Source organism: Phocoena sinus, chromosome 3 (genome assembly GCF_008692025.1).
Source record: "Phocoena sinus isolate mPhoSin1 chromosome 3, mPhoSin1.pri, whole genome shotgun sequence".
NCBI classification, from domain to species: Eukaryota; Metazoa; Chordata; class Mammalia; order Artiodactyla; family Phocoenidae; genus Phocoena; species Phocoena sinus.
Window position 1 is genome coordinate 127,587,086 of NC_045765.1, and position 576,716 is coordinate 128,163,801.

A 576,716-nucleotide genomic window follows, 5' to 3' on the forward strand; every position below is an offset into this window, starting at 1 on the left:
TTCAGTTTGTGACTACTGAGGATGCTTTCTGTTATTTGTGGATTTTATTTTTTTTATTTTTTATTGAAGTGTAGTTGATTTACAATGTTGTGTTAGTTTCCGGTGTACAGCGAAGTGATTCAGCTATATATATGCATGCACAGGAGATTAAAATCCACAAATAACTAAAAAAATATATATATATTCTTTTTCGTATTCATTTCCATTATGGTTTATTACAGGATATTGAATATGTTTCCCTGTGCTATACAGTAGGACCTTGTTGTTTATCTATTTTATATATAGTAGTTTGTATTTGCTACTACCAAACTCCTAATTTATCCTTCCCCTACCCCCTTTCCCCTTTGGTAACCATAAGTCTGTGAGTCTATTTCTGTTTCATAAATAAGTTTATTTGTGTCATATTTTAGATTCCATACATAAGTGATATCATATGGTATTTGTCTTTGTCTGTCTGACTTACTTCACCTAGTATGATAATCTCTAGGTGCATCCATGTTGCTGCAAATGGCATTATTTCATTCTTTTTTATGGCTGAGTAATATTCCATTGTGTGTGTGTGTGTGTGTGTGTGTGTGTGTGTGTGTGTGTGTGTGTATACACACACACACACACCCCACATCTTTATCCATTCATCTGTCAATGAACATTTAGGTTGCTTCTATATCTTGGCTATTGTGAATAGTGCTGCTATGAATATTGGGGTGCATGTATCTTTTCAAATTAGAGTTTTCTTTGGATATATGCCCAGGAATGAGATTGCTGGATTATATGGCCATGCTATTTTTAGTTATTTGTGGACTTCAATCTCCTGCCTTTCTTTTCTGAATTCATAGACTACTGTTTTTTTGCTGTATTCACCTTCTCTGTTGTCTTTATCCATCTTCTTCCCCCGCTCCTGTCCAATCCCATTTCCCCTTTTTACTTTGCTATATTTACAGATCCAATGTATTGTAATGTATGTACCTATAGAAGCCTCTAAAGTAGATCAGTACATTCATCAAAACCAAGGCCACACTCTACCAAAGCTGGAATTTGCCTGCTCTCCTGTTTCCCAACCTGTTATGTCTGGCTGCTTTCTCCATCACAGCCTCAAATGATCCGCTAAGAAAGTAAATGGAAATATTGATATCAAAAGCATAAAGCCGAGTCCGCCTGCCGATGCAGGGGACACGGGTTCGTGTCCCGGTCCGGGAAGATCCCACATGCTGCGGAGCGGCTGGGCCCGTGAGCCATGGCCGCTGAGCCTGAGCTTCTGGAGCCTGTGCTCCGCAATGGGAGAGGCCACAACAGTGAGAGGCCCACGTACCGCAAAAAAAAAGCATAAAGCTGCTCTAACACTAAGGCTCTGGCCATGTGGACATGCCCTGAATTTGAATACCAATATCATCACTTGGTCAAATTCTTTTTTTCTTCTGGTTTTATTGAGTTGTAATTGACATATAGCGCTGTAATAGTTTAAGCATAATGGTTTGATTTACATACGTCATGAAGTGGTTATCACAATAAGTTTAGTGAACATCCATCATTGCACACAGGTACAAAATTAAAGAAATAGAAGGCAAAGATATTTTTCTTGTAATGAGAATGCTTAGGATTTACTCTCTTAACAAGTTTCATATATAACACATAACAGTGTTAATTATGTTTATCATGTTGTACATTACATCCCTAGTATTTTTTTATCATATAAATGGAAGTTTGTTCCTTTTGACTGCCTTCAAACAATTCCCCCTCCCCTCGCCTCTGGTAACCACAAATCTGATCTCATTTTCTATGAGTTTGTTTGTTTGTTTCTGAAGTATAATTGACCTACAACCCTATGTTAGTATCTATTACACAACATAGTGATTTGATATCTCTATGCATTTCAAACTAATCCCCATAATAAACCTAGTTAGGCTATGCCCACAACATCAAATTCCTGAGGTAAAGTCCAAGTATTACTTGGTAAAATCCAATTCAAAAAAGTCTTAAAATTCAGACTCAAATTTCCCTTTAATGAGTTGAAAGTCTGAAGTCCAAAATTCTTAAGTTAATGTCCAAAAACCAACTTCAAAGTTTCTTATTCTTTTCAGTTTTGTCAGAACCCCAGTGGTTTCTGAGTGATGGAGAAAAAACAAAGGAAGTCTTTTTGATTTGTCTCCTTAAGTTGTTGGTCAGTGAACGCTAGTTGTCCAGAACCCATGACTTGTAAACTTTAGTGCAAAGGGGAGAAATATTTTTGGCATTAGACATTGCTTTGTATTAGAAAATTCGTCTATGTACACCCTCCACTCTCTGAAAGTGGCTTTTGAGATACTGCTGTCTTCTTTCAGAGTCCAGAAACATGCAATAGAAGCAGCCCTTCTAAGTCACCCTTCTCATTTGACTTGCCTTTCTTCCCTATCCAGCATAACCAGAATCTCTTAATTTTTATTTCTTCTTTGAGCCCCATGTTCCTGTCTCCTCTCTGACCCTCCAACTTCCACCCTGTGTTGTATGAAAGTGGGACTTTGTCTAGTTTCCTTGTCTTTACTATCTCTTATAGAGCAGGCATTTTCTATGCTTCGCTAGATACAGGTGGTGCTTCTTATCTGTGGGTTCTGCACCCGCAGAGTCAACAATCCATAGGTCAAATTTGTGGTTAGCTGAATCCATGGAGACAGAAACTACAGATGTAGGATCCCTTGTAAATGACTTGAGCATGTGGGGATTTTGGTATCCACGGGAGTTCCTGAAGCCAATCCCCTGCAGATACGGAGGGAAGACTATCTTTTTTCCATGCCTTCTTGCTGTGAAATTACTTAGTTCTGAAAACCTGTCACCTGGAGGAGGTTCTCCCTTCTCCCCATATTTGTTGATTTTGGAGAATCACATTGAACAGATTCCCAAGCAAAGCTGTTGTTGATGCTTCTGAAGCGTGTGTCCCTGGGGCGTAGAGACCAGCAACGTTTCTGCTGTGCACACCTCCGGACGCAGTCCTTCTCTGCTTTTGGATATTCCAGACCTTGAGTAGCATTTTCTCTGCTGCTTCTTTTGCTGCAGTCCTGGCTTTGCGTCTAGTGTTTTATCTTCCTCTTCCCTGCTGCTCCTCTGCTTTGGGGAAGGTTCAACTGACGTCTAACTTTTGACTCTGTTTCTCAAGCTGGTGCCCTGCTTTCCCAAATCGTTTGCTGGAATTAAGAGCCTGCCTTCCTTTCACATCTTCGTTGCCTTCTGGCTCAGTCATTTGTTCTCAATTTGTGTCCTGTAATGAAAAATATCAAATCAACCGTTGCATGGGTAAACATTCATTTAACTGTGTTGTGTCCAGCAGTAACAAGGAAGGAACTATTGATCCACCCCAAACAGAAGTGTGTCAGGTGCACTATGCCAAGTGCAAAAAACCAGACTTAAAAGGTGACGTACTGTGTGATTCCATTTATATGGAAATCTGGAGAGTTATTATATGGACATTCTGGAACTGTCAGAAATATCCTTATTTTTAAATAAATCTTATCAAACTTCTCCTGCTTGACTGAGGTAATCCCTCCTGGGAGATAGTCTCCCATCAGAATAGAATGTAGCTCAGGCCTGACTGGTCTCAGTCTATACCCACCGTTCCTGGTTCTCCTTTCATCTTTGCAACTTTCTTTTTTTTTTTTTTTAACATTTATTACCTTTTTTTTTTTTTACATTTTTATTGGAGCATAATTGCTTTATAATGGTGTGTTACTTTCTGCTTTATAACAAAGTGAATCAGTTATACATATACATATATTCCCATATCTCTTCCCTCTTGCATCTCCCTCCCTCACAACTTTCTTTTAGAATCTTAATTCTGCAGATTTCTTGGTCATGCTCCCTTGTGGTACAGGCAGTGGTCCAAGGACTGTAAACTTTTTTTTTTTTTTTTTTTTTTTTTTTGCGGTACTCGGGCCTCTCACTGTTGTGGCCTCTCCCGTTGCTGAGCACAGGCTCCGGACGCGCAGGCTCAGCGGCCCAGCCGCTCCGCGGCATGTGGGATCTTCCCGGACCGGGGCACGAACCCGTGTACCCCGCATCGGCAGGCAGACTCTCAACCACTGCGCCACCAGGGAAGCCCGACTGTAAACTTTTAATCAATCAAGTTGTGCTTTGACTATTTTATATGACTCTTTTTGGCCTTCCCACTCAAATCTGTCCAGATCTACTGAATAGAGTTTACAAAATCTTTACACAGCTCTCTTACTATGGATTTCCACCTAAAAACACCCTCATAGAAACACTCATAAAAACGTTTGACTCTCTGGGTACCCATGGTCCAATCAAGTTGGCACATAGGCTAATCATCATCACTAATATTCTGGAATCAGACAGTGGTGAAGGTTGCACACATTGTGAATATACTAAAAACCACTGAATCGCACACATTAAAATTAGGTTAAAATTGTGAATTTTATGTTATGTGATTTTTATCTCAATTTTAAAAAGTTAAAACCACAGGAAATACCACTACATATGTATGTATGTGTGTATATATATATATAAATATATATGTATATATGTGCACATATATATTTAAAGAGACAGAGATACACATGTATATAAACTTATATATATGCATAAGAATTGACAATACCCATTGCTAGCAGAGATACAGAGTAAGTGTAATTCTTGTACATTGCTGTTGGAAATGAAAAATGATACAGTCATTTTGGAAAATGTTTGGTAGTTTCTTAAAAAAATAACCCTACACTTACCTTAAGACTTGGGTATTCCACCCCTAGGTAATTACCCAAGAGAAATGAAAACTTATATTCACATAAAAACAGTATGTGACTGTTGATAGCATCTTTATTTTAGTCTCCCTACCTCCTAAATGGAAACAACCCAACTGTGCCTCAGTGGATGAATGGATAAACAGCCTGTGTTGTGCTGGGCAGTAACAAGGCAGGAACTATTGACGTACCCCAAACAGAAGGATGTCACATGCAGTATGCCAGGTGCAAGAAGCTGAACTCAAAAGGCGACATACTGCATGGTTCCACTTATAAGGAAACCTGGGGAATTATAATGTGGGCATTCTGGAAGAGGCAGAGCTATAGGGATGGAAAACAGAGCAGTGGTTTCCAGGTTCTAGGCATAAAGATAGGGGTTGACTACAAAGAGGTGAGGGGGGATTTGGGGGCTGATGAAACTGTTCTATATCTTCACTGCGGTGATGGTTACACAACTTATATATTTGTCAAAACTCCTAGATTTACATGGTAAAAAAAGTCTAAATTTTATTGTACGTAAATATCTTAATTTTTTAAAATGGGGGAAATGCATATACGTATCCTTGGTACAGCATCTGACATAGAGTCAGGGACTCAATAAATGTTAAATGTAATCTTTTAGTTTTTAAAGAGTTAAATGATACGAACACCTAAAACAAAAGCTAAACTTTAATTTGTTGTAGGTTATTGAAACTTTTCCTGGCAGCCCTATTGAGATAATGAGAAATCCCCAAGTGTATTAAAACATAAAGTTGGGAATGGTTGATTTAAAGTTTCCATGACCTTTGGACATTCTTTATTTGGGACAGGTATTTCATTTGCCCTTGATTTATGTTATGCCGGAAGGAGTCCAGCTCTTTTCAATTTGTGTGGAAAGGAGGACACTTAAAGGGGCTCGAGTCTCAAATTGTGGCTGACAGAATACTTAGAGTACCGATGTGAGGTAAAATGAAAAAGGTAAGCATAAAGTAATGAGTTTTCCCTAGAACTAGATCTATTCAGCTTAAAAGACTGCCCTTTATTCTGAGATCATGTCCTTTCTTCTTATTTTGATACTCAAAGTTCTTTTATTTATGAAATAGTGGTTATGGTGGATAATTTTTTGATATTTTGTTGTTTTTTAGATGTTACAAGAAGAGTCTACAATGCTATTTCAGTCATTCTCTGTTCTCTCTCTGTCTCTCTGTTTCTTTATCTGTCTGTCTGTCTGTCTCTCTCTCTCTCACATCTATCTTTACCAGTCAGTGAAATCCAAGAAGCTGTCTGGTAAATACCAGTTAAGATCTGAGTTGAGCATGTTGTATGGGGGTCATGAACCTGGCGATGCCTGGCTGGACCCCCTGTGGCCATGGCTTTCCTTCTTCACCGTCCCCAGTCTCTGCCCAGGCTCTTGTGCCCAGCTGACCTCAACAAAGGCAGCAGCTTAATGCGTCTCAGAAATGTTTTGAAAATTTAGGAGGCATTTTCTAAGTTCCAAGGACTTGCTCAGAAATGTTGGATTGAAATGATCAAAATCTAGGCTTTGCAGGTCACCTGTTTTGCCCCATGAAGGGTGGAATTCACACCTCTTTGGATACTTCACTGTTTCATCCTGTCTGCCTGGAAGACAAACAAAACAGCCCTGGTTCTATCAAGGCTGGGTTTGGATCATGCCTTTCACCCTGCTCTCAAACAGGATCCCACTGTGATCACATATTTTCATAGATGCTGCCGCTCTCAGTTTGTACACTTCACCTGCCGTGGAGAGGTCTTTCCACTGGCCTGTAAGAACATGTCTTTTAAAGGCATTCTCTGAGCTGAGTATCATTCCACTGTTAACTCTACTGAGAGTCATGTTTATTTTTGCAACCTGATTGAGATTTAACTAGGCTGCCATGCTGTGCGACAGGCTCCGGGAGCCCAGAGTCCAAACTCAGGGGTAGTAAACAACCCTCACTGACTGCCGTTGGCCGGTTTAGGATCAATCTAAATTTGTCTTGACAAATTACAGTACCTTATAATAGTTACACTCATTAACAGTTTATATGATTCTTTGCATATGTGGTTTTCTTTACAGATAGTTTTATTAATCATTCCTTATCAGAAGCCCATAAAACCAATTGTTCTTTGCCTGGGAGGCCATCATTTCTCTCCCTTTTCACATCTTCCCATCTCCCAACCTTGGAGTGATAGTGTGAAATGAAAGGCTGGCCCCCTTGCCTCAAGAGGGTCTAACTTTGTGGTGCAAACTCTGCATAGGGTCAGACTGAAGTTAGTCTCTGGCTGAAACCATATGTGGCTCCACTTTTTCCCTCCCTCTTCTGCTTCTCTCACCACCCCCCCCCCTTATCCTGACAGCATCCCCCAATCAATAATTTGAACAAGAATCTCTGTCTCAGGCTCTGCTTCTAGGGAACCTTATAAGACTGGCATGACCCCAAAGTCGCCACACATGGTACAGATGTGGAAAAGTCCAGCTGCCTTTGAGATAATTTGTCAAGAGCACTTCCCACTAGGGGTAGTCCATGTTATGTGACAACAAACCAACCCAGGCTTATCTTCTCTTTGAGGCGAAAGTTGGCCACTGCATTTCAGGTTATTTTCCTGAAAAGAGGGGAAGAAACATTGTTAAGATTCAACAAAGCATATGACACATCATAATGCTGGATACTCTGGGACTCAAAGGCATAAATGGTATTGAGGAGTGTATACATTTCTTGTGGCTACTGGAACAAATTACCACGAACTTGGCATAAAATAAATTTATTCTCTCACAGTTTTGGAGTCCAGGTGCCCAAAACCAGTATCACTAGGTCGAAATCAAGGTATCAGCAGTAGGGCTATGCTCCCTCTGGAGGCTCCAGGGGAGAATCTGTTCCTTGTTTCTCCCAGCTCCTGGTGATAGGCAGCATTTCTTGGTCTGTGGCTGCGTTACTCTAATCTCTGCCTCTGTGGTCACAGTGCCTTCTCTTCCATCTGTGCCGTATCTCCCTCTGCCTCCCATTTATAAGGATATACGTGATTGCATTTAGGGCCCACCCTGATAGACCAGAATCATCTCCACCTCGTCTCAGGATCCTTAACTTCATCTCAAATGGAATGATCTTACTTCCATGTAAAGTACCATTCACAGGTTCCAGGGATTAGAATATAGTATCTTTGGGGTGACCATTTTTCTACCTAACACAAGGAGACAATTGCAGTTCTACTTTGTATTCCCATGTTCCTTGTAAAACTCTATCACCAAAGGTGAACCAAAAGCTTTTGCTTTACTTGTTTTATGCTTACCACAATATATACTATGGAAGATATAGAAAAGTGAAATCACAGTCCTGCTCTCAAGATCTTGCCATCTATTTCAGGAGAAGTACCCCATGCTCAAATTAACATAACATTACCACTGACATAGGAGTCTTTTTTTTTTTTTTTTTTTTACTAAATTTATCTATTTTATTTATTTATTTTTGGCTGTGTTGGGTCTCTGTTGCTGCGCAGGGGCTTTCTCTAGTTGCGGCGAGCGGGGGCTACTCTTCGTTGCGGTGTGCAGGCGTCTCATTGCGGTGGCTTCTCTTGTTGCAGAGCATGGGCTCTAGGCGCATGGGTTTCAATAGTTGAGGCACTCAGGCTCAGTAGTTGTGGCTAGAGGGCTTAGTTGCTCCGCGGCATGTGGGATCCTCCTGGACCAGGGCTCGAACCCGTGTCCCCTGCATTGGCAGGTGGATTCTTAACCACTACACCACCAGGGAAGCCCGACACTGGATTCTTGTAGGCCTTGTATTCCAAGAAGAGATAGAGAAAGCCAGTGGGCTGGAGTGGTGAAGGGAAGCTTTAGAGAGAGGTAAGACTTGAACCAAATCTTGACATTTTGTTGAAGTTGGGCAAGCAGAGGAGAAGAGGGTTGTCTTCATTCGTTCTGGCTGCTGTGACAAAATACCACAGACTGGGTGGCTTATAAACAACAAAAATTATTTTTCACAGTCCTGGAGGCTTGGAAGTGCAAGATCATGACACCGACATGGTAGGGTGAGGGTTATCTTTCAAATTGCAGGATTCTCATTATATCCTCACAAGGTAGAAGGGGCTAGGGAGCCCTGTGGAGTCTCTTTATTAGAGGACTAATCCCATTCACGAGGGCTCTACTCTCATAACCATCACATTGAGCATTAGGATTTCAACATGTGAATTTGGGGGAGACACAAATATTCAGACCATAGCAAGAGTTCAATTTATTTCCTCATTTGATTTTTATAATTGCCCTTGAGGGTTGTTTCTTTGGAACATTTTTGGGCCCAACTCATATTAAGAAATATATTTTATATTATGACTTAGTGTATGAAATGTACTTATGGAATAAAAGTTTCATAAGACAATATTTATTTTTAACACCTCCAATCAGTTCTGATTTTTTAAAAAAATTCTATTCTGTTCTATTCCATTCCATGTTATTTCATTAAAAAATTGCTGGTTGAGGCTCACTAGCTCACTAAATTAGATCATGACCACTAGGATGGATTGAGAAACAGATATTTGAAAAATACCACTTCAATGCAAATACTCTCTATCATGATTTCTGACCATATTGGTTATTAGTTATCTATCGCTGTGCATGACAAATTATCCACAAACTTCCTGGCTTAGAACAATACCCATTTATGATCTCAGAGTTTCTGAGGGTCAGGAATCTAGGCATTGTTTAGCTAGGTGCTTCTACCTCAAGGTTCTCTCACAAGGCTGCAATTGAAGTGTTAGTCAGAGCTGTGGTCTCATCTGAAGACTTGACTGGGGAATAGAAGGATTAACTTCCAAACTCATTCATATGCTTGTTGGAAGGATTAAGCTCCTTGTGGACTTTGAGAATCTCCATTATTTGCTTGCTGTTGGCTGGAGGCCTCCCTCAATTCATTTCCATGTGGACCTCTCCACAGGGCACCTAGCGACATGAGAGCTGGCTTCATTAGAATGAATAAAAGAGAGAACAAGGAGTGAGCAAGGCACAATCACAGTCTTCTCATAATGTAGTCTCAGAAGTGATATTCCAGCACTTTTGCTGTATTCTCTTTGTTAGAAGTGAGCCACTAGGCCAAGCCCACACCTAAATGGAGAGAATTATGCAGTGGAGGTGGGGAGTCACTGGAGACCATCTTATTGGCTGCCTACCACACTGGAAAATCTGGTATCAGCAAGAGCAGATATTAGTGGTTCTTGAGGGAATTGAGCATAATGTGAAGTCTACCTTGCTTAATCCGTTAGTGAGCCATCTTGACTTGTGATAGTATATCCAGAGTGTGACTGTTGTCTACAGGTATGACCTTGAGGAACAAAACACTGAAGAGCATGGCTTTAAGGCAAATAGGGAAGCAAGAGTATTGCCTTAATTTGACATTCAATGAAAATGAGCTGTGATGGTTGACTTGTTCGTGCTCATATTGTGAGTTAGTGATAATACTGTAGTTACCATCCAGTTCTGGCTAAAGAGACTAGTAACCTGACCAAGGTTGCCCAGTTCTCCTGACTTGATAATTTATTAACTTGACCATGGTTACACAGTTAGATGTTAACACAATATTATACTCTCTTGTACCAGGCTAGAAATTTGAATAAGAAAAACTGATGCTCTCTTTCATGTTAAATTAACCAAATTTAGGAATTTTTTACTTTCTCTGAGGCAAGGAGGATAGTATAGCTCTTATGGAGGAAGCAAACCCTTTTAATTTTTTTCAGATTTTATCTCAAGAAGTAGGCATTCTTCTCTTCCACCTAACCCCAGTCCATTCTTCATTGGGAACAAGAAATTCTAGCAGTCTTTAGAAACTTGATAATGATTAATGAAAAACATTGAGGAGTCTTAAGAACAGGATGCTATGTCACACAAAGTTAAGGTCTTGCTGTCTTTTATTTATTTATTTGAGGGATTGAAAGATTGGCATTTGGGAGATACATTTCAAGTTCTTTCCTTTTTTTTTTTTTTTTAATTTCAAGTTCTTAGACTCGTATTTCTCCTAGGGCTCCAAGTTTGACGTATATAATGCCTTAGGAATGCTCAGGTGATTAGCCAGTGTGTCACTGATAGACAGTTGGTCCTCTGAATCTGTGAGTTCTGCATCCAGAGATTCAACCAACCACGGATTGAACAATTTACATAGCATTTACATTGTATTTACATCTATTTACACAGCATTTATATTGCATTAAGTTTATAAGTAATTTAGAGATGATTTAAAGTATGTGGGAGGGGAATTCCCTGGTGGTCCAGTGGTTAGGACTCTGTACTCTCACTGCTGTGGGTCCAGGTTCAATCCCTGGTCAGGGAACTAAAAACCCCACAAGCCACATGGCGTGGCAAATATATATATATAGATAGATAGATAGATAGATAGATAGATATTTATATTTATATAAAGTATATGGGAGGTTATGCATAGGTCATATTATGCAAATACTATGCTATTCATATAAGGGATTTGAGCATCTGTGGATTTTGGTACCTACAGGGGTCCTGGAACCAATCCCCTGCAGACTGAGAGATGACTGTATCTATTTTATATATATACAATTTTCCAGTTTGTTGAATGCAGTCTAAATACTAGGAGGAAGGGGGTGACTTCCAGTAGCAAGAGGTGGTGAGAGATCTAGCAGGATGTAGAAGAGGATAAATTTGAGCACTCAAGGCCCTTTCTGTAGCATCACCCCAGGAGGGAACAATAACACTGCTCTTCTTTACCCTGCTCTTGTTGCCGTGGTGACTTCTACACTCACAGCAGCCAGAGACAATTGTGCTGAGACTCATCTCCTCCAAGATCCTCTCCTCGTGATAAACCACTAGAGAGATTTCAATGACAATGCTCACCTATGATGCAGGCTGCATTCAAATGATGGCATTGAAGGCTTTGACTAGCAGGAGGAACTATCATGGAGTGACCCAGAAAAGGAATTTTGTAAAGAACTTTCTCCTGAACTAGGAAGAACCTTGGGGTTTGAGAGAATTTTCTAACCTTTCATTCTGTCTTCACTGTAATCATACCTCCGAGGTTCTGAAAAAAAATCTGCCCTGAGCTTCCACTTTGCATTAAGTGGGAAAGAGGGTTGAGGCATGAAATTAAATGAATATTTCTTTCTTTTCCTGTTTCTCAGAATTTTAACCAGGGATGGTGGGGAAAGGAAGATGGAGATGGTGTTTTTTTATCTGAGAGATCTTTCCTCTCTCCAGATGCTTAGACATAGCAAAATAGAATAAAATTGATCTGTGAGTTCAAAAAAGGAGACTGAGAAGGCCAAAAGAAGATTTGGATACCTTGAAATTAATGATGAAAATTATTTAAAATATAATGAAAATATTTTCGAATGATTAAAAAATTAATAATATACACTTATCTTTTGATTCTTTGTTTTCAATAACTGCTGATCATTTTTAGCAAGAGGTCTTTGCAATGCAAGGGTCTCGGCTGACAGAGATGTTGGTAGAACTTCTACTCGTGAACAAGTTCTTGAAACTACTCGAGTTTTCCATTCAGGGCCTGTATTCCTGTCTATTTTCTTTCTTCTCTCCCTCCAGTCTTTTCTTCCTGTCCTCCTGTGTTCTAGTTGGTTAAGCATTTGATCTCTTTGGTTAACATGCACTGGGGAGTGGAGACTGCCAATGGGGATCTCAGCTGATAGCTGGATCTTAAGGAAACTCAGGAAGAGTTGACTCATCAGGCTCCACAGAGAGAGCAAGAGGCTGGGAAAGCCTGGCCTCACAAAGCCCAGGAGGGGTCAGGATGGCTGTTTGGAATGCCAGCCCCCTTCACACACACACACTTCCAAACACACCCAGCAGCAGGACTCAATGTCTCTTGGCCCGGTGCTCTGCCTGTCCTGTGGTTCTGCTATACTCAGCTTCTGCTTGTCTTGGCATCTTCTTGCTTTTTTCTTCACGGCTGATTCTCTCCACATTTCCCACTTCCAATTCTGAGGAAATGTCTGGCTGGCCACCTAACTGTCATCATCTCTCTTTGCACAGAGCTCTTTGTGCAAGATCACATCACGGGTCCCAGGCCCCTGTGGGAATTGGTAGTTTTTGTGCCAGAGCAGATCACGTAGCCTGAACATTGCCAACCCTACTGGAATTATTGCTTGGGAGCCCCTTTCCCCAGTGGGGCAGTTTTTCTCAATGGGACGGGGAGGTCTCACACGGTTAACTGTCTGCCAGGAACACTCTTTTCCACTAAGACACCCATGGCTTCAACAACGTCTTGTCCCACATGTTTTAATCTGACTTAAGAATGACTGCTCATTTACTTGGTAATACTCCCTTGAAGGAAATTTGCAGGTGGGCTAGGCAAGATCTTCTTTCTTTACTCACAAAGGAATGCTATTACAGGTAAGAGTACACCAGTGAGATTTTAGAAAGTGTAGGTGAAACCTCCTCTAATCTTGCTTTAGATTGCCCGTGACAATTTGCTAACCTCTTCCTTGGTGTGTGAGTGGACATTGAACAGGACACTGACTGGAGCTTATGCATGGACACTGCCATCAGCTGTCCAGTCCATCAGATCAGCCAAACCATCCATCTAAAATGGATTAAATGATAATGACCTCAGACTGTGGATTAATCTGTTTCCCTACAGGTGTTTCTCATTCTGGGTCAATTGGTTCTCATCTTCCTTGCACCACGTGGCCAAGAGTCAGGGCAACGTGGAAGATGCAGACACGGAAGGCTGGGCAGTGCCGAGGTGAGTCATACATGGCTGGCTTGGGTTTTGTTTCTCTCTTTCTTTGTGCCCGACTGCTTACATGTCTTGTTTGGGGTCGGGAAGGATACCATTTGGGAATACATGATTTCCTTTTGAAAAGGACTGATATGGGTAGAGTTTGAAAAGTCAGCCATTTCAGGAACTTTACCAGTGTTTCCTCCTTGACCTAGTTTCCAAGTCTGCTGCTGTGTTTCCTATTTCAGCCTTTAAGATTGAGATTGCTATGAAATGCCTTCAGTTCAGTTTGCTCCAGAGGCCAACGCTCCAGCATCTGGTCCACAGCAAGTGACAGAAAGTCACTAAATTGCTCAAGGTGTCCTCAGTGTAACCAATAGCCCACCTCCCACTAAGGTAACCAGCTTGGAGCCCTGCGTTCTAAATGTGAGCTCATCTTTATACGGTGAGAGAGAGAATGAATTTCTGTGAACCTGCGTTCTACACCTCTATTTATACATCTACATGTTTTCTGCTTCCCTTTAAGATAACAAAAACCTGTAGCTGAAACCACAAATTGCGTAAATGACCTCATTTAATCTGCTTACTTCTTCCTCTTCAAGACTGTATTTAAAGAGTTAAAAAAAAAAAAAAGGACAGGAGGTTATGCAGGTGTAAATTTCAGATTTGCTGTTGAAAATTCAAAACAGTGAAAAACTACCTGGGCAGAGGTAGTTTAGAACTTACTGAGAATAACAAATGATGGCGAAATGCCTGAGGATGTCTTATGAATCATTGTATATTGATTCATGTTTTTGAGTTCTGGTTTAAAATTCACTGTCAATGCCTTATGTGGGAGCTTCTTACAATGCAGAATCTCAGGTCCCAGCTCACAGCTGCTGAGTCCAAATCTCCATCTTCACAAGGTTCCCAGGTGATTCTCAGGCACTTTAAAGTTGGAGAAGCACTGACCTAAATACTTTGTTGGTTGTTGTCATGACAACCTGGTCACTTTGATTCCAGTGTTTTATTTTTAATCCAGCCCAATTACTCCCTGCTCAGTGGTCTGCAAGTCTTCCCCATTGCCTGGCAAACTGAGCCCAATTTTTTTTTTGGGGGGGTGGTGGCGTAAAGGCTGGGCACAATATCTACAACCTACATTTCTAGGCTCGCTTCTTCTTAGTCCCCCCTACACACATGTATCTCCATTCACACTAGGATATTTCGCTCATCATGCGAAGGTGTGTGACTTGACATTTCTTATGCTGTTCTTTCTGTCTGATGCACCCTCTTTTCCTTTCCTCCCTGTATGCTGAGATCCTGTCAGGTCTATAATACCATATCAAATGGTCTATCCTTCGAGAAGCCTTTCCACAAACGGACAGGATTCCTCTGTCCTTTTACTCCTGTAGCACTTGGTTTATAGCTCTTTTATGGTGTTCTTCTGAGGATGGTTCATTTTACTCCCAGAGTGCTCATCTGAGTTTCTCCTATCTCTCCCAGCCCTACTACATATTGTAAGCTCTTTGAAACAGTGGCCACATCTTAACTCATAACTGTCCTCCCAAAGTCATGGCCTCAGTACCTTGCACGTAGTGGACAGTCAGTAAATTAAATTCCTAGGCAATACAATTGGTGAATATAAAATCACCATATGGTAGGCTTCACATATAAGGTGGTGCTGTACTCATCGTGAGCAGGATTTTTAGTGCATGAAGAACACACTCTCGCTCAGTTCTCTTTTTGAGTACTTGCTTCAGTGGCAAAGGACAAGAATGAACTCTTTGGCCTTAGAACGTTGTGAAGCAAATTGGTCCCAGGATGCATTGCATCTGTGGTTTGCCCACATTCATGTGGGGCACCCACCAGGATGACGAGCTCAATGTGTGAATCTTGGTTTTTTGACTTCCTAGATTTACCCCCTTGAGCAGGTAAGTTGAGCTCTCTAAGCCTCAATGTTTCACATAATTAAATGAGACATAAGACATTTATCACGGTGCCTGGCACACAGAAAGCACTTAATAAACATTAACTATTTTGATAATTTCAAAGATAATGATGAGAATTGTGATAAAATTAATAGGACCATCTATTTTATTATTCTAAGAAAACATTTAAACCACCAGATCTTCAGATGATATCTAACCTGGAGTGTTCAGTGCTGGTCTTCTACGGCAGACAATAGTGGACAGATCAGAGCCCACACGAGACACTTCTCACTTGTCATTGGATAGCGTTATCTCCAAATGATAAAGTGCTATTAACTCAATCATGGAAAAATAGTATTTTCCTCTCACACCATTTAAAAAATTTCTCTGCATAATTTATTATTTTTAAATCAAATCCTACACAGAATAGCACCTATAGCTTCTAGCAACTTTAAAGTAAGAATAATCCATGTGGAATAAAGTAAATAAAGAAAATTTGTTATCATCCTGAACACCGACAAGTAACGAAGGTAGAGGGGAAAAATAATTAGATCATGGCATTACCAACATCCCCGTTTTCCATTTGTGATATTGCCATGGTGATGGGGGAACCAGTTAGTGGAACAAAATCTTTTCCGTGCTTGGCTTATTTTGTCACCTGTCCTATTGGAAAAAGTAGCATATTGATAGCTCAACAGTTTTAACACAGAAATCTTGATTAAGTTGATGGATTTCTGCTTTCTTGAAACATCCGTCATTGACTAGCTCTTTCTTTGCTGACACTGCAATTTTCAAAATAATTTTCCTTTCCTTTCCATCCTCCAACATTGCTCATCCTCTCTGGCCTCAGATTTTTGTTAAACGAAATCATATTCTCATCTTTCATACTTGTTACTTTCTTATTAAATTTCCAACTATTTCAGTGCATTATTTAATATTTCCCATGACATCAATGACTCCACTGCCCTTTGGACTTTCTTCAATTTGTGTCGTATGTTAAATTATGTGAAACCGAAAGGAGGATTTCAGACATTTTTTTACTGGCAGTTCTCATTAAGAAGGGTCTCAGATTATCACTATCATTGGAGAGGCCTAGAAATTTGTAGGAAAAAATGAAGCCAGTGGGATCTTACTGTGCCAAATAGAAAGGATTAGAAAATTCTGTGGGCTCTAGAGACCTATTTTTTCCCTTGCCTACTATCCTGTTCTTCCTTTGATAGCAGCATCTCATTTTCCTTTGGGGGATGCTCCTCTCCCACACGTAGACCATATGATCAGGTCGGGCTGACCTCATACCCTCTTGAGAGGCTGGCACATGGCCCAGACCTGGCCAATGAGGTCCCCGGCCAGAACTTTCTGTGGATTCAGTGTGAAAGGCATTTTTCCAGCTAAGGTGGTGAAGTAGGTAAGATGTAAGCTGGAGCTGCTATTGCCTGTCCTTGTCACCAGGGCAGAGCTCACCTTTGGATGAAGCCATAGAGAGAGAAGCAAAGCTGAGATGAAGTGAGAGTGACTAAGGACCCACTAGGCTCAGAATCAGAGCTTTTGGTTACGTGAGCCATTGAAGCTCCTAGCTTAAGCCAGCCTGGGTTGTGTTTCTGTTCCTGTGAGCTGAAGTAGTCTGATACAAGTAACCTTGATTCATTCTTAGCTATCTGTGGCACGGAACAGTAAGGAGGAAATAAGAGTGCTTCTGAATTTCCGTGTCGGTTCTATCACGTAAGAACCTAGGAGAATCTGGCTTTACCCTGTTTACATAGACTTGGAAGCAGCTGAGCACAGTGGTGAGAGCAAGAGCTTTGGGAACAAAAAATACTTGGCTCCAGATTCTACTCTTACAGCTCTGTGGCCTTGGGCTCTTTGCTTAACCTCTTTGACCCCCAGTAGGATAGCATGGGGACCAGCCTGGGAGGGCGGGGGTGTGCAGGGTGACATTTTGGGAGGGTGTGAAAGGAAACTCAGTGTCTCATGACGGTAAAGCACCTGCAGCCTCGCAGGACAGGAGCAGCCGTTGTGGCGACCTCACCTCAGAGTCCTGTGTACAATCCTGGGTCTCACCCACTGTGTGCTCTGTAGAAACCCATGACTTTGTAAACCAAGCACCTGAATCCAGCCATGTCACTGCCATTTTTAAAATCCCTCAATAGCTACTCGTTGTCCAGTCTTCTGAACTTATACATAAAAAAACTCTTCCCGATCTGACCCAGAAAGCCTACGGATGGCCGCTGAAAGATAGATGGTACTTGGCGCAAATTGCTTAAAAGTATGCAGGGAGAGGTTGAGTTACAAAAAGGCCCTTTCCTGGGTGGATGCAGGAACGTTATGCGGTGTGCAAACAGCACAACCTTCTATGGGAGGGCCTGCCTCACCTCCACCTGGCACTTTTTTTTTTTTTTTTTTTTTGCGGTACGCGGGCCTCTCACTGTTGTGGCCTCTCCCGTTGCGGAGCAACAGGCTCCGGACGCGCAGGCTCAGTGCCCATGGCTCACGGGCCCAGCCGCTCCGCGGCACGCGGGATCTTCCCGGACCGGGGCACGAACCCGCGTCCCCTGCATCGGCAGGCGGACTCTCAACCACTGCGCCACCAGGGAAGCCCCACCTGGCACTTTTGCCTCTTTTCTTAGGCAGGGTAGCACCATCCTTCCTTCTGGCCATAGAGAATTTCTTCCACTTCTTTAAAGGCCTAGCAGCTTTCCTCCCTCTGGCCCTGTTATCAAAATCTGTTTTCTCAGTCTGGAAGCTTTCTCACTTCCTTGATACCTGGAGAACACCTACCTTTGAGGCAGGTGTGAGCAATTCTCCCAGAAGCCTTCCCCGATCACATCTAGGCTAAAGGTGACCTTAGTATCCCATACTTAGCCCTTCCATGACACTTGTCAGATGTTTTTTTTATTATGATTGCTTGTTGAATTGTCTGACTTCAGACCATTGGGTCTTAGTACGTGAAGGCATCACAGTCACTTAGGGATCCCATTTAAAGTGTAAGATTTTGGGGATCCAATCCCAGAGATTCTCCTCCAGTTACTCTGGGCACTGGGATTCGATCTTTTTAAGGTAGGTTTAGGGTGTAAGTACTGAGCCCAAACTTCCAGATTTAAGTCATGGCTCTGTTGTTCCCTAATGGTGTGACCTTTGGCAAAGTAATTCACTTTTTTGTCTCAGTTTTCTAGTCTGTAAAATGGGGATAATAATAATAGGTCAAACATAGAGTTGGTCTGAGAATGAAATTACACTACGTGTAAAGCACTTAGTTTAGTGGCTGCCCATACCATGCCCTTAATACGTGGTAGCTGTTACTACTAGTGATGATTCTGAGGCAGATGTTCACCAGACCACACCTTGAGAGGCACCACATTAGATGATGAGCATTCCAAGGTCAGCAAGCAGGTCTGTCTTGCTCACTGGAGCCCCCAGAACTGAGCACTGTGCCTGGCACATAGCAGTCACTCAAACAACCCTCTTTTGCTTTTTTGGGTATTTGGTATCCACACCAGTCATTTGGCACCTTTCCTTATATTAGTGTATATCATAGATTACTCACTGCTTTCTGGCCTTTACCTTGTCTGTCATCCAAATCAGAGGTACCACAAGGGCAGAGGGTGTGTCTGACACCCCTTGTATTTCCACCCAGCAGGACTTTCCCATGTTTCTTCACGGAAACAGAGCTGAGCCCATCACCCTGCTTGGAGTCATCACACATCTGACCCTTCTGGAGGGCAGAAGCCTGCAGCACCCAGCATGGCTCCCCATATAATGTGGAACATTCAATTCTCTATCTTTTTCCTCTCCCACATGTCAGGAGACAGATATACTACATCAACCTTAGTAACATGAATGCTTACTTCCAAGGTGGGTGGTGGCAGTGGTATACCGTTCAATGTTTAAAAATAAGCTCTCTGGGGTCAGGGATGGGGAGACCCCTGGTTTATTGTGGTTACCAATTTCCATGGCATAAATATTTCCACCATGCCTGATTTCAAGCTACCAATGAGACGCAGCTGGATGTAGAGTTGGAAAGAAACGTGTGCAACCCGCTCCTGTGAGCCGGTCAGATGTGTGATGACTCTAGCACATCATTAGTCCGTGGGTAAGTAGGTATTATAATTTCTGGAGGGGTGGGAAACCTATATAGCGTGCCACTGAAAGACTCCCCAGAAGATTCTGAGAAGTTCCTTTAAGGGGGAGCTCCGCCCTCCTTTTCTATCACCCAGAATTACCTCTGTAGATAATTATCAAATTCAGAAAGCTGCTGGGATTTGGGGGAGGGGTATAAGGAACGTGGATGCTAATTTTTCAAGTTTTGTCCGGGTACTTTGGGTCAGGGGCGAGGATATTAAGAGAAGCTCGGGTGTTAGAGTGTACGTTTAGCAGTAATTCTCCTGATGATGCAAACTGCAACCACTGTAGCAAGTATTCCTCCACCTATTGCTGGTACTGAGAATTTCTTTCTCAGATGAGTTTTCAGAAATTGGAGAGTTTCATTGTTAGGTGGTTTCACATTTTATCTGTGTTTATTGATGAATGCATGAATCAAACTATCCAAAATTTTTTTCTACTGCCTTCCAACGCAAACTCTCTATTGTAGCTGGTCTGGGATTTTCATTGTTTTCCAAAGCCCACGCTCACTCTTGCTTCTACACCTTTGCATTTTCCTATTGTCCTTCTTGGTGGCACTACTCTTTCTCCCATGGTGGAGCCTAGGGCATGGGAGATGAGGAAAGGAACTGGACATAAATGTACCCTCTCTTCTCGGCTAGATCAGAGTCAGGAAGAACTGCGTATGTGTATGCGGGTGGGTTTGTGTGTTTAGAGTCTGTTATGTAGTAATGGCCAAGAATCGTTGAGTCTTTACTACATATCAGGTACAATGAAAATGCATTAGTTCATTTCATCCTCAGAACAACTCTGTGAGGTAGGTACTGTTAACATCCCTTTTGTAGAGGAGGAAATGGAGGCATAGGAAGGAAAAGCAAATTGCTCAGATCACACAGGTGGTTGATGGGAGAGCTGGGATTTGAACCTAGGCCTGGGCTAGATACATTGGGCTGTGAAGGGCTCCACTAGGTTCTCACCCCAAGCTGTGGCTTGGGTGGCGGTTGGGTGGGAGCAGTGTGGTGGTTACCACGCTGCTTACCTTGCATTCTTTCACCCACCTTTACCTAATCCCATAGGATGGGACCGTGTACGCCAGTAACTATGATGTCTTTTAGGAAGGCATTGGCTATTAGCTGTCCACACTCCAGGGAAGATCCCCTTGGTCGACCTCATCCAGCGAGACAGTAGCAATCTCTCCCTGAGAACTCCCCCACAGCCTAGTCAAGAGGGGCATTCTAAGAGGGGCAGAGAGCGCTGGCTCTCCTCCAATCTTCTTTCTTCCCTTCTCTACGTAGAAACAGAGGTTCTAGCTGGGTAAATGCCAGGGATGGCCATAATTCCGAGGTTCCTCAGAAGCTTGATGTGGCCAGTTGACTGCTTTCTGGCAAACTGGATAGCAGAGAGAGTGAAACATCCAGTGTCGAGGTTACACCCCTAAAGGGAAGAGTGTACCCTCACTTCCCATCTCCTTCTCCTTCTTGGACAAGATGGTGGCAGCCATGAGTGGAAGCCATGCATTGAAGCCTGGACTCCTGACCACTTTGAGAAGCAGAGTTTTACTATCAGCTTGGATTTTTATGGGAAAGAAACTATTCAGTATTTAAACCACTTTTGTTTTCGCTCTCTGTTATATTACCTCAATCTAACTAAGGCATCAAGAGATATTCAACATTTGTAAATCACAGCAATTACTTCCACTTCCTTACAAAAATCTTTTTTTCTGCTTACATAGGCCCTTTCATGCTCCTGTTACCATTCTCACTTGTCCCCATGGAGAGTGTCCTTCCTCCAATTCTCCGTATCGTCCATTTCCCAGAGCCCCACTCCCTTTATGTCTCTCGCTGAGGCCAAGCCCACATATATTAAGCAGATGAGGACTGAGCTGGGATTCAGGCGAAGTCTGGGGATGATACTGAGAGTAAGACAGGGGATAGGATAAAAGCCAAATGTCAGGCGAGGCAGTGAATCAAGTATCTGCTTGCAGGGAGGAACCAGGGAACAGGAAGAAATGGAGTCAATACAAAAATGAGTCCAAAAGGCAGGCAGGTACGTAAGACCAGAGGACAAAGAAGAATTCGGAGGTTAAAATACAGCCATGGGTGAAAGTCCGATGTGCATTTGGGAGAAGAAAAATAGACACATCCAAAAAAAAAGCAAGGAACCTTTGGAAGTTAGGTGAATCTGCCCCAGATAAAAAGACTCTTAGAGCTTGCCTGCTGTAGCAGGAACTCAGGGCTGACTCAGGCTGAGATCCACCGAGAGCCCGGGGTAGCAGCTCACAGTTCCTGACTGGCCTCCTGGCCTTGTTCACGCAAGAGCTCAAGTCGTGCATGAGCCTTTCGCGTCTAGTGGACACCGTGGTGGCGTGGTACATCCTATGGGCTGGCTCAGTCAATAGCCCTTCCAACCTCTTCTTGTCCCTTCTCCACATTAGAGTCAGGAGAGTTAAGGGGTCCTTGAAGCCTGGTTATAGATGTAGCCCCAGTTCTGCTGAGCAGATGCAGCCCTATGCTGCTGGGAAGGAGGATGTGACCTGTGTGCTCAGCTCTCCTTGTAACATGGTGGCCGAGCTATGTTACCCAGGCGTCTCTAGCAGAGTTTGCACTCTCTGGTCCCTCGTGTCATTGGTGCTGAGTGGCAGACCGTCATATCGCTGATTTCCGACAGAACGGTCCTTGGGTGGTTGGTTACTTCCTCTGGCTGCTGCTTAGCCTCTAATCCTGGCTTACTGGTCCTGCAAGAGATTCTATAAGCCACCTAAGAAATTTCTTTTTGCTTAAAATAGTAAGAGTGGGTTGTTTGCAAATTAAGTGTTCTGGTGGCTACATGCATATTGTTTTACATTGTCTTTAGATCTTTTATATCTATTGCTATATCTTGCCTCCACAGCTATAGCATAAGCAAGTTTTAGATAAAGAACATGTTTTATTCCTTTATTTACTCATTTTTTGTTCCTTCCAGAGTGCTGAGTACATAGTAAAAGCTCAAAAAGTACTTTTTTAAAACTTGAAACGTGGCTCTTTTTGAGGAAGGAAATATGAACTGTTCAGTGATCTCTGTGGGAGATGCATAAAATGAGCCATTGTTGTACAAGAAGAAAACATTAGAATAGAAACTTAAAATTTATGAGCACAATTTTTTATCATTTTACTAATATTTAATACAGATTGATAATAGTACATACACATGGACAAACAAATGTGGGTGTGCACTGCCAGAAAGTTGTTACTTATATGGGTGAGAAATTAAAAAAAATATTGGAGGCCCCTGGCCTGAGTGACCTTTCACGATGCTTTCCAGTGACTTTTTAAAAAACCACTCAGGGCTTCCCTGGTGGCGCAGTGGTTGGGAGTCCGCCTGCCGATGCGGGGGACGCGGGTTCGTGCCCCGGTCCGGGAGGATCCCACGTGCCGCGGAGCGGCTGGGCCCGTGAGCCATGGCCGCTGAGCCCTCGCGTCTGGAGCCTGTGCTCCGCAACGGGAGAGGCCACGGCAGTGAGAGGCCCGCATACTGCAAAAAAGAAAAAAAAAAAAAAAAAAAAAAACCACACAGATTACTCATCAGAGCCAAGAGACAGGCAGAGAGCTTAGTAGAGTGCCATCTGGTGGTGAGTACTTCAACCTGCAGGGTCGATCCCATTGTTCCTTCAGCAGGCTTTCCCTTAGCTGGACTGCAGGCGTAGGGGACAGTTCGTAGGAAGGAGAGAGTGAAACTCATCTGGCCCGAAGGAAGCGAAAGGGTGGAGAAGGCATAGAAGCACAGGACAGAGGACACAGTGAAGAGGGAGACAGGTGGGTAGAGACACAGACTAAAATAAAAATCTGTACGTAAAAGACACAGTGTGACTAAGACAGAAACATGTTGCAAAAAGGATCGAGATCGTGCCTCCTGGGTTCTACTTATCCACATTCATCATCAAAAACCGAAAGGCCAGGATGCAGGGCGCCTGAGCGCTCCTCTCTCCCTGGGGCCAGGTGTCATCGCAGAACAAAGAGACCTGCAGGCTAAACTTTACTTCGCCGAGAAAGAAATTATCTTTCAAAAACAAACACGTGGTACCTAACCACAAAGAGCAGAGCCTGAAATTCTCTTCTCTACCAGATGAATGACGTCATGTTTCCTGCTCTGGATCCTTGTCTCCTTGACTAACCGCCCCTCTGGGGGAGGTCTGGTCATAAGCACGTTAGAACAGACACTGCGTTTTTCTGGGGCATCACAAGGTCACTGGCTGTAACGTCAGAGGAGGCTGCTCCTTGGGAAAAAGGAAGCAAACAATGACAATTATGCTTCCCAACAGATGCCCGTGTCCTTAATCTGCCCGCTGTGGAGTGAAACAGCAAAGGAGACATTTGAATCATCCCGGGATGAGGTGTCAGGACTGTCCAGTTTTGATGAAGAGGCACTGGGGAACAGGGCGCTGATGTCTCCTCACTACAAGTGTCCCCTCTCTTTTATGCACAGGGGGATAAAATAAATCAAGAGGAACAGGTGAAGGAACGCAGGCAGGGGAAGGAGGGAAATGATGCCAGAGAGAGGGAGGGAGGTTGGGAGGGAGGGGATAGAGGAAACCACACAGCAGGAGTTCCCTGTTCTTCTAGGCAGAGAATTTCATCAGGATAGCACGTAGGGCTGAGGAAGGGGGAGAGGGCTGGAAGGAAGGTCCGGCAGAAACAGTCACCTTCAGAACAAAGAGAGAATAAAGATCTTGGGACCTCAGGCTTCCATGACCGCGCCGCGGGAGTTTGCAGGAAAGCAGAGGCTGTGCGTTGGTAGTTTGGTCTCAAAAAAGCAGAAGGAGCTGGTCAGGAGAAGATATTGGGGGTTTCCTAGCTGGAGTGTCACAGGGAAGATTCTTCAGTGACTCAACTTATGGGAGTCACTGAAGGAGGTGGGTTAAAGCTGCGTTGAATGTGTAGCAGAGCCTCCTATGTGCTGCGCGAGGGAGCGTCCCCGGCTCTGCTGAGTGTGGGCAGGGGGCAGGACAGGGTCAAGGTGACCTCAAGGGTCTGCTCACTGAGCTTTACCGTGGTCATCGTCAATGGAAGACAGTGCTGTGGGGAAAGGGGTTCGGGAGACCACTTCCCCTGTCCTTAGGTTCATGACCCTGTATGTGTCTCATATCTTCTCTAGCCTTATTTCTTTATCTGCAGAGTAGGTAGGCTTGTCCTTGTTTAATCATTCATTCGTTCCTGATAGAGTTATTGAGCAGCAACGAAATGCCCACAACTCTGCCCCGTGCTAGGATTGTAAAATGAATCAGACTTGCCCTGCATCCAGGCCTTACCCAGCCCCATGCACTTTATCTATTTATTTTTTACATGGAAATTTTTATTTTATTTTTTTATTGAAGTATAGTTGATTTACAATGTTGTGTTAGTTTCAGATGTACAGCAAAGTGGTTCAGTTATATATATATGTGTGTGTGTGTATATACTATTATTTATATTATTTTTTAGATTCCTTTCCTTTATAGGTTATTACAAAGTATTGAGTATAGCTCCCTATGCTATGCAGTAGGTCCTTGTTGGTTACTTATTTTATATATAGTAGTGTGTGTCTTTTAATCGCAAACTCCTAATTTATCCTTCCCTCCCTTTCCCCTTTGGTAGCCATAAGTTTGTTTTCTATGTCTGTGGGTCTATTTCTATTTTGTATATAATTTCATTTGTGTTTTTTTTTTCTAGATTCCACATATAAGCAATATCATATGATATTTGTCTTTCTCTGTCTCACTCACTTCACTTAGTGTGATAATCTCTGGGTCCATCCATGTTGCTGCAAATGGCATTATTTTATTCTTTTTTTTTTGCGGTGAATAATATTCCATTGTATGTATATGCCACATCTTCTGTATCCATTCTTCTATCGATGGACACTTAAGCTGCGTCCATATCTTGGCTATTGTAAATAGTGCTGCAGTAGTGAACATTGGGGTGCATGTATCTCTTAAAATTATGGTTTTCTCCGGGAATGGGATTGCAGGAGCATATGGTAGTTTTATTTTTAGTTGTTTAAGGAACTTCCTTAAATGTATCAACTCACTACCACTACCCTCAGAGGGCAGTGCTTTCATTATCTCCATTTTACAAGTGAAGAAGCCGAGCACAGATTAAATACCACACCAAGGGTACACAGCCGCCAGGAATTGGAGAGTCTGAATTTGAACCCAGGCAGCCAGCACCAGAGGCCAAGTTCCCACCCTCTGCTCTGCTTCGGGGTAACCACAGGCTTGTCGTTTTGTCTAGAAAATGGAGGAGGTTGACTGCATATTCTCTGAGGTTGCTTCCATGCCTAGGTTTAAGGAGCCAACCATGCGGTATCTCAGGGTTAGAAAGAACTGCCTGCAGCCGGGCTTACTCCACGTGCCCTTGTTCCACGCAGAATGTGGGAGCAGACACCCTCCCCAGTTCCCCACGACTCCCCAGGCTCTCAGCCCGTCCCCCTCTGTCGTGGCCAGAAGTGGACGCACAAATGTCACCTAGTTGAGCACAGACGTGAGTCACTGTAGCTTTTCTGAGAAGAAAAGAGGGAACACTGGATGGTAGGGCTACCTAGGAGAATATCTCATACTTTTTTTTAATATGCAACGATTTTACCTCATTTACTAAAACTGTGGTTAACAGGCTGACAAAATTATATGCTCTGGATGCCCTGATATCCATGACAATAAACTGCTACTTGAGGCAAAAATGATAATGTCCACTTTGCTCAGTGTTTGTTTTTGTTTTTTTCAAAGCTAGTTAAACCAGGGTTAAAAAGAAGCTTATTTTTCTTCTATCCCAACCCTGCTGGTGACCTGGTCTCCAGATGTGTACATCCCAGAGGGGCCAGGAATGAGGGTAGAGTTGGCAGTGGGTGATGCAGGGATTTTCAGACAAATGAAACAAAAGCCAGTGCTGGCTGACCTTCGGGGGGCATACCCAAGATGGCAGGGCCTGAGTGGTATGGTTTTTGAAGGAGGGAAAAGGATGTATGTTTGAAAAACAACCAACCAACCTACCAACCAACAATACTCCCATCTCAAGAAGAAGTTGTAGGTTCCAATATATATATGTATTTTTTCGGTACGCGGGCCTCTCACTGCTGTGGCCTCTCCCGTTGCGGAGCACAGGCTCCGGACACGCAGGCTCAGCAGCCATGGCTCACGGGCCCAGCCGCTCCGTGGCATGTGGGATCTTCCCGGACCGGGGCACGAACCCGTGTCCCCTGAATCGGCAGGCGGACTGTCAACCACTGCGCCACCAGGGAAGCCCCAGGTTCCAATATTTTTAAAGCATTACGGGCAGAGGACCTCTCAGGGGAAGATGATGGTTGCCTTCTCCCTGCATTTCTACTCCACACGCTTCTGCTACAAATCCCCACGGAGGGGTGTGAGGAGGGGGCTCTGTGACTGGAGAGCAGGCCCCCTAATCAGGGACACTCGTGACTTGGGGGCAATCCTTGTCAGAGCGTTAATGGGCTTTTTAAAAACTCATTTTTCTGTGTCAAAGAGAGGCTGGATAGGTCTGTGGGTCCAGCAAGAGGAGGTGGGGGCCACCCAGGGTTGGACGCCAGTGGGTAAACAGGGGAGACGAGATGGAAGACACACAGGAAGGCACAGCCCCAGCCAAGTGACACAGAGCCCAGAGGACCAGTACCGAGTTGAGCAGGCCAACAGCTGCCCAGACAGTGTTTGCACCCAAAAGCCAAAGACTTGGGACATGAGGCCAGCAGGGAAATAGTTCAGCCACTCCAGAAAACAAAGGTCTGCCCTGGGATAAGAGAATGGAAAATGCCAGTTGGCCTGGGGATGACTCTTCATCCCCACGGCAAGGCCTGAACCCTCGCAGGGAAAGCTGGCAACAGACGGGCTCTGTCAGAGGATGCTGAGTGCTTGGAGACTGACTGGGAGTGGACCTGTGACCTCCCCCAGCGCCCACCCCGCGATTCGGAAGTGTTTGCTACCGGCATTAAGCCAGCTGAGGACGGGAGGGCAGTGACAGGATGTGCTGGAGAACAGGATATCTGGGGAGAGTCTTCAGTGAAGAAACTCCCCATAGTTTCGCCCTTGGAAATCCACAGAAGCAATCAACAAGAGCCTTGCCTGGGAGGAAGCGTCCATCTGATGGGGAGGGCTGTTCTGGGCTTGGGTAACACTTGGAATCACTTTAAGATGCTGGGAGTTGGTAGTAGAAAGCAGACAGGATACAGAAAGCATTTTAAGTCAAAAATTACAGCTGAGTTAAAACAGAAATGCTTCTGGAAGAGTTAATGATGTCCTGAAATCAAGCTGAGGAGTAAAAGACTGAATCTTTCCCGACACCGGGGGGATCGGAGAAGGGGAGGAGAGGGGTTACCAAACCAGACGCTGCGTCTGGGAGGGGCTTGGAGGTGGACTCTGGCGGAGCGGGGTGGACGATGCACACCAGGGCCAGGGGGATCACCCCCTTCAGTCTTGGTCCTGGGGGCTCTCTTGCCTCACCTTCGAGAACATACATATTCTGCCTAAACTGAACCTATACAGGCTGCAGACTCCGCCTTTCTGAGGTGCTGTGCCGTTTGGAGATGAGCACTGCTCTCACTGCCCCAGACCCGGGTCCTGAACTTCCAAAACACAAAAGGTGGGAAGTTCCCCTGTGTTTGCACGCTCCCAGAAATGCCCTCCTTTTCTGTGCCTCTTACGAATGCAGAGACGTGTTGATATTATAAAGTGGTAAATGTGATTCAACTATTCTCTGAGAGTAGACACACACACACACACACACACACACACACACACACACTCCTTCATATTAAACTATCTCAGTGTATTATCAGTAACACTCTTCACAACTGAGTCCAGAACAGTAAAGAACTACAGCTTCAGGCAACTTGAAAACAAGAGACAATTCAGTGACAAATTCCAGCCACCTTCCCACAGAAAGCTCAACTCAAGATGGCCATCTGATCTACAGGTCCCATGGGTCTCAGCCTTAGGGTTTTGGTTCGCTCTCAGGCACGTGTTTTTCTGGTCTCCGGTGAGAATGCTGCTCAGGCCACCAGCCTGCACCATTCCGGTCTGACCGGAGGGCGCCCTCTAGCGGCTGTCTGGAGCAGGTTCTTTTAATTTCCAACCCACCAAATTTAGAAATACATAATTCCAAAGGCAACTGTGGAGTTCTTAAATCTCTTAATTCTTTTTCTTGATAATGATTATTGCTAACTTGTTTGAACACTTAATACCTAGATGTATTCATTCTCACAATTGTCTCCTGTTTTACAAATGAGGAAATGGAGGCACAGAGAATTTACCTAATGTGTCAAGATCATGCAGATGTGTTGTGGAGCGGGGTGACTTTGAACAGCCATATTCTAGAGCCCAGGCCCCAACACTGCCCTCTTCTCTCTTCCTAAGCCGTGTATAGGGCCCAGAATGCCAGGGTCACCACGTCGGTCTCTAGGCCTTCAACAGAAGGGCACTCAACAGATTCTGTAACTAGCACTTGGGTTTCTTTATAATCATCACTTTAGACAAACTTGTAGCTTCATTTACTATTAAAAGATGGTTCAGTTTACAAGGTAAGCTCCCTGAACAAGGTTCTGGGCTCAATTTTGCTACCATAGCAAAAAGCATTTAAAGCTTAAAGTATCTTCTATTCTTCAGTTTCCTCATACCTAAAATGTAAATAACACATTATTCCTACTTTTTTTCCTTACAGATCCTAAGTTCTGTAGACAAATTTAATAGATCTTTGGGTTTTTGAAAGCTACTGTCTTCCTGTTGTTTGGAGAGTTAGATTCCTGAGGTTTAGAGGACATTGGTTTTGAAGCCAAAAAGAATCAGGGTTGCATCTGGCTCTGCTTTTCAGCAACGGGTTGACCCAGGCAAGCATTTAACATTTCTGGATTCCAGTTTCCTTACCTGTAAAATGGAGGAATTTAACCAGATGAATTTTAAGCCTCCTACTAGTTGGAATATTAAGTATTGGTAGGTTATGAGAGGAAAAATATAAAAAATGCCATCATGATTAAAAGGTGTTGATAATTTGGTTCATACAATCGTGTACCACATACTCTACCTTCTAGATCTGGATAAGTTAAGCTCATTATTATCTAAATTCCTATGTGAAATGGGCTGCCTGACTTGGGATCCTCAATTAGGAATGTCAAGGTGAAAATGAAATGCCCCATCCAGTCTCTGAGTGGTTCGTATGAACTAAAATAAATTAGGATACATTTTCCAATCTTGTGTTAAAATACTGGCATGCACATGGCCACACACTTTCTTCTGTTATCTGTGTACCATGGAAACCCACGGCATATTCGTAGTAATATAGGTGACCCATGTTATTTAAAAGGAGTATTCTCCTTTTTCTCAATTTGAGTCACAATCAGCCTCCTCTGAAAAGCAACCAAGCCCAGGCTCAGATGCGTGCGGCTGTCCATGATTAACCTTTACAGAGTGTGAGTGCAGGAAGTCAGGAGTAGAGTTTTTCTTGAAATCACTAAAGAGCAGGGTCAGGCCTGGGTTGAAGAGAGGAAGAGGAGGATATTTGGATCTGAGCCTCCTGCAGAGCACGTAGTAAGCAGCTCTCTTTTCCTGATCTGCAAGTGATCAGCTTTTACAAGGATTAGTTTTTAAGTCAAGTTATAGCAGATCAATTTTAATGACTGGAATCAAAGGAAGGAAGCATTTTCTGGTGCAGGAACAGGAAGCATAAAGTCAGACTTAAACTGTGGTTGGAAGATGAGAATCAGCCAGGCGTCAAGTGTTCCGGTGTCCAGGAGAGGGTGTCATCACTCAGGGTTTTCAGTTGCCAACAACAGAATCCACCTCTGGCTTGGTTGAAATCCTTGAAAGGGTTGAAAACCTAGGCTTTGAACCTAGACAGCCAGGAATGGGTCTTGTGTGCAGGTTTCCTTCCCAAAATGATTCCACACAGCTCATTCTTTTGCTTTCCCAGTGTCAGATTCAAGTTCTTGCATGGATGCACCCAACTTGTGGAGCTCGGGTCACATGCCTCTACCCCAGTTGCAAAGGAAGCTGGGAAAGTGAGCTTTGGGCTTCTGTAAAAAAAAGCTATCTCTTTCTCCTAAGGGGTGGGGAATTCTCCAAACCAAATATATTAGTCAGATTCTTGGCACTCTCAGCTGGGATGATTCAAGAGTTTCATGAAAAACTACTCTAATTATAAAGGTGGGGACAGCAATAAGGAAAACCAAGTTCCCCAGGGCCAACAACAGAACAGAAGTCATTACCACGTCCAGACCTGAAAGGATAGGGAGCTATCAGTGCAATGTAGTAAAACCTGTAGCTATAGCAGTTGTGGCTCCATAAAGAGGAAGGCAGCCACTATCAACCTGTATCCTGGCACCGGACACAGGTTGCCAGGGGAACCTGAGTTGGGGAAATAAATACCTTGCTTCCTCTCTCCCCACTTTTCAATCTCCTGCTGGTGCCTCCCATTAACTGGACACAATTGGAAGTTAGCAGTCCAGGGAACTCACGATGCTGTCCTTGGAGGTTGGCCTTTCAGGCACAGAGCCAGATGAAGAAAGGTAAAGATTGGACATGGAGGGCCAAATGGAGACTATCCAACACCTAGGAAGGGAAATCAAAGGTGGGGGCTGCCTCACCATCATAAAAAATATTCTCTACAAAGTTGAGGGAAAGGGACCCAAAATAGAAAGCCACATGGTGCTGTTGCCAGCAAACAGAAATGATTTCACTTCTTCCTTTCCAGTTTGGATGCCCCTAATTCTTATTCTTGCCTGATTCCCGTGGCTAGGACTTCCAGTACTGTGCTGAATAGCAGTGGGGAAAGTGGGCATCCTTTTCTTGTTCCTGATATTAAAGAAGAGGCTTTTTACTTTTTACCATTGAGTATGATATTAGCTGTGAGCTTTTCACATATGAGCTTTATTATGTTGAGGTACATTCTTTCTATATCTAATTTGTTGAGAGTTTTTATCATGAAAACATACTGAACTTTGTCAAATATTTTTTATGCATCTATTGAAAATACCAAATGATTTTTATCCTTCATTCTGTTAATGTAGTATATCACATTTATTGATTTGCATACGTTGAACCATCCTTGCATCCCAGGGATAAATTTCATTTGGGCATGCCATTTGATCCTTTTAATGTGCTCTTTAATTCAGTTGCTTGTATTTTATTGAGGATATTTGTGTGTATGTTTATCAACGATATTGACCTATAGTTTTCTTTTTTTATGGTGTCCTTGTCTGACTTTGGTATCAGGGTAATACTGGCCTCATTAAATTGAGTTTACAAGTGTTTCTTCCTCTTCAGTTTTTTGGAAGAGTTTGAGAAGTATTGGTATTAATTCTTTGAATGTTTTGCAGAATTCACTAGTGAGGCTATCTGGTCCTGAGCATTTATTTGTTGGGTGATTTTTTTTTATTACTGATTCGATCTCCTTGTTCATTATTGGTCTGTTCAGATTTATTACCCCATGGTTCAGTCTTGGTATGGTGCATGTTTCTAGGATATTATCCATTTCTTCTAAGTTATCTAATTTATATAATTGTTCATAGTAGTCTCTTATGATCTTATGTATTTTTGTGGTATCAGCTGTAATGTCTCCCCTTTCATTTATACTTTTATTTGAGTCTGCTCTCTTTTTTTTTCTTAGTCTCAATAAAGTTGTGTCAATTTTGTTTATCTCTTCAAAAAAACAACTAAATTTCGTTGATCTTTTCTGTTGTCTTTCTCATCTCTATTTCATTTATTTCTGCTTTAATCTGTTATTTCTTTCCTTCTGCTAACTTTGGGCTTAGTTTGTTCTTTTTTTTCTAGTTCCTTAAGGCATAAAGTTAGGTTGTTATTTGAGATCTTTCTTTCCTCTTTTTTTTTTTTTTTTTTTTAAACATCTTTATTGGGGTATAATTGCTTTACAATGGTGTGTTAGTTTCTGCTTTACAACAAAGTGAATCAGCTATACATATACATATGTTCCCATATGTCTTCCCTCTTGCGTCTCCCTCCCTCCCACTCTCCCCATCCCACCCTTCCAGGCTGTCACAAAGCACCGAGCTAATATCCCTGTGCCTTGCGGCTGCTTCCCCCCAGCTATCTACCTTACTACGTTTGTTAGTGTGTATATGTCCATGACTCTCTCTCGCCCTGTCAAAACTCACCCTTCCCCTTCCCCATATCCTTAAGTCCGTTCTCCAGTAGGTCTGTGTCTTTATTCCTATCTTACCCCTAGGTTCTTCATGACATTTTTTTCCCTTAAATTCCATATATATGTGTTAGCATACGGTATTTGTCTTTTTCTTTCTGACTTACTTCACTCTGTATGACAGATTCTAGGTCTATCCATCTCATTACAAATAGCTCAATTTCATTTCTTTTTAAGGCTGAGTAATATTCCATTGTGTATATGTGCCACATCTTCTTTATCCATTCATCCGATGATGGGCGCTTAGGTTGTTTCCATGTCCTGGCTATTGTAAATAGAGCTGCAATGAACATTTTGGTACATGACTCTCTTTGAATTTTGGTTTTCTCAGGGTATATGCCAAGTAGTGGGATTGCTGGGTCATATGGTAATTCTATTTGTAGTTTTTTAAGGAACCTCCATACTGTTCTCCACAGTGGCTGAACCAATTCACATTTCCACCAGCAGTGCAAGAGTGTCCCCTTTTCTCCACACCCTCTCCAGCATTTATTGTTTCTTGATTTTTTGATGATGGCCATTCTGACTGGTGTGAGATGATATCTCATTGTAGTTTTGATTTGCATTTCTCTAATGATTAATGATGTTGAGCATTCTTTCATGTGTTTGTTGGCATTCTGTATATCTTCTTTGGAGAAATGTCTATTTAGGTCTTCTGCCCATTTTTGGATGGGGTTGTTTGTTTTTTGTTATTGAGCTGCATGAGCTGCTTGTAAATTTTGGAGATTAATCCTTTGTCAGTTGCTTCATTTGCAAATGTTTTCTCCCATTCTGAGGGTTGTCTTTTGGTCTTGGTTATGGTCTCCTTTGCTGTGCAAAAGCTTTGAAGTTTCATTAGGTCCCATTTGTTTATTTTTGTTTTTATTTCCATTACTCTAGGAGGTGGGTCAGAAAGGATCTTGCTGTGATTTATGTCATAGAGTGTTCTTCCTATGTTTTCTTCTAAGAGTTTGATAGTTTCTGGCCTTACATTTAGGTCTTTAATCCATTTTGAGCTTATTTTTGTGTATGGTGTTAGGGAGTGATCTAATCTCATACTTTTACATGTACCTGTCCAGTTTTCCCAGCACCATTTATTGAAGAGGCTGTCCTTTCTCCACTGTACATTCCTGCCTCCTTTATCAAAGATAAGGTGTCCATATGTGCGTGGGTTTATCTCTGGGCTTTCTATCCTGTTCCACTGATCTATCTTTCTGTTTTTGTGCCAGTACCATACTGTCTTGATTACTGTTGCTTTGTAATATAGTCTGAAGTCAGGGAGCCTTATTCCTCCAGCTCCTTTTTTCGTTCTCAAGATTGCTTTGGCTATTCGGGGTCTTTTGTGTTTCCATACAAATTGCGAAATTTTTTGTTCTAGTTCTGTGAAAAATGCCAGTGGTAGTTTGATAGGGATTGCATTGAATCTGTAGATTGCTTTGGGTAGTAGAGTCATTTTCACAATGTTGATTCTTCCCATCCAAGAACATGGTATATCTCTCCATCTATTTGTATCATCTTTAATTTCTTTCATCAGTGTCTTATAATTTTCTGCATACAGGTCTTTCGTATCCTTAGGTAGGTTTATTCCTAGATATTTTATTCTTTTTGTTGCAATGGTAAATGGGAGTGTTTTCTTGATTTCACTTTCAGATTTTTCATCATTAGTATATAGGAATGCCATAGATTTCTGTGCATTAATTTTGTATCCTGCTACTTTACCAAATTCATTGATTAGCTCTAGTAGTTTTCTGGTAGCATCTTTAGGATTCTCTATGTATAGTATCATGTCATCTGCAAACAGTGACAGCTTTACTTCTTCTTTTCCGATTTGGATTCCTTTTATTTCCTTTTCTTCTCTGATTGCTGTGGCTAAAACTTCCAAAACTATGTTGAATAAGAGTGGTGAGAGTGGGCAACCTTGTCTTGTTCCTGATCTTAGTGGAAATGCTTTCAGTTTTTCACCATTGAGGATGATGTTTGCTGTGGGCTTGTCATATATGGCTTTTATTATGTTTAGGAAAGTTCCCTCTATGCCTACTTTCTGGAGGGTTTTTATCATAAATGGGTGTTGAATTTTGTCGAAAGCTTTCTCTGCATCTATTGAGATGATCATATGGTTTTTCTCCTTCAATTTGTTAATATAGTTTATCACATTGATAGATTTGCGTATATTGAAGAATCCTTGCATTCCTGGAATAAACCCCACTTGATCATGGTGTATGATCCTTTTAATGTGCTGTTGGATTCTGTTTGCTAGTATTTTGTTGAGGATTTTTGCATCTATGTTCATCAGTGATATTGGCCTGTAGTTTTCTTTCTTTGTGACATCCTTGTCTGGTTTTGGTATCAAGGTGATGGTGGCTTCGTAGAAGGAATTTGGGAGTGTTCCTCCCTCTGCTATATTTTGGAAGAGTTTGAGAAGGATAGGTGTTAGCTCTTCTCTAAACGTTTGATAGAATTCACCTGTGAAGCCATCTGGTCCTGGGCTTTTGTTTGTTGGAAGGTTTTTAATCACAGTTTCAATTTCAGTGCTTGTGATTGGTCTGTTCATATTTTCTATTTCTTCCTGATTCAGTCTTGGCAGGTTGTGCATTTCTAAGAATTTGTCCATTTCTTCCAGATTGTCCATTTTATTGGCATAGAGTTGCTTGTAGTAATCTCTCATGATTTTTTTATTTCTGCAGTGTCAGTTGTTACTTCTCCTTTTTCATTTCTAATTCTATTGATTTGAGTCTTCTCCCTTTTTTTCTTGATGAGTCTGGCTAGTGGTTTATCTATTTTGTTTATCTTCTCAAAGAACCAGCTTTTAGTTTTATTGATCTTTGCTATTGTTTCCTTCATTTCTTTTTCATTTATTTCTGATCTGATTTTTATGATTTCTTTCCTTCTGCTAGCTTTGGGGTTTTTTTGTTCTTCTTTCTCTAATTGCTTGAGGTGCAAGGTTAGGTTGTTTATTCGAGATGTTTCCTGCTTCTTAAGGTGGGCTTGTATTGCTATAAACTTCCCTCTAAGAACTGCTTTTGCTGCATCCCATAGGTTTTGGGTCGTTGTGTCTCCATTGTCATTTGTTTCTAGGTATTTTTTTATTTCCTCCTTGATTTCTTCAGTGATCACTTCATTATTAAGTAGTGTATTGTTTAGCCTCCATGTGTTTGTATTTTTTACAGATCTTTTCCTGTAATTGATATCTAGTCTCATGGCGTTGTGGTCGGAAAAGATACTTGATACAATTTCAGTTTTCTTAAATTTACCAAGGCTTGATTTGTGACCCAAGATATGATCTATCCTGGAGAATGTTCCATGAGCACTTGAGAAAAATGTGTATTCTGTTGTTTTTGGATGGAGTGTCCTATAAATATCAATTAAGTCCATCTTGTTTAATGTATCATTTAAAGCTTGTGTTTCCTTATTTATTTTCATTTTGGATGATCTGTCCATGGGTGAAAGTGGGGTGTTAAAGTCCCCTACTATGAATGTGTTACTGTTGATCTCCCCTTTTATGGTTGTTAGTATTTGCCTTATGTATTGAGGTGCTCCTATGTTGGGTGCATAAATATTTACAATTGTTATATCTTCTTCTTGGATCGATCCCTTGATCATTATGTAGTGTCCTTCTTTGTCCCTTTTAATAGTCCTTATTTTAAAGTCTATTTTGTCTGATATGAGAATTGCTACTCCAGCTTTCTTTTGGTTTCCATTTGCATGGAATATCTTTTTCCATCCCCTTACTTTCAGTCTGTATGTGTCTCTAGTTCTGAAGTGGGTCTCTTGTAGACAGCATATATAAGGGTCTTGTTTTTGTATCCATTCAGCCAATCTGTGTCTTTTGGTGGGAGCATTTAGTCCATTTACATTTAAGGTAATTATTGATATGTATGTTCCTATTTCCATTTTATATACTGTTTTGGGTTCGCTACTATAGGTCATTTCCTTCTCTTGTGTTTCGTGTCTAGAGAAGTTCCTTTAGCATTTGTTGTAAAGCTGGTTTGGTGGTGCTGAACTCTCTCAGCTTTTGCTTGTCTGTAAAGGTTTTAATTTCTCCATCAAATGTGAATGAGATCCTTGCTGGGTAGAGTAGTCTTGGTTTCAGGCTATTCTCCTTCATCACTTTCAGTATGTCCTGCCACTCCCTTCTGGCTTGTAGGGTTTCTGCTGAGAGATCAGCTGTTAACCTTATGGGGATTCCCTTGTGTGTTATTTGTTGTTTTTCCCTTGCTGCTTTTAATATGCTTTCTTTGTATTTAATTTTTGACAGTTTGATTAATATGTGTCTTGGCGTGTTTCTCCTTGTATTTATCCTGTATGGGACCCTCTGTGCTTCCTGGACTTGATTAACTATTTCCTTTCCCATATTAGGGAAGTTTTCAACTATAATCTCTTCAAATATTTTCTCAGTCCCTTTCTTTCTTTCTTCTTCTTCTGGAACCCCTATAATTCGAATGTTGGTGCGTTTCATGTTGTCCCAGAGGTCTCTGAGACTGTCCTCAGTTCTTTTCATTCTTTTTTCTTTATTCTGCTCTGCAGTAGTTATTTTCACTACTTTATCTTCCAGGTCACTTATCCGTTCTTCTGCCTCAGTTATTCTGCTATTGATCCTATCTAGAGTGATTTTAATTTCATTTATTGCATTGTTCATCGTTGCTTGTTTCATCTTTAGTTCTTGTAGGTCCTTGTTAACTGTTTCTTGCATTTTGTCCATTCTACTTCCAAGATTTCGGATCATCCTTACTATCATTATTCTGAATTCTTTTTCAGGTAGATTGCCTATTTCCTCTTCATTTGTTAGGTCTGGTGGGTTTTTATCTTGCTCCTTCATCTGCTGTGTGTTTTTCTGTCTTCTCATTTTGCTTATCTTACTGTGTTTGGGGTCTCCTTTTTGCAGGCTGCAGGTTCGTAGTTCCCGTTGTTTTTGATGTCTGTCTCCAGTGGCTAAGGTTGTTTCAGTGGGTTGTGTAGGCTTCCTGGTGGAGGGGACTAGTGCCTGTGTTGTGCTGGATGAGGCTGGATCTTGTCTCTCTAGTGGGCAGGTTCACGTCTGGTGGTGTGTTTTGGGGTGTCTGTGGCCTTATTATGATTTTAGGCAGCCTCTCTGCTAATGGGTGGGGTTGTGTTCCTGTTTTGCTAGTTGTTTGGCATAGGTTGTCCAGCACTGTGGCTTGCTGGTCGTTGAGTGAAGCTGGGTGCTGGTGTTAAGATGGAGGTCTCTGGGAGATTTCCGCTGTTTAATATTATGTGGAGCTGGGAGGTCTCTTGTTGACCAGTGTCCTGAAGTTGGCTCTCCTACCTCAGAGGCAGAGCCCTGACTCCTGGCTGGAGCACCAAGAGCCTTTCATCCACACGGCTCAGAATAAAAGGGAGAAAAAGTAGAGAGAATTAGTAGAAGTATGAGGAAAGAAAGAAGGAAAGGAGGAAAGGAAGGAAGGAAGAAAGAAGCAAAGAAGGAAAGAAAGGAGGGAGGGGGGGAGGGAGGGAGGAAGGAAGGAAGGAGGGAAAGAAGGAAAAAAAGACAGAAAGAAAGATGATACAGTAAAAATAAAATAAAGTATAATATAGTTATTGAATTAAAAAATATTTAGAAAAAAAAAGGGACGGATAGAACCTTAGGACAAATGTTGGAAGCAAAGCTATACAGAGAAAATCTTTCACAGAAGCATACACATACACCTTCACAAAAAGAGGTAAAGGGGGAAAAATCATAAATCCTGCTCCCTGAGACCACCTCCTCAATTTGGGGTGATTCGTTGTCTAAAGGAGGGAGGGAAGGAAGGAAAGAAAGAAAGAACGAAGGTAAAGTATAATAAAGTTATTACAATTAAACTTAATTATTAAGAAAAAGAATTTTTTAAAAAAAGTCATGGACGGATATAGCCCTAGGACAAATGGTGGAAGCTAGAGTATACAGACTAGATGTCACACAGGAGCATACACGTACACCTTCACAAAAAGAGGAAAAGGGAAAAAAATCATAGATCTCGCTCCTAAATTCCCCCTCTTCAATTTGGGATCATTCCTTATCTATTCAGGTATTCCACAGATGCAGGGTATATCAAGTTGATTGTGGAGCTTTAATCCGCTGCTTCTGTGGCTGCTGGGAGAGATTTCCCTTTCTCTTCTTTGTTTTCACAGCTCTCAGGAGCTCAGCTTTGGATTTGGCCCTGCCTCTGCGTGTAGGTCGCTGGAGGGCGTCTGTTTTTTCGCTCAGACAGGACGGGGTTAAAGGAGCCGCTGATTCGGGGCCTCCGGCTCACTCAGGCCGGGGGTTGGGGGATGGGGGAAGGAGGGGCACTGCGTGCGGGGCCGGCCTGCGGGCGGCAGAGGCAGCGTGACGTTGCGGCAGAGGCCGGCGTGACGTTGCACCAGCCTGAGACCCGCCGTGCGTACTCCCGGGGAAGTTGTCCCTGGATCCCGGGAACCTGGCAGTGGCGGGCTGCACAGGCTCCGCGGAAGAGGGGTGTGGAGAGTGACCTGTGCTCGCACACAGGCCCCATGGTGGCGGCAGCAGCAGCCTTAGCGTCTCCCGCCCGTCTCTGGGGTCCGCGGTTTTAGCCGCGGCTCGCGCCCGTCTCTGGGGTCCGCGGTTTTAGCCGCGGCTCGCGCCCGTCTCTGGGGTTTGTGCTTTCAGCCGCGGCTCGCGCCCGTCTCGGGGGCTCGCGCCCTCAGCCGCGGCTCGCGCCCGTCTCTGGGGTTTGCGCTTTCAGCCGCGGCTCGCGCCCGTCTCGGGGGCTCGCGCCCTCAGCCGCGGCTCGCGCCCGTCTCTGGGGTTCGCGCTTTTAGCCGCGGCTCGCGCCCGTCTCTGGAGTTCCTTTAAGCAGCGCTCTTAAACCCCTCTCCTCGCGCACCAGGAAACAAAGAGGGAAGAAAAAGTCTCTTGCCTCTTCGGCCGGTGCAGGCTTTTCCCCGAACTCCCTCCCGGCTAGTCGTGGTGCACTAACCCCTTCAGGCTATGTTCAAGCCGCCAACCCCAGTCCTCTCCCTGAGCTCCGTCCAAAACCAAAACCCGAGCCTCAGCTCGCAGCCCCGCCCGCCCCGGCGGGTGAGCAGACAAGCCACTCGGGCTGGTGAGTGCCGGTCAGCACCGATCGTCTGTGCAGGAATCTCCCCGCTTTGCCCTCCGCACCCGTCGCTGTGCACTACTCCGCGGTCCCGATACTCCCCCCTCTGCCTCCCGCAGTCTCCGCCCGCGGAGGGGCTTCCTAGTGTGTGGAAACTTTTCCTCCTTCACAGCTCCCTCCCACTGGTGCAGGTGCCGTCCTTATTCTTTTGTCTCTGTTTTTTCTTTTGCCCTACCCAGTTACGTGGGGAGTTTCTTGCCTTTTGGGAGGTCTGAGGTCTTCTGCCAGCCTTCAGTAGGAGTTCTGTAGGAGTTGTTCCACGTGTGGATGTATTTCTGGTGTATCCGTGGGGAGGAAGGCGATCTCCGCGTCTTACTCTTCCGCCATCTTCAAGGTCCCCCTCTTTCTTTCCTCTTAATGTAGGCATTTATCACTAAACTTTTGCCTTAGAACTGCTTTTGCTGCATCCCATAAGTTTGGTATATTATATTTCCATTTTTGATATCTCAAGATCTTTTTAAAATTTCACTTTTTATTACTTCGATGACCCACTGGTTGTTCAGGAGTGTGTTGTTTAATTTCCACATTTTGGTGAATTTTCCTACTCTCCTCCTGTTATTTATTTCTAGTTTCATACTATTGTGTTTGGAAAAGATATTTGATATTATTTCAATCTTCTTAAATTTGTTAGGATGTATTTTATGAACTAACATATTATCTATCCTGCAGAATATTCTGTGTGGTATTTGAGAAGCAGGTATATAGTGCTGTTGGGTGGAATAGTCTATATATGTCTATTAGGTCCATTTGGTATAAAGTGTAGTTCAAGTCCATTATTTACTTATTGATTTCTGTCTGGATGGTCTATCCATTGTTGAAAGTGGGGTATTGAAGTCCTCTACTATTATTGCTTTGCTGTCTATCTGTCTTCAATTCTGTTGACTTTGAATATCTGGGAGAGAGCTCCAGAGTCAGTTCTGAGCCCTGAGGATGTATGAGTTGGAAAGGGATGCTACCATAAGATGCTTTGAAAGGAGAATTCATTATCTTGGGTGGAGCTGGGTGTCAGTACAGAGCCATCCCAGATATCCTAATGACAAGTAGATGAGACCTAGACCAAGGAAGCAACAATGAAAATGGAATGAAGGGCTGGATTTAAAAGCTATGGATTCATGGTCACCAGTCATAGGTGCTACAGTCTTTAGCAAATAATAACTTAGCAGAGAAAGGGTCAGAAAAAATTTAAGATGCCTGAACCCTCAGTATTTCATGGCTAGGAGAATTTTGATGTCATTCATAGAAGGAGAGAAGTCAAGAAGAAAAACTAGTTAGGAAAAAGATGTGCTGATAGTTATTGTTGAGGTTACAAATGTAATCTTCTGCAGAAAGCGGCATAATTCCTGCTTTTAGGAGAGATGAGGTACACACATACATAATTGGGCAACAATTTGGAGATGGTAGGTGCCATATGAATGGTACCCAAAAAGGTGTTATGGGAATCTAGAGGAGATTACAGCTGGGAGAGTCAAGGAGGGCCGCACTGAGAAGTTGGAATTCAAGCTGGGCCTTGAAAAATGGGCAGGATGTTGATAGGTACTTAAAAGATGACAAGTATCTTTAGATACTTAAAAGATATATATTTAAAAGATGACATAGGAGAGCCAATTGGTCATAGGTAGTAAAATTGAAAATTACCTGTAGTCAACAATCTGTAATTCTACCTACAATTATACACCTTAAAGAAAATGTAACTTTTATATATAAGGATACATACACAGGAAAATGTAATGAGTAAAACTGAAATCTCTCTAAATTTCCATCTACAGGAGAATTGATAAAAGATGGTGTTTCATGCAATAGAATTCTATATACCTATTAAATTAAATGAAGTAGTGCTACATGTAACAACATGGGTATATCATAAAAATATTGGTAATGAGAGAAAAGAGTATATGTGCCAGGGTCCCATTAGAAAACATGGTACTCTGATGTTTGATGGCATTTAACTGAAGATAATTGAATGAAGAGACTATATTCAGAGGTGTGGATGAGTAAATGGAATCAGAGGGTTGGTAAAATACTTGGGAACTAGTAACAAAGGGAAATTTTCACCAGGTCTAGACTTCAAGTGTTAAAAGGGAGGGATTGGGGTTAATGGAACCTAGTTAGAGATGAAGCCATGAAAGAGAGGCTGCTGGAAGGGAGTTATTGTCAAAAATGAAGACACTGACAGAAATGCACCTAGACAGGGAGATAGCAGAGGGGATGAATATCTTACACGTATGAGACTCCTATATCTGTTATGACAAAATGGCATAAAACTTAACATTTATTATGTTAATGATTATGGAGGTCAGACATCCAAATTGGGTTTTACCAGGCTAAAATCAAGGCATCAGCAGGACTGCATTCTTGCTAGAAGTTCTAGAGGACACTATATTCTCTTGCCTTTTTTCAGCTTCTAGAAACCGCCTGCATTCCTTGACCTGTGGTCCTTTCTTCCATCTTCAAGGCCAGAAGTGTAGCTATCTTCCAATCTCTCGCTCTCTCTGACCCCTCTGCCTACCTCTTATAAGGACCCTTGTAGTTACATTGCACTCATCTAGAGAATCCAAGATAATCTTCTCATATCAAGATCCTTAACTAACCACATCTGTCCCCTTTGCCATATAAAGTAACATACTCACAGGTCCCGAGGAATAGTACATGGACACCTTTGGGGGGTTATTATTCTGCCCATCATTTCACACTTTCTCTTCTGCCACTCTACAATCTCCTGCTGTTGCTTTCCAATGGACAAATCCAACCAGCAGCAGAGAGCAAGGAAGCCCAAGGATGCAATCCATGGAGGTCACTTTTTTTGGGACAGCTGCAGAGAAGAACAGAGAATAGAATTGGGGTGGTGCATTGGCAACTAACCACTGAAAAAATCTAGTTATATAATGAAATGTATAGTATGCTATCATTTATACAAGCTGGAAAACCTATAGAACATTTAGAATAATGCTACATGCTGTCAATGGTGGTAATAATATTTTTAAGATAATCTTTTTATGGTAGAATAAACTTAGATTTACAAAAAAATTATGAGAACAATACAGCTAGCTCCCATATAACTATACCCAGTTTCCCCTATTATTAACATCTTACATAATGTGGTACATTTGTCACAAATAATGAATGGTTGGTTGCGGATGCATTATTATTAACTGAAGTCCCTGGTTTACTGAGATTTCTTTGTTTTTCCCTAATGTACTTTTCCTGCTTCAGGATTTATCTAGGATATCACGTTACATATAGTCATGTCTTCTTAGGCTCCTCTTTGCGGTGACAGTATCTTAGACTTTTCTTGTTCTTGATAAATAATAGTGTTTTAAGGGTGTAAGGAAATCACAAGCACCAGTTCCAGGACATCTGTTACCTCTGGGGAGGTTGTGAGGGCCACAGGCTCAGGAGCAGATACATGGGGGCTTCAGATACATCTGTAACGTGTGATCTCTTTAAAGAGATGTAAAGTACCTGTGACAAAATATTTAGAATTGATAGCATTGGGTGGGGTTAAGTTTATTATTCTATTTTTTATTTGTTTGAGATATTTCAGAGTCAAAGGATTTGACGGGTCAAGAAGAAAAATGCCAGGTAGATGGAGGAGAGTGAGAAAAGCAGAGAGAAGGGGCCGCAGTCTAAGGAGGAACGGGCTGTGGTTAGACGGAGCTGGAGCACAGGGTCCTCAGATGCTGTTGGAAGGATGTGTGGCTGGAAACGCAGGCTCTGGACCTACTGTGGATGCTGCTGATGGAGGACGAATCAAGCTGCTTCATCATCTGAGGGCCACTGACAACGTTGGAGCAGCTGAGTGGGATTAGCACGGTTCATCTTTGCAATGTGTGGAAGTTGCTATGGAGAAGAATTAAGGAGTCAGCTCAGCTGGGAGAATGGTACAGAGGTACAGGTGTGCAGTGATAAAGCTTACATTTAAAGGGCAGCAAATACTTATTGTTGACTCTTCTAGTGCTCTGTGTTTTATTTGATTTCATTCTCACAACAACCCGTTGAGGTAAGTAGTAGTATTACCACCTGTCCTTTGCAGATGAGGAAGCTGACCCACAGAGAGGTTAAAAAACTTCCTGATGGGGCTTCCCTGGCGACACAGTGGTTAAGAATCCACCTGCCAATGCAGGGGACACGGGTTTGATCCCTGCTCCAGGAAGATCCCACATGCCGCGGAGCAACTAAGCCTGTGCGCCACAACTACTGAGCCCACGTGCCACAACTACTGAAGCCCGTGCAGCTAGAGCCCAGGCTCTGCAACAAGAGAAGCCACCACAATGAGTGGCCCACGCACTGCCATGAAGAGTAGCCCCCACTCGCCACAACTAGAGAAAGCCCATGCGCAGCAATGAAGAGCCAACACAGCCAAAAATAGATAGATAGATAGATAGATAGAGAAATAAAACAAACTTCCTAATGTTCATAAATCTGGGAACTAGGGACACTGGATGGGGATGCAGCCAGGCTCGCTCCTGCAGACATGCACCCAATGTTCCTGCTCTGATCCCACCCTAGGCTGATAGCACTGGGAGAAGTGAGGAAATCCAGACATTAGGGTTAAGGAAGACGTGGGTGTGGGGGAATTAATGGTTTCAAGCCTGGTGACCAGAGGATATTGTTACACCAGAGAGAAACTTTAAGTATCAGGAGGAAGAGCTGGATTGAGGAGTTGGCTAATAGGAAAAGTTGTGTCTGAGGGGCTGAGGAAATGTCAAGCAGGCAGCTGTAGAAGTGGGGACCAGCTGCTCTGGAGCATGAGAGTTAAAGCTGTGTGACTGAGCCAGAATGTTTCCTTCAGGGAGGAAAGGAAGAGAGAAAAGTGAAAGGCAGGAAGGTATAAAACTGTAAAGATAGAAATGGTTTTATAAACTTGGCTCATGAAATATTTAGTAGGCTTTTTCCTTAGCTATGCTATTTCCTCCCACCTTGGTTTTGGGCGAGCTTGAGTGAGAGGTAGTTTGTCCTTTCTTTTTTACAACTTCTTCCACTCACAGAAGGGGTTCTTGGCTTGGTGCGGTTTCTAGAAGGATGAAATAGCATCCCTTTGCCCCAATTTATTCTCATATTATTTATATTATCCTTTCCAGTTTAGCCAAGTTCTTTCCACTTTCATTTAAAGAGAATAATATTCCCTTTCTTTTCAACATTTTTAGTTTATGCGAACTATGCCTCTTTCACGGTAAGATAACAAATAGAAGTTGAAATAAACAACTTAAAAATATAGAGTGTGTGGGCAGAACTTTGTTGACTTTTTAAAACTCTGTCTTTGATGTCAGAGTGAAATTAAGGTTTTATGTGCTTTTTTTCTTTTGTCGCAATGAGGAGGTATTGGGGACGGGACTCTGTAGCTTCTTTGTCCTACAGTGGTTCAGAGTTGAGTGTTACTGAGGCCCATTTTAAAACACACTGAGGAATGAATACCTTTTAAAATGTTTGACTGCAAATTGGTAAATCTAGGCATTCATAATACGTCAGATTACTGTAAAACATGACCTATCTGCTGAAGTCTGTTATAAAATATGCATTTATTGCAAGACTGCAGTAGGGGCTATGAAATGCAAGTCAGAATCAGGTCAGTCTTTTTCTTCAGGTATTTCTGAAGAAATCTAAAAAGAGTTAGGGGAGGAAAGTGTTGATATAAACACGAACTTTGTTGTTCTCATAGAAAGGAAGATTTGTAGAATGTCCTTTATTAGTCAAATCACTTATATATGCTATATAGAATTGCATGGAATAAACAAGAGGGGAAGCCAGGAATGGAAGGAATGTTAAAACAGGAGTCAGGAGATTTGGTACCATCTCTAAACTGCTATAATCCTGGACAAACCAGGATTTGCTCCCACCCTCAGAGATACCATTTTCATTGATCTGGGGGTGAGGTCAACGTTTGGTATGTTTAAAAGCACTTCCCAGGTGATTCTACTGGGTACCCAGCATTGAGAGCCATTGTGTACCACAACAGTTTGGTATCACCTGTCTACTGCTCTTTGACAGGAGAGGAGAGATGGGACAGCCAGTGCTCATTTTAGGAGAGACTGAAGCAGAGTTGGAGGGGAACATAGTGGACATTTAATTGACTTTCAATATCCATCTCACTCAAATGCTTAGCCTAAGCCAACTAGGGGACCCTCATTCTCCTGGCTGGTAATGGGTTCAAGGTGGAGCACATAAACCAGTTGTGGTTGATGAGACATAAGAAGTTCTCTGCTGCTGCTAGCTAGGGGCTGGGGGTATCATTCTGGGAAAGGTTTCTCTCACCTGAGAGAAAGTCCCAGAAGGAGATATTCTCTCTTCTTCCTCGTGCCATTTTTGTCTGGATGTGATGCTTGTTTCCACCAAAGCTATCTGGCTACCTGCCTATAGAGGGAATAAACAGCAAAGCTCAGAAGACCCTGGGTCTTGATGACATTGTTAAGCCACTGTATCAACCTGCCTTGGAGCCCATCCTACTTCTGAGATGTTATAAAATAGATATTTAAAGACACTTTGATTTAGATTTTATTTGTAGGCAAACACACCCTAAATGTTGTAGTGAAAGATAGTTCATTCCTGACATAAAGAAAAAGGAGAGTTTTCTGATGGTGGACCTCTCTGGAACCAGGGCAGTCTTTGTGTGGCTTGGGTGAAGGCCAAGTCTGAGTTCTGGAATCATAGACTGATAGACTTAGAGAGCCATATTATTCCAACTGCCTAGTTTTGCTGAATAGGTAAGAACCAGAGAAGTAATATGACCTTCTAAGGTCACACAGCAAGTTGGTGATGTGGTTATGTCTAGAAAACCCAACTCAGTTAGAAAGACCACACCACACCATACTTCTAATGTACAACTAGGTCTTTTATATCCTCCATATGTACAGTGATGCCACATCCTCAGTATACACAGTGATACCAAGAATGTTTCTTGCCAAACTTAGAAAGTGTGAAATATGGTGTTCGAGTCTTCAAATCATTATGGGGTCTTGCTCTATCAGAAAGGTTTCATTCTGAACAATACAGATTAGCCAATCAAGAGAAATTAGGTAATTGACCTTTTGCTCCTTATCATAAGCCATCAGACCTGGTTGAACCTGTGCTTTACCCTGGAGCAAAGTGGGTGTCAACCTCCTTCACATGACTTTTCAGAAATGTGAACAATTCACTTGCCCTTCCGTGCCTTCCCGTCACAGACATTACACTCTGAACTTAGGATTCCTTCCTTCCGTCTATGGCTCTTTCTGATATTAAAATGAGAATAGGTCTGGGAGGGGTAATACTCAAATCCATGCTTCTTAAGCAGAGGTAAGGGGACCCCTGTACAGCCTCCCAAGGTGAGGGCAAAGGGGAAATAGGGCACACCTTCCTAGAGAACAGACTTAATCTGATGATAAAAAAGAAAAAGGTATAGGAGAAATCCAATTTCATGGGGGATCTGTTCACTTCTTTCTGGGGAACTTTGGGTGGAACAGTTTACAAGTACTGATAAGTTGCTTCACCTCAGTTTGGATGAATTTTTTCTCTAGAACATTTCACTGAATGTTAGCTGAGCCTAAAAATGGAGCTGGCTATGGTCAGAGTTCCACTTACCATGATTGTGTGGCACATTATATCAAAACTTAGTGGTGTCAAACAAACAACAAATTGTTATGAGCATGCATTTTGTGGGACAGGAATTTGGACAGGGTACAGCAAGGCTGGGACCTTATTTGAAAAGCTCACTATCAAGCTTGAAGGCTGGAAGGGTTGTTCACTTACCTTTTGGAGGTGAAAGCTGGCTGTTGGCTGGAGCATCAGTCCTCTCACATGGGCTAACTTGGGCTTCCTCACTGTGTCCACACAAGTGTCCTAAAAGACAGAGCCAGGCAGAAGCTGTATCCTTTTTAGATGACTCAGCCTCGGAAGTCACTTAGCATCGCTTATGCCGTATTCTATGGATGGGAGCACCCAAAAACCTGCCCGGACTCAAGGGGAGGGGACACAGACCCCACCTCTTGGGTGAGTAACAAGGTCTTGGGAAAGCAAGTGAGACTGGAAACGCTACTGTAGCTTTTTTTTTTTTTTTTTTTGTTTTTTTTTTTTGGGGTACGCAGGCCTCTCACTGTTGTGGCCCCTCCCGTTGCGGAGCACAGGCTCCGGATGCGCAGGCTCAGTGGCCATGGCTCACGGGCCCAGCTGTTCCACGGCATGTGGGATCTTCCCAGACTGGGGCACGAACCCGTGTCCCCTGCATCGGCAGGCGGACTCTCAACCACTGCGCCACCAGGGAAGCCCTACTGTGGCTTTTTGAGAAAATAAAATCTACCACGGTTAGCTTACCATGGTCATGGGAATTTCATCTTCTTTTGAGTCTATCTTCTATGGCTACAGAGAAATCCTTCCCTTTGTCTATATCTCATTCAGTTGAAAAGTTGCTTTAATAAAAACCTATGAAGATTATGGCTGCATCAGTTTAAACCTGTTTGTAGTGCTTGAAAAGTACTTCCAAATGAAGGCCCTTCAGGAACATCTTTACAAACAATGAAAAGTACATTAAATCTGCCTCTGAAGAATAGTGTTGTCAAGGTAATTAAGCAGCAGATACTCAGAAATGAGCTGGATCCTGATGCTGTCTTAGACCTTCTGAATTTAAATTTCCTCACTCTGAAAGGTAAGGCCTGGCTCTGTCCACCTCAGAAATTTGCAAGACAGTGTTTTGTGGTGGGAAGGTTGGGAGTTAGAGGGTTTGGAATCAAACCTTGACTCACTGCCCAACTCTGGTCTTGAACAGCTACATCATTTTTAAAAGGCTTTGTTCCTCATCTAGAGTCTAGAATAAGGACCCTAATAGAACCTACCTCCTGAGAATGCCTGTAAGTAAGCAATACAGGTAGGCACCTAATGTTATAGTTATCTCATAAGGCCAGCCGTGATGCGGATTCAGTGGCAAAATGCAGGTTAAGTCATTTTGCACACTGTAAACGCTGTGGAGAATTTGGTATTGTTGTTATTATACCCAATTTGCTAGCTCTCACCTAGCTGAAAAGTTCTGAAATCTGGTGCTGATGAGATTTACCCAATAAAATAGTTAAAATATGGATTCTTGCCAACTAGTTTGAGAGATTTTACTCAGTGGGTCTGAGGTTGAATCTGAGAATGTATAATACCCCTGCCCCAGGTGATTCTGATGTATCGGATGAATTCAAGGTGGGCATTTGGGAGCTACTAAAAAGATCCCTAGGGAACCTGAGTCTTTGAGCAGTAAAGGCCGTGGAATGGAGTTCTGCTTCATAACAGGCAGTTGGGGGAGCTCCTGCTACAAAGTCTGCAGGCATTGGAGGATGTCAGGATGCTTGCACACCTGGGAGGGACACTGGGAGGAGGGAGGGGAGACCACCAGACGGAAGGTCTGTCTCGATGGGAGTCTATTAGCCTCATCATTGCCCTGGGTTTAGTGGGTATGAGGTTTTGTCTATAGTATCGATTAAGGAAAGGCATTTTTAGCTAATAAAGTAGGAAAATTACCCAGGACTCAATTTTTGTTTGAAAGATCAAATAACTAAGGAGCAAACCACACTTTGCAGAGGACCAATTTACATGTCAAGCAGCATTAAAAGAAGCTGCTGATTCCTTTCGCCCCACGGTGGATTTGGTATTCCTGACAGAGATCTGCAGCAGTAAGCTGGCGGTCGATACATCCGTCCCACAGTCCCCTCTGCCTTTCCGGAGGAAATGTACGCACTAATTTCAAGGACTTGCCACTGGGTGAGACACTGACAAGAAGTCAAAAGTGTTTTATCTTATTTTCTTTGGGAAGCGTATTCCCGGGGCAGTCTTGGAGAACTCAGAATGGTTATTTTTAAGGAACAATTTTCAATCTGTAACATAGTTTTGCCTGCCTCCTTCCTTCCAGTATACTCTTACTTCTGTGATTTTTTAAATTTTAACAGTTTTTGGTAAAACATTTGCCACTTGCATGGTTTAACAGAAAAAGTTGTATCAATTGAATGATTTTCCATATCCCCATTTCTTCTCTTTACCCATATATCATAGTGTAAAATAATTTTAAAGATATTGCTGATTATCTTTCCAACCTAAAAAAAATCCTCACAATTACTTTATATTTGTCCTCACTGCCAAAATTTCCTGTTTTGAAAGTATTCATATAATTGAATATATATGGAATGTAAATTGAATTTATGGAATGTAAAATAATATTCAGTTTATTATTCTTCATGTATTTCTTTTTTCATGTTTTTGTTTCTTTTTAAGTCTTTCGTAGCCTCCTCTCGGGCTCTAAGGATTAGTAAGTGGTATCTAAGTTATGTATTCATATCCCATTCTAGTTTCCCTTACCAGAACTGACATAGAAAAAGACACAATAATTCTTACTCTGCCCTCTGGTGGAGACAATTGAGTACACATTTCCTTTCTAGCCTTGTCTACTGTGCAGCATGTAAATAATCATACCTACCACACGTTACGCATTACATTAAGCATCGTGGCAGGGACTGCATCCATCGTTTAAGTCTGACAACAATTGAGGATGATATTATAGGGAAACTGATGATCACAGAAGTCAGAAACTAACACACAGAGGCAAAATTCAAATCCAAGGCTGTCTAAATCCAAAGCTTTGCTCATGCCCTTATGCCATGCTGCCTCCCATCCAATATCTTCAAAAAAGAAAATAGCCTAATGAAACTATGCATTGGGTCTCTGATAACTACATGCAGGTTTGCCTATAGGACTTCATGTCAGAAAAACCTGGCTTTAAGATCCATTCCTCCCACTTTCTGTCTCTGTCTCCTTGGTCACCTTATTTAATATCTTTAAATCTCTGTAGTCTCCTGTATGGTTCTTGATGAGGATCATGGTGGCCACATTTCAGACGTCTTTGTTGAGAATTAAACAACAAAAAGAAATCCATAAACACACAAGGTAAGCAACCAGTGCATGGTTGGTCTGATGACCATAATCTTGTTGAAAAATATTGTGCATGCCCCAAACTCAAATTTGTTGGGCACACTTTCTTTCGGTTCTTGCCTTTTATGACTTCTTCATAAATTTTAAATGCAACTTTCCTGGTAAAAAGGGACTTTGAGTCTTTTGACATCTCTTGGAGCTACCCTGGGGACTGCCTTTTTCCCCTCAGTGGGTCTAATTTATGAGAGAGTTGCCTTTGTTTTCCTAGGAAGGGGCAGGTACTCAGGCTCAAATGAGAATATGGTCCCTGGACCTTTGCTTCTTGTATATAATTCTTTTTTTTTTAATTATTTTATTTTATTTATTTTTGGCTGCATTGGGTCTTTGTTGCTGTGTGCGGGCTTTCTCTAGTTGCGGTGAGCAGGGGCTACTCTTCTTTGCAGTGCGCGGGCCACTCATTGTGGTGGCTTCTCTTGTTGCGGAGCACGGGCTCTAGGCATGCAGGCTTCAGTAGTTGTGGCACGTGGGCTCAGTAGTTGTGGCTCATGGGCTTAGTTGCTCCGCGGCATGTGGGATCTTCCGGGACCAGGGCTCGAACCCGTGTCCCCTGCACTGGCAGGTGGATTCTCAACCACTGTGCCACCAGGGAAGCCCCTTGTATATAATTCTATTCAAAGTCATTTAGGAATTCATCTCCTAATAAGAAAAATGTATGAATTTATTAATTTAATGGTTTACTTATGATTTGGTCACTAATTTCTCTCTGGTGCCAAATCTTGCTAACTAAAGGGCCTCACCGTGCTTGAAAAAGGAGTCACCTTCCAATGAAAATGTTTTCAGTGAAGGAAACAGAATGGTGTGGGATGGTGGAAGGATGGTAAAGCTCTTTTAAAGCTAAAGCCTCAGAAACTCATGAAAAAATAAATAGCACAATTTAAAAAATCCACAATGCTTGCAAGAATGTGGTGAGACAGGAATTTTTATGTCAGTGAGTATATAAGCTGGCACAGTGTTTTTGGACAGTAATTTGTAGTAACAGGTTTGAACATGTTCACGCACACTGAATTTTCACTTTCAGAAATCTACCCTAAAGAGCAAAGCGAGCAAATCTTTAGCTAAAGAGATGCTCATCACAGTATTACTGATGACCAAAAGTTAGAAGTGACCAAAGTGTGAATAATAGAGGATGACTTATATAATTTACTATATTTATAGTACAATGAACTACAGTATTTCTATTAAAAATATTGGTATGGGAGATGACTTGGGAAAATACAACACAGTGACAGGTGGAAAAATACTGAACTATCTATACTATAAACTATGTATGTATGTATGTATTTATGTGTCTATCTATCTTCAAATTATATACATATACGTCCCATTATAAATGCACTATTTCCTTCCTAGTCCATTCTCCCTCTTCCTAATCTAACAGAATTTTCTGTGACACTCCAGAGCTACTTCTTGCCTCCAGTAGGTCATATAATCAAGAACGGATTGTACTGAATCAAACATCTCCACTGCTGTTAGAAATTGCTGTGTTCACATTTTTGTTTTTGCCTACCATGGGTTGTTGAATAAGGAAAACATCTGACAAACAACAGGGGTATGGATTCAGAAATTATGGTTGGCTGTTTATTTCTAATGTGTAATTAATATAATAACATCATTTTCTGGATTTTTTTTTTTGGTCTGTTTAACAAAAAAGCCAGTTCTATACCTGGCTTTAATTTGCACATTGTTCAAAAGAGCCAGATATCCCTTCAATAATAAATCATAGCATTTTAATTCTATTATGTATCTTTTGCATCTTCAGCTCCGGTGAATTATATAATTGACATGTAATAAACGCATATTTAAAGTGTATAATGTGATAACTTTTGACATATGTACAAACCTGTGGTGTTAGTTATCCTGTTATGTTACAAATTACCCCCCCCCCAATTAGTGGCTTAAAACAATAAGCATTTGTTATCCCACAGTTTCTGTGGATCGGGAATTTAGGAGCTCAGCTTTTGGGATAATGCTCAGAACCTCTCATGTGGCTCCAGCCAGGATGTTCAAAGGGCTGCAAACATCTGAAGGTTTGACTGAGGCCAGAGGATCTGTTTCCAGGATGGCACACTCTCATGCCCATTGGCTGGAAGCCTCAGTGTTTTGCTTGCTTTTGACAGGATGCCTTAGGTTACTTAAGTGTCCTCACAATGGCAGCTAACTTCCCCCAGAGGAAGTGAGCCAAGAGAGAACAAGCGAGAGAAAACTGCAGTGCTTTATGACGTGAGCCCTGACGGCTATCGTCACTTCATCTTTATTCTACTTGTTAGAAGCAAGTCACTAAGTGCAGCCCTTACTCGGGGAAGGAAGCTTAGGTTCCACTCCTTGAAGGGAGGAGTATCAGAGAATCTGTGAACATATTTTAAAACCAGCACACCCATGAAATTAGCGACACAATCAAGATAATGAATATACACCATATTAATCAGATTCTAAGCCAAATTAAATGTTATTGTGTTTAACAATATTTTAATTTTGGTGAAGTTACTAAATTGCAGGAAGTATTTTTGCAAATACCACTGTTCCCTTGTATTCACAGAGCACCTTTCAGACCGAATTATGTTTTAAATGTTTTCAAAATTTTTCTTAGAGTAGTCAGCACATCTTTTATGCATGAATCTGGTGAACATCGAGCAAGTTCTGGCCAGAAATATAAAAATTCCTTATTTGGGGGATAAAGAAAGGGGAAAGGATGCAGCAGAGGATAAATAAGAACATGTACGTAAATTATATTTCCTTATGTCAGGCCTTTGACTTCCTCATGGCCTCACCGGAACAGATTATTTGGAACTCCTAAAGAAAGATGTTTTTCTGATAAATGCTGAAAATGTGTTCTTACTTCTAGTATGCTCACCCAGCATCTCTTCAACAAGCACATGGAGAGCACGTTTTCTAGCTCCTGGGTTTTTCTGAGAGCAAAGGGTTTTCTCTGCCGTTTCTGCTGACACATCAAGCACCTATGTGACGACCACAGCAACACAAGTGCCATCATCACCTTCCACATAATGTGCACTCTGTATGTGTATCAGGCACTGTGCCGTCTGTTGCACACACATTAGCTCATTTCTTTCTCACTCTAGCCCCGTAAGAGAGGGGTACTTTTCTCATTTTATTTTTTTTTTCTGTTAAGAAAATAGGTGAAATTAAGACAGTTGCCCATGGTCATTCATTCAGTAATTTGCTCACCTTTCATTCAACGCATATTTTATGAGCGCTAGCTCTGTGCCTGGCAGTCTAGGTGCTGGGGATTTGAAGGAAACAAAAGAGAATTCTCTACCTTCAGAACTACATGAAGGAGGTGAGATTTAAACACAGGTTGTTCAAAGTCTGCACCCCTAACCACCATATCAGTGGTTCTCAAACGTCTATGGGAATAAACAGCACCTGAGAATCTTCTTAATAAGGCACATTTACTCCTTATTGGAGGTTTTAATTCAGAAGGCCCAAGAGTCTGCGATTTAATCAGCCATCATAGGTGATTCTAATATAAGTAGTCCGAGGACCACACTTTGAGAAACACTGCTTCAACTACCAAAGACAGGGCACACTTTTCTTCATTGTGCCCAGTCATAATGTATCCTCAGCACTTTCCCCCCTATTTATATACTATTTAAATCAGTCTCCTTGAATCCAGAGTTTATATGTCCCAAGTTCATAATAATGTAGGTTTCTCTTATCTGGATTCTACGTCTCTATTTTGGAAATATATTGCTCTAAGCAAACTATAACGGTTAAACCAGGGCTAAAAGGGTGTTTGAAATACTGATACTTTTTGTTCCACATCTAAATATATCCAGTTGCTACATTGTGAACAAACATTTTCCCCCTTGTCCACAATAATAGATCTTAGGGACTTCTAGCTGAAGACCTCTTCCTGCAAATGGAGAGGAATTAAGTACCCCCAGTTTTAGAAAAGCTCAGGAAGAGAGTCACTGGGCATATTAGTTATCTATTGCTGCATAATAAATTATTCTAGAATTTAGCAGCTTTAAACAAGCATTATCTCAGTTTCTGTAGGTCAGGAACCTGAGAGTGGCTTAGTTATTTCAAGATCAGGTTCTCTCAAGGTTGTGATCAAGAAGATGGATGGACCTACAGCTGTCTCAAGGCTCCACTCAAGGTAGATGTGCTTCCAAACTCATTCATTTGGCTGTTGCCAGACTTAAGAAAATCTGCTTCTGCTTCCAAGCTGAATCCCGGGGACTTCTCCACTATAGGTCTGCCTCACAACATGGCAGCTGGCCTCCCCAGAGTGAGTGATCAAGAAAGAGTGAGAGAGACTGCCCCAGGATGGAAGCTGCAGTCTGTAATAATTTAATCTTGGAAATGATGTCTCGTAACCTCTGCTGCATTCTATTTGCTAAATCCATTTCCCACTTAAGGAGAGAGAATTATATAAAGGCATGTGGTAGGCACGCTAATGGCTCCTTCTAAAGATGTTCACTCCTTAATCCCTGGAACCTGTGGAGATGTTATATTACCTGGCAGAGGAGTTTGCAGGTGTGATTAAGTTGATTGACCCTAAAGTGGAGAGTATTCTGGATTATCCAGGTGAGGCCAATGTAATCACATGATCTCTTAAAAGCAGCAGAAGAACGTGAAGGGGTGTGGCAGAAAGGGAAGTCAGAGAGATTGTAAGGCTGAAAGGTGTTTGAGGTGCAGGTTCTGAGGCGTAAAGGTCATGTGCAGTGACTGGAGAGAGGCTTCTAGGAGCTTATCCAAAGCAGGTAAGATACATAGAGGCTCCAGAAAAGACTGGAGCAAAGACTGGTCCTGGGTGACAATCAGCAAGGAACTGAGGACCTCAATCCTACAACCGAGGGAACTGAATTCGGCCGGCAACCTAAAAGAACATGGAAGCAGATTCATCCTCAGAGCCTCTGGTAAGGAGTGTGTCTCTGTTGATACATTAATTTTTAGGCTGGTGAGACTAGTAGGACTTCTGCCTACAGAACTGTGAAATAATATTTGGGTTGCTTGCTTTAAGTTGCCAAATTTGTTGTAATTTGTTTTGGCCATGTAACAAAACATGATACCACCAGGAGATGGGGTCCTTAGGGGGCAGCTTACCATACTGAGTGTGTGCAGAGGTTGAATGAGTTTCTTATAGAAGCATAGGGAGCACATTCTGCAGCGCCTAGGTTTATCTGGGAATAAAGAGGTGCTTCTGCCAGTACCACCAATGGCAAATGTAATGTCCCTGCGCTGTTGCAAGAGGAATGGGCAAACTCATTTTCATGGGCCATGACCAGAAAGTAGAAACGGCTTGAAAAGAAAAGGAGATAAAAGCGGAATTCATCCTATAGGGGCCATTCATTGTTGGTGGGTTTGTTTGGTGGGTTGTTTGTCATGATGTTGTCATGGCTTCAATAGCACTGACCAGGGCTCCGTTTGCATGCTCAGATGTTGACCCTACTGGTAATAAGGCAGCTGCTACTCTTGGACTTAATAATTCCTGGTTGGATGAAGAATAGTGAACAGGTGGAAGGGCAACTCTAATGGCCCTTGAATAGCTGGATAACCCTTGGTGGCAAAGAAAGCTCTATTTTGCTCTGTATTTTGGGAAAGCTGTACCAAACTGATATCTCCTGTTGGGTTTTTTATGCATCATAAAACTGGACCACATGCAAAACACCTGAGGAGCTTTTTTTTTTTCCGCGGTACGCGGGCCTCTCACTGTTGTGGCCTCTCCAGTTGCGGAGCACAGGCTCCGGACGCGCAGGCTCAGCGGCCACGGCTCACGGGCCCAGCCGCTCTGCGGCATGTGGGATCTTCCCGGACCGGGGCACGAACCCGTGTCCCCTGCATCGGCAGGTGGACCCCCAACCACTGCACCACCAGGGAAGCCCTGAGGAGCTTTTAAAAAATACTTAATCCTGGGTCTCAGCACCAGAGAATCTGATTAAATTAGTCGAGGTAGAGTTAGAGAATCAAGTTGACAAGCCCTTCTCTCTGGGCTCAGAGGATAATAAATTACCCCAGAGGATAATAAATTCAACTTATGTGCCTGACACATAAAAGCCCTTTATATAACATTTATTAAATGCATAGATGAATAAAATAATGCACACTGCCCCCAGAAGATTGAAAACACCGTAAAACTGTACTTGGTTTTAATGATCAGATCATGCAGTGACTTGTGGTCTTAATATTGAATAATTTACATTGAAAGTCCAAGGGTTCTTTCCAATTAAATCACTGCATTTGAGGATGGCCTGGGGTCAAATGGAAATGATAAAATTCCAAAAAGCTATTATACTTTTCAATATCGTAATGCTCTTTGAAGTTTTTTTTTTTTCCTTTATTTTCCTTTTCTACTGACACAGTACAAGGAAAATGTTCTAGGTCTTTACCATTTAAGAGCAGACAGATAGTGAAATATTGAAATGTCTTTTACAGAGTCACAGTAACCTTAGGAGAGCACCAGCAATTGTGTAGTATAGCAACAGCAATTTAAACTACAGAAAGGGAAAAAGATTTTTCTGGATGTCCTCTTAAGGTCCCATTCAGTTTTTGATAATATATAAAAATTGTGAGTTATTTTTGTGAAAACCCTATTTTTAGCTCTAGGATTGGAATTCATGGCACCTAAGAATCAAATCTATTTTCCAAGACCTTTTTTTTCAACTAGCTTTTGATTTCTTGCTTATACTGTCAAACCTCCATAAGAAATTCCCCCTCCCCTCCCGCTTCCCATTGCAAATCCTGACTGCACTTTAGCTCAAGTATCAACAAATGGCTTTTTGTGAATGCCATCTTTTTCCTTGCTAAGCCTATGTTATGTGTCAGTTTCCAGGATTTCTACTACCAACACCACTCCTCCCTCCAAAGTTCTATTTTTAAATGTCCTTTTAATTTTGACTTGCTCTCAATTAGCCTACCCCTGTCTTTTGCCTTTTCTGTTCTATGAATAGAGGCAAGGGCAAAAAGATGCCGAGGAATATGTTATTTTATACTTGGTCTGAAGTGATGTCAACCACAGGGAATGCATCACACCTGGTGTATCCCAATGAGAAAAAAGTACAAAGGAGCAGCTGCTGGCTTTTCAGAAATATCACCTTCCCTTCTCTTGCAAATGGTTTTGTGATTTGGTGGAAAAACAGCAGTTTAAAACCTTAGCTCCGTTGGGCTTGTCATCCACTTAACGAATGGTGTCTGGTTTCTTCGACATTAAAAATGTAGTCATCACTGTCAAGATGAGGTAATGGTTAAAAAAATTTTTTTTAAATAATATTCAATGTCTGTTTCAGTATGAACCTTAAAAAGATAGTTGTTTTTCATCTCATTGTAAGTAGTTGTTGGAAGCTCCATGCCCTACAGATTAGTAAAAATATTAGGAAAGGACAAAAGCAATTAGTTTGAGATGGTTGTATAGAAAATAAAGTGCATAGAGAGGGAGCAGAGGAGAGAGAAACAGGAGTACAAATGGGAGAATAAGACTTGGATGGAGAGGATATCAATTTTTGCTTATATTTTCGAACTCTGTTGCCTCTCTTTAACATTAAATGATATGTAAGCATCTCATTTTGGGAAATAAAACCCTCCCTTAGACTATCCTCATTAAATAACCCTCACTTGTATCTTCAAAGTACCTGAAAGAATAGTGTCTTATCTTCATCATTACCATTTGATTCCCTGCCCATTGCAATCTTTCTCCTCCATTGCTATTCTACAACTGCCCCTGTCGACATGACTGGCAATCCTGATTTTTCTTCACATAATCTGAAAATGTGGACCACTTCTATCTCAAAACTCTCTCCTCTTGTGGCTTCGTGTATCCCACTCTCATCCCATTCTCCATCCATCCCTTTTTTAATTTAAGTATACTTGATTTACAATGTTGTTTTAATTACTGCTGTACAGCAAAGTGACTCAGTTTTATATATATACACACACACACATATATATATACACATTCTTTTTCATATTCTTTTCCATTATGGTTTATCACAGGATATTTAATATAGTTTCCTGTGCTATATGGTAAGACCTTATTGTTTGTCCATTCTATATATGCCAGTTTGTATATGCTAAACCAAAACTCCGAATCCAGTCCTCTCCCAGACCCCTCCCCCTTGACAACCACCAGTCTATTCTTTGTCTCTGATCTTTTTCTGTTTCATAGATAAGTTCTTTTGTGTCATATTTTAGATTCTACATATAAGTGATATCATATGGTATTTGTCTTTCTCTTTCTGACTTACTTCACCTAGTACGATAATCTCTAGTTCCATCCATGTTGCTGCCGATGGCATTATTTCATTCTTTTTAATGGCTAAGTAGTATTCCACATCTTCATCCATTCATCTGTTGATGGACATTTAGGTTGTTTCCATGTCTTGGCTGTTGTGAATAGTGCTGCTATGAACAAAGGGATGCATGTATCTTTTTGAATTATAGTTTTGTCTCGATATATGCCCAGGAGTGGGATTGCTGGATCATATGGTAGTTCTATTTTTAGTTTTCTGAGGAACCTCCATACTGTTCTCCATAGTGGCTGTATCAGTTCACATTCCCACCAACAGTGCAAGAGGGTTCCCTTTTCTCCACACCCTCTCCAACATTTGTTATTTGTAGACTTCTTCATGTCCATCCATCTATTTAGCCTCTCCTTTTTCAAGTCTTTTCTGTGAGCTTGCCTTCCTTGGTTGCCTATAGATGTAGTGTATCCTAGTTCCCAGTTTACTCTTCTGATATGTGACATTCTCCCGCATTTTGTTTTCTCCCAGAGTTTTGGTTATTGTACCTGTTTTTTTAAAATTGAGTATATTTGACATACAACCTTGTATAAATTTAACGTATACAGCATGTCACTTCGGTACTTACATATTGTAACATAATTTTGTAGCTATATTTATCACATAGTTATAGTACAATATTGTCTAAAGTCATTATACTGTGTGTCAGATATCTATGGCTTGTGTGCTACTCGTTGCATGTTTGCACCCTTAAACAACATCAGTCTTATCCCCCACCCCACTCCCTGGTAACCATCATTTTACTGTTTTTTATGAGTTTGACTTTTTTATATTTCACATATAAGTGTTATGATACAGTACTTGATTTTCTCCATCTGTCTTATCTCACTTAGCATAATGTACTCAAGGTCTATCCATGTTATTGCAAATGGCAAGATATCTTTCTTTCTCATGGCTGAATAATATTTGACATCTTTCTATCCATTCATCCACTGATGAATATTCAGGTTATTTGCATGTCTTGGCTATTGTGAATAACACTGCAATGGGAGTGCATACATCTCTTCAAAGTCCTGTTTTCATTTCCTTTGGCAATGTAATGGAAAAATGCAATTTTCCTTCTTTCATTGTAGGAAAAAAAATAGTTCTTCCCTACTATGAGTTTCCTCCCTGTGAGTCTCCTTTACTACTCATAAAAAAAACACTTCACTTTTGGTCACCAAATATGTAGAAGTTTTTCCCCACACCAAGAAATTCTCTGTGACACCAGCTGGGTGTCCTATAATTTAGCTCAATTCTAAAACTCTCTATCTGTATAGAGTCAGATCCCATAAGTTAAGGGCTCAGTCCTACAGAACTTCCAACAACTTCCCAGGTTGTCACCTGGGCTTTTTGACAAAATGGTTGTTGATTGGAGGTTATGACAAGCCCTTCCTCATGTTCAATTTGCTAGAAAAACTCCCAGAACTCAGATATGTTTTACTTTTCTACCAGGATATGCTGAAGGATATAGTAGAACATCCAGATGAAAGACAAGTGTAGGGCAAGATCTGTGAGAAGGAATGCAGAGCTTCCATGCCCTCTCTAGGTATGTCAGTCTCCTAGCACCTCCACCTGTTCACCAACCTGGAAGATCTCCAAACCCTGTACTCTTTGGATTTTACAGAGGCTTCCTCACCTAGGCATGATCAATTATTAACTCCATTTCTAGCTCTTCTCCCCTCTCTGGAAGATGTGGGGTGGGGTTGAAAATTCCAAACTTCTAATCATGGCCTGGTCTTTCTGGTGACCAGCCTCCATCCAGGATCCCACTCAGAGTCACCTCCATATAACAAATAAGAGCCTTAGGGCGCATTATCACTTAAGAAATTCTAAGAGTTTAGGAGATTGCACGAGATGGTGGAGTAGAAAGACCCTGAGCTCACCTCCTCTCACAGGCACACAAAAATCACAACTTTTTGCAGAACAACCATCAGTGAAAAAGACTGGAACCTACAAGAAAAGATCTACAAATGAGATGAGGAGAGACAGAGTTGTGATACAGTGAAATCCCCTACCCCCAGGTAGGTGATTCACAAACAGGAGAATAATTACAATTGCAGAGGTTCTCCCAAAGGAGTGAGAGGTCTAAGCCCCGTGTCAGGCTCCCTAGCCTGGGGGTCCTGCACTGGGAAGATGAGCCTCCAGAGCATTTGGCTTTGAAGGCCAGAGGGGCTTACTTTTGGGAGAGCCAGAGGACTGTGGGAAATAGAGACGTTACTCTTAAAGGGTGCACAAAATATCTCACATGCTCTGGTGCAGAAGCAGTAATTTGATAGGAGTCTGGGTCAGATCTACCTGCTGATACTAGATAGTATCCTGGAGAGGCAGGAGGCAACTGCATCCTACCCCTGGGGATATAGACACTGGTAGCAGACATTATTGGGAGTTCGTTCTTCCACTTGGATACTGGTGTTGGCAAGCACCATTTTGGAACCTTCCCTCTAGCTTATTAGCCCAGGGCCCAACCCTGCCTTGGCCCAATCATCTGTAGGCCCCAGTTCTGGGACATTTCAGGCCAAGCAACTAACTGGGAATGGACATAGCTCCCCCACCAGCAGACAGGCTGCCTTAAGAATCTCTAAGCCCACAGCCACCTCTGGACATTGCCCTGCCTTCCAGACTGTCCAGGACCCAGCGCCATGCACCAGTGTGCGGGCAGTAAACACAAGACCTCCCAGGGCCCTCCATCCAGAGACTGCAGACCCAGCTCCACCACCATGGGCAGACACCTGGCCCAGAATCACTAGGACCCCAGCCCTACCCACGAGTGAGCCAGCTCCAAGATTTACCCACCAGCCAATGGACACCAGCTGTAAGAAAACCATAGCACCACAGTCTGCAAACCTGGCCCATCCACTAACAGGCCAGACTCTGCACTGGGACCAACTGGGCTCAGGCCCCACCCACTAGCAGGCCAACACAAGCTTCAAGATACCCTGGGCCCACAGCCAAGTGCATCAGGAACCAGTCCCACCCACCAGCAGCCCAACACCTGCTCTAGGACCCATGGGCCCTGCAACCAGACCCCAGGACCCAGCTCTGCCAACCAGAAGAGCACCACTAGCCCCAGGACCTGACTTCACACACTAGAGGGTGGGCAACACCTCCAGAGTCACCTGGACCCTGACCCTGGCTTACCCCAGTAATCCAGCACTAGCCCCAGGGATCCTGGTGTTCTTCAGCCAGCCAGCTGCCTCGTGACTCAGTCCCTCCAACAAGCAGCTGGCAGCCTCCACACAAGGCAGGACCTGGCAACCAAACAGACCAGGGGCCAACAAAACCTACAAGATCACCCACATAGTCAGCCCACCACAACAGAAAGACCCATGCAGCCCTCATAAGGGGAACACCTAGAGCATATCACTCTGGTGAAGAGAGGGAAGTGCACTGCTGGGATGCATAGGACATCTCCTACAAAAGCCTACTTCTTCAAGATCAGGAGATGTAACCACCTTACCATAAAAATTAAAAAAGCAAGCTAGGCAAAATGAGGTGACAGAAGAACATGTAAAAATGAAGAAACAAGATAAAACCACAGAAAAGAACTAAGCATGACATGGAGATAGGCAATCTACCCAAGAAAGAATTCAGGGTAGTAATCATAAAGATGATCAGAGAACTCAGGGGAAGAATGGATGCAGAGTTAGACGTTAGAAGTTTTATGACAAAGAATTAGAAAATATAAAGAACAACCAAATAGATGTAGAATACAATAATCGAAATGAAAAATACACTAGAAGGAATCAACAGTACATTAAATGATATGGAGGAATGGATTAGTGAGCTGGAAGACAAGAGTAGTGGAAATCACTGATGCTGAACAGGAAAAAAAAAAGAAAGGAGGACAGTTTAAGAGACATCTGTGACAGCATCAAGCACTAATACTCACATTATAGTGGTCCCAGAATGAGAAGAGAGAGGGAAAGGAGCAGAAGACATAATTGAAGACATGGTAGCTGAACACTTCCCTAATCTGGAAAAGGCAACAGACATTCAAGTCCAGGAAGTGCAGAGATTCCCTTACAGTAGGGGTCCCCAACCTCCAGGCCATGGACCAGTACTGGTCCATGACCTGTTAGGAAACAGGCTGCACAGCAGGAGGTGAGTGGTGGGCAGGCAAGCAAACTTCATCTGTTGCTCCACATTACTCCTCATTGCTCACATTACCGCCTGAACCATCGCTCCACCCCACCCCGGTCTGTGGAAAAATTGTCTTCCACAAAACTGGTCCCTGGTGCCAAAAAGGTTGGGGACTGCTGCCTTACAGGATTAGCCCAAAGAGGACCACACCAAGACACGTGGTAATTAATATGGCAAAAATTAAAGAGAGAATATTAAAAGTAGCAAGGGAAGAGTAACAAATAACACAGAAGAGAACTCCCGTAAGGCTATGAACTGACTTTTCAGCAGACACTCTGCAGGCCAGAAGGGAGTGGGATGATATATTTAAAGTGATGGAAGAGAAAAACCTACAACCAAGAATCTTCAAACTGGCTAGGTTCTCGTTCAGATTTGATAGAGAGATCCAAAGCTTCAAGACATGAGTTAAGAGTTCAGCACCACTAACCAGCTTTACAAGAAATAGAAGACAACATACTGAATTAGAGAAAATATTTGCAAATAAGATAACTGATTAATATCCACAATATATAAACAGTTCATACAACTCAATATCAAACAACACAATTAAAAAATGGGCAGAATACCTAAATAGACATTTTTCCAAAGAAGACAGATGGCCAACAGGCACATGAAAAGACACTCAACATCATTAATCATCAGAGAAATGCAAATCAAAGCCACAATGAGCTATCACATCACACCTGTCAGAATGGCTATCATCAAAATGACCACAAATAACAAATGTTGGCAAGGATGTGGAGGAAAGGGCACCCTTATACACTGCTGGTGGGAATGTAAATTGGTGCAGTCACAGTAGAAAACAGTATGGAGGTTCCTCATAAAACTAAAAATAGAACTACAACATGATCCAGGAATTCTACTCCTGGCTATATATCTGAAAAAAATGAAAACACTAATTCAAAACGATACATGCACCATAATGTTCATAGCAGCATTATTTACAAGAGCCAAGATATGGAAGCAATATGTGCCCATCAACAGATGAATGGATCAAGAAGGTGTGATACAAACACGCACACACTGGAATACTACTCATCCTTAAAAATGCAATATTGCCATTTGAAACAACATGGATGGACTTGAAGGGTATTATGCTAACTGAAATAAGAGAAAGACAAATACTGTATGATATCACTTACATGTAGAATCTAAAAATAAAACTAGTTAATATAACAAAAAAGAAACAGACTCAAAGATAAAGAGGACAAGTTAGTGGTTTCCAATGAGGAGAGGGAACATGGGAGAGCCAAATTAGGGGTATGAAATTGAGATACAAACAACTATGTATAAATTAGATAAGCAACAAAGATATATTGTCTAGCATAGGGAATTATAGCCAATACCTTGTAATAACTTTTAATGGAGTAAATCCGTATAAGTACTGAACTACTATGCTGTACACCTGACACTAATATAACATTGTAAATCAACTATACTTCAATTAAAATTTTGGGAAAAAGAAAAACAGTTTAAGGAGCTCTGTGCCAGGAAGCAGGGGCAGAATCTATAGCTATCTATCTATTCATCTATCTATATTTTTTCTATTATTCCACATGTTATATACCCAGAATTGGAATTGCATGATCTTATAGTATTTTTATTTTTAATTTTTTGAGGAATTTCCATATTAACTTCCATAGTGGTTGGACCAACTTGCATTCCTATACTTTTCACCATATCGTCGCCAGCCTCTGTTGTCTCTTGATTTCTTGATAATAGCCATTCTAACAGGTGTGAGGTGATATCTCATTGTGGTTTTGATTTGCACTCTTCTGATGATTATAGATGCTGAGCATCTTTTCATATATCCATTGGCCATTTTGATGTACTCTCTGGGAAAATGTCTCTTTAGTTCTGTCCATTTAGAAAATTGGACTGTCTTTGTTATTTTATGAGTTATTTATATATTTTGAATATTAACCTCTTAATATATGGTTTGTAAAAATCTCCTATTATGTAGAATGTCTTTTCATTTTATTAATTGTTTATCTGTTTATTTATTTTGCTTTTTGTTGTTTGTGATTTTAGCATCATGTCCAAACAATCATTGTCAAGACCAATATTAAGGAGTTTTTCCCCTATGTTTGCTTCTAGTAGTTTTATGGTATCAGGTCTTACATTTAAGTCTTTGACCCATTTCAAGGTTAATTATTGTGAGTGGCATGAGATAGGGGTCCAGTTTAATTGTTCTGCTCGTGTTTCTCCCTTTCTCCCAGCACATTCATTGAAAAGATTATTCTTTCCCCATTGACTGTTCTTGGCTCCCTTGTCAAATATTAGTTGAACATATATGCCAGAATTTAATTCTGTGCTGTGGATTGTGTTCTGTTGGTTTATGCATCTATTTTTGTGACTGTGCCATTCTTTGTAGTATAGCTTGACATCAAGAAGCATGGTACCTCAGACTTTCTTTTTCCTCTGGACTGCCTTGGCTATTTGGGGTCTTTTGTGGTTCTACATAAATTCTAGAATTGTTTCTTCTATTTTTGTGAAGAATAATTTTGGTATTCTGATGGGGTTTGTATGAATCTGTAAATGGTTTTGGGTAGCATGGACATTTAAACAATATTCTTTCCATCCATAAACACAGGTGTCTTTTGTTTGTGTAGCCTTTGATTTCTTTCATCAAAGTCTTATAGATTTCATTGTATAGATCATTAACCTCCTTGGTTATATTTATTCCTAATATATATATTAGGAATATTTATTCCTAAGTATTTTATTGTTTTTGATGCCATTGTGAATGGGGAAGTTTTATTTCTTTTTCGGATCTTTCATCATTAGTATAAAAAATGCAAATTATTTCTGTATGTTAATTTTTGTATCCTGCAACTTTACTGAAATCATTGATTAATTATAAAAGTTTTGGCTGACTGATATTTTCTGTATATAAAATCATATCATCACCAAATAGCAACAATTTTACTTCTTCCTTTCCATTTTGGATGCCTTTTATTTCTTTGTCTTCCTTGTTGCTTCAGCCAGGATTTCCAGTACTTTATTAAGTAGGAGTGTTTAGAGTAAGCATCTTTGTCTTATTCCTGATCTTAGAGGAATTGATTTCAATTGTTCCATCTGATCTCCAGGTCCATCCATGTTGCTGCAAATGGCATTATTTCATTTTTTTAATGGCTGAGTAATATTCCATTGTATATATATACCTCATTTTCTTATCCATTCCTCTGTCGATGGATATTTAGGTTGCTTCCATGTCCTAGCTATTGTAAATAGTGCTGCAATGAACATGGGGGTGCATGTACCTTTTTAAATTATGGTTTTCTCTGGAAAAAACCCTGGAGTAGGATTGCTGGTTCATATGGCAACGCTATTTTTAGTTTTTAAAGGAACTTCCCTACTGTTCTCCATAACAGTTGTACCAATTTACATTCCCATGTTGGATGGAAGAGATGGAACACCATTCTGACTGGTGTGAGGTGATACCTCATTGTAGTTTTGATTTGCATGTCTCTAATAATTAGCGATGTTGAGCATCTTTATATTGCTTTTTGGACATCTGTATGTCTTCTTTGGAGAAATGTCTATTTAGGTCTTCTGCCCATTTGTTGATTGGGTTGTTTTTTGATATTAAGCTGCATGAGCTGTTTGTAGATTTTGGAGATTAGTCTCTTGTCTGTCACATCATTTGCAAATATTTTCTCCCATTTTGTGGGTTCTCTTCTTGCAAATTGAACTGGTTATAATTATTCCTCATAAAGAGAGTATGAGGGAGGGATATGCTATAAAGTCCGTTAATGGATTTAATATTTTTGTAACTAGCAATATACCATAACCTCTGAGTTTTAGCAGTATGGCTGCAAGGTCTATAGACCCTGCAATGGGGGCTTCTACATGTGCTTTAGGTAATCAAAAGTGGAGACCATATAGGGGTATTTTTACTATGAAGGCTGTTATGCATACTAATCATATGAAAACGTTGGATCAGGTGTTGGATATTGCTTGAGTTCAATATTGGATTGTTAGAAAATTAATGAGCCTGTGATATTCTGAATATATACTAATGCTACTAAGAGTGAGAGGGACCATACTAGTGTATAAAATAAGAAATAAAGTCCTGCATTAAGTTGTTCTGTTTGATTGCCCTATCGGGTAATGAAGATAAGTGTTGGGACTAGTGTTGCTTCAAATAAAATGTAAAATAAGATTTGTTCTGTGTGGCAGTAAATGTTATAATTAGGAATATTTGTAGTTTTACTAGCATAGTAATATATAATTTTTTTCCAGGTTAATGATTCTTTGAACAGGTGAAATTGGCTGGCTATTAGTATTAATGGTAAGAGTCATGTTAAAATTAAAAATGGTGCCAATAAGGAGTTGAGGAAAAACTAGTGAAAAGTTAAGATTTTTGTCGTTGAATTGGTTTAGGAGAAAAAGGCTTATGAAACTAATTAATAGGCTATGTACTGTAGTGTTAATTCAGATTATGTTGCTTTTTGATAGTCATGCTGGTGGTATTAATATAATTGTAGGGATAATAATTTTTAACATTGGAGATGTTTAAGGTTTTGTACTTAGTCAGTGCCATATGTGTTTGATACTATTACCAGTAGGGATAGTCTGAGTGCAGCTTTGAAGACGGTGAAGGGTAGCAGAACGATTGGTATTATGCTGGCCGAGGTAAAATTTGTGTTTAGGGTTATTAGGGTTGCTATAATAAATAGTGATAATATTATACCTTTTAGGCATAGTAGTGAGGATATTAGGTGAGATTGATATATTAATAACCATATGAGAGATACTATAAATACTATAACAATATTTATATATACTAAAGGCATTTGGTAATTAGGAACTTAATCATATTCTAATGAGTCAAAATCATTTATTTTAAACTAATTGCCATATTCAGTTCATTCTAGTCCTTTTTGGATTCATTTGTAGTCTAGGCTTGTTGCTAGTAATAAGATTAGGAATAGTGCTATAATGAGTATTGTTTTTAGATTATTTGAGATGCTTATGGTAGGGGTAAAAGAAGATCAGTTTCTAAGTCGAAAAGGAGAAATGTAATAGCTACTAGGAAAAATTTTATGGAAAAGAGTAGATGGGCTGATCCTATGGGGGTCAAATCCACACTCATAGGGACTTGCTTTTTCTGTATAAATATTTAATTGAGGGAGTCAAAATGCGACGAATACAAGAAATGAGGCTAGTGCTATATTTGTAATTAATGTCAGAATCAGGTTTATTATTCTTTTACAGATTATACCAAAACTGATTGGAAGTCAATTGTACTATTTAATACTAAAAGAATAAGATCCTCATCAAAAAATAGATACATAAAGGAATAGTGATAGTACATCTACAAAATGTCAGTATCAGGCAGTGGCTTTGAAGACTAAATGATGATTAGATGTAAAATAATGTTTTAATTGACATAAGAGGCAGACAATAAGGAAGGTAGAGCCAATAATTACATGTAGTCTGTGAAATCCTATAGCTATGAAGAAAGTTGATACATACACTCCATCTGAGATTGTAAAAGATGCTTCATAATATTCTGAGGCTTGTAGAAGTGTAAAAAACGCCTAAAACAATTGTAATAAAAAGAGTTTAAATTATGTGTTTGCGGTTTCCTTCTATGAGGCTGTAGTGGACTCAGGTAATGGATACCCCAGAGGCTAATAGTACGGAGGTATTGACGAGTTGAACTTCTAGTGGATTTAGGGGACAGATGCCTGTTGGTGGTCAGCATCCTCCTAGCTCAGGTGTGGAGGCAAGGCTTGAGTGGTTAAAAAACTTAGAAAAAGCCAGTAAAAAAAGAGGACTTATGAAATAATAGGATTATTCCATATCAAAGTCCTTTTAGAACAATTGGTATATGACGGCCTTGGAAAGTGCTTTCTTGGATGGTGTCTCAACATCATTGATATATTGTTAAGGTATTTGTTAGTGGGCTTGGTGACAATAATGTTGAATTAAAGTGAAATCACATAATTAGGACTGATGTTATTAGGGGGGCTGAAAGAGCTCCTGTGAAGGGCCAGGGACTGGGGTTTACTATATGATATGCATGGGTTTGGTGGGTCATTATGTATTATTGTGTAAGTAAAAGCTTCCTAGTAGGATAAATATGTAGGCTTGAATGATGGCAACAGCAAATTTGAGAATGGTAAGGAAGATAAGGATAATAAATGTAATTAGGGCTGTGGCAGTGCTAATATTTAGTAATGCTAGAGTTGCTCCTCCAATTAAATGAATCAACAGGTGTCCTGTGATGTTAGCTGTCAAGTGTACGGCCAGGGTTATTGATTGAATAAATAAACTGATAGTTTCAATGACAACTAGTATGGAAATAAGAGGAACTGGTGTTCCTTGTGGTAGAAAGTGAGCTAGGGATGTTTTTACTTTGTGACAAAAGTCTGTAGTTACAGTCCCTGCCCATAGGGGAACTGCCATGCCTAGATTTATTGAGAGTTGTATAGTAGGTGTAAATGAATGTGGTAGTAGTCCTAGTAGATCTGTTGATCTGATAAATGAGTGATATTAGTATTAGTGTTCAGGTTTGCACTTTGTGATTGTGAATAGCTGTTATTTGTTTCGATGTTATTTGAACTAATCACTTTTGAATAGAAGTTATATGCTTGATTAGTCGATTAGGTGTAGGAAATAGAATGCTTGGAAATATGATAATTAAGATAACAACAGGAAGCCCTGTTAATGAAAGAAGCAAATAAATTTTCATTCATTTTATTTCTAAAGGAGTGGGTTGTTCTAGTGTTTTGGTAATATTGATTCTGGGTTTGAATAGTAAATATGTTTTGAAATTTTTAGTTGAAATATAATGAATAGGACTAGAATTATTGATAGGATAGTAATAAATCATGTTGATGTATCTAGTTGCGGCATATCATTAAGGGGAGGATTAACTCCCAAGCTTTAACTTAAAAGGTTAACGTTATTTAGCTTCTTAACGTATTTATAGTATTGATGCAGATCATTTCTCAAAGTATTTTAGTGGTACTAATTCAAGGACGATGGGCATAAAGCTATGACCCACAAATTTCTGAGCATTGTCCGTAATATAGACCTGGTCATGCCTCCTGGAATGGCATCTGTTTTTAGGCCTAGTGAAGGTATAGCTCATGAGTGTAAAACATCTTTTGAGGAGATTATTATTCGGATTGTTATTTCTATAGGAGCAACTACTCTGCTATCTACTTCTAATAGTCGTAATTCTCCTGGTTTTAGATCGGATGTAGGAATTATATAGGAGTCAAAGTTTAAGTCTTCATAGTCTGTATATTCATAGCTTCAGTATCATTGGTGTCCTATGGTTTTTAGTTAGAGAGGGATTATTAATTTCATCCATCATGTAAAGAATTCATAATGATGGTAAGGCAATTAACATTACGATAATAGCTGGTAAAATTGTTCAGATAGTTTTTAATTCTTGTGCATCTATTGTGCTTGTATGTGTTAATTTAGTTGTTAGTATAAGTGAAATAATGTAAAGAACAAGAGAGTTAATTAAAAATATTATTAATGTATGATCATGAAAGTGTAGAAGTTCTTCTATAATGGGTGATGTTGCATCTTTAAATCCTAGTTGGAGGGAATATGCCATGGAGATATATAGGACTTTCACCTATAATTTAACTTTGACAAATTTATGTAAAATTTTACTAATGCCTCATTTATTGAAAAAGACATAATGGTTATGCTGTTGGCTTGAAACCAGTAGAAGAGGGTTCGATTCCATCCTTTCTTCACTATTTTAAATTGACATAAATGGGCTCTTCAAATGTGTGATATGGTGGAGGGCATCAAGTTTAGTTACTCTAAATTTGTAGTAGTTAATCCTACTGTTAAGACTTCTCGTTTTGATGCAAATGCCTGTCAAATTATGAAAATTATTAATATTACTGCTATTAGTGGAATAAAGGAGCCTATTGATGAAATATTATTTCATGTTGTGTAGGCATCAGGGTAGTCAGAATATTATTGTGATATTCCAGATAGACCTAGGAAATGTTGTGGGAAGAAGGTTATATTTACACCTACAAATATAATTACAAAGTGACCTTTTGCTCATGACTCATTGAGTTTGTAACCTGAAAATAGTGGGATTAAATGTACGAAGCCTCCTATAACAGTGAATACTGCTTCTGTTGATAATACATAGTGGAAGTGTGCAACTACATAATATGTATTGTGAAGGACAATATTTAGGGTTGAATTAGCTAAAACAATTACTGTTAGTCCTTCTACTGTGAAAAGGAAAATGAAGCCAAGAGCTCATATTATGATAGGGGATCATTTGATATTATCTCCGTGAAGTGTTACTAGTCAGCTAAATATTTTACTCATATAGGAATGGCAAAAATTATAGTAGCTGATGTAAAATATGCTTGTGTATCAACATCTATTCCTACTGTAAACATGGTGGACTCCCATGGTAAACCCTATGAAGCTGATTGACATTAAGGCTCAAACTATACCTATATACCCAAAAGGTTCTTTTTTTCCTGACAATATGTGGAATTATTCCAAATCCAGGTAAAATAAGAATGTAAACTTCAGGGTGTCCGAAGAATCAACATAAGTGTTGATATAAGATTGGATCACCTCTCCCTGTGTCTAGGTTTCGGTCTGTTAATAGTATAGTAATTCTGGCTGCTAAAACTGGTAATGATAGTAATACAGCTGTAATTAGAATGGATCATACAAATAGTGGTGTTTGGTATTGGGACAGAGTGGGTGGTTTTATATTAATAATTGTAGTAATAAACTTTATAGTACCTAAGATTGAGGAAACACCTGCTAAATGTAGGGAAAAAATGGTAAGGTCAACGGACGCTCCTGCGTGGGCTAGGTTTCCAGCTAAATGTGGATATATGGTTCAGCCTGTACCGGTGCCAGGTTCAACTATTGATGATGCGAGTAATAGTATGAAAGAAGATGGAAGGTATCAGAAGCTTATATTATTTATGCAGGGGAAGGCTAGATGGGGTGTTCCAATTATGAATGGGACTAGTCAATCTCCCAAACCGCCAGTTATAATAGGTATAACTACAAAAAAGATTATTACAAATGCGTGGGCTGTTACAACTACATTGTAAATTTGATCATCTCCAAGTAATGTTCCGGGTTGACCTAATTCAGCATGAATTAATAGGCTTAGAGTAGTGCCTGCTATTCCAGCTCAAGCACCAAATAATAAATATGAAATACCAATATCTTTGTGGTTGGTTGAGAATAATCAGCGGGTATGAACACAGGTAAAATAGCTGAGTAAGCATTAGACTGTAAATCTAAAGACAGGGGTTAAGTCCTCTTTTTGCCACGTCCTGTGGTCAATCTAACATACTGAATTGCAAAGAAGCAGCTTCAATTCTGCCCGGACTTCTTCCGCCTGTTTTTCCCTGACCGTGGGGGAAGTAGATTGAAGCCAGTTGACTAGAGTATTTAGCCTTAACTAAAATTTCCTGGGAAATGTGAGCCCACCAATCTAGTGAGGATTTAGCTTAATTACAGTGTTTGATTTGCATTCAATTGATGTAAGATATAGTCTTGCAATCCTTATTAAACCAGAATTAAGTAAATTATACTTATTTAGGGCTTTGAAGGCTTTTGGTCTATACTAACCTAAATTCCTAGTCCATTACTGAAAAGACTGGTGTAAGTGGCAATAGCATTGTAGATATAATGATTACTGTTGGTAGGAAGATCATTTGTTTTGTGAAATCAAATTGTCATTTTATTTTTATGTTGTTGGTGGAGGGAAATATAGTCAGTGCTGTGGAGTATGTGAGTCATATGAAGAAATATAGATTAAGTGATGTCATAATACCTATTAATGTAGGTAAAATAATGTTATTATTTTTTGTTCTTTCTTGAATGATTATTTATTTTGGTATAAATCCTGATAGTGGTGGAAGACCTCCTGCTGATAATAGGGTGATTAGAATAAAGGTTGTGAATGGGCATTTTATTTCAAGTCTGTGATAGTGATAGTGTAGTGGTGGCTGAGCTATAAATAAATAGTATAAATACGATAAACATTATGATGATATAGATTAGTAGATTTAGGATTGTTATAGTTGGATTATACAATATAATAGCTCATTAAAGTTATTCACCCTATATGGATGATTGATGAGTAGGCTATGATTTTTCGTAATTAGGTTTATTTAGTCTGCCTCATCCTCCAATTATAATTGATAATATAGATACAGATAGTATTAAATTTAGGTTAATGGATGGTGAAATTTGGTATAATACTGATAGGGGTGCGAGTTTTGTCATGTTAATAAAATTAAGCCTGCTATTAATGAGATGCCTCGTGTGACTTCAGATACTCAGAAATGGAATGGAGATAGCCCTAGTTTTATGATTAGGGCTATTGTTATTACTATTGATGCCGCTGAGTTAAAGATTTTTGTAATAGTTCATTGGCCGGAATATAATAGGTTAATTATAACCACTATTCTAAGTAATAATGATGCAGTGGCTTGTATCAGAAAATGTTTAATAGATGCTTCCATGACTTGTGGGTTGAATTTTTTTTTATTTTAATGGGAATAATGGCTAGTATACTTATTTCAAATCTGATTCAGATAAGTATTCAGTGTTAACTGGTAACTACATTTATGTTATTCCTGAGATAATGGTTGTTATGATGATAATAAGAATAACAGGATTTACTAGTAGGGGAAGGATATAAACCAACATTTTCGGAGTAGAGTTGATCATATCAGAATCAAGGACAGAATGCTCAAATTCATAAGAAGGAAATTGTTGATAGTAGTGTTTTGATAATGAAGTTGGTTGTGTATAGTTTTGATGTGTGGGGGTTGTGCAGGGCTCCTAGAAAGAGGATTGTTAGGAAAATATTTGTTATGATGTTGTTGGCATATTCTGCTAAGAAAAATATAGTGCATGAGCCTGCTGCATATTCTACATTGAAGCCCAATATAAGTTCAGATTCTCCTTCTGTTAGGTTGAAGGGGGCTTGATTGGTTTCTGCCAGGGTAGAAATAAATCATATTATGGCCAGTGGTCACGCTGGGAAGATTATTTATAAATGTTCTCGTGTTGTGATGAGGGTTGAGAGGGTAAAGGATCCCTTTATTCGAAGGACTGACAGGAGAATGCTTGTTAGTGTTACTTCATATGAGATTGTTTGTGCTACTGCTCATAGGGCTCCAATTAGTGCATATTTTGAATTGGAAGCTCATCCAGATCATAGGATGGAGTAGACAGCTAGGCTTGGCATAGCTAGTATAAATAATACCCCTGGGGCTTCCCTGGTGGCGCAGTGGTTGAGAGTCTGCCTGCCGATGCAGGGGACACGGGTTCGTGCCCCGGTCCAGGGAGATCCCACATGCTGCAGAGCAGCTGGGCCTGTGAGCCATGGCAGCTAAGCCTGTGCGTCCGGAGCCTGTGCTCTGCAACGGGAGAGGCCACAGCAGTGAGAGGCCCGCATACAGCAAAAAAAAAAAAAAAAAAAAAATAATACCCCTAAGTTTATATTAGTAAGGAGGTAGGGTATGCGTAGGGGAATTCATATGCTTAGGGCTAAAGTTAAGGCTAGAATGGCTGTGACAATAAAAATGGAATAGAAGAAGTAGCTGGTTGTAGTGGCTCTTCGATGAATAATTTGATTGCATCAGAGATAAGTTATAGTAGGCCATGTAGGCCATATGTTCCAAAGATATTTGGTCCTTTTTGAAGTTGCATAGCCTAGAATATTTCATTCAGTTAATGTTAGGAGTGCTACAGCTAGAAGAATAACGATAATGAGTATAAAGATATTAATTATAAACATTTTTTTAGGGAGAGGATTTGAACCTCTGGTTATAAATTTTTAAGTTTTACACAATTACTAGACTCTACTACCCTAACAAACCCTGTTCTTGGGTAATGTTTTCTATATGTTAAGATTATATCATTCACTGATTTTAAGGTGCTTTTAAAAGGTAGGCCTCATTTCTCTTGTCCTTTTGTACTGGGAGAAATATATAATAGATAGAAACCGACCTGGATTGCTCTGGTCTGAACTCAGATGACATAGGACTTTAATTGTTGAACAAATGAAACTTTAATAACGGTTACACCATTGGGGAATCCTGACCCAACATCGAGGTCGCAAACCCTATTGTCAACATGAACTCTAGAATAGGATTGTGCTGTTGTCCCTAGGGTAACTTGTTCCATTGATCAAAATATTTGGATCAATAAGTGATAATGTGTTTTGACTAGTAGGTCTAGATTTTAATCATTAGGAAGCTTTTTTGTTCTCCAAAGTCACCTCAACCAAAACTGTCAAACCCTCATGAAAATTATATTATTCCTCGGTGGTTAAGTTATATTTATTTGGGTTAATTAATTAAAGCTCCATAGGGTCTTCTCGTCTTATTTTTTTACTCCTACCTCTTCACAGGAAGGTCGATCTCACTGATTGAAAGTAAGAGACAGTAAAACCTTTGTGTGGCCATTCATACAAGTCCTTATTTAGAGAACAAATGATTATGCTGCACGGGCAAGATACCACAGCTGTTTACCAGTTACCACTGAGCAGGCAGTGCCTCTAGTTATGCTAGAGGTGATGTTTTTGGTAAACAGGAGGGTTTATGTTTGCTGAGTTCCTTTTACTTTTTTAAATCTTTCCTTGGGTGCATACCTATGCTGGGTTAACAGTGTACTTAATAAATAATTTAGTGTTGAATTGTGTTTATTTGCTGTTAACTATCAGTAATATTATCAGTTACCTTTGTTTTGGATATTAAATCCAAAAAATAATCACAAAGACTGATGTTAAGGAGATTGCCACCTTTGTTTACTTCTAGGAGTTTTATGGCTTCAGGTCTTACATTTAAGTGTTTAAGCCAATGTGAGTTAATTTTTGTAAATGGTGTAAGATAGGCATCCAGTTTTATTCTTTTGCATGTGGCTGTCCAATTTTCCCAGCATCATTTATTGAAGGGACTGTCCTCTTCCCACTGTAGATTCTTAGTTCTTTGGTTGTAAATTAATTGACCACATATGTGTGCACTTAACTGCTGGGCTCTCTGTACTGTTCCACTGAGCTATGTGTTTGTTTTTATGCCAACATCAAACTTTTTTGATTACTATAACTTCACAGTCTAGTTTGAAATCAGAGAGCATGATGCCTCCAGCTTTGCTCTTGCTCAAGATCGCTTTGGATATTTGGGGGTCTTCTGTGGTTCTATACCACTTTTATGATTTTTTTCTATTTCTGTGAAAAATGCCACTGGAATTTTTATAGGGATTGCAATGTCTCTCTAGATTTCTTGGGGTAGTATGGACATTTTAACCATATTAATTCTTCAAATCCATGAGCATAGAATATCTTTCTATTTATTTGTATTTTCTTCAATTTTTTTCATCGATGTTTTGCAGTTTTCAGTGTAAAAATTTTCACCTCCTTGGTTAAATTTATTCTTGAGTTTGTTTTCCTTTTTGATGATATTTTAAATGGAATTGCTTTCTTAATATCTTTCTGATAGTTCATTGTTAGTGTATAGAAATGCACCAGATTTTTACATACTGATTTTTATATCCTGAAATTTATTTAGTTCTTGCATTTTTTTGGGGGGTGGAATCTTTTGGATTTTCTATATATAAGATCAGCAAATAGTGACAGTTTTACTTCTTCCTGTGTGAGTTGTATGCCTTTTATTTCTTTTTCTTGCTAATTGCTCTGGCTAAGACTTCCAGTACTATGTTGAATAAGACTGGTAAAAGTAGTCATCCTTGTTTTTTCCTGATCTTGGAGGAAAAGTTTTCAGGTTTTCACCAGTGTGATGTTAGCTGTGGGCTTGCAACTGATAGGTATGTCCTTATTGCTATGTACATATATGGCCTTTTATGCTGTGGTTTGTTCCCTTTATATCCACCTTATTAAGAGTTTTTATCATAAATGGATGTCGAATTTTGTCAAATGCTTTTCATTAATATGATGTACTACATTGATTTGTGTATGTTCAATGATCCTTGAATCTCTGGAATAAGTTGCACTTGATCATGGTGAATGATTCTTTTAATAGTGAATTTGGTTCGCTGATATTTTGAGGATTTTTGCATCTATGTTCATCAGTGATTGTAGTCTGTAGTTTTCTTGTGTCCTTGTCTGGTTTTGGTATCACGGTAATGCTAGCCTTCTAAAAAGAGTTTGGAAGTGTTTCTTTTTCTATTTTTTTGGAAGGGTTTGAGGAAGATTGGTATTCATTAAATATTTGGTAGAATTCACCAATGAAGCTATCTGGTCTTTGATTTTTGTTTGTTGGGAGGTTTTTGATTACTGATTCAATCTTCTAACTCGTAATTGTTCTGTTCAGATTTTCTATTTCTTCACAATTCATTCTTGGTAGTTTTTATGTTTCTAGGAATTTATCCATTTCTTCTAGGTTGTCTAACTCAATGGTGCGTACGTCTTCACAGGAATCTCCTGCAACCCTTTATATTTCTGTGGTACGCATTGTAATGTCTTTGATTTCTGATTTTGAGTCCTCTTTTTTCTTGGTGAGTCTAGCTAAATATTTGTAATTTTTTTTATATCTTCAAAGAAGCTGCTCTTAGTTTCATTGATTTATTTTTCTATTGTCTTTTTAGTCTCCATTTGTTTCTCTTCTGATCTTTATTTCCTTCCTTCTGCTAAAGCTGGGTTTTAATCGTTTATTTTCTAGTTCCTTGAATAGTAAGTTAGGTTTTTTTTTTTTTGAGATATTTGATTCTTGATGTAGGCATTTATGGCTATGAACTTCTCCCTTAGAACTTCTTTCATTGTATCCCATAAGATTTGGTTTGTTGTATTTCCATTTTCATTTGTTCAAGTTTTTTTTTTTTTTTTCTGACTGCGTTGGGCCTTCATTGCTGTGCACAGGCTTTCTCTAGTTGCAGCAAGTGGGGGCTGCTCCTCATTGCAGTGCACGGCTTCTCATTGTGGTGGCTTCTCTTGTTGTGGAGCATGGGCTCTAGGCATGTGGGCATTAGTAGTCATGGCTCATGGGCTCAGTAGTGGCTCGTGGGCTCTAGAGCGCAGGCTCAGTAGTTGTGGCACACAGGCTTAGTTGTTCTGCGACATGTGGGATCTTCCTGTGTCCCCTGCATTGGCAGGCAGATTCTTAACCACTGCACCACCAAGGAAGTCCCCAAGGTATTTTTTGATTTTTTTCTGACCCATTGATTATTCAGGAACATATTGTTGAATTTCTACTTCTTTGTGAATTTTCCAGTATTCTTCAGTAATTGATTTCTAGTTTCATGTCATTCTGATTGAAAAGATGCTTGATATGATTTCAATCTTCTTAAATTTATTAAGACTTGTTTTGTGGCCCACCATATGATCTATCCTAGAGAATCTTCCATGTGCACTTGAAAAGACTCTATTATCTCTTGGGTAGAATTTTCTTTATATACCTGTTAAGTCCATCTGGTCTAATGTGTCGTTTAGGGCTGATGTTTCTTATTTATCTTCTGACTGGGACAATTTATCCACTGATGAAAGTGGGGCTTTAAAGTCCCATACTACTATTGTATTGCGTGGCTTATTTCTTCATTTAGGTCTATAAATATTTGCTTTACATATTTAGGTGTTCCTATGCTGGGTACATGAATATTTACAAATGTTATATTATCTTGTTGATCCAACTGTTTTCATTATGTAATGCCCTTCTTTGTCTCTTGTTACAGTCCTTGTTTTAAAGTCTATTTTGTCTGATATAAGTATACTTACCCTAGCTTTCTTTTAGTTTCCATTTGCATGGAATATCTTTTTCTATCCCTTTACTGTGTATGCCCTTGTGTCTTTTGTAGCCAGCCTGCAGATTGTTCTTTTAAATTTTTATTTTATCCTTTCAGGCACTCTGTGTCTTTTGAGTGGAGAATTTAATATATTTATTTTAAAGTAATTATTGATAAATAGGTACTTATTGCCATTTTTATTGTTTCTGGCTCTTTGTATTTCTTCTGTTCTTCTCTTGCTCTCTTCCTTTGTGATATTATGACTTTCTGTAGTGGTGTTTTATATGTCTTTAGCTTTCTCTTTTGTGTAGCTACTGTAGGTTTTTGCCTTGTGGTTACCATGAGGCTTTAATAAAACAATTTGCATTTATAACAGTCTAATTTAAGTTCTTAACAACTTAAGTTCAAATGCATCTAAAGCTCTACATTTTAATCTCCCCCCTGCCTCATTTTATGTTCTTGATGTCATATTTTACATTTTTATCTTATGTATCCCTTTCCTAATTATTGTAGTTATAGTTATTTTATTACTTTTGTCTTCTAACCTTCATACTAGCTTTACAAGTGATTAATTCACCATTTTACAACATTAGATTATTCCTAATTTTACTATATATTTACCTTTACCAGTGAGATTACTTCATATCTTTTCCTGTTACTAATTAGTGCCCTTTTCAGCTTAAAGAAGTCCCCTTAACATTTCTTTTAAGGACAGTTTAGTTATAATGAACATTTTTAGATTTTGCTATCTCGTCTTCAATTCTGAATGATAACTTTGCTGGGTAGGGTATTCTTAGTTTGAATATATTGTGTCACTTTCTTCTAGCCTGCAAAGTTTCTGCTGAAAAATCTGATAGTCTTAGGGGGGTTTCCTTTATGTAACAAATTGATTTTCTCTTGCTGCTTTTAAGATTCTCCCTTTGTCTTTACTTTAGACATTTTAATTATGTGTCATGGTGTGGGTCTGTTTTGGGCTCATTTTACTTGCAATTTTCTGGATCCCTGGATCTAGATGTCTGTTTCCTTTCCCAGGTTAGGGAAGTTTGGGGCCATTATTTTTTCAAATAAATTTTCTGACAGCTTTCTCTCTTCTCTTCTGGGGCCCCTATAATATGAATATTGGTATGCTCAATGTTGTTCTTTAAGTCCCTTAGGCTATCTTTACTTTTTGTCATCATTTCCTTTTGCTGCTCTGATTAGATAGTTTCACTGCCCTGTCTTTGAGTTGACTGATCCTTTCTTTAGCTTCATCTAGTCTGCTATTGAAATTTTCTAGTGTAGTTTTCAGTTCATTTATTAGATTCTTCTGTTCTATGACTACTATTTGGTACTTTCTTATATTTTCTATTCCTTTGTTGAAATTCTCACTGTGTTCATTCTTCTGAGTTTGTTGAACATCTTTATGACCATTATTTTGAATTCTTTATCAGGCAAATCAGTTATATCTGTTTCATTAAGAACTTGTTCTTAGGTGTGTTCTGCCTTTTAGAACACATTTTTCTGTTTCTTCTTTGTCCTTGACCCTCTGTGTTAGTTTCTATGTATTAGATAAAACACCCACCTCTCTCAGTCTTGAAGGAGTGTCCTCATGTAGGAGATGAACCTTATCATTCAACCCTGCCCTAGCTCTTGGTTGCCTTTTTTGATTGTTCAAGCAGATTATTTTATTCTTAGTGACTCCCAGTAGTTGAGGCTGTCAGTGTCCTAAAGGGGAATAGCTCATTCAGTACATAGATTCAGGCTGATGGAAGCCAGACCCTTAGGCAGCAGCTTTTAAAGTACACAAATATATATGGTCTTATGTGACTGTATGCATAAGTTTCACTGGCCACAGGAGTCCTGGAATCTAAAGGCATCTTTTGGGTGGCAGTTGCAAAAATTGGGGTGCCAGATGAGTACACAAGGTCCTTTAGAAAAGATGCAAGTGGCCTAGAGCAAGGCATAGGGAGAGCACAAACATGGAGTCCAGCAGCTTCTGTCCTTGGAATGCCCCTCTGTTAGGCCCTAAACATGTGACAAAGTAGAAGCCTGTTCCCCAGGCTGAAGAACCAGGAGAAGCCAATAGACCTCTATCACATAAAGACTGGGGATGTGTTTCAGTCTGCTGTCTGCACAGTGTCTTGGGAGTAGTAGCTTGCCAAGAACCACCTCTCTGTTTATTACCATCCCATGGAACTCAAGAAAGCAAGCCCTGCTGGCCATCAGAACCAGGCCATCAAGGGGCATTCCCTGGGGGGCAACCACAAAAACGAAAGCCCCAGACATAAAAACTGGGCACCAGACAAATGTAAGAGCCCTTCTCTTGGGGTGTGGCAGAGGGAGAACACAAAGATTGTGCCTGTCCTCTAAGGTTTCTGGAGAAGATTACATTAAGCTCTAAGATGTCTGTTTAGTTAAAAACCTATCCCTCAGGTCGTAGCTATGAAGATAAGCTGGTAGGCCTCTTTCATAGAAAGACTGGGTGCCTCAGTCTGCTGCCTCTTGCTGTGCTCTGGGGGTGGCAGCCATGTAAGAACTCTTTTTCCATTGGTTACAATTTTTTAGGATTCTCAAGCTTGAACTCCACTGGCCACCAGAGCGAGGCAATTAAACTTGGCAGGGTGCCAGAGAGGGTAAGCGCTTCTTTCTAAGGGATAAAGGTGAGCTGGAGCATGGCAGAGAGAGAGCACAGAGATGCTGCCCGCCAGCCTCTGTCTCTGGAGAGTACCCTATCAGGCCTCTAGATGTGTATTAAATTGGATGCCTGCCCCTCTGGCTGATACTTTATGTGAAAGAGGCTTACTTGCTTGTCTTAAAGCCTGGGCTCCTCTCAGTTGACTGCCTCTGTGCTGGTTTCTGAGGCAAACGAATCTTGAGTCCACAAACTCTTTATGGGCTGTTTCTCGGTTTGCTATAGACTCATGGTCATGGATGTGAACTCCATTGATTTTAAAAGCTAGATGTTTTGGAGTTTATCTCTCAGATGAAGACTTTAAGAGTTGGGGTGCCTGACGTGGAGCTCAAACCCTTCCCTCCACAGGGAGAAGCTCTGGGTTTTGAGTTCCCTCCTGATTGTGGGTCACCACACTCAGTATGGAGTTTATGGTGAGACTGTCTCAGCCTCTCTTACCTGCATTTTTTTTTTTAAATTGCCCAGTGTATAGGGGTTGCTCAGGTAGTTTTTCATTTTCTTTCAGTGGAAGTTTTTCAATATGTAGCTACAGATTCAGTGTGTTCATGGGATGAGGTGAGTTCAGGATCTTCTACATCACCATCTTGAACCAGAACCTGTACTTTGTCTTTGAGTTAGTGGAGCTAATATATACTTAAACTGAGCCAGAAATGTCAGTGTCTCCTCTCAGTTTCTAGTTCTCACTCTTGAAATCCTATTGGTCACCATTACCTACTTTCTAAATTGAACTATCGTGTATGCTGTACTCTTCACCACTACTGAGCCACCTTTATTTCAAGCATATAGATAACCTAACAGCTTTTTAATGCTTGTTCTGTTTCCACTATTGCCTCCTATTAGTCCGTTTCCTATATTGCCATTTGAGTGATCTTTCAAAATTCAAATCTGATCAGACTAATTTCTTGCTTAAATTCCTTCAAGAATTTTTCAAAGCTGGAACATGAAATCCAGACTTTTAAAGTATTTCAGAAAAGTGTGATGATCTCAACACTGAGCCTCTCTTTTTCTCTTCCACCCTGTGATGACCTATGTGAATGGCTTTGGAGTTCTAGGAATACACAGTACTCTGCTCTACCTCTGTGGTTTGCTTTTGTTGCTCGCTCTGTGCGGAATAACCTTCTTCTTCCACTTCTGCTCCAGCATAACTCCTACATCTCCTATATGTTTTAACTCAGGTCTCATTTCTTCTAGACACTTTCTTGGAACATCGCAATCTTTGCCTCCAATCTGGGTTAATTGCCCCTCTTCTGTGCTTTCACAGTAGTTTGTATGTAACTTCTATATTGGCACACATCAAATTGTATTGTAATTGTCTGCTTGGTAGTATACTGTTTTGAAATTTTAATCCAGACTTTCTCCCAATACTTGCCTTCTTATATTGTCTATACAATATATTATCTTTGCCTGTCTACCATTCAGTCAGTACAATTGCTTTAAGGGGGGAACAATATACTTTAAAAAAGAATATGATTTTTAGTTGAAATTGCCTGAGATTTAGAATTAATAAAAAAGAAATTCTAGTGCGGAAGGACTTGGGGCATAAAAAATAGATTAGGAAGAAAAGTTGAGCAGTCAGACTACCTCTCCACCAGACTAAAGATTCTTTGGACTTGGTGGGTATGGGTTGAAGTGAGAAGAAATTTAGAGGAGAAATAAGAGAACCTTCAGACTTGAGTGTTCCCGAGAAGTGTCCAAGACCAGAGCCTGCCATGTGGCCTTTTATTTAGAAGTCTTTTTCAGGACCAATAGGAACCTAGCAAAAATGATTAGCATCTTCTGAGGGTGCCAGATATATTCTTTCTAGGTCTACCTTTTCAATGTTATTGAGAAAAATAGACACATAGTAACTTCATTTTTTAAACATTAAAGCCAGGGTGATTATTTCTGAGGGGTGAACATAGAGGGGGATTTCTGCTAAAACCAGTTGGAACTGGTTTAGCCACAGAAACCTCAGAATGACCATGAAGCATGTGTAGTTCTTCTGAGGTCTTGCTACTGGCAAGACTTTTACCTAGGGATAGAGGACTCTTGTCTAAAAAAATGTATTTCATAAGATTTCAAGAAGACATTTTTGTGAGTTCTTTTAGAATGAAACAACTTTCTAATGTTCACTTCAATTATTTATTAGACACAAATATTAGGAAAGAGTAATATATAAACTGTGGTAATCTATTAATATTAACTTATACATTTTCCTCTATCACAATTGTATGAGTTCACTGAGGTAGTATTCTATTTATGTATTTTCATGTACACCAAGAAATTAGCACATAAAAGACATTCTATAAATGTTTGTTGATTAATATAACTGGAAGTCCCTTAATTTATTATTTTCCATTAATTTTGATTCTTTTCATGTTGCCTGCTTTGTCTAGACAGACAGGTGACTCTCTTGTCACTGAGTTCTGTTCAGGAAGTTATTTTGACCCTGTGGACCCATGTGGATAATTCCTAGGACCGTCTTGCTTGGCTTATTTTTAGCACAGAGTTTGGGAAACAGCTTTAGAGGCATATTTGAAAGAAAATATGTGGAAATAGAGCTGTTGGCATGATTAGAACATTAAGCAATCTTAAAATTAGTAGTAGATCTGCTGTGATGCAAATAGATGGATAACTGGGTGCTTCACCACGCTCTGAGGTCCAAGACCAAGGCAAGTCTGCATATTACCTGAAGCATCACTGCATCACACACCATACCTTTAACAAAGCCTATACCACTCACACATCCCATCTATCCATTGCCTGGTCGAATGCTTCTTTCCCAGGCTGTGTCAGTAGGGTGCAAGATAATCATTGGATCCTAGAATTCAGATACAGGAACACATGGTCTTCAGGTAGCAGAGGTGACTTTTTAATACCATAGCAGCCTTTCTTGATTCTACAACCAAGAGCGTTGACTCTGGAATATAGTCAGTCAGGTATAAAAAGTTACCTACCTTAAAAGATGACAAATGTTAGAGTTAACTCCTTTGCCTAAGTCCAAAATCATGTGTAGGAAACTCAAAGCCCTAAATAAAAATACACTCATTCTGTCTCTAGTTCAAGCTCAGCAACGTGCCTAGGATTGTAGATGAGGAAGGAAAAAAAATGGAAATAGGTATCCTAGGACCAAAAGTAATACAAATTGAGAGGAGATGAAAAATGTTCTCAGACCAAGACTGAGAAATTCAGGAATATAGTCTCTTAGATATTTATTGTAATCTCCAAATAAAACAAGATAAACCCAAAGAACAAAAACCACTTTCTATACAGAATTCACATACAAACTTAATACCTAATAGAGCACATACAGTTCTTACACAATTAATTTTAATAAAGAGAATTAAAACTTCACAATGTGAATACACTTTATAGCGTTAAACCCAGACAAGAGCTCCTGTGGACACATGAAGAGTCATAATATTTGCTGTGCAGCAGTAGTGTTCAAATAAACATCACGATCACTATATGAAAGCATTAAGCCGTTACTCAATTTTTTCTCAAGAAGAGCTCCACAGTGCAGTCACTAAGAAGGAGCCGAAAGTGCCTGGTTACAAAGGAAGGTATTCATCTATGCACTTCCCCACACCCTTTATGGGAAACACAGAACCACAGAAAAATCTCTGGGCTTACATCTGCCTGGTTGACACTGGATTTGACAATGCCTTGTGGTTTGGTGCATGGGCAAAATGTCTAAATCTACTGTTCTTATGAGCTTCAGATTAATTTGTGTTTTGGGCCCGAGTCTGGGGCTGTTCAGCACAGAGGAATATGACGATACTGCAGCTTGCTTTCCTCGTGGGGATAAAAACAGAGAGAACCAAACTGGGGTAATTTGTTGGGTTTCCGAGGGCCAGTCTGGTTCTCTGGAGGAAAACAATGATCTCTAGCTGCCAGCTCTGTCCCTCTTTCATTCAAGGGAACAAACTGTGACCTTTCCCATTTATTTGTCTGGCACAATCTCCTCTATCTAATTCTTTCTGGGATCATGTCTCACCTCTTCAATGGAGCCATTCTTGACTTTTCCTGTTTTTGTAGGTTTCACATTCTCTGTGCTCCTATAGCCTGACATAACATAGCATTTAGATCATATCCTGGTATTTCGTTCCTTGTTCTTCAGTCAGTAAGCTTATTAGAGGCCAGAGCCATACCTCTTCCATGTTTGATTCCCACAGCACTGAGTACATCGTATTCAGTAACTACTGACGACTAAACATTTAAACACACCCTTAAATTATCATTCTAATGTTGGCTACCTGCTTACATTTTTCTTTTTTTAAAATTTGGCACGAAGTAGTCTCTAACCTCCCTGTTTCACCCATGTCTACTTGACTTCTGTGGGTCCAAGAGCAGGCTATCACATGTAAAATAGGGCCACATATCGCTGGTAGTGGTCCAAAGCCATTTAATATGATTGGTACAGTCTCACATGTCAATTTCAGGCAATTGCCATAGAGAGAACTGAAGGCTTCCTGTGATGTACAGAGGGCCATGGTCATCTAAAACCGACTGTTCTTCATCATTTTTAGTGAACAACTCAACGTTTTTCCCAGGGGTATCGTGATTTACTCTAACTAAATGAAAAGGCAAAACACAGTATTACAATGAGTGTTTTGCCTTAAAAATTAAAATGGCAAATAGGAGTTTAAGGTAGTTGTCCTATTTGAAACTTCATATACATAAATACATAGTTTTGGGTAATCCAGCAACCAGGCCTAATTTCTTGATTTTGTATCTCATTGAAGTTCTAGGCCACCAATTATGAGATTAACCAAGGGAGTCTGAGGACGAATATATGAGTTTATGATGACATGCCAAAGTGATTTAAGGATTCTGACTTGTTTCTCCTATATTATCAGTGTGGACAATTGAGAATTGAAAGTGAATATAACATTAGCAACAACCTAAAAAAGACATCAATATTTTAGGATTCTCAGGATTGACAGTGTTAAATTTGCAAACCAAACACAAGGTTGAGTGACAATAAAATATACACAAAAATATGAGTGAAAATTCTTAGGAGACAGAACATGTGATCAACATTTCAGAGAAAAATAAAAATGACTTTTCCTTATGTGCATATTTTTTCTTAGGTTTCTAAATTAACCTCTTATAAAAGGCTTAAGGAAGATTCTGAATTAAAGAAGGGAATGCCTATATAAAATAAACTAACAGCCATTCTGTCTTGAAAATAAAATCCACAATTCTAAAAGGCAAAATTGACATATATTCCCAGATCCTAAATGTTTGGTCTTATAGGGGAAAAAAAAACATACCTTGAAGTAGGCACAGAGGAGTTTCACATGACACCAATAAGGTATTTACTGTATAAATTGTACCACTAGACAAATACAGCTACACGAAATAATCTGAGTAAGTCAAACAGCCATCAAAGCATCTCACACATTCATTATAATTCACTCTTTCACACTAGTTTATATACACTGAGTAAGTCATTAAATATTGCACTTATTGGCCCATGAACCCTCAATTCTGAGGTGTTGAAAAATAGAAAACAAATCTATTTTTATAACATATTTCATGCAACATTTAAGACATTTCAGTTCCACAAACACCATTAAGTAGTTGTACATTTGGACAGTTCAACGGTATCACATCACGTCTGACATCAACAATATATTAACAGGAATTACAGGAAATTTTCATTCAGCACATATCCTAGGGATGATGAGACAATGCATGGAAAACCATCATACTGAAACAGCAAACAATCCCCAGATTTCACTTTTATGAGGCGTATGGAACCACTAGACAGATGTAATTTATGCTCACGTCCCTGAAAGGCCAGGTGTCTGTGGCTCATGTACCATCTGCATCTTTAAGAATGGCATTCATGAACCTAAGCAACCTCTAGTGCCAAATAATAAGACCATGGAAACATTTCCATTAAGAAATAAAGCCACAGACAACTCTCAGTTGTCCACAATGAAGGAAAGTATGAACACAGGTGAATGAAATACACAGGTACCCGCCCCCCCAACCCCATTTCAGCAAGTAATGACTGGTTGAAACTCTACCACTAACTGTACTGATGGGAGGTAAATGGTGAAACTTGAGTCTCATTTCCTATTCTTGGTCCTGTCACTCTGTGAGGATAGTGCTTTAAAAAACTGAAATGATAAAAAAAATCAGGAAGTAGAAAAGAGATTGTAAATAGAAAGCTCAATTTGTCCACTAGCTACATGGTCTGATCTTAATACTCGAACTCTGACAGAGGCTTTGAAATAGTTTCTTTTCTCTAGAAGTTTTGCAAAATATATTCTGTCTATCCTCCCCTTTTAATGGGAATTAATTCTCTGCACAGAGGCAAATCAAATCAGTGTGAAGAATCTATTTTGTAGACCTTTTTAAGGGAAATGCCAGTTACAGTTGTTGGAGCACAGTAAAAGCTCCCTTTTCCCTAGCACTGAGAAAGCACCATATATGGAAATTTTCCTTCATAGAAAAGGTATCTGTGTTTGAGTGTGTATGTGCTGGGAGGGGCAACACTATCTGTGTGTCCCAAGTGTAAATATTTTAATCTACTTAAGCGAAGTATTTGACTAGAGTGTCAAGCATTCCTGTAAAGGTTTTTAAGAAAGAAACATTTATTTATGAAATAACAATAGGTGGATATATTTTAAATAAATTCTCTAGACCTGTTTTTGTCCCCTTAGAGGATATTGTATTTTTAGAACCTGGAACCCTTTAGGTTCACTGTAGAGATAATCAAGATGCCTTTTTTCCTGGTTATAAACTTCATCTTTTACTCAATTTTCCCAATTTGTTTCAGAATATAAAACAGGTTTTTGTCTTTAACTGGCTTTGATCAAAAAGTTATCTGAAATATAAAGGAATCTAAAAAGCTGACCCTGATTGTTCAGCTGATCAGAAAGAATTCACCATTTTACTGGTAGACCCCTAAAACACAGGTATTATACACAAATGGGCAAAGCCAAGCAGATCTGGAGTGGCTGCATCTTCTAGGGGGTGATTAGAAAGGCCACATGGGTCTAGTTGCTCACATGGCAGCCTGACATGGCACACTGAGTGAGTACACACACAAAGGAACAAAGAGTTCTAGTTACCAGTCATGCAAACTATAATTTAGAGAGAGAGAGAGCATTCTTCAGACAGAAAGGCTACCTCCCAAGTATGCCACGCCAAAAATTCCTGATGGAGCATTCCAATAGTATATGGAAATTATTAAACACTTTTTGACCTAGAAGGGTTTTAATCATGACTTTAAGATTTATCTTAGTATTTCACATGCAGCTGCTACCTCAGCCTTGGGATAGCTGGGGAGAGTCTGGATACATTTTTAACATACTCTCACAGATGCCACACAGTTGACTGAAGGATGGCACAGTATATCCTCACTGAGCACGAAGAGACACATTGGATAAAGTACATCAAAATGAGCCACTGATTACTGACTACCACGCTCCAAAATTAATGTTGCTTCATGGAAGTTAACAGTAGACTGTATTTTACTTTAAAGCAAGAACATTGCATCCCTGAAAGTCTCTCCTCAGTATAGATGTAGTTAAAATGGGAAGGTTAAATTAGTTCCTGAAAGATAACCAATGTGCTGAACCAAAGAGCTATTATTAATCTGGATAAGAGTTAAGTAGGTGAAATACATATTTGTTGAGTATGTAGATGTCTTGTATAATTGCGGTTGTAGTGGAATTCATAGTTCATATTTAACATAACGCTGAGGCTTTCTGCAACAACCAAAGACATCATCATAGTTCCCATTCCAAATAAAACTCTTAGCACTTATTTACTAGGCGGGCAAAGGGATAATGATTTTAAGTTAAACTAAAGAGGTGGTTAGAAGTTTATCAAGGCAGTAGGGGTTGCTCAGCGGGGGCAGTGGCAATGAACTAATTCACTGTCTTAATTCTTCTTATAAGCCCATAGACATAATGCTAACTTGTAAACTGCCATCTTAGGACTTAAGAAACTTCATGCACCTTCTAAACCACTCACAACCCCAAAAGCTGAAATGCGGGTCCACTAAATGGCTGTTTTTGTTTGTTTGTTTGTTTGTTTTGCGGTACACGGGCCTCTCACTGTTGTGCCTCTCCCGTTGCGGAGCACAGGCTCCGGACGCTCAGGCTCAGCGGCCATGGCTCACGGGCCCAGCCGCCCCGCGGCATGTGGGATCTTCCCGGACCGGGGCACGAACCCGTGTCCCCTGCATCGGCAGGCGGACTCTCAACCACTGCGCCACCAGGGAAGTCCTAAATGGCTGTTTAGAGGAAATAATTTCCAGTCCAATTTTTCATTTACATTTAGAACAGAAAGGAATGTCCCCAAACCAAAGCTCTTGGAAGTATCTGCTCAAAACAATCAAGGTTTGATTATAAAAGTGATCAGAGGGATGGGGTGATGAGGAGAGGGGTGACAGAGGAAGAGAAATTTGTTCTTGAAACGCTAATTGAGTTGCATCAAAGACAAAAGATGGCTGTCTACAATTTACACACTAACACAAACATACACTTTGTAAGATGTCTTTGTTCTTTTGAATACAAATTTAGGCCATTAGTAAAAATGATCTGTGGTTATTTAAGCTGTTGGCAGACAGAATATGGGAGATATTGTATGCATGTGTGTGTGTGTATACACATTTGTGTGCATGATGGCCTAAAGGGTGAAAAACCTTGGAACCACAGTGTTATAAATAATATAGCTTGATGCCAATAGAAGTTTACTTAGTTAATCCTAGGCTGGTTCTTCTTTTGCCAAACTTGATTTCAAAACCAGGATCTCTTGATGAGATTAGGAGTCGAGAATTTTTCTCTCTTTCCATGTGCTTTACAGCAGGAGCATAGGTGCTCAATTCATTGAGCTCTGTGACGATCCTTTTTGGAAGCGTCTCACTTAGAAATTCACACTGGGGTAGGGGCTTCAGAACTGAGAATCAATTAGTAAGCCTCTACTTCAATTGAGGTTTGAAAAAGAGAAATTATTGGATGTCCCTTGGCACTGACACCTGGGCCATTCTTGCATTATGCTCCCGACTGGCATACAGTAGCTCAAGTCTGGTATGTTTGACATTGTGTAAGTGGGTACTTGGCTTAGGTCTTCTGGTTCTAGAGCCGTTTAATTTCAATGGCAATTAGCTCTTCAGGGAAGGAGTTTACAAGAGGGCAAAACTCAACTTTCTTTCCCATTTTCTACCCTCTCTGATTTTGCTTTCCATTTTACAATAATATGCATATCAATGTTCTTCTGAAAAAGCCATCTGAGACATCATATTGAGGTCCTGACATCTGTACGTATGTATGTGAGATCAGGTCTGAGAGAGGATGCGAAGGTCTTCCTAGTTCTATTGCTTCATGTTAGATTGTAAAAGTCAGCTTAACAGCTATATCATTTAACATGGCCATTTTCTAGACCATGTTAAAGAAATATTACAATATCATGCAAACAGGCTTCTGTTGCAAACAAATCTGCTTTGATGGCCCCTGCCTTCTCCTTCTTCCCTTCACTTTAATTTCTGTGATTTTTGAAGCTAGTTGCCCCATTAAAATCTAATAAAGCATTAATGTCTTCTTGTCTTCACTAGGCTAAGATCTGCCTTCACAGTGCCAAAGTGAAGATTTATTGCCAATTAGTGGACCTTAAGCTAAGATGAACAATAATAAGAATGTGGATACGCTTAAGACATCCCAAATGCTTTCTCCTGTAATTTTCATCTTCTAACTTACTAGTAATGTATGTGACCTAGTTCCCTGACTTGCAGGCATTTATCCTCCAGAGATCTCTTTAGATATGCATCTTTCCCTATCAATATCCTTGCTCAAGAATCTTGCGCTCAATACTTTCATGGGAAGTGTCTCTGTTTTTGAAAAGAGAAAAAAAATCTTTTACATGATCACCAAAAAAGGGGAAAGTTCACTTAATGGAACTGCCCTTCCAAATATGCCGATGTGTGCCTGCTGCCTTAAAGTCCTAGCCGTAAACAATGCTGGGTGGTGATACAGTTGCTGTGTCTCTTTTCAGTCCTCACTTAGAATCGCTGGTGGGATTGGTTTGCTTGTTAATCATATATGGTCTTCAGGAAATCCAGGAGAAAGAATCTCTAGGAGAAAGAATCTGGGTGTTCAAATGGTTTCCTTTCTCCTCTCAAATTGCTTATGGCACCCTAAGATTTTTCTGTAACTCTCAGCTCCAAAGAGAGGTCTCTGAGTAACTTAAGCATGTTTAAAGGCTTACAGAATGGGGATATGCCTTAAAGGTATAAATACTTGGATTGAAAAAGATTAGAGATGATAATTGTCTTTTCCTCAATCTGAGAGCCATGGAGATACTGTTTAACTGACTTCTAGCCAGGTAAAAGAACCTAGGGAGGTGCGAGCAGAAGGCAATGTTTGGGGAAGCAAGTCTACATCCTATGGGAAGAGGTGCTCTAACAAGCTTCAACTTAACCTCTGTTCCAAGAGTTGGTAATTGTTCCAGAAAGTCGTGGTGGTATATGTCATGGGGGGGGGGGGGTGGAGCTCAGGCCTTGGAATCCCACAGCTACTCATATCCTTCTTGGTTAAGACTCTTGTTACATAACACATTCAGCAGATACCTCTGTCTGTCAGTGCCCTCAAATATTCAGAATGTTGGGTGGTGCAGTCTTGGGTTAGGTATTCCTTATTTAAACATCTAAACTAAGACTACTGTTATTCCTTATTTAAACATCTAAACTAAGACTACTGTTAAAATCTACTTCCAGTCAGGTAAATATTAATCTCTTGGTAAATTTGCAAGGGCCTTAAACAATATTTCAAGTTCTTTATAGTCAATGGTCTTCTCAGTTATAATAACACTGAAAAATAGATACCTTTCCTGAACAGTAAACCAACCAGACCCATGACAGTCTCCCTAATCATGAGTAACATTTCCACTTGATTTTCGATTGAGAGTAAAGCAAATAAGGCCTCCTGAGATCTCGCCCTTCTCACACCACACACACAACCAATTTCTTGGTTATCATCCCTACAATTGAATAGCATAATTTGAACCCGTAGCCCAAAACTCAGTTGTACTGAAATTATAATCAGAGGTCCCAGCAGTAGCTTAATCTAAGAAACCTGAAACAAAAAGAGCCTAGAAGACAAATAACAAATCACATGCAAACATCTGATGTTTATAGATGGATATTCCTTACAAAGTTAAGATCACATATTGTCACTTATTAACACTGGAAATCTCCCTGGATTTGAATGCATGTTCGAGCCACAGACATCAAAGATTTCCCTCAAATAATTATTAGGCAGTATAAATGAAGGCTAATTGACCATTTATAAATGTTATTTTTAGCAACCAACCCCTCTGGAGCTGCCTGTACCGGGACACTAACAGCCACAGTTGGGCTGCGGTGGAGGAGGGGTTTCCCTAAGCCTCGTGTTCTGCTTTGCGGCAGTGATGGCTGGATCTGTCTCCAAACTCTCGGACATTTTGTCGCAGATGATATCCACGAGACGCTCAAATGTCTGCTTCACATTAACGTTATCCTTGGCACTTGTTTCAAAAAACTCAAAACCTGGAAGAAACACAAAGAAACACAGCTTGGTCACTTCATACTTCTGCGGAAATTAAATGGGACATGGTGATGGTAGGACAGCAGTGGCTGGTAGGTTTGGTTTGGGTGGGAGATGAGAGGCAGGATGAGGTGCCATTTGAACAAATGCTACCATCTTGCTATCCATTAACAAGAATTATAAAGTCGAATTAGTGATGTTCACATCTTATTTTTCTCTAGACAAAAAAAAAAAAGCCTTGGCAAGAGTTAGTTAGTAAGGACGACACGAAGAATCCTTGACACAGTCTGTCTCTGCCATCTCTTCCTACAACCCCTAGATCAGCATGCAGCCTCTTCTAATCTTTTCTAGGTCTGGGGTTATTTGGCTTTTTTTTTTTTATTTCCTCATTTCAGATTCTACCAAAATTATTAATTTTCATTTTTTCTTTAACTTCAGGCTCAGAAGACTTCATGTTCATATTCTGCTGTGAAAGGGACTCCCAAACTCCAACATAATGCAGCTCTAACTTTTTCCATGTCTGTCCTACTGCTGCCTAGTAAAGTGTTTGAGGGTAGGCCTTTGGTAAATTTCCAGTATTTAACTGGACATAAGGTGGCACTAAAGAATCATTGGATTTACCCTAAGCGTGCTCCAGCCTCCTTTAGGAAATTTGAGTGGTGTTAGCCTAACAGCCCTCCAGGGCTTTGTATACCATTGCAGCTAGCCACTGGTGCTGATTTTTCCATATCTTCTGTTACCTGTCAGCAGCAATGTTTTATCAACATCTGGGAAAGGACACGATAAATTTCAAATAAGCTGCCAGAAGTTACAAAAAAATGCGGTGACAGTTTCACGCATCGACTGATGTGTCACTGTACCTGGGTAGAAGCAGCCTTAGTAGGCTGCTCTGTACACAGCCTTGTCACTATTGTTTGCATTCACATTCCACGGGCTGAGCTTGCCAGTCAGTTGCCATGACAACCTCCCCACTAGGCCAGCCAGAGATTGCTCTGGTCCATCCAGGGAATGTTGATTTAGGATGTATTGGGTTGAACACAGAAATGCTGTCCTAATCCATTCTGAATTTTACACCCTATAAATCCTTCTGGTTACATCTGGCTCTATCTCTGAGGAGCCACATGGATTCAGAATGATTAAATCATGTGATTTCATCCCAGCTCCTGGGGCCAAAAGAGAAATAAAATGGATTAATATTTTGAATCCATGTCAAAATCGCTCTCATGAGCTAGAAATACTTATTTTCTTAAGCAGTATTGAAGATAAACAACAAAAAGCAATTTTCGTGAATTAAAATTTAGTTAAGATAGATGATGATATCTGAGCTCGAATTTCTTTAGTTACTGTGTATTCTACTGTTAAAATCTGAGTGAGTAACCGCAGGATTTGAGCTGTAGGAGCGAGCATGAGTTAAGCCAGGTTCTATAAAATAGCAGAGAATATTTCAAGCCCTCTTTGCCTTGTATTTATTTCCCTTGCATTTGTCTCTCTGGACAGCGTTTATATAGCTCTCTTAAATTCCTAATTTCTTTACAAAATTCCTATCTGGCATTAACAGAATTCTCTTTTCTAATGTTTGCAATCTATAGGGCTAGATCATTCACCTTTCAGCAATTTGATCCAGATTTTGGAAAGTGCAATTGCTTAGAATCCATACTTGCCTAGATGTCAGAACTATTTGCATCCTTGTGGGGATTTTCTCAGTGTTGACAGGAGGGTGCTTTAAGTCACAAGATACCAAAACCCCACTGAAATCAGGATCCCTAAATGAGACTTTGTGACAAATTATGGGATTTTTTTTTCTCCAAAGGTTTCACTTTTCTCTCATCGCTTCTGCTGACACATCTTTTATTTATTAGCATGATTTGGGGGAAGGCACTGAACTTGAAGGGTATCATAAAAGATTTGGCCGTTGTAAAACAAACCACAGTAATCCGTGCAAACCTTTATCAAATGTGATTCTTTTAATCTGGGCTTAGAGACACACAATGCTGCTGGTGTACAACTTAAGGTCAGTAAAATGATCCTTGAGCCCAGGAGCCAGAATGCTCTGTGTCTTGACCCTAACCTGGAACCCCAGGAAGAGAACACCATATTATAACAGCCCTCCATTTATCCAGCATGGCTGGAGAAGGAGATGCCATAATGTGGTGAGAGGGATGGATTGTCAGATGGGAGATTTAGCCATAGGAGCAATACTTACTGGCTTTGTGACCATGGGAAAGTCATGTTTTTATTCTTATGTCCTTTATTTATGACATTTGTCTTACATTAGGCTCAAATGAGAAAATATATGTAGAAGTGCCAAGCAAACCAGAAAATGCTATTATATAATTATACAATAATTATATAATTAAATAATACTATTATTATAACAACGATAATAGTAAGAAACTAACATTTGGGAGGTTACTGTAGAACAGGTGCTATTTAAAACACTGTATCTGTAAGGTAGGTGCCAGTATTTTCTCCAAATTATTGATAAGGAAATAGAGGCACAAAATGGCTGAGTACTTTGTTCATTTACTTGATCAGCCAGTAGTGGCAAAACTGGCATTTGAACTAAACCTGAACACTCTCCTCCTCCTTCAGATACTCTGCAGAGCCTACTGTTTGGTTCCAGTTGAACTGGAAGTTCTATGTTAAGTAATACAACAAACTTTCATCAATTTACATAGAGAGTGATGAACTAGATTTAACACTCCGGGTGAAACATCTTTTCTTAATGATCCCAAAGGTACTCTGGTATTTTGTGCTGCTTAAGGTTCATCAAGGTGGCCATCAGGACAGCTTAGCTATATGTCTATAGAGAAATATGTGAAAGGTTCTGGAAATTAGGCCTCCTCTCATTGACCACATGTGCTGTTGGTCATAAAATGAGATATTCAGGATGAAACTCAACACCATTATTTTAGCATAGAGTTGTTTGGATGCAGGGCGAAGCAAGTTTACTGTGCAACAAATGATTCTCCACCCTGGGGAATCAGTATCTACAGCCAAGCAGCTCTATGTGCGACCACACTCCACACCTATGGGTGTCCATGGTGTTTAAAGCTCATGAACTAAATTGTAACCACAAATTCAAACACTTCAGCCTTTATTCTTCTCTTGAGTCATTGTTGGGTTTTATGGCCATTACCTAGCAATGTATCATACTAAATTCAACTATAGCAGCCTGACCTTGTTCTTAGAAATATTTAACCTCCCATTCATACACGCGAACATCAGTGGAAAGCCAGCACTTCAGCCAGTGATCCCTAGGAAACAGTCTTTTTCATAAAACTTTGAAGATCATTTCCAATTTACTAGGTAGGACAGCGTGATTTGGCAGATCAAATAAGTAGCCCAAGGTCACAGAGCAAGTTGATTGTGAAGGGTGACAGAGATCTCCTAATAAATAGGTTACTGACTTAGCCTACAGCCTTGGACACCTGTCCCTCAGACTATATCATCCTGTATTAATAATCGCAGCATACACATGTTTTCATCAACAAATCAGTGAACACTTTCAGTTAATCACAGAAGCACTAATCATCCATTCTAATTTCTCTCTGGCACAGACAGCACTGTTCCAAGCTGGATAAGCCTTGCACCATGGTTCAGAACATCTTTTAAAAAAAATTTTTATTGGACTATAAGTTGATTTACAATGTTGTGTTAGTTTCAGGTGTACAGCAAAGTGATTCAGTTACATACATACATTCATTCTTTTTCAGATTCTTTTCCCGTATAAATTATTAAGAATACTAAGTAGAGTTCTTGCTGGTTATCTATTTTATATATAGTAGTGTGTATATGTTAATCCCAAACTCCTGATTTATCCACCGCCACCATATTTCCCCTTTGGTAACCATAAGTTTGTTTTTGAAATCTGTGAGTCTGTTTCTGTTTTGTAAATAATTTCATTTGTATTTTTTTAGATTCCACATATAAGTAATATCAACAGATATTTGTCCTTCTCTAAGTGTCTTACTTAGTATAATAATCTCTAGATCCATCCATGTTGCTGCAAATGGCATTATTTCATTCTTTTTTATGGCTGAGTAATATTCCACTGTATATATGTATCACATCTTCTTTAACCATTCCTCTGTCAGTGGACAGTTAGTTGCTTCCATGTCTTAGCTATTGTAAATAGTGCTGCAATGAACATTGGGGTACATGTATCTTTTCAAATTATGGTTTTCTCTGGAAAAAACACAGGAGTGGGATTGCTGGCTCATATGGCAGCTCTATTTTTAGTTTTTTAAGGAACCTCCATACTGTCCTCCATAACAGTTGTACCAATTTGCATTCCCACCAACAGTCTAGGAGGGTTCCCTTTTCTTCACATCCTCTCCAGCATTTACTGTTTGTAGATATTGTAATGTTGGCCATTCTGACCATTGTGAGGTAACACCTCATTGTAGGTTTGATTTGCATTTCTCTAATAATTAGTGATGTTGAGCATATTTTCATGTGCTTTTTGGCCAACTGTATGTCTTCTTTGGAGAAATGTCTATTTAGATCACCTGTCCAGTTTTTGACTGGGTTTTTGGTTTTTTGATATAGAGCTGCATGAGCTGTTTGTATATTTTGGAGATTAATCCCTTGCTGGTTGCTCCATTTGCAAATATCTTCTCTCATTCTGTGTGTTATCTTTTCACTTTGTTTATGGTTTTCTTTGCTGTGCAAAAGCTTTTAAGTTTAATTAGGTCCCATTTGTTTATTTTTGTTTTCATTACTCTAGGAGGTGGATCCAAAAAGATACTGCTGTGATTTTTGTCAAACAGTGTTCTGCCTATGTCTTCCTCTAAGAGTATTATAGTGTCCAGCCTTACATTTAGGTCTTTAATCAATTTTGAGTGTACTTTTGTGTATGGTGTTAGTGTTCTAATTTCATTCATTTATGTGTAGCTGTCAAGTTTTCCCAGCATCACTTATTGAAAAGACTGGCTTTTCTCCATTGTATATTCTTGCCTCCTTTGTTGTAGATTAATTGACCATAGATGCAAGGGTCTATTTCTGAGCTTTCTATCCTGGTCCATTGACACAGCAATTTGTCTTTGCACCAGTACCATACTGCTTTTTTTTTTTTTTCTAATGTTATTTATTTTTTTGGCTGCATTGGGTCTTTGTTGCTGTGCATGGGCTTTTCTCTAGTTGTGGAGAGTGGGGAGTACTCTTCATTGCTGTGTGTGGGCTTCTCATTGCCGTGGCTTCTCTTGTTGTGGAGCATGGGCTCTAGGCGCGCAGGCTTCAGTAATTGTGGAAAGCAGGCTCAGTAGTTGTGGCACATGGGCTTAGTTGCTTCGTGGCATGTGGGATATTCCCAGATCAGGGATTGAACCTGTGTCCCCTGCATTGGCAGAAGGATTCTTAACCACTGTGCCACCCAGGGAAGTCCCTACCATACTGTTTTGATCACTGTAGCATTATAGTATAGTCTGAAGTCAGGGAACCTGATTTCTCCAGCTCAGTTTTTCATTCTCCAGAATGCTTTAGCTATTTGGGGCTTTTTGTGTTTCCATACAAATTTTAAGATTTTTTTGTTCTAGATCTGCAAAAAAAAGCCATTGGTAATTTGATAGGGATTGCATTGAATTGGTAGATTGCACTGGGTAGTATAGTCATTTTGACAATATTGATTCTTCCAATCCAAGAACATGGTGTGTCTTTCCATCTGTTTGTCTGACAATATTGATTCTTCCAATCCAAGAACATGGTGTGTCTTTCCATCTGTTTGTCTTCAATTTCTTTCATCAGCATGTTATAGTTTTCAGGGTACAGGTCTTTTGCCTCCTTAGGTAGGTTTAGTCCTAGGTATTTTATTCTTTCTGATGTGATGATAAATGGGATTGTTTCCTTAATTTCTCTTTCTGATCTTCCATTGTTAGTGTATATAAATGCAAGAAATCCCAGTGTATTAATTTTGTACCCTGCCGCTTTACCGAATTCATTGATGCGCTCTAGTAGTTTGCTGGTAGTATCTTTAGGATTTTCTATGTGTAGTATCATGTCTTCTGCAAACAGTTTTACTACTTTTCCAATTTGGATTCCTTTTATTTCTTTTTCTTCTCTGATTGATATGGCTAGACCTTCCAAAACTATATTGAATAAAAGTGGTGAGAGTGGGCATTCTTGTCTTGTTCCTGATCTTAGAGGAAATGCTTTCAGTTTCTCACCATTGAGAATGATGTTTGCTGTGGGTTTGTCATATGTGGCCTTTATTACGTCGAGGTAGGTTCCCTCTATGCCCACTTTCTGGAGAGTTTTTAATCATAAATGGGTGTTCAATTTTGTCAAAAGATTTTTCTGCATCTACTGAGATTATCATATGGTTTTTCTCCTTCAGTTTGTTAATATGGTGTATCATATTGATTGATTTGCGTATATTGAAGAATCCTTGCATCCCTGGGATAAATCACAATTGATCATGATGTATGATCCTTTTAATGTGTTGGTGGATTCTGTTTGCTAGTATTTTTATTGAGGATTTTTGCATCTATGTTCATCAGTGACATTTCCCTGTAATTTTCTTTTTTTGTGGTATCTTCATCTGGTTTTGGTATCAGGGTGATGGCAACCTCAAAGAATGAGCTTGGGAGTGTTCCTTCATCTGCAATTTTTTGGAAGAGTTTGAGAAGGATAGGCGTTAGTTCTTCTCTAAATGTTTGATAGAACTTGCCTGAGAAGCCCTCTGGTACTGGGCTTTTGGAAGATTTTTAATCACAGTTTCAATTTCAGTGCTTGTGATGGGTCTGTTCACAGTTTGTTTCTTCCTGGTTCGGTCTTGGAAGGTTGTACCTTTCTAAGAATTTGTCCATCTCTTCTAGGTTGTCCATTTTATTGGCATATAGTTGTTTGTAGTAATTCTTATGATACTTTGTATCTGTGGTGTCAGTTGTATCTTATTTTTCATTTCTTTTTTTTTAAACATCTTTACTGGAGTATAATTGCTTTACAATGGTGTGTGAGTCTCTGCTGTATAAAAAAAGAGAATCAGCTATACGTATACATATATCCCCATATCCCCTCCCTCTTGCATCTCTCTTACACCCTCCCTATCCCACCCCTCTAGGTGGTCACACAGCACTGAACTGATCTCCCTGTGCTATGCAGCTACTTGCCACTACTATCTATTTGATATTTGGTAATATATAGTTCCATGCCACTCTCTCACTTTGTCCCAGCTTACCCTTTCCCCTCCCAGTGTCCTCAAGTCCATTCTCTATATCTGCTTCTTTATTCCTGTCCTGGCCCAAGGTTCTTCAGAACCATTTATTATTATTTTTTAGATTCCATATATATGTGTTAGCATATGGTATTTGTTTTTCTCTTTCTGACTTACTTCACTCTGTATGACAGTCTCTAGGTCCATCCACTTCACTACAAATAACTCAATTTCGTTTCTTTGTATGGCTGAGTAATACTTCATTGTATATATATACCACATCTTCTTTATCCATTCATCTGTCGATGGACACTTAGATTGCTTCCATGTCATGGCTATTGTTAAATAGAGGTGCAATGAACATTGTGGTACAAGACTCTTTTTGAATTATGGTTTTCTCAGGGTAGATGTCCAGTAGTGTGATTACTGGGTCTTATGGTAGTTCTATTTTTACTTTTAAAGGAACGTCCATACTGTTCTCCATAGTGGCTGTATCAATTTACATTCCCACCAACAGTGCAAGAGGGTTCCCTTTTTCCCACACCCTCTCTAGCATTTATTGTTTGTAGATATTTTGATGATGGCCATTCTGACTGGTATCAGGTGATAACCTCATTGTAATTTTGTTTTGTATTTCTCTAATGATTAGTGATGTTGAGCATCCTTTCATTGTTTGTTGGTAATCTTTATATCTTTGGAGAAATGTCTTTTTACGTATTCTGCCCATTTTTGGATTGGGTTATTTGTTTTTTTGATATTGAGCTGCATGAGCTGCTTGTATATTTTGGAGATTAAGCCTTTGTCAGTTGCTTCGTTTGCAAATATTTTCTCCTGAGGGTTACCTTTTCATCTTGTTTATGGTTTCCTTTGGTTTCCTTTGCTGTGCAAACGCTTTCAAGTTTCACTAGGTCCCATTTGTTTAGTTTTGTTTTTATTTCCATTTCTCTAAGAGGTGGGTCAAAAAGGATCTTGTTGTGATTTATGTCATAAAGTGTCTGCCTATGATTTCCTCTAAGAGTTTTATAGTGTCTGGCATTACATTTAGGTCTTTAATCCATTTTGAGTTTATTTTTGTGTATGGTGTTAGGGAGTGTTCTAATTTCATTCTTTTACATGTAGCTGTCCAGTTCTCCCAGCACCACTTATTGAAGAGGGTGTCTTTTCTCCATTGTATATCCTTGCCTCCTTTGTCATAGATTAGTTGACCATAGGTGCATGGGTTTATCTCTGGGCTTTCTATCTTGTTCCATTGATCTATATTTCTGTTTCTGTGCCAGTACCATACTGTCTTGATTACTGTAGCTTTGTAGTATAGTCTGAAGTCAGGGAGCCTGATTCCTCCAGCTCCATGATTGCTTTGGGTATCAGAATCTTTTGACTTTCCATACAAATTGTGAATTTTTTTGTTCTAGTTCTGTGAAAAAATGCCATTGGTAGTTTGATATGTATTGCATTGAATGTGTAGATTGCTTTGGGCAGTACATTCATTTTAACAGTGTTGGGTCTTCCAATCCAAGAACATGGTATATCTCTCCATCTGTTTCTATCATCTTTAATTTCTTTCACCAGTGTCTTATAGTTTTTGCATACAGGTATTTTGTCTCTTTAGGTAAGTTTATTCCTAGGTATTTTATTCTTTTTGATGCAGTGGTAAATGGGAGTGTTTCCTTAATATTCCTTTCAGATTTTTCATCATTGGTGTATAGGAATGCAAGGGATTTCTGTGCATTAATTTTGCATCCTGCTACTTTACCAAATTCAGTGATTAGCTCTAGTTTTCTGGTAGCATCCTAAGGATACTCTCTCTATATAGTATGATGTCATCTGCAAACAGTGACAGCTTTACTTCTTTTCCGATTTGGATTCCTTTTATTTCTTTTTCTTCTCTGATTACTGTGGCTAAAACTTCCAAAAGTGTGTTGAATAACAGTGGGGAGAGTGGCAACCTTGTCTCGTTCCTGATGTTAGAGGAAATGTTTTCTGTTTTTCACTGTTGAGAACAATGTTGGCTGTGGGTTTGTCATATATGGCCTTTATTATGTTGAGGAAAGTTCCCTCTATGCCTACTTTCTGGAGGGTTTTTATCATAAATGGGTGTTGAATTTTGTCAAAAGCTTTTTCTGCATCTATTGAGATGATCATATGGTTTTTCTCCTTCAATTTGTTAATATGGTGTATCACATTGATTGATTTGCGTATACTGAAAAATCCTTGCATTTCAGGGATAAACCCCACTTGATCATGGTGTATAATCCTTTTAATGTGTTGTTGGATTGCATTTACTAGTATTTGGTTGAGGATGTTTGCATCTATGTTCATCAGGGATACTGGCCTGTCGTTTTCTTTTTTTGTGATATCTTTTTCTGGTTCTGGTATCAAGGTGATTGTGGCCTCATAGAATGAGTTTGGGAGAATTCTCCCCTCTGCTATATTTTGGAAGAGTTTGAGAAGGATAGGTGTTAGCTCTTCTCTAAATGTTTGATAGAATTCACCTGTGAAACCATCTGGTCCTGGGCTTTTGTTTGTTGGAAGATTTTAATCATAGTTTCAATTTCAGTGCTTGTGATTGGTCTGTTTATATTTTCTATTTCTTCCTGGTTCAGTCTCAGAAGGTTGTGCTTTTCTCAGAGTTTGTCTATTTCTTCCAGGTTGTCCATTTTATTGGCATATAGTTGCTTGTAGTAATCTCTCATGATCTTTTGTATTTCTGCAGTGTCAGTTGTTACTTCTTTTTAATTTCTAATTCTATTGATTTGAGTGTTTTCCCTTTTTTTCTTGATGAATCTGGCTAATGGTTTATCAATTGTTTATCTTCTCAAAGAACCAGCTTTTAGTTTTATTGATCTTTGCTATTGTTCATTTCTTTTTTATTTTTTTCTGATCTGATCTTTATGATTTCTTTCCTTCTGCTAACTTTGGGGTTCTTTATGTTCTTTCTCTAATTGCTTTAGGTGTAAGATTAAGTTGTTTGAGATTTTTCTTGTTTCTTGAGGTACGGTTGTATTGCTATAAACATCTTCCTTAGAACTGCTTTTGCTGCATCCCATAGGTTTTGGGTCATTTTTTTGCATTGTCATTTGTTTGTAGGTAGTTTTTGATTTCTTCTTTGATTTCTTCAGTGATCTCTTGCTTATTTAGTAGTGTAGTGTTTAGCCTCCATGTGTATGTATCTTTTACAGATTTTTTTCCTGTAATTGATATCTAGTCTCATAAGGTTGTGGTTGGAAAAGATACTTGATACAATTTCAATTTTCTTAAATTTATCGCTTGGTTTGTGACCCAAGATATGATCTATCCTGGAGAATGTTCCATGAACAAAGTGTATTCTGTTGCTTTTGGATGGAATGTCCTATAATTATCAATTCAGTCCATCTTGTTTAATGTATCATTAAAGCTTGTGTCTCCTTATTTACTTTCATTTTGGATGATCTGTCCATTGGTGAAAGTGGAGTGTTAAAGTCCCCTACTATTACTGTGTTACTGTTGATTTCCCCTTTTATGGCTTTTTAGCATTTTCCTTATGTATTGAGGTGCTCCTATGTTGGGTGCATAAATATTTACAATTGTTATATCTTCTTGGATTGATCCCTTGATCATTACATAGTGTCCTTCTTTGTCTCTTGTAATAGTCTTTATTTTAAAGTCTATTTTGTCTGATATGAGAATTGCTACTCCAGCATTCTTTTGATTTCCATTTGCATGGAATATCTTTTTCCATCACCTCACTTTGTATGTGTCCCTAGGTCTGAAGTTGGTCTCTTTTAGACAGCATATATATGGGTCTTGTTTTTGTATCCATTCAGCCAGTCTATGTCTTTCAGTTGGAGCATTTAATCCACTTACATTTAAGGTAATTTTGGATATGTATGTTCCTATTACAATTTTCTTAATTGTTTTGGGTTTGTTATTGTAGGTCTTTTCCTCCTCTTGTGTTTCCTGCCTAGAGAAGTTCCTTTAGCATTTGTTGTAAAGCTGGTTTGGTGGTGCTGAATTCGTAGCTTTTGCTTGTCTGTAAAGTTTTTAATTTCTCCATCAAATCTGAATGAGATCCTTGCTGGGTAGAGTAATCTTGGTTGTAGGCTTTCCCTTTCATCAGATTCATTATGTCCTGCCACTCCTTTCTGGCTTGCAGAGTTTCTGCTGAAAGATCAGCTGTTAACCTTATGGGGATTCCCTTGTGTGTTATTTGTTGTTTTTCCCTTCCTGCTTTTAATATTTTTTTCTGTGTTTAATTTTTGATAGTTTGATTAATATGTGTCTTGGCATGTTTCTCCTTGGATTTATCCTGTATGGGAATCTCTGTACTTCCTGGACTTGGTTGGCTATTTCCTTTCCTATATTAGGGAAGTTTTCAACTATAACCTCTTCAAGTATTTTCTTAGTCCCTTTCTTTTTCTCTTCTTCTTCTGGATGGTATAACTTGAATGTTCGTGCATTTAATGTTTTCTGAGAGGTCTCTGAGACTGCCCTCAACTCTTTTCATTCTTTTTTCTTTATTCTACTCTGCAGCAGTTATTTCCACTATTTTATCTTCCAGGTCACTTATCCGTTCTTCTGTGTCAGTTATTCTGCTATTGATTCCTTCTAGATAATTTTAAATTTCATTTATTGTGCTGTTCATCATTGTTTGCTCTTTAGTTCTTCTAGGTCCTTGTTGAACGTTTCTTATATTTTCTCCATTTTATTTCCAAGTGTTTGGATCACTGTTGCTATCATTACTCTGAATTCTTTTTCAGGTAGACTGCCTATTTCCTCCTCATTTGTTTGGTCTCGTGGGTTTTTACCTTGCTCCTTCATCTGCTGTTTCTCTGCCTTCTCATTTGCTTAACTTACTGTGTTTGGGGTCTCTTTTTGCAGGCTGCAGGTTCGTAGTTCCCATTGTTTTTGGTGCCTGCCCCCAGTGGCTAAAGTTGGTTCAGTGGGTTGTGTAGGCTTCCTGGTGGAGGGGACTGGTGCCTGTGTTCTGTTGGATAAGGCTGGATCTTGTCTTTCTGGCAGTCAGGGCTACATCTGGAAGTGTGTTTTGGGGTGTCTGTGAACTTAGTATGATTTTTAGGCAGCCTCTCTGCTAATGGGTGGGGTTGTGTTCTGTCTTTCTAGTTGTTTGGCATGGGATGTCCAGCACTGGAACTTGCTGGTCATTGAGTGGAGGTGGGCCTTAGTGTTGAGAGAGCAATCTCTGGGAGAGCTCTTGCTGATTGCTATTATGAGGTGCTGGGAGGTCTCTGGTGGACCAGTGTCCTGAACTCCACTCTCCCACCTCAGAGGCCTGACACCCAGCCAGAGCACCAAAACCCTGTCAGCCACACGGCCAGGTATGTGGGGGAGTTTCTTGCCTTTTGGGTAGTCTGAGGTCTCTGTCAGTGTTCTGTAGGAGCTGTTCTGCATGTATTTTTGATGTATTTTGTAGAGGGAGTTGATCTCCATGTCTTACTCCTCTGCCATCTTGAATTTCTATTTTTATTGATTTGAGCCCTCTCTCTTTTTTCCTTGATGAGTCTGGCAAAAGGTTTATTGATTGTGTTTGTCTTTCCGAAGAGCCAGCCTTCATTGATCAAGAGCTGGCCTTCATTGATCTTTTCTACTGTTTTCTTCAATTCTATTTCATTTATTTCTGCTCTGATCTTTGTGATTTCTTTTTTATGATTCCTTTCCTTCTACTAACTTTGGGTTTTGTTCTTTCTCTAGTTGCTTTAGATGTAAGGTTAGGTTGTTTGAAATTTTTCTTGTTTCCTGAGGTGAGGTTGTATTGCTATAAACTTCCCTTTTGGAACTGCTTTTTTGCTGCCTCTGATAGGTTTTGGATCATCATGTTTTCATTGTCATCTGTCTCTAGGTACTTTTTTGATTTCCTCTTTGATTTCTTGAGTGATCCATTGGTTATTTAGTAGCATATTGTTTAGCCTCCATGTGTTTGTGTTTTTTACAGTTTCTTTTTCCTGTAATTGATTTCTAATCACATAGGGTTGTGGTTGGAAAAGATGCCTGATATGATTTCAATTTTCTTAAATTCATCAAGGCTTGATTTGTGGCCCAAGATATGATCTATCCTGAAGAATGTTTCATGTGCACCTGAAAAGAATGTGTATTCTGCTGCTTTTGGATGGAATGTTCTACAAATATTAAGTCCATCTGGTCTAATCTGTCATTTAAGGCCTGGGATTCCTTACGGATTTTCTGTGTGGATGGTTTGTCCATTGATGAAAGTGAGGTGTTAAAATCCCCCACTACTATTGTGTTACTGTCAATTTCTCCCCTTATGGCTGTTAGCATTTGCCTTATATATTGAGGTGCTCCTACGTTGGGTGCATACATACTTACAATTGTTATATCTTCTTCCTGGATTGATCCTCCCTTGTTCATTATGTAGTGTCCTTTGTGTCTTACAACAGTCTTAATTTTAGTCTATTTTGTCTGACATGAGTATTGCTACTCCAGTTTTCTTTTGATTTCCGTTTGCATGTAATATCTTTTTCCATACCCTCACTTTCAGTCTGTATGTGCCCCTCAGTCTGAAGTGAGTCTCTTGTAAGACAGCATATATACAGGTCTTGTTTTTATATCCCTTCAGCCAGTCTGTGCTTTGATTGGAGCATTTAATCCATTTACATTTAAGGTAATTACTGATATGTATGTTCTTATTGCCATTTTGTCAATTGTTTTGTAGGTCTTTTTTGTAGGTCTTTTTTCTTCCAGTACCCTTTTGTTCTCTTGTGATTTGATGACTATCTTTAGTATTGGATTCCTTTTTCTTTTGTGTGTGTGTATCATATATTTTTGGTTTGCAGTTCCCATGAGGTTTATGATATAGCAGTCTATATATAAACAAGAGTGTTTTAAGTTACTGGTGTCTTAATTTCCAATATCCTGCATTTGTACTCTCCTCTTCTGACGAATGCTTGGTTTGATATCCTATTTTTGTGTGGATGATTTCCTGCCTTTACTGGTGAGCTTTTCCATTAGTAATTTTCTTGTTTCTAATTATGGCCTTTATTTCCCCCACCTAGAGAAGGTTCCTTAGTGTGTGTTGTTAGGCTGGTGTGGTGGTGCTGAATTGTCTTAGCTTTTGCTTGTCTGTAAAGCTTTTGAGTTCTCTGTTGAGTCTGAACGAGAGCCTTGCTGGGTAGATGGGTAGAGTATTCGTGTCTTGTTTGTAGGTTTTTCCCTTTGATCACTTTAAATATGTCATGCCACTCCCTTCTGTCTTACAGTTTCTGCTGATAACCTTATGGGGTTCCCTTGATTTTACCATTTTCTCTTTGTTTTTAATTTTTGTCAGTTTGATTAGAATGTGTCTTGGTGTTCCTCCTTGGGTTTATCTTGTATGGGACTCTCTATACTTCCTGGACTTCTGTGACAGTTTCTTTTCACACGTTAGGGAAGTTTTCAGCTATAATCTTCAAATATTTTCTCAGGCCCTTTCTCTCTCTCTTCTCCTTCTGGCATCCCTATAATGTGAACAGTGATGCATTTAGTGTTGTCCCAGAGAGAGGTGGTACAAACCAGATTTCACTCTTCTGCCCAAGGGATGTGATCCTACACCCTAACATCATAGCAGAAGTATACCTGCAGTAGAATCACCTGAAGTACTTAAGAGCTTTTAAACTTCACCCCCAGACATACTGGAATCGTCAGGAGGAGAAGGGCCTTGAATATGCCCTTTAGGTGGTTTCTTATGCACACGAAAGGTTAAGATTCACTAGCCTCTCTACACCCATGTTCATTACAGCATCATTCACAATAGCCAAAAGGTGGAAGCTAACCCAAGTATCCATCAACTGATGAATGGATAAACAAAATGTGGTATATACATACACTGGACTATTATTCAGCCTTAGAAGAAATTCTGACACATGCTACAACATGTATGAATCTTGAAACCATGCAATGTGAAATAAACCAGTCACAAAAAAGTCAAATTCAGAGAGACTGAAGGTGGAGGGCCAGAGTCTGAGGGAGGGAAAAACAGTTGTCATTTAGAGTTCCACTTTTGCAAGATGTTCTGGGGATTGGTTGCAAAACAAAGTGAATACATGCTGAACTGTTCACTTAACATAAAATTGACCATGTTAGCCATTTCTATGTGTATTTTACCAAATTAAAAAAAATCTTAGTGATGATACAAGAAGAATCTCAAACTTAATACCTCAAGAAACTAGAAAAAGAAGAAAGAACAAACAAAGCCCGAAGTTAGCAGAAGGAAGGAACTGACAAAGATCAGAGTTGAAATAAGGAACTGACAAAGATCAGAGTTGAAATGAATGAAGTAGCAACAAACAAAAAGTAATAGCTGGTTCTCAGAAAAGATAAGCAAAATTGACAAACTCATAGCTAGACTCTCCAAGAGAAAAGAGAACTCAAACCAGAAATGAAAGAAGAGACATTACCACAGCAATACAAAGGTTCATAAGAGACTGCCATGAACAATTATATGCCAACAAATTGGACAAGCTATGTTTCTAGGAATTTATCCAAGATGGAGTCATGAAGAAATAATCTGAACAGAACAATTACTAATAAGGAAACTGGATCAGTCATCAAAAACCTCTCAACAAATAAAAGCCCAGATGCTTCACTGGTGAATTCTATCAAGGAAGAATTCATAGCAACACTTCATTTTATGATATCAGCATTACCCAGATACCAAAACAAGGACACAACAAGAAAATTACACATCAATATCCCTAAAGAAATCTTCAACATACTATTAGCAAACCAAATTCAACAATACATTAAAAGAATTTTATACACCATGATTAAGGGGGCTATAGTCCAGGGATGCAAGGATGATTCAACATCTGCCTATCAATCAACATGATATACCACATGAACAAAATGAAGGATAAAAATCATGATCTCAATAGGTGCAGAAAAAGCATTTAACAAAATTCAGCATCCATGTATGATAAAAAAAAAACTCTCATGAAGTGGATATAGAGGGACTGTATTTCAACATAATAAAGGCCATATATGCCCAGCCCACATCATACTCAATGAGTAACAGCATACTCAATGGTGAGAAGCTGAAAGCTTTTTCTCTAAGATCAAGGAACAAGGCAGAAATACCGTCTCTTGCCCCTTTGATTCACCATGGTAGTGGAAGTTTGAGTCAGAGAAATCAGGCAAGAAAAGGAAATAAAAGGCATCCAAATTGGAAAGGAAGGAGTAAAACTGTCAATACCTGCAGATGACATATTAAATATAGAAAAGCCTAAAGACTCCATCACAAAACTGTAGAATAAACAATCAATTACAAAAAGTCTGCTTTGTTTCTATTCACTCATAACATAATCAGAGAAATTTTTTAAAATCCCATTTTCAATTACATTAAAAAAATAAAATAAATTTAACCTAGGTGGTGAAAGATATGTATACTGAACTGCAAGACAGTAATGAAAAAAATTGAAGATACAAATAAATGAAAAGATAGTTCATGCTCATAGATTGGAAGAGTATTGTTAAAATGTCCATACTACCCAAAGGAATCTACAGATTCAATGAAATCCCTATCAAAATTCCAACGGCACCTTTCACAGAAAGAGAACAAACAATCCTACATTTTATATGAAACCACACAATACACCCCAAATAGTCAAAGTAATCTTGAGCAAGAACAAAGCTAGAGGCAACATGCTCCCTGATTTCAAACTATATTATGAAGCTATAGTAATCAAAACAGTATTTTGTGACATAAAGACAGACACACAGATCAGTGGAAAAGAGAGCCCAGGAAGAAAACCATGTAGATGTGGTCAGTTAATTTATAACAAAGGAGCCAAAAGTACACAGTGGAGAAAGGACAGTCTCTTTAATAAGTGGTGCTGAGAAAACTGGACAACCACATGGAGAAGAATAAGACTGGATCACTAACTTAGATCATACACAAAAATTAACTCAAAATGGATAAATGATTGAACATAAGACCTAAAACTATAAAATTCCTAGAAGAAAACATGAGCAGTAAACTCCTTGATAATGGTCTTGGTGATGATATTTTAGATCTGACTCTAAAAGCAAGAGCAACAAAAACAAAAATAAACAAGTGGGACTACATCAAATTAAAAAGCTTCTAAGGAAACCATCAACAGAATGAAAAGGTAACCTACACATATCAATAGCAAAAAACAAAACAATCTAATAAGAAGAGGATCTAAACAGACATTTTTCTGATGAAGACAAACAGGTGGCCAAGAGGTACATGAAAAGATGCTCAACATCACTAATCAGGGAAATGAAAATCAAAACCACAATGAGACATCACCTCACACCTGTCAGAATGGCTATTATCAAAAACAAAATAACAAGTGTTGGCAAGAATGTGGAGAAAAGGGAACCCTTGTGTACTGTTGGTGGGAATGTAAATTGGTGCAGCCACTGTGGAAAACAGAATGGAGTTCCTCAAAAAATTAAAAATAGAAGTACTGTATGATCCAGCAATTCCACTTTGGGTTATTTATCTGAAGAAACCAAACAATAACTGGAAAAAACATATGCACCCTCATGTTTATAGCAGCGTTATTTACAATAGCTAAGACATGGAAACAACCTAAGAGTACACAGATTGTGTGAATGAATTTTAAAAATGTGATATATGTGTGTATATATATATACACACGCATATATATATATATATACACACATAGAACATTATTCAGCCATATAAAGATGAAATCTTGCCCTCTGCAACAACATGGATAGACTTTGAAGGCATTATGCTAAGTGAAATAAGTCAAACAGAGAAAGACAAATGCTGTATGATCTAATTTATATGTAAAATAAAAAGATTAAGCTCAGAGATTCAGAGAACAGATTGGTGGTTGCCAGAGGTGGGGTTGGCAGGGTAGGCAAAATGGGGGTCAAAGAGTACAAACTTCCACTTATAAAAGATTTACTATCCTTATACACTGCTGCTGGGAGTGTAAAATGATGCAGCCTCTTTGGAAAACATTCTGATAGTTTCTCAAATAGTTAAACATACTTATTGTATGACCCAGCAATTCCACTTCTAGGTATATTACAGCGAGAAATGAAAACAAACGTCCACACAAATCTTACACAGAAATGTTTATAATAGCAATAGTTATATAATAAACAAAAAGAAACAGCTTGAGTGTCCATCAACTGATGAATGGATAAATAAAATGTGGAATATGCATATAATGGAATACCTTTCAGCCATAAACTACTGATACAGGCTACAATGTAGATAAACCTTGAAAACACTATGTTAAGTGGAAGAAGTCAGACAAAAAAGGACTACATAGGATATGATTCCATTTATATGACATGTCCAAAATAGGCAAATCTATAGAGTCAGGAGAAATAGGAAGTAGACACTAATGAGCATAGCTTTTCTTCCTGGGGTGATGAAAATTGATTGTGGTAAATGTTGCACAGCTCTGTGAATATACTAAGAACCACTGAATTGAACACTCTAAATGGGTGAATTGCATGGTAGGTGAATTAGATCTCAATAAGGTGTATGTATTTATTAAGAATCACTGTTTTAAATGAATGAGAATGTATGTTGTCCAGAAAAGGTCTCTCCAGAAGGAATCTCCATGCCGTACTGGGGGAACCATTCCACCGATAAAAGATTCTGTTAATCAGAAAATATCGCCTCATGCCCAACACAAACATTTCAAACAGGTATTTGTCCGTTGCTTTTGCTCTAGCCTCCGTGGAGATGACAGAGAAGCTGCTTATCAGGGAGCACATTTGAATACATTCTGGTGAATATGAGGAACGTGAACCACACTCAGCTTGGCTGCTGGCACCACTCTCTCTGCTTGGCTCCCTGACGGTCAAGTGAGTGCCGGGTCCCACAGAAGTCTGGCACTTTTTCAGACCAATACTCACACAGCGTAGCTTAAGGCTGAAAGCATGCTTCTCATTAAGGTAGCAGGTCCTGGAAGGCTCCCCTTGGCACCTGCAGAGTACTGAAATGTCACAGCACCCCACAAGAGACTCTGTTCCCCTTGCAACTGTACTGCATTAGTGGTTATAATCACAACTCAAATATTGAGCATTAACTACCACCTTCTCAGCCTTTTCATATTCCCACGCATCAATGGCTATGCCATGTTGTGAAATACCATTTGTTTCCATAAGACATTCTGGGGAACCGTTTCTCTTTCTCCACCCCAGGAAAATCCTAAACACCCTTTGGGGCATTATGACTGTGTTCAACTTCATTTTGAGAGAAAAAAATTACAACTGTCTTTTCGTTCCATAAAAATCATAGTGCAGTAAATCATTTTCACCTCTAATTGTTAAAAATCTATGATCTGTTCTTAGGTTTCTATTCCCAAACTCCTAAATGAGAAGACTTTCTAGCTGCAGTTTCAATGTCTTATCTTCCCTTTCCTGTGGAACTGAATGAACCAGAGCAGCAAGGAAAGGTCATTCTGTTGCCAGGTGGGTGACATTTGGGCCAGATCTTGGGATTGCTGAGCAGCACGACAAGCTATGGTATTAGCTTGTTCCCTGCTGGGCCCCAGCCTGGAGACAGACTTTAGAGGAATTGATAAGGATTTTGACCCACTTGCCTGAAGAAGGGCTGCAGAAAGCAGACAAAAACTGGAGAATGGGAGTTCAGCCCAAGGTCTGTGTTGCTAAAATAAAAGGTCAAGTATTCTAGTCTTTGAGTCCTTGCCCTTAGCCAGGCCTGACTAGTTGGTAGCTTTCTCCTGCTTTGTTAGTATTCTGAAACTATGCAAGGATCATTCCTGCTCAATGTAGAGGCTTCCTCCTGGTCCTTCCCTCTGCAGATATTAGCTTAACACACTTCATATGTGGGAAAAGCTCAGCTAGACAATACAGAGGAAAGGAAGCTTTCTGAGCTTGCTGGTGTAGCAGCTGCCCATGCTACAGTTCATCATTCTCAGTCAATCCACCCCCAGAATCCTGCACTCAGCGAAGCTTGTCCACTCCCTGTCTGTTGTAGAGACTCAACACAAGCCCCTTGCAGCTGTGCCCATGTGAGTTATCTCTTTGAATCATTGTCCTTCACCCTTTCCCCCTTCCCAATCCAACCTACTCTTCAAGACAGAGGCTCCTGTATGTTACAACTGGCCCCCAGACCTAACATTTTATTTTGAGCTTACCTTTAAAAATCTAGATTTCTGGAGTGGTATCACCAAGATGATGACACAGGTCATTCCTGACTTCATTCCTTCACAAGGGGAACAACTATTCATGTAATAAGACACCACTGAGAAAATCCTAGAACACGTGGAAGAGGCTAAAGCACCCCCCTGCACCCAGAGAGCCAAGATAGACTGCATTAGCAGGGTAAGAAGAGCAACTACATGCTGACTGTGTTGCTTCTCCCCCAGGCTGGTACAGCACCACACCAAGAGCTGATACTTCTTCCAGTGGGAAAGAAAGCCTAGGGTGGACGTTGAGCTTCCCCAGTATTGTGGGTTGCTTCTTAGGAGCCTCCATTCCACACACATCCCACAAGGGATGGCAAGGGAATGTGTAAGGCTCAGCCACTGGGAATCTGATGGTGATAATGTGCAGAGAGAGGCTCACAACAGCCAGCACTTGGATCTTGACAGATTGAGTTCCTATCTGCAGCACCCAAGTAGAAGTCCCAACCAGTGGCTTTGCTCATCTGTGGAGCCACGATGGTGGTGCAGTCTGACCAGGGAACACAGCAGGGTATGGTTCTGCTTGACACAGGTCCTCAAAGAGCTTTCTTTCCCTGCAACTCGGCCTTCCCCCACTCAGGCACGAGAGCTGAGTCATAGCCTGGCTCACTTCTGAACGTAACTCCCAGCACTGCCTAATTAAAAAGGCTGGCCAGAACACCTGGAAGCTGCATAGCCCAACAACACTTGAGCAGAGTGTGGCAGGCAGAGTTGGTTTTCTGCAGAGCAAAGACTGTCGGCGGTCCTGTATGGCTTGGGAACTTGGGATGTGGGTTGGCTTGAGATAAGACCAGACGTGGATCTGGTTCTACTTTTTCGTCGGGGGAGGGAAAGTAATTCATAGCTCCACCCATTGCTGAATATACCCTTCAACCCAGGGTACCGAACCAGAGCATATGGGGAGCTGTGCAGCCTATCTAATAGCCCTGCTTACATTGGCACTTAAACAGAGAGCAAAACCAGTGGCCCCACTTGGGCAGGGAATTCAGTGTACAATCTTGACAGATTCAGGTTTCTGGACAAGCTGTATCACCTCTGGGGTATGTACTGCTATGCTGCCATGGCAGAGAAGTTAATTCATAACACCATCTACTGCTGAGTATAGTACCCAGTTCCAACGATGTAAGAAGCATGGCCAGAGAACCCAGATAAATACAGAGCCCACCCTGTAGCCTGGCTTGGGCAAGGAACCAAGCCAGCAGCACACACACACACACCCCAACCTCAGAGCTTGGGCAGTGGCTTCACACCAAGGATGCTGCCAAGAGACACATCCAGAAACCCAAACTGAGCTGACTGGTGAACTCTCTCTGCCAAAGTGAACCTATAAAGTTTGGATGAGGAAACTGTTTACTCAAATGTGCTGATACCAGTGTAAAGAATTAAGAATCATAAAAAATCAGGTAAATATGACACCACCAAAGGAAACTAGTAAGGCTCTAATAATTGACACTAAAGAAATGGAAATCTATGAACTGTCAGACAAATCAGAGCAGTCCTCTTAAGGAAGTTTAGTGAACTACAGGAACACACAACTAAATGAAATTAGGAAAACAATGCATGAAAAAAACATGAAGTTCAACAAAAACAGTAAACTTCCAAAAACATATCATAGAGCAGAAAAATACCATGAACTAGAGAATCCAATAAAGAGCTTCAAAAGCAGACTCAACCACACAAAAGGAAGAATCAACAATGTAGAATACAGCACATTTACAATTACCCAGTCAGAGGAGCAAAAGGGAAAATGAGAAAGAGTAACGTAAGTCTGTGGAACTTATAGGATACAATCAAAAGAAACAATATCCACATTATGGAAAGAGAAAGGAGCAGAAAATATATTTAAAGCAGTAATGACTGAAAACTTCCCAAACCTAGTGAGAGAAACAGACATCCAGATCCATGAATCCTAAAGGACCTTAAGTAGATATACCCGAATATGGCTACATCAGACACATTTTAATTAAAGTGTCAAATGTCAAAGATAAAGAATTCTGAAAGCAGCAAGAGAAAAGAAAGAAGTGACAAGGGAACACCCATAAGATTAGTGGTAGCTTTCTCAAGAGAAACTTTTTTCAGTCCCGGAGACAATTAGATGATATATTCAAAATACTGAAAGAAAAACTTATATCAGACAAAACAGACTTTAAACTAAAAATGGTACAAAGAGACAATGAGGGTCATTATATGATAAAGATGTCAATCTATAATGATATACAAAAATTGTAAGTATTTATGCACCCAACAGTGGAACATCTAAATATATAAAGCAAAAACTAACAGCTAAAATGAGAAAGAGTGATACAATAATAGTTGGGAATTTTAATACCCCACTCTCAACAATGGATAGATCATCCAGATAGAATAAAAGAAGCAGGATTTGAACAACACTACAGACCAAACAGACCTACACAGAGCATTCTATCTGACAACAGAATGCAGTTGAAAATCCATGTATAATCTTTGTCTCCACAAAAACTTAATACCCTACTGTTGACTGGAAGCTTTACCAATAACATAAGTTGATTAACACATTATTTTGTAACTTATATTATATGCTATATTCTTACAATGAAGTTAGATGAAAGACTTAAAACTATGAGAAGATATATTTACTGTACTACACTTCTCAATACCGTATATTTGTCATCCATGTACAACAAGATAAATTGTATGTCAGTACCAACACATTAATATTGTCTTATATGATACAAAACACTGTAGATGTTACACTTATTACTAACACTAGAAATCGAAATGAAAAGATAATGTGAAAAAGTTAATGCATTGATAATGAAGAAGCAGTAACATGATTGCTTCATGGTAGCCTACCCTACAAATAAAATTATAAAATATTTATGGCATACAAATATTACAGTCATATTCATAAGACAGTACTGGAAATATTTATTAAAAACCCACTTACCAAGTTTCTCCAATTACGAGAGAGAGGGGCATACTGTATGGTAATGTAATACCATATTATTAATCTTATATTAAATTCACTCACCCAACTGCTATGTAAGGATACATTAGTATTTAGATATATTATATGCATTCATGACATACCTGACATTTAAAAATATTTTTCAATATTTCTAAGCTATGTGATTTTTCTGTGAGATTTCTCACATTGTTGAAAATCTCCAAATATTTTTTCAACATGTTTATTTTAAAAAAGCAACATATAAGTGGACCCATGCACTTTATCATTTTTTTGATTTAACATCCTTAATGGAGTATAATTGCTTTACAATGCTGTGTTAGTTTCTGCTGTATAACAAAGTGAATCAGCTATACATTCACATATATCTCCATATCCCCTTGCTCTTGCATCTCCCTCCTACCCTCCCTATCCCAACCCTCTAGGTCATCACAAAGAACCAAGCTGATCTCCCTGTGCCATGTGGCTACTTCCCACTGGCTATTCTACATTTGGTAGTGTACATATGTCCATGCCACTCTCTAACTTCGTCCCAGCTTCCCCTTCCCCGTGTCCTCAAGTCCATTCTCTACATCTGCATCTTTATTCCTGTCCTGCCCCTAGATTCTTCAGAACCTGTTTTTTTAAGATTCCATATATATATGTTCACATACAGTATTTGTTTCTCTCTTTCTGACTTACTTCACTCCATATGACAGTCTCTAGGTCCATCCACCTCACTACAAATAACTCAATTTCGTTCCTTTTTATGGCTGAGTAAATATTACATTATATATATGTGCCACATCTTCTTTATTCATTCATCTGTCGATGGACACTTAGGTTGCTTCCATGTCCTGGCTATTGTAAATAGAGTTGCAGTGAACATTGTGGTACATGACTCTTTTTGAATTATGGTTTTCTCAGGGAATATGCCCAGTAGTGGGATTGCTGGGTCATATGGTAGTTCTATTTTTAGTTTTTTAAGGAACCTCCATACTGTTTTCCATAGTGGCTGTATCAATTTACATTCCCAACAACAGTGCAAGAGGGTTTCCTTTTCTCCACACCCTTTCCAGCATTTATTGTTTGTAGATTTTTTGATGATGGGCGTTCTGACTGATGTGAGGTGATACCACATTGCAGGTTTGATTTGCATTTCTCTAATGATTAGTGATGTTAAGCATCCTTTTGTGTGTTTGTTGGTAATCTCTATATCTTCTTTGGAAAAATGTCTAGGTCTTCTGCCCATTTTTGGGTTGGGTTGTTTGGTTTTTTTGATATTGAGCTACATGAGCTGCTTGTAAATTTTGGAGATTAATCCCTTGTCCGTTGCTTCGTTTGCAAATATTTTCTCCCATTCTGTTGGCTGTCTTTTCATCTTATTTTGGTTTCCTTTGCTGTGCAGAAGCTTTTACGTTTCATCAGATCCCATTTGTTTTTATTTCCATTTCTCTAGGAGGTGGGGTCAAAAAAGGTCTTGCTGTGATTTGTGTCAGAGTGTTCTGCCTATGTTTTTCTCAAAGAGTTTTACAGTGTCCACTCTTACATTTAGGTCTTTAATCCATTTTGAGTTTACTTTTGTGTATGGTGTTAGGGAGTGTTCTAATTTCATTCCTTTATATGTAGCCGTCCAGTTTTCCCAGCACCACTTATTGAAGAGGCTGTCTTTTCTCCGTTGTATATTCTTGCCTCCTTTATCAAAAATAAGGTGACCATATGTGCATAGGTTTATCTCTGGGCTTTCTATCCAGTTCCATTGATCTATATTTCCATTTTTGTGCCACTACTATACTGTCTTGATTATTGTAGCTTTGTAGAATAGTCTGAAGTCTGGGAGTCTGATTCTTCCAGCTCTGTTTTTCTTTCTCAGGATTGCTTTGGCTATTTGGGATCTTTTGTGTTTTCATACAAATTGTGAAATTTTTGCTCTAGTTCTGTGAAAAATGCCATTGGTAGTTTGATAGGGATTGCATTGAATCTGTAGATTGCTTGGGTAGTATAGTCATTTTCACAATGTTGATTCTTCCAATCCAAGAACATGGTATATCTCTCCATCTGTTTCTATCATCTTTAATTTCTTTCATAAGTGTCTTAAAGTTTTCTGCATACAGGTCTTTTGTCTCCTTAGGTAGGTTTATTCCTAGGTATTTTATTCTTTTTGTTGCAGTAGTAAATGGGAGTGTTTCCTTAATTTCTTTTTCAGATTTTTCATCATTAGTGTATAGGAATGCAAGAGACTTCTATGCATTAATTTTGTATCCTGCTACTTTACCCAATTAATTGACTAGCTCTAGTAGTTTTCTGGTAGCATCTTTAAGATTCTGTATGTATAGTATCATGTCATCTGCAAGCAGTGACACTTTTACTTCTTCTTTTCTGATTTGGATTCCTTTTCTTTCTTTCTTTTTCCTCTCTAATTGCTGTGGCTAAAACTTCCAAAACTATGTTGAATAAGAGTGGTGAGAGTGGGCAACCTTGTCTTGTTCCTGATCTTAGTGGAAATGCTTTCAGTTTCTCACCATTAAGAATGATCTTGGCTGTGGGTTTGTCATATATGGCCTTTATTATGTTGAGGTAAGTTCCCTCTATGCCCACTTTCTGGAGGGTTTTTATCATAAATGGGTGTTGAATTTTGTCAAAAGCTTTTTCTGCATCTACTGAGATGATCATATGGTTTTTTTCCTTCAGTTTGTTAATATGGTTTATCACATTGATTGATTTGCATATATTGAAGAATACTTGCATTCCTGGGATAAACCCCACTTGATCATGGTCTATGATCCTGTTAATGTACTGTTGGATTCTGTTGGATAGTATTTTGTTCAGGATTTTTGCATCTATGTTCATCAGTGATACTGACCTGTCATTTTCTTTTTTGTGTGACATATTTCTCGTCTGATATCAGGGTGATGGTGGCCTCATAGAATGAGTTTGGGAGTGTTCCTCCTTCTGCTATATTTTGGAAGAGTTTGAGAAGGATAGGTGTTAGGTCGTCTCTAAATGTTTGATAGAATTCGCCTGTGAAGCCATCTGGTCCTGGGCTTTTGTTTGTTGGAAGATTTTTAATCAATTTCAATTTCAGTGCTCATGATTGGTCTGTTCATATTTTCTCTTTCTTCCTGGTTCAGTCTTGGAAGGTTGTGTTTTTCTAAGAATTTGTCCTTTTCTCCCAGGTTGTCTAATTTATTGGCATATAGTAGCTTGTAGTAATCTCTCATGGTCCTTTGTATTTCTGCAGTGTCAGTTGTTACTTCTTTTTCATTTCTAATTCTGATGATTTGAGTCTTCTCCCTTTTTTTCTTGATGAGTCTGGCTAATGGTTTATCAATTTTGTTTATCTTCTCAAAGAACCAGATTTAATTTTATTGATCTTTGCTATTGTTTCCTTCATTTCTTTTTCATTTATTTCTGATCTGATATTTATGATTTCTTTCCTTTTCCTACCTTTGGGTTTTTTTATTTTCTTTCTCTAATTGCTTTAGGTGTAAGGTTAGGTTGTTTGAGATGTTTCTTGTTTCTCGAGCTAGGATAGTATTGCTATAACCTTCCTTCTTAGAACTGCTTTTGCTGCATCCCATAGATTTTGTGCTGTCGTGTTTCATTGTCATTTGTTTCTAGGTATTTTTAAATTTCTTCTAATTTCTTCAGTGATCTTAGTTATTTAGTAGTGGATTGTTTAGCCTCCATGTGTTTGTATTTTTTTACAGATATTTTCCTGTAATTGATATCTAGACTCATAGCATTGTATTTGGAAAAGATGCTTGATCTGTGACCCAAGATATGATCTATCCTGGAGAATGTTCCATGAGCACTTGAGAACAAAGTGTATTCTGTTGTTTTTGGATGGAATGTCCTATAAATATCAATTAAGTCCGTCCTGTTTAATGTGTCATTTAAAGCTTGCGTTTCCTTATTCATTTTCATTTTGGATGATCTGTCCATTGGTGAAAGTGGGGTGTTAAAGTCCCCTACTATGATTGTGTTACTGTTGATTTCCCCTTTTATGTCTGTTAGCATTTGCCTTATGTATTGAGGTGCTCTTATGTTGGGTGCATAAATATTTACCATTGTTATATCTTCATCTTGGATTGATCCCTTGATCATTATGTAGTGTCCTTCTTTGTCTCTTGTAATAGTCTTTATTTTAAAGTCTATTTTGTCTGATATGAGAATTGCTACTCCAGCATTCTTTTGATTTCCATTTGCATGGAATATGTTTTTCCATCCCCTCACTCTCACAGTCTGTAAGTTTCCCAAGGTCTGAAGTTGGTCTCTTTTAGACAGCATATATATGGGTCTTGTTTTTGTATCCATTCAGCCAGTCTATGTCTTTTGGTTGGAGCATTTAATCCATTTACATTTAAGGTAATTATTGATATGTATGTTCCTATTACCATTTTAATTGTTTTGGGTTTGTTATTGTAGGTCTTTTCCCTCTCATGTTTCCTGCCTAGAGAAGTTCCTTTAGCATTTGTTGCAAAGCTGGTTTGGTCGTGCTGAATTCTCTTAACTTTTGCTTGTCTGTAAAGGTTTTTATTTCTCCATCAAATTTGAATGAGATCCTTGCTGGTTAGAGTGATCTTGGTTGTAGGTTTTCCCTTTCATCAGTTTCAATATGTCCTGCCACTCCTTTCTGGCTTGCAGAGTTTCTGCTGAAAGATCAGCTGTTAACCTTATGGGGATTCCCTTGTATGTTATTTGTTGTTTTTCCCTTGCTGCTTTTAATATGTTTTCTTTGTATTTAATTTTTGATAGCTTGATTAATATGTGTCTTGGCATGCTTCTCCTTGGATTTATCCTGTATGGGACTCTCTGTGCTTCCTGGACTTTGATTAACTATTTCCTTTCCATATTAGGGAAGTTTTCAATTATAATCTCGTCAAATATTTTCTCAGTCTCTTTCTTTTTCTCTTCTTATTCTGGACGCCTATAATTCAAATGTTGGTGCATTTAATGTTGTCCCAGAGGTCTATGAGACTGCCCTCAATTCTTTTCATTCTTTTTTCTTTATTCTGCTCTGCAGTAGTTATTTCCACTATTTTACCTTCCAGGTCACTTATCCATTCTTCTGCATCAGTTATCCTTCTATTGATTCCCTGTAGAGAATTTTAAATTTCATTTCTTGCATTGTTCATCACTGTTTGCTGTTTAGTTCTTCTAGGTCCTTGTTAAATGTTTCTTGTATTTTCTCCTTTCTATTTCAAAGATTTTGGATTTTTTTTTTTTTTAAAGATAGGTACTTTAATTAATTTATTTTTGGCTTTGTTGGGTCTTCGCCTCTGTGCGAGGACCCTCTCCCGCTGCAGCAAGCGGGGGCCACTCTTCATCGCAGTGCACAGGCCTCTCACCATCACGGCCTCTCTTGTTGCGGAGCACAGGCTCCAGACACGCAGGCTCAGTAGCTGTGGCTCACGGGCCTAGTTGCTCTGCAGCATGTGGGATCCTCCCAGACCAGGGCTCGAACCCATGGCCCCTGCACTAGCAGGCAGACTCTCAACCACTGCACCACCAGGGAAGCCCCTTGGATCATCTTTACTGTCATTGGTGGGTTTTTACCTTGCTTCTTCATCTGATGTGTGTTTTTCTGTCTTCTCATTTTGCTTAACTTACTGTGTTTGGGGTCTCCTTTTTGCAGGCTGCAGGTTCATAGTTCCCGTTGTTTTTGGTGTCTGTCCTCAGTGGCTAAGGCTGGTTTAGTCAGTTGTGTAGGCTTCCTGGTGGAGGGGACTGGTGCCTGTCTTCTGGTGGATGAGGCTGGATCTTGTCTTTCTGGTCAGCAGAACTGCATCTGGTGGTGTGTTTTCGGGTGTCTGTGGACTTATTATGATTTTAGGCAGCCTCTCTGCTACTGGGTGGGCTTGTGTTCCTCTTTTGTTAGTTGTTTGGCATAGGATGTCCAGCACTGTAGCTTGCTGGTTGTCAAGTGGAGCTGGGTCTTAGTGTTGAGATGGAGATGTCTGTGAGAGACCTATGCACTTTAAATTGATGTCATTCAAGGGTCAACTATACACATTCTTTTCAAATGTACATGGAATATTTTATAGGACTGACCATATCATGGGCCACAAAAGAAGTCTTAGAAAATTCAGGAAGATTAAAATCATACCAAGTATCTCTTTGCACCACGATGATATGAAAGTAGAAATCAATGACAAGAATAAAGATAGAAAATTCATGAATTCATGGAAGTTAAATACTTCTTCAACAACCAATGAATCAAAGATTACAGGGGAAATAAACTATCTTGAGACAAATGTCAATGGAAACACTACTTACAAAACTTATGAGGTACAGCAAAAATAGTTCTAAGAGGGAAGTTCATAGAAATAAATACTTTAAGAAATAAGAAAGATCTCAAACAACATAACTCTATGGCTTAAGGAACTAGAAAACAAAGAAGAAATCAACCCAAAAGTTAGAAAAAGGAAAGAAGTAATATATTAGAGCAGAAATAAATGAACTAGAGAACAGGAAAACAATAGAAAAAGTTAACAAAACAAAGAGTTGATTTGAAAAGATAAATACAATCGATCAACCATTACCTAGATAACCAAAGAAAAAGGAGGACTCAAATCACCAAAATTATAAATGAAGAAGGAGACATTATAACTGGTATCTGAAATTCAAATGATCATAAATGGCTACTATGAACAATTATACACCAACAAACTGGACAAGCTAGGAGAAATGTAAAAAATTCATAGAAACATACAACCTACAAAGAATGAATCAGGACAAAATAGAAATTCTGAACCAACCACTTACTAATAAGGAGATAGAATCAGTAATAAAAAATCTCCCAACAATGACACAAATGAACTTATCTACAAAACAGAAACAGACTCACAGACATAGAGAACAGACTTGTGGTTGGCACGGGGCAGTGGGGGAGGAATGGATGGATTGGGAGTTTGGGATAAGCAGATGCAAACTACTATATACAGAATGGCTAAGTAACAAGGTCCTACTATATAGCACAGGGAACTATATTCAATATCCTGTAATCAACCATAATGGAAAAAAGTATGAAAAAGAAGGTATTTATATATATAACTGAATCACTTTGCTCTTCAGTGGAAATTAACATGTAAATCAACTATACTTCAATAAAATAAATATTTAAAAATCTCCCTACAAAGAAAAGCCCAGGACCAGATGGCTTCAGTGGTGAATTTTATCAAATTTTTAAAGAAGAATTAATGTCAATTTTTCTCACAGTCTTCCAAAAAATTGAAGAGGAGGGAACATTTCCAAAATCATTTTTTGAAGACAGCATTATCCTGCTACAAAAGCCAGAAAAAAGCACTGTAAGAAAAGAACTACAGGTCAATATTCCTAATGAATACAGATGTAAAAATTCTCAATAAAATACTAGCAAACCAAGTTCAGCAGCACAGTAAAAGGATTATACACCATGATCAAGAAGGATTTATTCCTGGGATGTAAGGATAGTTCAACATAGGCAAATCAATCAAAGTGATACATCACAGAAAGAAACACTGAAAATATTCAACACCCATTCGTAATAAAAATTCTTAACAAATTAGGTAGGAAGGAATGTGCTTCAACGTAAAAATAAAGGCCATATATAACAGGCCCACAGCTAACATCAATGGTAAAAGGTTGAAAGCTTTTCCACTATGATCAGAAATAAGACAGGGGTGTCTACTCTGACCACTCCTGTTCAACATAGTACTGGAAGTCCTAGCCAGAGCAATTAAGCAAGAAAAGTTTTAAAAAGGCATCAGATTTAGAAGGGAAGAAGTAAAAATTTTCTCTATTTCCATATGCTATAATTTTAGACATAGAAAATCTTAAAGACTTCAACAAAAAACTGTTGGATCTAATCAACAAATTCAGTAAAGCTGCAGTATATAAAATTAACATACACAAATCAGTAGTGTTTCTATACCATCACAACAAATTATCTGAAAAAGAAAACAATCACATTTATAATAGCATCAAAAACAATAAAATACTTAACCAAGGTGAAAGATTTCTACTCTGAAAACAAGACACTGATGAAGAAAATCAGAGGCAAAAAAAATGAAAAAGCATTCCATGTTCATGAATGGAAAGAATTAATACTATTAAAGTGTCAATACTACCAAAGGCCATCTGTAGATTCCATGAAACCCTATTCAGATTCCAATGGCATTTTTTACAGAAGTAAAAAAAAAATCCCTAAAATTTACATGAAACCACAAAAGATCCTGAATAGGCAAAGCAATCCTAAGAAAGAAAAACTGGAAGTCTCATACTTCCTGGTTTCAAACTATACTATAACTCTATAATAATCAAAACAGTATGGTATTGGCATAAAAACAGACACATAGACCAATGGAACAGAATGAATATCCCAGAAATAAACCTAAACATCATTTGACAAGGGAGCCAGGATGCTCAATGGAGAAAAGACAGTTGATTCAATAAATGGTTCCAGGAAAATTGTATATCCACGTGTAAAAAATTTCAATAGATCTCTATCTTACACCACTCACAAAAATTAACTTGAAATAGATTAAAGACTGAAATGTAAGCTCTGACACCACAAACTCCAAGAAAACAGGAAAAAAGCTCCTTGACATGGGTCTTGGCAATGACTTTTTTTCCATATGACACCTAAAGCACAAGCAACAAAATAGAAAATAAACAAGTGAGACGACATCAAACTAAAAAGCTTCTGAATAGCAAAAGAAAAAATTAACAAAGCAACCACCTATGAAATGGGAAAAAGATAACATTTGCAAACCATTTATCTGATGAGGGGTTAATATGCAAAATATACAGAAACACATACATCTCAATAGCAGAAAAAAATAATCCAATTAAAAAATGAGCAGAGGATACAAATAGACATTTGTCCAAAGAATACACAGACGGCCAACAGGCACATGAAAAGATACTCAGCATCACTAATCATTAAAGAAATGCAAATCAAAACCAGATGAGATATCACCTCATGCCTGCTAGAATGGCCATCATCACAAAGATAAGAGATAATAAATGTTGGCAAGGATGCAGAGTAAAGGGAACCCTTGTGTACTGTTGGTGAGATTGTAAATTGGTACAGCCACTGTGGAAAATAGTATGGAGGCTACTCCAAAAATTTAAAATAGAGCTACCATATGATCCAGGAATTCCATTTCTGAGAATATCATAAAGGAAACAAAAGTACTGTTAAAGCGATATCTGCACCTTCATGTTCATAGCAGCATTATTTACAATAGATGAGGCACAGAAACAGTCTAAGTGTCCAGAGGCAAATGAATAAAGAAGTGGTGGAATACACACACACACTGGAATATTATTCAGGAATAAAAGTGAAGGAATTCCTGTCATTTGTGACAAGATGGATGGACCTTGAGGGCACTATGCTAATTGAAATAAGTTAGAGAAAGACAAATACTGTATGATCACACTTACATGTAGAATCTAAACAAAACAAAACACCCCCAAACTCATAGAAAAAGATATTCAGATTTACGGTTACCAAAGGTGGCATGAGGTGGTGGGAGACTGGGTGAAGGCACAAACTTCCATTTGTAAGATTATAAGATATAAAAGTACTAGGGATGTAACATACAAGGTAAATACTATAGTTAATACTGTTTTATGATGTACATAAGAGTTGTTGAGTTGTAAACCCTATGAGTTTCTCTTCACAAGGAAAAAAAAATTTTTTAAATGGTTGTCAATTTATTGTGGTAATCATTTCATGGTATATCTAAGTCAAAGCATTATATTGTACACCTTAAACTTATACAGTGCTGTAGTCAATTATATCTCATTAAAACTGGAAAAAAATTCAGATTTCTGGTTTATCTTTAAATTTTGGAATACTCATGGGTCTTTTGTTGCATACCCTGATATCTGTGGCTGGTCTACTTCAGATGGGCAGTCTCTCTTCAGCTGACACAATCTCTGTCACTTTGTCACAGTCATGTCTCTTTGGCATGAAATCCATGTTTGAATTGTTAGTTCCTTTTGCACTGGCACTTCTTGACACCCACATCTCTATTAACAGTGGGAAAATGGAAGCTACATAGAGAAGAGCCTATTGTTTCCAGAGAAAGGAGAGCACATTACTTTTGTAAAACAAACTGTGTTTGAATCTTACACTTAGCAGCTTCACTCTTTCAATTATTTGCATCACCTGCCCATCCCCTGTAGGTATTTGATTTTGAAACTTTCAAGACCTAGCTGATAGCCAAGACATGGAAGCAACCTAAATGTCCATAGACAGAGGAATGGGTAAAGAAGATTTGGTACATATATACAATGGAATATTACTCATCCCTAAGAAAGAATGAAATAATGCCATTTGCAGCAACATGGATGGACCTAGAGATTATAATGAAGTCAGATAGAAAAAAATATCGTTATTATATCACTTATATGTGGAATCTAAATAGATTATACAAATGAACTTATTTACAAAACAGAAAGAGACTCACAGACTTCAAAAACAAACTTATGTTACCAAAGGGGAAAGTTGTGGGGGGAGGATAAATTAGGAGCTTGAGATTAACACACACACACACACACACACACACACAATTATATATAAAATAGATAACTAATAAGAACCTGCCGTATAGCACAGGGAACTCTACTCAATACTCTGTAATAACCTATATTGGAAAAGAATCTGAAAAAGAATGGATATATGTTTATGTATAACTGAATCACTTTGCTGTACACCCGGAACTAACAACATTGTAAATCAACTGTACTCTAATATAAAATAAAAATTAAAAAAAAAAGACCTAGCTGAGACCTCACCGAGCTCTAAGGTCTTGCTGGATGACTCCAGTGTGCACTGAACATTCCCTGCTCCCTACTAATTCTCTTTCTACCTTGTATTTGGAACTTAGTAGTTGCTGTTTTGTACTAGGTTCAAAATTTGCATAACGTAAATTCACCATTTTAGCCATTTTAAAGTGTACAATTCAGTAGCTTTTAGTACACTCACAATATTGTCCAACCACCACCATTATCTAATTCCAGAACATCATCATCACCCTGCCAAAATCTCTGTATCCATTAAGTAGTTAATCCCCATTCTCAGCCTCCCCCTACCCCACCTCCACATGCTAGGTGTATTTTGACCCCCAGTTAGATTGTGCATCCCATAAGGACTTGTCTCACACGACATTTAATATAGTGCCTGACACCAGCAGATGTCTGGTAGATTTTGGCTAATTAAAGGACTGATTGCTGGGAGAAGGGGAAGAAAGGGAATGGAAAAATAAAAGAGAATCAGTTATTCTTTTGTTTATAGTTATAAAGTGAGTACAACTGTGAGCAATTTTGTCAGCCAGATTATTTCTAGGTGGGGTTTACCTAGTACAGAATTCCATGTAATATTATTTTGTTTTTGCCTTGCGGAAAATTTGTGATATAAAACAAACCATCTCTATCCAACTGTGAGGAAAGATACATTTCTGAAACTATTGAAGAAACGCAGAGTTGTTACACTTCAACACTTCAATAGTTGTTAATTCAGGTGTTGAAGTGGAGGTTCTGTCAGGCTGGTTTTGGTAAAGAAGGATCATTTATGATTGGCAGAGTAACTGTGTAGACGGAAATAGCTGCTGAGTGTTTAAAAGGAATTTTTCTTAAATCGTTTAAATATACCCCTTGTACCTTAACATTTTAATAGGCTTTCAGTGATAAAGGAGACAATTTCCAGACAGCCTATTTATGAAGTGAAAATATCAATAACTTTTATTGTGCAGGATTTTAGTTTACAAATATATTTATATGCATTATCAGTGGCTTATTTTTGCTGTGAGGGATGCATGTGAAATAGAGCAAGTAGTGTAATAAATTTTCAATTATCAGGGTCCAAATTAATGAGATCTCACTGTGATATCCAAGGATGTGGAATCTTAAATATAACTAACTTTTATTGAGCACACACTATGTGCAAATACTGTGCCAGGCATCTTGCATCTACTTCCTAATCTTGGGACAAGCTCCATGAAGTACTTTCACACTGCCCATTTTACAGTTGAGAAAAGTGATTGGGTCACACGTTTGGCAGGCCAGGACAAGAGGTGAAGTCTGACTCTAATTCCTGCATTCTTAATCTCCAAGCATCCCTTAATTTCTATTTTATATTCTGGCAGCACCACACTCAAACATTATAGAATGATAGCTGTCAGCTTCAGAAAAATGTTCTTGGGGATTCTTATCTACCCTGAGTAACATATTTTAATGTTTACCCACTCTTAAAATCAGGACATTCTCCTCAAAGCCTAAAATCTAGTTCCTTTCTATGGTAACACAGCCTAGTCGTCCTATTTAGAACAGACACAGAAAGCATGTGAAGCTTCATGCAAATGATTTTCCTACATATAGTGAGAGATTCTGAAAGTTGTAATTAAGCCATCCCTTCTCTTGACAAATCTTGAATCTGGAAAAGGAACCATCTCTCCAGCAGCAGTTTCTTTGTTCATTAAGCCATCAAGGCAGTGGACGAGATGATGATAAATACTGAAGCCTTTTTTCTCCCCAGTTTTAACAAGAAATAATTGACATACATCACTGTATAAGCTCAAGGCATACAGAATGATGATGGTTCGACTTACATATATTGTGAAATTATTTCCACATTAGGTTCAGCTAACATCCATCTTCTCATAAATACAATAAAAAGAAAAGAAAGAAGATAACAGGAAAAAAACTTTCTCCTTGTAATAAGAACTCTTAGAATTTACTCTTAACATTCCTATATACCATACAGCTGTGTGAGCTATAGTTATCATGTTGTACATTATATCCCTAGGACTTATTTATCTTATATATGGAAGTTTGTGCCTTTTGACCACCTCCATCCAACTCTCACTCCTCCCTCCCCCACCTCCGGTTAACCACAAATCTCATATATCTTTTTCTATGAGTTTGGCGTTTTTTGTTTTTTTTTTAAAGTTTACACATAAAAGTGAGATCATACAGTATTTGTCTTGTTCTAACTTATTTCACTTAGCTTAATGTCTTCAAAGTATAGCCATGTTGTTGCAAATGATAGAATTTCCTCGTTTTTTTTTAAATGGCTGAATAATATTCCATTGTGTGTGTGTATACACTCCCCACAACTTCATGTGTTCATCCATCTATGAACACTTAGGTTGTTTCCATACCTTGGCTATAGTAAATAATGTTGCTATGAACATGAGAGTGTAGATATCTTTTCAAGTTAGTGTTTTTGTTAACTTGGATCATATGGTAGTTCTATTTTTAATTTGTTTGAGAATCCTCAAAAAGCCACTGTTTTCCATAGTGGCTGTACCAATTTATATTCCCACCAACAGGGCATAAGAGTTCTCTTTTCTCCACATGCTTGCCAGCATTTATTATCTCTTGTCTTTGTGATTATGGCCATTCTAACAGGCATGAAGTGAAAACTCATTGTTGGTTTTAACTTTCATTTCCCTAGTGACTAGTAATGGTGAACATCTTTTCACGTACCTGTTGGCTTTTTGCTTATGTCTTCTTTGGAGAAATCTCTCTTCATGTCCTTTACCCATTTTTTAATTGGGTTATGCACTTTTTGCTATTGAGTTGTATGAGTTATGTGTTTTGAATAAACTTCTTGCTTAGAATGGCAATTTCTCTGTCAGTTAAAGCCAATCCAGGAGAATGTCAGTTAATTAAAGTAAAGGCGAAAGAGAGAGACAAAATAAGGGTGTAGTATCTAGACTTAGCGGGGGTAAAACTTGTATTCTGATGACTTTCATCAGGAAAAGCTTTCAGCTATTTCTCTAAGAGCAGAAACAAGACAAGGATGCCCACTCTCACTACTTTTATTCAACATAGTATTGGAAGCCTTAGCCAGAGAAATCAGGCAAGGAAAAAAAAAAAAAGCATCTAAATCAAAAAAGAAGTAAAACTGTCACTTTTTGCAAATGACATAATATTACATATAAAATAACATGAAGAATCCACCAAAAATTTTTCCAACTAATAAACAAAGTCAGGGAAGTTGATGATACAAAATCAATATACAAAAATCTTCTGTGTTTCTATACACTAATAACAAACTACCAGGCAGAGAAATTAATAAAACTGTCTCATTTACAACTGCACCAAAAAGAATAAAATACCTAAGAATAAATTTATGCAAGGAGGTGAAAGACCCATACACTAAAAACTATAAGACATTGATGAAAGAAATAAGATACAAATAAATGGAAAGATATTCCATGCTCATAGATTGGTGGGATTAATATCATTGAACTATTCACACTACCTAAAGCAATCTATAGATTCAATTCAATTCCTATCAAAATTCCAATGGCATTTTTTTCACAGAAATAGAACAAACAATCCTAAATTTTATATGGAACCACAAAAGACTCTGAATAGGCAAAGCAATCTTGAGCAAGGACAAAGCTGGAAGCATCATGTTCCCTTATTTCAAAGTAGATTACAAAGCTATAGTAATCAAAACAGCATGGTACTGGCATAAAAACAGACACATAGCTCAATGAAATGGAACAGATAGCCCAGCAATAAACCTATGTATATTTTGTCAATTAATTTACAACAAAGGAGCCAAGAATATACAATAGGGAAAGGATAGTCTTTTCAATAAATGGTACTGGGAAAACTGGAAGCCACATGCAAAAGAATAAAACTGGAACCCTATCTTACACCATACATAAAAACTAATTCACAATGGATTAAAGACCTGAAACCATAAAACTGCCAGAAGAAAACAGGCAGTAAGCTCCTTGACATTGGTCTTGGTGATGACCTTTTGGATCTAACTCCAAAAGCTAAGGCAATAAAAGCAAAATTAAACAAGTGAGACTACATCAAACAAAAGATTCTGTACAAGAAAGGAAATCATCAACAGAATGAAAAGGCAACCTACTGAATGAGAGAATATATTTGCAAAACATATATCTGATAAGGGGTTAATATCCAAAATATATAAAGAACTCATACAACTCAACAGGAAAAAAAAAACAATATGATTAAAAAATGGGTAGAGGATCTGAATATATAGTTTTCCAAAGAAGACAAACAGATGGCCAACAGGCACATGAAAAAATTCTCAACAACACTAATCATCAGGGAAATACAAATCAAAACCACAACAAGACATTATCTCACACCTGTTAGAATCGCTATTATCAAAAAGACATGAAAAACAGGTGTTGGCAAGGCTGTAGAGAAAAGGGAGCCCTTGTGCACTATTGGTAAGAATGCAAATTTTGCAGCCACTATGGAAAACAGTATGGAGGTTCCTCAAAAAATTAAAAATAGAACTATCACATGATCCAGCAACTCTACTTCTGGGTATTTATGTGAAGAAAATGAAAACACTAATTTGAAAAGATATATGAACCTCTATGTTCATGGCATCATTATTTACAATAGTCAAGATATGGAAACAGCCTAAATACCCATCAGTGGATGAATGTATTGAATATAAAGAAAATGCGGTATACACTTATACAATGGAATCCTATTCAACCATAACAAAGAATGAAATCTTGCTATCTGCAACAACATGGATAGATTTTGAAGGCATTATGCTAAGTGAATAAGTCAAACAGAGAAAGACAAATACCATATGATCTCACTTATATGTGGAATCTAAAAAAACAAACCAAAAAACGAGCTCATAGATACTGAGAACAGATTGGTGGTTTCCACAGGAGGGGTTGGTGGTGAATGAAATGGGTGAAGGAGGTCAAAAAGTACTAAGTCATGGGGATGTAATGTACAGCATGGTGAGTATAGTTAATAATGTGTTGTATATTTGAAAGTTGCTAAGAATCTTAAAAGTCCTTATCACAGGGAAAAAAGGGACTATAAATGGGGAAGGGTGTCAACTAGACTTATTGTATTATCATTTCACAATACATACAAATATTGAATCATGTTGTACACTTGAAACTAATGTAAATTATACCTCAATGAAAATAACTAAATGCAAAAGAGAGAGAATAGGGTGTAGTATTTAGACTTCGTGGGGAAAATTTCTATTCTGATGACATTCATGAATGAAATACTATGGTTTAGATATCATGTACACAGATATGGAAGAGGTACCTACAGGTACCAAATAGAATGTATCCTTGGAATTTGGGATTGAAACAAGAAAAAGTCACCCACTGAGGAATAAAGGTGCTAAATTAGTGCTACAAAGTACATGAGATTAGCCATATGCAGGCATAATTCACTGCAAGATAGGATTAACAGATGACTCTGGTGAGAACATGCATGACATTTCCCAAAATCCATTAAGGGACTAGGGTGTCTCCCAAATTTCTAACACAGGAGGCAAGATCTTTCTCTTAGCCATGGCCTAATGAGTTTTAAAATTTCCAAGGTGAGACCATCAGGAGAGAATGGAGTTGGTCTGCATGGAGTCAAGAAAAAGGAGAGTCAAGGATTGAGAGTATTTACTGTTCAGCATGGTCAAGGGGAAAGAGAGGGTGCCTGACCAAGTTGTGTGGGTATTCAGGTTTGCCTACCTGCCCACTTCCATTGGAAAAGGGAACACTGTCCTTGCTCACTGGTATTCCTTTAATGTCACAGACCTGGCACATAGTAAACAGTCAATACAATAAGGAATAAATGAGTGAATATTGTTGGGTTCCCTTTTGTTTGCTCTAGGGCCACTGAGAAACCTTATGAAATTGAATGCCTTTTCTAAGCGTATTATCAATTGACAATAGGATGCATTGATTAGCTGATAGTAATATTATCAATGATGTAACATTTACACTTCTCAATAATAAAAGGCATTTTTAATTACAAATCAGTCCCTTGTGAATTTGGTTAGTGTGATTTGTTCCCCCACTCTCCCCTGCTCTGATCATTTTGCCTCAAGGGAAAAGAAATAATATTGGTAAGTGTACAAAGCTGGTAAACAGACCTGGACCTCTGCCAACTGTGCTGACCAAGAATATATTTCACAATTCAGTGTGATCAAATGGTCCTCATTGATTTAAACTCTTTCAACTCTCAACACTTAGCAGATTAAACTCTATACCAATGCTGCAGTTTGTATTTCTTATATCTGATTTTAATTTTATTGTTAAGTAACACTGATATTAGCATTTGCTGTTTTTTTAAAAACCAAATAAAAAACAAAGACACCAGTTTATACAGATTTCTGTAACATGGAATTGGGTTCATTTTTAAACATTTCACAAAATGAGAAGAGGTCACAGCTTGGAAGATCATTCTAAGAGAAGAAGCAAAGGTAGGGTTCTGAGCCAAATCCAGGTAAGAAAAGTGAGGGATGGATAATTTTGTAAGATGGGACATGTGACATAACAATTTGAGGTTGTTTAGAAGATAAGCTTTGATTCACAAGTGGTAGCAGGACAATGGGAATTTGGAAGTTCTTTAGCAAGAACATATTGAGCATATCAGCAGCCCTTGGAGCAGCTGGACTCATGGGAATGAGGATATCACCAGAGATCAATGATGGTAGAAATCTGGATCAGTAAGGAGAAATATGGGAGAGACCACCTAGGTTAGTGGGGTTGACTAAAGAAAGTGGTGAGTCGAAGAAGGATTCACCAGGGTCTTCATTTACTGGGTGATGTGAAAATATTAAATGAGTGGCAGTTCAGAAGAGTAGCAGCATGCAGAACCCCGAGGTAAATGAGGAAGTTGTTTAACACTCAAACATGCTGCGTGGGTGGGGATTCATGGGCTGGATGACCATAAAATTTATCATTTAAACCAAGTAATTTTTGAGATTGAAAGGGGGTGCTATTAATACTCATACTGAAAAATGAGCATAAATTGAGACTGTCCTGAGCACACTGGGGCACACAGTCACTTTATTCATAAAGAACAGATACTTGCTAGGGAGTGAATTTTAGCTTCCAGTAAAGAGAGTAGAGATTCATAAGGTTATGAGATAATGGAGAGCAAGAGTTCATATGAATTGGGGAGCTCAAAGGAGACAAGGATCAGGAGGAAGTAGGGGTCGCTTCCCTTCCTACCACACAAGTAGGATCACACCTAAACTAATCCAAACACATTAAAATGGACCCTGTTGATTTGCTTTATACCTCCTGGGACTACTTAGCCAAAGAGAAAGTGAGCCAGTGGAAATAATGGTTGGGTGGCCATGCTTCCGGGCAGAGAGTTTTGTGCAGACAGGTACTTAGAGCATTTAAACAGCATTGCTGGGTACTTAGAGCATTTAAACAGCACTGAATCCAGAAATTGGAAATTCTTGTTCTTTCATAAACACTATGATTAAGGTTTAAATAAATCTTTAAAAATCTTCTGAAGAACAAAGTCAATGCATATTTGATGCAAGTGGTTTCAGTTTTAAAAATAGGCTTCAGGGTACTGCTCTTCTCATTAGAGTTTCTGGCTCCTCAGCCTGGCGTTATTACAGAATTGATTTTGTAGGGACAAGGGAAAGAGATTAAAAATCTGAAGGAAAAAAATCCGTTATTAAAGTGTGGTTGCTGGAGGCAACATTGCAGGTCTGAGCTTGACAAGAAAGCTTTAAAATAGCCCAGGCAGGAGTGTGTTCACCACCAGAAATGCTCATGCTTCTCTGGCTTGTGTACCCCACCTAATTAAGTGGCCCTTGGCAAGCTAAACTGACACTATGATGATAGGCTGAAGCACACGGATTGAAATTAGCTATAAAAATGTGCACCCCACCAACCATTAAACTAGTTATGGTCTGTTGTTAAAGACAAGGTTAATAATGCAGACATGGCCACGATGGCCAGTTCTTATGATTTGCTTTACTTTTTCCTACCAACTAGGAAATGCATACAAAATTAGGAAATGTTATAAAAAATGCATTTAATGGAGGCAACTCCTAACAACAATTTAAATTCATAGAAAAGAAAGGCTACTTGCATTTGAAAAATAATTGACTGTCATCTTTAAAACTATGGATTTCTGGTTTCCAGTGCCTAGGTTTAATGCTAGTTCTTTCCATTTGCTCACTAGATCTTGTCCCATTCACCCTATGGCTCTCCACCAAGTAGCTCCATTCTCCTGACTCTCCACCCTCTGCTTCTTCTTGGGTTTCTTCCCTTCTGCCTGTTAACATGCTGATTTTACTCCCAAATTGTCCCTCCATAATGACTTCAATTAGTTACTCAAGCCAGAAACCTTGGGTCATCTTTTACCCACCTCAGCCTTCAGGATCCAGATATTCACCAAGTGTTGTTAGTTCTACTGCCTAAACATGTAAAAGTTTCTCTCCTCATTTGTACCCCACTGCCACTGCTCAGTTTAGGCCTATGGTCCTCAACTTCAACACAATCAGGTAACACACGGGCAGAACCTAAATTAGGGGTTCTCAACCCTGGATATACATTAGAAGCATCAGAGGAGCTAAAACACCAGTGTCTGTACTCCAGCTTTAGAGATTTTGATTTATGTGACATACATGTGTGTGTGCACACATGAGCTTCCTGTTCTCCCCCTATAAACCATCATCTAATCAGTGATCTCCAAACATTTTTTTTTTTAACTCTAAGGATTGTACAAACAAAGAAAGTTTCAAATGAAGTGACGTCAGCATCATGGCAGTGTGAGTCATCCCTTTTTCTCTCCCCTTTTATTTACAATGAGTTGGACATTCATAACAAAACCAAACTGCCTCTGCACATTATACCAGGACACCCAAGAAATTTCTTCCCGCCTGTGTATTAGAAATTAAGTAGATAGGATCTCTGAGGATCCAAGAGAGTTGATGAGCCTGCCCCACTCCCATTTGGCACTATGTTGGAACTGAACCATACTCTAAAAAAAATGGACTTAACAGACATATATAGAACATTCCATCCAACAGCAGAATATACACTTTTCTCAAGTGCACATGAAACATTTTCCAAAATAGACCATACAAGACACACACACACACAAATCTTAGCAAATTTAAGAAGATTGAAATCATACTATCTTTTCTGATCACAATGGCATGAACTAGAAATCAGCAAAGAAATGAAAATAAAACATATTAAAACTTATGTGATGTGGCAAAAACTATTCTGAGAGGAAAGTTTATACTGAAAAAACAATGTATTAAGAAATTAGAAAGATCTCAAATAACCTAACTTTACAACTCGAGGAACAAGAAAATGAATAAATTAAGCCCAAAGTTAGCAGAAGGAAGGAAATAATAAAGATCAGAGCAGAAATAAATGACATGGAGTTTAGAGAAGCAATAAAAAGGATCAATGAAACTATGGGCTGCTTCTTTGAAACGAAACAAAATTGAAAAACATTTAGCCAGACTAAGAAAATAAGAGAGAAAACTCACATAAAGTTAGAAATAAAAAGGAGACATTACAACTGATACTACAGAAATTCAAAAGATCACAAGAGACTATTATAAACAATTATATGCCAACAAATTAGATAACCTAGAAGAAATAGATAAATTTATAGAAACATACGACCTAACAAGACTGAATGAGAAAAAAATAGAAAATCTGAAAAGACCAACGAGTAGAGATTCAATCAGTAATCGAAACCCTCCAACACATAAAACCCCAGAGGGGGTGATGGCTTCGCTGGTGAATTCTACCAAACATTCAAAGAAGAATTAATACCAATCCTTCTCAAACTCTCCATAAAATTGAGGAAAAGGAAACACTTCCAAACTCATTCTATGAGGTCAGCATCACCTTGATACCAAACCAGATAAGGACACCACAAGAAAAGTACAGACCAACACCCCTAATGAATATGGATGCAAATATTTTCAACAAAATATTAGTGAACCAAATTCAAGAGAACATAAAAAGGATTACACATCATTGTCAAGTGGGATTTCTCTCTGGATGGTTCAACATACACAAATAAATGTAATCATCATATGAATAAAAGATAAAAATGACATGATCATCCCAACAGATGTAGAAAAGCATTTGACAAAATACAACACCCTTTCATGATACAAACCCTTGGCAGATTGGGTATAGAAGGAATATACCACAACATATATGACAAACCCACAATTAACATTATACTTAATGGAGGAGAATTGAAAGTTTTTCCACTAAGATCAGGAATGAGACAAGAATGCCTACTCTCACTACTCCCATTGAATATAGTACTGGAAGTTCTAGCTAGAGGGATTAGGCAAGACAAAGAAATAAAATGCATCCAAATCAGGAATGATTTGCTATTTATAGACAATATGATTCAGTACATAGAAAATTCCAAAGTCTCAACCAAAAAACTTTGGAACTAATCAACAATTTCAGTAAAGTTATAGAATACAAAATTAACATACAGAAACCAGTTGCATTTCTTTACACTAAGGTTGAAATATCTGAACAAGATGCCATTCACAGTAGCATTAAAAACAATAAAATACTTAGGAATAAATTTAGCCCAGGAAGTGAAAGATCTGTACAAAACTATAAGAAAACTACAAGGCTTTGCTGAAAGAAACTGAAGAAGACACAAACAAGTGGAAAGACATCATACTGTCATGGATTGGAAGAATTAATATTATTAATATCTCCATAACATCCAAATCCATCTACAGATTTAATGTAATTCCCAACAAAATACCATAGGCATTCTTCACAGAAATAGAAAAAACAATCCTAAAATTTGTATGGAACCACAAGAGACTCCAAACAGCCAAAACAATCCTGAGGAAAAAGAACAAAGCTGGAGCTATCACACTTCAAACTATACTACAAAGCTACAGTAATAACAGTATAAACACATAGACCAATGGAATAAAGTTAGAGAGCACAGAATTAAACCCCTGCTCATAAGATCAACTAATATTTGACAAGGGAGCCCAGAGCACTGAATAAAGAAAGATAGTCTCCTCAACAAATGGTGTTGGGAAAAATGGATGAACACATGCAGAATAATGAAAATGGACCTTTATGTCACACCACTCAGAAAAGTCAACTCAAAATGAATCAAAGACCTAAACACAATACCTGATACTATAAAACTCCTAGAGGAAAACATAGGGAAGAAGCTCCTCAACACTGGTCTTGGCAATGACTTTTTGGATATGATACCCAAAGCACAAACAACAAAAGCAAAAATCAATGAATGAGACTACATCAAACTTAAAAGCTTTTGCACAGCAAAAAAGAAAAAAAAGTAATTAAGAAAATGAAAAGACAACATACAGAATGGGAGAAAAAATTTGCAAACTATTTATCCAGAGAAGGGGTTAATATCCAAAATATATAAAGAGCTTGTACAACTCAAAGGCAATAAATAAACAAAAACTATGATTAAAAATTGGGCAGAGGATCTGAATAGACATTTTTTCCAAAGACGTACAGATGGCCAACAGGTATGTGAAAGGATGTTTAACATCACTAATCATCAGTGAAATGTAAGTCACAACCACAAAGAGATATCACCTCACACCTGTTAGAATGGCTATTACCAAAAATACAAAAATTAACAAGTGTTGGTAAGGGTATGAAGAAACAGGAACCCTTGTGCACTGTTGATGGGAATATAAATTGGTATAGCCATATATGGATATTCCTCAAATAATTAAAAATAGAAATATCATATGATCCAGAAATTCCACTTTTAGGCATTTATACAATAAAAACAAAAACACTAACTCAAAAAGATATAGGCACCCTTACGTTCACTACATTGTTATTTACAGTAGCCAAGATATGGAAACAACCTAAGTGTCCATCATTGGATGAATGGATAAACACACATATGCACACACACGTACACAATAGAATATTATTCGGCCATAAAAAAGAAGGAAATCTTGCCATTTATGGCAACATGGATGAACCTTGAGGGAAATAAGTCAGAAAGAGAAAGACAAATACTGTATGATCTCACTTATATGCAGAATCTCAGAAAAAAAAGCAAACCACCTCCCCCGCAAAAAAACCCTCCAAAATAAAACCCACCTCAGATACAGAGAACAGATTGGCGGTGAACAGAGGTAGGGGCCGGGGGCTGGGCAGGCAAAATGGATGAAAGGTTCAAAAGATACTAATGTCCAGTTATAAAATAAATAAATCACAGAGATGTAATGTACAGCACAGTACCATAGTTAAAAATACTGTATTGCATATTTGAAAGTTAAGAGAATAAATCTTAAGTTCTCATCACAAAAGTTTTTGTAATTATGTATAGTGATGGATATAGACTTACTGTGGTGATCATTTTGCATTACATACAAATATTGAATCATTATGTTACACACCTGAGCTAATATATCAATTATACCTCAATAAAATAAAATAAAATACTGTTGACTGAGTCCCACCAGAGAGATCCCAATTTAACTGGCCTGATGTACAGCTTGTACACTGGTATTTTTGAGAACCACTTCTCTAGATTCAATCTTCCTTCTATTTACTTTTCTCCTCTCCTTGCCTTGGTCCTGCCTGAATTGAATTTTCCAAGAAAGAAGTGAGATCCCCTCAATGTTCTAAGGCCTACCTGTGACTTGAGTTAATTTATCTCTGTTATTCCTAGTCTCAGAGCAGTCTTATGTGGCTCTCTCAGCACAACAAAGAAGAAAGACAGCACACTTTACACCACCTTAATTTTTTATTATTTAGAAGGGAGCTACCTTAAGTAGTCCTCCTTACAGATTCCCTAAAATAATGCTCTAAAGGTACTAAGAAGTTGCTGTTAACCGGTTTAGTGGTAACTGTCTCAGTGTAATTTTTAAGGCCCAGAGAGTGAGGCATCAAGAATTTTCAGAGGTTTCTTATAAAGCACAGAATGAGTCGTCAAGGAGTTTTCCAATTTACTGGTTGGAGGAAATTCCATAAAGCTGGGCACTGTTTGAAAATAAATATTATGTACTTGGGCAATATTACATTTGAGAAAAATTATCCTTAACAGTGATCTAGTCATTTTCTGTCATCTTTCACTGGATCACTGTGGATCACTGGAAGACTCTGGGGTCCATGAACAGAGTTTAAATAGGCTTATCAGTTATATAGACCCTAATTCTCTCCTGGATTGTAAAAGAGAAAACTAAACACAGTTAAGACCTAATCTGTATCTCAAGGTTGTTCCAAGTATACAGTGACTCAGGCAGAGCTTAGCAGTCAGGAAGGTGTGATGCTGGAAAATGTATAAAGAGAATCTGGCTGCTTAGGATCAGACTGCATGGATCCAAAGTTCAGTGAAGTTACTGCTTTGTTCATTCTCGCCTGAGTTGGCAATGAAAGACAAGGGTGTTTACACTAAAAGACTCAAATTAGAAACCAATTGAAGAATCCTAGAATCAGAGTTCCTAAATTAGGCATCCCTGAAATCATCCAGTCTCAGCAGAAATCAGCAGCATGGGCACTAAAATCTCAGGAGGTAGACTTTCCTGGCTTGTTAACAATGATGTTCCTTTCACCCTAGTTAACATGTCCCCAAGAGTGATATCAGGGCATATGAAGCCACGTGGTCAATGTGCTCAAACTTATTCTTGGTGGGATAGAAATGTCCCATAGAGTCCAAACTCTATTAGCCGTGGTGTATCTGCCTTACTTGATTTATCTAGACTTTTTGGGAAGCAGCTATATTGAACATATCCTGTCTGCACCACCTCCCTCCTCCAGAAACAATCAGTTCTTTTAGTATATTCTTTGTTATGTGAAGGAGTATCCTTTCTGATTTGTCTTTAATTTGCCTTTTTCTACTTCAAGAGATTATTCCCCTGAAGGAACTGTTTAATTAAGCCAGCTTTTATTGAATCAATGTTTCAGAGTTTATAGACATAGAATGTGACTTTTTTGTCACTCTTCATATTCTTAAAACAGAAGGAACTATATATTTGTAGATCTGTATGCCCCGCCTTCATCCTTCAAGTTATACTTGTTTTGAAGGGCTGGAAACAATTTATGCATTCACGATTTTATTGTATTTTTGACATGCAGACCACACATTAAGCTCCATGAGGAGGAAGATACATATTTCATGACTCCTTAATATCATTACAGGTGTTTAATAAACATTTGAAGATGAATAAAACAAAACAAGTCATTAAATGTGAAAAGAAGGGGAAACAAATTTTACAGGTTGGAAAGATGGCAAAGTATATTTTATAGTTGTCAGAAATCCTCATGGGTTCCCTGTGCTAGACAAGGAGGAAGGATGGAGACAACAGGGTTGGAATTTAGTAATACAGGCACATGATATCATGACAATTATTTGAATGGAGAGTAATAGGATATATGTATCTGTTATTTGCTTTAGGAAGAAATATGAATGCAAATTAAAAACAAAATTAGAGCCTTACAAATTAGTTATTAAAAACATCACTTCTCTCCAGAAGCAAATTTAGTTTATCTGCAATTTTTGTTTCTCTGACTACATTTTTAGGAAACTTCAGAGTTTCTGCACTTTCTGCCCATTCAGTGCTTGTAAAAATGGTTCAAGTATTCTTTCTTCTATAATTTCAGGGCAGTAAAATCCATTCTCCTCCATACATTTCTTTGTTCTTATTCCTAGTTATTTTATTTTAGGAAAACTTATATCTTTAATTATTTCTATTTTTTCTAATTTAATATTTTTACATTTAAAACAAATTATGAGACTACATATATATAGGTTATTGCCATATTATAAATTTGGCATTTGGATAAAAATAAAAATCGAAAACATTCCTATATATTGTTATAGGTACATGTACCTATAGTAAATGCCAAAAACACACATGGGAAGAATGATACTAGCTATAGGATAATGTTCAGCTCAGGGGCAGTTCCCTACCTTCCCCAAACACTTGCAGCTATTTAGGCCAGTGTTCTAAACTTTTAGGGTTGTAGGAAAGTCAGAATGTTGTTTGTTAAACATGTAGATTCCTGGCCTTCAGAAACTTTGATGCAGCATGCCTGAGTTAGGGTTGACAAATATGCACTTGTAAAAGAACCCCAGAGGATTCAGCTGCACATGATTTAGAGGACCACCCCAAATCGGAAGTATTGAATACATGCAGCTGGCAGGTGGGTAGAGGGTCAGGTGAAAGGGTCAGGGCTAAGACATGACTTGGCTGTCATTAGTTTATAGGCAGAGTTAATGCCTCAGAAGTGGTTGGGAATATCTAAGGGAGAGTGCAGAGAGAGAAGAGTGGTGGGCCAAGGATGGAAAGGCAAAGTGCAAGAGGGAGAAAGAGGAAGAGTCTCCCAAGGAAACAGCCAAGGTATAGCTGGAGAGAGCGCACCATGGTATAGAAGCCAAGATGGCAGAATGCAAGAAGGAGGGCATGCCTAGGAGGCCAAATGAAACAAAACAACCAGGAGAGGGAAGACCAGAAAAATGCTGATTGTCTGCATAGTCTATCACAGGCGCTACAATGGTTGCTCCTGAAAGGTAGCATTATGATTGTATTCCCAAGCACCTGATGTATTGTAAATGTTTGGATTGGCAAGGGCAGCTGACATACAAGTATTTTAAAGACCTCAGCTACAGCTCAGTTCCATCAAGTACCTTCATTAGGATAAGCAAATGTTATGGATGTAACCATCCACAATGGAGAATTAATTGTAACTAGATCAATACAGCAGTGTTTTTGAACCATCTGCTAAGATGTGGTAATGACATTTATAAAACAGTGCCCAACCTTTGTGTGTGTGTGATGTTGTTCTGGACAATGGAATTTTACCAGTAATTAAAAGAAAATAAAGCTAAGACCTTTAAAATCTTTAAACTGATTGTGAGGTTTTTTTCCCTGTATAAATGATCTCTCATGATCATTTATAGAAGGGTGTGTAGTCATGAAAAGAACAAAGCACATTAAAGAAGGTAAATGACTCTCTAAGAATGCCCAAGTGTTGGTTGCTATGACAACTGCTGGGGTTTATTGAATACAGAGCAAAAAATCAATCAGAAATCATTGGAAGAATGTGTATGAGTACATAAACCATTTCTGCCTCACAATTTCAGGAAATTTCCTTCATCTGTGTACTGCATGAAAAGGGTTTGTGTCAGTCAGTGGAGTTCCAAGGAAGGCTGCCCTCTTGATGCATTCACACCATTCTACATGTCCCCTTCCACAACATGACCTTCTCAACACCCAGGTAATTTATTACAGTGGTAAAAAATGTAACCAGCTACCTGGCTCAATGTCACTAAAATATTGGCTCCCATCTATTGTTCTTTGAACCAAACAGTTTTCAGGTTTAAATATAGAAGTCACTTACATCTGTGTAGCAGTTTCTTCCCCCCACATAGGATATGCCTGACTAGTCAAGAAAATACAGGGAGGGAAGAGATTGTCTCAGGCAGCCACCCTGCCAACCCTCTCCCAGATTTCTTTTCTCTCTTCTCTTGGGGAATCTACTGTTCTCCATTCCTAACTTCCTGAGGTGCTAAGAGGACTAAGAAAAGATAGCCAAGTTTTTCAGACTTTTGGGGGAAAAAGATTGTTAAATTGATGGAATGGGGAGAGGCCCTATGAACGAGATGATAAAAGCTCAAGGGCAGCCACAGAAAGAAAAGAGATCAGCTGTATGATTTTCTCATGGGCAAATGTAAGAAAGTTTGGTGGGAGGGTTCTTGCAGTCACTGGGTGATAGCCTTTGGCCCAATGAACTCACTAATCTCATAAGGAAATGGTCAAGCTCTCAGATTGGACTGTGCATAGTTCATTTATGAGATGACCAAGTGACAGGGTGCCCCACTGAGAGGATGTCTGCTTCTCTAATCTGTGCTGCACACTCCCTGCAGATTAATCACAAAGTACCCACTTCAGAACAGTGTTTTTCAAATTATAGCAGGTTGAGGCACATTAGTGGATCCTAAGATTTATTTAGTGAGTTGAAACCATTATTAAAAGAAAATGAAAAATAATAGAAAGGAGAATAGCATCAGAACAAATCTCATCTAATAAGAATAAATGTGTTTTGTAAAACTTTGGTTTCATTCTCTTTCTCTCTACGTATGTATGCACTGGGTTGCTAGATTGAATGCATTTCTTACTGTAGATCCTGGGCAAAAAGGTTAGAAAGCCAGACTCTCAGAAGGAAGGGAGGGAGGAAAAAGGGACAGGAGGGAGTGAGGTGGGAAGGAGGGAGGGAGGAGGGAAGGACAGGAGGGAGGAAGGGAGGGAGGGAAGGAGGAAGGAAAAGAAAGAAATTCCAGCTCATTTGCTTAGGGCTGGAATTGTTCCCCAAATCCACTCTACTTCCATAACATCACGCTGGGTTCCAACTTTTCCACTCTCTGTCCTCCCAATGTTCCTCTCAATGTCCTTACTCCACTGTGCCCTTTATTCATGATGCTTCTTCTCCTCCTCATGGTTTTCATATTCTACTCTCCTTTCAGGAACATTCAAAACTTGTCTTGCCATTTAACCCATATGATGGTTAGCTCCTCTCATCACTCACCTCTTCCTAGCTGTTCTGCTCATTTCCATACATTTTCCCTGTTTCCTCTGCATTGCATTGCTCCTTATCTGCCTCCCATCTCACTTCACTCTCACACCTCCTTCTAACACCTGTGTCTGCCTCCCTCCCTCTGTTGCTTTCCTCTTGGCACCTGTCTCCGAGCTTATCATATCCTCATGATGCTATTTTTGTTGTTGTCTTGTTATTTCTGCTTTCTTGTGTGTATCTCTGGTCTCCCCACTTGATTGGAAGCAACTTGAGCTGAGGGACTGTGGATCACACTTTTTTGGTGTCCCCCGTGATGTCTGACACAGTGCAGGATACATAACTGGTGCTCAGTAAAAAATGCCTTGAATTAATAAATCAATCATGGCCATTGCAGCCTCTCTCCCCACGCACCAGTCCCTGCCATGGGTGTCCCCCAGCCTCCGCCTCCTCTGTGCCCCCTTCCCACCAGGGCAGGCTCATGTGCTCTGGGGCAGCCTCAGGAGCAGATGCCTGTGGGTGGCCCACATGCATAGGTGGGGCTGAAACCACAGCTGAACCCCAGGGACCGTGCAACTAAGGAAGAAGAGATGAAATCTCCCCTTACTGCTGCGCAAACTGCGGATTTACACCCCTGCAACTGGCTTTGTAAACTCAGCACCTGCAGAACATCTGAACAGACAACAAGTGCTCCTACAGCTGAGACAGGTCTAGCTTCAGCAGCTGTGGACTTTGTGGACACGTACACATGGGTGTTGGGCCAGGCCAGAGTCCGAGCTGGCCCCATAGCACCCACAGTGGATGTAGATCCATGATTACTGCAATCCTGGAACCTGACTTCAGTGGATCTACACTAGTGGCCTGGTGAAAACAGCACCTAAGAGACACCAGGCCAAATGCTGGCACACCCACACAGTTAAGGTGGGGCTGAGAGCAGTGCCAACAACAGTGTAATCTGAGAGCTTGCACAACAGGTGTAAGGTGACACAACAGAGCACACCCACAGGTGAACACCTCCAGAGGAGGGATACTCAGTGGCTTCTCTCCCAGTGGGAGTGCTCCAGTCCCACCTAACTCACACCACAGATCAGAATCACAGCCAAGAAACAGATCTGGGGGCCTCTACTCCAAGAACTAGGGAGCAGACCCCACCCGACAGGGCAGTGACAACCACAGAACAAAGGGGAGGTTCAATATCCAATGCAGGCTCTTGTCACTACAACATCAGTCACACCTCCTATCAAGGGGATAATGGACAGCATACACTGAGGAAAGAGGTGGCAGACACCTATACTAAAAACAGTCCTAGCACCAAAAAAATTTAAACCCATGCAGGCCACACAGAAACGTTCCCACATAAAAATAGCCCTCCAAGACACAGTCTGAGGATCTGGCATTGGGAAGAAGAACCCCCAGAGCATTTAGCCTTGAAAACCAGCAGAACTTGAGTGAAGGAACTCCACAGGGCTGGGGGAAAGAGACTCTACTCTTGGAGGGTGCACACAAGGTCTCATGTGCACTGGGACCAGCAAAAAGCAGTACATCCATAGGAACCTGTGTTAGACCTACCTAGGGGTCTTGGAGGCTCTCCTGGGGAGATAAGGGTCAGCTGTAGATTGCTGTGTGGGGCAAGGAGACTGGTAGTGGAGGCCCCATGGAATACTGATTGGCATGAACTCTCCAGGAGGTCCCGACTTTGGCACCATACCCAGCCCGACCCAACAACCTACAGGCTCCAGTGCTGGAAAGCCTCAGGCCAAACAACAAAGATAGGAACACAGTGCCACCCATCAGAAAACAGGCTGCCTAAAGTTGCACTGAGCTCACAGCCACCTCAAATCACACCCCCTGACACAGCCCTGTCCACCAGAGGGACAAGACCCAGCTCTACCCACCAGAGGGCAGGCACCAGTCCCTCCCACTGGGACGCCTACAAAAGCTCCAGGACCAACCTCACCCACCAGGGGTCAGACACCAGAAGCAAGAGGAACTATGATCCTGCAGCCTGTGGAAAGGAGACCACAAACACAGAAAGTTAGACAAAATGAGACAACAGAGAAATATGTTGCAGACAAAGCAACAAGATAAAAACCCATGAGAACTAAAGGAAGAGGAGATAGGCAATCTACTTGAAAAATAATTCAGAGTAATAATAGTAAATATGATTCAAAATCTCAGAAAAAAATGGAGGAACAGACCAAGAAGATATAAGAAATGTTTAGAAAAGAGAAGATTTGAAGAACAGAGATGAACAACACAATAACTGAAATAAAAAAATACACTAGAAGGAATCAATAGCAGAATAACCGGCAGAAGAACACAGTGAGCTGGAAGACAGAGTGTTTGAAATCACTGCCATAGAAGAGAATAAAGAAAACTGAAAAAAAAATAAGGACAGTCACAGAGACCTCTGTGACAACAGCAAATGCACCAATATTTGCAATATAGAGGTCCCAGAAGATGAAGAGGAAGTAAAAGGGCCTGAGAAAAAATTTGAAGAGATTATAACTAAAAAGTTCCCTAACATGGGAAAGGGAGACACTCATCCAAGTCCAGGAAGTGCAGAGAGTCGCATACAGGATAAACCCAAGGAGGAACACATCAAGACACATGGTAATCAAATTGACAAAAATTAAAGACAAAGAAAAAAATATTAAAAGCAACAAGGGAAAAGCAACAAATAACACACAAGGAATCCTCATAAGGTTAACAGCTGATTTTTCAGCAGAAATTCTGCAGGCCAGAACAGAGAGGTACGATATATTTAAAGTGTTGAAAGGGCAAAACCTACAACCAAGATTACTCTAACCAGTAAGGCTCTCATTCAGATTTGAGAGAGAAATCGAAAGCTTTACAGATAAGCAAAAGCTAAGAGAATTCAGCACCACCAAACCAGCCTTACAACAAATGCTAAAGGAACTTCTCTAGGTGTGTGTGTGTGGGGGGAAGGCCACAACTAGAAACAAGAAAATCACAAGTGGGAAAGCTCACTGGTAAAGGCAAACATAAAGTAGTGGTAAAAAATCATCCACACACAAATATGACATCAAAACCAGCAACCATGAACATACAATGGAGAAAAGACAGTCTCTTCAATAAGTGGTGCTGGGAAAACCAGACAGCTACATGTAAAAGAATAAAATTAGAACACTCCCTAACACCATACACAAAAATAAACTCAAATTGGATCAATAGACCTAAATGTAAGGCTGGATACTATAAAACTCCTAGAGGAAAACACAGAACTTTCTTTGACATAAATCGCAGAAATATCTTTTTGAATTCACCTCCTAGAGTAATGAAAATAAAAACAAAAATAATTAAATTGGACGTAATGAAACTTAAAAGCTTTTGCACAGTAAAGGACACCATAAACAAAATGAAAAGACAACAAACAGAATGGGAGAAAATATTTGCAAATTAAGCAACAAGGAATTAATTTCCAAAATATGCAAACAGCTCATGCAGCTCAATATCAAAAGAGCAAACAACCCAACCAAAAAATGGACAGAAGATCTAAATAGACGTTTTTCCAAAGAAGACACACAGATAGCCAAAAAGCACATGAAAAGATGCTCAACATCACTATTATTAGAGAAATGCAAATCAAAATTACAATGAGTAGTTGTACAAAACTACAATCACCTCACAACAGTCAGAATGGCCATCATCAAAAAATCTACAAACAATAAGTGCTGGAGAGGGTGTAGAGAAAAGGGAACCCTTCTACACTCTTGGTGGGAATGTAAATCAGTACAACCGCTATGGAGAACAGCGTGGAAGTTCCTTAAAACACTAAATATAGAACTACAACATGATCCAACAATCCCATTCCTGGTCATATATCTGTAGAAAAACATAATTTGAAAAGGTATCCTAATGTTCATTTCAGCACTATTTACAGTAGCCAAGACATGGAAGCAACCTAAATGTCCATCGATAGAGGAGTGGATAAAGAAGATGTGGTACATATATACAATGGAATATTACTCAGCCATAAAAAGAACAAAATAATGCCATTTGCAGCAACATGGATGGACGTAGAGATTGTCATACTGAGTGAAGTAAATCAGAGAAAGACATATCATGATATCGCTTATATGTGGAATCTTAAAAAATGGTACAAATGAACTTATTTGCAAAACAGAAATAGAGTCTTATTTACAATACCGAAACAGATGTAGAAAACAAACTTATGTTTACTACAGGGAAAAGGGGGGAGGGATAAATTGGGGGATTGGGATTGACATATACACACTATTATATATAAAATAGATAACTAATAAGGACCTACTGTATAGCACAGGGAACTCTACTCAATACTCTATAATGAGCTATATGGGAAAATAATCTAAAAAAGAGTGGATATATGTACATGTATAACTTATTCACTTTGCTGTACACCTGAAACTAACACAACATTGTAAGTCAACTATACTCCAATTATTTTTAAAAAAATCAATCAATCATGATTCCCTCCTTTGCACCAAAACTCTACCCTACTCACTCAAGCATTTTTTCCCCTATATACAATGTTTTGCGTTTGAAATGGCTTTGCCATTTCTGAAACTCTTTCATATCTATCTCTTATCTCAGTTGATCTTATCTACAAGGACTTGGTAAAGTAGGCATAGGTCATAATACTCATTCTTAAGAGATGAGGAAACTGAGTTTCAAAGAGGTTTGTAACTGTAACACACATTGCCAGTGGTGTCTCTAGAACCAGAATCTATAACATGACCTATTCTGTGCCTATTACCCACCCTCCTCCAATGGAAACTTGAAAACAACAATCATATAGCATAATAAAGTGCTCACTCAGTATAAAATATCGTATATAGAGAAAAAAACCCCAAAGAAATAGCAAGCAAGGCACATCCTGTCTTTCTTATGCAATGGAATTTGAATATCTTGTACTAAATCCAAATGCTGGCTGTCTATTTTGCTTCTGTAATTGTGCTTGGATTCTAAGGATACCACAGAAAGTGGGAGGAAATGCACTTACTACTTACAGGTGATGTGTTGGTTTCTACTGTTGGGTTGACAATCTTTTCATTAAATCCATCCTAGCAAGTAGCTGGGACTCTGCACTGTGTTACAAGTAATTACCATGCTCTCTTTCTCATTAATTTGATCATTCGTTTCTTACCAAGCTGTTCTCCTAAATGTTGGCCCCTCTCAGTTGAGATGACTCGCTCATCTTCCATGTCACATTTGTTCCCAACCAGGATAACCTGGGCATTATCCCATGAGTATGTTTTGATTTGAGTTGACCTACAAGAAAAAAAAAAAGGCAAAAAAATGATCAGAGGAAAGTGCAACAGCATAAAATGAAGGAGAAGAAATATATCCCACAGATGACAATAACAGCAAAAAATGAAGCCCAAATACCTGACATTTAGAATTCATTTGTTCAGTGCAATTTTACCCTTCAGATACTCATCAGGGGTTGCATGAGTCAAAAATCAGGGGAATGGTGGTGTTGTATTTAGAATTCTTCTATGTTTGGTGAGATTAATATTACTACTGCTTCTTCCTTTCCCCCTTCTACTCCACCTTATACAGTACTTTTATACCTGGAGTGAGTGGCCAACCATCCCAGTTTGCCCAAGATGTTCCCAGTTTTAGCAGTAAAAGTCCTATGCCCCAAGAAACCCCTCAGTTCCAAGAAACCTGAGATGGTCGGTCACTATTTATAGCCCATCATAGAAAAGAATTTTTACCTTGTTACAGTCACAACTTAAAGAGCTAAGACAATTGGGTTAGGAAATCTGGGGGTAATGATAACATTTTAAAAAAGCATTATAAGAACTAATATACTCATGCCTTACATTTTTAAGAGAAAAATGCCAGGTTGATTAATATCAAAATTATAATACAATGAGCTGGTGTTTTAGGTTACTATAAACAGGATATCTAGGATTCAGAATAAGCTTCTGGTATGAATCATAATGCACATAACCAAATTTTGATTTTGAAACTTAGTTGATAACTGTAATAGTTAATATTTGCAGGTACTGTTTTAAACTCTTTATATATGTTACCTTAACTTAATCCTTAGAGTAACTCAAGGGAGATAATATTATGATCCTCATTTTATAGTTGAGGAAAATGAGGCACAGAAAGGTTAAAAAATTCGCCTAAGACAACTCACCTAGTAAAGTGGTAGATCTGGAAATCAAAACGCAGGCAGTAAAGCTTTCAAGCCTGTGCTCTTAAACACATATCTGTACTACTCGTTACAAGTTTGAGAAGTGAAGTTCTAGTGTATTTTTCATCATTTCAGAGAGGAAGCTGAAAGGAAGCCATGTTCTTTAATCCTCCCTTTTTATTGGCCACGTTCTTATTTGATAACAATTCAAGATAGGTGGGAAAGACATATCACCCAGTGGGTGGTTGAGAGAGAGAGAGAGAGAGAGAGAGAGAGAAGCTAAACAAATGATGAAAGTTTAATAAAGGGATTTGTAAAGTGTCAAAAAGAGAAGCTTGGCATGTTCTTACTAGCAATTGTCAAATACTTCAGGATTTTTACATAGAAAATAGTGATGAGCTGTTCTCAGCTTGAAGACAGAATGAAAGCAAATAGGTTTAAACTGCAGCAGGAGAGCTTTTAATGAGATGTCATCACTATTTCTCCCTTCCGAGAAGAAAGAAGAGAGCTAAAAGGCAGATAGGGTCTTATTTCAGAGTACTTCCCTGAACCAAGTACAAGTTTTCAAATGAGATTAAAATATCTGGTGGAAGATACCTTTGGTTCCATGTGAGCGTCTCAAGGTGCAGCATATTTTATCAGAAAAATCTGGGGATGTGACCTTTCTAATTCTGACAACTAAGAGAATAATACATTCCTCTAGCAATAGTCACATTCAGTATGTGTCTATAAACTGGGAAAATAAAGGCAGACATTCAAAATCTATACTTTTCACTTACCTCATCTTTTGAGTGGGGTATATGAAAAATGATGAATTCAGAGTGAATTAAGATGTAAAAAATATTCTATACCTGGACACATCTTAAATCTCAAGTGCTAAGATAGTTGTATAAATAAATTCCAAAGGTTCTTTCAAAGGAATTCAAATCTAATCAGATTTCCTTAGGTAATTAAAAAAATTATCCCTTTGCTCCTTTAGGTCTTGTTAGCCAAGGCTTGGCCTATGCCTGGAAAGGCCCTAGGTTGAGAGCCCCTATGTTAGTGGAGAAAGTTCTTATCCTGGCACACAGCTAGAACACAAATTTGCAGAATGAAGCTGGGGAGACAGGAGTCACAGGAGAGTGTCATACTTGCGTAAGGAAGAGGCTGGGGCTGGTATGTAATAGCATGGCTTACTGAACTTACCAAGGACAAATGCTTGCCTGAAAAAATTTAGCACTCTTCTGACCTAGTTAAACTCTTCCTGCTGCACCCCTGATTGTAGAAACTTAAACTGGGCCGGGGTGCACTTTTGTGAAGGTAAAGAAGAAACAACTCAGCTAGCTGATTTGTACTCTTTAACCATGTTAATGGAATGCTTGCTTCTGCCATTAAACATGTCTGAGTCTCTCAGTTCTAGCATAATAACTCATGGGGTCTTCGGAGGCCACAGAGATAGATTATACATCTATGCATACACAACACTCCCTGTTTATACCGTGTGTGTGTATAATTTTGGGATGCCATGATTACATCAGAACCATCCCCCTTTCCAATTGTACCTATATCAGAAATATTTTACTGTAACCTCCGCAATGTCCTAAATTGCCAATAATTAAAAATGAACACTTTCTGTAATTAGGGAATTATAAAGAACCGTTACCTTAAAAGCTTCAAGAGCCATTGGAGACAATTTCTCTTTTTAATCAAATATCAACTGTGGTCTGAGACATTTGTGTTGAAGTGAACAAAACATTAATTTGCCAGAGTTGGTTAATAAAATAAGATTTGTTTTTGGACTCTGGACTTTCTGATGAAGTCCGCCATCAACAGAGTAGCTTTAGGCAAAGCCCAATCACCAGCTACAGGGGAACAGAACCATGCTGACTGATTTATGAATTACTACATATCATAGAATCTAAGATGTCATGTATTATAAGATTAAAAATTACTTTACGAATGGCCAAGAACAAAAAGCAGCAGCCTATGAAACTATGATACAATGGTTAACAACTGTCCTGCTAGACATACTTGTCAGTTACCTCAGCTTCTTGTTACTTTGAAGTTTTTTTCATGTATTCTGAGGGATTTAGTAATTCTTTCCGTCTTCAGTTGCTTTGTTCATGAAAGATGATCATCCTATGACTACCTCAATGTCAACATACCCTTCTGCTTGTGGGTATCTTCCCTTAAGACCTGTAGAGCACCAGCAGGTTGCTTTGCAGGGAAATGTGAAATGACGGTCATTACTCCAAATGGGTATTCACATCCCTAACATCAAACTGATACCCACCTCCCGCATACACAATAACTTTCTACCTACGTTGTAACAGTTCCACCACTCAGTTGAGGTAAGGACAGTATACACAGCTATGACCATGTTGGTGCATGTACAGGCAGTGGAACCCATTTCTCATACAGCATCAGCAATTACAATGTCATTTATTGTAAGACACATCCCAATTTCAGAGATATTAAAATATGAGTAATTGTGCATCTTAGCTTCTGTAAAACACTATTGTTTTCTTGGTATTTCTTTTAGGTATGAAGACCTAGGTTGAAATGAGAGCTTGGATTATTCCTTTAGCTCAGGAATACTTGAAGATGAGAAAATATAAACCTCATGGGTTGAGAAAGACCCAGAGTTGTGTGTAATATGAATTAAGGGCAGCAGAACGTTGGGATGAAAATCCAATCCCCAACCCTTCCAACTCAGAATCCTGACAATTTTATTCAGCTCATTTAAAAGAAAGTGCTAATACTGAGTATGGGAAAGTCATTCTGCATTCCGTAGCCTCAGCATCTTCATCTGTAAAATGAGGCCACCACATTTTGTACTTAATCTCTGGGGATGTTGTAGGACAAATGTGGTTTTAGGTAGGGTCATGCTCTACTTTCTACGTCGCAAACACCTTTTCACAAATATAAAACATTATTAGTCCTAGCTTGGGCAGCCAGCTGTTTCTCTTCCTCAGTCCAGGTCAACTCATCCTTTCTAATTTCTATAATCTAAAACATAATTTGAGTTTTTTTCATTGAAGAATCTCAAATTTTGTCTCCTGTTTATACGTCAAGGCTGAGGTCCTGTACAGATACATTACTAAGAAGGAGTAAATGGCCTTTTTTGGCATGTCTATTAGGAGTATGGTACATGTTTATTGAGTGAATCCTCCTTTCATGTGTCATTTCTATGTATCTACTTTTTCAGTCATTTGCTATATTTTGTAAAATTTCTTATTTGGGAATGGGTTTTTATCACCTCATTAAGGATTATCTTATTTCTTTGTCTGTTAGGGAGACATATTTAAAGAAAGTGCTGTCACCAAATAACATACATGTGAGAAGATGATTTATTTCTGAATCACTGCAGAAGATCCTTTGGGATTTACTGTTAACCTCAACAAGATTAATGGACTCAGAAGCAACATGCTGGTCACCATGGTTACTCTACGAATGGCAATTAACTCAGACCTTACCAGTAACGAGGTCCTGCTTACTAAAAAAAATGTTATTTGTCTTTTAGTTAAAAACAAAAATAAAATAACTCCCCTCTCTATATATATTTCTATATTTTTATGTTTCCTCTATAAATATATATGTAAGGAGAGAGGATTTTGATTTTTGTTTTGTTTTTGTTTTATATTATGAGGCAGAGGGAGATGAAGAGATTTTCAAGAGATTTTCATATTTTATACATAAATGACTGAACTCTGCACAAAATAATTTAGGAGAGCTGTAAACAGACAAATCAAATTCCTATAATATCTCTATTTCTCCTCTCTTGTTCTGGGTATATAAATAATCTCCTACGAGTTCAACCTGTTTTCATTGAGAAGAGACTCTTATTAGTGATAATGTTCTGAAAAACAGTCCACAAAATGTACCTCAGTAACCCAAAAAGCAGTTATCTCTTAGGGTCTGATCTGGGCTATACATGGGAAAATGAGGTGTCAGGGAGAATATGACCAGCTCTTCCCCCTGCAGTGAATCTCAGACAGATCTTAACAGCAGTCTTATTCTTCATTCTGGAAGCTCAAATTTCTCCTCAGCATCCATTTCCCTTACTCTCCTCAATATTCGGGAGCCTCAGCCTTCAGCATCTCAGCAGACTTCAAGTCATTATGGAATTTCCCAATCTCCTACTGCTCATCGCTTAGCATTGGCCCTTCTGTTACTTTTCTACTAACTTAATCATTTATTTATTCAATTTTTCTCAACCCTTGGAGAGCTTTTAAAAATAACCTCAACCTAGAACAATTAAATCAGAACCTTTAGGGACGTCATCATAAGCATTTAAAAAAATAATCTCTGCAGCTGATTTGTATGTATGACTGGGCTGGCTCTCTCGCCCACACCTGTTTCAGTTTTTAAAATAATCGGTTTCTTCCCATCTAATACTTAAAGTGTTTGCAGGTGGTTTACAGAGATACATACAAAATTAAAGATATAAACAAAGTAAGTTTTAAAATGAATGAGTAGTAATAAGGAAACAAAAATAGAAACATAATAAAACCTAATGATTTTTATACACTGTAAAAGCTAACAGGTAGTCTCAGAAGTTGAGGAGATAGGCTTTTCATAGGTACATTAAGTCATTTAATAAAGGAGTTATAAAAGGAAATGTTAAAAATGTATCCTCAAATAAATGTTTTCCAACCTCTTTTTTTTTTTTTTTTTTTTTGCAGTATGCAGGCCTCTCACTGTTGTGGCCTCTCCCGTTGCGGAGCACAGGCTCCGGACTCGCAGGCTCAGTGGCCATGGCTCATGGGCCCAGCTGCTCCGCAGCATGTGGGATCTTCCCGGACCGGGGCACGAACCCATGTCCCCTGCATCGGCAGGCGGACTCTCAACCACTGCGCCACCAGGGAAGCCCTGTTCTCCAACTTTTAATATCTTTAATTACTTAAAAAAATAGGTTTATAGTTTTTGGTAAAATTGTTATATTCTCATTAAAAATTCTAATGAGAAAAAGCTAAAGCAAAAAATAAAAATTATTAGAAATCTCACTAACCCCAGATAACCACCACTAACATCTTGGTGAAAATCCTAGAGTAGATTGTATTACTGACCTCACTGAGTCATCACCTCCTTCCCTGTAGGTGGATTATATTTCCTTGCCCTCCTGGTTTTGGGCTGGGCCAAGTGAATTGCTTTGGCCAATGGAATATTAGGAGATTTGGTGTGAGCCACTGGTGAGCAATAGGCGTCAGAGGCATTGTGAATTTCATCAGCCCTCTGGCATTCTTGCTCTGCATCATGGAAGAGCCCATCCCAGAAAGGGGACTGCTCTGCCAGCCTGTCCCAGAGGAATGAGAAAGCAGGAGGAGCCCAGCTGAGTTCTACAGAGATCAGCAAATCGCAGCCAAACCTAAAAGAGCCCAGCATTGCTTTCTCATTTCATCTCTTGCTACCCACCCTCCTCCCAACTTTGATATAGCCTTATTAATTTCTTTGAATTTCTCAAACATGCTACATTTTTCAACAACTAGGAGCTATCACTATGGGTGGGTCTAGGTTTTGCAAGGCCTAAAACTAATAAAAATGTGAGGGCCCAATTTAAGGAAAAAATGCAAATTAGAAATACAGACAGTCAGAATGGCCATCATTAAAAAGTCTACAAATAACAAATGCTGGAGAGGGTGTGGAGAAAAGGGAACCCTCCTAAACTGTTGGTGGGAATGTAAATTGGTGGAGCCACTATGGAGAACAGTATGGAGGTTCCTCAAAAAACTAAAAATAGAGTTGCCATATGATCCAGCAATCCTGCTCTTGGGCATATATCTGGACAAAACTATAATTCAAAAAGATACATGTTCATAGCAGCACTGTTTACAATAGCCAAGACATGGAAACACCTAACTGTCCATCAACAGATGAATGGATAAAGAAGATGTGGTACATACATACAATGGAATACTACTCAGCCATAAAAAAGAATGAAATAATGCCATTTGCAGCTACATGGATGGACCTAGAGATTATCATACTAAGCAAAGTAAGTCAGAGAAAGACAAATACCATATGATATCACTTATACGTGGAATCTAAAATATGACACAAATGAACTTACTTACAAAACAGAAACAGACTCACAGACATAGAGAACAGACTTGTGGTTGCCAAGTGGGAGGGAAGGATTGGGAGTTTGGGGTTAGCAGATGCAAACTAGTATACATAGAATGGATAAACAACAAGGTCCTACTGTATATCACAGGGAACTATGTTCAATATCCTGTGATAAACCATAATGGAAGAGAAAAAAAAAGAAATACAGAATGAGGTACAGGGCAGTTTGTAGCAGATGCTGTTGGTGCTCTGCACATATTCCCCAGGCCTTGCCACTTCATCGCGTGCTGGCTGCCTTCCAACTGCCAGTACCTGCAGCTTTTGGCTTTAAAGTCTTCTCTGAAGCAATGGAAGGCCACTCCACCCATCAGGGAAAGTCAAATGTAACAGGGAAAGAGCACACCCCAGGAACAGACCTCAGCCAGTGACTGACAGGAGTTAGTGTATAACTACTGCCACTCCCTTGCTCCTCCGGCTGCTGCTGCAACGATTCCCAGAATTTCAAGAAGGATGAAACTCTAGTTACCCATAATGGTAGAAACACCATTTATTGGTGGTCTTCCCTTCCCCAGCTAACTTCCCCACCCTCTGTGGCTATTTCTTACACTTTCTGAAAAAAACCACTTGTATACAAATTCCCCTCTACGAGCCTGCTTCAGGAGAAACCCCAACTAATACACTTGGAATGGGCTTGTCCAGGAAAGGGACCCAAAGCTTCCTATTAAGGTTCTGGAGATGGCAGTACCAGCTTGAAAGCACTGATTATTAAATATTAAGGACTTTTGTGGGTTGGTTGTTAAACTGTACCTTAACGTTGACCACGATGGGTGTTTTTATACCATGGAAATTAGCAAATGCTACAAATCAGATTTTTTTCTTTTGTTTTTGCCTTTTTTCAAAGAGTCTGTTTCCTGGTACACCACAGAACGTAAGCTTCATTAGTTTTGCAAGAAATTCACCTGTTGCTATCACATGTGCCATTGTCTAAAACACATGGCCTCTATGTCAGGCTACCTCACCCTCTTCCATCTGGTCTCCGCTCAATCCCTCCTCTGGACTAGGTGCTCATCATATAGGCCCCCATACACCCTGTACCTCACTCACCTGGACCTTCTCACTTGTCTGTATCTCTCCTAGACTACAGGGGGGCAGGGACCCCAACTGTTTTGTTCACCACTGTGCACTCAGGAAAACATCTGGCACAAAGAAGGGTCTCAGCCAGTAACTGTGAATTTGTGACCAAATGAATGAGTCAACCATAGACAGAATGTGGCAAAAATGCCTAAGGAATTCAGTAAGTTCAGAATATCAGCATAAAATTAAAACAGCACAGGAGGAGAATCACCGCTGTATGTGGTGCCAGTGCCCCATGACATCCCTTTCAGGATGCGTTGCTGGCAGAGTTCTTCCAAGGTCTTTGACATCCTGACCACGTCCTTGGTAGAGAAAAGCAACTGTTGGCCCCTCTACAACCTGCAAGGCCATCTGTGTGATGAACTATTCATTCCAGCCAACAGAAATCACATTCCTTTCCGCTCCAGCACCAACAGTCAGAATGAGGATACTCAGGGAGTAACTTAGCACCTCATTACCGTGGAATAGTTGCTTTGGAGGGTCCTAGTCTGACTCCTTCATTTTGTAGATGATGAAGCTGAAACTCAACATGTGGAGTGACATGTTAATGGAGATGATGCAGTTACCTAGTGGCTGATGTGAGTCTGTATCCCAAGACTCTCCATGCCTCCTCGTCTACTTCCACAGGGAAGAGCAGTGACTACATTCTACTGAACATGGAAGTTGGGAAGAAATTCATGTGCCAAACAGTTGACTGGTTTTTAAAAATAAAAAATAATATGTCTCCTGAGGAGACCAAAATACTCTAAATCTCCATATATATGAGAGTCATGAGGCTGCATGTGGAAATGAGCAGAACTGGATGGGTCTGAAGGATCTGATCGTCTTTGCAGGAAGTCCGTTGCTGAGAGCAAATAGCATTTATCCAAGAGCTCAAGAAGCAGTCATCTTGAGCAGTGTGGTCCTGGAACCACCTGGGACCACATCAGATTCTGCATTGTCAGTCTAAAACCAACTTTAGACCCATTTCTATCATGCCTCTGTTATAACTTCTAATCTCATTTTGTTTGTACAAAATGTCAAATTCTATTTTTTTAATCCATATGTGTGGTAGGAACAACTGGAATCTCTCTTCTATGCCAGAAAGAACAACAACAACTGGATGGAGGAAGCATCACCCACTGGAAAACAGAGACAGAACTCCCCTTCAGTGAGCAGAAGGGAGTCTGACCCAGGAAAGGGACAGATGTTCCTAGGCTCTAGAATGCCTGGGTTATTCTTCCACAACTGGCAAGGCTAAATCCAGGTTAACAGAAATATTCTTTTCTCAAATCAGACTGTATTATCCTGGGGGAATGAATGGTCTTTGATAAGGCTTTTTGCTACTTAGCTGAAGGGCAAGCTGAACTTAGAATCTAGCATCTGCTCTGCCCTCACTCAGATACCAGAAAATTGTCCTTCCCCTTCATAGCCCGGGGGGCTGAGCAGAGGAGAAGCTCCACACAGGAACAAAGCCTGAGCACTGAGGCATGCAAGACATTAAGAAAGGACCAAGGAGGAGGAGGAGGGAATTTCTCCTCCTGTGGGGTAGGCGGGGTTTCCATGAGGGGAATGAAACCACAAGTCTGCAGGACTGAGCAAGTGGGAGCCAAAGGGAAATGAGAAGTGGAGATTAAGAGGAGATAAAGACAAGAAAAGGAGAAATGTCCGCTAAGCCTGTTTGAAGTCTAGGACTGTGAAGCCTCCATTCCAGGCAGGAAAATAAAATAATATAGCTATATCTTCCTTTCTTCTAACACTAGCCAACTCTTCCAAGATCCCACTGTCAGGATTAATTGTGGAAGTCTTTTAAGTGGGCAAAAGAGATGCCTAGGAGTTCTGACGAGCATATCTTTCCAGATCATCTCTTGCTTTTCATAGACTTTGGGCTATTTTACAACTCTGTAAATGGGAGAAAATGGATAATAATACAGATGAGTTCTTGCTGATAGGAAATGGAAGTGCAAATGAATTGTGTCTGGGGGGATGTCATTGATCATTGCCCCATGGATATTCACCTATTTTGCAAATATTGGTATATTCATTCCAGCATTCCCCATTGCCTCTACGTGTTTTCACTGACTACTCCCTTGAACCTTGGCAACTTATATTGGTTCCAACATTAACTGCTGAGTTAAATAAAATCTTTAGGGGCTTCCCTGGTGGCGCAGTGGTTGAGAGTCTGCCTGCTAATGCTAGGTGACCCGGGTTCAAGCCCTGGTCTGGGAAGATCCCACATGCCGCGGAGCAACTGGGCCAGTGAGCCACAACTGCTGAGCCTGCGTGTCTGGAGCCTGTGCTTCGCAACAAGAGAGGCCCGTGCGCCGCGATGAAGAGTGGCCCCGCTTGCCGCAACTAGAGAAAGCCCTCGCACAGAGACGAAGACCCAACGCAGCCAAAAATTAATTAAAAAAAAAAGTTGAAAAGAAAATAAAATCTTTAACATGTTTATTTTATATTTGAATGGAAGTGTGATTTTACCTTATTTTAAAAGGAAATTAAGCATTCCAGAGGGGGAAGGGCTCAAGATGGCAGAGAAGGACACAGAGCTCACCTCCTACAAAAACATTAAAAATACATCTACAAGTGGTATGATTCACACAGAATATCTACTGAACACTGGCAGAAGACCTCAGACTTCTGAAAGGGCAAGAAAACCTCCACAAAACTAGGTAGGACAAAAAGAAAAAGAAAGGAATCTGGGTGGGGCCTGCACCTCAGGGAGGGAGTTGTGAAGGAGGAAAGGATCCTGTACACTGGGAAGTCCCCTCACCAGTAGGGAGATCAGCCTGGATGGAGGGGGAGCTTCAGAGCCTAGGAGGAGATCACAGCACCCAGTTTGTGGAGGGCAAAACAGAGAGCAACATGCACAGAAGGTCAGCACTGCCGCCATGTACTCCCCAGGCTGGGATGCTCATCTGTCGGTGTGGGCGGGGGCTGAAGCTCAGGCTTTAGAGGTTTGACCCAGGGAGAGGACCAGGGTTGGCTGCCTGGAGACAGCCTGAAGAGGCTGGACTGTGGCAACTGAGGGTGTACTCGGAGGAGGCCTGGGCCCGCCAGAGAGGCAAGATGCCGTTATTGGGGGCACAGAAGGAGAGGGGTGGGACCACCAGAAGAGCTTTTTTCCCTCTGAGGGCTCCCAGGCAATAGGTCACTGCCTACCGGAGCTCCAGGGGCAGGCGCAAGTTTCCCTCTGAGTGCTCCCAGGCAATAGGTCACCGCCTACTGGAGCTCCAGGGGCAGGCGCAAGTTGCTGCTGCCATTGTGGGCTCCAGAGGTGAGCAGGGGCCACAGCTACAAGAACTGTGAGCAGGTGCCAAGAACCGTCCCTGCCATCCCGGGAGTGCACCAGGGCCACTGCACCTGTACACCCCATATCAAGGGGTTAACAGAAAGCACATGCTGAGGAAAGAGGCAGCAAGCGTCCAAACTAAAAGCAGGTCCTTGATTCCAGACAAGACGGTGGAGGAGAAGGGCTTGAGCTCACCTCCTCTCACGAAAACACCAAAATCAGAACTAACTGCTGAATGACCGTTGACAAAAAAGACTGGAACCTACCAAAAAAAAAAGATTTTACATTCAAAAACAAAGAAGCCACAGGAACATGGTAGGAGGGGCACTTTCAAGACATAATCAAATCCCATGCTCGCAAGGTGAGCAACACACCAAATGGAAAGTAATTATATCACAGAGGTTCTCCCACAAGAGAGTCCTGAGCCCCATGTCAGGCTCCCCAGCCTGAGGGCCTGGCATTGAGAGGAGGAACCCCCAGAGCATTTGGCTTTGAAGGCCAGTGGAGCCTGAGTGCAGGAGCTTCACAGGACCCGGGGAAAGAGAGACTCCACTCTTGGAGGGCACACACAAATTTTCATGTACACTGGGACCCAGCAGAAAGAAGTAAATCCATAGGAGCCTGGCTGTACCAACCTGCAAGTCCTGGAGGGGCTCCTGGGGAGGGGGGCACTGGCTGTGACTCACTGGGGGGGCAAGGACACTGGTGGCAGAGGCCTCAGGGAATACTGATCAGCATAAGCTCTTGTGGAGGTGGCCATTTTGGCAGCAAGACCTGGCCCTGCCCAACAGCCTCCAGGCTCCAGTGCTAGAACTCCTCAGGCCAAACAACCAGCAGGATAGGAACACAGCCCCACCCATCAACAGACAGGCTGCCTAAAGCCATACTGAGCTCACAGCCACCTCAAAACAAACCCTTTGACACAAAGGAAACCACAAAACAAAAAAAACAACCCACACAATGGGAGAAAAATTTGCAAACAATAGACAAACAAGGGATTAGTCTCCAAAATTTACAAACCATGCCTGCAGCTCAATATCCAAAAAACAATCAAATAAAAAAATGGGTATAAGACCTAAATAGACATTTCTCCAAAGAAGACATACAGATGGCTAAGAGGCACATGAAAAGATGCTCAACATTACTAATTATTAGAGAAATGCAAATCAAAACTACAATGAAGTATCACCTCATACCAGTCCAAATGGCCATCAACAAAAAATCCACAAACAATAAATGCTGGAGAGGGTGTGGAAAAAAGGGAAGCATCCTACACTGTTGGTGGGAATGTAAATTGGTACAGCCACTATGGAGAACAGTATGGAGTTTCCTTAAAAATTTTAAAATAGAGCTACCATGAGATACAGCAATCCCAATCCTGGAAATTTATCCAGAAAAAAGCATGGTTTGGAAGGATACAGGCAGCAAAATGTTCATTGCATCACTGTTTACAATAGCCAAGACATGGAAGCAACCTAATTGTCCATTAACAGATGAATGGGTAAAGGAGATGTGGTACGTATATACAATGGAATATTACTCAGCCATTAAAAGGAACGAAATAATGCCATTTCAGCAACATGGATGGACCTGGAGATTATCATACTAAGTGAAGTCAGACAGAGAAAGACAAATATCATATGATATTGCTTATATGTGGAATCTAAGAAAATGATAAAAATGAACTTATATACAAAACAGAAACAGACTTAGCGAATGAACTTATGGTATGAAGGGGGAAAGGTGGGGTGGAGTGTTAGATTGAGAGTTTGGGATTGACATGTACACATTGCTATATTTAAAATAGATAACCAACAAGGACCAAGTGTAAAAAAAAAATGTAATTTAAAAATAAAATTAAAAAACCCACACTTTTGACATGACCGTGCCCACCAGAGGGACAAGACCAGGCTCCACCAACCAGTGGGCAGGCACCAGGGCCTCCCATGATGAAGACTGCACAAGCCCCAGGACCAAACTAATGCACCGGGGGGCAGACACCAGAAGCAAGGCCTCCAAACCTGTAGCCTGCAGAAAGGAGACCACAAACACAGAAAGTTAGACAAAATTAGATGGCACAGAAATATGTTCCAGACAAAGGAACAAGATAAAATCCCAGAAGAGCAACTAAGTGAAGTACAGATAGGCAATCTACCAGGAAAAGAATTTAGAGTAATGATAGTAAAAATGATCCAAGATCTTGTTTAAAAAATTGAGACACAGGCCAAGAAGATACAAGGAATGTTTATCAAAGAGCTAGAAGATTTGAAGAAGAAACAGAGATGAACAATAACGGAAACGAAAAATATACTAGAAGGAATCAATAGCAGAATAACTGAGTCAGAAGAACAAATAAGAGATCTGGAAGACAAAGTGGTGGAAATCACTGCCACAGAACAGAAGAAAAACATGAAAAGAAATGAGGCCAGTCTCAGAGACCTCTGGGACAAAATTAAACACACCAACATTCACATTAGAGGAGTTCTAGAAGAAGCAGAGAAAGGGAAAGGCCTGAGAAAATATTTGAAGAGATTATAGCTGAAAAGTTCCCTAAAATAAGAAAGGGAACACTCACTCAAGTCCAAGCAGCACAGAGTGTCCCAAACAAGATAAACCAAAGGAGGAACACGCCAAGACACATATTAATCAAATTTCCAAAAATTAAAGACAAGGAAAACATATTAAAAGCAACAAGGGAAAAGCAACAAATAACATACAGGTGAATCCACACAAGGTTGTCAAAAAATTGAAACTCTGTAGGCCAGAATAGAGTGGCACGCTATGCTTAAATGAGAGGGAAAAACCTACACCAAGAATACTCTACCCAGCAAAGGTCTCATTCAGATTCAACAGAGAAACCAAAAGGTTTACAGATAAGCAAAAGCTAAGAGAATTCACCAGCTTTACGTCAAATCCTAAAGGAACTTCTCTAGGCAGAAAACAGAAGGCCACAACTAGAATCAAGAAAGTTATGAATGGGCAAGCTCACCAGTAAAGGCAAACATACAGTAAAGGGAGGAAATCATCCACACAAAAATAGGATATAAAACCCAGCATGTGAGAAGAGGAGAGTACACATACAGAATATTGGAAATGCATTGGAAATTAAGACACCAGCAACATAATCTTGTTTATATATAGACTGCTATATCAAAACCTCATGGTAACTGCAAAGCAAAAATCTACAATAGATACACATAGCAAAAGAAAAAGAAATCCAAACACAACACTAAAGATAGCAAATCACAAGAAAACAAAAGAGGAATGGAAGAAAAAAGACCTATAAAAACAAATTCAAAACAATTAACAAAATGGAAACAATAACATACATATCAGTAATTACCTTAAATGTAAATGGATTAAATGCTCCAACCAAAAGACATAGACAGGCTGAATGGATACGAAAACAAGATGTGTATATATGCTGTCTACAAGAGAACCACTTCAGATCTAGGGACACATATAGACTGAAAGTGAGAGGATGGAAAAAGGCATTCCATGTAAATACAAACCAAAACAAAGCTGGAGTAGCATACTCATACCAGACAAAATGACTTTAAAATAAAGTTTTTTACAAGAGACAAAAAGGACAATACATAATGATCAAGAAATCAATCCAAGAAGACAATTTAACAATTGTAAATACATACGGACCCAGCATAGGAGCAGCTCAATATATGAGGCAAATGCTAACACCCATCAAAGGAGAAATCAACAGTAACAATAATAGTGGGGGATTTAACACCCCACTTTCATCAATGGACAGACCATCCAGACAGAAACTCAATAAGGACAGCCAGGCCTTAAATGACACATTACACTAGATGGACTTAATTGATATTTATAGAACATTCCATCCAAAAGCAGCAGAATACACTTTCCTCTCAAGGGCACATGGAACATTTTCCAGGACAGATCACATACTGGGCCATAAACCAAGCCTTGGTAAATTTAAGAAAATTGAAATCATATCAGGGGTCCTTTCCAGCCACGATGCTATAAGATTAGAAATCAATTACAAGAAACAAATTGTAAAAAACACAAACACATGGAGGCTAAACAATGTTACTAAACAACCAATGGATCACTGAAGAAATCAAAGAGGAAATCAAAAAATACCTAGAGACAAATGAAAACGAAAGCATGACCATCGAAAACCTATGGGATGCAGTAACAACAGTTCTAAGAGGAAAGTTTATAGCAATACAATCTTACCCCAGGAAATAAGAAAAATCTCAAATAAACAACCTAACATTACACTTAAAGCAACTAGAGAAAGAACAACAAACAAACCCAAAAGTCAGCAGAAGGAAACAAATCATAAAGTTCAGGACAGAAATAAATGAAAGAGAGATGAAGAAAACAATAGAAAAGATCAATGAAACTAAAAGCTGGTTCTTTGACAAGATAAACAAAATTGATAAACCTTTAGCTAAACTCATCAAGAATAAAAGGGAGAGGACTCAAGTCAATAAAATTAGAAATAAAAAAGAAGTTACAACTAATACCACAGAAATACAAAAGATCATGGGAACTACTATAAACAACAATATGCCAATAAAATGGACAACCTAGAAGAGATAGACAAATTCTTAGGAAGGTACAAACTTCCAAGACTGAACCAGGAAGAAATAGAAAATCTGAACAGACCAATTGCCAGGAATGAAATTGAATCAGTTATGTAAAAACTTACAACAAACAAAAGTCCAGGACTAGATACCTTCATAGGCAAATTCTACCAAACTTTTAGTGAAGAGTTAACACCTACCCTTCTGAAACTATTCCAAAAAATTCCAGAGGAAGGAACACTTCCAAACTCATTCTATGAGGCCACAATCACCCTGATGCCAAAACCAGACAAAGATGCCACAAAAAAGAAAATTACAGGCCAATATCACTGATGAACACAGATGCAAAAATCCTCAATAAAATACTAGCAAACTGAATCCAATAATATGTTAAAAGGATCATACACCATGATCAAGGGGCATTTATCCCACAAATGTGAGGAATCTTCAATATCCACAAATAAATCAGTGTGATACACCATGTTAACAAACTGAAGAATAAAAACCATATGATCATCTCAATTAGGTGCAGAAAAAGCTTTTGACAAAATTCAATACCCATTTATGATTAAAAAAAAAAAAACCTCTCCAGAAAACTGGCATACAGGGAACTTACTTTAACATAATAAAGGCCATATATGACAAACCCACAGCTAACATCATTCTCACCAGTGACAAGCTGAAAGCATTCCGTCTAAGATAAAGAATAAGACAAGGATGTCCACTTTCACCACTACTGTTCAACATAGTTTTGGAAGTCCTAGCCATGGCAATCAGAGAAGAAAAAGAGATAAAGGAAATCCAAATTGGAAAAGAAGTGAAATTGTCACTGTTGGCAGATGACAGGATAGTATACACAGACAATCCTAAAGATGCTACCAGAAAACTACTAGAGCTCATCAAGGAATTCAGTATAGTTGCAGCATACAAAGATAATACACAGAAGACTCTTGTATTCCTATATTCTAACAACAAAAGATCAGAAAGAGAAATTAAGGAACTAGTCCCATTTACCATTACATCTAAAAGAATAAAATACCTAGGAGTAAACCTACCTAAGGAGGCAACAGACCCATACTATAAGACACTGATGAAAGAAATTGAAGATGACACAAACAGATGGCTAGATATACCATGTTCTTGGATTGAAAGAATCAACACTGTGACAATGACTATACTACCCAAGGCAATCTTCAGCTTCAGTGCAATCCCTATCAAATTACCAATGGCATTTTTCACAGAATTAGAAGAAAAATTTTACAATTTGTATGGAAACACAAAAGATCCCAAATAACCAAAGCAATCCTGATAAAGAAAAACAGAGCTGGAGGAATCTGGCTCCCTGACTTCAGATTATATTACAAAGCTACTGTCATCAAAACAGTATGGTACTAGCACAAAGACAGACCAATAGATCAATGGAACAGGATAAAAAGCCCGGAATTAAACCCACTCACCTATGGTCAACCAATACACGACAAAGAAGGCAACAATATACAATGGAGAAAAGAGTCCTTTCAATAACTGGTGCAGGGAAAACTGGACAATTACATGTAAGAGAATGAAATTTGACCATTCTCTAGCGCCACGCATAAAAATAAACTCACAATAGATCAAAGGCCTAAATGTAAGGCTGAACAGTATAAAACTACTAGAGGAAAACATAGGCAGAAAACGCTTTGACATAAATCTCAGCAAGATATTTTTGGATCCACCTCCTAGAGTAATGAAGACAAACACAAAAATAAACAAATGGGAACTAATTACCCTTAAAAGCTTTTGAACAGCAATGGCAACCATAAACAAACCAAAAAGACAACCTACAGAATGGGAGAAAATATTTGGAATGAAGCAACCGGCAAGGGATTGATTAATCTCAAAAATATACAAACTACTCATGCAGCTCAATATCAAGAAAACAAACAATGCTATTAAAAAATAGGCAGAAGATCTAAATATATCCTTCTCCAAACAAAACATGCAGATGGCCAAAAAGCATATGAAATGATCCTCAATGTCATTAATTATAGAGAAATGCAAAACAAAATTGCAAAGAGGTATCACCTCACACACGTCAGAATGGACATCATCAAAAAGTCTACAAACAAAAAGTGCTGGAGAACAGGGAACCCTCCTATGTAAATGTAAATTGGTACAACCACTATGGAGCACAGTATTGAGGTTCCTTAAAAAACTAAAAAGAGAGCTACCATATGAGCGAGCAAAACCACTCCTGGGCATATATCTAGAGAAAACTACAATTCGAAAATATACATACACCTCAATGTTTATTGCAGCACTATTTACAATGGTCAAGACATGGAAGCAACCTAAATGTCCATCGACAGATGAGTGGATAAAGAACATGTGGTATACATATATATATATACACATACATACATACAATGGAATATTAGCCATAAAAAAGAAGGAAATAATGCCATTTCACCAACAGGGATGGATCCAGAGATTACCATATCAAGTGAAATAAGTCAGACAGAGAAAGACAAATACCATATGATATCACCCATGTGGGATCTCATTTAAAAAACTGACACAAATGAACTTATTTACAAAACGGCAACAGACTCACAGATATCAAAAACAAACTATGGTTACCAACGGGGAAACAAATGTGGGGAGGAAAGGATAAATCAGTAGCTTGGGATTAACATATATTATACACCCTACTATATATAAAATAGATAACCAACAAGGACCTAGTGTACAGCACAGGGAGCTCTACTCAATATTCTGTAATAACCTATACGGGAAAAAGAATGAATATATGTATATGTATAACTGAATCACTTTGCTGTACACCTGAAACTAACACAACATTGTGAATCAACTATACTCCAATATAATTTTAAAAATAAGATTAACACATGACACACACAAAAAGTGCATTCCAACCTTTTTTCCTGGTACATATAAAAACATTAACACTTGTAGAAAAGCAGCAGGGGAACCTGGAGAAGTATAAGACTTGGCAAAACATAACTTACAGGTTGTTTACACTTTATGAGATAAATGAAATCATAGAATAAAGAATATGTTAAATAAAAATATCAATAAAAGGAAATTAACCATTACAACTTATCACCTGATGGAAGGAAGGCATGTATTTGGGATGACTAGCCAAACTGTACTTGAGAACAGAAATCACCATTGTGCTGCCGTAGATGTACTCAACCATCCTGATGGATTATTAGGTGTAATGACCACAGGAATCAGCAGTAGACTCAAGGGAGGGCAGCAGTGAGAAACAATCCCAGTCACGTGAGTTGGACTGAATGCCTTAAATGCCCCCTAAATTTAGCAAGGAACACCCTCTGAGATGGGGAAGACCCTAGCCCTTGTTACCCCACATGTAAAGTACTGGTCACTCTGGTGGTATGATAAAAAATAACTAATACATATTTATGTACATATAAATAATACATAATATTTAAACATAAAACAATAAATTAATAATAAAACAGTAACATCATTAATTTAACCCTTTATGTCAGGCAATGTGCTAAGTGCTTTACATTTATTATTATCTCATTTAATTCTGATAACACTGTGGGTAGATACTATTGTTTTCCCCATTTTGCAGATGAAGAAATTGTAAAATGAACACCTGTTGAGGGTAAGTTACCAGAAACCCTCAGCTAATATAATGCAATTGGACTGCAAATCTTTCCATGGGAGTAGGAGCTCAAAGTGGTGGGTTCTAATTTTTGTACCTTATTCAGAGAACCCAGAACTATTCTCTTAGCTTTCTTGAATCTCTGCCGAGAGGGGAGAACAAACCCTACTAATATTTTCACTAGATTTTCAAGAAGACCAATGAGGAGATGTCCATGAAGGAGTTGTGAAAGCCAGAGAGTGCTCTATGAATGGAAGGTATTATTATTACCGGCAAATGATATTAATTTTCCATATGGCATCGATATGTTATCTCAAATCATTCTCTAAACAATCCTCATTGTGATTTTCTTTGCTGTTTTGTGACCTTTAATTAGAAAAGGTTAAAGTGGGAGGAAAACAACCACAAAAATACTAATTCTCTTTCAACCTTACAAATGCATTGTCAGGTATTACTTGAGGAGCTGGGGACCCAGCAGTAAAGAAAGATATGGGCTGTGCTCTCAGGGAGCTGTGGCCTGACCTCATACTGTGATCTCACAAATACACTCAAATCAGCAGGTGTTTATTCATCACCTACTGTGCATGAGACACTAGTGTCTACAACACAGGGTGCCGCTTTTCGAAACTTAGCGGGCAGTGGAATCACCTGGAAGGTTTGCTCCCACCTTCTGAGTTCCACCCCTAGATAATCTGCTTTAGGAGGGCTGAGGCAGGGCCTGAGATTCTGCATTTCTAACAAGCACTCAGGTGGTGCAAGCACATTTTGCGCATCACTGTAGTGGGGCAGAGAAAGAAGTAGGATTTGGCCCCTGTCTTCAGGCTGTTACACTCACTCGAGAGAAGAGTCTAGTTTGAAAAGTTAATGGTCAAATGGGCAGGGTAAGTGGGGGGGCCCTTCCAGTGGGAAGGCTGTGGTGATTGTTCCAGCAGCTTGGGGGATGATGGACTGGGGGGGCAGTGAGGAGTGGAGGCTGGACCTCTGGGAAGTAGAGGAGGGGTGTGACAGATGCAGGATAGGAGCTAGCACATTGCCCCTTCAGAAGGATAATCATGGGTCTTTTAGGTATTCATAAGTCTAAGATTTAATCTCCAAGTCAGAGAAACACATAGACTGAAACGGAGGATCATGGTACTAGGATGGGGTTGGGGTCTCTGGGGTGAAGAACTGGAGGAGGCCTTCAGAGGGGCCTGAGGAGATAAGGCTGCTTGGGGGTCCCATGCTGGCAGTGGTGGTGGGGATGCATGGGGCAAGGTGGGGAGGGTGATCTGGGGATTCACCACTTCAGTGGTTCACTGACGTGAATTCAGCTCAGACTGCCCCCCTGTACAGTGAGAGACAGCGGGGGTGTGGGGAAGGGGCCATCAGATAGCTTCGTGTCTTGGGGAGAGGGAAGGGCAGTGGGGAGGAAAAGAAAATGATAAACGGGAAACAAAGAAAGATTATCCTCAGGGCCAAGGAACAGACTTTACTGGGGGCTCTGGCCCCTTCCGTAGGCCTTAGGTTCTGGTAAAACAGATTTGGAAGAGCCAGGAACTGTCCACTCTCTTCCAACCCATTTGCCTTTTAACCCCTCCCATTCAACATGTCTGAAGCATTGGTCTATTGTTTGCCATAAAAATCACTGTAAAATCGCCTCTCTTTCTCTCTTCGTTGAAATGACAGTGTTTTTCAAATGAACAAGAGCAAAGAGGTTTTGCCATTGGGGAGAACTCTGGCCTCAGGAATCCAGAAAATATGAAAAGGCTGAGCTCCATAGTCGCCATCCGCCCAGGCTGCAGACAATAATTGGTATTCGGTTTTTTAGATGCCACTTCAAACAAGGCACGGGGTAAGGGGTCCAGTTGCAGGCTGTGCATATGAACCGCAGTCCTTCTCTAGCAAAAGGCATTCTGCCATAAAGAAGAGTAAGGTCGTGCAGTAAAGACGTGGTTCACAGAACCTGTGCTCAGCTTGGATGCTCAGATGAAGTCCTGGTCTCATCGTGCCTCTGTAGGATCAGAATAATCCATGTCCATACCACAGCCCTTGGAGGCAAACAAGACCTTGGTGGCACAAGTTTGGTGAGGGAAAATTCTAGAAGTACACCATCATGCAAGTGAGAAGGGCAAGCTACAACTGTCGTGCAAGAGCAATACATCAACTAAAAGAAGACGCAGCTCGTGCATATTAGCACGTGTTCTTGAAATACACATCGGCCCCTGTACTCCTGCTTTAGAAGAAACTGCCCAACATCACCATGCTTCTGGAGAAGGTCGTATTAGGTAGTAATCATCACATCTCGAATTAAAACAAAACAACTAATTCTAATACACACACAGAGAAAGCACACACAAGACTTCTGTACCAACAGAAGCACTTTTGTTTCTTGTCCAGGTCTTTCTAGATGCATCAGTCATTTGCCTATTTGTTCTTCGGTCTGTTTCTTTCCCTTCCCATGCTGCACTCTGTATGGCAGGAGGATGACCCTTGCACGAGTGTTTCCCAGGCTGCCTTGCCAGCTGGTTTCCAATGGGACACTTGGACAGGAGACTGGAGAGGGAGGAGGGCAGAGCTCAGGGCTCCCCCCCACCCCGGCTTCTGCTTTGAGCGGCCTCTCTAAAAGAGGCGGCAGCTCTACGGACAGTTCCAGCTCTTGGTAGGTGGTGCCCCCAGTCTGTGGACTCTAGAAACCCCACTTCAAAACCCAGTGGTTGATAATCTCTGGATTGTCTCATTGACCCTATTTATCTGGGATTAGATTCTCCCTATCAAATGACCTGGCCAATGTCTGTTTCCTGGGCTGGATCCTCACTGACACACTATGTTAACATTTGAATAGATTTTTATTCAGGAAACAAAACAGGACACTATTTTGTAGCTCAAAAGTCTAGGCTACCTTATTTTTCCAACTATTGCGGAGGCTTCCTCTGGCACACAGACTTTGGAAAGGAAGAACAGTAAACAATAAAGTTAACATAACTAGAGGTTTTCTCATCATAATTTATCAACTCCAGAAAGACCAAATTAGGCTAAATGGATTATATGTTGTCAGCTGTGAGACGACTGAAGGCTATACACCAGGTTTTAGTTACTATGCAGCGGGCACTATCCAATAAAATAAAAAAGAAGAGAAAAATAAAATTATCTATACAAAGAAATAATAGTAAATGTAGAAAAATACAGGCTATGTTAAGAAAAAGGCATTTAGTCAAAAATTCTAAAACCCTAGTGTTTACTGAGCTACTTGAAATAACTTTAGCTGGCTTCTGGCAAAAAACAAAAAAAACAAAAAGAAAAAGAATTGTAAAATAACAAAACATGACACAGTGTTTCTTGAGAATTTGACACAGAGGAAAGGCTGTTGAAAGAATAAATATTCTTGCCTGACTCCAAAGGAGAAAACCAAGAGCTGAAAGGTGAAGTTAATGACAAGAAAACTAGATCTTTGTCTCAGGAAATAAAGTTAATACTTTCAATCAGTTGACTGAAGTATTCCTCTCCCCCCTCCTCATTATTTTTGATTGATCTGACAAGTAAACCCATAAGGCAAATTTTATGCTGGTAAGTGGCAAAGCAAGCGTCTCGAAAGTTCTTTTGAATTTTTAATTTGACCTGTAATTCAATTAAGTAATTCAGAATGACATGAATAATAGCATTACTTTAAAGAATTTCTACTCATATTTAATTTGTATTTGATGCAGACTTAAAATAACCATCTTAAAAAGCATTTTGTTCACTGAATTATTTTCTGCCGCATGATGGACTCTCTACTTGTTCACTGTGGTCTGCTTTTATTTGGACTACTAAGATATTTCAAAATATCATAGCCATATGATAGCCATAACCACAGAGGGTGCTAGAGTTTCCTTTAGTATTAGCAACATCATTCAATCTCCTGCTTTCTGGACTCAGCATTTCAGCAATCAGGTTCATGAAAATCCTATTTGCAAGAGTAAACATTTGAAATTTCAGGTACCATATTTGGTGGTCATGGTTTTCCTCTACTCTCCATGCACTTGCTTTTCTACGAGAAGATAATGTTGCCAGCTTCTCTAGCAAAAGGCATCCTGGCATAAAGAAGAGTAAGGGCAAAAATCCAGCAAAATGAAAGTATGTGATGTGCCCAGGGAATGTTAATAACCCAGTGTCCCTGGAATGCTATGTATGAATGGAAGGGAACATTAAATTCCGTGGGGTGTAATGATTTCTTTTGAGTTTGAAATTATTTCATTTTAACCACAAGTTGTTTCTTCTCAGATAAGAATAGAGGGATATCCCTCGAGGACTGTGGTTCTCCCTGAAAAAGGTGCTTTTGACTTCAAAATATCACTGAAGAATTTGTACTTGAAGTGTTTTGGAGGCAGAACTTTGATAAAAGAGAAGGTCCTAGTTTTTTTTGTCAGGAAATCTCTTTTGTCAGGAAAAAAAAGCATCATAGAAACACAAATTAAAAATTAGAAATATATGACCCTTGAATCTTACCATTTTTCTAAGTTAGTGATAGTTAGAGATGAGCAATATAAGACACTATAGAAACCCCCAATTCATATTCACCCCAAACTGAATTGAAACTTGAAAATGAGCGTCAGTCTGTGGCTGTGAACTTTCTAGGAGGAGACAGGTCACCAATCAGTGAGAAAGGTTCTGCTTCCCAACTACAGTAACCATCCAGACAACCCTTTCAGCTTGGCATGCTGCCTTCAAACGCCTATCATATCAGAGAAAGCAAGAAGCAGAACATATCTAGTAGATTCACAGTCCTATTACACAGGAGAATTTGAGATAAAAAACAAAGTAATTATTTGTGAAAGAAAAATGGCTCCTCTAACAGCCAAGTACTTTATTTTCCCATTCTGCAGAAGAAGCGAGGTGATGACATCACTACCAGGCCCTTCTGCTTGGTTGGCAGATGCTACCAGCATTCAGATCTTGCTAAGTCATCCGTGCATCTCTGATTTTTCCTCTCTCTTCGTACCTCTTCACCCCACCACCCAACTGCCACTGATACTGGCTCCTGAAGTGGTTGGTTTCTGCCCAGTGAGTCCACTGAGACGAAAGCCTGGGTTTATTTGAGTGAACATGGGCCAAAGGAACCAGTATCCATTGTGGCCGCACTCTCCTGTTTGAAAAAGGGCAGGCCATGGGTTTCCACCCAATGAGTCTAACAGAGGTTCTTGAGTAGGGATGATTTTGTCCCCTTGGTGATATCTGGCACTGTCTGGGCACATTTTTTTATTGTCATGACTGGAGGAAGGCGGTGCCACTGGCACCTAGTGAATAGAGGCCAGAGGCATTGCTAAATATCCTTCAATGCACAGGACGTCTGCCCCCCTTCCCTAATAGAATTATCTGGCACAAATTTTCAAGGGTGTCATGGTAGAGAAACCCTGTTTTAACAGACCAAGGGATTTATTTCCTTAAATAATCACTTATCTAGGGAGCTTGTGCTTTACTTTAGTATGAAGCGGAGTAGTCGAGTCTGATTAGTTCAAATGAATTCAAGCTAGCTACTTAGGTTGCTTTGAAGAAGCACAAACGAGCAACAAGCAACACCTGAATGCTTATAACGCTTATTGCTTTATTGGAAAAATGAAAAATGCCACAGAGAATAGTCTTTCTAAGTAGAATGATTCTTTGTGAGGGGGTGGCCTTTTTCATATTCAACAACGTGCTAACCTTCTGTTTTCCTGGGACCACAAGATCTGTGACTAGTTAGAATAGGTTTAAACTTTGAATCTCCTTCCTGTGGTTGACCAGAGTTTTCAATATCCTTACGTCACTAAACATATCCAAGACAATCAGATTCTCATTCAGTCTCTTCATCCTCTTCCCCCCTCTAAAACTGAGGCAATGGTTGCCTGTGCTTTCTTTCTATGATCACAATAGCTAGCATTTATTGAACACTTGCAGTGTGCTAGGAGCTTTCAAAATGATTTTACATGTTCGATCTCATTTAATACCCAAAATTACCCCAGGAGTTGGGACTGATATTATCCCCATTTAACAGGTGAGTGAAATGAGGTAGAGGGAGTTGAAGCATCTGCCTGGATTTGCACAGCTAATAAATAGAGCTGTGGGGAAACAAACCTAGGGGATAGGCTCCAGAGTTAGCATCCTTCGCTTCTATGCTAACGTCTGGCCCAGAAGATTAAATATTCCCTCTCTCTCTCCCCAGATACATTTTCCTTCCTCCTCTTACAATTTCTGTTAGATACGAACCCACCTACAATCAGGTTGCTTAAAACGACAGGGAAAAAAAATAAGGGAGCCAGATAACCTATTTAATAGAAATCCAAACACACGTTTTTGAAATTAAACGGAACAAGGTCAGCCCCTGGTCATATACGGACTTGATATCAGACACCACCTCCACCCCCCACCATACCCCCTTCCACGCTCTCTCACGGTAGAGTCATTTTGGGGGGAGAAGGGCTTTGCAGCGCTCCATGTCTGCCCTTCGCACCTTTGCCCACCCAGGCTGAGGGCTCATGGTATCTTTGTAGGAGTATTTCTTGCTACTTCTGTTCCCAAGTGTTACTCACTCTTCCTCAAGCAAGCCCAACTCATCATCTGAGCACATTTTTCTATGTTCCCTGCCGGGAACACCATCTCCTTCCTTTCTACGTACTCAAAGTCTGTCCATCTTTCAACTCCAGGACGAGTTCTCCCTTCAAGCTCTTTTTCCTGTATTCTTGGTCCTTATAGTACTTGCTATTTATACTGCTCACCTGGCTCTTAATTCTCTTCCGTATTACTTTGTGTTGTTATAAAAGCATTATACATGAGTCCTTCTTCTGAGTTACAGAGTTGGATTCTTGAAAATAGAACCTTAGACCACCTTGTATTCTCCAATGTATTGAACAGTCCCAATATGTATTTAGTAACTGACTGAATAAATGATTTCAGTTTGGTGGAATTGGACCACTCTAGTTCTGAAACTCACTCTAAATATCTGGATAAATTAAAACCTAAATAAAGCATACCTTTATCCCTTCCCAATTCTGACTTCCATTATTGCAATCTCCAGCATATAAAAATCATATAAAACATCCAGTGCAGGTCAATGGATGTTGCGAATAAAAATAGGGAAATAACAAAACCACTATCTTTAGGCCTTTATGAGCACCAAAATGTGAAAAATCTTAATTGCAAATCTTTTAGTAGAGAAGTCATAGCTTACATACCGTAGGCGTTCTTATTAGTGCCTTCTGCAAGAAGGGGATGTTAGTTTGAGTGCTCGTGTGTGAACGCTTCTCTGCAGAAACATGTATATACTTCTGGAATATGCAACACACCTACACACACCCCACTGTGTGCAGTGATTTTATTTCTTTTCCTCCTGTGGCATTCAGCCAAACTAGCTTTAGAGTAATATTCTTTCCTAAATTTGTCTTTACTGCAAATAAAGTGGTAATGATGCGCTAGCAACGGCGCTAAATAAGACAGATACCTCTGTGGGAAGAAGAAAGCAACTGTGAAGCCATATGATTCATGCGAAGCCCTGAACCCCTTGCTCATTCCCCTTCCCTGGTTGAGAGTTTGCCTGGGGAGGGAGAAACCCGGATGGAACAAAGGCAAGTCCTGAGGGCTCCGTGAGAGTAACAGGAGTGTAAAAGCACACAAGCGAGGAAAAATTCTGATTGAAAACCCCAATTAAAAACCATGGGGCTCTTGGTACTTGAATGCAGAGGAAGACAAGAAAAATGGTAGGTCAACCGCTTTTTACCAGCCTTCCAAAAAAGGAAAGGGAAAAAAATGTTGGTTAAGATATGTCACCAGTAATTTCTGTTGAAGAAATTTCCTGTCAGATAACTGGATTTAGAGAAAGAACAACTAACGAAAGATCCCGACAGTTTGTAACAATTTCCTATTTTCACAAAGCCCAGAGAACCAGCTGAATTCCTTTAAAGCTTATTGTTCTGAACGCCTTTATCTTCCTGGTCTCCTAACCATCTTCTACGGAGGATTTACACCTTTCAATCTGCACACGATAAATCACCCCAGCTGAGACTATGCAGCAGATACTTCTGGATCATTTGCAGAAGGCCAGTTGCTCAGGAGAAAATGGGCTGACATAGATGATCAAAATCTGTCCTTCTTTTCACATCCATAAAGCTGGTTTTGGAAGACAATTAATTTGCTTCTGATATTGAACAGCAGAGGTTTATCTGGTAAGTCTTGTGCACCTCCGTGGCAATACACTGGATACCAGAAGCCACCTTTGACTTGTGACAGTCTCTGAAATAAAAAGGCATGCATGGGCTTCCCTGGTGGCGCCGTGGTTGAGAGTCCGCCTGCTGATGCAGGGGACACGGGTTCATGCCCCCGTCTGGGAGGATCCCACATGCCGCAGAGCGGCTGGGCCCGTGAGCCCTGGCTGCTGAGCCTGCGCGTCCAGAACCTGTGCTCCGCAGCGGGAGAGGCCACAGCAGTGAGAGGCCCACGTACCGCAAAAAAAAAAAAAAGCATGCATGATCTCAGAGAAACCTAATGCAGTGAACTTGTCTTTCTTCATTTACAACTTTTGCCAGAAATGGAGCTTGCCTGCATAGTTCTTCTGGTATCAGAAGCCCAACTGGAAATAATACTAACAGGAGGGAGACAACAAAGGCGCCACTTGGTGACTGGTCTGCTCTGAGCAGGCACTTAATACCAGAAAACTGTATATGAAAGAGTTAACACTTTAACGTGGTGATAAGACTTTACTGTCCCGGCACTTTATTAAATCGACAAAAATCTGAATTATTCCTCAGACAGCTCAATTATGTATTAACATGATCCTCTTAGAAATAGGGCTTGGTTATGGAGAATAACAACCTTAACAGTGAGAAGTGCTAGCCAGGAAGTAAACTGCTATTTGTCACTTCCAAATCAGTTTCCTTCTTGGGACAGGGCCACCAGCTAGAGACATCCTTATAGCTAGCTATTGCTATACATCTGTGATGGTTAATTTTATGTGGCAACTTGACTGGGCCAAAGGATGCCCAGATAGCTGTTAGACATTATTTCTGGGTGCTTCCAGGAGAGATTTGCATTTGAATTGGGGGACTGAGGGCCCTTCCTGATGTTGGTGGGCATAATCCAATGTGTTGAGGGCCTGAACAAAAGGACAGAGGAAGCTTGGATTTGTTGTCCGCCTGACTGCTAAGCTAGGACATCGATCTTCTCTTGCTGTCAGCACTCCTGGTTCTTGGTCTTCAGACCCAAGCTGAACTCTACACCATCCGGTCTATGGCTATCAGGCTTCTAACCTACACCACTGGCCTTCCTGAGTCTCCAGCTTGCAGATGGCACATCATGGGACTTCGTCTCCATAACTTCATGAGCTGATTCCTTTTAATGTGGCTACCTCTATCTATCTATCTATCTAGATAATACATATAATATATACATATCTTATTGGTTCTGTTTCTCTGGAGAATCCTAATACAATGACTGAGTTCTGGTTACTGCAATGAGATCAGAATGGATGGGTGCAGTTTTGCCTTGTTCCCTCAAAAGACAAACGCTTGCCCTGGACCATCTCACATGTCCCATTCGTAGGAATCTGGGTGAAGCTATGACCCAGCTTCCATCATGCAGATGACATTCATGCTGCAGGAAGACTGTGGCAAGTTGGAAGAAGCCCGTGTCCCTGAATGACCTTGTGGAACATGGATGTCCTTCAAGCTTAGTCCAGCTGTGTTTCTTAAATGAAACAGAAAGCAGTGTCTTGTAACATTTAGCCTTGTATTTTAGGGACTTTTTGTGACAGCGGCTTAGCCTTTATCATACCCAATACCCAATTCTTTGTCTAAACTTGTATAAATTCAGCCCATACCCTTATGTGCACCCACCTATTGCCATATCCCTTTCATCTGGAACAATCGATTCCTTTGTATAGATTCTTAGTCCATCACAGAAAGCTGGAAAACTTTTCAGGACCTATTTTTGGCAGCTGATACAATCAAGTCATTGATTGCTTAGTTATAAGAAAAGTTGTAATTTCTAAAATTTACCAGTCTAGTTATAACCTTGCCAATGTCAGCAGCCAGGGCCATTACATGTGAGCTGACATTTCTTCCTGTAAACGCTCTCTATGAGGTTTCTGCATCATTTCCCTGTCATCTGGGAGTGTGCACAGACAACCATTGCACTATAAATGCATTTTCTCATAAGTACAAACACCAAAGATGCCTGGCAGAGTGCTTATTTGTTATCCCTTTACCTGAAATTAAAGTGTGCTAGTCCACTAGTAAGGAAAATGGGTTCCATTACAAATGAGAAAAAAGAAGCTAATTCTGAATATTTTTTCCAGCTTCATTGAAGTGACAATTAAAAATTGTATATATTTAAGGTGTACAACTTGGTGATTTGATATATGTATCAAAGCTAATCAATCAAGCTAATTAATATATCCATCACCTCACATAGTTACTATTTTCATTTTTTCTTGTTTTTTGGTGAGAGTACTTAGGATCAACCCTCTTAGCAAATTTCTAGTATACAATATTGTTTACTATAGTCACATTGCTCTACATTAGATCTCTAGAACTTATTCATGTTGTGTAACTGAAACTTTGTATCCCTTGACCAACATGTCCCCCTTTCCCCCTGTCCCCAGCAACCACCAGTCTATTCTGTTCTATCATGTTTGACTATTTAGATTCTACATGTAGGTGAGATCATACAGAATTTGTTTTTCTGTATCTGGCTTATTCCACTTAGCATAATGTCCTCCAACTTCATCTATGTTGTCACAAATGTCAGGATTTCCTTCTTTTATGAATAATATTCCATGGTATATGTGCATGAGATACACATAGATATATCACATTTTCTTTATCCATTCATCCATCAATGGATGTTTCCATATCCTGACTATTCCATTTCTTGACTATTCCATATCTTGACTATTGTGAATAATGGTATAATGAACATGGGAGTGTAGGTATCTCCTTGAGATAGTGGTTTCATTTCCTTTGCATATATTACCAGGAGAGAGATAGCTGGATCATAAAGTAGTTCTATTTTTAATTTTTTGTAGAATCTCCATAATGTTTTTCATAATGGCTGTACCAACTTTCATTCCCACCAACAGTATATGAGGGCTCCCTTTTCTCCATATCCTTTGCCAACACTTGTTATCTTTCACCTTTCTGATAACTTTCTAACAAGTCTGAGGAGACCTCTCATTGTTTTTATTTGCATTTCTCTTACAAGAAGACATACACTCAAAAAGTCAGATTGATTTACTGTAACTAAATGCAATTTTTAAAAATTTTCAAAACAGGTTTTTCATACCTCAGGTTTAAAAATCTTCCAAATTTATATTTCTCTTAGTTATATATTTCTAATGATTCATAGAGAAAAACTTCTGTCTAATGCTTCACTCAAAAGGTAAAATTTCAAACATCCCATATTAATGCATGGTCTTATGGAGAATAGAAAAGAATGCAGCTCCATGGTTTCTTCACTGTTGCGTGACTCCAGTAATAATCACTAAGGGTGTGATAGCTAGAAAGCTAAGAGCTCAAAGGCCATTAAATTTTTCACATTTACATAAGGAGCAGATTTTCTATATCCCTAGCTACGTTTTGCAGATTCCCATGAAGTAGTTTGGGTATTATGACAAGTTGTCACATTGCACCATTTAAAGGGTCAGCTTTGTGCAAAGCAATGGAAGTCCCAGGATCTGCTGGTCTCATTACATGTCCAGAGGGTTGACCTCTGACCAGAAAAGATCCCCTTTCTGGGATTGAGATATTAATTTCAAATTTCTTAACTTTCATAATTATCTCTACCATGAGTATGAGATGATGCCGTGCTGTAGCACAATGAGAAAGAATGTCAGGAGTTTCGAATTCCAAAATCCTTGGAGGAATTCAATCTTCAGTGATTGGCTGGATTTGAATTTTAACCTAGCCTCTGAACTTCCCCAGACACTCACATGTTGCTGGTTCCCATTGGTTCTCATGTCAGACTGGAATCGCACAGTTTACTCTCTCATGCATCACCACCAGTTTCCTAGATTACACCATGATGGAATTCTGCATGTTGCTCTAATTCCTTACCCCACTGGTTCACTGTTGCATGCAATCTTGGCCTTGCCCAGGTCTGTAGGACTGATCCTTGGAACTCTAACTGAGACGTTTGGTCTTACCCTTGCTGCTTCTTATTTCAAACATGGGCTTGTATATTTCTTTGCTAGAAACCCTTTAGACCCAGAGAGAGAGATAGTACTCCAGTGTGAGAGTAGCGAGTTCTGTGGCCAAGAGACATACAGGCATATTCCTCAAGGAGGTGCCATAGTCTCAAGCCTCTGCAGGGGCTTTTGCAGCCCTGTTGATATTCCCCTGTCTACCTGGATGCTCAGGAATGTACCCAGGGCAAATGTAGTTAGGCTGCTAAATACATTGACTGTAAGAAAAATGGCAATCATTCCATGTGGGAAGGAAGTGACTGAATTCATGTGGTAAAGCCATATTTTCACTAGGAATGACTAGACAGGGCCTGAAAAATCATTTAGTGGCATTTAGTTACACAAGAGGATGAAAGGCCAGATCGAAGGTCTCTCAGAGCTAAGCCAGTATTTAAGGATCCAGTCTCCTACATTCTCTAATTTTTTTTCTTTTCCTCAAACTTACTAAAGAATTCCATTCAAAAAATGTGGAAGGTTCCCCACAAAATGTGATTTCCCCTGCCCTTCCCCTCCACGTGTGGCAGGTGAAACACAGCACATGGCTGTACTCTGATGTATTCTCCACAGGAGGCACTGAAGCACAGCTCTTTCATTACACAAAGACACTTCAGGGATTTACTTAAACATTAAAAAATACCCATTTTTAGGGGTGGAGAAAATAAGCATCTCCTAGTGGGAGAGAAGTACCAGCCTATATAGAGTAGCTTCAAACCCTTGGATTATATTTTCCTGCTCTCACAGAACAAAATTGCTAATGGCACCACTAACCTACTGTGAGCTTTTCCCTCCTGTCTGCACAAAACACTTTTCCAAAAAAAGATCTGGCTCCTGTCAGCAATTCACAGAATCCAAAAACTAGATGTAGGGTAAAACTAGAGGGCACCCATGTAAGGGAGAAGTGGGGCTACTGCCTACATACCACCAAAGAATGAGTTTCCCTTTTACCTGGTTATATTAATTGAAGACATTTAATGAGGATTTATTCACATGCCATAAGAATATGTTATTATGGAACAACATAAGGTATTAAAAGAAAATTTAAACTTCTAATGCCATTCACTACAAAGCCTGAGCCGATTTATCTAAATACATGAATGTGGAGCAGATATTACCTGAGATGGATGTTTTCAAATTCAATTGAATACATTATTGCATGATTAATCACCTCACATACACCAGACAGATCATAGATTTCATAAATGGCTGATAAATTCTTTGAAGAAAGGGGGCCAATGGATTTGAGCCCTTTCCTGAGCCCTTCCTTTGTTCAGATGTCATCAGTGTAAAATGAGTCTGCAAGAACTGTGCGTTATGTTGACCTCTATTAGAGCTGTCTTCAAAGTTGCCTTCTGCTGTCTGCTAGGTTTTGTGTCCTGAGATGATGAAAAGTCAGAGTTAATTTAGATCCCAGCATTCCACAAGAGTTTGCATTTTGGGCCTTAATAACTGACATTGAGCGAATTCGAAACCACTGTTTGTAATATTCGTAGGAGAAGGAAATGCCTGCCTCTTTCACAAGGGGTTGGGGGAGCAGGCCAGCAGCACACTTGCACACCAAGCCCAGGTCCTCAGCTCTCAGGGGAGATCCTTAACTGGCCTGGTCATGAAGAACTGAGGGAAATAAGTGACATTCTTTTTCAAGACCATCTCACACTGATTGTGGTCACACGGACTATACCAGGGCCAAAATGTACTGAAAAGTTTGTAAAGTCAGAAAGACCTAGGTTTGAATATTAGCTCTAGCATGTGTACTAGCAGGGGGATCTCAACCTTAGTTTCCATTTTTGAAAAAGTGGTATCAGTAATACTGTGTGTTCTCCCAATGCTGTTTTTTAAAAGTTCAAGCCTACAGTTGTCATACAGCCAGCTTTCACAAAAGTTCATGAATTGTTGACATTTTGCCACATTTGCTTTCTCTCCACATAACACTTAAGTTGTTGCTGAACTATTTAAAAGTAAATTACAAACGTGATGACACAAACACTTCACAGATTTCTAAGACTAAAAGACAGTTTCCTCCCTAACCACAGCTCCATCAAGTCAACCAAGAAATCTGACCTAATACTATCATTACCATCTAATATGTAGACCACATTCAACTTTCCCCAGTTATTCCAGTACATAACTTTGTACCTGATTTTTACCCATCCAGGATCCTAAAAGATCACACATTATATTTTCAGCTGTCATCTCTGTAGTCTTAGTTTAGATCACTCTCTTTCTTTTTCTTTCATGACACTGACGATTTTGAAGAATTCAGGCCATTTGTGGCCAGGTGAAGAACGTCCCTAAATCTGAATTTGTCTGTTTCCTGATGACTAGATTCAGGTTAAACACTTCAATGAGAACACTTCCCATTACAAACTAACACAAGGCACATAATATCAGTTTGTCCCATTACTGGTGATGTTAACTTTGCTCACATGCTTAATGTATCACCAAGTTTTTCTATTGTAAAGGTATTTTTTATCTCTTTGTAATTAATAACTAACCTGGGGCATGATGCTTTGAGATTGTGCATTCTATCTGCTTAACATTTTAGCATCCGTTAATGACTTGCTTAAATCAGTTACTACATTCATGGTTGAAAAATTCTGATTTTCCAATTCTGTTTTTCTTTTTCCTTGTATTAACTGACATTCTTCTATAAAGATATTCCACCCCTGCCACACTTTTGAGTACCATTAGGGATTTTATTTATTTATTTTGGCCATGCCACACGGCTTGTGGGATCTTAGTTCCCCAACAAGGGATCAAACTCAGGACCCCAGCAGTGAAAGTGCCAAGTTCTCCTCACTGGACCTCCAGAGAACTCCCCATAGGGACTATTTTAAATTTAATGTGTCACAATCTAATACATAAGAGTTGCGATGATTAGAACAAAAGTATCAAACTCTTGGTACATATCTGGAACATACTGGGCATTTGACAAGTGGTAGCTTTTATGATAATTTTATTCTAAGTGCAGAAGCTAAAATGTCAAGTTAATGTCAGAGTACAAACTGGTCACCAGATCTTATCTTGTCTATGGGAGACATTGTGATGGGGCTACCTGACCAAGAATTTCCAGAAGTCCTCTAGGCCTGTGGTTAAAAGGCTTTCCTCTTGTAGATCTGCATGGTACCTACAGACTGGCCAAATGATTGACAGCTGCTCATGTCCCAGTCACACCTCTGCTTCCATCTTCAGCATTTCATGGATACCTCCTTCTCTGATCACTGCCAGAGGCCAACAGGTCCAGCAACTCCAGCAAGCTGACTATCCCCTACCTCTATGGAGGGAGCGGGGAAGACTCATACTTTCAAGTGGAGACAGCTGTAGCTTGTCGAGAAGTTTGCCACTATTTAAAGAATCAGTCTTGGGGAAGAACTGTAAGGAAGTGTAACTGCAGCAGTATATGAGTTGCTTGCTTTTTTAATTCGGTCTTCTAGAGAGTCTGATGCCCTTGGTGCCAAATACTCATTAGCAGTAAGTAAGTTCTTTAGGGAAGCACACTAGCTTTCCCAGGGAGAGAAAGGATATTTATGTATCTTAGAGACAGGATTTGGGTCCAAGCATTAGTGTCTTTCCAAGTATATAACCGAGCGGTCCTGAGGTTTTGAGAAAAGGAAGAGCAATGTTTATCTTGGATTCATTGCTGGACTTGGCACACTATCGTTAATAGGATTACTGGTGAAATACGAACTGCTTCCCTCAACCCTATTCATGCAGTTTTGTTTGGAAATACGAAGCTGTGGGTGTCTATGTAGTACATTAAGGTTGAGACATGGAAATGAATTCATTGAAAAATCTCCTGGCCCCCTTTCTCCTCCCCCATCGATCCTATGCTTATCTCTCCCTTGCTCTGTGCTGAGGGAAGCTGACCCCATGAACTATGTCATCTGGGCATCCGTCCCATGTGGCTTTCAATTGGGTCTGGCAATGGGAGGCTCTAGTAGGAGCACAGATGGCAGGAGGAGAAAGAAGCCACCCCTTCCCTGATTCTCTGGCAGTAGCTGGTCGCTCCACACTGTAGGTCTTACAGACTTCTTCACAGCTCCTACTCTCACTGCAGAATAGCTAACACTCCGTCTTCTGTGCCTTCCGCTCTAAGGGTAGTAATGGATTCCTGCTGTGACAGTCTCCAGGTACCTACCACCTCATTTCCTTATCCCTGCTAACACCCTTGTAAATCACCTCTTCAAGGAAGTTATCTTTGAACCATCATGGATGGGTTCTTTTTCCTGGCAGGACCCTGCTACAACTGTTACCTGCCAGGGCCTGTCTAAATGATTATTCACTTATCCCTCTCAACCACCCGGTATAGTTGCACTATGACCAACATGTTTTAGCTCGGTAAACTGACACCCAGTGAAATTACTTGATATGCCAAGCATCATACAACTACTAGGTGTTGGAGGCGAGCGTGAGTTACCATTTCTCCAATACCACACGCAATGCTTCTAAAACCTGCCAAGCACCTTCTTCCAATATGGTCCAGAAAGTTTTTAATGACATAGGTGAGGAGTTGCCTTAAAGTATTTATGCCCCTTGGAGCAAACACTAAGAGCTAATAGGGAAGGCTTTGGAGTTCCTGGACCCTGTTGGACTGTTATTTTTCTCCTTGCAACCATGTTACCTCAGGTTCACAGGAAAGGCCATCTGCCGGGCAAACCCATTACATAAGTGAACCTGACTGGTGGAGATACAGATCCGAGGAGGGTAAGTTTAGCGGAGCTAGTCATTTGCAGGTGCCCCAGGAATTGTAAAAGGAAGGCAGTTGAACACTTGGACGAGTGGACCGATGCACTGTTAAGCTTAACCATGGTTTGCTCTGGTTGTAAGAGCCTCACATTTCCATAGTTTTCCACCTTTTCTCTTCCTGCTTTTTCCCTGATCTTTTACATCTTACGCCAACATTTCTATCCTACCTTCTTTCTTTCACTGCTGTGGAGTTTTTCTTTTGGTCCTAAGGCTGCCTCAGTTCCTGCTGAGTGTGCTGTTCTTTGATGGCAACCCCCATTATCAGGGAATGGAGACCTAACGAGCTAGAAAAAGCTGCACCCATCTTCTCACCTCTGAGTCTTTTAGCTTTCATTTTCTCAATCATTTTCACAAGGCTCTTGTGGCCTTTTACCTTAAAGAATGTTGAACACACATTTTCAGGATCCCCATTTAAAACTATGATCGTTAAAATTTCTGGTTGACAAATACCCAGCAGACCAGGGTGGGTAGGTTGGGGTGTGCCTTCCTGTGGCCTGAGCTCTGAAGGGACAAAACCCAAGGGATGAACATAGCACAGGGTTAGGGAGTTCCTTCATCTCCCTAACTCAGACACATCTTCCCGAGCAAGCCAGCCACAGTGCAAGCCTTTCCTGAGCGTGGTCAGGATCGCCTGATGGCTTGTTCAAATGCAGACTTCTGGGCTCTCTCAGGCCTACTGAAGGGGAATCTCGGGGGAGAAACCGGCATTTCAAACAAGTTCTCAGAGGAGATTATTATGTACACCAAAGTACAAAAACCACCAGCATTCTGGCTACAGATCTAGGTTTCTGAGCTTGCAGATCGGGATTTTAATTTCAGCTCTGTAATTTACTAGCTGAATAATTTGAGAAACTTAACTAAACTTCCCTGAGCCTCACTTCCCTCATCTGGGAAGGATACCTCTTTCATAGGGGTATTATAAAAATTAACACATTATTTAGTTCTGTCTGTCTGGTATACTTTAATACTCAGTCAATGCTTGTTTATAGCAACTAATTAAAACTGATGATTCACCTATGAAAAAACTGAGTTGACCAGTTAATCGTCACAATGACTGGCATTCAGCATCTAGTAAAGACATAGACAAAATAATTTTTAAAAGCATAACCAGTGATGCAACCTGGACTACAAGTTGGTTCATGCATATCAGCTGAGAAACCATTAGAAGTTATTGCTTCTAATATTGCTTTTTCCTGTTTCATATAATCCTGCAGGTACAAAAAGCAAGTAATAAGTTACCATGCTTCTCAGAAGCTTCTGTGTTTTGTTGTATTTTTGCCTGCTTTTTTTCTCTTTCTTTTACAAGTGTAAATTTTGTCTGAAGGACCAAAAAACGGTATTAAGTAGAGAAAATAGTTTTATACATTTCTGAGGGAGACTCGAGTAATATACTACACATGGGGGTATGAAAAGCACTGTGCTTTTTCACTGCGTTTGATGGTATGGAAAGTTCTTTAGTGGTCTGCTCTAAGAACAGAGGGTCATGCATTTTAATATATATCCTGCTGAGAAACTTGCAGCTGATTTATGACCCTTCAAACCTGCAACTTTGCATTCTGCACGCACAATTGTAAGAATTCATGGTTTCGTAAAGGGGAAAAAGCAAAGATTTCTTCCACCTTTTAAGAATTAAATTCCAATTCTATATTGAGGTGATCTCCAAGATGAAATAAGGATACAGACAATAAAATGGCAAAATAGAAATGTAAAATCAGGACCATAGTGAATTATAGAATTTTATGAGCATAGAATTAGAAAAATACAAATCCAGTCACTAGTAAATGATTCCCTCACTTGAGTGACCATCAAAAACACATGAGATGCTTTTAAAGTCTGTAGAGCAGGGCCCATCTGAGACATACTGATTCAGTCTCTTCAGAGGTGAGGCCCAGAAACTGGACTTTTAAAAGCTCCTCATATTTGGGAACAACTAATGTACACTATAGTGTTATATGTGTGTGTATATGTGAGAGAGAAAGAAAGAGGGGAGAGAGTGTCGCAGAGAAGACGAGAAGCCAGGGGGAGGCCAGAGAGACCAGGGGTGGTAGTAGGGGGTTGGGGCATGTGGGTATAGTTATTCTGAATTCTGTCTGCCCAAGCAAAAAATTACAAAGATGAAGTCGGTAATTCTCATAATAGAAGTATTTATAGTAGGAAACACAAGAGAAAACTTTCCTATAACTGAATTCTGAAAGCAGTCTCTTTTGGTGTGGTACCAGCAGAGCTCCTGAGGGCTCAAGATAATGGGATCGATTGCGGATCTGATAATGGCGTAATGGGTCTGCTCTGGTGTCAAATATACTAGGTATGTTGCTGCTTCCCTCCGCATCCCTTCGTGCCAAAACCAAAAACGTACACCACCGTCATCTCACAGTTGTATAGTGCTTGCTATTTACAAAGCTATTTCATTTACTTATTCCATCCGATATTTAAAACAGTCTGATCATCAGTCATTGTTACTATCAGCCAATATCGTCACCGTTTTAGACATAAGTCATTTGAACGGCTTGCCTAAAGTTACATGGAAGGCCAGTGGCAGAAAGAAGCAGTATGATGTCAGGGGAAACTTTTTCTAAGTATCACTGCCAATCTTTTCTTTCTATTATAGCAAGATAGGTCTAGCTCTTTGGTAAGCAGAATGTAGTGAATATTTCTTTTCATTCTGATTTTGTAGTTAAAGATACAAAGGAACTCATACGACAGGGATGGTCTCTGTGCTGGAGAAGTTTATTATCTAGTAAAAGTAGCTCACTCATTTTCTATAAAAGAGTTTAAGCCTAGTGAGTTCTCACTGTTTATAGTTTCATGAAAGTATCTGTCTCATGTAAAGAAAAAAACTCAAATTTAGGAGGCTCTCACTTTAAAAGACTGCATCGTAACTTCTGAGTACATGAATGATGTGTTCTCTTTCCTTGTACATAGAATCTTCAAGGAACCTAAACATTTGATTTGAGCAGATGATTAAGTGGCTTTTTAGATTCACAATAGTGGAGGGGAATATTGGGGAACACGAATTGTTTCAGCAACAGTATAATCATTGGCAATACCTGAAATTTCTTTTATATCTTCTCCTACTCTGCCCATCTTCCCAGACTCATCCCAATTGTACCGTCCCTTTCAACTTCCTGTCTCTCCAGATGGATGAGATGTCTTTCCCTTTGCACCTGCAGAGATTGCATCGGGGATTTCTATGTCCAGCCCAACTTCTGACTCTTCTTTTAACAGGACCCACGTTTTTCCCTGGGGATTCACCCCTCTTCCACTGTGAATACCACGTGGTTTGAGTGCACCAAGTCTCCCTTCATTCCAGGTGAGTCCATGGTAAAAACCTAGCCAACCAAATCCCCTTGGCCACCTGAAATTTGAAAGGTGATTTTCTTATGGACAATAAGACCCACATGTTCATTTCAGTTAACTTTGATGTAAAACATTTGAGCTTTATTCTTCCTTGGCATCCAGGAGGGAACTATCACAACATTCCCAGTAGTCAGTGCCTGAATTCGCTAGACTTTTAAATTCCACGGAAGCTCTATAAATTTATACAGCAGCCAGCTGGTGGTCTGGCATGTCTATTTTAATCTCAGGATTATGTTTACCTAAAGATAGGAGTCCCTCAGAATAGGAGGCCTATTCCACTCAATACTATAACTAGTGTTAAAAAAAAAAAGATGTAGGAAGAGGATAGTCAGGTTTAAGTGGAAGGACAATTCTGGTTTGGACTTGGTGAGTTTGAGATGCCTGTGGGATACTAAAGCAAAGATAGCTAAGAATTAGTGGCATGAATGGTTCTAGACTTCAAGTCTAAGAGGGAAAGAGCTATTTGGCTTTGCATTAGAATCACTGGAGAGCTTTTAAAACCCATGATACCTTGGCTGCATCTCAGACCAATTAAATCAGAATCTCTAGTGTGGAAACCAGGCATCAGGATTTATAAAGCTCTCCAAGTTAGTACAATGTATAACCAACATTGGGAAACAATGCCCCGTGTGTCTGGCTAATTTCAACACATTTGAACCACTGGAAAATTCAGGCGACAAATAAAAACACTTGTAGATTTAATTATTGACTTAAGGTGTAGTTCCAACCTTCCCAGGAAAATGGTTTTATTTGTATGTCCCTTTTTCTGCTTACTATTTTTCCTGTAACAATTGGAAATTAAATCGAGAGGCTGCATAAAAGAACATGAACTTTCCCAGGTTGGAAGATCTGACTGCAAATTCGACCTTCTCCACTTGTTAGCCTGCTGACCCTGGCTGAGACACTTCACTTCCTTGAGACTTAATTTTTCTTATTTGTAAGTACTAACTTTCAGAAGACCGTAGGTAACAAGAGAATTCAAGAGAGACCATAAACAAAGGGCCAGCTACTTTATAGCTGTTCGATAGATTGGTAACAGCTGAAAGAAGGTACATAGTTCATTTGCATAATGACAGGAGCAGATTTCTGTTGCTCTGCAGGTCATAGTTGTAAGCGCATCTGGTTTGAGGTCTGCAGCCATCCTGTCTACACACCGCATCTCAAGATCTTGTCATTCACTGTCAGGGTTTTGTAACAGGTTCACCTTGGTTAATGCTGTGAGAACAGACCCTAAATGAGGCAGCTGGTGCTCAAAGCAGACATTGGTGATAAGGCCTGACCAAGTAAGCCAGTGGCTCCTTATTTCCCCCGCCCATCCGTACCAAGGCCCGGCTTACTGCTAAATTTCATTTTCTTTCCACCCCAGTTTTATAATTATAATGCATATTTTCTCTCATGCCTTTCCCTTACTATTTGTTTCCCCAGGTCGCACGCTTACATACCCCACGCCACCCCTCCGTGCCTGCCCCCTCTTCCTTAGCAAAGATCACTAAAGCTAGCCTCTATTTTTTTTTTTTTTTTAATCTCCTAACTCTCCCCCTCACACCGGTGGCATCATCTGGTTTTGCAGATATTTCACAAATTTGACAGTCATTAAACCATGGAAACCACTTAGGGAAATGGGACTAGGACACATTTACATGTCATTATCCCAAATGTGAGATTTCTGTAGCAAATATTGCTTATTTGGGATAATACCAAAATGCAACCATCTATTTAATCTCATGGCACCTTTCAATACAATTCTAATTATACACATATTTTCATAGTATTCAGAAGAGAACATTCTACAGGAGAAAACGTCCCTCCTTTGCCTACCACACACCGTTCATCCCTAGGAACCTTATTCATGCGTTTGGAATGCACATTTTACTGAAAGGATGCTTGAAGCTTTTATCAAACCTGTCTTAAGACACTAAAGCCAAGTCCAGCAACATTTTCACAACCAGGCAATTATATACAAATGCATGCATTTGTTCCTGATATATTCTGATCGACAAGCAAAACGAAAACTGATTTTCTTTCCATTCCTTCACCTCAAAAAGACCGAAATGCTAGAATTCAGCATGTTCTCATTTGCAGGAGAAACAGAAGTGGACCACACAGGACCTACCTGGCAGGCAAGGTGGTGGCAGTACCACGAGATTTTCGGCCTACAGCATATGCGTCAAGCGCAAAGCCATCTGTGGCTGCTTTTCAAGACAGAGGCGGGGGTGCTGCAGAAAGCTCCTGTGAATGCCTTATATGGCAAGGAGCCAGCCTGGAGCAGCACACAGAGCCGCTGAATTAAATGTGCAGATTAAATGAACAGCTTGCTTTATGTACATCAGTTAAGTTCAGAGCTTTCTGGCCAACTGCTAATAGCAGGCTGGGTGAAGAAACAAACAGTGACCTGGGTGGCATGGGGCCTGGCGGAAGGCAAGGCGACAGCAGCTCGGCTCTCTCCTCCCCAACCTGCATTTCACTTGCCTTTTTCTCTTTACCTGGGGATTTATCTCTAGCACCTTCTCTTGTGCAGAAAAGAAAAGGTTTGATCTCTATTTGGCCTGGAGTCCCCGACTGACCACAGCAGAGGGGAGTGTTCAGCACCCCTGGCAAAGAGTTGGAAAATGAGAATTTTCTAGCACAGGCTCTGATTATCCTCATCACCTGAGGAACAAGGGAAGAAGCCCCACCTGCCCAGCCACAGAACTCAACAATCTTCAGATGCAAGTGGGCTCACGCACGTCAACTGTCGGTATCATTAGACTTATTGTAACTGTGATTAGTATTCATAATATCTGAGGGCAATTCTAGTCCCCGCCCAGTGAGGTTGGCAGGTGTCCCGCTGGGAGTTCCAGATTTAAGGAAATAGTTTTTCCCCAGCCGTCACCCGTGCAGTCCACCGCACTCTCCTTAGGAGGGTAGGTCTGCCCTGGGGATTCAAGATTTACAGAAATGTACCCGTCCAGTTTTCCCAGCACCACTTATTGAAGAGGCTGTCCTTTCTCCACTGTACATTCCTGCCTCCTTTATCAAAGATAAAGTGACCATATGTGCGTGGGTTTATCTCTGAGCTTTCTATCCTGTTCCACTGATCTATATTTCTGTTTTTGTGCCAGTCTAGGTGGGATAGGGAGGGTGGAAGGGAGGGAGACGCAAGTGGGAAGAGATATGGGAACATATGTATACGTATAACTGATTCACTTTGTTATAAAGCAGAAATTAACACACCACTGTAAAGCAATTATACTCCAATAAAGATGTACAAAAAAAAAGATTTACAGAAATGTGCCAGCTCACTCAGAGTCGTAGTGGTGGTAGGTCCCACCCCACCCTGCCCAGGTCACACCCATCCTTGTGACACAGGCTTTATTCACACCTTTCCATAGGGGCACACAGCAAAGCGGGGAGCTGCCTCTTGGGAGGGAGGGGGAGATGCAGCAGCCACATAAGCAGCAGGGCCTGAGGCTCTTTAAGGAGGTGGCCAGGGGGAAAGGCCCCTAGAAAATCCCCTCTAGGCTTTTCATCACCTACCATCACAGTCCTTTCCAGAGTGTGGTTACCCACAAGGTCCCTTTCTCTGTCTGGCATCCTCTTCCCCACTCCTCTGGGGGCTGTGGGCAGTGGGGGAGGAGCTCGAGGCGGGAGCAACACCCACATTCCTGTCTACCCCACCTGCTGTGAACCGTGCTTTCCCATCGCAGAGGTCCCCTCGCCCAAGGGCCGCCACTCTCCAGAGCTACCCCTAACCTTTTCCTTGCTTAGTCAAATTCAAATCCCAAGCTCAAAGGAAGAGGGAGCTCTTTTTTTTGTCCCCATATTGGTACAAAGGGACATGTGCCAATTGATTAACACACATTCGACTTTGCATTCAGGTCTGTTTGCAATTTATATCAACAGGAAGCTGGTGACTTCCAGACAGGGGCAAGCTCAAGGTCAGGACCACAACAGAGGGTCTGAAGACACCACTGACTTGTTCGTTAGGCGGTGCATAGACAGTGGGATGCAGGAGGGCCATACTCTCCCAAGCAGTAATGCGGGAGCCCACAGCCCCAGCGCGCCTGCCCACACAGAGGTCCTGGCCTTGCAGCAGGAGGGCTGAGCAGGTCACCACGCACAGCTGGGGATGAGCCCTCCGCCTGCTTCTCAGCACTGTCCCCTCCACAATGCTTCTGCTTACCTTTAATAAGTTGTACAAACCAAACGTTCTCCGAGAAAATACAGATGAACATAAAACCCAAACCACTCTCAGTTACACTCCCAGATTAACCAACATGACCATTTTTTCCATCTACCCTTCTCCAGGGACTTTTTAGGCAGTCCCCAAGTCTCAGCCTCCTGATAAAACCGGATTTTACTATAATCTACTAGGTTGTCACCTACAAAGGCACTATAATAACTTAAATCTGTACAGAAAATGCCAACAATTTACATAGAGGCTACTTTTTTTTGCTGCGGAAACCGTAAAGAACTCTAAGTTGTAAAGTTCAGAAAAGACTCCGGCGCCAGCCTGGCTGCAGCGCAGGGGGGTAGGTTTTTAACCCTGAGCCCCCAGGGCTTTCCCGTGGGGCAGGTGGGAGGCACCCACGGGCATGCAGAGCCCAGGTCCACTAGGCATGAGTGCTGGGGATTAGGGGACTGCTTGCAGTGGCCACTCACGTCACCCCCGAGGGCTTAGAAAGAGTCTAGTTTCCGGAACTTCAGATCCTGAAATTATGCTCAGGACTTTCTGGCATTTGCTGCTTTACCTCTAAGCTGACCGCCCGCCCCTTGGGTTTCTTCACTTCCTCTCAGCTTGCCTCTAACATCCTCAAAAAGCCCCCATACTTTTCTACCTCTGTACGTGCCAGGCAGATATAACATGTTAATAGCAGCGAGGATCTTTCTTCTTTGTTGGGGAGTGGGGAGGGGAACCATAAAATAAACCTCATTCTGTTTTCTTCTCACACACAAGTAGATGGTTAATATTTTGACAAATGAACTCATGTTCTTTTCTTCCTGGATGGGCTCTGTTCCCTTTTTGCTTGCCTTGTCCTGTCCCCTGTGCTGCAAAGCCAGCTGGGCTCAGAGCCCCAGGGGAGACTTGTGGTCTCGCAGAAAATAAAGATAACCTGCTCGGTCTTTTTTCTGAACTGTTTTCCAAAGCCCAAACTTCTGGGTGAATTTAAGGACTTCATAGAGGTATATACAGAGTGCCTTGAAGAAGTGTGGAGAGAGAAAAGCTAAGATCCTCCTGGGCTGGGAGGCAGAGGGGGGATGGAGAGAAGGGAGGACCACCCTCCTCTGCATGTCTGGGAGATGCCAGGACCCACAGAGAGCGTGTGGTCAACTGCTGCTTGTAGACGGGCCGCCACAGGCTGTCCTGCCAAGACCCGACCTACCAATGGGCACTGGGGAAAAGAAGGACTGGCCAGCGCTTCCTTCTCCCAACACACCTCTAAACTCTGGACTCCAGAACTGCGGCCAAACCCGAGGGTGTGGACGGGGGCTCAAAACCCCATGAAGGGCTGAGCTTCAGGGCTGGGAGAAAGGGGCCTCAGAGTAAGAAACTGACTTATCAAGAATATAACTGTGCTTCTTACCCAAGTTGTGGACTAATATCATACTTGTAGTGCTCTCCTACTGCTGCCAAAACAAATTACAATAAATACTTAAAAGAACACAAACTCATCATCTTACAGTTCTGTAGGTCAGAAGTTGGCCTCAAGTCACACTGGGCTAAAATCAGCATGTCATCCACAGGGGTGAGTTCTTTTCTGGAGGCTCTCAGGGAACATCTGTTTCTCTGCCCTTTTTCCAGCATCTAGAGGCTGGCCACATTCCTTGGCTCAGGGCCTCCTTCCAACGCTCAAAGCCAGCAATGGCCAGGAGTGGCCAGTGCATCCTCTCTCCCGTCACAGCTCCTCGGCACTGACTCTTCTTCTACAGGCTTCTCCCACTTTTTTTTTTTTTTTTTTATGCGTTACGCGGGCCTCTCACTGTTGTGGCCTCTCCCGTTGCGGAGGACAGGCTCCGGACGCGCAGGCTCAGCGGCCATGGCTCACGGGCCCAGCCGCTCCGCGGCATGTGGGATCTTCCCAGACCGGGGCACGAACCCGTGTCCCCTGCATCGGCAGGCGGACTCTCAACCACTGCGCCACCAGGGAAGCCCTTCTCCCACTTTTAAGGACCCTTTGTGATTATACTGGATCCACCTGGATAATCACGGGTACTCTCCCTAGTTTGAAGTCAGCTGATTAGCAATCTTAATTCCATCAGCAACCTTTGCCATATAACATACTCACAGGTTCCAGGGATTAGTATGTGGACATCTTAGAGGTGGAGGCATTTTTCTACCTACCACGTACCCAAATGTATATACACTAATCTTCAAAGGAAAGAAGGTTATTTTGAGTAATTCTTCTCCCCTTTTGATGTTCCATATTCTCCTATGCAAAGCGTGATCCGTGGATAGCAGCATCACAATCACCTGGGAGCTGGTTAGAAATGCAAACTCTCGAGCCTCTTGCCAGACCTCCCGAATCAGAATCTGCACTTTCTCAAGATCCCCAGGTGATTCCTACGCACTGATTCAGTACATCCCGAATTGTGGAAGCTTGAATATCACTGTAAAAGTAAGAATGCGAAAAAGCAGGGCAAATTTTTACTAAAAGAAAAACTGAAGCTCAGAAAGGTCAAATAACTTGGCAAAATCATTTAGTGCAGGGGTTTCCAAACTGGGTCCTAATGCATTAGAATCACCTGAGCTTCAGGAAATCCCAAAGGCCACGCTGCACCCCAGATCAAAGAAATCAGATTCTCTAGGGGCAGGACACCAATACCAGTGGCTTTTACAACTCCCCAGATGTTTCCAGTGTGCAGCCAGCTTTAAACGTCTGGGATTTAGAAGACTTTCAATGGTGAAGAGAGTCTAAATTGCGTTTTTTGAGGATGACCAATGTCCCAGTTTGCCCAGGACTATTTTGGGTTTAATACTGAAAGTCTCTTGGGACACGAGACTTTCAGTTTTAAAACCAAAATAGTCCTGGGCAAACTGGGATATTGGTCATCCTTGTTTACAGATACAAAATCCAGACCACCTCAAGCTGCGGCAGAAAAAGAGTTGGGTCTAGTTTTCCACCCTTACTCCCCCTCCCCCAACCCCGTTTCCATTGGGAGGCACTCCTAGAATGTGTGAGTCAGACAGATAACCGCTGTCCTTTAGAACTGAGATACATTCTTTTTTTTTTTTAATTTTCTTTTCTTTTCTTTATACAGTAGGTTTTTTTTTTTTTTTTTTTTTTTTTTTTTTTTTTTTTGCGGTACGCGGGCCTCTCACTGTTGTGGCCTCTCCCGTTGCGGACCACAGACTCCGGACGCGCAGGCTCAGCGGCCATGGCTCACGGGCCCAGCCGCTCCGCGGCATGTGGGATCTTCCCGGACCGGGGCACAAACCCGTGTCCCCTGCCTCGGCAGGCGGACTCTCAACCACTGTGCCACCAGGGAAGCCCTATACAGTAGGTTCTTATTAGTTATCTATTTTATACATATTAGTGTATATATGTCAGATACATTCTTAAATATGTTCAACTGCATCTCACACAGCCTATGAAAGTTTGCTAATGGTCCTTAAAGGCCCGTAGACCCTTTCCCAGCAAGCTAATGAGGTAAGGGGAAGAAGGGCAAAAGTAGACGGTCTCTCCTTCTTTACACTCCCCCTTTAGTCTTTTTGACTCCCTTCCAGCATTCTCTACTTAAGGAACATATTTAGACTATCTGGTAATAAGAGTAAGGTCCTTTATTGGTTTGTAACACAATTGTTTTTCTTTGATGAAAAGCAGCCCTACATGTAAAGCCAGTCCCTCTAAAGTAAAAATACAATTATGTATTGTATTCCTCACATTTGAGTTGGGAGAGGTGTTCTCAGCCATTCATTTTGAAGACAGTTTTTCAAACAAGAGAAGGAAAAGCAGACCTTCACCCTATCAAGGATGGTCTGCCTGTCACTCTGGACCTTCTACATCCCTCGGCTTGAGATGAGAACCAGGTACATCCCAGGGTTGCTAAGGAAAGTGCTGCCTCACGGTTCCGCACAGACTCCTCACGCACAACAGAATCGAGTTCCCATTTCTAGTCTCCAGAGTGACACCAACACGCTCTGTTTACTATGAATGGATTGAACTCAGCCACAATTTAAGTGCTAAACAATAGCTTCTCCGGGTTCCTGGTTTGCTTTGGAAAACTGAAGGAAATTGTTGTTAGAGGATACAGAGGGAGGACAGAAGAAAGGCAAATTTTGAAAAGTTGAGTCCCCCAGTTCGCTTCCAGGGCATGTCTGGCCACCTGCCCAAAGAGACCCACAGAATAAACCCTTCAAGGGAACACAGCAGCCTTACGAAAGCGTTCACTTTAAAAGTATTTCATCTAAAGCAAGTGCCATGTGGAAAACACTTTGCCTCTACTTTCTCATACTTTGTGGGAGACCTACTTAAAAAAACAAATAATGGTCTCCTATGAGTTTCAGTAAAAACAAAAAATCATTTATCTGAAACATCCTAATATAAAGATTATGCTTCTTTGGAAGGAAACATAAATTCATTTTGGTGTAATGGGCACTGGAGAAAATCATTTTGTTCTGAATGATTCACACATGTTGTCTTTATTCCTGCCTTTCAGATATTCACTATTCTGAAAGACTTAAAAGTGTCAATTTGAAGTTTTTCACCATACAAACTCACATACTGCCAAGCTGGAGGTGAAGGTATTTTACAGCCTTTAATCTGAAAAAAGTTCTCTTGATGGGCATGTCATATGGCAATTTCTTAAAAATCTCATCTCTGTTACAGGTGCAATTTGGGGGATATTTTCGCTTTATAAAAGTATATGCATTTGTGTTGGGCTCTTACTAGTTTCTTAAAAAGAGAGGGTGGAATAAGTGTAAAAACATATATTCTGACAATACCAGCACTACACTGATGACAAAAACAACTTCCTGAAGCCAAAAGGAATAGCTATGAATATGCAGTGTTACGGAAATCAAGAGGAATTGTATGGTAGTTTCCTACCAGGAAAGAAGTGAAACAACTGAAATAAATCACAGTACAGGGCATAATACAACCGAAGGCTGTTGGAAAACAACAGCAGCAAAAACCCTTCACATTTTAAATCTGAAAGGCAAATGTGGTCCTAGAACTGGGCTCCTGAGAAATAATTCTTACCCTTCTATGTTCTGTTCAGATGCTGAAGGCTATGAGTGTTTTCTAGGGGTAACACTAATACTCCGAGTAAAATTCTGACTGAACCATACCTTGGCATGACTGATGTTCCAACAGTACATTAGAATTCTCAAATATAATGTACTTCAGAAAGGCAACATTTTAAAAATTGTTGTTATTGTCGAGATGATTTCTGAGCAGGAAAAAAAAGCTTAGTTTTCATGTCTGGGCTGCTTTCAGATAAAGTCGTATGTAGCAGTCACTGCAAAGGAACATACTATGTAGAAGTGCTGGAGAAAACATTTGCATTGACGGTCACAAAGACTAGCAATTGTACGTGGAATAACAGTGGACACAATGATTATTCACAGTTGGAGTTGTTACTTAAATACTGCATCCAAGGTGTTAAAGAGTGCACTAAGAAATTCTGGGTACAGCCTAGATAGAAGATTTGGGCTGGCGCTATTAGAGGAAGCAGAGGCCATGTAGATTTTTGAAGGGAGTTAAGGCATCATGGCATTGCATGGCACACACGAGCATGTAGAGGGATGAGGCTCACTCACTCTCGGGATGCTTTCCTCTTCCAAGCCTAGCCTGCTTAACCAGTTGAAATTAACCCAGTGGTGCGCCAATAGACAGGTGGCAAAGTACTCCCATTCCCATTCATTCATTCGTTCATGCTTTTACCAAAGCTTTACTGACATTATACCTCTTAATCATGAGGATAAGGGGTGAAAGAGGATGCACTGTTCCTCCCTTGGGAGCTTTCAGGCCAAAGAGGTTGATAGGAGAAGCCCTCAAATAAAAAGTGGACGGTAGTAAGTTCCACAAAATAAAAAAGTAAAATCTGGTAGAGATTAGCTAGAAGTGAGATCAGGAAATATTTCATGTAGAAGGTGACATCTGAGCTTGGCCTTGAAAAATGAATGGAGACATACAGAGCGGGGAGTCAGAAACTGGGGTGGTGGAAATGGAGGGGAAAGTTGGAAGAGTACTTTCTGGTGTGGCCCAGGATGGGTTGGAGAACTGGAGAGATGCCAGTGAGCCTGGCTGTAGGTTGGGTCCAGATCATAGGAGGCCCTACACGCTAAAGGACTTTATCGTTCTTGGGAGCCACTGAAAGATTCTAAGAAGGGTGATGACATGAACAGAAGAGTGATTTTTAAAATTAACTTGCTGAGAGTTTCCACTCCCCGCTCTGGCAACTGAGAATTGAGTCCTGATGCCTTAAAAGTGTGGACGGTATGTAACAAAGTAACTTCTCTCCTATGTATCTATAATGATACTAGTTAAGGACCATACTGGGGAGAACTGAGAAAACAGTTTCTCAAATCATATTCAGATTAAGAAAGAAAGGAAGTGATTGGAAATACAGAGACCAAATTAGGCGACTCTTATGAGTTCAAATGAAAGAAATAAACTAAGATGATAGCAAAGGGAGAGATATGTAAGTACTGATTTTAATCACATCATATCTACCCAGAGGACTATTCTCCTGGCCAAAAGGATACGTGTTAACAGTAAACACTAGAAGGTCACACTTGTGTGGAGTTGAGTGTGAATCTGATGAGCAGCTGTGAGTACTTTAGGCTGGAGGTTTTTTAAATTTTTTATTTGATTGATTGATTTTTAGGGAGATTTCTCCTTGCTGGAGAAGAGAGAGTTTTAAAGATAGGGCTGGAGTGTAATTTAGGAAAAAAACACATTTGGAATTCTAGAGATAAATGAAGATCTGAGTTAAATTACAGCCAGTATATAGTTGAAAACTATGAGATAGATGATTAATAACAAAATATTAGATATATCATGTTAGTCACATATCCTTGGGTAGGGTACCTATTTTCAGCCCATTCATTAAACAATAAACAACTCTACCTTTCAACGGAGTGTTTTAAAAGGTCCACCTAAGACTCCAGGGGATCCCAGAATGCTGATTATACCAGTTCTAACCCGTCCACCAAAGAGACCTGAAACAGACACAGGCTTATTCTGACTAAGGAGACAGAAAGCTGCAGCGTCACACAGCCACTATCTGCATTTCGCTGACTATATCGGAAGGAAGCAAAGATTTCACTGAAAATCAACTGACAAGCACTCAGTTCATAAAGGGAATACTCTGAGCAAGTACATAAGCAAAGAGCAAAAGCTAGTTACTAAGGACCCTGGAGTAAGAAACAAGATATCCAGACTTAGATGATTTGGAGACGGAGAGCATATGTAAGTTACAAAGAAGGATCCAGACCAGACCAACATTATTTTCTTAGGGAAAAGGAATTAGAGAGATATTGGTACCCAAGGAGCATTCTTAATAGATTGCTGTACTTCGGTATATAAACTGTTAAGCCCCAGGTGTCTCAGATCAGTGAGGATAAATGTATTACCTTTTAGAGCTCTTCCAAATATCAGTGCTTTGATTCTCAGGAAACGAAATTCAGAAGCTCCCTCTAAATTATTCAGTGTCCCTTGAGGAGAGATGGGCTGTCTCACTTAATCAGAGCTGCTACCTGCACATCTGCAGTTCCGTGTTTTGGAATCCACAGGCCGTACCGTCAGTTTGCTCTCTGACAGTAAGCTGTTGCTCCACTGCCCCCAATTTCCTGCCAATAGTACATCCATGACACTGCTGACCTCCTCTGTTTCTCTGCCCCTCAGTGCTCTTAGGCCAGCAGGAAATACCTTTATGCGGTTCGTGACCACTTATTTGAGAGGACGTTCGCACACCAGGGGGTTCGGGCCCTTAGAGTTGTCATCTTTTTCCCCACAGTGTCTCCCTTCCTCTGTGCAAAGTACCACCAGACACGTATCTCTCTATATCTGATCCTGACTGTGGGCTAAGTTCAAGTTATTTTCCTCATGGCCTGTTGGTACCATGCACTTTAAAAAATGTGAAGAAGCACCTATTTGGTGTTTCCTAAATATTCCACACCCTTAAACTCTCCCAAGCTCATTGTAATAATTAGGAAGCTGGGTGGCCCTGCACACACAGACAATCTTCCAGTGATTCAGTTCCAGCTCCTCTAAAACACCCTCTTTAAGTCATATATATCTATCTTTCTGACTATCTGTCACGGGTTCGTTCTTGACAAATCAACAAGTTCATTTTTTGTAGTTGTTGACGTCACAAAATTCTGAGTTAAAGATCACCTTCTAGGTTTTGTTATATAAATATACTTGGACCTGGTGGTCAAGACAGTCAGAAATTAAGAGCCAGAGTGAGAACTTGGATGTGGTCAGTTTGTCTTTGTGACTCTGCTCTGTTAGCACTGGCTTGTCCTCTTCATTCTGAGACTGACATTATGAGGGTTCAGCTCTGGGCTGCCTGTATTCGAAAATAGAAAAAATAGAGTGAGATCTTATCATAATGGTTGAGCAGAGACAGAATGAATGTGGCTTAAGAAATGATTGTTGATGAGATGCATAGTCCCTCAAAGATGACCTTGTGCTCTCAGTCCTGTCTGACTGGGAGAATGACGATATTATTAATTGAGCAAGAAACGGTAGGAGCTGCAGTAGGCTGGGGAGTGAGGGTGATTAATTCAGCTTTCGACATGCTGAATTAGAAATTCTCCTGACTCATCTGAGTGGAAATGCCCAGAGTCAGCCAGATATAGGGAACTTGGAAGAGATGTCCACACTCAAGACATATGTTTGGGTGTCATTCACATAGACATGATAGATGAGGCCAGGGGTATGAATAATTTTAGTGCGCTACCTTGACATTCAGCTTGGGTATGAAAGGCAGAGACGTGGGCAAGCAAGTTAGTGTTCTTGGCATGTCTCATTTAATGATGACGCTCACTCCTTATCACTCACTCCTACAAGAAAAGCAAGGCAATCTGCAATTACTAGGCAGTATCAAAGCCCATTCTAGCCTTTATCCAGGCTTTAAAGTCAGGCAGAACTGGATAATTGAGATTCACACCTTTGCCCTGTCTGCATTCCCTTCTTTATTGGAAATGACTCTAAGTAAGTGGAAGTGGAAGAAATAACCAGCTCCCAGAAAACCAACAAATGCCTGCTCTCCTTCACCTATACTTTAATGAGTCTAGGATTTGCAATTTGTAAAAATGGTAGAATCCTGGAAGGCCCTACCTCTTGTTGAGATGTAGCCAAGAACTTACTATAGTATTCTACACAATCTTCAGAGAAAAGTTTGCTAACTTGGCTGGTGAGGGATGCTGCTTTTACTAAATTTTCATCCAAAATCCTATGAGATTTAGATGGCTACTAGCTCCTACAGCACAAATAATAAAACTCTGAAGTGAAGAAAAATACTGGGCTGGATTAGTCTAAAAATAAAAATGTAGAGTTCTAATCTGCGTTATGATATAACTACAAAAAGATTCATTCATTCATCAAGAATCAGCTGAGCATCCAGTGTGCCAGCTCTGAACAAGATTTAGGGACGACGAATCTGGCTGAAGGAATTATACATAAAACACAGTCCTCCTCCTTAAGAAATCCCCAGTCTTATGGGAGACAGAGACACATAAAAACAGTTATAAGTAAATGTGCTAAAATGCTATAGTGTAATATGAATTGTTTTGTTGGACACATAAACAAATTATGTCTGACTGTGGGACTTGGGAAGGCTTCTAAGAAAAAGTGATGTTTGAGATGGGTCTTGAGGCTCAAAGAAGATTTTTGAAGTCATGAAGGAAGGGCTGGACGTCCTAGAACAAAGAAACACCCCTGGCACACACACATACATACAGCCTTGGCAGCTTATTGAAGAAAGAAGTAAGGAAGTTTGGTGCAGGGCATAGAGGGAGTTGCAGAAAGGATTAAAGGAGGAAACTGAAAAGGTAGGTTAGAGCCAGCGAAGACTGGGGCCTGAGTCAAAAGTTCCAGCAAGAAGTGATGCGGTTGAGGATTGCAAAGAGCAGAGGAGGTGAGACTTTGCTGAGGTGGAACTACTAAGATTCAACCAATGAAATGGAAGTTGTTTCTCCCGTTTCTATCTTGGAAGCCCGGGCAGCATGGCTGAGGATCCTAGCGATGCCCCAAATAAAATAAATTTATTTATTTATTTTTGGCTGAGTTGCGTCTTTGTTGCTGCACGCAGGCCTTCTCTAGTTGGGGAGAGCGGGGGGCTACTCTTCGTTGCAGGAGCTACTCTTCTTCCTGGCCACACAGCCAAGTCCACCGCCCAGAACTCTTGCAGTTAGCTGGGGTCATGCATCTGCATTTTGCACAGTGGAGTGCGGGCAGGCGTGATACACACACCACTTCCAGACCTGTGCATTCTCTCTCTCCTCCATCGGCGGTAACCTTCTAGGCAAGGTGTTGAAGATGCCACATGACAGGATGAAAGGAGGTCGGCTCTGAAAAGTGCTTGGAGCAGAACTTCCCCGCCACCCCACCCCTGCAGGGCTGCACTGGACCATGATATGCATTAGGCTGGGAGCAAGCAATCCAATTTTACTGTAGCAAGGCATGAAGGTTTTGTGATTTCTCTCTTTCAGCAGCTAGTGTTACTACCTTAGTAATACTGAGGAGAGAAAGGAGGAGTGGTGTGAATAAAGTAGGAGATTGAGAAGACGACAATGGCCTTAGTTTCACCTATGTTGACTTTGAGAAGTGCCAGGGCACCCAAGTGTTCAAGAGATCAGGAGAAAAATGGGCTTAAAGCTTAAGAAAGAGGCTCAGGTTAGCCTTGTTATATTTGGAGGTTACTGGCCTATAGATATTCTTTGAAGTCAAAGAAGTGTAAAGAACCAGTCTTGATGCATATAGGTTGAGATGAGGAAGCAGAACTCTGGGGGCAACACCAGTATTTAAGGTGTGGAAAGGAGAGGTTCATCAAAAGAGTTTGGAAAAAGAATGGTGGGGTTAAGAGAGAAAGGGAGAGACATTTTAGTTACTTCCTGAAAAACAGCATATTAGGTTTTTAAAAAATATAATTGACCAGGTACATTCCTCAAAGATCCAGTGAGATGGGCACTTCTCAATTTGTGAATTAGAAGACGGAGGCATACAGAGGTTACATGACGTCCTTAAGTTTCTACAGCTCATAAGCTAGAGAGCAGGGCTTTGAATCTAGACCAGTCAGCTCCAGAAAAGTGGAATAGACCTAAATGGTGGCTGAGGGTGTGAGTTGCTGCAGAGAGAACCAGGAAAGATCCTGATGTGTCTGGTGGCAGATGGGGCGAGCAGAACAGACCAGGGTGTTGTCAGAGCCAGGGAGCAAGCAGCAGAAACAAGGTTGGTGTGTGATGCAACATGCAAGGTTGTCCAGCAGGCAAGGGGCTGCCAGGAACTCAAGAGAAAACAAGATCTGAATAAGGGAAATGGCAAAACCTAGAGCTGCATGTAGGAGTTTAAGGCTGCAAACTGGGGAAACAATGAATGACCTTCCAGTCGGCACTGACTCAGCGGTTAGGGTGCCAGGCCAGCGTACTCCCTCATGACACTCAGCTCAGCAATTCCTCTAAGAAGCTTTGCAAACTGGTACCCTGCTGGCTGCATGTGACTTACAGATACATTTTGTTTGGTCCATAAAATGTTTTTCAAAATTTAAGTTCATTACCAAGATTTAAAAATGTTGACAGCTGACACAAAACTTCAGTTTTCAGGATTCTCTGGGAAACTTAGAATGTCTGGCAGCTCTGAACCACTTGCCTATGTGACACTTATTGTGGGGAGGTGAGAAGTTTGCCATCTTGGAGGCGTCATTCCATTCCCATCACCTGTCAGCTTTCGTAGGATTTCAGTCTGCAAACACTGTTCTAAGGAGATAGGAAAGGGAAAGTCAGGCCTCAATGGCTGTCGTGATTCCACTACACCAGCCAGGAGCGGTCTTCTGACTCTGCAGTACTTGTAATAGGTAAGGGCACAGTTGGGCTTGCTTTGGCCCTGAGCTTTCATAAAGGAGCACAGACACTTAGCAGAAACTCCAGGGCCTGGCACTTGGTACTTAGGTCATTTGTGACCTTAGCCAAGGGTATTTTCAGAAGACCAGTGGGAGCCTAAAACAGATGGGAGTGAGTGAAGATGGAGGGTATGGCGGCCCTGGGTGAACTTGCCCAGGCTTTCTGTTTCTACCTCTGTCCCCTGAATTCACAACACAGCAGCCAGAGGGATCCTTTAAATACGTCAACTCACATCATCCCTTTACTCGAAACCTTCCTATGAGCTTCCCAGTTCATCCAGAGTAAAAGCCAGAGTCCTGACCCGCAATGCCACCCAAGGCCCTCAGGACCTGGACCCCTGGCCTCATATCCCGCTCCAGTCCCCTCCCCATGCTGGTCCAATCACAGTTTCCCGTGTCGATCCCAATTTACACTAAGGACGCTCCCACCCTGCTGCAGGACCTTCACCTGGCCTGCCCTCTGCTTTGAATGGAACGCAGAGCTTCCACATGGCTTACTCCTTCCCTGCCTTTAGATCTTGGCTCGGTGTCACCCATTCCTGACAGCTCCATTTAAAGGAGCATCCCCACTCCCTCCCTAGTACTCAATGCCCCATTCCTGCATGTATTTCCCCATGGCATTTATACACATCTATTTTTAACTTGTTTGTTTCCTTCATTAATATATGATCTGCCTTGCATCCATTAAAGGGCGGGAGATTTTTTTTCTGTTTTCTTCCCCACTAATATCTCTCTAGTGCTAAGGGCAGTGCCTCGCAGGCAGTAGGTATGCAGCACATAGTAGGTGGATGAGACTGAACCAGAGACTTAAGTACATGTGTGGGCTGAAATGTAGAGGATGAAAAGAGATACAGAAGGTGGAGGATGTTAATGATAGAGCCTAATCCTGGGAAAGATGTGGGCAGATAGAACTGGGAGCCTCGGTGGAGGGCCTGGCCTTGAAAAAGCAGAGAGAATTCTGTCTCTCAGGTAGGCATGAAGAAAGCAAGGATAGGTCCTGATACCAGGCAAGGAAGGAAGCGAAACTGACATCTACCAATTACCATTCGCTCATGAATTCACACATTCATTTATTGCATTCCTACTGTGTTTGGGATACTACATTAGGGACCAGGGGTGCAGAGGCGACGCCCTCTGTTTCCTCATTGAGGTAGGAGCAGAGACAGTAGTTGAGAATGAGGAGAGGGAAGAGATATATGCTGTTTGAGGAGAATGAAAGGCTTTGGAACAGCTGCTTCAGGCACTGTAAATAGAAAGTGGTCAGGACACGTGAAAGGACTGCCGAGTAGTATGGAGGGCCCAGCCGAGGCTGTCCTGGTGCCAACTGGCCCAGGTATCTGATTTCTCCAGCATCATTTGCAGCCTAGGAGCAGAAGCCGAGAAAAGCAGATGATTGGAATAAATCGGTCCTGGGATTGCTAGGAGGGGGTGACGTGGGAGGACGGGAGAGTTGGGGGGAATCAACCGATCGGCCTGTAACCCCAACTGCCCACTGCCTCTTCCGTCACCCTGGGATTGCTCACCTAATTTGGAAGAATGACACTGATTAACAGCCCTGCCCTCTTCCCCCCAGGAGTCAACACTGGCCTCAATCAAGTGTACCCAGTATAAATTACTCCACAAACTTTGAATAACGAAAACGTTGATACATATTTCTGGGGGCTCTTCTCTCCTCACGCCCCATGAATTATCCAAAAGGGGTACCTATCTGACTTCCACGCAATGATGCTTTGAAAACTGATCCTCAGTACCCAACAGACACTCCGGGCCCACTCTGTGGTGAGTCCTTACTTATTTAGCTTCCGAAGCAGGCAGCTGCAGTCCTTTGAGGGAGGATGACTCTAATCTGATTCCAGGTCAACTTAGGAGGGTCCCTTATGTGAGTTCCCAAGGACATGCTTCTACGAATGGAGGTGACTTTCTCCAACATCCTCCTCGATACAAGCCTCCATTTGCCGTAATTTCGGACACGAATTAGGACCAGTATGTACTCTGTTGTAGGCCAGACTTATAGCTGGTTAGTCCCTTGGTCCCAGGCTCACCAATTCTGTTCAACCTGAGGAGGTTGGCTCACCCCACTGTTGGCCTGTCCCTCTTTGGAGTTTATCTGAAATCTTTATAATGACTCACTTCCCCCAGATACATAGAATGAATCTGCTGGTCTCTTGGGAGAACTTCTTTATGTAACTTCCAGAGGTCAAATGATACATACAAAGCATTCAATGCCTTTTTCTGCTGACTGCCCCGCCTTCCTACCTGTAACTTGACACTCAGCCTTGGCTTCATGGTCCTGTGAATGCATCATGATTTTACTCTGTCACTTAAAAATATTTTACTTCTCTACTCTTTGTAGGGTTTTCTATACAAGAGAAGTATGATTTCCTTACCTTATGTGTAAAGTCGGAGCAATTTAGGATTTTTGAGCTATGAATTCTGGCAATCAGGAGAATGTGAATTTAGATCATTATGTTGGAAGTGAGCCATCCAGGATAGTTAGAAATGCCTGGAGGTCTTGGGAATGAGTTGGAGTGTGCCTTTATGGGATGCCAGGAAAGGAGATAAAACCAAAAGACAAACACCATGGGCTTGTCCTCTTCTCTTTTTTGTTCTCATGACAATGAAAGGACGTATCTATCCTGGAGAACATTCGGCAGGGACTTGGCTAGAGCTGTACACCCCTAGTGGTCCCAGAGAGCTACTGCATCACCATGGTGCTTTAGTCCCTTCTTGCTGTCCGTCCTTTTTTTTTTTTTTAATATTTCCACTTTTTTTTAAATTTATTTTTTAATTGAAGTATAGTTGATTTACAATGCAGTGCCAATCTCTGCTGTACAGCAAAGTGATTGCTGTATGCGTATAGACATTCTTTTTTTAATATTCTTTTCCATTATGGATTATCACAGGATATTGAATATAGTTCCCTGTGCTATACAGTGGGTCTGTTTCTGTTCATAGATAGGTTCATTTGTGCAGTATTTTAGATTCCACATACAAGTGATATCATATGGTATTTGTCTTTCTCTTTCTGACTCACTTCACTTAGTATGATAATCTCTAGGTCCATCCATGTTGCTACAAATGGCATTATTTCCTTTTTTTATGGCTGAGTAGTATTCCATTGTATGTATGTACCACATCTTCTTTATCCATTCATCTATTGATGGACATTTAGATTGTTTCCATGTCTTGGCTATTGCAAATAGTGGTGCTATGAACATAGGGGTGCATATATCTTTTTGAATTATAGTTTGGTCCAGGTATATGCCCAGGAGTGGGTTGTTGGATCGTATGGTAATTCTATTTTTAGTTTTCTGAGGAACCTCCACACTGTTTTCCATACTGCACCAACTTACATTTAAACAATACCTTTTAAGATGCAGACATAGAGAATGGACTTGAGGACATGGATAGGGGGAAGGGTAAGCTGGGATGAAGTGAGAGAGTGGCATTGACATATATACACTACCAAATGTAAAATAGATAGCTAGTGGAAAGCAGCTGCATAGCACAGGGAGATCAGCTCTATGCTTTGTGAAGATCTAGAGGGGTGGGATAGAGAGGATGGGAGGGAGGCTCACGAGGGAGAGGATATGGGGATATATGTATATGTATAGTTGATTCACTGTTATAAAGCAGAAACTAACACAACAATGTAAAGCAATTATACTCCAATAAAGATGTTAAAAAAGAAAACACTGTCAGTATGGTTCTGCAAGTTCCCTTAATTAGTTTATAGTATATACATTGATCCAACTAAAAATGAAGATTAAAAAACTGGAAAAGTGATTTTTTTCCTCACTACTCAGAAATTTTTTCCTCATTTTCACTCTAAAAGCATTAACCTATAATCCTTTCAACTTTAATGCTTTTCTGTTCTACTTAAAATTAAAAGCGAAAGAACTACCAAAATAAATAATATCTTTTAAAACAGTACCAAAAATAAATAAATAAATAAATAAAATACCTAGGAATAAACCTGACCAAGGAGGTGAAAGACTTGGCATATGCTCAGAACTATAGAAACATTAATAAAGGAAATTAAAGAGGAGTCAAAGAAATGGAAAGCTATCCCATGCTCTTGGATTGGAAGAATTAATATTGTTAAAATGGCAATACTACCCAAGCAATCTACAGATTTAATGTGATCCCTATCAAAATACCCATGACATTTTTCACAGAACTAGAACAAATAATCCAAAAATTTATATGGAACCATAAAAGACCCAGAATTGCCAAAGCAATCCTGAGGAATAAACACAAGGCAGGAGACATAATTGCCTTTTCTTAATAAACAGAGAATATATCAGTGTTGATTGTTTGCTCTTCTATTCTAATGCAGAAGCCAACTTAGATAATGATAATCTTTCAAATGTTCTCCTTACCCTGATCACCAACCAAGCTTCTCCACCGTGACTCTAGTTTACACACCACAATCAAGGTCATATTCTTGAAGCACTACTTTGAACCTGTCAGTCCTTTGTTTAAAAACCTTCACTAATTCCCTTTTGTTAACCAAATACAGTGAATTCCCTTGATCCTGCCATTCAAGGCTGCATTTATCAAGCTTAGGCTTGCATCATGCTTGCTAATGTCCCATTACCCAACATAATCAACATGGCCAAGAATCAGTGTGAGGGGACCATATAAGGGTGTAAATACCGGAGATGCTGTTTATCAGGCGTTACCAATGCAATAGCCTATCACATGTCTCTGGTCTACAAGTAATATTCCATGATTACTCTTTTCTAGTTCCATATTGCAGTATAAGTTTGAGTTTCTTAAAGCTTCCCTTTTCTCTTGATGCTAACAAATAAGATTACAGTGTTTAGCCTTGAGATACCAATTCCTCCATTAACATCTTCCAGTAAAAAGAATCTCAGAAAAAGATAGATGTTTCCACTTCCCTTTCAGACACAGATATTCAGACACTATTTTGCTTCATAAAAAAGAATTTGTTCAAAAACAAGCTTATGGCTAATAAAGGGAAAAGGTGGAGGGGAGGGATAAATTAGGAGTTTGGGATTAACACATACACACTACTATATGTAAAACAGATAATCAACAAGGACCTACTGTACAGCACAGGGAATTCTACTCATTATTCTGTAATAACCTATATGGGAAAAGAATCTGCAAAAGAATGGATATAGGTATATATATAACTGAATCACTTTGCTGTATACCTGAAACTAACACAATATTGTAAATCAACTATACTCCAATATAAGATAAAAATTAAATGAAAAGAAAGAATTCTGAACGTGAGAACATTCACAAGAGTATCAATTAAACTCTCCACATAAGTAGAGACTTATGTAACTACAGCTATTCTTTTCTGATTTCTGCTACTTGAAAACCTGTCCTTGAAAGTGTTATTTATAAAAGGAGTTACTGAGGACACCTGTACTCTAGAGATGGTTGTTATATCCTGAGATTCTAACCTTTACCTTCTGAAACTTTGAATGTCTGTTTCCCTTGTCTATAAATTTGTTGCTGGATAATAATTTTCACACGGTATAAATACTTGTAAATTTTTTAGCAACCAAGAAAAGGAGCTTTTTGAGTTTTTCACTTCTCTTTACATTCATTAAAGAATAATAAGCCTATGATTCTGACAGATTATGTTATCAAAACAAGAGTTTTGAGAGATTTCGTCTCATTTACATCACTAGTATTTAGTTAAATATTTATTTCTCCCTTGACAAATTGGAATCTCTTTTAAAGCAGGACCAATTACATATGTATACCTATATTTACATAAATTATTAAATATATATTCATACTTCATCATAATTACTTAACCGGTATCTAGCATTATGCTTTTTCCAACAAGCAATTGCTGAGTGATTTTTTAGTAGCTTACTCATGATTTTGGTCCTTATGAAGACATGGGCACATTGCCTAATTGATCTTGTCAGAGCAGGAGCTGTTGATACCGAAGTTGGGAGTTTGGCCCCTATATGGTCAGATCCCATAATAAGGAAACATTTTCATTGCTCTATGGGCCAGATTACATATGTAGCAAAAAATTTTTAGTCTTTTATAAAACACTTGGAGTATTCATTAAATATTTTGGATCATTCTTTAATTAAAAAATGTGGATGTATTAATTACCTTGTGATATGTATGCTTTTGTGTGTGTGAAGCATATGTGAGAGTGTGTCTTTCAGAATCTAATCTATTCCCAAACTATTTGGTTTTGTCTTTAACCACTTCACATGAATTTCATTTAAAATGACATATTTAAGGTCAAAAAGAATTATTATGCTGAATCGTAATGAATATTAATTATAAACCCACATTTGGGCTAGGCTGTGGAGTAGGATACAATTTGTGGTAGCTTTTCCAACTTTACGTCTTCCTGCTGAAGGTCTGAAAAGATCCATGGTCTTTAAAGAAGGAAAACTATAATAAAATGCCTTTTACTAAAGACCTCTTCTTATAATACATTTGGGAACTTTATCTTTTAGAAACATTAAAAAATATGAAACATCTTAGGCAAAGAAGTAGGCCACTTCCAAGAAAACCTGAACTGGGTTCAGCCTCACATCAAGCCCTAAAGAAGATTTCCTCTTTGTATTTTGTCAGTCGTCCAGAACAAACACTCTTCCAAGCTGTTCTGCTGATTATACAGCTTCTTTGCCAATATCATTTCTGGGTTACAGACAGTGACTTCTTTTCCACTCTGGTTGAGAAAATGATTTGAATAATCCATTAGCAGGAGGAAACACCTAACAGCCCGCTATATTTCACACATCTTATCAATGAGTCATCCACAGGTAGGAGAAAGGGTGCTTCATTAATTAAACATCCTACTCTCACCCCAGGGCAGAACCTATTAATAATTACCATCTTTATTCTTTAATAATATTATTGTGTTGAAGTGAATAATTAAATGACATAGAAACCTAGCAAAGATCATTATAATTATCATTATGGAAAGAATATCAGCATCGTTGTCCATACATTACATTTTTCTAAGCTAGATGTGCCTAGATGTATTTTCACAGGACGTGATTTTAAGGTATAAGAACATCTTACATGTGATTTAGCTACTGTTTTTCATTAACACCCTTCAGAGCTTCATATTTTATCAGAAATTATCTGATCTAAATACTTTACATGACTAGTATTCCTTGGTGGAGTATATTAAATGTAAATTCATATCTTGAAGAATCTTACAGACGATTACATTTCTCTCAAAGAAACATGCATAAAGGATTTCACCTCTTGGCAGAAGTTACATATGAAGATGCCGCTGAAATGCAAGTTCATAAAAGCAGAAAGAAATAAAAGGTCCAAATCTAATGAAATTAGGCACTGCAAGATTAAGTCAGAATTTCAGAAGCTTCCTCAAATCAAATCGAACTCTGACAATGCTCCTTTTCTTTTATTGTTAATGATGTGGCAGTCTGGATTCTCTTTATTTTTTTAAGCAGAGGTAGTTTCCTAATACCATTTACTCTCCCAGAGAAGAAGGAGCGTGAGGAAACGAGCAGCACGTGTTCAGCATCCCCTACCCGTCTGTGCTAGGAAGGAAGGACCAGTGTGCACGTACTTTAATGTTTTAATGCTGGGACCACTTGCATACATCTCTAACCCTGAACTCTTTCCTGAACCCCACGCTCAAATATCTAACTGCCAACTCAATATCTCTGCTTGGGCGTCTGGTAGAAATTACAAATATGAGTGATGCAAGATGTAGCCCGTGCACTGCTACCTCAACCCTCCCCTGATCCCCACTGCTGCCTAAAGCCAACCTCTCCAGGTCTTCTCCACCACTTACTGCCACCACCATCTACTCAGGAGCTCAGGACCCAAACTCAGGAGCCACTCGTGGTTCCTTTTGCTCTCTCCTGTCATTGTTACGCCCTGCCTGGCTTCCTTTCAATATCGATTCTGAATTTGCTCACTCTCGCTTCCCCCAGTGCCACTGCCTTGGCCCATGTGGACATCACATCTTGCACGGACTGTGGTCACAGCCTCTACATGGGTCTCTGGGTTTTCCTTTCTTGGATTCCTTCACTCTAAGCTCTACACAGCAGTGGGAGCGATCTTTTCAAAAGGCAAGTATTAAGACACTACCTTGGCTTCCCATTACGCATAGAATAGCCGCTGCCTAAGGAGCCCTCTGAGTAGGGTCTTGTACCTCTGACACTCTCACCCTTGCTCTCTGGGCCCCAGCCACACAGGCCTCCTAGTCCCTTCTGGACTCAGCGAGCTCCTGGCTGCCCTTCTCCCACTTGCCGTTCTCTCCTCTGGCTGGACTGCTCCCCGCAGCACCCCACAGTCTTCACATGGTTGGCCTCTTCTTATCATTCACATCTCTGCTCAACTGTCACTCCTCAGAGCACCTGATCTAAAAGTCCCGGGGTGATATCCCGTTACTCATCTTTATTTTCTCCATAGCATGTATCACCATCCAATACCGTATTATTGTTTGTTACCTGTATCCTTATTTATTTGTCATCTATCTCCGCAGCTAGACCTGTCTGTGGCTGGCACCTAGTAGGCACTCAACAATTTTGTGTTAAATGAATGACTAACCGATCCACCCTACTGTATGGAAATACAGGAAATGCATTTATAAAGTCAGGTTCTGACAAAGTGGAATTTAAACTCTTCTCAGTGGTGCCAACATGATTGTTATAGGGTAAGAAGTACTCAGATCAAGAGTTTTTCTACTTTTGTTTTGAGCACCAAGGTGACTGGAGGTGCTGCCTGCTTAGTCCATAGCTCTGCCCTGGATGTCCTACAGGCTTCAAAGTCATGTGCATGACAGGCCCCTGCCTTCACAATAACCTCTCCTCCTGCCACCCTGCCCCTTGCCCCCTCTATTCCAGTCACAGCGTTTTCTTGCTGTTCCTGCAGGCTCACCACATATGTTCCAGACTTGGAGATCTTGTACTAATGGGTGCTGGAATCCTCTGTCCCAGGGCTGGCTCCATCTTGCCATTCAGAGTTCAGCTTCAACGTCAATTCCTCAAAGAGCCATCTATGACTGCTGAGCATATAGCAGCCTCTCACATCATTATAATTTAATTCTTTGCATAGCCCTTATCACTGGTATTTTTCTTCTTTATTTTCTTCCCCTTCCACCAGGCTATAAATTCCAATGTCTCTCTTGTTCCTACTGTATCCCCAGGGCCTGGAACAATGCCTGGCATATAGTAGGTGATTAGTAAACATTTGCTGAATGTGAGTATGACTCTACCTTGGCTCCTTAAATCCACTGAATACATAAGAAGTGTTAGTTGAAATATTAGCAGAATGCTTATTTCCCCCACCCCCAAGTCACCTATTGATTTGTAAAGTGATGTTAGTCTCTTTTTTTTGCATAAAACAAGTTTCTCTTTTAACCCAAACTTCTCTACCGACTCTCGCAGATGTTGCACAGTATAATTTCTCTTCTTCTTTGAAATGAGCAAGGGCTGTGTTTTATTTGCAGCACAGAGCAGAGTATCTGACGCACAGCAGGTGCTCAATGAATATGTATTGAAAGAATGAATGAATAAAAGAAATGTTTAGAATAAAGCTAAGGATCTGGTGGCTGGGTGCCTGCCAGAAGTGTAGAATGGGATAAAGCTAGACCGCTTGGCAATGTCTCAGCCCACCTTTTGGAGTTGAGGATTGTCAAGTGAAGTATTCTGGCCTGATTTCTGAGGTTTGGCGGCCCGCATCCCTTCAATTCACTAGAAAACTGCTCACCCTCTTTACAACGTGTTGGTCTGTTATGAAATCTGTGAAGACATCACAGATAACTTGGCTTTCTCTTAAACTGGCAGCACCGGCAGAATTTCGCTTCCCCTGAAAGCCAGAGCACACATATTGGCCCTCTCTTGTCTGATTTCCAGGGCAAAGTGATGATAATCCTTGTCCTGGGTCTCCTCCTGGGTTCTGTGGTCCTGTGTTCACGCATCAGATTCAGAGATGCTGTCCTCAGTCCCCTGAGGTCTACTCCCTACCTCTTCCTCAGACCCCGTGGTACCTAGGTCCCTCACCTGGATGTTTGGAATTAGCTCCTGCCTGTGTCTCCTGGCTGTACATCCTGGCCTATACTAGTGTGTATACCCTAACAGGTATGTCTTACTGCCTTTGTACCTTTGTACCAAGCCTTTATCTCGTCTGAAAGCTCTGACTATTCCTTTAGCTGAGCTACGTTTACTTCCTAGACTCTGAACCCCACCAATAATCTCTGGTTCATACTGGAGCTTCGGTATCATGTTCATGACAATTATACAATAATTTTAGAAGAATCTAAAAATGCCAGAACCTCTGGGTATTCCATCTCCTCAGTTGATCATTTGCTGCCTTGGATTTGGCATTCATCTTCTCATATTTCCACTTGGTGCCATAGGGCAGCTTTGTCTCTGGACGCCTGCCATGGACCTACAGTCTTATTTCTGGACTTCATTTCAGTTTTATCTCTTGCTATCATGTTCATCAATAAGTGGCTGATTAGATAAATGCTAGATGATGTATCCACGGAGTGAAATATTTTATGGCCACGAAAAGGATGACACATGACTAGATTGACATGGAAAGATCTCCACGGTATATTTTTGAATAACAATATAGGCTTGCACAATAATATGTTCAGTATCATTCCATTCACATCAAATTATATACCTCTCTATAAAGGTAGCATGGGATTTTTTTCAAGAAATATCAGTGGAGGTAAGATTACGAGCATCTGTGCTTTCTTCTTTATCCATGATGATGCATCGTTTACATTTTCTAAAATGAGTAACTGCTATCTCAGTAAATAGACAACTCCATTAAAAAGAGGAAAGAAAGATAAAACTTATGGTACGGACCCATTACACGACCATTTCTTCTCTGATCTGCAGTAAAGCAAGTGAAAGGAAAATGTTAGCTGAGGGAGGTGGAAATGGAAAACCTGTGTCAGTGATAGTTTAACAGTCCAGGCCTCCAAAGGCAGGCTGGACCTCTGGGCCTGACCCCACTGTAGGAGCAGAAGGTACTGGCCATGAATGCAGCTTACTGTACCTAGAAAGTTAGGGGTCTGTTTCCTACTGACTTTACTTGTCCCAAGCAGTGCATAATCCTTAGTTTTTTAATCAGATTCTCTTTTTTTCATTTTTTAAAGAGAATTTTCCCTCTTTTTAGTTGGTTTTCTTGACAGTTTTGAAGAAAGTCAATTGAATTGCAAAATACAATATTTCAAAAATATATTTTATCAAAAAAGTTAGTGCTTGAAAACATTAACTATGATATGCATGGAAGAAAAGAAACTCTTAAGGCCAATATTCTCCTTAACGCTTCCTTCTGTTAGGGTAATGGTCATAACAGATAATAGGAACGGTTGAAAAGAGAAATAGCTGATAAAACCATTCCATGGAAATAGTCATCTTGAAAGCCTCCCAATGGATAGCCCCAAATATAAGTACAGGGCAGCTGCTTTCTAAATGTCATGGCCCAGCTGCACATACCATCCTGCATTTTGACCTACAGGCCTTGACCATGGCCACACAGGATGCAGGTTAGATTCAGAACCATCCTCAGGAACTAGTCCTTTGTAAATTTACCTGGAGGGGAGATTCCTAGTCCTCGGGTTGAAGGAGTAACTGAAGGGGATTGTCCTCCTTTCTCAAGTTTGACCCTGTATTCCTATATCAGTACAGTACAAATTTGTGAGTTGGGTTCTACAAAGGGATCTCAAAGTTTGATATATGCCAAAAAAAATGCTGGTTTATTTTAATGCCGTTCATTGTTATTTGTCTTACTTTTAAGGAAAATAATTAAAAATTAAACCTTATCCAATCAGAGAGACATGACCACACTTGGAATAAGCTGAACGAGACTCCCCAAGGATGAATAAAAATTGGCAGAGCTGGGTGCAGCCCCTGTGCCTCCTGACTTCCCACCCCTTGCTCTTCCATTCTATCACCCAGTGCCACAAGGAATTTCCAAACACTCCCATGTGTCCCTGTTAGGATGCCATCAGCCATTTCTCTCTGCATTGACACATTTGTTTTACTTTATTGCTATATCTGCTTGCTTGGCAAAAGAAAATGGCTTTTTCTCTAAATCACTGTGCTTTATTTTCTAAGTCACGGGAAGGCAAATTTTTATTAAATGCCTACCTTGTGAACCAGAAAGGTGGAAACTTCTTCTTCAGTGGAAGTGGAAACAGAGTGATAAGTCTCCAGAATGTGCGAAAAGCTTGGTCATCTGTTCCTTTGTGACAGCCCGCAAACTCTTATAATATGGGTTGGATGCCTTCATCAGGAGGGCAGGGAGACTGCTTGGAAAGAGCCCAAACTACTTATCTAGTGCTGGAAGACTGGTTTCAGGACGGGACCTGCTTCTGTTTCCCATTGTTTTAGTACCTATAGGGGCAGGTGCGCCGGTGAAAATGCACTTTTGGAGATCTTCCTTTCAAAGAATCATATTGCTGGAAGCAAGGTTAGCAAACATCTAATATCACTCCTTGATTCATCAATGAGAAAAATGAAGCATAATCTTTCAAAAACGTGCCTAAGCTTACAATTTGGGGGCAGAGCTGGGACTTGATGCTTAGGTGGTTTTAAATGGATTATCAGATTCAAAGGCATAAATATTGGTACTTATTAGTTATAATATTTTATAATGTGGGTTCTCTGGGTCTACAATTTTTTCTCTTTTTTCCTTGCTATTTCCCCCTCTCAACTCTTAGTTTATTAACGCAAGTTGTTCCAAAGGTGGAGGAAGCCAACCTCAGCTTAGTTAAAATATCAACCTCTTATCAGGTGTGAGGAAAGGTTTTACAGAAGTAGATGGTAAACCTAAAGTCAGGAGGAGGTAATTAGCAAATTTAATTTTAAAAAATTACCCCATTTCCATTTCCATTACTACGGAAAATTAGATGTAGATATACAAACTTTTAATGTGCTTAGAAGTTCAAATAAGAATAATTTAATAAATCTAATTTAATGTGAATAGACATAAAATGTAGTAAATGCTGATAGGCTCTAGTCACAGGAGATATATTCTGTATATTCATGATACGTTATAGCCATATTTCAACAAAATATAGTCAACAAAAGTAACATATCAAGATTTATTATTTTGGGGCTTCCCTGGTGGCGCAGTGGTTGAGAGTCCACCTGCCGATGCAGGGGACACGGGTTCGTGCCCCGGTCCGGGAAGATCCCACATGCCGCGGAGCGGCTGGGCCCGTGAGCCATGGCCGCTGAGCCTGCGCGTCCGGAGCCTGTGCTCCGCAACGGGAGAGGCCACAACAGTGAGAGGCCCGCGTACCACAAAAAAAAAAAAAAAAAAAAAAAGATTTATTATTTTGATATGTAAAAAACATTTTGTGTTTCAATGGATAACTGCATTATGTACAGTATACCGTTTTGGGTTATCAGATTTAACAGATTCCAGTCCTACTCATGTCTTTGAGCTAATTTGCAACTCTTTGTAAGTGGTAGGTAAGTGATAGATATGTGAGCTCTGTCCTACCTGGTAGTGATTTAATTGACTTCCCTCTTGTGGGAAAAACAGTTATATTCCCATTGGCAACTCATCTCACCATTGCTTACCTCCATATAAATTTATATTCTTTTGACTTTTCCTTTGAAACAGTTATAACACCTGCCTGGTTCCCTCATACCATATGAGTAAACTAACTTTTTCAATATGTGTTCATTTTATATCTGTCTGAAAGTCATGCCTTTACCTTTTGCTGAAAATTATCTTTTAACAGATACTAACTAAGAAATGTTCATATTGTAGCTTCCTCAGAAGGCTAGTTACTGGAAAGAAAGATCCATCAAAAGGATAAATAAATAGTGATGAAAAGTGAAAATAAAATATTTTCCATTAAGGAAGACAATTTGACATGTTTATGAGCCAAATTTCAGGAAGGAAAAAAGATCCCGCAAAACATCTTATATCTTTAAATATCTCAGTAATAAAATAACAGCAGTTTTAAGGAAGTAAACAAACCATCTCGATCTCCGCTGTTTGATATGGCAGCCTTCAGCCACAAAAGCCTACTGAGGGTTTGCAGCCTGGCTTCTCCAAATTGAGATGTGCTGTACGTGAGTAATCTTTATATTGATTATGTGTCGAAATGGTAATATCTTAGATAACTTGGGTTAAATAAAATATTTTTAAAAACTAATTTTACCCATTTCTTTTTGCTATTTCAATGTGACTAATAGGGAATTAAAAATTACATATGTGGCTATTGGATAATTCTGGTACAGAGAATTAAACCACAGATTTAATGTTATTTTGCTATACATTATTGGCATATTCTTGGGTTTCAATATCTATGTAGGAGAAAAACAAAACAAGAAGAAAGGTCATAAATTGAAGAGCAGTTACCTGGGAATTCATAAAAAATTAATATGCTTCCTCTATGAATAATCGCCTAAAGTTTGTCAGTCATCATTTACGATATAAAGACAGAAGAGATCATGAAACAGCTGCCTGCAGTAAACAGTTTAAAGATCAATAAGCATATATTTAATTTTGTTGTACCTTTTGTCCTTGATGGAAAGCAAGTAAAATCTTAAGAGTGTGTGTGTGTGTGTGTGTGTGTGAAAGTTTAAGGTTTTCATGAGGAAATGAAAAGAGCTGAGCATTCAAAATGAAGAAGGAGGTACAAGCTTGGCTAACCTTTCTAGAGATATGACTGGTTGCCTTGGAAACAGTATAAAGTCTTATATCAAACAAGATCCTGAAACTGATCTATTTTTTTTAGAGCAAGCAGAATATGGATTTAAGGTGTTTGTCATTCCAAAGTGAAATTTAAAAAGTGTTTGTGGGTATTGCAAATGCATACATTAATTAATTGCATAATTTTCATTTGTAATGAAAGAACAAGTTATACGACTATCAGGTTAAAAGTCGTGAGAGATAAATTGAACTTTTTCAGGGACTTACCTTTGATATATTTTTACTAAAATAAAATATTACACTGGTTTTTCTGATTAAAAAATATAAAATGCTTATTGTAAAAAAATATTCAATCAATATATAAGGAATTAAAAAAAAGTAGAATGTAACCTCTGCTCCCAGACCCAATCCATTTGTTAGAGATGTTCACAGTTAGCAGTTTGACATATGTCCTGCTAAATGTGTTCTTGCTGTGTGTGTGTGTGTGTTTGTGTGTGTGTGTGTGAGAGAGAGAAGGGGGAGAGAATGGGATCATATAACTCATGTTATAAAAACTGTTTTGTAAAAGCATACATAATGTCTTTCTTTGGAAAATTAAGATATATAAGTAATACTCCTATCTCTCTAGGACTCTTCACTGACAGCCTCCACCTGTCAGTACAAGTCCAGTACTAAGTACTGGACTTGTACTGACGTTGTTAGACATGTATCCACGCCATGCCTCTAGTAACTAAATTGGAAGATCCCTGAGGGCAGAATCGAGTTGTATCTAAATGCACCATGGATTCTAGCATAGAGCTAGGTCCACAATGGGCTCTCAAAAATACGTTTTCAATAATAGGTATTTCTTGTGAATATTAACTGATTATACAAGATCCTGAACACCAGACAAGAAGGAAGAACAGGCAAATTGCTTGGTTAATAATAATTGCTCACATCCCAGCAGGGGTGATATTCTAGGCTTCTGGCCATCCCATTCTTGAGACTCATAATTCTGAAAGGAGCCTTAGAGAGCATTAGTGGATCACCACACTAAAGTGCTTTACATATAGTAACCCATAGTGTAGGTACTTTTAACATTCCCACTTTACAATGAGGAATCTGATGCAAAGTGTTAAGTAGTGGTGCTGGGGACTGCATCCAAGCTTCTAACTTCAGGACCCATACTCTCAACCTCTAACTTTCTTTTTTTGTTTTTTTGCGGTACGCGGGCCTCTCACTGTTGTGGCCTCTCCCGTTGCGGAGCACAGGCTCCGGACGCGCAGGCTCAGCGGCCATGGCTTACGGGCCCAGCCGCTCTGCGGCATGTGGGATCCTCCCGGACCGGGGCACGAACCCGTGTCCCCTGCATCGGCAGGCGGACTCTCAACCACTGTGCCACCAGGGAAGCCCTCAACCTCTAACTTTCATGACTTTTCCATATAGTTATGGTGGACAACAAGCAACTGGCTAAATTTTTCATACAAATAAACACCAAAATCTTATTGACACATAAATCCATTGCACATTTATTTTGATAATGATGCCATTTATCTTACTCATAATGATGCCCACTCATCACAACCAAGTGAATGGCAAGGAGGCTGAGTGGGAAGGTCCCAAGTAAAGGGAGAAGGGGTTAGGAGTTAGGATCAGATAAGGTCTCTTATCTAGGTCAGAGACACAAAAGAGGGAGAAAGAAACCCTAATCTTTGCTGCTTCTATCAGTTCCATTCTGGCAGTGATATTTTTAATAACAAAGAGTATCTCTTGAATGCATTGCTACTCTGTGGCCCAATTTTCATCCTCTAAATTTGCCAACGTCTACTTTATGATATTTTAAGCTAAATGACTCATCACTAATTAATCAGTATTGTGATGCTAAATTTTGACCACAAAGAGCAAACCAAAGCCAAGTCAACCTGGCTTTCAGTTAATTGGAAAAATTAAATGCATGAGCAAAGTCAGTTCTTCTAGGTATAAACGTGCTTTACACCCCATCTGCTTAAAGGCATCAGCAGAAATAGTTTAATAGCAGCAGACTCTAAGACTGTTCTATCTTCCTCTTCATTATGTAGTTAAAGCTACAGTATGGATGTAAAGTTGGTACTATAGAAAGTAGAATCAAATATGCTAAATATTATAAAGAATTTTATGTTGAATTTTATCAAGGTTATCTTTACTTCTGAGGACAAAATATCTCTTATGCATGTACCCCCCCACTCTTTGCAAAATAGTTATTGAGTATCTACTATGTGCCAGACACTGAAGGTATAGTGGGGAACTAGGGAATCAGGGTGTATGTGCCCACTTTCTTTGTGACATTGCAAATGCTGTTCCTGCCACCTGGATGCAGGGAACAGCTATTGGTCTCTGGCTAACTTGTACCAGTCTTTAAGTATAGGCTTCACTTCCTCTAAAAAGCACTTTCTTCCTACTTGCCCAGTCTGGACTAGAATTCTCTTGTTTAACCTCCCCCAGGGACCTATACTTAGCATTGTGGTTACAGCACCTTGCCTACTTGCTTGTTTGTATCCTTCGTTGAAATCTCCATTCCACTGAGAAGAGGTACTGTCTATCTTGCCCACCATTGTTTTCCATGGTCCGGCACATAGTGCATTCTTATTAAATATCTGTTAAATATTTGAGGTAGGTGGTATTTTGTATAAACTGTCTTGGTTTGGCTATTTGGTCATTTTTGTGTCATGGTATAAAAGTTACTGACATGCAGTCACCAGTTGGGGAATTTCTAATCTAAAGGCTGGATGCAGGAAGGGGGCTACAGCAGGAGTATGCCCTGGTCCTCCTTCAGAGGCTGCTGCAAAGAAGCTAGAAGAAGATCATGGAAAAACACCAAAAGAAGAAAAAAATGCACTGAACAACTGCCCAGAGAAGCACCGCTCAAACATTCATGAGACATCATCATGAAGCTGTCCTCCCGCATTTCTGTTTAATCATGGCTGGTCTCTACGTTACCTTGGTAATCATCCATTATCCTAGTTCCTGTTTTCTTTTTTCTCTCACAGCCCTTTTCAAAACCAGTAACTCTTTTGACACCTTATTTATTATGTACTTGTTTGTTGATATCTTCCCCCATTAGACTCCCTGAGGGTAGGGACTCAATCAGTACCCTCAGCTCCTAGGACAGTTCTAAACACATAGGTGTTTGATAAAAGTTTCTTCTAGGCTATAGCTGTCCTCAAACCTCTGGATGTACTTATAGAAACAATATGTCTGTAAGAATGGGAAAGGACGTGTTGCATCTGTCTGTTTCGCTCATAGTTGTATCCCCACGATGTATCAGAGTGCCTGGCATATTGTAGGCACTCAATGAATAATCACTGAATAAATGAGTAAATAAGCCATTCAATTAAAATTCTATTTCAAATTTATAAACCATTGGGAAAAAATTGGAATTCATAGGTCCACGCTGATGATAAACAGATAAGTAAATAAATAAATGGGAGAATTTTGCTTGAAGTAGAATGCTGAGAGCTGGTGGCAAGTGTGGAGGGAGTGCAGAAATTGGAAAATCTTAATTTTGTACACATTTTATTAAAGACTGGATCATGCAAGAGTCATCAATGGATGCTAAATCTAGAAGGAAATCTTGATGAGGAACTAGCTATTAGCATGGCTTTAAAGTGTCCCCAACAGGCTGCTTATTAGTTACGGGGGAGAAAATGAAACAGTAATTACCTAGTGGAGAAATCAAAAAAACACTCAACTGGGTGATGAGAGTTAACATCACCACAGAGTGACAGATGGACACAGTATCCCTCCAAATATGATACCCTGAGAGGGACACACCATCACCTGGGCAGCATTCCAAATGAGAATGTATAACCTGATTGTAATCACAGGGGTGCTATCAGGCAAGCGAGGAATGTTCTATTTTGAAAGGGGGAGGGGTGGCGATTCTCTATGCCTCCAAAACGTCAATATTAGAGAAGACAAAGAAGACTGTAGAACTATTCCATATTGAAAGAGGTTAAAGAGACATGGCAAGCAAATGTGATACCTGCCCCTAGGTTTGATCTTATACTAGATGGGAAAAAGCTATAAAGCACATTATTGGGTCAATTGATAAAACTAAAATATAAAAGATAGATTAAAGAATTCTATCAATGTTGAATGCCCTGAAGTTGCTTACTCTACTGGGTAAGAGAATATCCACATTCTTAGGAAATATGCACTGAGGTTTGGATAAAGGGCCATGAAGTATGTGACTTATCCCCAATTCCTTCAGAAAAATATTATGTGTATAATAATATGTATATAATACCTATAGAAAGGAAGAGCCAGAGAGGGAAAGAGTGCACACAAAGTCAACTGTGTAAAATGTTAACAATAAGTGATGGTGGGTAAAGGGTATATGAGTGTATTGGTGTTCTTTGCACTATTTTTTTTTTTTGAGAGTTATGTTTTATTTGGTAGACATACTGAGGATTTCAAGCCCAGGATGCACTATTTTTATATTTACAGCTTATCCATAAGATTGAAATTATTTCCAAATAAAGAGCAAACAAAAAAAAAAAGTAAAGGAAGGTAGAAATATGTCATGAAGTATCAATAATCAAATAAATAAAAATTATTTCATTAAATACTTGTGTGGGTTTATGAATACCACATTGATATGAATTATAAGTTCTCAAACCTTCTTATTTTGCATGCTAAAAAATGGTTTAACTTCAAAAGGGAAAGCATAATAAAATCAGTGATGATGTGAAAGTTTGCATACTAATTCGTAGCACTCAGCAGTCCCCAGACTTAGAAGTTCTTTGGGTTCTGAAATGCTGCCTACTGGGAATTTTCAAAATTGGAGCCTCCTAGCTGCCCCTGCCTGACAAGACCATCACCAAGGAGAAGCACAAGCCCTGGCAGTAGGCATTGCCCTCCTGAATGTTGCAATCATCCGGATGCTCCCAGCTCCGGATGCCCATCCTGCCTGCTCCCAAATCCTGATGTCTAGTTCTGTCCAGCTTGGTAGCAGCTCACATTGATACAGCCACTTCAGCACTCAGACACGCAATTACTAGGGGTGACTTACACTTTACAATAGTACCCAAAACAGGAACATCATTTCAGAATGCACAACACACCAAGTGCACCCTGCCCTGAGGAACAGCAATTGACCAGATGAAAACAAATAGCCAGACTAAAAGGGAAGTGTTAATTGGAAGTAGCCAATTAAGCTTTTATTACGTCAGGTTAGTTCAGGCTTACAACCACATTAAATCAGGACATCAAAAGGCAGGGCCCTAGAATAATAAGTTAGAAACCAGCACTGTCACTCAGGTTCTCTGGAAATTATTCGCCTGTGCCCTTCTGTTATCCTCAGGAATATAGCCCTCTTTGTCACAGCTCTGTGTGGCTGCCATGCTTTTGGGGTTGTTGTGTAAGTGATTAGAGAATGATTTCTAGTCAATAACGTGTCAGCTGTCAGCTCAAATTGTATGTTTTATATTCTGCATGTTAGAGCCAATCAGATTTTTCTTCTCACTTTTTTTCTTCCTTTTTTGGTTTCCTTGCCTATGTTGCTTGGAGTTTAACTTGGGCTGACAGAAGAGGTTTTACTGATTTGTGCAGGGGAAGGAGAGAGAGAGAGAGAGAGAGAGGGAGGGAAGAAGGGAAGGAGGGAGGGAGGGAGGGAGAGAGAGAGAGAGACACGTCAAGAAAATACGCAAGGAGATTTAGATTTAGCATTCTGGATTTTGCTGGGTGACCCAAGATGGAGGTGGTCACAGGCAGTGCTCAGTGTAACAAATACTAGACAGGATGTTATATCTATGCAATTTATTATTCTGGATTTTGTGCCTCAGTTTCTTGTCTTTCAAGAAGGAACACAGTGTCAATACATTGAACATCATCTTATAAACAATTATTTCCGGTTGCCCTTTGCTGCTGTCCCTCTTCGAGGCTGGCACAGTTGTATGAATGTCCTGTTTATCCTTGGCCGGGGGTAGTTACCACTGTCAGTGTGTTGGGCGGGGTGTATGTTGCCCGCTGCAAAAGACAAAGGTTACCTCTGCTTTGTGTCTTCCTTATTAAATTGGGTTTGGGCTGTACACCTATTCATGCTGAGCGTGACATTGACCCTGACCTCTTTTCACTTCGGCAAGCCTTTTTCTAATAACTGCCACGTGGAAGGTACCTGAGTTGGGAAAGGTTGAACTCGAAATCATAAGACATAAGGCTCAGTCCTACAATAAAAAGCTCACCTCTCTGACAATGTTATCTAGATCACAATTGTAAAATTGCTTTGGTTACATAAATTTAGTGTGTTTCTACAGGACCTTTGATAATAACATGGACAGTATAATAATTGTGTTGTAAAGTGCAAGTCCCAACCAGGGAGAAACAGAGTATATTGTACAGTTCACTCCGCACAACACAGAGATGAAGGTTAACCCTGTAAGTGCCAGATTTTAATCTTTCATGATGGAACGCTTCCCCAAATATCTTGCATACTCTCTCCTCTCTCAAACTGAAGAATCTACCTGTCCCAGCTCTACATACCCCTCCCCCAACCTCTAGCCCTCCCCCATCTCTCCCCAGCAAGCTGGAATCCAGCATCTGACAAATTTTGGCCCATTACTGTTGGCAAGAATTATTCTTCCCCTCTCTTCAACAGAGAAAATAAAACCTTTCAATGTGGAAATATTTAAATGGCTACAGACTGGGGAGAAGGGAAGCCAGGGGTCCCACCAATGAGCAGGGGGGGTCTGTGTTCCCTCTCCAGGTGTCCGTCCACCAGCCCCACAATGGTCATTGCAGCCCTGACACTACCAGTACCACTGCTCTTCTTCGTTCTGTTTCTTAATTCTTGTCTCATCACTCCCCTCCCGCTTCTGGCCTTGATGCCTTCTCTGGACAGGGTCAGTCAGTGAGGGTGCCCCCTTCCCTCCTGGCCTTCTGCTTCTCTTCCCGGGTACACCAGATACTGAACTAACCCCATGGCATTTCATGAGAACAGTGGTCAGCCTCAGTTCTGATTGCTGCCCTTTCCAGATGCTCAGGAGTTCCTTCCTGCCTTAAAAGCCTATTGGAGGTAAAGGGGATAGTTGAGGGTGAAGGATTATATCCGGATCTGAAAAATTTCAGGAAAACTAGAGGTTCTGGAAAACTAGATAATGGGTAGTTGAGGGTTTTACTCTATAAATGGATGAGAACTTTATTTTAAGAAATGACTGCTTAAAATCCATGATTCAGGAATGAGGAAAAGCATGTGAGATCTCTTTCCTTAAAAAAAAATTCTTGTTTCTTTTGGGTCAGAGAAAGTTAATCCTATAGTTCAGTTGAAAGATGCCTCTACATAGATCAAACTGATAATCCCCACTAGTTTCCTTCACACATTTTAAAATAAATGCAGCCTCCAGACAGGACACCCACCTTAGCAGATAATTATTTTCGTTCAGCAGCAAAACATCAAGCTTCAAGTAACTAATTGAGTCAATGAATATTTATGAATACTGGAGGAAGTTTAAGCATGCTCAAAACACCCTATTAACTACTTTTCTAATAGGAATGTCATTTTTTTTAACGATCCCTTTTCACTCTTTAAGGTCCAAGTTAAAACTGACTCTGCCTGGGATCCTAAAATGATGGCTCCCTCATCTCAACTGACATAAAGAGTTTAGCCTAATTCCTTACATGGAGTTAAGTCATCAACAACTATTTTCAGATTGAGAGTGAATTTCCATAATTTAATCTTTGGGAAAGCTGGTATATGATTACATTATTCAAATAACATACTATATTTTAAAATGATGAATAAATCTGCATTTTAGGTAGTTGAGAAGTAATAAAATTGAGCAAAGTAGAGTAAAGGAATTTCAGTGCTCTATCCTTTCCCCCGAAGCTGTAATACCTCTTTCTTGTTTGATACTTCACTTAATAGCTGGAGAAAGTCCATCAGCAATCATTTCCCATTTGGAATCAAGCAAAGAGACAACTATTGAGAATTCTCACTGACTGGAATCACTGCTGATACCTCAGAAAACCTTAAAGATTAAGAGTTTAAGATGAACATATGTAAATGTTCAACACAGAATATATGCATTTTCCTTTGCAAAAATCTTTTTCTGCAGTTGGTTCAATGAGTTTTTTGTACTGTGATTCTGGACCTCTTCTATCCAAAGCAATCCCAGATCTTCTTTTCAAGGATATTCCTTTGGGACACAGTCCTGTTGGGAGTTTTCACTTAGCTGAGTTCTTAAATCCCTGATAGATCATTAGGTCCTAATATCTTGGTCTTTTCCTAGAACTGAATTGCAGTTCTACCATTAAGTTACAGCAGTAGTATTTTGTGAACTGGGTTGTTATTTCTTCTGCTAGGGATACTACTTAGATGACAGATTTGTTGCTAAATATTTCCAGAATTATGGAAATACAAAGTTATTAAGTAGGCTCAAGAAGTGATTTCAGTATGTAGTTATGTTGAATTTCATTTACAAGCCCTAGTTTGAGTTAAAGAAACATGGGTTTTTTTTGAATCTCTGAAATAATTTTATTACCAGTTTAAGAAAAGTCTAGAGTTCTAAATACATTTAACATTTCCCTAAGTCAGAAATCAAAGTAATCATACTGAGTCTGAAAGCTGATTTCCATATTTTCTTTTACACTTTATTATGCTTAAATCTGCTATTTTGTTTTGAGGTATAACTGAAAAGGCAATGTTTGAGAGGCTTCAAATTAAGGAAAATCAATAATTACACCTCTGACCTACATTTAAATCATTAATTCACAGTTCTATTTAAAAATACAGAAATAGCAGTTTCAATTCAGCATTCTGAAAAACAATTAAATGTTCTACAAACACAAGGTCAGGTCAGTCAAATAAGCTCTTCATTAACATACTATACCTAATGCCAGACGGCCTCTCTCCTTCTTCCCCACATACCTCCATTTGTGGCTTCTGTCCAAACCTCTTGAGTTAATCTATCTTGTGTTCTGCTTCCTGACCTCCTCTCAGCCTCCCTGACTTAGATCTAAAATTACTCCTTCAGTGAACTATCTTGCTGGCTGTGACTCACGTTTGACACCGAGTCATTCAAAAAATGTTTATTGAATGCCTACCATGTGTCTTCAAGCACTGTTCTGGTAACTGGAGATATGGTGGCAAACAAAATAGACACTCCTCAATTATACCTTTGGTTTCCTGTCTCAACTATGATCTGGACCTTTTAGCAGACCCGCAAACAGGATAATGGTCAAGATCTATATATGATGGGACCAGTTTTTATTTTTATAAGCAAAGCACCCTTTCTAAATCTAACCTAGTTTTAAGTCTTGGTTTTAAAATGAAGCTATGAGTCATAATGAGCTTCATAAGGTAAAGAGTGAACGTTTTGCAATCTGATTACAAAGACTCTACTGACTGAGGAAATAATTTCCATATATATTAAAGGAACCCAGAGTGAAATCTGATACCCAGTTAATTGCTTTCAAGAGTCAGAGACCTAATTTCTTCTCTTTTTCTTTTTCAAAGCCTTTATAACCTAAAAGTTTCAGTGTTTTCTAATAAATTTCTTGAGTTTTTGTATCTATTACAGAGAATTGCTGAATTCAACTCTTCCCCAACTTATCTGTGAATTGAGTTACTGACTTGCAAAAGAAACTAGTCAAGGCCAAGCAGTGATTCAACACATATATCATGCATCTATTTTCCAAGGTCTTAAACAGAGTCACAAAGAGTAAGGAGATCTCTTTCCTTGAAGCATTCATAGTAGCAAGAAGTAAGCAGCACCAACTACATAGCTTACTATTTCCTTTTTTTTCCTAAACCTTTCCATTGCTTCTTGTTCATTTTATCAGTTTCTAAACTTCTGGCCGTTGGAAATCAGTCCCTTGCCAGAGTGAAAATTGTATAAATTTGAGTAGGAGGGAAAGCTAACATTGAGGATCTTGCTCTATTGTACATAAAAATGTTTATAAAACACCAGGTGTTAAAACTGTGTGATGCAAGTTAAAAATAGAAGACTAGAGGGCTTCCCTGGTGGCGCAGTGGTTGAGAGTCCACCTGCCGATTCAGGGGACGCGGGTTCGTGCCCCGGTCTGGGAAGATCCAACATGCCACGGAGTGGCTGGGCCCGTGAGCCATGGCCGCTGAGCCTGCGCGTCCGGAGCCTGCACGTCTGGAGCCTGTGCTCCGCAACGGGAGAGGCCACAACAGTGAGAGGCCCATGTACCATAAAAAAAAAAATAGAAGACTAGAATGATGGAACTAAATAGAGATGCTTAGAATGGAGCTAAGCCTATAAGTTTAATAAATTACAATACCATGGAAAACAAAATAATGGACAAATAAGTAGTGATTAATAAAAATGGATTAATAATGAAGAAATATTTTATTTGTTATCATATATAACCATAAATCCCAGAAGGACTAAAGAATTTGAGTTAAAAAGCTCTCATGCTAAAAAAATTGTGAATGAGATTGTGGTGATTGAAGCAAAAAGATAAATTATTAATGGTAAAGTTAATAACTGAAAATTTTATTCAGCAAACTACTAAAAGTAGGACAAAGGGATAGTTATTCCTGATGAATGTGACCAATTTTGATATGACAAACCAATATAGTTTTATAAAAAGCAGTATCCTCTTTTCATTGTACAAATGGTTACAAGATGTAAACAATGACTCATATCCTTTGACAGATCTCACATTCTTTCTCCAAGACCTAACTCAACGTCACATTCTCTGTGAAGCCTTCTCCTCCAAGTAGCTCTACTGGCTCCCAGAGACTTATTCATAATGCTATAACTTTTTTAAAAATTGCATTCCCTTGTAATTTATCCTTTATATGTCTTTTTCTTTAGCTAATTAATCAGTTAACTATCTTTTTATTCCCCAGGCTTAGCAGAATGCATGATCTATATAATGACTGCTAGATTAATGTTTATTAAGTGAAAAGAAAATCCACACAGAACCAATCACTTTGGAATTCTTTAAGAATCCTATTTCCTCAATACTGGGACTTTTCTAAGCACTAGAAAGGAAAGCTGGGGAAGGGAAAACTATAAGACTATATAGTCTAAACATCTGCTTCTGGAGAGAACAGAAAAAGCACCTGAATAGGTGTTAAGTAAAATCCTACTAGTAAATTATGTTAGTAGTGAGGCTATTTTCTGGAGCAAACATGCCTACAGCTCAGACATGATAGAAGTTTATTCCTTGTATACATAATATATACAATAAGTGTTCCTGATTCAGGGGGTGGAGGGGAGCTCTCTTTCCAGGAGTGATTTCTAGAAACCCATTCTCTTTCCATCTTTGGGCTCTACTATCTTCACCCCGTGGTCTCCAAGATTCTGCATGGAGCCCATTAAAAGAGGATAACAGGGATGGAGAAAGCAAATTCACATCACCAAGGTCTGGTAGTGGCAGACATTACTTTGGCTGACATTCTGTTGATGAGAACTAATCACATGGCTCACCTAGCTGCAAGAGAAGCTGGGAAACATAGCCCCTGACTGCAACTTCTTCCCAGTAAGTAGTACTATAGAAGAGGGTGCATAAATTTGGTGGAGCCATCTCTCCCCATAAAGATTTCCTATACCTTCTTTTAAATACTTTGTAAATGAATATCTACATATACACATACACGTATGTATACATATGTTTCTTTATCTATGTAGATTTAATTTCTGAAAGATACACACACACACACACACACACACACACACACACGCTACTTGAAGGTTTTAAGAAATGAAAGGCTGGTGCTACAAGCAAGCCAACACAGTTAGAGGTATGATTCTTCCCCAAATCAGAATGTTGAGGAGTTTTACCTAACTCTCTCACTGCAATTACATCCTACTTCAGAGCAATGGTTCTCATACTTTTTGAAATAATTACTGCCACACACTATGAACCAGTCACTATGCTAGACAATTTCAACCTCTTATCACCTCACAGGAACAATCAGCCTAGGGGAAAGAAAGACATAAGAGCAGGTAATTTTAACGTCAAGGATAAAGAATGACAAAATCTGTGCAGATTTTAATGCTTAAAAGGGTCAATTATCTTTCTTATCCTTAGTGTTTTCCCAGCATTCTGTCTGGATGGCTACATCATTTCACCCATGAAATTCTTTCTAAATATTGTGGAATAGCCTATGTGCCTATTAAAGAATTTCCTAATCTCCACTATATTAACAAGAGTGAGGGCAGGGATAGCAAAGGTAGGGGGAAAGTTCTCTACTTTCTTAAAGCATGTTTTGTTATTGTTGCTCTATCTGTCATTCGTTCATAAGGCCGTTACCTTAAGGCCATGTAGTAACACTAAAAGCTCTTTTCTGTAGTTGTTCAAAGATTATTCTAAGTGTTCTATTTAAATGCCTGAAAGAATGAAAGGGTTTATTTAATAAGTAGGAGGATTGGGCATAGGCAATATCAAATCTCATTTTGAGCCATTTAAGACCTAGAACTTTTTTTTTTAAGGTCTTCATTGTAATGCTTGCTGCGATCTAAAATAAATATTTCCTGAGTATTTACAAAGTAAATGATTTGGTGCTAAATATCATTAGACTGACAGACTGTTATATTATGTTGTCCCAAGCTAAAGAATAATTCTGTTGATGAACAAAAAGAATATTTAAACAATGAGATGATATATATATATATATATATATATATATATGTATATATACAAAATAACATGGAAATAGGGTTGGCTGGGGGCTGTGGAATGAGTACCAATCAACACACATTATGCTGTTTTCTTTGTGAGCATTTCTCACCTCAGCCTCTGGAAGCTCAGACATAATAAATATTTTGACTAAATAATAACATGCTTTTGGCTACCAGCTGTGACCTCCAGAAAAATGGGAGAGGCAGATGGCAGAAAGCAGTGAAAGGGAAGTTCAATAGAGAAATGTTAGAACGTGAGTGCTTTTAAAACTTTCTACTATACCCAGGTTGTCTATAAGTCTCTAAAGAATAGCATTACCAGATAAACTAGTGGATGCCCAGTTAGGTATCAATTTCAGATAAATGATAAAATATTTCTTAGTATAAGTATGTCCTAAATATAGCATGGGAATACTTATACTAAAAATTTATGCATTATTTATCTGAAATTCAAATTTAACTAGACAGTTTACACTTTCATTGCTACATTCAGCAACCCTATTAAAAGTTCTAGTAAGGAACCTTCGAATGTTATCATAATACATGTCTACTGTTGCCTAAAAATCTCATTAAAAACAAATTTGGTCAGAAATAATGTTAGAAGAAATGTAGAGGATTTCATTGTAAGTGGTGGATCAACAAAAGCTGTATCTACTCATCGTATGTTTTGATTTCTGAGGGAAGTGAGAGGGCTTGAAGCTGCTGTCAGAATAACAAAGAATGTGAAAGTGAAATATGTGAAATAAGTCCACGGCTTCAGTTTTAGCTTCCATTGGCCTTTTGCTAGCTTTTGTATGTGTGTCCAGATAGACAAATTAAGTATCAAGCTCTAAGAACCAATCAAGCAGTTTTCTGATCTAGAAACAGGAATCAGTGACATAAATATCAATAGTAATTATTAAAATAATAAATTTGCAGAGTGTTACAGTTTTAGGATGCTTTCAGAATCCATAAACACATTTGATTTGCAAACCAACTTTGTGAAATACTTTTTCTGCTTCAGGAAGATCTACACCAGATTCTTGATTTCAGGGAAATTGTTTGCATCCTCTCCACAGCTGCAGAAGAAGCATGAAAAAAATATGGCTTTTCATTCTAGCTGCCAAACATGTACTTTATGGATGAGCTCATTATTACGCAAGATGGTATGGAATCACATTGGTGTGTAGGGGCTGCTAATGAGAAGTCATAAGTCCAAGTCCTTAATGTTAAGCTCAGGCTACAACGGGCCATTCTCTTGAAATATCACAAGGATGGCAACGTGTGTGTGCATACATGTGCAATGACTCTGACTCTCAGGAAGTTAGCTGCTTCCGGATGCCCAGTTTAAATATTCAGCATATAACCCAGCCTCTCTTCCCTTTGAGATGTCTTTGTTTCTCTTAAGTCCCATATATCTGGGAGCTCTTTACAAGCCTGCCTGAGAATGCCAGAGAATGATGCTGGCTCCTTGTGTTGAATCCTTGACAAACTAGTTACAGGGAGGATGGTGACTGTCTAGAATGAGAGGATGTTTGGTGTTGGTTTGCTTTTTGTTTTTTCCTAGCCTCAGCAATGAACAAAAAGACCCTCCTATTTATATTCATCACAAATCCCTTAGAAGTTGGAGATCAGTTTAGGGATATAAAACTCTTCCTAAAGTGAAAATGTTCCCATATACCCTAGCAAAGCAAATAACAATTTATACACATTCTGTAAATTGTTTTAACCTGAATTGGCCCTGGAAAGCATCAAACCAATCAGCTAATAGGAGTTGTTTGGACAGGGAAAAAACCCTGTGGAAGGGGAGTTATGTAGGCGAAGGTTGGGCCTGGGCATTTGTGTTCTCATTCATTCACTCATCAGTTGCATATTAGTTGAGCCCTTACTAAGTATAAGATTCTTTGAGAGATGCTTGGGTAGCGTAGGGATAAATAAGTCTAATACATATTTGAACATCAAGAACTTCATAGCATAGTGGAGGAAATAAACAGGTAAACGATGAACATACAAGGCAGGATGAGCTAAGTGCTTATGAGATCTATAAGGGACAGTACAGGGGGAGCCCCTGAGTGAGGAACAACTGATCCTGATCAGGAGGAAGGGAAGAGAACTAACACTTAATGAATTCCTGCCCTGTGGCTGGTGTCAGTTAGGCCTCAGTTAGGACACTACCCGCATTATTAAAAAGGGGGATATTCAAGGTGAGCTTTAGAAGACAAGGAAGACTCCAGAGGTCTGCAGTCGGGACAGGAACCCCTCGTTCTGTTCTATAGAAAAACAGAGGGATCAAGATGCACCACACATGTGAGTATGGCCCGTGGTCTGGTGTGGTCAGAGTGAAGAAAGGTGCATGCGGTTATGACACCTCATCTACTTCTGAAACAGTAGGCCTGGAAGAATGGGGGCTTTGGAAATCAGAGGGTGGCTGCATAAAAGCCCTGGCCCCATGGAAGGGACAGAGGGGAGGCAAGGGCAGAGAGACTGACCGAAAAGGCAATCTTAGAGACAAAGGTGGATTCTGCAATAGTGGCCTGGTGACTTTCACAGTGATTGCCATGCAGAGACATTTCAATTGCAAAAACCAACCAACCAACCAACCAAGTGACCCCTCCCCCTCAAAAAACACGTGTTGGTCGAATTGAATCTTGTAAGCTATATTCAGCATATTGTGGGCTTCATATCCAGGTTTTAAAAAAATATATATGTGTGTGTGTGTATATTCATATATAAACACACACACACATATATAAGGGACTGGAGCGTCGATGGATTTTGTTCTGGAATCAATTTCCCTTGGATACTAAGGGACAACCGTGTCTTGAAAAGATGTCCAAGTGATTCTAATGAGGAATCTGGATTGAGCCCTACTGTCTTATATAGACCTAAGGGCAAGATAAAGTCCTTTAGTTTCTACAGCATGCCAGGTACATTACATTGTCTCCTCTGTTCCTACAATCACCTTGTAAGTTAGGAATTCTTTCTCTCTTTTAAAGATAGTCACGAAGGCTGAGAAAGGTTAGATACTATCAAGTTTCTAAGGTTATACAGTCTTTGGTTTGTTGGATTTGTCTAACTTTGAGGCAGGAGACTTCAATTAATGGTCTGCAAAGCCTTTACAGCTCCCCTCACCAGCCTCAGAATTCTCAGCTTGGTGTCTCTTGCCCTTTTCAAAATAGATCTTTAACCAAGAATTCTGCTCCCTTCTTTCTACCTTTCTCATTCCCTCTCAGATCCCTATCTCCGTTGGTTTTAAATGGAGGGAATTTTTTTAAAAAGGCAACTTTTCCTCTCAGCTTAAGACAACTTCTCCTAAAATAAGCTGTTCTATTCAGCTATATAAATTAAGTCATTCTTGGTACTTTTATAGGTCATAGGATATAAAATTCTGTGCTCTAGCAATTCAGAAAAGACTCAGCTCCAGCATATAAACGATGAAAGCAAAGATTTACATAAATTACCATATTAATATTCATATTTAAAGTTCACAGCTTATCCAAAACAGAAAGATAAGGAAATAATTTCAATTATAGAAGAGCATCCATTTTTTTTTTTCATGTTGTTTAAATATCTGATATGCATTTAGGAAGTGTTGGGTCAGTGGGACCACAGCTAGATTTTACTATACTTAACTCCTTGAATGCCATAACAAAGCTTTCAAAAATGTCTTGTTCAGGATTAAGCCCACTGGAATTTAGAGAAGGCATGAGGTTGAGGGAATGGGTTTGATCAAAAGTGGGGTTAGGGGGCTTCCCTGGTGGCGCACTGGTTGAGAGTCCGCCTGCCGATGCAGGGGACATGGGTTCGTGCCCCGGTCCGGGAAGATCCCACGTGCCGTGGGAGCGGCTGGGCCTGTGAGCCATGAGCCGCTGAGCCTGCGCGTCCGGAGCCTGTGCTCCGCGGCGGGAGAGGCCACAGCAGTGAGAGGCCCGCGTACCGCAAAAAAAAAAAAAAAAAAAAAAAAAGTGGGGTTAGGGATGGAACTGGAGGTAAAAATATTTGTTGTTCTACTATTGCTCATAAAAAGAAGAATGCTTTGACATGGGCATTTTGATGAGGGCTCTATCAACATGACCCTGTCATACTGGCCTTATCACCACGTTTCACCTCAGTGGCAATGAAACTGATGTGAATAACAAAATTTAGGGAGCCAACAAGGGCAAGAGTGGGAAGAAATGACAAGGGGAAAGTGAGATGCAAATAAGAATAGTGGGAGGCCCAGGGGAGACCAGCTGGTGTTGCTGAAACTGGCATGCACCACTTTTGTCAGCCTTACAGGGCTCCTTGGTGGGCTTGTTTAGGGCAGCTTTCTACAACGTGGTCTTTCACAAGGGTGTTGGAAGACAATATTAGAAGCTCTATTTATATTTAACTCATCCTTTTTTAGCATCTACTTTTCTGTGTTTGTTTTGTAATGTGCATTATAGATTGGCACAATGGTATATGCTTATTATTTATGAATAAATAAATAGATGTTGTGTAATAAAAGAATTTGGCTGGTTTTTGTCCCCAACTCCTGAGAGGTGACCTTGGTATTTCTCAAGTGACTGGAGTGTCTTTGTTATTCATGGTGGGCCCTTTAGAGCAAATCAGATAGTTAATGCTAGTGAGATAACTCAGGATGAGAGGGGGGCCATGCCCAAAAGACCAACTGTGTGATTAGATGGTTGGCATTTTGAGTCAGGTGATATCAGGCCATCCTCTGAGGAGGGGAGGTGGGTTGGAAATTGAGTTCAACTATATGGGCAATGATTCAACCAGTCATGCCGCTGTAATAAACCCCTAACAAAAAACTCTGGACACGAAAGCTTAGGTGAACTTCCCTGGCTGGCAATCTCCTGCACGTTGTCATATATCAATGTGCCTGGATGGTGATGTGTCCCTGAGGACAACAGAAGCTTTGCATGTGGAACCCTCCCAGATCTTGCTCTATGCATTTCTCTCTTTGGCTGGCTCTGATTTGAATCCTTTTGTTATAGTAAAACTATCATTGTAAGTATAGCACTTTCCTGAATTTTGTAAGTCATGCTAGTGAATTATCAAACCTAAAAGTAGTCGTGGGAAACCCTGTATTTGCAGCCTGTTGGTCAGAAGTGAGAGTGGTCCTATGGATGCCAAACAGATACGTAGTATCTGAAGTGAGTCCAGTCTTGAGGAGGACGGTGCCCTTAACCTTGGCTAACTCTGGGTAGACATATATTGGAATGACTACTCAAAAACTTTTAATGGCTCTAAGTATTTTGTTCATAAAAAGTTTGAAAACCACCTAGGACACCACTCAGGCCTTGACGCATCTCTTCCCTCACCTGCCATTCAGTAGCTGTTGCTTTCAGTATGCTATGGGAAGGAAAACTATAAAAAAAAATTCATTTGATATATACAAATTACATTTGGATTACAGGATACAATAGACTTTAAATGAGAACTTTTGCAGCAACATGGACGGACCTAGAGATTGTCATACTGAATGAAGTAAGTCAGACAGAGAAGGGCAAATATCGTATGATATCGCTTATATGTGGAATTTAAAAAAATGGTACAAATGAACTTATTTACAAGACAGAAATAGAGTCACAGATGTAGAAAACAAACTTATAGTTGCCAAGGGAGAGAGAAGTGGGGAGGAATAAATTGGTAAATTGGGATTGACATATACACACTACTATATATAAAATAGATAACTAATAAGGACCTACTGTATAGCATAGGAAACACTACTCAATGCTCTGTATATGGAAAAAGGATCTAAAAAAATAGTGGATATATGTATATGTATAGCTGATTCGCTTTGCTGTACACCTGAAACTAACACAACATTGTAAATCAACTATACTCCAATAAAAATTTTAAAAAAATAAAGAAGGAACTACAATGAGAAAAAAAATAAATGAGAACTTTTCTAAAGGGTATTCTGTGACTAAAGAACACGAGACTGAGGGCATGGAGAGTGTGGCATGGTTGGGCTGCTTGTAACTCCTTTTACTTACACCATAATTCTTGCTCTTGTTTTGGAAATTGATACTATGGGAAGGAAAATGTACATGGCAGTACTTAATATGGGGCTCTGTCTAAATTTAATGGCATCAGTCATCATACACCATGACCTATCTTCTCTGGTGACAAAACATAATCCTCCCATAACTAATATTGTGCTATTTTTCTAATTTTCTCTTTAGAATAGTTTCCTTCAATGTCTATTAGTTTTTAAGGAGTGGGTGTGTAGGGGGGTTGGTTTACAACTGATAATGAGGATAATTATCTCAATCAACTGGACTGCAGAGATAAATAACCAAGGCCATCCCAACATTAAATGAACAAATAGGGCTCCAGAACCCTCCAGCTAGACTGGGAACCCCACATTAGGCAAATAGTGCCATAGATTTAGAAATAGGTAAAATTAAACTGGGGTTGTATCAATTTAGACTGAGAAGATTTGGCCTTTACTCATTTCACAGTGCAGTGGCTGAGTGCATATTATTTGCTGACTGGACAATTAGAAAATGAGGACCAGGACTTCCTTGGTGGTCCAGTGGTTAAGAGTCCACGCTTCCAATGCAGGGGGCCGGGGTTCGATCCCTGGTCAGGGAAATAGATCCTGCACGCTGGAACTAAGAGCCTGAATGCCACAACTAAAGATCCTGCATGCCACAACGAAGATCCCGCGTGCTGCAACTAAAAAAAAAAAAAAGATCCCGCATGCCACAACTAAGACCCAGTGCAGCCAAATAAATAAATACATACATATATATTTTTTAAAAAGAAAAGAAAATGAGGACCAACAGTATGTGTCATAAAGTACTAAACATTCTAAATATTCACTGAGGTTGGAAAGCAGACTTGATGGAGACTACATTCATGATGGAAAATACTAGTAAGGTTCAACTAAGGCATGAGCGTAACCATTCATTTTTAAAGCCTAAAACTCTGTTTCCTAAATAGGATCATCAACAATCCCACACATTTTCTTTTTCATTAACAATATTACCCAGAAACCAAGCTGAACATCTAGAACTAGGAGATGAGCTCTTACCACAATTTCCTCTCTGAGGAGTTATGTGACAGGTATAATTAGTGTCCTTCAAGACAAATCCACTCCCTAAAGACAGGCAACTAATTTCAAAGAAAAGAAGGCACAATAAAATAGATAGGAACCAAGAAAATCCTGTGAGAAAATAACAGTATTTGCAATAAACATTTTGACACACAGCTGCACATAAGGAGCTGCCAAGAAGTCTATTTTCAGAGTATAAGTGAAGCAGAACAAATAGCAATCATATTTATATAATATCTTTCATCCAAGAGACCAAGTCTTTTATTTAATCTTCATGTTCCCTATATAGCCTGTCTTAGGTAAGGCTGCAGGAACAAGAATTTAGCTTCTAGCCTTTACTTTAGTGTCAGTGTTTATGGAATTATAATTACCACCTCCAAGTACAGATGAGGTTAGGTGACAAAACACAAAGTCAGACGGGACAGGCATCTCTATTCCCCTAGCTCCTTCTCTGTACATAATCAGCACATTACTGCTAATATGTGCTTCATGCTTCAGTCTTCAAGACTTTTGCTATTTCCTGGATCACCAAAAAAAAAAAGGAAAGATTCTCTGTGACCAGAATATAAGCCCAGGTTTGCCCTCTTTGGTGTGGGCAGATATTGAGTAAACTTAAGTACTTAATTAAAACATCTTTAATTCCAGGCTTTACATTTTTTAACGTGTCTGCATTCTTCATGGAGCTAATTCTGGGCCAGAACTAAGTCCAGCAAATGAAAGAATAAGTGGAAAAAACAAAGAAATAAAAAAAAAGCCAGAGACAGAAAGTTGGTTGATGGAACTTTGAGGCCATAAGAGATGAGTAAATATTTCTCACTGAGTTAGATGACATTTCTGGCCATTTTTAGGTGCCCCCAAATATGTGTTGTATATTTATTGTTCTAAGGCATTCCTCACATATACTCTCCCCTCCAAAAATAAAGATAAAAGAAGACCATTTTAGGGCTGGAATCAGGGTTAGTTCCTACAGGAACTAACCAGGTAACTTCAAGTCACTTTGCCCAGTATGGAAGATGAGACACATTTTGATTTCTCTTCATCAATTCTACCTACATATCAGCTCCATCTTACTGAGAAGTTGGAAGGTCTTACTATATAGACAAAAGTTTGGTGAGATAGGCAGTACCTCCCTACACACTTGAACTGAGAGCACTGATTTGTTTTCTTCAAAATATTCTGATACTGTTGTGGCCCTTGGTCATCAACTTTTTGTAGAACATGTAATTGATATGTGCCTGGGACTGTGAAGACTATGACGAAACAAAATGAGTAAGATCTAGTCCTATATACCTCTCTTTCTGTCATTCATACATTCATTCATTCAACAAATATTTATTGAACATCTAGTATGTGCCAGGGACTATTCTAGACACACAGATACAAAACTGCATAAAAGGGACAGAGATTTGTTATTCTATGAAGCATGCTTGCTGGGGAGACAGATGTGGTAAATAAGTCAATTAGAAAATATATTAGAGAGTGGTAAATGCTATGGAAACAACATAAAGCCAAGAAAGGGGATACGGAGTGCTAAAGAGGGTTGCAATATAAAATAGGGTGGGAGGGGCACACCTTGATGACAAGGTGATGTTACAGTGAAGAATGGAAGGCGATGAGGGGAGAGCCATAAAGATACCTGAGGAAGAGACTTCCAGGCAGTGGGAATAGCAGGAGTAAATGCCCCGAGGTAGAAGCATATCTGGTATGTTCTAGGAATGGCAAAGAGGCTGGTGTAGCCCAACCAAGAGGGAGAGCAGGAGAAGGTGAGGTCAGAGAGGCAGTGGGTAAACTGTGCAGGGCTTGTCGGCTCTCGTAAGGGCTTTGGCTTTAATGCAGGGGAGGTGGGATGCTGTGAATATTTGTAGCAGACTAGTGACATGATCTGATTTTCAGTCTGAAAAGCTCATTCCATCTGCTGTGCTGGGAAGATTCCGGAGGCTAGGGCAGTGCTAGAAGCAGGGAGACCGATTAGGCTGTTGTAATAATCCAGATAAGAGATGACGGTAGCATAACCAGGGTGGTGGCAGCATGTTATGGCTTGAATTGTATCCCCTCCCCAAAATGTTAAAGTTTGAATCCTTAGTACCTATGAATGTGATGGTACTTGAAAATAAGGTTTTGCAGATGATCAGATTAAGATGAGGTTGTTGGGTGGGCCCTGATCCCATAGGATGGTGAAGGAGAAATTTGGGCACAGAAAGAGACACATATAAAGTGGAGGTGATATGAAAACACAGGGAGAATGTTGTCTACAGGCTAAGGAATGCCCGAGGCTGCCAGAGGAAGAGAAGCATGGAAGAGGTTCTCTCTCACAACCCTCAGAAGGAACTAACCCCACCGACACTTTGATCTGGGATTTCTAGCCCCAGAACTGAGACATTTCTGTTTTTGAAGCACTCAGTCTGTGGTACTTTGCTACAGCAACCCTAGCAAGCTAATACACAATGGAAACAGGAAGGGTCGGGGGTGGTGGTGGAGTGGTGGGAATTTGAATATATGATTGGTTCTTATTATTCACGGATTCCATATTTTTGATTTGCTAAAGTTTATTTGTAACCTCAAAATAAGTACTCATGGCACTTTCACAGACATTTACAGACATGAGCAAAGTGATTAGAAATCTGAGCGGCCCAAACACATACTCCTAGTTGAGTTGAACAAGGGCATGTTCTGCCTTCTTGTTTCAGCTCTCACCTGTAAATAAGTGCCTTTTCACAATACATTTAGAGTCATACTCTTCACATTTTGGTTTTTTTATTGATGATTTTGCTGTTCAATATGACCTCCAAGCATAATGCTGAAGTGCTGTCTCATGTTTCCGAGTGCAAGAAGGCTGTGGTGTGCCTTACAGAGGAAAAAGGTGTGTTGGATAAGCTTCATGTCGGCGTGAGTTGCATTGCTGTAGGCCATGAGTTCGATGTCAGGAATCAACAATATATATTAAACACAGTGTCTTGAAGCAGAAACACACCTATCATAAGGAATGTATTGATCGACTGGCAAAAATGTTGTGAACAGAAGCTCGCAGGAACCTAACCCCATACTTCCCCAATGGGGCAGATTCTGTACTTCACTAATTCAACACTCTTGATAACTTTATAGAGCATAACTACCTCGAAGGACAAAAGAGATGTATTTTGAAATTAGAGCCAAGATAATAACAGTATTTTTTTTTAAAGAACTGGATGTGAGCTCTGAGAAAATGAGAAGTTAAGATTAACCTCAATGTTTTTGGCCTGGTATACTGGAAAGATGGAGACAGAAAAGACAATGGAGGGAACAGGGTATATTTTGTTTTTGTTTTTTGGGAAGGAGCTGTGGATTAGGAGCCGTCTATCTTATAAATATAAACTTGAGCTTAAGTTGGATGACGTGAAAATTTCAGAGGAAGAAAACTGTTTTATGGCTGGGTCCAAGCAGCAGTTAAGAAATGTAGTCATTAAGATCCAGGGAGAGGAGAGACACTTTGATGCCCAGTGTGGCGTGGTGGTAAAACTCGGGGGTCAGACGTCTGTGCTCTATTCCCACCACTGCCCCCTCCAAGCTGTCACAGAACTGACCTTGTAGTTGAGAAGACCTTGAACGAGATTAGGAAGCTCTGAACAAAGGCTTAGCAATTGCTCATCATATCTCGGCTGTTATTACCAGGCTAAAATTCTTTCATATTGAATATGAGGTCACCTTAATTTAAGACCATTATATATTTTTGGAGAAAAAGAAAGAGACAGAAAACTGCAGAGGAAGAGAATATTTGAAGGTGAAATTTCATTCCAGTTCTAGCACATCTGCAATGGTACCCTGAATGTCATGGAAATGAATTATTTAAAACTGGTGGGATGATGGTGTTGGACTTTTATCCTCAGTCTGGTGGTTTTTAAAAAATATCAACCTGCTCACCAGATTTCCTGCCTTAAAAAAAAAAACCTTATATTTATAGTTTCTCATTGTGTCATCAAAAGCAGAATGTAAATAAATAAGGTGGGGGAAGTAAACCAGAGACAATCTCCTACAGGAAATACAGCAGCTTGTGGCCATGCCAGACTTAGAACAGAAATGCATTTAAAGTCAGGAATGGGGAAGAATTTAAATCAAGTTAAAATTCTCTGCAGTGTGTATAAACATTTGAGTTTTAGTGCTAGACATTCAGGAAGAGTCTGGACAGCAGATCCAAATTCCATATACCTGGGATCACATTCCCACTGAGACCCAGGAAACTCTCTAGGTCACAACTCCTCTGAGCAACATTTCAAAGGCAGTGAATTTTCAGTGGTGATCTTCTGTTTCTAGAACTATCTAAATCTATTTGGGCCTTGTCTCTCTAATAAATCATTCATTTATTTCTTAAATCAAAGCCCATTGGAGGATTCAAACCACAGAATACTCTGTTTTCAAAAAAGAGGTAACTTCTATTTTCTGAAAATTATGGAGTCACTAAATTGCTGCTCTTGACTTTGAACTCCACAGAGCTGTCTCCTTAACAAACTGCAGGTTGGAGCAAATGGGGATCTGGCCAATTAGTCTAGTTACTGACCACAGTGACACAGTTTCACCACCTGGACAAAGCTGAAGAACACTGTAAACCTTGTTGCAGCATCCAAAGTGATTGTTTACAGCCACTTTACTTCCCTGTGTCTTTTTAAAAAATATGCCAACCAATTCAGATAACCTTACTAGATGTGCACTTTCTATGCAGGCTTCACTCACTTTCAATAAATAATTCTTGAGCAGCCACTCAGTGCCAGGCCCTGGGGTAGGCAAGGAGATATAAAGGTGAAAAAGAGAAGGCATAGCCCTTGTCTTCAAGGAACTTGGAATCCAGCAGGAAACCATAAAATGAAATAGGCATTTACTTTATAAGATAAACCAGTGGTGGTGTTTCAAGAGCCTACAGTAGGAACAAGTAAACACATCTGGCGTTGAAAAAACCCATCAGAAGAAATGATGGTCAAGCTGAGATCTAAAGGATGAGAGGAAATTAGCTTGATCTGTGTGAGGGTTGGAGGGATGTGGTTTCTTGTAGAAGGCAGGTCATGTGCAAAGGCCTCTTCTGAAGAGGAAGAGAAACACAGAGGTATACGGAACCCAGAAGTATTCAAGAAACTGAAAGAAGTTCAAAAACTGGAAAGACTTTGGGGAGGGGGAAGGGTAAGCTGGGACGAAGTGAGAGAGTGGCATGGACATATATACACTACCAAATGTAAAACAGATAGCTAGTGGGAAGCAGCCGCATAGCACAGGGAGATCAGCTCGGTGCTTTGTGACCACCTAGAGGGGTGGGATAGAGAGGATGGGAGGGAGACGCAAGAGGGAGGGGATATGGGGATATATGTACATGTATAGCTGATTCACTTTGTTAAATAGCAGAAACTAACACACCATTGTAAAGCAATTACACTCCAATAAAGATGTTGAAAAAAAAATTGGAAAGACTTTAACAAGCATGATAATACAAGGTCAGCGTCTGGTTTCCAAAGTATTGGATGCAATATAAGCAAGCACCTGAGGCCCTCTTCAGAGAACATAAGCTCAAACTGCCTTCTGTCTAAGGTGTAACGTAGAAAAATGGAATTTAGGGAGGATAGTCTAGGTAGCACGGAATCCATGCATTCCCTTGAGTGGTTACCATTTGATTCTTGGATCGTCTGAGACCACAAGAAGTCTATGTGCTTGGAGTATATTTTCCGAGCCTCCCACAGGGGCCTTCACTGAACATACTCTAATGTTTGTCTTCTATGTTTTAAAGGCACCATAAAAAAGGAGTCTCATGAGGTCTTTTTAGTACTAGTTGTGAAAGCCATTGTTGACATAAACCCAATGTGTCCCCAAATTAAACATATTTCCAGCAAAATTTAATAAAAAAAAACAACAACTTTCTTTGCCCTCAGGGATTGGTATAGCAATTTTTACCCCTTCCTATATTGAGAGCTGTATATTACATCAGGTTTAATTATTTTTTTCAGCCATGGTTTTCACCTCGGTTTCAAAGAGTCTCAGAACCAAATTTTGTTTTAAACACAAGAGCCCTTTTGCCCTTTACACTTCCATAAGCTTTAAAATTCTCTATCAGACACCCTCAAACTTATGTGCCCCCTCAAATTCTTCTGGACTCACCTGTCTGAAAGGCCAGCCACTCATTCCATTCCATTCCTGCAAGGGCTCTGCTCAACGGCCACCTCTGTTATCAGCATGACATGGGCATGACCCAAAGTAGCTCACCTCAGGCTAATGCCACACAGCTCTGCCTTCCACAATGAAGCTTCCCTGTTGCCACTGAAATGAGTCATCCATGGATGTGTAACACGGAAATGTGGAGGAGTTAAAGCCTGAACCTCTGACCAGTAGAAGACAAAGGCTCATGGGGAAATTCTTCTCCCTTCCTCTACCTGACAGTCTCTCTGAAGAAGTTCCTGCGAGACCTGTGGTCAGTTGCGCTTGATACCAAGTGGTGACTGGTTTGCCAGACATCCCCTAGTGTTGGTTCCCCCTTCTCTGTGCCACACACCCCTTTCTTCTCTCTTGCTTCCCTGAGACTGTACTTCCCAACAAAGTATTAGCATTTAAGCTTTTCCCACCGTTTCTAGGGAACTAGGGCTAAAATAATATTCCCTCCTGATTTTTGGGGTCACTCTCTACTCCTATTTCATTAAGCATATTCTATGTATCTTTTGTGTTTACTTCTTCACATTCTTTTTGAAAATGTGTAGACTCAAGATAAACTTATAAATAAGATCACAGTGAGCTTCATTTTGTATTAACTTTACAGAACTTGGGAACTTGGCTAAAGAGAGTATTTTTATTTAATTTAATTCCTCAAATAAAATTCTACTGGCAAATTCAAAGTACATTCTAACGTGTTTTCAAAAAAGGGACAGCCTCTATTTCCTCAAAATGATTTGTTACTTTGCTGCTATTCTCTCTAAATCTCTATACCTGCTTTCTTAACTGACTAGAATTTGTGTGTAATTAAATTTTAAGAAACTATTCACTTCATCTAAATCTTCCTACAGTTAGATAGTTTAAGGATTTTACTGAGATCACAGCCAACAAGCATTTTCTTTTCTTTCTATATAATGAAAGTACATTTTGTTGAGAAGAGTATTTGAAACTTTAGCTGCAAATAAATTTCAATTAATTTTTCTTTTTGCTATGTATGTTTTTCTGTACTTTTTCTAGCCTTAAGGTCAGTACTTAGATACCAGTAATTTAAAGAATCTGTTCCTTTGTATTTGTTTTGCTTAGGAATACCTTATTTCTTGTTGTAGAAAGGCATCATGGAATATCAGCAAGCCCCTCCTTCTTTACCACTGCTGGACAATACCGTATATGTAAGTAAGTTAGTACTGCTGAACTGGATTTTTTCTCCCAAACAGGTTTTTTTTTCTTACTATACAATTCTGTTTCTATTCCTTAAACATTTCCCAAGGTTTTTGATGGGTCGAGTTCATCAATTAACAGTAATTTTTAAAATACCCATTTTGTGCTAGTTACTACATTAAGTAGGAAATACAAAATTTTTCTCTACAAATAGTTTATATTCCATTAGGAACTTAAGACAACTATATACCTAACAACAATAAAAAGTTGAATATAATATCGCCATAGCAGCAATACACATATGATATTAAATCTTTGCTGGGAGGAAGAATAGAACCATTAATTCCTATGTTGGTCTGAAGTAATTTCTATATTTTTTTGTTGGGATATCAAGGAAGTATGTGAACCTCTATAGTTCCTTGGACCATCCATTCAAAATACATATTGGATTAATGTGGTATATATATATACACAATGGAATATTATTCAGCCTTAAAAAGGAAGGAAATTCTGACATATACTACTTCATGGAATGAAACTTCAGAACATTATGCTAAATGTAATCAAAACCACAATGAGGTATCACCTCACACTGGTCAGAATGGCCATCATCAAAAGATCTACAAACAATAAATGCTGGAAAGGGTGTGAAGAAAAGGGAACCCTCTTGCACTGTTGGTGGGAATGTAAATTGATACAGCCACTATGGAGAACAGTATGAAGGTTCTTTAAAAAACTAAAAATAGAACTACCATATGACCCAGCAATCCCACTACTGGGCATATTCCCTGAGAAAACCATAATTCAGAAAGAGTCATGTACCAAAATGTTCATTGCAGCACTATTTACAATAGCCAGGACATGGAAGCCACCTAAGTGTCCATTGACAGATGAATGGATGAAGAAGATGTGGCACATATATACAATGGAATATTACTCAGCCATAAAAAGGAACGAAATTGAGTTATTTGTAGTGAGGTGGATGGACCTAGAGTCTGTCATACAGAGTGAAGTAAGTCAGAAAGAGAAAAACAAATACTGTATGCTAATGCAGATATATGGAATCTTAAAAAACGGTACTGATGAACCTGGTTGCAGGGCAGGAATAAAGACGGAGATGTAGAGAATGGACTTTAGGACACGGGGAGGGGGAAGGGGAAGCTGAAATGAAGTGAGAGAGTAGCATCGACATATATACACTAGCAAATGTAAAATGGATGGCTAGTGGGAAGCTGCTGCATAGCACAGGGAGATCAGCTCGGTGCTTTGTGACCACCTAGAGGGGTGGGATAGGGAGGGTGGGAGGGAGGCTCAAGAGGGAGGGGATATGGGGACATATGTGTACTTATAGCTGATTCACTTTGTTGTGCAACAAAAACTAACACACCACTGTAAAGCAATTATACTCCAACAAAGATATATAAAAAAAAGAACATTATGCTAAATGAAATAAGCCACTCACACACAAAAAAGGAAATACTGTATGATTCCACTTATATGAGGTACTTAGAGTAGTATGAATAGAGCAGTCATATGCATGGACATAGAAAGTAGAATAGTGGTCCAGGGGTTGGGGATAAAGGAGAATGGGAAGCTATTTAATGGGCACAGAGTTTCAGTTTTGCAAGATGAAGAGTTGTGGAGATGGGCTGTAGTGATGATTGCACAACAATACGAACGTATTTAATACCACTGAACTGTGCACTTAAAAATGATTAAGATTGTAAATTTTAAGTTTTGTATATTTTACCACAATAACAATTTAGAAAAAAGTTTTAATCAAATTGTACTGCATTCAGTACTAGGGAAAAGAGATGAATGAACTCACACTGCAATACAGAAGACAAAATGTAATCAGATAAAAATGGAGTCTGCTAGGTTTTTTATGTGGTCTGCAGAAAGTGCTAGTGTGGCATGGAAGCAGAGATATGGGAGTGAATAGCATTGTCCACTGGGAATGGAAATTGTGGTGGGTAGGAAACGAGATAGTGGTATCTTCAAAAGCTTCATAGAAGAGTTGTTATTTGAGATGGCCTTGAAAGGAGAATAAGAGTTTAGAAAGATAGCAGAGAAGGTATTCCAAGCAGAGGAACAGAGTTATTGAAAGAATGGAACATTAGTAAATTGAGAAAAGTTCTGTCTGGTTGAAACCTAGGACCAGTGGAGGAGAGTGGTAGGAGATGATGTTAATGGAATAGCTATGAGGAGGCAACACTGCCCACCACCTTAGAGGGTGTGGACTTCATTCTAAATCAATGGTCTTAACCAGAAATGGGCATCAGGATCACTTTTAGAGCTGACACACATAAATATACCAATATTTAGCACTGCAGACTTGGTTTTGTTTGTATAGAGTGGAGCCTGGGCCTTCTTCACACTGTCAAGGTTCCACAGTGATTCAGAGAGGCTCCCAGAATCTCCACTATAAGTAATAAGACATTAAAGGTTTTATTATTAAGATGAGAGACGTTACTTAGCTCTGACGGCAATATGACAGATGACCTGGAGAGGGTGGGACTTGCCAGTAAGCATACAAGGTAGAAAATTCCTAAAGTGCTGAGAGCTAAGGTTCTTAAAGAGCTCATGACAGTCTGAATTTAGACAGTGGCAGTAGGGACAAAGGCCTTCAGAAAGTTAAAACTACTGGACTTGGTGGTCAGTGAGATGTAATGGGTAAAGAGAGAGAAATCGAAATTAGAGCTCAGATTTCCACATCAGACAACTGGGTGCAGGTGGATCCACTAACTGAGATAGTAAATATTGGCATAGGTACTAACTACAACACCTGGCAGATTGTCAAAGAGTAGGTGCTCAATAACTGTTGAATGAATGAAAAATCCCTAGTAAACCAATGATTATACAGTTGTGGATGAAAACATGACTAAGAGTTGGTTTATGGATAAGCTTTGTGGGGTTTTGACAAATCTAGATATCCGGGGGAGGTGGAATGGAAGGTTGTGAAAAAGAAATGCAAAACAGAGGGTACCATCAAAACACAAAACCCACAAAGGTTGGAAAGTTTAGGCTCGGTTCCAAAAACAGTGAATGGTTCAATTTGGCTTTAGAATAGTGAGAAACGAGACTGTAAAAATATAGGGACTCCATGATGTCATGTGTCTGAAAGTCAGTCTGAGGAAGTTTTAATTAATTAAGGAGGTGATGGTAAGTCATGGCTTTTGGGCAGGAGTCTTCCATGATCTTTAGGATCATGTTCTTTTGGGAGACTCTTATAGCAGCAGTGGGATATGATGGATTGGGATGGGAAGAAATCTAAAGGGGAAAAGATCAGTTAGAAGGCTATTATAAAGGAAGAAGCAAAAGATAAGAAGAAGAAGCTGAGCCATGACGGTCACGTGATTTCTCAGGCAGGAGCAGATTCAAAGGATAGTCAGGAAAAAATTAATATGCAAGATCTAGGCCCCAGAATAGGATGGATGGAAGTTAGAGTTGGATACAAGGTGGAACCTGGATGGCAAAGCATTGTGGTCTCAGTGAACAGCAAAAATTGAAGTCAGGAAGGTGAGCAGTTTCAGGTGAAGACAATTGATTCTGAGATGTCAGCAGGATGTCCAGGTGTATAAATACTTCAGATACCAGGAAATGCAACATTGCACTTCACAAGACAGACTGGGGCCTGATAGTTAAACTTGGGAGCCATCTGGTACAAGTGATAAATGATGTGTACAAGTGGATAAGATGGCCAAGAAAACAGAATAAGCCCAAGAAAAAAGCCATGAGAGGATGCTTACCCTTTGCTGGGTGAGGGAGGGAGTGAAAGCTAGGAAGTAGAAAGAGGAGCGGTCTGAGAGACACAAGAATAATCTGGGAAATGTGCCTCTAAGACAACAGGAAACAGAATTTCAAAGGAAAGAGTGGGTAAATAGAGTCAAATAGAGAATTGGAGGAGGTAGGGGAGAAGTGAGATAGGGCAGATGGTCTCTTGACAGGTGAGAGAGCCTGGGTGGGGTTGCAGAGGGAAGGCGTGGAGGAGGGCATGAGGAAGCTGCACTTTTCCACAGTGTTTCTGATGCGAGAGTCAGAGGTACTGCTAGGATGGCTCTTGGCACTGTTACCATTTGGTTTCAAAGAACTCAACAGATCCATCTCTTCTCAGTCGTCATATAACTTTCATTGGAACAACGGGCCAGAGCTATGGGTGCAAACAGATTTAGGAACCCTGATGTCTGAAATCTAATTCATGAACACTCCTGGGTCTTATCATTTCCAGAGAGGAAATAGTCAAAGTTAAAATGACCATTTTGTATGACAATATGTGTACCAGAGCTATGTGTGGCAATTAACTGGATAGCACCATGGTATTCATTGAACCAACCTTTTTGTTACTAATTTGAAATGCTACTTTTTATCATAAACCAAATCCCATATGGCTTTGTGTCTATATCTGGACTCTCTCTTTCATTCCATTCTATACCAAACCTCCTGGTATTTGATTGGGATTGCCTTGAGTTTATGAATTTATTTGTGAAGAACTGGCATTTCTTACAATATTCAGTCTACTGAAAAGAGGGGTACTTAAGCCTTCTTCTATGCCCCTCAGTTGAAGATAATTATTTTTTCATGGAGGTCCTAAGCTTGTCTTTTTCAGTTTACAGCTATATATTTCCCTTTTTAGTTGCTCTTTTTAGTGGTATTATTACAATTTTTTTGTATTGTAAGTGTGTGTGTGTGTGTGTGTGTGTGTAAATAAGAAAGATGTAGGTGCATTTTCAGATAAGCAAAAAAATTTTAAAGAAACAATCTAAGGCAAACTGAAATTTTTAATAGCATCTGACCTTCACTGAGCTGATACACATATAAAAAAATCATTTTGGATAATACTATCATGTAAAACAGGAAAAAAATGTTTATTTTACCTGTGTATTGCTAACTTTTCCTTCAATAAGACAAGCCATGACTGTATTTGGAGTTAAAATGTGGTGTCTGTTTAGTCCTGGTCCTACCAGTGAGCTCACTTTCCTCCTAATACCACACAAAGCTCAACTAGACTCTGGCTCTTTCCCTAGAAAAGTAGCCCTGTTCCGCCCTACTGCTTTAATTCATGACCATGACCATGACCATCAGCTTTTCAGTGTCTCCTCCTGAGGTGCTGGTGGAATAGGCTGAAGGAGCTGCAGCCACAGCAGTCAACCCCCCATAGCAAATCACACGGACAGAGGTGTTTTCACATGGTTTGATGTAGCTGGGAGTCAAGAAAGGTTGCAGTTTTTTCTTTTTCTTCATCCCAGTCCTTTGGAACTTTTCAATTTGAAGAAAAACTGGAAACTATCTAACAAATCCAGATAAAGGGTCAGCAAACTTTTACTGTAAACAGCCAGACAGAAGATGTTTTAGGCTTGTGGGCTCTATGGTCTCTGTTGCAGCTACTTAACTCTGCTGTTGTACCATGAAAGTAGTCATAGACAATAAGTAAATGAACCTGGCTGTGTTCTAATAAAACTTTATTTATAAAACAAGTGGTGAGCCAGTCGTGGCTCATAGTTCAAATTTGGCCTATGGTTCATGGTTTCCAGATTCCTATTTTAGACCAGTATGCTTCCAGACCATTCATTATTTGTACTTCAAAAAATCAAAAGCAATGTACTTGTCCCCATGGAACTAAAGGTCACAGGATGCAAAGCACTGGAGTGAACAAAATAGAGCAAAATCATCAAAATGATTTCTTATCAATCCTTAAATGGGTCTGAGCATAGCTAGCCCTTATTTGCTTTATGAAACACAAGTGGGATCACAGTATATAAAAATACACATATTACATTGTGGTGTGATCACTGCATTATTAGTAATGCGAACATTTGCTCTTACTTACCAATCCTGTACTGCATTGAAGGATTCTTCATTTGTGATGTCATACATTAAAATAAAGCCCATGGCTCCACGATAATAGGCTGTGGTGATAGTCCTGTATCTTTCCTGGCCTGCTGTGTCCTACAAAATAAAAATAATAATCTGTCAAAAAATGAGGCAATACACCTTCTGGGAAGTGATTAGTTATTCCCAAAATAGTCATAACAGAGAATCTAAATTGTATTTACAATGTATAGCTATATATGTTTTTCAGTCTTGTTTTTCCTAATGATTTTCATATGGCCGCTCTGCAGTATTACGAGCAAATCTTTTTTTGGGGGGGGTGTAAAGAACTAGCTCAGAGTACCTTCTACATATGCTCATTCCCATTAAGGAGCATTTAACTATAGAAAAGAAAATAAGAAGAAAGATCATACATATCAAAATCTGTGGCTTTTGTAGAGTTTAAAACCAGAAGAGTACATTAGCTCCATCATTATGTATTTACTGTCTATCTGCTAAGTACAAGCCTCTGTGGGGGAAAAAAGAGAAAAGGACCTTTTATGAAAAGGTCCCTGCATTTAAAAGCATGCAGTGTAGTTTCCAGTTATTCAATGGTAAAATGACAATTAAAATACCTACTTTGTGTGGGTGTTTGAGTCGGACAGATCTGGAGTTCCCACTCTCCCATTAGAGAGCTTGGGGGGACATGCACAAGCTGCTGAGCCTCTATTAACTTAAACCCCCTAAAGTCTAGCATGCCTGTTAGGGTGACATGAAATAATGCATGGAAAGTGCTTCACTGAGCCTGACACACAAAAAGTGGCCAAAAAATGGTAAGAACTGGCTGTTATTCCTGAAATTTGGGAAGGCAAGGCTAACACAGGATGGTAGATGGCAGCTTACAAATGCAGGGGCTCAGGGCCTGCAAAATAGTCTCATGCAGCAGTGAAATCTGAGAATCAGAGGCAGCTACATCACTGAAATGACCTATATAGGTCACAGGTACTGCACGATGTAGTTGAAGAAATTATTCCTCAATTCAACTAACTCTTGCTCCTTTGTCTTCTCAGGATCTGGGGGTATAACTTATAACCCAATGCTCCTTGGCTTCCCCCTTCACCACCTTCCCAGGGGATTGGGCTCTGATTTCTCTGTCCTAGTATTCTAGGTGCTTAGCATTTTGGACAGAAATGTCACCTTCTTTCTGACTTCGTCTGGGTCCTCTTTCTTCCCTTCTCCCAGAGATGCCTCCTTTGTATACAAAGTGCCTTCCAGTTCCCCCTAAGGCAATATTAATAGGTCCTGAAGGGAAAGCTAATGTGTTGGATGATTCAAGAAGAAGTTCCTTTAGCATCAAAATGAAGCGAACAAAGCACCGAGCTGATCTCCCTGTGCTTTGCGGCTGCTTCCCACTACCTATCTGACGTTTGGTAGTGTATATATGTCCATGCCACTCTCTCGTTTTGTCACAGCTTACCCTTCCCCCTCCCCATATCCTCAAGTCCATTCTCTAGTAGGTCAGACGCAAGAGGGGAGAGATATGGGAACATGTGTATATGTATAACTGATTCACTTTGTTATAAAGCAGAAACTAACACACCATTGTACAGCAATTATACTCCAATAAAGATGTAAAATAAATAAATAAATAAATAAAATAAAAGCTTAAAAAACAATGATGGGAACATCTCCTGGGTCTCACTCTTAGAACAGGCTCATGTTGGACACACTGTTCCTCACCTGTAGGTACCCTCCTGCTCAGATGCTTGCACTCCACATCAGACTAACAGTAGGAAACTCAAGAATGCTCACAATTTTCTCCTAATTTGTGTGGTTTATTCTATTTGGCCCCTGAAAATTCAGAGAATGGTAACCAAAGAAGGCTGAGGAAATCAGCAAATGATTCCAGGAGGATGTGGGCGTGTGGAATAAAACTTGAAAATTAGCAAAGACTGTGACTGTTCATGAGCAACAATTCTACTCTACACTTGGAGCAGGGATAAAGTCGGCCTGATTAGAGGTGTTTATTAGGTAATATTATTGAAATAAGTTTCCAAAGGTAAGACAAAAACAGGTTATGGTACCCAAAATAACAAAAAATGAAGCAAAACAAATGAGGAAGGTCTTTCAGAACATACCACTAATTGGCAGAAAATAAAAAGGAAAGTCTAGATTTCACCACGTGAAAATGTGACCATTCCTTGAATATAAAAAAAATGCTATGAAGAAAATTGAAATGATATATAATCAGATGATATTTGAATATTTTACTGTACTTTGCTTAGTATTTTATAAATATGAAGGTATAGATATTAGAGATAAACTTGGAAATCAGAAACTGCATGTAATTGGGACAATCATACGGATTTATTAGACAGAAAGAAGACAATCTTGAGCTTATTTGGATATTTTTGGATATTCGTTGGATATAATTCCATTAACAGTATATCCAACTGTGAAATGAAGGAGAAAGTTAGAGAACCAAATGCTCAAAGACTGTGTTTAAAAAGCAAGGTATAATTAGAGATTGTGTAATATATTTTAGCTCCTGGGGAACAGAACCCCTTATAACTAGTCATTCTATTTTAAAACTTAGGCACTTTTGTCTTGGGTTCATATTTTTCAGAATACATTATCTATAACATTACCACTTTTTTTCCTACTGTGAAGTAATTTTAAATAGCTTTCTTTATCTCTTGGTAAAATATCTTTTTGACATTGACCAAGTAGCCTTCTTACAGGTTAGGGACCCACTTCCTGCTGCTTTCTCTATACAAAAGACAGCTTTTCCCCAATTTCTCAATAGGAGAAAACAGCCAATATGCCTGAGGCACTGCTAAAAGGTGACCCAGACCCTTCCTGTCAAGCATGTCTTCAATACAGACACTAAATAATGTTGTGTTGAAAAACTATGACATTTTCTCTCTCTTCTTGACCTCTTCCAGTGATGGCTTCCTCTTTCATAAGATGTTAATTTTATTTTGACAGTAAAGAAACTAGATCTAGTGTTATAAAACATATCAATTTCACACTGGAAGTGTATTTAATCTTCAAGGGAGCAGAAATCAAGGTCCTGTTACATTATGATTGAGATGTTACAGGAAACCACGGGGTTGGATAGCCATTATGTATCCAAATTTTAGAACAGAGAGAGGGGGACAAAAACAGCTTTTAAGAAAAAGAAAAAGAAAAGAAGCTTTCAGACAGCACTTAAGTCACAGCAAGGGGCAGGACCTTCCACAGGATTCTGACTTGAACTCAGAAACACAATCTAATTGGAGGTAGTTGTCACCTCAGAGCTCTCGGGGAGAGTAAGAAATTGCACCAAGTAGGGGAAATGTAGTAAGAAATACAGAGAGGAAATTTCCTTTCCAAATGCAAATAAAATAAAAAGAGTAAAACTAAGCTAATAGACACTAGTTGGCTCTGCATTGGTTTTGAGTACTGAAAACAATTTTAAGATTACAAACTCATCAGCATTTTCTCTCCCATTATATTAGGAAGAAAAAGGAGTCAGAAAAAATACCTCATTACATTTGACATTTACTAATAATGATAGAAGGTTATATTGGAAAGAAAAGAACATTTATAATGTCAAGTGCCACTGACGTAATTAAATGTGAGAATCTCAAAAGGTAACTGACTAAAATGGTACTTCTCAATCTGCTCAGGAAAATGGCTCTAAACTCTGGCTTTGCCTTGCTGCTCTGCCCAGTTGATTCTAATAACTGGAGATACCTGCTGGTTTTCTATAAATGTAGGCTTCTGGTGATTGAAAAACACAACAGGAAATATTTCCCAAAAAAGGGGATAAAAATATGATTTAAAAATGAAAGCTTTCTTCCAAGAGAGTTAGCTTTCATTTTTCTCTCTTTTAAGAAAAAATAAAATCATCTTAGCTGGCTTAAATATTTTGACTTCTCAATCATGTTTTTAGGAGGAATTTTTGGCTTAAATGATAGGTTTGATTAGCAAATACTTGAATATCTGTCAAAAAAGAGCTCTAAAATGGAAAACATTCGCAGTTTGATAAGTAGTAGCTAGGAACATTTTCAGTTTGAATTTTGGCATTTTTGTCTGTTTTTGCCTTATGTTTTCTTTCTCTGGTGAAACATTTTATTTTTTTTAACTGCATGTAGTGCATTCTCAAACACTTCTGAGGTCACACAGAGATAATGTGCAGTTTTAGGAGTGAGGAAATAGCTTTCATTTGTAAAATCTGGGTTATATTGTAATTTGTTTTTGTTTTGGTGGTTACTTCTCTCTGTATTGGATTAAAGGGAAAATGGAAGTAACCATTAGTAAAGAAACATAACTCAAATAATATCACTACCATCAAAATACATTTTTTGAATGTCCAGACAGAGAAAAATAGATTGAAGGACAGACAATCCTGATACATGAAAAAGTAGGTAATTTTATAGATGGAGAAACCAAACCAAAACACATTGGTGTTAACTGATCAACAAAGGTAATTTAATTAAGCTAAAGGAAATAATATGTAATAATCCAAAGAGGAAATCAACAGCAATGTAGGATGAGAACACTGCAACATAAGACTGTAAAACACATTTTATCTAGTGAACTTCTAAATAGACACAAATATGTGAAATGGAATAAACAGTCATTTAGCATTCAAGCAAGTAGCAATCTTTTAACTTGTACCTTCCTACCTTCTACCTGTAGGAATTATTTTGAATCATCAAAGGAAGATTAAATTATACTCAATATAATTTAATATTAATGCTGATTGGTTGATTGATTCATTCATTCAATAAACAATAAGTGAACACCTATTACCAGTTACAGACTGTGACAGATATTTATTAAATTTATTTTATGTATTCTAGATGTATTTTTGTATATTTAAAAACTCTATACTTTAAAAGCATTTCATTAATCAGGATATCATATTCCTCACATGTCTACAAAATATTAGACATGAAATATCATTTCTAAAGAGCCAGACAGCATAGCAGTTTAAAATTGTAACTGAGACCATCTGCTCAGTGGTGAGGTTCTCCAATTCATAGTCACAGTTATGGGTTGTACTGTGTTCCCCCCCCAACCAAAATATGTGAAGTCCTAACCCTAGAACCTGTGAATGTAACCTTATTTGGAAATTGGGTCTTGGCAGATGTAATCAAGTTGGGATGAGTTCATACTGGATTATGGTGGGTTCTAATCCTATGACCAGTGTCCTTTTAAGAAGGGAAAACAGAGACACAGAGAAGGCCACATGAAGGCAGTAGCAGAGATTGGAGTGATGTATCGACAAATCAAGAAATGTCAAGGATTGCTGGCAACCCCTAGAAGCTAGGAGAGAGGCATGAAATGAATTCTCCCCGAGAGCCTGAGAGAGAGCATGGCCCTGTGATACCTTAATTTAGGACTTCTAGCCTCCAGAACTGTGAGACAATAAACTTCTGTTGTTTTAAGCCACCCAGTTTGTGGTACTTCATTACAGCAGCTGTAGGAAACTAATGCAGTCATCGACCCCAGTTTGCAATCTTCATGATCAGGGCAAAAATAATATAAATTTCACAGCTATCCACATACCCCTTTACTACTTTACAGGAGAGGAAATATAGAAGATTAACAGTAGTCTTATTGAGAAGCCTAACATAGTCTCACGAAGATGTTATGCTAAAATGCATAACTATATTCCATTTATGAAAAATTAATTCTATTCAAAAAAGGTGAGTTGATATATCTTATTGCTTTAAAAAAGTAGATCTTAAATATACATGAATACATACATATATTGTTCTTAGAAGGACAGAGCACCATTGCTTGAAGTGATACATATTATATACTGTTTCACGTTGGAATTTCATCCCCAAATTTTTGAAATGCTGTTACAGAAAAACCTAAAGTCATAACATATACTGAGACACTACTCTCCAAAACAACAGAAACAACAAAATGCTGATTATTATACATTACTTCTTTTAGGTGATGTTACTTTCCTCCCAGTTGTATTTATTTTTTAATTTCCATAAATAGGCAGGCATAAAGCAGCATTGAACATAGTCTGATAAAAATAGTAAGCAAAACAGGAAGCTCAAACATTTTATGCTTTCTTGTTGCGTGCTTATTTTTGGAATAAGAACTTTTTTCCTTACAGCAGTTAATCTTCCATTAAAATGAAATTTACAAACCACTTTTCCCTACTGATCTTGTACAGTTGGAATTCATTTACAGACACTTAGTTATACAAGCATCTGTAAATGAAGCTCACATTTTAGAAAAGAGTTCTAATGAACTGGCCTCTAAATAGTTTTTTGATCAATGTAGATGTTCTTCTTACCTATTGTCTTATATCCATCCTCTTCACACCAGCCGATTTTATTGATCAGATTTTCTTGGCATGATGTTTAGCTTTGAAATACCCAAACCTTCATTTTACAATGGCATCCACTTCCAAGTAAAACCCTAATAAAATAACCCTGAGGCACAAGGATGAAACTTGACCTATTATTTCTTGGCAGTGTTACCATGGCAATTCATCTTTCCTGGAAGAGAGGAACGGTTGTATATAGCTCTTTTATAGGGGGCCTTAGACTCTATTGTCAGTGACAACCCAACACATCTACCAATTGTGTGTTTCTGCTCATGAAAGTTGGAGACACTTTTCAGTAAACGCCATTTCAATGCTCAGATGAACTCTCTTCAAGACCTTAATAAAATTTACAATCAAAAGCATGTAAAGGCATCTTCACTCATTTAAGAGCCTGTTATTTAAGAACAATTAACACAAAGGCAGAGAAAGGTGCCATTTCTTTCTTTCTTTCTTTTTTTTATTTATTCATTTTTCGCTGCGTTGGGTCTTTGTCACTGCGCACAGGCTTTCACTAGTTGCGGTGAGAGGGGGCTACTCTTCGTTGCGGTGCAAGGGCTTCTCATTGTGGTGGCTTCTCTTGTTGAGGAGCAGGTCTCTAGGTGCACGAGCTTCAGTAGTTGTGGCACACAGGCTTAGTAGTTGTGGCACACAGGCTTTGTTGCTCTGCAGCATGTGGGATCTTCTTGGACCAGGGCTTGAACCGGTATCTCCTGCATTGGCAGGAGGATTCTTAACCACTGCACCACCAGGGAAGCCCTGCTTTCTTTCTAATTAATCTTTTCGACATTCTTCTTCTCAGTGGGATTTTGATTATGCTCAACTTTGTCAAAACCTAGGGCATAAATATTTAAATGAAGGCAGCTTGGAGCTTTTAGTCAAAATCAGTGATTGCTTTTCTTCCCAGAATGCAATTCAAAATGCTTGCCAGCAGATCAAGTGTTCTGTGTTTTAAAGGATAATAGGCTTTTGAGTGGGATTCTTATTGTTGCCCTAAAATTGGCACTAAGACTCCAACCAAACTTCTTACAAAGGGATGGAGATTTCACTTGCACAGCCATGTGCCAGTTGGTTGGTTGGATGGATGTCTGCTTAGGCAATGGAATTGCTGATCTGCGCTTATGTAGGGGTATTTGAGACCTGGAGAGAGATGGCAGGGTTGAGGAGGGGGAGGTGGTAGAGGAGCCCGACTTCCCACCGGTTAGCAATAAACACCACAGCAGGCAGCTGCTCTCGAGACATCTTGCCATTAACCCACCTCTGAGAGGGCTGTCTCCTGGAGGAAGCTGGGGAGGAGATGGGGAATACTAACAGGGGCAAGAGGGGTCAGAAGGAATGTTGACAGGTTCTGGCTGAATATCTGGCACATTTTAGCTGTGTGAACTTGGTTATCTCACTTGCCCCTCTGGGCTTTGATGTCTTCATTTGTAAATGAGAAAATAAATTTTCTAAGTCTGTTTCAGCTCTCAATTCACAGAATGTCTTTAAATACATTTCCCCCTCTTCTAGGATTTTTGGGCTAGTGCATCACAATCTTTCTACTGGTGAAATCTGTCCATCAATATTTACCCTAATTACCACTCTCTTTGCATAGATGTTTCCCATCTTATTTTATATTTGACTTGATTTTCCTGTAATTCTTTCTATTCATTTCCTGCTTTCTCTTTGGCTGAATGTTTTTCACTTTTTTCTAATTTTATTCTTCCCTTTATTAGTTTGGAAGTTATACCTGCTCTATATAAAGTGATTATTAAAATTTCAAAATTTATGTTCAAAAAATTTAATTATATCTTTATCTTTATTTACCCAAATTCAAATATTTAGAATAATCTATCAGTCATCCCTTCCCATTCTACATAATAATGCTGTACAATGTTCCATATTCTAATAGTATCTTGACTTTTTACTCCCTGTATTAGACATTATTGTGTTTTACACAGACATTATTCATTTATATTTATCCTATGTTTTCCAGTTTCCCTGCTCACAATTTCTTCTTATCAATACATATTAAACTACCGTTCCATACTTCTGAAGTGCGTTCTTCAGAAATCTCACCGGTGAAGGTCTTTTGATAGTAAATATTCTCCTCCTGCATGTCTGAAGATATATTTATTTAGCCATTATTCATGAATAATGTTCAATAAATATATATAATTGGGTGTAAATTCTAGTTATACTCTGTTCTTTATAGCATTATGCTATTGTTTATAGACTTCAGTTGATACATTCAAAAATATGCTATCACTCTAATTATTGTTCTATTTTAGGTAAACTGTTTTCTGAAGCTACTTTTAAGAGTTTCCCTTCATCTTTGGTGGTCTTCAGTTTTTCAATGATGTGGCTACACTTACAACTCTTTTATTTATGTTGCTTGGGGTTCACTGTGATTCCCTATTTTGAGGATTCTTGTCTTTCAAAATTTTAGAAAAAAATCCAGTCACTATCTCTTCAAACTACTTTTCTCCCATTCTTTATTTTCCCCCCTTTATTTTGGACTTACAATTAGATATCAGGAAAGTAAGGTGACCACACAGCCTGGGCTGCTCAGGAAAGTCCCAGGTTATGCCTTGTGGTGGATCAATGAACACTTAAATAATGAACTTATTGACTCAAAAGTCTTCTGGAACTTTTTCAATTTAATTCATATCTGAAAACATGCCTGGATCTATATAACAAGTTCATAGTTTCTGACACGGTTTCTGTCAGTTCTGAAGAGTTTGGAAAAAAAGGTTTGAAAAAGTTTTAAAGGTCAGCTGAGTCACACGTTGTAAAACTTGTTAGCTTTAAAATGAAAGTAGAACTGGGTATAAAATATACGCTGTGGCATGAGTCTGCCTCTAGAAAAGGAGTGTTTCTGTTTCTCGTGAGGTCTCTGCCCTGTTAAATCATCACATTGGCTGTTCAGCTTATTTTTTTCTCTGATCAGCTTTCTTTAGTTACCCATGTTTAAAAGTGGTTGTGTCACTCATTGCAGGTCAAGATCACAGGCTGGTATCTGATTCACTGGTGTTTCATGTGATTAACACAGTCGTTAAAAAATTGTAAGCCAACATTGAAGAATGTGGAGATTTTTACACAAAAGCCCAGATTTCCAATTTCTTTTGAAAAATGTTAAAAGATGGTAATAAACTGCTGTATGGCCATTGAGGGCTGAGGCTGGGTAGCAGCTGCCTCTTTCATACGGTCATCTGCCCTTCTCTCCTTTCTGCTGTTGCCTGTTCCCTAAGGCACTGCTATTTGAGATCACCCAGCACCTACCACCATAAGTATTTCTGTTTATCCTCTGTTCAAAACCATCCTATGTCTTCCTTTCAGCCTGAGGATAAAGTCCAAATTCCTTAGGCTTTTTACCATTTGGCCCCATCATCCCTTTCCAATTTTATCTTTACATTTATATTTATTATATGTGTTTATTCTTCTTTTCAATCCCATTGTGTCAGAATCTGATCATGTTTCTCAAACCATGCCCCCTGTGTTTTCTGACTTCCGTGTCTCCTTCATGTGTGTATACGCCTCCACACGCTTCTCCTCTTGATCTTGTGTTTCCATCCTCAGTAGAATCCAAGTATATCTTTAAAAAAATGTCTTATCAAACAGCTATTCTTCTGGACTGTCTTAACCAAAGAATAAAACGAGTTCTTAACCTAGCCTAGGCAATTTAATGCCTAGGTGAAAGTTACATTCGGGATCAAAATTTATACAAGGAAAAAGTCAGGTTGTCTTAACAAATCAATATTCTGTCTGGGTTGACTTCTTGTTAAAAACTAATCAAACACTGGAAATCTATATTCCTAACATTATACTGGGTACCGAGAAAAATACAAAATAAGCATCCATACGATACGATCTCTAAAACAAAGAGTTTGTATTTTCCACAAACTGCCAAAATAAAGCACGTAACGTGATCTGAGACCCTGGCTGTATTTGCAGTGTTTATTGTATGATGTGTGCAGTCTGTGCTAGAGGGGTTGACTGAAATGAGCTGGAAAAGCCTCCAGGAAAATGTAAGGCCAGTCCTCAGGGATCAGTAGGTTTTGAAGGGCAGAGGTGAGGTAGTTAGCAGACACAACCACAACTGGGATCACGGAAAGACCGTGGAAGTGACAGGGCGTGGAGAGACTGGCATTGATGTTTATCCTTCATATTTACTTACCTCAATCCCTCCGCAGGGATTAAAACAATGTTTGTTGTGAAGTATTGCAGAAGGCTTTTGTTTGGTGCCTGATAATTCACCAGGCACTGCAAATGGACAGTATGATTCCCTACTCCCTTTTAAATTGTAGTATCTTGTGGGGGAAACTGAGAACAGATTCTGTTTCTTCTACAGCAGGATCCATAATCCGAAATGGAAGAAAGAAAATGTAATCTATGACCCAGTACCAGGTGGATTAAGTAATTAAACCCCTCTGACTTTTCACTTTCTAGCTAAAATAGGGATAATATTATCTACCTATCTACCTTCTCAAGGTTGTTGTAAGGATTAAATAAATGAACATATTGAAAGGCTTCTAGCACACACTAGGTGCTCAATAAATGGGTTCTACTTTTTTTTTTTTTTCTAGAAGCAGCAATGTGTGCAGGAAAGAACAAGGATTTGGTGTTAGATAGAACACCTGGGTTCCTACTCTGGCTCTGAGACTCACATGCTAAGCGATTTTAGAAATATCACCTAACCTCTCTGAGAATCAGTATCCTGATTTCCAAAATGAAATTAGTAACTGGTACGGAGTTGAATTGCAAGTTGCAAATGACAAAAGTTCTCAGTAAGCTATAAGTTCTCTGTAAGCTATAGGTAATATCATTACTAGTGAATGTGTTAAAGATAGTACAGAATTGAAACATGTCAAATCCCAATAGAAAGTATTTGTTAAATGCAACTGGATTCCTCGGTAGAACATTGTTCCTTACATCTCCCATCTCCCAGAGAGGAGAGAAAATAAAGGTAATTGTCCTTCAGAATCACCCAGAATCTACATACCCTCATTTTCTCTCTCCACGCCCCCTTACCTAAAAAGGGAACAGAATTCAAAGATGAAATACACAATTAAATCCTTATCATGACAATTACTTGATTATGCTTACTAATTTCTTTAAGATCCTCTGCACAGTCTTACTTTTATGATTGTTTTGACCTGCATTGAAACAAAAGGCCTAATGAATAACAACGGTGTTTCAAGGTTAGAGGAACGATTTCCACATCTCAGACTACTGCTCACTGTAGTTGATAAGTATCATTGAACGACAAGTACTATGTCCAATGAATGAAGTCTCAAAAATACATAGAGAGACAAAGGGAAATGAAAACGTAGAAACCAGATGCTAGAGAAACCGAAGTTGCTGTAGCGTCTCATTATGTGCTCCGAATCCAGAGAGAGAAAGCTCGGAGCAGGCAGCTAGCTGTGCAGCAGGCCTGGGCAGCAAGAGGATAAAGTAACTGTCTGGCTCTGGAAGGAGCATGGGAAGGCCAGGGAGAAGTTTACTTTGGAAAGCCTTCTTGACTTGACCAGAAATAGTACTACTATCAATAATGGCATATATTTCTCTTTTTGAAGTGGGTCTAATATATTTATTTGTTTCTTTATATACAACCTTCATCATAAATAATTCAAAAAATATAATGAGATGACATTACATCCATAGGAAATATCTAAACATCAAAGGCAACTTTGAGTTGTTGAGTACTATTTTACAAGTTGTTAAGTTGGTAGAAAATATTAAGCCCATTGCCTGGCATTCAGGAAACAGGGACACTCAGACTCAGGCCTCACCCAGCATAGGGCACTTTCATGTGTGGCCTTTGTGACCTCACATTTCTGTATGAGATTATATCGGATCAAATTTTATAAGGCACAAAGCCATACAGGGTCTCCTAAGATCAATGGTAATCGCAAATAAGCTTTGGAGATCACACAGCTAAGTACAAGACAAACCCTGGTTTCTGCCTACTTTTTTGGTTATGTTGAAGCCATTGAAAGACAGTTTCAATGGCTATTTAAGCAGTTCTCTCTTTCCTTTCTGTTCAGTTCTGAACAGACACCCATGCAGAGTTGAGGCTGGGGCTCAGCTTCATAATTAGAGGGACTGAAATCGAAGGTGGAGGTCAGAGGTGGGTTACAAAGACAATTATAGGGTTAAAGAGAGATGTGCTCAAGGGGAACAACCCAAGGAGCTTTAGTAAGTCTCGGAAGTCTGAAAGTAACTTCCTTAGAACTTCAGTATTTTGAAATCTTTCTGATAGAGCATGAGAAGTGGCTCTTTTCTTCTTATAAATCTTCATTCAAGACAGGACTAGACTTATTGGGGGAAATGGGGCCTGGACATTGGCTGCAAGGTTTGTGGAAGCTGGAAAGGCAGACAGGATATCTAAGGACTGGGCTGTGAGTTATGGAGGCCCCTCTGGGGAGGCAGAGGGGCCAGAACCGGGAGAGGAGAGCCCCGTGGGCACTCAGGGCCCCTTTAACATTGTTACTATGGATGCTGCTTTTGAAAGGGCTGAAACCTGACCACAGAACCCAAAGAAAACAAAATCTAAAGGAGAAGCCAAATTCGTATTAAAACGTGATACAATCTAAATCTAGAATAACATCTATAGAATTTATTCAACCTGAATTCCATTTAGGGGTTAAATCTTCTATTAAGTCAGAAAAAGTAAATTTCCAGGAGTCATTACAAATAAATCAACCACATTATCTCCAGATCAAATAAAAAAAAGCCTGTATTGAATTGTATGAAAGAGGATGCAGATAGGCAGATTTATGCTGTATAGTATATACAACACTCACACATTAGCATTTTACATTTAAGAAGCAAAATTAACTAGGATGAAGAAAATCATTATTGGTGTGAAATAAAACCCATGCATAAAGAAGCATTTAGCTTTTATTTTTCGTAGTAAAATGTTACCCAAATCACTGTATTACAAATAGACCAAATAGACCTAAACCATTTGCCAAACAATCTGACAGCCCGTAAAATCATTCTTCCCACATTTAAATTTCACTAACAACATGGCTGCTGACATGAGAAGCCTGAAAGGGCATTCATATTCCAAATATAATTCAAATTTCTACTTTCAATGCAAAAAGTTCTTTTATGGCTTGTGTGTCTGACAGATTTTTCTTACCATGTCAACAGAACTCTACTGCTTGAATAGCTTGATAAGCAGAGTCAGAGAGCAGATCCTTCTCCTACAGGAAAGACAGAAACTTCTCCAGCTGGGTAACACTCAGCTGGAGGATGCCAGGCCTGAGGATCGTGCTGTGCTAATAAGGTCAGGGTCTGATCCCTGTGTGTTCTTCATTCTGCCCGATTACACGCTCAACCTGGCGAGTTATTTCACAAATGTGAGAGGCAGGCAGATGGGCAAGGGTGTAAGGCTGGACTTGCACAGATCCATCATCCTTCATAAAAGGACAAATGAATGCTTCATTGTATCCAAAGAAAATTCTAAGCTACTTCTGAAGAACTTGACCAAGCGGGTCAGGGTTTCTCCCCTTTTGCGACCAAGAGCAATAAATTCTGTTGCTCAGAGTTGGCTTGGAGGGACAGATAAGACGGAGGGTTACCTCTTATCTTCAGGGGAATTTTAGGAGACCTATTCCTTCTCACTGGCTTATATAAAAATTACATTTGGTCATTGAAAATAGTGCCACACTCTCAGAAGTTCTCCTTTAGTCGATTTGGTGGTGGAGTCTGGGGATGTGCACTCTCTCCAGGTACCTTTGGTCATTCTTATGCTGGTGGTTTGACTAATGCTGAATACCTTTGAGGTGCAGTGACTCTGGGGTTAGGTGATTTGGGCTCATACTGTGGCTCCATCACTTACTAGTTGTGTGACCTTAGAAAAATCAACTCATCTCTCTACACCTCAGTTTCCTCAACTGTAAAATGGGATCATGACAGAGTACCTCTCAAGGTTGTTATGAAGATTAAATGAGCTAACACAGGCAATTTGTTTACTATAAGAGCTCAGACTAGCAAGTGGGCAATACATGGTAGTTACTGTAACTCCCCAATGCTCTTTCATTTTAAAAATTTTCTTTCTTATATGCAATGTTTTATCTATTGATCTGTTTCATGCTTATATTTTGGGTTTTTTAAGTCACTGAAGAATATACAAATAATGCATATGCCATATATTGTGTGTGTATAATATTATATACATATATATATTATTGGTGTGATAGATCTAATTTTGGATGTCATTTTTTTCAAAGATGTGACTACAAACCACTGTTAACCATTCTTATTTAAATAAAATGCGAGTGACCAAGGAGTAAAGGTGTCTTATACTTTGTCATTCTTTGCTAAAACGTGATCTTCTTTTTCTCAAATGGAAATGAGATTACTGCTGTGGTCTTCCAATTTGTTTCAAGTGGACAGGCAAACATCTCCAAGCTTTAAAACTTCTTTCTGACAGAAGACCTACTTCAATGTGTCCAAGGCAATTTAAAAAACAAATAGAGACAAGCAAATAAAAATTTGAAATTGCCACAGAAAGAAAAGCAAACAAATAATGACTAAAAGTTTGCTTGGGCCTTTATCCAAGCTGGTTTTAGAAAAAGTATGAAGACTCTTTGCCTCAGTGGTAAAAATGATTGGAGATATATAGATTTTGATCAAAATAGAGAAACTTACTAAGAATAAAAGGGGTTGCCTCATGAACTGGCGAGTACTTCTTCACTGGACATGTTTGAACACAGGCGGGTAAGCAATGTTAAGGATGTCGTAGGAGAGAGTTATGCATTCTGTAAAGCGTTAGACTACACAACCACAAGATTACAAAAGGAAAATGATAGATGGTGTTAAAGTTGTGAAGCTGGGTATTGGAAGGTTCGTCATGTTTTTGGTAACTACAAAGAAGTAAAGAAGTTACTAAACATCTGTGAAAAGACAAGGAGCTCAGATTTTGGACATATTTTATTTTAGTGCTAGGTGGAAACTCCAAAGCAGAGATGTTCTAAAACCAAACAATCTATAAATAGGTATGTCCTCATTATATTACAAACCTACTTTTGTTTCTTAATAACTCTTTTTGATTACTGGTTTTTCTGCTTTTCCTATCATACAAGTTTCGGTGATTCAATAAGGGCAGTAGCCATTTACCTGTAAATAAAGATATAAACTTGGAATGGGTGCCCAAAGCAAAAGGTGAAAAATATGTTTATCCAGAAGGTGCTCAAACTCTCTCCTTCCAAGACCATTGTCCCACAAGTTGTAGCTGAAACTGACTGACCCCTCCTCTTAATTAGTGAGATAGTAAAGCTTACTATTCCACGTGGCCACAATAAGCTACTCCTTAAGCAAAAAAAAAAAAAGAAAAAGTTTCTATTCTTGGTATTTCCTTTACACTTATTACTAGATCACTCAATGGTTATTGACACTAGATTAATGTGCATTTAAAAAAATTGTCCCAACTATCCCCAAAATCATCAGAGAAACATTACAAGTCATAAAATCATAATTTTATATTGGAGGCTCCAGTATCTCCTATGATCAAACGAACTACAAGGCTACTATGAGCAATCTAAAAATAAGAGGAGGTGGATTGGTCAACATAAAATCAAATGCAGCCTAATCTCTTGATCATAGGAAGATGGATGCTTCAGGCATAAGCACATTAATATGTAAAATTTAATTTGCTCCATTTCCAGAAACAAGTTAAATTAGGTTAGAGACCAGAGGGCCTCTTTCCAAAGAGACAGGAAGAGAGGGAGGATGGAGAGAGGGAATCAGAGCAAGTGGAGAGAGGTGGACAGAAGTGCTTGGGAACAAGTCATTTTATTCAAGGAGTCCTTTCAACAGTAAGTTTGTGTGTCATCTAGTTCTACTCCATAAACCCAGTTCCAAGAGACTTACACTCCCTCCAAAAGAATTCTCTTTATCCTTATAATATTCACTGAGACACACATTTGTTTTATCTTGGATTCTGAATTCAAGTCCCTCTTACCTGCTTTCCTAATAAGAAATCCAAATGCCACAATGTCAAGCTCATCATCAAAAATTTTTAAGAGTTTATAAAAGAAAGCCAATTGCTTGTAGATTACCAGTAATTCCATTTAACAGTGATACTGCAAAACTGCTGGCCATGAGACAGAAGAATCTAGTTCACATTTGGACTAGTCACTTATCTCTAACTGCTGAAATAAAATTCACTTGTGAGAAGCTATCTTCTTCCTGAAGGTCAAGGTTGCTTTGCCTACTTAAAAAATAGGAACTCAAAAAATACTCTATGTGATATACAGTTATTTCATTAGTCAGTTGTTTATCTAAAAGTATTTTGAGAGCAGAGATTTCCTGAAGAAATATCTTTCTAACATATAACATGATGTCATAAATAACCAGATGGTTAAAAAATCATTGCTGAAGATTGAGGAAAAATCAAAAGATCATAGTGATGGTCAAAAATAATAAATTACATTCTTCTTTGCTTCGATGAAATTGGTTCTGAATATAACACTGCACTGTCACTCACTTTGAACCTACCATCCATGAAACAAAGCAAAAGGAAATGCATACAGTTAGCTACGAGCTTGAAATTCTCTCTGATTTGGTAACACATGTTTCTCATGGTGTTAATTAATGGTGAGCACAGCACTGTCCAACAAATTAGTCTTTCCAGTATTGAGCAAGGGGCCACAGCTCCTAATTCAAACTGGAGCTAAATGTCCAGCTAGAGAGTGACTGAAGGTTACAGCAATAAAAAAAAAGAGGAAGAGCTAGCTCCCCTTTAGACTTCTGAAAATATGGCAACCAAAATAATTCAGGCAAAATAAAAGTCATTTTAACTGTCCATCATGTATCTCTCTCTCTTTTTTTTTTTGACTGCAGTTTTGGAATGGAATAGAATTTCAGCACCAGAAACATTCTGCACAGATCATTTGTACAGCATTTTTGTTTTGTTTTTTATCTAGTCTCTTAGCAAGTTTAATGTTTATAACAAACACTGTTGTCTATAATCACTATACTGTACATTAGATCTCCAGGACTTATTTACCCACTAGTTGCAAGTTTACATCCTTAAACAACATCTCTCCTATTCCCCCACCCCCCAGTCCCTGTTAACTACCATTTTATTCCCTGTTTTTATGAATTCGGCTTTTTTAGATTCCACGTATAAGTGATATATACAGTACCTATACAGCATTGTTCTTATAAGATTCTCAGTGTTTTCAAGAATTGTGTTTGAGATTATTTTCCGCTATTTAGATTACTTTTCACCTCACTAAACAAGGAGAATTTTTTCCTGCTCTGGAAATAGAGATATCTATGCAGTTTATTCTATCAGAATCCTTTAATTTAGAGCTCTCACTGCTTCCTCTTATCTGAGTACACCAGCAGGCAAACTTAAGAATTATGGACCACAGATTATAAGCTGTATGCAGTTATCAAAGGAGACTTCATGGCTCTGCAGTTTTCATAATTACATTAAAGCCAGGCGTGTTTCTCTTTAAACACCAAAATGTGTTTTTATAAAGAAATTGGTGTTAGGATTTGTCATTAGAAAGTAAATAAGCAAGGATTAAAATGGCATTTACTGTGAGGAAACAGAGGCTCGACATAAGTCACCCAGCAGCTACAGTAAAGCACACTCCAGTCTGCAGAAGGAAAGGGCTTTGGACTTGGAGTCAGAGGTTCTTTTTGGGTAACAGGCTCAGCTCTTTCACAAACTGGCTCTGAGACTTCGGAAAGGTCACTTCATCTTTTGAGTTTCCTTATTTGTAGAGGGATGTGATTGAATTACATAATTTTTAAGGTCTCTTTCAATTCTAAAGACTACTAAGGTTAAGTCTTTTTAAAGACTTTTTAAAGTCTTTTTAAATACATTCGTATTTCTTGGGAGAATGTACATTAACACACACTGTAGGGCCCCTAAAAGCTGCTTAGCACATTGATTTTTAAGAGTTTTATGAATTTCAGTGTAGTGATTCTTAAACTTTGTTATACATCAAATTTGTTAATTGTAAATTCCTAGGCCCCATCATTAAAGACTGATTCAGGAGGACAGGAGTGGGCTCGGAAATCTGCACTATGAATGGCTCTCCAGGAAATTCTGATGGAGGTGCTCTGTGGACCTTACTTTGAGATTAAACTAGTAGCTTGAAAGAAATAAAGCAATTTCTTCAAATCCTGGCTTAATGCCTGGAAAAACTGCTTCAACAGGATACTAAGACACAATCATTCCAAATAAAACCTTCTTTTGCCCTCAGAAATAGGATTATAAAAGAATAAATTTGATGTTATTCATAAGGAGAGTTCGGATTTGGCTGCCACATGCAATTTCTGAATCATCCCTTTCTTCTTCTATTAAAACTTCTTTACATTTCTCCTCCTCATGGAAGTCACCTTTAATTACCACATACCCTGAGTATTAGCTAACCCAACATATAGGTTGCCCTAGATTTTTCTGTTAAAAAGTTCAGGTTCTAGCCACACTTACTATCCAGGTCAAAGCCAAGTCTATTCTTAGCAGGTTACAAAATTCTATAGTAGAATCCTAGTTTTGCTTAATAAAGTATATCGATCTAGATATCAAAAAAGATCAATTGAAAATATATAAATATTAGCAGTTACCTATTTTCTGTTTATTCTTCTCTATTTAAATTCGTTTCTACAAAGCCTATTATATTTTTATAATCTTGCCTTTAGAAAGAAAAAAGAAAGAAGAAAAGGAGGAAGGAGGGAAGGAAGAAGGAAGACAGAAGAAGGAGAAGAAAGAGGAGGAAGAGGAGAGGAGATGGTATGTGTGCATTACTATTCATTTACAAATATGAGGTCAGCCTAGTCTTTATCCATGCATATTATTTTCTTATGAGGAAATATATATTTGTATTTCTGGCAAACGGTACATCAATTCTTTTTTATTTTTTTTTGACAAATGCATTATCTAAAACATTTAAACACACATTGATGAGTCTACTAGCTAAACTTTGAGTTTATAAAACACTGCAATAAAAAGGCAAGTGTCGGGCTTCCCTGGTGGCGCAGTGGTTAAGAGTCCGCCTGCTGATGCGGGAGACGTGGGTTCGTGCCCCGGTCTGGGAAGATCCCACATGCCGCGGAGCGGCTGGGCCCGTGAGCCGTGGCCGCTGAGCCTGCGCGTCCGGAGTCTGTGCTCCGCAACGGGAGAGGCCACAACAGTGAGGAGCCCACGTACCAAAAAAAAAAAAAAAAAAAAAAAGGCAAGTGTCTATATTTTGGGATGTATTTAAATTACATATACATACAATCTTATTCTCTCATTTGTATATTACACATACTCTGAGTTTCTAAGTATGCAACCATTTGGAACTATTTTCATGCCAGATGTAACACATGAGTCTAAGTAAATTGTAATTGTGCAGCAGGCCTACTCATCTTTGAGTGTTCTGACCTTGAAGGAAAAGCATCACTTTATTGCTTTAGCTGAAGTCTAGACTGTGATTCCTCCAGCCCACAATGTGCCTGGATCCATCAATCTTCAGAACACAATCACATTTTGTGAAAAGAAGAGTAGAATGATTCATTTATGACTAAAGAACAAGAAGACCAGCTCCACATTTTAATTAAATCATGGTATAAATGGGATTTATCTGCTGTACTTTTTTCAGTGACATTAGGTGAACAGAAAACAGGTAAAATCTTGTCCAAAACAATATAATGCAAAATATATATTCATATATATATATATATATATATTTTAAGGGTCAAACACGCACTTGGTGTTCACTGAGCATCTGTGTTCTAGGCGCAATGTGCAATGAAGGAAGCCCAAGTCATGATCCCCACGTACCAGAAGCTTTCTGCTCCCTGGAAAGACATTTTGTACCAAGTCAGTTCCTCCTGAATGCCAAAGTCTCTCACACAGTTCTTTATGTCTGGTAATCATCCATATTTTCCCCTTCCAGCTAGACCAGTGCATTTAAAGACTGTGAAAGTGTTTTGGCTAGTTTCCCTCTGACATCTACGTCAATGTGGAACTTCTGGAGACAAACACAGACAAATATCTCTTCTTCTCTTCTTTGTTTCTTCCCTTGGCTTTCCATTTCCTCCAGACTTCATCAATACTCACCAAGTAGATGCCCCATCTCTGTGTCCCTAATACTCTGGTTATTTAAAGCTCTTCTCCGTTTGGAGGAAGAAACCTTAGTCCATTTATGAAAACATGTAGAACTTATCCCACTACACATTCACCCACAGCAGACAATCTAAAATGTAAAGTCCTCCAGTGCTTTCCCACTGAACTTGAAATACAATCCAAACTCTTTAGATGATCAATAAGAACCTATGCAATCTGTTTCTTAGCTACCCCTTCCAACTTCTCTCCTTCCCATCTCTCCTTCATTCCTGCCACGTTGACCAGAATCCTTCACAAGAAGGACCGAACAAAATGAAGAGGATATGAATATTCTATAGAGGAGCTACTTAATTGCATAGATGGGTCAGTCTAGGAACCACAAGAGGTATCTTACTGCCACATTCATTGCATATATTTCTGCCTCTCTGTCCATTCAGGCCATAAAATCCAAGTGTTGTCCACTTTCTTTCTTTCCACTGCCACTATAGAAGGGATCAATGCAAGTCTGATGACCTATAATTCTAGTATAAAGAGAGTTCAGGAAAAGAATAAAAATGAATAGAAAAAATAATATTAGAAAAGAAAATATAAATTCAACTCATCTTTACTCCTTCAGCTCTGGTGCCATTTTCATAATTTTTAAATTGTATTGTAAAATATATATATATATATGATAATAAAGAAAATAACCATCTATTGAAAGATTTATGAATCAAAAATATAATAAATCTACTATAGAAAATAGAAAAATTGACTATAATTTGGCTTATGTAGCAGGCATATACATGCCATTTATGAAAAGACTTCATTTAGTCTCATGCTTACATTAAATACCACCATGAGCTGCTCAGAGCAAGGACTGGGTCTTTCAAATCTAAAAATCCAGTTTTTAGTATATAACAGATTCTCAATATACATGTCATTTGTATGGAAGAAATTAATTGATCATAAAAGGTCAAGAGTTACTAGATCTGTATCTCAAGAGAACTTAGAAAATCTTAAAACTTGATAATCTCTTCAAAACAGAACGGCCAAGCATCTCAGATATGCTTTAGATATCTAAGGTATTTTCCTGCCTGGGACACAACTGATTTTCTGAGTGCTGGATCAGTCACACCATGCTGACCTTCCATCATGACCCCCTTATATATATATATTTTAAATAAATTTATTTATTTTATTTTTGGCTGCATTGGGTCTTCATTGCTGCATGCAGGCTTTCTCTAGTTGCGGCAAGCAGGGGTTACTCTTCATTGCGGTGCACAGGCTTCTCATTGCGATGTCTTCTCTTGTTGTGGAGCACGGGCTTTAGCCGCGCAGGCTTCAGTAGTTGTGGCATATGGGCTCAGTAGTTGTGGCTTGCAGGCTCTACAGTACAGTCTCAGTAGTTGTGGTGCATGGGCTTAGTTGCTCCACAGCATGGGGATCTTCCCGGACCAGGGCTTGAACCCATGTCCCCTGCAATGGCAGGTGGGTTCTTAACCACTGCACCACCAGGGAAGTCCCATGACCCCCTTATATTAACTTCACTGATGGTGATCAAGGTAGTAAAGGAGGGAAATGCAGGTGCCTGAGACCTTATCCTTTGCAAGTTCTTCCTACTCCTGAAAATAGGTAGGTTCTTTATGGAATATGGAGGAGGAAGAACAAAATAGTCTAGTAGGTTGAGACATCCTGGATGTGACTTTGGAACCAATAACAGCATCCCTGTAGAATTTTAACTTACTGAGCTTCAAAGCTCCGTATGAATGCTTGCTTCTTGGTGAGTCTCTGACACTGTCCACCCTTACGGTCCCAGCAGTGGGGAATTCACCACTTTGCTCTTTTATCTTTCTATGTTTCCACAGCAATTTGTTCATCATATCAACAAAGTGAGCTATGTAGGTTTATCATCACTCACTGAGTAGACTCGCAATATTTCTTCCAAAGTGTCCCTAGAAATAGCAAAATAAGACATCTACAAATGTCGACATCTACAGATGTCGAAGAATTGTGGCTACTGTTATGAAGTAAATTATGCTACAGCCAGACAACTAACTTTCAAAAGCGGGAAGTGCACATAAAAACACTTTCCCTTCAATGATTCCTCTGGTTTCATTCTATCTCAGTATGGACCAAACACTGGACTTTTCCAAGCTCATACTTCCATGGTGCCATGAAAAGTTTTTCATTAGTTTCATAACTAGTCCATACACTGTGACTTCCCCCTTTTCTCTAATATTCTTTAAAATAATAATACTTATAATAAACTTTATTGCCTGTCAGAGTGATTGTCAGTCTTTACCTTAATCTTACAAGATATAAAGTTACCATGCCTTATAATCAGAGGCTCTGGTCTTAAAATACCACACAACATGACATTCAACAAAACTTACAAGTTAAGCATACCACAGCACGGAGCATCTTCTCTCTTTATTTCCTCCCTAACCAGCTTATAGAACTTCCAAGAGAACATCCAGGCAGCTTTTGAAAGGTTTTCAGGTTACTTTTTTTACTGGAAATGTTATGAACATCGTAATTTGTGAATTCTTTATGAATTAAATATAAGCTATTATTAATAAGCTAGATACAAAAATGGCTTAAGAGCAACTTGTTTAACATGGAAATCTACCTCTACAAATTACCATTAATAATAGCCTCTTATCTCATGATCAATTGCAACAATTCTTAAATGTGTTAACTGGGTTTATTAGTTATTACAAATCTTATTCATCCCTTTACTGTTTTATAAACTAGGAACTGCAGTAGTCGGTAACATTGGTTACCATGAGAGGTACTATATAATAATGGTTGGGAATTCAGGTTCCGGAGTCAGACCTTCTAACTTGAATTCTGTTCTAACCTCATAGTAGTCACATTACCTTGGAAACATTACTTCAATTTTTCTGGGCTTCAGTTTTCTCATTTGTAAAAATGAGAATAAAAGTAACATCAACGTCATAGAGCTTCTGTGGGGATTAAATGAGAATAAACTACATAGAATACTTAGCATAGTGCCTGGCACACAGAAAAAGGTCAATAAATGTCAGCTGTCTCTATTCCCTACTATAGAGGATATATATCCAACTCAACAGGAATACTAACAAATTATTAACGTAAAAATTACAAAGGAGGTAAAACCAAATCAAATACGTGTTTGACTTCACTGAAATCATTATTGAATCCATCAGGAGACCATTTCTACTGATTTTCTGAATAGTATTAAGTTATCATCATTAATAACCAAAGATGCACATTACGTTTAGAGAGCCTAATTTATAATCAATTCCTGTTCACAGAAGTAAAGGTCAAAGAAATACCAATAAAACATCCAAAGAAATTAAAATGGATTGCGAAATCATAAAGAACCTAAAGGTGCCCTGATTTCTCTATTGAATCTTTGGCCTGAGAAGACAGTAGCACTGACGTGTTCTTATGATAGCTGAAGAGCTAAACCTTTTGTATAGAGCAGTACATTAGTTAAGGACTTTGTAATTTAGCAGCGTAAAAAGATTGACTTTCAAAACGGAATAGACTACATTTAAATACAAACGAATAAGACCATTCCTATAGACCTGAGAGAGGTAAACACATTGCCAAATACTGAAGCCTGCAATTTAGAGCTGTCCTTGACTTATTCTTGGTTTTGGAAATCCTTCTATTTACCTTAAAGAGAAATGTGGAAGAGGTAGGGTTGTTCCATGGAACACACAGCTGCCATAAAGAATATGCTGTTGGGTAAAAAACCTTCAGCCAGCCAGGCTCAGAGCTGTGAGGGGCATCTTATGTTTAAAAGAGGAAAAAGTAAACAAGGAAAAGTCAACAAAATTGATAACATTTTTAATGGGATTCCTTCCTTACGGGAACCCTGCAGAAACCAGGAGAACGCTCGGCTCCAGAGTCACAGTTAGAAAATTCCAGTTTCTACCAGAGAGCAAACTTGGTACCAAGAAAAAAGGATTTGAGGCATCTGTATAGAAACAAACATTCTGGCCTTTGCAAAACATTTGCGAGAATTAATTAAAACAGCTGATATGTTGGGAATAGCATATTCAATCAAAGTGTCAAAGATGGTTAATAGCTGAGGAAGGTTAAATAAACAGACATTATTAGCCAAATAAAACCTTAGCAATTCTGTTCAGGAACTTAGATCAGAAATGTTTTCAATAGTAAAAGTTTAAGACTTCATAAACTGAAGAATGCAAAACAATACAACAGTGACTAGAAAAGATACCAATACATCTAAATGCCCAGCCAGTGTTCCTTCTTAAGTATATTTTGAATTTATCTTCTATGCAGGATCAGCTTCACTAATACTTGGATTAAGCTCATTATACTGAATGTAACATGTGCCCTATTGTCTCTAGGTAGATTGGATCTCCTTATTTTTTGCCCTATATCTCAATTTATGGCACATTTATATAGACAAGGATTTATTAGGTAGAGCTTCCTAACATTCATATAATATTTCCTAAATGCAGGAAAAAAGGTTAACTGCTGCACCAAGCATATTATTACTGAAAGGTTTACTGAGGTTTATTTACTTGCAATTACTATTGTTGTTGTTTTAGTACAGAATTAATTTCATTTTAACACAATTCTATCTAATTCATAACTGAAAAGAAAGAGTGTCAAGGAAGAAATCAACTTAAATGAAACTACCCTCCAGCTGTCTACCATGCGCCAGCACTAGAAATAGAAAAGAGAACTTGATTTTAAAATGAATTCTGGCATGGTTCCCTCTCTTCTAAAACTTGGCATAAAATATGATTTGGGGAGTGGCTGCACATTTTACCAAGAGAGTAGGTTATTTTGGTATCTAGTGGGTGGACAAAATGAACCGCAATCATTTCTAGAGGGGTTTCGACTCATGAAGGCTGACAGAATGATCCTGTTCCCAATAAACTACGAAAGAAAACAAAGATGACTATATTGTCATTATTATTCACAAGGGAGCTGGGTGATTGGGGTTGTTAGCAAAGGAAAAAAGTTGTGGAGCTCTAGGTCACTGGTTGAAATCACCTGGAGATTTAAAACTAAAGCATTTTTTTTCAACTCTATTTTTAGAGTTATTGGGCTTAAGTTAAAACTGGTAGTGTTGTTGGGGAGATCTTGTTAAATAGGTTAAAGCTTCTACTCTCCTCCAGGTGACTGTTTTAGGAGTCACTGGACTGGATAACTGGATGGGTCAAGAGTTGACCCTGTTATGTATAAATTTATTTCAAAATTAAAACCATTGATAAGAGGTTTTCCTCTCCTCCCTATTTAAATAGGAGAGCTGGTCCTAAGAATTAAATTTGTATTTGTGTGCATGTGTGTGTGTGTGTGTGTGTGTGTGTGTGTGAGAGAGAGAGAGAGAGAGAGAGAGAGAGAGAGTGAGAATCAGAGAGATGCAGAACAAAAAAAAGATGGACACATATTTAGGATGGACACATATTTAAGATGGACACAGATTATGATAGAACTCCTAGATCATAATAGGAGTAATTGTTGATATTTTTGTTAATTGGACCTAAAAAGGAAGACATTTAGGGGCAACTGTAGGTGATTACTATATTGTTGTTTGTCTTTGACATTGTGTACACAATTATATACATAATTTACATAGAATAGATAAATAACTTAGAGGATTTGGGCACAATTTTTTTCAGTTCAATTATACAAATAATTGGCTCAGTTTCCCCTATACCTATCACGTCCAGATAAAAATCCTAGTGAATAAGTGGTTAGGAATAATTCCTTAAGCAGAAATAACCTAGTGTAATACCCAACTTTAGAGTGGGAAAAGAAAATTTGAAAGAAGAAATGACATTTAATTCTGTTCAGTTCAAGCAACATTCATTGATAACCTACAACTTGCCAAGCACCTCATCAAGCCCAGAGGATAGAGAGACACAGAAAATATATTCCCTGCCTTTGTGGAATGCATAGATGAGGGGCCACAGGGAGAGGTGAACCAATAACCTGAATGAGATGGGAAATAAAATTATCTGATGGTAAGCTGGTAGATGTTGGTTACTTCTTCTTCCCTTTCCTTGTCCTCTTAAGAATTTTTTAAACCTTTTTTGTAAAAAACAAAATTTCACTTTGCTCAGTCTTTCATCTCATTAACAAGTGTTCCAGCCCCTTAACAAGTGTTCCAGCCCCCTCTTCCCCACCTGCCTGAAGCATATTTAACTTTAGTGTCAAAAGAAATGAGCACATCCATTGGATATAATCAAGTCCTATTAGGATCTTGTGCATGGTTTTATGAGCAAATTTTTATTCGATTGATTATATCAATAAAAATTAACAAAGATGCTGATCAAGCCATTTCCTGCCACCCTCTCTTTTCACTCACTCCCCTTCTTGCTCCATTGTTTATATAACTCCTTAGGGCTCTTTTCTTCTTTTCTGACATTTCTTTCCACAACTTGCCACTTCCCACCAACTCAACTCTCCCTACTTCCCCTATGGTAGTGATGATTCTCGAAGCCTAGAGAGCCACTGTAATGCATCAGAGTGAAAACTGAAAATTGGAAAATCTGATTTGTAGTCTCAGCAGTACCAGGAAGTTTTGTAAGATCCTAGGCCAGCCTCCAGCTCCCCCTTTGCCTGCACTCTCTGGTCTCTCCCTGGGATGGCCTGTTGTGGGGGGGGGCGGGGTCCTAGAGAGTGTTCTGCTCCCAAAGTTGTGGACTCAATTCCTCCCCGGTATTAGGTTGACTCATTATGTAACTGCTCAGCTACATAGTTAGACTAATGGATAAGATGGTAAATAACCAAAACAAGTTTCTTCAACTTGCTGTTACTGAAAGGAAGCTTGTGATGGGTAGTGTTAATAATTGCTTCAAGAGATCTTAATGGTGAGTCTACGCTTTCACATACATCAGCAAATAAAATGTAACCTCCTTTAGATATCTGTACTTCCTCTGCTCTGTGCTTCTCTCTCCTGACCCTCTCAAACATTTATTTGTTTTTAACCTTAATAAATGCTAATTTTAATCATAGTTACATGTACACCTAGTTTAAAAAGCATATTATGAAAAACAGCAGTCCAAGGCCCCAACACTCTGATGTCTATATTTCTCAGTAATATATTTTTCTTGCTATTTCTAATTGGTCAGTTTTAGACGTTATCTATTGGCTTCCTTTTATAATAGAGGAGGTTTGAGCTCAGTGATACCCTTACCCCAATTTCCTTTCCCTCCAAACTCAATGAAATTACAGCAAAAGAGCACAAGGTTTCAATCCATCAAATGGTCTGTTTTATGACTATGTGACTATTCTTCACTGTTGAGAGAAGTAGTGCCTCTTGTGCATCTTTTAGATTTTCTTGAAGTTAATAATGACCTCATGCTTCATTTGTTTCATAGTCTGTGGGCTCATGATTAATTCTTTCCAGTAGTTCCATCAACCTCTTAATACTATTATCATTTGGTCAAACACATCAGGGAATCTATCAGATCATCTCCATCATTTCCACCTTTTATGGTGCCTGATGTTTTCAAGTTCTGAGATTTACAAGGTTCAGCAGCATGGATCTACCCTTTCCTTGGACCTGAAATGCAGCTCCTACCACCTGGTAAGTCAGTTCCCCTTTCCGGTGGCTTTCCCTGTTCAAAAATTGTGAGCAACATTCATGCCCTCCTCTCTCCTGCTCTCTTATTGGGGGCTTAGAGGGCAGAGAGAAATAACGATGTTCAGCCTTCTCTGTTTAACCAGAAGTCTCCTTTCCTATACTTTTCTGTTTTCTCTACTGTTTAACAAATCACCTTACAACCTCAACTTCTTCACTGTACGTGTAGTGGAGCTCCTGTGTGAGAAAACTGGGTGAACTGAGTGGTTTTAGTCAGAGAGGGAGGTCAGACTTTAAGAATTCAAAAGAGATGCCCAGGATGTAACCCTAAGAGTAGTCAAATGACCTAGAATGAAAGGTGAAGGTGATACAGAGGTCAAGGAAATGAGAGGCTAGCAAGTTAGATAACCCATCTCTCCAAGCAAGGAGAAGCACAAGTCTGTGGAAATTTTTAACAGCAGCAATAGGAAACTAATGCAGGGAGTAACTGATTTTTTTTCCTAAATAGCTGCTTGGAATTGTGTGAGGGTGTGTATACATTATAAAAGCGTCCAGGTCATTATCTTTTCACAGTTCACTTCAATATTGCTACATTCAAAAAGTGTGATCTTTCTGAGTCATTCTTGATCTGCTTCTGGGCATTATAAGTTTTTCTCTTTGGTTAGACAGCCTGGAAAAATTACCTATTTTTTTTAGGTTCTAGGACTTTGAGGGAAGGTTCAAAGGCCCACTTAACATGGAGCTAAATTGTTGGTATTGTCTTGAGGTGTTCCATTTTCTCTAAATGGGCGATTTCTGAACCCCTGATTCATAAACTATATAACTCCTTTGCTTTGATTCTTTTATTTGCTATAAATTACTGCCACATTTCCCTATCACTTGTAAACAAAGCTGATTTCCCCACTTGTTTCAGTTTATAAAATTATGACCATCAGTCATTTAAAATATTCACATGGAGGAATTTTAGATTTCAAAAGAAATAAGCAAAAATTTGAATGGCACAAAAATCTGCTGACAAACTGAACCTCTAAAAGCCTGAGCTCAGCAGACATTTCTTACTTCACATCAAACATTCCGTTTCCTAAAAGGATATGTTTGCCATCCATGGACTCAGAAGAAAACATTGCCTCTGCTTATTTCACTGTGCAAAGAAAAGGCTGCATGAATTTGCTGACTAATTCACATTTGGATTTGCTGGTTCTGATTCTGGTTTTTGAGCCAAGGAGCAGCAAAGAATAGCTTAATTTGAGGTTAAAATCATTCGAATACAGTAAAGACCACCTGAAGGCATTCTTTTCAGGAAGACAGCTACTGAAAATGTTAACTGGAAAAGTTGCCTTTGGTAAGAGAAAAGAAAGCTATGAGACTATCAGGAATAGAAAGTGTCATTCCATGTGGAAAAACTATCAGATGAAAGGCCTTGACAGGATAACGAGTGTCTTCTAGATGAGAACGCAGGCTCAACGTGTGACAGAGTTGTCTGCCTCCAAAATATTGAGATGTCAATCCTGCAAATCTGTGTCCTCAATCAGGACAAAGATTCCCCTTTCAAGGGAGATCCTGTTAAGAGTAATAGAAACCTAGCATCTGAGAGATGAAGGGGGCTATAGAGAGTATCTAGTTCCAGCTGTTGAGATGAGACTCAAAGCAATCAGTTAACCCAATGAAAGTCACAGAGAAAGTGAGCCACAACTCAAGCCCTGGACCACAGCATTTGCAGCACTCTCACTGTCTTCCCTTAGTTGTACTACCCACCCCACACTGTGTCTTCTCCTTCACTCCACACCATTCCCTCCTCACAGCAGCCGACATGTCTCCTTGTTCTGGCTTGGATGACTGGGGTGGAAGAGTATGTCAGGGGCACATATAACCAGTATGGAGTCCATCAGGTCAGGAAGCACCTATTAGCCAGAATCTAAAATGATAACCTTGCCTAAGCAGACAAAAAGTCTTCTTTGAATATATAATGGCCTCCTAATAGCCTCTCCTTGGTTATACAGGGCTTTTCTATTTATACCCACATGCAGCAAAGACAGCAAAAGGAGATTTTTTTTTTATCAGAATAATCCTTTTGAGTCAGTGATAAAGGAGCTTAGCATTATTCATATTATTCTAAGCTTTTTTGAAAAATCACGATTCTATTGGACTTGGAATGACTTGCAGTTTGATTATTGTTAAAATAGAGAATAGCTGTATTGAGATTTTTACTCAGTCTAAAATAAATCTCTTAGGCAGAGTTAGGGAAAAATTTTGCTAGTAATATAAGAAGTATTTTTTTTCTAAAAGTTAACACATTAATGCTCTTTTCTGAGACACGCAGGGAAGACTGTTAAAATACAAAACAGTAAAAAACAAACAAAACCCACAACACATTGTTTTACTGAGAGATGACCACTTGACAATAATTTTTTTCCTAATCATTTCCCCAAAGTCAGTGACTTATCTTGTCACCTTATATGACAAAGCATCTTTACTTAATGAAGCTAATCAACAGTCTGGTTGACTCCATGTACTTCCTTCAAATTACAGATGAGTAACTGTAATTACTTTGAACATGAATATACATGACACTGTATGAATTTCATCTATTTGCAGTAAGATGTTCCAAGTATGTCTTTTTGTTACCAAACATCAAATATGACCCACATAAGTTTCAATTACTAGCTATCAAAACTTAGTTTTCAATAGTTTCTATAACTTTCATGTCTTATATGAAAAATACTTATGAATTTAGCACCAAAAATTAGGATTATCTAAGCTTTAAAATTTAGAATGGATCAACCATCATTTTTATCATTGCTCTAAAATGTTGCTCATAAGTATTTTCAAGAGCTTACATGGCTGCTTCTTGGCCTCTTTACTTACTGGCCACCCCCCACATATGTACACTGAATACATGTACACACACACACACACCCCAAATAATGTAGCTGATACCTCCCAGTAAACCAGTAAAAGAAAAGGACATCTGTTTTACAAATCAGTCTTCAATTCTAGCTCATCACCCTGTCCTATAGGCTACTGAAAAAGATATGTCACAGAAACATTGTTTATTTCCTTAAATAAGTAGAAAATGCTAGTATTTCCTTTAACCCAATATCCTTTGGTTCACAGTTATGGGCCTTGTCATTTCTCTAGGATTTCTTCACAACCTGAAATCAAACAGTTAGATAAGCTATCATCTAGTTAGGAAGTTAACAATTCAGTTCTCTGGTTGGTGATTGGACTTAATTTAAAGGACATTTATTTAGTACCTGGTTATGATTCAAATACTTTGCCAGGTTCTGAAGAGGATAATATAATGGATAAGACACTTTAATTTGTGCTAACTCTTTAGGAAAATATCAAGGCATATCCTTACCCCTATCTTACACTTTATACCAAAATAAATTTAAGGTGGACCACAGATGGGGAAAAGAAAAACAAAACAAAAAACAAACAAAAACTATCAGTCTGGCTTGCTGGCCATCTGAAAGCTCTATAGGAAAGTCAGGATAGTTTTAATAAATATTGGAGCATATTATGTGTTGAATTGAGTCCCTCTCCAAATTCATATGCTGAAGTCCTAACCCCCAGTACCTCAGAATGTATATAATTAGTTAAGCTAGGATGAGGCCATACTACAGTAGGATTGGCCCCTAATCCAGTATGACTGGTATCCTTACAAGAAGGGGAATTTTGGAAATAGAAAGCACACAGGGAGAACGCCATGTGAAGATTGGAGGTATGTTGCCATGATCCCAGGAACTACCAGAAGCTAGGAGAGAGGCCTGGAAGAGATTCTTCCCTAGCACCTTCAGAGGGAGCATGGCCCTGCTGACACCTTGATTTCAGACTTATGGGCTCCAGAACTGTGAGACAATACATTTCTGTTGTTCAAGCCACTCCGTTTGTGGACATTTGTTATGGCACCCCTAGTAAACTACCGGAACCGAGAGAACCCTGCGCACCACCCCCCACCCCAAGTACAAAGGCCCTTCCATGTCTCCTGCCTCTTGTTTATAGAAAAGCTGCAGTCTTCCAGGCCTCCCTGAGTCACAAAAGAGGAGGCTCGAGCAGTTAATGATTAGGACAATAGAGTCACAGACTCAGTGTCTGATGCACATTCCTGAGTCATTTTACAGATACTATAACTGCCACCAGAGAAGAAAGCTAACTGCACGATGACCAGAATCCATCTTAAGCAGTACTGAATTTATGGCTAACACAATGCCAGTTCTATAACTGTCAACAAAGAGATGCTACAGACCCTTGTTGACATCTTCCACTCTAAGAATACGGCACCCTATCGGCACCCTATGCCAGCAGGAAGAAGTTACAGAAGACAGACCTTCACCCATAATCCCATAATAATGGAATGTTTAGACAAGTGGGGATTTGTAAGCGGCTTTTGGCAGGAAAGAGCATTCTGCAGGAGGCCCCTTTTGTCTTGTCACTAACCTTAAACTAGGCACCCCATGCTCTACTCATCTCTGCCCCTAGCACGCCTTTCAAATCTTTTGATCACGCAATATCTTGCCTAATCTGCTGGTTCTTTCCGTAAATCAAAGAAGTAAAAATGAAGAATAAGTAATTAATTGATGACCAGATCTCTTCCCTAGCTTTCCCTTCAGTAATCTTTCCAACAAACTGTGTGAACAAGATAGTGTCTAAAAAAAAAAAATCACAAGTTGACAAGCCTGCAACACAAGCCTACACACAGTGGGGGATGGTGACAACTCTGACCCCTGATCTCAATGATTAACTGAGATTATTTCCTTTTTTCCCTTTAAAAACTTTCATGGCTGAGCAAAATCTTTGGGGGTGGTTTTTGAGGAACACTGAGTCCACCATCTCCCCAGATTGCCAGCATTTAGATTAAAGGCAACTTTCCTTTCTATCAACATTGCCTCTCCCGAATATTGATTTTTAAATGGCAAGTAGTCGGACCTGATTCGGTAACCCTAATACAGAGTGAGAAAAGCCACTCTAAGCAAATATAAAAACTAGAAACCATAAAAATCATTGATAATTTTAAGTAGATAATTTTTAAAAAATCTATATGACAAAGAAAAACAAAACAAACCAGAATATAAAACAAAAAACTTCCTGTTTTGGAATTTCAACTGAGGGCCCAAAGCTGAGGAAAATAGCTATCAAGTATCCTCACATACTAATCAGGTTCTATGGTTATCAATGCAGGGCCTGAAAAGAGGGTGATCAAACGGGCTGCCAAGATTAGCCCATCCTCCACTAATAGTCTATAAAAACAAGGGCTGAGAGAGAATTCAGGGTGACAATGGGTTCTTTAGTGGTTAAAGAGAAGGCTATCAGAGTGCTATAGAAGTTCCTTGGTCCTTAATGGAGGTGGAATGAGGGAGGCTTCAGAAAATACCTGAGGAAGAGCAACCTGGGTCTCCTGAGGCTTGGGGAACACAGGGACTTTTTCTTTGAAGTGACCCTAAAGGCAAATGGCTGATGGGACCAAGCTGCGTGGCAGAGCCAAGAGCCAAGCTGTGCCAGGAAAAGGTGTCCTTTCACAGTGCCACAGGGTGAAGACATAGGGCCAATCCCTTGGGCCAGATGGGGACCTGCTAAAAGAGTAAGGTTTAAGCTAAATGGAAAGGAACCAAACCCAAGAAAAACAACCTGGAGGAGAAAGTGGATGTCAGCAGAGGGGTCACCGAAGTAGGAAACCAGAAGGCTGAGTAAGGATGCCTGAGAACTTAGAAGATACATTCATCTCAGATCACCAGGAGGAATATTTTTAAACAGGAATCCTGAACTTTATATGATCAAATCTGGTGATTTGTGTAGCACTGGTGGCAGGTGCTACTGATTTGGGTTTTGATATTTTCTTTTGGTAGTCATTTGCTTAAAAGGCTAAAAAAAAAAAAGGCAGATAAGACAAATGGCCTCTGGTGGGAGATGCTGATGGGGTGTTGGGAAGCATATTTCCTTCCCATTTCAGTGTAACTGTGACTCCAATTTGCTGTGCTTGAATGTCTGCCATGTGTGGAAATGAAGCAATGGCAAGGCTTTCTGCTGGGAAGAAAATTTAAATAGCAGATGGGAGAAAGAAACAGAAACCTTAAATTATGATATATGGAAAATTTAAAATGTATCTTGACAAAGGAATCTTAAAAGCATTTAATGAAAAATTGTGATTACAGAGATGGGAGTTAAGTAAGGGTATAGCCCAGGAAGTATTGATAGAGGTGAAGAAAATTAGATTTGGAGGAAAAAAATGTTTCTCTTTTTAAGAGATATTTAATGTCATCTGAAATCTAGTCTCAAAGAGCCTAAATGAATGGGGTATGGGATGGACACAAAGCCATTTTCACGAAGTCTGTTGAAAGGTATGTACTGAGCCTGAGACAGGTTTGTGGTTGAAGCAAACCTTGGTTGGGGTGAACATGAGAAAGCTACTCAAAACGATAGACATGCAAGAGAAATAGTTGGTAGGGCTAGGGAACTCAACTCAAAAACCTCAATATGATCCCAAAGGTGTTGGAGTCACCATTAGGTCTGAGGAATGCACTCAGAGGAATCCTCTGAACCCCAGGAAAATAAATGGAGGTTCATAAAGTTATGGTGCTTTGGTTGTTTACCGTATCATTCAGGAGTGAGTTAGACCTCAGATTGGGAAAGGTTTATATTTTTCCGCAGATGTTTCATCTGCATAAAAGTGTTACTTTCACTAACTTCAAAGAGAATTCAAATTTCTAAAGACCAACAAAACAGGTCTTATACTTTATATCTTTACCTTCTTTGGTGTCTTAAGTTTTGAACATATTTTCACATCTTCTAACACATTATAACCTATAGAAAAGATCTCTATGCATTTAAAATATGATACATTATTAAATGTAAAGCATCAACATGCGTGTTGAACTTCATGATATTGGAAACTAAATTTCAGTGTTAAGTATTACATTGCTGTATTGCATTGCCCACACAAGCTCCTGTACCATCTCCATTTGTAGTTTGGCGGGTCTTTTTGACTGTCATCCATATGTTCTTCACATGGATTGAACAGAAAGCATGATTTCTTGGCATTAGGCATGATTTCCCATTGTTTTCTCTTGTATAGGAGAAAAACTTTCAAGTAGCATCCATCAGACACATTCTTTATAGAGCATTCAATTAAAAAACTAGAACGCATCAAATTTACCGAAAAACACATCAATGTACATTTTAAAGAGATAAAGCAACGACTCAAGCTCTAAAGTTGTTTCCTGGCACATTAGAGACATTATGTCCTGAGGTCTAAATCTAATATACACAGGGATGATTTACATAGAATATACATACTCATTGTTCTTACTAATAATATATATCACATCACATGGAATACACTCAGTTCTGATCCTGAGATAGTTTCTAAATTCCCCATCTAGATTCTCTCAAATATTTATTAAGAGTGAGATTTTATTCTGAAAAATGCCAACACCCTGCATCTTCTCAGAATTACCAATCTATTACCTATGCTGCAATTTGCCTGTACTGTCACTGACCTGTTCTCTAATCCACTAAGTACACTTTAATAATTCATTGATTTATGCCATTGATTTATGTCATTTATGTCTATAAAATAATTTCTATATACAGTATACATTTCTTTGATTATGTATTGCTTGTGTATATTTGCCAGTGCTGGAGAAAGTATCTAGGTCTTATGGTAGGAGTCATGACCCCTCTTTGCATTAACTCTGAATGCCTCCGAGTTATTATAGACATGATCAGCTTGTGGCACCCTTGAATCTTACCAAACAGATGCAGATAAACTAAAAGTATTGGAACATAACTGAAAATCTTGATCCTCTTGGTTTGGAAACATAATATAAGAGAATCAAATCCAAATCCAAAGCCCCACCCCCCAAAACATCCAACCATGTGGGCAACTGAAATTTTGAGAGGCAACATAGGGGCAGTGGAAAGAATTTGCTTTAAAATCAGACATCCCTGGGTCAAATCCTATGAAACATAGGTTTTTCAAGTTTTAGTCTATATAAAATGGAAATAGGCCTACTGTATGGGATTGTCAAGAGAATTGAAGATAATATGTATGTAACTGGTTTGTTGAGGAGAAGAAAGGAAACAAACTCTCACTTCTTCAGTACCAATTTCCAAATTGGATCAGGCTTGATGGGGGAGAAACTCTGAATTGGATCTCAGATGAACGTTTCATTTTGGATCAGGTTGGACTTTCTAATACCTGAGAGTGATAGCACTCTAATACCTAAAACTAATCAGACAACTTGTGGACACTGACAAAATATCCCACCGGGCAGGGAAAAGCTCAGGAACAGAACATGTTTTAAGGGGATTGTGGGTTCTATCAAGGGCAATCTATTCACTAAATAGAGTTCTCAATGCAAAGCACCTTGCCTAATGCCTAGAATACAAGAAAACGCTCTTAAAAGTTATCTATTTTAATACATAGTAATCTTGCCCATCCCCAACTTCTCCTCACCCCAAAGAACCCAACTCCAAGAACCTAATATGTTTATTAAAATTAAATACTAACATATAATACATTCCTGGAAAATCCTTAGAGGTTACTTAGAATAGCAAAGACTAGAACAACTGGATGACCGAATGGAGGTGGAGTCCAAAAATAACAATCATTATATATATATATATATATATATGGTTTCATCTTTTACCAGCATATAAACGTAGCCAGTGAGGGATAAGAGAACCGTAGGGCTTTACCAGAAACTAAGTGGGTTGAGTTTTCTCAGAGCATACATCAACTTACAAGAAAACTACAAGATAAAAGAGAAGTTGTCCAAGAAGAAGCAAGAATGATATAAGGCAGGATAAAATTTCCCAGAGTTTGATTCCTTACACATTTTCAGTCTCAACACCATGGAATGATGGAGATGGACATGACCTTCAAGAACCATCCTGTCCAATCTCCTGTTTTACAGGTGAGGAAACTGAGACTCAAGGAGTAACTTGGAAAATTAAAGGTGCAGCTTAGAGAACATAGGACTCCTAACTCATACAAATGCTGTTTTCACTCTGTCCCATTATCCTGAAAACAATGGAGCATTGGACTTTTAATACATTTTGTTTTAGAGGTAGACGAGGGGAAGATGGCGGAAGAGTAAGACACGGAGATCACCTTCCTCCCCACAGATACACCAGAAATACATCTACACGTGGAACAAATCCTACAGAATACCTACTAAACGCTGGCAGAAGACCTCAGACCTCCCAAAAGGCAAGAAAGTCCCCACGAACCTGGGTAGGGCAAAAGAAAAAAGAATAAACAGAGACAAAAGAATAGGGATGGGACCTGAACCAGTGGAAGGGAGCTGTGAAGGAGGAAAGGTTTCCACACACTAGGAAGCCCATTCGCGGGCAGAGACTGCGGGTGGCGGAGGGGGAAAGCCTCGGAGCCGCGGAGGAGAGCGCAGCAACAGGGGTGTGGAGGGCAAAGTGGAGAGATTCCCGCACAGAGGATTGGTGCCGACCGGCACTCACCAGCCCAAGAGGCTTCTCTGCTCACCCGCCAGGGCGGGCGGGACTGGGAGCTGAGGCTCGTGCTTCAGTCAGAGCGCAGGGAGAGGACTGGGGTTGGCAGCATGAACACAGCCTGCAGGGGGTTTGTGCACCATGGCTAGCCGGGAAGGAATCCGAGGAAAAGTCTGGACCTGCTGAAGAGACAAGAGACTTTTTCTTCCCTCTTTGTTTCCTGGTGCGCGAGGAGAGGGGATTAAGAGTGCTGCTTAAAGGAGCTGCAGAGATGGGCGACAGCCGCGGCTAAAAGCGCGGACCCCAGGAACAGGCATGAGATGCTAAGGCTGCTGCTGCCACAACCAAGAAGCCTGTGTGCGAGCACAGGTCACTATCCACACCCTGCTTCTGGGGAGCCTGTTCAGCCCGCCAAGGCCAGGGTCCCAGGATCCAGGGACAACGCCCCTGGGAGAACGCATGGCATGCCTCAGACTGGTGCAATGTCACGCTGGCCTCTGCCTCTGCAGGCTCGCCCCGCACTCTGTACCCCTCACTCCCCCTGGCCTGAGTGAGCCACAGCTCCTGAAGCAGCTGCTCCTTTAACCCCGTCCTGTCTGAGCGAGAACAGACACCCTCCGGCGACCTACACACAGAGGCCCACTTGGAAACAGAATAGAGAAAATGCAAGAAACATTTAACAAGGACCTAGAAGAACTAAAGATGAAACAAGCTATGATGAACAACACAATAAATGAAATTAAAAATATTCTAGATGGGATCAATAGCAGAATAACTGAGGCAGAAGAACGGATAAGTGACCTGGAAGATAAAATAGTGGAAATAACTACTGCAGAGCAGAATAAAGAAAAAAGAATGAAAAGAACTGAGGACAGTCTCAGAGACCTCTGGGACGACATTAAACACACCAACATTCGAATTATAGGGGTTCCAGAAGAAGAAGAGAAAAAGAAAGGGACTGAGAAAATATATGAAGACATTATAGTTGCAAACATCCCTAATATGGGAAAGGAAATAGTTAATCAAGTCCAGGAAGCACAGAGAGTCCCATACAGGAAAAATCCAAGGAGAAATACACCAAGACACATATTAATCAAACTGTCAAATATTAAATACAAAGAAAACATATTAAAAGCAGCAAGGGCAAAACAACAAATAACACACAAGGGAATCCCCATAAGGTTAACAGCTGATCTTTCAGTAGAAACTCTGCAAGCCAGAAGGGACTGGCAGGACATATTTAAAGTGATGAAGGAGAAAAACCTGCAACCAAGATTACTCTACCCAGCAAGGATTTCATTCAGATTCGACGGAGAAATTAAAACCTTTACAGACAAGCGAAAGCTGAAAGAGTTCAGCACCACCAAACCAGCTTTGAAACAAACGCTAAAGGAACGTCTCTAGGCAAGAAACACAAGAGAAGGAAAAGACGTACAATAACGAACCCAAAACAATTAAGAGAATGGGAATAGGAACATACATATCGATAATTACCTTAAACGTAAATGGATTAAATGCTTCCACCAAAAGACACAGATTGGCTGAATGGATACAAAAACAAGACCCATATATTTGCTGTCTACAAGAGACGCACTTCAGACCTAGAGACACATACAGACTGAAAGTAAGGGAATGGAAAAAGATATTCCATGCAAATGGAAACCAAAAGAAAGCTGGAGTAGCAATTCTCATATCAGACAAAATAGACTTTAAAATAAAGACTATTTCAAGAGACAAAGAAGGACACTACCTAATGATCAAGGGATCGATCAAAGAAGAAGATATAACAATTGTAAATATTTATGCACCCAACATAGGAGCACCTCAATACATAACGCAAATACCAACATCCATAAAAGGGGAAATCGACAGTAACACATTCATAGTAGGGGACTTTAACACCCCACTTTCACCAATGGACAGATCATCCAAAATGAAAATAAATAAGGAAACACAAGCTTTAAATGATACATTAAACAAGATGGACTTAATTGATATTTATAAGACATTCCATCCAAAAACAACAGAATACACTTTGTTCTCAAGTGCTCATGGAACATTCTCCAGGATAGATCATACCTTGGGTCACAGATCAAGCATCTTTTCCAAATACAATGCTATGAGACTAGATATCAATTACGGGAAAAGATCTGTAAAAAATAAAAACACATGGAGGCTAAACAATACACTACTTAAAAATGAAGTGATCACTGAAGAAATCAAAGAGGAAATAAAAAAATACCTAGAAACAAATGACAATGGAGACACAATGACCCAAAACCTATGGGATGCAGCAAAAGCAGTTCTTAGAGGGAAGTTTATAGCAATAAAATCCTACCTTAAGAAACAGGAAACATCTCAAATAAACAACCTAACCTTGCACCTAAGGCAATTAGAGAAAGAATAACAAAAAAACCCCCAAAGTTAGCAGAAGGAAAGAAATAATAAAAATCAGATCAGAAATAAATGAAAAAGAAATGAAGGAAACGATAGCAAAGATCAATAAAACTAAAAGCTGGTTCTTTGAGAAGATAAACAAAATAGATAAACCACTAGCCAGACTCATCAAGAAAAAAAGGGAGAAGACTCAAATCAATAGAATTAGAAATGAAAAAGGAGAAGTAACAACTGACACTGCAGAAATAAAAAAAATCATGAGAGATTACTACAAGCAACTCTATGCCAATAAAATGGACAATCTGGAAGAAATGGACAAATTCTTAGAAATGCACAACCTGCCAAGACTGAATCAGGAAGAAATAGAAAATATGAACAGACCAATCACAAGTAATGAAATTGAAACTGTGATTAAAAATCTTCCAACAAACAAAAGCCCAGGACCAGATGGCTTCACAGGTGAATTCTATCAAACGTTTAGAGAAGAGCTAACACCTATCCTTCTCGAACTCTTCCAAAATATAGCAGAGGGAGGAAGACTCCCAAATTCCTTCTACGAGGCCACCATCACCTTGATACCAAAACCAGACAAGGATGTCACAAAGAAAGAAAACTACAGGCCAATATCACTGATGAACATAGATGCAAAAATCCTCAACAAAATACTAGCAAACAGAATCCAACAGCACATTAAAAGGATCATACACCATGATCAAGTGGGGTTTATTCCAGGAATGCAAGGATTCTTCAATATATGCAAATCAATCAGCGTGATACACCATATTAACAAATTGAAGGAGAAAAACCATATGATCATCTCAATAGATGCAGAGAAAGCTGTCAAAAAATTCAACACCCATTTATGATAAAAACCCTGCAGAAAGTAGGCATAGAGGGAACTTTCCTCAACATAATAAAGGCCATATATGACAAACCCACAGCCAACAGCATACTCAATGGTGAAAAACTGAAAGCATTTGACTAAGATCAGGAATAAGACAAGGTTGCCCACTCTCACCACTCTTATTCAACATAGTTTTGGAAGTTTTAGCCACAGCAATCAGAGAAGAAAAGGAAATAAAAGGAATCCAAATCAGAAAAGGAGAAGTAAAGCTGTCACTGTTTGCAGATGACATGATACTACACATAGAGAATCCTAAAGATGCTACCAGAAAACTACTAGAGCTAATCAATGAATTTGGTAAAGTAGCAGTATACAAAATTAATGCACAGAAATCTCTGGTATTCCTATACACTAATGATGAAAAATCTGAAAGTGAAATCAAGAAAACATTCCCATTTATCATTGCAAGAAACAGAATAAAATATCTAGGAATAAACCTACCTAAGAAGACAAAAGACCTGTATGCAGAAAATTATAAGACAATGATGAAAGAAATTGAGGATGATACAAATAGATGGAGAGATATACCATGTTCTTGGATTGGAAGAATCAACGTTGTGAAAATGACTCTACTACCCAAAGCAATCTACAGATTCAGTGCAATACCTATCAAACTACCACTGGCATTTTTCACAGAACTAGAACAAAAAAATTTCACAATTTGTATGGAAACACAGAAGACCCCAAATAGCCAAAGCAATCTTGAGAACAAAAAACGGAGCTGGAGGAATCAGGCTCCCTGACTTCAAACTATACTACAAAGCTACAGTAATCAAGACAGTATGGTACTGGCACAAAAACAGAAAGATAGATCAATGGAACAGGATAGAAAGCCCAGAGATAAACCCACGCACATATAGTCACCTTATCTTTGATAAAGGAGGCAGGAATGTACAGTGGAGAAAGGACAGCATCTTCAATAAGTGGTGCTGGGAAAACTGGACAGGTATATGTAAAAGTATGAGATTAGATCACTCCCTAACACCATACACAAAAATAAGCTCAAAATGGATTAAAGACCTAAACGTAAGGCCAGAAACTATCAAACTCTTAGAGGAAAACATAGGCAGAACACTCTATGACATAAATCACAGCCAGATCCTTTTTGACTCACCTCCTAGAGAAATGGAAATAAAAACAATAATAAACAAATGGTACCTAATGAAACTGCAAAGCTTTTGCACAGCAAAGGAAACCATAAACAAGACCAAAAGACAATCCTCAGAATGGGAGAAAATATTTGCAAATGAAGCAGCTGACAAAGGATTAATCTCCAAAATTTATAAGCAACTCATGCAGCTCAATAACAAAAAAACAAACAACCCAATCCAAAAATGGGCAGAAGACCTAAATAGACAATTCCCCAAAGAAGATATACAGATTGCCAACAAACACATGAAAGAATGCTCAACATCATAATCATTAGAGAAATGCAAATCAAAACTACAATGAGATATCATCTCACACCAGTCAGAATGGCCATCATCAAAAAATCTAGAAACAATAAATGCTAGAGAGGGTGTGGAGAAAAGGGAACACTCTTGCACTGCTGGTGGGAATGTCAATTGGTACAGCCACTATGGAGAACAGTATGGAGGTTCCTTAAAAAACTACAAATAGAACTACCATATGACACAGCAATCCCACTACTGGGCATATACCCTGAGAAAACCATACTTCAAAAAGAGTCATGTACCAAGATGTTCATTGCAGCTGTATTTACAATAACCCGGAGATGGAAACAACCTAAGTGTCCATCATCAGATGAATGGGTAAAGAAGAAGTGGCACATATATACAATGGAATATTACTGAGCCATAAAAAGAAATGAAATTGAGCTATTTGTAATGAGGTGGATGGACCTAGAGTCTGTCACACAGAGTGAAGTAAGTCAGAAAGAGAAAGACAAATACCGTATGCTAACACATATATATGGAATTTAGGGAAAAAAATGTCATGAAGAACCTAGGGGTAAGATAGGAATAAAGACACAGACCTACTAGAAAATGGACTTGAGGATATGGGGAGGGGGAAGGGTAAGCTGTGACAAAGCGAGAGTGCCATGGACATATATACACTACCAAGCGTAAAATAGATAGCTAGTGGGAAGCAGCCGCATAACACAGGGAGATCAGCTCGGTGCTTTGTGACCACCTAGAGGGGTGGGATGGGGGGGTGGGAGGGAGGAAGACACAAGAGGGAAGAGATATGGGAACATATGTATATGTACAACTGATTCACTTTGTTATAAATCAGGCACTAACACACCATTGTAAAGCAATTATACTCCAATAAAGATGTAAAAAAAATGTATATTTCATCTACATTTAAACTTTTTAATTACTAGGTAGAGTAATCTTTTAACTTGTTTTTCTTAGATCAGTCCTGATGATCAACATTTTTGTTACTTTTTATTAATAAAGTTAATTTTTTTCTCCAAAAAAAAAATATTTTGTTTTAATTTTTAGCCCCTCCTGAAAGCTCTATAGTAACACATATTAAAAGTATCTTTATTGTAAAGTTCTGGCATTATGGCACCTAGTTTATAATCTACCAAGCTGAAAAGATGAGTAATGAGTCACTGGTGAGTATGTAAATAATTCCTAGTTAGCACAAAAGTTATTTCTAGAACATGTCTTATTTGTATCATGTCATTTCTAAATGTATTTTAATTTCACTTAATTTCTCAGTCTTTCTCCTGGTGGAAATGGTATATTCTCAGTATTTCTGAATAACAGTTGTATTTCACTAGTATCCTATTTCTTATGGAAATGAACTCACAAAGATTTTGGATATCAGCACACATAAAAACAGATGAAAAGTGAAACCTCAATTAACTTCGAGTCACATACACTACAAACAAAACTCTTCAGTGTAAATCACATTTTATTTTGAAATTCTATCCAGTTGGTAATCTCTTATGTTCGTAGCCAGAGTGTTGATATGAAGAAATGCGAAGGCCTTAATTAAAAGCAAATATGCTTGATAGGAGAAAAAATTATGTCAACTGTTTTAGGGGTGCAATTCTGTAAATTATTCCAATTCCAAAGTATGTAAATTTTGGTTAAATGTCTAAAGTCCAGAAAAATGTGCTGGAAAACAAGCAACTTAATCTAGGAAGTCTAACGAGAAATACTCTATTGTTTTACCGCAACAGCAGAGTCTTCATGCATGTCTGCTCTGCGACCAGAGAGCCTCTGCTCTGCCTCTTGCTAACTGTGTGAACGTGACCAAGCTACTTAACTTCCCTGATAAGCAGTTTATTCATTTTTCAATAGGGGATAATAACAGTACCTAAAACATAAGGTTGTTGTGAGAATTAAATTTTTTTTATTAAGCATTAAGAACAGTGCCTGCATATATACGATGGAATATTACTCAGACATAAAAAGAAATGAAATTGAATTATTTATAGTGAGGTGGATGGACCTAGAGTCTGTCATACAGAGTGAAGTAAGTCAGAAAGAGTAAAACAAATACCGTATGCTAACACATATATATGGAATGTAAAAAAAAAAAAAAGTTATGAAGAACCTAGGGGCAGGACGGGAATAAAGATGCAGACCTACTAGAGAATGGACTTGAGGACTCAGAGAGGGGGAAGGGTAAGCTGGGATGAAGTGAGAGAGTGGCATGGACATATATACACTACCAAATGTAAAATAGATAGCTAGTGGGAAGCAGCCACATAACACAGGGAGATTAGCTTGGTGCTATGTGACCACCTAGAGAGGTGGGATAGGGAGGGTGGGAGGGAGACAAAAGAGAGAGGGGAAATGGGGATATGTGTATACGTATATATAGCTGATTCACTTTGTTATACAGCAGAAACTAATACACCATTGTAAAGCAATTATACTCCAATAAAGCTGTTAAAAGAAAAAAAAAAACAGTGCCTGGCATGAGTCAGTGTCAGGCTTTTGGTAACTGTTAGTATTATTATCTTCAGGAAAGGAAAGATCACACAATCAGCAGCAGCCCGTGGTTAATGGATCGTGAGGAAGGCGAGAAGGAGCATTGAACATGACCTGAGAGGTAAGGTTAACCCGTCACTTGGTAGAAGAAACGGGGGCCCAGAGAGGTTGTGACTTACTGGAACAGAAACAAGAGCTGGGATCGCCTCTGCTCAGAAGTCCTGCAAAATGTATGACGGCCAAAGCATTAGCATGAGTTTGATTTCATAGATGTCATTCCATACTGACTATGTAGATATGGCACCTGAAGTGCACGCTGTGAATCATCAGGGCAAAGCTGGACTGAGTCTGTAGTGGAAATGAGACCAGAATCTGACTTTGACCATGAAGTCGGCCAGGTTCTACATGTAATCAATAAAATGAAAATGACCCAGCTGTCACACAAAGCAGGCATAAGGCTTCTGCTTAACTTCCTTTCATGTAATTATGCATCAGGCGTAGAGTTTAAACAAATAACTGCAATTCTGATTTTAAGGTGAAAAATACATAATTTGTCTTTGATAACAGTTCCCCATTTTTAGGGACATTTTTATGGGCACCTTGGCTTTTTTATGTTGGAAAAGGCATAATTACATAACTTTGCATTGAAATTTGGCAGATCCTTAACAGATATTTGGCTAACTTAGAACATTATCACATTCAGCACAGCCTAGGAAGTCCAAAATCACCAAAAAGGGAAAGATAGTGGAAGAGAAATGTGTCTTCTCCATAGATGCTGAGAAAAAATCACTTCTGTTGTTGAGCAATTTTTTCCCCTCAAATTATATGAGCCAACGTTTAAAAAAAAATGTTTTTAATCCATCCTTTGGAAACATTTTTATTTTAAAGAGTGTATGTAGACTTAGAATCTTTATCACAGGCCTTCCCAAAGGGTCAGGAAGAGGCACCAGGGGGTGTCCTGGCCTCTGAAATTGCTCGCACGTGCATGTGATAGTAATGCTGGTGGGAGAGGAGATGACAATAGCTTGCATCAGATTCTCAAAAGGTTTTATGATTCCCCCCTCACCCCCATCAAAAAAACCAGTCCTGAGAATAATGAGAGGGGTAGAAAAATGACTAGTGGATGTGTGCATTCCTGGGGAAGATTCATGCAGATGGTATAAATGGCTGCCTGTTGCCTCTTCTCCAAATTCTCTAAACAAAAGAGGGTGAGGGCAAAAAAAGATTATACTCTTTAGAAATCTCCAAATCAACCCATGGAAAAAGTGTTGGTTAATGAAAAACAAATTGGAAGAGCTCGTCTTTATGAGAACAGAGGGATGACTCACACCTTGGTTTTGCCTGTATGAGCAGTATGTAGGATCATGACAGACCCTAGGGCTAGGATCAAGCAGGGATTACATTTACATAATTCATTCATTTGATCTTTTCAACAATGTGGAGTTAATATTGTTAGGTCCATTTTTGTAGATGAGAAAATCAAAGCACAGTGAGGACAAGCGACTTGCTCAAGGTTAATTTAAGGACCAGTTATCAATGGAGCTGGCATGTGACCCCAGGTATTTTGACTCTTGAGCCAGTGCACCTAACACGGAGGTCCTCCTGCCTCCAGGGAGGCCCCAGCTGACCTAGGAACCTGGATTTATACCACCACTGTTAGTTGTACTCCGAATTTGGGGCTGAGGGAGCTTGTCAGGAAGCAGGCTGGATGTGAGGTGAACACCCCCTGCCCCATGTTAGCTACCCACCCCCATGTTCTAACAGCCTCTGGGTGTGGTCTGCTATGACTTGGGGAGCAGGCTCTTGGAACATGGGGTTGCATCTCAAGAGTGGGATTTTCTCTAATTCTGTCAAGGGGAAATGATATCATACGTGACCACATTAGGGATGGGGATTTGATTTCAACAACAAAGGACACACTTGAAAGTCATCAGTTGCTTGAGCCTACAGCTAAAAAATTATACACATCTACTGGGACTTAGAATGTGGAAAAAAAATACTAGGGGAATCTTTCACAGGAGGCCACGGGGGACTAGAAAGAATCTTAAAGTAAGATTTAGGATCCCCTAATTCTAGTCCTGGATTAGATACTAGCAGGAATGACTCCTATCTCTTAGCTATAGTGTTTTCATATAAGAATGGGTATATTAAACTAGATACCCTGAGGTCTTTAAAATTTGATGATTCTATGATTTGACCCTGGTTGTGTGTCATAACTATATACTTCATGTGAATTCAGAAGATATGATTTTGTAAACTTGTGTGATCCTCTCCATACAGGGGAATTAAAACTATTAGTTGAGTTTTAATAATGATTTTGTGAAACACTCAAGTGCCAAAGAAATTTCAGTCATTTTGAGGTTAACTAGAATTCCAGACTGACATTAAAATCTAATTTAAAACTAGATTCTCCATTTATCTCTCAGGCTTCTAGCCTTCCACCCCCATATCCAAGCTGCAAATAAATTCTAGATAGTGTGAACCATTTCTTTGCAAGCTAATTTTCCCTTTTACCTCTGAGGTTCAGGTTAATTTACTCCACTTAGTGTTCTAATCACTTTTCTTTAAAAAGGAAAGGAAGGAACATGACTTAGCATGACAGGCTTTTAAGGTAGGCAGCTGTAATAAAAAAAAAATTAATGGGGCTTCCCTGGTGGCGCAGTCGTTGAGAGTCCGCCTGCCGATGCAGAGGACGTGGGTTCGTGCCCCAGTCCGGGAAGATCCCACATGTCGTGGAGCCCCTGGGCCCGTGAGCCATGGCCACTGAGCCTGTGCGTCCGGAGCCTGTGCTCTGCAAAGGGAGAGGCCACAACAGTGAGAGGCCCGCGTACCGCAAAAAAAAATAAATAAATAAAAATTAATGAAATTTCTGTGTATGGGTAATTTATATTATATACTGGCAGAATCTACAGTGGAGCCACTTCTATCAAGCCAATGTCTCTCCATAGTCTATGTCCATGTTACAAGAATCAAAACTGTTTCACTTAAGAGAAGTTTCACCTTATTTGAACCCAGTGGGAGGTAAAGATTGATAATTACAAGTCAATATAATATGCATAGGACAATATCACAATAAAGCAGGTGTCAGGAGACTATCTTAGGAGCTGCACCAGGTTAAAATAAATAAGACTCAAATCTACCCAAGTAGATTTACACTGGCATTATTAAACATGCACTTTTTCTTAATGCTGTTGATTCTCCTTAGAAACTTTTGGTAGAATGGAACAATATACCTCATGGTGTTGCCATGAAGATTAAATGATATAATACATATACAATTCTTAGTGAAGTAGTTGGCATACACATATAGTAAATTCTCAATAAATGATACCCGTTTCATCTGTTAGGAATGTTGTTTGGCTCCATATAACAGGTACACAAAAGCAGCTGCTTAACCAAATACTTTCCTTCCACAGTAGAAACCTGGGGTAGGCAGCCCAGTGCTGGTACGGAGGCTCCAGGATGCCATCAAGGTCCCAGATCCTTCATCTTTCCATTTGGCTTCTGTCCTAATGCTTGCAAAGATGGGTCCTATACCTTCAAGCCTTACAACCACATTCTAGGAAAGGATAAAGAGGAATGGCAAAGAGCACTATTGCAGCTCTGTCTGTCATTTTATTTCTTTAAATCAGGGAAACAACAGGATTCCTGGAAGCTTGCCTAGAAGACGTCTGCTCATATCCCTCTTGCTAGAACTCAGCCATGTGGATGAACGTGGCTGTAAAGGAAGCTGAGAAATGTAATTTTATAACCGGACATGTTGCTACACTCAATAAAATCTGCCTCCATTGCAAGGGCCATCAATAGTGTATAAAACTGGGCTTCCCTGGTGGTGCAGTGGTTGAGAGTCCGCCTGCCGATGCAGGGGACACGGGTTCGTGCCCCGGTCCGGGAAGATCCCACATGCCGCGGAGCGGCTGGGCCCGTGAGCCATGGCCGCTGAGCCTGTGCGTCCAGAGCCTGTGCTCCGCAATGGGAGAGGCCACAACAGTGAGAGGCCCGTGTACCGCAAAAAAAAAAAAAAAAAAAAAATAGTGTATAAAACTAATCCCATTTGTCCTCAGTTCACATCATACTGTGGTGCTGTTGGTATGGAGGATGGGTGAAAAGATATCGGGAAAGCAACCAGGAGGGTGTGACACAGCTGTTACCACGATGCATTGACACACCATATAGTCTATCTAAAGGCATCGTATAATTTTGTTTTCCAATTCTATGGCAATGGGTTGTCTCCTTCGGATAAAATGCCCAAAGGTTCAGAGGCAACAAAAGAAATCTTCGGCTTTGGCCTGACGTTCCCCACACACACGTCACCACTTGTTTTCACATCTCCATTCGGTTTTGCAGCAGCACTTTCCATAAATCACCTCCATCGTCCTGTGAGTCAGCTCCCACGTAATTAGCATCACATTCATCATCTGTCTTCAGAGGCGCTGCAGTTTCTTCCTGGGGAAGACGAAGGCCTTTCTGCTCCTAACTCAGCTGAGGCCTCTGGCTGATTTGCACCTAACTTGCAGCCAAGTGGAATACCAGCAGTTCCCATCTCTAGTGCTAGTTACACGGCTAACTCTGGCTGGCCTGGTGGGGTGCTCCAAAGTATGTGGTGTGCAGACCAGTATCACCTGGGAGCTTGTTAGAAATGCAATTTTTTGTGCCCTCCTTGAGTGTCTGGCATCAGAATCTCTGGGCGTAGGGCCTAGGAATCTTTTTTTTTTTTCAGCTTTATTGAGGTATAATTGGCCCAGGAACCTCATGCTTTTAACAAACTCTTCAGATAATTCTTACTCAAGAAACATTGTCTTTGTCCTCCGGGTGGGTTTTAGCATATCTCTAACCTAAACACTTAGCAGAAGTAGAGATGCTCAGCCACCAGGCTACTCACTCAGACAGTGTAATAGCTTATTTGCCTTCTCTGTCAACTACCATTTACAAGCAGAAAATGCTTTGAATATTTTCGGTTTAATTATAGTCAGAGCAGAGCTGGCTTGGGGAAACATGAACATTCCAAACATAATAAAATGCAGTCAATTATATTGGGCTGTGCTGATTTCCTGAGGGCCAACGAATGTCACCCTATACAGTCCCTAACCGAATAAACATAGCTTCCTACTTAGCGATTCACCCTCTCACACCTGTGTTGGAACCTGCCAGAAGCACTGAATTAAAATAGAGTACAGCCCATCATCTCCTCATAAAAATCTATGGCAGCAAACCCAGAGGAGTTTGCAGTGCAGGCAATAAATGGTTTTTTTCTGTCACTCAAGAATTTAGTGAGGGGTGTTAGCCTCCATGGTCCTCAGTGGACGTGCAGATTTCTCATTAACTCTTTCACTTAAGAATGTCTAGAAGGCTAGCATTTCATGACTTTATGGGGTTTCAGAGGAAATAAGCTTATGAAAGTTTCCTATTCCTAAACATGTGAAATGGAATCAAATGTCCTTTGTTTATTCATTTCTCTATTCTTTTTTTTAATATAAATTTTATTTATTTATTTATTTTTGGCTGCATTGGGTCTTTGTTGATGCGCACAGGCTTTCTCTAGTTGCGGCGAGCAGGGCCTACTTTTCGTTGCAGTGCACAGGCTTCTCACTGCGGCGGCTTCTCTTGTGGAGCATGGGTTCTAGGCATACGGGCTTCAGTAGTTGCGACACACAGGCTCAGTAGTTGTGGCTCGCGGGCTCTAGAGCACAGGCTCAGTAGTTATGGCACAGGTTTAGCTGCTCCACAGCATGTGGGATCTATCCGGACCAGGGCTCGAACCCGTGTCCCCTGCATTGGCAGGCAGATTCTTAACCACTCCACCACCAGGGAAGCCCTCATTTCTCTATTCTAAAATACATTTCTGGAAAGCCTATACAACGCAAGCCATTCCAATGATACCAAGAAGATATAAAATGAATAATACAGAGTTTGAATAATTCAAGGAGAAGCAGTCCCAGGACTTGCATAGAGAAGATGATTCTTCCACAGTAAGGGTCCATTAAGGAATTAATCAAATAACAACAATGAAATGAGTGCCCATAGATTGAAGAGCATTTAATTGACCAATTATTATACTACTTCAATGTGAAATCACTGGTACTATACACTGGCAGTCATAAAGACTATTTTGTTTGTAGGCAGGGCCCAAGCTTTAGTGTCTTCTAATAAAGAGAGGTCCATAGCAGCTAATTCCTCAAGAGTGCAGCTTAAAAGAAGTAACTAGAAAAACTATTGCAACTGAAAGGCATTGCTAACAAGTTTATACACAAAAATTTTTCCATAGATCATATTCCCACATCTTCTGTAAAACAGTAATGACCATCAGGTATTATTTCTCTCTTCTCTCACTTGTGATGTACTAATCCCCGTCCCCAACCCATAACAGCAATATGCATTACCAGCCTGGCAGGACTAAATAATATATCATGATTTTGTGCTAAGTTTTACCCACAAATACTCTCATAGAGGTATGTATACTTTCCCAAATTGCTTTTGTTCACTCAATTATTCATTAATTTAATAACTGTTTACTTAACAAATATTTGTTCTAGGTCCAGGGGATTTAATAGTGAGTAGGGAAAATGTGGGCTCTACCCTAATGGAACTTAATTACTATTCATTGTGGTAAATAAATAAAAATGATACTATAATGGTAAATTTTATGTCATGTATATTTTACCACCAAAAAAAGTGGAAAAAAAAAAGATATTGTAGTGTCAGGTAAGGATACCCAAAAGGGAAATTAAGCAGCATCAGAGAACAGAGACTGATATGGGAATGGGTTTTGTGTCCTTTTAGATACAGTGGTCAGAGAAGTGCTCTTGCAGGAGGGGATATTTTGCCAAATGGCATTAAGTGAGCAAGTGAGATTAAGGACATGACCTGTGAGCAATTGCACTAAAGGGAGAGAGTAAGTCATTCTAAAGTCTGAAAGAAGAGCATTTCAGGGCTAGAGTGCAAAGAGCCTGAGATGTGAAGGGCCTTGGAGTATTTGAGAATTGGAAAGAAGTCAAGTGTGGGGTGCAAAGTCAGCTAGAGGAATAATGGTAAGAAATGGGCTGGAAGGAGATGCCAGGGGCCAGATCCTGCAAATCCCATGAGGTAATTTTGAGGCATTTCTGGGTTTTGAGTGTGATGGGAAGCTAATGAATGATTTTGAAAAGGAGGGTTATATGATTTAATGTGCTTTTTAAAAATTAAATTTTCATTTTGAAATAATTATAGATTCACATGTAGTTGTAAGAAACAATATAAAGAGATCCTGTTTACTCTTTACCCAGTGTCCCCCAATGATAACACCTTACAAAAACTATAGCACAACACCACATCCAGGATATTGACACTGATACAGTCAAGTCCAGAACATTTCCAGCACCACAAGGATGCCTCCTATTGCCCTTTTATAGCCATGTCCACTTCCCACCCCCTCCTCTGTCCCTGCCCCTAGCAACCACTAATCTGTTCTCCATTTCTATAATTTTGTTATTTCAAGGATGTTATATAAATGGAATCCTACAGTATATGACCTTTGGGGATTGATTTTTTCAATCAGCATATCCCTGGAGGTTCATCCAGGTTGGTGTGTGTATCAGTGGTTCATTCCTTTTAATTGCTGAGTAGTGCCCCTTGTATGGATGAACTACAGTTTGTTTAGCCATTACCCACTGAAGGACATCTGGGTTGTTTTCAGTTTGGGGCTATTAAGAATAATGCTGCTATGAGCATTCATGTACAGTTTTCTGTGTGAACATAAGTTTTTCTTCCTTTGGGATAAATGCTCAGGAATGCTATTGCTGGGCCACATGTTTAGTTTTACAAGAAACTGTTACACTGCTTTCCAGAGGGGCTGTTCCATTTCACATCCCACCATCACAGCAGGAAAGGTTCAGTTGTTCAGCAACCTTAACAGCACTGGGCACTGTCAGCTTCTTGCTGTTGTTTTTATTTTTGTTTTTTACTTTAGTATTCTAATAGGTGTGTAGTGGTATCCCACCGTGGTTTTAGTTTGGACTACCTTAATGATTAATGATGTTAAGCATCTTTTCATATTCTTGCTAGCCATTTGAACACCTTCTTTGTCACCTTCTTTGATGACATGTCTGTTCAGATCTTTTGCCCAAGTAACATTTAATTTTAGCTAATAGCTACATCTGGGTTAATCTTTCCCCTTCTATTTCACCTTAGTAAATTGAGTTACATTTTAATATTTAAAACTCAAGGTTCTTAGGAGAAAGATAACTAATCTCTTAGCAAAATTAATTTTCCAACAAATAACAATGAAATTTTATTCAAACCTCTTAGTAAAATGTGTTTACAAGGCAGAATATCTGTGCCAAGGGTGGGTCTACTAATACTATCCTTTTGATCTGAACTAACATTAATTTTATAACCCACATTTCCTACTGCAGTCAAGCTAAGCATTAGTCAACAATGTTTATCTGGACATAACAATGTCCACAGATATAAGTACAAATGAAAGTAATCATCTAAATATTTTAATTCCCCCAAATGTGCTTTTGTTTTAATTTGAAGAAGAAAAATAATTAAGCAAAAGAATGGACGCTGTACTCTGTGTACTCTGCATATTTAGATATAACTTTAGTTAGTGTCTGTTAATTAAATACAGTGAAACATTCAGTTGTTGACTAGAAAAATGCAGAAGTACTATTTGGATGATTCGGATGAAAGAAACATAAACAGCTCCTTCTTTAAGAGCCCGTGATTCTGCACTTATATTCTTTGTCCCATCTTCCCTTATGTACACATATACAGATTCCTTCTTTGTGGCAGTGTCTCTTTGAGGAAAGTGTGCTTTATTGGTAGGATCATTTCCTCTTTTTTAAAAAAAAAATCAATTTTATTGAGTTAAAATTTACATACATTAAAATAAATCCATTTTTGCATAGAGTTCAATGAGTTTGGATAAACATATGCTTGTTTAACCATGGCCACGATCAAGAAATAGAGTATCTTCAAAAAAAAGAAAAAAAGAAAGAAAAAGAAAAAGAAGAAGGAGAAAGAAAGAAATAGAGCATCTTCATCATCCCAAAAAAGTTCTCTTGTGCCCCTTTGAAGTCAGGACACTCCCACTCCTCACCCAGGTCACCCCTCATCTGATTTCTATCACTATAGCTTAGTTTTTGTCTGTTCTAGGATTTCATACAAATGGATCCATACAATATGTTCCCTTTTGTATCTGGCTTTGTTTGCTCTGCATAATGCTTTTGAGATTCATCTAGTTTATTGGATTTGAATCCCAGCTCTTTTTACGAGCTGTATGGCAAATGGACCAATTATTTAACCTCTGTTTTCTCAGATGAGGAATTGTCTTATTCGTACATTTCTGAGGGGGTTGTTATGAGAATTAATATCAAGGTAGCTGGCTTGGTGCTCAATAATTTTATCCGTATGGATATAAATGTGATTTAAACCATTATTTTTTTTTCCTTCATTCTCTCCTCCTATCAAAGGAGAAGTGGATAATTCTGAAGCGGCCACAAGCCTAATTCAACATGTTCTATGAGAGAAACCAGCACAGAGAAAACTCTGCCATCATAATTTTATTATTGAACAAAGACACTCCCCTGAATTTCTGCCTCTTTCTTCCCCATCTCCTTTGGCCTTGAGCAAATTGGTTATAGGCAGCTCTGCCTTCTCTCTTCTAGGTTCCATTCTGCCCCTTCCAGAGTCAAATGACTTCCAAGAAAAGGGCACAATAACCCTTCCCTCCCAACCCAGTAAAAGAGAAAATGAAACTACAGGCTGTCCCCTCCAGGGGCTTTCTGGATATAAAAGACTAAGCACAAGAGGCCTTTCCTTCTCCTAACAAAAATCTCATCATTCCTGACCTGATTCCATCAAGTGGGGATTCGGGATATGGGAGAGGAAGAGCAGCCGGAGATTCGATATTTCCTCCCTGATCGGTCACCTCTGCCAAATCTCTTCCTGCTCACACTAGAAAATGATTGATATTCTAGCTTCTTTTTGCTTTTACCACTGTTTACCCCATTTTGTTCTCTTACACTTTTGTCCATCTCTTCCTCTGTGGTGCATTCATGATATTATAATATGAACATTCATTCACAGGAAGCTGGGGGGTGGGCAGGAGGAAAGATACAGGGCCTATAGTTCTGGCAATTAGCAACTTTCAAGAATAGGGTTAATGGATTTAACTAGCGTCCCTTTAATCTTCTGAAAGACCTCTCTTTTGGCACTGGCCCTGGCTTCTCAAGCATTGCCACCCACTGGGTGTAGTCAGGTCACCAACCAAAAGACAGCTCTCATGTGTTTGATCAAAGTCAGATCTGTCTCTACACACTACTATATATAGGGAACTATATTCAATATCCTATGATAAACCATAATGGAAAAGAATCTGCAAAGAAATATATTTATATATGTATACTGATTCACTTTGCTGTACACCTGAAACTAACACAACATTGTAAATCAACTACACTTCAATAAAAAAATTATACTGAATATATCCAAATAAAACTTACTACATCCATTAAAAAAAAAAACTTAGATCTGTCTCATCTAGGGTTTATCCAATCAGTCAGCTGCAGCCCCACTTGCTCAGATGGGTCTTTAACACTTGAATTATTAGAGTGGCTTAGTCAAGCGTACAATGGTAAATACAAAAAAAAGTGTGCACAAAAATGGTTTTAAGTAGCGAGTGTTTGGTCCCAAGAAATTAATAATTCTTTGGAGTTGATACAAACTGTTTTGCTATGGATGGAAAGTACATGTCTAATTAACATGGGTATGTATATTAGAAATAACATGGCAGGAAAAAAAGTAAGATGGACACATGATTCCAAATGATATTCAGATGCATTCATTTCCAGTTATTGAACTTATTTCTCTGAATAGAATGATATTTGCTGCAGATAGCAAAATTCTAATGAAAAACCCGTGAGACATGACTGTCCTTTAAGGTATGCTTTAGCTTCTGTTCTTCCACATGCTAACGAAAACCCTGTTGTTATTTCATGAAAGAAATGAAATATTCACAAAATTAAGGCTTTAATGGGACGTTGAAATAAGAGATGAATTTTAGGGGTACATGAACATTATAATGTTTTAATTTTGATAGTGCATGTTAATCAAGTTTCTCTGAATATCTCCCTGAGTCAGAGGTTGTTGGTATTCCTCTCTACTCCCCCGACCCCAATCATCCATTCTAGATGCCTATGATTCAGTTTTACCAGTGGAATGTGAGGGAAGTGAGCCCTATCCATGGCACGTAAGAGTGTGTGTGCTGTCTCCATGCAGTCTCTCCTTTCCTTAGAGTTAAACATAAAGGAATCCAAGATGGTAGACTTAAAAGATGGAAGAAGCCTAGGCTTTGTGCTTCAAGGAAGGCTACACAGAAGAGCTACCCAACTTGATTCAGACCATAACATAAGAAATAAATAACCACAAGAAAAAAGCTGTATTACATTGTCACTATGATATTAGGGTTGGTCTATAGTGTTATTAATTTCCCTGGCTAATGTATCTCTTTCCCATATCTGATTTGTGTGATGAAATGGGGTTGGTATTCACATAACCAACTCCAGGAAAACACAGGCAGCTATCTTTGAAGAACCATTTACTTCCTTATTTTATTGTTGTTTCTGTATAGGCTGGGGTGGGGTAGCAGATGGATGGGTAGAGGGATAAGTATACCCTTATTAAGAGTCAGTCTCAGGGACCATATCGTCTCTTACTTTTCAAATCCCAGGCAAGGCATAACAATTAGAATTTCTATAATGGACTACTAAAATCTTACAGGTTTAAGGGAACCTTATAATATGTTTCATACTTGTCTACCTTGCAGACATAGAGGCAGAATATTATTTTGTTTGTTTGTTTCCTTTTGGGTTTTTGCATCCCAAGGTAATTACCGTATTAAAAACTTAAGGAAAGAGGTGATCATCATGAAATCAGTGGCCAGTGAATTAGAACCAATTTCTAGCTGCTTGAGAAAGAATTAATTTTATTATTTCTTTGAAAATCTAATATTGGCAAGAATTACTTTATTATTTCTTTGAAAATCTAATATTTGCAGTAATTAATTTTATTATTTCTTTGAAAATCTAATATTTTTTTCCTATAAAAAAGCCAGCTGGGAAAATGAGGCTTGGTTCTGCCAGAGTAAATAGTAGACTAATTGTTCTCCATTATGAGCACCCATGGTATAACTAAGTGGTCCTGCCCACCACAGACTCTGGAGGGGTAAACTATGTGTTATCTAGGAAAAAAGTCCTGTCATCTCCCTCACTGGCAAACATGAGTGATATAAGAAGAGATGATTGCTTCTTACTCTCTGGGACTAAAGGAAGAAAAAGATTACATAAAGCCTGGAAAGCATTATTCACCCAATATTTGTTGAGAGTTTACTATGGGACAGGCATAAATTCTCAAAAGGGACCAAAGAAAATATTATATGTAGTGAAGACATTACCCCTTCCAAAAGAAGAGATTTCAATTCATTATACTTATTCATTTGAAATAAAATATCTTATAGGGAAATACTTATATAATACATGTATGTGTATGTATGCATTCATAAAAATACATACATGTGTGTGGACTTCAAAAAGCAATACTGAGAATTATTTTTCTATGCAATTAACTCACATTTTTGCCTAATGTGGTAGATTGCAAAATAGCCACAATTCTTCAAACCTACATGTCTGCATGCCCCTTTTATAACTTTGCAGCTTCTCCTATCACAATATGGCAGTTATTTTTCCTCTCCTTTGAATCTGGGCTGATCTTCTGACTTGCTTTGGCCAATAGATATGACTGAAGTAATGATATGCGAGTTCTGAGTCTAGGTCTCAAGAGGTCTGTATGCTTCTTCCCTCTCTTGAAACTGTCAAGGTAACATGTAAACAAACCCAAGCTATCCAGCTGGATGATAAGATACATGTGGTCCAACAGCCCCATTGTCCCACTGCCCAGCAAACAGCCAGTCAACCTCAGAAAGAAAGCCTCTCTGCTGCTGACCACAGATGTGAGAAAATATGATCAAAACTCAATGCTCAGAAGAGCCACCCACCTGAGTCAAACTGTTGACCCAGAGCATAGTAGGCTAAATAAATTTTTGTTGTTTTAAGCCACTAAGCTTTAACATGGTGTGTTAGGCAGCAAGAGATAAGTGATGCAACCAGCAGGGGGATTTTAATATATGCATTAACCATGGAAGAATTTTTAGTAGGCTGCTAAATAATATTCTACTTATTTTTAAAAGTAAGGTTCTCATTCCTAAACTACAGTCTTTCCTCTAGTGCTCACTGTGGTAAATACATAAGCAAGCTGGAGTTTAAATCTCAAATTCACACTTATTTACTAGGTAGACCTCGGGGAAGTCACTTGGCCTCTCAGGTTTTAGTTTGTCCTACGTTAAGATGGAGATATGCTATTTCATCGAGTTTTGTTGGGAGGATTAAATAAGCTGACATAAGTAAATTGTCCATTACTATACCTGCAACATAATAGACACACACAAAGCAGTTCTTTTTCTTCCCAAGCTTTCTGTTTCTTTCTATTTTTAATTGTGCAGTGATTCCCAGTGTTCCCCTCTGTCACTAATTCTGGAACTAATTCACTTTGAAACAGAGTTAACTAACTTTCATTCTAGTGGCCTCTCCTTTGCTTAAAACAACTTTTTTCCCCATGGGTTTTACACAAACTAGGTTTATTACACATATAACATCTACCTTTAAAGAAATTATGTATATGTTTATATTGTATATATTATATATAAATTATACATTATACATATTGTATGTGCATATATGTGTAATTTGCTTATCACTACCTGAAATTAATGTGTATATTTCTATACTTACATATTTGATTACTTAGTATTGTTTGTCTCACCCACAAGAACATCAGCTCTCTGAGGTTTTTGTGTTTCATATCCCCACCCCTGGCACAGCACCTGGGACACAGTAGACAATATTTGTGGAATGAAAGGATAAATGAACAAATGCTTCTCAATCATTACTATGAAACAAATTTACACATTCGTGGGAAAACATTTAATTCAAAGATTTTTTTTCAAATGCAATTTTGAAAGACATTAGAAAGAGAGAGAAGTAACATGACATGAAGGGATTTCACTATTGCTTGCTTTATGCAGTTTGCCTTTTAATGGTTTTTCATCACAATGAGGATTTCCTAAAATATTTTCTCATCTAAGACTGAAGATTTCATTTGAAATTTTGAATAGTAACTGTAATTAATTATGTAAGTACTCTCTGTAGTAGAAACTGTTCCTATGACTTAAAACAGTTAAATTATAACTATGAACAGCATAATCAGACATATATACTCTGTCATAAAACTGATTTGAAAAGTTGGATTTGAATCTCATAGGGTAAAATTAAACTCTTTTGGAAACTCTTCTTATTTCTCAGTTTAAAATATATTCCAACTTGCTATGTTCCCCGGAAGGAACCTATAAATCCTTGACCATGAAAACCCTTTTATTATCTGCTGTTAAAAATGATTTCCGTCGGGCAAATTGCACTCTCCAAGCAATCCTTTATTGCCTGTATGACATATTATGGTCCAACAGTGGATCTAAGAATGCTTTGGAAACCTTAAATTGCTCTAAGCTTTAAAATCAAATGCTTAGACTAAGCCAGTTCGTCTAACAAAAAGAGCAAGCAGAAGAAATCAGGGCAAAAAAAGAGGGAGAAGCAAATGCAGAAAACATTAACTTAGAAAGTCAGAAAATATGAATTTTTATACTTTGGGGTTTCATTTCCAGGTCATTTCATCGAAAATGCTTTGTCTATTCTTCAGGCTGCTGTCATTGTATGAATAACAGGCACCCTAAATAGATTAGGTGTAAACTGAAAACTATGGAACTTAATATGCCAAAACTCTGTCATAATTTTTCTTTCAATTAGGATAAAGTTTATCTTTCCGTGACTTCAACTACCACCTAAAGGCGAATGATGTCTAAATCTGTCACCAGTTCCCTTCTCTATCAAGTGTTCCAACGGTCCTCACCAAGTAAATGTCTTACCACCACCTCATCACCAACCACCAAGTCAACGTGACCCACACAAAACTCAGTTATCTCCTGTACTACTTATCTCATCCCATGACATGGTAACCCACCAGGCTCCCCAAGCAGAAGTCTTGCCGTTTTCCTTTCTCACTCTCATTCTCTCTTTAACCACTCACCAGACCTGTTGTTCTACCTTCAGATTCCAAACTTCTAACCATCTTTCACAATGTAGTCTCACACCACCTCCCCAGATCATTGCCTTTCATTTTCCCTTCATTCCTTCAGGCTGCTGAAGACTATTCTTCTTGGGAGGTGTTGATTTGTTAACAGGAAATATTTCCCAAACTCAATATTCCTCCTTACATCAGTAAAATTGTGAATACGTATAATATTACTCTTTCATCTTGGTGTTTCATAATTTTATGTACATTTAAAACTTAATTTATTGATACTTTTTAGAGAAACTATTTTTTCTATACCTTTGTTAGTTATGTATACTTGTTTTATAAATATATTAAAAACACTTATAATGCATAAGTAATGATCTGCAATTTTTCTTCCAGATTTACAATAAAAGCTCACTCATATCAATTTTAAATAATGGCAAAAAAAAAGAGAAGATCCTTAGAAGAGATTATGATACTAAGTGAAGTAAGTCAGAGAAAGACAAATATCATATGATATCACTTATATGTGGAATCTTAAAAAATGATACAAATGGACTTATTTACAAAACAGAAATAGACTCACAGACATTAAAAAAAAAACTTATGATTACCAAAGGGGAAAGACAAGGGAAGGGATAAATTAGGAGTTTGGGATTAACAGATACACACTACTATTTATAAAATAGATAAAAAACAAGGACCTGCTGCATGGAACAGGGAACTATATTCAGTAACTTGTATAACCTATAATGTAAAAGAATCTGAAAAAGAATATATGTCTGACTGAATCACTTTGCTGTACACCTTAAACTAACACAACACTGTAAATCAACTATACTTCAATAAAGAGTTGTTTGTTCTGAAAAAACAAAAAAGACCGTTATAAACCAATAACAATTGACACCTTTTCTAAAGAAACAGAAATTTACAAGTGAAAAGTAGTTTCAACTCACTCTAACAATAAAAATTTTGAAATATCCAGGAATAAATCTGAAGAGAAGTGTGAAGATATTGTATAGGGAATATTATGTAACACTACTGAAGAGTGCAATGTAAAAACTGCATAAATGAAGAGTCAACGTTTTGTCTTTGCTGTAAGAACTCAATATTGTGAAACTATCAATTTTCCCTAAATCAGTCCATAAATTCAATGTGACCAAAATAAAACCCCAATTGTATTTTGCTTTACAAGTTATCAGAATTTTTCTAAAGTCTATCTGGAAGAGTAATAAAGGAAAATTTCGAACAATAAAGAGTATAGAGCAAGAAAGTATCCTTCCAGATTTAAAAATGTATTATAAAGCCAGAGTAATTAAAACCAATGTACTGGGACAGGATTAAACAGATCAATGGAAGCTTTGTATAGAAATCTAGTCAAATATACAATGGAAAAGCAAAGATGGCATTCCAAAACAATAGGGGAGAAATGATTATTGAGTCAATGGACTTGGACAAGCTAGTATCTTTGAAAAAAAAACCTGGATCCCTCTATCCTTTCCCAGAATAGCTTTTATATGAATCAAAGATTTAAATGTAAAAAGCAAAGATAAAATTACCAAAAGAAAACACAGAAGTTTAGTACTTTCTAAACATATTAATTATTTGTAGAAAATTAAATAATAAAGAGATATTGGAAAAAATAGCAATACATGACAAAAAATTAAAATCCTTTTATATATGAAATAGGTTTTATACATATGAAATATTAATGAGTACGATGGCAGATAAAAGAGTAATCTGTAACATGATGCCATTTATATAAGACTGTTTTCCTACTTCTACACATCTATAAATGTATAAAGAAAGGTTTAGAAGAATATGCTACAAAATAATAATTATTATATTCTCATAGGCATGGGATAAGATTTTTGATAATTTTTATATTATTTGACTATATTTGCATTGTTTCAACTGTTTGTAATAAACATTTATAATAATTATAAAAATAATAAAGCTATTTTAAGCAAAATTAAATTTGTATGGAATAATAAACATAGGAAAAAGCCAAGAGAATACTGCAAAAGGAAAATAAACAAAAACTACTACTCCATATATTTTTTAAACATTTTTATTGGAGTATAATTGCTTTACAGTGGTGTGTTATTTTCTGCTTTATGACAAAGTAAAACAGCTATACATATACATATACCCCATATCTCCCCCCTCTTGCGTCTCCCTCCCACACTCCCTATCCCACCCCTCTAGGTGGTTGCAAAGCACTGAGCTGATCTCCTCTGCTGTGTGGCTGCTTCGCACTAGCTATTTTGCCATTTGGTCTACTCCATATTTTTTAAAAGAGGATATAATTCACATACACGTAAGAGAGAAACTATGTGAACTGGTGTTTAAAAAAAGTTCATTATTTATTCATTATTTATTATATTTCATTCTCAATTCATCCTCTGGTTTACCATGCAAATAAAATAATCATTTAAGATATTTATGACTCAATTTATCTGTTTTTGACTGATATAAAGAAATATAAGGAACCATATTTTAGGCATAGGACAATGCTTAATAACCCTTTTATTACAGCATTTTTTTCACTAGAAGAGATTTAATAATTGATAAAAATGTACAAAAATATTCAAATCAGAAATGCTTTAGAATGTGTACCACGAAGTCAGTACTTCTCAGTGAGTAGGGAAGGTAAGACTTCCTCAATGAAAAAAAGCAAGAGAAAGATCAGATTGTAAAAGAAAAAAAAAAGAAAAAAGACAACTGTTAAGAAAATCATTTAAGGGGCTTCCTGGTGGCGCAGTGGTTGAGAGTCCGCCTGCCAATGCAGGGGACACGGGTTCGTGCCCTGGTCCGGGAGGATCCCACATGCCACGGAGCGGCTGGGCCCGTGAGCCATGGCCGCTGAGCCTGCGCGTCCGGAGCCTGTGCTCCGCAACGGGAAAGGCCACAACAGTGAGAGGCCTGCGTACCGCAAAAAAAAAAACAAAAAACCTTTAAGTCAACATGGATTTGTTTTAGACAAGGATATTGCAACCATCACTTAAGGTTTGGTGGCACATTCTTTATTAGGTCCTTAAGGCAATATATTTAAGCTAATTTACAATTTAATTTGATGTTAACTTTTTAAACATCACCTCAAAATAATGCCCTCACAATAGCCTTTTTAAAATGCATTTAGAGAAATATGTGAAGACACATATTAATCAAGCTATCAAAAATTAAATACAAAGAAAAAATATTAAAAGCATCAAGGGAAAAACAACAAATAACATACAAGGGAATCCCCGTAAAGTTAACAGCTAATCTTTCAGCAGAAACTCTGCAAGCCAGAAGGGAGTGGCAGGACATATTTAAAGTGATGAAAGGGAAAAACCTACAACCAAGATTATTCTACCCAGCAAGGATCTCATTCAGATTTGACGGAGAAATTAAAACCTTTACAGACAAGCAAAAGCTAAGAGAATTCAGCAGCACCAAACCAGCTTTACAACAAATGCTAAAGGAACTTCTCTAGGAAAGAAACATAAGAGAAGGAAAAGACCTACAATAACAAACCCAAAACAATTAAGAAAATGGTAATAGGAATATACATATCGATAATTACCTTAAATGTAAATGGATTAAATGCTCCAAACAAAAGACATAGACTGGCTGAATGGATACAGAAACAAGACCCGTATATATGCTGTCTACAAGAGACCCACTTCAGACCTAGGGACACATACAGACTGAAAGTGAGGGGATGGAAAAAGATATTCCATGCAAATGGAAATCAAAAGAAAGCTGGAGTAGCAATTCTCATATCAGACAAAATAGATTTTAAAACAAAGACTATTACAAGAGACAAAGAAGGACACTACATAATGATAAAGGGATCAATCCAAGAAAATATAGAAAATAATTGTGGCTTTATTATAGTAGTGCTCAATAGCACCACTATAGTTAAGGGTCTACCAGGTTTCCATTAAGAACACCTATTTCTGAGTTCACCGTAAAAGATCATATTGGCTTTAACCAGCTGGATAGTGCACAAAAAAGCAGTTTTATCCATTGCTGGTGCTTTTCTTGTACTACTAGATATCAAAAACCTTTCATTATATCTTCAAAATCCAATTTATTAAAGTAAATAAAATCACCTCATGATTTAGACTTTAGAACAAAGTAGAGACACCTGCAGTTATCAGTAAATTGCCACCTTTCTTTTTTTTTTTTTTTTTTTTTGCGGTACGCGGGCCTCTCACTGCTGTGGCCTCTCCCGCTGCGGAGCACAGGCTCTGGACGCGCAGGCTCAGCGGCCATGGCTCACGGGCCCAGCCGCTCCGCGGCATGTGGGATCCTCCTGGACCGGGGCACAAACCCGCGTCCCCTGCATCGGCAGGCGGACTCTCAACCACTGCACCACCAGGGAAGCCCCTTAAATTGCCACCTTTAATCCATTCTGCACTGCCCTATGAAAGGGTCACAGACAGTTATGACTGTATGAAAATATGATTCTTGATACAGAATCAAAAGTTATTTTTAATTTCCTTTGCTTTTATAAAGTCCACAATAACAATACGTAAATGTACTTTTATTTCTGTGATATAATTAAAACCCAGTGTTATTTCAATTGACTTAAAATAGAATCCCTGGTCTGAATTAGACTTTAAATCATACTGTAAACATATTTGGTATAATTTATTGATCATCATCCAGTTGCTCCAAAAGGGTGCTTCTGTGCTTTTCCAATTCCCCTTCACTCAGTTCACTGACAGAAGTATCCCAATTACCAGAATCCTTTGCAGTATTTTTCTTAGGTGATTTGTGTTTTGATTCTGATCTTTATCTAGTTCTGTCTTTTTCGCTTTCCCAGTCTTTTTCTTTTTTATCCTTCTCCTGTTCAGCATCTGACTCTGGAGAGTCAGATTTATGTCTTCTCTTCTTGCTTTTCTTCTTATGTTTTTCTGATTTCTTATAACTTCTCTCAGATTCAGCACTAGAAGAATGTTAGACTCTGATTGCGGTCTTTTTGTCTTTGAATGGTTGTCGTTATCATGTGAATCCGACCCTGATCGAGAGCGGGAGTGTTTCCTGTGATGTTTTTCAGATTTCTTAGAATATTACTTATTCTTTGAATGATGATGTTGACATTCATGATCTTCCCAGAGAGCATCCAATTCCAGTGGAGGAGTGGCTTATTTCAACATACTCTTAAATGCAGATTCTTTTCGTTTCATCTTCCAAGCCTCCTCTTTTTCTCTTTCATGTTCACGGGCTTCTGCCTTTTCTAGTAAACTATTGAAAGCCAGCTTAATACTTCCTGCATCTAATGTGGTTGATCTTTTAGTCAAACTGATTATTGTCACAAAGTCTTCAAAAGTAGTATTTACTTCAACTACAAATCCTTTATTCTTTAGAATGTCTTTTATTGTCTTCTTCTCATCATGATAACATGCTTTAAGCATAAAACTTGAAAAGGTCAAGTGCAGTTGATCCTGGCTGACCAAGCATATTAGTGAATCTAATGTCAGAACTAATTATTGGATACAATTCCATTCAAGATGACATAGCATGCAGTTGTCCATGTTCATGCAATTCATCTAAAAATATCTGAAAAGATTCTCTGTTTTTACGCTGTCGTCTCCTTTCCTGAAGCAAACTCTTCTATTTTTCTTCTTCTTCTTCCTTTTCTAAAGCCCGAATGTGTTCTTCAAAGCAAATTAATGCATCTTCTTTATCTATGTTCTGTAATTCTTTATCTTCTGCAAAAGTTGGATTATCCATCAGATACTGCTGGGCTTCAGACCAAGTAGTAGAGTATGTCACGTTAGCCATGTTGTCAAGTATGTTTTTGAAGGCTTCCCAATTTCTCTTTTGCAACTGCTTTGCTTGCTCCTTTTCTTTTTTTGAAAGAAAGAATAAAACATCTTCAGAGATTTCAAGATGATCACGTTCTGATATTGCATCCCAGACTTCCATCTCTCCAAACGTTTGCTCTGCTTTTTTATATCTAGTTGTGGAAGTCATTTTCTCATGATTTTCAAGAAAACGCTGAAAGGATTCCTTAGCCTCTTTGTATTTGGAGCTTGCTTCTTCTTTTTCTTCTTTCTCTGTCTGGACTTTATAAGCATCAAAGGCCTGTTTTTTGTTCACTCAACTTTGCTAAAGCACTGTATCGTGGATCATTAACGATCATTTTCGTAGTTTGCTCCCATGAAGCATTAGATGGTACCTGCTTTTCTTTCAATAATTCTTTAAATGCTTGCTTTGCCTCCTCCTTTGTATTCCAACTATATGTGTTTTTTTGCCAGTTGGCTTTCTTCCTCCTCCTTTTTCAGAGTAAAATCAGCTACAGTTTCCTGCTTAGATGTTTCTTCTCCCGTATTACTAGACACTTCAGCACTTTGATCCTGAACAGCAGGGGTACTAGTAAGTTGTGCTTGTTCTTCAGTCAAAACTGTTACTGTATTTTCATTATCTACAACAGTAGCAACAATCGAAGTAAACTCAGGCTCAGGAACAGCTGGAACAGTTCCACTGACAGTACTGGAGGCAGAGGTGGAAGCACTGGCATTGGCTGCAGTGGCGGCAGCCATGGTGCTCACTGTGGTTGGAATTTCTGTTGTAAGAACTGGGGCTGTTGATGTTATGGCGCGCTCTTCTTGTTTACCACTTTCTTCAGCTTTGATCATTGTGGGCGGGCTTGATTTTGTAATAAGACTTCAGCAACAGTGGTATTCTCGGATCCTTCAAGATCTTCAAGTTCTTTAGGTTTGGCCCAGTGGGATTCTTTTGTTTGAGAATTATGATAGGAAGGCTTTCCAGAGTCAGATTTGTACTGCTTCCAGGGCATTTAGATGAAAGTTGCTCAGCAGGACTTTTAAGATCATCTGGTTTCTCCCCAATAGATTGTTTTGTTTCAGTATTGCAATAGTAGGTCCTTCCATCAGGTGATTTATGTTCAGTCCACGTTGATTTTGCACCAGATGTTGTACCTGCTGCTACATGCATGTTATTTACTCCTGGCAGTAAAGGCAGGCTGCATGGAAGCCTGACACATATGAGACATCATCATTCCAAGCATTACTGAAGACATCATTCCAGGCATTTGTCCCATTGGTGGTCCTCCCATTGGGTGCATCATTTGGGGCATCATTCCATGAGGTACAGGAGGCATATTCGCTCTCTGACCCATAGGATGCATTCCCACTGGGCATAATGCATGCCAGGGTGCCCCATCATAAGGCCTCCATGCTCAGCTCCCGTCCCCAGCCTCATCGTCGGACCGATTAGAATTTTAAACTAAAACGTTACCTGATTTTTGAAGGACATGTATTTTATTAAAAGTTGTTTTCATTTAAAATTTTAATTTTTTTTTTTTTTTTTTGCGGTATGCGGGCCTTTCACTGTTGTGGCCTCTCCCGTTGTGGAGCACAGGCTCTGGACGTGTAGGCTCAGTGGCCATGGTTTACGGGTCCAGCCACTCCACGGTATGTGGGGTCTTCCTGGACCAGGGTACAAACCCACGTCCCCTGCATCAGCAGGTGGACTCTCAACCACTGCGCCACCAGGGAAGCCCTAATTATTTTTTAATCAAACTTAGATGTTTAATACTCAAAAGTTCATATAAATTTCAGCAAACTTGTCTCATCTTTTCTCTTTGTTTTTCTTCTTTATCAAGGAAAAAATCCCCTAACTATTCCATATCTAGCTCTGCAGGGGTGTGTACGCCTGTGTGCACATACCAGTACCAGAGGTTTGGAAATGCAAGTCACAATGTATCATTAACTGCATCTCTCCTGTTATTTCCCAGTGGAATGACTGTACCTCTGGGCCATGCTTAACCTTAGATATGATACTTCTTCCAGCTCAGCAGCTCATATAATAACAATTTCACTTCTACAGTAGGCGATGGAGAAAAGAAAACATATAAAATTAAGTTTTATGACAAAAAAATTCACTTTCCCATTTTTTAGGGAATATAAACTGATGGTGGAAACTATACTTTATGGGACAATTCATGAGAGGATATTATAAAATATATTCCAATTTCCAAGGAAAACTATAAAAGAATAAGAAGTTAGGAGGCTTTCTTGATAACTCCCACCCCTAGACTAAGCCAAGCTCCTCTGTTATAAGCTTATATTCATCACCCTGAGAATTACTATTCCAAGTAGACTGTAAGCTTTGAATGGAGGACTTGTATTTATTTTGTTTACAATTGTATCCTCAGTGCCTAGCATAGTGCAGGGCACAAAATACAGACTAAAAGTTGTTTATGGAGTGCATGAATAATTAATTAAATGCCCTGGGATTAAAATCAAAATTCTTCATTGTGTATAGTTTTGTTTTTACACACATACAAACACATATAATAACATGTATAACATGTAAACATAGTATATACTGTACTATTGTACCAATGTATTATGTATATGGAAACACATACATAAATAAATTTTAAAGCCATAAATACATTTTCTAATATTTACTGCTAATGTATTATCTTGTACACCCTCTGGAGTGAAAGCTACCTCTACCATCTCCCATCAGCCCTGTCACTTTGAAGATAACTGATCTAAAGAATTACTGACAGCCTCTTTTATGGACTTATTGAATGGTGACAGAAAACATGCAAAATAAACAGGAATCTAGAAAAACAGTCAGTGTCAGTCATAATTAAGAAAGTGGTCAATGGTACGAGACCAAAGCTAGTAAAGACCAACATTTGCATCTCAAAACTCTATGATGTGACATAGTTTATATCAGAGCTTTGCGGTCACTGCTACTGTGGCTGATCCAGCAGATTACACGGTGACAGGAAACAATCTGGTTTTAAGGAAGGTCTGATTTGCCTAAGTTTAACATCCCCATATCAGTGACATATTATAGACTGAATTTGATTCAAACTACAAAGTAAAGACATTACCCAGCTCCTGTGGAACCAAATGCCCAATTTAATTTAGGCTCCAAAAAAGTGATCCCTCTGGATCATGAGTAATCCTGCTTAATCCAAACATTCAAAGCTGTTCTCTATTTCAGTTCTGAGTTTTCCTTTTTTTCTTTGTCTTGGAGATTAGTCTTTTCCAGAGTGGAAGGTACAAGAATAATGTGGAAGTGATTTTCAAAGCGGGTGCCAAGGATTTCCTAGCCATTCTCAATAATTCATAGGGGAATCACAGTCGTTAACGCCGGTCCTAAAACCATCTACAAAAACACAGCTACAAGAAATTCACAGATGATAATAAATGGCAGCTTAACAAATATGGCCATATTTCTTCTTCCAGCAGTAGCATCTCTAGTTATAATTTATAACCATAATTATGGAAGCTGATTAAACTGAGGTATGAAAGATTTCATTATATGTGAATGCAGAGTTGATCCTGTTTAGCACACATATGCCAATTATCACATGCATCTAAAACTCCCAGGGTTTCTCCTGACTCAACTGGAGTTACTATATTTCTTGCTAAATCCATTCTTTATTATTCCTCATTCTTCATTCAAAACCCAGAGTTTTACATTTGGTTTTCTTAACTTTTACTGTTTGCTCCTCTGCTATCTAACTGTACCAGCCTTCCCTCCTCCACACCCTCTCTCTTGTACTCCCACCATATTTCCCTGTTTTGCTTCCTCTCTTTCTTCTTAGACTCTGATCTTTGCTCTCTTACCTGATATTACTAAGAATTTAGCAAGAATCGTCCTTTTTCTAAATCACTAGTACGAGATGAATCTTGCACCTTAAATTTGAATGGAGATCAGAGTTAGAAATCCTCATGTCACATTTAAGAAAATGTGAACCAGTGCAAAGCCACTATTTTATACCTGTTCATTTAAAATGTCGCTGGCTACATGAGTTGAGGTTTTAAATGCATGTAATTAGGGTTCCAAGAATGAGATTACACAATTTTTTTCAGTTTGTAATGGTCAGATGTTGAAAATTCTTTGCATATAAATTGTAAATTATAAACAGAAAGGCAGGGAATCGGGAAGGCAGTAAAGAAATCAGGGCCTGTCAGAGACAGGGGAAGAAGAGTGTAGTTTGATGCCATTGTAGTGCTTGAAAGAACAAGAGTGTGCTGCTTTTCGAGCTAAGGTTTTATCTTCACCTGTCTCCAGCTGTCAGACAAATGCACTGTCTAAGATGGGCAGACCATTAAGACATTTTAGCAAAGATGTGTTCATTACTTTGGCTAATAGGGTTCCGAGTTCCCTGAAAAAGTAATATTGGCCAGGCAGATTCTGATGAGGAGGGGATGGAAATACCTCTTCGTTGAAGGGAGGCTAAGAGAGAGACAGTAAGGAAGGAGAGGCCAGGAGCCTGTCAGGCGTGGGGGAGAGTGACAATGATGAGTCCAGAAAGCCCAGGGAATTATGAAGACTCTGTGTGCCTTGGAATGTCAGACTCCCCACTTAGGTGGTTAGGACACTCAGGAGGGGAATGGCATGAATAAGGTGGGGATGGACTATGGCTGTTAAGTCAGGGTGGAAGGGAAGATGGAGAATTCTGAGAAGGTACCAGTCATCAAGTCCAAAGGAGCTCCCAAAGGGAGGATGAAATCTGGAATTGGACGTCAGTAACCACAACAAGCAAGTTAGAGCCAGAGAGTTCGGAAAATGGAGCTTGGAAAGATACCTGAATTGCAGGTGTGATCTGCAAAATATCTAACCAGTACAGAACGAGCACCACCAATCAGAAGAGATGCCAGGGAGAGCAGTGGAAGAGTATTCTGGAGTCCAGCTCCTTTTGGGTATTAACCCTTTAGTTGCTGGACTGTTCAGGGGCTCCCAGTGGACCAGCTAGTGGTGGGGCACTTGGGGAACTTGAGTCGGGAGCTATGTATTTACTGGAGAAACATGGCTGAATAACTAAAATATATGTTAGAAAGTGGCTGCCTAGCCAGAAGATTTCTGGGCTACCCTTTCAGCAAGCAGGGACCGTATGACTAATTCTTGACAGAGGAATATGAAGGAAAGTTCTGTTTGGTTCACAGCTGAGGTAACTAAGTACTGGGAGTAAGATTATTTTCCCAATGATGACAGGGAAATCTTGAAGCCACAGGATGACAGAGCCATAGGATGGAAGCCCCGGATCCTTGAGTTACTACTTGAAGGAGGCCTTTCTCAGGAGAACTGCTCAACAGGAAACCCAGAACTGGACTCAGCATGACTGAGAAATTAAATTTTGTTGTATAAGCCTACTCAGTTTTTAGGATTTTTATAGCAATTAGCTAACCCTGAACAAAGCACGGAACAAAAAAACTTTAGCATTTTAATGCATCCACTTCGCACTGATAAATGTGAGCAAATTTCTTAGTTTACTCGTCTCCTTTGAGAGAATGTAGAACATTCTACAGAGACATTTAGGTCACAATTAAAAAACCATAAATTTCTATGGTTACCAAAGAGGAAGCAGGGGAGGGATAAATTAGGAGTTTGGGATTAACACATACACACTCCTATATATAAAATAGAAAACCAACAAGGTCCTACTGTATAGCACAGGGAACTATACTCAATATTTTGTAATAACCTATAAGAGAAAAGAACCTGAAAAAGAATATATATATATATATATATATATATATAGAGAGAGAGAGAGTTATATAACTGAATCACTGGGCTGTACACGTGAACCTAACATGACATTGTAAATCAACTATACTTCAATTAAAATAAATAAATAAATAAATATGAAAAGTATCTGGATCTTATGGTTTCATCTTTCCAAGAAATGAGAGGTTTTATTGTTTGTTTTCTGTTTTCCTTACATTTTGGTGCATGAGTTCTCCTTCTTTTATAAAAAACTATAGGGGTTCCCATATTACATTGAAAAGCCTGTTTTGTAAACCCAAACCCCACACAATCACACGGTAAACTGATTTCTCTAAGGGGAGATGCTCAGAGCAAAATCTCATTCAACTCTGTATCCAAGGGGGGGCCTATAGAGCTCATCCAGTGAGTGCTTTTTGAATGAATGAATGAAGTCATTGCTACTAGAAAAGCAATGTTCTGAGGAAAAGTAAATTAGAAGGCAATTATGGAAACCAACCTGGGGTCTTCTGCTAATTAACCTTATGATATAGAATTCTCTAGTCCTTATTTCTTTGAAGGACTTTGGTGACTTTAGAGTTTTGGCTTCTCAGTTTCCAGGGAGAGAGCTGTGTGGCCCTGAGAAGGAGCGATCAGCTCATACCCAGAGAACTATTTTATATCAAAACTTAGATGAAAACTCTGACTTTCATAATTGAAGAGTAGTAGCATTTTCCCTTACTGTGGCACCTACTATTTTTTTTTTTTTGGTGGTACGTGGGCCTCTCACTGTTGTGGCCTCTCCTGTTGCGAACTCAGGGACTTGTGTGCATCATTAAACCTGAGGGTCGGGATTTTCTTTAAATTCAGTGTGTCATTAAAAAAATCCTATAGTACTTATTTCTCCTGGACTCAACACAAGTCCATCGGCTCTCGGATACTCTTGTGAGACATAAACCATCAGCTAAAGTATTAACTCAAAGTTTGGGGGTAAGGAAGTTATTATTCTGTTCATCAGAAAAGAGGTGAAGTATCTTATCAGCTAAAAAGCTGGTTGTAGGGATTTTTCTAATCCCGAGTCCTGACTTTTCTTTTAGTTGTCTTCAGTGCCTTATCCAATAGCTCTTCAGAATAGAGGATCTCAGTTTGACTTGAGATGCAGCTTCTAAAGAGGAACACTGAATTGAGTATAGCATGCTCCTCCTTTATATCTGGATACTTCTGGGTGGATCTAGATCACCAATAATCACAGCCTGCAATAGGAGGTGAGCAACACAGAGTGTGATCATCATTCTCCGTAAGTGACGCGTCACACTTTGATACGATACAGCAGAAGGTGCCAAGGGGCAGCTTGGGGAAAATTACTTGTGTGGCTCCTAATTGGATGTGTCAGCCGTGAGTGATCACTGGGCTCACGATTTAATGAACAAAGTAAAACCAGGCTAGTGAGGCATGGGGCTGGCTTTCCCTGCCCCAGTGAGTGGAGGTGGGGGGCAGCCTTGGAAGGCTGGAAGCAAAACTGAGAAGCAGGCAATATCAAGTTTGCTGCCTTCTCTTTCCACCGTGTGCTCTGCTCTCCACTTACAGAGCTTCCACCCAGCGGAACAAGCTTGGTGTCCACCAGTGAAAAGTCTTCTCTTTCCTAGGAGCCCACAGCAGGCCTGGAAGCCCGCCAGTCACCCTCGAGAGAACATCGCCTCTGCTTTGCTGGATGGGTGACTGGTATGAAGCTTGCCCCATTGACAGGGTTTTTCCTCGGAAATCTCATGTATAACAGGTTTCCTTAAAACTCATCAGAAGAGCCAAATCATATACTCATAGGTTCATTCTTTTAGAGAAACTTTATGGAGAGCTAATATGTGTCAGGCTCTGCCAAGTGTTAAGGATGCAAAGGTATTGAATAAACACATTGCCCACTGACCTTCAAGAAATGGAGACGGAAGCTGTTTCTAAGTGTCAGTGATAGCAATAACACGATAAGTGCAGTGAGAGACAGTGTGAGGAGAACAGAGGGGGTCCCAACTCCACCTTTGGATGGGCATGGGTGGCACCTCAGAGGCTACCCATAACTCAAAGAAAACAGCCCCAAAGTAATCAAGCCTACCACCAAGGGAAAAGTCATCAGGCCTCATCTTTCTCATAAAACCTATTCAAAGATTCCTCATGAGATCGATTCTGTGCTGGTAGAATGTCCCTTACGCTCCAGACACCAGATCCTGACCCGCCCAAATCACAACCGGCAAAGTGAAGGTATATGAAGTTCCTTTCTGGAATCACTCTCCTCTCCTGGAGTAGAGAAGACTTAGATCCTCACTTCAGGCCCTGCCCGACCAGTGTTGTCCACAATATCTGCTACCTGAGGCCCCAGGCCCACCTTGGCCTCATTCTGTTCCCTCTCCCCCGAGTGAGTGCCCTCCTTCCCAACCCTCTTGCTCCCTAATTAACTCCTCCTTGATTTCAGGACTCAGAGAAATTACCACTTCTTATTCCAGAAAACATGCTGCACTCCTCCCATAAACTGAAATTCTCATTTTCTCTGCTCCCACGATACCCACTGCTTGGTTGCTTCTAATCTGTCACAAATCACACTAATAACCCTGACTTACATTTTTCCTTTTGTCTGCTTGAAGAAGACAGATCTATGTCTTCTTCTTTGTACATAGCACCTGGCAAATTGTGGGTACGCATAACACATGTGTAGACTAGATAAATGGGTGGGTGAATGGATGAATGGAAGAATGCTGTGCCCTTATTTTTCTGCTGCCTTTAAAAGGACCCTAGGACTCCCCCAGTTATTCCACTCAGAGAGTAATGGGTGCTATGTTTCTTCCTCCATATTTCCAGTTAGTTGTATTTCATGCATCTGAAGCATATTTTCTATATTAGAAGCGAGACACATGATTGGTTATAGAAAGGTATGCTCTGCATATTCATTTAGGAGAGCTACAAGAGAAAATTAGAATCCAGTGATCTCTCAATTTGTATTCCGTGGCGTTATAATCGGCCTGTGGCACTTGTTGACACGCTGCAGCCTAATAAACTTTGCAGAGGGAGACCTGCTCCATCTCACTTGAGCCCCAGTGATTCTAATATGTCTACCGATGGCCTTGTAGCTGTATGCAAGAGGCTTCCTCCGAATCATGTCTCTTTTCCCTTTCCTAATATCTCCTCTGCCTTTAACACTCTCTTGGAAATAATGTTCCCCAAACGACAATTGCTTTTGATCACAAATCACTTACTTGTTAATATTACTTGATTCTCAAACCACTCAGTTTGGTTATTAACCAACAGAGAGCCGAATCAGCCCTTCATTTGTGCTCTGTAAATACGATGTGTAAGGATCACGCTTTCTTCACTGTGTGCTCCTGTGTAACTTTCCCAGTCTTCTTGGGTCCATTTTCAAATGTGACAAGACACAGAGAACAGAAGCTCGAAATGATGGCAGCTCAGCTAGTGCTGGTTATAACAATTTATCTTCATACTGGTCAAATATCTTAAACAATTTTAACACCAGATATAGCATGAAAATGAGGAAATAAATTATAAACAAAGAACCAGGAGAAATGGTTAGCATAGAGACATTTCTTTTCCCTTCCTCATTTTTCCTTTCAGCTGGGGAAGATCAGTGAGAGGAACGCTCCTGGCCTCTCTCTTTCCCTCACTCAACTCTGCCCAGAGTGACTTATGTGATTAGTGGGTTTGGGGAAAACAAAAGCAAACAAATGAAAAATCTGCTTATGGAAGGCTCACTCTCTGCTCTGTTCCTCAAGGAGAGGCCTAGGTGGACCTTTACCTTCCATTGCTGGGGGATAAGTCTGTCTAACTCTGGGGCTTTCACACCTAAGCCACTGTCTCCAATATCTGCCTTATAATTAATAAAGGTGATTTTAAAATTTCCTCCATTCGTTAACTATTTTGCCTTTTTTTCTCATTTTTTCTGAAACTCAGACAGGAAAGAGAATTATTGTTTATGTTATTTATGTTGTAGAATTTCTGGAATATACGTCACTGGTGGTTTGTTTGCCGAAGTGTGGTAATTGAAAATATAGGCTTCCTAGGTTCGTATCCTGGCTCTGCCATTTATCAGCTGTGAGCTGTATGTCCTTGTGCCCATAATATAATTCCTCTGTACCTCAGTTTCTCCTTTACAAAATGGGGGCAATAATAATGCCTACTCATAGGGTTACTGGGAGTATACTAGCCTAACACATGTTTCTGTGAGCTATTTCTGTTATCATTAAGCCATGCCATTTGCTTGATGGAATGCCTTGGATGTCAACCTAATGTTGATTCCAAACATGCTGAACTGTTTGGCTTGAGCCATTACTAAATCATAGAATAATAGAGCCAAAAGAGACCCAAGAAATCTTAGCTTTAGATCCTAGTTCAATGGAAGATGAGACGGAGGCCCAGAGTGTAGAAGTAATTCACCCAAGGTTGCACATGGCAGGTCCAAGCCAGGATATCCCATCTGTCTGGACACCTGGCCCATTGAATCTCCCTCTACCTTAGCTGCTGCTCTCACAATTGTGATTTCTGTTAACTGCACTTCTCACATTCATTCTACTTGCCCATTTAATGCAGTTTTAAGTCTAGTTGCCAATCACATTGTACCTCCTAGGGTACAATACCAGGCCTCAAAAGAATTTTGAGCATTACAACAACAATTAGAACGAGATATTGCTCCCTGAGCCTCTCAGTATATTTTTCCTATTAGAGAAAGCTGAAGTCTGACTCGCCCAAGATAATTCATGTAAGAGAAAGCCCATTAGAAAAGCAGTGCTGTTGATTTACTAGCATCCTGGTATTGCTTTGTTCTTTACAACGCAGAACATTTTTAAAGCCAGATATTTATTTCTTGATTGTTCTTCTAACCCCACTGCTTCCCGCCTAGGGAACTCACTCTTCTGTTTGCAGCATCCCAGGGAGTACAAACTAAATATAGTATTGAAGTAAAATCCCTGCAAAGCTAATGAACTACTTTATGGAGATTGAAGCAGGCAACCTTTTCAGGAGTGGTGTTGCAATTAATTGGATGTGGCTACACAAAGGCACAATTTCAGAAACAGGCAATTAACAATAGGGAATTCAGAAGGTCACAAGTGATGGCTCGAAAGGTAGAAAATGATTACTTTCAATCATGTATCAACCTGGATGCAAAATCAGACATTTTAATATATGTTTTCAATGGAGTGCAATTTGCCTAAATTTCCAAAATGAAAATGTGGCACATTTGCCAATAACTGGTCTGAATAGCTAATTACCAATTACATGCCACAGAGAATCTGATGCCTGTCATGTTGTAACCTTAGATTTCTCAAGTATGGGAAAGGTGGTCAAGTACGTTAGCAGATAAAGTCATAACAGCTAAAAGATCATTGTCCTTTAAGACCCTCAATATTAGTTCAATATGAAAATAATCCTTTTTGGTGAATTTAGGATAAATGACACAATGGATCAATAACAGTTAGCCAGATTATTTTTAGGCATGTTCAGCTATTCTGCTACAGTGACACTTATGGCTATTTTTAGAACCCAAGTAAAGAATAACTTTTTTTTCTCTTTCTACATATCTTCAGGAATTGTTCTTCTATTTAATTATTTATAAAACTGGAATCCAAGTTAAGTTGACCACAATGTTACCAAGTCATAGAGCTAACTGGATTCAGATTATGAAATTGAAACAATTAGCATCAATTTTCATCTCTATCAAAGTGTGTTTAAATTGACAAAGCAATACTGTTTTTTTCCCACAAATTATTGAACTTTATGAAGTAATATGTATAGAAAAACAGGATTAAAAAAAAGATCTTATTAATCGTTTTACTAGAAATTGAGTCAGACCGTAGCCTAATAGATAACAGTGTGAGATCTATGAGCTATATTCAAATCCTAGCTCTGCCACTACCTAACTGGATGACTGGAAGGGAATTACTTAACTTCACTGAAATTTAGCTGTCTCTTATGGGAATAGTAATATTGACTTTACCTCGTGCTGTGTGGACTTCATCATGTAAATGCATGTCAGATGCCTCACCCAGTGCCGGCATGCATGATAGGTGGAAGATATTCACTAAACATTAGTCATCATTATGACATCTGAGAACCTCAAGGATCAGGGAGAGAGTTTTTAAGGAAACTTAGTTCCATTTTAGATTATTAAGCTTGAGTGTCTGAGGAATGGAATTGTCTAGTGAGTCTCATGCATGGTCAAAAGAGGTCAAAAGCAGATATTTACATTTTGGAGATATAAATAGGTCAAATGGATCATCCAGGAAGACTGAATAGAGGTGAAAAAGAAAAAGATCAAAGGAAAAATCTAGGAAGTGCCAATATTTATGGGAAGAGCAGAGAGGAGCAACTAATAAAGAGAACTAGAAGAAGTGGTCAGAGAGTTGAAAGGGGAATCAGGAGGGGCTGACACCACAGACCTCAAGGAAGATCCAAGGAAACAGTGGCTGAGTATTGGGAGGATGAGGCCTGGAAATAGGTCTTTGTATTTAATACTTAGGATATAATTTCCAGCCTTATGTGAACAACTTCACCTGTCTGTGGGGACAGAAGCCAAACTGAATGGACGTGAAGAGTGACTGCAACCCAGGAAGAGGGGACTTTTAAGAGGGCTGGCAGAGAAGGGGAGAAGGCAACAAGGGCAGTCAGCTCGGGAGGGAAATGAGCAGAAAGAGGGAAGCGTAGGTATGGCCCAGTCTATCAACAGTTCACTAAAATCTGCTTTAGTGAGACATCCTTCTAAATGCACAGCTAGTCTCTATTCCCTAGCCTCTTATAGTTACATGTAGCCATTAAGCTGATTCTTGTCAAAGGAATGTAGGTTGAAAATATATGCCAATTCAAAGCCAGTATTTTTAATAAGTAGGTGTGTCTTCTGCCAGGCATCAGGAAGCAGCACCTTCCTCACTGTTCACTTCAGGCCCTGACTCCACACCCTGGGACCCTCTGTCCTTGTTCCTCCATGGCCTCATCTGATGTTGGCATTGGACAGGATGCCCTCCTTGGGAAATGCAGGTTTTGCAACCCACTTTCTTTGACTATCAAGGGTTGTTAAAAAAAAAAAAAAAGTCACAGGCTTATTTTTGCCAGTGCCCTGGTTTCTATGGCAATATAATAATATAATTTCCTCGAAAACTAAACAGGTTTCTAAGCTTTTTGTATCCAGTCAAGTCTAAAGTTCTTTCTTCGACATAGTTCTCAGAACGCTTTATTACAATTACATTTTTTTTTGGTACCTTAGGAATTATATACAGTTTTTAGCTCTACCAGGAAACTAACCATTTCTGTAACGATTTTAAATAGGAAAGCATGTCCTAATTCCAAATGATGATGTAAAAATTAACATCTGGAAGTATGAACAACAAATTTTTTTTTTTTTTTGCGGTACGTGGGCCTCTCACTGCTGTGGCCTCTCCCGTTGCGGAGCACAGGCTCCGGACGCTCAGGCTCAGCGGCCATGGCTCATGGGCCCAGCCGCTCCGCGGCATGTGGGATCCTCCTGGACCGGGGCACGAACCCGTGTCCCCTGCATCGGCAGGCGGACTCTCAACCACTGCGCCACCAGGGAAGCCCAACAACACATTTTTAAGATAGAGATTGCATATAAGATAAATGTATGGGACTTGTTTTGAAATTGTTGGAATAAAGTATGATGAGGTTATTGGTGTGTTTAGTCTACCTGGGGTTCTGAGAATCACAGATGCTGATACTGAGGTGGAGATCAGTTAGGACACAATCCCATAATCTCTTCTCTTCTTATATCCAGATGGGTTCCTGTCTCTCTTAATGACTTTTTTTTCCCCTTGGGCTTACTTGCACTACAATTGGCAGGGCTCATTCTTATACATTCTCAGATAAGAGAGTGAGAACAAGGGAAAGTTTGATAGATAGGACAGTGTGGAAGCAGCCCTCCAGCTATCCGTCCCATTGACCACTGAGCACAGTTGCTCCAGCAGCACCCCCTGCCTCTTTAAGGGTCAACTCATGTCCTGCTCACACCATTAAGCTTGCTCTGATAAAAATCTGAGAAAGCATGCTTGATTCCTTTATATGAAGTTGATTACAGGTGTTGACAACCAGCCTTCAGGAGAGATCAAAAGTGGCAAAAGCAATTTATTCACTCACATGACTCTAGGATGATTGGTCTGATGGGATAAACCATAATCCAAGGAAAGATCTGATGAGAAGATTTATTTCCTTGTTCTTAAAACCTTAGTGCGGAATACGAACAACGTAACTCAACTAAAATTATTTTTTGGAAGCTTCCCTGTTACGCAATCGGAAAGTTAGTAAAATTACAACATTGCACCTGATTCCTAGTTTACAGTAAAAGAATTGCTGTTCTCATTTTGTAACGATAAGTGCAGCTAGCATCCTAGGGAAGAGGGCACCTACTCTGACAACACCGTCCCTGAAAGACATCTGATATTTTATTCTGTTCTTCCACGTCAGAAATTATTAGGCCATGCTAGTGAGAGTATTTTCAGTCATATATTTCAGCTGCATCTTATATACCACCTGAAGCAGGGCAGCTTCAAATAATAACAGCACTAAGCAGCATAGTAATTATTATTTATAATTACTTCCGCACGGTAGGTTGGCTCATAAATTTTAATGGAGCTCTTTCCACAGTCGTGATCGCCAACCTTCCTGGCATTTGTGGGATAAATGTTTATCCAAATAGAAATAATGTGGTAGAGTAATTTCATAGTCAGCCTGAATCCTCCCTTCCTCACTCTCCCTAGAGGTTATTTTAAATGCATAGAATTGGAGGGGAGGGAGGTGATAGTTATCCTACTTTGGAAGTTCTGATGTCCACACACTGACGCCCGATATTCATTTTCCTGGCAGAGATGTCGGTTGGTGCAAAATAGCTCCTGGGCAGGCAGACAAATTTACTGCCAGCAGCTGGAAGCTCAGTTCTTTCCAAGAGCCAGGTAAGAGCTTGACTACAGGAAAGGAATCAGGAGAAGCTTCCCTCCTTTCTCTCCTCTGGATTCATTGTTAGCTGGAAAGGGGGTGAGAGAGAAATCAACCCCACTTTACAAAGACACTAGAAATAGAATGTGTCTTTGCAAAAAGAATGCATAGCATGAGGGGATTTTTACACTATACCTATATGTACAGTCGATTCCACTTATGCAATGAAATTCTCTAGTACCTTTAAAAACCACCGATTATTTGACAGAACCTGGGGACACAGAGATTGGAATCCCTGATGGTCAAACATTGTTGGGGAAGGAAGAGGAAACATCTTTACAATTATAAAGGATCTTTGAGGATTTTATTTCATCCAAGTGCAATTAACATATATATGTTTAAGAAGACATTGTTGGGCTTCCCTGGTGGTGCAGTGGTTGAGAGTCCGCCTGCCGATGCAGGGGACACGGGTTCGTGCCCTGGTCCGGGAAGATCCCACATGCCGCGGAGCAGCTGGGCTCGTGAGCCATGGCCGCTGGGCCTGCGCGTCCGGAGCCTGTGCTCCGCAACGGGAGAGGCCACGACAGTGAGAGGCCCACGTACCGCAAAAAAAAAAAAAAAAAAGAAGACATTGTTGGAATTTTGGTTCCTCCAAAAGCAGAGCCTGAGAACATAGAGCAGGTAGTTTTTTGGGAAGGTGATGCTGGGAAACAGGAGTGAAGTAATAGGGAGAATGAGACAGGAGAGGAGAAAAAGACGAAAGCCATCCCCTGGCTCTGGTCTCTATTAATTGAGGGTTATTACGGGGTTGGGGGTGATTCACAGCCCTGCACTTACTGGCTGTGCTTGCAAGCATGGACCTGGTGAGTTGTGCTGTTTTAGAAGGCCCTGGGGCAGAAAGCAGAAAGGCATGCGTGATATGCTTGAGGTAGACCACTGAGCATGCACAGATTTGCTCGCTGCAGCTGAAAATCAGAAGCAGGCCAAGGAGATGGGTGGGGGCCTAAGAGCATCTGCTACTCACAGCCACTTAATAAGGAAAGACCATTTTAGAATGATGATGTCAACTGCATGAAGAGCTTCTAACTGTGTTTCCTATTCTTCCTTTTAAAGGTGCGCACACATCTAATGCCCCAGGTGACGTACATCATCTGTTTCCTGCTATATTCAGTTCCAAACTTTGAGTCTATTCTGACATTATCGTTCCACAGGTTCTTAGTCTTTGCTGAAGTTTCCATTGTACTTAAGGCCTAACACATCTGCTTGAGTTGTAAAATGGATTATAATTTCCAAAGAAAAAGGACATATTTATGATTTCATAATGGTTTTGACATTAGTATGGCTTGTTTATTTAAATAATCATTTTAAAGGAAATAATTGATAGATGTGGCTCTGTAAAAATGAGAGGAAAAGAAAGGTATGCCCCAAATATGCCATAAACAAAACTAAAGGCAAACAATTAAGGGGGAAAAAAATTATTTGCAAGAAATACAAGTTTATGTTCAGGAAAAAAGTGTCACAAATCAATAAGAATAAAGGTATATAGCTGAAAAGTTAGTAACTTATGTAAGAAAAAATGCAAATTGCAAAGAAACATTTGAAAAAGACAGTCCAAGAGATGAGAGTGAAATTACAATAAATATAAAATTGGCAATGAAAAGAATGACCATGTTATCTATTACAGGTTCAGTGAAATGGGCATCTTGTGCCCTGTTATTGGGAGTGTAGAACTGGAGCATTTCTGTTATGTCAACTTGGCATAACAGAATTTACAAAATTTTAAATTTAAAAACCGAGAAATTCTATTTCATACGATTTACCCACCCACATAAAGAGGTAAAGAGGTATCAATGCAAATTCCCATCATTTACTGTGGCAAAAAGAAAAATCAGAGAAAAAAGAAAACTAGCAATAAGAGATTGTTTAAATAAATTTTTCTGATGTTGCTACTTAAAATCAGGCTTTCAAAGTATATTTAAATATTTTAGAAAAGGTTCATAACATAGAAGAGAAAACACGGTTGGTGATATAGCATGTATCTTCTTTTTAAATATGGACTATACATATAGAAAACAATTGGAAAGTTATACACAAAACTATTAATAGCTCTCTTTGGGTAGTAACATTCCTCGTGATTTCCTTTCTACATTTCTATATTTGCATATTTTCTACAATGCCCATATGTACTTTTTTTTTTTTTTTTTGCTGTACATGGGCCTCTCACTGTTGTGGCTTCTCCCGTTGCGGAGAACAGGCTCCGGATGCACAGGCTCTGCGGGCCATGGCTCACGGGCCCAGCCGCTCCGTGGCATGTGGGATCTTCCCAGACTGGGGCACGAACCCATGTCCCCTGCATCAGCAGGCAGACTCTCAACCACTGAGCCACCAGGGAAGCCCCCATACATACTTTTAAAATACTAGTCAAAACTAATTATTTTTCAAAAATCTACTTCAGTGTTAAAATTAATTATGACTAAGACTTGAACTTAGTCAACTTCAACTACTTGAAGGCAGCTTCAACTACTTTTTCTGTCTTCCCTCCTTTTCTTTTAGAAACTTTTATCTTCTAAAGGAACATATTAATATAGTATATCTGAATTTTAAAGTCACTCTAAATCTACATCATTTTTCTTCAGTTAAATCCTTTTATGGGAAAATTCCAGAAAGAATTTGGAGGCATCAGCGATAGAGAAGAGCCTAGTTTTTTTTTTTTTTATAGTTCTAGCACCAGAATATACAAGGATAATGAATTATCTAGTCATTTAGAGAGACAGTGACGGCGGGAGAAAAAAAGAAAGAGGACAAGAGAAGTACAAATGAAGAGACAGAAAAGCATGTACAGAATTACAAAATGTAGCTTGGGTGTTTGAGACTGGTTTTGTTTTGTTTTCCTTCTTGAGTCATAAAGGTCAGAAAGACTATTAAGAGATTATTAAATGTCTTGGTTTTCCAAATATTACTCCTCTGTATATAAGAAAACATCAAGAGTGGGGAACTAGAAGTAACATTTTTAAATCCACTCAAATAGAAAGTAAAAATGGAAAAATTATTTTTTGAATAAAATAAATGATAATGCTTTCTCCTGGTGCTCAAGTCCCTTCCATGAGTACTACCCAATAATTGTAAAACTGGCAAGAAAAATAACCTAATGTACTACCCAAAGTTTCTTTCCTAATCGGATTTCTGATTTCCATATGCTCCTTATTAGTTTTTCCAACATTTTAAGGTGGTGTATTAAATATACAAAAGTTACACAAAGGCAAAAAATTAAGAAACGCGTGTACTACGTGTTGACATAATCAAAAATAAGAAGGTTGAAATTCTCATATGCCCTTTTTTTTTTCTCATGGCAACAGCCTGGGAACTTTGGAGGAGACAACTCGGAGGATTATGATTCACCACTTGTGGGTGAATGATTTGTCATCCTGGTCTGGTACATTTTTTCCCTCTTCATTTGATCTTGCCTCATTAGAGGCAGCTGACAAAACAATCTTAATTGAAAATAGGATGGAGGAAGCATTTGCTGAATATGGAGTCCAAATAATGGATTGGGACATGGGGAGTCAAATCATACAACTCAAGAGCATGAGTGCAGACAGATCAATAAGGTGAGGCAAAAGTAAAGAAAGGAACAAGAGTGCAAAAGCAGAGTGATGGTTAATCAAGAGGCAAACACACAAGGACGGGTCCATAGATAGGACTCAAAGTTGACCTACCCAGAATCCAAGCAATATACAAGCATTAGCATTCAGGGGCAGGCGTGCAGTTTCTAAAATGACTGTGATATTAAGGAAGGAGATCTAGGCAGAAGCCACCTGCAAGAGAATGGCATGGAAGATAAAGGAAACCAGAAATTTCCAGTTTCTAGGAAATCAGGATCCCAGGAAGACCAGGTAGATGATCTATTTGAAACTGAGCAGGTGAACAAGTACGTTTGGATTTTATATATTCCCTTCATCCAAGAAGGACTGGTCTCAAAGTAGGGGTGGAGCCCAAATAATAAGTAATTATTTCAGCTGTCCCAAGTCTTCAGGTTTGAGAGCTACAGGGGCAATAAGTCTAAAATATAATTAACATAATGCTATATTCTCTGTGGTCCTCTATCTTTTCTTGTTTTTTGTTTTTCTTACATTTGCTTTTCCATAAACTCAGAGACTTCCAATGTTTATTTTTAATCCATTCCCCAAAAGCAACTATAAATTAGATAAGCAGAATTATACATGTTAACATAAATGTAACACATGTCCTTTCCTATGATTTCCTGCTGTTTCCATTATCAAACCCCATGTGCTGTCCACCATCTAGTGACCTGCATGCCCCTGAGTCCCCTGGTAGCTATGATGTGGCCATGCGCCTTCTGAAACTGTAACAGAAGGGTTATTTCATTTTCCTTTCTGTGTCAGGAAAGAAAGCAAAAGCTAGGAGACAATCAGTCAAGAGGTACTGTGTGCTCTAAAGTGCAGCCTCAGGGACTCAGGGAGGAAGTCAGAGAGAACCTGAGGATGTACAAACCCTGGTCCTGACAACACCAGTCAAGACATGGAGGATTCCAGGTCCAGACGCAATTAGTCTGATTTTGATTCCTAGGATGACAATTCTGTGCTTGGCTAGAAAATATCCAATTCTCTAGAAACCGTTCCTATCAACACAGAGATCATTCTGCATGCCAGATGACACAACTTAACAAAAAACGTATTTTCTTGGAGGCAGGAGCACAGGCTCTGGACGCGCAGGCTCCGCGGCATGTGGGATCTTCCCGTACTGGGGCACGAACCCGTGTTCCCTGCATCGGCAGGCGGACTCTCAACCAGTGCGCCACCAGGGAAGCCCTGCACCTACATTAAGATGTATTCATTTGGAAAGCTTCTGTTAAGGATGGACTGCAAGCACCCCATGTAGCAGATCTCACGTTTGACAAAACAAGATATTCTTCCTTATGCATTTGACCATAAGCTTGTCATTTGGCCATTTTAGTATCACACGTCCTCCTTTGTCCTCAGAGCAACTAGAGAAGGGTTGATCACCTTTACACACACATCAGTATTCCAGAGCTGTGTCTCCAAAACAGATGGCTCAGATGTCTCATCCATTCAACTCATAGACACAGAGGCAACAAATTTCCTTGTCGCCTCACAGAGTATTCTTACGTCAAATGCCCCCCTTACTGTGAGCACCCAAATTGAACTGAATTCAATTCAACAATGCACTTTTACCAAAAAGTGTTGTTCTTTTGCATAAATGCTGTCCTTTCCTATCTCTATTTTAGTCCAACTACAAGTCTTGATCTTACATGACTTTTCCGTCTGCAGTGAGGATCAGCAACCTCCAATATATTGTTACTGAGCTCAAGTTTCTTCCCACTGCCCTGGAAAGGAAGTCTAAATGTGGGTGAACACAGGTTTTGTGAGGCCTGGAGTTCATACATCCTAGCATCTTACAGAACATCCAGTATTTCTCAAGAGGTCAGAGAGTTATGTTCCTCAGTGGTGACAGTGGGGCACTCTCACTTGGTCATATTATATTAACAGGGGAAAGTCTCAAAATGACAACACACAACTTTCTGAGATTAGATGTTGAGGTTTTTACTGGGTCCAAGCCACAAATAGTGACAAGAACTAACCTTCATTGGGTATTACTGTCTACAAGGTGCTAGGTTAAGTGATGTACACATTTATTATTAATCATAAACACATTATGAGAGGTAGATATCCTAATTGTGCCCATTTTACAGATGAAGTAACTGGGGCTGAGAGAGATTAGGAAGCCATGATTCAGGATTTGAACCCAGACACTTTGCCATCAGGGCCTGCGCCCCTGACCAGGATGCTGCTCTGGCTTCTGAGAAGCAGAGGCTCTTGCAGGGAATCTGCTTTCCCTCTGCAATATTTCCTCCAACTTTTAAAAGGTGTGAATAAATATTCTTCAACCTGGACAACTGAAATAATGGGAGGGAAGAATGGTTATGAGAACTGGAAATAGGTGGATACAATTTAGGATTGCAACCAAATAGACTTCACAACCAAATGTCTATAAAGCAAATGGTCATGATTAGAACTCTATTAGACATAAACATGCTCATACATGTGCTGGTGGCTCCCATGGGCCAGCCATCACAGACACTGGGACTCCTGAGTTGAATAATGCACAGTCTATGACCCACACAGAAGCTCATAATTTATTGGAAGAAAGTAAAAAACTAAATGACAGATTGATCATGTAAATATCAATTACTAATATGACTTTTAATGGCAAGTTTTAATCTCTTGCTCTTATCTTGATTCATTCCTCTTCTCTATGTGGAAAGAATGTCCACCAAATGTTTTTCCTTGCACTACTGAATCTTCACTCAAATACACCAATTAAAAGATTAGGGTCCTGGTAGATCCCCCTGGGGGTGAGATGTCCTAAGCCGATGCTCTCCCCTCCACTTTCCTTCCCATCACCTAGTTTTTAGAGCCTCTGGGCTCTGTCCATAAGAGCTGCCATTTTGCAGGGGGTATGCCTGATGGACAGAGTCAGCGAGAGGTATATCCATGTGTTCTCCAGGCTCCTATTCTAAAAGATATGTGGAATAGTAGTGTTCCAGGCTGCACTTTTCCTGCCCTCATCTCAGTAAGGGGTTAAGAAGTTGAAGGGAATGGACTCTGGGCTCTTCACTTGCTTAAAACAGGTCAGTTTTCTCCAGTCATTAGGATACCACACAAGCCTGTCTTTAAGAAATGACTAGATATCCTAAAAAATATTTGAAAATCACTGTGGCAAATGATAAAGAGTTTGAGGAAACAAACCTCTTTACTTGAGATCGAGAGAATACTGGAACCTTCCCATTTTAGTTCATAATGTATTCAGAGACACAGAATAAAAACCTGAGCTAAAGGGGAATAGAGAAAGAGTACGTGTAGACATCAGTATCTAAGGATGTATCAAACAGCAGGGCTTCCCTGGTGGCACAGTGGTTGAGAGTCCGCCTGCCGTTGCAGGGGACGCGGGTTCGTGCCCCGGTCTGGGAAGATCCCACATGCCGGCGGAGCGGTTGAGCCCGCGAGCCATGGCCGCTGAGCATGCGCGTCCGGAGCCTGTTCTCCTCAACGGTAGAGACCACAACAGTGAAAGGCCCGCGTACCGCAAAAAAAAAAAACAGCAGGGAAAAGAATCAGGAGCAAAGTTAGCAACCAGTGGGGAGTAGGGCTGTATTTAATCCTGAAGTAAGGGAAGGATGATAGGCAGATAGGGCAAGAGGAGAACGGGATGAAGAAGCAGGTGGACCCATTGTCAGGTAGAGTATGTTGGAGGCCCTGAAGCTTCGATGCTACACATATACCCTGTCTCCAGCTACTCCAAAGGATAGACCTCCAGCCAGAAGCCACATTTGGGTCATCCTAAGATGTTCTCTGGCTCCAGAAATCAGAAGGAGATCAGATCTGAATATCTAAGTCTACCCCTCCCCGTATCTATCCTCGACCTTAACAGACTAACGTAGACCTACCTCCTGTTCTTCATGAGCAGACACGATGTGACAGGAGTAAATTGGTCCATTTGAGTGGGACCTGTTCTTTAGAGCAGCAGTTATCAAACTTTATTGCATCAGACTCATCTGGGAATCTTGTTAGAAATCCAGATTCCCTGGTTCTGCTCACAGAGAAATTCTGACTCGGTGGGCTTGGGATCTACATTTTTAACAAATTCTCCAAATTATTCTGACAAGTGCCTGCCTCTGGGGCCACACTTTGAGGACTATCTCTCTGGAGAGACTGTGGTTTCCGTGCTAAAATCATTGACTAGACACTCCTCTGGGGAACAATGGTGCTGACGCTAGGACCCTGCTTCATACAGCCTTCTGTGCTTACTTTCATATGTGTTTTCCTCTCATATTCCGAGATCCGCCCACCCGCAGAGTCAACAGCCTCCCAACCATAGAATCGCCTTTACATTGTTTGAGTAGGTATCATCAACAAGGCCAGGTAAAAAGGTCTCAGGAGGTCTTGATTTTCACCAGTCCCTGAGTAAAGGGCCTGTCCTTCCACCTCTGTTTTCAACCCTCGGCAGCTACGTTACTACAAAACTTACTTTAGAATTTTACTCTCAAAACCAGACCTACAGACTTTGTTACAGCATTCACGGAAGCATGCCATAGAGCAAAGTGGAAAAACGCTTTCAATTCTCACTCTCTTGTTTAGAACTGACTATAAATTTGTGAAGAATTAAACAGTAGAGATGAAATTTGAGCTTATCTTGACCCAGAGGTTAATTGCTTTGCAAAATTTGAAGGGGTAAAAAAAGCCACTACTGTACTTTTTCTTAAAAGAGGAGGACGGCTCTACCCGCTAAGATGAAATGATTTATATCTGCACATTATTCCCCTCCACTACCATAAAGGGGCAACAATGTACCTTAAGAGTCTGGGTCAGCCTTTCACACAGGTGGTATAAGTTGAAGAGGCCAGGGAAGGTGGTCCCACTGTGACACTCACTGCTGTGAGTTCCTTCATTCCTTTGGTTAACAAGCTACTACCTCTAGTATATTTCAGATGTGAGTCTATCAGTTATGCATAATTTAGTGTAAATTAACACTTAGCCTCTGATAAACTTTGAAAGATTAGAATTCCAGAATCCAGGAGGTTGCCTTCACCAGCAGTGCTCTCTCTGAGACTTATGTCAGGAAATCAAATGGCCTCTGTGCTCAGTTGTCCAGTTTGTAAACTAAGTAGGAGTTGGGAGAGGATTTGCCACACTTGTCACCTGCCTCCGTCCCCAGAACGGGGGGAGATTCTTGCTCCAGTGAGAAGATTTGAGGAGGGCCTACTTTCCAGTCTCTTGCACTTGCTATTGCCATAACAGCTTTTATTGCCATAAAAGATGTGGGTGTATGCTTTAATTTTCTCATTCTCTCATTCAGATACTACTGAAAAACTTCCTTCTGGTTCAGCCTCTATTTACAAAGACTTGCACTCTTTGCTCTGAGCCTCAAACCTGGCTTCCAGGAAAGCCACCTACTGTCAGAAGATCTCCTTCCTTTACCTACCAGCACATGGGAGTAGAAAGCAGTACCTCTATATAAAGATGTGCCCTGTCAGATATGTGTCAACAGTGCTATAAACTTCTGCTAATATTATTAATAATTTATTGGAGGCCTAGAGCAGCTCTACTCAAAATATGGCCTGGGGGCCCCCAAACACTTTCAGAAAGTCTCTGAGGTAAACTTTAAAATAATGCTAAACTATTATCTGTCTTTTTCATTCTCATTCTCTCACAAGCGTTCAGTGGAGGTTTCCAGAGGTTATAGGTTACATGACATGTGATATAGCAACGGATTGAATGAGGAAGCAGATATGAGAATCCAGCTGTCCTCTATGAAGTCAGATATTAAAGAGATTTGCAAAAATACAAAACAATATCACATTTCTCACTACATTTTTGTTTTTCAAGATGTAGTTCTTTTCATTAAAAGTATGTTATTTATGTTTACATGCAATGTGTTTATTATTGTTATTTTAAATAAATTAGTAAACTTTTTTCAGTTTTAATTTTTAGTATGTAAATATTAATAGATATAACCCACATATACACAAGATCTTTGGGGTCCTCAATAATTTTTAAAGGTACAAATGGGCCCCCAAAATATGAGAACACCATACAAACTATATTCCACATACTATATTATTAAGGCAAATATTCTTATCCTTATTTTATAGAAAATGAAACGAAGACATAACAGGGTTACATAATTTGCCCAGAATCAAATCATCGGACACCAAAACTCATTATTTCTCCTTGTGTTATCTCTCTTGCTGCCCTCATGAAAGCTGGCCTTATGTTTGGCTTGCTTGTGAGTCTGAATATACAAACGGACCATATATAAAAATAAAACTTTGACCCACAACCTGTAGCAACCTGGCAAGAAACCCGCCCCCTCATCTCCGATAAACAAGTCAGAATGCCAGCCTGCTGTAAGTCAGACTTGCAGGAAGCCAAATTGTTATCTCTAGTGACAATCCAGGAAGCTAAATCATAATTTCTATAAACTATTGGCCCCAAAGGCTCAGGACTTCATTAACAACCGACAGCTTCTTCTCTTTTTGTCCCCATTTCCAACTTAGGACCAATCAGAGAAAGCCAACTAATCAGACAGCCCTAACCAATCAGAAAGAAGTCCCCCCCTTCTCGTGACCTCACCTACAACTTCCCCTGCCAACAGCCTCCAATCACTCAGGACATCACCTGAAGCCTTCCCTCTTCTCTCCTAGAAAGCTTTCCCTTTCCTCTTCCTGTCTTTCAGTCTCTGCCAAAATACAATGGTGGCTGACTCCCTAGCTCTATCGAGTTCAGCATAAAGAGCTTTTGTTTTTCTCATTTGGTTGTTCTTCATTTATTTCCACACTTATTTCCGTGCCATTATCCTGTAAGTCGCTGAAAGACAGGAAGCTTAAAAGTCCTTGGCTCTCTCACTTCTGGAGTCTAGCACTTTATACAGCACAGAGTGATCACTCATAAACATCTGGTCATTTAGGAGAAAGCCATCCTGGGGTCTGTTTGACTAAACCAGGGTGACTCCCTGGCTATCCAGCTGTTCCCTCCACGTTGTCCAGCCTAATGGGGTTATACCACGCAAACCCCCATGTCACTGATTCCCAGACATTTGAGCTTCTGAGATCTAAATGACACTAATAATTGTGAAAATTTTCAATCTAAAATGAAACTAAGGGGTATAAAATGCATGTGTCCTCAGGAAAATAAAACTTAAGGACTGAGAAGCTGATTTCTGATAAACACCTGATTCACAGAAAAATGATAATACTGGAATTTTCTTAAATGATAAAGAAATGGTCAGGGGCTGCCTAATATCAACCCTGGGAAGTTTTGCTTATAGTTTCCAGAGGCATGAACAAGAAATGACCCAGGTAGTGTTGGTCTCACAAAATAAACTGAATTGAACTTTGATTATATGACTGGACTGATTTTGACTGGTAGGGGAATTTTCAAAGCTGGTCTTTGTTTGTTTTCTATTTTAACAGACTCTAACTGAACCCTCCCCTCTTGCCTGCCCATAAAGAAACCCACCCCAAACCCTCAAAGGAGCCTGTGTCTTGCTAGAGTTTAAATGTCCCAAAGTGTAATTCCTCTGCTATTCCTGAATAAACTCACCTGTTGAACAATGTTGAGTTTGCCTCAGTTTACCTCTGCATTCAGGTCAACATAATAAATAAATACAAATGGGCAACTGACAGATAACTGCCATACTTTCCCCACATCTCTTCCAAGAGGATTAGATAGAAGACCTGGGTTCACTGCTATTTTTATTTTCTATGCAGACGTTCACCCAGATTTGAGTGAAAATTAATTTCCTTATGAAGCAGACCTTAATGGCTATATATGTGTTCAAAGCGCTAACTCATTAGTAATATCTTGAGCGTTTGATAGAATTATCCAGTGAATGCGCATTGAAAAAGTTAGGGAGGACCATGTGATCAGCCAAAACAAAACGAAAGTTGTGAAATGTACCATATTATTCAAATTATCAGGGGTATGAATATATGAAGAGCATGCCATATAATAGCTATGATTCAAGTTCTCTAAAATGTGGATTTGGGATGTCTGCCTTCTTATTTGATAATTGAAAGGTTTTATATAGAAAATGTAAAACACTACCATCTTCATTGTACGGGATATGTGCCTTCGCCTTTCCAGATGCCCTCTTTAACCCAGTTCCATCCTGCTCTGTGCTCCAAGGAGCTAACTTCTGTGAATTGCTAAAACAGAGCTCCCTTGATGGTGGGCTCAGCCAGTGAGAGACACAGGTAAAACGTCAGGAGTCAGGAGGAATGAAACATCGGGACATTTCTTCCCTTGGCCCCTTCCCTGTAGGGCCACTGACTGGCAGAAGCCAGAAGCCTTGGTCTTCTGGAAGAACACAGGCCCCCTCCTACAGCTACAGCTACAGCTCTCTCCCGGTCCCCATTCCCTTCAGTCCAAGGCATGGGAATGGCTCTGAGGTCTGCACCATCCCTTCTTGCTTCCCTAAACCCTCCACACACCTTTGTAAAATCATTAAACTCTCCTAAATCACCCCGTGCATTTCTCCCCCAAACCCTGTTGATACTTTCACCCACTTCGATTCTTTTAAATTTTCTGTCTTTCTTGTACTTTTAGTTTATACTCCAGAGTTTTGCATATGATGCTTTATAGACATTCTAGGATTGATTAAGTTGTTTTCAAAAACTGTAAACTTCTTGAAGGTGGAAACCTTGCCTTTCACTTCTCTGTATCCATCAAAGGGTTGGGTAAAGTGATTTCTGTCAACTGAAACTCACAGTTTGATCTTGCTGGTTGAGTTGTCACAGTGGCCATGCCCACTGTTTTTGTTCTGAGAGCAAAAGCAGGAGGGCAAAAAATTCATAGTACTGAAAATAAGTACTATCTAGCTTGGGAAATGCTGTGCTTTCTCCTTAAATCTGACTTGAGAAACAAATAGGAAGTAATTAAATGTTTCATTTATATTCAGATTTAAGCTGTGTTTATATAACGTCAGAACTGGTCAGTTCAGTATCACTTTAAACAAATCAATAGAGAAATAATAACGAGTGACGGTGACACACATACAGCCCATATCTTATATCAGAAGCTGCCGGTATCACTGGGCAATATCCTGAGGAAATTATATCCTGGTATTTTAATAACAGCTCTCCATCCATGGATCTAATGATTTATAATTGTTTTGTTACAGGGCAGAACATCAATTTTATGAGCATTTAATAAACAGGCTTATGGGTTTGCCTTTCCTGTGCAGTTCATGGCTCTATCTAAATGCACAGATGGCTCCAAAACACCAAGAAATACCTCAACAACACAGCTGACTGCACTTGGGCAGATTAACACTTACCAGTGGCTGTTGAGAGGAGCCCAGGGGTCCAGAAGATGTTTTATCTTGTCAGTATGCCAGTATATTTCATTACCATGTCAGGACACCAAAAGAAAGTTCTTCATATAAGTATCTGCCTACATTAGAACTGGCAATTTATGGCCCCAAAAGTATATGTTCAGTTCCAGAAAGGATGGAGTTAGGTAGATGAGGTCAATAGTATTGGTAAAATGCAGGAGACTGAGAAAGAAAAATGACATACTATGTGTCAGGCACTATGCTAGGAACTTCATAAATATCATTTTATTTAATCTTTACAAAGAGAATAATAAGCAAAGTCTTATTATTATTAGCCTCAGTTTATAGGTGGAAAAACTAAGGCACAGAGAAGTTAATTTGCCCAAGGTCACACACCCATAAGTCTTAGAACCGAGATTTAAACTCAGACAGCCCTGCTTTGGATTCCATTTTTAAGCACAACACCACTATATGATATTGCCATCTTAGGGGAATTTAAATCCAAGTAAGTCTAGAATAGGCCTAAGGTCAAACTAACACCAATGCGTTCAGGCAGATTAAACATTTTAGTTGATACATTTGAGAAGATAACAATACAGTAGCAAAAGGAAGCTTCTGTGAAGTCAAATTAGACCTTCCCGCACCCTTATGCCAAAGCTCGTGCATATTTTTTTTTCACGATACCTTTTTTTTTTATCATCTTTATTGGAGTATAATTGCTGTACAATGGTGTGTTAGTTTCTGCTTTATAACAAAGTGAATCAGCTGTACATATACATATATCCCCATATCTCCTCCCTTTTGCGTCTCCCTCCCACCCTCCTTATCCCACCCCTCTAGGTGGTCACAAAGCACTGAAAGCTCCTGCATATTAACACAAAGATACTCTGAGCCACTTTGCTCTCAATTCAGCTAAGATCAAAGAATTTGATATACAAAACAATACAACAAAAGTAAAACGTCGAAATGGGAGAAGAAAGCAACTAGAAACATGAAGGGGGACAGGGTGATATTAAAAATAGAAATATATAAGTAGATCCAAGACTACGGAAGATATCATCTGGTGACTGTTGAGTAGAGTGGTAATCCCCAAGGGACTCATACTGATAATCCTGAGAGTCAAGTCCAAGACAAGTTCACTCATCTTTCATGTTCTTAGTTTTGTGTAAGTAAATGCACAACACAGATTAGAAAGATTTTCATTAAAATATGTAATTTGTTTAAGATTTTGGCAATTTAAACATTCAATTATCTGGAACCTCACATATGTAGAAGTCCCATTCTCTGCTACCAAAGGTGGCATTCCCATTTTTAGAAGGTTTTAGAGCAGCAGTCTTAAGCCAGAAGTCCCTGTAGGAAGTAGGATGACAGGAGAGTCATGAAAGACACCAATCTGGATAGAATATATTGTCATGATATATTTTTGGAAAAAATTTACTCTGTTGATTTTTGCCTACTTGCTGTTTATTTATTTTTTAATCAGAGAGTTATAAAGTTCAAAGTTACTCTAAAAGAAGTAGAAAGAGCTCTGTGACTAGGAGGAAATTACTTAACCTCTCTGAGTCTTAGTTTCCTCATATCTTTAAAAGAACTATATTAATACCAACATTTCAAGGTTGTAGTACTAAACATAAAATGTGCAAAGTGGGTGGTCCAGCAATTATTCAAAAGTGGCACTTCTAGAAAAAGGATGTTAAGAGAAAAGGCTCCAAGGCTAGGTGGCCCATACTCAGCTCTGCTAACTACTTGTTAGCTATGTGACCTTGGGCAAACTATCTATACTCTCTGTGGCTCAGTTACCCTATCTGTGAACTGTAGATAAGAACAACATCTATCTCATAGGTTTTTTATGAGGATTAGATGACTTAATACCTATAAACACATACAGCAGTACCTGGAACATTAGCAATCATTGAATGTCAATTTTGGTTTTGTTTTAGTTGAGTTCATCCCCTTCCTTTTCAAGATGACATAACTGATACCTAGAGAAGTGAAGACATTTGCCCCAGGGATCCAATCTCCTACCCCCAATACTCCCTCTTCTCCATCCCACTGTCTCATCACACCTTTGTCTGCACGCTCCCAGTGGGCATTCCTCTTTTGCACTAGTTGTAACTGCTTCACATCAGCCACATGTCCTTCATTCTCTACAGACATGCAGGTAAAATTTCCACAAATGCAGACCTGAATTGCTGTGATGCTGATTGAAGGTTAAACTTTAGGTTCCTTCCAAGGGGGTCCAGAAATGTGTTCGTCTGCTTTATGCTACTTTTGCAAAAGTAAGGTGTTTTTGTATCTTGTTCCTTAAAGATGATTGCCAAACTGTAAAAGTTTCAGGCCCTAATAATCTAAATCCACAGTTGCTCAAATGGAGGGCAAAACAAGATGAAAGTCAGGATTTGAAAAACAAACAGTAGGCAATGAATGCTCTATATAAAGCTATGGTGGAAAAAAATCAGAAAACAAAGACTCACTTTTGAAAAACTTTCACTTTTTCAGAGACAGGGAGAGAGAAAGCTCCTTGTTTTTCAAATAGCTGGCTCCTTATCCTCTGTGTCTCAGCTCAGTTATCTCATACAAACCCACCTTGATCATCTAACAAAAATATTCTTTCCCTCTTCTGATACTGTTTTGCATTGATCAGATTTTTCTGATGATTTCTCCATAGCACTATCACAATCTATATTTTTTCTGTTATTTACGTTCAACCTCAAATTCATTCACTGTGTCTGGCACACAGTAAAAACTCAATAAATGTTGATCAAGTGAATGAATGAATGAATAATTCCTTTTCACTCATCAGTTCTCGGCTCAGCTATAGATGCTCTCAGGAAGCCTTGCTAGAGTCCTCAAGACCGAGTTAGGCAACTTTTCTGTGTGTTCTGTGCCCCCTACCTCCTGGGAATTTATTATAGAAGATGAATTCTCTCTTCTCTCATCTACTGCCCCATCAGATGGTTGGCTCCTAATGGCCAACCCTGTGCATCCTTCACTATTGCATCCCAGCACCTAGTACAGTGCCTGGTACATAGTAGGCACCCAACAAATATTTGGTTTGATTAAATTAGTTGATTGGGTACAAAAGTCCGAAGGTTGGTACACTGTTTACAAAAGAAGAAAGCTAACATTTATTGTTAATTTTGCACCTAGTATTGAACTAGGTATAAGTATTTATTATAGCAAATACTTAGCAGCTAAGGGGTAGGTGTTATCTTCTCTTGTTTCACAAATAAGTAAATGGAGACATAGGGAAGTTTGGGCTTTGAGGTCACACAGCTAGTGAGATCAGGGTCAGTATTTGAGCCACAGAGTCCCCGCCTGTGCCACTGAGCCACTCTGCCCCTTGGTGGCAAAACACTTACTGATCCGTGGGGTGATATTTTCTTGCATGTTTGTTTTCATGTCTTCCCATATGGCTGGTAAGCTCTAGTAGGCCAGGAACAAGGTCTGTACCATCCTTTGTATTTTGTCAATGCTCAGAAGAGTGGTTTAAACACAGCAGGATGCAGGAGTCACTGCTTCCAGCTGTCTGACTAAGTGAATGTTGGCATCTTGACATTTTGCACACAGTATCAACTTCTTGTCAGGAGTGAAACTAAATCTTGCCTTTCTCAATATCCCAGGAAAAGCAGATGCTAAGTTAGAAGAAATGTGATGGGAGGAAAAGACCATATAAATGACAGCACCAGGAATGGTCTTAGCAGCTGTCACTGGCTTCTGTGGTTCTCTTAAGGATTCTCCTGGGCAGAAAATGTTGGTTCCTTATCCACAGACTAGAGGGTTGCACACCATCCTGAAATCAATGGGCAGAGTGACTAGGCTAAGTGAGCACCAAATGCAAAGATTACAGTCAGCACTATTTTCCTGCAGGTATTCATTCCATTTACTCAGACGCTTCTTTCCAAATACTCTTCTTTCTATGTACACTCCCCAGCGGTGGAAACAGGCATTCCAGAAATGTGCAAGAAGTGAATGGAATATGTTCCAGTCCCTCCTATTGTGCATATCTATGTGTTTTAAACACAAAACAGATAATGCACAACCTGTTCATGCTGGCAGATAGTAAATGTCAAGCAAAATAACTGATTCCTTTCTGTACCTATAAATAATTTCTTGGAACAGGTAAAAAGGGAATGTAGAAAGTTGTCAAGCAATTACTTAGTGTGGAAAGGGTACTTGCTGGGATTAAGATATGTAGGATTACAGGGAGTTGGAGACAAGATGGAGAAGTAGAAGGACTTGAGCTCACCTCCTCTCACAAGAACACCAAAATCACAACTAACAGCTGAACAGCCATCAACAAAAAAGACTTGAACTTAACAAAAGCAATATTCTCCATCCAAAGGCAAAGAAGAAGCCACAACAAGATGGAAGAAGGGGCGCATTTGCAATAAAATCAAATCCCATACCCTCCAGGTGGGCAACCCACAAACTGGAAAATAATTATATTGCAGAGGTTCTCCCACAGGAGTGAGAGTTCTGAGCCCCAGATGTGGCTCTTCAGCCTGGAGGTGTGGCATCAGGAGAAGTCCCCAGAGAATTTAGCTTTGAAGGCCAGTGGGGCTTGATTGCAGGAACCCCACAGGACTGGGGGAAACAGAAACTTCACACTTGGAGTGTGCACACAAGGTATCATGCACACCAGGACCCAGAAAAAGAGCAGTGACTTCATAGGAGCCTGGGCCAGACCAACCTGCAGGTCTTGGAGGGTCTTCTAGGGAGGTAGGGGGCAGCTGTGGCTCACTATGGGGACAAGGACACTGGTGAAAGAGGTACTAGGGAGTACTCATTGGCATATTTGAGGCTACCATTTTGACACAAAGACCTGGCACCACCCAACAGCCTATAGCTCCCAGTGCTGGGATGTCTCAGGCCAAACAACCAACAGGGCAGGAACAAAGCCCCACCCATAAGCAGCCGGCTGCCTAAAATCTTCCTGAGCCCCCAGCCACCTCTAAACACACCTCTTGATACGGCCTTGCCCACCAGAGGGACAAGACCCAGCTCCACCCACCAGTGGGCAGGCACCAGTCCCTCCCACAAGGAAGCCTGTACAAACCTCTTAGACCAGTCTCACCCACCAAGGGCCACACAACAGAAGCAAGAGGAATTACAACCTGTAGCCTGCAAAACAGAAACTGCAATCACAGAAAGTTAGACAAAATGAGATGGCAGAGGAATATGTTCCAGACAAAGGAACAAGATAAAACCCCAGAAGAACAACTAAGTGAAGTGGAGACAGGCAATGTACCTGAAAAAGAATTCAGAGTAATGATAGTTAAGTTGACCCAAGATCTAGGAAAAAGAATGGAGGCACAGACCAAGAAGATACAGGAAATGTTTAACAAAGAGCTAGATGATATAAAATACAAACACACAGAGATGAACAATACAATAACTGAAATGAAAAGTAGACTAGAAGGAATCAATAACAGAATAAATGAGACAAAAGAAGGAATCAGTGAGCTGGAAGACAGAATGGTAGAAATCAATGCCATAGAAGAGAATAAAGAAAAAAGAATGAAAAGAAATAAGGACAGCTTAAGAAACCTCTGGAACATTAAACATGTGAACATTCACATTATAGGGGTCACAGAAGGAGAAAAGAGAGAGAAAAGGCCTGAGAAAATATTTGAAGAGATAATAGTGCAAAGCTTCCCTAACATGAGAAAGGAAAAACTCACTCAAGTCTAGGAAGAGCAGAGAGTCACATACAGGATAAACCCAATGAGCAACACACTGAGACACATATTAATCAAATTGGCAAAAATTAAAGACAAAGAGAAAATATCAAAAGCAACAAGGGAAAAGCAACAAACAACATAGAAGGGAATCCCCAGAAGGTTAACAGCTAATTTTTCAGCAGAAACTCTTCAGGCCAGAAGGGAGTGGCATGATATATTTAAAGTGATGAAAGGGAAAGACCTAGAACCAAGAATACTCTACCCAGCAAGGCTCTCATTCAGATTCAATGGAGAAATCAAAAGTTTTACAGATAAACAAAAGCTAAGAGATCTCAGCACCACCAAGCCACCTTTACCACAAATGCTAAAGGAATTCTCTAGGCAGAAAAGAAAAAGACACAACAAGAAACAAGAAATTTACAAATGGGAAAGCTGACCAGTAAAAGCAAACATACAGTAAAGGTAGGAAACCATCCACACAGAAATATGATATCAAAATCAGCAATCATGAGGAGAGTACAAATGCAGGATATTGGAAATGTATTTGAAATTAAAAGACCAGCAACTTAAAACAGTCTTGTGTATACATATAGTCTGCTATATCAAATCCTCATGGTTACCACAAAGTGAAAATCTACAATAGATACACACAGCAAAAGAAAAAGGAATCCAAACACAACACTAAAGTTAGTCATCTAATCACAAGAGAAGAGAACAAAAGAGGAAGGGAAGAAGAAATGACCTACAAAAACAAATCCAAAACAATTAACAAAATGGCAATTAGAACAAACATATCATTAATTACCTTAAATGTAACCAGATTAAATGTTCCAATCAAAAGACATAGACTGGCTAAATGGATATAAAAACATGACCTGTATATATGTTGTCTACAAGAGACCCACTTCAGATCTAGGGACACATACAAATAGAAATCAAAAGAAAGCTGGAGTAGTGATACTCATATCAGACAAAATAGACTTGAAAATAAAGGCTGTTACAAGAGACAAAGAAGGACACTACATAATGATCAATGAATCAAAGAAGATACAACAATTGTAAATATATTTGCACCCAAGGGGTGGTGGTGTGATGAATTTGGAGTTTTGGATTGATATATATATACACTAATATGTATAAAATGGATAACTAATAAGAACCTGCTGTATAAAAAAATAAATAAAATAAAATTCTCTCTCTCTCTCTCTCTCTCTCTCTCTCTCTATATATATATATATATATATATATATGCACCCAACATAAAAGCAACTCAATATATAAGGCAAATGCTAACAGACATAAAAGGAGAAATCAACAGTAACACAATAATAGTGGGGGATTTTAACACTCCACTTATATCAATGAACAGACCATCAAGACAGAAAATCAATAAGGAAACATGACACATTAGATCAGGTGGCCTTAACTGATATTTATGGAGTATTCCATCCAAAAGCAGCAGAATACACATTCTTCTCAAGTGGACATAGAACATTCTCCAGGATAGATCACATCTTGGGCCACAAAGCAAGGCTCAGCAAATTTAAGAAACCTGAAATCATACCAAGCATCTTTTCCAACTGCAATGCTATGAGATTAGAAATCAAATATAAGAAAAAAAATTGTAAAAAACACAAACATGGAGGCTAAACAATAGGCTACTAAACAGCCAATGGGTCACTGAAGAAATCAAAAAGGAAAGTAAAAAAAAATACCTAGACATAAATGAAAATGAAAACATGATGATTCAAAACCTATCAGATGCAGCAAAAGCAGTTCTAAGAGGGAAGTTTTTAGCAGTACAATCATACCTCAGGAAACAAGAAAAATCTCAAATAAACAACCTAACCCTATACCTAAAGCAACTAAAGAGAGAAGAGCAAATAAAACCCAAAGTTTGTAGAAGGAAAGAAATCATACAGATCAGGGTAGAAATAAATGAAAGAGAGATGAGGAAAACAATAGAAAAGATCAATGAAACTAAAAGCTGGTCCTTTGAAAATATAAACAAAATTGATAAAGCTCTAGCCAGACTCATCAAGAAAAAAGAGAGGGCTCAAATCAACAAAATTAGAAATGACAAAAGAGAAGTTACAATGGACACCATAGAAATACAAAAGATCATAAGAGACTACTACAAGCAATTATATGCCAATAAAATGTACAACCTAGAAGAAATGGACAAATTCTTAGAAAGGTACAATCTTCCAAGACTGAACCAGCAAGAAATAGAAAATATGAACAGACCAATCACAAGTACTGAAATTGAAACTGTGATTAAAAAACTCCCAACAAACAAAAGTCCAGCACCTGGTGGTTTCACAGGCGAATTCTATCAAACATTTAGAGAAGAACTAACACCTATCCTTCTGAAACTCTTCCAAAAAATTGCAGAGGAAGGAACACTCCCACACTCATTCTATGAGGCCAGCAACACCCTGATACCAAAACCAGACAAAGATACCACAAAAAAAGAAAATTACAAACCAATATCATTGATGAACATAGACAACAAAATCCTCAACAAAATACTAGCAAACTTCATCGAACAATATATTAAAAGGATCATATACCATGATCAAGTGGGATGCACCACAGGGATGCAAGGATTATTCGATATCTGCACATCAATCAGTGTGATACACTGCATCAACAAATTGAAGAGTAAAAATCATATGGTCATCTCAATAGATGCAGAAAAAGCTTTTACAATATTCAACACCCAATTATAATAAAAACTCTCCAGAAAGTGGCATAAAGGGAGCTTACCTCAACATAATAAAGGCCATATATGACAAACCCACAGCTAACATCATTCTCAATGGTGAAAAACTGAAAGCATTTCCCCTAAGATCAGGAACAAGACAAGGACGTCCACTCTTGCCATTTTTATTCAACATAGTTTTGGAAGTCCTAGCCACAGCTATTAGAGAATAAAAAGAAATAAAAGGAATCCAAACTGGAAAAGAAGAAGTAAAATTGTCACTGTTTGCCGATGACATGACACTATACATAAAAAATCCTAAAGATGTTACCAGAAAACTACTAGAGCTCAAAAATGAATTTGGTAAACTTGCAGGATACAAAAGTAATACACACAAATCTATTGCATTTCTATACACTAACAATGAAAGATCAGAAAGAGAAACTAAGGGAACAATCCCATTTGCCATCACATCAAAAACAATAAAATACCAAGGAATAAACCTACCTAAGGAGGCAAAAGACCTACACTCCAAAAACTGTAAGACGCTAATGAAAGGAATAAAAAATGACATAAACAGATGGAAAGATATACTATGCTCTTGGATTAGAAGAATCATTATTGTCAAAATGACTATGCCACCCAAGGCAACCTACAGATTCAATGCAATCCCAAATTACCAATGGCATTTTTTACAGAACTAGATCAAAAATCTTAAAATGTGTATGGAGACACAAAAGACCCTGACTAAGCAAAGCAATCTTCAGAAAGAAAAACAGAGCTGGAAGAATCAGGCTCCCTGCCTTCAGACTATCCTATAAAGCTACAGTAATCAAAACAGTATAACACTGGCACAAAAACAGAAATATAGATCAATGGAACAGGATAGAAAGCCCAGAAATAAACACCCACACCTATATTAATTGATCTACAACAAAGGAGAGAAGACTATACAATGGAGAAAAGACAGTCTCTTCAATAAATGGTTCTGGAAAAACTGAACAGCTACATGTAAAAAAATGAAATTAGAACATTCTTTAATGCCATACACAGAAATAAACTCAAAATGGATTAAAGACCTAAATGTAAGACCGGACACTATAAAACTCTTAGAGGAAAACATAGGAAGAACACTCTTTGACATAAATCAAAGCAAAATCTTTTAAAATTTGTCTCCTAAGTAATGGAAATAAAAACAAAAATAAACAAATCTGACCTAATTAAACTCAAAAGCTTTTACATAGCAAAGGAAAGCATAAACAAAACAAAAAGAGAAGCCACAGAATAGGAGAAAATATTTGTAAATGAAGTGAATAGCAAGGAATTAATCTCCAAAATTTACAAACAGCTCATATGGCTCAATATCAAAAAAACAAACAACCCAATCAAAAAATGGGCAGAAATTCTAAATAGACATCCTCCAAAGAAGACATACAGTTGGCCAAGAGGCACATGAAAAGATGCTCAACATCGCTAAGTATTAGAAAAATGCAAATCAACACTACAATGAGGTATCATCTCACATCAGTCAGAATGGCCATCATCAAAAAGTCTATAAGCAACAAATGCTGGAGAGGGTGTGGAGAAAAGGGAACCCTACTGCACTGCTGGTGGGAATGTAAATTGGTACAAGCACTATGGAGAACAGTATGGAGGTTCCTTAAAAAATTAAAAATAGAGCTACCATATGACCCAGCAATGCCACTCCTCGGAATATATCCGAAGAAGACCATAATTTAAAAAGATACATGCATCCCAATGTTCACTGCAGCACTAATCACCATAGCCAAGGCATGGAATCAACCTAAATGTCCATCGATAGATGAATGGATAAAGAAGATGTGATACATATATACAATGGAATATTACTCAGCCATTAAAAGGAATGAAATAATGCCATTTGCAGCAACATGGATGGACGTGGAGCTTATCATGCTAAGTGAAGAATGTCAGACAGAGAAAGGCCAATATCCTATGATATCACTTATATGTGGAATCTAAAAAAAAATGATACAAATGAACTTATTTACAAAATGGAAACAGACTCACAGACTTAGAGAACAAACTTAAGGTTACCTAAGGGGTAAGGTGTGGGGAAGGGGAGGAATCAATTAGGAGTTTTGGATTAACATACACACACTACTATATATAAAATAATCAACAAGGACCTATTATAGAGCACAAGGAACTCTACTCAATATTCTGTAATAACCTAAATGGGAAAAGAAGTTAAAAAAGAATAGATATATGTATATGTATAACTGAACCACTTTGCTGTACACCTGAAACTAACACAACATTGTAAATCAACTATACTCCAATATAAAATAAAAATTATTAATAAAAAAGATATGTAGGTTTACAGATTGGATCCCCTGAAGATCTCCGACAGATCACTTGGCCTCCTTTTACCTCATTTACAAGTGTGGTCAAGTACATGGCCTTTGATTTCAATCCCCTGGTTCGAATCCTGCTTCTGACATATCCTAGCTAGGACCTTGGGCAGATCCCTTTATTTTTCTGATTCTCTGTTTCCTCATCTATAAAATGGGGCTATTAATACCACCTTCCTTCATGGGGTTTGGCAAAAAATAAATTCTAAAAATGCATATAAACATAAAATGCTTATTTATGGGTCAACACTGGGTTCATTAAGTGATGCTATTATCAGTTGTATGTTTGAGGTCTCTAAATACTGAGACCCAGAAATGCACTGAGTCTGCAGTGAGAATGGTTGAAAACATAAGCATTTGTCAGAGTGGAATCAATGACAGAAGCCACCCCTGGGACTCCAAGAACCTGCCTTTTGTATTAAGCATGTCTTTTACTTTCTGTATTCAGATGCTTTGACAGCTGGGGCCTTATGGATCCTGGAGGGACTGCCCTACCCTGAGTTACTCAATTCTTTTTTTTTTTTTGCATACTCTCCCGTTGCGGAGCAACAGGCTCCGGACGCGCAGGCTCAGCGGCCATGGCCCACTGGCGCAGCCGCTCTGCGGCATGTGGGATCTTCCCGGACCGGATCTTCCCGGACCGGGGCACGAACCCGTGTCCCCTGCATCGGCAGGCGGACTCCCAACCACTGCGCCACCAGGGAAGCCCTACTCAACTCTTAAAGACACTAAACAACTCACTGAAGCTCACTTGTCAAATGCAAACCACCAATACAGAGCTCATAGGGCTTGCTCCATCTTGGGCTCTCACACTATAGCCACTATCCACCTGCCCTAATTACCCCAGGCACCTGACAACTTAGGGAAGTCTTCATGCCCCAGGGTCTGCTGCAGGTATTCAAACTAGCCAGTCCTAAGCCTGTTTACCCTGCCTGGCCCATTCCTTATACAGAAACCACAATAGAGGCTCTTGTCACATTCCTCCCGCCCCTCCTTCTGCCTCCTGACCCACGCAGGGGATTCCCCTCACTCCAAGGGCCCCCCTCCCCGAGCCCATGTGTCTTTCTCTTAAAATCTGTGAGCATAACGAACTACTATTTCAATGGCAGTTATCTCCTGACCTGTGGGCCTCGCCACACCTAAATAACAATAAAACCTATATTTTAAAATACCGTCTTCCTCCAGGACTGGGCTGGGGAAGCAGGGCTTGTATCCTCTCAGTTTACTCATCCATCTCCTGCATCAGACTGTGATATAGCTACCGACTATGTATATGGTTGCTGTATGGGAATCAGAATTTCCTTTGGTTGCACGTGGACCAGAAGCACATACTTGACAGCAGATGACACCTTTGTGAAAAAGAAAAGGCACCCCTTCCTGGAAGTGAGCACAGCTTAGCATGTGGCGCTCTGGCTGGAGAACAGCCCCACTTGACCCCTGGTTGGTGTCTTTGTCCAGTGCACAACATGTGCATCTGTATGCGGCAGCCCTGACCTCTGAACACACTGAAGATGCTTCTTATTAACTCAGGCTGGCCAGGGCTCAGAAATGAAGGTGGGAAGGAGAGGGGTAAAGGGGAAGGAGGGAGAGAAAAGACAAGGAGTGGTGAAGGGTGAGGGTGGGAAAAAGAGAATGCAAAAATGATAAAACGCTAGTTCTAATTCCTAAGGAAACAGTGATCTCTGCCTACCTGCCCTCTGCTCACTTTAAACCTATATTCTCTAACTAAGCTACAGATTTTTCAAGCTAAGTCTTTCATTAGTTAGAGTCAACCTTGATTTTTGGACTTGAACAATGTAGATACAACTGAAAAAGGAGACCCATGTGCTGTCTTTCTTTCTTTCTTTTTTTAGCATCTTTATTGGAGTATAATTGCTTTACAATGGTGTGTTAGTTTCTGCTTTATAACAAAGTGAATCAGCTATACGTATACATATATACCCATATCTCTTCCCTCTTGTGTCTCCCTCCCTCCCACCCTCTCTATCCCACCCCTCTAGGTGGTCACAAAGCACCGAGCTGATCTCCCTGTGCTATGAGGCTGCTTCCCACTAGCTATCTATTTTATGTTTGGTAGTGTATATATGCCCATGCCACTCTCTCACTTTGGCCCAGCTTACCCTTCCCCCTCCCCGTGTCCTTAAGTCCATTCTCTAGTAGTTCTGCGTGTTTATTCCCGTCCTGCCCCTAGGTTCTTCATGACCTTTTTTTTTTTTAGATTCCATATATATGTGTTAGCATGTGGTATTTGTTTTTCTCTTTCTGACTTACTTCACTCTGTCCATGTGCTTTCTTTACACAAAGGAAGCTGCCTTTTATTCAGGGGAACCACACTGTCAAACCTGGCTCTCTACACAGTCTAGTTTCAAGAATTACCAGCACTCTTTACTTTACAGATTGCTATAGGCGTCATAGTTCATATAGTAGTAATCTAGACACTGAAAATAAATACAGTACTAAGATATTCTTAGTAATGGTTGCTATATTATTTTTCAATCTTCTTATTGGGAGGAAATCCACTCTACATTGCCTTTCCCAAAGCTAAACTACTTTTAAATTAGAAGCAAAATATTACAGACTCCAGCTGTGAAATATTTTCCTCTAAGTAAAGTGAAAAACCCATGCTAGATTTTTCTCCAATATATTCTTAACAGCATTAGACACAGAAAATGAAAGAACAACCTCTAATACTTGACACCTCAAAATTTTTGAAAATTCTTGACTTGAGAATCATAAAAATGATAATAAAATAAAAGTGCAATAAGAAATGTTAACGTAGTGAACGACAGAGGGATTCATAAATACACTAAAGGAAAATAAGGTTTGTAACTAAGTACAAATGAACAATGTTATTTCTCTAGACAAGTTTATTCCAAGGCAGTAGTGAACTTCCACAGAGAGGAGGCGTAACACAGCCAGAAAGAAATGTCAATGTTTGTAGTAGCCGTTAAAAGCTTTCTTTAAATGTGGACTGTTAAAAATCCAGTTTGTGGTCTCAGAAACGTCCCCCACAGTACATGCAAAAAGCAACCCATCAAGTAGAAAAACTGGGCAGTCTTCCCACCCAGGTTCTTTCTTCCTGACCTTTTAGAAATACTACTTGAAATCTGGCTTCAAGTTTGATGTTCCTATGCCTGATGGCAACACTGGCAACCAGGTATGAGATTTATCCCAATTGACATAACACAGCACTTACCTTGAGAGTGAACTTGGTGTACTAGCAACTGGACTGGCTTAGCTAGCAGGAGACCTGGATTTTAGACTCTACTCTGCCACTAACTGTAAGGTAAGGTCAAATCACTTAGCCCACCATGTATCTTCATTTCTTAACCTGGAAACAGTTCTATTTACGGGCAGTTTAAAATAGGGTCATCAGAGTCATGTTAATATCTGTAGCCTGTCTTGGTTAAGGTAAAAATGCATTGGACTAATTCATGACAGTTTTCATTACTATGAAACAATTTTGCTTCTCCTCCTTTGAGATATATAATAGTGTGATAGACCAAGGAATACATATTTGGTCTTCCTCCTGGTTCCTGACAAAGAGCTTCTACAACCCTTGGAATTTCCTAAGAGATGGGGGAAAAAGGATCATCTTTTGTTATTCATAATAAGCCCCTTTCAGCCATACCAGAGTTCATGCTAATGAGGTGACTCTTGGTTAGCCCCTAGATAGCTTCAAAATGGGGGCTGATTACAACATCGTAAATCAACTATACTCCAATATAAAAAAAAAAAAAAAGAATAGGGGATGATTGTTAGAAGAACAAACCATGTGATCAAAAGGTTGGAACTTTCAGCCCTACCCCTGCCCTCTGGGAGGGGAGAGGGTCCAAAGACTGAGTTAATCACCAATGGCCGAGGATTTCATCAATCATGCCTATGTAACGGGAGCTCCATAAACATCCGAAAGGGTGAGGTTTGGAGAGCTTTGGGGTTGGTGAATATATCACAGTGCTGGGGAGACTGCGTGGAAGCTGCTCCCACCCATCCCCACAACAATTTGCCCTATGCTTCCCTTCTATCTGGTTGTTCCTGAGTTGTATCCCTTATAATAAACCGGTAATAGTAAGTAAACTCTTCCTGAATTCTGTGAGCTCTTCTAGCAACTTATCAACCCTGAGGGGTGGGACTGTGGGACCTGCAAGTTTATAGCCTGGAGGTCAAAAGCACAGGGCACCCAGATTTGTGATTGATATCTGAAGTGGGGTGGGGAGAGGAGAGATAAGCTTATGGAACTGAGTCCTTTACCTGTGGGATCTGTGCTAACTCTGGGTAGTCAGTGTCAACATTGTATTAAATTACAGGACACCCAGCTGGTGTCTGCATAGCAATGAAGAATCGCTTGGTCTGGAAAACCCTGGCATTTGGTGTCAGAAGTGTTGCAAGTAGAAACAGATCATAGCATAGGCTAAGATAGCTGTGGATACCTTAATGAATTCATTACACATTAATATAAGTGCATAAAGATACTATAAGCTGGAAAAAAAACAGTTCATGTTCAGTTATTTAAATACGAGACGGCAAACCATCAGTGCCAGATACAGTCCCAACTAAATAATTTGTTTAAGTCATAAACAATAAAAGTTGTACACAACTAAATATTTTCTAGTATACTTACATTATGGCATAAAGCAAGAACCCCTAGAATTATTGTGGGAATGTCTAGACTTAGGCAACCACCCTGTTGCTCCTTATCCTGTCTCCCCCTGCATGACTCAGTTCATCGGGATGGTCAGACTCTTTTAAAAACATCTTCTTCAGTATCCCAGGATACATTGCCTAAGATCACCATCTTCACAAAAGCACCACCATATTCAAGAAGACCTCTTAATTAGGGCAGCATGGTGAAGGGGAACAAGCCAAAGCATTAGAATCTGATAGACCTAGCCTGGAACCAGCCTCTTGCCACATATGACCCTGGACGAGCTATTTAATTTGTCCGACTTTCAGGTTTCTCGGATAAAATAGGAATAATAATAAATACAAAGTTGGGTTGTTGTGGAAATTAGAAATAAGGTATAGATGATGCTTGGCATAGTTCTAAGTTCAATAAATGTTAGCTACATATAATATTTATACAATTTGATATTTGCTTATAGACATACATATACAGTTACTCCATGAGTATTCATTTCTTTCTCCAACTATACTACAAGTTCAATGAGCACAAAATCTTTGCAGAGTACTGCTTGTGAATGGTTCACAATATAGTAGACCAGCTGGTATATGGTAGTGTAAAATCTATTTTCATACCCCTAGAATCACAGGTACATTAAGAGCTCCCAATAGCCATAAGAGGAAGAAATAAGATTGTTTTGATTGCAAAGAAAACAGTGGCCATCAGACTACCGTTGTGACTGAGGAAGGTCTGGGTGAAGGGTTCCTGAGTGGCTGACCCCTGAAGGGAGTGTGGGTATCCACAGAATGGGAGAATGAAAACCCTGGAAGGAGGTCCCAGGCTGGACGGAGCTGTGAAGAGAGTTGGAGGTTTTGGGAAAATGGTGGATTATGGATGATTAGAGACAGATTTATATGTCCCAGGCTTTTGAGTGAAGTTATGGAAATTGAGAAGCATGAGGAGGTATTAGAGGAGAAGCAGCCCAGAGACCTGAGTTGGCATTTGCTTGGCTCAGAGAAGAGCAACTTTCACGCAGAAGTAAGACCTGGACAGAAGTAACTGAACTTCAGTGTCCAAGAAAAGTACAGGAATGAGCTGTGGCCTGGTACTAGCACTGAGGGTTTTGAAAAAAAAAATTTTGTAAGTATGACAATATAATTCTCAAAAAAAGTATATTATTTGAACTTTTTCTGTTTTACATTAAGGACAGATGATTTTACACCTCTACAAAGCATTTCTGTCAAAAACCTAAATTGAGAAATTGCTAGAGATTATAGGATTGAATTTATACACCATGTTGATGTTTTACCTAAACAATCACAACAACCACCTTTAAACATCCCTAAGATATACGGCAGGAGCCATCAGACAGAGGAATGACACTTCTTTGATATTAACAGAAAGAACATGGTCGCAGAGGTAGGAGATGTGTAGTTACCAAATTAATTTAATTTTCAATTCAACAAAGCCCCTGAGAGTTAAGGGACCTTTCTTAAGCCTGGATATGAAAGTTATCTTCATATGACAATTGGTTGCTTAAAGCTCAAAAGGAAGAGAATGTGAAGCAATAAACACAGCTCTTTCTGTCTGTTATCAACAGGGCTGCCTGTTTCTAAAGTATCTAAAGAGGGACCCACTTCCCAACAAAAATGTCTTTTGGGACCAGTAGAGCAGCGATGGGGACTGGGCCTATTTTTCCAAGTTCTTTTCTTTTTTTTTTAATTTTTTTTGCGGTACGCGGGCCTCTCACTGTTGTGGCCTCTACCGTTTCGGAGCACAGGCTCCGGACGCGCAGGCTCAGCGGCCATGGCTCACGGGCCCAGCCGCTCCGCGGCATGTGGGATCTTCCCGGACCGGGGCACGAACCCGTGTCCCCTGCATCAGAAGGCGGACTCTCAACCACTGCACCAGGGAAGCCCCCAAGTTGTTTTCTGAGTTCTAATTGACTTGGAAGACTCCAGAATTAGGATAAGTAAAATAGCAACCATCTCTTGTAAGCTGCCTAAGAAGATACCTACCTGTGTATATACCTGCATCTTTAAATTTTACTCCTAAGACCTTTAAGATATGAAAGGACATCTGGAATATTTATAGTGATATCTTAAGGGCTCTTTTATTAAAAAAAAAAAAGTTTAAACGTTTTACTCTGAGATTTGTCTTTCTTTCAGCTTTCCATATTTGAGGAGGCAGGCTTATCGTCGGTCCTACAGATCAACCATGGCACCAGTACCAAATGGTAGTAGACATCAGAATTGTCTCAGAAGAAGGCAGAAACCTCACCTCTTGGGAAATGCCTTTTTAAAGCTCAAATCAATTTGAGTGGCAGAGGTATAAATGAACAGGGAAAGGGGACCAAAACTAACTGTAAAAACATTCTACCATTATACCCATACATTGCATGATGTACATAAAATGCTTACTACATAACTCTCTCTTGGTATAACCAATTTTTTTGTTACTTCAACTCTTATATTACCTTGAACGTGTACCCACACACACTTTTTCTTATGTTTCTCACTTGCTATTCTCCTAAATTTATCCCAACTATTTAGTTAAGGAATCTCTGATCTTCTGCAGCGGGTGAGGAGAGGTACAAAGCTAGCCACACAGTCTCAAAGCTTATTGGAGAAACTTCTGCTTAGGGAAAAATCCTATTTAAAATAAATATCCTATTTGTTTTGTTTTGTCTGGGTAGGTAAACATAACTCTTAGAGCTGAAAACATAAGGTTTGTGGAGATTAAATAGACCCTTTTCAAATTTTAGCTGGGGCTTTATGAAGGGACTAAACCTAAGCTTTCTCTATATCTGGTTGTTTACCTTCTTTAAAACGACCAGGGCAGGCTGCTTCCTGCAACCTAAAAAGGCTAAATTTACTTTGCCTATTTTGTGTATTAGAAAAGTGGCAGAGAAGGATTCAGAGACTTGCTCCGGGTCACACAGACCATAAAATACAGAGCCAGACTTTCGGTTGAGTGTTCTTTACCACAATACACAGACATTTATATTTTCTTTCTTCTGAAGACTCTTAAGAAGCATCAATGACAATAAGGCTTAATTCAGTCTCCCTACCTTAAAGAGGCAACACTCTATTGCCTTTGAAACAGAATGTTCTGTGGCAAAGAACCTGGAAATGGAGGCTTACAGACCCCATGGGGACAGAACAAGGCAGAAAGGTTTCCCTCGCACAGTTATATGTTCAATGCCCTAGACTGAAGGATGCCATCAGTTCAAAGTCACTTACCCAAATCTGAAGCTTGATTCTCTTTTCATTTTTGAATACAGTTTTGACTTTGAAATCAATCCCAACTGTGCTGACGAATGCAGATGTAAAGGAGTCATCCGCGTAACGGAACAGAAAAGATGTTTTCCCCACACTGCTATTGCCAATGATGAGCAATTTGAACATGTAGTCAAAGTTCTGATCAGAGGAGTCTTTCTGGCTGTACCTGGCATCTTGGGCAGAGGCCATCTGTGGTAAAACAAAACAAAACAAAACAAAAGAGGTGTGGATCAGTCTCCCATTTGCTATGAAGCTAGCAGCACACTCATTATTGGTCTTGCCAGAAACAGATGTCAGACCACTCAGGAGACAAGTTGAGAGAGTTCTCCAGCCTTCCTCTGATGCTGGTATCCATGGCAATAATTCCCTGCTGGAAGACAGAAAAGCAAACCTTACGGCTCTTTCCAGCTGTGTTGGTGTGTGTCACTGCTCAGCATTCAGAACGAATCAAAGACACAAAAGGAGATGTAACATGAAAAGCAAAGATATGAGGAGCTGGCCAGGGCATGTGGATTCTGAAAGTTTGTAATTCCAGTGATGGCGACACCAAGGTGGCTGAACAGCAGGGTGTTTCTTCCTGAGTCATCTAAATTATTAGAGTCTCTCTTATTTTCTAGGGAAGCACTCCCAAAGCCTATCTCTATTTCATCTATTTATATCACTTTAAATCAACATCCTAACATATATGACCAATCTCTTTCAAATAATGATAATGACAAATACATACGGTTCAAACAATGTGCCAGGAACTGTTAACTTACTTAACCCTCACCACACCCTATAGGTGGGTACCTTTATTATTTACATATTAAAAGGAGACAATTAAGGCTCAGAGATACTAAGTAATTTGCTCAATTTCACATACTTTGTAAGTAGTAGAGGTGGGTTTCGAATCAGGCGGTGTGGTGCCAGGGCTCATGTTCTTAATGCCTCCTACTCCCTGCCCCCCAGCCCCGGTTCCCAGTGAGAACTAGGGAAATATGTACACGTGCTCTAAAGTTGAAGTGGGAAATATTCATTGTGAGATTCATTAATGAAGGTCCCTACCTGGGTTCAAACCTCGGCTCCACCACCTACTGGTTGTGGAACTTTTGCTTTTTTATTTTAAATCGGTGTAGCTCAGTTTCCTCTCTTCCATGAAATGGAAAAAATTATTACCCAACTTGAAACACTTGTGAAAATAATAATAGATAATAGAAATAGAAAATAATAGATGATATATCTGTATAGAAGATATATAAAGTGCCTAGCAAAGAATAGAGAATAATCTATGCTCTGTAAATGCTCTAGATGGATTTTTCCTCATTTTTTTTGATGATCTTTTTCACATCTATCAAAAGTGCTGCAGCATTATTCTTTTTTTTTTTTTTTTTTTTTTAAACATCTTTATTGGGGTATAATTGCTTTACAATGGTGTGTTAGTTTCTGCTTTATAACAAAGCGAATCAGCTATACATATACATATGTTCCCATATGTCTTCCCTCTTGCGTCTCCCTCCCTCCCACTCTCCCCATCCCACCCCTCCAGGCTGTCACAAAGCACCGAGCTAATATCCCTGTGCCTTGCGGCTGCTTCCCCCCAGCTATCTACCTTACTACGTTTGTTAGTGTGTATATGTCCATGACTCTCTCTCGCCCTGCCAAAACTCACCCCTCCCCCTCCCCATACCCTCAAGTCCGTTCTCCAGTAGGTCTGCGTCTTTATTCCTATCTTACCCCTAGGTTCTTCATGACATTTTTTTCCCTTAAATTCCATATATATGTGTTAGCATACGGTATTTGTCTTTCTCTTTCTGACTTACTTCACTCTGTATGACAGACTCTAGGTCTATCCATCTCATTACAAATAGCTCAATTTCATTTCTTTTTAAGGCTGAGTAATATTCCATTGTGTATATGTGCCACATCTTCTTTATCCATTCATCCGATGATGGGCGCTTAGGTTGTTTCCATGTCCTGGCTATTGTAAATAGAGCTGCAATGAACATTTTGGTACATGACTCTTTTTGAATTTTGGTTTTCTCAGGGTATATGCCAAGTAGTGGGATTGCTGGGTCATATGGTAATTCTATTTGTAGTTTTTTAAGGAACCTCCATACTGTTCTCCACAGTGGCTGAACCAATTCACATTCCCACCAGCAGTGCAAGAGTGTCCCCTTTTCTCCACACCCTCTCCAGCATTTATTGTTTCTAGATTTTTTGATGATGGCCATTCTGACTGGTGTGAGATGATATCTCATTGTAGTTTTGATTTGCATTTCTCTAATGATTAATGATGTTGAGCATTCTTTCATGTGTTTGTTGGCAGTCTGTATATCTTCTTTGGACAAATGTCTATTTAGGTCTTCTGCCCATTTTTGGATGGGGTTGTTTGTTTTTTTGTTATTGAGCTGCATGAGCTGCTTGTAAATTTTGGAGATTAATCCTTTGTCAGTTGCTTCATTTGCAAATGTTTTCTCCCATTCTGAGGGTTGTCTTTTGGTCTTGGTTATGGTTTCCTTTGCTGTGCAAAAGCTTTGAAGTTTCATTAGGTCCCATTTGTTTATTTTTGTTTTTATTTCCATTACTCTAGGAGGTGGGTCAGAAAGGATCTTGCTGTGATTTATGTCATAGAGTGTTCTTCCTATGTTTTCTTCTAAGAGTTTGATAGTTTCTGGCCTTACAGTTAGGTCTTTAATCCATTTTGAGCTTATTTTTGTGTATGGTGTTAGGGAGTGATCTAATCTCATACTTTTACATGTACCTGTCCAGTTTTCCCAGCACCATTTATTGAAGAGGCTGTCCTTTCTCCACTGTACATTCCTGCCTCCTTTATCAAAGATAAGGTGTCCATATGTGCGTGGGTTTATCTCTGGGCTTTCTATCCTGTTCCACTGATCTATCTTTCTGTTTTTGTGCCAGTACCATACTGTCTTTATTACTGTTGCTTTGTAATATAGTCGCTGCAGCATTATTCTAAGTACCGTTTGGCTCCATATAGAAAAGAAGCATTTAGAACGGTGAATCCCAGTGATTAGTGCATTTACCGGGTCACCTTTTTGGATGCTATGAATTCTTTGCCAATTGCTGTGCTGCCCAATACAGTAGCCACTATTCACATATGCCTGTTTATATTTAAACTAAGTAAAATTAAAAATTCAGTGCCTCACTCACACTAGCTATATTTCAAGAGCACAAGAGCCACATGGGGCTTGTGGCTATGACATGGACAGCGCAGGTTCAGGACACTGTCATAACTGCAGAAAGTCTTATTACTCAGTGCTAGGCTAGACAGTCTTTTTTCATTTCTTATAAAATCTGATTAATAATTACATATTTCTCTTGGAGGTATGGCAAAGAGAAAAGCCCCAGAAGATAGCGGAATTCTAGAAACAGTATATAGTGCCTAGTCTCATCTAAGACCACATTGGTTGCTGAAATCAGGTGTGTGTGTGTGTGTGTGTGTGTGTGTGTAAGACAACTGAGGGAAAAAGAAAAGGGGAGATGGGGTGATAACGTATTCTCTTTCTACAAATACTCATTGCCAGTAGGAGAACACAATAATATGAGCAAGAATAAAGGCAAAAAGAAAATCTGTATATATTATGAAATTTAAGGGCAATAAACATTCTGACTTCATTTCATTTCTTATTAAATATAAGTTTAAGCATTTCTCTTTTTAAGTCCATGTAACCACATTGCTGTCTTCAGTAAATATACCTTGTAATGATTGTCTGCCAGTGGGAAAAACTGGGCCAGTAAAACAGGCAGATATCATCATTTTCCTTTCTGGCCCTGGAGTCTGCATGCTAAGGTAAACTTCCCCCAACACAAGCAGCCCACCAAGAACAAAAATAGGATTATAATTCTTGACTTTCAGTTTGAACAATGATGTCTTGCTCTGATGACTTCTGACACCCCAGAAAGCCAGGTAACTATTTCATTTGACACTCCTATTCCTACAGACATAAGCCTTTCACCAATTAAGATCCCCCCCTTATGGAGGTGCTAAGTTCAACCAGGCCTGCAAATGACCTTTGTTAGGAAGATCTTTTACCATCTTTTATATGAAGCAGCCCAGATACTACATTCTGGATTAAGCATGTTCAGTCAAGCCACAGTTAGAAAATAGACTCTACAAGTTTCCTAGAGCTGCTCATTTTCTCAGCCTGACAGCCTACCATTACCCTGAGGTGGGACTCTGAGTCCTGTGGATTTCTAGGCTTCCTTGAAAGAATATGTGATAAAGAAAGCCGCTATCAATCACAAGTCCTAGTCCAAAATTAGACCAACTCCAAAACCCGCAGAAATATAGACATCATCGTTGTATGTACTTTTAAAAGGTAATTGTAGAGATTTAGATAGAGAAAACCATACTGGAGTTTTCTCCAGCATGAGAAATAGAAGATGTTCAATTTTAAGGACAGATTTTACCAGCTGTATTAGCAGCAAAGAAGGAGGTAGGAGCACCGAGGATGATGGGGCATGAGGCTGGTGGATTTGTGGATCTAGATCCTCCAAGGGATTAATTAGAAGAGTTCGCTAACCTGCTATTCTTGAAGATGGTGTGTGGTTTCTTTAAATTATTTCCTGATTTATATCCCCAAAAGTATTCACAGAGAGCCCCAAAGATGTGTATTCAGAACATATGTGTTTCATAAACTTTAGAATAATGAAATAAATCCTGGCTTAGAGAATGGAGAAGTAGACTGCCCGAACCTTGCTGAGAATAGAAATGAAGCAATTTTTATTTACAAAACAGAAATAGAATTACAGATGTAGAAAACAATCTTATGGTTACCGGGGGCGGGGGTAAATTGGGAGATTGGGATTGACATATACACACTACTATATATAAAATAGATAACTAATAAGGACCTACTGTATAGCACAGGGAACTCTACTCAATACTATGTAATGACCTATATGGGAAAAGAGTCTAAAGGAGTGGATATATGTATATGTATAACTGATTCACCTGAAACTAACACAATAGTGTAAATCAATTATACTCCAATTAAAAAAAAAGATGAAGCAATTTGACAGCATATGAATGTCAAAGGAACATATAGACAGTCACTATGTAAATTTACTAACAGTTCTAAATACTAAGTCATGTGAATGTCTCCAAAATTTTCATGGGAAAATATGAAAACATGAGTGGGCATGAAGGAACCTCCCAGAGAGCAAGAGCAAACAGGATTTTATAAAACATACATAAGAAACCCTTTAAATTGTATTAATCTTGAATTAATTTTTAAAAAAAGAATCATAGAGTGGGAAAGACTCTTCAGTGAAGCCCTCCTTCCTACTCATCCCCAAGTGTCCCTCTTGTCATTGGTATTCTAGCCCAGCCCTTCAAAGCGAGTGACAGAAAGTTTGCTAGGCTGTGAAGCAGCCTATTTCATTGCTGAACAACTGCAATTGTTATAAATTTCTTCCTTAGATTTGAGTTAAAATCTACTTCCCTGTAGCTTCTGTCCATGTGCTCCAGATTCTGCCTATGAATCAAAAGAGTTAATTCCTTTCCCAATCACATCTCCATAAGCTTTCTCTCCTCCTGCCTGGATAATCTCAACTGCTTTAGCCCCTTTCTCCACCCAGGACATGTCCGAAAAATCCCACACGTCTTCTAGGTTAAAGGTGACATCTCTGCAGATGTCAAAGTCCCATGCATGGTTCCCACAATTGGTCACAATATTCCAGATATTTATCTGGTCGTTGCAGAGTGAAATGAGATTCTCATATACTATCACATCTGACTTCACAATAAAGTCTCCTCAAACGCTCAGCACTTTTTTCACATTCACTGTTATAAACATAGGTCTCCGCTAACCCCATCCTATGCCTCGGCAATTTATTTTTTTTAATGGAAGTGTCAACCTTTATTATGTACTCTATTACATTTCCTTTTGTTTGTTTTGATTTACAATTCCATTCTGTTTTGATAACGTTTTGTCCTTTCATCAAAAATATTAGTTATCCCTTCCAGATTTGTCTCATTCCTAAGTTTGATCAGTATGCATTTCATATCCTCACTTAAGATGCTAACCAAAATGCTAATCAGTTTGTAGACAAATCACAATGAAATTTTTTTTTTACCTTGCTGAATACATAAATCTATGGATGAACTCTACAATATGTCATTAAGGAACTCAGCAAGTTTGAAGTAAATCCTTAACGTCTGGGAGTTGGAGCCTTGCAAAGCCACTGTGCTATCCCTCTAGGTGTGCCTTGGTTCAGTAGCAGGTGAACAGATCATAGATTTAATTGATGTGTCATTTTTAATTCCAATTCTAGTCTCCCCAGAACTCCTACTGACCAGGGACCAAGCAGATTACCTTTGACTAACACACGTAACCAGAGCCTTCTTCAGAATTTTTGACATTAGCTTCTCCAAATAAATGAGAAAAGCAAATTATTTGCAGGGATTCCCTTGGGTCTTAAGAATCTAAACTATACTAAGCCATCTGTGCATCTGATGAGAAAAACAAAAAGAAGTCATTTTAAATGTACTATGTTCCATCTACTAAAACTGATAACATCCTGAGGGTCAGTGGGAGGAAGAACAAGGGTAAATTATCCAGAAAATGAAATGCAATTCTTTGAAATTGGAAGAGTGAAAGTAAGGATGGGACATATGTATGGGAAGTGTGGAAATATGTAAAGTAGTTTCAAATCTCAATTGTTGTTACCTAGGGGAAAAGAAAAGAAAAAGCTAATAAGAGGAGTTATTCCTGAGAGCTCCAAAGTAAAGACTAAAATTTAAAACCAAGAAGGAAAATATTAAAAGATAGGATTTCCAAACACATGTCATCTGGCCCCTGGTTGTTTCTCGTGGTGAAGGTCTCATCTGCGCTTGGTTGCCTGTCTCCCTGTTGGTTTCTCAGGATGGATTGGAATTGTGATGCTCTTTGCAGTCTCTGGCCAGCAGTTTCTCCATGTGTCTGCTACTGTTTGCTCTGGCAAGAGCCAGCTGAGAAGCAATAAACACTACTTGTATCACTGCAGACACATCACCATCAAGCTGAAAGGATGCTGTCCAGGGAATTGGAAGCAGCCAAGGCACTAGAAGACTTAAACTCTAACCCTGGCCTCTGAAGTAAAGGGCCTGGAAAGTAGGGCAGCATTTGGAAATCGTCTTTGTCTCCTTTTATGTTAGCAGGGATTGACTTACTACTATATTTCGTGGGACTCCTGGAGAACGTATATGATGGTATGCCAAATTATGGTAATGTTTCCAGGATGCAAGTTGCTCTATGTTTTAAGGGTATCCCTCAAGCTCAGTTTCACAGAACTCCTTTCAGTCTGTGTCTGGACCTCTATTTCATGCATAGCTTCTTTAGTACACGTAGATAACACTCGGTTGATGCACAGAAAAGTGGTACAATAACTGCAACAACAGCTCTTACAGACATTGTACTCTGCTTTACACATATTATCACACCTCATCCTTTCACTGTCCCCAGATTTCAGAATCTAACTCTTAGCACCCCCCTGTTAGAGGAACAGAATGCTGAGTGTATTTCAGAATGGCCACTCTGCCAGAAGCATGAGCGGATTTTTCTCCAACCTTCACTATGAGAACTTAATAGACCTCCTGAAGGTAATATTCACAAAACTGTGAAGGCCTCTGGAGTTCTATGTCTTAGACTTGTCCACACTGAGCCTCCAGCAATTCATCAATTACAGTCTACATTTTCTTCATCAATTACATTTAGGTTTTCCTACCCTAGTACTGATCCCCGTGAAGGTTTCTATTCCAGTAAATTGTGATTCTCTGTGTCTGCCTATTTGTCTCTCCAATTTGCAGGGCAACAGTCTTCCCTGTGACCCCACTTCTCTGATGATCTAAGAAGAGTTTTTAATTTTCAGTTTGGTCAGCTTTTTTCTTGTGTGAGAATGGGAGTGACCATTTCCAAGCACCCTCCGTACTGGACAGAAAACTCAAAGCCTTTATCCCCATTTTAAGGATGAAATTAAGAGTATTTGAGAGGAAGCTAAAGTAGAGGGGGAGGTCCTTGTTTTTCAATAGGTTGTTATCCTGATCCCTCTGTCTGCGTACTGACTGTGCCTTCATGACCTGGACCAAATGGATTAGGACCTACTGTATAGCAGAGGGAACTCTACTCAATATTCTGTAATAAGCTATATGAGAAAAGAACAAGAAAAAGAATGAATATAGGTATATGTATAACTGAACCACCACGCTGTACATCTGAAACACAACATTTTAAATCAACTACACTCCAATAAAATTTTAAAAGAAAGAATTACAGACATGCAGCTCGGCTACTTCACTCTTCCCTTCATCAAACTAACAAGTCTCAGCCTTCAATCACAGAGAATATTGAAAGAGGTAAGGGTCCTTCTTTTCTTTGCTTCTAGAAAAATATCCATTCCTTTGTTGAAGAGAGGTATGCTCTAAATTTGATACATTTTAAAGTTCATTATAATGGTTTTTGCAACTCCTTTGATGTTTGTTACTCCTATACATGTTTGTTACTACAGTGTCAAGAAAAAGGAAATGGATTTTACCAAACCATATAAAACTGGTTCCTATTAGTATCACAGATCAGTGTTCTCAGCCCACGTTACATTTCACCCCAACTCCTAGTGTGCTTACTGAGGGCTCCCGGCAGGGAGAGCCTGTAGAGGGCTGTGCTGCAGCTGGCGAAGGGGCCACCCAGATCACACAGACAAGAGTGCAAGCGAGGTCTGCTGTGAAGGGAACCACGGTGGCTGGGAGAGCTCTCCAGACTCCAGTGATGCAACCCTGACAGCTGCCATGAAGCAGAGCCCTGCCCAGTAGCTCCTGTACATCTTCATGGATGCTGAAGCCAGAGGGTCATTAGTGCAGTCCTGGGGTGCTGGTGATCACCTAGCTGCTGGTAACCCAGGCTTTATAATCACAGCGGGAAGAGAGCTAGGGAAACACCATTCTGCTTTTCTACCAGGTCTGAAAGTATGTGCAGCAGACACATCTGTGAAAAAGAGCATTCCACATTCTTGGTGTAATGTGGGTGTAGGTAAAGAGCACACTCTCTTGGGTCAGGCTTCCTGAGAAGGAATCCTAGGTCTGTTACCTGTGCAAACTTGGGCAAGGTTTGTGTTTTGTTTTAAATATTCTAAGCTGCAATCTCCTCATCTATTGGAGAAATAGAAAATAGAAATAATAGGAATAATAGTGGGATCTTCAAAGTAAAATTGCTGGCATGTGTAAAGTCCTTGAATAGAGCATCCATCATTGTCTTTGTTATTCCTCTTGTTATACTGAAATGATACACAAGCCACTCACTTTCTCCCAACTCCCACTGTTGCTACTCTCTGAAATGGAAATGTTTGATTTTATAGGACATGTTGCCTCTCATTTCCTAGCTTTAGAGGACAAGAGGCTTTGATACCCAATACTCCCACTCTGTAGAGTTTCATAATTACCAAAATAAACACATTACATTTACTCTCTCATTTCAAATACTGTGTCATGGAACAAAGAGCATTCATCAAAACACATCTTGGGACAGAAGCTGAGACCCTGAGTACCTGTAGCAAAGATAGAAGTCTTCTGTGGTCTGGAGAGGCTGTGGGGAGGGAAATGTGGCCAGTGGCCGTACACCCAGTGATGTGACCTGTCATATGACACCGCCCACCACCTGGTCACATTTGGAGAGTTACTAACTCATGAAACCCTTGGGTGTGGGTGGACTTTTATGGAAACTGGGATTGGACTAATAAGGGTGTTCAGCATACAGATGGCCGACAGGCACATGAAAAGAGGTTCAACATCACTAATCATTAGAGAAACACAAATTAAAAATACGATGAGGTACCACCTCACACCAGTCAGAATGGCCATCATCAAAAAGTCTACAAATAGGGCTTCCCTGGTGGTACAGTGGTTGAGAGTCCGCCTGCTGATGCAGGCAACACGGGTTCGTGCCCCGGTCCAGGAAGATCCCACATGCCGCAGAGTGGCTGGGCCTGTGAGCCATGGCTGCTGGACCTGCGCATCTGGAGCCTGTGCTCCACAACGGGAGAGGCCACAGCAGTGAGAGGCCCGTGTAACGCAAAAAAAAAAAAAAAAAAAGTCTACAAATAAATACTAGAGAGAGTGTGGAGAAAAGGGAAACCTCCTACATTGTTGGTGGGAATGTAAATTGGTGCAGCCACTATGCAAAAGAGTGTGGAGGTTCCTCAAAAAACTAAAAATAGAGTTGCCATATGATCCAGCAATCCCACTCCTGGGCATACATCCAGACAAATCTATAATTTAAAAAGATACATGCACCCCTATGTTCATAGCAGCACTATTCACAATAGCCAAGACATGGAAACAACCTAAATGTCCATCAACAGATGAATGGATAAAGAAGATGTGGTACATATATACAATGGAATACTACTCAGCCATAAAAAGAATGAAATAATGCCATTTACAGCAACATGGATGGACCTAGAGATTATCATACTAGTCAGTAAGTCAGAAAGATAAAGACAAATACCACACGATATGACTTGTGTGTGGAATCTAAATTATGACACAAATAAACTTATCTACGAAAAAGAGACTCACAGACAGAAAACAGAGGTGTGGTTGCCAAGGGGGAGAGAGAGTGGGGTACAGATGGATTGGGAGTTTGAGATTAGCAGATGCAAACTATTATATATAGAATGGATAAATAACAAGGTCCTACTGTATAGCACAGGGGACTATATTCAATATCCTATGATAAAAACCAAAATGGAGGGCTTCCCTGGTGGCACAGTGGTTGAGAGTCCACCTGCCGATGCAGGGGACATGCGTTCATGCCCCGGTCTGGGAAGATCCCACATGCCGTGGAGCGGCTGGGCCCGTGAGCCATGGCCGCTGAGCCTGCGCGTCTGGAGCCTGTGCTCCACAATCAGAGAGGCCACAACAGTGAGAGTCCCGCGCACCGCAAAAAAAAAAAAAAAAAAAACAAAATGGAAAAGAATATGAAAAAGAATATATATAAATGTATAATAGAATCACTTTGCTGTACAGCAGAAATTAACACAATATTGTAAATCTATTATAGTTCAATAAAATAAATTTGAAAAAAATAGAAAGGGAGCTCCAGGAACTAACTCCTAATAATTATGGGGAAGCTTTCTTCTTATAGGGCCTTAGAGTAGGTCTTAGGTAAAGTTTAACCTAATTTCTGATGTGGAATTTGATAAATCATCAAAGTCCACAATATCATTATAGACAACAATACTGAATTATGAACTTCAAAGTCTTTAAGAGACTGGAACTTAATTATTCCCATCATGTAAAAGAAATGATAATTATGTGATAAAATAGAGATGCTAGCTAACACAATGGTGGTGACCATACTGTAATATATAAACATATCAAATCAAAGTGTTGTACACCTTAAGCCTATACAATGTTATATTTCAATTCTATCTCAATAGAAATAAAAAATTTTTAAACCCCACAATAAATAAATAAATAGTATCTTGCATACATGATGGTTATTTCCAGCATTTGCTAATACCTCTCTAAAATAATGGCAAAGGGTATTCACAAAAGTAAAATTCCATCCAGATAGACAAAGAAAAGTAGAAAAGAAAGGTCAACAAAAGTTTGGGATTTGGAAGTGCATGACTGGGGAAAGGGGAATCCTAGGCCTGCTAGGGAAGTCCACAAAAGCCCTTACCCTGCAGAACCTGGGATGGCCTTGGGATTGGAGACATCAAGTGTCTTGATCATGGGGTGTGGCTAGAGTGACCAACTCTCCTCGTTTGCCAAGGACTGTGGGGTTTCATGGTGCACAGCAGAACTTTCAGTGTTAAAACAAGCAAGCTGAGATGTTGGTCACGTGAGGTGTTTCTAGGGCATGCAAACAGGAGGACTAGCTGAAAATCCAAGTCCCACATCTCTCTCTGACCCTGTAGAGCCCAGCAACCATCTTCCCCACGTACGACTTCTTTAAAACAAAATTAAGTTTAAAATATAAAAAAGTCATCAAACATTCTTGGCATTCACACTTCCTATATGCAGATGTCAATTTATAAAAATGAAAGAGCCTCTCTCTTAGCAACGAAATGTAAAGAATCCTTTAAAATGTTTCTCATGAATATGGATAAAATATACATATGCTTTCTCATCATTTCTTGGTAGCAAGAAATACCAGACATTGTGTTCTCAAATAATCTGCTCTCTAGAGTTGGATATATTTTTATTCAGGAATACAAAACTAAATATTCACTAGATTCAAGATTTCCAAACCTGGGAAACTCCACCTGAATTCTGCAAAATTAGAATATTCAAGGTGGGGTCAGGTATCCAAATTGTTAAAGCTCCCCTTGTGGCTCTTTTGACCAGTCACGTTTGGAATTTATTGGATTAACAAATGTCCGCAGGGAATCCAGGGCCCATGTCTGCTGTCAAGGCCTCAGGGACGTACATACAAGGAGACTGAGTAATCTGACATTCAAGCTCGGATCTGTGGGACAGGAAATGGAATCTTAGTGCTCTCTACCAGCTGTGGTCTTCACAAGTCACCCCTTCCACTGATGGGGACAGCTGATCTCACCAGAATGTTGACTCAGCACAGAGGGTCTATACCCTAAAATGCTCAGCCTGCACAGACAAGCTGGATTCTGAGAAATGTATTATCTCTGCCCTGGGAGGAGGCAGACCTTCTGAGGACCAGTGATACAACTCACTGTGAGGTCCCCGTCAGACCCAGAGGAAGTACAGCCTAGTGAGAGGTAGCAATCCTGTTCTCACAGCACACGCAACTCTGCTCTACTCAGCTCTGTGGTGCGTGGCCCTGCCTTTCTTCGTTAGTCATTTTTTAAAATAACACACAATTAGATTTTTCTTCCCTCCACTCCATAAGAAAGCACCCAACAGCTATAGGAGGTCAATGTCTAAACTGAAACCACAAAATGAAGAATATCTCTTCCTGAGAAGAAAATAAAAATTAAACAGTAGACGTACCCAGTACTATGTGGTATAAGGAAAACCTCTCTTAAAAACACGTAGTAAAATACTCTAAAAATCCCCAGTGGGGGGAAAAAACTAAATTTTAATATTAACATGTGTTTCCCCCCAAAATTTCATCATTAAACAGTTTTAGAACATTAAACATTTAAAAAATATTTCACATGAATTTTAAATATTTAAGTCCTTGAAAAATGCCTCCAGGGATTTGCTATACATTCCTTCTAAATCTCGACATTTCTCTTCCCCTCTTCCAGTCATCGAGGTAGGTCATGTACAGGGGCAAACACCCCATGGTTCACACATTTATGAGACAAAGGGTCTATCAGGACCATTCTTGAGGATCTCGGTGGGCTAGCAGTCTACCTGCATGTGTTTCCAGACTGTGCAACTGGAATGACTTACAGAGCCACTTTTCTAGTTATAATTGTCCCTACTTTTCATTCAAAAGCTACTGCTACTATTATTTACTACAAAGAACAAGCCCGCCCAAGCACACTTACAAAAGAATGTTCACATGCACAGGTGTGCTGTGTTTCCATTGTCCCCTTTCATCAGTCCTGCTACTCAGACAGGTGTTCAGTGAATCAAACATTTGAAAGAAAAACTGTCTTTTACTGCGAACACCATATATAAGTGTCACGTGGGAGTCATATTTTGCTAATCAGTACTTAACATGCTCTTTCCTCAAGATCTTTAAGGCTCTTCAAGCTATGGCTATTTTAGCAGGAATCACTCACTGTGTTGACTAGCAAGAGACTCTAGCTCATGAGACTCAGGCATGCATCTGAGCCACTCTGGACAACTAACAAGTAATTAAACTAAAAGCAGGTAGACTCATGATGAGAGGATCAGTGCCTCACCTCTTAAAGTTACATTATGATTTGGGTTCCCAGACCATGAAAAGTTGACAGTGTAGGAGCAAAGTGACTATGGTTCCAGGGTTTTCTCAGTTAGGAGGCCAAGTAGACACAAAATGAGACTCTTTTAGGCCTGCTAGAGCTAAATTCCTAATGCTAGACCCAATCCAATCAGCTTACTGAAGAGTTCATCAGGGAACTACTGACCCTGACTTTTTACCAGTCACTAGGCAACTGAAGACCTAGTACATTCATTCTTACGGTTTCATTGTTTAGTGGACAGAAGAATATTTCATGACTCCAATAAAAGTAACATAATGCTTCAAACCAATCTCAAACATGCTGGTGTTGGAAAAGGCATATTGTTTCTGCAGAGTTAAAGCTTTAAGGAATATAGTATATATACATATATATATACAGGCATATACATGTGTGTGTGTATATATATATATATATATATATATGCATGAGAACACTATTAAGAAAGCAAGAGTGTCTGTATTAATATGGAGTAAATAGACTTTAAGACAAGGAGCACTGCCAAAAATAAAAAAGGACATTTCATAATAATAAAAAGGAAAAAATTTCAGGAAGACACAACAATTACAAATGTGTGTTTACCTAATAAAGGAGTTCAAAATATATAAAGCAAAACTGAAAGAACTAAAAAAATGGAAAGATTGATTACCATACTTGGAGATTTTAAAACCTTTTTCTCAGTAATTGATAGAATAACTAGACCAAAATCACTAAGGTTGTAGATGATCTTAGCAACACCACACAAAACCATGAGCTAATTGATGTTTACAGACCACTATACCTTACAACTGATGCATGCAGCATTCACAGTGCACATGAAATGTTCATGAAGTTCGACCAGACACTAGCCCGAAAACAAGTCTAAAAAAATTTCAAAAGAATGAAATCTTAAAGAATATGTTCTCTGGGGCTTCCCTGGTGACGCAGTGGTTGAGAGTCTGCCTGTCGATGCAGGGGACATGGGTTCGTGCCCCGGTCTGGGAAGATCCCACATGCCGTGGAGCGGCTGGGCCTGTGAGCCATGGCTGCTGAGCCTGCGCATCCAGAGCCTGTGCTCCGCAACGGAAGAGGCCACAGCAGTGAGAGGCCCATGTACCGCAAAAAAAAAAAAAAGAAGAATATGTTCTCTGGTAGCAAGAGAATTTAATTAGACATCAGTATCAATAAAATATCTGAAAAATACCCAGTTATCTGGAAATTAAACAACATACCTCTAAACCCATTAATTAAGGAAAACACCACAAGAAAAGAAGCAAATAGTTTGAAATAAAGTATAATGCAAATACTATACTCAGAAATTTGTGGGAGTCAACTACTAAAGTAGTAAAGATTTATCTTTGTAAATACTATGTTTATTCTTTAAAAAGAAACATTTAAACTCAGTGATCTAAATTTCTAAATCAATAATTTAAGCCTGATAAACAAAAAGGTTATACTAAAGTATCATACAAGGAACACAGTTGTTTTCTAAAAGCCCAAGTCAATACAATACAAAATAAACAACAAAAAAGTTAACAAAGGCAAAAGTTGGTTATTTGAAGACATTAATAATATGGATAAATATCTAGTAAGACCAGTGAGAGGGAGGGAGGGAGGGAGGGAGGGAGGAAGAGAGAGAGAGAGAGGATTTATATTATCAATAATAGGAATGAATGAGGGGCTATCATTATAGATCCTAAAGAAATTAAAAGGTAATAAAAATATTTTGAACAATTTTATGTCAATAAATTTGAAAAATTTGGTGAAAAACATAATTTACCAAAACAGACCCAAGATGAAATAGGAAATTTTATATATGCATAATTAATTTTCTACTGCTGCCATAATGGATGTTTAAAACAACACTCAGTTATTACTTACCGAGTCAGAAATCTAGACACAGTGTAACTCAGCTAGGTCCTCTGCTCATATTGCTATGACATTACAAGCCCAAAATCAATGTGCCAGCTGGGCTGGGTTCCTCCCTGAAGGTTCTGGGGAAGATTCCACTTCCAAGCTTTTTCAGGTTGTTGGCAGAATTCAGTTGCTTGTGGTTATAGGACTGAGGTCCCTATTTTCTTGACATATAGCCTTCTTCATCTTTAAACCAACAATCCTCATGCTTCAAATCTTTGACTTCCCCTTCTGCCACATCTCTCTGACTCAAGCAATATAATGACTGATGTCATTATACTGGACTCACCTGAAAATCCAGGTTAATCTCCTTATTTTAAAGTCCATAACATTAATTACATCTGCAAAGGCCCTTGTGTTGTGTAACATAATTTACTCATACGTTCCAGGGATTAGGCAGACATCTCTGCAAGGAGTTAGGGAGAAGGCTATTCTGCCTACCACAATATACTAAAGAGAGACAGATAGATAGATAGATAGAGTAGATAGCTGGAATATAGAGATATTTGTATATCAAAAAAGTTGTATTTGTTTAAAAAAAAATGTCCACAAAGAAAACTCCAGACTCTAATAGCTTCATTGATAAACTCTACCATACACTTGCAAGAACAAAATATATCTATCTCACACACCAAAATCATTCAAAAAGTAGAGGGAAAAAGAACACTTCTCATTTGTTTTATACGGTTTCCATAACTCCTACAATATAACCTCATAAAAGCATTAAAAGAAAATCATATATCAACATCCATCATGAACTTAAGTGCAAAAATCTTCAACAAAATATAGTCAAATTGAATCCAGACAGTACATCATGACTAACTGGGGTTTATCTAAGTAATGTCACATAAAATAAAAATCAATCAGTATAATCCAATAGAATAAAGGAGATAAACCATGTGATCACTGCAACAGATGCAGAAAATGTATTGACAAAATTCAGAAACCATTTATTTTAAAAACAAATATTCTTAGCAAACTAGGAATCAAAAGAAATACCTTCTGTATGATAAGGATATCTATAATAAAAATAACAACAACAAAAAACCAATTATAGCTAACTTCATACTTATTGGTGAAAGATGGCTTTCTGCTAAGATTGGGAATAAGAAAACAATGTCTGCTCATCACTTCTACTCAACATTCTACTATTCCCTCTTTTGAGAACACCAGAATCACAACAACTGCTGAACAACCATCGACAGGAAGACACTGGAACTAACCAAAAAAGATACCCCACATCCAAAGACAAAGGAGAAGCTGCAATGAGATGGTAGGAGGGGCGCAATCACAGTAAAATCAAATCCCATAACTGCTGGGTGGGTGACTCACAAACTGGAGAACACTTATACCACAGAAGTCCACCCACTGGACTGAAGGTTCTGAGCCACACGTCAGGCTTCCCAACCTGGGGATCTGGCAACGGGATGAGGAATTCCTAGAGAATCAGACTTTGAAGGCTAATGGGATTTGACTGCAGGACATCGGCAGGACTGGGGGGAACAGAGACTCTACTTTTGGAGGGCACACACAAAGTAGTGTGTGCATTGGGACCCAGGGAAAGGAGCAGTGACCCCATAGGAGACTGAACCAGACCTATCTGCTAGTGTTGGAGGGTCTCCTGCAGAGGCAGGGGGCAGCAGTGGCTCTTCAAGGGACAAGGACACTGGCAGCAGAAGTTCTGGGAAGTACCCCTTGGCATGAGCCCTCCCAGAGTCTGCCATTAGCCCCACCAAAGAGCCCACATAGGCTCCAGTGTTGGGTCGCCTCAGGCCAAACAAGCAACAGGGAGGGAAGCCAGGCCCACCCATCAGCAGACAAGCAGATTAAAGTTTTATTGAGCTCTGTCCACCAGAGCAACAGCCAGCTCTACCCACCAACAGCCCCTCCCATTAGGAAACTTCCACAAGCCTCTTAGATAGCCTCACCCACCAGAGGGCAGACAGAAGAAGCAAGAAGAACTACAATCCTGCAGCCTGTGGGACAGAAGCCACATTCACAGAAAGACAGACAAGATGAAAAGGCAGAGGGCTATGTACCAGATGAAGGAAGAAGATGAAACCACAGAAAAACAACTAAGTGAAGTGGAGATAGGCAACCTTCCAGAAAAAGAATTCAGAATAATGATAGTGAAGATCATCCAGAACCTCGGAAAAAGAATAGAGGCAAAGATTGAGAAGATGCAAGAAATGTTTAACAAAGACCTAGAAGAATTAAAGAACAAACAAACAGAGATGAACAATACAATAACTGAAATGAAAAATACACTAGAAGGAATCAATAACAAAATAATTGAGGCAGAAGAACGGATAAGTGACCTGGAAGACAGAATGGCGGAATTCACTGCTGTGGAACAGAATGAAGAAAAAAGAATGAAAAGAAATGAAGACAGTCTAAGAGACCTCTGGGACAACATTAAATGCAATAACATTCGCATTATAGGGGTCCCAGAAGGAGAAGAGAGAGAGACAGGACCCGAGAAAATCTTTGAAGAGATTATAGTCGAAAACTTCCCTAACATGGGAAAGGAAATAGCCACCCAAGTCCAGGAAGCACGGAGAATCCCAGGAAAGATAAACCCAAGGAGAAAAATGCCAAGACACATAGTAATCAGACTGACAAAAATTAAAGACAAAGAAAAATTATTGAAAGCAGCAAGGGAAAAACAACAAATAACATACAAGGGAACTCCCATAAGGTTAACAGCTGATTTCTCAGCAGAAACTCTACAAACCAGAACAGAGTGGCATAATATACTTAAAGTGAGGAAAGGGAGAACCTACAACCAAGATTACGATACCCAGCAAGGATCTCATTCAGATTCGATGGAGACATCAAATGCTTTACAGACAAGCAAATGCTAAGACAATTCAGCACCACCAAGCCAGCTCTACTGCAAATGCTAAAAGAATTTCTCTAAGTGGGAAACACAAGAGAAAAAAAGGACCTACAAAAACAAACCCAAAACAATTAAGAAAATGGTCATAGTAACATACATATCAATAATTACCTTAAACGTGAATGGATTAAATGCTCCAACCAAAAGACAGAGTCTTACTGAATGGATACAAAAACAAGACCCATATATATGCTGTCTTTAAGAGACCCACTTCAGACCTAGGGCCACCTACAGACTGAAAGTGAGGGGATGGAAAAAGATATTCCATGCAAATGGAAATCAAAAGAAAGCTGGAGTAGCAATACTCACGTCAGATAAAATAGACTTTAAAATGAAGAATGTTACAAGAGACAAGGAAGGACACTACATAATGATCAAGGGAGCAATCCAAGAAGAAAATATAACAATTATAAATATATATGCACCCAACATAGGAGCACCACAATACATAAGGCAACTGCTACCAGCTATAAAAGAGGAAATCGACAGTAACATAATAATAGTGGGGACTTTAACAACCCACTTACACCAATGGACAGATCATCCAAACAGAAAATTAATAAGAAAACACAAGCTTTAAATGACACAGTAGGCCAGATAGATTTAACTGATATTTATATGACATTCCATCCAAAAACAGCAGATTACTCTTTCTCCTCAATTGTGCTCAGAACATTCTCTAGGATAGATCACATCTTGGGTCACAAATCAAGCCTCAGTAAATTTTAAAAAATTGAAATCACATCAAGCATCTTTTCTGACCACAATGCTATGAGATTATAAATCAATTACAGGGGAAAAAATGTAAAAAACACATGGAGGCTAAACAATATGTTATTAAATAACCAAGAGATCACTGAAGCAATCAAAGAGAACATCAAAAAATACCTAGAGACAAATGACAATGAGAACACGATGACCAAAAGCTATGGGATGCAGCAAAAGCAGTTCTAAGAGGGAAGTTTATAGCTATACAAGCCTACCTCAAGAAAAAAGAGAAATCTCAAATAAACAATTTAATCTTACACCTAAAGGAAATAGAGAAAGAAGAACAAACAAAACCCAAAGTTAGCAGAAGGAAAGAAATCAGAGCAGAAATAAATGAAATAGAAACAAAGAAAACAATAGCAAAGATCAATAAAACTAAAAGCTGGTTCTTAGAGAAGATAAACAAAAATGATAAACCATTAGCCAGACTCATCAAGAAAAAGAGGGAGAGGACTCAAATCAATAAAACTAGAAATGAAAAAGGAGAAGTTACAATAGACACTGCAGAAATACAGAGCATCCTAAGAGACTACTACAAGCAACTCTACGCCAAAAAAGTGGACAACCTGGAAAAAACAGACAAATTCTTAGAATGGTATAACCTTCCAAGACTGAACCAGGAAGAAATAGAAAATATGAACAGACCAACCACAAGTAATGAAATTGAAACTGTGATTAAAAATCTTCCCAGAAAGAAAAGTCCAGGACCAGAGGGCTTCACATGTGAATTCTATCAAACATTTACAGAAGAGCTAACACCCATCATTCTCAAATTCTTCCAAAAAATTGCAGAGGAAGGAACACTCCCAAACTCATTCTATGAGGCCACCATCACCCTGATACCAAAACCAGATAAAGATACTACAAAAAAAGAAAATTACAAACCAATATCACTGATGAATATAGATGCAAAAATCCTCAACAAAATACTAGCAAACAGAATCCAACAGCACATTAAAAGGATCATGCTCCATGATCAAGTGGAATTTATCCCAGAGATGCAAGGATTCTTCAATATACTCAAATCAATCAATGTGATAAACCATATTAACAAATTGAAGAATAAAATCCATATGATCATCTCAATAGATGCAGAAAAAGCTTTTGACAAAATTCAACACCCATTTATGATAAAACCTCTCCAGAAAGTGGGCATAGAGGGAAACTACTTCAACATGACAAAGGCCATATCTGACAAACCCACAGCAAACATCATTCTCAATGGTGAAAATGTGAAAGCATTTCCTCTAAGATCAGGAACAAGACAAGGATGTCCACTCTCACACCTATTATTCAACATATTTTTGGAAAACCTAACCACAGCAATCAGAGAAGGAAAAGAAATAAAAGGAATACAAATTGGAAAAGAAGAAGTAAAACTGTCACTGTTTGCAGACGACATGATACTATACATAGAGAATCCTAAAGATGCTACGAGAAAACTACTAGAGCTAATCAATGAATTTGGTAAAGTTGCTGGATACAAAATTAATGCACAGAAATCTCTTGCATTCCTATACACTAATGATGAAAAATCTGAAAGAGAAATTAAGGAAACACTCCCATTTACCACTGCAACAAAAAGAATAAAATACATAGGAATAAACCTACCTAGGGAGATATAAGACCTGTATGCAGAAAACTATAAGACACTGATGAAAGAAATTAAAGATGATACCAACAGATGGAGAGATATACCATGTTCCTGGATTGGAAGAATCAATATTGTGAAAATGACTACACTACACAAAGCAATCTACAGATTCAATGCAATCCCTATCAAATTACCAATGGCATTTTTTACAGAACTAGAAGAAAAAATCTTAAAATTTGTATGGAGACACAAAAGATCCCGAATAACTAAAGCAGTCTTGAGGGAAAAAAACGGAGCTGGAGGAATCAGACTCTCTGACTTCAGACTACACTACAAAGCTACAGTAATCAAGACAATATGGTACTGGCACAAAACCAGAAATACAGATCAATGGAACAGGATAGAAAGCCCAGAGATAAACCCACGCACCTATGGTCAACTAAGCTATGACAAAGGAGGCAAGGATATACAATGGAGATGAGACAGTCTCTTAAATAAGTGGTGCTGGGGAGCTTCCCTGGTGGCGCAGTGGTTGAGAATTTACCTGCCAATGCAGGGGACGCGGGTTCGTGCCCCAGTCCAGGAACATCCCACATGCCACGGAGCGACTGGGCCCGTGAGCCATGGCCGCTGAGCCTGAGCGTCCGGAGCCTGTGCTCCACAACAGGAGAGGCCACAACAGTGAGAGTCCTGCATATCGCAAAAAAAAAAAAAAAAAAAAGTGGTGTTGGGAAAACCGGACAGCTACATGTAAAAGAATGAAATTAGAACACTCCCTAACACCATACACAAAAATAAACTCAAAATGGATTTGAGACCTAAGTGTAAGACCGGGCACTATAAAACTCTTAGAGGAAAACATAGGAAGAACACTCTGACATAAATCACAGCAAGATCTTTTTTGATCCACCTCCTAGAGTAATGGAAATAAAAACAAAAATAAACAAATGTGACCTAATGAAACTTAAAAGCTTTTGCACAGCAAAGGAAACCATAAACAAGATGAAAAGACAACCCTCAGAATGGGAGAAAATATTTGCAAATGAAGCAACTGACAAAGAATTAATCTCCAAAATATATAAACAGCTCTTGCAGCTCAATATTAAAAAAACAAACAACCCAATCCAAAAATGGGCAGAAGACCTAAATAGACATTTCTCCAAAGAAGACATACAGATGGCCAAGGAGCACATGAAAATCTGCTCAACATCACTAGTTATTAGAGAAATGCAAATCAAAACTACAATGAGGTATCACCTCACACCAGTCAGAATGGGCATCATCAGAAAATCTACAAACAACAAATGCTGGAGAGGGTGTGGAGGAAAGGGAACCCTCTTGCACTGTTGGTGGGAATGTAAATTGATACTGCCACTATGGAGAACAGTATGGAGGTTCCTTAAAGAACTAAAAATAGAATTACCATATGACCCAGCAATCCCACTACTGGGCATATACCCAGGGAAAACCATAGTCAAAAAGACACATGCAGGCCTCCCTCGTGGCGCAGTGGTTGAGAGTCTGCCTGCCGATGCAGGGGACATGGGTTCGTGCCCTGGTCTGGGAAGATCCCACATGCTGCGGAGCGGCTGGGCCCATGAGCCATGGCCGCTGAGCCTGCGCATCCGGAGCCTGTGCTCTGCAACGGGAGACGCCACAACAGTGAGAGGGTCACATACCGCAAAAAAAAAAAAGACACATGCACCCCAATGTTCATTGCAGCACTATTTACAATAGCCAGGTTATGGAAACAACCTAAATGCCCATCAACAGATGAATGGATAAAGAAGATGTGGTACATATATACAATGGAATATTACTCAGCCATAAAAAGGAATGAAAGTGGGTCATTTGTTGAGACGTGGTTGGATCTAGAGACTGTCATACAGAGTGAAGTAAGTCAGAAAGAGAAAAACAAATATCGTATATTAATGCATATATGTGGAACCTAGAAAAATGGTACAGATGAACTGGTTTTCAGGGCAGAAACTGAGACACAGATGTAGAGAACAAACGTATGGACATCAAGGGGGGAAAGCGGTGGGGGGGTGGGGGTTGTGGTGTGATGAATTGGGTGATTGAACAAACTAAAAATTAAAAACTAATAAAAAAAATAAAACATTTTACTAGCTGTCCTATCCTGTGGAATAAGTTATAGGAAAAAAACCAAAAAAAGGAGGTCACTGGAAAGAAAGAACTGTCTCTATTTGCAAATGATACAATTATTTATGGGGAAATTCTTAAGGAATCTAAAAAAATACTACTAGAAATAACAAATGTATTAAGGTCTTGGGACATAGTTAAGACAAATAGTCAAAGAAAGTACAGAGCCCAAATATAGACCCCACCTATAATTAATAACCTAAATTTCATCAAAATAAAAATACTCATCAAAAGACACTATTAAGATATGAGTATTCAAGGCACAGACTGGCAGAAAATATTTTAATACATTCAAAGAACTAGTTTCAAAACTACATAACCAAACAGATATCAAAAAAGAAAAAAAAAACCTATATAAAGATTTCTGCAACTAAACAATAAAAAGACAACCCAGATAATGGATAAAAGGCTAAAGACACTACACAAAGGAAGATATACAAATTGCCAGTTAAAAGATACAAATATACTGAACATCACCATCACTAGAAAAATGCAAATACACATCACAATGAGATACCATAAACACCCATTAAAGTGGCCAGAATTTAAACGGCCACTGACACCAGACACTGTTAAGGATGTGAAGCCACTAGAATGTTCATACATCGCAGGTGAGAATGTGAAATGGCACTACCATTTTGGCTAGAGATTTGACAGTTTCTTAGAAAGTTAAACAAAGACTTACCCTTACCTCAACGACTCTACTTCTAGGTATTTACCCATAAGAAATGAAAACACATTATCATAAAAAGACCAATGTGATAATGTTTATAGCCTTCATTATAGTAGCACCAAATGAAATTACCTCAAAGTCCATCAACAGACAAATAGATTTTAAAAGTGTTGTAGATTGATACACCAGTATAATATGCATCAATAAAAAATGAATTATTGATACATGCAAAAACATGAATAAATCCCTTACACATTATACTGAGCAAAATAAGCCAGACTTAAGAGTACACACTGTATATTCTGCAATATGTTCATTTTGTATGCTTTCCAGAACTATATAGAATTCTAGAACAGGACTAATTTACGGTGAAAAAAGTCAAGAATTTATTGCATTGGTAGATTAACTGGAAAAAGAATATGAATGAAGGAATTTGGGGGGCTGATTGGAAATATTCTACATCTTTATAGTGGTATGTATTACACAGGTGTACCCATTTATCAAAATTCATCAAATTTGGGACTTCCCTGTAGGTCCAGTGGTTAAGACTTCACCTTCCAGTGCAGGGGGTGTGGGTTCAATCCCTGGTCAGGGAGCTAAGATCCCACATGCCTTGCAGCCAAAAAACCAAAACATAAAACAGAAGCAATATTGTAACAAATTCAATAAAGACTTTAAAAAAATATAAATAAATAATTTTTTAAAATTCATCAAGTTGTTCACTTAATATTTGTACATTTCAACATATAGAAATATATCAAAAACTGTAAATAAACAAATGAAAAATGCTAAAAATTTATGTAATTCCAAATAAATCTAAAAGATTTCATCTTCACAGGTCATAGTATGCATGGTAAAAAAACTATGAGCTATTAAGAGGGTTCCTTTAGAACCTCTGGACCCAATTAACAAATGAAAAATGGGGAAAATTGTTGGACGACCTTTAACCAATACAACAGTTTTTTCAGGTGGCACAACTGTTTATACTTAGTAAGTTGAGTATCCTTGGTGTAAGAATAGTCCCAGGAAAATTCAATCCTTAGCATAAAAATGTATTTCCATCTTGGCATATGATGGTCAGGAAAGGAACATGCAGTTCCAATATAAGCTTAGAATGGCAGGGGAAAATTGTGGTTATGCCATGTAATAAAACCACGACTTCTTGGACTAAAAAAATGAAAATGGAAAATCATTCTTACACCACAGAAATTTATTTTTACTGTAATTCCCCTCTCTATCCTCCACTTTCCTTTACGGAAGAAAGGTGGATACTTGAGGAATTTGCTCAAATGGAGTAAGAAAAAAGTTCTTGTTTCTCCAATGTCAACTAGAGTTTTTCTCTATCTCTGTAAGGGATGAGGACTAAACTTCCATTTCTTATAAAGATAAAGGGATCATCATAGAGGCTGGATGTGGTTAGAAATTCCACAATAATAAAATGCAAGTTTGCCATGTACCTTCCATAGCCAAATGAAACAATGATATTTAGACTGATTCTTTGTAAGTTGTTTTTGTTATATAGCATGGCTATATTTGATATCTATTGTGGTTTTCACCTCAACCTCATTTTCAGCCTACACTTATATTCTTTCTTCAATCATCCTCATTTTTAGCCAAATAACCTTTTTTGACACTCTGCTCCATGCTTTGAGTAGTTGTTTTCCTTTCAAGTTTCCTAAATAGTTAGAGGGCTCTGCACTTATGTGATGACCCAGAAAGCTTGTGGATGACAAAATTGAAGATAAGCATTTAAACAGAGACAATGAATTCCACTGGTCCTGCAAGAGAGTAAGTAAAGCTGCAAGAAATTCAAACCCAGGAAACAGAAAGCTAACCATTTTTAAAACATTGGCGTTTCTCAAATATTTGGTTTAGTTTATGCAAGATAATTTTATAAACAGAAGAGACAGTTTTCTTTCTTCTGAACCAAATGAATGAATCAAATTATATCAATAGTGCCCTCATTCTTTACACCACCATTTTGTGTCTTCTTGAGGAACCCAAAATAATAGAGGAAAGAACAAGGGCTTTCTAGAGTCTGGCAGAATTTTGAATTTACCGTGTTGGGAAAGTTGTTTAATCTTAAAAAGTTCTAGTTATCTGCCCATAATTAGGATAATGGTGACCTCTAGGACTGTTTTATATTTTACACACACACACACACACACACACACATCTGAATGCAAGGCACAGTGCTTAGCACAAAGCACTAGATAAACTGGAATTTGTTCAACCTGGCTCCTGAATCAAATGACAACTTGTTCATGAGAGTCTTGCCCACAAGTCATGAGCGCAGCTATTCCCCATTTCATTTGGCCCTCAGGATTTATGGATGCACTGAATGAAAAAACACAAAATGACCATTTCCTGCATTAAAATTCTAACCCATCATTTGGAACACTTACCAAATGCTATTCCTGGTTATTTAGTTGCAAAGGAAATACAGACAGCAAAGACTATTACTGTTTATAATTTTAATAATCCCTATAAAACAATTATTATCCCTCATTTTGCATCAACTCAGAGAGAAATATTCTTCAGAAAATTTGCATATATCAAAGATAACTACCTTGAACAGAGCACCAAGCTATGTACATAGGCACAATAAATACTTTTTAAAAGACATTAATTTTTAAAGGATTCTTTGATTTAAGAAAATAAAATAAGTAAATTAGGAAATCAAGAATTAAAGAGCACTGAATAAATGAACTAAATATTTTTATATGGGGAAAAGAATCTCTTAAGATAATGAAACTGTAGAATGAGGTTTTGCTTGTGACTCATTTTCCAGAAACCTAAGGGAAAACTTAGGGGCATGTATTTTAAATGATGATGTGGTTCAGTCTTTAAATGTAAAAGAATAAAAAGTCAACTATTCATCTCATTGCATTTTCATATGTCAAAATCACCTGGAATGTGATTATGTGCTTATGATTCAGAAGTACAGGTGCTGAGACATTACTTGCCACTTAAAAAACATATATATATATATATGAAGCATGTTTATAGTTTTTATTCATTCTATCATTATATATGTTTGAAAACCTGACAGTAATTGAGAGAGGGCCACCATAACAATTTACTTGGTAAATTGAATCAATAAATGTGCTGAAATGAAATATACTACAGAAAATAGTCTTTGATTTTTTTTAATGTACATGTTATTCTTGATAGCATTTGGGCATTGAAAGTTTTAATTTCAAAAATCAAGTCCAATGAATAAAATACATCCTACATATGACAACTCCACCCAGAAGCAAATTAATTTTGTTACCTATTTTTATATTAATTATTCATTAAAGTTCTGACTAAAATATGGAATTACAGTGCCTACTACAAAGTTGATATGAAATAATTTAAAATAGTTCTCAAGGCACTAATTTCATACAGTTCTGTAACATTTTAATGACCCTTTTGAACATTCTAAGCCATTATTATAAGAAAATAAAAAAGATGCAGCGTGATTTATTTGTTAGAAATTTATTTTAACATAAACACCTCAGTGTATACATGGGTTTGATGTTAAATACTAACAATCTACTTTTAAAATCTACTGTCAATGTTTACTTGTAATCAGATATGCTTAATTTAGCCAGTTGGTTCCTGGCAGTACCTCTAGTAGTGGGAAATTATCATAAGCCAATATATCTTGATTGCAACAGCCTGTACCTTTATTGTCTGTCCAGATTCTTTTCACATCAGGTCTATAATGAAAAACTAAGTCACAAACAGAGGTATTAGAAGATTCACAATGGGGCCAATGTTCTCTGGAACAAATCAAATTTTCAATAACTCATAAGGTAATTCGAGAGCTTCTATTATATAATCCTTCAACAAACAATTAAATTCTACAGATCTTTTTTCATTGAACAGTCCGGTCAGCATATATCTTAATATACATAACCCATACCATAAATAAAAAGTAAATTGAAGCATACGTTTAAAGTCCTTGATTTTTGTGGAAAATGTTTAAGCACGAATTAAAGTCAAACATTTATATTGGTGGATTTGGTAGCAGGGTTGGGTTCTCAAGAGAGACAACACGTTCCAAACGTATGTTCCATTCCCCTCTCAATCCCATTCATAAAGTGCCTTTCTGTTACGCAATGGGATCACTCTGCTTGGTAATGAACACAGGCTGATGTTTAGCGTTAACTGATTGTACATACAAAGGAGAAAGCATCACTCATCTTTACTTAAAAACAAAACTTAAGCAAGGTGCTTAGGCAGAGGCACCTTTGCACCGGAGTCAAAGGAAGCAAACATAAGAATGTGACAGAAATAGGGAATCGGAACGGACAACAAATGGGCACATTACTCAGGAAAGCTCAGAGGATAGTCTTTGAAACGCAGCAGTAAACCAGTTGTGTGGATAGCGATAAAGGCTTGCTTACTTCTGGGAAGAGTCAAGCCCCAATGGGTTTGCTTTTTCCGTTGATACTACTAGGACCCTAACTGAATTAAGAGGACTATGGGGACCCTAACACTGGCTTCTCCTTTCATAGCGCGCTCTTAACCAAGCGGCATTCGCTCTATCCCGACTCCAGTAGAGTTCGCAACCCCGAACCTCGCCATAAGTCCGTGTATCTGCACCGCGATCACAAACCAGGCAAGCCAGGAGGGACAATCAATGCCAATACGAGATTGCATGTTCCTCTGACTTTTGTTTGCTCAAGTTTACGTTTTAGACACTATAATCCTCCTTGTGGAGCCTAGAAAGATAATGTATACTCTTACCCGCGTCAAAACATCCCTCGTTACAGCCCCGCGGAGCGTAGAGGAGCCCAGTTCTGTTCCATGGACCAAGTCAGAACCGCATCCCCGCGGGTGACTGCCTAAAACCTTCCCTTAGATCGGGCGCAGTTTATGCTGGGAGCGAGGGAGAAAGCATCTCTTTCAATTCCTCCCGAGGCCACACTTTCTATATAGACCCACCTGCATGGGAGCTTCGTGTCTCATTGTTCGCAAAGTGTCCTCTCTCCCTGGCTAAGACAGTGCTGGCCCGGGAGCCCGATCAAGCGTGCACAGTCCGCGCGCTTCACGCTCCACACTGCACTCTTGGGGTTCGCTAACCGGCTCCAACATCAGCACCGGAGCTGTCCCTTCCTGGCGCCGCACACGCGTACTGGCTGGGAGCCCCGCGTGCTCCTGGGAGTTGTAGTCTAACCCTGCTGAGCTTTCCGGCAAACCGGTGAGCCGTGAACTACATTTCCCGGCAAGCCAGCATAAAAACGGGCTACTCCTCCTGTTGGACTCGGCCGCCGAGCCTCCCTTCTCTTTTGGAATCGCTCCCGGTTGTTGCTGCTCTCAGCCTCACAGACCATTTCCTCGCAAGGTGCAGGCGAAAAGTGACCCCAGCTCATCTCAGCTGGAGATTTTTCTTTGCTACCTATCGCTTTCCGAAGCTAGATTGTGATTTTTCTTGTTAGGAAACGCACTACCTTGTGCTAATTCCCAATCTAAACGAAACCTGCGCTGCATTCTGGAACTCTCCGCGCTACACCTCCCCATCCTGAATCGGGAAAGTTTATACATTTCCATAGGCAGAGTGGGGTGGTTTTACAATCTCATTCACCAAACGCGGGGGAGAACGAGAATGAATGGCACACACATAAAGTGGTTTACTCACACAATTGCATTGAGAAGGCACCCACGCGCGCGCGTACACACACACACCAAAGTCCATCAAAGCGAGATTTCACTCAGAGCATGCAGAGGAACTCCCTTCTGCTTACCTTTCCATACAGCTCCATTGCAACTCAAGGTTCCGAAATTCTTAGTAATCCCTCCTGCTACAAACGAGGTTAAGATCTCACGCAGGAAGGGAAGCTAAACGCACTACACAATGGAAGGGGTGGGGGTGGCGGCTGGCGGAGGGAGAAACGAGGGACGAGGGAGCACAGCTAATTTAGATAGATGGTTTCTTTTCTCTGGAGGGAGAGTCTGGAGGCTTCAAGTACCAGCCGCAGAGAAAGAGCTGAGAGTCTCTTAGGAAGTGCCAGGGGCGCGATCGTGCAGGGCAGCCCCTCCCCCAGACACCTTCCACCGTCATTAGTGCGCACACACGGCCGCTGCTGGCCCAGGGCTGGAGAGCTGATAGGGCACCGGGTTATTTACCCAAAGGAAGTCACAGAAAATGAACACATTCATCACCAGAGCCTAGAAGCACCGTCACAGAACAAGATAGGAGACCTCTATTAAGTTATCCTGTCCTTTCTTTAACACAGAGTCATGCCTTACATTACAATCATGCTCCTCCAGACTAGTTCAAAAATAGTTTTGAAATCTCGGAACTGTACTTTTATTACACTTATCTTTTCCCCTCAGTTCACAAATATGTGTGACTATCCATATTCTCTGTACCGATCTAAAAACTCTCTTTTCCCCTTAAGAGTAAATGTTAATCAGTCCAGTAATCATCCCCGCCTTTCACGTCTGGTCAAAAATTGGAGGCAGAATGGGAAAAGAATTAACTTGATACTGACAGAGACATGGAAGTAATAACTTAAAACTGCTTGAAACTCCATTGCACTAGACAAAGCAGTAGAACGGAGGTTCTTAAACTTAAATGTGCTTGAAAATCTCTTGGGGGTGTTAAAATTCATATTCTCAAGGCATGCATAGAGATTCTGATTCACTGGAAGTGATGAGGTATCTGGGAATTAGCATTTTAAACAAACACTCCAGCAATTCTGATGCAAGGTGTCCTTAAACAGAGAAACACTGCCTTAAAATTTTTTATGTGTAAGAATTTTTCAAAAATACAAACCTCGAAAACTTCACAGACTGACTCAATATTGCAACAACAATGCATTGGGAACCTACCATGTTCAAAATGTCCCAATAATTTTAGATTGTGTTTTTGTTTTTGCCGTTTTTTTTTAAAGAAATCTAAGATCTGTCTTCTAATCTTGCAATCAATGAGAATGGAATTGATATCACCTAGGTAAATAGTTTTTATAGCTACTCAGACAGCACATTTGAAAATGCTCCCCTCATAGGGGAGCATTGGTTATGTGAGGTTTCAAGCAATTTCATTTAAATTAGCTAATAGCAAATAAAATTAAAAGGTATAAACCAATATCTATATGTTTCTTGATAGATTATTACACATAAGCCTTCTACAGATCTTTTTTAGATCTATGTAAAGGTACACTTCTTTATAAATTTTTTCCAAGAGAAGTACCAACAAAGTAATACTGACACTTAAATGTGTATAATTATTGGCATTTAATAATAAAAATATGCACAGCTACTTAGAGCTTGTCTTTCTTCAAAAAATTTTCCTATAATTTTCATACTATCATCATCACCTTCTGAAATTCTCAGAATTCAGAGTCTGATACCACAGAACATGTTGAAATATTATAAGTGTTGAACCCTCTCAGATTTACTATTATTTGAGAAGTTCATCCCTTCTTAAAATTTTATTACAATGATTTACCTCCTCAGTTTTCCAGTATGTCTTTTATTTGTGGAAGAACCCATGAAAATTGAGTTGCGGAGAAAAAAACAACAACGTTGTGAAAAGTTTTGGGGAACCTAGTTCTGTCCTGTTTCTCCTGCCTTAGTTGGTTATTTAAGTGGGGGAAGGGAGTAAAAAAAAAAGCTAGTCAGGGATCAACTCAACAAACAAAAGTGGACTGGAACTGATTATCTCCCTAAAGTCAGAAGAGCACTTTATCTTTGCTTGAAATTCGGCCACCATCTGTGAGTTTCATTCCCAAGGTCACCAGATGACTGCTGGAGCTCCATCTCTTATATCCACATTCTAGCCAGCAGGAAGGAAGACATGATGAAGAAGGGCATTCCAGCATCCCTTTTAATACACCAGTGCTCTTATATTACAGTGCCTAGACCTTAATCTTATGATCATACCTACTTGCAAGGTAGGCTGGGAAATGTAGCCCCTATTCTGGGTAAACTTGTGCCCAGCTGAAAATCAGGAATTCTGTTATAAAATGGGTACTGGGAAAGAACAGGTGCTGGAAGACAGCTGGTAATCTCTCCTACAGGGCATAAGGGGGACTATAAGATAAATCTTGCTGCTTTTTTCCTTTCGCAATTTTACTGAAATGTGAATGTCTAATAATTTTAAAATTTATCCATTCCCAGGGAGCTCTGTAATTTAAGAGCAATCAAAGCCTTAAAATCAAGGAATTACCCAAAGGTTAGAATAGTCTGGCTCTTGTTGAGGAAATAAGGAAAAAGGGAAGTCTTCTCCACTTACATATGAATCTGGGGTTAGTTGACATTAAAATGGTTTTAAAAGGCAAAGTAGAGTTAAGTGAAGGCAAAGAGCCCACCAGTGAGTGTCACAAAGTATGTAACATGAGCACTTCCCCATATTAGAAAGTAGAGCAGGCTTAAGGTCCTGAGGTCCAGAGAGCATGACTTACCCAGGGTCACATAGATCATTAGAGGGATAGCTGAGATAAGAACTCTTAAATCTTTGTCTTTGGATTCAGTTTTCTTTTCATTGCCTGACATCACTCTTCATTATTGATTGGCTTTTACCTATCCTGTGTTTATCTGATATTTACTAGCATTTACTTTGTTTTTTGTATTTATCTAGTTTATCTGTTATTCACTTTGTTGTTATCAGTCCTTGTCTATATCAGCTCTATTAAACAGTAAAATTCTATCAAGTAGGGTTAAATGGGGATAATTTATTTGGCTAAACAAACCCAAGAACAAGGATAATTATTAATTAGTAATGATGATATTGGTTAAATGAAAAGTAGCATTAGATATTTCGTTTCTACCATTGTTACTATCTCTCTGTTAGGACTTACACTGAAAAATAAAATGACTGAGGCTTGGTATAAGAGATAAGCATGACCCTGGGGATTCACTTACTCCCTCATGCATGCCTTACTCAAATCCATTGTGCAAGGATATGGCTGGGTGTCTAATCCTAGGTGTTTCTGGGACCATTTCCAAACAAACAGGAGGTTTTTCTAGACTGAGCCACGTTACCTTTGTCTGACTCTGTGTTAAAGCTGTCTTTGATTTCAACTTTGTGCAGCATCTGTATCAAGAATTGCTATTGATTGTCTCATGTTGCCTTTGGAAGAAATTGAATATCCCCATGATGTTATTGATCTCTTTTTAATTAAAAGGAAAATAATTTTAACTCATTCTTGCTCATGATTTTGCTTATGGACACCTAACCAGCAAGATGTTGGGCCACGATTTGAAGCTCTGGGTTATCTGATTCCAAATCCCAGATTCTTGCCCATAGTTTTTCTCACAAAAGGCAATATTGAGAGGGCAGATAGTAGAAGCAAGAAGAACTACAATCCTGCAGGCTGTGGAACAAAAACCACATTCACAGAAATATAGACAAGATGAGAAGGTAGAGGGCTATGTACCAGATGAAGGAACAAGATAAAACTGCAGAAAAACAACTAAATGAAGTGGAGATAGGCAACCTTCCAGAAAAAGAATTCAGAATAATGATAGTGAAGATCATCCAGAACCTCGGGAAAAGAATAGAGGCAAAGATAGAGAAGATGCAAGAAATGTTTAACAAAGACCTAGAAGAATTAAAGAACAAACAGAGATGAACAATACAATAACTGAAATGAAAAATACACTAGAAGGAATCAAGTGCAGAATAATTGACACAGAAGAACGGATAAGTGACCTGGAAGACAGAATGGTGGAATTCACTGCTGTGGAACAGGATGAAGAAAAAAGAATGAAAAGAAATGAAGACAGCCTAAGAGACCTCTGGGACAACATTAAATGCAACAACATTCACATTATAGGGGTCCCAGAAGGAGAAGAGAGAGAGAAAGGACCCGAGAAAATATTTGAAGAGATTGTAGTTGAAAATTTCCCTAACATGGGAAAGGAAATAGCCACCCAAGTCCAGGAAGTGCAGAGAGTCCCATACAGGATAAAACCAAGGAGAAACACACAGAGACATATAGTAGTCAAATTGGCAAAAAATAAAGACAAAGAAATTTATTGAAAGCAGCAAAGGAAAAAAACACAAATAACATACAAGGGAACTCCCATAAGGTTAACAGCTGATTTCTCAGCAGAAACTCTACAAACCAGAACGGAGTGGCATGACATATTTAAAGTGATGAAAGGGAAGAACCTACAACCAAGATTACTGTACCCAGCAAGGATCTCATTCAGATTCGATGGAGAAATCAAATGCTTTACAGACAAGCAACAAGTGCTAAGACAATTCAGCACCACCAAGCCAGCTCTACAACAAATGCTAAAAGAACTTCTCTAAGTGGGAAACATAAGAGAAGAAAAGGACCTACAAAAACAAACCCAAAACAATTAAGAAAATGGTCATAGGAACGTACATATTGATAATTACCTTAAACGTGAATGGATTAAATGCTCCAACCAAAAGACAGAGTCTTGCTGAATGGATACAAAAACAAGACCCATATATATGCTGTCTTTAAGAGACCCACTTCAGACCTAGGGACATATACAGACTGAAAGCGAGGGGATGGAAAAAGATATTCCATGCAAATGGAAATCAAAAGAAAACTGGAGTAGCAATACTCATATCAGATAAAATAGACTTTAAAATAAAGAATGTTACAAGAGACAAGGAAAGACACTACATAATGATCAAGGGATCAATCCAAGAAGAAGATATAACAATTATAAATAGATATGCACCCAACATAGAAGCACCTCAATACATAAGGCAACTGCTACCAGCTATAAAAGAGGAAATTGACAGTAACACAATAATAGTGGGGGACTTTAACACCTCACTTACACCAATGGACAGATCATCCAAAATGAAAATAAATAAGGAAACAGAAGCTTTAAATGACACAATAGGCCAGATAGATTTAATTGACATTTACAGGACATTCCATCCAAAAACAGCAGATTACACTTTCTTCTCAAGTGCACACAGAACATTCACCAGGATAGATCACATCTTGTGTCACAAATCAAGCCTCAGTAAATTTAAGAAAACTGAAATCATATCCAGCATCTTTTCTGACCACAACGCTATGAGATTAGAAATGAATTACATGGAAAAAAAATGTAATAAACACAAACACATGGAAGCTAAACAATATGTTACTAAATAACCAAGAGATCACTGAAACAATCAAAAAATACCTAGAGACAAATGACAATGAAAACACGACGATCCAAAACCTATGGGACGCAGCAAAAGCAGTTCTAAGAGGGATGTTTATAGCTATACAAGCCTACCTCAAGAAATAAGAAAAATCTCAAATAAACAATCTAACCTTACACTTAAAGGAACTAGAGAAAGAAGAACAAACAAAACCCAAAGTTAGCAGAAGGAAAGAAATCATAAAGATCAGAGCAGAAATAAATGAAATAGAAACAAAGAAAACAACAGCCAAGATCAGTAAAACTAAAAGCTGGTTCTTTGAGAATATAAACAAAATTGATAAACTATTAGCCAGACTCATCAAGAAAAAGAGGGAGAGGACTCAAATAAATAAAATTAGAAATGAAAAAGGAGAAGTTACAATAGACACTGCAGAAATACAAAGCATCCTAAGAGACTACTACAAGCAACTCCATGCCAAAAAAATGGACAACCTGGAAGAAATGGACAAATTCTTAGAATGGTATAACCTTCCAGGACTGAACCAGGAAGAAATAGAAAATATGAACAGACAAATCACAAGGAATGAAATTGAAACTGTGATTTGAAATCTTCCAACAAACAAAAGTCTAGGACGAGATGGCTTCACCGGTGAATTCTATGAAACATTTAGAGAAGAGCTAACACCCATCCTTCTCAAACTCTTCCAAAAAATTGCAGAGGAAGGAACACTCCCAAACTCATTCTATGAGGCCACCATCACCCTGATACCAAAACCAGACAAAGATACTACAATAAAAGAAAATTACAGACCAATATCACTGATGAATATAGATGCAAAAATCCTCAACAAAATACTAGCAAACAGAATCCAATAACACATTAAAATGATCATACACCATGATCAAGTGGGATTTATCCCAGGGATGCAAGGATTCTTCATTATATGCAAATAAATCGATGTGATACACCATATTATGAAACTGATGTATACAAACCATATGATCATCTTAATAGATGCAAAAAAAGCTTTTAAAAAAAGGCAATATTGATTCAAGATAATATGTTTAAAATGTCTTACAGGGCTTCCCTGGTGGCGCAGTGGTTGAGAATCTGCCTGCCAATGCAGGGGACACGGGTTCGAGCCCTGGTCTGGGAGGATCCCACATGCCGCGGAGCAACTAGGCCCGTGAGCCACAACTACTGACCCTGCGTGTCTGGAGCTTGTGCTCCGCAACAAGAGAGGGCGCGACAGTGAGAGGCCCGCGCACCGCGATGAAGAGTGGCCCCCACTCGCCTCAACTAGAGAAAGCCCTCACACAGAAACGAAGAGCCAACACAGCCAAAATAAATAAATAAATAAATAAATTAATTAATTATTTTTAAAAAAAATGTCTTACAAAGAAGTTTTACTAGACTTTGTTGCTGTTGTTGACCTTGCTTGGGAACAAGGATACTTCATATAGTCCTCTCATGGAATTACTGGGTTACTTATATCTTTTCATACATTTTTAAATTTGAAAACTGTCAACATTTTCAGATACTGATTCATTTGATGTACTAGAGATATTACTAAGGAGCTTTGTATCAATTTCAGATCTTTTGGTAAAGTGTATATGTTGTATTTCTAAATCATAGAAGATAGCTTTAGAATAAACAGATTATAATTATGCAGATTATGAGAAAAACAAAGGAATTTTAAACGACAGTCTGCACATTTCATGCAAAGTACTTATTCAGCTACAGGTTTCAGATTGGTAATCTTGAGTGAAGGCTATGTGACCTACATCTTTACAGAAGCCAGGTCTTACTTCCAAAGAGCTAGATATTATTATCTTTTTAAAACAATTATTTTGTAAAGCTATTACAAATTTTGAAAATAATTTTATAATCCAGACCCAACTTAATTATGTCGAGTGTAGACATTAAGTTTTCTACCTCTAGGCTTCTGACCAGTCAAAAAAGAGTCAATCTAACATCTAACTCTGAGAACAAAGGGTGGCCCTAAGCAGCATCTCTTAGAATTGCAACAGTGTGGAGTGTGTGTGTATGTTTTGGGGGTGAAGGTGGGAGGTTGAGGGGTGAGATGTAAGAACATGCTGTGGGCACCCAGCCAGAGCACCTGTGACAGCCAGTCTGCACGCCTTCAATAGCTGTAAGCTAAGCTTATATCTAAGAGCCAAGTCTAGCTAAGAAGAATGAGGCTCATGACAAACCTCTATGTCCTGAACTTCCATAGCACTTAAAACATGACAGACTAGTACATGAAGAAGCGTTCTTACAGATGATCTAGCTGAATCCTCCCATTTTATGCATTATAAATTAGATTCCAGAAAAGTGAAATGACCTGCCTAAAGTACCACATGTCATCCGATGCCATTGAAGGGGTCTAACAAATATTGGAAAAAGGCTATCTTGAAAGTACATCACAATTTATTAATATAGTCAATTTTATGTGTATCAATAATTTTCATTGAGTTATTTTTAGGTTTACATTTTATACTTTAAAATGCACAGTCAGAAAGGATAAGACACCATCCTCATCCTCAAGTGGGGTTCCAAACTAGTTCAGAAGAGCAGATAAACAGGTAACAGATAACAAGATATCAGTGGCAGAGATAACACAAAGCTAGGCCTGATTAGCTGCCTGCCCGCTCTTCTCATTAGTAACTGCTTTAAAGATTTATAGGAAAGAGTAATCAGTTCAAGGATATTCTATGGAGAAGTAAATTATGCCTCTGAATAAGAAGGTATCCGATTGTAAATGTAGAAGGCAAGACAAAGACTAGAAGACCTTCAAAGGGACTTAAGGATTATTTAGTATTTTTCTGAGTTTGCAGATAAAGGCTCAAATATGGGTGATGACTCACCTAGCATCACACTACTTAATAACTGAGCCAAAACTAATATGCCAATCACATGACATTAAGACCAGAGTTCTTTGTAAATATACAACATTTCAACAATCACTACTTTGGACTTGAACATTTATTTGCTATCTCATAACTTAACCAAACTTTTGCTCAAAAATCATGAAATTACCACACATTAAATCAGAACTCAAAAACCTCCTCCAGAAAGTTATGTGATCTGATGGTTATCTCTCCTATGCTGGCTGAGAAACAGGGTATAAAGTCTAAGGAAAGCTGAAGTATAATACTTTCCTTTTTACATAAGGGCTTGTTAAATATTTTAAATTTTATTATTTTAAAAATGTGACATAAGCTACAGAACCAGGTTTTACTATTTTTCTAATTAAAATAAAGTTTGACTCAAGTCCCCACATATTAAGATGGTTAGAAAGTTCAGTATCAACTGATCTGACAGAAATGGGGGCAAGGGTTTCTCCTTCCTCCCTCCTCAGATTACACAGAACCCTGAAGGACAGGGAGCACAGCAAAATGGTACATGCTGGACATCTCTGATGGTCACTGATGCTGCTTTTTTTCAGGTCAACATGGCCCATTTGTAGTCAGGTAGCACCATTCTCCCCATGCCAAGCTAGATTCTGATCAAAATCCCAAGGTCATAGGCACAGAGTGTATCAGTTAGCTTTGCTGGGTAACAAATAATCTCAAAACTTAGTGATTTAAACATTCTTAATTCATGATTCTATGGGTTGACAATTGGGGCTGGACTTTGTTGAGTGGTCTTTCTGTCTCACTTGGGTTTACACATACCTCTGTGGTGAGCTACAAGTCAGCAAAGTGGCTTCTTGGATTGTTTGGCTATCAGATGGGGAATGGGAGAAGGACCATGCCATGTGTCTCTCATAGAGTAGGATATTTCAAATCTGTTCACATGGCAGTTTTCCAGGTTCTAAGAGAAAGAGCAGAAACATGCAAGGCCTCCTGAGACCTAGATTTGGAACTGGCATATCATCCCTTCCACTCCGTTATATTTACCAGAAGACATCACAGTTCAGCTCAGATTGAAGAGGTGGAGAAATAAACACCACTTCTTGATGAGAGGAGCTGAATAGTCATATTTCAAAAGGACTCAGATACAGGAAGCTGTGGAGACTGTGGCCACTGTTTCAACTTGCCACACACAGCCCAGCATTGCATCAAGGCTCTACCATCAACAGCTCTGCATTTCCATGAGCACCTGCCTCTGCTGCTCTTCACCAGAACTCCCACCACCTCCCTGGCTTCAGGGGATCTATCAACCTCACAGAGCCCCTCTTCAATCCTCAATCACAGTACTTCTGCTGGTTAAGTTTCTCTTTGAGTAATCCAGTTTCATTATTTACATGGACCTAAGCCTTTAATAACAAAGTCATGTTCAGAAAATTCCTTCCAGCATACCTACAACAACTGATTACTCCTTCTTCTGACTGTTAACTATCCCCAGGAGGTAAGGAAAGTTAAGGATTCCTGGACAAAAGAACTCACAAGCCTCATCACCCCTACTGCAAGGAAAGAACACCTTTCATTCTTCCGTGATCATCTTATGGAGAAAAGGGAGACTCGATCATTTCCCAACAGATATTCTGTCACATTTAATTCTCAGTTACTCTCCCTGCCACAAAATCTATAGGAAACTTGAGCTAGAAATATTATCAATCATCGCCAAAACAAATTTTTGTAAGCAATATTTTGTCCACAAAGCTGTTGCCTACGTCAAATAAATCTTTTTCTTCTGTCTGATCCTTGTGCTCTTTTATAGTCTGAGTATGTATGTGTTCCTGAAAGGAGGCATATTATATCATTATAAAGCACACATTTAACTCTGGTCAAAGCACTTATAGTTGAAGTACACTTTTCTTTAGATTGCCATGACTCATTGAAAGATGCATTCTGTTGATTTTATTTGCTAATGACCCTGATGTAAGCAACAGTTTTTTTTTCTTTATAGTAACAAAGACCTATTCAAGGATAAGTTATTAAACTATTAAAAATCAGATTTAGTACAGATTTCATACTAGCATAGACTAGTACCTTGTCTTTAGGAAGGCTAGAGTGTTCTACAGGAAGGAGAAGGAGGGTAAGAGAGTCATATTTGCTAAGACTTACTTTATACTAGGAATTCTGCTGGACATTTTGCCTAGTTTAACTTAATGTTTACATTAGCAAGAGGCAAATATGGGGCTTCCCTGGTGGCGCAGTGGTTGAGGGTCCACCTGCCGACGCAGGGGACACGGGTTCATGCCCCAGTCCGGGAAGATCCCACATGCCGCGGAGCGACTGGGCCCGTGAGCCATGGCTGCTGAGCCTGCGTGTCCGGAGTCTGTGCTCCACAACGGGAGAGGCCACAACAGTGAGAGGGAAAAAAAAAAAAAAGAGGCAAATATGATTGTTGTCTGTATAAACAGGCAAAGATTTCACAGTCAAACTGGGTGATTGGTAGAAAATTTAATAAAGGGGCTATTTACAGAGCCATGGCAGTGTTAGTGGAAACCAACAAGAGACGGTAGTGTACCCTGGGACTAGAAGCAACAGCGAACCAGGGAGAAGTTACAGCCAGATGGCTAAAGTCCAGGAAGGAAGCATTGAAGAGAGAAGAAACTACTGTGGAAGATGGAGCCTGCACTAGAAGGAAATAACCAGCCTTCCACCCTCTGTCCCCTGCCAGCTCCCCATTGGCTAAACCCAGTCAGAATCATGAGCCTTGGAATCTGTTGATTCAGCCTCCTAAGACAGAGAGCAGAGTAAAGAATGGCAGAGTAGGGTGGAAAAGGAGGGTAAATAGGAGGTATCAGCACACTGTCCCATTTTAAAGATGAGCAAATTGAGAGTCAAAGCAAATAATAACTTTTGCAGGTCACAGAGGCAAAACAAAATTTAAACTCAGATCTTTCTAGTTCTCTTTGCATTCATCATATGTATTAACTACGCTATTGAGCTTGGTTAAGAGAAAAATCATCTGTAATTTCATCATAGGGAGTTTTCCCAAAATTCCAACTCCATTTTCCTCATTTAACTTTCACAGCCTTAACATCCCCAGGACTGTACAATCAAGTGTGTACATGCATCATCACATTTCAACTGGACCCTTGAATAATTTCTATGTACCACCTCTTTTTTGTCTGCTTTTATTACTGTTTCCTAATGTGAACAATTTCACTAGTGAATTTTTTAATTCCTCAAGTCAACAAATACTTATGAATTGCCCAATGTGCACCATAGTTGTTATTGACACTGTAGAGGATACAAGTGACATATTTGCATGGTCTGTACTTTTTAGTGCCTATAATCCTATTTTTTTTAATGAAGGACTATATGCTCCAGGAGACCAGGGGTCCTATTTAAGTTGTTCACTACTATTTAATAACTACCTGGCAGATGGTAGGTGCTCAACAAATTTTGATGAATTTAAATGTAAAATACAGGAAAACAAATATAATGAAGCTCATAAGTGTGTGGCACATGTAGTAAAGGGTTAGAGGCCTGGGAAGATGAAGCTCAGGGAGGATCAGCAAAGAGCGAGGAAGCTTTGGTGGAAATGGAGATGTTCAGAGGAACCTGAAAAGATGAACAAGGTTTAATAGATACAAATGGGAAGGACACTTGGGTACTTTAGAGGGGAAATAGTTTAGAGGACTAGGTTTTTCCTACAGGAAATGAAAGCAAACATGATAAAAGGAAGAAGTTTGCTCTGGAGGAACACACTCTGCCCTTTCTGGTGCCTTCCCAGATCTTTCCTGTCCTCATTCCCCCTCCCCCCACTCTGGAGCATCTCCTTTTCCCAAAAATGTCAGCTGTTTCTGGTTGCATGATATTCAGGAAAACCTGCCTGTCTAGCCTCCTTTCTCAGAATAAGGCTTTGTTTAATGACTTCTAGCACTAAATTAAACATGTATTTAAGATCCCAGCTTATGTCACAAAAAACAGACACCTAGATCAATGGAACAGAATTGAGAGCCCAGAAATAAACCCACACACTTATGGTCAATCTATGACAAAGGAGGCAAGAATATACAATGGAGAAAAGACAGTCCCTTCAATAAGTGTTGCTGGAAAAACTGGACAGATACATGTAAAAGAATGAAATTAGTATATTCTCTAACACTGTATACAAAAATAAACACAAAATGGATTAAAGACCTAAATGTAAGATCAGACACTATAAAACTAGAAGAAAACATAGGCAGAACACTCTTTGATATAAATAACAGCAATATTTTGGGGGATCCATCTCCTAATGTATAGGAAATAAAAGCAAAAGTAAACAAATGGGACTTAATTAAACTTAAAAACTTTTGCACAGCAAAGGAAACCATCCACAAAACAAGAAGACAACCTAGTGAATGAGAGAAAATATTTGCAAATGATATGACCGATAAGGGATTAATATCCAATATATATAAACAACTCAACATCAAAAATAAATAAATAAACAAGAACAACCTGATTAAAACATGGGCAGAAGAACTGTATACACATTTTTCCAAAGAGGAAATGCAGATGGTCAACAGGCACATGAAAAGATGCTCAACATTGCTAATCATCAGGGGAATGCAAATCAAAACTACAATGAGGTATCACCTCACACTTGTCAATAGGCACAAACTATTGGGTGTAAGATAGGCTCAAGGATGTATTGTACAACACAGGGAATATAGCCAATGTTTTGTAATAACTGCAAATGGAAAGTAACCCTTAAAAATTGTATTAAAATTTTTTAAAAATTAAAAAAGTTCTCAGCTATCACCATCTAGGAAGATTTCCTTGATTCTTCCAGGCTCCAGGTATATTTGTCCTGTGCTGCTATAGTACTCAGAACTTTGGCCATCATAGCACTTTTTGAGGTTTATTGAGATGGCTTACCTTATGGCCTCTCTCTCCATAGTAAGTGGCAGGAGTTCTGGGACTGTCTCCCTGTTGCCATACAATGTATGAATGACTGTATGTTACCAATAAGCCACAGGGAGGATTTTAAGCTATTTTATGAATATGCTTCTACTTATCTTTTCTCAAATGCTGTATTTCAAGCTGATGAAGATGCTTTTCTGGTGAAGGCATTTTTGGAGCCCTGAAAATTACATTGTAGATGTGGCTAGGTGTAGGACTGACTTGGTTTGGGATACAGGGTGACCAACCATTTCAGTTTGCCCAGGACTGAGGGCTTTGTTGGGATATAGGATTTTCAATGCTGAATCCTCAAAAGTCACAGCAAACTGAGGTGAGTTGGTCCCACCCTAGTGGGAAATGAAAACCGATAAAAAGGAGCTTTTTTTATGCACTGTGCTATGCCTGTAAACACTAGCTAAGGTTATGTTAGTGCTGAAAAATGTAATTTCTGATCTTGCTTTTTCATCTTTTGACTAATGGAACATTATGTCTTAGTAGAAAAGCATTCGCCCTGTGAAAAGTAGCCAATCAAGAGACTGAGAATTCTTAGGCTCTTCCATTATGTTGCTTTTAGCATACCACAGTAATTGGTTCTCTCCAAGTTCCCAGTTAGTCCTCGTGATTTAACTGATTGTAAGGACTTCCAAGTAGGGAGTTTTCATCTTAGATGTATCATTACAGATGGATTTGTAGGAAGTGTTTTTGTAGTTGTTGATTTTTTGCTTTTAACTCTCAGAAGCTACTTGAGGGAGAAATTACTTTCATCTCTTAGAGGAGACACTGGGTTGGAACATTCACAACCAAGCACCTCAGCACTATTTGAATTGAGCCCCAGTGAATGGAATTTCAGTTCAATTCACTCCATTATTTCTTTACTGGGTTCCTTGTTTTTGCCTGTAGAGAAAGAGATTGGTGGATGATAGAACAAGGATAAAAGTTATGCAAGATTTTGAGGAATTGATTTTCTTATTCAGGAAATGAAGTGGATGGAATATACTCTAAGGTTGGAAGTGCCCTCGAGTCTAACACTGAAGCCAGGAGAGCAGCAGCAACTCAGCTCTTTCATTAGCTTGGAATCCAAGAGATGATTAGAAGTTTAACTCATGCAGCTCAAGTGATTTTCTGGAACAGCACGTAGGTGAATACATAAGAAAAAGTTTCGCTCACTAAGAGTTTTATGTTTTATGCCCTTGTGAATGATTGTGGCTTAAATTACTGGCCTATTTGTTGTCTCATTCTTACGGATCACAGGCACAAATTAGACAAAGGCAACCCTAAGGCATTTTTTTGAGGCAAAAACGTCCAGTAGTACATTTAATAGCTGTCTTTTCAAGAGAGTTTACTAAGCTTTTTGTACATGCAATTTTATCATTTTCTTCTCACATAAAACCCACAAGATAGATATTGTGATGATCCTTGTTTATAGACGAGAAAACCAATTGAAGCGTGGGAAGTTTAAGAAGGTTGCTTTTTGTCAGCAGAAACGTAAGCATTCCAATTCAGGTGGTGTGGCTCTAGAGCTACAAGCTTATCCACTATGTCACAGGTATTTCACATGAGTGAACAAGTGACCCCACCCCTCTATAATGAGAAATGGTCTGCAGGACCGTTTTTGAAGTTCTTGAGTAATTTCCTATAACGTCAAAGAGGCAGCCTTGGTATTTCGCTGTGTAACTACAGAATTTGAGTTCCTTAAGTTTAAAAAAAAATTACTCCCAAACTAGCATACAAATTGCCAATTGTCCCTTTAGGTACGTATTCAGAAATCAAGTCTCAGAACTTTCCTGTCCAAGAATCTTCATCCTAACTTCCACAGAACAAATTTTGAATTAAGAAAATTATCAATGAAAAAGATAATGATAACAGAAACATAATGTTGGATTTGAATTCTGAAGGAGGAAAATATGCATTTATTTCTATACAAAGTTAATATTTTTGAGATTCATTAGGTTCATAGGATTATATGCAGAGTGCATGTGTTCCTTTTTCACATTATGTTTCTTATGTCCAAATAAAATATCTTCCCTTTTTAAATTCTGTAACATTAGTTCAAGTCTTTTCAAAGTGATAGGCGTGGTATCATAAAACTTTTGAAGAAAAAATAAATTAGTAAAGTAATAATTTCTTATATCTTCATACCAACTGTGATATAAGCATTATTATTATGAATCTCACTTAATAGATGAGGAAACAAAACCAAAGTTAAAGTGAATTACCTAGAGAGCATGTCAAGCAAATGGAAGACCCTAGACTGGAAGGCAGTTTTGCAAAAGAAGAAATGATTTATCCTGGGCTTAATAGCTATCCCAGGAAGTACAAGGTCATTCCCTTGGTCATCACTCCAGCACTTGAGTTGCTATGGGAACCGAGCAGTTAGAACCTAGTAGAAATAAATGTACCATTAAAAAGGAGTCACTCACATAGCCACGAACATTCATTGACACTGAGGCTCTTTCCTTACTAACATCAGCCTTCTTTACTGAATCCTAAATCTGCATATTGTTTGGTTGACGCTGGATTCTTCTGGAATGTTTGAATTCATCTGGTTGAAACATAAAATACTGCTCATGAAAGGATTCTTAAGCAGGGTGATTTGCTTTGCAGTGGGATGACCCTACCTAACTGAAATAGAACTCTGATTGCTATCATTAATAAAATAATAAGAAGAATACCCCCATTTTCCCAGGGATATCTACCATTTACAAATCACTTTCATATTAATTGTCATTGATTCTCAAGATAATCATTTAGGTGGAAGATATGCTGTTTTTAATTATGTTATATATTTCTATGGCTGAGGGTAGACTAAGGAAACATTTATAGGTGGATTCTTCCTATAATGGTTCATAAATTTATAATAGAAGAAATTGCAAGTGTCTTTTAGTATCGTTGCATTGATCACTGACTTATACTGCTGTTTCTCATTAATTTCCTTATAACTGATGGTTATAATCCTAATGACAAAATTTAGTATTTGTAGAAACTTAAAGGTTACAAAATCATACCCCCATATTTTAATTTTACTTTATGGCACCAGGAGAGTCTGAAACTAAAACAGAGAAGTAATCACTAGGGTTCACATTTATTTATTATTTTGTTTTCAGAAAGAAGTATATACCTTCTAGCAAAAATTTAGTGAGTTCCTAGAAAAATCATGATGCTTGCTATGGATAATCAGAGGCCCAATTTCATACTCAGACAAACCAATATAAAGAAACAAAAACTTCACTGAAGTTATGGACCATAAAGGTTTTCTAAGTTATTACTATATTAGTCAACAGGTATTGAAAGCTGGTTTTATAGTATCAAAATATCAAATGAAAGTTCAGCTACTCCCTTTTCAGAGTAAGAAACATTGATTAGCCTCTTGGCTTCTGTGAGCCTTTATTTTCCTATCTGTAATATAAGGTCAATCATGGCTGCAGGGCTGTTTTTGAATATGTCCACTGTAAAGAGCTATACTGATGGGATTGATGGTCAGAGGCACTAGGATGGACTTCAGTGAGCTTGGACAAATTATTGAATTGAACCTCAATGTCCTTGCCTGTAAAATAAGAATAATGTTAATAGATTCCTCCGAGGGCTTTTTTTTTCAGGATTAAATGATAGATGCATGCCTGTGAAAAGGCTTCAAACGACAAAGCATATGCTAGCCAGACCACCTTAGTATAGACAGGAAGCACATCCACAACTAAAAAACATTTTGATATCTTTGGATCCCAATTGCTTTTCATAACCACATATTAATTGTGGTAAAAAGAAAAAAAGTGGAAGGTTGTGATATGTCATATTTTAACCTGATTTAAAAACTAGTGTCTGCTGTTTTGAAGGCTCTCCTTCTCTTTCCCCACTGGATATATCAGTGTTACTCTTGGTTATAATTTGCTGTCTCTCCTGCCTTGTATCTACTGTCTTCCTAGATGAGCTCACCCACACCCTCAATTTTCATTGATCTAATGATGCTCCTAGATCCATATTTTGAGTCCAGATTTTCTCCTGCCCTTTAGACTGGTTCAGCCAATTGCCTACTGGATCGCTGCACCTGTATGTCCAAGGGTACCTAAGCCACAGCAGGTCCAAAAGAGTCCTTCCCTGTTCCATACGTGCACCTTCCTCTGTGTTCCCCGTCTTTGCAAGTGGTTCCACCAACCACCTAGCTGCTCGGGTCAGAAATCTTGGCTAGATATTGACTTTTCAATCTTCATCATTCTTCAAATCCAATCCATCAGCAAGTATTGTCCTTTCTACCGTCTAAATATCTATCCAATTAAATCCTTCTCTCCATTTCTACTAGGTTACCTTCATTAGCCATTTGAATTTTTGATTGTAGTCCCCAACCTCCATTTTCTCCCAATCTATTATCCATATCATGTCCTGAATGATCTTTCTGAAATCCAAAATTAATCACTTGTTCTCTATGCTTAAAACTCTAATTTCTTCCCTGTGCCCAGTAACTTAACATGACTCACAAGGCCCACATGATCTAGCTTCTGCTTGTTCTCACAGCCTTCCTCTCTCACCTCCACATTCTACACACCAGCTCTACTGAGTCTCTTTCACTCATCCATTGTGCAATACTCCCTTTTGCCTCTAGACTTTAGCAAAAACTAGGTCTTCTGCTTAGAACATTTTATCACCATTCTCCCTGTAATACACACACACACATACACACACACACACACTTTACTTTTTTAATTCACTGTCAATTTTTTAACTCTCAAATTAAACTTTCCATCATCTAGGAAATGTTTCTTACCCATTCCACTCTGAAGTCTAGGCTAGGTATCACCCAATATATTCCCTGTACTTCTACCATCAAAAAATTATTTTGTAATCACCAGATTACTTCCATGTCATCTCCACCAAACCACACAATTGGTAAGGATCAGATCTGTGTCTATCTTTTAGATTCTTCTCTCCTTGAATATGTCAGGATTCAACCAGAATCACAGAACACATAGGAGAGATACAGCAAGAGATTTTATTTTTTGCAAGGAATTGGCCTATGTAATTGTGGGAGCTGGCTGGACACATCTGAAATGTGTAGGGCTTGCCATCAGGAAGGACAGGCTGGAACTCTTGGTAATGAGCTGAAGCTGCTATCCACAGGCAGAATTGCTTCTTCAGGGAATCCTCAGCTCTGCTCATAAGACCTTTCAGCTGATTGAATCAGGTCCAGCTCACTCAGATTATCTGAGAAAATCTCCCTTACTTAAAGTCAACTAATTATGGACTTTTATCACATCTACAAAATACCTTAACAGCAACACCTAGATTGGTGTTTGATTGAACAACTAGGGACTATAACCTAGCCAAGTTGACACACGAAACTAACCACCACACCTCAACACCTAAATAAATATTTGTGAAATTAATGGCTGCATGAACTATTTTGTTCAGTAAGAGCACCCCTGGGGTACATCTGAAATATTCCACTTTGTACTAAGGACATTGGCGCTATTACATTATTTATATTTCATACTTATTAAAATCTTCTGGGTTTTCTTTTTTGGTACCTTTGAAAGGAAAAAAATTGCACACTTTTTGCTATATTTATGGTCCCTCAGATTTCTTAGGAGAGAATCAATTCACATGATTAAATGTAACAGGCTTTGAGCTTCCTGAGGTTAGGATGGTGTATTATTGTTTGGTGCCCTCTCAGCCCTACCAACTGTATGTGCACAGCAGCTGCTCAATGAAGATCTGTCAAAAAAGAACAAAATTAACCTGCTAGGATTCTTTTTAAGACAGATTTTGAAATTGTTCTGGGTGCTGTGGGTCCTGTATTTTTTTTTTAATTAAGGTATAATTTAGACAGAGCAAAATTCACCCTTTTAGGGTGCACTTATGAGAGTTCTGACAAATGCATGCAGTGGTTCATTACCCAAAAATCTTGTCCATACACTTTTATAGTCAACCCTCTCCCACCTCAAATCCTGGAAACCAGTATGGTCTGCTTGCCATGCCTAAGGTATTGCCTTGTCCAAAATGTCAGGTAAATGGAATCATACAGAATGTCATATAAACTGCAGATCTCAGACTCTTTTGTGTCTGGTTCTATCACCTGGCATAATGCTCTTGGGATTCACCCATGTTGCTGTTATGTCAGTGTCAGTAATTTCTTCCTTTTTCTTGCTGAGTAGTATTCTACAGTATGGATGTATCACAGTTTGTTTATCCATTGTGGGATCTGCTTTTAATTACTCAAGATTTCTCTCCCTTCATTCTTCCTAAATTCTTTTTTGTTTTCTCTTCCTCTTCATCTCTATCTCCACACAGAAGCAGGCAAAGTACTGTTCGATTTGGTCAGATTTTAAGGTAGTTATTTGATCCTATTTTGTGGCTGGAGCCTAGTGAGCAGCAATAAACTCATACTAGGCCAATGTTTTCTCTCGAGACACATTGTGGTGGTTAAAAGAGAAGGTTTTCTCCACAAAAATGCTGGGCAAAGATGTGGAGAAAAGGGAACCCTCGTGCACTGTTGGTGAGACTGTAAATTGGTGCAGCCACTATGGAAAACAGTATGGAGGTTCCTCAAAAAACTAAAAATAGAGCTACTATATGATCCAGCAATCCCACTACTGGGTATCTATCTGAACAAAACAAAAAGACTAACTTGAAAACATACATGCACCCCAATGTTCATAGGTGCATTATTTACACTTGCCAAGATATGGAAGCAACCTAAGTGTCCATTAACAGATGAATGGATAAAGAAGATGTGGCATATATGTGCAGCGGAACACTACTCAGCCATAGAAAAGAATAAAATTCTGCCGTTTGCAACAACATGGATGGACGTGGAGGGCATTATGTTAAGTGAAAGTGAAATAAGTCAAACAGAGAAAGACAAATACTGTATGATATCACTTATATGTGGAATCTAAAAAATACAACAAACTAGTGAATAAAACAAAAAAGAAGCAAACTCACAGATATAGAGAACAAACTTGTGGTTACCAGTGGGGAGAGGGAAGTGGGGAGGGGTAATATAGGTGTAAGGAATTAAGAGGTAAAACTATTAGGTATAAAATAATCTATAAGGACATATTGTACAACAGGGGAAATATATCTAATATTTTATAATAACTATAAATGGAGTATAACCTTTAAAAATTGTGAATCACTATATCATACACCTGTAACTTATATAATATTGTATAGCAACTATACTACGATAAAAAGATTCTTTTTAAAAAGAGAAGATTTTGTTTGTATCCCTCCTCTGTCATTTATTAGCTGTGTGATCATGATCAAGTTACCTAATCTCTCTGTGCCTGTATTTCTTTATATGTGAAATGGAGATAATAACAGTACCTGTCTTAGCTTATGAGCATTAAATAAGTTAATAATTACAAATGGTGTAGAACAGTACCTGGCGTATTGTAAACTCTTAATAATTATTGGCTGTTATTATCTGGAGCCATTTCAAGACACTAAAGGGTCTTTATTTTGAGTAAAAATGTAGCATGTACAAAACTTGCTGAAAAGTTTACTTTTGCTCCAAGAGGAGAGTGGACCCATGGTCTTGGGAGGGTGATTTTGGGCTGTGGGGCAGGAGCTTGAAGCTCTGTTCAGCTTTAAGTTATGAAGGCACCCTTTGGGTGGTGGTATAGAGTTCCTGTATCTCTTTACCTCTTTTACCAGTGGAATGCTGCCTAATATGTCCTCATGCACTCTTCCCATTGTCCCTGCTCTGAGATAATTGGATTGACCTAGCTGGTGTAAAAGCTGTGTCTGGGTGAATTACGGGTTTGGCATTTATCTGATTTACACAGTTCTCTCAGCAATAGGAGCACAGGCTTGCTGGGAAATATTGCTGCCTCAATCCTTGTGTGGGCTCCCAGGTCGTGTCACTCCTGTGGCTATTTTGCCACCACCCTCAACGTTATTCTGTGCACATTTTCACTCTTTGCTGGCTTGTCCCTGGAAAAGGGAAGAGAGAACTACAGACAAAAAAATAATTTTAGTTTTCTTTTATTCTTACTTCTTTAGGCTTGAAATATTGATAAAATGAGTTCTTCCAACCTAGTTTATAATTCCCACGCCTCAGTAAAATGTTTGTAACTTTCACTTACTGTGTCTGCTCTGCTGGAAAATAATTCCTTTGTTCATATTATTCTATAAACCTAGTATTTACTTCATTTATATGACCTTCCACTGAGATTTTAGGAACCCATCTTTTTTTTTCAGGTGTGGCTCTATATTCCTTGGGCTTCTATTTTTATAAGCAATCTAATCTCCTTCAAACCCTGCAGTAATTATAAAATGGTATCAGAATAAATTATCACTGAGTTATAAGCTTGCAATATAAAAAGAAAACCTTTTCACTTCTAGCCTTTTTTAAAATGATAAAGCATTTTTATACAAGTTATATAAGTATAACTTAGATTTTTGAAAGTCAGATAAAGAAGAGGAGAAAATAAAAAATACCCAAAGTACCACTTGGAGATAACCTTGTTTTTGATTGAGCTTTTCCAGAATTATCAATCTACCATATGTGTATAAAAAAAGAGTCTCATGCTTTATTTCTATGCCAATAAGTACATTTCTACATTATTGTATTTAATGTACGTTATTTATTGTTTTAGTGGCTTCATGAATTTACACCATCTCTATGAGGCATGGAGTAATGTATACATACACATATAAACATAGATGTGTCTGTTTACTGAATTTTTCTCCATTCTTTTATCTTTCTGTATATTTCAATGAGAAAATATCTTGTGATGGTTTAGTTTTCGTAAATTTATAGTACTTTTTCATATTTAATTGAGCAAGTTGTCCATAATTTCCCGTTTTTAAAAATTTGAAGTAAAGGCCTGCTACTATTTTAGTGACACTATCTAATCTTAGAAGCCAATTGTGATTTAAATGATATTTCCCCACGTTACTATGCATATTTCACAAGTGTAAACATACCCCTTACAGCAGATTTATTACAGGTAAATGGTGAAGCAAAGAGAGTTGATTTCCAGTGTTCTCACTCCTTTCCTTACATGGGCTTCTCCTCATTCTTGTAGTCTCTGGAGGTGCCTGGTGTTCTCAGGGTGTCTCTGTCAACCCCGCATCAAATTTTCCTTTTAGTTAGCGGTCCAATTAGAAAGGAAAGGCAATCCCATGTCACACCTCCTTCTTACAGATATATGCATTTAAAAATGATCCACTTCTCTAACCCACAAAAATAAAGCCCCGATGCTGGAGTTACAGTTCTCTAGACATGGTCCACAAAGCAAGATGTTTTTCATCTCAATGGGTAACCACATATTTTACAAACTAGGTACCAGACTCATGTATCATGCTCTGTGCCAGTCTTCTAAGGTTTAAAATAATTCCCTAGCATTAAAATTAATACTGAGTATTGACTACTATACACAATGGAGCCTTTCCCATTTAGAGAAGTTACCGTTTAAACGGTTGGAAATGGCTCACTAATGGGGAGCATGTGAGGAATGATGTGATGAAGCGGTGTTTGGGGCACTGATGTGACATCAGCATGCAGGATAAGCTCCCAGGGAAAGGACCTGGCAGAGAAAGGACTCATCTGGATCAGAGGGAGGCAAATCAATCATCTGGAGGCAAATCAGAATCACCTGTATGGGACTGAATGAATACTGGAGCCTTACATAAAGGAACAATTAAATCCCAACATCTTGGAGTGGGGATGGGGTTTTGTTTATCTTTTATTATTTGTTTTAATGCTCTCCAGGTGATTTTAAAATGACTTAATTATTATTGTACTGAAACATCTGTAACACAAAATTATAATTTTAATCATCTTTAAGTGTACGATTTCCAGGTGATTTTAATCTAGGCTCTCAACGTGTTCTAGATAAGCAGATGGGGAAAGGTATATGTGTTGGGCAGGTAGAAGACTTTGGAAACAATGCAGCCTACTGTTAAACGTAAGTTAATCTATGACATCTGTGGGACCTCTCACTGTTGTGGCCTCTCCCGTTGCGGAGCACAGGCTCCGGACGTGCAGGCTCAGCGGCCATGGCTCACGGGCCCGGCCGCTCCGCGGCATGTGGGATCCTCCCGGACCGGGGCACGAACCCGTGTGCCCTGCATTGGCAGGCGGGCTCTCAACCACTGCGCCACCAGGGAAGCCTGACATCTGTGATTTTTAAATTCATGGTGACCCTCACTAAATAATAAAACATTTGAGTTATCAAGACTAAAGAAATAGTGAATTAGAGTAATCACTTATGTAGGCAAAAGCAAAAATTTTACATAAATTATTTGTCTACCTCAGGGCTTCTTTTGATTTATAAGTGCATCTCAGATTTAGTAATGAGGCCCTTCCCTGCTGGGTAGCCAGTGTTTGAAGCTCACATTTTACTCCGTTAGAGCCCTGCTTTGTGGCAAATGCTATACATTTTAGATCTTATACTCTATATGTGTGTGTGTGTGTGCGTGCACACGTGCGTGTGTGCACGTGCTTTTCCTGAGGCTAGAGCTCGAAATAATTTCTCAGATTATCAGCTTCAAATATAAATCATCACCTAAAGTATCACTAAGTTGCTATGATTATTAAAAATGAGTATGCAGATACCTTACCTCACGGTCAACTAAATTAAATCAAGCTGAAAAGAATCAAACCCTTGAAACAAATCTTACCTCCACATATGCTAAATCTGCAAATGTAAAAGCTTTGGTTTTCTCTAGCTTCTTTCCATTTAGTTTCCCGGCAACAATATCTACCACTTTACAAAAGCAGCAGCTAATGTTAATCATTATAAATTTTGTTTATGGGTTTTTTTCAGTGGTTATTAAATGTTGAAGAGGAGGAAAAATAATTTTCCCTCCAGTCTTCTGAGTTCTTGGCTGAGACCTCGGTAATAAAAGACAGATTAACAAGAGAAAAACAGAAGTTTATTAACATGTATACTTCACATTTTCATGAGAGAACCCAGGAAAAATGAGTAACTCCCTGATATGTCCCAAGCCACCATCTTAGATACCATCTTCAGGTAAAGACAAAAGGAAGATGTTGGGGAATTGAGGGGGAGCAATTCACAGGGAAGGAGAGGGGAGTAAATGTTTGATAAACAAAGGTTGCCCTGACATAAGGATAAATCTCTCAGGTAAAAAAGTTATCTCTGGTAATAGCTCTCTTCCTGGTACAGACCTCCTTTCTAATGTAAATTTCCATTATAAATGAAGATTTCCCTTAAAAAAGGATAATCTCTACTCTGCTTTTACAGCTTCTCCTGTGTGTGCAGTTTCTCAAAATAATCCTTATACCAAAGACGCTTATTTTGGGGTGGCATATTCTGCTCCCTTCAACGTGCAGCATCAAGGGTGACAATATAAACTACTATGTCCTGTTAAGGTCACCATGTCTGAATGTGGTAGAGAATAGCTCATTTTAATCCTTGACTTCTAGAATAAAAATGAAGATTCTCAGAAAGCAAGTGGTCACTGTTCCACTGTACCAAGGTACAGGGAATCAATTACAGCAGCATTTATCAAAGTTAAAGTGAAAGACCCTTTCTTTAAGATTTGGGAAGTCAAAATGGCTAGATTGATTCTGTGCAAATCAAGGTCAAAATCCTGAAAACAACTGCTTCCCTGTGAACTTAGAAAACATCACTCCAGAAGAAGAAGTTTTAAGAAAAGAAGCTAAACCAGGTACTTTCATATTATTTCCCTAGGATGAAGTAAAAAGATCATTTGGTTAAGATCAGGATTTTGATATTGTGATTTTTTTTTATGTCAGACTAAAATGATCCAAAAAATCTAAAACCTTCTTCTCTTGAATAACTCTGAACAGATTATTCTTTCAAATGACTTAGATAGTTGGGCAAATCTGAAACACAACATGAACAATGTGTTTAATCAAAGAATCAGTATCTCTAATAAATGTCAAAGGAGTGTTATCTACCATGTATCCTTTCTTGAGATACTTAAAATTATATGCTATTTTAAGGAAGTTAAAATAAATTGCTGACAATGGAATTTCTCAATATTAAAATCAGCATGCTATACTCCTTAGTCCCACTGTGATAGACAAGATGAAATGTTTCTAGGCTCATGGAAATTCTAGGGTATCCTCAAAGGATGGGTAACCTTACCTAAACACGGCAGCCCAGTCCCTAGAAAGCAAGTGTATTTTCCATGTTCTGGGGCTTTCAGAGCTTCACTAGGGAAGCAGGTTAATAATGGAACCACTTCCAAAGACCAGAAATTTTCCTTTTTGGCTCAGGTTCATTCCCACTCATGGCACGGTTAAAACTGAACTTCTTATAACTGACTTGAGTCTTTGTTGCAGAATTCCATCTGTTAAAGAATTTCAAACAGCTGGGCCATTTGCAAAGATGAGCTTTTGCATAAAAAGGTCATGAAAAGAAGAGAAGTGGAAAATATACTAGAAGAGAAAATAATGGGGAACCTTGAATAAGATGCTAAACTTGGACTTTTCCAAATGGCAATGCAGAGTCATCCAAGTACTGGTGGGGGAGGATGCAGAGTAGTGATGCAATAATATGCTGATTTAAGGAAGATAATATGGTATCATGATGAAGATGGGTTAAAAGGGGAGTTGACTACCAGCTGAGAGATCTGTCTGCTCTGGCCATTCTGGAGGTGGGATGGGTTTTAGTAAAGAGTGAATGTCATTACAAATACTCAGTGTTGAAGCGGTAGATCATAGGGAGGTCTTTAGCCCTCCTTATTCCTGGCCTGGAAGATCGGGTTAAAGGTGTTCCTCTGGTTCACTTACGTAGCGCTGGCATACTCATCTTGTTTTTTGACTCCCCACCCTGGAAGGACCAAGCATATGAAACACTGTCTCCTTCTGTTATCGGAGCCCCATGTGAAGAAAAAGACAGACCATTAAATTCTGTCCTGGACTATCCCATAACTAGACCTCTGGATATCCAGATACTGGCAAGAGCAAGATAGCCTGTGGACATATAACTCAGGCCTCTCAGCCTCATTCGCTCAACCGACTCAGTGAATCAAATCCTCAGCATCACTATTCGTGGGATAGAAGGAAGCATCTTCTGTGGACCCTCTGTTGAATAACAGTGAGTATTATCAGCCCTGGGAAAGCAGAATCATCTTTGCTAGTTTGTAAAAACTCTCCAAAGAGATGGTAAACATTGAGAATTTGTTTTGAAGCAGAAGAATATTAAGAAAAAACTTTCTGGAAAGGAATAAAAAGTGAACGCATGTGCCCAGAAATGATTGTTGTTTTTATAGTACCCTTCAGAAAAGAAACCCACCTAGGCTGTGTAACAGATTGCAGGTGTTTAATGTGGCCATTGTGGACAAGACTGGCAGATAAGTGCTTTCGGAAGGCGTAATCAACCCCTCAGTTACCTCTGGGCTGAAAGTGCTGCTGAGAGCTGTTTAGCATTCCAGTTCCATTGTTGAGTTCTGGGCTTGGAGGGCCTCTAGTGGCTGTCAACCTCATTAGGAAAAAAAAAAGAACAATTGCTATGTCATCTAAAGAGTTTTATGCCCAGAATGTAAAATGTGACAGTTTTAAGGCTGCCCTCTTTTTGTGATAGGGAGTTTTAGAGTGGAGTCTATAAGAGAGAAAGAGAGACATTGGTCATTCTTGACTTTATTTGTATGTTACTGAGTTAGTACCACAAGCAGGTCCCTGATAAAAAGAAGAGAGATGGTCACTGTACACTGTACCGAGAAATGTAATTCTACCATCCTCCCATGTCCAACTTAAAATGTTGAGTAGGTATATAAAAAAACTTTTTAGTACATTTGGTTACACACTCTTACCTCTCCCCAACCCACCCCCCGATGCTCAGAGAGCTCCTAAGAAAACAGAAGAAAATAAACACAGCCTTTGGTGGGAGCAGCAAAGTGCATCCAAGCTTTCTCCTATGTGACTCTCACTGGTTCCTTTTCCCCTACAAAATAGTATGAGGGCCTGGAAATGCATTCAGCTGATAGGTGCTCAGGTCAGAAAAGCCGATAAGAACTCAGTGGGCCTGAATTAACAAGAATCCTATAGAATGAAGCTATACAATCAGAGGAAACATGTCATCCTGTCCTCCACTCTATCATACATAGAAAATATCTAAAATACATTTTTTCCAATAATAAAATAAATTTTAACATATCAAGTGAATTTCTTAGGGCTAGCTCAGTACCAGGCTGTGTGAGATGCTCCCTGAAAGTTCTTTGTAATCCAGCCTGTAACACCAGGGCAAGAGTCTACATAGGACTTTGGGGAGGGAAAAGGAGATATGCCAAGTAGCAATTAAAATGTTCATATTACCCAAATCCCCCAAATTATATATTCTTGGGAATAATATAGTAATCAGGAGACTGAACAAGGTGTGAAGCCAATAAGGAAGAGTTACCTGAGGCCCAGAAGGCATGAGCTACAGCTATTAAGAGGCAGGGAGGGGGCTCTATAATCCTTAGTGTTTACAAACTCACGACAAATGCCTTTACAGTTAAATATTCCTCTTTACATATCATATTTTGTACTTGATAATGATGTGAGATTAACTAATTAAAAGCAAGTGTGTCCAAATGAGCTGAGGTAAACCAAGGGATCCTTTTAAAATACATTTTCAGCAGTGGTCATTAAAGATGGCCATCTGGACATCTGTATTTATCTCCTCTCCCACCCAAGTCCCCATTAAATCACTCTGAAAGGAATTTAACAATGTATTCATGCGTAATAGCTGATAGAATTGGAGAGGGACTATCAGTCGAAAAGAGATTTCAATACGTCTCTGGAAAGCAGAAAGATAAAGATGGTGCTGACCATACAGCTTGAGTGAAAGCAAACTGGAGCCTAGAACTCATGCTTTCTGAGCTGCCACCAAAGAAACAAATAGCCTGCCCTGTGGAGCCTTGGCAAAGCTTCAGACTCAAGACCCTATGGAGGGAGCGAAAATAGGGTATTACTGAAAGGTCTGAATACAGAGTAGCTGACTTCCCCACCCCGTCACTCTTGAAAGCTGTGGATCAGGCATTTATCCCTGAGGGGAAACATGAGGCTTCCTCCTTAAAGAAACTGGACAAAAGTTGTCTGGGAGAACCAGGGCAGCCAGCATGAATGTTGCCATGCCAAAGCAAATCTCAGGGATTCCTGGACTTCGGGGACCATCCAACATAAGGACCAGCTTCTTACCCGTTCCCCCTAAAGCCACAGTACCCATTAAAATCTATACCCAGGATAGCCTTTTATGATCTTGTTCTGAAATTCAAAATTACCCAATCAATGCTCACCAAGACTTTTAGGAAAGACTCCTAAATGAAAACAAAAGAAAATAAGCAAATTTTAAGGATCACTCAGAAAGAAATTAAGATTGTTCTGGGAACGGAATGTTAAATAAGTAGCTTCAGAGAAATTTGAGAAGATATTGTACCCACAAACCGTGAACAGTATACTATGAAAAAGGAACTATTAGAAAACATGAAAGAGGTCTTGGAAATCTAAAATACGATTGACAAAATATAAAAATCATTATCAGGTTTAAAAGACAAAGTCAAAGAACTCTTCCAAATAGGTAACATTTTCCAAATAGCCAGGAACTGTTCTAAGCAGTTTAGTCAACACAATAAGCCCATTATGTAGGTAATAATATGATGCTCTTTTTTTAGCTAAGGTATAGAGGAATTAAGCAACTTGGTCAAGGTCACTTAGTTAATGAGCTAGGATTAAAACGTAGTCAGTCTACCTCCAGAGTCAATGAACTTAACTGTGATGCTATACTATTTCCAAAAATAAAGCCGGTATTTTTAAGCACTTACTCTGTGACAAGCACTGTGCTAAATGAATTAACTCATTTAGTCCTCAGAACAACCTTATGAGTAGACACCACTATTAGTCCATTCTAGAAATGAGGAAATGTAACAAGAAAGGTTAAGAAACTCCTATGGGTAACACAGATAATAAGGGGGAGGTGGGATTAAATCCATGCAGCCTTGTTCCATAACCTATTATATTATCTAAAACACAAGGGGCTAAAATATGAAGGTAATGGTAAAAGAAGGTCTACAACCAAGCAAGTTAATATCTGACTTAGAATAATTTCAGAAAGAAAGAACAGAGAAAATGGAGGTGAAGAAGTCATCAAATACATTTTAAAAGGGAAGTGCCCAGGCTGAAAGAAGACATGAGATTTCCTATCAAAAAAGGTTATTAGAATAATATAGAAGTTGACTTTAAAAAAAACAATACCTAGACAATCCCTGTGAAACTTGGGAGCAATAAAGAGAAAGAGTATGCTAAAAATTTCCATGGGCAGTAGGGGTATGCTGGTGGAACAAGGGAAGAGAAAACAGATAAAATATGATGTAACTGAGAATAGGTATCTCATCTGCCAGACTTGATGCTAGAAAACAATGGAGCCATAACATTCTTAAAATTCTAAGAGGAATGGTGCTCAATCTAGAATTCTGTTCTAAGCTGAATTATCATGTGAAATTTGAGGGCAAAGAGAAGATAATTTAGATGTGCAAGGAATGTGAAACTTCGTCTCGCTGGTAGGCACTTACTTGAGGCTCTGTTCCAACTAGGTAAAACAAGACAGTAAATTTTTTCAAAAGACATGAATTCCAGGAAATAATGGCATCAACCCAAGAAAATAATTAGAAAAACCCAAGCACACAGCCGGTTCCAAGATCAAATAGTCTAGCCTAAAGCAAGGGAAAGAGGGTTCCAATGAGGAGGAGGGAGAGAGAGAGAGAGGGGTAATATAAAAAAGAAAAATGGCAATTTTGGAAAAACAAAGGGCTATACAAAAAATAGGAAATGTAACCATACTTTTGTCTACAGTGAATAATATATTGGTATAGTAATGTAAATGCTTTATATTAATATTCAATCTGTATACAAAGTACATGTAATTTTGGTTGCAAAATAGAATGTAAAGATTGAAAAGTAAAGTACATTTGATAATAGTGGGAAGTGGAAAGAGAGAGGAGGAAAGGAGGAGTGGAGTCAAGGCTGAGTGGATTTTTGTACAGTTTGCACACTGTGCAAAGGTACACAGATGATGGGGCAGTGGGGGCTGAGAGCTGACACCTGCAAGAATAGGCATGTATTTTTTAACCACTAAGCTTATTTTCTCTCATTATACAAAAAGGGGTTTGTTTGTGTGATTTTTTTAGTGGATGATATGAACTTAAAAGATGAGTAAAAGCAATGTGAATTAGAACAGGAAGTTGGGAGAAGACAGAAGTGATCCCCTCCTAGTGGAACACTGTAGTCAGTGCAGAAGAGGGAGTAACCAGATGCAGGTGTAGAGAGAGAAATACTGAGTTTTATTTATTTATTTTTTTTTTGAGAAGTGAAACAAATGTACAAGAAACTAATCTGGATAATAACACGGTCCCATCACCTTTTTCCAAGGATTTTTTTCACATTATAAACATTCAACTGTGGGATTTGACATTAAATATTTAAATGGTGTCTTCTAACCACATTTTCATATGTATATATGTATAACATTAGATATTTAAGTGATGCCTTCTAACCACATTTTCATTATAATGGTGACCTCAACCCATTCTGGATTATTCTGGCAAGGTTTAGGCTCAGCCTAATGCACTGGTATAGTTAATAATCTGTACATTTTAATTGGGGCCGGAAAACCAAAACTCTTTTTACCTTTTCCACACCTTTACTTCCTTCCCCAATTCGCTCCCTGTCAACTTGCTAGAGTTGTTCAAATTCCACAATTGGTTGTTTTGGCTCCTCTCAAATGCAAATCCTCTCTCGGTGGCAAGCAAATACATTAATTTACATAGAAGAAGTTGGCATATGGAGGTCTAGGAGTTAGAGGTGGAAAAGATATGGGAAAAGGCACCAAGACAAGGAGAGAAGGAGAGAAAAGGTGAGCCATGTTGAATATAAAATGGCGTGCTTCATTTCATAGTTTTGCCTAAGGTATTTGAGTATGGCAATAAAACAGCACACTTTCTGTTTCCAACCTTTAAAGCTACTGTGGGTAACTTTTAGGTAAACCCCTCAGAGACATACAGTCAGACACACTCACAGCTGCTACTGATGAGACAGTCTTACCCAACACATAATCTCATTTAAATTATACAGAGCTACATGCAGCTCAATAAAAAAAAACAAACAACCCAATCCAAAAATGGACAGAAGACCTAAATAGACATTTCTCCAAAGAAGATCTACAGATTGCCAACAAACACATGAAAGGATGCTCAACATCACTAATCATTAGAGAAAGGCAAATCAAAACTACAATGAGGTATCACCTCATGCCAGTTAGAACGGCCATCATCAAAAAGCTTACAAACAATAAATGCTGGAGAGGGTGTGGAGAAAAGGGAACCCTCTTGCACTGTTGGTGGGAATGTAAATTGATACAGCCACTATGGAGAACAGTATGGAGGGTTCTTAAAAAACTAAAAATAGAATTACCATATGACCCAGGATTCCCACTACTGGGCATATACCCAGAGAAAACCATAATTCAAAAAGACACATGCACCCCAATGTTCATTGCAGCACTATTTACAATAGCCAGGTCATGGAAGCAACCTAAATGCCCATTGACAGATGAAAGGATAAAGAAGATGTGGTACATATATACAATGGAATATTACTCAGCCATAAAAAGGAATGAAATTGGGTCATTTGTTGAGATGTGGATGGATCTAGAGACTGTCATACACAGTGAAGTAAGTCAGAAAGAGAAAAATAATATCGTATATTAACGCACATATGTGGAACCTAGAAAAATGGTACAGATGAACCAGTTTGCAGGGCAGAAATTGAAACACAGATGTAGAGAACAAACATATGGACACCAAGGGGGGAAAGCAGCGGGGGGTGGTGGTGGTGGTGGTGTGATGAATTGGGTGATTGGGATTGACATGTATACACTGATGTGGATAAAATGGATGACGAATAAGAACCTGCTGTATAAAAAAATAAATAAAATTTTAAAAAAAGAACATACATAACAATAATTACCTTAAATGAAAACGGACTAAATGCTCCAACAACAACAACAACAAAAAAATATAAAGCTACTTTGGGTAACTCTTAGGTAGGAGATAAGAGTGTTAATCAAGATAAAGTTATCAGGGAGAACACAGCAAGAAAAAGGAAGGTGCAGCAAACACTGGGCTGTAAAATTACTAAGATGTATGGCGGGCAAATTAATATTCCCAGAAGAAAAGCAGACAACTTTCATAATTAAATGATGCCACTATCTCACTTAAAAGAAGTGTGGAGAACTTTAAGAATCTGTCTCAGAGGAATTGTGAAAACATTTCTAGTTCTAGCAGAGGACATAGAAAGCAGAAAATATGAGTGCTTAACGTATGACTTAACAATGCCATTCTGAGAAGATGCTAATGCAGATCTCTACTTTGTGAAGATTTAAAAAATTCTTTTTAGAAAATTGCCTCCTGAGGGCTTTGCACCGTCAGTTCTCTCTTGGTGTTTGAAGTGTAAGAGTTGTGGCAGGTAAAAATCCATTATCACTTAACATGTCAGCTCAATCTGTGATATCCATGTAAATGTGGTAACCTAAAACTAGTGACAGAATATTTAAAATATGAATTTTATACAACTTTAGATAGGTGTTAAAATTACTGTCATTTTCAGGAATACTATTAATAAGTTACAGTACCTATTTGTTTTTAAGAAAGCATGCATTGAATCAGCTAGCACTGCACGCCCTACTGGACACATTAAGTAATGACTTTGTGATATTGACGTATACACACTACTGTAAATAAAATAGATACCTAATAAGAACCTACTTTATAGCACAGGGAACTCTACTCAATACTCTGTAATGGCCTATATGAGAATAGAATCTAAAGAAGAGTACATTTATGTATATGTATAACTGATTCACTTTGCTGTACAGCAGAACCTAACACAACATTGTAAATCAACTGTAGTCCAATAAAAATTAATTTTAAAGAAAGCCTAAGTTGGGTGTTAAAATATCATTCTGTAACATTTTGTTCTGAAAGAAATATTTGACTTTTAAACAACATTCTGCAGTAAATTCAGATTTTTGAATCTCGAATTCTACAGCAAAGACAACTTGTGACCATTTCTGTTTACTTTTGAGTTTACATTCTCCTCAGGAAGTAAATAAATATTCAGAGGTTAATAAAGCTGCTGTAGACACTCACCTACTGGTCTTTGTAGGGACATATGTTTCCTGTTATCTTAAGCAAATACCTAGGAGGGGGGGTGCTGAGTCTTATAGGAAATAGCTGTTTTTCTTTATAAGAAATTGCCAAACTATTTTCAACTGTAACTGTACCATTTTGCATCCTTGCAATGTGTGAGAGGTTCAATTATTCCTCAATCTCCCAAAACTTGCTATGGAGCCCTTATATTGCATTCATTCTACTAGGCATGTAGTGGTAACTTTTTTTATATATATAAACTTATTTATTTACTTATTTATTGGCTGCATTGGGTCTTTGTTGCTGCGTGCGGGCTTTCTCTAGTTGCGGCGAGTGGGAACTACTCTTTGTTGCAGTGCACGAGCTTCTCATTGCAGTGGCTTCTCTTGCTGCAGAGCACAGGCTCTAGGCATAAGGGCTTCAGTAGTTGTGGCACACGGGCTCAGTAGTTGTGGTACTCGGGCTCAGTAGTTGTGGCTCACAGGCTTTAGAGCACAGGCTCAGTAGTTGTGGCGCACGGGCTTAGTTGCTCTGCGGCATGTGGGATCTTCCCGGACCAGGGCTCGAACCCATGTCCCCTGTCTTGGGAGGCGGATTCTTAACCACTGTGCAACCAGGGAAGCCTGTTAACTTATTTTAATTTGTATTTCCCCAGTGATTAATAATGTTGAGAAACTTTTCATATGCTTATTAGCCGTTCATATATTTTCTCTAGTAAAGTGTTTCTTCTCACTTTTTGTCATTTTTATTAGTGGGATTTTTATCTTCTTACTGAGTTGTTAGAGTCCTTTATATTATCTGGATACATGCCCTATACACGACAGTTATATTCCAATTATTTTCTCCAACTCTGTGGCTTGCCTTCAAAGACTCAGCTTTTCCCACTGTATTAAAAAAAAATTACAAGCTGAGTTCCACAGATAATCAGAATTCTGCAGAGCTGCCTGGGGCTGCTGAGGTGGGTAAGGGGCTGAGTGGTTTTGCTATCTGTCTGCGTGTCTTTCTATTTACATATTTTTAATTTTGGAGTACTGCAAAATATTTTGCTTTAGCAAAACATTTGAAATTACCACTATAACAGAGCAGCTTGTGGTAACTGTTTACTAGGTTAACTATGATCTGATTTTCCAAACTATTATTAAACTACAGATATAAACATAATGGCAGTTTGTGGTACACGGGCCTCTCACTGTTGTGGCCTCTCCCGTTGCGGAGCACAGGCTCCGGACGCGCAGGCTCAGCAGCCATGGCTCACGGGCCTAGCCGCTCCGCGGCATGTGGGATCTTCCCAGACCGGGACACGAACCCGTGTCCCCTGCATCGGCAGGCAGACTCTCAACCACTGTTCCACCAAGGAAGCCTATGGCAGTATACTTTAATGGGGATGTCTTAAGACCTTAGAGGACTTTTGGCATCCTTAAGTTTGATGGTGTCCCTATAGTATTCTAAACATTTTTAAATTACTCACATTAAATATATTTAAATTTCTTAATTCAATTACTTATGTCAGTATGGATACATAGATGTTCATTTTATACTTTAGGTTACAATTGAATACTATTTATTTACTTTATTGCTCAAACTGTTCCAGTTTTGGCTACTTGGAGCTCTTTATGTTGTCCCCTGTGTCCCTAAACACACTCTTTGCATTAAAAAAATTGAAATGAACTTTTAAACTTTGCTTCTGAAATTATTTGGCTATGGATAATGCATCTCATGAACATTTGGCTATAATTCTCAGCAATTATCAAGTATACTTGGGAATTCTTGCAAAGCAAGGTAAAGCTAACCTATGCATTATTTTCAAATATAATGAAATTTTTGTGATTATTAATAGTAACAATTAAGTAAATGTAATATACATTAGCTAGCAATGACTAATTTTTTTTTTTGCAATGACTAATTTTGATTTTGCAGTTTTATTTGTGCACTTTAGAGTCGATACTTCCGTTTTGGTTGTTTGTCTAAGGTCCTGGTTCCTTGAAGAGCTCACAAGCTCTACACTCTGTACCTTATAGAGAGTGTGCAGGGGAAAATAATCCACCCCTTGTGTGATGATTATGCAGAGCAAATGTCAGGGTAGCCCCAGTAATTCCCCTCCAGGTGTCTAAGTTAAGATGGTACTTTTGCTTCTGCTTTGTTCCTGTCTTCTTTTCTCTCTTTCCCACAAAGGGGCAAGACTGAGCAGAAGAAAGTAACAGCTGTAATTAAGATCAGACTCAGGGAAGAGAAAGGGGAATAAGTTATAATGAAATGAGCCCACATAGTTACCACAGGAAATAGACAAGTGGGGAGAGAGGTTAAATTAGAAATTAGAAAGGAATTACAAAGAATGTATATATGTGTATAACTGAATCACTTTGCACAGCAGAAATTAACACAACATTGTAAGTCAACTATACTTTAGTAAAATAAACTTTTAAAAGAAGTAAAAAGAAAGGACTTATTCTGCCAATGTTTTCTTGGAAATGTTAGCTGAGCATGATTGTAAGAGCTAAGAGGTCTCACATCCACAGTGGCTGTGAGTAGTAGCTGTTAGTTCCCTCCTGGTGGGTACCCTGTTGGTGGACTGGAAACAGGCAGAAACCATATCAGATTAATACCCAACAGAAACTGAGTTTGGTAACAGGAGCCTCTCACATCATGAATTTCAGCAGCCTTATGTAATGAAGCCTCTTGCTTTCATACTTACTCGCAACCAGTTAAAAAAGAAGTGTAGAGATTTTAAAAAATGCAGATTTCCCTGTTCTTTTCTATAAAGATTTGGATTCAGTTTGCAGAGCTTCCCAGAAATCTGTAGTTTTAAGTCTCCTGGAAACTCTTAGTAACCAGTCAAATATTTAGACTGATTTTCTTCTGTCTGAAGACTTTTTGTATAGGATTTCAGTCTCACAGGGGAAATGGTGAGTCTCTTGGATTTAATATGATTTGTTATTCATTGAAAAGGCACATGCTAAAAATTTGCCTCTTACTGTGGGTGAATAAAAAGGTAAAGGAACCAGGACCTTAAATTCTAATCTAACAGCTCATATATTATGGGCAGGACTGGGGATGTAATTTGCAGGGCCCAGGGCAAAATGAAAGTGCAGAGACACTTGTTAAAAAATGATTGAGGATTTTAAGGCAGCAACAGCAAAGCAGTAAACCAAGTATGGGGCCGTTCTAAGCATAAGGTCCTATATAACTGCATGGATGGTACACACAATGGAGCATCTGATGATGGGATTAAGATTCTGGTAAACTGCATTCTGTAAATGAAATCATCAGATTCAAAAACTGAATTGTTGGCAGGATTAAGGTTGGACTTAATCATTTCACAGAGACAGTGTAAAATACTCAATATTATCATTAGCTAAGCATTTTCTTCTCTAGTAATATAGCATCTATCAGGGTAGGAGCATCACAATGTCCTGTCTGTTCATGTAAAAGAAAGTCTTAGTTATTGATGAAACTTCACATGCTTAAATTAGAAAAATCAGTGTGAACTTATGCTTTAAAAAGAAATACATATATTCAATAACGTGGTACTAACTTTGTATGTTAGTAGTTTCTAAACTTAGTAACTACTAAGTTAGATAGATAGTTACTAAACTTATGGTGATCATTTCATAATGTATGCAAATGTCAAAACACTATGTAGGACACTTGAAACATAATATTGTATGTCAATTATATTCAATAAGAAAGAAATACATATATATGTACATATACAAATGTGTACATACATACACGCATGTATATATATACACATATATACACAAACATATGTTTTACCTCTGTCACTAAGGAAAATGGATCAAATGAAGAAACATTTCTGCTCATCACCAATCCTCTTGTGCAATCCAAGAACCCAGGTATTTTATTCTAATAGTATTCTCAACTAAGAGGCAAGGGGTATTACAGGAAAGTAATGGATTCCATATCTTAAGGAAAAGAAATATCAAGACATGTCTAATTCTTACCAAAAAGGGTAGTGCTGAAAGGACAAAGACTCTTCAAAAAACAACTCATTAATCAAGTGGTGATCGTTTAAACCACAGCCACCACAGCAATAATACTGTAATACTAATAACTATGATTATTCTTGTTATGTCAGTTTGAACAAGGTTTGCTGTGAAATTCAGTGAGTTCCTAATGCTATTCCAAAGAGAACAGTTTGTATAAACATTATTTTAAAAATACAGAACAAAAGAAAGGTGAATACATTCAAATTTATAATGGTTTTGTAACTGAGCAGGACCCTATGGGGCCTTCCTGGGACAGACCCCCCACATGTCCTCCACCTGCCTCTGGTTTATAGAAAAGCTGAGGCTCCCAGGCCTCCCCTGAGTCACAAAAAGCTAGCTAAGGAGTTAATGATTAGAAGAATGTGAAAATGTAGTTACAAAAAAATAGCAGCTGGGCCAGGAAAACTGGTAACAGTTTAAACAATAGATCAGCCATATGGCAGAGTCACAGAACCTTTGGTTCCTCCCTAAAGAACATGGGCAACAGTGTCTGATGCACATTCCTGAGTTGTCTTGTAGATAATAAAATCCCACCAGATGGGAGAAACTAACTGCATGATGACCATGAGCACATAGGCCCCAGACTGGCTGGAGGCTGAGCACTGATGATGTTAAACCCTGTGACACCACTTTCCAATGTGCTTCACCATCAACCAGTCAGAAAATTATGAACGAGCTGATCATGCACCTTGTGACTCTCTCCCTCATCTTGCCTTTAAAAAACACTTCCCTGAAATCCACCAGTGAGTTTGGGTCTTTTGAGCATGAGCCACCCATACTCCTTGCTTGGCCCTTGCATTAAACCTTTCTCTGCTCCAAACTCCAATGTTTTGGTTTGTTTGGCTTCACTGTGAGTCGGGCACACGAACTTGGGTTTGACAACAATTTTAACAAATAAAGTTGCAATATATAAAAGTGCTCAGTTTCTTATAGTTTTATATATCTGCTATATGTCTGTTTATAAAGAATAGACATGCTGTTGCTTTCATCTGTGTACAATGGAAAGAATAAAGAGAGAAGCATGGAGAAAGTCTGGGGAAAAAAAGGAGTCTATACCAAAACTAGGAAGGAATGAACATTAACAGGTGACCCAAAATAAAAATCAGGTGGAAAGGGAGTTCAACAGGTAGTCAGTATCAGTGACCACAAACAAAACTAAGTAGAGGGCTTCCCTGGTGGCACAGTGGTTGAGAGTCCACCTGCCAATGGAGGGGACACAGGTTCGTGCCCCGGTCCGGGAAGATCCCACATGCCGCAGAGCGGCTGGGCCCGTGAGCCATGGCCATTGAGCCTGCATGTCCGGAGCCTGTGCTCCTCAGAGGGAGAGGCCACAACAGTGAGAGGCCCGTGTACCGCAAAAAAAAAAAAAAAAAAAAAAAAAACTAAGTAGAGAAGGAGGTCACCACTGTTCCAGGGAAATAAATAATAAGCCAGTGTTCTTAATGAGGAGAGCTAACTACCTAATGTTAATCGCTTATTGCCTAGAAAGTGAAGCTCCTATACAGCACTATTGATAATAATAAAATTTTACCAAGAAATATATCAGTTTGTAATATTGCTAACAGACTAGGTCAATATATCATAAAGACAAGACAGTGGGTTGTGTAGCTAAGTGATTATTTGAAAGTATATTATGGCTGGGGGAAGACAACAGGAGACAAAATAATGACAATAATAATATCCACATAAGAAGTGAGGACTTAGAGTCAATGAAGTAACAGATAAAATATGTCACCTAAACGAAAGCTCACTATGGGAAAAGTGACCAAATTCTTTGTCCCATCTGTTGGCAACAAAAATCCTTGGCTGGTCTGAAAAGGTATTATTTTTCTAATGCATCTGCTAAGATTACTCCAACCCCAAGAAGTTATCAAAATAATATGACTACAGCTCTAGGTATGTATTAAAATTAGTATAGCTATCCACCTAGGAAGGTATTAACATCAAGTGTGAAACAACAAAAGAATGAATTAAGCTTGTAATAGTGAAACTGTAGAATAGTTTTAAGAGTTAGTAGAATAATAAATTTGCTGAGTTTGTATGTGTGTAAGTTTTGTCGTCTTAGTGGTTTTGGAGTATTCAAAATAATCAGTCATAGTAATTTTGTATTTCCCATTTAAATTGAAAGGATATTTTGTTATTCATGTGTTATTTATATTAAATATTTATGGAAAAGTATTTTCAAAGATTTATTAAATACATAAGTTTAACAAATTTAATAAATTTGCCATTATGATGGTTAATTTTATGTGTCAACTTGACTGAAACACAGAATGCCTATATGGCTGGTTAAACATTATTCTGGGTGTGTCTGTGAGGATGTTTCCAAAAGTATTAGCATTTGAATTGGTAGACTGAATAAAGCAGATGGCCCTCTCCAGTGTGGGTGGGTATCGCCTGCCCAGTCCTTTGAGGGCCTGAATGGAACAAAGGGCAGAAGAAGGTTAGATTCCTGTTCTCTCTGCCTCACTACTTGAACATGGATCTACCCTCAGCACTCCTAGTTCTCAGGTTTTCAGACCCAGGCTAGAATCTACACCATCAGGTCCCGGGCTCTCAGGCTTTGAACTACACTACCTGACTTCCTGGGTCTCCAGTTTGCAGACAATATATCCCATTGGTTCTACTTCTCTGGATAATCCTGACTAATAAAACCATTAAACAAAATACAAATAGAAATGGATGCTCTTCTCCATGAGGTGTTCACCTCAGACATTAAAGAATTGACGACGGCTCCGAAGAACAATGCTCACTTCACATCACAATGTAATGTCTAGGTGCTTCAGAGTTTTTTTAAAGGAATTATTCATGACATAGAAAATGAAATATCATAGCCCATTAAACTGTGTAACATACCTCCGGGACATGTGTCCTGCAAGAATATAAACTCTCCATATTTGTATTACACAGAAATAATCTGTGAGCTTCATCCTGTGGAGTGACCCACCACTTATGTATAGGTTATATTCCTGGATCTCACTGCTTTTACTGGTGTCGAGAGGTGAGAGTGGAAAGTATGGTATGGGGCCAGAAGGAAAACTTCACTGTATATCTTCTTGTATCTTTTGAATTTTGAACCACGTAAATATATAACCATTACATTAAAAAAATTGTCTATTGAAGTTGCCCTTTCTGGATAATTGATGTCTTACAACTCTTGCTGTGCTAGGAAGGTGTTAGCTACTATTATAGAGTGAATGGAGCAACTAGCCTTGAAGAAAGTGAGAAAATCGTCTAGATGGGTATCTAGGGGAAGAGCATTCCAGGAAGAGGAAACAACTAGGAAAAGGGTCTGAAGGATGCAATTTTATGGTGTGTGAAATCACCCTGGAGAGGAGATTATGGTGAAATTCTTACTACTCCAAAAATATGTCTATTAAGAGCAGTGCCATGCAAATTGCCCCCAAAATTATAGTTACAGGATGATTTTATAACTTTGCAAATTAATTGAAAGATCAGTATTTTGTTTTATAGTTTTAAGTTTTGACTTCTCCTGATTTCTCAGCCTAAATTTTCAATCAAGTGACACAGAGTACCATTTAAAATATACCCTAAAGAATATTGTATATTTGTGGGCCACTAGTGTGCACTGCCTTTAAAAACTTATACAGAGGGCTTCCCTGGTGGCACAGTGGTTGGGGGTCCGCCTGCCAGTGCAGGGGATGCGGGTTCGTGCCCTGGTCAGGGGGAATCCCACATGCCGCGGAGCGGCTGGGCCCGTGGGCCATGACCGCTGAGCCTGCACGTCTGGGACCTATGCTCCGCGGCGGGAGAGGCCACAACAGAGAGAGGCCCGCATACCACCAGAGGAAATAGCAATGTAAAAGCAAAAACATAAAAGTATTTTTTACTGTTTTTACTTTAGCTTCTTTTAAATTTTTATATTAATCTTTTAAAGATCAACAAATGCAATCATTTTTTTTGAAAAACAGAACTCTTTTATAAATTAAATAGAAAACCCAAGCTTTTCTCTTTGGCTATGTATCTATTTTTGTTCTCCAGTTGAGTTTTCCAGTTGTCGTTGTTCTCTGATCTTTAGCCATTTAATCTCCTTTTGACAGAGATACATCTTATTTTCCTATCCAAATATGTGCCATACAGCATATTTGAACAACCTGAATAGCTGTTTAATAGAGTTAGCTTTGTCATATTTCATTATTAGAAACTGTTGGGTTGGAAAAATACAACTTATTTTCTTCTTAAATCTTTAATTGTGGGAGTAAAGCAGATATGGTGACCTAAAAAACTAAAAAGGAAAGTATAAATGTATAAAATAAGTGGATTTTAAAAAATTTTGTGTGTGTGTGTGTTATAACCTCCTCCTACCCCTAGGAGCCAAGACTGCTGCCGCGTCCTGCCCCGCTGTCCAGTGCACACAATGGGGTGTCGCTCCAGGACCTTGCTTCAGATGTAAGAGCCCCACCTATCCATTAAACCATGGATGTCTCTGTCACTGACTCCAGGCTCTTTCTTCAGTCCTGAAGCTGGACAGTTATTGTTTTGCTCTGACGCCTTTGCAAAAAAGTTTAATCTTCAAGAAGATTCAGAAGAAGGATTTTTTGAAAAGTAAAGGTTTCTAATAAATTCCAGATCATACCCCTGAACTGGGTAAGAAATTAAAGCATTCTAATGGGAACCCTGATGGCTTCATATAAAACTGCTAGCAAAAGATCAAGGATTGAGGGGACCTTGAAGATGGCGGAAGAGTAAGACGCGGAGATCGCCTTCCTCCCCACGGATACACCAGAAATACATCCACACGTGGAACAACTCCTACAGAACTCCTACTGAAGGCTGGCAGAAGACCTCAGACCTCCCAAAAGGCAAGAAACTCCCCACGTAACTGGGTAGGGCAAAAGAAAAAACAGAGACAAAAGAATAAGGACGGCACCTGCACCAGTGGGAGGGAGCTGTGAAGGAGGAAAAGTTTCCACACACTAGGAAGCCCCTCCGCGGGCGGAGACTGCGGGAGGCAGAGGGGGGAGTTTCGGGACCACGGAGTAGTGCACAGCGACGGGTGCGGAGGGCAAAGCGGGGAGATTCCTGCACAGACGATCGGTGCCGACCGGCACTCACCAGCCCGAGTGGCTTGTCTGCTCACCCGCCGGGGCGGGCGGGGCTGCGAGCTGAGGCTCGGGTTTTGGTTTTGGACGGAGCTCAGGGAGAGGACTGGGGTTGGCGGCTTGAACATAGCCTGAAGGGGTTAGTGCACCACGACTAGCCGGGAGGGAGTTCGGGGAAAAGCCTGCACCGGCCGAAGAGGCAAGAGACTTTTTCTTCCCTCTTTGTTTCCTGGTGCGCGAGGAGAGGGGTTTAAGAGCGCTGCTTAAAGGAACTCCAGAGACGGGCGCGAGCCGCGGCTAAAAGCGCAAACCCCAGAAACGGGCGCGAGCCCCCGAGACGGGCGCGAGCCGCGGCTGAAAGCGCAAACCCCAGAGACGGGCGCGAGCCGCAGCTAAAACCGCGGACCCCAGAGACGGGCGGGAGACGCTAAGGCTGCTGCTGCCGCCACCAAGGGGCCTGTGTGCGAGCACAGGTCACTCTCCACACCCCTCTTCCGCGGAGCCTGTGCAGCCCGCCACTGCCAGGTTCCCGGGATCCAGGGACAACTTCCCTGGGAGTACGCACGGCAGGTCTCAGGCTGGTGCAACATCACGCCGGCCTCTGCCGCAACGTCACGCTGCCTCTGCAGCCGCAGGCCCGCCCCGCACGTAGTGCCCCTCCTACCCCCATCCCCCAACCCCCGGCCTGAGTGAGCCGGAGGCCCCGAATCAGCGGCTCCTTTAACCCCGTCCTGTCTGAGCGAAAAAACAGACGCCCTCCAGCGACCTACACGCAGAGGCAGGGCCAAATCCAAAGCTGAGCTCCTGTGAGCTGTGAGAACAAAGAAGAGAAAGGGAAATCTCTCCCAGCAGCCACAGAAGCAGCGGATTAAAGCTCCACAATCAACTTGATATACCCTGCATCTGTGGAATACCTGAATAGACAAGGAATGATCCCAAATTGAAGAGGTGGAATTTAGGAGCGAGATCTATGATTTTTTTCCCTTTTCCTCTTTTTGTGAATGTGTACGTGTATGCTTCTGTGTGAGATCCTGTCTGTATACTCTTGCTTCCACCATCTGTCCTAGGGCTCTATCCGTCCATGACTTTTTTTAAAAAATTCTTTTTCTTAATAATTAAGTTTAATTGTAATAACTTTATTATACTTTACCTTCGTTCTTTCTTTCTTTCCTTCCTTCCTTCCCTCCTTTAGACAACGAATCACCCCAAATTGAGGAGGTGGTCTCAGGGAGCAGGATTTATGATTTATCCCCCTTTACCTCTTTTTGTGAAGGTGTATGTGTATGCTTCTGTGTAAGATTTTCTCTGTATAGCTTTGCTTCCAACATTTGTCCTAAGGTTCTATCCGTCCCTTTTTTTTTTTTTTTCTAAATATTTTTTAATTCAATAACTATATTATACTTTATTTTATTTTTACTGTATCATCTTTCTTTCTGTCTTTTTTCCTTCTTTCCCTCCTTCCTTCCTTCCTCCCTCCCTCCCTCCCTCCCTCCTTTCTTTCCTTCTTTGCTTCTTTCTTCCTTCCTTCCTTTCCTCCTTTCCTTCTTTCTTTACTCATACTTCTACTAATTCTCCCTACTTTTTCTCCCTTTTATTCTGAGCTGTGTGGATGAAAGGCTCTTGGTGCTCCAGCCAGGAGTCAGGGCTCTGCCTCTGAGGTAGGAGAGCCAACTTTAGGACACTGGTCAACAAGAGACCTCCCAGCTCCACATAATATTAAACGGTGGAAATATCCCAGAGACCTCCATCTTAACACCAGCACCCAGCTTCACTCAACGACCAGCAAGCCACAGTGCTGGACAACCTATGCCAAACAACTAGCAAAACAGGAACACAACCCCACCCATTAGCAGAGAGGCTGCCTAAAATCATAATAAGGCCACAGACACCCCAAAACACACCACCAGACGTGAACCTGCCCACTAGAGAGACAAGATCCAGCCTCATCCAGCACAATACAGGCACTAGTCCCCTCCACCAGGAAGCCTACACAACCCACTGAAACAACCTTAGCCACTGGAGACAGACATCAAAAACAACGGGAACTACGAAAGTGCAGCCTGCAAAAAGGAGACCCCAAACACAGTAAGATAAGCAAAATGAGAAGACAGAAAAACACACAGCAGATGAAGGAGCAAGATAAAAACCCACCAGACCTAACAAATGAAGAGGAAATAGGCAATCTACCTGAAAAAGAATTCAGAATAATGATAGTAAGGATGATCCGAAATCTTGGAAGTAGAATGGACAAAATGCAAGAAACAGTTAACAAGGACCTACAAGAACTAAAGATGAAACAAGCAACGATGAACAATGCAATAAATGAAATTAAAATCACTCTAGATAGGATCAATAGCAGAATAACTGAGGCAGAAGAACGGATAAGTGACCTGGAAGATAAAGTAGTGGAAATAACTACTGCAGAGCAGAATAAAGAAAAAAGAATGAAAAGAACTGAGGACAGTCTCAGAGACCTCTGGGACAACATGAAACGCACCAACATTCGAATTATAGGGGTTCCAGAAGAAGAAGAAAGAAAGAAAGGGACTGAGAAAATATTTGAAGAGATTATAGTTGAAAACTTCCCTAATATGGGAAAGGAAATAGTTAATCAAGTCCAGGAAGCACAGAGGGTCCCATACAGGATAAATACAAGGAGAAACACGCCAAGACACATATTAATCAAACTGTCAAAAATTAAATACAAAGAAAGCATATTAAAAGCAGCAAGGGAAAAACAACAAATAACACACAAGGGAATCCCCATAAGGTTAACAGCTGATCTCTCAGCAGAAACCCTACAAGCCAGAAGGGAGTGGCAGGACATACTGAAAGTGATGAAGGAGAATAGCCTGCAACCAAGACTACTCTACCCAGCAAGGATCTCATTCACATTTGATGGAGAAATTAAAACCTTTACAGACAAGCAAAAGCTGAGAGAGTTCAGCACCACCAAACCAGCTTTACAACAAATGCTAAAGGAACTTCTCTAGACACGAAACACAAGAGAAGGAAATGACCTATAGTAGCGAACCCAAAACAATATATAAAATGGAAATAGGAACATACATATCGATAATTACCTTAAATGTAAATGGACTAAATGCTCCCACCAAAAGACACAGATTGGCTGAATGGATACAAAAACAAGACCCTTATATATGCTGTCTACAAGAGACCCACTTCAGAACTAGAGACACATACAGACTGAAAGTAAGGGGATGGAAAAAGATATTCCATGCAAATGGAAACCAAAAGAAAGCTGGAGTAGCAATTCTCATATCAGACAAAATAGACTTTAAAATAAGGACTATTAAAAGGGACAAAGAAGGACACTACATAATGATCAAGGGATCGATCCAAGAAGAAGATATAACAATTGTAAATATTTATGCACCCAACATAGGAGCACCTCAATACATAAGGCAAATACTAACAACCATAAAAGGGGAGATCAACAGTAACACATTCATAGTAGGGGACTTTAACACCCCACTTTCACCCATGGACAGATCATCCAAAATGAAAATAAATAAGGAAACACAAGCTTTAAATGATACATTAAACAAGATGGACTTAATTGATATTTATAGGACACTCCATCCAAAAACAACAGAATACACATTTTTCTCAAGTGCTCATGGAACATTCTCCAGGATAGATCATATCTTGGGTCACATATCAAGCCTTGGTAAATTTAAGAAAACTGAAATTGTATCAAGTATCTTTTCCGACCACAACGCCATGAGACTAGATATCAATTACAGGAAAAGATCTTTAAAAAATACAAACACATGGAGGCTAAACAATACACTACTTAATAATGAAGTGATCATTGAAGAAATCAAAGAGGAAATAAAAAAATACCTAGAAACAAATGACAATGGAGACACAACGACCCAAAACCTATGGGATGCAGCAAAAGCAGTTCTAAGGGGGAAGTTTATAGCAATACAAGCCCACCTTAAGAAGCAGGAAACATCTCGAATAAACAACCTAACCTTGCACCTCAAGCAATTAGAGAAAGAAGAACAAAAAAACCCCAAAGCTAGCAGAAGGAAAGAAATCATAAAAATCAGATCAGAAATAAATGAAAAAGAAATGAAGGAAACGATAGCAAAGATCAATAAAACTAAAAGCTGGTTCTTTGAGAAGATAAACAAAATAGATAAACCACTAGCCAGACTCATCAAGAAAAAAAGGGAGAAGACTCAAATCAATAGAATTAGAAATGAAAAAGGAGAAGTAACAACTGACACTGCAGAAATAAAAAAAATCATGAGAGATTACTACAAGCAACTCTATGCCAATAAAATGGACAATCTGGAAGAAATGGACAAATTCTTAGAAATGCACAACCTGCCAAGACTGAATCAGGAAGAAATAGAAAATATGAACAGACCAATCACAAGCACTGAAATTGAAACTGTGATTAAAAACCTTCCAACAAACAAAAGCCCAGGACCAGATGGCTTCACAGGTGAATTCTATCAAACGTTTAGAGAAGAGCTAACACCTATCCTTCTCAAACTCTTCCAAAATATAGCAGAGGGAGGAACACTCCCAAATTCCTTCTACGAAGCCACCATCACCTTGATACCAAAACCAGACAAGGATGTCACAAAGAAAGAAAACTACAGGCCAATATCACTGATGAACATAGATGCAAAAATCCTCAACAAAATACTAGCAAACAGAATCCAACACCACATTAAAAGGATCATACACCATGATCAAGTGGGGTTTATTCCAGGAATGCAAGGATTCTTCAATATACGCAAATCTATCAATGTGATAAACCATATTAACAAATTGAAGGAGAAAAACCATATGATCATCTCAATAGATGCAGAGAAAGCTTTCGACAAAATTCAACACCCATTTATGATAAAAACCCTCCAGAAAGTAGGCATAGAGGGAACTTTCCTAAACATAATAAAAGCCATATATGACAAGCCCACAGCAAACATCATCCTCAATGGTGAAAAACTGAAAGCATTTCCACTAAGATCAGGAACAAGACAAGGTTGCCCACTCTCACCACTCTTATTCAACATAGTTTTGGAAGTTTTAGCCACAGCAATCAGAGAAGAAAAGGAAATAAAAGGAATCCAAATCGGAAAAGAAGAAGTAAAGCTGTCACTGTTTGCAGATGACATGATACTATACATAGAGAATCCTAAAGATGCTACCAGAAAACTACTAGAGCTAATCAATGAATTTGGTAAAGTAGCAGGATACAAAATTAATGCACAGAAATCTCTGGCATTCCTATATACTAATGATGAAAAATCTGAAAGTGAAATCAAGAAAACACTCCCATTTACCATTGCAACAAAAAGAATAAAATATCTAGGAATAAACCTACCTAAGGATACGAAAGACCTGTATGCAGAAAATTATAAGACACTGATGAAAGAAATTAAAGATGATACAAACAGATGGAGAGATATACCATGTTCTTGGATGGGAAGAATCAACATTGTGAAAATGACTCTACTACCCAAAGCAATCTACAGATTCAATGCAATCCCTATCAAACTACCAATGGCATTTTTCACAGAACTAGAACAAAAAATTTCGCAATTTGTATGGAAACACAAAAGACCCCGAATAGCCAAAGCAATCTTGAGAACGAAAAAAGGAGCTGGAGGAATAAGGCTCCCTGACTTCAGACTATATTACAAAGCAACAGTAATCAAGACAGTATGGTACTGGCACAAAAACAGAAAGATAGATCAGTGGAACAGGATAGAAAGCCCAGAGATAAACCCACGCACATATGGACACCTTATCTTTGATAAAGGAGGCAGGAATGTACAGTGGAGAAAGGACAGCCTCTTCAATAAATGGTGCTGGGAAAACTGGACAGGTACATGTAAAAGTATGAGATTAGATCACTCCCTAACACCATACACAAAAATAAGCTCAAAATGGATTAAAGACCTAAATGTAAGGCCAGAAACTATCAAACTCTTAGAAGAAAACATAGGAAGAACACTCTATGACATAAATCACAGCAAGATCCTTTCTGACCCACCTCCTAGAGTAATGGAAATAAAAACAAAAATAAACAAATGGGACCTAATGAAACTTCAAAGCTTTTGCACAGCAAAGGAAACCATAACCAAGACCAAAAGACAACCCTCAGAATGGGAGAAAACATTTGCAAATGAAGCAACTGACAAAGGATTAATCTCCAAAATTTACAAGCAGCTCATGCAGCTCAATAACAAAAAAACAAACAACCCCATCCAAAAATGGGCAGAAGACCTACATAGACATTTCTCCAAAGAAGATATACAGAATGCCAACAAACTCATGAAAGAATGCTCAACATCATTAATCATTAGAGAAATGCAAATCAAAACTACAATGAGATATCATCTCACACCAGTCAGAATGGCCATCATCAAAAAATCTAGAAACAATAAATGCTGGAGAGGGTGTGGAGAAAAGGGGACACTCTTGCACTGCTGGTGGGAATGTGAATTGGTTCAGCCACTGTGGAGAACAGTATGGAGGTTCCTTAAAAAACTACAGATAGAATTACCATATGACCCAGCAATCCCACTACTTGGCATATACCCTGAGAAAACCAAAATTCAAAAAGAGTCATGTACCAAAATGTTCATTGCAGCTCTATTTACAATAGCCAGGACATGGAAACAACCTAAGCGCCCATCATCGGATGAATGGATAAAGAAGATGTGGCACATATACACAATGGAATATTACTCAGCCTTAAAAAGAAATGAAATTGAGCTATTTGTAATGAGATGGATAGACCTAGAGTCTGTCATACAGAGTGAAGTAAGTCAGAAAGAAAAAGACAAATACCGTATGCTAACACATATATATGGAATTTAAGGGGAAAAAAATGTCATGAAGAACCTAGGGGTAAGATAGGAATAAAGACGCAGACCTACTGGAGAACGGACTTGAGGGTATGGGGAGGGGGAGGGGTGAGTTTTGATAGGGCGAGAGAGAGTCATGGACATATACACACTAACAAACGTAGTAAGGTAGATAGCTGGGGGGAAGCAGCCGCAAGGCACAGGGATATTAGCTCGGTGCTTTGTGACAGCCTGGAAGGGTGGGATGGGGAGAGTGGGAGGGAGGGAGACGCAAGAGGGAAGACATATGGGAACATATGTATATGTATAGCTGATTCACTTTGTTATAAAGCAGAAACTAACACACCATTGTAAAGCAATTATACCCCAATAAAGATGTTTAAAAAAAAAAAAATTTGTGTTGGTAAAGAAGAGGTTAGGAATAGAGGAGACTATTATTTTTCTAGATAATTACTACTAGCCTTCTCTGCTTTTTTAAAAAATTAATTTTTATTGGAATATAGCTGATTTACAGTGCTGTGTTAGTTTCTGCTGTTTTTAAAGGCTTTCTCCTGAACCTGTATCTCTATTTGTTCCAATTTTCCCTCATTTATTACCAGTACATACTTAGAATAACATACTTAGAATAATTTCCTATTTCCCAAGAGTAGACATGACTATATATGTAGGTAATGCCGAAGAAAATGAAAACAACTACACGAGTGTCCTCCATGTTGTTCTTTGTTGATGGAATACTGGGGGTAGGGATGATGGAGGGAGATTCTTAAGGGATTCTTAAGTCAGGACATGAGTTGTTAGATAGTGTCTATTATCTCTCAACTCCATAATCATTCTTCTATGGTCTCCTCTATACCACTGGGGATGAGAACCTGCATGTTATATTTCTCAAACTCCCAAGCTCCCTTGTCGGTTGGCTTTTTGTTAGGTTTGAAGGTAGGGAGAAGCTCTTGTTCTGCTTTCTCGTGGTACCTCCTGCAGTGATGGCTGCTGAGCATCACTTCCTGGGCTCCTGCTCACACAACTTGATCCCCAAGGAGCAGGCTCAGGGGCATAGGAACTGTGAGCTCTAGTCTAGTCTGGATCATTTCGCTTTAGCTCTCCCTGCTGTAAGGGAGGGAAGAGATTCCTGCAGTTACTGATCTTTTGAGTAGAATTACCTACTCCTTTTTGTTCTCGCAGTCCTGCAACATCTTTGCAACCAGTTCCTTTATTAAGTTCCCTCTATCTGAAATGCCTATACACACTCACATATACATTTTCTACAAAATAGTGAAAAAGTGTGTATTTATATTTTACAAGCTTCCCACCTCTCCTTCTTTAGTCTCTCTCCTACTTTTAGTGTTTTCCTAACACTAAACCTCCCTCTGACCTCTGGTTGCCCAGAATTTATCATGATGCTTCTGGTTTTCTCATGATGCCCCACTGGGTCCCCATAGTGACCATGCTCAGATTATCTCTCATATCAAGTCATATGTATCTTGTATTAATATTTCCTGGGACTTCCAAGGTAATGGAGTCTTGTACTGTTCCCCCATCTTAGCTCACCATTTCTTTCTGAAGACACATTTTACCCTCTCAGTCAGAATTAGACTTTCTCATCTCTGCTCACATAGCTATGAACTTACGCTTCTACTAAAGATAGAATTTATTACATCATACTAAAACTGTTGGTTTATTTATGTGGCTTTCACAAAAGTCTATGAGTCATTTGACATCATTTCTGTGTCACTACAGTCTAGAATGGCCATGGCATATGAATATATTTTAAAAAAAATAAAGCAGTACATGTTTTATCTGGAATGACATTGAATTCGAAAGATTTGCAGGCCTAATAATGCAAATTAACAAGTGAGTGGCAATATCAGTCCATGATTTGAGGGGGAAAAATGATTATAAGGTTAAGCAGACTATAAACCTCAAGGGTAGAGGCTTGCCTTTCATGTATCTGTATCCTCAGCTTAATACTGTGCTGAGGTATTACATGGGCTAATACCTGGAGGGCTGTAAGAGATGCTCTTAATTAGGCAGCCATGGTGATGAATGTCAAGGATTAAAAAGGACAACTGAGTACCAGAAGGCAGGAATATAGAAGAAATATGAAGACAATTTGGCTTATTTCTTCATAGCATCTTTTTACCAAAAGCCATCTGAAACTCCATTATATCTTCCCCCTGAACCAGCCCAGAATTCCAGAACCTCTGCACTATGTGATCACTTGTCTTAGAAGAAAGCAGTTCATTAGTTGCTCAGATGTGTGGTGGCTCTTCTCTAAATCCCTGTTACTTATCTGAATCATCAACTCTTGAAAGTATTAAGTAGTGGGTAATGGTTTAAGAGCACAAAAGGATTTTAGAGACTCTAAAGAGCAAGGAAGAACCCTGTATTGGTGTGAGTTTCAAACTCTGTGACAGGCGGGAGCGATGTGTAATTGGGACTTTGGACACCCTTAAATTACCTTGACCCAAGCAACAACCTCCTATATCATTCTGACTCTTGGACAAGTGCACACACTCAACCAGCAGTCAACGTGGTGGAAGCAACTTCAGGGCATATCAACAATCTTGGTAATTGAAAAGAGGGAAACTTATATCATCATGGCATGGCCCAAATGGGGGTGGATATAATTTTTATGGACACTGTCTCTTTAGGTAATACTTCTGTACCCATCATGAGAATTTCTCAAGGCCCTCCATAATGCTCCAAGGAGGGAAGCTTGTAAAGTATGGCAGCCAAAGAGAGGCAGTAAGATATACAAAAGCTGATGATTTTTGAGCAGAAATGTAGACTGAACTGAGCAAATTTTAATACCCTTTGAACTCATCAAAATAAGTGTGACAGGGCTTCCCTGGTGGCGCAGTGGTTGGGAGTCCGCCTGCCGATGCAGGGGACACGGGTTCGTGGCCCGGTCTGGGAAGATCCCACATGCCGCAGAGCGGCTGGGCCCGTGAGCCATGGCCGCTGGGCCTGCGCGTCCGGAGCCTGTGCTCCTCAACGGGAGGGGCCACAACAGTGAGAGGTCCGCGTACCAAAAAAAAAAAAAAAAAATGTATGACAACTTTCAGAAGGTGAGCTCTGTGACAATGAAGTCATTCCAAACATCTGAGTCAATGATTTAACAGTAGAATCAGTACAACTTTTAATTGACACATATTGAAATTAGGGATTAAGTTATATCGTTCTAGTGCATTGGAGTTCAACTAGGACTCTCAGAGCTGGTGCGAGAAGCACAGAACTCATCTATCTCCAGCCCAGCCTCCCTCAGTCTTGCCCTTGGTTCAGCATTCTTGCCCCTTATTTTCCTGGAAAGGAATTTGGACAAGAGCTGCTTCACTGTTCACATAAGAGGTAGCTATTTTGAATTTTAAAAAGTCGAAGTAGTACAAGAATTTTTTTTAGTCATATAAATTCAGTTGTGACCATGCTGATCAGAAGTTCTGATTGGTAGTTACAAGTGCATGATTGTTGAAAATTTCAAATTCAATTATTATTATTATTAGTTTTTAACGTCTTTATTGGAATATAATTGCTTTACAATAGTGTGTTAGTTTCTGCTGTATAACAAAGTGAATCAGCTATACATGAACATATATCCCCATATCCCCTCCCTCTTGCGTCTTCCTCCCACCTTCCCTATCCCACCCCTCCAGGTGGTCACAAAGCACGGAGCTGATCTCCCTGTGCTATGCAGTGGCTTCCACTAGCTATCTATTTTACATCTGGTAGTATATATATGTCCATCAAAATCAATTATTATATAATAAATGCTTATTTTATTGAGCAAAATATTTCAAAGCACAAAATCTTTGAAGAAGAAAATCATAAAAAATAATCCTTAATGGTGAAAAGTCCAACAATAATATGTAGGTAATATAACTGAGACAAGTAATACAGCAGATTAATGTTTTATATGCATCTTAGGCATTGAAGAATTTTTTTTTTTTTTTTTTTGCAGTACGAGGGCCTCTCACTGTTGTGGCCTCTCCCGCTGCAGAGCACAGGCTCCGGACGCGCAGGCTCAGCGGCCATGGCTCATAGGCCCAGCCGCTCCGCAGCATGTGGGATCTTCCCGGACCGGGACATGAACCCGTGTCCCCTGCATCGGCAGGCGGACTCTCAACCACTGTGCCACCAGGGAAGCTCTTTTTTTTTTTTTTTTTTTTTTTTTAATTTTTGTCTGCGTTGGGTCTTCGTTGCTGAGCAGAGGTTTTCTTTAGATGTGGCGAGCGGGGGGCTACTCTTCGTTGCGGTGCGCAGGCTTCTCATTGCGGTGGCTTCTCTTGTGAATCACAGGCTCTAGGCACGCAGGCTCAGTAGCTGTGGTACTCGGGCCTTGAGGGCGCAGGCTTCAGTAGTTGTGGCTCGTGGGCTTAGTAGCTCCACGGCATGAAGGATTTTCCCGGACCAGGGATCGAACCTGTGTCCCCTGCACTGGCAGGTGGATTCTTAACCACTGCACCACCAGGGAAGTCCAGGCATTGAATAATCTTAATGTCTGAGGCATTTTCACATATTATTCAATTTCCACAATAACCCTACCGTATTCTTATTAGTGTTATTTATCAGCTGTGGATTTTCTGACTCAGAGTGGATAAATAACTTTTGCAAAGCCACATAGCTAATATTCATTAGAACTGTGATACTATATAGGTCTAGTATATGTTTTAGCATTTATTTTTTCCACTCTATTACACTGCCTAGAAATATTTAAATTCATGCCAGACCTGTGTAGAAAGCTAATCTGTATGAAATTTTCTCAACCAATATTTTCGTGTTTCTAATTATTTTTAATAGCAGTTTACAAGCCCTTCAAAGCAATTGGAGATTTTGCCCTTTCTTTTACACAAACAAGCCAACACAGTGATAATGTCCTATAATAATGGGCCTCTTTTGTAGAAAGGCAGTCATTAATTCTTATTTTCATTCTAGGTAAATTCTGCTATATAATTCATGCTTTAGTAATCCAGTGTAAGTAGCCTGTTCAGACTGCTCAACTAAGTCAAGTTCTTCTATTACAGGCTTTAATATCACCATGTTTCTTTCCTTCATAGCATTTATTTATGTTTTTAATTATGCTTTTGTTTGTAGGGTTTTTTTTTTGGTATTTCATCTAGACTGCATTGTATGTTTTTATTCACCATTGAGTTCCTATCACAATGCCTAACAGCTGATGCACCCTCAGTAAATATTTGTTAGCTGGGTAATGGCTAAATGGATGCATGGATAGACAGAGGAAGGAAATCAGCACAAGACAGGTCATTTTGGACTGCTGGCATTAAACAAGGATTCATATGTGATCTGGAATTTAATATAGGCTTTGAGAAGGGGGCAAAATGTTGAACATGTCAATCCACATGTTGAAAATATACACCCCTTATTACAGCTTTTTTTCCCCATTAAGTGCAATCGAGGAGATGCATCCTAAATTAAGCCTCACAGCTTTCTTTTTCAACACATGTGGGTGAGAAGGTATTGTTATATTAAGCAACACAGCTAATTAAAAGAGGAAATGAAAATCATTCTTAAATGAAAAGAGTACCACTTCCCCCTCTGGTTTCCTTTACCATTATATATCCTTGAACTATAAAGTGTTTCATTAGAAAGAACTATTACTAAACAGTAAAATCAAACAATTTCTACAGATCTGCATGACGCATTAGAAATAGTAGGAACAAAGAACTACATCTTGATTTAGAGCTAAGGGACACATTTGCTTGATTATTGTTTGTTCTGCAGAGGGTCTGAAAAGGAAAGACACCCAGGCAGCCCTTTCACTTGCTCCACATACAAGACTCTTAGCCCCCAACTGCCTTTCAGCAGCCTCATTCATGAATATATGCCCTTGCCTAGCCCTTGTAGATGTCTAGCTTTCTCCTTTAGACAGAACGTTCTCTTTTGATTACCATTAAGGGGATTATATATTCTCAAGGTTCTTTTTTTATGCATCTTTTCATTCCTCCTTTTTCTAAATGTTCCCCCTCCCATGCACTTTTCTAGTCCTCTCCCAAACCTTTGCTCTAAGATTTAATTAGTTGATCTAGCAAATTCAAAAGTAATTATTGCTTTGCTTTTGCTTTTCCATCTTTTGATGTTAAAAGGAGGAGATTCTCCCTTAAATGTAACATCAGATTTTTCCTTGCTCAGATACTTCACAATATTCTCCTTGATCTTCTGGAACAAACAGACTGAAAATAGCTTCTAGGCCCTTGCCATTGCAGCCCAGAGAAAATATTTGTCATTAGCTCTTCCTTCAAATGTGCTCTCCAGCCCTCTCATTGCAATGCAGTTGTCAAAGACATTTCCCCACTTCCTCCCCCTTCCCCTCACCCTGAATGCGCCTCTTCTGTTGGTCATGTGTTTCTCTTATCAGATAATTGAGTTAAAGGTGTATATAGTCTAGACAAATTCTTCCAGATGAAACAAGATGACAAAGGAGTACATTTTAAGAAATAATGACCCAAAGAGGACATGTCGTGCACCACTCCACTCCTGATTGATGGGCTTCATTACTTAGCTCCGGCCACACGAGAACCACATGCATTAAGAAATCTGTATACTCTGCTCTCTTAGGGCTATCTTTGCTTAACATTTAGAAAAATCAGTGTCATTTCTAAATGCAGAGAAGGCCCAGCTAAAATAAAATAGATAAAAGCAAAGCCCTCAGGAAATGAGACTTGAAAGGATGCTATGAAGACTTGGATTAAGAAACAAACAAAACCTTTCTATTTTCAGTCAATAAGAAAGGCAGCAAGTTACGTTGAATAGCCCTGAGTTCTGATCCTGGTTAGTCATAAATCACTGTATTACTTTAGGGAAGTCACATAAACTTTCTGGGACTCACTCTTCTCATTTGCAATATGAGGAAGTCAGTTTAGATAATTTCCAAGTTATTTTCTCAGTCTGAAATTCCATGATGCTAAGATAGAAGATATCATCTACTAATAATACTGTAATAAAATAACCTGAGCAAGTCTCTCATCAGAATGACTGGGTTCAAATCCTGCCTCCATTTTTTTTTTTTTTTTATTGACCCTAAGATCTTTGGTCAGATTTTAAGTTCCCTAAGTCTCAATCTTCTCATCTGTAAAATGGGGATAACAACAGTACAAATGCAATAGAATTGTTGGTGAATTAAGAAAGATAATTCACATAAAGCCTTATCATGGTGCTTGGTGCTCAGAAGCCACTCCAATAGTAGGAATGTAACAAGGACTACAGTCTTCTCAGAAACACCTAAGAAGGAAAATAAAATGTACATTTCTGTGTATTTGCTTGATGAGTTTCCAATATCCTAATTTGATATTTAAAAAATCATATGTTAATAAAGCCTAGTTAATTATATTCCTCCTCCTAAATTCTCAGTATCACAATTAATATGTCAGTCTAGCATGGAGTGGAGCTGGGGAAGTGGGCCTGAGGCAACAGCTAAACTCTGCTTTTCACTGAGCTTCAACCTTATGGCTTTTACAGCTTCCGGGCTTCTGGGGAGCTCACCTCAGACCCAGCTAGCCACCGTCTCTGTCATTAACAAAGATTTAGAATACATGTGGCAGTGGATGGTCTGACTTCCATAATTTTCAGTCTTAACTATTCACTAAAGCCAGTCTGTCCTTAAAAAGGAAAAGCACTCCAGAACCACCGAGCTTTTTTTTTTTTTTTTTTTTTTTTTTTATAGTTTTTTTTTTTTTTTTTTAAACATCTTTATTGGGGTATAATTGCTTTACAATGGTGTGTTAGTTTCTGATTTACAACAAAGTGAATCAGCTATACATATACATATGTTCCCATATGTCTTCCCTCTTGCGTCTCCCTCCCTCCCACTCTCCCCATCCCACCCTTCCAGGCTGTCACAAAGCACCGAGCTAATATCCCTGTGCCTTGCGGCTGCTTCCCCCCAGCTATCTACCTTACTACGTTTGTTAGTGTGTATATGTCCATGACTCTCTCTCGCCCTGTCAAAACTCACCCTTCCCCCTCCCCATATCCTTAAGTCCGTTCTCCAGTAGGTCTGCGTCTTTATTCCTATCTTACCCCTAGGTTCTTCATGACATTTTTTCCCCTTAAATTCCATATATATGTGTTAGCATACGGTATTTGTCTTTTTCTTTCTGACTTACTTCACTCTGTATGACAGATTCTAGGTCTATCCATCTCATTACAAATAGCTCAATTTCATTTCTTTTTAAGGCTGAGTAATATTCCATTGTGTATATGTGCCACATCTTCTTTATCCATTCATCCGATGATGGGCGCTTAGGTTGTTTCCATGTCCTGGCTATTGTAAATAGAGCTGCAATGAACATTTTGGTAAATGACTCTCTTTGAATTTTGGTTTTCTCAGGGTATATGCCAAGTAGTGGGATTGCTGGGTCATATGGTAATTCTATTTGTAGTTTTTTAAGGAACCTCCATACTGTTCTCCACAGTGGCTGAACCAATTCACATTCCCACCAGCAGTGCAAGAGTGTCCCCTTTTCTCCACACCCTCTCCAGCATTTATTGTTTCTTGATTTTTTGATGATGGCCATTCTGACTGGTGTGAGATGATATCTCATTGTAGTTTTGATTTGCATTTCTCTAATGATTAATGATGTTGAGCATTCTTTCATGTGTTTGTTGGCATTCTGTATATCTTCTTTGGAGAAATGTCTATTTAGGTCTTCTGCCCATTTTTGGATGGGGTTGTTTGTATTTTTGTTATTGAGCTGCATGAGCTGCTTGTAAATTTTGGAGATTAATCCTTTGTCAGTTGCTTCATTTGCAAATGTTTTCTCCCATTCTGAGGGTTGTCTTTTGGTCTTGGTTATGGTTTCCTTTGCTGTGCAAAAGCTTTGAAGTTTCATTAGGTCCCATTTGTTTATTTTTGTTTTTATTTCCATTACTCTAGGAGGTGGGTCAGAAAGGATCTTGCTGTGATTTATGTCATAGAGTGTTCTTCCTATGTTTTCTTCTAAGAGTTTGATAGTTTCTGGCCTTACATTTAGGTCTTTAATCCATTTTGAGCTTATTTTTGTGTATGGTGTTAGGGAGTGATCTAATCTCATACTTTTACATGTACCTGTCCAGTTTTCCCACCACCATTTATTGAAGAGGCTGTCCTTTCTCCACTGTACATTCCTGCCTCCTTTATCAAAGATAAGGTGTCCATATGTGCGTGGGTTTATCTCTGGGCTTTCTATCCTGTTCCACTGATCTATCTTTCTGTTTTTGTGCCAGTACCATACTGTCTTGATTACTGTTGCTTTGTAATATAGTCTGAAGTCAGGGAGCCTTATTCCTCCAGCTCCTTTTTTCGTTCTCAAGATTGCTTTGGCTATTCGGGGTCTTTTGTGTTTCCATACAAATTGCGAAATTTTTTGTTCTAGTTCTGTGAAAAATGCCAGTGGTAGTTTGATAGGGATTGCATTGAATCTGTAGATTGCTTTGGGTAGTAGAGTCATTTTCACAATGTTGATTCTTCCCATCCAAGAACATGGTATATCTCTCCATCTATTTGTATCATCTTTAATTTCTTTCATCAGTGTCTTATAATTTTCTGCATACAGGTCTTTCGTATCCTTAGGTAGGTTTATGCCTAGATATTTTATTCTTTTTGTTGCAATGGTAAATGGGAGTGTTTTCTTGATTTCACTTTCAGATTTTTCATCATTAGTATATAGGAATGCCAGAGATTTCTGTGCATTAATTTTGTATCCTGCTACTTTACCAAATTCATTGATTAGCTCTAGTAGTTTTCTGGTAGCATCTTTAGGATTCTCTATGTATAGTATCATGTCATCTGCAAACAGTGACAGCTTTACTTCTTCTTTTCCAATTTGGATTCCTTTTATTTCCTTTTCTTCTCTGATTGCTGTGGCTAAAACTTCCAAAACTATGTTGAATAAGAGTGGTGAGAGTGGGCAACCTTGTCTTGTTCCTGATTTTAGTGGAAATGCTTTCAGTTTTTCACCATTGAGGATGATGTTTGCTGTGGGCTTGTCATATATGGCTTTTATTATGTTTAGGAAAGTTCCCTCTATGCCTACTTTCTGGAGGGTTTTTATCATAAATGGGTGTTGAATTTTGTCGAAAGCTTTCTCTGCATCTATTGAGATGATCATATGGTTTTTCTCCTTCAATTTGTTAATATGGTTTATCACATTGATAGATTTGCGTATATTGAAGAATCCTTGCATTCCTGGAATAAACCCCACTTGATCATGGTGTATGACCCTTTTAATGTGCTGTTGGATTCTGTTTGCTAGTATTTTGTTGAGGATTTTTGCATCTATGTTCATCAGTGATATTGGCCTGTAGTTTTCTTTCTTTGTGACATCCTTGTCTGGTTTTGGTATCAAGGTGATGGTGGCTTCGTAGAAGGAATTTGGGAGTGTTCCTCCCTCTGCTATATTTTGGAAGAGTTTGAGAAGGATAGGTGTTAGCTCTTCTCTAAACGTTTGATAGAATTCACCTGTGAAGCCATCTGGTCCTGGGCTTTTGTTTGTTGGAAGGTTTTTAATCACAGTTTCAATTTCAGTGCTTGTGATTGGTCTGTTAATATTTTCTATTTCTTCCTGATTCAGTCTTGGCAGGTTGTGCATTTCTAAGAATTTGTCCATTTCTTCCAGATTCCACCGAGCTTTTGTTCCCATGGCAACAGCATAGGTCAATAGCTGCAGTCACACCTTCATCAGCCTTGATTGCGTCTGGCAATTTACCATCTTCTGTGCTTCCTTTTGTTTGAGCCTCTCTCATTTGCTTAATTCCCATCTCTATTGGGAGAATCGCAAAATGCAAAACTACGGGAGCTGAATTTAAATTAAAAGCTATGGGAGCCTTAATAAAACACTGGAGAGCACGGCTTATTTTATAAAACTCACAGACATGTGCTTGTTAGAATCAAGTCCCATATCCTGAACCTCAGAATCTCACTTCCCATATTCTGTTACAGCCTAGAAATTATTTATTTGCAATACCCTATGGTTTTTGGGAAAATCGATGCCTCTTCTGCCTTCCAAGGTCCTATTCTGATATCATGGGTATCAGCTTTGTCAGGATAAAGTCCAAATTCCTCAGCTTGTCATACAAAGCCCTATATCAGCTGACCTTTGCTCACAGCACCCCCTTCCTCGTGGCCGTCTCCCTTTACACTCTACACTTAGGTGGTACTTCTCTTCTTTCACTTCTTGAACACATCCTATACTCTGGGTCCTCACACATGCTGTCCCCTCTTTTTGGAACATCCTTCCCTCAGCCTCCTTGCCTGGCTATCTCGTAATTGTCCTCCAGGTCTCAGTTTAGGTGTCACTTTCCACAGGAAAGCCTTCTTAACCCCAAGCCTGAAGAGTCTTCCATTACACCACGTGCTTCCCTGTTACACCATTATCTCAATACATTCTAATAGCCTGTAGAAGTATCAGAACTCCTTAAAGCTGTGTAAGCCCACCGAATGCAGAGGCAGGGTCTGTCTCTACACCCTCCATCCACTAACCCCACTGCTGAATTTGCAGTGCTCCTTCAGTGTTTGATACATCACAGGCGCTTCACAAATATTTGTTGCATGACTGAAATCACTTTATCCTACTAGATCATGAGAGTCCCTTGTTATAAATTTCATGACTTTGGTGTTCTGCAACTTCCTGTCTATCCAACTGTAAGCATCTACCAGAAGGTGCTTTTATTCAAGATGTATTTGCAATTTTCCTATCCTTCACAGGGATTTCAGTAGATAACCAGTCACTTAAAGTGGACAAATTCTAAAATCCCTGGTCTGTGGTCTTTGTCTTTTTTTCAACCACTGAATTTTAGGTCAGCTCAATGCAGTCATCCTAAAATGATTTAAAAATAAGGAACAAACAAAAATGTTGAAGTACATGAAATAAGTAGCACTACTGAGCCATACACCTCTAGTCATCAGACAAGTCCACTAGCCTGAGGCCTAGCAAGCCCTGGACCCCTTCTTGCTACTATACACAGAGTCTTATGTTTCAGAGCTCATGAGTCAGCAGTCAGGGGAAGAGAAGGACAGACACACTGTTTGCTAAATGTGACACCACCTGAATTCAGTGACTGGGGATCACGGGGACAAATCTTGAGCCAGGCACTAATGTTGAAGAGGCAGCTACTCAGTACGTGGTACACTGACACCATGATACTTTGAGGCTGAAGTTTCTGACACTGTGACATTCTGAACTGTCAGCTTCTGAAATTATTAGCAAGCATCCCATGCAGTGGATATCCTCCCTTTATCTCTGAGCCTTCTCTGATCCCATCATTAATTTCATTTCTATTTCTGAGTGACACCCACACCTTGACCTCTAGCCATCAGTCTGGCCCATGCTGAATTTCAGATGTCTGAAGGATTATAATACTGCATAGAAATAAGCATTAGATGGTGAGCTATGTGAGTCAAATGCTTCCAAAGGACATTGGGGGCAGGAGAGTTCAGGCATAAATGTCTATGTCACCTGGGGAAGAAGTGTGAGAAGAAGCTGGGAGCTAAGGAAAGCCTCATGGAGCACCACTGTGCTGAATGGGTGTACAAGAGGAAAGGAACTTGCAAAAGAGCTAAGGAGGGGAGAGAGGGAACAAGAATACCATGCTGCAAAGTGATAACACAATATAAGCACTAAAAGGGGATGATGGAGTTTGTAACTCCCTGAATCGTAAAAAACCAGCTGGTTATTGTGGCTTAGAAGAGCAGTTTAAAATGTGGAAATAGGGCTTCCCTGGTGGCGCAGTGGTTGAGAGTCTGCCTGCTGATGCAGGGGACACGGGTTCGTGCCCCGGTCTGGGAAGATCCCACATGCCGCAGAGCGGCTGGGCCCGTGAGCCATGGCCGCTGAGCCTGCGCATCTGGAGCCTGTGCTCCGCAACGGGAGAGGCCACAACAGTGAGGGGCCCGTGTACTGCAAAAAAAAATGTGGAACTAGGGTCATCTTTCCCCTCTCTTCCCTTTCCTCCATGGAACCCAATGTCCAGTCTCCCCACTGGCCCAAGTGCCACATTTGCTCTGCTCCTTCTACTGATGTGGCACAAAGCTCACTTGTACTGAGACAGCAAAGAAGTCTCATGGCACTGAATTTCTATTAAAATCTGGCTTAATATATCCTTGCATATTAGTGATGTTCAAAATAATACTTGTAAGTTTTCCCATTTTGTTATTTTCCGAAGTATTTCAGCAATTTCACTAAAAATGTTAGTCTTCAAGAAAACACCTTAATGATTTGATCGGCAAACATAATTGAGCATATCCTATAAGCGAGTACTGGTGATCAAGCAGGGAGTAAGAGAGAAAATGTTTCTGCCCTCATGGAACTTACATTCTAGGTAAAGAGAGCAGATTATAAACATACAAGAACACTTGTCAGGTAGTGATAAGTCTATGAAGGCAACTAAAGCAAGGAAAAGGGTCTGAGATTCACAGTAGGGGGCCACTTCAGATCGGGGGGTCAGCTCTGAGTAGGTGTCCTTTGATCAGAGAGTTCAATGAAATGAGGAGTTCACAGTGTGAATATCTGGAGGAAGAGCAGTCAGGGCTGAGATAATGTAATGTCCATGAATTCAGGCAAGTCTGAGGACCAGCAAGAAGGCTAGTGGTCACATAAGTACACTTCCATGACAAGGACGGGCGCAATTACCAATATGTTTACCAGTAGCCAATTGTTATCTACATTCAACAAGGTTAGAAAGGCAGTAAAGGCAGACGACTTCTTCCTCCTTTTTATATCTACTTACCTTACTAGCAATTCTTTTTTTTTTTTTTTTTTACGGTACGCGGGCCTCTCACTGTTGTGGCCTCTCCCGCTGCAGAGCACAGGCTCCGGACGCGCAGGCTCAGCGGCCATGGCTCAAGGGCCCAGCCGCTCCGCGGCATGTGGGATCCTGCCAGACCAGGGCACGAACCCGTGTCCCTGCATCGGCAGGCGGACTCTCAACCACTGCACTACCAGGGAAGCCCCTTACTAGCAATTCTTGTGTGTGTGTGTGTTGGGGGGAAACAACAGAGGGGGTAAAGGAAATTGTCATTCAACTTCTCTTTTTACCATACATGCCCTCCATTCTCCGTCCCGCTCCTATTTCCTATTCTCGTTTCTCTCTCTCCTTCTCTCATTTCCCCCACTCTTCTGCTCCTCCTCTTCTCTACCTTCGTCCCCACCTCCCCTTTCAAATTTCTATCTTCCATCTGCATCCTTTACAATATTTCTGTACCTTCTTAAAATCTCAAAAGTGAAAATCGTCCTTGAGAGATAAAAAGATTGCTTACATTGGCTGAAAATAGCAGTTTGCATTTGAGTTAGATTATTAGCAAATGTAACCACATGTACCACAATTAAAAGAGGAAGGAAGTTGGGGGTGGGGAAAAAGACCCAGTAGCGTCAAATATAATGAGCGCGGCTTTACGAGGTACTCACAGAAATGTCGGCATGTTCACACCCCGTGACTCGTAGCTAGTCTCTGCAGGGTTTCATGGCCAACATCCAGCAACAACGAGCACCGGGCTCCTTGCCCCGGCGCTCACGCCTGCAACTTGCAACATTTCACTTCAGTCTGACTTAACACTTCATCATAAAGGTAATAATAATATACCCCAATAAGAGGGCAGAGTAATATACCCCAACCCACTATTGATCTCACAGCAAATGGGCCCTTGCTTAGCTCACTGAGAAACCTTGCTTTATCACCTCCCGATGAGTGCTCAGACAAGACTGTTAAGGCGGCTCCTCCAGTGCCCACCTGTGGCTACTCACCTGCACAGGGAGTCTCGTGATTCCTTTAGATAATACCACTTCAGCTGTTCTGGATTAAACCCCCTCTTCGTTCCAGCCTGATTCCCACCATCCTACCAAGACAGAGATACTCTCTGGTGGTGTTTCTGGCAGGTAATTTTCAGCTCCTATGATTGAGTACTAGGTAGGCATGGGTATAGATTACTCTAGCAAAAAACTTACTGTTTGGGACTTCAAAATGACCATGTGGTCCGGGACCAACATAAATGCTTGAGATCAACATAAATCCTTTTCTCCTCTAGAAAGTGAATAGGAGCCATTTCAAACCTTGCCAGGTACCTTGAGTAGTGAGGTACTGAACAATATTCTTTACTGTCTTAAGCACTTCCATCTTGACCCTTTCCAGTTATTTCTCAACCTGGTAGCTCTTCTAAAAATGTAATGCTGTCACTCCTCTGCTTAAAATCATTTTTTAGATTCCACTTGCACCCACGTCAGAGTCCAAGCCACCTACCAAGACCTACGAGAAGCTGCACTGTGTCTACTCTTTCCCCCTTTGCCAACACATCAGGTGTCACTTCAGCCCTCCCTCACCAAGCTCCAGCTACCATGGCTTTCTTTAAGTTCCCAGAGCACCATACATTCTTTCATGCCTCAGATTCTTTCCATATGCTGGCTCCTTTCTTGCCCATCACCACATTTACATAACCCCTTTCACCCTCAGGTCTCAGCTTAAGTGTGCCTTTAGAGAGGCCTCCTTCGGCCATTTTATTAAAATTCAAATCCTCTTCCCTACTGAACGAATGCCATCGTTCTCAAAAACAGAAAGCTTTTGGGCTTCCCTGGTGGCGCAGTGGTTGAGAGTCCGCCTGCCGATGCAGGGGACACGGGTTCGTGCCCCGGTCCGGGAAGATCCCACATGCTGCGGAGCTGCTGGGCCCGTGAGCCATGGCCGCTGAGCCTGCGCGTCCGGAGCCTGCGCATCCAGATGAAAAGACAAAAAGAGGACACTGAGGTACCAGAGAGATAGGAAATGCAGGAAATAGCCACCATACCTAAGGCTAGGGATCATCAGAAACTAGGAGGAGGTGTCGTGCAGGGCTGGGACCCAGAGCTCAAGGTGCCGTTTGCTTCCTGCCGGTCCCTCAAGAGCTTGGAGGAGGGCCTGAGGGGCTGGTTCTCAGACACCAAGGAAAGGGTGCTGCTTGGCTGGTGCCGGCAACTCTGACAAGGTGCAAAGAAGCTGGTTCTGGGATTGCTGGAAGAATTAGAAACTGCGAACCACCAGTGATGCTGGAGTAAGTTAAATGACAACAGTACCTTCTCAGAACAGCAAGGAGAACGAGAACAAGCAAGGCCCCTTTTCCTTCCTGTTTGTTGCCTACCATTCTTCCTCACCACCCGCTATCGACAGATCCTAACGTGGATACCCCTGGCAAAGGAAAAAGGTATTGATAGTTTGCAGAGTTCCAACCTGAGCAACTTAGAGCAGCATATCCAAGGATGGGTTTAGAGACAACTTAACAAATAGCATAGTATTTGTTTGTTTGTTGTCTTTTCTTTCGTACTAGACAGAACATGTTCAGGACCCATGTCTTTCTTTTCACTATTTTAACCCCTCCCTGTGTACAGCACAGTAAGAAGTAAATAGAAGGTACTCAATAAATATTCCTTGGATGGATGAATTTATTAGATTGTTTTCAAAAGGACTTAGTAAAATATACAGTTCAATTCTCGTCAACTGAATAATATTGAGTGCCTCACATGGTGGTCTAAGTATTGGAGCTAAAATACGAATATGAGACAGTTCCTGACTATTTAGTAGGGAATTTAAGACATCCTCGTATGACACTAAATAATAAAATGCCATTGCAAACATTCATATGTTTAAACGCCCAAAGAATTGAACAGGCAGCCAAATCTATAGGAGATCAGGAAAAGTAAAAAGGCAAATGTAGGTTTGGAATGATTCAAGAGACTTGTGGAAGAAGTTATGATCTGAGGCAGGCTTAAGAGGGGGTGGACAAGCAAAGCTGTGGGGGAGGGATGGGTTCGGCAGCTTTTCAGATGATTCTGATGAAAACGAAGTGAGAGATTAGTAGAAGTCACTGGAAAAGTGAATTTGAACCAACTGTGTAAAATCATGAATTCTGGAGCTAGAAGTATGCGTAGTATGTCTTTTACAAAGAGGCGACATTAAGAGGTTATGTGCAAAGGAGTGATGTAAAGGCCATTGGGAATATTTTTTGCAGATGAATCTGGCAACATCATGGGGATTGATGCAGCTTCACTGATTATGTAGAAACTAGAGCCAGAAAGACTAGTTAGCAGGCTGTGACAACGATCCTGAGCCAGGAAAGATGGTGGAGATAGAAAAGGAAGAAAAATATAACGAGTAATGTTCAGAAGGAAGAATCAGTAAAACATAATGCAGAATTAATCCAGGGCAAGGAGGGTGGAGAGGATATCTAGAAGTAATCCACAGTGATACATGCAGAGAGGATTCGGAAGTGTGGAGATAAAACAGAGATCATTAAGTTTGAACAGAAGAACTTGATCAATAATGTTATCAGTACAATAAAAGTTCCAGCAAATATTTATCCTCCAATGACTAAACCCACATTTTGAAAAGTTAATAAGAATCCGGAAGAATATATATGTCTTCATCTTGAGGTTCTTCAGAAGTACCAGGCTTCTGGAAGGTATAAGAGTCAAGTGGTGTCTCATTTCCATAGATGTGTTCCTTGAAATTGGTCTGCCAAGTGTTTTCATATACTCCCTTGTCTCTTTCTTCTTCAGCTTGTGGAGGACACACTTCCACATTTTCATAGTTGCCATGTGTGTTAGTGTCCTTCCCAGCAGAGCTGTGGTCTTGGGTTTGAACTGAGATTTTATACCTTGGGCTGATAACCTGGGAGCTCAAGGAGACTCTTTTACTTTGGCCTTTTCTCTTTTTTCTCCTTTGCAAACACTTTGGTAAGGTAAATTGCCTTGTATTATGCTGTTTCCAGTGCCAAACACACCCAATTCCACAGATCACCAACAGTAAAAGAAGGGAAATTCCTATGGAAACGGCCACTGAAGTATTTCCACAGCTTTTCAGCATTTCTGCACAGTATTGTTTCGTAGTATGGTGTAGCCCTTAATGAATTCACAGGTACAGTCCACTGTAATTCTTTGTAGGATATGGTCTGAAAGTAATTTTGGAAGTTCTTTTAGGCATTTCTGTTTCAGATATGAAAGAACATCATGGCAAAGTCCTGGTGTACATAGAGGAGAGGTGAGTAAACTTGATTTTGGAAGCTGGCTCTCGTTGTAGCTGATGATTATACAATTGTTGTATAATTGCACCGTGTCGGGGGGATTTCATTCAACTCCGCTTCCTTTTTTATCAATGAATCACAAAATGAAGCACAAATGAGTGGAAACTAATAGCAGAGCAGAAAACTCAAGGAAGGGAAGGTTGAACGATCTGCCATCCACGTGCCTGCTGTAAATTAGAAACATTTTAAATGCGTATTTATTACATAGCATAGAAAAAATCTGCCAATTTCTACCACTACATTAAGCACCAGCATTTAGTGAGCTCTTCCTTCAGGGTAGAATACAGTACTAGCTGTTGCATTTAGTGATTTTTTGTTTTAATATAAAATATAGTACGAGCTGTTGTGTGTGTGTGTGTGTGTGTGTGTGTGTGTGTGTGTGTGTGTGGTGGGGGGAGAGTTAAAAGAACCTGTCTCTGCTGAAGCCTGAGTGGTTTTATCACTTAGATTTCAACATGGTTTTTGACCATAAGGCTAATAATTTTCAAGAGAAAGATAATGCTTCAAACACAATAGGAGCAAAGAGATAAGAGTATAGATGTGCAATCATTTCCATTACCTATCACCTCCTCAATGAAACCTTGCCTGTCCCTCTTTGTAATGATCTGGGACCATGTCTTTTCCTTAATCACACATTCCTCTGTATCCCCATATTAATGAGTCAGTTCTCTATTATAGCATGGCAATCTAAATTACAGGAAATTGTTTGTCTTCCTATCTGGTTAAATGGTGGACAAGGGATCAGGTCTTTTCCTCTGAATACTCCTAGAGAAAAGCGTAACACCTAGCACAAAAAAGGCACTCAGTCAATATTTATTGAATAAATGATTAAATAAACATAGGACTCCAAATCTAAGCATCTAACTGTTTAAGTTCACAGTTTAAAACTCAAGACATGTCTTCTAGAAGGTACGGTATATACTTAAAAAAAGAAAAGAGCTCTTTGATGTAACACAAAATACCTAAAAACAAAATATTTAAAACAAAATTTGAAAGACTTCCTATCACTACTCTTCTCACAACTTCCAGCAAATAACTTCCACTTAATTAAGATAATTTTAGAGTGCTACATGTTGATGCTTTAAAATGGCAAAGAAGAGAGAAAAATGGAAGTGTTCAACTCGGCTGAGTGTTCTATTATGATTTTATCAACAAAATATTATTACTGTATGTTTTTAGCCTAGTGACAGAAATACTTATATCCAATATTGTTTTCATTATTGTTGTTTTCTTCCAGTTTTATTGAGATATAATTGATATATACCACTGTATCAGTTTACGGTGTACAACATGATGATTTGATATATGTGTATATTGTGAATTGATCAAAACACTAAATTTAGTTAATATGCATCAGCTCAGTTACAATTTTTTTTCTTGTAATGAGAACTTTACGATCTACTCTCTTAGCAACTTCCAAATAAATAATACAGTATTGTTAACTACAGTCATCCAATTTCATAGTGCTTATGAGATGATTGTCATGATCCACTGAATGTCATCATCAGTAATATTTAGTTATTTGGGGTCAGCTTCTAAACACTTTTACATGGATTATCTCATTTAATCCTACCATGCACAGCTGTCATGTTAAATAGATACTACTGTTATGCCCATTTTATACGTGAGAAAAGAGAGGATTAAAAAAGTTAAGTAACTTCTTTAATGACTAAGAAGTGATTAAATCTGGATTCAAGTAAAAATTTCCCCCAAATATTATTCCTACCCACATTTCTATGAATGTCTATCAAGCACATCCATCGCTAAATTTTTATAGATGATTAGCTCTGAGGTTCTTGAGTGTTTGGAATCATATCTTATTCATCTTTATATTACCAACAGCAATACTAGACACAGAATAGCTAGCTTGTTAAATATGTGTTAATGAAGGGAGCAACCTGCATTAGGATAAAAATAGTCATGATAAACAGGAACAAAGAAACCCCATGAAACTGTGCCCTGCTCTCAGTAGGAACTCATGTACAACAGTGAACTTTTCTAAATTTGTTCAAGGTTAGAATACGTCAATATGCAAATTTTCAATTGGCATTTCACATAAAATATGAAATTAAATAGGAGATGCAGTTAACTCATAACATTTATTTGATAAAACTATAGGGACAGACACCCCAGACTGCAACATCTTTTACTCTCTTTGGAACTTTTGTAGGTTCCCTCCTTTAAAAGCCCAGACACAGTGCTTGTGTTCAAAGGCAAAGGTTTGGCAAGTGACTTTAACCATTCGGAGCCCACTTCCTTTTTTTGCAGCAGTTGAGAACTGACCATATGTAAGATATTTCATGGTATAAATGATTACTCATTTAAGTAAATATTTGCCAGCATATTTGAACTAAATTTCACATATTGATTGAAATTAATCAGTTTTTTTAAAGCTGCCGGGATTGCAACAGCAGTGAGGAAGGCTAACTATTGTCCTCTGAGGATAAGGTAAGAAATTGTTCTCTGGATTTTCGAGAGGAGAATTTATTTTTAACCATCTATGTTCTTCTATGTAGACATTCCAGTACATTCCCAATATATATATATATATTTTTTTTTTTTTTTTTGCGGTACGCGGGCCTCTCACTGTTGTGGCCTCTCCCGTTGTGGAGCACAGGCTCCGGACGCGCAGGCTCAGCGGCCATGGCTCACGGGCTTAGTTGCTCCGCGGCATGTGGGATCCTCCTGGACCGGGGCACAAACCCGCGTCCCCTGCATCGGCAGGCAGACTCTCAACCACTGCGCCACCAGAGAAGCCCTACATTCCCAATATTAAAGCTGTTTGTCAAAGTAGTGTTCTCTGAGATAAAGACAAGGAGATATTTTACAGGAAAATAAATGCATCTGTCCTCTTTCTTCAAAATAACAATAGGAAAAACCCTGCAAGACATGAATAAAGACCTACTAGAATGGGATACATATGTTAAACAAGAGGCCTTCAAATATAACTTATAGGTTTCACTTTGCCCAATTTGAAAGAAGACTGCTTCTGTTTTGGAAGACAATTCCAACAGGTTACCTAACAACTATTTGTCTTAAGATCACAAATTGTTGACAAACTTCTGAAATTTTTAGTCAGATACTGCCCTTCTGTTTGAAACCAAGGCAACAACAAAGCATACTCTTATCCTTGTGAGGCTCTATACTAGTAAAGAAACATTAACCTCACTCTCAATTTGTAAAGTGGTTTTTCAACGTATGGCCACCTAATTCTACAAACTGTGTTTGATAAGATAAAAAGCCATTGATTATTTAAAATGAACTAGTTTGTTATAGTTTTCATTTCACACAAACACCTTAAAGCAGGTCTTACTTACCTTGAGATTGGTATGCCGAACTTTCTTTTGTTCTTTTGGTTGTTTTAAACCCGCTTTTGTTTAGAACTTGTTCCTCTTTTTCACGTAGGTCAGTTACTTCCTTCTTTACTCCCTCCTTTCAGATCATTTCATACTTGCAAAGTTTCCTGGCTCTAGAGGAAGTTCTCATCAGATGCACAAGAATTAAGATAAATTGCACGAGTTTTTGAGTAAGGAAGTCCAGCCCTTCATCTTTACCCAGTAATAATTCTCCAACTATATCAGAAAATGATGCATAAAGCCTAGGTGGTGTTTTTATTTGAGCAATATTTGCAGTCTCCACTTCATTTTTGTTTCTTTTAAACATCAGAAATTTATTCTCTCATATTATGGAGGCCAGAAGTCCAAAATCAAGGGGTGGGCAGGGGCGGTACTTCTGGACACCCCAGGGGAGAATCCATCCAGGCCTCTCTCCCAGCTTCTGGTGCTTCCTGGTGATCCCCGGTGTTCCTCATCTTGTAGACACATCACCCCCATCTCTGCTCCATTGTCTCATGGCTTCTCCTCTTGTCTTTTCCTCTATGTATCTCTTATAAGGTCACTGTCATTGGATGTAGGACCACCCAGATAATCCAGGATGATCTTTTCACAGACCCTTCATTTAATTATACCTGCAAAGACCCTACTTCCAAATAAGGTCCTGTTCACAGCTTCCAGGAATTAGGATTTGGATGGCTCTTTTAGGGGCTTGGTGCGGGGGGGTCACCATTCAACCTACTACAATACCTAAAAGAGTGTGCATTTTACCTTTTAATTTTTATAACTTTTTTTTTTTGCGGTACGCGGGCCTCTCACTGTTGTGGCCTCTCCCGTTGCTGAGCACAGGCTCCAGATGCGCAGGCTTAGTGGCCATGGCTCACGGGCCCAGCCGCTCCATGACACGTGGGATCTTCCCGGACCGGGGCACGAACCCGTGTCCCCCCCCCCCATCGGCAGGTGGACTCTCAACCACTGCGCCACCAGGGAAGCCCAAATTTTTATAACTTTTAAAAGTTTAATTCTGTGTGTAATCTTCAGGCAGTCCTCACTTTAGAATAAATAAGTCATTTTATTTGCACTTTAAAATTTTTAAAAAGAAATATTTTAAAATGTAGTAATGCATAGGTCTTTATTTATTTGCTTGTATGTTAGAACAGTCCTTGTTCCAAGTACTATGTCCCAGTGCCCCAGGTTACATCTACACATGTCAAACCAGTGTCCCAATTTTTGTTCAGAATATGCTAATATTCTTTTAAATTGATAAGACAGGATTTCCTAAAGTATATTCCAAAGTGTACTACTTCTGGAATTTTCTAGTAGAAGTTTCATCAAGTAAATTTGGAAAGTACTGCTTACCTGGAGACTCATAGGCACTCAGCATACTAAAAGCTATGAGCAGTCCTACAGCAAGCAAACAAAACAAAACAAAACAAAACATGAAAGAACAACTGTTTCACTTCATTTAATAACAGTCGCCAGCATTTTCTGAGCACTACTATGTATTTAAAGCCTTTGTGTGCTACTCGGTAAATCCTGACCACAGCTTGATAGGAGAGGACTCTATTCGTCCTTTCTTACAGAGGAGGGCAGGAAGGCTGAGTGGTGAGGTACTCACTCCCCCGTGTGGCTGGCAGTTTGCCTCCATCACCTGTGTGCTAAAGTCACCATACTAGCTGTCTCGCTAGGCTGAATGACAAGTCTCCATCACAGAACCCTTATTTAACAGCATCTCTCAGAGGACAACTCTGCGGAATACCAAAATGGGAAATGCTGAATTAGACAGACAAGATGATAAAGTAACGGAAAATTTGCCTTTTATGTTGTACTGGAACTTTTTCAAGCACAGAGGATGAACTTTGCATGAGGCAGTTTAAAAGAAGATTTATTGGGCTTCCCTGGTGGCGCAGTGGTTGAGAGTCCGCCTGCCGATGCAGGGGACGCGGGTTCGTGCCCCGGTCTGGGAAGATCCCACATGCCGCGGAGCGGCTGGGCCCGTGAGCCATGGCCGCTGAGCCTGCGCGTCCGGAGCCTGTGCTCTGCAACGGGAGAGGCCACAACAGTGAGAGGTCCGCGTACCGCAAAAAAATAAATAAATACATAAATAAATAAAAGAAGATTTATTTACTGCAATACCAATTGGACATTCGAAAAACAATATTGTCAATACTGACTGGACACTGACATTGTGCCAGGCATTATGCTAAGCAATGGGGATGCAATAGTGAACAAACTCCCTTGCAGCACCTAAAGCCTAGTGAAGAGGTTGTACCCACAGATCTTTTCAGATCAAGACAGTAGGAGCTAAGAAAGACACCGTTATGCACAGGAAACAGTGGGAGCGAGGAAAAGAGACACCAGCTCACAGCTGGTGAAGGGAAGGGAAGACATGAGCAAAGCCTCACAGAGCACAAAGGAGATAAGCAAGGCAGAATAGGAGTGTTCTAGGCAAAGATCTCAGCGTGAAGGAGGTTATGAAGTTGTGAAGCTTGAAATGTGAATTCAATCTTCAGTCTACCAATATTTTAACTGCAACATTAGCCACCCTTCCAAGTAATAATACACACACACACATGCATACAATCTGCAAGTAATGTAATAAATACGATATTTATGTGAGATTATACAGTCTACTCTAGAACTCAGGACAACTGGAAGTTCATCTGGATTTTGCTGTTTGAACTTAGGAAAGTTTTAACCCTTTATCACTTTAGTTTTTCTAAAGATAAATAAAATGAAGGGATGTTCCCTGGCCTTTTTCTCTAGATATGATTTATTTTTAAGTAATAGATATAACCATTCTTTGAATTTACAGAAGAGATGCTATATATTTTTTTTTTCAAAATAGAATTATTGTATAATCATCATTTGTATGGATCAGATATTATGTCTTGAGTTCTGTTTTCCTACCTTCCTATCTTTGGCCTAGCAAGACACATTTTTATTGTCTTCTTACAGTTCCCTTTTTAATCATAGCAATTATAGTTAGGCTTTCTTTTCCTGCTTTTCCTTCCACCATGTCGTTTGGGTAGCAGAGGGCATGGGAGGTAAATTGTTCTCTAGTGTAATTTGGACTGAAAAGTTTATCCAGATAATCTTTCTTCTATTATTTGATGACTAACGACCAATTTACTTAACTGTGATTAAAATTCCTAGCAATTTCTTTTGTGTCAGTTAATACCTATTTATTTTAACCATGTACTTTTTCAGATACTTGAACTGAGTAATATTGGCGATGACAGATGTAGAAAAATGTTTGTGAATGTAGATTTTATTTGAAAGCATGACTGACTAAAAACATCTTCCTGGATATTCTGTAGGGAGCCCCCAAACTCCATGCTACTGGTTAAAGGCATTATGGAAGCATACATTTTAGCATAAAGCATTATGTTGCCTGGGAAAGGTAGCATGTTATTAGCTAGCAAATTCATTAATACTGATGGGTTTATGGATTAGCCAAAAAGCAACTAGAGCTTTAATGGAATGAGTCACTGCCTTTCAACTAGTAAAGTTTCACTGTGTGGGCCAAGGAGTTAAGAAAACTTTAAAGTGAGGAAATTGAGCAGTTGAAGGTGAGGAGAGAAGGCGTGAATAAGAAGAGGTCAAAATAGAACCATTGTTGCTTTAGTTATGCTTAGTGTCAATCCTGTTAGCAGCTGGCAAACTTAAATCATATAATTTTGAGGGGACAGGAATGGATTTTACTGGTAGAGATGTGAGATATTATTTAGTCAAGGAATTCATTCCCAAACCTGAAAGTCTATCAAGGTCACTTATGAGGGGCTTCCCTGGTGGCGCGGTGGTTGAGAGTCCGCCTGCTGATGCAGGGGACACGGGTTTGTGCCCCGGTCCGGGAAGATCCCACATGCCGCGGGGCGGCTGGGCCCGTTAGCCATGGCCACTGCACGTCCGGAGCCTGTACTCCGCAATGGGAGAGGCCACAACAGTGAGAGGCCTGTGTACCACAAAAAAAAAAAAAAAAAAAGATCACTTATGAAACTTAAAAAAAAATACAAATTCATAGGACCCTGGGGATTCTGCTTCATTATGTCTGGAGTCAGGCCCAGGGAACTTCATTTTAAAAGTTAAGAACAATACCAAGGAATTTCTGAGTTAGAGGAATAAGGGATTGCACAGACTGTGTCAGGGAGAGGAATTTTTACCTTTGATTTTACAGTCTTTTATACTTTTTGATCTTTTTTCATAAACGTACCACTTTCATAAGAAAAAGGAACATTGACATCTCCTCAGATGATTTTGAATTGTGGCCAGGTTTGGGAACTATTGATATAATTGAACCCTCTGAGGGTCAGAGAAGTGATGTGATTTACTCCATAGAAAGTAGAAATCTAGAACAGATATCAAAACAGTCTCCTGGGGCTTCCCTGGTGGCGCAGTGGTTGAGAGTCTGCCTGCCGATGCAGGGGACACAGGTTCGTACCCCGATCCGGGAAGATCCCGCATGCCACTGAGCGGCTGGGCCCGTGAACCATGGCCGCTGAGTCTGTGCATCCAGAGCCTGTGCTCCGCAACGGGAGAGGCCACAACAGTGAGAGGCCCACATACCTCAAAAAAAAAAAAACAGTCTCCTGATTCTGATCTAGTAATTTTCCTCTATACTATGCCAACTCCGTGAGGAATAGATAAAAAGAAAGTCCCTAGATGTCCCCTTCAAGAGTCTATCTGTTTTTCTCTCCTTACATTAAGTCAGAATATATATGACAGGAAGTTAGAGATAAGAAAATGAGAGAGCAAAATCCATCAGGGATGCCATAGGTAGTGAACCATGAAAGATGTTACTCTATTGGTGGACCATTTTAAACTATGAAATCTGCCACCTGAAACACTTGTCAGGACTAAAGAGACGTATATTGTTATGGTTCATTTAACAACTTAGAAAGGTTAGATTATGGTCAAGGGCTAAAAAAAGAAGACATTGAAAGAAAAACAAAGTAAAGAGACCTAGGAATTGTACTCTTATGTATATACTCAAGAGAAATGAAGGCTGTTTCTGATTATGACTGCTTTCTTCATATTGTCCCAAAGCTCAAAGAAACATTCCAAATGTCCATCAACAATACAGTGGGTAAATGGAGCATGGTAAATCCACACAATGGAGTACTACACAACAATGAAAACAGCCAAGTTACTGACATGCACAAAAACATGGATGAATCTTACAAGCTTAATATATAATTAAAGAAGTTATACACAAAAGAGTACATGTTTTATGATTCCACTCCTGAAATCATGTAAAGCTTTCTACAACCATATAATGGTAGGAATTGGAAGAAAGGTGATTATTATAGACTGGGAGGTATATAAGGGAGCCGTCTCAGATGCTAGAAAATGTTCTATATCTTGCTCTTTGTGGTGGCTACAAAGACGTATCTATGTATAACCCTTCATCAAGCTGTCCATTTCAGATTTATGCACTACATTATGTAATTGTATCTTAATTAAAAAAAGAAACTGGAGATGAAGAGTAAGACAATACCTTTAAAAGTCATGACAAATTGAGGTAACTGGATATATGTTTTTATTCATTTAGATTACCATCTTCTTTGGTAAACTGATCTACTAATTTGGGAGGGGAAATTTTGCTAAATTGCAAGTAGACTTTGAGCTGGATGAGTTATAACTTTATCTGGAGCTTCCTGAGCCTGAATGTTGGTAAAGGCTGGTGGTAAGAAGGATGGGAGTTATTAATGAACCTTGAGCTTCCACCCAGTCAAAGCAGGGAATTTCTACTTTCTGAGATTATGAATATGGTCTTTCATTGGCACACCTTGACTTACTTAAGGGATGTGTTGCTGAAAAATAATATTCAATCTAAAACACAGGTATAAAGCAATTTAACCTAAAAGGAATAATTCTGTGATCTTGGGCAAATAATGACTTCTCCATCTTGCTTTCTTCATCCACAAAACAAAAATGGATTCAGTAATCCCTAAGATTCCTTCAAATTCTAAGTACAAATGAATGGTATAAAAATGGCCATCACATTCAGAAGATGATATTTCAAAGCAGTTTTCACGTTTAGCATATATTTCCTTTCACACTCCAACTCCTTTTTCATCATGTCTTTCCCAATTGCTATCGCATATCAGATAACATGACTTGAAGCTTGTTTCAACTTCAGTTGAACAACACTTCTTCTCCTTCCCTCGCTGCTTCCCCTTTTATTCCTTCAGATTAAAATAAATGGACATTGGGAAAGCTGAAAAAAATTGAAAACATTTTACTGCTTCATGAAAAAAAATTGAAAGCTGCATAATTTAGCAGTCCAACAGAAGATACACCGTTCATCTTAGACTGTGTATATAATTTCACAAGTCAAATAACGGATAAACTATTTCAACAGATTTTTGGTTTTTGTTCATTTGAGGAGGAGAGTATTATAAACTAGGATTAATAATAGGCACCAAATCAGTCACTGGTTGATTCTGCCAACTTCCTCAGAAAATTCTGCAAGGCACATTATAACATATCATTACTTTAAAAATAACTGCACATATTTTGAAACTTTACACTGTAGTCAGACTGGATGTAAGAACTACTGGATAGCAGACACCTTTCTCCCAAGAACAGTGTCAATCACTATTACCATTTCAAACCTGGCACGGGAAGCGGCTACTAGGGAAGGCTCACTCATCAGAGGTAAGCATATTCTCAGGCCTTTGCTTGAAGACCCTGAGTGATCTGAGTTATACACTGTTTCTGAGAAGGAAATTAGGGGGGGAGAGAGAATAGTAGCTGTTTAGAGTCACTTTTTTGCCCCCAAAATGAGATTGCGCCCTATATAAATTTATTCCCAGGAGGAGGAGTAGAGGGTGAAGAAAACAACAAACAAACAAAAATGGAGTGGGTAGGGCAGAGGGCCTGTCTAAAAGGGTCCCAATAAAATGGTCTCTCCCTGTGGGAAACACACTCTGGAAGCCAATTCATCTTCAGGTAAATATTGGTGAACATTCACCCAGAGCACGAGTGCATTTAGTGGCGAGGCATAAATTGTTAATAGTCTCAGATAAGCCAGTGTTATGCCCCAGCCAAGTCGATGTCTCTGAAACCCATTTTCTATGCTTCGTTGTAGACCACTGGCTTCTTGTTAGTAGACCAGGCTAACATCGTTTTGATCATTCTTAAGAGACATATCTCACCGTAATATGTTCCTTTTATTAGCTAGTTTATCAGAATTTGAAGACCATCTCTTTCTTGTCCTCAGAATCTATCATCTCTCTAACATTAACTAGCTTGAGCCAGTCATTTAATCACAGGGAACCTCAATTTCTCATCTGTAAAATGGATCTTAATGAGTTAATGGTTCTTAACTCTAGCTGTTCATTGGAATCTCATTAAGGAGCTTTAAGAATCTTGATGCTTGGGTTCCAGGCCACAAAAATTAGAGCAAAATCTCTGAGGATGTAACTTGAGCATTACTAGTTTTTAAAAGGTCTTCAGGTATTTAAAGTCCCCAGCAAGCCAGTATTGAACAGTCAGGCCTCTTTTGAACTAATATTCTATGGCTCTGTGCTGTATGATCTTGAGAACCGCTTAACTCTTTACTTCAGTTGTCTTCACTATAAAAAGAGAGCTTGAGGGACTTCCCTGGTGGCACATTGGTTAAGAATCCACCTGCCAATGCAGGGGACATGGATTCAATCCCTGGTCCGGGAAGATCCACATGCCGTGGAGCAACTAAGCCTGTGAGCCACAACTACTGAGCCTGTGCTCTAGAGTCTGCAAGCCACAACTACTGAGCCCTTGTGCCACAACTACTGAGCCTGTGTGCCGCAACTACTGAGACTGCATGCTGCAACTACTGAAGCCTGTGTGCCTAGAGCCTGTTCTCTGCAATGAGAAGCCACTGCAATGAGAAGCCTGTGCACCACAATGAAGAGTAGCACCCGCTCACTGCAACTAGAGAAAGCCCACATGCAGCAATGAAGACCCAACGCAACCAAAAATAAATAAATAAAGAGAACTTGAAATGTAGTGTTGTAAAAACATATCTGCAAAGTGCTCAAAGTTCACCACAAAAATATATGTTACTAAAAGCTGCCAGGAATTTGCATGATGGCTAAAATGGCACTAATAGTACATACACATTGATTTCACACTTGAGCATATGTCAGACCATTCTCTCATCTCTTTATGTGGATTTTCTTTTTTAATTTCTGCAAGAATAGGGATGGGTGTTACTTACTAGTTTGAAGATGAAAAAGCTGAGGTCTACCCAAGGCCATATCTCTTTCCAGAGCCTGAATTCAAACACACAGCATGTGACCTGAATCTAGAGCAAGTGCTTTTAACCTCTGCGGTATTTATGAACTGCCCTCCTTCTCTTTGTGTAACCAAATGCCTGTGATGTACCAGATTAAACAATTCACAGAAGGGGAGTGACATGCTTAAAATGGCCTGAGGCTGGTGACCCTTGTGAATACCAGGGAGAGTGATGGAAATGTCCTCACATTTAGCTCTGACTGGACTAAGTAAGCTGTGACACATAGAGTCTGCCCTCTTCTCTGTATGTACACGGACATATCCTCATTCCAGACCACACCATCTCTGCCTGAACAAATGAAATAGCCTCTTACTGCCTCTTTATCCTACCCTGCTCGCCCACCAATACTGCCGTAAAGCTGACAGAGTGATATCTCTCAAACATAAATTAGACCACATCAGCCCTCTGCTTACTAAGACCCTTGAGTGGCTTCCTGTAGTCTTGGAACTACCCCACTTTTACTGATAAGGATTTTCATAATCTAGCCCCTGCTACCTCCCTCCCTCACTGAACCCCAGACACATTTGTTGTCTGCGAACCCTCCACTGCGTTCAGTTCGTTCTTGCCTTTAGGCCGTGCATTAGCTGCTCCCTTTAGCACAATGTTACATCGGTGTATGTATCAACACTCAGGTAAAGAAACTGAAAATCACCACTACTTTGGAAGCCCCAAACTTGCGCCACCCTATGACACTGTCTTCCCTCATCTCCAGAGTAACGGCAGCCCAGGTTTTTTCTGTTAATCCTTCCTTGCTTTTTGTTACAGTTTCACCACCTATGTATATATCACTAAATAGTCTGGAAAACTGCAGAGCAAGAACAGACTCAGTTCATGTAGACATGGCAAGATCTCCACTGTCAGATGAGGCTCTCTGCAGAAGAGAAGTTGTGTTGAGCCACGAGACCACCGGTTGCCTCAGCCTCCTTGAGTTCGTACAAAGTCCCTTCTGGTGGGCTGGCGTGTCTCTGGACAGGTCTAGGAAGTGGCATGAAAATGTACAGCTTATTGTCAAGCAGCTGGTAGGCCTCTAGTATGGACCAGACATGGATGTCTAGTGGAGACAAGGTCAGGGACAAAGGGTGCTCTGTATTTTCTGCTTCTGAGTATGGCCTTAAGGGGTAGGTCAAAGAAGAGCATTTCTGTGGGGTAAAAAGGGTCTTCAAGTATCCTGGCAGCATGCTGTCAAGACAAGATAAGTATAGGAAAGTATCAGGGCCAGGCTCACTGAGACCTTCTGTCCTTAGGCTTAAAAGGGTGCAAAATCTTGGTGGTTTCTTACAAAACTAAACATACTCTTACTGTACAATTACCACACAATACCATACAACCATGCTCCTTAGTATTTACCCAAAGGAGTTAAAAACTTATGTCCACACAAAAACCTGCACAAGGATGTTTATAGCAGCTTTATTCTGCTATAATAATGTAAATTGGTACAGCCACTATGGAAAACAGTATGGAGATCAAAAAACTAAAAATAGAACCACCATATGACCCAGAAATTCTACTCCTAGGTATATATCCAAAGAAACAAAAACACTAATTCAAAAAGATACATGCACCCCAATGTCATAGCAGCATTATTTACAATGACCAAGACATGGAAACAACCTAAGTGTCCATCGACAGATGAATGGATAAAGATGTGGTAGGCAGGTAGATAGATAGACAGACAGACAGACAAGCAGATAGATATAGATAGATAGATACACAATGGAATACTACTCAGCCATAAAAAATAATGAAAATTTGCCATTTGTTGCAACATGGATGGCCTTGGAGGGCATTATGCTAAATAAGTCAGACAGAGAAAGACAAATACTGTATGATATCACATATCTGGAATCTAAAAAATACAACAAACTAATGAATAAAACAAAAAAAAATGCAGACTCACAGATATAAAGGACAAACTAGTGGTTACCAGTGGGAAGAGGGAAGGGGGAGGAGCAATTAAGGGTAGGGGAAAAAGGGTTATTATGGGATTATATGAAATAATGTGTGTGAAACTTTTGAAAACTGTAAAGCACTACAGAATTTAAAGACTGTTTTAGTCAATAAATTTTTTAAAGAATAAAATATGCAAACATCCCTAAAAAAAAAAAAACTTGGAAGCAACCAAGATGTCCTTTAGTAGCTGAATAGATAAATAAATATCTAGACAGTGGAATACTAAAGTGCTAAAAAGAAATGAGCTATCAAGTCGTGAAAAGGCATGAAGGAAAATTAATGAATATTACTTAGTGAAAGAGGACAATCTGAAAAGGCTACACACTGTATGATTCCACTATATGACATTCTGGAAAAGGCAAAAGTAGGGAGATGGTAAAAAGACCGGTGGTTGCTTGTGACTGGGGAAGGAGGGAGATATGAATAAGCGGAGTACAGAGGATTTTTAGGGCAGTGAAAACACTATTTATGATACATTAATGATGGATAAATGACATTATACATTTATCCAACTTGTAAGTTGCACAACACCAAGACTGAACAGGTAATGTAAACTATGGGCTTTGGGTGACTGATGTGTCAGTGTAGGTCAGTTGTAACAAATGTACTGCTCTGGTAGGGGGTGTTGATAACTGGGGAGGCCCCACATGTGTGAGGACAGGGAGTATATGGGAAAACTTTACGCCTTCCCTTCAAGTTGGCTATGGACCTTAAACTGTTCTAAAAACAAAAGTCTTAATTTTTCAAAAAGGGTTAAAAATCAGCTTCAATAGGATGCATTACTTGCAACTAAAACTGTGACTGATGTGCTGTGCATTTATTTGCATTTTTACATTTGTTTATGTACTATGCTCTCAGATCATCTTAGGACATACTTTACTGGATATGTGCTGGAACTCTCCTGTTGTAAGGGACACAGCCTCAACTCAAACTGGCTTACACAAAATAGATTTACTGACCTTTATAACTGAAAAGTTCATGAGTTCAATTTCATTGGTAATCTTTTATTTCCCAAACTGCCTGATGGGTACATGGATGTTCATTACAATAATTTTCATACCTTCTTGAATATTTGAAATACTTCAAAATAAATTAAAACAAACCAAGATAAAACAACATGAAGTGGCTGGATCCAGCAGCTCAAGAAATATCATCAGCAATGGCACCCCCTCCTCTTGGTTGCACCCCCCGTTCCTCTGCAGGCCCGCTGCAGCTGGAATCGCCTGCAGCCCCAAGCTTGCTATATCTACAGCTGGAAGTTTAGTGGCAAGAGTGCCTGGCTTCGCAACAGTTCCAGAAGCCCCAGAATTGACCACTGGCCTGTGTCAGGTTTCAAGTCAGTTCTTGGAAGAACTGTTTGACTCAGGGGGTGTATGATGCTCTGATGGGTTAGGCCAAGCTTGCATGTCCTCCCCCGGAGCGGAGGTGACAAATGAGGTTAACTACTTCTCTTTGTCGGCGGATGCATGGTTTACAGAAGGACATTATGGAGTTTTGTGAAGAAACACAAGGAAAAAGGACAGGGACAAGACAACAGTTCTCTCAGGACAGAGAGAACCATTTCTCAAGTTGTCTCCCAAATTCTGCTGAGATCTTTTTTTTTTTTTTTTTTGCGGTATGCGGGCCTCTCACTGTTGTGGCCTCTCCCGTTGCGGAGCACAGGCTCCGGACGCGCAGGCCCAGCGGCCATGGCTCACGGGCCCAGCCGCTCCGCGGCATGTGGGATCTTCCCGGACCGGGGCACGAACCCATGTTCCCTGCATCGGCAGGCGGACTTTCAACCACTGCGCCACCAGGGAAGCCCTCTGCTGAGATCTTAAAGCAGTTCCAAAGCAGAATTATTGTCAATGAGTCAAGAAGTACCAGCATTGTCCCACTGGTAGGAGAAGGTAGTGGAATTATATTTTTGTCAATAAAACTAGTATTAATACCATTCCCTGTGACAAAAATTGTCTCCTTGACCAAACTCTAGCCAGGTTCCTCTCAAGCCCTTTCTCAAGCAGGCCTCACCTTGGCCTATAAAGACTTGAACAAATAGCAACATAGCTTCTAGTAGCTCAAGACTGAACCCCTAGGATGACCCTCACATCCCCTTAAAGTACCCGCCTGAGAAAACTCATTGCTGACAAAAGACTTTCTTGCTTGTTCCAGCCAATACTTAAAGATAGAGCCCACCTCCCAGTCTCTGTGGGATGGTAGGAGCCTAATTTTGGTGAGTGCCAGTTAGCAAACGCAGATGGGTTTCATATGGACCTACCCCCACTTCGTCCTGGTGTTTGTAAGCTTTCAGCTTCCGGACTCTGCTGAGCCTCTGCTCACCAACACCCTCATTCTCATTCTCCCTTTAAACACCCAGCCACCTCTGTATAAGTCAAAGTTGAGTTCAGTTCGCGCTGAACTCCTTTCCCTACTGCAGTAGTAGGTTACTGATTATAATGTGTTCTCATCACTTTACCTAGTGTCTGGCTTTATCTATCTTTAATACTTGTATCACCACTAGGAAAAACTAGGAGCAAATGCTGTAGAACCCAAAACCTAGAGAAGACTGTCCTCTACTGGCTAAAAATCTGGGTTTGGTAATGAACCTTTTTTTTTCACACCCAATTCCTGTATACCTGCCAAGTCATCACTATCTTTGTTATAAACATGACTTCTGCGCAAACCGATCACTAGAAACCATCATATTCAGGGCCAGCAAAATTTGAGCAGGTAGTATGGCTGACTGTCGGCTCAGCTGTGGGTAGACTGCTTGAAAGTACTCATCTAACGTTTCAGAAGACATCTTTATAAGCCTCCTCAAACTGGCAAAACAAACTCAGAAACACTGAGCTACTACTCCACATAAATGCAATGACTCCTCCTTTACGTTACAGTTTTACAGTACCAAGGGAGTTTGCTGAGGACATTGTTTTAAAACTGTTTTAGCTTTATTGAGGTATAATTGACACCTTATGATACATTTAAAGCATACACGGTGATGATTTGATATACATATAAGGATTCCCCAATTGAATTATCACATTCATCACTCACATATTTACTTTTTTTGTTGGTGAGAACACAAGATTTACTCTTAGAAAATTTCAATTATACAACACAGTATTGTCAACTATAGGCACCATACCATACACTAGATCCTCAGACAGTATTTAACTTGTATCTGAAAGTTTAAACCCTTCTACCAACCTCTGCTCATTTCCCCCACCACCCCTCATCCCCTGGCAATCACCGTTTTATTGTTTCTATGAGTTTGATGTTTTTGTTAGATTTCATATATAAGTGATCCCAGGCAACATTTGTCTTTGTCTGTCTATTTCAATTAGCATAATGCCCTCCAGGTTCATCCATGTTGTTGAAAATAACAGGATTTCCTTCTTTATTTTAAGGCATTTGAATAACATTCTATTGCCTACATATGCCACATTTGCTTCCTTCATCATTGATGGACACTTAGCTTGTTTCCGTACTTTGGCTATCATGACTAATGCTGTAGTGGATATGGGACACAGATATCTCTTCAAGACTATGATTCTGTTTCCTTTGGATATATACCCAGACGTGGAATTGCTAGATCATATGGTAGTTCTATTTTTAATTTCTTGAGGAATCTCCGTATTGTTTTCCATAGTGACTGTTGCAGTTTACATTTCCACCAAGAGTATACAAGGATTTCCATTTTGCCACATCCTTGACAGCTTTTGGTATCCCTTGTCTTTATTATAATAAACATCCTAACAGGTGTGTGGTGACATCTCATTGTGGTTTTGATTTGCATTTTCCTGATGATTAGTGATGTTGAGCACCTTTTCATGTACCTGTGGGCTATTTGTATATCTTCTTTGGAAAAATGTCTATTCAAGTTTTTGCCCATTTTTAATTGCTTATTATTATTATTAGCTGTGGAGTTGTACGAGTTCCCTGTATATCCTGAATATTAATGAATTATCAGATAAATGGTTAGCGAATGTTATCTCCCATTCTGTATGTTGCCTTTTCATTTTGTTGATGATTTCCTTTGCCGTGAAGAAGCTTTTTAGTTTGATGTAGGCTGATGACATTGTTTACCTGCACCTTCTTTGATCTTTTATTTTTTAACCCCTTATTGTGGAAAAAAATTTCTTTATTCCTTGTTCATTGTAGGAAATTTGAAAAATATAGAAACCTTAAAGGGGACAGCATTGACAAAACTACACTTTAAAAACTCATAAGAAAATTACAATGCAACAATCCTAAAGTGGTCCTCTCTCCTGAACCTCTCTTAGAAATTTCTTGGCATAACTTCTCAGCAGTCCTTGGACTCCTCTGCTCTCCACCCAGACGGCTACTCTCAGCACAGGAGCTCCCCTTCTCCTTCACTGAGACCGTCGCCTGGAGCTGGAGGCTCTGGCCGCTTCCCTCTTCTCCAGCTGTCTCAACAGCTCTCTGCTCACTCCCTCCAGTTTCAGAGGAAGAGCTCTCTTCCTTCTCCTGAAGGCAAGTCCCTCTCTTTATGCCCCCTGCCCCCCTGCCACTGTATTCCTCCAAACAGTCTTCACTGGCCAACATCCTGAATTGCTCTTTCAGTTACAAAATCCATTTTAACCCCAGTGATCTGGCAAATAGTATTATAAACAGTATTCTATTTTCCTTGTTATCACTGCCCAGCTTTTTTTTTTTTTTTTTTGCGGTACGCGGGCCTCTCACTGCTGTGGCCTCTCCCGTTGCGGAGCACAGGCTCCGGACTCGCAGGCTCAGCGGCCATGGCTCATGGGCCCAGCCGCTCCGCAGCATGTGGGATCTTCCCAGACCGGGCACGAACCCGTGTCCCCTGCATCGGCAGGCGGACTCTCAACCACTGCGCCACCAGGGAAGCCCTGCCCAACTTTTTGAATGATCTAAACAGACTATTAACTCTATCCCACCTGCAGAAACTGCATTCACAAAGATTTGTATCCAGTTATTATTCTCCTTAACCCTTCTGCAATGTTTAGCGCTTCTCATTACCCCTCTTTTTTGCCATCATACTTACCTCCTGGACTGGAGTCTCTTCTGCCGTCTCTTCTGGTTCTCCTCCTTGCCCCTGACTTTTTCTGGTCCTTTTCTGTCTCTTCAGGTTCTCTAACTCACAGGACTTCAAATGTTTTGGTCCCTGTACTCCATAATAAAATAACGTTGAAAATTATGTACCACCTCACACATTTTTAAGTTGATATGTAAATTTTTTCATAAGATTAAGCGTCACAAGGAATACAATATGTGACACAGTGAATATTGTATATGTGCCTCTAGTACATTTTTGACCAAACTATGGAGTTGCACCTTCAGTTTATGGAAAACTTCCACTATATAATTTAATTGGCAAACACAGCCTTCACTGCCGAACAAATCAATCAAAAAATTGACTTTGTGTTCCAACTCAAATAAATGTGTTAAAACCTGTCTCTGTGTCAACCATCTTGCTTCTAAATTCTAAGTCTTCGGCACAGAAAAGAAAGAAGTTATAAAGGAAAATGAAAAGAAATGATGAGGCATGTGGTCTTGCCACAGGTTTGCCACTTGGAGTAAGCTTCTTGCAGAAGCTCTGCAGTCTCAAACTTTCCCTTCGTTCTGGGGAACAAATACTCCAAAGGTATTTATGAAACTGAGGACAGTCATTAATTAGGATCCCTTAAACTATAACTTGCTTAATAAATGATACCCTGTAACCTGTCTTCATTGACTAAGCTCCCTTTAATTGTTCCTGCAAATTGCCTACCCTCCAAACTTCAGGTAGCCTAGACAATATATTGCAAGCCTCCTTTAACTGCCTTTATAGATAATACTTCTAACGTATGGGTCGCTATGGTAATGGTTGATTAAGTTTTTTTTTAGGAACTTGGAGTATTTGTTTAGTTCAAGTTCAAGCTGGTTAAGGCTGTTTGGGACCACTGACCCTCCAACTGGGCCTGCATGAGTGTCCCACAGATGACCTTTTGATGTCAGAGGGCCAAAAACTCCACCCTCAGATCTCGCTAACACTGCCATTTCTGATCATGCATCCCATGAAGAAGCATGTAACTCAGATATGCCTGCACAGAACACTGATTACCTCACCTTTTTCCTACTTCCAATCTCCTTTCCCCACACCTAAGACCCCTCTGCTTCTCTATCCTATAATTTCCTGAGCCCCTCACCTTTGGGAGGCAAATCTGAGACTTGTTCTCCTATCTCCTCACTTGGCTGCCTTGTGAATAAACCCTTTACCTGCTGCCAACCTCGATGTCTCAGCATTTGGCTTGCCATGTGTCGAGCAAACGAACTTGGTTCAGTAACATTTACACCTGGAGGAAATGCACAAGAGTAAAATTCTGGATAGATGGATGGATGGATGCACAGATGAGAGGCATGCTCTCCTACTGTAAAATGAGAGAAGGGCAGTTGTGAAAGAGAAATTGGGAAAGGAGGACAAACAGACGGGGTACTTCACAGGCAGATGAGTTTCAGGAAAGAGTTCATGTAACAGCTGGGAATTCGTAAATTGACTTCTTTGAAACTATCTGTGTGCCCCAGCACTCCCTGAAACATTCCAATACATGCATATCCTCATTTGAATTGACTTTTCTACAACATTAGTTACTTGTTACTTTCTCTGTATTTTTTTCTCTCGGAGAATTGACTCATTCTCACAAAACCAATCATCACCCCTAGGTGGATGACTCAGAAATCTTACTGATCTCTTTTTACATTCAGAAACACCACCCAGATGCTTCCACTTGAAGATCTCACATTTAACCAGAGATTTTCACATCAGCATGACAATAAAATCTATTTAAAATTTAAAAATTTTGTGTGAAGGTGTTTCTTCAACTACCCCGAGCCTGAGATAAAATTCACGTGTATCACCAACAACCTAATTGTCTCTGGCTAGAACTTGCACTGGACAAAGGCAAAATCACAATCTTCCAGCAGGCTCTTCTGTTTGCCCAGATGCTGGCTGATTCAATGAGTCTCATGCAGATTCAGAGTGAGGACTGGTTATGTTACATTTTGTGTGAGAAAGAAAGAGAAATAAAAGTATTTGAATATGAATATATTATGCATATATGTAGATAAGTAGATAGGTAGATATAGATAGGCAGACATATCCACTTATATTTTCAGAAGGAAACTCTGTAAGGCAAACCCAACACTAATGAAAATATCTACTGGTTAGGGATGGGTGTTGGGACATAAACAGTATTAAATGAACAGAAATGAACATTAAATGAACAGAAAGCAAGACCTCTTGGAGTATACTTTTATGAAATTTTGACTTTTGAATCATGTAAATATTTTACACATTTAAAAAAAAAGTAATCCCTGAAATTGAAAATATTTTAAAAGGAAAGATACTAACTGTATATCAGAATTTAACATAAACAGACAGAGGAAACAATTACATTAGATCACTCTAGAATATTGTATTCTTTCTGCAAACCTTTGGAAAGATATATTCTAAGGTCAAAAAGAGCTTCAAATTCAGTGGTTTTACTGTTAATAGTAATATTGGTATTGTTATTTGGAAGTCATTTTATGTATACTATAGAGCTAAAGCAAATAAATGATCATGCCACTATAAAATAAAGTTTTCATTTTAAGAGGGGAAGTATAAAATCTAAGGAATTAGATAAAACCCTATAAGTCAAATTTGAATTGACAAATGTCAATTTAAACACCTGATTTAAAAAAATGTATTTCCTACCTCTGCTGTCTGAATGGGCCTGCATTTTTAAAAAAAGTGAATATAATTGATTAATACACTTGAGACATAAAAAATTCATGAAACCACAGTTGTATTAAAAAAAAAAAAAAGTAAGCATGCAAACATAAACTTCCTTGCCCGCACTGGAATCCTTATTCCGAAAATTGGTAATTAAAGGGAACGCATTAATTTACTCTTCTTACTCTTTCTTATATAACAATATAACCCCAGTTGATAAGGAAACTTTTTTCCAGTTTTTCTGGGATATAATTGACATACAGAACTGTATAAGATTAAGCTGTACAACATAATATTTGACTTACATATATTGTGAAATGATTACCACACTAAATTAACATCCATCATCTCATATAGATACAAAAATAAAAGAAAAACAATCTTCCTTGTGATGAGAACGCTTAGAATCTACTCTCTGAACTTGCCTATATATCACACTGCAGTGTTAACTGTAGTCATCATGTTGTATATGACATCCCTACTAATTTATCTTATAACAGGAAGTTCATACCTTTTGACTACCTTCATCCAATTCCCCTTGCCCCCATGCTCTGAGCCTCTGGTGATGAGAAAATATTTTTTATGGAATAGCAACTAATAAATGTAGAAAGAATGGACACTATCAGAAAATCACCATTCTGCAACCATGAATGATATAACTGGTTCTATTAAGAATCATCAAAGTGGGATCGAATCATTAGGTGAATGGCTGATGGAAAAATTTTCCTACGTTGCCCCCAGATTCCCTGCAGCTTTATGACAGTGAGATCTGGCTGCCAGCATCTTAACTCGGAGAGCAGAGTGGCTATCAGGAATGGCGGGACGACACCACGTGCCTCCTGATGGGACACGTGGGCATTATACGGTGTTCTCTAGGATGCATTCTTACTACAACATGCTCAGCCCCAATCTAAATCAGTCTGCATTTCTAACTTCAAGTTTAAAGGAAATACAGACAAAGGAATATGTTAAATGAAACGTTTAGGAAAAAAATAAAACAAATCCAGAAAACAGACATTTTACAAGACATCTAGCCCGGTCTCTTCAAAAAGCCAAAAGAAGGACTGACTTGCAGCTTTATCGAGTTAGGAGTCATAACAGAATGCAGTCTGTGGTCCTTGATTGGCTCTTAGTTTGAACCAAATCAGCTATAAAATGCATCTGCGCAACAAGTGGGAAAACGTGAATATGAGCTAGGTATTAGATATGAAGGATTATTGCTTATTTTGCAAGGTGCAATAAAAAAGTTACAGCTCTATATGAGAATTTCCTCATTTTAAGAGATACATGCTGCAGTATTTACGGATAGCATGTTATGATATCTACAACATACTTTTAAATGGCAAGCAAGAGAGTGGGGGGAATATGTGTAAACAGCTGCTGAATTCGGTGCTGGATGTATGGGCATTCACTGTGCCTTTTTTTTTTTTTTTTTTACAATTCTATATGTTTGATTGTTTTTCACAATTATGTTAAACAAAAATATGCTCTGTGCTGCCAACCTGTCACTGCAGCTCCACAGTGAGATGCCAGAGGCCCAGATCCCTCCTTCTCTGCCAGGGCTTTGCCCCTACCCCAGTGGTTGGAGGTCCTGGGTTGCAGGCACCACACTGAGTCCCCAGAGTCAGCCTTGCTCTTTGCACCCCTGAATTCACAAAAGCTGAGTTAGGTGTGGGTGTGGGAGCTACGGTGGGAGGCGGTGTGGAGAGGTGTTTGGACGAAGTGGGTTTGGGACTTCTCAAGAGGAGAAGGTCGCTTCCTACGCACACGGCCACTCTGGGCACCAGACGGTTTGCCAGGGCTGGCCTCCTGGAGCAGAGCTGAAGAAGCCCGTCCCACTTGGATTGCCTAGGCAGCCACTGAGAGAAGCACAACAGCCTCTCCCAGCCCTCAGAACAGCTAAGCTGCAGCTTCCATCACGTTCCGGGTCCAGAGCTGGGACATCTTCTCCCTTGGCTGGTGGTAACAACCTCCTAGATGCTTCTCCTCTCTCTTTCCACTTATCCAAGCCAAAAACAAACCAAAAAAGCAAACAAAAACAGTGTTTATTTGCTCACTCTTTCTCCTTGTTAGTTCCATTTATTTTTGTTCAACTCCTTTCAGTAAACCAGATGCTGGAGAGAAGATCTTTCCACTAGGCCTTGGGTTAAACTTCTCTTTGTCCATCCCTGTTGCCCTTGCTAGTTCTTTGTCTTGACCCTTCCTTTCTCCTGAATATTAAAAAGTAACTAACATTATTGATCTCTTCCTATATGTCAAGCACTGCTCTAAACGCATTCTAGGCATTGGATTATTTAATCACAACCACCTTATACAATATTGTAATCCCCATGTTAACTGTGGCACAGAGAGGTTCAGTAATTTATGCAAGACCAAATCTAGAATGTGTCTAGTCTCCTCAACTGTTTTATAATTATAAATTGATTTATCCAAAGAATAATTGATTTCCTACTCTGTACCATGTACTGTTGTAGACACAGGGAACACAGCACTGAAGATAGTAATGAACTTGCCCTCATGGAGCTTTCACACCTGTGGGGAAGAAAACTAACCACCAAACAATTAAATAATACAAAGCAAGGTACACACCAGAAATCTTGATCAGATGATTGACAGTAAGAGAGGGAGTGTAGACCAACAAGCCCTCTTTGAGGAGCTAAATCCTGTCATAAAAATATTTTTACATATTTTAAAATAGGTAATCTACTCTCCTGGTCCAAACACTAAAACCTATAAAAAAGTGATCAGAAAAGTAAATAACCCACCTGCAAAAATAAATGTATAAACAAGTAAATGGAGAAAACCTTTATTGTTATTAGTTTCCTATTAATCCTTCCAGAAATTTTATGCCCTATTCACATTTGAGACTATAAAAGTATATTATTTTCCTTTCCTGTTTCACCCTAAGGAAATCTTAAAATTTGTATGGAGATACAAAAGACCCCAAATAGCCAAAGTAGTCTTGAGGGAAAAAAACAGAGCTGGAGGAATCAGGCTCCTGGACTTCAGACTATACTACAAAGTTACAGTAATCAAGACAGTATGGTACTGGCACAAAAACAGAAATATAGATCAATGGAACAGGATAAAAAGCCCAGAGATAAACCCACGCACCTATGGTCAACTAATCTATGACAAAGGAGGCAAGGATATACAATGGAGAAAAGACAGTCTCTTCGATAAGTGGTGCTGGGAAAACTGGACAGCTACATGTAAAAGAGTGAAATTAGAACACTCCCTAACACCATACACAAAAATAAACTCAAAATGGATTAGAGACCTAAATATAAGACTGGGCACTACAAAACCCTTAGAGGAAAACATAGGAAGAACATTCTTTGACATAAATCACAGCAAGATTTTTTTTGATTCACCTCCTAGAGTAACGGAAATAAAAACAAAAATAAACAAATGGGACCTAATGAAACGTCAAAGCTTTTGCGAAGCTAAGGAAACTACAAACAAGATGAAAAGACAACCCTCAGAATGGGAGAAACTATTTGCAAATGAATCAACGGACAAAGGATTAATCTCCAAAATATATAAACAGTTCATGCAGCTCAATGCTAAAAAAAAACCCAATCCAAAAATGGACAGAAGACCTGAATAGACATTTCTCCAAAGAAGACATACAGATGGCCAAGAAGCACATGAAAATCTGCTCAACATCACTAATTATTAGAGAAATGCAAATCAAAACTACAATGAGGTATTACCTCACACTAGTTAGAATGGGTATCATCAGAAAATCTGCAAACAACAAATGCTGGAGAGGGTGTGGAGAAAAGGGAACACTCTTGCAGTATTGGTGGGAATATAAATTGATACAGCCACTACGGAGAACAGTATGGAGGTTCCTTAAAAAACTAAAAATAGAATTACCATATGACCCAGCAATCCCACTACTGGCCATACACCCAGAGAAAACCATAATTTAAAAAGACACATGCACCCCAATGTCCATTGCAGCACTATTTATAATAGCCAGGTCATGGAAGCAACTTAAATGCCTATCAACAGACGAATGGATAAAGAAGATGTGGTACACATATAGAATGGAATACTACTCAGCCATAAAACGGAACGAAATTGGGTCATTTATAGAGACAAGGATGGATCTAGAGACTGTCATACAGAGTGAAGTAAGTTAGAAAGAGTAAAACAAATATCATATATTAACGCATATATGTGGAACCTAGAAAAATGGTACAGATGAACCGGTTTGCAGGGCAGAAATAGAGACACAGATGTAGAGAACAACTGTATGGACGCCAAGGGGGGAAAGTGGCTGGGGCCGGGGTGGTGGTGTGATCAATTGGGAGATTGGGACTGACATGTATACACTAATAGGTATAAAATGGATAACTAATAAGAACCTGCTGTATAAAAAATAAATAAAATAAAATTGCAAAAAAATATTTTGTTTAAGGTTTCAATGAGACAAAATGTTTTTACTTCCAAGAATGAGGAAAAGCTAAAACACCTTTACCTTGCTTTTGTTTGTGTTATATTCACTTAATAATTTGTTTTTATTTATAAAAATTTAGATAATTTGACTTTAGAAAATAAGTGTGGCGTTTAAGATAGATTCAAAAGTGAGATTACTTTTTATGCTGATGCTACACAAGGCAATGGAATGGTGGGTATGACTTAAAGGAATAGCTGCATTTTAAATAACCTTAAAACCTTTATAGCATTGATTGGCATTATCATTTTGTACCAGTAGAGGGAGATCTATGTCCACTGCAATAAACTAGTAGTTTCAGTCTGTGCAACAGTGAATGAAGGGAAAGGGGAGTTGCTCTCAAACACTGTTATTATCATGTCCAGGAAACAGGTGGATGGGTAGTTAGGTAGGTAGACAGGTAGACAGACAGATGAATGAATAAAAGTTTGGTCAACTATTTTGATAAATGTATAATATAAACCTTCATCAAAGATTACTGGCAGGATTTACCACAGAGTTTTAGTCACTTACAAAGTGCCAGTATGTCAAAATGAATGTAACCTAAAAGGTATTTAACATATTTAATATTTATTTATGTATTTATTTATTAGGGTTAAGGCAGCTACTCTATTTTGAAGAAGAAAGTGGCATAATCAAGTGAGGGTCCCCCTAACTCACCAGCTCATCCCCCACGGCACCCCCCCACCCACCCAGCTTCCTCCCATGTTTTGGGAGAAAAGCTTCTTCTCTCTGACCAGTCCTGTCATCCACTATCACTCCTCCGCACAAGGCAGGCATGGCCTCGTTTGGTACCTGCTTGAAGTCCAAGAATCAGGTTCAGATGGGGTAGCTAAGTGGCTCCGTTTGGGGAGTTGAAACTCACTCGGTCACAGCTGAAGGCACGAGCTGATACAGGGCCACTGACCACTGGTGCTGAATTAGAGAAAATGAACGGATTTGCCCAGATTTCCGCAGGTGCTTCCATGTACCAACCGGTTCTACAGCTACTTCCATTAAAACGTATTCTGATCAAACAAGCTTGCAGAGGAAAGCTCACCTAGCCTCAAGTCTACAACACAAAAGCAAGGAGAATAGGACAGATTTTCTGCTGCTACCATGTCCCGGACTTTCGGGTGCCCGAGGCCCCAGGGCACCGCTAGGCCATCTGTGCCAGAAACTCAATACTGCCCACGGGCCTCGAAGTGGTCAGCTGGCCGGCTGTACGCCGTCCACACTGGGTCTCCCACAAACAGCTGCATGGCCTTCACGTAGTTCTTCTCGTCCAGTGTGAAGCGGTGGTATATCCCGGCGGGGAGAGTGATCATGTCTCCTTTCTCCATGAAGATCCGGATCCACCTGTCCTCTTTATCCCTCATGCTGAAGCACCCACTGCCGTCCAGGATGTAGTGAATCTCATCATCCAGGTATAAATGCTCCTCGTAAAACATCTTCATCTTTTCTTCATAATTTGGTAGTTTGTCTTTGCATATGGTTATTATGTCCATCCAGGAGTAGTTTCTCTCTTTTCGGATCTTTTCTAATTCTGGATCATTCTCATCTTTGTCAGCATCCAGCGTCCAGTAAAGGACGCCGAGCCCGTGCAGCCGCTCCAGGCGGATCGGGCGCGCGGGCTGTGCGCCGTGGGGCTGCCGCGGGTCGCCGGCGACTCGTCCAGGTACCAGGACTGCACCATGGCTGGGCCGGGGGCGTGGCTGCCTGACCCCGGACCTGCATGGGCCACCACGCCTAATAGTTAAATTTAAATCTTAAAATTAACCTTTTCTTTTATATTCATTAAGTTGCTTTTCAAAGAGTTAGACCTTAAATTTAAATATCCAATCAATTAGATATATTGTGACAAATATAAAACGAGGTTTGGTCTCTTTTCACCTTCCTTAGACGCTCAGGATATTTCAGTGGAGACGTACCATGGCCAGCCTAGCCCCTGTAGCCTCCTGGCAACGCATACATATATCGAAATGTTCTTCCCATTGTTTCACTTCCCTCAAATCATGCTGGTTAGAAGTATGTATTTTTTTTTTAACCTGGATGTAAGGTACTCATAATTGTACTAACCATATTCCTTGGCTCATGACATAGTTATCATTGGTCTCCCCAGGTACACACGTCTTGTTTGAGTTTATAATCCAATCCAAAAACCGATCATGGACAATAACTTATATGGACCTGCATGTTCTTTCCCTCTCTTACACCCCTTGCCTCATACATGGTAATCATTGCTCTAAATGTTCTGTTTAACATTTCCACATTTTGAAAAATAGAATTTCCAATCAATACATATATATGTATAAACAAAATATGTAGATTTAGCTCTTGAATTTTATAAAAAGAGTAATCTTTAACTTGCCCTTTTAAAAACCAAACATTAAGATTTATTCATACTGATATGGAAATGTGTAATTCATTGATTTTCACATAATATGCCATTATGTGTATGTACCACTATATATTTATCCATTCTCCTATCTTATGGGCATTTGGTTTGTGTGGATTTTCTTTTTCTTTTTTTTTTTTTTTTTTTTTTTTTGCAATTACTAAAAGTACTTCATATACTTGTATATGTCTCCTGGTACATATGTGCAAGCATTTCTCTTGCTGGGTTGTAGGATGTAAGAATGAAAAATTCACTCTCTTAGCAAAACTGTACACGGAAATCTTTTTTTTTTTACATCTTTACTGGAGTATAATTGCTTTACAATGGTGTGTTAGTTTCTGCTTTATAACAAAGTGAATCAGTTATACATATACATATGTTCCCATATCTCTTCCCTCTGGCGTCTCCCTCCCTCCCACCCTCCCTATCCCACCCCTCCAGGCGGTCACAAAGCACCCAGCTGATCTCCCTGTGCTATGCGGCTGCTTCCCACTAGCTATCTACCTTACGTTTGGTAGTGTATATATGTCCATGCCTCTCTCTCGCTTTGTCACAGCTTACCCTTCCCCCTCCCCATATCCTCAAGTCCATTCTCTAGTAGGTCTGTGTAGGCACAAATTGTTGACCTCTTTTCCAACACTTGATGTGTTTAGGCTTCCTAACTTTTACCTATTGAATGAGTTTAACTGGTCTTGATATATATTTCCCTAATTATTAATAACTGTGAGAAACTCATTTATTGGCTATAAGTAGTTCCTTTTTTATGAAATGCTTGTTTATATCTTTTACTTATTTTTATCTTGGGTCATTTTCCTTACCAATATATATGTAGGACCCCTATATATTTCTTTGTTAGTTATATGCATGCAAATCTCTCTACCAACTTATAGCCTTTTTACTTTATTTTTATTTATTTATTTTTTAACATCTTTATTGGAGTATAATTGCTTTACAATGGTGTGTTAGTTTCTGCTTGACAGCAAAGTGAATCAGTTATACATATACATATGTTCCCATATCTCTTCCCTCTTGCGTCTCCCTCCCTCCCACCCTCCCTATCCCACCCCTCTAGGTGGTCACAAAGCACCGAGCTGATCTCCCTGTGCTATGCGGCTGCTTCCCACTAGCTATCTATTTTACGTTTGGTAGTGTATATATGTCCATGCCACTCTCTCACCCTGTCATAGCTTACCCTTCTCCCTCCCCATATCCTCAAGTCCATTCTCTAGTAGGTCTGTGTCTATATTCCTGTCTTACTCCTAGGTTCTTCATGACATTTTTTTTTCTTAAATTCCATATATATGTGTTAGCATACGGTATTTGTCTTTCTCTTTCTGACTTACTTCACTCTGTATGACAGACTCTAGGTCCATCCACCTCATTGCAAATAGCTCAATTTCGTTTCTTTTTGTGGCTGAGTAATATTCCATTGTATATATGTGCCACATCTTCTTTATCCATTCATCCGATGATGGACACTTAGGGTGTTTCCATCTCCTGGCTATTGCAAATAGAGTCGCAATGAACATTTTGGTACATGACTCTTTTTGAATTATGGTTTTCTCAGGGTATATGCCCAGGAGTGGGATTGCTGGGTCATATGGTAGTTCTATTTTTAGTTTTTTAAGGAACCTCCATACTGTTCTCCATAGTGGCTGTACCAATTGACATTCCCACCAGCAGTGCAAGAGTGCTCCCTTTTCTCCACATCCTCTCCAGCATTTATTGTTTCTAGATTTTTTGATGATGGCCATTCTGACTGGTGTGAGATGATATCTCATTGTAGTTTTGATTTGCATTTCCCTAATGATTAATGATGTTGAGCATTCTTTCATGTGTTTGTTGGCAGTCTGTATATCTTCTTTGGACAAATGTCTATTTAGGTCTTCTGCCCATTTTTGGATTGGATTGTTTGTTTTTTTGTTATTGAGCTGCATGAGCTGCTTGTAAATTTTGGAGATTAATCCTTTGTCAGTTGCTTCATTTGCAAATATTTTCTCCCATTCTGAGGGTTGTCTTTTGGTCTTGTTTATGGTTTCCTTTGCTGTGCAAAAGCTTTGAAGTTTCATTAGGTCCCATTTGTTTATTTTTGTTTTTATTTCCATTTCTCTAGGAGGTGGGTCAAAAAGGATCTTGCTGTGATTTATGTCATAGAGTGTTCTGCCTATGTTTTCCTCTAAGAGTTTGATAGTTTCTGGCCTTACATTTAGGTCTTTAATCCGTTTTGAGCTTATTTTTGTGTATGCTGTTAGGGAGCGATCTAATCTCATTCTTTTACATGTACCTGTCCAGTTTTCCCAGCACCACTTATTGAAGAGGCTGTCCAGCCTTTTTACTTTAAGGTATCTTTTTTTTTTGGCTACACCACATGTAATGGGGGCTCATAGTTCCCCACCGGGGATTGAACCTGTGCCCCTGCAGAGGAAGTGTGGAGCCCTAACCACTGGACTGCCAGGGGATTCCCCAACTTTAAGGTGTCTTTTGATGAATCAAATTTCTTAATTTTAATTTAGCCAAATTTATCAATCTCCTGTTATATGGTTAATAGATTTTGCATGTTGAAAATCTTTGCCTTTATTGAACAGGCTATCCTTTCCCCATAATATATTTTTGGACATATATAAAGGATAGTCTCTTCAATAAATGGTGCTGGGAAAACTGGACAGCCACATGCAAAAGAATGAAACTGGACCATTATCTTTATGCCATACACAAAAATCAATACAAAATAGGTTCAAGGTCTGAAACCATAAAACTCCCAGAAGAAAATATGGGGATAAGCTCCTTGACATTAGTCTTGGGTATGATATTTTGGACTTGATGACAAAATCAAAGGCAATAAAAGCAAAAATAAACAAGTGGAACTACATCAAACAAAGAAAGCTTCTGCACAGCAAAGGAAATCATCAACAAGATGAAAAGGCAACCTATATAATGACAGAAAATGCTTTCAAATCATATGTCTAATAAGGGGTTAATATGCAAAATAAATAAATAACTCATACAACTCAACTGTAAAGAGATAAGCAATCCGATTTAAAATGGGTAGAAGACATATGATCCAGCAATCCCATTCCCGGGCATATATCCAGAGAAAACTCTAATTTGAAAAGATACATGCACCCCAGTGTTCACAGCAGCACTATTTACAATAGCCAAGACATGGAAACAACCAAAATGTCCATCGACAGATGATGGATAAAGAAGATGTGGTATGTATATACGATGCAATCCTACTCAGCCATAAAAAAGAATGAAATAATGCCATTTGCAGTAACATGGATGGACCTAGAGATTATCATACTAAGCAAAGTAAGTCAGACAGAGAAAGACAAATATCATATGGTATCACTTATATTTGGAATCTAAAATATGATACAAATGAACTTATGTACAAAACAGAAACACACTCACAGACATAGGAAACAAATTTATGGTTACCAAATGGGAAAGGGCAGGGAGGAATAAATTATGAGTTTGGGATTAGCAGATACAAACTACTATTGATATATATAAAATAGGTAAACAACAAGGTTCCACCATATAGCACAGGGAATTGTATATATTCAATATCCTTTAATAAACCATAATGGAAAATAATATGAAAAAGAATATATTATATATATGTATATATTTAACTGAATCACTTTGCTGTACACCAGAAACTAACACAACATTGTAAATCAACTATGCTTCAATAATAAAAAAAAAAATGGTTAGAACACTTGAATAGATATTTTCCAAAGAAGACATACAACTGGCCAACAGGTAAATGAAAAGATGCTCAACATCAGTAATCATCAGGGAAAGGCAAATCCAAACTACAATGAGATATGACCTCACACCTCTCTAGAATGGCTATTACTAAAGAGACAAGAAATATCAGTGTTGGTGAGGATGTGGAGAAAAGAGAACCCTTATGCACTGTCGGAGGGAATATAAATTAGTGCAACGACTATGGAAAACAGAATGGAGATTCTTCAAAAAATTAAAAATAGAATTACCATATGATCCAGCAATCCCATTTCTGGGTATATAATCAAAGGAAAGGAAATCATAATCTTGAAGAGATATCGCTATTCCCATGTTCACTGCAGCATTATTAATGACAGCCAAGGTATGGAAACAAAGTGTCCATCAACGGATGAATGGATAAAGAAAACATCTGATACACACGCACACACACACACACACACACACACACACATAATGGAATATGATTTAGCCATAAAACAGAAGGAAGTCCTGCCATTTGCAATAACATGGATGGACCCTGAGGTATTTATGTTAAGTGAAATGAGAGAAAGACAATGTATATTCTCATTTATATGTGAAATCTAAAAAAACCTGAACTTATAGATACAGAGAACAGATCCGTGGTTAACAGAAGTCAGGAAAGGTAGGCAAAATGGGTAAAGGGGGTCAAAAGGTACAGACTTCCTATTATAAGATAAGTAAGTCCCTGGGATGTAATGTAAAGCATGGTGACTCTAGCTAACGATACTGTATTGTATATTTGAATGTTATTGAGAGAGTAGATCTTAAAATTTATTATCACACAAGGAAAAAATATTGTAACTATATGTGGTGATATAAACTGTGTTAGCCATTTCACTGTATATATATATATATATATATATATATATATATATATATACACACACACATATATATATACACATACATATATCAAATCATAATGCTGTACACCTAAAACTAATGCAGTATTATATGTCAACTAGATCTCAATAAAAAAAATCTTTCCCTACCCTATGCTCTGCAAGTTGGTTACTTATATTTCCTACTGATATTTTGTTTTGTTCTTACTCTTTAAGTCGTTACTCCATCTGAAGTAGATTTTTTGTACATGGTGTGTGTTATGGGCTAAAAATTGTTTCCCTTCAAAATTCATATAATGAAGCTCTAGTCCCCAGTACTTCAGAATACGACTGTATTTAGAGATAGGGCCTTAAAAAGGTGATTAAGGTTAAATGAGGTCATTTGGGTGGGCCCTGATCCAGTCTAACTGCTGTCCTTATAACAGGAAATTTGGACATACAAGGGGACACCAGGGATGCTCTCTCACAGAGGAATGATCACGTGAGGACACGATGAGACGGCAGCCATCTGCAGTCAAAGAGAGAGGCCTCAGGAGGAACCAAGCCTGCCCACACCTTGATCCTGGACTTGTAGCCCCCAGAACTGTGAGAAAGGAAATTTCTGTTGTTTAAGCCACCCAGTCTGTGGTATTCTGTTAGGGTAGCCCTAGAAAACTAATACAGTGTAAGATACGGATTTCATTTTTTTTAATATGGAAAAATCAATTTTCTACTTCCATTTACTGAATAGTTTCCTTTCCTCAATTATCTATCATGTTTCCTCTGCCATATACCAAAGTTCCATATATAAGTGGATCTATTTCTAGGCTCTTTATTCCATTGGTCAGTCTATCCCTGTGAGAGGACCAAATTTTCTTAATTGCTCTAGCTTAATTATAAGTTGTGATAACTGGTAAAGAAAGACCTTCCCCCTTCTAATTCTTCTTTAAGTTAGTTTGCTATTTTTGATCACTTACACTTTCAAAGTTTGCAATCAGCTTGTCAAGTTTCACTAAAAGTCATATTGGGATTCCACTTGTAATTACATTAAATCTACAGAACTACAGAGAAATATTTTGTAATTAAAGATTTATCTCTGTTGGAAAGTACATTTATTTTCTTTTTTGTTCTACTAACAACAATTTTAGTTCTGTCCACACGATGGCACCACGAACCAAAAAATCAGATTTTCATAGTTGGACAGAAGGTCCCATAACACATATACATGTTAATATTTTATTAAATGCTCAAATGTTTTGGAGGATAGACCTGAATTTCACATGGCATGTTCAACAGTCCATAAAATGCTTAAGTACATTTGGTAAAGAGATATACTATAGTATATGATAATCAAAGAATGGAAATAATAATGAAAAATATCATACTATTCTTCATAGTCCTTTTATCATAGAAAGTCATAAACAGATATAGATTAAAAAGTTCATTATCAACCGAGAAAATAAAGACAAGGTGTAAAATTAACTCTGGAAATTTAGGTAGTATTTTCTAAACCTGCAAGCCTACTACAGGCTAGTAAATAAGTTTGCATAAATCTGGGGAGCAAAGGTCACCCCTAGGTTTATCTTTAAAGAGGAGGATTGTGTAATTCTTCATATCCACCCCCAGGCCCGCGCCTGTTCCAACCCTGATAATCATGGGGTAAATTCTACTTTCACTTTATGAGAAACATGCCTTGGCTTGCCCTGAACAGCTTACAGAATCAAAAAGGAGGAGTCACAGAAGACTTTCCCTTTCTATTCTGTAATGCCAATGAAACTCCTTTCTACATTATGTGGGAAATACTTGAGACAGAATCTTCGAAACCATGCACATTTAATTAACTGATACCATGCATACCCTGATGGTATCTGTACTGGAGCCAACCGTTTTCTAGGTACCTTCCAGGGGGTTATTAATCTGGTATTCTATATAGCACTGGAAATTAGTATCAAAAAGCTGTTTAACACATCTTAACTTGGATTTAAAAATCTGTCTATTGCCAATTAACATAACTTGGATGTTCTACTAAATATATATAGAGGGAATAGTTAACTTAAATTCGTTAAACCCCAGATTCCTCATCTGCAAAATGGGAATAACAATATTTCCTACTTAGAATGGATGTAGAATTAAATAAGGCTTTTCAAAATACTAAGCACAGTACCCTGTACATAAATGCACTACTGTCATTAGAACAAGAAACAATGGCGGTCCCAGGTTAGCAAGTCTGAATCGTAAAATCTGGAAATAGGAAACTAAGCCATGTTTTAGCTCACTTGGCTATGCTCCTCCTTCATGCTACCAATCCTCTCCACTTGGAAGGCCTAGGATTGACTCTCCCAGCACCAGAGCAGCCACGTGGCTTAATGAGCCATTTTAAACGACGCATTCCGCATAACCCCTTCGGAATAAGAAGTGATAGATGATTTAGAATAACCCCTTCGGAATAAGAAGTGATAGATGATTTAGATTGTAAAAACATAGTTAGCACCAGGCGCACTTTTAAACCACTTACTGTCAAAGAAAGCCCATATAGTCATTAACCGCTGCCCACTCGGACTAACTGCGCTTCTAGAACATTCCACGAGATGGCGCCTTTGCTCCCCGTCTTCGGTCATTCTGAACGCGAAGCCTTCCCAAGGAGCTGGCCTCCCTCTCCAAGGTTAAGGGCCTGACCTCCGACAAAGGCTTGCTCTAAGGTGATGGGCAGAGGCCACACGGGCCTAAGTGGGACTTGGCCATGGTCAGCCGACCGGCCCCAGCCGAAGTCCGCTTCATTCAGAAGCGGCAGGGAGCTCGGAACACCCTGTTCCGCGGACCCTTGTTTTTCAGGGGTACAGCCTCCCCGCAGGGCCCCTGTAGACAGGAGCTAACGGGGTAAAACTGCGGGGGCGGCGGCAGCCCAGAAGGTCTCCAGGTGGCCACCGGGAAGCCTCACGTGACTGTGCAGTGGCTCCGGCCACACTCACACCTTGACACCAGACGCGTCAGGTTGTAGGGCGGTGAGGAAGGGCTGTGCACGGGAGGGAACCTGCGAGGACCGCAGCACCCGGCGGGGCTCTGACCACTGCACCGCCCGTCGCGGGGCGGGTGGGGGCGGAGCCACGCGTCGGCCCTAGGGTTTCTACTTCAAACCCAGAAGCTCGGAACATTCCAAGAATGGGATGGCGGTCACGGGGACAGCCGGACGCCTGTGTCCGCCTCCCCATCGGGGTGAGCGCTCCCCGCGGCCGGCAAGCGGCTCGCAAGCTGGAAACCACCAGCCCGTCGCAACCTCCCGCTCGGCCCCGGACGCTCTTGAGGCCGGTGGGCGGGGCGTCACCCGTGATGTAGCATCCCGTTTCGATTCTCCGCCCCCTTCTCCGCCCGTATATAAGACTTCTCCGGGCGTTTGTACTCGTACAAGTGAACGGAGGCGTCGGGCGTGGGAGGTTGGTGGCTGCGGCTGGGGCTCGAGGGTAGAGGCTGGCTCGGTCGCGTGTCCGCGCCTCGGAGGTGGCAGCGGGCAGTGCAGGGTGGCGAGGGGACCATGGAGCTCTTGCGGACTATCACCTACCAGCCGGCCGCCGGCACGAAGATGTGCGAGCAGGCGCTGGGCAAGGCTTGCGGCGGGGACTCGAAGAAGAAGCGGCCGCAGCCGCCCCCCGAGGAACCGCAGCCGCCGCAGCCCCAGGTGCAGGTGCAGCCGGCCGCCTCGCACCACCATCACCACCACTCGCACTCGGGGGCCGAGATCTCGAGGATTATCGTCGACCCCACCACGGGGAAGCGCTACTGCCGAGGCAAAGTGCTGGGAAAGGTGACGAGCGGCGGGCGCCCTGCTGTGCTGCCAGGCGGGAGGGAGGTCTGCCCGGGCATTCCCCGGGCCGGGCCGGACGCCGCGCCCACCGCTTCTCGGCGTCTCGGGAGGCCGATCCCGGCGCGACGTGGGCTGCTCACCTGCCCTCCTCTGGCTTTTGTGCGCTGGCAGTGCCGGGATCGATTTCACATCCTTAGCCGCGGCTCAGTCTGCGTCCCGCCGCCCAAAGACATTGATCTTGAGGCCAGAAGCGAGGGCTTTCTATACCAGACCTAACTCTCTCGAGCTGCCCCCACAGAGGATTTTCTTGACAAGTCTCTTTATACCCTATTTCTCATCTCCCCAACCCCAAGCCCCCCCTCCGGAAAGCTCCTCTCTATAAAGGGAGAAGGGGCACTGTTTTAACTTACTGTTTTCAGGAATGCTTTTCCCTTCGTGAAAGAGCTTTAAAAAAGTAGACCGCATCCCTCTGTCCGTCCTTCCTCTCCCATATTTTTGCTTTTCTTTCTCATTTACATATATATATATATATATTTATATATATATATATAATCTGCCGTCCATGTCCCTGCCATACTCAATTCCGTCTCGGCTTTGTTTCCTTTCAGGGTGGCTTTGCAAAATGTTACGAGATGACAGATTTGACAAACAACAAAGTCTACGCTGCAAAAATTATTCCTCACAGCAGAGTAGCCAAACCTCATCAAAGGGAAAAGGTGTGTATGACTGTTGAGTAAAGTATTTTCTTTGTGTGCAAGATGGCCCTTCCCTTTTAGGAAAATGTCTTCTGCATGTGTAAGACTGGCTTTTCAGAGGTGAGGGAGGCTAATAAGACTGATCTTGCTTTTTTCTTTTAGATTGACAAAGAAATAGAGCTTCACAGAATTCTCCATCACAAGCATGTAGTGCAGTTTTACCACTACTTCGAGGATAAAGAGAACATTTACATTCTTTTGGAATATTGCAGTAGAAGGGTAAGTGTTCACTCCTATTTGAATGCATTTACTTCCCGCAAACTGACACGGCATTCAAACTGAACTTTGTCTGGGAATTTCGTTGTGGAGGCAATTATTACACTGCAGCATTAACTTTCATCGCTCATCCTGCACAAGGAAACCCCTGATTTTGGTAACTTTGTTTGACAGATTCTCTTTTTTCCTTCTCCTCTTCCCAGTCCATGGCTCATATCTTGAAAGCAAGGAAGGTGTTGACAGAGCCGGAAGTCCGATACTACCTCAGGCAGATTGTGTCTGGACTGAAGTACCTTCATGAACAAGAAATCCTGCACAGAGATCTCAAACTAGGTAAGCCTTTCACTCCAAATGATGACTTTTGTGTCAGAGAGGTGTGCTGTCTCTTTCCCTTTCTTTTACGTATTAATGTTCTTAGTTGGGATCTAACCAGTGCAATCTTGCTTATGAATGATGGCTTTCACTTGAAGCAACTGGCTGCCTGCCTGTTGAGTGGATGTGTGTGTACTTGGTTAGAACAGCTTTCCAAGGGAATTCAGATTTCTTTTTTTTTTTAATCATCTAGGAAACTTTTTTATTAATGAAGCCATGGAACTAAAAGTTGGGGACTTTGGTTTGGCAGCCAGGCTGGAACCCTTGGAACACAGAAGGAGGTAAGAGTCAGAAGGATACATCCTGATAGAGTTTTGTGGAGATCAAATATGCCCTTTTTATTTTCCAGTCAATGTTTCAAAGGCCAGTTGATACTAAAATCTATAAACCGCTACAGTGTTAATGGAAGGAAACACTTATCCGGTGCCACTATGGGCCAGGCAGAGTACCTTATGCCCCTAAGTTGATTATGAAACAAATCTGTCTTATATTTGCCTGAAATATATAAATATGTCCTGCTGTACCTGGTCTCAGTTGGCTTAAAACACTTTGTCATGTGGCTGAAAAAACTTGTACACACATTAAAAAAAAATTACCAAGTCACTTGGTCAAATGTCAGTTGTTTACATGCCAGAAATCAAAAGTCAGATGTTTCCAAATAGAAATTCAACATAGTGCTTTTAAGGTTTTATCCAGAGAACTAAGTTTAAACAGTAGAATAGTTCCTAATGAGATCTTCATATTTTGTTTTCCTAGAACGATATGTGGTACCCCAAATTATCTTTCTCCTGAAGTCCTCAACAAACAAGGACACGGCTGTGAATCAGACATTTGGGCCTTAGGCTGTGTAATGTAAGTAAATGCACCAAAATAATCAAAAAGCAAATTTGGATGTAGGTTTTTAACACTCGAAAAGAGTCGCTTTTTGACCGTTCCTAAAGAAGTGTTTCCTTGCATACAGGTATACAATGTTATTAGGAAGACCCCCATTTGAAACTACAAACCTGAAAGAAACTTACAGGTGCATAAGAGAAGCAAGGTATACAATGCCCTCTTCGTTGCTGGCTCCTGCTAAGCACTTAATAGCCAGCATGTTGTCCAAAAATCCAGAAGATCGTCCCAGTTTGGATGACATCATTCGACATGATTTTTTTTTGCAGGTTGGTGCATTTTTTTTTTTTTTGGCGTCTTTTTATTACATGTTCTTGATCCTAATTTCCCAGCAGGTTACTGAAGATCTTGTCTTTTACTTCATAGGGCTTCACTCCAGACAGACTCTCTTCTAGCTGTTGTCATACAGTTCCAGATTTCCACTTGTCAAGCCCAGCTAAGAATTTCTTTAAGAAAGCAGCTGCTGCTCTTTTTGGTGGCAAAAAAGACAAAGCAAGATATATTGACACACACAGTAAGTTATAAGACTTCTTTTGTTCTTCTGTGTCCAATATTATATATAAAGTTGATAAGTTAGTTAAAAGAGGCTTTTATAGTAACATAATTTGGCCTGTATGTTTGTATACTGTTTGACTTTTTGTAGCGTAAAAAATCCACACTGCAAATTGTGGTTGATAGCTTTTTGTTTCATATGCATTAAAGTGTGCTTCTTGCATAATTGCAGCTGATGGCAAAGATAAAAGTAAAAGCTGATGGTTTTGCCTTGGATGCTCTTAAGTTGGTTATTAATGCAAAAGGAGGAAATATGGCTAGCTCTGTTTCTACCTTGTTTGGATAGAATAATGCTCATAACTCTTTTCCTTGATTTACAGATAAAGTGGCTAAAGAAGATGAAGAAATTTACAAGCTTAGGCATGATTTGAAAAAGACTTCGATAACTCAGCAGCCCAGCAAACATAGGACAGATGAGGTATGCTAAAGAAGAGTAAAATAGTTATAAACACTTTATATCATTTTCATTCTTTGCTAATTGTCGCTTGGATCACATATTTACTTAAAGTTTTCTTTCCAACCCTTTAAAAGGGAAGATTTTATCTCTTAGTTTAACAATGCATGCAATTGAGTTACCGAAATAGCTTTTACCTGGCTTGTGTCCATTGCTTTTTGATAAGCTTTCCTACTAATTGCCACAATCTCATCTTAAACTAGAATTCTCAACCCCAAATGAATTTTAAATGCTTGACTATGGCCTGGCTCTTCTCTCTTCTAGGAACTCCAGCCACCTACCACTACAGTTGCCAGATCTGGAACACCCGCAGTGGAAAACAAGCAGCAGATTGGAGATGCTATTCGGATGATAGTCAGAGGAACTCTTGGCAGCTGCAGCAGTAGCAGTGAATGTAAGTTGTTGTCAATTGCGTTTTAAGTAATGATGCTCTGAATGCCAGTGCTCAATACTAAGTAACTGACGTCAGTTTGGTTTTGGGCCTGATTTAACATAGAAGAAGCAAAATTAGAGGACTGGAACAATTTTGAGTCCTCCCTCCTTAGATTTAGTGAAGGGAGACTTAGCACCTACCGTAGCCTGAGGTTTTGTTGTTAATTATTTTCTAAATTTCTCTGACTTTCCAGGCCTCGAGGACAGTACCATGGGAAGTGTCGCAGACACAGTGGCAAGAGTCCTTCGAGGATGTCTAGAAAACATGCCAGAAGCTGACTGCATCCCCAAAGAGCAGCTGAGCACTTCCTTTCAGTGGGTCACCAAGTGGGTCGACTACTCTAATAAATATGGCTTTGGGTACCAGCTCTCAGACCACACTGTAGGCGTCCTCTTCAACAACGGTGCTCACATGAGCCTCCTTCCAGATAAAAAGTAAGCGTGTTCAATTAAGGAAGCCCTGTCAGTTCTTTAGTTTTGCCCTAAGGAAACCTGAAAATAGTGACTAACTGCTTCCGTTTTTCCTTCTTTTCTCCGTATTGTTCCCGTTCTTTAGAACAGTTCACTATTATGCAGAGCTTGGCCAATGCTCTGTTTTCCCAGCAACAGATGCCCCCGAACAATTCATTAGTCAAGTGACGGTGCTGAAATACTTCTCTCATTACATGGAGGAAAACCTCATGGATGTAAGTACTCTGGCTTTCCAGCAGTGATGTTTGCAGTGTAGTCCACAGAGCAGTGGCATCTGTGTAACCTCAACGCTTTAAGGCATGCAGCCTCTTATGTCCCACCGTCAATCTGCTGGATCAGGATCTCCGGATGGTGGGACCAGGAATCTCCAGGCCATCCTGGCACTTGCTTAAGTTTGATAGGCATTTGCTTAGAAGAACTGAGTGCACACACAGCAAAGCATTTCTAGGCACTAAGTCTCCCAATCTCTCCCAGGGTGGAGATCTGCCTAGTGTTACTGATGTTCGAAGACCTCGGCTCTACCTCCTTCAGTGGCTGAAATCTGATAAGGCCTTAATGATGCTCTTCAATGATGGCACCTTTCAGGTAAATGAACCCTTGAGGAAAGCACATGTTTAGATCCCCCAAAAATGATTTTTACCTAGCCAATTTAATCACTGACGAAACTCTTCACATCTTGAATATTTAGAGAGATCTAATATCCATGTCTGCTTTTTAAAGGTGAATTTCTACCACGATCATACGAAAATAATCATCTGTAGCCAAAACGAAGAATACCTTCTCACCTACATCAATGAGGACAGGATATCTACAACGTTTAGACTGACAACTCTGCTGATGTCTGGCTGTTCATTAGAATTAAAGAATCGAATGGAATATGCTCTGAACATGCTCTTACAGAGGTGTAACTGAGAGACTTTTTGAATGGATCCTATGGGACTCCTCTTTTCCACTGTGAGATCTACAGGGAAGCCAGTAGAATGATCTACAGCACGTTGAAGAAGGTGGACAGGTGGTGGTACGAAAACAATTCCTCCGTGGCCTGCTGGACCTGGTGGAACCAGACCAGGCAGAGGCACACAGTCCTGGACCTTGGACAAGCTGAGAGTGAACCCGAATGCAGTTTTCCTTGACGTACCTGTTTCAAAAGGTTTTTCAGACAATTTCACAGAAAGGTGCATTGACTTAACTTCTCTCTGTGGAGAGCACTTCAGACAGAGGACTTGGAACTGTGAATATACTTCCTGAAGGGGAGGGAGAAGGGAGGACGCTCCCATGTTGTTTAAAGGCTGTAATTGGAGCAGCTTTTGGCTGCTTAACTGTGAACTATGGCCATACATAATTTTCTTTTTTTTTTGAAGACACTTGTGGCTGGAAAAGTGCATTCCTTGTTAATAAACTTTTTATTTATTACAGCCCAAAGAGCAGTATTTATTATCAGTTTTTTTTTTTATGTTGACCATTTTAAACTGTTGGCAATAAAGAGTATGAAAAAGCGGAAACAGTGATCTCCTGTCTTTGGTGTGGCACCAACACTGCATCACAACTTTCTTTGATCATGGATTCTTGGCACTCTTTGGCAGGACGTTGAGTGCAGAAGCAGGCTAGAAATTTAGAGTTTTAACTTTGCTAATAATAATTTCTAGGAAGTCAGTCTTTAATACCTGAAGTGAAGTCATATGCTCTCTGGTAGATCTAGCTTGAGAAGAGAAGAGTATAACAAAAATACCACTCTTTTCACAACCAGAATATAGGCCTCCTACTGAATCCAAAACCAATTTCTCTCTGGAGTATTTCCCCAAAACTCGTCTAGCTTGGAGCTAAAAGCTAGAGTAATCCTGTGTAAACGGATCTCTGTTATTAAGTGTCAATAGGTACCGGAAGTTTATCTTAATGTGGGCAGGACTCTGTACTTTATAATACTTGCACCACCTAAATGTATAACTCAGCTTAAACCTACCTAAACACGCCCGTTGCCACCAGTAGCGAGAAGTACTTTGTAAATAAGTCATTTTCCCTCTGGTGCATGGAGGATGCCGAATGGTAAGGGTACCAAGCTTTGGTTTTAAGCCCATCTTTTAAACTATCAAATTATCCAAGGGGTAAATCTGAGACAGTTTTCTCTTTCAGTGGGTTGTCTCTTTTGACAGGTGTACAAAGCTGCTCCCTGTTACTCTGAACTTACAGTGACCTGTATAAAGTGCAAATACTTTTTTTGTTCAATTGTAATCCCACTATAAGGAAAATATTGTCCTGAGAAAAGCAGCACTCTCTCATGTGTTAGGCTCTGTTTGCACTAGGATCCTGTACAGAGTAGTGTAGAGATGGTGGTTGTAATTTTACAGTTTTCTAAAATTACTACAAACTGTACCTGATATGCTTTATTAATAAAAGTCAAATCTGGAGAACTGTTTATGGATATTTCACAGTTCCTAGAGTAACTCCTGCTGACTGGAGTTCTCTGGCCACGTGTACAGCTTCAGTCTCTGTTAAATGGTTTATGGTAATAGCTGAAGAAAATAGTAATAGCTGAAGAAAACTGGATAATTACACTAATAGCTGGGTGTGCAGAAGTAGAATCTATTTTTGTCTTTGTGAGCAGAGAGGTAGAAGTAGGAGTTTGTAAATAGTAAAAAATGTGCTTTCATTTTGAGTTTTACAGTGTTAGGTTGTATATTACTTCACCATTTCAAAATTAGGTACTTATCCATTCTTGTAGGTACTGAGGGTCTACTGTGTGCCAAATCCAGAGCCTGGTGTTGGAGATGTTGAGTGAGCCCAAACCTCTCCCTGTCCTTGAGGAAATCACAGCAGAGTGGAGGAGACATTTGTCTAGTGCATTTGTCTAGTAGTCTGATAAGTGCTGTGATATTATGATAAAGATATGTACTGGGTGTTGGGGGAACCAAGAACAGGAATCATGGGAAAGGAGCCGCAGGCGTGGGGTGGACTCAGAGAAGAGATTCCAGAGAAGAAAATTCTTTTTTATTGGGTTTTGAAAGATGAGTGAGGGTTAAATAAAGGTATGAGATGGGGAAGGGTATTATAAGCAGTGGGAATAACATATATAGATGCCCGAGGGTGAAAGAGTTCACAGGAGAAGTGGATGTGTAAGTCTGAAGCATCATAGGTAAAGGCTGGAAGAAACAGACCTGACGTGCTCCCAAGTTCCATCACAAGGCATTTAGGCTGCACCGAAGGCTATGTGTAGTTACTGAAAGATTTTAAGGAAGCAAGTGACCTAGTATTTCAGTTTTATTAAATTCATTCTGGGGACATAAGCAAGATGGGTGGGGAAGAAGATGGAGAAAGATGACCCAAACAGTAAAGATACTAATGTTGTGATCCAGGTGAGAAAGGACTTTATAAAACGGAGCATATAAAGAGTTAGGTAGTGTCTCCTTTGGCCCGTCTACCAATAGTTTATTTTAGTATCCCCAATACGGTGGCATATGGTAATCAAATATTGAATGAATAAATGACAGTGGATTTGGGAGGGACTTAGACAGTTGATTTGAAGAGGATTTGGCACTTTATTGAATGTGGAACCTGAGGAAGAAGGTGGGCCTTAGGATGATTGACAGTCAATGGCGGGTAGGCAGTGTACTGTGGGGTCATTAACTGAAATAAATTAGGAATGTAGAAGGAAGAGCCTGATATTCAGGGAAATACAGTGAGTTTAGGACAGCTTGAATCAAACTTGTGTGAGGATGCTCAAATAGGTCCAGAAAACAGTTGGATATACATGTCTACATCTCAAGAGCGGGCAAGATTTGGGAGTAAACAGGCTTTGGATGAGAGCACACAAAAATGGGTCCCTGTCATCCCTTCTACCCAGCAGCATTTTTATTTTTTGGCACTGAGGACATCTATGTAAAACATAACAGTGTTGATAAACCTTTACAGTTAAGGAAAGAAGATAAAAAATTCCCAAATAAATTCTACTTTTCAAAATCAAGGACCCTGGATTCCATAAAAACAACTCCCAAATAACAGATGTGCATGATGAACACCTTCGGTCCTCAGCAATGTTTCTCACTTAGCCATCCCCAATCCTGGCAGTCTATAGGCTGAGATACAAGGCAATCTTTCAAGATGTAAAACTTCAGTTTTGGTGCATAGTAATAGCTAACTTCAGCTAAGTGTGGTGTGACCACGGCAGGACTCAGATCCTGAGTTATTTGACATTTACTACTTCATAAAAGTAGTAAAAAAAACAAAAAAAAAAACAAAAAAAAACAACCTTCAAGAACTATTTTTGAATGTAACCTTATGTTTGCTAGATAGGAAGTGTACTGCAGTGGAAAAGCTTTGGAATCAGTCCTAAGTTCAAATTCCTGTTCAACCATATATTACCAATAAGATCTCAAGAAATACCTAACCTCTCTAAGCTTCAGTTTCCTCACCTACAAAGACTAAATGATAATAAAGCACTTGTACATCAAAGGTGCTCAATAAATATTTGCTCCTTTTCTTGTCCTGTTTCCCCTGCCTTCTTCCACACCCATCATAACAGTAACCCTGGTTACCTAGAAAAGAAAATAACTGACTCATTTCTGCCCCTTCCAGTCTTCCTTTCTGTATCAGTCATGGGCGAGCCAGGAACGCACAAGTCATTTTAGGACTTTCAAAGAGAAGGAATTTATTGGAGGCTATTGGTTGTATAGATAATGGAAGAGCCCGGAAGTCAGAGAGGAGGTGGTGAGGCAACCAAGAGATAAGCCGCAGTAGGAAGCCGCTACCACGCCCTTGGCTGGAGAGACCCAGAGAGAAAGTGGGAATACTCCAGAACTGGGGGTTTCTGGCAGAAAGTAGAATTATGGTGGTCACTGCCTACCAGGAGTTTGAAATCATGGAGCAAATGTAGTCACTGCTTGAGATAACCCCTGTACACATCTGGTTGGGAAAGAAAAGGGATAAAATATTCTGGATTATTTCTTCCTTTTGCCCTACAGTCTACCATTGACCAAGTGAACTGGACGCTAGTGGAAAAGAACCCTGATGAATGTAGTTGCAGGAATCATTCTTCTATTGGAGAATGAAGCAGGGAAGGGCAGGGGTGGGTCTGAGATTGAACAGGCTAATACCTTCCTTCTTTCTTAACTTCTCTCTTCCATTAATTTTGTACCACCTCTATCCTCCCTTCCTCTTAAATCCCAAAGTGACATGAGTGCTAAAAGCTCTAGTTCACTAGGCAGGAGGATGACAGGCAGGGGAAGGTTAGAGGAGGAACAAGATAGAGTGAGGAACCTTAAGATGAGTCGCTCTTGCTTTAGGCCTCTGATTTGAAACATCATCAGACTTTTTTACACTACAGAGATGTTAGTCTAATGAAAATAGATATGACTTAAAAATGAGTAAGATACCTTTTCATAAGGTACATGGAGAAATCAATGTTGGTATTTTATAGCAATTCTGTGCATGGTAGAGTTAGTATATTTCCAAGGCGTAGAATAACCTCTTCTATAAACAGAAACCTGTAGATTCCATTTTGTTTTTCCTTGACTTGCAAGAGATTCTAATCTATATATGAATAGACTCATGCTTTCTTCTAGTACTTCTTTGTGCCTTATTAACTTTAGTAATGGAAAGTATCTCTTTGTTTGAATTGCCACAATTTAATTATATTAGTGAATTCAAACTAAAATGTTAAACTCCCATATGCAGTGTTAGAATTTAATATAACGGTTCATCAGTGTTTGGAATTCAACTGAATAGAATGCATAGATTTTGCCCCTGGGATTAGCTTTATAATACAATTATATACAAAGCAAAATTGATTTTAATGATTGAGGTACAATAACTTCACTACCAAGTTAAGGTGAAAATAATAAATGTACTGAGGTATCTCGGCTATGAAATACTGAATGATCAGATATTTTAATCCAACCATACGAGTTAGAACAAATTCTCTTTTTTAGGCCTGTAGCAAATTAGTACTGCAAGAAACCAGGCAGCAGGCCTAAATGAAATAAAATCGGCAATGCCTTTCTTTGGTACTGCTTTGGAATCAACGGCAGCCGAATGACCTTTAAAGTTGGGATCATGTTGAACATGCCATAAGAATTTTTAAGCTGAATGAAAAAATATCTTTGCAAATGGACTTTTATAAATTTATTCATAAATGGCAGTGAAAATCAAATTGAGCTGAATATAAGTATGAAAGCTAATACATTTTCAAAGTCCTAATGTGTAAGAAATTACAGTTAACCTCAAAGACAATATGCAAGTTATATTTCTTGTTTAAAATACAAAACTTGCAGTAAAAAGTCAGGTCCTCAAATAAGAAACATTTGTGGTAAAACAAAACCCACAATGAACAAATTATAAAAATCTATGATGTAGTAGGAAAAGTTTGGAATTCTAATCAGCTCTATTAAGCTTGACTGAACTGGGCCAATGGCATCATGCTATCAGGAACACGACACTGCTTGATTCTTATTTTTCTCATCTGTAAAATAAGGATAATAATAAAAATTGTATTGGAATCTATTAGGGTGAACAATATGATATTGATGATATTTGACCATTTTTGACCTACAACAGAAGCTATTTCTTTTCATTAAAAAAAATAAGAGAAGAAATCAGATTGAAAGTTTTCTTCTTCCCTCTTTTAATATTGTCTTTATTAATATTTCCTTTTGTTTTATATTTATATCATTTACTGAAGAGTCAATAAGAGTATACACAATATAATGTGTGATATAGACTTCAGTAAAGAGTATATTTTGTACCTAATTAAATACTGTTAGAACTTTTCAATTATTAATTGCTTCATTCACCATGCTCCTAGGAATCAAGTAAGGAATGCCCCAAAGTGAGAGCAATTTAATTTCTGATAATGGACAAAATTTAAGTCCAGTTACATAAACATCTCCCACATTGTAAGTCCTCCTTTGTTGCTTTTTCTTGTTATAGTCCTTTCTCAACTATCTTCAAAACTACTTCCTCTACTGTGTTCCAAGGAATACCAAATTCTTTCAATATCATGAAGATTCCCTGAAAAATGTACTCACTGGGGCTTCCCTGGTGGCGCAGTGGTTGAGAGTCTGCCTGCCGATGCAGGGGACACGGGTTCGTGCCCCGGTCTGGGAGGATCCCACATGCCGCGGAGCGGCTGGGCCCGTGAGCCATGGCCGCTGGGCCTGCGCGTCCGGAGCCTGTCCTCCGCAACGGGAGGGGCCACAGCAGTGAGAGGCCCGCGTAACGCATAAAAAAAAAAAAAAAATGTACTCACTGGCAAATTATTTGGGGAAATACTGAATTAAATAAATGTAAACATTTCTTTAAGTCAAAACTTCTCAGGAACTTGAATATGCTATATCCTGCATTGTGAATCTCCAGAGAGGAATAGAGTGGAAAGGTTTCTCCAAACTTATTTGCCCTAGTACACTCTTTGTTTTGGATTAACTTTTAAGATCGCAAGCAATGCTCCTTGGAATGTAGTTTGCCAATGTATGTAGTAATCATATTCAGTAAACGAAATTTACTTTTAAAAGATCTTGAACCAGTCAAATAGGTTGGGATGAAAGCCCAGATTTTTATGGTGGTAGGACAAAATTTAGGTGAATAGGGAGTTTAACACCACCTCTGATATCACAGTTCCAGACCCCTTAGATATCTTCTACAGTCTTACTTAGTAAGAAAATTTTCCTTCTAGAGGGAGGAACTTATGGCCCAGAAATCAACCGTATGGCCAGGTAACCACGTCAACTTTGCAGTGCAGACATTCCATTCCTAGATAATAAGGAGAGACCTACAGTTGACTTATGCACATTTCTGTTTCTTTACAATAATAGCATTGAAATGCTTTAAAATAAATTTTAGTCCATGTTCACTATGATTTGCAAAAGACGTTTTGGATTTGAAGAGAGCATGTTGATAGTTCTTTACACTGAAGAGCACAGCTGTAAAAGATGTAAAGCATCTTCCTCCATATGCCACCTCCTGTGAAGAACCTACTGAACAGTGCATGTGGATCTATCATACTGAATACATTAGAGGAAGATTTATTAATTAAACTTCATTGTGAAATCATTGTAGAAGGGCAAGATTTAACTGACTTATTTTAATGGCATGATAAGGAAAGGAGTTATATATTCAGAAGGGATACAGAAACTCAGTTCAGTTTAAAGAAAAAAGTCAGGAAACCCTAATTGAATAAATCTCACACTGCACCAGGAACATAATATTATAGTTCCAATCCAAATGAAGAGGGTCTTTCAATGTCCACTAGACGGTTTGGAACATGTTGTTTTAGCTATTGCTTAATTGTCCAATTTGGTTTTTTCTCATTAATACTGAACAGCCAGGTACTGCAAAGATGTGATGCATATATGTGGAGGGTGACCACACACCTCTGTTTACCTTGGAAAATCTTACCCAGACATTGTCCCAGTCAAATGTGTCTGGATTTGGAAGATGAATTATATGGTTACCCTATGAAATATTCATTGATATCCCATTCATGCTCTATCCCACATGAGCTAAGATGCATCTAGCCTGACCTGCTCCCATGTTACTGCACCTTTGATTTCCATTCCTTTTCCTATGGAAGTTAGGTTAGAATTTTTCAGTACTGCTAGTGTCTATGACCTTATTTTTATGCCTCATTAAACAGGGAAGCAGAAAAACTGAATCCAGGCTACACAAATTTATTTAGATGCTGGTACACATTACATACTTTTTTACTTTATCTGCTTGTTAAGACCACTATGCCAATTATGGTAAAAAATATTAATGACAGTCAATGACACAGGTACCACCTGGTAAATGAGAAGGAAAGAAACATATTTGGAAAAGATATGGTTTCTCTAATCACTAATCTTTTACAGACTCTGACTCATAATCAATTATGTGTCATTTCAACTTAGAGGTATATGGTTGAATTAAACAGTGACATGATTTCATCCTGGCTTTAAAGAGGAAGGACTGAAATAGAAATATGGAGTTCTTGTTTCAAATAAAATTGATTTCCTTCAATTCAGGGGGATAGACTGGAAAAATGAATGAATTTGAAATGTACTCTGAAAATAATAGATCTCATCGATTTAAAAATATTTAAAATATTCTGTGGAGTGTGGTGAAGCTCTTATGGAAATAAGAATTTAAATATAGACACCCCAGCTTCTTCGGTCAATATTAGCTGAAATGCCAATACTAACCAAACATACCAAGATGTCATAATGATTTATCTAAGGAAGGAGGTTATAAAATAATAGTATTCTGAGTTTCTAGATACATCAAAAGAATTTCACCTTGAACTTAGTAACATTGTCAATTTAGTGACGCATTTAGAATTGCGATTGTATTGGTACATTTTATGGGCTTAGCTAAGAACTAAAAGTAAGAATGCACTTTATATCAGGCATATAACAGCTGGTTTGCTTTAGTGACGTAGATACTACACTGAATGGACTGCATAGCAAATTTAAATTTTTCATTAGGATTTCCCAGTTTCTAACTGGCTTTTCTCTTAGCATTCATGGTATAAGAGTGACATTATATGGTTTCTTGAAGTTATCCTTTTACTTTAATGGGCAGAAGAACAAAAACAGGAATTAAGATTGAGAGTCATAATAACAACAATAAATATGAAAGTTTTATTACATATATGTAAAGATTTTAAGAATTAACAGTCAAAAGAAACATTTTAAAAAAATCTTTGGGTTATATCAATATTTTTATTGAAAACCTAAAAATCTGTGTTTTAAAAAATACAGATATTGCAGGTCACATCACAATACTCCAAATTCTTGTAAAGAAAGTTGATTCGAGCTCTTGTTCTTTCACTCTATTAGGTCAGCACCAAATTGGCCAAAATAACTTATTTTTTTTTTAAACATCTTTATTGGGGTATAATTGCTTTACAAATATAACTTATTTTTTAAGAAATATCATTTATTGTAGTTACACAGACATGGTATTGAGTTCTCTATGTGTTTGGATGACTTTTTTTCAGTGAAGCACCATGAGGTTTTCAGAAAACGTATTAGACATATCGATGCTATTTACCTAGCGTCATTGCCACAGTACCAGTCTGATATTAAAGTGTAACAAGTGTCTACAGGAGCCAGTTTCTTGGCAACGTGAAGGAAATTTTAGGTCAATAAAGTAGACAGAATCTCAATGTTTGGTCATATTCCAATCTCTCAACGTTTGGTCATATTCCAATCTTCGGACACTGTGAAAGGTACTGTGGATTGTTTTCCAAACATTGTGTGCTTGTTTTAAGTGGGTGTGAGAAGACTGAAAGGCCAGTTTCCTAACAAGCTAATGGAAGAGCATTGCTCACTTTAGAAATTAAAGCAAAAACAACACAAAATCCACAAGCCTAACCAAAGTATCCAAAACATAAGGCAGATGTCATGAGGAAGATGAACATTTTTGAGCACTTTGAGCTAGGGTTAGCTGTATTTAAGAAAATAAAAACTTTTGAGAAATAAACCATTTTGTTTGCTTGCTTTTTGTTTGTTTTCCTTTTGTTTTCTTGGTAGCAGACCCTGGTTATCAGGACTAAATGAAGCACTTAGATGTCTAAAAGACAGGTCTTTAAAAGACAGGTATTTATTTCTTAGAAGACTTTTAGCAGTATATTAATTCATTGTCTTCCTGAAAACAGGAGACAGATAGAAAAGCTAAATGACACTAACCCAATTTTGAAAAAAATTCCTATGAAACAGTAGATAATGTATAATATCATTCATGAAAATCCTGATTTGTGAATTTCAGGTTCTTTCAGAAAAACGCTTCTGTATCATTTCAAGGTCAACTTCAACAACCAATAGCACCTTTATGGAAAGCATTTTGTTGGTTCAGGTGCTTTAGACAATCCAGTTCAGTGTGAAAGTTTGCACTTCTTATCTAAAAATGGCTTCTCAAGAGCAAACACACCATTTTAAATCTGCAAGCCATAGATGTCTCTCTGGCTTAAGTTTTATTCCTAGTAACTCTGGACTGTTAGAGTCATTCATTAAGAAGCCTTCAGCTGTCTGGTTGCTATACCTCAGCTCTCCTTGGAGAGATTACACATCCTATAGTTTCCCCGAGTGGGAGACATGCCAGCCTGACTAATGATGACTGTCACTGTGATGCATCAGGTCACCAGGGCCAGCAACACTGTTGTACCATTGCTAGATTATGGTGCAAAATGGCACTTTTAGTGTTGAAGTAAAACCTGATTCATCATCTTATGCTTTTTTCTGAGGCAGAGCTTAAAGAACATGTTGTTACTCCTGTATAGCACAAAAAGGCAATGTTTATGTATCACCTTAGCTAGAACAAACTGAGTAAAATGAAGTCTTGGGTGGAGTGTATAAGGTGATGAAATTTCCGTCTTTAGCAGTGGGCCATAGAATGGCAGAATCTGTAAAACTGGAAAGTCCATTTACTGCCTAGTCACTGAAACTGAAAAAGAAAGAAATTGTAATGATAAGAATAATAAAAACACAAATTACGATGAGTTCAATGTGGCAAGACTCTTTGGTGAAACCTTAATTTCTGTTTAAAAAGTAACATTTAAATGTATTGAATATTGAATGTATTGAATATCATATTTCTAGAGCATCTCTTTGAAATAATCTCTTTCACTGTATTTTAGAAGCTCTGGTTCCTTAATTCTAGAAATGTCAGTGGGTGACAAATATTACCTTTGCCATTTTAAAGACAGAGAAATCAATCATCAGAGAAGTTAAATTGTTCATTGTTGCAGAGTCAGTGGTAAATAGAACCTGAAGACAGAGAGTGCAAATAAAATAAAGTTCATCCCTTTGTTCACTTCATCCAACATTGTAAAGAGGCCATACTGCCCTTGAATCCGTTGGGAGAAGCAAAACTGCAAGATGAATCTTCCCAGAAGCCTTGGGGTTCACTTTTTCAGAAGCTTGGCCACAGCTGGTGAGGCAGCCCAGGGCTCTGGCAAAGGAAGTGGCCTGAAGACAGGAGTACTGGCTTTGTCACTCACTAGCTATTGGACCTAGACCAAGTCCTTCCCTGAGTCTGTCCTCATCTGCAAATCAAGGCTAATACCACCCTCACTCTACATCAGAGCTATTGAGAGGATCATACTGAACAACAGGTGTAAAATGGACAAAAGCAGGATGCAAAGTGCTCTACCAAAATGAGGCATTATTACTAATCGTCGTTATGGGTATCATAAGCAAAGCCATGATAGGCAGAAGCTCTTCTATTAAGGGACCTCGGGAGGATACTGTGAGGACATCTATGTGGAGTTATGCAGGACCCAAAGTTCATGCTTCCATTAGTGGCAAAGCAAGGCTGGGTCACTCTTTATTTCCCAAGCCAAATTCAAGGGGAATGCTTGGGCGGCCAGTGTGTAACTAGAGTGAATCCCAGATCCTGACTGCCACACCTGTTAGGGGAGTCCTAACCTTTAGATTTTAACCTAACCTTTCCTGGAAACTCAGATGGCTCTCTTCTTTTTTATTTATTTTTTTTTTTGATGTCTTTGTTTCAGCTCTCTACCAAGGCCAGCCTGCCACTCTGATACCGCCAGCACTGAGCTGCCCATCCCTCTTCCAAGAAACATATACAGTGGACCCTTTGTATCCACAGGTTTCGCATTCACGGATTCAAGCAACAGCAGATCGCCACTTTATATGAAACTTGAGCATCTGCAGATTTGGGTATCCCTGGGGGTCCTGGAATAAAGGCCCTGAAGATTATCAAGGATGACTAACCACACTCTCATATGCATGTGTGCATGTATGCTATAATCATTCTCTTCAAAATGTCCTGCCATAATATGCCTACTATTTTGGCCTTGAATATAAAATCTTTTAGACCATACCTGTATTTTCTTCTCTCTATTAGGAATCTATGAGAATGGTCATAGCCATGAAAAGCAATAATAAATGTTACTCATCTGTAGGTCCTTAAAAACATCAGAAGCATGAAACAAAACAAACAAAAAACCAATGATTAGGCTTGGGTAACAGCCCTGTCTAGCCCTGTTCTGGTACCTATATGGCTGTTATTTTGTTGACCTGTTTCTTTGGATAACGTCCTAAACTTATGTGTTGGGCTTCCCTGGTGGCGCAGTGGTTGAGAGTCCGCCTGCTGATACAGGGGACGCAGGTTCGTGCCCCGGTCCGGGAGGATCCCACATGCCGCAGAGCGGCTGGGCCCGTGAGCCATGGACCCTGGGCTTGCGCGTCCAGAGCCTGTGCTCCGCGGCGGGAGAGGCCACAGCAGTGAGGGGCCCGCATATCGCAAAAAAAAAAAAAAACTTATGTGTTAACTTTGAATATAATTACAATGTCAATTTTCCTTTTTGGCCAGAGACAATTATATGCTGTATTAAGGAGATAAACTCAGGCCTTGCTAATCACAGTACACAATACTACTCATAAGGGGCAGTGATCCCACATATAATGAAAACATGAGACTTGAAGACATCCGAAGTGGAGCGAGACATGTTTAAAACGTTATTTATCCGAGAGTTAGTGCACAAAGAACATTGTCAAGGGATTAAATTCACAGTTTGTGTTTTCTTAGGCTGCCCCAGCCTTGAGGGATGTGGAGGGTGGACAGGTGAAAAATGGAGTGAGATGAGCAGTTATGATATAAGTTTTCTGGGCTTTCACTCCCCCTTGTTATTGCAGAACCTTCGACTTCCAGTAAAACACTTTTCTAACCACTTATTTATGGTGTCTGCAGGCGCTTTCTCACTGGCATTCTCCTATGGGTTCTTCTAGCTGCTTTAGTCACAGGCCATTTTGTTCCTTTTGCTCTTGGAGCCCCTGTAAAAAATGCACAGGAGGCCCATCCACTCAGTGCTCCTAGGTACCATTATAAGCAATATCCTGCTCTTATGCTGAAACCTTCCAGATGCCAAAATGAGAGTATAGATTCCGGGAACTTCAATGGCTGAAGACACGAAGCACACGGCATGTTGTGTGCAGAAGAGGGGAGAAAGCCCACACACTCCTGTTTTGTATGGCACTCTGTCCTGTGGGTATCGAAGTATTGTTTTTCTGGGAGGTTTTAGTGAAAACAATGATTTCAGGTTATACTCACAGTGTCTCCTCTATCTGGGGACTATGGAATCAAGAGTGAGGACAAATCATAGAGATGGACGTCATGTTGAGCCCTGGATTTCCTTTCTCTCAGCTGATGGAGTTGGCAAAGAATCCAGGTTCTAAGGTCAGACCTGAGTCTAAGTCCCAGGTTTATCAAAACTAGTTTTGTGACTGTGGGTAAGTTCCTTGATTTCTCTGTCTGGACTTTTATCACATCCACTGTAAATTAGGCATAAAATCCATGTCATAGAAATACGAACCCTCTGAGGATTGTTAAAATAATCCACAATAGTGGCTGGCACAGAGTCAAGACTCGATAAATATCAGATATCACTTTTTTTCAAAATATTCACACTTTGGGGAAATCTAAGGCTTAATGTGAAAAAATGAGATAAACTAATTTTAAATAAACATAGGATAAACTCCTTTTTAGGAGCTTTGTGTATGCATAGAATGGAAACTACTTATCTCTTCAGGAGGAAAAATGTTGCCTTCTCATCTTATCTCATCACCATGAGTTAGTTCATAGGGTGGATAGGAGCTAGGTCTGAAGTTATGTAACTAACTTATATCTTGGCTGACCATTTCATTTAGGACATCACTACAGATGTGTGTATTTATTTTTGTTTGATTTTCTTTTTTGTCCAGATAGTGCTGAGTATCTTGACTGAGCTGCTATTTTTTCCTTCATGACTGGATTAGCTGCACTGATGGAATGAAATGCATAGTTTTGGCACAGTGTAAACCATAGCTCTCATGTCTCTATTTGTGATTTTCTCTGTGTATCAAATGAGAGTAATCATACCACTGTAAGCGATACAATGAAAACTGACTAGTAAAACTCCTGAAAATGCTCTGAAAAGCAAAGTGCTCTATAAATAATAATGATACATTGTAGGTACAACATTGAGGACCCTGTTTTATCTCTAAAATCAAGCATTTCCATTAAATTAATTAACATCTCAGGAGATGGAAAATTACCATATGTTGAAGTCAGGTTAGATGCCTAATCGTTTTTCATGTACACAGGAGAAAAGATGAATTGTGGTCAGAATGAGAATCTAGACATTTCTACCAGCATAAATAAAGCAGAGAATTATTTTATATTTTCTGAATTGTATCTGCTGCATTGTCTCTAGGGGAAACCTGTGAAATAAAAAAAAAAAAAACAAGCTTCAAAAATTAAATTTCATCTTCTTTTCACATAGGTACTTTGAAACATTAAGTTCAATTTCCAAAAAGGCCCTTAGTAGTAGAAGGTTTTGGTTGAAGAAATAAACCCTGTGTTATGCTAATTGCCTTAGAGGATTTCACTGCATAACATTTGTTTTTATTCATGAGCAATGAGTGCCAAAACTTATTTCAAAGTATAAAGATGAATATGCTAATATACATTTTATTCTATCCACATATTATTGAGTATCTTACAGACAAGAACTGGTTCATGATCACAATGTGAAAGCTGAACTGAGTGGGTTGTTAGGGGTTTTCTTGACCTCTTTTGCATAAACAAGAGCACATGGAATCTAGTTGCTACAAATAAATTTGTACAACATCTATTTTCCCTTCATTTGGGTCAACACAAACCATCAGATGGCATTTTCTAACGTCAGAACTCAGTATATTTTTCCCATCTTTTGCTACAGTGGTGGTTCTAGGATTTAAAGATATGAAATCATTAGCTACAAAACAATTACTGATTTACTGGTTGAAAGGTACAATTCCATAGAGAAGGGATGAAATCCAATTTTATTTATACTGAATCTGATAAGATTTAAAGATGTTCCTGAAAACAATTAAGATTGACTAATGGACATAATATTGCCAAGTCAAAAACTGTGCAATGTATCTAAAATAGATAACATTCATTAGAATAAACAACAACTAAAGAAGTATTATTTATAAGCTACCCCAAAAATTAGATCATTGTCAAAGTAACACCACACTCTTGATAATATGACGTAGGCTTTACATTATTTTATTTCTTTTTCTGTGGGTTTTAGGTGAAATCCATGCTTCTAAACTATCTAATCTTAATATTTCAAATTGTCTTTTAAACACTGAGGTTAAAAAATCCACATCAATTAAATAATCAAATCCAGCGTTTAAATATCAAGCCATCGGGTATTATGCTGATTGTATTTTATTAGAGTCAACTGGCAGTTTTACAGATTTAAAGAGATTTGAGAAGTTATTATGATGTGAGTGATGAAGAGCTGTCTGTTGTTTGTGGGTGGTTTTAACAGAGTGATTAAAAAATGTACTTAGATTAGCTGAGTCAGACTGTGCCTCATTCTAAAATGGGTATTTACCATCTCCAAGATTAAAGGCCCAAAATACCTCTTCCTTACCCATCAAACATTTTGTTCAGATTTTCCTACCACTCTCTCATACCTCTGAACACATTGACTATGATGTTCATTGTGGGGATTTGCCATTCTCTGCTTATTTGTAAAGCAATGATACTATTTTCAGAAGGCAATTAATTTTCAACTATTAACATAAGACATTTATGAATTTGAGTTTTTAGCATTCATATTAGCATTTTGGAATCATTTCTCTAAAATCCTCAAGCTTATCCAGACACTTGGGCTTATTTTTAGACAAGCTCCTCTTTAGCAAGTACCAAAATCTAGGCCACATTTTGGAGTTTTAGTGCACAGTGACTTTTCTCTTTTCTGGTTTCTTGATTAAACAACACCAGGATATTTGTCTTTTTTAGTGAAAAAAACAAAACAAAACTGACTGCTCTTCTTCCTAATTGAGACAACATTTTTGTAAATGAGCTATTTTATAAAAGAAAGGTACTTTATATGCAGACTTCCTTTTATGAAACCTATGCTGGGGAAATTGACGGCCACTTTTGTTCTGGACTATTTCTGAAATAGCCAGTTTTTATTTTATGAAATGGAGTAAGTTTTTCAAATTAGAGAGCATCTTCAAAATCATATGCTCCAATCTACTCATCTATAGAGAAGAGAGTTTGTTCAGAAGACATGATTCTCTCTAGCAAGAAATCAGATCTGTGTAACAGTGCACAGTGGAAGGGTCTGCTGTGATTTATTGTCCATGCGTGAAACTTTAGTAGGAGTTTTGTCTAAATTCAGAGTTGGATTTACTACAAAATTAATAAAACTTTGCTTGCAAAGGCCCTTTCTACAGTCTGGGAAGTAGCACAGCATGTTCACAAGAACATGCATTTTGTAAAGTTTGCAAAATAATCTAACCACGATCAGTTAAGACCACGGTCTCTTTCCACATCCACTTTCCACACTTTACCTCTTGTCAAGTAACATTGGAGTGGCCACATTTTGGGAATTTTGTATGAAGTGATATTGAATTGGGAATACATTTAGTATAAAATGGCTTTAGAGAGTGATATTCCATTAATTTATATCAGCTTCAGATGTGATCTTGAATTTTTTCTTTCTCTACACGGTTAGTAAATTAGTGTTCTAGATTCAAGAACATAATGTATCAAAGCATTTGAAAGATGTTTAACAGCATGCTTTATTTTATCCTTCAGTAATAGATGAAAAGGGTGGGAGAGGTTAGAGCATAAAAAGGAGAATTTACAGGTGGCTGAGAAATTGATAAATGTTAACCACTGTGAGGTCTGTTTTTATTTATAATTTTGATATTTTGTTTACCCTGGGACTTTGCATTAATTTTGATTTTTTAATATATCACATTAAAATATTGTTTACCTTGATTACTGAGTTTTTTGGCACTCCCCCTGCCCCAATTTTGTGCCCAAGGTGGGTACCTCACGTGCTCCACTGTGTCGCTCTTAGTTGTTGATCTTGAGCCTTAGCCCTGCCGCATTCAAAATATTTAATAATAACTTGAATATAGGTATTGAATCATATTTATTGATTTCCAGACTACACAAGGCTAGAGGGGGTGAGAGGTTTACAGCATCTAAAAGGCTGACCAAAAGTCAGAAGATGAAATTAAGCAAGATAAATTAAAGACTTTATTTAAATTCAAAAAGTCAGTTGCCAGGAATAAAGACGCAGACGTAGAGGCTGGACTTGAGGACACGGGGAGGGGGAAGGGTAAGTTGGGACGAAGTGAGAGAGTGGCATGGACATGTATACACCACCAAATGTAAAATAGATAGCTAGTGGGAAGAAGCTGCATAGCACAGGGAAATCAGCTTGGTGGTTTGTGACCACCTAGGGGGTGGGATAGGGAGGGTGGGAGGGAGGGAGACGCAAGAGGGAAGAGATATGGGAACATATGTATTTGTATAACTGATTCACTTTGTTATAAAACAGAAACTAACACAGCATTGTAAAGCAATTATACTCCAATAAAGATGTTAAAAAAAAAAAGTCAATTGACAAAGGCAAACAAACAAACAGAAAAGAACTAGTGTACTAAGTGTTCATGTGAAAAATGATTTGATTTTACCTTGACAGTAAGCTCAAAATGAATTAGAAGTGTGATGTGTGCCTCTAATAGCCAGGTTGTTCTCAGACCTGGTCCTCACTCTTCCCCACCTCTGCTCTGTAATTCAGGATCTATATTTCCCGAGCTCCCCTGGACTCTAGTTTCTGGGTACGTTCAGCTGATGCTGGGCCCTGACTGACAACTAGAGGATGAAAAGAGAGGAGCCAGAGTATTTCCTTTCCCCCATTCCCAGTGTCTTGTGGCTCTCATTCCCTCAAATCATGCTAGGTCTTGATTCCCAGCTTCTATTGTGCAGAGGTGGCTCTGGATACCACTTCTAGGGGTGGTAATGGCTTCCTCCTTTGGCGAATCTCTTGGATGTCTTCATGTCCTCTGTTTGGTTTCACAACTCTTCTATCATATGTGAAACCAATTCCTTCTATTATAGTTCTCTGTGTTTGGAAGTTGTAGACTGGTTTCTTGTTTCCTGGCTGAATTCTGGCTGATAACACACTCAAGCTACAGTAATAAAAGATGGACTTGAAGACACAGGAGAATCCTTCTGTGTACAATTGGAGCATTATACTTAAAGTATGGCATTTTAAAATAGACGTGATGTAGAAGAGAGGCTTGGACATCTTGTTTTTAAGAGGCATCCTGTGTTTAATTCTCACTACCACCACCTACTAGCTGTGATCTTGCTTGAGTCAATTACTTCTGCAAGCCTGAATTTATTGACCTATAAAAAGGTGATGGTGGTAATATTTATCCTATGTGCTGAGATGCTCATATAAGACATGTAATAGACTTCTAGAAAATATAAGGCAGGTGTTACTGCTCTTGTTATGTCATTTGAGGAACTGTTTACCAAGCAGAAAGAGAAGCCTCAGAGAAGAAATGGCAGTAACCTGCATATATGGAGGAAGTTCATGTAGAGGAGAAGCAATCTGTTTACACAGTGCAGTAATGGAAAGAAGAGTGTCCAGTAGGTGGAAATTCCAGGAAAGCATATTTTGGCTCAGCATAAAGCAGACCTTTTCAATAAGTAGAGCTATTCAGAAATCTAAAAGGCCATCTTAGGAAGTAATGAGATCCTGATCTCTGATCGTATTCCAGCAGAGCCTGGTGACTCACAAATGGGGGAGACAGTAGTTCTTTAGAATAGCAGTAGCAACAATAATAACTAACATTTATTGAGGGCTATCAAATGTTAAATTCTGCTCTAAGCACATAACATGCATTAATTAATTTAATTCTCTCAATGACTGAACTTCTTTTCCAAATGAACAAACTGAGGGACAGAGAGAGTAATTTGTCTTACATTATAAAACTGGTAAATGGAAGATCTACAAGCTGTGGTTCTAGGAATTTTAGTATCTATATAAGAGATGCTTAATAAATGTATGTTGGCTCAAAACATTTCTTCATAATTTCCTTATAGGAATGCTTTTCATTTTTATTGTAGAATCTGCCTTAGTTTTGTTTCTAATAATATTTTTTTCTGATTACAAAAATAATACCAGTTTATTATAGACAATTTGGAAAATACAGACAAGGGCAAAGAAAAAACAGAAATAACCAATAATCACAGAATTCAGAGATCAAAACAGTTTCAGTGTGCATTTCCAGGTTGTTTTCTATGCATAGTCATTCATATATATATATATATATATATATATATATATATGTGTGTCTACACACATTTTTAAATGGTTGTTTTATAAAATTTGAGATATTTTAGTTAGCCAGTTGATTGAGAAGACTTTATATTGCTTCAGACTCTATTTCCAAATGATGAGACCAGTAGTGATATGATTTTCTGCATATCCTTATAATAAGCCTCATTGAAGGTGAGATTTTAATTTACGGGAATAAACTCTTGTCCTCATCAGCCATTCCTACCCCCTCAGCCCTGGCCACTAGTTTAGTTCTATTCTGTTTCTTCAGATCACTGTACTCTCTTTGTAGTACTTGACTCCTTGATATTGACACGGTTAATATTTGTCTTCCTCCCAATGGAGAAACTGACTCTCATTCCCCCAGTATCTAGCACAGGACCTGGACATAGTATATGTGATAATGTTTGTTGAATGAACAAATAATATTTGAGTGATATATATTCATATATATGATAATGCAGCACATGTGCTCTCACTAATGCAGTTCTAACAACTGACTGTGAAGAGGTGGTGAACAGACCTCTGCTTTGTGCCACCTCCCTGGTGTATGAGGCGATGCTAAATATTCTAAGTAGGGCTGTTCTCCTTGTAATTTGCTTAAGTGTAAACTACAGACCTCCTAAATCAGAGTCTCCATGAGCACTTGCTAAAATCTTAGATTATCCAGCTTCCCTTCAGACTAATATATCAGAATTTCTGCAGAGGGACCCAGGTACATTTTAAATGTGTTCCCAGGTGATTCCCAAATACACAGAAGTTTGAAAACCACAGCCCTTGCCTCCTCAGCCAGTGAAGGAGTTCAGGAACTCCTATAGGAAACCTGGAATCAGACCCCGAAGGGTCTCCTCTCCTGGGTGCCTGGCCCTCACTATGTATAGCCTGTGGACTCAGGGCAGAGATGGGAGGCAGAAGGATTGCCTCTTGAGCTAATCTCAGAAGCCCTCTGGTGACCCTAAAAATAATTCTTAAAAGAGCAGCATCAATGTCTTCTGTCACTTAGGAATATTTACTTCTTGATTATGTGAGGCTTCTGTGGAAATGATGGAAGCATTTAGCTCCAGTGTTCTCAGAGAACAGGATAGACTAGGAGAAAAGGAGACATTGCAGGCTCTCTGACCTGGACTTTGATATGGAAGCCAGCTAATAGAGCTGCATGCTAAGGACACATTAGCTTTCTTTTAGCTGTGATCTTAGCCCTGTTGGTCAGCCAAGGGTGTACAGATGCCAAATCTGTATGATAGGACAGCTTTAAGGGAAAGTAGAAGTTTATGTTCTCAGTTGGGTGTCAAAAATGCATTAATAACACTGACAGTTGTTGATGAATATTATAGTTTTAGTCGTCTTGGCTTTGACAGTGAACTATATCAAATCCTAGGAAGCCAGAGAAAGCTGTTATTCTAGGATAGAAACCAACTCCTGATATATGTTGAAACAGACACAATTTTCCAAACAAAATAGAATAAGTCTTGTAAATCAATCAGTGAACTGCTTAGCTCTGTTCTGGGCACAATTAGGGAGACACAGAAAAGGGCATAGAACCTTCCCTCACAGAGCAGTAGCTGGGGAAAGAGGATATCCATATTCAATACAACAACACCCCAGGTAGTTAAGGACTACACCATAGATTTGGAACCTTAGCATCCATTAGCTTACCTGATGGCCTGTTACAAAACAGATTTCACCCCAGAGTTTCTGATTCAGTAAGTCTGAGGTGGGGCTCAAGAATTTACATTTCTAACAAATCTCCAAGTTTAAAGGATTAATTAATAAGAATCATGAAAAGTCTTTCTGAAAATAGGGCTTTCCAAGTGAGAAAAATATGGATGTTCATGCATGAGTGGGTACTTGGCTTAACTAAGTGTCATGTGTAAAACTGAGACCCTGGGTTGCATGAGCAGCTTGATATCACATCCTCTTAGATCATCTCTTCTTGTGGATAAACAGTGCTTATTCTCTCAACCCTTCTTTGTACGGCAGGGATGTCAGACTCTTGATCATCACCCTTCAACATCCATTTTCCTTTCTCTGGAAGTCCTCCAGTTTGTCTTGTCTCTCTGGGTGTGAGTGAACACCACTGGGTGGGTCTAATCAGTGTATACTATAGTAGAGCTCTTACCCTCAAGAGGCTGGGCACGGTGTTTCTATCGAGGCAGCCTGAGACTGAGTATTATTCACTCACACAGAGATTATATCAAGCAAAGATTGTTTGTCTTGAAAATATGTTAAGACATATTAAAATTGTGGAGTTAAGTTTTTGAGTTTAAAAACAGTAATTTATTCAATCACATTATGTATAACACTCATGGACCACACATATACAAGCGTACATATAAACTGGTGAAATCTGAATAAGATCTGTAGCTTAGTTAATGGCATTGTACCGATGTCAATTTCCTGCTTTTGATATTGTACTATAAGTATGAAAGATGTAATCATTTGGAGGAAGCTGGGAGAAGGGTATACAGGATCTCGCTGTTGCTTTTCTGCAAATTTCTGTGAGTCTGTCAATACTTTAAATGTTTTAACAAAGCTAGTAATTTACCAACAATATTTAAGACCACTCATTGATGTTTTGGCTCAATTTCTCTGGTCGTATCTTCAATTTTGTTTAACGTGTACCCTTCATTTTCAAAACATGATGAATTCTGGTTTCACCACTTGGTAGTTCTGTGACCTTACACGGGTTTAATTAACCCCTCTTGGCACTTATTTTCTCATTTTTACAATAATAGCACCTATATTAGTCATTTTAAGGATTGAGTAAATATGTGCCTAGAACAGTACCTCGCACAGAGTAAGCACAGTAAACACTAGTAATGATGGCGGTGATGCTAATGATGATAAGATGATGTACTTGTGCTCATCCTGATCTCTAGACAATCCTGGCTCCTGATCACCTGCCACTCTGCCAACCATACCCAAACCCTCCTGACTGGTATAGGTTCAGCTAGAGCGCCATATGTAGGAAATTTATGTAAGCAAGGATTTAATATAAGGATGTAAGTTCTTGAAGGACTACAGGAAATAAAGGTCAGGGAAGTCTATGGCTAGTTCTTAGATTTGCTGCTAACATTCAGAGAATCAGGAAGTTCAAAAAACCACAGGGGGCTTCCCTGGTGGCGCAGTGGTTGAGAGTCCGCCTGCCGATGCAGGGGACACGGATTCGTGCCCCGGTCCGGGAAGATCCCACATGCCGCAGAGCGGCTGGGCCCGTGAGCCATGGCCGCTGAGCCTGCCCGTCCAGAGCCTGTGCTCCGCAACGGGAGAGGCCACAACAGTGAGAGGCCCCCGTACTGCAAAAAAAAAAAAAAAAAACCCACAGGAAATTACCATTACTGTTAACAGCTGCCTGGAGCATGAAAGTAGGTAACTCTTAGGAAAATGCCAAAAGTCACTAAAAAAGATCCCTCAACTATACTGTAGTTCACACGTTGACTTGTTACTGTCAAAGGAACAATAATATGGCGTTGTGTCTCTTACCTACACATTTTTATGTAAGTGCTTGTCACTGGCAGACTATTACCCAAAACTTTAACTAGCAAGGGATTCATGGAAATGCAGCTCTCAGCCTTCCAGCCCCTAAGATGCAGAGGAAAGACAGAAGAGAACAGAAAGTGTTCTAACTTGACAATGAACAATAGGCATTATACTTTTCTTGAATACTTTGATCATCATCCCAGCCACTTCTCTACACTAGTATTGTACCTTCTTTATACCTATTTTTTGGGAGAACTTCTTACATATGGTCTTAAATTGTAGCCATTTATGAATGTGGACTAGACACAGAGTTCTGGAAATTTAAAACAGCATCTGGCATATAAGAGATTCCCACTACATATTTATTAAATAAGTAAGTGTATTAATGTATCCTATTCCTATTTTTTAGTCCTTTATTATTTGATATTCATAGAAATCTACAGTGGATCAAACTCTAGAATCTGAGGAACAGAGGGAGAAAGAAGAATCATTCAAACAAGGAAAAGCTGAGTAGTCTAATGTCTTTTAAAAGTACTTAAAATATTTCAATAAAACCTAAACATCTGAAACAAATGTTGAATTTTCTACAGAGGTTGGATAGCAACTTTGTGATGGCCTTCCAACAACCGGTGTGGCAGACCACACCGACAAAAGACAGCCTCTTCCCCAGACACCTGTCATGGCTTAGGATGGGCTCCGGTCTCCTTCAGCCTCCATATCTCATTCTATGGGCCGACAAAGCTGTGTGAAAGTAAAGGAAAGTACTGAGTTCAGATTAGCTGGTAGAATAAACCAAGAGCCCTGAAGACACTTCATTGAATCAGGTATTCGGTCTTGTAGTTGTACTGACTTACACTGAAGTCACTTTAAGGATGCAATGTACTACTTTTGGAGTAACCAGGCTGTATGCAGGAAAGAGCAGTGTATCGCAGTTCAGAAGCAGTCACACATTTGGGAAATACAGTAGTGCAATTAGCAGCTGCTTCTCCAATAAATTTTTTTTTCCTGTGTGGCTAAAATTCTTCACTGAGGCAGCTGTTAATTTCCAAAGCAAATTCTTCTGGGTAGAGGGTGACTATTTTATAGAGGTTCTATTTGGGAAATTCTGAGAAAGACACTAGCTAGAACTGACTTTCTGTGGTCATGAACTTATTCTGATCTCTTAATTTTATTTTTTATCATGACCTTGGCAAAAATCAAGGTATTGTAGTTGAGAGTTCATCAGTGGATTGTGTACTGGGCCGTTCTATCTGTGTAACTTGCACTCTTTCAAAGGCAGCTTATGCAAGGGTCCTCAGTATTTCCTGATGAAAGTTGTTGCTTCTGAAATGAAGACAAATTATTTTAGAGACTATGTGAGGGGGCAAATCCATAAGTAATAACTTGCTAATTGTGCCAGGTGGAAGGAATGTTCCATCAACAACACAATTACTCTGCCTTCAACTGTGTTGGTTGCAGGCAAAATTAGGAGGACAGTTTTGGTATCCCTAGATCCTTCTTAATACTCTTTTCTTCCCTTATTTCATGTCCCATCCCTCTCAGATGTCCAATGAGGTTTTATCTCTCTATATTTTATAATCTGCTCCTAGGGAAAAAAAATCAATATCACACATTTTAACCCAAATGTACTACTTCTTTACGTCTAAGTTGGAATGGACATGCATCTTCAGGCTTCCACATCCAAGTAAATATGGTGAGTGAGGGGACAGAATATTCTCTCATGCAGTCTTAAAACCCTGTGTGGGCAGATGATGTAGTGTGAGGACTATGGACACTAGCTCAGAGGAGTGAAAACTCTTTCTGTTCACTCTGGAGCAGGAACATTCCTTTCAGAACCTCACTTTCTGTCTCTGTAAGATAAGGGAGACACAGGAGTTCATCCTGAGGATTGAGTGAGATGTCTGTTGCAGTGTCCAGCTCTGTTCTTGCTGTTGGCCAGCTTTTCATTTGATGGTGGCTCTCCTTCCCCTCTTCCTGTTTCCCCCATAGGGAGGCTGTCTCTGGCTTACAGAGTAAATATCTTTTTTAAAACCAACCAAAAAAAACCGTATATGGTTATAATAAATGAAAAGGAAGAAAGAGGATCAGGAAATGTATTAGGTAATCAGAAGAACATCATGTTTTCCCCTAAATAGTAATAATTCATCATTTAGTAGGAAGGAGTAAGCCAGTATTCTTTTGGAAAATAAACATGGATTTTTAAAAATATTACTTTAAAAATAAATTCTGGGGGCTTCCCCGGTGGCGCAGTGGTTGAGAGTCCGCCTGCCGATGCAGGGGACACGGGTTCGTGCCCCGGTCTGGGAAGATCCCACATGCTGCGGAGCGGCTGGGCCCGTGAGCCATGGCCGCTGAGTCTGCGCTCCACAACGGGAGAGGCCACAACAGTGAGAGGCCCGTGTACCGCAAAAAAAAAAAAAAAAAAAATTCTGGCTTGTCTGAGTCAAATTTACCTCTTCTTTCCCACTATAAAAAAATTGTGTAGTAAGCATTAAGTACCAAGAATATGCTAAGCTACAGCAATACATCCCCATACCTCATAAGAAATAAAAGCAAATAAATATAGATGATTTAGAGTCTTAAGATGATATATTTGCAGGCTACTTTTCTTCAGCTTTCTTCCTTCTCCTCATTTCCTACTCAAACTGTTAAAAATTATTTCTATATTAATGTTGCTAAAGAACTTTTAGAAATAGCAGGTTCGTGTTTCTCTACATTTTCAAAATGAAACCAGGATGATGGCTATGGGGGCCACTTAAACCTAATTTAAATAATTGGTTAATTTAAAATCATAATTTACAAGTTGTGATTTCCTACATTTGGGAATAACAGTAGTGTGACTGTGCCATCTCTCTGAACTTGGGTGTATGAGACATATGGTCCTTTATGACAATATCAAGAGGTGAAAAAACCTCCTATTCCTTCCTACAATTCTGAGACTTAGGGAATTAATAAAGCTGAAGCAAATTCCTCTAGAATCTTTAAATAATCTTTCTTGTTTAGCACGGGAGAGTCTATTCTTCATATTCTCTTTTTATTTGATCTGTCACCAGTGGCTGACTCAATGACAACTTCATCCTTGAAATGCTCTTTCTCCTTGGCTTCCTAAACCCAGTACATGCCTGGTTCTCCACTTATCTGCCCGGCCACTCCCTTTCAGTATTCCTTACCAGCATCTCCTCTCTTTAAACGTTGAAGTTCTTTAATGTGCAGTCCCAGGTTACCTCTTCTCCACTCCTGCTTCAATTATGACATCTTTGCAGGTAACTCACAGCAGTGATCTCTAGCTCTGACCTCTTTTCTGAGCTCCATACCCATATATTTAACTGCCTGTGTGAAAAGTCATCTTGGTGGCCTCATATTAGATTAAATTCAGCATATCCAAAACTGAACTTTTAATCATCTGGCTTAATTCCTAGGCCTATTTCAGTATTCCGTTTCGCAGTGATTAACCCCTACTTCCACTCATCCAAACAGTTGTGTGAGTCTGAAAGCTCACAATTATCCTTGACCCCTCCTTCTCTCACACATCGAATTGTCAATACTTTACCAAAGAGCTATCCACTTCTTTCCATGCATACCATAGCTATTCCATTCCAAGTTACAGTCACCTCTCACCTCAATTATTGATCTGCTCTGCTCCATTCTGCTCACTGTTCAACTGCTTCTCTACTTTGTGATCAGAGTTATACCTTACCCCGAAGACAAGCTAATCATGTCACCTTCCTCTCCCCTCTCTAGACTTAAACCCTTCAACTGTTTCCCATTGCAAACATGCAAACAAAACTTCCTAAGATGACTCATAAGGCTCTGCAGGGTCTAGCCCTGAGCTTCTTCTCCATCCTTTACTCCCTCTTGCCCTTCTCTGCTGGGTACAGGACTTCTGGCTTCAGGTCAGTGTTTCATATTTTTCATGTTTCTTTCAACCACTGGGCCTTTGCACAAGCCATTCCATTTTCCTGATATGCCCTCAACTTCTACCCTCTTCAACCCAGTTAACTATTTCTCTTTCTTCAGATCTTACCTTAATCAACACTTCTCCAGACAAACCTTTCCTAAGCTCCTTCATAAAGTCAAATCTTCCTGTTTTAGGCTCTCGTGATACCTTGCAGCTCTCCATTATAGCATCTATAGCATTAGGCAAAGTTGTAATTTTACATCCATTTTACTTCTGTTTATATAATTGTTCATGTAATTATCTGACTCTCCCACTTGCCTGTAAGGACAATATACTGAGTGCTTTTTTGTTTTATTTTGTTTTGTTTTTGTTCACCATTGGATTACTGTACCTGGTAAAATGGTTGACACATTGTAGGAGCTAAATTAATATTTGTTAAGTGAATTTCATGGGTTTGTTTAAAAGTATACTTGTATTTCTATTGCAGGTAATATTTCCAACATTTTCTTACCCAATTCACTCTTAGTGCAATTTATTCAACTCTTCCCTTCTTATTTCTATATGACCCCTCTCATCACCAGGCTGTGAGCTGCCTGTCTACCTCCTGGGAGCTATATTAATGAATCCTTGTTCTCTGGAGCAGACAAGTCTACACTGGTATAAAACAAAACAACAAACCTTTGTCTCCTGAGGTAAAAAAAATTTTAATTTCTAGAAATGAGAGAAAACTTGCCATAATTTCTTGCTGAAGGATATTAAAAACGAGATCACAATGTTAGAACAAAATATCTATTTAATTACCACTATTCGTTAGAGCAAAAAGTACAATGCTCTAATACATTTTTAATCTCTTGAGTTATAATTCTCCATGTCTTGTGGACATTGTACAAATATCAATTCAGTGAATTGATTCTGGCTTCTTCTCGGGGACAGAATTTTCTCACTAACTCTTTCATACTGAAGATAGAATAGTTGGAAAGAAGTTATAATTAAGAAACTAAGCACTTAGCAAAATTTCCAAAGCTTCAGATCAAGAGAATTGGTGAGGATTGGATTTTTCTCCAAATATTTTTATATATCCATCATGTTCGATCTTAGTTTTTTTCCCAAGCTTGATACTGCTCTTTCTTTTCATCATTTCTCACTGTCATGTTTCCATTCTACCATCCCTCAGTCTACCGTTTTGGAATATCCTCTGCATGAGTCTTGTTTTTCAATTGCTCTTTGAAAGTATATCACCCAGAATTAGACAAATCACTCCAAGAATAGCCTACTTAGTGCAAGAAAGAGAGGAAACACCTTTCCATCTCTCTTTGTCAGTTTGGGCTGCTATAATTAAAATACCATAGACCGTGTGGCTTAAACAATAGAAATTTATTTCTCACAGTGGTGGAGGCTGGGAAGTCCAAGATCAAGGTGGCCAGCAATTTGGTTCCTGACGAGAGCCCTCTTCCTCGTTTGCAGATAGATGCCTGCTTGCCATATCCTCATATAGAAAAGAGAGAGAGAAAGAGAGAGGGAGAGAGAAGATGAGCAAGCTCTCGTGTGTCTCTTCTCATAAGAGCACTAATCCCATCATGAGGGCTCCATCCTCATGACCTAATTGCCTTGCAGAGGCCTTATCTCCAAATACCACCACATTGGAGATTAGGGTTTCAACATAAGAATTTTGGGGGAGCATACAAATGAAGTCCATACCATCACAAAAGTTGCTACTGTCACTTTGGGGAAGCCTCAGTTGGCTTTCTCAGCACTCAAATCACATCAATATCTTGCACTGAGAGGATTATTTTCCAGGTTCTTCCACATAAGCTGTATCAGGTTAGGCTTCACCCCACCACAGAAAAAAAAATACATGATCCTCTCATTTATCTCCAAATCTGTTAATATCACAACCATCCCTTTGCTGGATCATTGCAATAGTCTCATGTCTAATCATCCTGCTTATACTCTTATCTCTTATATTAGTTATTTATTGTTGTGCATAAAATTTCTCTAAAACTAAGCAGTTTAAGACAACAAACATTTATTATATCACACAGTTTGTGTGGGTCAGGAAGCCAGGAGAAGTTTAGCTAGGTGATTTTGGCTGAGGGTCACTCATGCTGTTGGCTTGAGTGTCTTTAGTACCAATCTTGGATGTGACATCCCATCACTTCTGCTATATTCCATTGGTCATAGTGATCAATCATGTTACAGTGAGGGAGGGGAATAGACAAGGGATTGAACTCCATGAGGTGGGGATCATTAGGGGCCATCTTGGAGACTGGCTGATGATTGGCAACTAAAGAAGGGAAGCCTTTTTTTTTTTTTTTTTTTTTGTGGTACACGGGCCTCTCACTGTTGTGGCCTCTCCCGTTGCAGAGCACAGGCTCTGGACGCGCGGGCCCAGCGGCCATGGCTCACGGGCCCAGCCACCCCACGGCATGTGGGATCTTCCCGGACCGGGGCACGAACCCGCGTCCCCTGCATCGGCAGGCGGACTCTCAACCACTGTGCCACCAGGGAAGCCCAAGAAGGGAAGTCTTTATCAACTTTAAAAGGTACTACAGCTGTGAGAGTGAATCACACAAGTTATCATTATAATCAGAAATTTACTTAATCATAACTTTTTATAAATCAAAATATATAAATTTTTATAAATTAAAAATATCAAAAAAGATAAATCATAAATTTATTTTAATGTACTGCTATACATTGAAAGGATGCAGTTAAAGTGCATGAAAATGTATGGTTGCAAAACATGCAATATTGAAAGTCATTATTACAACATTCATTAGAAAGCAAGATAGGCAGGTAAAGCAATTTAGCTTCAGTCTTCAAATATACTGTCACTGAACTGAGCACTAACGTGTTGACTAACTAAAATAATGCAAAAATCTTCCTTTCTTAGGTCTTTTAGATCAGATTGATAACCTGGGGGTAGAATTATGATCTAATTATGAGATGGAGACAAAAACATATAAAAAAGATCATTTTCACATACCTTGCTAATTTAATTTCTAAAATACATTTCACTTGCAAAGTGAAACTTGAATTAATAAGGCATGTATTAATATAGAGATAATATATAAACCTCTATTTAGCTGCTGGAATTCTATACACATTCTGAATTTTCCCTGCCAGTCTTCAATGCTACTACCTACAGAATAAGCTTAATAAATTTTCAAAAGAGCTGGCAGAGGGTGAATGAATCATCCTCTTCTTCATTATCATCATGAAAGAAAGGATCCTGATAAAGACATTACATTCATTAATATATTGACAGCATGGCCAAATATTAAAATGCTTCAAAACAGCAAATTCTTTGTTATGCTTTGAATTTTCCCAAGTCTAAATTTTTTTCTGGATTTGAGTTACGCTTATTTATATGAATATTAATTCACTTAGTGAGGGTAAGCTTTAAGGTCCACAGGCAATAGGACACAAACTGAGCTTTACTGGTTTGTAGAAATTGTCCAAGTTCGCATTCTGATATGGGGGACTATTCCATGACAGTTAGGACCTAAGTCCCATTATCACAAAAAGAAAAGGAAAGGCAGTCAAGTTCAAACAGAAAGGTAAAACATATTGAAAGACTAGGCAGTCAAGTTCAAACAGAAAGGTAAAACATATTGTGATTAGAATATATTAAATATTTACAAAACCCAATGGGGGAATGGGGCCTTTTTTTTCATATTTAAAAGTGTGTTCTTACATTTCTCCAATTCTTTCGTTGATGAAAAAGATTCATGTACTAACTAAAGATCTTTGAAAACTTTGACCTTTGATAAATATCTAAATGAGCATAATTCTCATATACCCTATAAATGCACTAAACATTTTACTTGCATTGTGGCATGAAACCCTTATGAAGTACATACTGCTGTTTCTCACAGTTGTATCACTAGCATCTAGAATAGACACGTAGTAAATACTAGTCAAATAAATACCGTTTTCCTTTTAACATGGGATCTTTAAATCCAAACTTTCATTTTTATCGAGTAAATTCTCTAGCATATTTTCAGTGTTGCCATCCAACGTGTCTTGAATTCCATTTTGATACAGCAATAATAAAAGCTGGTCACCATAAAGCAGTTAAATGCAGATATCCTGATTTTTAATTAAAACATGTTTTGGGGTTTTTTTTTTCAAGTTAGAGAAACAGTCCTTTCCTTATTTCTTTCTGAATTTGTTGTTTTTAAAACTCTAGCATTATTTCACTTTTAGAATTTTCTATTTTTAAATTTCATAATAAAAAAACCCAGAATATTTGCACTCATCCCTTATTACTATCAAAATCTTTGCAGGGATTTAGTAGTCACCCCCAAACTTTGAGATAACAAATGCAATTCACAAAGTCACTCTGTCTTCATGCAACACGTGAAAACCTTATATGATATTTTGCAACATAAACAGGACATTTCCTTTCCCTAGTCTGTCTTCTTCTTCTTCTTTTTTTTTTCATTTCATTGTACTAAATACCTCCATTTTGCCTTCACTGACTGAGTTTTGGGAGCTGACTTTTAAGAGGCTAATAGGAGAAAAAATGACAAGTGAACAAATTAATATGATAAAATCTTATAGGTATTTTGATAGAATTATCACAGTCTCCTAAGACATAGGCAGTAAGGTGGGATGGGCAAAAAAGTCAGTAAGAAAAGGAAGAAGCTGAAAGTCCAAGAAAGATATGGAAAAAATAACACGACTTAGTCCTCAAATATTTAGGCATTAAGCAGGGAGCGTGAATGGGATAAAGGGGTTTTGAGGTAGAAGGAACAGCTGAAGTGCAAAAGTGGAGGTGAGATGAGCACTGAGAGTCAGTACTGCAAGCGGTTGGGCATGGCTGCTGGTCGGAAAGATAAAGGGGGAGAGGCAGGTAGAGGTGAAATGTAGTAATTAAGTATGCAGGGCTCGGTTCTGTCCGATTCCAAGAGGGTGACTTGATCAGATCTCTCTGCTGGCAATATGAAGAAGGTGAAAAGACAGAGACCAGGACCGGGACATTTAGAAGAGAAAGAAAGATGAGTAGCACTGTTGAAGAAAGGAGTGAGACCAGTGTGAGAGTTCCTGGTGACAGAAGTGGCAGGGAGCGTGATGGTGCACTCAAAAGGAGTAACTGTGGAGACCGTCATGAACGGACTCTGATCTTTGCAGGGTGTGGTCTGAGTTAGGATAAGAAGCAACAGATGGTGAAGCTCTCAGGGACTGGCAACAGTGGAAAACCAGGAGGGAGCAGTGTTAGTGGAAGCCAAAAGAGCTGGAGAGATGGAGGTGTGGCTGTAGGCAGGGAAACCTCAGAGTTCAAACTGTGCCATCTTAAAGCAATTCCATAAGCCTACCAAGCATGGGAAGCAGAGTGTGTGGGGAGGGCTGTGCTGGAGCTTGAGAATCAATACCTCTATCTCTCTTTTGCCTGCAGCCTTCTCATCAGCACTGGTCAAACCCAGCCAGAGGACAAAGGGATCTGAGTGTTACACTCACCGAATGTCAGCCCTTTGGAGCCCAGGACAGGGCAGAGAACGGTGGAGGGTGGAGCCAGAGGTCCAGCACAAAAGGCACAATCTCACTGTTGATAGGGTTTGGTGGGAGGAAGCAGAGTGGAGAGTCTGGAGTGATTCTAGGGCCTCAGGGCCCTAAAGTTCAGAGACCACAAAAATTGTGATGAATGATTTTTAAAAATTGATCGAACTGTGAAGTGTTCAGCCTCAGCAAATTTTCTGTCTCTCTAACAGCTACACTGGCCCCATATAGCACAGTGGGTTTGTGTGCTGTGCAGAGCCATTGGTTCAGAAGGCAGGTAATGGATGACATGATGCCCTTGGTTCTGCTCTAATTCGTCTTCCCAGAGTTGGCAGCATTTTGTAACTTGCACAAAGGTGCTACAAACACAAGCTGCACCTTTGAGCTGTCACCATTAAGAATTTGCCCTTGATCCCAAAGGAGGTGAATAAAGTCAGAGACTCAAGGTCAAGACAAGTCAAGGTCAAGGCAATGAATTAAGGCATAGTATACACTTACAACCCGTGAGAATATTTATGTAAACTAGGCTACCAGAAGTGAATGCTAAATTAAATGACAGACTTTTTAATAAATTTTATATGTTGGGGCCAGTATATGGGCTTGGAAATTTTCCAAAATGTCCGTTATTTTGGCTTTGACTCCAGTCGAGCCTGGAGGAACTCTTTATCGAACTTGTTTACCTTGATTTTTTTTATTAGTTTAATAATTGATATTAACAATAACAGTTTGCTTATAGCTTTATGCTATTCAGCTTAAGAGATCTTCAAAGCTGTTCTGCTTGGTCCATGTCTTCCAAGGAGAGATTAGTTTCCAAGTTTCCAGCTAAATTGAAAATCAAACCAGGTGGGGGAAGGAATGTTTGAAATTGGTTCTTTTCAGGTTTTCTGGGCATTGGACATGCATCTCATATTTCCAAAGAGGAACAGTGAAAGAGATGAATGGTCAGGACCCCCTGTTCTGCTCACACAGGCCACAATTTCAAAACCATAAATAAGAAAGAAAAATATTTCTTTGACTTCTTCCAAAATACAAGAGTAGAGTCTTCGTCATGTTCATTTATACACATTCCTCCTAGGAGAGCGCAAGCTTTCCTTCTTTTTTTTTTTTATAACTTTATTGGAGTATAATTGCTTTACAATGGTGTGTTAATTTCTGCTTTATAACAAACTGAATCAGTTATACATATACATATGTTCCCATATCTCTTCCCTCTTACATCTCCCTCCCTCCCACCCTCCCTATCCCACCCCTCCAGGCGGTCACAAAGCACCGAGCTGATCTCCCTGTGCTACGTGGCTGCTTCCCACTAGCAATCTACCTTATGTTTGGTAGTGTATATATATCCATGCCTCTCTCTCGCTTTGTCACAGCTTAACCTTCTCCCTCCCCATATCCTCAAGTTCATTCTCTAGTAGGTCTGTGTCTTTATTCCTGTCTTACCCCTAGGTTCTTCATGACATCATTTTTTCCTTACATTCCATATATATGTGTTAGCATACGGTATTTGTCTTTCTCTTTCTGACTTACTTCATTCTGTATGACAGACTCTAGGTCTAACCACCTCATTACAAATAGCTCAATTTCGTTTCTTTTTACGGCTGAGTAATATTCCATTGTATATATGTGCCACATATTCTTTATCCATTCATCCGATGATGGACACTTAGGTTGTTTCCATTTCCTGGCTATTGTAAATAGAGCTACAATGAACATTTTGGTACATGACACTTTTTGAATTATGGTTCTCTCAGGGTATATGCCCAGTAGTGGGATTGTTGGGTCATATGGTAGTTCTATTTGTAGTTTTTTAAGGAACCTCTATACTGTTCTCTGCAGTGGCTGTATCAATTTACATTCCCACCAACAGTGCAAGAGGGTTCCCTTTTCTCCACACCCTCTCCAGCATTTATTGTTTCTAGATTTTTTGATGATGGCCATTCTGCCATTCTGACCAGTGTGAGGTGATACCTCATTGTAGTTTTGATTTGCATTTCTCTAATGATTAATGAAGTTGAGCATTCTTTCATGTGTTTGTTGGCAGTCTGTATATCTTCTTTGGACAAATGTCTATTCAGGTCTTCTGCCCATTTTTGGACTGGGTTGTTTGTTTTCTTGTTATTGAGCTGCATGAGCTGCTTGTAAATTTTGGAGATTAATCCTTTGTCAGTTGCTTCATTTGCAAATATTTTCTTCCATTCTGAGGGCTGTCTTTTGGTCTCGTTTATGGTTTCCTTTGCTGTGCAAAAGCTTTGCAGTTTCATTAGGTCCCATTTGTTTATTTTTGCTTTTATTTCCATTTCTCCAGGAGGTGAGTCAAAAAGGATCTTTCTGTGATTTATGTCATAGAGTGTTCTGCCTATGTTCTCCTCTAAGAGTTTGATAGTTTCTGGCCTTACATTTAGGTCTTTAATCCATTTTGAGCTTACTTTTGTGTATGGTGTTAGGGAGTGATCTAATCTCATACTTTTACATGTACCTGTCCAGTTTTCCCAGCACCACTTATTGAAGAGGCTGTCCTTTCTCCACTGTACATTCCTGCCTCCTTTATCAAAGATAAGGTGACCATATGTGCGTGAGTTTATCTCTGGGCTTTCTATCCTGTTCCATTGATCTATATTTCTGTTTTTGTGCCAGTACCATACTGTCTTGATTACTGTAGCTTTGTAGTATAGTCTGAAGTCAGGGAGCCTGATACCTCCATCTCCATTTTTTGTTCTCAAGATTGCTTTGGCTATTCGGGGTCTTTTGTGTTTCCATACAAATTGTGAAATTTTTTGTTCTAGTTCTGTGAAAAACGCCAGTGGTAGTTTGATAGGGATTGCATTGAATCTGTAGATTGCTTTGGGTTGTAGAGTCATTTTCACAATGTTGATTCTTCCAATCCAAGAACATGGTATATCTCTCCATTTATTTGTATCATCTTTCCTTTCTTTCATCAGTGTCTTATAATTTTCTGCATACAGGTCTTTTGTCTCAATGCTAAATGGGGGTGTTTTCTTGATTTTGCTTTCAGATTTTTCATCATTAGTGTATAGGAATGCCAGAGATTTCTGTGCATTAATTTTGTATCCTGCTACTTTACCAAATTCATTGATTAGCTCTAGTAGTTTTCTGGTAGCATCTTTAGGATTCTCTATGTATAGTATCATGTCAGCTGCAAACAGTGACAGCTTTACTTCTTCTTTTCCGATTTGGATTCCTTTTATCTCCTTTTCTTCTCTGATTGCTGTGGCTAAAACTTCCAAAACTATGTTGAATAAGAGTGGTGAGAGTGGGCAACCTAGTTTTGTTCCTGATCTTAGTGGAAATGCTTTCAGTTTTTCACCATTGTGGACGATGTTGGCTGTGGGTTTGTCATATATGGCCTTTATTATGTTAAGGAAAGTTCCCTCTATGCCTACTTTCTGGAGGGTTTTTAACATAAATGGGTGTTGAATTTAGTCGAAAGCTTTCTCTGCATCTATTGAGATGATCATATGGTTTTTCTCCTTCAATTTGTTAATATGGTGTATCACGTTGATTTATTTGCGTATATTGAAGAATCCTTGCATTCCTGGAATAAACCCCACTTGATCATGGTGTATGATCCGTTTAATGTGCTGTTGGATTCTGTTTGCTAGTATTTTGTTGAGGATTTTTGCATCTATGTTCATCAGTGATATTGGCCTGTAGTTTTCTTTCTTTGTGACATCTTTGTCTGGTTTTGGTATCAGGGTGATGGTGGCCTCGTAGAATGAGTTTGGGAGTGTTCCTCCCTCTGCTATATTTTGGAAGAGTTTGAGAAGGAAAGGTATTAGCTCTTCTCTAAATGTTTGATAGAATTCGCCTGTGAAGCCATCTGGTCCTGGGCTTTTGTTTGTTGGAAGATTTTTAGTCACAGTTTCAATTTCAGTGCTTGTGATTGGTCTGTTCATATTTTCTATTTCTTCCTGATTCAGTCTTGGCATGTTGTGCATTTCTAACAATTTGTGCATTTCTTCCAGGTTGTCAATTTTATTGGCATAGAGCTGCTTGTAGTAATCTCTCATGATCTTTTGTATTTCTGCAGTGTCAGTTGTTACTTCTCCTTTTTCATGTCTAATTCTATTGATTTGAGTCTTCTCCCTTTATTTCTTGATGAGTCTTGCTAATGGTTTATCAATTTTGTTTATCTTCTCAAAGAACCAGCTTTTAGTTTTATTGATCTTTGCTATCATTTCCTTCATTTCTTTTTCATTTATTTCTGATCTGATTTTTATGATTTCTTTCCCTCTGCTAACTTTGGGGGGTTTTTGTTATTCTTTCTCTAATTGCTTTAGGTGCAAGGTTAGGTTGTTTATTCGAGATGTTTCCTGTTTCTTAATGTAGGATTGTATTGCTATAAACTTCCCTCTTAGAACTGCTTTTGATGCATCCCACAGATTTTGGGTCGTCGTGTCTCCATTGTCATCTGTTTCTAGGTATTTTTTGATTTCCTCTTTGATTTCTTCAGTGATCACTTCGTTATTAAGTAGTGTATTGCTTAGCCTCCATGTGTTTGTACTTTTTACAGATCTTTTCCTGTAATTGATATCTAGTCTCATAGCATTGTGGTCGGAAAAGACACTTGAAACAATTTCAATTTTCTTAAATTTACCAAGGCTTGACTTGTGACCCAAGATATGATCTATCCTGGAGAATGTTCCATGAGCACTTGAGAAAAATGTGTATTCTGTTGTTTTTGGGTGGCATGTCCTATAAATATCAATTAAGTCCATCTTGTTTAATGTATCATTTAAAGCTTGTGTTTCCTTATTTATTTTCATTTTGGATGATCTGTCCATTGGTGAAAGTGGGGTGTTAAAGTCCCCTACTATGGATGTGTTACTGTGGATTTCCCCTTTTATGGCTATTAGTATTTGCCTTATGTATTGAGGTGCTCCTATGTTGGGTGCATAAATATTTACAATTGTTATATCTTCTTCTTGGATCGATCCCTTGATCATTATGTAGTGTCCTTCTTTGTCTCTTCTAATAGTCTTTATTTTAAAGTCTATTTTGTCTGATATGAGAATTGCTACGCCAGCTTTCTTTTGGTTTCCATTTGCATGAAATATCTTTTTCCATCCCCTTACTTTCAGTCTGTATGTGTCTCTAGGTCTGAAGTGGGTCTCTTGTAGACAGAAAATATATGGGTCTTGTTTTTGTATCCATTCAGCCAATCTGTGTCTTTTGGTGGGAGCATTTAGTCCATTTACATTTAAGGTAATTATTGATATGTATGTTCCTATTCCCATTTTCTTAATTGTTTTGGGTTCGTTATTGTAGGTCTTTTCCTTCTCTTGTGTTTCTTGCCAAGAGAAGTTCCTTTAGCAGTTGTTGTAAAGCTGGTTTGGTGGTGCTGAACTCTCGCAGCTTTTGCTTGTCTGTAAAGGTTTTAATTTCTCTGTCATATCCGAATGAGCTCCTTGCTGGGTAATCTTGATTGCAGGTTTTTCTCCTTTATCACTTTAAATATGTCCCGCCAGTCCCTTCTGGCTTGCAGAGTTTCTGCTGAGAGATCAGTTGTTAACCTTATGGGGATTCCCTTGTGTGTTATTTGTTGTTTTTCCCTTGCTGCTTTTAATATGTTTTCTTTGTATTTAATTTTTGAAAGTTTGATTCATATGTGTCTTGGCGTATTTCTCCTTGTATTTATCCTGTATGGGACTCTCTGTGCTTCCTGGACTTGATTAACTATTTCCTTTCCCATATTAGGGAAGTTTTCAACTATAATCTCTTCAAATATTTTCTCAGTCCTTTTCTTTTTATCTTCTTCTTCTGGAACTGCTATAATTCGAATATTGGTGTATTTAATATTCTCCCAGAGGTCTCTGAAACTGTCCTCAGTTCTTTTCATTCTTTTTTCTTTATTCTGCTCTGCAGTAGTTATTTCCAGTATTTTACCTTCCAGGTCACTTATCCGTTCTTCTGCCTCAGTTATTCTGCTATTGATCCCATCTAGAGTATTTTTAATTTCATTTATTGTGTTGTTCATCATTGTTTGTTTCATCTTTAGTTCTTCTAGGTCCTTGTTAAATGTTTCTTGCATTTTGTCTATTCTATTTCCAAGATTTTGGATCATCTTTACTATCATTATTCTGAATTTTTTTTCAGGTAGACTGCCTATTTCCTCTTCATTTGCTAGGTCTGGTGGGTTTTTATCTTGCTCCTTCATCTGCTGTGTGTTTTTCTGTCTTCTCATTTTGCTTATCTTACTTTGTTTGGGGTCTCCTTTTTGCAGGCTGCAGGTTTGTAGCTCCCGTTGTTTTTGGTGTCTTTCCCCAGTGGCTAAGGTTGGTTCAGTGGGTTATGTAGGCTTCCTGGTGGAGGGGACTAGTGCCTGTATTCTGGTGGATGAGGCTGGATCTTGTCTTTCTGGTGGGCAGGTCCATGTCTGGTGGTGTGTTTTGGGGTGTCTGTGGACTTATTATGATTTTAGGCAGCCTCTCTGCTAATGGGTGGGGTTGTGCTGGACATCCTATGTGTTTGGCATAGGATGTCCAGCACTGTAGCTTGCTGGTCATTGCGTGAAGCTGGGTGCTGGTGTTGAGATGGAGATCTCTGGGAGATTTTTGCCGTTTGTTATTATGTGGAGCTGGGAGGTCTCTTGTGGACCAGTGCCCTGAAGTTGGGTCTCCCACCTCAGAGGCACAGCACTGACTCCTGGCTGTAGCACCAAGAGCCTTTCATACACACGGCTCAGAATAAAAGGGAGGAAAAGTAGAAAGAAAGAATTAGTAGAGGTAGAAAGAAAGAAAGGAGCGAGGGAGGGAGGAAGGAAGTAAGGAGGGCAGGAAGGAAAAAAAGAAATAAAGAAGATAAAGTAAAATAAAATAAAGATAAAGTATAATAAAGTTATTAACATAAAAAAATAATTATTAAGAAAAAAACAACGGACGGAGAGAACCCTAGGACAAATGGTGGAAGCAAAGCTATACAGACATAATCTCACACAGAAGCATACACATACACACTCACAAAAAGAGGAAAAGGGGAAAAAATCATAAATCTTGCTCTCAAAGTCCACCTCCTCAATTTGGGATGATTTGTTGTCTATTCAGGTATTCCACAGATGCAGGGTAAATCAAGTTGATTGTGGAGCTTTAATCCGCTGCTTCTGAGGCTGCTGGGAGAGATTTCCCTTTCTCTTCTTTGTTCTCACAGCTCCCAGGGGCTCAGCTTTGGATTTGGCCCCGCCTCTGCACGTAGGTCACCGGAGGGCTGTTCTTCGCTCAGACGTTACGGGGTTAAAGGAGCAACTGATTCGGGGGCTTTGGCTCACTCAGGCCAGGGCGAGGGAGGGGCATGGAGTGTGGGGCGGGCCTGCGGCGGCAGAGGCCAGCATGATGTTGCACCAGCCTGAGGCCCGCCGTGCGTTGTCCTGTGAGAGTTGTCCCTGGATCCCGGGACCCTGGTAGTGGCTGTATAGGCTCCCCTGAAGGGGAGTGTGGAGAGTGACCTGTGCTCGCACACAGGCTTCTTGGCGGCGGCAGCAGCAGCCTTAACGTCTCATGCCCGTCTCTGTGGTCCGCGCTGTTAGCCGCGGCTTGCGCCCGTCTCTGGAGCTCCTTTAAGCAGCGCTCTTAATCCTCTCTCCTCGCGCACCACGAAACAAAGAGGGAAGAAAAAGTCTCTTGCCTTTTCGGCGGGTCCAGACTTTTCCCCAGAGTCCCTCCCAGCCAGCTGTGGCGCACTAACCCCCTGCAGGCTGTGTTCATGCCTCCAACCCCAGTCCTCTCCCAGCGCTCCAACCGAAACGCGAGCCTCAGCCTGCAGCCCCGCCCGCCCCGGCGGGTGAGCAGACAAGCCTCTCGGCCTGGTGAGTGCCGGTCAGCCCTGATCCTCTGTGCGGGAATCTCTCCGCTTTGCCCTCCGCACCCCTGTTGCTGTGCACTCCTCCACGGCTCAGAAGCTTCCCCCTGCGCTACCCGCAGTCTCCGCCCACGAAGGGGCTTCCTAGTGTGTAGAAACCTTTCCTCCTTCACAGCTCCCTCCCACTGGTGCAGGTCCCGTCCCTATCGTTTTGTCTCTGTTTATTCTTTTTTCTTTTGCCCTACCCAGGTATGTGGGGAGTTTCTTGCCTTTTGGGAGGTCTGAGGTCTTCTGCCAGCATTCAGTAGGTGTTCTGTAGGAGTTGTTCCACGTGTAGATGTATTTCTGGTGTATCTGTGGGGAGGAAAGTGATCTCCGCGTCTTACTCTTCCGCCATCTTCCCGGAAGCCTCGCAAGCTTTTCTTCTAATCTGTGGGAGTTGGGATTCTCCAAAGTTGCAGTTTGGAGTCAGGGAGCAAGATTTCACATAGCTTTTTGAGGATTTTTCTATTTGAGATTCTTCTATATAGTTTGCAAAAAGGGGTCTGAGAACATGGATGTCTGGCCTTGGCTTAGTTCATATAATCGAAAAGTTATTGAGAGAAAAGCCATTTTGGTTTGCTCATCTGTCTAGACTGCATTACATCTTACTGAAATGTGTGGTACAAGTCTATAAGTCTTTTTCTACCATTTTGAAATTCAAAAGAACTGAAAACAATTAAAAGATCTCTGTAACTTATTTGGTGAAAAAAACCTCACTCGGCCTAAATAATTTAGCAGCGAAAGTTGACTTAAACTACACCTCTGTTTATGGTATTTATTCATTCTTCTTGGAGTGAATATTAATATATTTTACTGAAGTAATGTGGTAATTATAAGGTGATGTCCCAGACCTCTGATCGATTATATTAATGTAAGGAATACAAAATGTATTGCTATTCAAAAATCACAAAAAATTGTACATTCCAAAAAAAAATCTGGCCTCAAAATTGTCAGAGTCTCAGAGTGTCAGCTGTCAGATTGCAGACTTGTATTGTCAGGAGACATGGTTACCTACGAAATGCTGGCTTCTTTCTCAGAGAAGAATGAAAATGCTTCTAATTTTGTTTTTATCTTATCTCCTTTAAAACTGTGCTGAACGTAATGGATCCTCAATGAATATTGTTGCCATAATAATTTGTTACTGATTAATATATCTGAAGGCAAAGAAGAAGAGGCATAGATAACTGTGTGGAAGTTTGAGGAGATAAAGATATATCCTCAAGGTGAGAGAGGCACAACCAATTTTCCAGGTGAGTAAGGTTTAGAGGAGGGAGAATTCCAAGAGGTAAGGCTTCCAAACATAAAGACTTTAAAAAATACCCTTTCTTTCCTAGGAAACTAAAATTGATTTTTTTTTTCATCCTGTGTTTAATATTGGTCTGGGATACTTGTAATTTCTTTTCTTCTTCTTTTTTCTTTTTTTGCCTACATGGCATGTGAGATCTCAGTTCCCTGATCAGGGATCGAACCTGTGCCCCCTGCAGTGGAAGCGTGGAGGAGTCCTAACCACTGGACAGCCAGGGAATTCCCTACCTATAATTTCTTAAATACTCTGTTTTCTTTATGGACGAAAGAATTGGGATAGCTATTAAAATTAGTTTACAAATAAGATATCAAGAATTTTAAGCATTTATTGAGCATTACCAGACCGAGTGCTACACATTCATAATTTAATTTAATCCTCACAAAAACTGTATAAGGTAGAAGTATTATTTTTCCCATTTTCCAGATAAGGGAGATTCTAGATAAAGCAAATAACTTGTCCAAATTCATATAATAGTAAGAGTGAGAGCCAGAGGGTTAGGCCCAAGCAGAGCCCAGATCCTTTGTGCTTAAACTACTACACGACATTTTATTCTATAATAACCTGAAGTTCATGGTTAAAAAGAAAAATGTGGCCACACAATATTGTATAATATGTGCTGGGCTTTGTTCTCTCATGAGGGCTTAGTTGGGAGTTATCAGAAAGGCCCTCCTGGACATAAGCCATATCATTAGGGAAGCATTCAGCTGCAATGAAAAACAGGAAGTCCAATAACAGAGCTTAAATAAATAAGGATTTACATTTCTCACATAAGAAGAAGTCTGGAGGTAAGTTGTTCTCAACATGGATATATTGGATTAAGGGTGTCAGGTTCAAGATCTTTATGATTTTTTTGGCTTTTCTCCTAATGGCCCCAAGTTGTTTGCTGCAGTTTCAGTTTTTGTGTCCCTGTTCAAGGCAGGAAGAAGGAGGAAGGAAGATGGATCAGCTATGACTACCCTTTTATCCAAGGAAGTTAAAATTTTCCCCAGAAGTGTCTCAGCAGTTGTCCAGTTATATGGTTCTATGGCCACCCCAGGTGTGAGGGAGTGGGGGAGAGTAAAGACCCACGTGTTAGTTGGATGAGTCCAACCATGGGCCATCATCTAGGGCAGGGGTCTGCCAACTTTTTCTTTGAAGGGCCACATAGTAAATATTTTAGATCTTGCTTTCCAGATGGTCCCTGTTGCAGCTGCTCAGGTGTGTGGCTTTTGTAGTGGAAAAGTGGCTCATAGAGAATATGCAAATTGGGCTTATTTGTATTCCAATAAAGCTTTATTTCTAAAACTGGGAGCAGAACTAATTTGATGGGTGGCTATAATTTACCAACCCTCAACCTGCAACTTGGTGCATTGCTGCCAAGCCAAACTGAGATTTATGTATGAGCAACTTGGTGCATTGCTGCCAAGCCAAACTGAGATTTATGTATGAGCAAGGAAGAAGGGAGGGGATCATGGGTAGAACTAATAGTGTCTGCAGTTGAGGATAGAAACATGCTCTTGACTTATTCTTTTCCCCCTCTTTTTCCAAGTTTGTTGTTGGAGGGTTTATGCTCTTGTGCTATGGAGTTGTAAAGGCAATAGTCTTAGATGTAGCAGCCTCCATCAGGAGAGCTTATGGGGAGCTGGTTAGACAGACTTGAGGCTACCTGTTGGCCCACACAAACTGTCTGCTTTTGGTACTAGGTCCAAGAGACTGTTGGGTACCAGAATATGGAAGACCATGAGTTCCCATTTCCCTGTCCATTTCCCACTCTTCTTCCTTATTATTCAGCAAGGGGAAGAAATATGCTCAGATAAAATAGTTAATTTCCAGTCCCCATGCTACAAGGTGTGGTCATGAACATTATCCTGGCCAACGAGATATGCATGGAAGTTTCTGGGCAGGAAAGCTATTTAAGGTGTCAGTTTCCTTAGCATGAGCTTTTTTTTTTTTTTTTAATATTTATTTATTTGGCTTAGTTGCGGCATGCAAGATCTTTAGTTGCGACATGTGAACTCTTAGTTGAGACATGTGGGACCTAGTTCCTTGGCCAGGGATCGAGCCCAGGCCCCCTGCATTGGGAGCACGGAATCTTAGCCACTGGACCACCAGGGAAGTCCCCTTAGCGTGAGCTTTTGCCTTTCTCCTATCTCCTCGTGCCTTTTGTGCTTGGACAGAGCCATCTTGCAACCACAGTGCAAGAAGCAGAGAGTGAAAGCCACCCACTAAAATGACTGAATCAGAGAGTAGAAGATGCCCAGGTACCTGAGAATATTCTGGAGATCGGCAGCTGGACATGTTGTTACACAAGGGAAAAAAAAAACAATCTTAAATTGTTTAATCCATTGCTTGCTTGGAGTTTCTGTGGCTTGAAGACACATGCACTTGTGACAGATGTTCAGGGCATCTTGTGCTTTAATGGGGATAAAGAAATAGCTCTCTTTCCCACGCAGAGTCAGGGAGAACAGGACTCCTTATTTTCTAGAGAACAGCAATCCTCATTTTCTTCTTCTGACTCTGTGGTGAGACGTTCAAATTTTTCTTAGTCAGGGTTAGTCTCCGCTAGTTTTTAATGCTTTTTGTTGAGGTTGGCTTAGTGTGTCCCATTACAGAGAACATGCTGTGAGGTGGTACCTGGGATCCTGATTTTCTCCTTTGGTTCCCACCACACCTTATTTGTTTATTAGGTCACAGATGTTTCTTCAAACCCATTCAAGCAGTATAGAGTTACTGCGACTGCATTTCCTCAGCTCAACTGTTGAGTGTATTTTAAAGTATCAAGCAAATACATTCAATACAGAATTAAGAATATTTTGTAATATTTCAGTTGACATACAGGCTGGTTACAGATGTTCTGCATTTAGAAAAAGTAAAATAATTTTAATTCCACCAAGTGGAGATAACCACTGTTAGCATTTAGTGTGACCTCCATGATACACATACAGGCACATACATTATATTCACGTTCACCTGCTTGAAATCTTAATTTATATTGAGCTTTGTATCTTGCTGGTTTTTCACATTATAAAGTGAGCAATTCTCTATTCTCCCTATGTATTTAAAACATGATTTTTTTAGTGGCTGCATAATATTGCATCATATTACAAACACTGTTTTTTGTTTTTGCTTTTTTTGGTTTTTTTCTTTTCTTTTCCATTATGGCTTATTACAGGATATTGAATATAGTGCCCTGTGATAATATGGTAGGACCTTGTTGTTTATCCATTCTATATATGATAGATTGCATCTACTAACCCCAAACTTCCAATCCATCCCTCCCCCACCTCCTTCCCCCTTGACAACCACAGTCTGTTCTCTATGTCTGTGAGTCTGTTTCTATTTCATAGATAAGTTCATTTGTGTCATATTTTAGATTCCACATATAAGTGACATCATATGGTATTTGTCTTTCTCTTTCTGACTTACTTCGCTTGGTATGATAATCTCTAGGTCTATCCATGTAGTTGCGGATGGCATTATTTCATTCTTTTTTTTAAGGCTGAGTAATCAAACTATGTTTTGTTTTGTTTTTTAATTTTTAACACACTTTAATGGAATCCAATTCTATTTAGCTTTATACTGTGCTTTTTTTTTTTTTTACTTCTAATGACCGTTCTCCATACCATTAGTTTATTGGTTTTTTTTTTAATATGGAACGCTTCACGAATTTGCGTGTCATCCTTGCACAGGGGCCATGCTAATCTCTTTCTCACTCCAATTTTAGTATATGTGCTGCCGAAGTGAGCACTCAAACTATGTTTTTAAAACTCACTATAGACAGATGTTTTATTTGTTTTTAGTATTTGGCCATTATAAAAAAATACTGTAATGAACAAACTTATATGTAAATATTTTACCTTTGTTTTGTCTGAATATTTTCTTAGAACAGATTACTAGAAATTAACCTTCTGGATCAAAGAGTGATAGTTTTTATATACTGCCAAATTGCGCTTCTGAGGGGTAGTGCTGAGATTTAATCCCATTAATAGTGTGTAGGTAGGTTTATATGTTTGTGCTATTTTCTGCACTTTCATGTAACTTTAGCCAAGTTTAAAAAAAAAGTTTGAAATCAATTTCACAGGAAAAAAACCTCTTTAGATCTTACATCCCTTTAATGGATGAGATTGAGCATCTACTTCATACATTAATTTGGCTAAGCATTATTTCTCTTATAACTTATTTGGTTGTATGTATTTTACTCATAGATATTTTAATTACTTATGTATTACTGATATAGATTCTTTGTGTCTTTCACAAAATGGATTACTGATATTTCCTGAATGTGACATAATTGTGAGTTTTCTGTGATATTCCCGTGAAAATAGCACATAGTAAACCCCATGAAGTATTACAACATCTAACAGTATTTCAGGTTGAAGTTGGAAGATGTTACACTCTTGACATTACCATTTCTAAAGGGCATACGTCTCCTTTGATATGTTTTCTTCAAAAATGACATGCACTTAGAGTGAGGGGAATCCATATTTTTTCTTAAGTCATATAAGTAAACTTTAACAAAACGTCTCCTTTCCTTGGCATTGCTCCATCATCCAACCTTGGACTGCAGATTTTCAGTCTCTCAACAACGAGTCTTCAGGCGCTTGACTCTGAATGCCTATGTTACCCTGAACATTTTATACCACTTTTTGAAACTCAAATATTTGTATCTCTTTTCTTCAGCTACTTTGAAAGTGGTACCATCTATCTAGAAAGGTTCATAAAGTATAGGCTGTAGGCGTTTATTTAAACCTGTTTGATGACTTTAATTTCCTTGAAGCTAAAGCAAAGTCTTGCATGAGAGTATAGTATTCCAGGTTTTTCTATAATCGCATATTATAAATTAGGTAACTCTTGAAAACCTTGCTTTCCTTAAACCTACCACTTTAATCAGCCCTTTGTTCTCATGAAAAAATTCTAGAATTCCTGGAGAGCTTATTTCAAATGGATACTTTTTAACAGAGTTTTAAAATGTTAAATACTTAAAAAGTCACCTTCTCTGATACTGGTTGCATCTGCTTCTCATTCTGCTCTGACCAGCTCTACTGACTTAAGATTCCTCATTGTGAAACCAGAAACTGATGATGTCATGTCTGAGAATTTCATTGTGCAGCATTTACAATGGGAAAAAAAGTACTTTTTTTTTTTCCTTGCCCCTCTCTGAATAAAATGCTGCTCTATCTCTCACACTTGCCTAAAATAAATGTGTTCTATGCCTGATTGTAACTCGAACAAGAACTCTATAGGACTACCAGGAACCAGTCTGTAACCCAGCAGATAACTAAGTCAGAGGCATTACACTTCAAAATTAAAATATGGGGTAGCTTCTCTCTTAAAGGAAGATTTCTGTTTTCAAAGACTGAAAAAGGCCAACTATATCCAGGAATTATTTTTGGCTAGTTTATGGGCAATAAACCTGAGATCGATGAGAGCATGTTTAGTTAGATGACAATGCATTTCCTTTGGTTGTGTGCTGGATGTTTCCATCAACTTAAAGCCCCAACACTTGGTTTCTCAGAAATTGGTTCTGAGACAGTCTCTTTAAGGTAGTCACTATGGGGGCTCAGTCATAAGAGCTGTAATAACTAGGATATATCAAGCTTGTGTCATGCCCTAGCATGGCCTGCACTGGCCCACACAGCGCCTTCATGGAACTTAGAAACAACCCCTCCTCCCTCATCTGGTGAGCACAGGGCTTGACAAGCAACGGTTCCTACATACAGGTTAAAAAGGGTGCTGCCCGCCTCTGGGCAGTTCCAGCCCATATCCAGGCCCAGGCCCAGGTCCGGTCCGGAGAATGGAGTGTGGGCTGTATTTTAGTCCCCACTTGCTGCCTTAGCAAGGCACACTTGTTCATGGTGCAACGTACAGTCACACGTAGTGTGAAGTGCTTTATGTGGATTAACTCACTTAATTGTGAGAATGAGAGCTCTATGATTTGAGAACTATTACTGGAAGCATAGTGAGCTAAAATCACTCACGTGGGCAGGAAGGGGTGGAGAGGGAGGGCTAAGGGCACATCCTAGCTTCCTGAGAGTGCTCTGACTCAGCTGAGAACTAAGCCTGCAGGAGAAGAAAACTGTCTTCCATCAGTTCAGAAACCTTGGTATTTATTTGTATGAGACACTCCCCGGAGCCCCTGGAAGTGCCTCCCAGTTCAGGCCCAGAGTTTACAACCCTGAGAGGGAAGGAGGAGTGTTTGTGACAAACTGGGAAACCATGCCTAATAAAAGAGAGGCAACAACACTCATTAAAAGTCTCAGAGAGAGGATGGTGAGACGCTGTTCACAGGTTATTCAGGGTTGCGTCCCATGGAGCCATCTTTCCCTTTAGATATATTGATGGACCCAGACATGGTGAGATGAAGACCTGAGGAATGCAAGCAAGTTAGGTCCTTAAATGATCCATGGATGCCAAAGTTTCCCAGAATTATTTAGTGTCATCAGGTATGATGGTGAGCCGGGGCAGAATAGGGAAGGTGTGCTGAGGACCACGCTGGGAATAGAAGGATGTCAGGTGGGCAGCCACAGGGCCGCACAGTACCAGTGCCACACAGGGAGAGTGGCTAGGATGAGGGTGTGGTTGTCAGAGTAAGGCGGCAAGCATGGGAGCACCAGCAGAGAAGGGTGACAAGTCCCATCCAGAAGATCATGTGATCTCACAGGTCCTGCCACAAGAGAGACACCTGCTTGGGAGTTCAGAGCTCCAGATTTCAGACTGTTTCCCACATGCTCTGTTTGAACACCTCTTTTTCCTTCTGGAGAGTAGAAGTACAAACTGAGTGACATAGGCTGGGGTAAGTTAAAAGGACTTGTATAAGCAAGAAGAAAGGGGGCAAACATCTTCGGGAAGTGGGATTAACTCTAGCAGCTGAGACATTGCAGTGTGTTCAGGAGCCAGGCCAAGCTGCTGGGACAAAGAACTTGTCTTGTGGGACAGCAGAAGTAAAGATTGGAAGGCAGGTGTGAGCCCTATTGCAGTGTGAACTTTAGAAAGGGAATTTACATTTTTGGAACATCTTTAATTTGCTGGGCAATTTAATATAATGAGTTCAATCCATTCTCACTATAACTACCATTTGTATTGTTTTTATTTATGATTGCAATTCCCATTTTGCTGATGGGGAAAATGAATCTGAGGGAGGTTAAGTAACTTATGAGTTTAGGGGTAGATCAGAGGTTTGAACCCAAATTTAACTGACTCCAAAACCCAAGCACTTTTTATTCTCCCATGCTATCAGAATTTAACAAAGGGGTTCTTGAGAAACATGATGAAAGTAATGTCTGTGGTTGATTAGAATAACTATGGTGAGCCCAACGGACTTGAGCAGAGAGCCTAAGGGCATGGAGTGTTTTAGGAAGTAATTGTAAGTAGAGCTTAGACTAGGTTTGAAGCCAAGGAAAAGAGTAGACATAAGGAGATTCCAAAAGAAAAGTTAGTGGGATTTGGCATGTGGCTGAATAAGAGTTGAAGGAAAGGGAAGAACCAGGTAGAGCAGTGAATGGAACACTGGATGGAGATTTAGGATACTGAGCATTAGGCCTGGTTCTTGCTTGCAATGTGAACTTGCAGAAAACAGGATCTCTTTCAACTGCATGTCCTTGTCTGAAAAGTAAAGGGATTAGATTAGGTATCCTTGAAGACTTTACCCAACTCTACAATTCTGGGCATCCCTGATTCAAAGATGACTCAAAGTTTGCACGCCTGGGTTTTTGGAAGAACATCCTTTCATTGATGGAAAGGGCATCCTTTCATTAATGGAAATGCACTAATAGGGAAGATGGTCGTTATGTTTTTGGATGGAAAAAGCATGTTTTCAGCCTTGTATATGACCATCGTCCCAGATGCACCCTGCTCTTCACCTGATTCCCCACCACAAATATTCTTCCAACCTTCCCCATTTACCAACCTTCCACCTTCCAGCCACAGCCCCACATTCAGATCCCTAGCTCCCCCATTATATGCTGATGTCACACTGAGTAATCCCCTTTAGTCTTGCAAACTGTCTATAGTTACTATATATTTGCCAATCATCCTACTCTTCCTTCTTAAGAGGAGAGAAAGTTAAGACTAAGGAAATCTTTCACATAAATTATTTACTGAAGAAATACTTCTGGCTTAATATAAAAAACTTTGCATCTTGGAGTCACCATCACAATAAGCTCTAGAGTTTGGGTAGACCCTTTCTCAAAATATTTCTGACTCCCTTTAACCAAGACACAACGTATGAAAATCTAAATGGGCAAAACTGATGAATCAGGGAAACCATAACCCTGCTAGAAAAAGCTTTTCAGTAGAGATTCTCCTAAATAGTGAAATTCTCTAAAGCATTTAAAATATGACTCTAATATTAAAAATGTTATTAACATGTGTGTTCTTAGGTATTTACATACGGTGTGACATGAGGTACGCTTGCAAATGGAAAGGTAACCATTGTAATCGCATTAGTAATCAACCTGAAACAAAGTTTGGGGAAAGTAGGCTACAACTAATGTTCCAAGATTTTTGCTGACTCAAAAGGCAACAGGAAATACGGTAATAAACTTTTCCCTAGCCCGTAGTTCAGATGAGATTTGCAAAAACAACAGAGTGTTGTTCGTCAAAATGAATTCTTAAGACATTTCTTGATGGAGACATTTTCTCCAATGATACAGGTTACATTTCAAACAAAAGAGCCTAAATTTCCACCATATTCTTGCAAAGCAGGGCTGCAAGGCAGGGTTGTACCCTTCAGTTAGACTGAGTAGGCCATTGGTTTTCCATAGTTCCTTCATTAGAAACTTTTAGGTTAAGAAATTTTGATTCCAAGAATATGGGTTAAATGCAAATACAAAATCTGGATAATGAAACACAGATCTGGCATCAATTCCTGCCTCTATCACTTAGTACATTTCAAGTTTAGGCCATTCACATAATCATTCTTTTGTCCCTCTTAGCTTCAAAAATTTGCCTCTGGTGAGACCTTCCTATAACGAAGCCCAGCAGAATTATTTGATTTTCAAATGGATGAATCAATATCACCTAATTGTCATGGAATCATAGAGCTGGAGATGAATGTCTAAGAAACTCTTTTACACCGTGTAAGTGACTGATCCCAAAGAGGCAAAAGAATGTACCCAAGGTCACACAATTTTAATGGCAAAGCAGAGACCGGGGCTTCAAACTGTGTTCCAACGATGCATGAGCACATGAGCTGGTGAAGGGCAGAGGAACTCTGCAGAGTGCTAGGTCACTGTCAACGCTTAGGAAGTCTTAAGTAACTGTAACAAAAATAACACAAGAGGGCTCCCCTGGTGGCGCAGTGGTTGGGAGTCCGCCTGCCCATGCGGGGGACGTGGGTTCGTGCCCCGGTCCGGGAAGATCCCACATGCCACGGAGTGGCTGGGCCCGTGAGCCATGGCCACTGAGCCTGCACGTCCAGCGCCTGTGCTCCGCAACGGGAGAGGCCACAACAGTGAGAGGCCCACACACCGCAAAAAAAAAAAAATAATAAAAAATAACACAAGAGTATATGGAAGCGGCAGAGGGGGAGGGAGGACTGGAACTTCTGAAATAGAGATATAAGTTGCCATCACCTAAGCCAAGCTCAGGAGAAGGGTTAACAGATGCAAACTTCCATCCTGGCAGCTTACAAAGATGCTCTTCTTGGGATCCACTCAGGAGGGGGTCCTTTGGTGGGTTTGAGTACTTTGCATATTATAGCAATTATCTTCTTTACTTAGGGATTAAAGCAGATGCTTTATCTTGAATCTTTCTGGTAGAAGGGGAAATAGCAAGATTCCAGGACAGTAGTATTGAATAACTTTTTTTTTTTCCTGACATATCCACACCCGCAGCTGCCATTCTCACCTCAGTCGTTGAGTTACTTTATTGTTGCCTCCTGCACATGCTTTTGTTGGCAGCAGAGAAAGAAGAGAAAGTAGCAGGGAGGGAAGCAGAGGAAGAAGGGAGAACGACGGAAGAGACGGTTCTTTCCCCGCTACAGGCATTTTCTTATTTCCTCACTGAAGTCAGCGATTGCTTGCACAGGCAGGCAAAGATGAAGCTCCCTGGCAAGCGAGGGCCCTTAAGCTTGCCAAAGTCAGTCTTTGAGGACCTTAACTAGTTTCCTCTTCCTTGCTTTAAAGAAATCAGCCCCAGGAAACCTTTATTTCTAAGAGTTTTCAAAAGCTGTTCTCCCAGGTTCTGTGTTTCACGTGGGCTGGTGGAACTATCTCTCCACGGCAGGTTCCCCATTATAAATTGATTACAAGTTTTCATCCAGAATTAGATTTGCCAAGCTGGAAATGCCCATTCTTTTCCTCTTGCTGTTTGCCAAGGCCAGTCATTGCCTTCGATAGTGCCCTGGGTTTAGTAGCCTTACCTGACGTCTTCTAAACTATGTGCTGCTGAAACGGTCTGACTTCTGTTCATAAAACCATATGGAATTCACATTTTAAAAAGGCTGTTCCCTGAAGCAGATAATCATCTTTCCAGTAAAACATTGTGTCAAGCTAGAAAGTGATGATTACCTTTGGGTGGGGCTTTGGTATTTCTAGTTGGCGGATAGTTTGTTCTCTCAGTCAGAATGATTGGACATGCGAAGCCTTATTTTCCCCAGCAAATGAATTATTCAAACTTGTTCAAGTAATTAAAAACTAAACAAAGGAAAGTAAAATGTGACATTTTCTAATGTGGTGAATCATACTGTATTTGCACCTTCTCGTGCCAAACCCAGGCAGCCACATGTTTGCAATCCTACAATAATTGCAGATATTTTCATGTGAATGGTGGTTGTCTTTGAGACATCACTAAATGAAAGACACACAAAAGAATATATGCCATAAAAACTCACGCACTACCTAGTTCTACATTTTGACATTTGTAACCCAGCCCTTGGGTTTTAGGAGAAGAAAAGCTCTCTGCTTATCAGATTCACACTATTTTAAATTTTTGATGTTGAACATCAAGTTCAATTAGTGTCATCAGACCGATGACACTATATATCAGACCGATGTATATCAGTCTGATCAGTATATCAGACCGATGAAAAACTTTAAAGATGGACATGTGTTAAATAAGAAACATGCTGATGCAATTAAATCACAAATTAATACAGGCTTTTTTGGGGGGCTGGAGCTGGGGGCAGGTAGAAAGTGAGAAACATTTCCCAGGTTTATGAACTTAAAAGATTTCAGGTAGGTGTGTGTATTTTTTCCTTTCACAAAACATGTTTTTAAGGGTCCTACATCTATATATTTATACATTAGAATTGTTACATCCTTTCCACTTGAGATCTGAGCACTAAGATATTTGATTCATTTCACAATAACTCATGTCCTGGCATGTCTTTTTACTCAGGTACAGTTTTACAGTGAGATCTACTCACAATTCATAAAGCTTTGTGATTTCTAAATGCTTCATTTAGATACAAATGGAGACTGATCAGTGTCACTCTCCAGAGTCACAAAAATTATAATGAGCTGTATTTCTTCTTAGCACCTGAAAGGTATATGAGAAGAGTTTTTCTACCAATAGTGGGGATGTTTCTGTAGCTCTCACAGAATATACTTTCTTCTCTACTGAAGGCCAATGCTCATTATATGAGTCAGACTTTTAGAAGGCCAAGAGGACCCTCCAATACAAAGTATCTTCTTTATATGTGTGCAAAGAAAAATTTAGTGTTGATAAGAATTTCTAGTAGGTAGTTATGTTGATGGTTTAATGGACCACATTCCTAATGAAGAATAAGGGGAAGGGGATCTTGTAAACAGTCTGGGCTCCCTTTGTGAAGAGTTGTACAAAACCATAAAGAAATCCATTGAATCCACTGTTTGGAGACCTAGACTTTTCTAAGGACCTGACATCCTGTTCAGTTGTGCTATTTAGTGGCCTTAAGTCTGTGATGTTCTCTTATCCTGAACAAACAGGTCTCCAAAGTAGCCTAATGGGGTTAGCTAAGACATAATGAGAGTCGAAAGGAAAATCTACTAGATTATGGAAAGAAGATCTGTAAAATTATTCTTTTCTGTTATATGACGCACTTTCTTTTGGGGAAAATTAAGCTCTAGGAGTGGTTAGCAAGGTTTGCATGTGTTTCAAATTGCTACTTAATGACAGAGGAATATAAGATCACTACATTTCATAAGATTTTGTCTTAAGACTTGAATACAGTGACTAGTAAAGCAACAGTGTTTGAAAATAAAATTGAAACACAACTTAGTGGGAGTCTGTTGGTCCTGGGTTGCATTCAAGTTAGTGGTCTAATAAGAGTTGGAATGTTTATCTCCAACTTATTATTTCTTCCTTTTCATTCAGGGAAACTCTGGGTCACTTCTCACACTCTGGTTGGCACAGATGTAAAGAACCAAGAAGTACTCTTAATTAGTTACCACATATAAGGAGTTTATTTTCTATGACAACTATGCTACTTATAAAGCCAAACAAACAGCTTAATAAAATAGATGTGACATAATTAATTCTCTAAAGCATCACTGACAACAGAAGATGAAAGTCTACCTTTTTTTCTGCAGCTCCTTTTTCCTTTTTCCGACAGTTTCCACATCGCTATCAGTTGCTCTTGCTTTTGCTTCCGCTTCACTTCTATGCTGAATTCATATATTTCCCGCCTGCTCCAGCAGCAGTGTAATTCTGGGCAGGGCGGTGTGGCTTACTCTCTGCTGTACACAAAATGATGCTGGTTCTGGGACCATTAAGCGTGAGCCCAGAGGGAGTGAGAGGGGAGGACTTTGCAAGGATGTTTTAGGGGTTGTTGCAGCCCACAGGTTACACATCACAGCTTATTCAGGCAAGAGAAAAATGATGGGAGAAAAGGGGAAATGCAGCAAAACCGAATCATAATGTGTTCGCTGTCCTCTCCATCACAGATCTCTGTTCATACAATTTACATGTCATGAATTCTACAATTTTGAACATGCTGACACAAGTGTTTATTGATGCAGTTTGAAACTTTTCAATAGTAATCATGTTGCATGACAGGAAACACACAGATAAATAAGGCATTGTGTCTGCCAAGAAGTCCATAGGAACTTAGATGATCAAGTCTCTCTATCCTGATTCTTGAGCCATGTATCCATGGCTCTCACAATCTGGGGGAGTCCAGTTCTTGGGGAGGAATCCTGATTATGGGAAAGAAAGCCATTTTTTCCTTTTCAGAAACTTTATAGCCACCTGCTACCTGCAGTCTGTTCTCAATGACCTGGTGAATGGGCAAGGGGCTCCCTGAGCCATGTCAGAGGAGAAGTCTGCAGGCAGAGTAAGAGAAATCCAAGACAGCCAGAGAAAGGAGGTGGTTTCTGGTCCTTGGGACTCGAGTAAGCATGAGAAGCCTGTGGAGGCTCCAGAACCCCGAGCAGGAGAAAGTTCTTACCCTTTTTCAGTGAGAGATACATAGCAGCCCTCCCTTCTGCCCAGACTTCTACCCCCGCTCATCACCTTTGTGATAAATCCTGTCAGTCCTCCAGGCCATTCCCTAAGAATGCCGCCTGCTCCAGGGACCTATGAGAGGCTGACCGCAGAGGTCCACACCCAGGGTGGGCTGCCCTACCGTCAAGCGTAGTCATGGTTTGGCGTAGTCATGGTTTGGCGTAGTCATGGTTTGGCAGGGTCCAAGGGCCTGGGTGTCAATCCTGGCTCTCTCACTTGCGTCTGTTTCTGAGACATAACTAACTTATGAGATTTAAGGTTGTTTGGGGGATCCCATCAATACAACTTGTAAGAGTACTTGGCACATAAAAACTGTTCAATAAGTATTTGCTTAGAACTTAGGGATCACTGGCCAGAACCTATATCCCGCCTGCAATTGGGGGGAGGAAACCACCTCTAACCAACAAGATCAGGTCATGCCCATCACTTCGATTCATGAACTGGCTGCTGAACAAGAACAAAGGTCATGTACCAAAGAGTTAGAATGGTAGGGCGCCACCCCAGAATGATGAGCAAACTCTCCATAGTTTTATATCTTCTGAATCAATGTTTCTCTTCAATACCCATGGGCAATTAGAGCTGGATAGGACACAGATTATTCCATTCTGTGCTTTTTCCAGGTCCCATTCCTCATTAAGGAAGATGTGAGAACTCTGACAGATTTTTCTTATTCACAGTACAATAGCATGTTTTCTGAAGAAATCGTGGCATGGCCTTTGCCAGATAAATTTAAAAATTCACAAAACTTGTTGTTGAAACATTGGCATTTTGACAACCCAAATGGAAAAAGTAGGGGCCATGACCTGCATGATTGTTTGCTTTTTCACAATCTGGTCTAAGCTCCTATCAGAGAATCCATGCTTCTCTTCAGAACAAATAGTTCCGTTAGAATGATCGATTTCTGGTAGAAGTTAAAGCGTGTAGAGCCTTAGCACTTTGGAAATAGTTTTTTTTTAACCTAATGTTTGGCACAGGTAAGAGTTTCCTGAGGTTGCTAAAAGTGCATTGGTCCCTTGAATAAAACTGTGCAGTAACTCAGGATTTCAACAGCTCTTGAGCATGGATTTGCTTACAGCCTTGATTTTTATGACACTGGTGCCTCATTAGCTCACAATAAATGTTGACCAGTATTCTTAAAAATAAACCTCGAAGATCCCTTTGGTCTTTCAATAAAAATACCAGTTAGCAGACATTCATCTGCCTATTCTCAGACTTGTATAAGCTGACAATATACCTATAATTGAATCAATCAAACAATAAATACTTATTGTGTAGCAAGCACTTTCTTAAAGGCTGAAAACAGAGCCATAGACAGGACCAAAGAGGCCCTTGACTTCTTGGAGCTTATAGTTTAGTGAGGAAGGCAAACACCGAAGAAGTAATAATCAGTGTAGTAAACGCTGTCAGTGTGGAAGGCTACTGGGAATGTGTGGCAGGATTTAACTGCTAGAGTATAGGAAAGTCCTCCCAGAGAAAACCTGAGGTCTGAAAGTTGTATTAGCCAGGTAACGAGGAAGGGCTAATAAACAGGTTTTGATTTTCTTACGGGTTTTCATAAACATTAAGCATGAAGAGCCTATGATCAGATTTTCCTTTATAAAACTGTTATCTTTCTATGGTATTGAAAATGGATTACAGTAATGCAAGAGTGATTACAGAAAGAATAATTAGAAGGCTATTACTCTAGCCTAGAAGAGAGAGGAATGTGGATGTGAATATGGATGTACATATATGGAAGCAAAATGGTTATGACTCAGGACTCAGTAGGATGTAAGAAACTAATAATTCCATGTAGGTCCTGGGAGGCAAATCAGTGTGCAGCAGCCCGTGCATCACAAAATGAAGTAGTGACTTCATGGTTATGTAGTTAATTTGATTAATGTAGTAAAGTTGCTTAAAACAGAATTTTAAAATTTCTCTACAATTTGGGGCAAGAATGACCTGGTCTGGCTCGTTGTTTTATATAATTAGGTGAGTGCTAAATCTGCCCCTTACTTAATGATGTGTGCATAGTTTTCATTAGTGAATAGAGTTAAACAGTAAACATGTCAAACATCTGGTTCTAAAATTTCAGAGCAGGTCCAAACCAAATTATTTCCACGTTGCAGGACCTCAGTCAAATATCAACCATATATCCTTATTTTGAGGATTTCTCTTTTCCTGAGAATTATGAGCAAAATATAGGAATTATTTGTCTCTTTCCTGACTTTGTTTCTTAATTTAAACTTCAACCTTTAGCAAATCCAGGAAGCAGTAGGTTATAGTGCTAAATACCAGGCTTTGGAATCACACTTGGATTCAAATCCCAGCGTTATCATTTACTGTGTCAAGCTGGGCAAGTTAACTTCTTGGCTTCATTTTCTTTTTTACTAATCCAGGTCTATTATTATTTTGAAAGTGATCCTCTAAGTCACTGTTTTCCTCCCCCAATTCACTTCTTCTCTTCTTTTAGTGTTGCCTGTAGGGCGGAGAGAGTGCTGGGCTTAGTGTTTTCTGGTTATTCCCCTCCTGTTACTCCAAATGCATGCTTTTTGCTCCTCCTCTCTGGTTAGGGTTGCTTGTTAGCAAAAGACTGTCTCTAAAAGATAATACCTAGAGCAATAGGACGGGCTGCCCTATGGTACATTTAAAACACTCCAGGACATATTTAGAAAGGCTAATTATTAAATCTCAGTTTTAGGCATAAGTGTTTTGGGGCAAGTATGGAGGAGTATCATGTGATTTGGAGTTTGCACAACCTCTTGAACTGCTGTGAGCTCCTCTACTGTGCCTGCTGCATGACATGTCATAGTTCAAAGACAAAAGCTTGAAACTCCAAAGGGTTATCCCTCTTATTTTATAGCCACCTTCTCTAAGTTCCATAACTAGCCAGGCAAAATTGGAGGGCTTTATCTGGTATTCTGGAAGACAGTTCTGAGCAGGATTAAAGATGAATTCTATTAAAGGCATACACATAATTTACATCTTCCATACTCCTGCTTTCATTTCATTTTTCCTGTCTCCTAGTTGGTTAAATTAACATTAATCTCTTTTCAGTAAGTTACATGAAGAATAATTAGGAAACTTCAAAAATGCTTGAATTTTTCATGTCCTGTAAAGGAATGGTAATGATAATGAAGCTCATCTTTTTGCAGTAATCATACATTATGCTTTATTCATGTTTCTTAAGAAGCTGATTTCAAGTTACATGGCTGAAATTTTATTCTTGGTCTGAAGCAAACTATATTCTAGAGGGCAACTCAAAAGCTAATCATGTTATTATCCTCACCAACAAAAGAAAATAAGAGTACAAAGAAAAATACGATTTCCATATAATGTACTCATCTGAATGACTCAATCCTGGGAATGAAATGCTGTCTATTGAAGCTTGATCTCTTCCTCACATACTCATTTCCCAGTTTTGGCTATTATAAACTCTGGAATGTTTGTTCTAATTCATTACCGTTATGCTGTTAGACATTTTATATTATTCACCTTGTTTACAAAAGAAGTATGTGTGTACATTCTCTTTGTAGATATATATTTTTTAAGGTAAATTATATGGTTTTTATACTCACCACTAGTTTTTCATCAGCTAAGTCTTATCTGAGTTCTTAATTTTATCCATTTTTAGGCTGAATTTTGGCAGTATTCTGGAGTCTTTGCAAGTATAAAAAGTCTTTCTGTTGCTTGAAAGAATTGCAACTTGAATGGATATAAGATTTTCAGATCTTAATCTTTTCTTCTCAAAACTAAATATTCATCTATTTGTATTATTTGGAGTATTGTGTTGTTTTGTATCTCATGTTCTGTTTGAAATGTCTGACTTTTTCCCCTTGATCATGCTTAGTTTTCCTATTTTTTAATATTTGGATGTCTGGATATATCCTTTTTCCCATCTGATCAAGTCATTAATTTTTCTAGACTACGTTTAGATGTCAGTTGTTTATTATTAAATTCGTCTGACATCAAGAGTTCTTTCAAACCAAAATTTCTTTCTTCAGATTGGGAGGTAGGATTTTTGCTATAGCTTTGAATGTTATTTTTATGTCATTTATTCCTCTGAAACCTAAGTGATTATTTTCAAAACAGTATTTATCAGAAATTCAATTTTCTGCATCATAAATTGTGTTTTTTTATTGATACTATTTTAATTCTGCAGTGGTTTTACTCTTTAAAACTTTACATTATCTCTGCCAGCTATCACTTTATCTCATGCCCTTGTTTTATTATTTTCTTTTCATTGTACCATATTTTCTTAATTTAAAAAAAGAAAGGCAAAGCATTTTCTACCTAAAAATGTGCTTCTGTTTCCTGGAGTAAATCTTCAGAAGAATCTTCTTTACCAGGTCCTTTCATGCCATGTTTGTCTCCTTTCATGTTGCAGAATCTCTTCAGAGACACAATGATGGTATTTTTCATTCTTCTGGTTACCAATTCATGAATGAGGACAAGCTTATCTGGGCTTGTTCGATGGACCAAAGTCATCTGTGCCAATTCTCCTTGGGGTTTTTCCTGTTTATTTAAAATCTGCATTTCATTGAGGTCTTCCTTTTAGAAATTAATCTGGATTCTGAATAAAAATTAAGAAAAAATTCTTTGTATTAAAGTTCAAATCTTGGGTGTCTATAGTTGGAGGGGAGAGATGAGTGGGGATGAGGTGTAGTTAATTGCAGAAAGGCAGTTTTTCTCTGCACGCTTTTCTTTCTTCATTTGTACCACTGTACCATGGACCAGACTTCTGTCTCTGTCTTTCAACTTGGTCTAATCACTACTCTAAATACAAAGTGTGGTTATGTCCTTCTGGATCTCCCTCATGGTGAGGTAGACTTCTAGTTGAGGAGGAGCATTTTGCCTCGTACCAGGGATGCCTCTATTTTTGAAAGTGTTCCTCCCAGGTCCAGGAGGACTGGCCACACGGACAAGAAGTTCAGCTTCAGGGAAGCACCAGCCTCACTCTCCCTCCAGCACAGCTACTTCTGATTGTTCTCCACCTGCAGTAAAATGGTCCTCATCTCTACACAGTCCAGCATCATCTCTAGCTTTTCCCCCTTCAGATTAGGGGATTCCTCTTCATTTCAGAAAGTCTTTCTCCTTTTGGAGTCAACTCCTGACTCCATTGAGAAGCTGGATTATGAAAACATACTACCCCCAAGGTGTTTGTTGGGTGTAACTGCCACTTTCTCCCAAAGCCCTGCTCCTGGAAACTCAGAGTGTTTCTAATCCCTGGTTGTCGAGGCCCCCACTGAAGTGATGCATGATTTTCCAGTGGGCTCCAGCTTTCAGCCAAGCCCTCCAAAGTAAGGCTTTCTGGAATATTCTTCCAGGGCTTCCATTCTCAGTTTCTTTTACTTATTCTCTGTAATGTTGTTCCATTATCTTGGAAGAGGATTTGTGAGTCAGTCTTTGATATTGTTCCAAATCTACTCTATGAAACCAAAATTCCTCAAATTTTGTGGTTAGGGGTTGTAACAGGTCCTTAGTTCCAATTCTGATGAAAGTTTTTCACCTTAAAGTTTTTTCTTTGGCCTTCTTTGGTTAGAAGATTCACTGTGTTATAATCTTGTAAGGGGTTATAAATTTCCTCATATTATGGTCTTTAAAGAATTCCTACATTCTTCCAGTAAAATTTCTAAGAAGTTTAGCTATTCCAAAGAATTCAGTGCTATATTTACTAGCTTTATTTAATTTGAGAGTTGAAAGACTGTTGCATAAGTAATGCAAGTCAGAAGCAACTACTATGGCTGTCTCTTCTCTTTTATAGATGAGATGTCTGCAATCTAGAGAGGAAGCTCAGGCCACGTACCCTTTAGTGGCCTGGCCAACACTCAACCCCAAGTGCCCTGACACACCTTCTGCTCTTTTTCTTTTTTTCGCTTTTTTACTATGATCTTGCCTCACAACTTTTGGCTAAAATCAAGTAGGTATATATCCCCTTTGGATCAAATAGGAAAGTATCTATTTTGGCAATATGTTAATGAGGATCTTATTCAAAAGCTTTTAGAAAATATAGTAAATTCAAAAGTATCATTATATTACTATGTTTAATAACATAATGGTCTAATAAAAAAAGAATATAATCATAAGGCTTAAAACTTATGTTTGTGCTTTGCTCTCTGTTGGTGACTGGACATGGATTACCCATTATCAAAGGTGGATTTTCTAGGCAACAGCATTAATGCAGAACAAATTAATTCATGCCTGACTTTCACATTTGGTGCTACTTAGCTGCCTCCCCTCAGGCTTCTTTGCCAGATGTTCCAGCATTAAAGCTGGAAACCACGGACATGCCAAAGTCACCCTTTGCTTACAGCCATAAATGGAGTTTTCTTTCTGGAAACATCTACTTGTCTGTCACTCTCGCTGTTCTTGTGTGAAACGTCTTTGCCTGATGCTTGTCTCTGGGTTGCCTGAGGTACCACACTGTAATTCAAACATATTTGCAGAAAAAATATTCTGAGATGATATGTTTTATAATAACCTAACTTCATCTTACAGCATTTGGCTATGATGGCTACTCTATCTCTCTTAAAACTCAATGCCTCTGATATCCCTGATATCTTTCAGGTCAGTGAAGAGCACAGGATTCTGAAATCATACTGCCTGGGTTCATTTCTGCATCAGTTAGCTTTTCTTACAATAATACTGGGTAATAAACAACCATACACTCCTTTTGTTATTTTTACATACAGTAAATAATTTTATTTTATTTATTTTTTAAAACATCTTTATTGGAGTATAATTGCTTTACAATGGTGTGTTAGTTTCTACTTTATAACAAAGTGAATCAGCTATATGTATACATATATCCTCATATCTCCTCCCTCTTGTGTCTCCCTCTCACCCTCCCTCTCCCATCCCTCTACGTGGTCACAAAGCACCAAGCTTATCTCCCTGTGCTATGTGGGTGCTTCCCACTAGCTATCTGTTTTACATTTGGTAGTGTATATATGTCCATGCCACTGTCTCACTTCATCCCATCTTACCCTTCCCACTCCCCGTGTCCTCAAGTCCATTTTCTACGTCTGCATCTTTATTCCTGTCCTGCCCCTAGGTTCTTCAGAACCATTTTCTTTCTTTTTTTTAGATTCCATATATATGTGTTAGCATATGGTATTTTTTTATCTCTTTCTGATTTACATCACTCTGTATGACAGACTCTAGGTCCATCCACCTCACTACAAATAACTCAATTTCATTCTTTTTATGGCTGAGTAATATTCCATTGTATATATGTGCCACATCTTGTTATCCATTAATCTGTCATTGGACACTTAGGTTGCTTCCATGTCCAAGCTATTGTAAATAGAGCTGCAATGAACATTGCAGTATATGACTCTTTTTGAATTATGGTTTTCTCAGGGTATATGCCCAGTAATGGGATTGCTGGCTTGTATGGTAGTTCTATTTTTAGTTTTTTAAGGACCCATCATACTGTTCTCCATGGTGGCTGTATCAATTTACATTCCCACCAACAGAGCAAGAGTGTTCCATTTTCTCCACATCCTCTCCAGCATTTATTATTTGTAGATTTTTTGATGATGGCCATTCTGACTGGTGTGAAGGGATACCTCTTTGTAGTTTTGATTTACATTTCTCTAATGATTAGTGATGTTGAGAATCCTTTCATGTGTTTCATGTGTTTGTTGGCAATCTGTATATCTTCTTTGGAGAAATGTCTATTTAGGTCTTCTACCCATTTTTGGATTGGGTTGTTTGTTTTCTTGATATTGAGCTGCATGGGGTGCTTGTATACTTTGGAGATTAATCCTTTGTCAGTTGCTTCATTTGCAAATATTTTCTCCCATTCTGAGGGCTATCTTTTCATCCTGTTTACGTTTTCCTTTGTTGTGCAAAAGCTTTGAAGTTTCATTAGGTCCCATTTTTATATTTATGTTTTTACTTCTGTTTCGATAGGAGGTGGGTCAAAAAGGATCTTGCAGTGATTTATGTCATAGAGTGTTCTGCCTATGTTTCCCTCTAAGAGTTTTATAGTGTTGAGTCTTACATTTAGGTCTTTAATCCATTTTGAGTTTGTGTGTATGGCGTTAGGGAGTGTTCTAATTTCATTCTTTTACAGGTAGCTGTTCAGTTTTCCCAGCATCACTTATTGAAGAGGCTGTCTTTTCTCCATTGTATATTCTTGCCTCCTTTAACAAAAATAAGTGACCATAGGTGCATGGGTTTATCTCTGGGTTTTCTATCCTGTTCCATTGATCTATATTTCTGTTTTTGTGCCAGTACCATACTGTCTTGATTACTGTAGTTTTGTAGTATAGACTGAAGTCCGGGAGCCTGATTCCTCCAGTTCCGTTTTTCTTTCTCAAGATTGCTTTGGCTATTTGGGGTCTTTTTTGTTTCCAAACAAATTGTAAAATTTTTTGTTCTAGTTCTGTGAAAAATACCATTGGCAGTTTGATAAGGATTGCATTGAATCTGTAGATTGCTTTGGGTAGTATAGTAATTTTCACAATGTTGATTCTTCCAATCCAAGAACATGGTATATCTCTCCATCTGCTTGTAACATGTTTAATATCTTTCATCAGTGTCTTATAGTTTTCTGCATACAGGTCTTTTGTCTCCTTAGGTAAGTTTATTCTTAGGTATTTTATTCTTTTTGTTGCAATGGTAAATGGGAATGTTTCCTTAGTTTCTCTTTCAGATTTCTCATCATTAGTGTATAGGAACACCAGAGATTTCTGTGCATTAATTTTGCATCCTGCTACTTTACCAAATTCATTGATTAGCTCTAGAAGTTTTCTGGTAGCATCTTTAGGATTCTCTATGTTTAGTATCATGTCATCTGCAAACAGTGACAGTTTTACTTCTTCTTTTCCAATTTGTATTCTTTTATTTCTTTTTCTTCTCTGATTGCTGTAGCTAAAGCTTCCAAAACTATGTTGAATAATAGTGGTGAGAGTGGGCAACCTTGTCTTGTTCCTCATCTTAGTGGAAATGGTTTTAGTTTTTCACCATTGAGAATGATATTCGCTGTGGGTTTGTCGTATATGGCTTTTCTTATGTTGAGGTAAGTTCCCTCTATGCCTACTTTCTGGAGGGTTTTGATCATAAATCAGTGTTGAATTTTGTCGAAAGCTTTTTCTGTATCTATTGAGATGATCATATGGTTTTTATCCTTCAGTTTGTTAATATTGTTTATCACACTGATTGATTTGCGTATATTCAAGAATCCTTGCATTCTTGGGATAAACCCCACTTGATTATGGTGTGCGATCCTTTTAATGTGCTGTTGGATTCTGTTTGCTAGTATTTTGTCGAGGATTTTTGCATTTATGTTCATCAGTGATATTGGCCTGCAGTTTTCTTTCTTTGTGACATCTTTGTATGTTTTTGGTATCAGGGTGATGGTGGCCTAGTAGAATGAGTTTGGGAGTGTTCCACCCTCTGCTATATTTTGGAAGAGTTTGAGAAGGATAGGTGTTAGCTCTCTCCTAAATGTTTGATAGAATTCTCCTGTGAAGCCATCTGGTCCTGGGCTTTTGTTCGTTGGAAGATTTTTAATCACAGTCTCAATTTCAGTGCTTGTGATTTGTCTGTTTATATTTTCTATTTCTTCCTGGTTCAATCTCGGAAGGTTGTGCTTTTCTAAGAATTTGTCCATTTCTTCCCTGTTGTCCATTTTATTGACATATAGTTGCTTGTAGTAATCTCTCATGATCCTTTGTATTTCTGCAGGTGTCAGTTATTACTTCTTTTTCATTTCTAATTCTATTGATTTGAGTCTGCTTTTTTTTCTTGGTGAGTCTGGTTAATGGTTTATCAATTTGGTTTATCTTCTCAAAGAACCAGATTTTAGTTTTTCTGATCTTTGCTATTGTTCCCTTCATTTCGTTTTCATTTATGTCTGATCTGATATTTATGATTTATTTCCTTCTGCTAATTTTGGGAATTTTTTGTTCTTCTTTCTCTAATTGCTTTAGGTGTAAGGTTAGGTTATTTATTTGAGATGTTTCTTGTTTCTTGAGATAGGATTGTATTGCTATAAACTTCCCTCTTAGAATTGCTTTTTTTGCATCCCATAGGTTTTGGGGCATCATGTTTTCATTGTCATTTGTTTCTAGGCATTTTTTGATTTCCTCTTTCATTTCTTCAGTGATCTTTTGGTTATTTAGTAGTGTATTGTTTAGCCTCCATGTGTTTGTATCTTTTACAGTTTTTTTTTCTCTGTAATTGATATATAGTCTCATAGCATTGTGGTTGGAAAAGATGCTTGATATGATTTCAATTTTCTTAAATTTACCAAGGCTTGATTTGTGAACCAAGATGTGACCTATCCTAGAGAATGTTCCATGAGCACTTGAGAAGGAAGTGTATTCTGTTGTTTTTGGATGGAATGTCCTTTAAATATCAATTAAGTCTATCTTGTTTAATGTATCATTTAAAGCTTGTGTTTCCTTATGTATTTTCATTTTGGATGATCTGTCCATTGGTGAAAGTGGGGTGTTCAAATCCCCTACCTTGATTGTGTTACTGTCAATTTCCCCTATTATGGCCAGTAGCATTTGCCTTATGTTTTGCGGTGCTCGTATGTTGGGTGCATAAATATTTACAATGGTTATATCTTCTTCTTGGATTGATCCCTTGATCATTATGTAGTGTCCTTCTTTATCTCTTATTATCGTCTTTATTTTAAAGTCTATTTTGTCTGATATGAGAATTGCTACTCCAGCTTTCTTTTGATTTCCATTTGCATGGAATATCTTTTTCCATCCCCTCACTTTCAGTCTGTATGTGTCTCTGGGTCTCTTGTAGACAGCATATATATGGGTCTTGTTTTTTTTATCTATTCAGCCAGTGTATATCTTTTGGTTGGAGCATTTAATCCATTTACATTTAAGGTAGTTATTGATATGCATGCTCCTATTACCATTTTCTTCATTGTTTTGTGTTTGTTATTGTAGGTCTTTTCCTTCTCTTGTTTTTCCTGCCTACAGAAGTTCCTTTAGCATTTGTTGTAAAGCTAGTTTGGTGGTGTTGAATTCTCTTAGCTTTTGCTTGTCTGTAAAGGTTGTAATTTCTCCATCGAATTTGAATGAGATCCTTGCTGGGTAGAGTAATCTTGGTTGTAGGTCTTTCTCTTTCATCACTTTAACTATGTCCTGTCACTACCTTCTGGCTTGCAGAGTTTCTGCTGAAACATCAGCTGTTAACCTTAAGGGGATTCCCTTGTATGTTATTTGTTGTTTTTCCCTTGTTGCTTGTAATATTTTTTCTTTGTATTTAATTTTTGATAGCTTGATTAATATGTGTCTTGGCATGTTTCTCCTTGGATTTATCTTGTATGGGACTCTCGGTGCTTCCTGGACTTGATTGAATATTTCCTTTCTCCTATTAGGGAGGTTTTCAACTGTAATCTCTTCAAATATTTTCTCATTCCCTCCCTTTTTCTCTTCTTCTTCTGGGACCCCTATAATTAGAATGTTGGTGCATTTAATGTTGTCCCAGAGGTCTGTGAGACTGTCCTCAATTCTTTGCATTCATTTTTCTTTATTCTGTTCTGTGGTAGTTATTTCCAGTATTTTACCTTCCAGGTCACTTACTCGTTCTTCTGCCTCAGTTATTCTGCTAGTGTTTCCTTCTAGAGAATTTTAAATTTCATTTATTGTGTTGTTCATCATTGTTTGTTTGCTCTTTAGTTCTTCTAGGTCCTTGTTAAACGTTTCTTGTATTTTCTCCATTCTTCTTCCAAGATTTTGTATCATCTGTACTATCTTTGCTCTGAATTCTTTTTCACATAGACTGCCTATTTCCTCTTCATTTATTTGGTCTGGTGGGTTTTTACCTTGCTCCTTCATCTACTGTGTGTCTCTCTGTCTTCTCAATTTGTTTAACTTACTGTGTTTGTGGTCTCCTTTTCACAGGCTGCAGGTTTATAGTTCCCATTGTTTTTGTTGTCTGCCTCCAGTGGCTAAGGTCAGTTCAGTGGGTTATGTAGGCTTCCTGGTAGAGGGAACTGATTCTTGTGTTCTGGTGGATGAAGCTGGATCTTGTTTTTCTCAACCATACTCTCTTGATGGATTACAACGATAAGCATTTGTTTCTCATGTTAGCTGGGATGGCTCTGCAGATCTCAGCTGATTTGGTCCTGTGTCTATGCATCAGCTGGGGGTCTGCTGATCTAGATTAGGTTTGCTAGGTGAGGGTACCTCAAGCTACTGGTCCACCTAGTTGCTGATAAAACTCAGGTAAGTTCCTTGTATAATCATTCTAGGAGGCAAACTGAGGAAACTTGCAGGCTGGGAGTGGTGCAAGAAACCCAAGAGAGCAAGTGGAAGCATGGCGTGCCTCTGAAGTCCTAGGTTGGAACAGGTACACTGTCATGACTGCCCACATTCCTTTGACTATAAAACTCAAATGGCTGAGTTTAGGGAGTGTGGGGTAGGGAGGTACACTCTGCCTTCAGTGGGAAGGACTACGAAGTCATGTGGCCAGGGGCGTAGATATAGGGAGTCAAGCAGGTGTGGTGCCAGTGGTTTATTCTGCCACAGAACCCCACCAGGACAGTTCCAAGTTCTGTGGCTTAGGCACATTACCTACTCATTTTAAAATCTTGTCTATGATTTGGAGATAATAATAATAATAATCTCTACCACATGGGGTTGTTATGATGATTAGGATAAAAAAAAAAAAAAGCATGGGAAAAGACTAACATAGTTCTGGCACATAGAAAATACCAGTAAATGGTAGGGGATGGTGCTGGTGGCATTATTCCCAGTTCTCTTCTCATCTCTCTGAACATGTCTTCTGCAGCCTACTCTTCCCTGGCCTGATCCTCACCTATCGATACTTTCCAGAATTCCAGCCTGAGGCTCTTCCCTTCTCACTCCACCCGTGCTACCTGGGTGATCTCTTTTATATCCATAGTCATCCACAGCATAAAACCATGTTGATTATCTCAAATCTCTTCCCCAGATTTCTGTATAATTCCTCTAGACATGTGTCTTTGTTCTATCTTCCCTCTTGGTTTCAATTTTCCTACCATTGTACTTTTCTTGGGGCTAGAGCAGCACCTTGTATCCCCAGCTCCCTGTGCTTAAAGTAGATAGAGTCTAAAGAAGGAGTCTTCAGGGGCATAAATGAAGTCTGTTTGAGCAACTGGCCCCTCATTTGCCTGCCAGTAACAGAAATAAGCACAATCACTCTTTAGATCCACCTAGTGTTTTCTACAACTCCTTTGAAGGGGGCAGTTTATCCTCCTAATCCACATGAAGGTTAGTTTTTTGTATTAGGACTGTGAACTAAGAATGCCACCTGCCATATCAGTAAACAAAGGACGTTGCAGCCATCAAGACATTACAGCCACCTCCAGATGGTGCACCCAGAGGAGACTCAGGATGAGAAGCACAGGATACTAGCCCCAAACAGCTGAGGTGCATATCAAAGGGATGATTTCTGTAATCTCAGACTCTTACATCTTCCCATACATAGAAAAGTGCTAAATTCCTTGAGATATCTGGTTGTTTTTAATTAACTGTAATCTTTTGATGTTCTGAATACTTGGTCTTTGTTGTAAAAACTCTTGTATATCTTGGCTCCTGTGTCCTGGGCTTAAGTCCTCAGTTTTTCCACTGAATAAAACATAACTCTCAACTTTTAGGTAGTGCATTTTTTTTTCAGTTGATAGGATTGATTAAAATTCCTTTTAAAATGCAAACATAGGAAGAAAGAGGAGTAAAACAGAAGCCCATTCTACCTTGCATAACTCATCACTGAAGACTGGTTTACCAGGCTAGCTTAGCTAAGTGATCGGATTGGGGTAGTGGAGGACAGGCTTGGTGCATTCTGACAAGGGAGGCGGAGGCTGAGAGACCTGGGAAGACTGGGTTGGAGGAAGCAGTGTGAGTGAGTAGGTGCTGGGAACAGAAGTCAAGAAGGGAAGAGTTAAGGGATCAAAAAAACAAATAAATAAATATAATTACTTATAATACATAATTTTAGCTGTTCAGGAAAAGAAACAATTATTTAAGAAGAGGACTAAAACTTGAGGCTGAGAGAAGTATTAAGGGATTAAAAAAGCATTGTTTGCAGAGCCTAAGGAGAAAGGAAATATTTGTTAAAAATTAAAATGGAAACTGATATAGTGTAGTCCCAGTTCAGGAATACTTTATGGCAAAAATAGAGATCCAAAGGAGAATTGGAGGAGTATGGAAGCACTTTCAAAGTGCGCCTGTGTCTATTATTATTCCTGTCTAATGACAAAAACATAACATGATGTTCTCCTGCTGTTCTAGCATAGATTGATGTTGGCTGCCTCAACTAAGCAGATGGCCTGCATGACAACCAGAGTGTAGACATAGGTATTTTACTCTACTCTTTACAAGGTCCAGAAGAGCATTTAGCAGATGTGTCCCATCAATGTGCTCTGTAGAATTCCATCTTGTAACCTAGAACTTGTTCACCAAGTTCCAGGAAGTCACCATTTATATTGAAAGAGAGAAAAGGAAGTTCTCCTAAAAAGATACATAGACACTATCTTTATAACCTCAGGGTAGGAAAGAATATATTAAAAGTTATAGAAATCACAAACCATAGATGAAAAGAATGATTATTGACTCCATTAAAATTAATAACATTTGTAAAAAAAAAGACATCATACAACTCATTGTGAATTTTATGATCAGCTTCAGCAGAAAATAGCATTGTAAAACACCGCTCTACAAAAATATCTTGTTGTTTTGTATTTATAGACTAACTTGGAATGAACTACTATGTTGATAATATTCACGTATATTCATGAACATGATATAATTTTCCATTTATGTGGGTATTTGTTTATGTTTTTAAATAAAGTTTTACATGTTTTTCCATAAGCTCTTACATCTTTTATTAGATTTATTTATTCCTAGGCATAAAATGCATTTTGTTACTATTGTAGATATTTTAAAATATATTTTCTAATTGTCATTTGTATACAGGAATTCAAAATTATATATATAGCATTTTTAGTTCTAGTAGTTTCTCTATGGGTTATTTTAGTTTTTTATTTCACAAATATATTGTCTGTGAATAATGACAATTTTGTTAATGTCTTTCCATGGTAGCTAATGAGGCTTGTCTCCTTCATACCCATTCTATCTTTCTGAATGGCAGCTCTTAATTTTGTTCACCAAACCACAACTAAATTTTCTAAATTCCTTTGTAAGTGGAGGTGCTGCGGGTATACAGTTCTGACAAATGTGTCATAAGTAGAAAATTGCTAGGAATCTTTGGGTGTTTTAAAAGGGGCAGATTAACTTGGCATCCTAACTTTTGCCTTTTGCCCTTTGCCTGGAATGTGTATGTGATGCCTAGGAGTGCAACAGCTATCTTGTGAACATGAAGACGAAAGTCACACACTGAGGATGACAGAATGGAAAGATAAGAGATGCCTGATGACATCCCATAATTCTGTAAAAACCTGGGACTACCTACTTCTAGACCTGTTCTAGAAAGTGAGAAAAATAAACCCGCATTTGCTTAAGTGTCTATAGAGGGTTAAAAGACAGCTGAAGAAATATGCTTTTAATTTCTTAGCTTTTATTTAATTTATCCTATTTTGGTGTTTTGTTCTATTTTTTTTCCTTTTTCTAAACTGACTCAATCTCAATTACTTCTTAAGGTGGATAATGAATATTTAAAAAATAATTATAAAATAGATAGCTAGTGGGAAGCAGCTGCATAGCACAGGGAGATCAGCTTGGTGTTTTGCGACGACCTAGATGGGTGAGTTAGGGAGGATGGGAGAGAGGCGCAAGAGGGAGGGGATATGGGGATATATGTGTACATATAGCTGATTCACTTTGTTATACAGCAGAAACTAACACAACATTGTAAAGCAATTATACTCCAATAAAGTTGTTAAAAAATAATTTTTAAAAGGCAAACAGTGGGCATAATCTTCACAACAAGGTAAATGTAGAAAGGATATCATATATTTGTATATGAGTTCATTTATCAATTGAGAATCAAGGTTGGCTGAATATATTTACTCAATTTGTATTACAGAAGCCAGTAAAGATTAATTTATTTTTGAAATAGGAATCAGTAAGGAAAGAGTCACTGCCCTTCATCTTTTGTTAAGTATATATGCAAATCACATGCATACTCGCTTGGTTATTGATTATCATACAAAAGACAGTACAGCATAGTGTTTAAGAGTATGGGTTTTGTATTCTGTCAGCTTTGCTTCAAATCCTTGTGCAGCTATGATCAGCTGTGTGACCTTAGACAAGTCACTTAACCACCCCTTCCATAATGATGTCAGAGTCTGTCAGGAGAATACCACAGACACACCAAAATATGGTTGGATATTGAGTGATGTGAATAAGATAAAAGTAGGACTGGAGATTATGACTCTAGGTTTGATCAGAGTGCTGTAGAATAAATAATGTAAGTTTCGGAGCCAAATCTGAACCAGAAACACTGCATTAAAATGATCTCATAACCAACAATATTTGGCCTTGATTTTTTTTCTTTTTCTTCTATTTCCTGTGCCTCAATCATTTTTAATTTTTATTGAAGTATAGTATGGTTGATTTACAATGTCATGTTAGTTTCAAGTGCCCAGCAAAGTGAAAGTGATTCAGTAATTACATATATATATATATATATATATATTCTTTTTCATATTCTTTTTCATTATAGGTTATTACAAAATATTGAATATAGTTCCATGTGCTATAACAGTAAGGTCTTTGCTAGGTTTTCTATTTTATATATGGTAGTGTGTCTCTGTTAATCCCAAACTCCTAAATTATCCTCCCCACCACCCTCTTTCCCTTTTGGTAAATATGTTTGTTTCCTATGTCTGTGAGTCAGTTTCTGTTTTGTAAGTAAGTTCATTTGTAACATATTTTAGATGCCACATATAAGTGATATCATACGGTATTTGTCTTTCTCTGACTTACTTCTTCCTGTGCCTCAGTCTTAAAAAACTAAACTAACATATGAACTTATTTTGCTGAGGGTTAACCTTGGCTTGCCTTGGGAAGTAATATGTTCTTCAGGGAAAAACACAGAATATCTAGTTGGAGTCCTTATACCACTGCTTACTGACTCCATAGTCTTGGACAGGTTATGGGGCTCTTTGAACTTCAGTTTACCCATGTATGATTTCTAATGTTACTTGCTTTAACTACTTTGTAGAATTTTCATGAGGATCAAATAAAATAATTCCCATGCAAGTTTTTTGGAGCACTACTCAAATGTCACATGTCACATAGCATTTAGCCCCATGATAGGTTTATAGGATATTCTCAATAAAAAAAATCACATTATTGACTTCTGGCTCCTTTCTTGTTTTTATGTTAGAGTTAGCTGCTAAAATAATTTACCTTAAAAGATGTAGCATCCTGAAATATCCAACAGGTTTGACCTTTATGATTTCTATATTGCTACATCATTTTTATTCTATACTGAACTTTCAGGTTTCAAGGCATGAAACATATAATATTAGAATAACCCAAATCCCAGCTAATCAAAGAGGGAAAAAAGGTTTTGACCAACTTGTCTCAACTACATTTCAGTATACTATTTCTCATGAGGCTCAACCAACAATTAAAATATCCAGTTGGTACCTGTCTTGTCAACACCAGCTGATAACAAAACTGAGCCCCATTATTCTGAGCTTGTAAAATATTCTCAGCTCTTAGTTTTCTCATATAATTCAGCTAAATAACCTGCATCTATTAGGGATCATCATTAATACCCCACCTAAAGTTAAACAACACTGTTTGTTCATAATAATTATTCAGTCTCATGAAAGCTACTGTTCAAATATGTGATAGAATTTCCTACCCATGAGAATTATTTGCATATGAAATTATCTTCAAAGTGAGATATTAGTATCACTGAAACTCATATCCCATAAACTAGCCTGGGACTCTCCCCAGTCACTAACTGTAGGAAATAACTTGGTATAGATCTCAAAAAATGAGAACAAAAATACAACTCCTGTTTCTCACATCTCCCATACCGAGGAGAATTAGAAGCAGAGTATGGAAAGAGAATTTTACAGTTATTGATTGTGAATGACTGTTCCTTAAGAGGCAGAGACATGTTAAATGGCTAATGATAAGATTTCAAGTAGATGATTCTCCACTCTATTTTTTTTTATTTATTTTTTTATACAGCAGGTTCTTATTAGTCATGAATTTTATCCACATCAGTGTACACATGTCAATCCCAATCTCCCAATTCATCACACCCCCACCCCGAACCCCCCGCGGCTTACCTGCCCTTGGTGTCCATATGTTTGTTCTCTACATCTGTGTCTTAATTTCTGCCCGGCAAACTGGTTCATATGTACCATTTTTCTAGGTTCCACATATATGCGTTAATATACGATATTTGTTTTTCTCTTTCTGACTTACTTCACTCTGTATGACAGTGTCTAGATACATCCACGAATCAACAAGTGTGGGATGCATGTGTCTTTTTGAATGATGGTTTTCTCTGGGTATATGCCCAGGAGTGGGATTGCTGGATCATATGGTAATTCTATGTTTAGTTTTTGAAGGAACCTCCATACTGTTCTCCATGGTGGCTGTATGAATGTACGTTCCCGCCAACAGCGCAAGAGTGTTCCCTTTTCTCCACACCCTCTCCAGCATTTGTTGTTTGTAGATTTTCTGAAGAAGCCCATTCTAACTGGTGTGAGGTGATACCCCACTGTAGTTTTGATTTGCATTTCTCTAATAATTAGTGATGTTGAGCATCCTTTCATGTGTTTATTGGCAATCTGTATATCTTCTTTGGAGAAATGTCTATTTAGGTCTTCTGCCCATTTTTGGATTGGGTTTCTTGTGTTTTTAATATTGAACTGCATGAGCTGTTTATATATTTTAGAGATTAATCCTTTGTTCGATGATTCATTTGCAAATATTTTCTCCCATTCTGAGGGTTGTATTTTCATCTTGTTTATGGCTTCCTTTGCTGTGCAAAAGCTGTTGTTTCATTAGGTCCCATTTGTTTATTTTTTTTCCATTACCCTAAGAGGTAGATCAAAAAATATCTTGCTGTGATTTATGTCAAAGAATGTTCTTCCTATATGTTCCTCTAAGAGTTTTATAGTGTCCGGT

General features: G+C 39.3%; 3 protein-coding genes, 1 long non-coding RNA gene, 2 other non-coding genes and 3 pseudogenes across 8 annotated transcripts; 2 read left to right on the forward strand and 7 right to left on the reverse strand.

Moving 5' to 3' along the window:
- The first annotated feature begins 10,938 nt into the window (after positions 1–10,938).
- TRNAE-CUC lies at positions 10,939–11,011 on the forward strand. Its single transcript has one exon. It is a non-coding gene; the product is annotated as a tRNA-Glu (tRNA).
- Positions 11,012–42,111: 31,100 nt separating this feature from the next.
- LOC116751977 lies at positions 42,112–70,341 on the reverse strand. Its single transcript, XR_004349383.1, has 4 exons — positions 70,114–70,341; positions 62,086–62,090; positions 54,782–54,788; positions 42,112–42,122 (listed from the first exon to the last, which is right to left on the reverse strand). It is a non-coding gene; the product is annotated as an uncharacterized LOC116751977 (long non-coding RNA).
- On the reverse strand, positions 68,998–69,656 carry LOC116751976 (annotated as a pseudogene).
- A 22,112-nt stretch (positions 70,342–92,453) lies between the features above and the next one.
- Positions 92,454–393,602, reverse strand: RAB3C (RAB3C, member RAS oncogene family). The gene is made up of 5 exons (XM_032629175.1): positions 393,432–393,602; positions 364,617–364,844; positions 252,935–253,053; positions 149,555–149,679; positions 92,454–92,870 (listed from the first exon to the last, which is right to left on the reverse strand). The coding sequence occupies exons 1-5, from the start codon at positions 393,453–393,455 to the stop codon at positions 92,683–92,685; spliced, it is 684 nt and encodes a 227-aa protein (XP_032485066.1). The 5' UTR covers positions 393,456–393,602; the 3' UTR covers positions 92,454–92,682.
- LOC116752309 lies at positions 317,288–319,914 on the reverse strand (annotated as a pseudogene).
- Positions 393,603–459,787: 66,185 nt separating the features above from the next.
- On the reverse strand, positions 459,788–464,881 carry GAPT (GRB2 binding adaptor protein, transmembrane). The gene is made up of 2 exons (XM_032625000.1): positions 464,760–464,881; positions 459,788–461,609 (listed from the first exon to the last, which is right to left on the reverse strand). Exon 2 carries the CDS (start codon positions 461,223–461,225, stop codon positions 460,752–460,754), a length of 474 nt encoding a protein of 157 aa, XP_032480891.1. The 5' UTR covers positions 461,226–461,609; positions 464,760–464,881; the 3' UTR covers positions 459,788–460,751.
- A 23,469-nt stretch (positions 464,882–488,350) lies between these two features.
- Positions 488,351–488,865, reverse strand: LOC116751922 (annotated as a pseudogene).
- An 8,455-nt stretch (positions 488,866–497,320) lies between these two features.
- On the forward strand, positions 497,321–503,609 carry PLK2 (polo like kinase 2). Of its 3 annotated transcripts, none has more exons than XM_032628148.1 (14): positions 497,321–497,964; positions 498,573–498,680; positions 498,822–498,938; positions 499,139–499,268; positions 499,501–499,588; positions 500,064–500,159; positions 500,269–500,467; positions 500,565–500,712; positions 501,071–501,168; positions 501,469–501,598; positions 501,831–502,071; positions 502,193–502,322; positions 502,582–502,692; positions 502,828–503,609. In XM_032628148.1, the coding sequence occupies exons 1-14, from the start codon at positions 497,695–497,697 to the stop codon at positions 503,017–503,019; spliced, it is 2,058 nt and encodes a 685-aa protein (XP_032484039.1). In that variant the 5' UTR covers positions 497,321–497,694; the 3' UTR covers positions 503,020–503,609. The 3 variants fall into 3 exon arrangements, with proteins under 3 accessions (XP_032484039.1, XP_032484042.1, XP_032484041.1); XM_032628151.1 differs by having other exon boundaries at positions 497,571–497,596; XM_032628150.1 differs by lacking the exon at positions 497,321–497,964 and adding an exon at positions 498,010–498,207.
- Positions 503,610–547,880: 44,271 nt separating this feature from the next.
- LOC116752374 lies at positions 547,881–547,984 on the reverse strand. Its single transcript, XR_004349458.1, has one exon. It is a non-coding gene; the product is annotated as a U6 spliceosomal RNA (small nuclear RNA).
- Positions 547,985–576,716: the final 28,732 nt, after the last annotated feature.

What these genes read in the sequence shown, in the direction of transcription:
- RAB3C (XM_032629175.1), bottom strand. Translation starts at nt 393,455, where the DNA reads ATGAGACACGAAGCTCCCATGCAG. An exon ending in GACACGAAGCTCCCATGCAG is followed by an intron (nt 364,845 to 393,431) that starts GTGGGTCTATAT and finishes GTTTTACCACAG; the next exon opens with ATGGCCTCTGCCCAAGATGC. An exon ending in GAATCAAGCTTCAGATTTGG is followed by an intron (nt 253,054 to 364,616) that starts GTAAGTGACTTT and finishes TTTATTTTGTAG; the next exon opens with GACACAGCAGGCCAGGAAAG.
- GAPT (XM_032625000.1), bottom strand. Translation starts at nt 461,225, where the DNA reads ATGCTGAAAAGCTGTGGAAATACTTCAGTGGCCGTTTCCATAGGAATT.
- PLK2 (XM_032628148.1), top strand. Translation starts at nt 497,695, where the DNA reads ATGGAGCTCTTGCGGACTATCACCTACCAGCCGGCCGCCGGCACGAAG. An exon ending in CTGCAGCAGTAGCAGTGAAT is followed by an intron (nt 501,599 to 501,830) that starts GTAAGTTGTTGT and finishes CTGACTTTCCAG; the next exon opens with GCCTCGAGGACAGTACCATG. An exon ending in TGGAGGAAAACCTCATGGAT is followed by an intron (nt 502,323 to 502,581) that starts GTAAGTACTCTG and finishes AATCTCTCCCAG; the next exon opens with GGTGGAGATCTGCCTAGTGT.